Source organism: Panthera leo, chromosome A2 (genome assembly GCF_018350215.1).
Source record: "Panthera leo isolate Ple1 chromosome A2, P.leo_Ple1_pat1.1, whole genome shotgun sequence".
In the NCBI taxonomy this organism is placed as follows: Eukaryota; Metazoa; Chordata; class Mammalia; order Carnivora; family Felidae; genus Panthera; species Panthera leo.
In genome coordinates, this window is record NC_056680.1 from 86,579,122 (window position 1) to 87,155,837 (window position 576,716).

Here is a 576,716-nt window from a genome sequence, read left to right on the forward strand (position 1 = left end):
GAAATCAGAAGGGCTAAAGTGCTTTTCCTGCTATCTGGATTCTGAGAGCTTGTGGCAAAGAACCAAGTGATGATAAAGACAGTAAAGGAACAGGGTCTCCTGGGTGGCTCGGTTATGTGTCCAACTTCAGCTCAGGTCCTGATACCACGGTTTGTGAGTTTGAGCCTCGCGTTGGGCTGTGTGCTGACAGCTCAGAGCCTGGAGCCTGCTTCGGATTCTGTGTCTCCATCGCTCTCTGCCCCTCCCCCGCTAGTTCTCTCTCTCTCTCTCTCTCTCTCTCTCTCTCTCTCAAAAATAAATAAACATTTAAAAAGTTCTTTAAAAAGACAGTAAAGAACCATAGTTCCTCTGCTGAGTTGCAAAGGGAGTGGCTTTTGTGGCTCCATTTTATAACATGCCAACAGATGAGGGTAGAGGGTAAAAAATTTAAAACGCTAGGTGTACTTGGTCAGTTTTCTCAGTTGGTGTATAGTGTAGAATGTGTAAGAGATAATGCAGTTGCTTTGAATATCCTGTTAAGGAGTTTTAGCTCTATTCTGTGCAAAGAGTAGGGTCTTTGGAGGAGATTTTTATGAGGGTAATAAGAGCTTGTTTGGAGGTTCTAGCAGGGGAGCACAGCTACTCGTATACCCTTGACCGAAGAACGCTCCTTCTCTATCGGGGAAGGTCGTCCTCTTCCACCGAGCGCGCAGTTTCCAGAGGGACGCACCTGCAGCGGTGAGGGAGGAAGTGGACACCCTCCTAGCCAGCCAGATCAGCCAAATCAACCCTGGCGATCAATCGGGTGACATGTCGTAGCCAGATCACCCTCACATCCTAGGAGGGTAATAAGAGAATCCGTGATGTAATTTGCAGAAGTTCCTTCAATTAAAAAATATGCATCCATTACTGGGTTCTACTCCTAAAGCCAAGACTAGACTATATGTTAGTGAACTTGAATATACATAAAAAGAAAAAAAATAATAATAAAAGGAAAAAATAAAAAAAAGACATGTATATGTATACATATATATATATATGTCTGTATATATATATATATATATATATATGTATATGTCTCCAGACATATAAGTATAAAGAATTGGAAGAAGAATGACACGAGGCAGTAGACTGGTATTAAGAGCCTGAATTGGGGCAGTCCCTTGGTGCAGAGAAAATTTTTACTTAACACAGAGAGAACCTTGCCCTGTAGCAAATACAGCATCTACCACATCCCTCAAATGTGATAGATGAACTGATGTATGTAGCAAATGAAATAGTGATCTCCTCAGGAAAGTGCTTCAGTATTTCATATATGGATTTTCTGAAATCATTTTGTAGTATTTTTTCTGCTATGGCGAGCTATATCATAAAATGCGGTAAAAATGAATGCAGTTTTAAAGTCTCCCGTTTAGAAATGCTTTGACTGCTGGTCTACATATAGATGTGACAAACCAGAATAAATAAATTTACAGAGTTCCAATGTGTGTCCTTTTTAAATAGAATTAATTAGTTGAAGAAATGAGACATTCTCACATTTAAAAATAAACTCCAAGCTAATTTTCAGATTGTTACCAAGAATATATCTGCAATCTCACTCCTGATAGAGTAAAAATGATACAGTAAATATTCATTTATGCACAAATTTTAGGGATTAGTTTATTTTTGACATATTGTTCTACTTATTGTAATAGTCTGGTTAATAAAAAAAAAAAAGATACTCACATAAGCATTTCATATTTAAGAAGATGGCATTCCAAAAAAAAATATATTAGCACTAAGATTATTCTGCATGTACTTAAATCTTTGAGGATTTAGATGGCGTTTTATGATGACGTCACATAGAAAACTGTGCTCAAAGGGACAGGCTGCATTGCTTTGCAAACTAATTCGGCGACTCAAAAAAGTACTCTAAGGAAATCGTGTTGTAAACTGCTATTAGATTATTTTGAGAATCCGTAAGAATCTTTGCAACCAGTGTGTCCCAGAAAGACTTCACCCGTGTTAGCCAGCCTGCGTTCTGCTCCCTGAGAGTTAAGTATCCCCAGTGAGGAAAGGAAGAGACAGAAGGCACTGGCGTCTGAGAACTCAAGAAGCGGACAATAGAAGTGAGCAACTGACCGAAGTGTTCAACTGACAGGAACGGCATTAGAAGAAGCTTTTTTAAACTAACTCTTGTCCTGAATAAACGGCAAAAAACTATAGGGAAAATGGCATAAAAAGTCATTTTATTGCTTATTTCCCTTTTTCTTATGCCTGAGGACACATTCTTCTTTGTTATTCTAAGTCTCTCAACCAAGGGCTGAACTTTCCCCCTTAAAGTATTCCTTTCTAAAAACCCTAATAGCTTTTTCCCTCCCCTGGTTTCCTTCTTCCACCTCCACCCCATCAAAAATGTCATTTGAACAGTTCAGGTGACCCCAAATGGCTTTTAGCTGGTTGACGAATTGATACTGCTTATGTGAATTCTAGCCCACTTAATTCTACAAGAGTTAGTAGCGTTTTAAAGAAGGTTACTTGATAAATCAAAGACATCTTTATTATATTAAAAAAAATTTTTTAAGTTTATTTATCCATTTTGAGAGAGAGAGAGAGGAGGGGCAGAGAGAGAGAGGGGGAAAGAGAATCCCAAGCAGTCTCTGTGCTGTCAGAGCGGAGTCTGACAGGACTCGAACTCATGAACTTGGAGATCATGACCTGAGCTGAAATCTAGAGTTGGATGTGGAACCGACTAAGCCACCTAGGCACTGCTACTTGACAGAATTTTTAAGATGAGACTGAAAGACTTCCTTCATACGTGCAAATGTTGCACATGCGAAATTATACCATTAAGTCTGGTAGGTCATCTTGATTCAGCTAAACTAAGATTTCTACAGTTGATTTTATTCATCAAAAGTTTCCATGGCAATTCCATGGGGGGGATAATTTTTTCAACAAATGGTTGAAATGGTTGGGAATAGATGAGTAGCCATATGTAAAGAAATAAATCCTGGCACATACTTCACAGCACACACAAAACTAATTTCAAATGGGTATACATCCAAATGTAAGAGCTAAGGCTATAAAAGTTCTTGAAGAAAAAAAAAATTGAAAAAAATCTTAGTAATCTTATGTTTGACAAGAATTTCTTAAATTCAACACAAAAAACTGAAATGTCAAAAATTGGACTTAGTAAAAATGTTTGCTGCTAAGACATTGTTACCAAAATAAACGGAAACATGAAGACAGAGAAATATTTACAAAATCTGTATCTAACAAAGACTCTGTATCTAAAATATATAAAGAGCTCCTGCAACTTAATAATGAGAAGATAAACAGCCAAATAAAAATGGGCAAAATATTTGAGCAATCATATCCCCCATAAAGACATATAACAAACACATGAAAAGATGCTCAACATCGTCAGCCATTGGGCTAACGTAAATGAAAAACCAAGATGAGATACTAGTGCACACCTAGTATTTATGACCAAAATTGGAAAGACTGAACATACCAAGTGCTAGTATGGGTATGGAAGAAATGGAACTCTCATACGCTGCTCATGGAAAGGTAACATTGTACAATTACTTTGGAAAACAATTTAGCAGTTTCTTCAAAAATTAAATATACACCAACTACACAAGCTGGAAACTCCATTTCCAGGTTTCTACCCAGGAAAAATAAATGGCTATATCTATCAAAGACTCGTGCATGAGTGTTCAAAGCAATTTTATTTGTAATAGATGAAAAGAAAAAAAAAAGTCCATCACAGATTTATATACCCATCACAATGGTAATAAAAAGGAAGAAATTACTGAGACGTTCAACAACTGGGCAGAATCTGAAAATAATTATGTTTAGTGGAAGAAGCTAGACACATAGAGAATATACTGTATTTTTCCACTTGTATACAGTTTAGAAAACACAAACTACTCTACAGTATCATAAACAGATGAGGGGTTCCCCAGGCATGGGGAGGGGTGAGGAGAAAGAAGGAAATTAACAAGGGGAATGAGGATATTTTGGGGGCATAATAGATATATTCAGTATCTTGATTGTAGTAGTTTCACAGATGTACATATATATGAAAACTCAGAAAATTGCACATTTTAAATATGTACAGTTTATTTTACATCAACTTTGTGTCAATAAAGCTTTAAAAATAACAGTTTAAAGATAAAGTATTTTGGCCTCCATACTAAAGAGTTTGATTTTTCTCTGTAAGTACTTGAACATAGTCTTTGGATCCCTTTTTATAGGATCAAACAATGTTATAAATGGTAAGTATTCCAAATTCATCTGGTCCAATCACTTCATTTTACATATTTGGTAGCCAAAATATATTTTACATATTTGGAAGCAGAGAAACTAAATGGGTTTTCTAAGTTATCTGTCAACATGACAACTAGAATTGCATTCTGCTGGCTTCAGCTAGGATACCTTTCACACATTTCTGGAGTTTTTTGCTGTACTGTCCATGAGACCAAATTTCCTAATATGAACAGTGACAAAACTGACAAGGAACAGACATTCCAAGAAAGCTCCAAGTGTCTCTGCTTCTGCCATCTGTTCCTTAAGAATTGCATGATGAGGAAAAAAAAAATGTGCTGTCCTTTTATGTCTTATAAAATGTAAATCCTGAATACTCCTTTTGGTATCAATATTTTGCCCTTTTGCTTCAATTATGTAAAATGACTTTTTTTTTTTTTTTTGGTAAAATGACTCTTTATCCACAGTTAACATATTTTCAGAAAGCTTGCCCAAATACGACTTTCTCATAAACTATTGTGGCAAAAATTAAAATGTGTAGACTTTACCAACAAAATAATAGATTTTTTTTACATTGCCTGAATATAATGTTTTGCCAAAATTTGGATTTTTAAGCAGAGTGTTAAATCTCTGAATTATCAGTTCAGGAGGATGGATGAGTTCCTTGCCTATACCACACCAGTGTTACTAATTTTAATTTAAACTTTTCAATTTACTTGTTGCCTCAACAGATGATGTCTGTAGCAGATGATGCCTTTTTTCTACTCAATCTCTCTCTCTCCCACTGTCTTTTTTTTTTCTGATAGCTATGTTCGTCTCCTAGTGTAGGGTTAGAAACTACCTTTCCTGGATTCCCTGATGTAGGTGCTGACATGATCCTGATGTGGAAGTCTTCTGGAGGCTTTGGTTTGGTTGGGATGGACAGATAATCTTTCCTTGAGCACTGTCCTTAGCACATTTTGTGAAAAAAAAAAAAAAAAAAATACCTAGACCATCTGCTTGAGGACAAAGTCAATGCCCAGGATAGCAGAAGGAAAGATAAAAATTACCTGAGCCATTTAGGAATCCAGGGGGTGGGATGGAGAGCCCAGAGGGCAAAATGTAAACTCAGAGAGGGCAAAGGCAAAAGTCATAGAATATTCCTAGGCCTTAAAACCTAATATGGAGATTTCAAACCTAATCCTGCAGAATTATTAAACTACTTTGGATGGTGACTCCATTTTACCTACTCGTTTTCCCTGTTCGAACCAGGATATCTAGAAACTATTAACCTATGTCTGTCCCATTATTGTATGTTGGAATCAGATAACAAATTCCTTTAGTTTCAGAGAGCCACACAGAGAAAAAAAATGTGCCCTAGTGGGTATTTGATAGATTATACCAAGAGCCTCATCTGCACCTGATGTAGAAGTCACAGATGATGAGATTCAGGATTTTTCAGCTGATGCCATAACAGAATGAGAACTTTGGGGACCTTGAGATGGGATAAACATAATTTGCATTTGCGAAGAATGTAAATTTTGGGAGGCCAGGGTATGGATTGCGATGCTCCAAATATGGCCACATCCTAATCCCCAGAACCTGAAAATATGTTGTGTTGCATGGCAAAAGGGACTTTGCTGTTGTATTTAAGGTAATAAATCTTTAAAGAGAGAGATTAGTCTGGATTATCTGGGTGGGTCCAGTCTCATCACACAAACATGAAAAGCAGAGAAGTTTCTCCAGTTGGAAGCACAGAAATGTAGTGGAGAAAGTCAGAGATGCCAAGCCTGAGAAGGACTCAACTGTCCATTGTTGACATTCAATATGGAGGGCAGGGCACAGGGATCTCAGTCCTAGAACCACAAGAACCAGAATTCTCCCAATTACCTGGATTCTTTCCCAAGGCCCAGGCAGCTGGTGCATTGACATTGGTCTGCTGAGATCTTAAGCAGAGAATCCAGCTAAGACATTTGCCTTGACTTTGGACTTACAAAATTCACAACATGATAAACTTGAGTTGTTTTGTGCTGCTTAAAACAAACAAATGTGTAAAATAAGAAACTCTTTAACGATTCTTTCAAATTAGATAGAATTCATGGAATAATCTCCAAGAGATCATTTCACTTGTCACTTTTTTTTTTTTTTTGGTTGATAATTGAGTTTATAATTTTGTATTCTCCTTCCCCAGAAACCTAATTCTGATCCACAGAGAAGAAATCAGCTACAGTTTGGAAACACCTGCAATTTGCAAACTGATATAAGCCAGCAGTCATCTTTGCTGAGAGGCCACCTTTCCCACATATCACTGTTTATTTAACTTGAGGTATTTTCAGATGTTTTGGAAATGTATCTATTGGCTTATTTTGCATGTTTCTGTGTATGCTTAACCTCTGCACCTTTCTTTCCTTTCCTTCAAGTATTAGTCTGCTAAGGCTGCTATAAGAAAATACCATAGGGGCGCCTGGGTGGCTCAGTCAGTTGAGCGTCTGACTTTGGCTCAGGTCATGGTTCCAAAGTTGGAGCCATGCACTGGGCTCTGTGCTGACAGCTCAGAGCCTGGAGCCTGCTTTGGATTCTGTGACTCCCCCTCTCTCTGTGTGTCTCTCCCCTCATCTCTCTCTCAAAAATAAACAAACATTAAAAAAAAATATTTATTTATTTTGAAAGAGACGGAGTGTGGGTGGGGGAAGAGCAGAGATAGAGGGAGACAGAGAATCCCAAGCAGGCTCTGTGAGGTCCGGGCACAGAGCCCCGACACAGGGCTCCAACTCATAAAACGCTGAGATCATGACCTGAGCCGAAATCAAGAGGTGGAAGCTTAAGCAACTGAGCCACTCCGGCACCCCGAATGCATTTGAAAAGCTAAGCTCTTATAAGGTTTCAAGCTGCATCAAGTGAAAAATAGGATTTGGAACTTTTTTCAATAAAAGCTGTAGACACATTCTAAGAACAAATACAACTCAATTTTTCTTTATTGATCTAACTTAATGGCATTATTAACACTTCTACGCTTTAGGAAACACCTGGTCCAGTGCCTGGCATATAGTTTTTGAATAAAAAAAATGGGTGCATGTTTTGGTTCCCTTGAATAACAGGCAAGAAAGTACTATGACCATAACCGTTTCTCTACTTTCCTTGGACCGATGACTGTTTATCGAAACAGCAGTTTCGGGGCACCTGGGTGGCTCAGTCGGTTGAGCGTCCGACTTCGGCTCAGGTCATGATCTCACAGTCTGTGAGTTCGAGCCCCGCGTCAGGCTCTGTGCTGACTGCTCAGAGCCTGGAGCCTGCTTCCAATTCTGTGTCTCCCTCTCTCTCTGACCCTCCCCCATTCATGCTCTGTCTCTGTCTCAAAAATAAATAAACGTTAAAAAAAAAATTAAAGGGGCGCCTGGGTGGCGCAGTCGGTTAAGCGTCCGACTTCAGCCAGGTCACGATCTCGCGGTCCGTGAGTTCGAGCCCCGCGTCAGGCTCTGGGCTGATGGCTCGGAGCCTGGAGCCTGTTTCCGATTCTGTGTCTCCCTCTCTCTCTGCCCCTCCCTAGTTCATGCTCTGTCTCTCTCTGTCCCAAAAATAAAAAAAATAAAAAAACGTTGAAAAAAAAAACGTTGAAAAAAAAAAACGTTGAAAAAAAAAATTAAAAAAAAAAAAAAAAAGAAACAGCAGTTTCCTTGGGTTCCTCAAATACTACAGAAGTAGGCCCTGTATTATAAATGAGTGCGAGCTTGAAACAAGTATAAACCGTTACCATTAATGGCGTCCTATCATAAAGCTGCCAGAAACACTGTCTGGAAGCTGCCGCCAGATTCTTGCTTTAAAGCTTTGTAACTAATTACTGACCAAAACAACAATTTTCCTTAAAAAGAGAACTCCCAAAGAGAGTTTCATTTAACACCAAATCTCATTTAAATGACCTCTCCAAGGTCTAATAAAAATAGCAGAGAAAATGGCAATTTACATACATTAAGGTAAATGTTGCGGTCTGCAAAAATTGTCAATATACTACTTGTTACCATTTCAAAAGCATTCATTCCTCATGTCTCTTATCTGGATGATGCAGCTTTGAAAGGAATTTCAGGCTGCTGGTTCTAGAAACAAGATGTGGCAGAAAGAGACCCACACGCTTCAACGTAATGAGACCAATGGACTTTTTCCTTCTTAAGAAAGTTGACTGACATTTTCAAGGAAAGAGAAGTGAATTCTTTTCTAACTTCTTAAAGAAAACGAACACTAGTCTAGCATTGAATGTTTACATTTAGGCTTGACACGTTAGGAAACTTGAGTTTAACGGGCAAAAACTTAGGAAACATTCCTCAGACAGCACTTAAGGGTTCAGTAAATATTTATTTCTTTAGCATCTAAGTTGAGCTAAATACAAATCGTACATAATAGTACAGGCAAATGATGCAGTGCATAGCGGCAAATCCATAGGATAGTCAAAGGGACACACTGTCCATGGTCTTTGCACCTTACCACTAGATGATAATAAGTCTCATGGCTTATAATCAGTGAAAGAAATAAGAAAGCACATGCTGTTATGGGCCCAGGCAAATAAAAGGAAGCCATATAGGCCAGAACACCCCAATACAGTACTCTAGCTATAAGCCACTTAAACACAAACAGAACACATTCAATTATAATGAGAGCCAAAACATAACGCTACCTTCCCGAGAAAAAATAAACATACCAGCTTAAATAACACACTCCAATCAAAACAGCGTTCGTGGAAAATCTATTATTTATACCTGATTCAAATGCAACAGGTGTTGGCCTGAAAAATGAGCACTGCTTTCGAAAAAGCAACTTGATGTGATGATACTCTGCTGTAAGAGCAAGAACATGGACTCCTTATTGTTATCATAACTGCAAGCACTTTCTCCCGGGATCTCAAGTTTCCACACGAGGCTAAGCAGTTTTCTTAATGTCCCTGTCAGGCTAAAGACAACTCACTTTTAAGGTCAACAGCTGTTGTGTTTGTTTCATGCTTAACACCAACAGGCAGAACTATGTATCATAGTTTACAAATTGTACAAAAGCTCATAATCGCTACGAAGATTTACAAAGCCCTACACCCTATTGCGAATATTAAACACTCAATAAAAACATCCTAACTGTTCAGTTAATTTGGGGAAACACAAAAACTCCAAAATATATACAGAATTGCCGCTTACTAAACAGGCAAAGACTTTCTGCTCCCTTTTATGTAGATTTCTTACTCGCGTTTATTTCTAGTTTAATCCCTGTTTTTCCAAGTTAATAGCTTTGCATTGAAATTTTCAGTGATAAACACATAGGAAAAAAATTAGCAATGTAGAATGTTAGACATGGAAGAGACCTCACAGATCATGAAGTGAACCCTCTTGGAGTTGTAATCCTACTTGCTAACAAACCTTCATCTCTGTATAGCTGACATAGAACTGAACGAGGAGGTGTGCACGGCTTGACCTCAAGGCTCATCCTATACACCGGGCCTCTCTGCTTGCAGAGAATGTCCTAGCATTGGTCTGAAAAAGCAGGAGACCGATCCTGCATGGAGGTGCCTCTTTGAACCTAGGAGGGGCAGTTATGATTCTTTCTCAGCTTAATGTTTGTTCCTAGAGGGCATGATTTCTCTTCACCAGGTCTCTGGGGAAAATACGGTGAGTCAGGGCCGACTCTTATTCCCCCAAGTCTTGTAGGTAGCTAAGTACATGCCCTTCCTGAGCTCAAGAAAAAGAGGATAAAGCTGATCAACACATTAGTGATTTTCTAAGCCTGGACATATCTGAAAGGAGACCCTGAATTTGAACTCTGACACCAGACCGAATAAAAGACTGGGAAGGCGTTCTGTGGTAGGTTTCAGATTCTCAAGAAGGACAGCCACATAGGTTGTTGGTTTGTCTTTTGAGAGGGCAATACAGCTTTATCTTAAAGTACATCGTGATGTGTTCCTGTGGTGCAACGCATCTGCACACGTTTGGGGGAAGAAATGGGGAGACAGTAAGAAAAGGGAAAAAAAGTATGTATGAATGGAAATTTAGTGCTCTTAATTGTGGACTTGAGTCGTCAACATTTTCTTATCAAGATGCTCTTAAATTAGCATTTTCAAAAGCTCCCTCTCCTTAATGGTCATTTCATATTCCTTGAACAGCTTCAAGGTATATTTAATTCTTAAGACTTATTATCAAAGTTATTTTCCTCAGTCTTATCTCTTCAGTTACGAAATATTTTAGCTCATAAAGGACATTACTGTTATCCTTGTTAACAACTGCTTATATGCGCTATTGGGATTAAAATGTCAACTAAGTATGTGCTATATGCCTTACTTAAAAAAACAAAACAAAACAAAAAAAAAAAACCTGAAGAGAAAATCCTGCTTTCCTTTTTCCTGTATTAATGGAAGAATATTTTCAATAAATCATGCCTTACTGACTTATCTGTTCACTTTGAGTATTTCAGACATAAACTTTGCTAAGGACCCCTGTGATCTGTGGTTATGGTTCTACTTCTTCACACTGGGTGGGATTTTATTGAAATAAATACACGCTGTTTCCAGTTAACACTGGTGGGCGGCAATGACCTCCGGTGGATTCTTGAGGAAACAGCAACTGGGTTTTTCAGAGAACGTTCTTTTTCAAAATATTTCTATCCTTCAGAACTTTTGGAGCTTCATGGCTTAACAAACGAACTTCTTAGACTTTCTTAAAACACTTTTGTATTTGTTAATTTTCAAATGAAAGTATAAGCTATTCCAAGTTCTCCACACCTTAACTTTCTTAATTATATACTCTGTAAGCTAGCTTTGAAAGTTGAAATGAATATCTGAATATTTAAATAAACATTCGTAATTGTTTTCACGTGTAATTCGCTTGTTTTTAATTTTTATTTAAATGAAAAATCTCAACAAAACTTCCTATATTAGAAAGGTAATCACTACATTAAAAGGTGAAGGACGGACTTCAAGAAATAAGCATTCTCAAAAACTTTGGATACTATTTATAAAAGTAAACGTGCTCTGGATATCTCGGTAGTTAAGTGACCCCGTGAAACAATTTTGTTATTTGTTAACATAAAATAGCGAGGGAAATTAGATATCTGAGCACAAATTGCTTTAATATTTTAAAGACAATAAACATGTTTCTGGAGTGTCCTTTATATTTGAGGGAAGATTATTTAGAAGGCGTAAAATTTAAGTTTTAATAGAGCTTCAGGGCTATAATATCTTCATTTTTGGCCTATGAGGTAATAAATTATTCATAAACACATTATTTCCATCTTAAAGCATGACATAAGCAGTGAGACATTTTTAAGTTTTTCTTTTTCTTCTGAAAATGGACAGGATGTATTGACAGAAACTGCTTTCAAATCTTTACTAGACAATCCGTAAAAAGAGAAAAAAGAGAATATACTTTTTCTACCACAAGAGGGTAGCAAAAACTTTTTCAGTTAGATTTCTAACTGTAACTTCATCTGTTTTTGGCATATTTTGCTGTCTTTCTGAGAAGTTATCTTAATGTCATTCTTTCTGCACTGGAGTGAAATTCAAAGGATGTGTTTTCATCATGAAATGTAACTGTAGAGAATGTGGCTTATTGAATGTTTTATGAAGGGCATGAGCCTCAAGGTGACCATAATTTTTCTTTCACGGTTTACAATAATTTCAACACACCTGGCTTCATAAAACTCATGGTTTAGATACTAATACAAGTTTTGTTTTGTTTTTTCTTTTCCCACTAATACAATTCTTAAAAAGTACAGACAGTTCATGTGAGAATGATAAAGTATTTGGTATTCTTTACCTTTTACATCATAGTGGAAAGGTAGAATTCAGAAAGATTAAAATATATATTTAATTTTCACATGATTATTAACATCTCTAATTTTTCAATATTCCAATAACCGTAAGTCTTCCAAGAGAAAATAATAATTGCCATGGAAAAGCAGCCAGGTACTCAAAACTACAGACAAGGTCACTTTTTCATAAATATTGTTTAGAAAAGTTAGTTAACTTTATGTGATTTTTAACCAGTCAAATGAGTACGTATAATAATTTATCATAATACCTTCACAGTCATTTCTGTATTACAGAAATCTGTTAAGCGATACAAAGCTGGATGGTTTCTCATTTTGTTTGTTTTCGGTTCCAAACATAAATTCTTCAGAAGCCAGGAGATGGTGTCACGCCGTCAGGAGTCCAGCGTGTGCCTGGGCAGGCGATAGTGCTCAGCTTTGGGACGAAGCTTCTTCTCCTGTGGGTTGGCGTACTTCCACTTGGAAGGTGACATTTTAAGCTTTTTCCTCTTCTTATCTGTGCACCAGACCTTTTCACAGTATTCTTCCACTCTCTGGAAGTTGCTATAACCAATCAGCTGTAAGAATTCCTTGTACCATGGTTTTGCCCCCTGTGGGATGATACTCTGGGCAGGACAAGGCATCTTGGGAGGCCCATCCTCTTCCAAGTCTTTGTGAAACATCTCCTCTACTCTCTCCTCTTCTACTACCTCCAGGGTAATTTTGCGGACGGTATGGACAAAACCATGCTCTACTGTCTGGCAAAAATAGGTCCCAGCATCCATTTTTCGTACCCTAAGGAAGAGTAAGCCGAGGTCCATCTTGACTACTCTGTCATCTGTCTTCACCTGCAAGAACAAGAAAATCAATGGCACTGGAGTATTATCTAGGAGAGAACACCAGCCTATAACCCTTTTACTATCATCAGATTTTTAATTTTTGTTATTACATGATGAAATCCTGAGAGTCACACATACATATGAGAGCGAGCAAGAGAGTGAGAGTGACTGAGAGAGGGGGAATGACTAATTAAATCAGGTGTGTGTGTTGAACTTACTTGAGATCACTTCATATAATGATTTTGACGTCATTTCACATCAATATTATTAAGAGGCGAGTGAAAGAGCTTTCTCCCTAATGATTTCAATTAATCATTAGAAAAAAATATCTACTTCAGTACAGCACTCAAAGTTAGACTAAAATGAAGATCTATCAAATTTATTTTTTTTCTTAGTAGACAGCACAAATGCCATTTCTCCCATCAGTAGATCAAGGGTTCTTCCCTGATCATAAGGACCTGGGTCTTCCCCAGATCATAAAGACCAACATTTCCATAAGGATCTCTCTTAAGAGAGGTGAGAAACCTTCACTCTCTTTCTTTACCAAAAAAAAAAAAAAAAAAAAAAAAAAAAAAAATCATCCAGTAAGTGAGCATGCTTATATTTCTACAAGGCTTTCTACTTAACAGAGACTTAAAATCAAGCCAGAAACATCCATATTCTTCTCGGAAGAATTTCACACTCTAATAATTTTAAGTTTGCATATAACTTCAGGACTTGAATACCTTATGTTTGTGAAATAATAAGTTATGCACATTATTTCTATAAATTATTACAATTCAAGGTAAGAAGAGCCCAACAAAGCTTTTGATAAACAGCTCATATCTTATTACCGATAGTTGTACTAGTGAGGATATGATTTCACATTAGACAAATCTAAATTGAAATTTTGGCACTAACTGTGTGATCTGGGGCATTTATGTATATTCTCTTAGTTTTCTTTGTAAAAATGCAGATAATCCAAATGTCACTTGAATGTTGTGACGTTTCCATAAAATAATGTATAAGTGAAAACACTTTGTACAGGGCTATCAACACCGACCTCTACCTTTGTGTATACATTCTTCTAGCTAAAAACAAACTGGTTTTTGTTTTCAGATGACCCCAGATCATGCCATGATGGTATAAAGGTGACTCACACCTTACTGGCTGACTTCTCCCTTGAGAATACAAAACAAAAGCGATACTCTCCTTTGCCAGTATAAAAGGGGCATACGGACAACCAGAACCACTTTGGGAGCAAAGACCATTAAGACAAGCACACTTTTGCCCCAGTGGCAGGTATTGGCAAGACCTGCTGGGCTCACCTTTCCTGAACCTTAATCAGTTCCGGCACGTCCAAAGTTGCAATCTAATTACTCATGTGGACTCATTTATATAATCTGTGAATAATGTGACAAAATGGCGTTAGCAGTGTAGTAAGAGATGCATCTCAAATAGGAATGTTAAAGACAAATTATGAGACACTCAGAGGGTGTTTTTTTTTCTTCAGCCATGTAGGTAAATAAATTACTCAGCAGCTTTAGAGTGACACAGTTGGGTGAAGGGGCTCCATATATCCTTGATATAGGCTTCATTTGACTTGATAGGACTATGTCCAAGTAGGCAAAACGTTAGCTCCACTAACTCAGGAAGTTCTCCCGTGAGGGATCAGGAAGAGCTGTCATGCCATAAAACACACTACATACGTCACTACATAAAACAGTTGCTTACTTGGTGACAGGTTTTGCTGAGAAAGTATCCTGGGCAACTGCCACAGCCAATACCTCTTAAATGACTTGGAGTCACTGCTCACATTTACCCCTACTTAATCCATAAATTCACCACCATGCCTTGGATGCTTCTGACTCTGAAACACAACCTCCATTGTTTTTAAACTTATGGCTGCATTTGACATAGAGGGACCCGCCTTCTTAAACTTTTTTCTGTGTGGTACCTGCCATTTTACTCTCTTGGCTCTCCTCTTGGTTCTTTCTTGGTCTTTTGGTGTAGATTTCTCATTCTCTCTAAGGCACAATCCTCTACCCTTCCCTGATCTCATGTTTTATTTGCATTCATTTGGTAAGTCTTCTGTTTCCTCATTTCAACCAGCTTCCCTAAGACAGATCTCACACAGAGATTATCCACTGTTTTGTATTTCCTGTTAATTACAAAACACTGACTGAAACTTACACCATCTTTCATTATTTACAATCCAGTGTCTCTCCACACAAACTGCACCTCCCCATTTACTAACTTCCCTATTCCTGACAATTACATTATTCTTCTTCTAGTTCCTCTGTCCTCATGTGTTGTCATACTTCTTACTCATTATTATGCCTTCATAGCCAACACATCACAAATTCCTATCAACATCTCTTCTGTGGTGATGGTGGGAAACATTCATTCCATTTCACCATTTTCCCACGTTAGACTTTCCCACGTTAGGCTCTTCTATTTTGTGACTGATTCTTTGACTTTATCTCACGGTAGATTCCTCCCAAATCTTCCTGCCTTCTGTGTCTGCTGCTACGCCCAGCTTGATTCTGTTTCGGGACCTATGCTGTTGTACCTGCCTGTAGGGACTTCCCCACTGCTGGTTCCTTATTGGAAAAGACTGAATGAAAATGTCATCTCTTCAAACAGGCCTCCCTCACAGCACTGTAAGAGTGTACTCCTTCCCTTATTACCACCATGTCATCTGTTAACCTTTCTACAAGTGGGCATGCAAAATTACCTGCAAAAAAGAACAAGTCCTTCAAGTAAGTTTCTTTTGACTAATACCTTTCCCCTTTATTTCAACAAATGTGTATTATTTTACTCTGTTTCAAATCTCACTCCCTTTTATCATGCTCCTTATTCAGATTCTATTGCTTGCCCAAGCAAGTGAAAATTGTTCAGTTAACCAGATCTTGCTTTTTCTTTTTTTTAGAGATAGAGAGAGAGCAAGCAAAAGAAAGAGAAAGCAGGGAAGAGGTGCACAGGGAGAGAGAATCTTAAACAGGCTCCATGCTTAGCGTGGAACCTGACACGGGGCTCGATCCCATGACCCTGGGATCATGACATGAGCCGAAATCACGCGTTGGACCCTCAACTGACCGAGCCACCAGGTGCTCCCAAATCCTGCCTTTCTAAATCCGTATTCCAAAACAGCTTACTGCAGTGTTTCTCATAGGTTGGGTGGAATAGGTACGTTTCTGGTGATCAATCAGTTTTATACAAAGACTTCGACTATTGTGTTTAGTTTTCACGATAATGTAAATTAATACACTGTATTTGGGATCATGGGGAAGATCAACTTCATTGTTAGTATTGGTGTTTATCATAGATTCTGAACTATTTTCAAGGCTTTAACAGTTTCCAGCTGCTGACAACAAAGATGAATGTAGTATGTTAATGATACGTTCCAGCCAGATGAAAACCAAACAACATCCCGATGTAGTAATGTACATAAAAAGTTTTGAAGTCACTTGTATCAAGTGTCAGGGGGATTGAGTCATCACACAGCAAAAAGTGCTCCAGGCAGATGTTTTATACACTCATGGACACACACACATATATGGTTGTCTGTGTCCCATGTTATGTTCATGGAGATGCCTTATTTCAGTGAAAAAAAAAAAAAATAACACATTAAAGATTAAAAAATGCAAGTATTTATACCTTATTCGTAAATTTATTTTGTTTCTACATTTGAATAAAAGTTACAAGCAAAAATATGCACTCGTTTTATTCTTGTGCATATTTAATAAACATTTTAATATAAATTGTGCCAGCAGCACAGGACATTTTACATTCAACGGCACAAGGTGGGAACAACCTGTAGATACACCAGAGCCAAATCTTCCTCTTTGTAACTCCTGTACTCAGTTCCTTGTAGTGCCCCTTTATCGCTTCCATGTCTTATTCTAGTCTTACCCTTTCTTTCTGATAGCGAACCCCCTTATACTGTCTACCAAGCCACTTTTTAAAATTTCTTTCCAAGTTTACATTTTCATTTCTTAATGAATATTTTATTTTCAGCCAGATAGGTCTCATTTCTTTTTGTAATTCACTAAGCATTCACATTTGTAGCACACAAGCTGGTATTTACTCCTCTTCAAATAATTTTGTGATGCAAATTTTTTCCCTTTAACCATATGACAAGTTTCATAAGAACAAATGTCTATCTCTTAATTATTCTAAATAGTCCATAATGAGTAGTGTGCTCAGAATACAGAGAAATGACAACATACTAATTAGTCCAGAGTGTGCAAGAATGCAAGACAATGGGATATCCCAGTAATGATATATCCAGAAGTTATTCACTTGTGGATTTACTCCAGAAGTAAATCCAATAAGGATTTAGACAGGAAGGAAGCAAAGATGATTTGAGGAGCAGTTAGTAACTATCAAAAGGGCTCTGCTTTGCAGATATAAATAGGAAAAGCACTTGTAGGACACTGTTTTCACCTGAAAGGAATCTGCATACCAACACCCTCACTGAATACGATCCTTTATCTTCTCCTTACTCTATATCCTGTGCGAATGCAAATATGAAAACAGGAAAGTCATCTATCCTAGTTTCTGGCATATACCAACCAGTTTATGAAAGTGTTCTAAAATAAAACAAAAAGCAGAAATGAAGATAAATACAAATCCTTGACCACTGGATTAGGAGTGCTGATTTTTTCAAGCATGTATTTCTTTCAAAATCAGAAACCCAACTTGAGAAACACCGCACTGTGTATATATAAAGTCCACACTGGTTCAAAGATGTGGAGGCATGACAATTACAATGGGAGCTGTCCTACATCATTTATTTGCACATTGGAGATAGTTCCTGTCTCAGAATGTAGGTCTCCCCTCTTGGTTATGGTGTTAGAAATTGAGAAATAAAAGACATTTCAATTCTGAAATCTGGACGGCTGTATGCTATATGGACGTTAAATCGCCTTGAAAGTTAAATGTATCTTCCATAGCCTATGGATACCCAAAAAAAAAAAAAAAAAAAAAAAAAAAGACTTAGAAATTTGTATTCGAAGTCCTTCCATGATTTAATCTTTCCACTTGAGTCCACATGGGCACCTTCGACAGCAAATCTTGATTACACAATTGTTTTCATCAGCTGTGCTTTCTCTATGTCTGAAGACCTGATTTCCTTGTTCAAGAAGATGATACATAATACATCCCTTTATCAAATATTCCTATAGGCAATCTACAAAAACAAAGCATTTCTTACTCAAAGCGGTTTTAATATTCTGAGTTATAAAGATTGATTCAGTATGTTTCGTAATGTCTAACAAAAAAAAAAAAGGTAACTGAACAAAGAACTCTGCACATCTGGTAGCTGGTCAGGAAGAAGGAGTGATTTCCATGTGTATCAACCATATGGTTCTACACTTTTCATAGGAAAAGAACAGACACAGGCCTTGAATTGGTTTCTTTTGGAATATATTTAACAATGAAATTAGTTTTAGTCAAGAAATAAAGGCCAACAATTTATATAATTGTTTGCTTATCCAGCCTACCTTCAATACAAAAAAAATATTGGTTGACTTACAAAAAATATGTAATACAGCATAAAAATTAAGCAAAACTTCTTTTATAAAAACACTTTCTAAATCTGCTTTATGATGGAGAGTATTACCCAACAGAAACAGAGTGAATTACTTGATGGCACATTTAGGGAAACCTATCACACTATATAAAGAAATAAAGTTGTAGGTATATACTTCAGATTAAAGACCCAAATGTGGAAAACCTATTTAAGTTTATTCATTTATTTATTTTAAGAGAGAGCTTGAGTGAGTGAGTGAGAGAGAGAGAGAGAGAGAGAGAGAACGCATGCATACGTGTGAGTGGGGAAGGGGTCTGAAGGCTGTCAGAAGGCAAGAATGCAGAGATTTGCACTCACATCTGTAGGAGGTTATGTGAAGAGATGATCCTTAAACATGTCATAGTGGGAATTAATTGGTCCACTCTTAGGGGTGTTGATCAATTAAGAGCAATGAATGACTGCTATGGGATATGGGATATTAAGTTGCAGTCAGAAACAATGAAATAAAGACACACACGGCAACAGTGACAAACTATAAAAACACAGTGTTGAGTTATAAAGAGAAACAGAGTAAGATCTCTAACTCAATATTTTTACAGTTCATGAATACTCAAAATGCTATATTCTTGTTCAATATAGTACAAATGATGTAGTATTGGACTTAATCCAATCATTACAATGCATGCATATGGCAAAGCAAAGATGAAAGTGGAGAAGGGTGGTCCAGGAAAAATTAAGTCAAACAAGAAAGGAGATCTGTGTGAATCCATTACGACAATGTGCTATGAACTAAATAATATGACTATAGTGATTATCTTGGTTTGGCAACCAATAAACCAGGTCTATAAGATCTGTTCAAGCTATGGTATACTGTTCAAGCTATAGAAATCATATGATTTCAGAAATAATGCTAAAAAAAATAAACAGCAGAGTAAGGGTAATGTTTTATTAAAAATTTCCAAAGATAAGAATAATCAGGACAATCAAGATGAAGGGAAAATAGGAGAGGATCAAAGAAAGATAATGTTTGGACACATAAATGTTTATCATAAGGCACTAAACAACTACCATATTTGGAGTAGAAAGTCAACACTAAATTACCTAGTGACCAAAGCAAAGGGGAGAGTATGATAAATTTTAAGACCTGAATGTCTCTAAAGTATATTTTTGAAGTTATTCTTTATCATAGGGAATATAGTCAATGATATTGTAACAGCCTTGTATAGGGACAGATGGCAGCAAGCATAGCACAGCATATACAGAAGTTGAATCACTATGCTGTACATCTGAAGATAATGCGACATTGTGTGTCAACTATACTCAAATAAAAAAATTATTATTAAAAAATAAAGGTACTCCTTACATCAAGTACATCTTTCTCTGGCAATGAGGTCTGAGAAAAAAATCTCTTCTGTGTTTTCATAAAATGAGATACAGGTGTCCAAAGAGCAGCATGACAGTAAACACAGTAAATGCAAGTACAGTTCAGTATAAGCTATTCTTTGGGACTAACACGATGTGGTACAGATACACAGTTCTATGCTCTTGTATCTTCATGCAGATGTACCCTTTTTATTATCTAGAAGACTATGTGAACTATAACTTTCATTGGAACAAAAGAAATTAAAAAGAGAATTCCTATGTTTGCTATTTTTGAAGGTCTACCATGTGCTTGACACCGGCCTTGCTGCGTTACCATGTTAGTGTAATCAGAAGCCTCGAGTCAGAGTAATCTTAGTGGGAAAAAACATAGATCTGCATTTGATTCCAAAGATATGGGAATTTTAATTTTAAAGATGTTAAGTATTCTCTTGGAAAATTAACCAGAGAGAGTTCTATCTAAACCACTACATCAACTTCCATCCTTAAGACCACAAACTTGCTCTATGTTTTCCTTTTACAGGAACTGTGTCTTTACCACTGCGAACGAAAAAATGAAACTAATGGGCTCTACTGCTAATTATTTCAGAACTAAAATATGGAGCAAATGACATTATAAAAATATGCTTGTCAAGGCTGAAAATGTAAATTATGAATATCTACTTGTAAAGAATTGTCAGTTTAGAAAAGATGAACCGAGTTTTTTTTTAAAGACTGAAATGGAAACACCAAAACGGCTAAGCAGATGTTTCAAATGAGGCAGAGTTCATGCACTTTATGTTATGACAACAAGAAAAACAAATAATATTCATGTAGAACAAACCTCATGCTTTCAGTACATGTATATAAAGACAAAATCGTAAACTTATGGCTGTCATTGATCCCCCAGGCTTCCTGTCATGGGTTACCATTGGGAAGGTCAAGAAAATATGGGTCATCTAGCAAACAAGATAGAATAAGGATGAAATTTCACATCATATTTCTCTCAGTTTTGATGACATAATAAATGTGCAACATCAAGAGATGTAACTTGTATACTCCATTTTTCTTTGTTCTGTTTTTACAAGAGAAGCTGTCTCCACAATGCGCTGAATCATCAATAAAATTATGTTTTACTTAAAGCTGTACAAATTCTGTGTGGATGCAGCAAACTCTGGAAGGGACTGCTGGCGGATAAGGTAACCATGCCTCTTAGATTTCTCAGCAGTAATTAGATGACTCTGATGAATTTGTCCTACTCAGTAGGTGGTCTGAAAGCAGAGTTCAAAGTGACAACTTGTGCCATCCAGTTAACAAACAGAATTGAGAGAGTGGGGTGAAACTGAAGTCTTGGGGTTTTGATGTCAACTTACATTCTCTCTTGGATTTTTTATAATAAACATGAACATGTGCATCTGTGCATTATTTAAGCAGTCTGCACAATACATATAATCAGCTATTTTAAAGTGAGAGACTTTATTTTTAAGACACATAAGCACACACACAAAATATTTTCCCTTAAATAAAGAATCTACAATGGAAAGATCAATGAGGATTAAGGGGAAAATGAAACTTCCATGCTTATCAAAGAATAGATTGTGATGCTGATCTTATGGGCCAGCAACTTTCTTGCCTGCCTTTTATCACTTTGGAGAATATTTTATATGTTTTGGGATTGCCCCCCCCCCCCCCCCCACCAGTTTCTTCACTTGGAATTTACGTACATTTATTCAATTTCTTCGTGGAACTCTACCTTGTTTACAGTGTCTTTGGGATACACATTGGTTTTATCAGTAAAGGTCTAATGAACAAAGTCTGAAACAACACACTGCAAGAAACTATTCATATTGTTTGGTTTTAATGAAAACTCATTCCAATGACATTATAGTGCTCAGCACAAAATGGTGGCTTAGTTATTCGTGAAAATATTTTTTTCTCCAAAATACAGAGATATTTTTCAGAATAATACTTATTTAATAAAGCTTCGCTCTACCTCAAATCAGAGGCCAAAAAACTTCCTGTAAAGAGCTATATAGTAAAGGTTTTTGGGCTTTGTAGGTCATATGGTCTCTGTTATAAGTACTCAACTTTGTGGTTATAGGATGGAAACATCCATAGATTCTAGGTAAACACATGGGTGTGGCAGTTTTCAAATAAAATTTTATTTACAGAAGAGGTGGGAGACCAGATTTGGTCTCCAGACTGTAGTCTGCCAAACTTCTGCTTTAAATCGTCGTCAGGTTCAAAGACATACTCTATCTTCAGGTTAAAATCATATACTCCAAACTTACAACATTCAAAGTGAGTAATGTGTTAAGGTAAAAAGTTATTTACTTATGTTACGAGTAGCTTGAACAAACTAAGGTTTTCTTTATCATGATTACTGAGAAGTACACATACTGAATAAACATTTAAAACTAAGCAATAAATACATAAGTAAATTTTCCCTCCTTTACTTAGTTTTAATATGTAGTGTTTGTGCATTCTAGAGAAAGAGAAATGTACAGAGAAATACTTCACTTGTCCAACCAGTGTCATAACAAGTATGAATTCCTTTCCTTTGGAATGTTACTCATGATGAATTTTTGCATTTTGGGAGCTTATAAATTCAAGTATATGGAACTGAGAATTCATAAACTAGCGTGTATTATTTCCAGTGCTTTAGTTATAACAGTTTTGTCCTCTGAAATTACAAAAATATAATTTATATATCCTTATACATATAAAGAAGATTTGAACTGATATTCCAAACTTAAATAATTATGGAATGAATTTGGAACAGCTAAACTTGGATTTTGTGGACGAAATTATCTTCCTTATCCACATACATAAAATCTTAATTTTCTTTTTTCCCCCTTCAGAAAATGAATGGTTTTTCTCTTCCTTCTTGAAACTCACTCAACTTTTGTTTATATTGTCTCCCACAAGCTCTTTATCTTGCTTCATCAATTAGCTGCACATTTTCTTCTTTATGGCTTCTTCCCTTCAACCTATAAACATGACTAAGTCACATTTTTTCTTAAGTCAAAAAAACCTGGAAGTTCTCTCTACTCTTGTCTCTCTCTGTTGACCTCTTTCTCACTCAAACCTTTAGGTAAAATACACGGCACTAGCTGTTTCTAATTCCCCACAGCCTCATTCATCAGCTAACCTATTGTTAGATGGCTCCTAGCTTAACCATTCCACTGAGCACATTCTCACTGGACACTAGGTACTTATGTTCTGAAAATTTTCTGAAAGTTTTCACTTTGTCTTATAGAATTTGTCTTCTAATTTTTCCTGGGATGTGGGTTTTCGCCTTGCTTCTAGGCTTTGCTCAAAATCACTTCTTATTTAGTCATTCTCCAAGGTAACCTACACAGTTGGAGGTACCATGACATTGTGACTAAGGGTCTAGAATTGAAAATAGAGTATCTGGTCTGAAACTCAAACTCATTTCACAGGCTATGCAATACTGTGAAAGTAACTCAATCTCTTTGTGCTTCAGTTTCTTTATCTATTAATTGGGGACGACAATACCAGGTATTTCATAAGACTCTTGCAAGGATTAAAAGTATTAAAATATGTAAAATTCATAGAACAGTGCCAGGCACACCGTAAGTGATATTGAAGAATGACTGCTGCTATATTATTCTTACTTTTATTACCTCCATGAATTTAATTACTGCCTCTTTGCTGATGTCTCTCACATCTCTTACCATTCCAAATCTTTCCTTTGAATTCTATATTCCTGAACATACATACACCACAGGAAATCTCTACCTAAATGCTTTACCGAAGACCTCGGTTCAACATGGCCAAAAATGAATTCAACATCTTCTAAACTTTCTATTCCTCCCTGTGTTCTTTAAATCATTGTTATTGCACCATCTACTACCAAAACACCCAAAGAACATGTCAATCATTATGACTGCTTCTCTTGTATCTCACAAATTAAATGCACAGCGTGTTCTCTTATAAAAATGAAAAGCTTTTTTTTTTTTTTTTTTCCATTCCTACTACCATTGTTCAGTTCTGGTCAAAAGTCTTCCATGTGACTACTGAAATACCTTCTTAAACAGTCTTCGTGACACCCACTTATCCTCAAAGCTTACAAACAAGATTCAAGAGTAATGTGTCTAAAAGGTTGTCTAAGGGGTTCTCATTGGCTTATAAATAAAGTGAAATGGTTCCTTGATCTGTGTACTCATTTGTGTATCCTCATTTCCAGCCACAGATCTACACATACCACATTGTTTCTCATCCCCATCACATATGCTCATCCTATTCTCTCTGGTAGTTAACTTCTACTCATCCATTAAGACCTAGCTCACATGTCACCTCTGCCTTGAATATTTTCCTGATTGTCTATCATGCAGCCTCCACAGCCAACCTGTTGGTTGACAGTTTTTCTTTTCTCGTAGTTTCTTTTTTTTAATGTTTATTTTATGATTTTGAGAGCGAACAAGCGAGCAAGCAGGGGAGGAGCAGAGAGCAAGAGGGAGACACAGACTCTGAAACAGGCTCCAGGCTCTGGGCTATCAGCACAGAGCCTGATGTGGGTCTTGAAGTCACAAACTGTGAGATCATGACCTGAGCCAAAGTCAGACACTTAACTGACAGCCACCCAGGTACCCCATCTTTTCTCATATTCCAACATAACTTTTATTATATTTTTTATATATACAATATATTCAACAATATAATTATCAGTTTACATTCTTGTATTCACTTTAAGACTACAGGCTTCTAAAGGGCTAAGGCCTTTATTCATTACCAATTAAGGTATCCTCTGTGTATTTTTTATTTAAAATTGTTTTTCAATGTTTTATTTTATTAAAATTTTTTTTAACATCTATTTATTTTTGAGAGCCAGAGAGAGACAAAGCATGACTGGGGAGGGGCAGAGAGAGAGGGAGACACAGAGTCTGAAGCAGGCTCCAGGCTCTGAGCTGTCAGCACAGAGCCTGATGTTGGGCTCGAACCCACAAACTGTGAGATCACGACCTGAGCTGAAATTGTACACTCAACCGACTAAGCCACCCAGGCACCCTTTCTCTGAGTATTTATTGAGCTCAAAACACTAACTGCAGACACTTTAAACAGAGAGGAGACCAGAAAGTTGAAAAAGTATTCATTCCACCTGAGAAGTTACATAGCCTTCAGGATTCTGAATAATAACAGAGGGCATGTAAAAATCCCATTGCTATCATGTGTATGAGGCAGCCACATGTACGTTATTTGACCTTGAATATAAAGGCACACTGAGAGTTAATGCTGCATCACATAATATGAAGGTTTATGTCCCTAACACCTCAATGATTACCAGCTTCTGTCTTTCTCCCCACTTCCACATACTATATTCTTAATACAATAACTAAAACAATCATTTTAGAACCAAATTTTGATCATGTCATGGCTCCACTGAAAACGACCCAATGGCTATCTATTTAATTCAGAGCAAACACCACAGCCTTTAATAAGAGCCTAAAAGACCTGCATGAGCGGGCCCTTTACCTTACTTTTTGACTCATAGTGTCTTATTCTCCCTACTGCTCATTTCTCTCTGGCCACACTGCCCTTCAGTCTGATGTTCCTTGAATATATCAGGTGCACCACATCTCAAGGGCCTTTACACTTACTGTTCCTACTGTCTAGAAAGTTCTTCTTCAACACTGCCATATGGCCTACTACCTCAGTTCTTTCAAGTCCTTTTTCAAATGTCACTTAGTGAACTTCTTAGTAAGACTTTCTATGAACACCCTTTTAAAATTGCAACCTCCCCCTGCTGGTAATCTCTCTTGTATTTGTCTTCTTATCATCATCTGATACATTAAATATGGTTCTTATTTAGTTGTATTATTATTATTTTCATGATTCTCATTATCTTCCTCTGTTCTTCAGAATACCCATTCTATGAAAACAAGACATATTGGGTACTCTTTAGATAAATTGCAAAATAATTAATGAGGCATTATTTTAGTCAAAAACCTAAGAAAATTAAGTGGAATGCTCTAGGTTTTCTATCTACATTGCTCAAATGATTGAGGACTCTTATTTTGATATAGTCCTTCTACCAACAGGCATAGAGTAGAAGCCTTGAAGGGCAATTGACAATGAAAATACACTGATGCATATATTGTATAATAAGGATTCTCGGTATCCTTAATATATATATAAATAACATATATTATAAAAATATATTTATAATATATAAAATATATTTATATTTATATATTTTGTTATATATTTTATAAAATAAAATTTTCATAAATTTTATATATTTTATATTATATATTTTATATTTTATGAATATATTTTATATATTTTATATTTACATTTTATATTTATATTTAACATGTTATATTTATAATATATATTATAAAAATATATTTACATATATATGTATATATACATATCAAGCAGTATCAAGCGGTATAAGGGTCGTTTTTCAGGTGTCATATTCTAGAATCTCTGCTATATAAGGTTTTCCATGTGCTCCATGTCCCAGGGCATCTGAAACTGTATTTAGCATTCCAATTTCAGAAGGTTGTGTGGTTTAGTAGAAAGAACATAGACAGCTGGATTTGAGATGACTTTACTAGCAGTCAGTAACCAGGAAAGGTATTAAACATTCTGTGTTTCAATTATGTCACATGTAAATCATGTCAAATAAAATGGTACAATCTATAAAATGCACATAGCAAATCGCTCGGTACTTAGACAATGATTAAATGTGAAGCATCTCAGCTATGGAGTCAGGAATATCTGAGTCCAAACCTTGGGTCTGTCACAGATTTTGTTTATGGCCTATACCTCTCTCACATTCCACATTTTTAAGATCAGGTTGATTACTTCTAATGTGCATTTGTGAGATATAAAAACAAAAGGTAAGTCACCTACCCACTATTGCAGCTCCTGTGGTCAGTAGGTGCACACAGAATGGACTTACCTATAAAGCCTCTTCTATTAAATCTTTTCCCTCAGGATATTATAGTAACTGATGCACATCTTAACTAACTAGGTAATTGAGTCTAGGGAAAATACTTCTTAGGCAGTACCTACACAACAGGCTTTCAATAAACATTTATGGAATTCATAAAATGTACAGAGACTGTGTTTCTTGCGTGGAATTTAAGAAAGCAGGAGACCATAAAGTGCATCTTTGAGAAAACAGCAGTAATCCAGTCTGGAACTAGGTAACTGAATTTCTAGATGCTTTCTAGAAATTCAGCTATGTAGCATTTCAAAAACTTCATTTGAGCAAAATTTTTATCTACCTCAATATGTGGTTTCCAGATAACTTGAGAGAGCTGAGTCTGAATTTGCAGACAGAAGTTCCAGACTCAAAAATTTTGGTTCCAGAAAAGGAATACACACACACACACATGCATGCACACACACACACACACACACACACACACACACACACACACACAGTTGTTTACAATCCAAATTTTTTACAAAGGCTATGGTCTGACTGCAAAGCAATGACTTATGGATTGTAGTGTCTGTGATGGATCTTGATGGCTACTGTCAGGTGTAGTCTAAAAGCACTTCCATATGAGGAAAGAAATGGAGTGGATAAACTTAAATATATTATACAATGGTCAAGATTTGATAATAAAATAACTATCTGTCCATAGTAACTACCATCTATACATAAACGGTCTTTAAAAAAATTCTAAAAGCTTCAAAAATAGACTCTAAAATTTAGAACTTTTAAAAAACCCTCAGAGGACACACAAAGTTATTCTGCTTTGTGTATTAAGCATACACATCCATCTTTTTAAGAAGGTAGCAATTTTGTGCTTTGTTCTAGATTGTGAATAAATCAATATATATTGCTATGTATACAGAAACCAAGTATTATATTATTATTACATCTAATGCAGAGTAAATTCAAAATTTCAAATATCACTAAATACATCAGTCATGGAAATTTGAAAAACAGGGACTAAAATTTGGGGAAAGGAGAAGCAGATTTTATTAACAATATGAGAAAGAAGCTTATAATTGAACATTGATGGATGCAGCATGTCAAAATGATTTGGAAAGGATTTCCAAATGAGGCAGAATATGGTGAGTTCCAAATTAGAAACAGAACATACTAAGGGAAGAAAACCACTGATGAAAGAATTACTTCTCTGTCTTCTGAAGCCATTCAACCAGAGGAGCTATAGAATATTCCCAGGTCCTCTCCTGCCAAGTGAGTTATGATGGAATTTAAAAATCAAGTTCACATCAGATTTGTGGAATGGAAAATATTTTAGTACCAAATCAACAATGTATTTTAGAGCAATAGGCTATAACATTTTTGGACAGATGTTTATTCTTATGACGTCATGAAAATTTAGGGGAATTTTCCTGTCTCTGAATGCCTTACTATATTATCTCTAAAAGCCTTTGTTGAGTGCCTTCCTCTGTAACAACTATCCCAGGAAACTGGGACTTACAAATTTAATCATCTTCCAGGATGTAATATATAATTTTTGACCAAAAACATATAATACTTTTAGTTTCACAGTAGACTAGAAAAAAAAAAGGCATCAAAAGTTAATGTGCTGTACATTTGGAATCTATAGTTGATGACTTCATTGATTCACTTTCTATCTACTATGCACGTATTAACTTCTCCCTGGGTCCAAAGACAGGTGTCTAACACTTTTTTCCCTAATTCAATTTGCAACCTTCTTTTCACTATGGAACATTTTGTTAGAATTCACCAATATCTATTTCCTTTTAACCAAATTTCATTCTATTTTCATAATTCCACTTTTGTGAAAATTGAGTTCAAAGCCCACATTAGCATCAACAATGCTTTATCTGCCTTCACTAATTGCTTCATGCCCTTGACTGTGTCAATATACAAGCAGATTTCTAGACTTTCATAAAAAGATTAGCCAGTAACTGCCTCTACAGTATTCCTTATGTGTAACTTAAATGCCAGGGTGCTGAGGTGGCTCAGTTGGTTGGGCATCTGACTCTTGATTTCGGGTCAAGATCTCACGGTTCATGAGTTCAAGCCCCATATCAGGCTCTGTGCTGACAGTGAAGGGCCTGCTTGGAATTCTCTCTCTTCCGCTCTCTCTGCCCCTCCCCCATTCATGAGCATGCATGTTCTCTCAAAATAAACAAACTTAAAAAAAAAAACCAGATTTTAAATGCTTCCTATCCTTACATCTACAAAAGCAGCCCAACTGATTCCTCTCTCATTTAGATCATAATAAAAATATAATCTCTATCAGTCAATCCACCTAAAAGGACAAACAGATGCCTTTCTTTTATTTCCAGTGGGCCCCTATGTTGAATTTTCATATGTGATTCAATTGCTTTATCAAACAAATGTTGCTGGTGTTGTTTTAATTCTATTATCCATATGTCTAAGATATACATGTTAACGGTGTTTGAATTTGTTATTTTTCTAGACCATTACCTTGGGTGATACAATTTAAGACTATCATTTTGACATGATACTAAAAACATGAAACTATGAGTACCTCCTGAATAAAAATTCAATTTTCAGAATCCAAGTTTATTTTATACACACACACACACACACACACATATACACACATATACACATATATGTAATTTATTTACATGTGTAGGCACTTATATTTGATATATATACATATGTATATATATTTACATGCCTATTTATATACATTTGAAAATTTTAAATATACACATAGGTTTTTATAGCATTTATAAATTGTATATACATAGAAATCAATGTGTGTATTTAAAAATTTTTATATGTATATAAATCACACATAATAAACAAATCCACTCTTTAAATAACACATGTATAGCATAATAGACTAATTCATTTTTAAATACCAATAAATCATCATCTATTTACTATCACACACCATATGCAAGACAGCATGGTGTGAATATGCAGCTATGAATTACCTCCTCTTTTCTTGTGTCACGTCCTTTCTGCACAAACCAGATAACTTTGGCTTGCAACGATCGTGGGGTACATTCCAGCAAAGTACTGTTGTTCTCTATGCCATAGGCCAGTCGCTCTTCAGTCTTATCCAAAGCATCCCCTACAATATAAATGTTAATATTAACCTTAAGACTTAAATTTTACCAGTAATATGTTTAAAAGATTATTTAGATCTCTGCAGCAAAGTAAGTATCTTTCATTACTTACTGCGAATTTCTATGCACAGTCACTTAAAGAAGTTATTTAGAGACAATGGCATACCAAAATCTAGGCTTTAAAAACGTAGTGCAGGCTATGGAGAGGACCAGAAGGAAGTAACTGGGAGTGTGGGTCCAAAGGACAGGCAGTCAGTCAGAAAGTACGTCAGTGGTAAATGCATGGAGAATCAGTGACAATATCCACTGATAAAGCAGGCAAGAGAAGGGGAGCACCAAACATTCATGTAAGACACAGGATAAACAAAATTCATGGTAACAAACAAAAATAGAAGGCAGAAATTGAGGTGATACAGCATTACATAAACACAAGCTTGAGTGAGATTTTGTCAAGGGATTGCACTTTATCTAGATATTGGGTTCCTGCATTAAGAAAACAGTACAAAACTGAACTACAGACTTCATGACCCACAGCTTCTTGATTATAATCTACATCTTGGCCCAGAGAGGCTCTCACTGGACTCGAACTCTAATGTGCATATGGGCAATTACACTTAACTGCAGGGGGAATAAAACCAAGTGGACGTATTCACTGGTGTTTTAACCAGTATCAAATTCATTAACCACAACCTGGGATTTTTTCCCTTATGCCTGAGTCCTCCTCACTTTCAAAACTGACCCCTAAGTCTTCCTAGATGAAGATCCTACCCTCCTCCAGCCAATGTTCTCAGAGGCTTACATTCTGCACCAAACCCTCAGTCAGCCTTGGGTCTAGCGAACTGAGGCTGTGTAACCTCTGCACTGTGCATAAGCACTGCTGGTCTCCCAGTCATGATTCTTCATCTCTCTGTCACCTCCTGGTAAAACTGGTGATGCAAATCACAGCCTGTTCCAACCACCAACACGGTGTGAGGAGTCGAGAGCATAGTTTTCTGTGTTGTCTGACTTCCTTACATTTGCTGGAGTTACAATTTCCTCTCATCCTTTACTCATCAGACCACCTATTACCTTTCCTCAGAAACTCACATTTGCACCATCAGCCTGAGCTCTAGGCTTCCTTACTCTAGTGGAAGAGTTAAAGCTTTTCATTTTGTTTTATCCCAAAGCTTAGAGGTGACTTGATATAAGTTAGATCACTCTTGAAAAGATTATTGTAGGTTATGTAACATGGTAAAGATATTCCCAGGGTTGAGATGGAGACAGAGGTCCTACAAATCACTGTGGCAGAATCTTTTCTAAGATTCCCCTGTTGTGAGGTCCAACAGCAAGGTTTCGTGGTGGTATACAGAACTTACTTTCCTAACTAATTAAAAATTCTATGTCCACATATAGTTAAAAATTTTGTTTTAAAATTCCACCATGTGGAAGAAAAAAAGAATACTTGCAGTAACATTGTTCTAGTACATATCAATCACAAAGAAAGTAAAGACCCTTTTAAAGAGTTTCCAGTGTCTCTTCACTGTACACCCTGAGTAACCCTATCAATTGATTTTCTATGGATTACCGGCAAACTGCTGTCCAAAGCATTGCTGAGCTGCGTTGCCATGCCGAACATCTTGTCTGCGGAACCGCCTGGAAGAAAGTAAATGTGCTGAGATGTTCAGATTTCAATTTTCCAGACTTTAAAATACAGCCAACCACATAAAAGATTCAAGTAGTATTCTGCTACTGAAAAAAATTGATCAGTCATACAAAACAAGGGTAAAATTCAAGTTTCATAGTTTCCCATATTTTCATTGAATGTTATTCAATGGATAAGATCTACATTCAACTTCTCTTTAAGTGTCCATGTAAGTTTGAATTCTGGATCCTGAAACAATTATTTTTTTTTTTAAAGTTCGTTTCTTTTTTCAGAAAGAGAGAGCAGGGGAGAGGCAGAGAGAGAGAGGGAAAGAGAGAATCCGAAGCAGGCTCCATTGCTGTCAGCACAGAACCTGATGCAGGGTTCAAACTCATGAACCATGAGATCATGACCTGAGCTGGAAACAAGAGTCAGATGCTTAACCAACTGAGCCACCCAGGAACCCCCTCCAAAAATAATTAAAGAAAGCTCTCTTTACGTTTTGTTAAAAATCTAGCGCACCAAGAATTCTTTTGTTTCAAATGGGTGTTTTGGGTGGTAGGGAAGGTATGCCAAAAAGACAATGGGATTTGAGGCAGACTATTTGAATAAAAAATCATAAAACTCCTTCATATAATGGAAATGCATACAAAAAAGGTAAGGGTATTTGAACCCAAATATTTTGTTCTATTCTCATCATAATCACATAGCAAAAATATACTTAATAAAAAGAGATACACTAATAATATATTCAACTTACTCTTTTATTCAGATATTATGTGTAGAGATTATCTGCCTCTATTCAATGTGATTGTGTGTTATACATATTTAATAGGCTGTCTTTCAAAACTGCCTATTAGATTTAGGATCACTTCTGGTGTATTGTCATATTTTATAGATTGCTTATATATAGAATAAAAAAATAACAACATTCTTTATCCCTGGAGAAAAAGTTTATAATACAGATCTTGTTTTAAATTTGCAAGCACCTTTCTGAGGGATTAAACAATAGAAATTATTATTAGTACTGAAATTCTAAACTCAAAATTCTCAGTATATTAATTTAGATTAGAGATAAAAATAGAAGTATTACATAAAGGCAGAAAATACCACTTGCTTTTCTAAATCATGGCATTTCTTCAAGATTGAGGGAAAAACAGAAGGCAAAGCAGAAGTTTCACCACAGAGGGAGATGGTGAGGCTTCCAAAGTGACAATGAGACGCTTTAACCATATGCAATGATGAAATTTGAAAAAGGAACCAGATTCAAATCCCAATGCCATCACTCACGTGTTGTTTGATCTTATACATATCTTGTCTGTTTCTTGGTTCTTTCTGTCCCCTTTGTAAAATGAAATTTATCTAAATGACATCTAAAATCTAGTCCAGTCTCATTTCTTTTTTTTTTTTTTTTCATTCTAGGCTCTCCTCACTGCTCCAAATGATGATAATGGAACATCATTTCAAGATATGGAGTGCTTTCTCACATATAAGTTCAGATCTTAGTTAACTTAAATAATAATAATACTTAAAAAAAACTGGTTTAGGGGCACCTGAGTAGCGCAGTTGGTTAAGCGTCAAACTTTTGATTTTGGCTCAGGTCATGATCTCACAGTTTGTGGGATCTAGGTTTGAGCCCTGTTGGGCTCTGCGCTAACAATGGGAAACCTGCTTGGGATTCTTTCTCCCTCCTCCTCCTGCTCCTCCCCTATGAGCACGTGCATGTGCTCTCTCTTTCTCTCAAAATAAATAAATAAACATTTAGAAAACAAAACAGAAAAACAATGGCTTAAGTATTTCCTTATATTATAAGCTAACGCAGATGAATATTTCCAATCAATTTTTAGAATTATGACCTGTGTGCAAAAGCATGCTGTTTCAAAATAGAGACTGTAGATTAGAAGAATTTATCTTAAAAACATGGTATTTTATAAAGATTAAAATTGCTGTATGAATCATTCTATTGATTTAAATTGAAAAAACAACTTGACAAAAAAGGAGCTAAAATTAAAAGTTTTACGCTTGTTTATCGTGTTACACTAGCATGTACACAGCTATGTATAACTGAGAGCAGATCTGGGTAAGAATTATGCCACTGTTGTTGATCTCTCACTCCATTAAGTATTGTTTTGGTCCTGGGAATGTAAAGTTTACTGAGCATTAAAGAATAATGGAGCAGGGATAAATCTGTGAAATGGGAAATAGTTTCTACTTTGAAGAAATGTTGTATCAGGTTTATTACACAAATGATGTGAAAGTGAGGGGAGATGGAATCAGATAGTTCTAGATAAGAGATGTGGATAAGAAGCATGCAAAAGTTTTGCTTAAATTCACTGAAAAAGAATGCATTTTAAAAAAAGGTATCACATTCCCCAACAAGGTTTCAGTTCATTTTATGCTATGTTAATATAACTGTCTTTTATTTCAGGGTTTTAAAAAGACTATAAGTGTTCAGGACTTTTAGAAAGGTTAATCAAAGTGGCCTTTTATTCTCAAAGTCGCATATTTTTCTTGTATCTCTTGCCACTTAGAAACTTTTTAAGAGAACACCGGAAATAGACAAAATGCGAGAGCAAGGGGAAGTAAAAGATTTAGCTCTATAACTTATAGTGTATTTTGGAAGACTATTTTAAACAAGTGGTTTGGATTGTGAATTAGTGTTTTTTCTCTGTTGACTCATTTTCACTCTGTGAACAGAAAAGTATTTATTTTAATGACTAGTTTTCGATTTCTGCTGCTCGTCAGGTCTGAAGCAAAAACGACCTGCTATAAAAGCAAACTATTTTCCCTTAGTGTGCTGGAGCCTATCCAAAATGTTCTCCTCCAGGGGTGGATGATGGTTCAAAAGAATCTGACACCATGGAAAGATCTCCATTACATGTCACTGAACTGAACTAATTCATTTATGAGCACAGCAGCTCCTGACTCAAACATTGTGCTCCTTCCTAAGATTTTGCCCCTTCATTTAACTTGTACTAAATAACTTTTTGTCCACCCTTTATAAATATATTATCAAGCTTGTGGATATCTACTCTAATAAGATGCATCATGTATCAAGAAATATTTAGCTTTGGAAACTGCTCACTTAGAATTCATCAACCCTACTGCATGTTATTACAATAACAAAATACAATACTTGTAATTCATAAGTATTTGATTCAAGTCTTGCAAACATTATTATTGTTTCTAATAACAATAAAATAATTAATTGTATTATTTTTGGTGAAATGACCTTTCCACCCTTCAAACCAGCTACTTTACTCCTAACCTATGGAAATACATGGTTTTCCCTGACCATTCTATGCCTTTTATATAAATTCCCTTTAACTAGACTCATATTTCTAACTACAAGACTGAGCTCAAAGGTTGAGTTATTTTGAAAATCAAATACTATATAATGGATATTGCACTTAGTTCAGTACCTTATACGTGGTAAGTGCTCAGTAGTGACCTGCTATCATTCTTATTTCCAATTCCATTCTCCACTTTAGGTTCTGATCCTGCAGCCAAGGAGTACTGACCTCTTCTTCATACTCCTCGCACATAGTACAGTAGTTAGCATAATGGGTGAATAAATCATTGAACAGTATTTTTACATAGTAACATGGCTATATTCTTTAACAAGAGTTTTTAAATATTAATAAGCATTTGTACAAGATCCATTAATTTGCTCACTTTTTTTTTTTTTTTAACTTTTACCTATTTTTGAGAGACAGAGAGAGAGCATGAAGGAACAGAGAGAGGGGAGACACAGAATCTGTAACAGGCTCCAGGCTCTGAGCTGTCAGCACAGAGCCTGACATGGGGCTCGAACCCACGACCATGAGATCATGACCTGAGCTGAAGTCAGACGCTTAACCGACTAAGCCACCCAGGTGCTCCTTGCTCAGTTCTTTAAAATGGTTGGTAAGTTTAGTTTACAAATGTCCCCTCAAAGTTTCTTTTCACTATCTGTTTATTACGTACTTTCATTAAGTATATAATGATTTCATTAAGTATATAATATATAACATTGGAGTGAATGTTAATGTAACCAATGTCAAGTTAACAAAACTTCTGAATTCGTGGCTACATTTATTAAAAATGAGATTCTACTATATATGTGAACTTATAAAAATAACTATATTAAGGTGGGTTAGATTTTTAAAAAGGTTTGAAGTAACCCACAGTGGAAGAATCAAAATTAGTGAAATTAATAAAAATTAATTTTCAGTAAGGAAACTATACACAGTTCTATGTTTTTGCTTTATATTGTCTTCTGTCACTTGACTAGGAGAAAAAAAAATTGCTCATTCTATAATAAATAAAAATATCTTCCTTTATGTTGTCCCCCAAAGAATGAACAATTTCATATGGCTCAAGTGAGGGAAGATCTCCAACCTTCAAAATACTTTCTGGACTTCAAGATTTCCTGTTCAAAGTATACTGGGATTTACCTTCTCTTACAAGTGGCAATGACCTCGCTGAATTGTAGATATTAGAGTTTGGAAGTCTTTAAGTACCTTTCATTTGTGTTGAATTAAATCACACATTTCATTAATTATACAGGTCATGCATTTGCCTAGGAGTTAAAATATTCACTTTCAAAATGAAATAAATGAAGACCAGCTGGTTGAGAGGACACGGGGCGAATGCAGGATGTATTTTAGAATTTATTTATTTTTCTTTTAAGTCTTTGAATCTCTCATGTGTGGTGCCTTGCCATTTCCACATTTTAAGTTTACCCAAACTGGTTTCATGTCTTGAAGGAAAACCGTCAGGAGGGAGAAGAGTCGATTCAAACATGAGTAAAGAAAAAGGACTCAGCAGCATGCTCCACTCCAATCTCCACACAGTAATTGACAGGAGTTATTTTCAGGGAAAATTCAACTTTCAAAGCTTATATTATGAACAGAACATTACTATGATGGATTTTTCAAACAAAAATAACATGGGTATTTTCATGGAACGTGTGCAGAAAGAAAAATATTTTAAGAAATATTATGGGTTTTCTAAACAAGGTAAATATCCCCTCGAGGACTCTCTCACCTTTTTGCATGAGTGCCCGTTGGGTAATACCGGGAACAGGATATGCCATCCCAGGCACAGTATGGGTCTCGAGCCAGGCAGCAATCAGCACAAGCACTTCCATACATGTCACACTGATGGAATCTCACTTGGGCCACGGCAGAAGCAGATCCGATATACAGCTGTTGCTAGAGACATCAAAGAACAGAGAGGCCACTAGTAGAATTGGACAGAACTCTCAGTGATCTTCACCTCTGTGAATATTCATTTAAATTACCGCAGTTACTGAGGATGGATAATGGAACACCGATACTTCCATTTTTCTAAGATGTGAAATACTCCTATAGACCTGGAAGCTCGAGCAACAAAACTGCTTAACTGAGCTTGACAAAATCTTAGGAAGCTGGCTCTTCTTTTGTTATCTAAATAGAAAGACTCATCAGTTAACGCTGTAGGTCTTTTTAAAAGACCTGGAGGAATGTCCAATAACAGACTGGATAAGTAAATGCTCTTTTGTTGTTGCATCTTTTTTAAAAAAAATTTTCTTAATGTTTTTTTAAATTTATTTCTGAGAGAGAGAATGAGTGTGGGAGGGGCAGAGAGAGACAGTGCGACACAGAATCTGAACCAGGCTCCAGTCTCTGAGCTGTCAGCAGAGAGCCCAATGTGGGGCTCGAACTCACAAACTGTGAGATCATGACCTGAGCCGAAGGCAAATGCTCAACTGACTGAGCCACCAAGCGCCCCTGTTGTTTCATATTTTAAACTGAGATGTAATTAACAAATAACATTATATTAGTTTCAGTGTATACATAATGATTCCATATTTGCATATTGGGAAATGATCAACATAATAAGTCTGGTTAACACTCTTCAACACACAGGTAGAGTTGTTCTTGTGTGGTGAAAACTTTTCAAATAAGTATTAGGGTATTATTTAGTATAATCACCATGGCATACATTACATCCCCAGGTCTTCCTTTGTAACTAGAAGTTTGTACCTTAGGATCGCCTCCACATTTTGCCCACTTCCCATCCCCTGCCTCTGGGAGCTGCCAAACTGTCCTATTCATGAATTCGTTTTCTGTTGTTGTTTTGTGTGTTTTAATTCCACATATCAGTAAGTTTGTATGGTTTTTGTATTTCTTCAATTTATTTCACTTAGCACAATGCCCTCAAGGTCCATTCACATTGTCACAAATGGAAGGATTTCCTTCTTTTTTGTGGCTGAATAATGTTCCAATATTCCACATATATACATCATTTTCTCTATCCATTCATCCATTGATGGCACTTAAGGTTGTTTCCATGTCTTGGCCATGGTAAATAATACTGCAATAAACATGGGTGCAGATGGCTTCCAGAGTGAGTACTTTGTTTCCTTTGGATAAATACCCAGAAATGACACTGCTTAATCATATGCTGGTTCTATTTTTAATAAATTGAGGAAACTCTGCACTGTTTTCCATATTGGCTGTAGCAATTTACACTCCAACCAACAGTGCACATTAACACTAAACATTTAAAAGAGTAATGAAGATACATACAGAGAGAATGACATGGAATCAACTGTAAGATCTGTTGTGAAGAAAATATAAGTAGCAGAGCAATGAACGTTGCATGTTCTTGTTTGCCTAAACATAAATGGTTATTTATATATAAATTTGAGGTAATATATGTACCAACTACTTCTGGAAAAAGTTTCACCAGTAACTGGTTCTAGTAAAGTGGAGAGGAGTTTGTGTTTCACTGCACATTCTTTTGTGTTACCATCATTACCGTTATTTTTGCCCTTAAAAATGTTAACAAAAAAATTACAGAATAACATCGTATCATGATTATAGAGATAAATCTACTCTCATGTACTTTCCTCCAATAAGAGAAAATAAAGAAACCTATTACATGTAAACCACTATGTATTTTTACTAGAATACAACTGTAACTTGTTTATGTATAAACACATGTACTTACGCTCTTCATTCTTGCCTTTACTCACATATAGAACACAAACACATACACACAACTTACTCTCTTTGAAGAAATCTCCATAGAAATAATAGGAACTGGATCCTGCAAGACATTTTTAAAAGTTGTTATTAAAGAAATATAGGAATATACCTTAATATGGTTGTAATCATCTGAACTCCTATTAGGTATGTGAGTGGTTCTATGCTAGTCCATGGCTTTCATTTTAGCAAATCAATAGGAAAACATAATTACATTAAAATATAGCTTTCTTTAAAAAAAATCTTTTTAATGGAGTAGAACAGATATGTAAGATGAAAAAAGTAGTGGCTAATCTAAGTAGCTTACCATTTGTTTCTGAAATGTAATTTTTGTATTTGGGTTTGAATATTACTCTTGTTTGGGAAACCCAAATATCTCTAAATAAAATAATAAAGGCACAGCATTCTTTCTTACAATTTGAACCAGTAGAAGTGAAACAGTTATGTCTTTCAATTGGTGTTATTATTAGCAAACCATGTGATCTTTAATTGCTTTAATCCAAGTCTAATCAGAATACTTTTCTGTTGGGAGTTATTGTGGTCAAACACTATGAACCCAGGATGCTCTGAGAAAGATGAATAACTTCATTGCCTTAGAAGTGCACCAGAGGAAAGAAAATCTATCACAATGTTTTGAGAGCCTGTGTGTTATTTTAGGGTTGGTGATTAAAACTAGAGGGTCTCTAATGAGTACCACAACTCAGAAGGATTCTGCAAGCAGACAAGCAAGAGGCAGGTGGGATCTACACGATGGATGATTATCCTTCAAAGAATTATTTTTTGAAAGAGAAAATTTGATCCCGTGTCAATATTTTTTTTCAGTATTTTAAACTATAGAACACTTTATTCATGCATACATGCACTTATTTATTCATTCAAGTGATAATGTTTTTTAGTGTTGATATAAACAAGATATTGTGGGGGAAGGCTCCTAATATAGTAGCTATGGTCACTATTGTGAAATGAAATCTTACATAGAAATCCAATATGCAAGATAGACAAAAACATAGCTGCTCTGGTTGAGATAGGAACATGGTCAGCTTTGGGTGCAGCTATGGGGAATCTAATCTCCAGGACAGCTAAGGTGAAATGAACTGTTTTTTATCAATAAAGATATTTTCATACATATTCATTACATACACATACAGTCAATCTTAATAATTTACAGACTGTTTTTTTTTTTTTTTGCAAATTTTCTGAACTGCTTAAATTTATTTGTAACCCCTTCATTAATACTTATGGTGTCCTGTGGTCATTCATGGACATGTGCAGGCACACAGAAGCAATACATTTTAGTTGCCCTATAAGTATGACCGCAACAGAGGTCAATCATTGCAACACTCTGCCTTCTTGTTTCAGCTTTTGTATTGTAAACAAGTGTCCTTTCGATGGTCTATTTCGTGCTTTGTGTTGGCAATTTTGATGTTTAAAACAGCCTTTAAGCAAAGTGTTGAAGCACTGTATAGTGTTTCTAAGCTTCAAAAGGCTGTGATGTGCATTGTGGGAAAATACATGTGTTAAATAAGATTTGTTCAGGCATGAGTTATAGTGCTGTGGAACAAAGTTCAATGTTAGTTAATAAACTATATATGATATAAGGTGTCTATATAAAAACACAAAAAGAACAATGCTATATATTGATCAGTTGACAAAAATGTTGTGACTAGAGGCTCACAGGAACGTAACCTTCTATTTCCCGTAGGAGCATCAGTCAGTATTCACTAATTTAGTGTTCATGGTGATTCTAAAGACCATAACTGCCTTAAATATTGAAGCTTGAGTCTGTGTGTGTGTGTGTGTGTGTGTGTGTGTGTGTGTGTATGCATACAGTTGTTTTTGTCATGTCTAATCCTCCCATTATCATTTTGCAGTTTTCTCTTTTTTAGTAAATTCTTTGTGTAATTGCTATGTTGTAATAAAAAGTGATATGCTTATCATATCCCAATGTGCACAATATGAAACCTACTGCTTTGTCTGTGTTGACAGTACATTTGTAAAATGAGACTCTGCGATAATGATTCTGGAATTCGTATGTGGTATGTGTTATTTCTTTAAGTCACAGTTCATGCTAGCTAGGTTAATATTAGCATTTTCATTTGAATAGTGTACAATAATCAAACAGATGCATCAGGATTTTAAACCATTTCTCACTTCAGATTCACTCTGAATTCACAACATACCTGTTAGAAGAAAAAAAAAAGTGAGCCAGCATCTTTAATATTTGCAACTCATTGGCAATTGTTAATACATAAATGTTGGCTATTTCATTTCATTTTATTTTTTTACTAAAAATACCTTGAATATCTGAAGTTCTTCTAGAATTACTTCTTCCATTGATTCTGTTTCTTGGTTATAAATCGTGATTACTTTCAGTACAATTCCATTATCTGTAAGAAAACAAAAGAGGAGATAAACCAGAAGCTTATCACAATCTGGTTTTCAAACAATTAAAAACCATGCAGCACCTATGAATTTGAGTAAGATTTGAGATCTAGATGTATGAAAATTTTACTCATTGTTAGTTAAAACAATATGACCACTCATACATTCATATTTTAAAATGGCAAAAAAATAAAAATAAAAATAAAAATAAAAGGGCAAAAAAATAACTGTATGTCTGGCTAAGAAATAAGACCAAATAATATGTAATTATTTTTCAAATAATGTGATTCAGAAACTCAATTAAAGACTGAGAAATCAAAATATATTAATATATATACAATTATATCTGGTACTATATTACATATATATACACTTTTAATAAGAAAAATGGCAAGTATATACTACTGAGAGAACAGCATAAGTCCTCCCATACTAATCATTTAACTTCCGTAATTATCAATAATTTTATAAATTTAAATTCATAATTTAAAATTTCACCTAATTTTTATTATACTTGATATTCTGAGCTTGTTCTTTCCAATAAAAATTTTAATAAGACACTAATTTGCTTGTAAGAATAATGTGGTGTAGTGCTAAAAATAGCTCAGGAAAAATAAGCACTTTGAAGGTGCTCGTCTAAGAATTTCTATGGTATCTAAGCAGTTTGTTTAAAAATTACCAAATCATGAGGGTGGGTTAATAAAATTTGATTAAAATAAAAAGAGTAACAATTACCTATCTAATACATGAAAAGGAATCCAAACTATAATTTTTAAGCCAAGAATACATAACACCTTAAAATTATTATATCAAGCAAAACACAAAGATGAAACTTAAATTATTAATTTGCAACTAGTGACTTGCAATAAAGACCCTTCCTATATACAGTATTTTATACACACCCACACAATATTAAAGCACAGGGAAAAATCATTATCATTTGTGAGACTTTCCAATGTACTCACCACACATTCATCAAATATCTTCTTTTGTGTTGAAAAGCCGTGGCTCAATATGATGGTATCTTTGAGTTAAAAATCATTTACATGATAGCATAAATATTTATCTGATATTTCTGGAATTCTCTCAAATAGCTTTGGTCAATCTAACAAGAAAGTATTTCTAAAAACAGACTTGGACTGATATACTGTTTATGACCGGTACTTTTCCAGGTCATAAATATGTTAAAAATAACAAAGCTTTTCCCATGATTAATTTTTATCAAATATTTTTCTTACTTATGAAACTTGAAAAGAAAAAGCTCTATTAATGTCATTATGAGTGAATTCATGGCCAAGTAATTTGAAGTCTGTTAAAGAAACGTGACACTTTGTTAATCTTGAATCTGCAGTGCAGAGAATATCATGAACATTAACCTCCTAAAATAAGGATAAAATACAGCCTACACCAGAGATCAATTTCTGCAAATCAGATGAAGGTTTCCTTACTGAAATCTTTGCTTTTTAAAAAAGTGTGAGTGGAGAAGCCCAAGCACCAATATTAGTATCATATTCTGGTTCCTGATCTAAGTATATGCAATGTCTCTGTAGAATTATGTCTGTGATTAAAGTTATGTGTGGTAGGATGCTTACTCTTCTAAATACCAATTGCTATAGCAATGATTATAATGTATATTAAAAAAAAAAGAAATAATTTAAAAGATTTTTTAAATGTCTATAGATTTTTAAAGTACTTGACAGAATTTTTATCTATTATCCAAATGCCAAAAGTTTCAAAGATTTCAAATTCTCTTCCACAAGCTGTATGTATGGAATTAAAGTTATATATTTATTTGAAAATGTCCCTTTTCAGCATATTTCTTTGTTTTATTAATGCAGGAGATTATAATTTTGCTCTAAAAGTTTGCCTCCATTATGGGTAACAAATGGCCCATTTTTGTACAAATGGATGATTCTGATGGGGCCTGATAAGCAGTGTTGTGATTATAGACTCAGGTGAAGTTACTGTCCCAAGCTGTTTAACAAATCTTGAGACCTTACTTAACAGCCAAAGGCAGGAAGGGATCTGGGGACTGAGGGCAGAACCATACTTGCTATGGCAGCCTATTTCCTCTAGGAGAAGTTCTGTCTGGAACCAATGCTGTTTATGAAAATCAATTAATCCTAATCCATTTATTCAAGGATATTGACTGTGTATCAAGAATTATGGGCTGTAACCGCTTCAAATCCTCTCTTCCACTGCAGAGAAAAAGCAGTGTGCAGGGGCACTTGGGTGGCTCAGTTGGTTAAGTGTCTGACCTCGGCTGAGGTCATGATCTTGTGGTTTGTGAGTTTGAGCCCCATGTTGGGCTCTGTGCTGACAGCTCAGAGCCTGGAGCCTGCTTTAGATTCTGTGTCTTTCTCTCTCTCTCAAAAATAAATAAAAACATTTAAAAAAAGCAGTGTACAAATGGGCTAATGGATTAATAGATTTGTTGATAGGTTTTAAAAATATTAATAATGTTAATGATTTTAAGATTCAGTACATGCATCTCAGTACTTTGTAATCTCTTTACCTGTCCCAATAAACAAGACATCATATTGGCCATCCTCAGCTTCCACTCGATCCACTGCTATTTGTTTCAGGTTATATCTTCCATCTGTTTTTACCAGGATTGGTTTTTTATGGGCAGGTTTTATGGGCTGGTACATAAGTGGATGGCTTCTTGCAAATCGGATGGCTTCATCAGGATAGTCTTTGGTGGTTCCGTACCTCCCACCATTAACTTTGCTGGCACACTGCAATACAAGTGGATAATATTTTTGTCTTACGCATAAAGAGCAAATTTGCAATCAATTATGAAAACAAACAGAAAACTGGATGTGTTCAATGAATTAATTGCAGTTAGAAATACTTAGTAACCACATATCCTTCATTAGAGAAATAAAATCTGCATTAACAATTGCAAATAAAGACTGAATCATCCCAAACACGCAGCACTAGAAAAAATACAGAAAGCAGTGAAATCTTGGGAAAGTGAAGTATATTTAATACTGTACAATTTGAAGGTGGTAAAAATGAGTATCATCATAAATACTGTTATTATTTCCCATTTTCTGAAATTTTTTAATTTTTCACATTGTAATTTAAGTTTTGAAGATAAACCATGTATTGCTTATAACAGAGCAAAAGCCTCTTTGTTGTGCTAAATCCTCCTCCCAAATTAAGGATCACAATTGCACAAAACAGTTTTCCCATTATTGAGACTAAGATAATATGATTGGTGATGGTTTCAGTAGACTCACTGACTATACAATCTTAGTGCTGTAACAAAGAAAACTGTTTAAATTCTGTCAGTGTTAATTCAGGGAAAAAAAACCCTCTCCATTCTACTGTAATCTGCATGAATTTATATTATTTCTGTATGGATTCAACACAATAGAGAAAGTGAGAAATATATGCAAAAACATGCTTAAATTCTTAATTTATTGACTCTAAATATAAATGTTCAACAGCACCTAAGTAACTTCTTGGAATACCTTTAAGTGTGTTGATTCATGCTTGTTATTAAGCACTCCCTTATTTCGTATATTTCCCTCCAGAATCAGCAGCAATTGCAATGATTATGTTGATAAAGAATTTTCCACTTTAGAGTATAAATACAGTAGTGTAGTAATCAGATTCTGCAAAGAGGGCATTTTTAATGGTCTGTTTTAAAATTCAGGTCATATTTCTTAATTTGGCCTGAATTTTTCACTGGAGTGTACTTACATGATACATAATTGGAAACATTCTGGACCAGCCTGGAAGCAGTTCAGTAACCAGTCACTTCCTCCAAATCTCCTTTAATACCATGTGGTTTCAAGAAGCATTTCCAGCAAAGCCACAGGAGTGGGTTTTCTCCATTTAAATTGTAATTTCAATCAATAGAGTGAAATAAAGTATACTTTATGTCTTACTGGAAGTAATAATTTTAAGCTAGTGAGAATGATTGAAATGGTAAAGCTTTACACTTGTTAATGGAGGTAAGGTTTGTTTCCACTTTGAATTTTGGCTCTGCAAAAATGGTTTCTACTTGACTTGCAAGTACTTGTGGAATGAGCACAGCGATGGGTTTTCACCAGCTGCTCAAGAAAAAGTGTAGACTTTTGACTTGTATGACAAGTTAAATGTTTGTTCTCCGTGGTCTGTGAGCACATACAATGGGCTGACATTTTTCCAACATAGTTTTGCACAGGACACATGACACAAATTCATCATCATTGTCATCGGCATCATCGTTTTTAGATACACATGTAAGTAAAAGCACAAAAGCTTGGCTAATCAGGGAGAATGTCAGCAGCATGAGTTCACAGGTGAGTGGTGAAACTTCTGGAACTCTAGGAGCACTTTTGTATTGGCATTTTCCTTCTAAGAGCCAGGAAGGATGCTGAATGAGATGCTAAGTATACTGGTAAGGTAGAGAAAAAGCTTAATTCAGTGATGCTAAAGTGAGAAGAAAGGAGAAAGTGTGGCTGGGGGAACTTGGAGGCTGACTCAAATATTAGGATGTGAATACATGGTAACTTTCTCACGCTTGGAAATTCTATGTGGCACCAGTTCTTCTGAAGAAATGTAGGAATAGGATACTCTCTTTACTGGATGTTTCTGTGTTCACCAGTTATCTCAAAAATAAATTTGCTTTTGGGGCTACTTAGCCAAAATATCAATGACAATCTGTACTTTATCAGGCTGCTTAGATGTTCTCATCTCACTGTAGATTTTTTTTTCCATTAAATAAAAAGCGTACAACCAGATACAAGAAGTGGTATTTCTTTACCATGCAAGTAATGAAGCACATTTTTAGGTGTAGAATTTCTTAATTGTTTAATGCAAGTTTTGTAAAGCATCTGAAACACTGAATAAAATATTACTAAAAGAGCCTTTAAAACCTAAGAATACTTTGTTCAATGTCTAAACTTACAGAACCAGGTCTTGGGTAAGGGACTTTTCCTTCATAGAGTGACCAGTGGTATTCAGGTCCTTCCTTATGTGCATATGGTCCATTAAAGGCTGCCCGGATGCTAGACATATGATAGACACATATTGCATGCCCCCTAAATATGTTACTGGAAAAAAAAAAGACAATTACTATACTGGAGCTGACTAGCAGTCATCCAATCAAATCCTTCAGACTACAGAAATAAGGATAAAGTCTTTTGGATAAAACAGTTGCAACATCTTAAGTACAGGATATTCTACAAATATGAACTACTGCAATATTTCAAGTACTGGAACTCTAAAACTTACCGTTTCTTTACCTTATTACAAGAAACTGAAAATGGCACTGTTAGACTAAAAAAAGTGACACTTGTCACCTCACTTAATTTCTAAATCTTATATTGTGTCTTTATATTTTTTTAAGGAAAATATCGCCTGAATATTTAAAAAGATTCATTCCCAAGTTGAATTACTCATTTTTTTAAAGTTTATTTATTTTGAGACAGGGAGAGAGCATGAGCAGGGGAGGGGCAGAGGGAGAGGGAGAGAGAGAATCCCAAGCAGGCTCTGTGCTGTCAGCACAGAGCCCCATGCAGGGCTCCGTCTCAGGAACCGTGAGATCATGACCTGAGCCAAAATCAAAAGTCAGATGCTTACATGAATGAACCACTCAGGTGCCCCTGAATTATTCATCTTAAGCTTTATCTCCTTGTATGCTGTTTCATATTCTGAGTAGACAGTGCTCACCTAATCACTACGCTGTTAGTATTGCTAATTCCGTTCAAATTTTATTTGATTTCTCAATGTATATGATTAAATAACAAGTTAAAGTCTCATGAAACTTTGGGACTTTGTTCCATTCTTTATGTTAGGTCATACAGGCATTAATAAGCTTGCTGTATGTTCCCTTCTCCAGTGACTTCCAGGTCACTGAAACTGCACTAGAGTGGAAAGATGACTGGATTACACTAGATTAATTTTGGGAAAATTACTTAAATTATATAAAACTCAGAATCTTTACCTCCAGAACTATCAGCAATTAGAATCATTTTTTTTTAATAAAAAGTTCTACTTATAAAGGATAAAGACACCAGTTGACTACAATGAGTTTTACTGGGGACATTTGTGATAAATTTCTGCAAAAAGGACATTTTTAAATAATTTGTTTAAAAAATATGGCCATATTTCTTAATTTGGTATTATCTGAACAAATTCAAACATTTCCCCAGCCTCCTCACTGTGAGAAGCAAAATAATTAATGTTTGTGAAAGTGCTTTCAACACATAGTTTCAACAACACATAGTTCTTTATAAACGTAAAAGTTCCTATACTCTGAGACACCTGTAGAGCAGCAGTTATGTTACTGTCTTAGGACATCAATTCACACATTTTATAACACACCTTGAAGCAATTGGAAATGCCTCCAATAGTGAGAAAACCAGAGATAGTCTCCCAACTAAAGTGGCAATAAACCTTTGATCACTATGCTACAAATATCAACCTTTAAGTCAGGTAACAGCTGGGACACCTTTTCCTCAGGTTTATGTAAAAAATGAACAGTCAAAATTGAAATTATGGGAAAAAATAATGTGTTGTCTTTGAAATCTAGACAGTTCCATTATGCTATCATTTAGGAAAGTACCGTACAAGTGATCATACTAACCTGTGGAAAAACTATTCTGGTTATCCCATAGCTTTTATTTATTATAAAACCATGGGATTAGAATGCAACGTCTAAATTCCTTACAGGCATGAAAGCGAAGATGAAGTTAAAAAAAAAAAGTGAGGACTGTGGACTGTGACAACTTCCAATCTACATTCACTAATTTTCTTTGCATCAAGGAAGAACTGATAGCAAAATTGTTTCCATATTTCTCTGCTGGAGAGAAGGTCTCCTTACAATTGCACAATATTTATCAAAAGAACTTTATTATTTTTTTTTCAAAGTGACCATAAGAAATCACCTGCTGAAAAAAACAAACAACTTTGTGGAGAGATCCAGAACAAGCAAGGTAAAAATTACAACATAGCTGAAGACCAGTGCAGTGCAAAAGAGGAAGTGAGTTCTGTCATTCTATCCTTGTCTAGATAATTGAGGGATATTCTTTACTTCTCATTCCAGTCATTTCGGCTCCAGTCTCTCCTATCTGGAAAGACACACTCAAGAAATTATATGTGTAAACTTTCAACCAAAACTGATGCTAGTAATATTTTTTCATTCATGTACTGCCACACATGAAGTAGTATTTCATTTTTCCCAACACTCCTCAATGGACATAAAATAAAACATGTTAAAGAGAAAAGTAATAGATTCTAGGCCCTAAACTTCAACATCTTATTTAAATTTAAAACATGGAAAGCAAATCATAAATACATGTTCTCTGTGAATCCACATAGGACTGGGACAGCCTGAGTAAGAGAGTGAGCATAAGAGAGAGTGCTCTATTTAAGAGCTCTTGATTAAGGAATCAAGGAGTATTTCTTATAGATGGCAACTGACAAGTACTGGTGAACTGATATAAACCAGTGTTGGAAGACAGTCATTTAAAGCAAGAGAGGTGGGTAAATAAAATCATAGTAATGGGACCCATGGATTCTGTCAATGTATAATCTAAAAAGCATAACATCAGAGAGCCAGAGGAAAAACTTCCAAAACTGAGTAACAGTTGACAAAGACGTTTGAAAACCTGACTCAGAAAACTATATGACAATTAAAGTAATTATTCTACCCTCTATAACCCCAAACTCAGAGCTTATAAACTATATGAGAAGAAAATCATTCTGTTGTATGTCAGAGAGGGAGGAAATTAGGATACTGAGCACAGAAGGATGCTGGGGTGCTTCAAACAGACACGCAGATCTGAATTGAGATCATGGCTTTAAAAATGAAAGAAAACTTGCAAACATGAGAACAAAGAGAAATTGGTGACATACAAAAGAGACAGAGACAATGACAATGGGTCAACGGTATTTCCAATTTACAGACACCATGAAAGGGTAAGGCATATTTTGTTTCATAACGTTTTTATTGACCATATGCATTTCTCACCTGGTAGTGTTAAAGAGTCCAAATATCACTGGGTTCTTAGGATCTCTGGTATGTAGCAAGAAAATATCCTCTGAAAATTAAAGTCCATTACATTAGTTTTTGTAGTCCTCTTTGCATGTAAAGAAAATATATTGACATAAAGTAGCTTAGAATCCATTACAGATATAAGATATCAATGTCTTTCCATACACGGTCATACGACCCTGACCAAATCACAAAAAAGTGAAATACTTGGCTATTCAGAATGACTCTGAGGCTGGGCCTTACGGAAGGAACGAGGTGCTAACTGTAAGCTACACAGAGGGATCTCCTGTTCCTGCAACTCCTTTGACCCCACCATGTGGACCTGGCCAAAATGAGAAGAACGGAAACTTGCACACTGCACGAAGCAAGTCTCCATAAATGAGATAGTGAGGGTTTATCGAGGGGAACAAACATCAAAGGGTAACATTTAGTTCTTTCAATTCAGTAAGATTTACCTAATTCATCAAAATATGTGTCAATTCCATTCATTCCTGGTACTGAGCAAACGAGTCTTGCTTTGAGGAACGTGCTCCACTTATTGACCAGTATTCTCTGTCCTCCTACATCATTCTGTGACAAACAAAATCATGCAAATGAGTACCAAAAGAACTTTTTAACAACAAATTTTGCAATATTAAACAGGCAGATGGCAAGAGTTGTAGCTTTTTTATTTAATCTGGAAATTGGAGCCTAATCCTCAAATAATACCACAGATGCATTTCCCCATAAGCATTCTTTGAGATTTCCACCTTCCGCCTGGTTAGTATACTTTTACTCTGTCCATTAAATATACTTTCCAGGTGTTAAAGAATGCTAATAGACTGGTGTTTCTTATGTAAAGCACTGGTAACGGTAACCTTCAATATTATTTATTGATAAATATGGTATCATAATACAGTAACCTTCAATATTATTTTATTGATAAATAATCTGCTTATCTCAGAAAAAGCACCATTATTTTTTTCTTTTAGAAAAATCTTGAATTACATACACATACATATGCATACACCATACCTATATGTTTGCACACATATATACACACAAATGTACATCCATTGCTATACATATGTATTTATAACTTTCTTCTTAAATTTATTCTGAAATATCAAAGTAACTTAACAGCTGTAATATTATTAGCAATCTGTCAATATATATTGCTCCTTCAGTTGATTTTGAATGTCTTCCAACAGCCTATCTGTTGGTTAAGTGTCCAACTCTTGATTTCAGCTCAGGTCATGATCTCATGGTTTATGGGACTGAGCCCCACATCAGGCTCTGTGATGACAGTGCAGAACTTGCTTGGGATTCTCTCTCTCTCTCTCTCTCTCTCTCTCTCTCTCTCTCTCCCCCCACCCTCAAAAATAAATGAATGTAAAAAAAAAACAATATAAAACCTTCAGGAGATGTGAAGTATAATTATTAGACAGCAAATACTGATTTTAGGCAGCCTACAGAATACTAGAAAGCATTTTATAGTAGAAAGCCTACTGGGACACCTAGGTGGCTCAGTCCATTAAACGTCTATCTCTGGATTTTGGCTCAAGTCACTATCTCGCAGTTCGTGAGTTCAAGTCCTGTGTCAAGCTCTGTGCTAACAGCGCAGAGCCTGCTTGGAATTCTCTCTCTCCCTCTCTCTGTGGCCCTCCCCTGCTCACGCTCTCTCTCTCTTGCTCTATCAAGTAAATCAACTTACAAAACTTAAAAAGAAACTTAAAAAAATAAAAAACAAACAAACAAATGACCAAGGCCTGACGATAAACTGTGAGCTAAGCACACGGATGAGAGAGAAAGGCAGTCCTCACCACACAGAGTCGCCCCACTCTGGTGTAAATTGCATGGGCACTGTTTTCTGCCTCTAGGGCCTTCTCGGTAAAAAAGAAATACACTTTGTTGTCATCTCGGTCTTCATTGTCAGGAATCATATATGAACCTACAAATTTTGGTTCTACAGGTATAAAAAAGTAGAAGAAAAGTAAAACAGCTATTATAAGAAAATGACAAGGTTATTCTAATATATTACATATCACACAAATACTTCAGTGTAACTTTCAACATTTCATGAAGAAATAAAGTTATTTCCTTTAAATGTTGTATGCACATTAAAATCATGTAGATATCTCCATTCTCTTCACAAACTAACATTTTGTTTGGAACTATTAGAGGCAATTTTAATAGGAAAATAAGAGTCACAAAAGGAAAAATCAGTTTGAAACAGCATACTTTAAAATTCATTCAAAGAACAGATTAGGGGCATGAGGGTGATCATCTGCATAAATTTCCTCCCAAATATATAAAAAGTCAACATAAATACCTAATAGAGAAGTTTTAATAGAGAAGTTTTAATAGAGAAGTTTATCAATTTTTTAAGTTCATATGTTATCTATCAGGGTAGCTCACGGAAGACCATTTTAAGGTAGCAAATGTATTTTAAGTCTTTCTGTTTGTAGTCTAAGGGATCTGAGTGAACCCCCTTGACTGATACGGTATGTCAAATATTTTAATGGTAACATGCTGCCAGTAATGACTAAAGGTTAATAAAAAGGCTAAAAATAACAAAAACACTCACTATTAAATGATGCTTTAATCTCTGGATAGGTCAGGGTGCCCAAATATAAACATTATTCCTTATAAAGAATTCTATCAATGAATGGCTACTGATTTTCCTAGGGTTTAATTTGTCTCTAAACACAATGTGATCCTATTAAAACAAAACAATGGAATCAATTCATCCAAAATTATACCAACTGACAAGAGAAAACAAAGCTACTTACTAGATGAAAGGATTTTTTTGCTTTTCATGTATTTAGTTGGTTTTCTCCATTTAAATTCTGATTTCTAAGTATTGTTATGGGGGTAACATGGTTTTATAATAATGTCAATCCATTTTGATATAAAATGTTACATGTATAATTGCAGATTTTCAAGAACACTACTAATAAAAAAATCCTTAAATTTGTAAAACACTATCAATGGCATTTGTATTATTACTATTATCAAAACATGGCAAGTTTCTCATGAGTTCTACACTTGTTTTCAGTTCTGATTTACATACTCTTTTCTCCTCAACCCCACCTTTTAACAGGCGCTCGTCATCATGCTCGGTGCGAATATGAGCCAATCGACCCATGCTCCGGAAGATCGCGGCATCTCTGCCCCAGTAGTCACTGTAGAGGCCAGCAAACAATTCACTACCTACAGGGAAACGTCAGTTAAAAAGAAGTCAGTATTTGTTTCTGGATCTGACGGCCATATATAAGCCACAATTACAGTAAACATATCCAGGTTTACTGCACATACAGCCTATGGAATTAATATAAGAGCATGGATGGTATATTCATATTGCCAGGCTTGGAATCCTGACTCGACCACTTACTAGCTGTGTGAACTTGGGCTAGGTGCTTAACCTACCTGTGTCTCAGTTTCCTCACATACAAATAGGAATAGCACTCAAAAGTATTATAAAGAGTAAAGCACTTCAAAGAACATCCAACATATACTAAGACCTATATGAGTATTTGATAAGTAATGTGATTCACCTTATTTTATTAAACTTCTTTTAGCCTTCATATGAAGGTATTATCATTATTATTGGTACTATATGCAAGTCAGCTAACTCGAATCCTTGGAACAAGAAATTGCTTCCATTAACATAATTTTATTTTTCAAAAATTTTTTTAATGTTTATTTATTTTTGAGAGACAGAGTGTGAGCAGGAGAGGGACAGAGATAGGGGGAGACGCAGAATCCAAAGCAGGCTCCAGGCTCAGAGCTGTCAGCACAGAGTCTACCCGGGGCTTGAACTCCTGAACTGTGAGATCATGACCTGAGCTGAAGTTGGACACCTAATTGAGCCACCAGGTGCCCCTCTGTTAACATGATTTTAGTGTAGGAACCACAAAGTCTGACAAAGTCACGTATAATATGATTAGTTATCATTTAATTTTAAGTTTGTGGCTTAGATAGGAATGGCATAAAGAATTTATAACTTAATTAGTCAGAATGAATGAAGTTGGCTCTAACATGCGGTGGAGGTCCCAGACTAAAATCAGACCAAGGAACCACAAACGTATGGTTCCTTGAAATGACAACGTGACCTTGGTTTCAAGAAATGACAATGTGTCCTTGCAGAAAGCCAGAAAGCAAGACATTAAAATAGCTTATAAGAAGGGAAAAAAAATAACAAATAGAAAAATAACATAAAGATACAGGGAACTGAGGAAGACCAGCACATATCAAGTATAGGGACTTGGAGTTCTCTTTTGTCAAAGGGACAACAAAAGATCATCAGTGTGCCCATGAGTGATGCCAGAAGGATTGTCCCGGGCCTATGCAGCATGGGTATCCTGTCCCTGGAAAATAGCTCTGAAAAGAAGCAAATGAGAGTAGCAGAGAGAAGCAGTAACCTCAATTTAGGGTGGTAAAATTCTTATAAAGAATATCATGTAACTCTGGTAAGGTTTAAAAATATGTAACTGATGACTATACTGAACTCAACATATTAATGTTTTTCTGTCAAATAAGGAATGTGTACAGATGTGTACACATGGTATTTAAAGTGCTTTACATGTAAGAGAATTGAAATGAAATGTATTTTTATTTAATGAATTTAATTGAATATTTAATTTTAGAATTAGAATTATTAAACTTACAGGTATAAAGATTTAACCAAGTATATAAACAGAATTTAAGAGAACTTGATTTCATGTTTATACATTTTATTAATTCGATTTAAAAACTTATTTCAGCATTTATAAAGGGCTTTTTCTAAGTTAAGGCCTTTAAAAGTCTGAAAAATCTTGAGTAGACTATCTTTGTATGGTTGAAAATTTGAAAGAGCAAATATGTTGTCAACTTGAGTTAACTGAATTTTTAAAAAGTGAAAATAATTGCTTTTGTTTTACCAGATTTAAAAAATAGAATAAGGAGATACAAATTGAATTTGAAGGCTTGAGAAAAATAAGTTTTCAGATATGTTATAATTATAAATTAATTTTAATTTATACAGAGGCAAGGAAATAGTTTTTTGTTGTTTTTGTTGTTGTTGGTTCACAAAATCCACTATGAGTACTTAAATAAATATAGGAAATACATAAATAAAATCCAGGTTTCCCACAAAGGAATTCACCTTTAAACTATACATAAATATAAAAAGAAAGAGGAGAAACAGAGGCAAATGTGCGAGAATATTAATAATTAATGAATCAAGGTAAATGGTATAAAGGTGTAAATTTTATTCCTCTTTCAATTCTTCTTTGTATTTGAAAATTTTCAAGATAACAAGTTTAAAAAAAGCTGTATTTATTGAGTTCATCTCATATACTCAAATGTATACTAAGTGAGAGGTGTGATAGAGAAAATAACAGAAACTGAAAAAACAAAGATGCTTTATATCTGAACTTAAAATATAATTAGATAGAGGAAAGTATTATCAGAACTCTTATTTAAGCATAGTCTTTGGTAACAGGGAAAAAAGTGACACAATTTATATCAAAGTCAGTTAGTGTTATATTCAGCCAAAAGTTATATCTGAATGTAGAGAAGGCATATTTTGAGATAAAATGGTATCAATAGTTAGGAATAGGAACCACAGGTGGGAGGCATTCTGCACTACTTGAGCATGGATAAAATGTTAAATTCATTAAAAGGCCTTGGGGAACATTATGGCCTAAATGAATGAGTTGATCCATAAAAGGGTTAATTGACTATTGAACCACCAGAGTGAGGATTTTTCTGAAATATTTTTGTTGTTAATTATTAAACTTCATGATATTACCCATATAAAATATAAAGTCCATTTTATATAATTATTCTAAGCAAAATTTATTTTCCTAATATGGGCTTGGCTGAATGCTTTATGCATAATGGGTACAAAAAAACAGAGTTCTTAAAAATCATGATCGTTTTCTATTCCTTAAGCTTTTAATATTTGATTTAACTTAGTTTCTCAAGCTATTTCTAGAACTCTGATATTTGAAAACGCTACTATTATATGAATATAATCCTATTATCTCACATCAATTTCATTGCACTCACCCAGTCTGAAACACTGTGTCAAAGTTTTACTTGTTTTAATCAGTTTTACCAACTTAACAAACACGTACCCCTTGGAGCCACTAGATGGCAACCTTAGGATAGCAAATACTACTATATCCAAGGCAGGTTATCTGCACAACGAAAAAGATGATAGATTACCAATTTTACCCAATTTCCCTTTTTGTATTCAGATAAAAGAAAACAGTTTGTGACCAATTCAAATAACACAATATGAACTGTATGACTTGAACTTCAAAGAAACCAGACAGGTGCTAAAAAACTATGCTGTGTAAAACTGAACCAAATGTGTTTCTGTTGGAAATGTTAGGTTTTCCTCAGAAGGGAAAGATTCTCCTTTCATAGCTTATTATCATTGTAAAGAACAAAATAAATGCAGAGCAATAGATAGTAATTATGCTTGATAAAATACTTTCCAAAGGAAAACACTTTAATGAAAAACCATAAAGTAGAATAAGGCTTTAGGCACAAATATTACCTAATAGTAATTAAATGAGCCAAAATATTCAGCATCATTATAATTGATACTGTTTACAACAAATATGTAAACTACATATCACAATATTTTAATCGACAACTTTACTTTAAAATTATAACCATTTGACATAATTAAGACAAATTTGTGAATCAATAGTTTGGTATTTTACAGAGTGCAAAAAATTTCTGGATAAATCATATTTTCATGGATTAAAAACAAACATGTCTATAGAGACATGATATTCAATAAACACATTAACTTATCCAGAAATTTAACTAGCATCTTATCTCTTGTGATGTACTGAATATAAATAACCAACTGCATTTTTATGCCATACATTACTTTTCATTTGTTATAGCACTGACTTATATTGGAAACTGATGTTATGTTAATTTTAGATGGTCATGTGTGGTTATAATTAGACAACAGAACATCTGCAGGGTATTTTGACAGGTGAATGAAACTTATTATTGTCATGCTCAATGTACTCTCTTTGTACAGATACAACAATAGTTCTGTCTGCACTGGAAATCTGTCATACCAAGTCTCCAGCTCGAAATCTGCTGTTTGGCTGTGGCCAAACTGTTCAATAGCTCATGGTCTTGGTTACCTGTAAAATCAGAGACCAACATGTAATTTCTTGAGCCTGCCAAGCTTTTATGTTCTCTCTGCCTGGGAATGTTTTGCCTGGAACTCTGCATCTCCTTTCCTGTTTTACCTCCCATACCCAGCAACTGCCCATTCCCTCCATGAAGCCTTCCTTGGCTAAACCTTTGTTAGTTGAGTGATTCCTAGTACCACCACAGCCCTGGTGCCTATTTCTATCATACTGCTCATCCTACTGTATTTTAACTGCTTATATGTTTGGCATTATGTCTCACTAGATGTAGGCTTCTTGATATGTCTTGTATATTCTCTTGCACAGCATCTGGAATACAGGAAATGCTCAATCAGCATTTGTTGAATCAGTGAAGAGCATAATGAATTAATAAGTGAGCATATTTAAAAATTATTTTAGGTGTTTAAATTAAGCTATGAAAATACAATAAGAACACTGAGGACAAGATCCTGATTTCTCACAAATTTTCAGAAAAAAAAAATGATTAGGCATTTATATGAAAAACAGAGTTCCTTGAATTTCTATTCCTTAAAAAGCTATATTTAATCATTTTAATTCATGAACACAGGACTCTATTTTCTTCCAGTATTTGTCCCTTATAGTTTCAGCCCCCAAAACTGTGTCTACACTAAATTGCTTATATGAAAGAAAATAAGACAATCATTTGACTCTTCGCAGGATACAAAGTAAATCCACTGTAAATAATTCCAAGTTACAATGCATCATTGAAATAGTTTTCTACCTAATTCCTTTTTTTACAATACAAACTCTAATTGAAGTTTCAGTTAAACATATTGCATTGCCTTAGTATTTTATGAAAGTTATCAACAGCTTTGCTCATGGGCTGTATACTTACTAATTGATTCAAGATTTTATTCACCATGTTTGAAATACAGATTTTAATTATTTGGTAAGAAAAAATACAGTTTATCTTCTTAAGATTTACTCAAGCATTTCTCCTATTTATGCTGGAAATGTCTACACATCTAAATAATGTAAAGTATATTTTATATTTGCCTTATGGATAGCACATGCCTGAAGACTGATTTAACTGCCTCATTTTATAACTCAATTCTATAATTCTTTTAGGAAATCATTCTGATATCAGATGCATCATTTTGCAGAATGACTAAAACAGGCATCATGGCAAACAGAAACCAAACGCACTTGAGAGGAGAGGAAGGATACGAATGATCTGTATGTTCCAACATCCACAACCCAGGTCCCACTCACTCTCTGCTTAGGATACTAAAAGAAATCAGGCAGAAAGTATCCCCCTATAAGTTACAGTTGTTGGGACTTTTTTTTTTCTTCTATCCTTATGATTTTTTTGTTTGTTTGTTTTGAGGAATCCATAAACAAAATATTCAAAGAGCCCCTTAGAAACTCATTGTTACAGCCAGAAGCAACAGTAAGCAAGTGGATAATTGGCATTTTGCCAAATGTGAGAGAGCAACAGACTTGGATAAGAAATTATAGAAATTCTTGAGGTGCCTGGGTGGCTCAGTTGGTTGAGCGTTCAGCTTCGGCTTAGGTCACAATCTCATGGTTTGTGAGTTCAAGCCTCGCATTGGGCTCTGTGCTGACAGCTCAGAGCCTGGAGCCTGTTTCAGATTCTGTGTCTCCCTCTCTCTCTGCTCCTCTCCTGCTCATGCTCTGTCTCTGTCTCTCTCTCTCAAAAAAATAAACATTTAAAAAAATTTAAAAAAATTATATTCTTTAGGGACAGATGCTATATAAATGGAATGCCTTCAAGAAATAAGCCAATACACTTCACTTGCTATGTTTATAGAGGATGAAATTTTAAAGACATACATTTTACCTTCATTTAGATGGTTTCATTTATTTTTCTAATATTTATGAAGTCATATTTTGTGCCAGAACCATTCATTCATAACTCTGTCCTGAATACAATTAATTTAAAAGGAACATTTATTTAAAAAATTTTTTCATGCTATTAAGAGCTTGAAATAATCACTTAAATTTCCCCATGCATATATTCCAACCTCCTTTCATTCAATCAGCACTGACCTCCAATTCACAGAATATACAATGAGGAAATATATTCACAAAGATCTCATTATTATGAATAAAAGTGCAGGAAGAAAATTTCAGTGGCTATAAACTTTTTAAATTTATTTGCTGAAAAAGGTAATATAGGACCAAAAAAAAAAAAAAGCATAGAAAGAAAATTTCAGTGAGTAAAATATCTTATTCATGGTTATTTGTTGAAATAAAATTTAGTCAGTCTTTAACTTCAGAAATATTCTAAAAATATCCTAACAACAAAGCGAACACTTTGAAAGCAAAGAAAAAGTACACGACAAATTAGAATGATACCCTCCAAATGCTAGTAACATGCATGTTAGCATACTTTAGTCGCATCAGGTATGGTAAATATTAAATGGCACCTGGGACTAGTGATACAAATCTGAGTCAGAATGAAATGTTAAAAAAATGGCAACAGAACTGAGAAGGCAAAATATAAGGAAAATCCTGCAATTGCTGAAGGTGTTATCAACTTATTAAGAGTATTGCAATATTACACCCAACACAGGTGATGAAAAAGAGTCAGCCAATATTTTCCTTCTGGGCCAAAATGATATATGACATAAAGAAAAGATTTCTTGCATTTTTTGGGTTATTTATTTTGAGAGAGAGACAAAGAGAGCAGGGGAGGGGCAGAGAGAGAGGGAGAGAGAGAGATTCCCAAGCAGGCTCCACACTGTGAGAGCAGAGCTTGATGTGGGGATTGAACCCACGAAACGTAAGATCATGACCTGAGCTGAAGTCAAAAGTCGGACGCTTAACCGAATGAGCCACCCAGGTGCCCCAAGAACCTTGACTTTTTATTTGGTAGCAAGGTAAGTACTAAGTATCTTTGGATGAAAGGTAGAGGCAAGTAATGTAGCAATTTATTTTACTAAATAATTCATTGTTTCAATAAAGTGTTTTTAAAATCAGGGTGTGATGTCTTATATTCTTCACACAGTTACTTAAGACCATTTAAAATACAATATTACTAATCACAGTGGGGGGGGGCGGGAAATGTGGCTAAACATGTAGAAATTTTGCACCTGCAATATGAATTTATATGCTACCAAGATAACATATTAATACCAAGTGGCATTTGAAGAGCAACCTAATTAATATAAGATTTGATATCAAATGATTTCTAAACATAGAGAACATAGCTTGCTTTACTCCTAAAAACCTGTTTCACATGGAATCACTGCACGATACAGCATTTCATTTCTACATCAGATTATAAAACATGGTCATCAACTTATCTTTTACCTAGCAAATACTCTTTTCTTTAGTTTTTCCATAAGATTTTACTTTATGTGATCTTCAGCTAACTGAATTTAAGTGACTGAAATGAAAACTGTATATGAAGTTGAGAAATTAAAGACGTTCTTAGATTTGCCAGCACATTTATTTTTTTCCCTTTGGGGGCCTTGTTAGTTTTATGAGTATTGTTACAAATTTGAATTCCTTATCATGACAGCACATCTTAAGGTGAGCAGGCACTAAACAGGTAGCGTGACCTATAATTAACAAGGAAACGAAGAAGTATCATGGCCTAAAGATGGTCATCATTTTGCTGAAGTCTTGTCCTAACCCATCAACAGAGAACACGTGTGGCCATAAAATACCACATTAACGCATTCTTTCCCTGTCAGTAAGTTACATCAAGCTTGCCAAACTCCAACTCAGGTAGCTCCGTTTCTCCAGCCCAAATTCTTGCTGTGTTTTCAATTGGGTGAATTACTTCTACTTCCTCTCTTTTAGAGTTGCTGGCTCACACAGGTTATCAGGTTTCTATCTCAGTGGCTGCTTCATATCTACAGTGAGTGAGTGATCTTTCAGAGGTACTTGGGGATGAAAGCTAGTGGATAAATGTCAAGAATTATATTTTTATTTCTTCTCTTTGGAGGGATTATTCCTCTAACTTTTGTGTTTGGTTTGGAGGGCTCTTAGGATTTGATTTCTCTTCTGAATAAGCGAAACAGCCACCCAGATGGCAAGCACTTCACATTTCGGCACAGTGTAATTTGATTTGGAAGTTCAATGAAACTCACTTGGAAATGTCCCTCCAGTAATATTTCCCCTCTTAAAAAATTCAGTTTTAAGTTCCTGGTTTCATGCATAAATAAGCTCCAGGGAGGCTTAGTGGTGAGTGGCAGGGTGACTGAATAAAGTGTTTCAACCTTTTAAATGAAATGTTAAAAATAAATGGAGTTCTAACCTTCTTGGGATTTCTCTACAGATGTAGTGTTCACTCTGTAATTTTCAACTTTCAATATCATTAATAACATTCTTATGAATATTCCAAAATTTGTTTTTGGTTTGTTTGTTGAAGGATATTGACTCTATTCAGTGAATATTTATAGAAGTCCCATTCTGTGCAAGATGTACAGAAAAAGGAATAAGAAAATCTATTCCAAACATATTCCAATTTTCAATCTATGAACTTGCCCCCCACAAAGCACTGAAAGCATTAGAAACAAAAACTGTTTAACAAATACATGTATTTTAATTCATACGCTGCCATTTCTAACATTTATGGATCTGGCATTCATCAAAAGTATCATCCCCCAAATTTTGATTCCTACTAAAGTTTAAACTTACTTAGCAATCTTATTTTCATATTTAAATTCTCCTTTCCTCATATCTTTTTCATACACACACACACACACACACACACACACAAATAGGTTAGCAGAGGAACACAGCTACCTTAAAATACTATTTTTCTTTAAAATTTTCTATTCTTTAAGAATATTACATATCTTTATTCAACCTTCTGAAGAACTTCATTACTATGTGAAATCTCATCTCAGAACTGCACTGTATTTATTTTTAAAAAATCTGCATACACCTGGACCTATTAAGTTCAAACCTATGTTGTTCAAGGGTCAACTGTATGTATCAACAAAGCTCTGCTTGCTTGGACTTAAGTACCGTGACTGGGCTGGGGAAGCACAGAGAGTGGGATTGGGATCCAAGGCCCATCAAAATCAACTGTCTGGAATAAGTTCAGGGACTATAAAGTTCTTAGAATACACAGGAATATCTTTATCAACACAAAATCAATTATATGGTATTTTCATTATTCCTCAGTGGGGAGTTTTAAGTGTTAACCCTTTAGTTTGAATCTGATGTCCCTACATGTTATTTTACACTTTCCCATTTTCTGCAAACAGGATGACCTAATAACAGCATACAACTCTAAGCAGTGCACGTGTAATAATAGAAATTTGTACGTCTGTGCCATACCTATAAGAGAACCTCACAACACTGGGGGGGGAAAAAAAAAACAGATTTCTAATGGCACCCAGTTAAACGTCAGGGATAGCTTTCTTCAATTTTACACTCGAAAACTCCTCCATTGTATCTTCACAGTGCTGGAGTACTTTGACAAGTGGGCTATTTAAAAAATTTTTTTAATGTTTATTTTTGAGACAGAGAGAGAGAGAGCATGAGTGGGGGAGGGCAGAGAGAGAGGGAGACAAAGAATCTGACACAGGCTCCAGGCTTTGAACTGTCAGCACAGGGGCCCAACACGGGGCTCTAACCCACAAACCGTGAGATCATGACCTGAGCTGAAGCCGGACGCTTAACTGACTGAGCCACCCAGGCACCCAACAAGTGTGCCATTTTTAAACCCCAAGAATATAAGAGAAACAGAAAAAGAAGAAAGAGACAAAGAGAAAAAGAAAAAAAGAAAAATTTCACTGTCTCTTAAGTGAGGTATTCAGGTACCTCATCTAATTAAATGGAATCAAATGGAAATCTAGATCAGACATGCCAGCTTTTTCTATTATTTCAATATGGACATTTAGTACAAGTTTAAACTGGTCAACCTCTGTAGTTTATATTCTAGATTAACAGGAGTTTAGATAAATAACATTAATTCTCAATTGAGATGACTTTCTACTGATACAGAGAAAGACACCAAGAAGAGAATCTAAGCTCCCCGGAAATCAGAGAGTAAAATATAAGTAACTAACCTATGTTAAAACAGTTCAGTTTCTCTAGCTGGCGATGTTTTTATAAAGTGTTCCTATAACTGCATTTTTTGAACAATAAATGGCACACTGCAAGGTGTTTTGTATCAGGTATTAAGTAGAAATTTGTGTTTTCAGAATGAGACACACATACTTTATAGCAGCTGCACTTATTTTAGAGTTAAATTGGCTCAATTTAGCATGGTTTGAAATTTAACATTCTCATTCTTAGAACCAATAAATATGACAAGGCAACACATACTAAGAAATGCTAAAAGAATCGGACTGACGTTTCAAAATCAATATGATGACCAACTGATTGTGGCGACAATAGTTACCGATTAAGGTAGAGATGAAGGATGAGCTGGGATCAAAAGGGCACCTGCCCCTTCCTCTTTCTGACCTGTGTGGTTCCAGATGAAACAGAGGATCCTACAAAGAAAACCAGACAAGCCATTATGTATTTGCCAACTTTAATAAGAATCTAACTGCTCGGAGAAAACATAAACATCTTGACCTTGTACAGAACTGCTATCGTAAACAGGGCACCAGAGAGTAACATCAAGTTATTTAGGAGCAAACTCGGTTTTGTAAATAAATAGATGGGTTTTCAGGCCCACGTGGATTCTCTCCCTCCTTCCTAGTAGGTATACAGGTGATGAAATGAAAGAAGTTATTGGCAGTTTTTATCACTTGAGCGGAGAGTATTAATTACTTTGAGATGTGTCAGTTAAATACTCCAAAGAAATGAAAACTTGCAGAAGAAAGGTTACTAAAAGGGAGGTTCAGCGACAAATACAGAAATGGTCTTTTATTCCAGAAAGGCCACTAGTGATTTTTTTTTGAAGCATCCGTAAAAGAAAAAGATGAAATTTTCTATCAATTTTGATTATTTATTTCCATTTTCATTCTTCATCACATATTCTTTGTATAGACACTTAACTTTAATAATTTAGAGAAAGATGGCTGCATAAATAATTACTGGAATACAGATGCATAAATAAATGTCACATTAAGAGCAATATATCAGACTCATGTCACGTAAATGAAACTGGAAAATAAGTATTTCCGTGAAGAACCACTACTACATTGGTTCCTATTGCAAGCCCATAACCACAGAAAAGTTCTCTGAATATTCGCAGAACTCAAAACTCTCATTAGCACATTTTTATAATTATTATTAAGTGTGCTATAAATGTTTTGGGTAAAAAAAAGTACTTTGGGAAAGTGACAATAGGAATCCATATGTAAAATTTTGTAGGAAAAAAACCCCACTACTTTGCAACAGAATATTGTTGATACTGCCCATAGGTATCTATGAATAGCCCTGTGCATCTGTAAACTATGAACCTAAAAACAATCCTAATGTCCTGAATAACCTTTGAGAGTTGCCAGCACTTTTTTCAAGCTTGATTTTGACTTTCTTAGCCACACTCCTTACTCCATTTACCTGTTCTGTCCTTCTCTTGCATTGTTATTTGACACATTTTTCTTTCTGTCTCTGATTTTCTAATATCACCATTCTGATCCTGTTGTTCTAAAACCTTTCCAGTAAATGCAGAGTTCACCTGACTTCTATAACCTTCCAGTCTTATCCTTGGAATTGGCCTGTGGGAATTGACAGCCTATAGAGCAAATGTACGCTCCTGACCCAGAGGTGGCTAAAAGCCATAAAATTTTTTTAAGTCCAGTTTTTTTCCCTACTCCTACCTTTCACACAAATTAGCAGAGAGCAAGAATACCAATAAATAATTGGAGACATTTTTGTTTTTGCTCCTCAGAGGTGAACAATTTGCAATGACACGAGAAAAAAAAAAAGTTTGTTAAAATGAGACCGAATTCTTGGTCCTCCCACCCAACAGCTGTGCTGAACGGTTTTCATCTATTTGCAAAACTGACCCACAGCACTATATGAAGGAGAAAGAGATCAAGTGTGTGAATGTAACACTCGTCTGACCTTTAGTCACACTGCCACTTTGTGGATTATTTGAGAAAAGTAGGTAGGACATACATTTTACATTTTTTCTAACACAGTCAAAAGTCCCAATATTTGGTTATAGAAAACCAGTAAAGAGACTGAAATGCTTTCTTAAATCAAGACTTTCTATAACTTCAAAATTCTGAAACTCAACTTTTTATCACTAATGACAGGTAAAGGTGATTTACCTAATGGATAAAATTAGATACCTTCAGCACTAAAATTGAAGAGAAAAACAAATATGTTGCTTATTTATTCAAGTCAGCACAATATATTAAGTTTAAACTGTCAAGTAGATGAAACATAGAAAATGCAAACGAAGAATTCTAACTTTGAGAGAATCTCAAACTTCAAAGAAGGGTAGTCAGGTGATGGGGATGAAGTCACAGTTTCTTACAGAGATCACAGGTTTCTTAAGTATAAATCATGACTAGGTTCCTGAGGCTGTTGCTGACTGCTGAATTTCAGCACGTCTGAGGTATCAATTACCTGGCATATCAGTGTTTTCAGCTTTGAAGAGAAGTAGACTGAATTGACAGAAACCTACATTCAAAAAGATGCCTACCACTCTAACATTTGGCAAACAACTAAGTGGAACCCAGGCTCATGTGGAATTTTTCGTTCGATGTGAGTCTGTAAAAGGACATACTCTTTTACAAAACCTCAAATTTAAACCTGAGAACAAATGAGTGCCGGACATTCAAATATTTGTATGCCTTGTGTCCAAACTTGGATGTACCTTGACAGATCGCTTCCTCTTTTATGCAGAAGATTTCAAACATGTATCTCATTTTATGATTAATGGCTAAGACTATCTTAACGTATAGTCATTGTAAAATAAGTTAAATTAAAACTTTTTTGCCTGCTTTTACATCACTATTAAAAATGCATATTTTTGAATAGTTTAAGGGACAGATGTATCATTTTAATTTTAAAAATGCATGTACTCTTTAGTTTCTAATTGTTTAGCCCACTAGTGAATAAAAAGAAAAAAAAAAAAAAACGATATACTCCTGGAAGACCTTTGCTTTAGACAAGCACCATTATCTTTATGTACAGAGAGAAGGAAGGTCCAAATCTTTAGAGGACATAGTCATTTCTTCCATACATAGCACTTGGTTAACAATACTCCAGGAGTCAAATAATGTAAAACTAAAAGACAATGACAAATTCGATTGTAGAGTACGATACTTCTTAAATTTTAGAACTACTGAAATGTGCATTTTGAAGACTATAATATTTGTAGCAAGTGAATGAAGAGTTGTTTTGAACACTTGAAGGTTCGGTAACTGCTCTCACAGTGTGGGTACCTGCCATTCTGAACTACTGGCAGGTTTCTGAATATCTCTTTCCCACGTTCCTCAATGTGTTCTGGGTAATAATGCCCATATAATATTAAAAATTCAGCACAGACTTTATGACCCCTGGGAATCCTGATCTGATCTCTTTGCCTGCTGTCGAATCTCTTCCTTTTCCTTTTTGTGTCCTTGCAAGCATCATATGAATCCCTCTTTTATACCATGTATTTTTCTGTATTATAATTGTCTATGTATTTAACTCTCCTTCCTACTGGTTTGCAGGGTTTTCTTGAGGAAATTGCTCATGTGATGTTAATCTCCAATCCTCTGTATCAAATAAATGCACAACTGTTCATGATGTTTGAAAAAATACCACTTTTCTAGAAACATTTTTTTGCCCATGCTTATTTTCTTTTATATCTAAAAGAACTCACAGAACTGCTGTATATAGGTATATTGATTCAAAACTAGATAATATGTACAAGTTATTATGCTGTCCTATATTGTATATGGTTTCTGAGGGCTACTCATATAGAAACATCATGGTCCTATTTTTTCACCGTATTTTGATTGCTATTGGTTTAGTAAAACTATTACATTGTTCAAAAAACTAAAGAAAAGATGTATTCTTTATTTCCCCAGCTACTATTTAATGAAGATAATACACTTACATATATACCTTTATGATTTATGATGAATTCTTGCCAGTACTAATGTATTAAGGGTTAGGATAAATATAACATAATTGAATATTCCATTGCATTTATTAAAAATAAAATCAAATACTTAAGAATAATGGTATTTGTTTTATTCCCAATGACCCTATTATTATTTTTTTATAATGTTGGTTTATTTTTGAGAAAGAGAGAGAGAATGAGCATGAGAGGGGAGACAGAGGATCAAAAGCGGGCTCTGTGCTGACAGCAGAGAGCCCAATGTGGGCTTTGAACTCAAGAAATGTGAGATCGTGACCCGAGCTGAACTCAGACCCTTAACCTACTGAGCCACTCAGGCACCCTCTCCACCATGACCTTATTAATGACAATATGTAATTTGAAGTAATATGGAGGTGTGACATGAAGTTATAATCATTTTTTAGTTAAGGCTTCCCTGTCCCACATGACTGATTTATTTTTATTTTTATTTTTTACTGAGTATCTTTTGATACTGCGGTGTGTGGTCATGAAACTGCAACACTGAGCTGGGAGTAAAGACTGAGTTCTGAATTCTTATCAAATAACTCACTTGACAGTAGTTTTTAATAATTTACCTGATATTTTGTTTCATGCTTTTAGAGCGGAGGCTTTCTTTACCTTGTTAAGCCACATATGACAGAACGATACATTGGTTCAATTCATCTTAGTTCCTCAGGACTCAATATATTATTTTTGCAATTTCATACAACAGAGATGTTGAAATTGTTGAGAAGAGGTAAAAAGAAAAAAAATTATCCTAGACTGGATAATGCTGATGTTGTAACACAATGCAGGCAAATTCCAAACTTCTGCAGCTTTGTTCTGCACAGATCAAGCTGACTTCAAATTAAGTAGTTTCTCCCATTATCTTGAGGGTTCACTATAATCGTAAATGCAGTGTTTAATTTAGTGCACAATCCAATAAAATACTAAAAAGTGAGTAATACCATTTTCTTCCATGAAGTGGAATTCAGCAACCAAACCAACCAGAAAACTTGAGGCACGGTGACACTGTCAATGACCCCAAAGCAACTGCGCTTATGGTTCAAGGAATACGTAACGTTGGTGTTTAACCTTATTGAGAATGTTGGCCAGTGCTTCCACTGGCTTTCCATTATCTGTGTTTTAACAGCTGGAATTTCTACGTGAGTAATGTGGCTTAAATTTACAAGACATCACAAGCATTAGAAGTGTGAGCTACACGTTTTGTTTCAGTGTGGCAGGAAGTTTTTCAATGGGTTCTCTTGTGCTCGAGAGAAAGCAGGGCCTATAGTTTGCAAATGCGTGAGCAGATGCACATGCTATTCAAAAAACATTTAAAGAATAAACGGTAAGTCTTTCCAGGACAGTTTTTCCCTTTAGGCCTTGAGGGGAGCGCTCAGGATCCAGCAAGCCTGCTGTAAGCTATTTTCAATATGTGAGTTACTGCACATATCACGTGTTAAATGGCATGCCCATTAAATGAAATGATTTTCCCATTAATAAGTCAGCTTGATGAACTATTTGTGCCCTTAGTGTCAATAGTATATTCTGAAAGATGTAGAGAAAAAAAGAACATTATAAATACTCTAAAACAAATCAAATAATTCCCTATTTATTAACTATTTCTAATGGTTAGAGAAAAAGTAGTAAAATACACAAGGCACACATACATGTACTCATCAACAATGAAAAATAAAAGATGCAGTTTTGATGTGTAAATGTCTAGAATAACCATATCATGTACTTTAATTCTTTACATAATGGCTATCTAATAATCTGCATCAAATTAACTTTAAATATGACTATATAATTTTTTCCTTTCTTCTGCCAATCAATAAAAACATGTATTAAAGTATATTGGAAACATTTCCCAAAGGCTCAATAAACTAGCAGAAAAAATATGAAAAGGGACTGAAAATTTAAGTAAATGTTTTGACACCATGGCTAACAGCTTTGCATTTTAATTTTTTTTTTTTTTACATTTTTATCTCTAAAAAAATAATGTCATATTTGTATAGTGCTTTAAAATTTAGGAACCATTTTTGCATACATTATTTTGTTTCACCCTCAAAATAAATCTATGAAGTACAAAAGGGTCAATAATATTGTTCACAAATATTATTTTCCTTTTATAGATGAGAAATCAGAGGCAGGGTGGTGCTTTGCAAATCTAGAAGAGTATCTTCTAACTTCTAGTGCCATATTCATTCTACAATATTATCTACCCTACCTACCACTGTAGATGGAGAAGGCATTACAGATGTGCTGCGGGCATGGCTGAGTGTCTGTTACGAGGTAATTCATGCATAATCAAGGTTTGAATATGTATATGAAGAATTATTTAAAGAAAAAAAATACCGTAATTTAGTTATTAAATTACATATTTAAATGTTTTGTTTCCTTTAACATTATTGGAATAGCTTGCAAATGCGACCAAACATTTTTAAAAGGCATATAATACATCTAAGGTAAAATTCTAACTCACTTTTCTTATGCTGAATTTGTAAATAAACATTTGTTTAACCTGTATTTTTAAGAAAAATAATCTTTCCCCCCCTTCTGTGTTTCCTTTAATTGTTACTTCATGATTCCATTCTCCTCACCCTCATCTTATTCCAACAGTCTCTTAAATTCCACACTATTAGCACTGTCTACCAGAAATGTATGCCTGGTGGAGTAAGAGTACTAGAAATAAATACTCTTCCAACTTTGATTATGTTGTCCTGAAGCCTACTTTTATTAGAAAACAGCGTCAACCTCTTCTTTATCACCCTCTCAAATACAACCATGTTTCTCTCTTAGGTACCTCCTCACTGTTATAAAGTCTCATCTCCAGAACGGCAGTTCAGGATCTTCACGGGTTGATTTTAGGTTTTTTCTCCCCCAGAAACCCACCCTCCAATCAAAACTCTAGCATCACAAGCTGACTGACTTTCTTTAAAGTTGTAGGTATGATAATATCCACAGCTCTTCTATTACATTTTCCCTTGGGGAAAAAAGGAATTCAATTCTTCCTTTTCTCTACAACACAAAAACCCTGTCTAATGAGGAAACACTGTTGAAAGATGCCTTCTTGCTGATATTCTCCAAGACTTCTCTAAGCAAACCTTCTTCCACAGACTGTGCTACATATCTCTTGTAACATTATTTCCAATGTATTGTGATTATGTATACAAATGGGTAATTCAGCCAACATTTAAGAAGCCTATGACAGCTCAAGCATTCAGTCAATATTCAATTTAGGAAACATAATGCATGCTACTCCTTTTAAACCCTATAAAATTAAGCAAAGCATCCTCTCTAATTGTAAATTTAACAAACAGAAACGCTAAAATGAACAGGTGACTACCACTATCATATTAGTTAATTTTTTATTAATATATTAAATATAGTTCAATAACTAATAACTATATTTTAATACTTGAATCATATTAGGCAAATATACCATTTCAATGGCAGAAATAAAGTCTCTAATGTTATCTTATAAACTACTAGGAAAAAGAAGAAGGAAGAGAATGAAAATAGGAATAGGAATAAGAAGTCAAATAAGAGTCAAAAAATGTTTTTCCAAAGAGAGCTAATCTAACATGGAGATAAAAAAGCCTCTGATTTGATCTATGGCTCAAGTCCCATAACCCCATTCAACCTCAATTTCAACACTTGTGAAAAAGAAGAAATAATATTTCCATGCTGCTGTCTCCTATGACTGTTGTGAGAATCAGAGGAAGGAATTTAATATAAAAGAAACTAAAAGAATCAGAAAATCTGAACGTGACATAACTATATATGGGAAGAAAACTGAGCCCTTACTATATCCAAGGGTTTGCAACCAGATTTCATATCAAACCTGATGGTGCATAATGCTGATTTCATTCAGTATTATTTTATTTTTGTTTTCTGATGTTTTGCAGTTAACTTTAAAACCTTATTCTATCTTATGAGAAGCCTTAAGTGTAAGAATGCACATTAATATGGATAGTATTTCAAAGCACTGTGGATAAATGATGGATTATTCAATAAATGGTGTTTGGACAACTGGAGCGCCATATGGAAAAAAATAAAGTTTGATTACTACCTCATGTCCTATAGCCCTATAGCCAAATTCCAGATTGATCAACAATTTAAACATAAGAAATAGGATTATACAAAGGAATAGAAAAAGACATAAAAATTTGGTATGTATCCTTCAGTGTGGTGTGGGAAAGGCCTTTTAAAACAAGACACAAAATCCAGGAGGCATAAAAGAAAGATGGATAAATAATGTAACTTAATGATTTTGGGGAAAAAATCTTAAAATGGGAAAGCCATAAACATTATTTCACTCAAATAAAAAAGGGTTTCTTCTTTCCTTATTATATAATGAACTCATACATATCAATGAAGACCACAAAATAAATTTAAAAAAATAGTCTGGTGCCATAAATGTACAAAGTGGCCTTAGAATATCTTTTTATTCTACAAAGCGAAGAAGCTAAGAAAACTATTAGAGTTATATCACAAGGCTTAGAAGAGGGATGTCAACTCGAAGAGGTATCTACTGGACAAAGATGACACAATTTATCAATAAGGAGAATAACAGCAATAGACTGAAATAAGCCTAAGAAAATAAAGATCTGGATGCTGACTATTTGCTGGACATATAAGGCCACATTAGGAAATGTCATATTACAATTAAATATCTAGTTCTGAGCTTAAGAAATTTGGTATTTTAATTACGTGAAAAATAAGCAGAGCCAGTCTTGTAATAAGGACATTACTGGTTGTAATTTGTTTCATTTACCTCAGGATCATCTGTGTTTGCTTTTGGAAAAAGTCAAATTTAATGTGATAGAAAATCTATCACAGTATGTCTAGCCAATCCTTGCCTGGACCACCCAGTCAATCTGCTCCTAAATTTACCACTCATACTGAAACTGAAGCACCATTCTGTAATAAATTACTAAGTCACTCACTTGGAATCTCTCTGCATCAACAAATTATACAATGTTCAAAGCAGGTCTACATATAAAAAGGCTGAAGGAAATAGAGTTTTGCGGTAATGGGCATCATGACCTACTAGATTTCTTAATCTCAGCTGCTTAATAAAATGCCAAGAATTCTAGGGAATGTGAGTACAATCAGCTATCTTTTAAGCAAGTAGGGACTTCTATCCTGTGTAGATATTTTAGGGCAAATTTAGTAGGAAAAAAATCGTGGTAGTAAATATTTGTCCAGCATAAACAGGGTTTAACTTCTGATACTCTCTATACACTGTATAAAATAATTGCTATACCATAAATGAGCAATTATAGTCTGTTTCTTAGAATACATGGTACATATATGATAATTTTTATATATGTTTATATAATAATCTACATATTTGACAATATAAGCAAGAATTTATATATTTTAATATGTAAAATGTTAAGAGATATTAGTATTAAAATACTCATTATAAACAACATTAGTATTACTATCAACATGCAACAGAGAATGCTAGAAAAAATCATGAAGAAAACTTCATGTATACTTTAAAAAATTTAACTGAAGGATGGAGGTAATTATTTAGACATTTACACATAAAAAGAAAAGATCCATCTTAACTCCAGTTAGCTTTAAGATCTGGATTTCTTTTCGACACCATTTTTCCTGTCCACCTCTGGATTTGACTACTCTCACTGTTATTCTGACCACACACAATGAAGCAAAAAGCAAGATTCTTTTTTGAGGACAAAGATGCTTTTTATAAAACTATGAATATCTACTTTTCATGGGAAGGAAGTCATAGTCCCTTTTTAGCATACAGACAGCCTTTGGAGCAAGTCCTGATTTCTGAATCCCTGTTCCCTTTCCCTTGGACACATTTGAAAACTCCTCAATCTTATGAGTGTTCCTACTGCTGACTGAGTCATACATGATCACAAAGGATCACAGTCCTGTGTGGAGAAGAAAGAAAAGAAATGCCGGTAAAAGAAAAAATAAATTCACCATCTGCACAGTAAGAGCAGGACAGCTGCAAGGGAAGGGACACTTTCTTTAACAGCTGATTTGTCACTCAGTCCTGGCTGGACCCATACAGCTCTTGGAGTTAATGGTGTCATCAAAGGCAATTTTGGAAAATAGAGTGAATGGGTAAAGTCTTCCATGGTTAGGAGAGTCTAGGTTAAGGGATTCCTGGCTTTCTCTTGGGGAAAGAGGAAATCTACATATGAGGAATTGATTCTCTACTGTAGAAATCTTATACAGTTAGAGAAGAGTATTCCAAAATCATTTTCAAAGGTGATAATATTAAAACCCTTTCTGATTTGATGATTCCCGGGCCACGGCCTACTTTGCCATATACTTGAAGTGGGAAGGCCTATTCCATGACCTTAAGAGTGAGGGTGTATGTTCCACCCTTCTTCTGGCATCTCATCCCTCCCTTTATCAAACCACAAACATCAGCTTATTATACAAACATAAAAGGGATGTGAGCATATTCTTAACATGTTTCTTGTTTTGAATGATTATTTTGGAGGTCCATACCTGTAGATACAGATGAGACAGAGATATAATACAATTAAAAGAGACAACAAGCATGTTTCACTAAGATCACATCATCAGTGATAACGGAATGGAGAATAAACACGGTACCTAACATACGCTAAGATATCTTTTCAATGTATATTTCATTCAATGTGCACTTCACAACTCTGCAAAGCACTGTGCAAGGTGCTACAAAAGTAATAACAGTTCACTTCTGCAGAGCACTTAAAATACAAAACACTTTCACCTAACTATTCTCCTGTATTGCTTATTACAAATCTCTAAGATAGGTATTTAAATGTATAGTGATTCTCCAAAAAAACATCACAGGACAGGAGCTACATCTTTCAGGCTGTATAGAGGGGGGATATAATTACTATAATGAGTGCTTCAGTGTGAAAAGTCCTAGAACAAGGTACTAACTATGATGAGAACAAGAACTTGGAACCTAATTTTAGTACTGGAGGTAGAGTGGTCTAGGCTGAGGGAAGGAGGGGTGATACTCTGAAATGTTTTTCTCAGCGAAACAAAAAACAAAACAAAAAAACTAAAGTTAGTGAAGATTTCTATTAGGAACTCTCTACATGTCAGTTATTGTTTTAAGAACATAGCTTATTTGTGTATTTCATTGTTACTGCAACCTAATGAGACATATATATTTTTTAAGTTTTATTTTCATTATTTATTTTGAGAGAGAGAGAGAGAGCGTGCGAGCATACATGAGCTCAGGTACATGAGTTGGGGAGGGGTAGGGAGAGAGAAGGAGAGGGAGAATCCCATGCAAGAATCCATGCACTCTCACTATGGAGCTTGATATGGGGCTTGATCTCATGAACACTGAGATTATGGCCTGAGCCAAAATCAAGAGTCAGACACTTAATCGACTGAGCCATCCAAGTGCCCATTAAGAACACTGCTTATTTGTTTATTCCACAGTTACTACAACCTGGTAAGATAGATATCTGTATCCTATTTTATAAATAAAGTTCCTGAGGCTCAGAGATATAAAGAAACTTACCCAGATTTATATAGCTATTAACAGGAAGATCTAATTCCCAACCTTCCTAATCATTCTTCTAAAGAAAGATATTCTGGAAAGAGAAAAAAAACAAAACAAAACAAAAAACACTTCATGATGAAGGGATGGGTAAGAAAGGAGTAAGGAGTCCTGATTGATGGTAACCAAACTTGTACAGGGAAAGTTTAATGAGCAAAGGAGAGAAGATAGAGTGTAGGTGAGAGACACAATGAAGAACACGGGCTGTCTGAGATAAGGCACTCAGACCTCCTTCATTCGATGTGCAATGGTAAATCATGAATGTTCTGAAAAGACTTATTGTTTAGTGAAGTTAATTTGACAGCAGAGATAAAGCCAGAGTGAAGAGCCAGCGAGACTGTAAGGAAACTCGTGGGAGCGGTTAGGGATAATAATAGTTCTGGCAGAAGGAACAGAAAGAGGAATGAATTGGAAAGGTACTTTAAAGATACAGCTATAAAAAAGCATTGCTCCTAATTCAACTTGGGGGAAAGCTAGGCTGACAACAAAACACTGAGGTTTTAAGCTTGAATGAAAAAGAAAAGAGTAATATCTTACTCTTTTCACAGTAGAAGAGAATGAAAGAATTGATTTTTAAGGAAACATGGTAAATTTCATACTAGGAATGTGTTTGATTTACTGATTTTGATACTTTAAAAAAATGTTTATTTATTTTGAGATTTTGAGAGAGAGAGAACATGAGCAAGGGAGGAGCAGAGAGAGAAAGGGAGAGGGAGAGAGAAACTTAAGCAGGTTCCACGCTTAGTGCAGACCCTGGCACGGGGCTCTATTTCATGACCCTGGGATCATGACCTAGCTGAAATCAAGAGTCGGACGCCCAACTGACTGAGCCACACAGGTGCCCCAGATTTGGAAACTTTAAATGACAGGAAGTCATTTATAAGATATCAGATATAAGATATCAAAAGCTATGTGAGAGCTGGGAATTCAAATTTGTGAAGGAACATGTGATGGCAATGACTGACACCAACCATTGAAGAGCGTAAAGGAATGCGATGCTCTGGCTGGTGGTGACCATGAGAGTTGGTGATCCCTGGCATTCACTATTTGTCCAGCACTATTCTAGGTGCTTTACTTACATTACTCCAATCCTCACGATGACTCTATACATGGAATACTATTATAAGCTCATTTTATGGAGAAGGACACTGAAGAACACTGACATTGCCTCGAGTTAGCCAAAAGGAGACTGGGATTTTAAGCCTACAGGTCTAGAATATAAACACATACACACACATTGAACCAGTATTATCAGTTTGGGTTGAGCACTTCCAGAGAGAACATAAGAGGTGAGAGAGCCACAACCCAAATCAGGGGTGGTGGTTTCGTCTGGAGAAGCGAATGAGACTGAAGAGATATTGAAAAACTGCTCTCAATTTGACTCAGTTCTTTAATTTCCTGAAAAGGAGTGGGCAGTGACTTGTAGGACTATAAAGGACTGAAACAGTATCATTAATATTAAATCAATTTATAATTATGGAGGAAAATATAGAATATTAATAAACAAAGGCTGAAAATAATGATTCTTCATAATCCTAACTAGAGAACCAATGCTGAAGCTGTGTTCTACTTGTGTCCAGTCTTTATAGCATCTTTGATATCTTATTTCCTAGAGCTCACGTTTGGCTGAGTTTACCTGGAGGTCAGACAAAAACTACATTCTGTCTCCATTCCTTTAATAAATACTTTTCAATCTCCAGTTCTACAATATTTTAGGTTCATAACTTTTCTTTAAGCCCCGCGGTTCATGGATTCTTATGTACACATCACTGGAGTGAAAAGGTGTCTACCAGCTTGGTAGGGCTTGAAACGAGGTGAGCGATTTCTCCATTTAACTATCTCAGTGTCCTCTTGACTCCTGTTACTTCTGTCCTCTAACATATTTAACTGGGGTATAAATGTTGTATTATCTGATCAGTGATTCAGCCACCTGAGAGGAAAGGAATGTGAGTCCTGCGGGAAGTCCGGAAAGGGAGACAACCCGGGGGCAAGGTTCAAGGACTTGTGTTTCTCCCTTCCTGCATTTCCTATGGCTGTTAGCCTGCAGGCCAGTTGTGTGTGTTTGTGTTTTTGTTCTGTGTTATAGGCTTTCTGTATACAGCTTTATGTTTAGGCCAGTCTCTACTTCATGTAAGCAATGTGTTTCACCTAGCCCCTCTCCAGATGTTCCTAGCAAGGTCTGGAGAGTTTGCCCGAAAATCTCTCTGCTTCCCATAAGGAAGCACTGCTCTGTCAAGTAGTACTACTTGACCCTTAGTGCCTTCCTCCGATCTGGTTCTGCATCATAGCTAATAAAATGTCCTTGGACTTTCTAGCATATGGTAGCACTCACTCCTCCTTAGGAGCATATGCTGATGCACGTTTTCTCCTTTGGTAAAATCCTTTCAGTAATTTCAATAGAAAATCAGCAAATATGTGGTTCCTAAGTGGTAGAAAAAGTAGGCCATTTTTTGTGTCAGTCTGGATCCAATCAAGGACAAAAAAAAAAAAAAAAAAGATACAGTGAGTTAAACAGGAGATGTTTAATGTAAACAATGATTAAGTGATGACAAGAGAGCAAGTATGATGAAAGGAAGGCTAAGGAAGGAAAAACCTGGGAGGAGGCTCTCACACCTCACTAGAGAAGGTGTGGTTTCATGCCACAGGAGGGTGGAGTAGCTTGCACTATTGCCAGGGCTGACTGTCATTGTCCCCAGGCAAGAGCAACAACTCCCAGGCACACAGAGGAAGTCCTGCATGCAAAGGCCATTAGGGGAACCTGGAGTTGGAGAGGCCTCCCTCTGCAGAACCTAGCATGCTGGTGTGGTGTGAACTCGGTGGCTCCCCAGATGGCCATCCCCATGGGCCCACAGTGTGTAAATGGTGGGGAAAGGGAGCAGGAGAAGCAGCAATCTGTATGTGCTCTTGGGCTCCCATGCTGCCTCTGCTGGAATTGAGAACTGAAGCCAGGTACTGTAAGAGATGTGTATCCAGTGGACAGTTCACACTTAGAAAATCACCTGGTCTGGGGAGGGGAATAAAAAGAGCACTCTCTAGAAACCTGGTGAAGGAGCCATACCAGAAGAAAGAGGACAGCCTCCGCCTTCTGGAATGTCTCTCAGTGCCATCTACTGACAATGTTTAGTAACTGCCAGCTTAAAGAAAACTAATTAGGGACTAATTACACCAGCATACTCCCTTCTCCTTTTTAATACAATACACCCTGATCATGGGTGTGATATCACATCACCTTTGCTATATTCGATTGGGTAGAAGCAAGTTACAAGTTCCCCTCACTCAAGAGGAGGGGATTAGACAAGGCATGACTCCCTAGGCTTATCTTAGAATTTGACCTACCATAAGCTGCATTATTCATAGTCACCCAAAACTGGAAATGACCTCATTGCCGCTCACTATGTAAATGGATAAACAAACCATGATACATCCATGCTATGGAATATGCCTCAGTAATGTAAAGGAACAAATTACTGATATACACACTACTGGATACAATCTCATATGCTTTATGCTAAGTGACAGAAGCCAATCCCTAAGTCTGACTACTGTATGATTCCACTTAAATCACATTCTCAAAATTACCAAACTATTGGGACAGATTACAGGTCAGTGGCTGCCAAGGGCTCAAGAGGGGACAAAGAGTTCACCTCCAATCCTGTCAGTGGGGGTGATTTCTAGAATCTATGCATGTGTTCAAAATTCGTAAGACAAATTTAGAATAGATTTGTCAAACAAAAGTGTGATTATACTGGATATAAAATTGACTCTTAATAATACTTTAAAAGAAACAAACAAAAAAAGCACGTATATTTTGTTGTTTGCACCAGAAAGAAGAGTTCCTGTTCCATGTTTTTAGTGAACGGTTTCAATGACTACTGCCAGGATTACGTTGGACCCTAAAGGAATAGAAATAGAAATGACAGTCTCTTCCCTAGACACACTCTGGCATTCATAGAGAAATCATAATTTATAATTAGGTTTGTCTTAAGTACAATGGAAATCCAAAGCAAAAGTAATTAACTTCACCAGGTGGAGGTCGAGATAAATATCACGGAGAAGGTGATGTATAAACTTAGACTTGAAAGAGGATTTAGGATTTTCAAAGGAGAGAAAAAAGATAAAAGTTGTTCAAGTAAAGAGATCAGCATGAACAAAGCCAGGAGCCAAGGGACTGAATGCACATGATGTTGTGATTGCCTCCTTGGTCTTTTAGGATAAGGTGAGTCTTAAAGGTGGTGTAGGATCCACCTCCTCCCTCATCAGGGAGATTCTCCATCCTTTTCAAACTGAATTTTCAGAGTTTTAGTATTAAAACAACTCTTTCCTCGCAATGTCTCTAGGACATTATTTCATGGGCATCTAGCAGGCATAGGAAATGCAGATTTAGAGTTCTGGACAGAGGTCAAGCTTGGGAAGTAATAATGAGAGCCAACAATAGATAATATAGCCATGTGAATTCATCAGGATGTCAAGGAAAGCCTGAAATATAGAAAAACACATACCAAGGACAGAGCTCCTACAGTCACCCGCATTTAAAGGACTAGGAAGCTAGAATATTCAGAATTTCACAACTATGAAAAAAAATTATGGTCCTCAAAACTACAAGAGGAAAGCTTTTATACAAAAATTACAAATGTTCTAGAATGCAATAGAGAAGAAGCATAAAACAAGGTATTAAAGAGATACTTATTTGACATCCAGAAGGTCATAAGTAACAGTAACAGAATCAGTTTTTAAAGTGATAAATGTAGCCTGGATTGAAGAACCAATGGAATTTGAGAAAGTAGAGAAGGTAAATCCAGACTATAGGCAGTTTTTTTTCCCCACATGTGATCTCAGAAAATCCATACAATCTGTCAAGCAAGGTATTACAAGAGAGACTTATATTTACAGGTAAAGAAACCAAAGTTCAAACATGTTAAGTAGTGACCCAAAGTCATACAGGTAGTGAGGTGCAGAACCTAGATTTGAAATTTCATCTGTCTAGTCCAAAGTCAATATTCTTCTCGTGCTATCATTTTACCTCCATCTCACCTCCAGAACTGTAGAGACTGGACAATGCCAAGACAGTTAATTAAGGACTAACAATGACTGACTAGATGTACATGGGCTCATCTAAATAACAATGGTGATAACCAACATCCTTCAATTGTCTCTAATGATATTCAGAAGTTTCGGAGTCCCACGGGAGAAAACAAAAGGTTCAAAAGAACCAGGATTAATAAAGAACAAAGAAACAAAGAACAAAGTCATTTGTGGTCGTGTTTTGTCAATGTCACTTCAGTGAGGTCTACAGTGTTATCAAGAAGGTAGTAAAACCTGGAGATAAAGGATGAGAGAAAATGGAAAATGTCTACAGAAAGCAGATGATACAAGTCAAGAGTGTGGGAGAGCAGTGAGGAGCAAATTCACACAGACGATGCCTGCTCACATACAATCATTACTACCATCACTGAACTCTTTATATGACACTTCATAGTTCACAAAATACCTTCATGCAGTATGTCATGAAGGGAAGCAGCACAGCATAATGGCAAAAACTTGATCTTAGACCATGAAACCCACGTTTGGCCACTTAACTGTGCCGTGTTAAGAAGCAACTTTACCCTCTTTTTACTTTCCTCATTTGTTATTGGAGAGCAATAACTCCACCCTTGTGAGAAGTTATGAGTATCAAAGCAAATGAACTAAAACATCTGTCACAAGCATGTAATCAATACATGATGATTACATTTATTAAGATTCTTAGTGGGATAATTTGATTCTCACAATAAGACTGTGAGCTGCACAGTGTTATTTCACTGATATGCAAATTTTAGATAACAAGATACATCTCTTATCTCATCTTATCTCATCTTACAAATGAGAAAACGAGGAATTAGAGAAGAAAGCAAACTTTCTTGAGGATGTGGTATTAGGCTGAAACTGTACCTTGTTAGTGTTGCTCCAGAATTTAATTCAGGAAATAAAAGTGAATCTACGTGTTGATCAATCAATCTACAGAGATGACCATAATCTGACAAATGTTTCAGGCATGTGAATATTGATGGACACATAAAAGCATATTTAACATTTTAATATTGGTTGAGTCTGTTACTTTTTTCTTCATTCTCTTGTTGGAAAACGATGGTGGTAAGCAACACGTCAAGAATCCTGTATTCCTACTGAACTCCACTTTTTCTTACCTTTCTCTGCCTAGCTGTTTCATCTATACCAACAAGTCTTCAAGAAAATATATCCACAACATTAAAGAATTTTGAAAGTTAACACAATAAGAGGTGCCTGGGTAGCTCTCGGTTAAATGTCTGACTCTTGATTTCGTCTCAGGTCATGATCTCACAGTTTGTGGGCTTGAGCCCTGCATCGGACTCTGTGCTGACAGTGCAGAACCTGCTCAGGATTCTCTCTCTCCCTCTTTCTCTGCCCCTCCTCTGCTCATGCATGTGCATTTTCACTCCCTCTCTTTCTCTCTCTCTCTCTCTCTCTCTCTCTCCCTCTCTCTCAAAAATAAAGATGAAAAAAGTTAACACAATAAATGAGTAAAATTAGAGTTTACTTACTTTAAATGTATCTCCCTTTGAGAAGTAAATCCTGACAAAATTCAGTTTGCCAGACTGGAATAAGCAAGTCATTTTAATTAAGCCAATATTTTAATGAGACTACCAAATTTAACTCTATGTACATCTGTTCTATATCATGTTCATGAATTAGCAATATAGCAAGTGACTGAATTTTTAACTAATTTAACTTGACTACACTAATAAAATTCAAGTTGGTTGTAAGGAGCCAACATATCACTTAATCACCTAATGTTACTCAAACGTCTTAGTGAAAAATTCTTGAAAACAAGAAAAACCCACCACGTTAGCATGTTTTCCTCCTTACAGTTACTAAATTTTGACGAATATCAAATGTATCTTTAGAGCGAGATTATTTTATTAATATCCTAAGGTATACATTTTCAAAATTTCTTCAGATACTTTTAGGAGAATATTTAAAAACTGAATCCATTTCACATCACTGCCAACCTAGAGCTACTACAAAACATCTACCATTATTCAGTAGTCCACACAGAAGCATGGAAAGAGATCATCTGTCACGGTATGAGAAATGTGAAAAGTGATAAACTATGATAACATTGAGTTTTTGGCATGAGGTACAAAAGTCCACATCTAGAAAGTCTCTTTTTCTGTGTAAAAGACTTAGATTGTGGACATGGTTCATTATGTTGTTAATGTCCCCTATATAAATAATTACGTCATAATTATATCTCAAAGCTCAAATATGGAAAATGCGATACAAAGTAGCTACTTTTTGTTGAGTACTTACTTCACTATTGGCTGTATTTTTTATTTATATGTGACTTTTATTATAATTTTATACTTAAAATGTTTTTATGTTTAATTTTTAATGTATTTATTTAATTCTCACTACTGATGCTGAAGACAGTATAATTAATAAGCCTGTAAAATATCTAGTTAAGTTACAGGGAAAAAATGAGAACTCAGGTATTCTCGAATCCAAAGCTCATGCCATTAATCTCTAGACTGTTCCTTGTCATGAGAACTATGTAACTCTTTTTCAAAGACTTGTCTTGATTGAAAAAAAAGTCAATATCATAATAAGGAAACAAAAGTTTTACCTCCCTCTCTGTTCCTTCTTTCTCATCTCTTTATATATAATCTGTTATCTTTCACCAATTCCCCCCAATTTTGTTTCTAACCCTTATTTTAAACTTTCTATCAGTTTTGAAAAGCAAAGGAGTTATACTAGAAATCATCTATCAACAGTAGATAATTATTTTCCCCAAAACTGACCGGGATGCTTGATATTTGCTCCCTCATAAAATCCCCCAACAAACCTACGTGGCAAATGTCAAACACATCTTCAATGGACAACCAGAAACTTCAAGAGTGACTCAAAAATTCTAAGCCTCAATAAAAAGAAAAATGCTCAACTTTATTAGTCATCAGGAAAACAAAAACTGAAACCACTATGTGATACCACTACATACCCACCAAAATGGCTACAAAAGAGACATACAAAGCTCAGTACTGTCCGTGGAGTGTGGAGTAATTGAAACACTCTCATCGCTGGAGGGCATTCCACTACAATGACTGGAAACCAGTTTGGTAGTATTTCCTCAAGTGAGGCAAATGCATCCTCCACAATACATGAATTCCACTCTCAGAAAATACTAAGCAAAAACATATGCATATGTTTACCAAAAGGCATGCACAAGACTGTTCAGAGCAGCACAATAACAGCACAAAGCTATAAACAACTCAAACAGTCATTAAAAGGAGAATGGGTAGGGGCGCCTGGGTGGCTCAGTCGGTTGAGCGTCAGACTTCAGCTCAGGTCACCATCTCACGGTTCGTGAGTTCGAGCCCCGCGTCGGGCTCTGGGCTGATGGCTCAGAGCCCGGAGCCTGCCTCCGATCCTGTGTCTCCCTCTCTCTCTGCCCCTCCCCCATTCATGCTCTGTCTCTCTGTCTCAAAAATAAATAAACATTAAAAAAATAAAATAAAAAAATAAAAAATAAAAGGAGAATGGGTAAATAAATGGAGGTAAATGGAGGTATATCTATACAAAGAAATACTACCCAGCCATGAGAACACATGAACTACAACTACACGTGACACAGATTATCTTACAGCTTTTTAAGCGAAAAAAAAAAAAAAAAATCTGGACACAACAAATACATGCTATGTGATTCTATCTACATAAAATTCTAAAATCGCCAACACTAATCTCTGGTGACAGAAGTCAGAACAGTGGTTATTTGCAGGGAATATATATTCACTGGAAAAGTACACAGCAGAGATTTTGGGGAGCTGGTGATGTTTTATTTCTTGACCTGGATACTGGTTAGGCAGATGGGTTCAATTTGTAAAAACAAATCATGGGTACATTTTGTTTTTCGATCTATACACTTTTCTGTATGCATTTTATAAGTTAACAAAAAAAAAGTATACCTAAAGAATGTCTCTGCTGTGTATATCACGCTGGCTAATTTATATTCTTGGGACCAGAAAAGTAAAAACATATACCTGTTATTATCATTTCATCATCAAACCTTTTCAAGAGTGGACAAAATCTACATAATTAAAAGAAAAACAATGTGTTGGGGAGGGTACTCAAAAATTCTAACTTATAAAAACTTCACTCATTTCTCAAATTGGACTTCATAGTACCTTAAAGTTTTACATCAAAGTAGAAATGTAACAAAACCCACTCATTCATTAATTCACACTCATTCATTCACTCCAAAGTTATTTCAGTGACTACTAGATTCGAGCACTTGAGGATCTGGGGGAAATTCATAATTATTCTGGTGCTTGGGGAACAAAGGCAAATGCCTGTCAGCACCAGGTGGAGATGACAAACCAGAAAAGAGCCTGGGTGTAAGTGAAAGGGATGGGGACCGTGCAACACTGTTAATAACATGCCCCTATGTAAAGAGTCCAGCAGCAACTACTCAGCACCAACAGATTCTTTTCATGTCACTTCAATGGAAATCACAATGTACAATGTGAAACCAACCAGTTTTCAAATGTAGGCTCTTGAAAAGAGAACAAACAAGAAACACTGTGACAAACAAAGCACATCTGTGAGCCCAATCCAGCATATGGCTGCCAGTTTGTAACATCTGATTAAACTCCAGAGACATGAATGCTTAACTGGTCGACAGCCATGAGGGGCTCATTTACACGTTAGGTGTCCAACCCCTCAAGCATCATGCTCATTCTCTGCTTCACTGCAGGCTTAGGATTGACAGTTTAAAAATAAAATGCTTCATTACATACATTATGATTCGTTCTCACAATGAAATACTATGCAGCCATTTAAATGAATGAGACAGAATTACTGTGTCCTAACATATAATGCATTTCCATGAAATATTTTTGAGTTAAAACCAATGAAATCAGGACTTCAAGTGGAGTTTCACATTTTTTATTTTTATACAGACACGCACCCATGTTTAGAAAACTAAACATCAAACTCTAATCAGAGGAGTGCCACGGAAGAGGTGGGCAGAAGTTTGGGTGGCAACAATTTCACTTTTTATTTTATTTTCATTTCACTTTTTATTATTTCATATTATCTTTTGACTTCTTCCATGTATTCATATGTTTTAGGTGGACAAAAGCCCTAGAGCAGAACTCCCAGTTCCCCGTGGATATGGCCTGCTACTTCTTTCATTAGTTCCAGTTCAGAACCAGTATCAGCCCCGCCTGATCCGGCCTCCAGGGGAAGTTGCTCTGCAACACGGCATCACCCAGCTTTTCTCGGTACCTTCCTCCTGCTCACAATACACAGAGCTGGAGAGAGGGACTTCTTGTTAACTGCTTCACACTCAGCACGCAAAAGGGAGTCGTTAAGTCAAGTGTGTCAAACGGTTTCTATACGAAACCAAGAGGTTTCATATAGTCATTCTCAGACAAAGAATCCTGTCTTCCTGCTCACCAGATCACGTAACCAGCTTTCACTGTTAAAAGTGACAGAAGAGAGGACCTGAAGGAACAATTCCTCTGTGGAGACATTTTAAAATAACCTTAGGGGTTTTAAAAATCACAAAAATAATAGACTGTGAGCTCCTGATTGAAAGCACCATACTCCCTTTTGATTTCCAGCAAAGAAGGCAGAAGAAACAATGCAGACAATGACTAAGGACCCAGCTGACAAACCATATAATTTCTTTTAAAATATTGGTTCTATTTAAATCTTCTAATGCTAATTTCTAAATCATAAGTCTTGATACAATGTAATATAAAATGTACAAGAGCCTTGTTTACCTATTCACAACATTTTTGTCTTCTTTTTTAAAAGAACTATCAACATATTCTCTTTGGTTGCTACTGTGTTAGTATAAATAACTTCTCCTTCCACATTTAATTTTCAATATCCATTTTAATACATATTTCCATTCTCCTTGCTTAAAAATAAAAAAAAAAAGTATTATTGTAAGGTAATGTCTATTTTCATTGCCCATAATTTCAATGACATTTTCAGTCAAAAATACATAAACAACACCTGGTCTACAGAATGAAAAATATATAGAGTGAGGCCAAAACGAAACCTAAACCTGATTTCATAGGGTGATACGTATTACCTTTTAATCACTTATTTTAAAGGAGGATATAAAAAATTGCCATGATTTTTAAATCAGTAAGACATTTCTATACCCTTTCACATAAATGGATCAGGAAATTACAACCAAGGTTGCCCTATAAAACATGTGACCAATAAGATGGACATTTGTGTTAACTAAAGGCTAGTTTAATTTATTAAAATTATCTGAAAGTATGCATGTTCCCAAATACTTGATGCAACTCTTCATATATCTATTCAATTCAAATGGGTAATGCACACCCTTGACTGTTACAAAATTATTTTAAAATTATTACCCTTACATTTTTTCACCTACTGTTATGATCATTGCAGTTAAACAAGTGGAAATAAACAGAGGCCTAACAGAAGCCCAGTGAAAGAACAAATTTAAAAATCTTTGTAATATTGTGGGTTAAAAGCTGGGTGTGGCAAGAATGGGTATTAAACAAAATAATTTGTGAAATAAAAATATACAGATCTTTTTGTGAAAAGCACAAGGAACATTAAATGCATGGATATACTGATCACAGCTGTGTAAAACAAAACACTAATATCAGTTACACAACTCTAATGGGTAACATTTTTAAGCCACAAGAAGCTGTTACTGGTTTTGTTGGCTATCCAATGGAATTTTACTCTGTACTTTAAACAGGAAAATTGAACTGACCAAGAAACCAATATTAATTAAGTACCTGTTAAAAACCATACTTCATTAAAAAATCCACATATTCATAACATGTATTTTGATCTCTTTTGAATATTTAAAAATTATTGCTTGAAATGGTATTTTTAGTATTTACTGAAAATAAAGAGTTCAAACTCTAAAGGGCCAATATGTAAAACATATGGCTCCAAAAGGCAAGAGTCCTGTTGTGTCTAAATTGTAACCTCTTACTGGCATATTATAAAATGTTTAACTACAGAATTAAAAATTTCCAGTCTATGAAATATAAACATGGGCTAATTGTTAGGATCATTACTTGAATACAGTTTCTAACACACTTTCAAAGAGATTTATACTAGATCGAAGGATATGTGTAACTTTTACGATTTTGAAGCTGATAATATCCCAACTTAAATAGCTGAGCTGCATTAGAGGAAATGTGTCAAAACCATACACTGAAAATCAAAAAGTGCATTATTGATTGTATTTGGAGCCAAGCATAGTTGCATGACTAATTTAGTCTGCATACTTAAAAAGTGATATAAATAGGCTTAAAATAAAAATACACTGAGAAAATATACCCTACATTAATGAAATATGACAGCAATGTATATTCAAATGTTCATGCCCGCAAGAATAAACCTATTTTCTCATGTTTGGGAAGACAAATTTTGGAGATGGCCCACATATTCATCCCTTAATCCTATGGTTCTTGCAAAAAGGAATGCAGACTTCTTTTAAGAGGAGAGCCACAAAGTTTAGAAACAAATTACTTCATTTCTCACCCTTTATCCTATGCCTTTGCTTTGTTTCCCCCCAGAAAGAGCCTGTGAAAACATCTGTGCTAATACAACCTTTCTTTAATATGTAAGACATGGTAGGCAGAGTGTCACGGGCACCCAAGATTCTGAGCCGCGCACAAAGATGTCCAGGGTAATCCCGCCCCTTCAGTGTGGCCAGAAAGCACAAATATAGTGGCAACCACTCTCTACTCTATAGCACTTTCTATGGTTATGGATGGTACAGCAATTCTCATGACTAGATTATCTTGTATCACTCCCTCTTGGTAAACTAAACAGGAATATTCTCCTGCTGGCCTTGAAGAAGTATGCTGCCATGTTGTGATAGGGCCGCGTGGCAAGGAACTGCAGGTAGAATACTGTGAGTTGAGAGCTGCCCCTGGGGGACAGACGCCAAGAAAATGGACACTTGAGTCCCACAGCTCAGCAAGAACTAAATTCTGTCAACAATCACAAGAACCTAGAATATGACCTTGCACTCCAGAAAGATACATGAAGTCTTGAAGACACCTCCAGCAGTGAGGCCAGCTGAGTAGCACCCTGAACTCCTATCCCACAGAAAATGTGAGATAATAAATGTATGTTATTTTAAGCTGCCCAATTTTTGATTTTTTTTTTTTTTTTGCATCATAGAAAACTAATACAAATAGTAACATGCTAATGTGATTTGCTAAAGTCTTTGTGTTCTAAGAGAAACTTAGGTTGTGCAGTAACAAAAGCACTTTTAATTTTGCGGCAGTTCAAGGCCTTTTCCAGTTCTCTAGAAATACATGTTTTATACCTGAACTGCTGGGTTTCTTTTTATCTGAACCTCTACATTTCAACACCTAACTTCCATTTTCTTTGGGAGGTGTGTAAAATTAGAAGTAAACACAAATGCATAGTATTTCATGTAGTACTCTATATTTGTAGAGCAGTGTGCTATTTAAAAGGTCCTGTGAGTTTCTGCAAGGATACCAGCAGAGGCATATATTCTATCCTCTATAAATTCTCCCAGAAAAAACAGATGGATCAACTAGGGATGCAAAACCAAAAGCTCATTGACAACACTTAGAGCAAAACTGGCTGTTGAGACATCTCCATGAGTAACCAAGTACAAGCTGGTGTGGATGAAACACCATGAGCTATAAACCTCACAGGGTATTCATATATTTCAGGAAGAAGCAGACAGAAGCAACCAGGTTTTGATACACCACAGAAAAAAAGAACTCTCCAATTTCCAAGGGCTCACAGGGGGTGTAGCATTGCTTTAGAACATCAGTTGAACCTGGTGGGAATTTTTGTGGATTTGATCTCTGAGTGACTGCAAGAAGTCTGTGGGAAAGATGAAGCTCTGTGAACCCTCAGAATTCACCAGCGCACCCCCCACCCCTTCCAAGAAGAAACTGCTGAAAGTAGAATATCATTTGCCCAAGAAAAAGATAAAGAAGGGCAAAGAAAAAGCAATATCCTGATAAAAGATGAAAAGATGATAGCCAGGAGAAGATATGTATACATACCTCTCCATACTTTTTTCTTTAACACTTCAATGAACAAAACAGAATGGTGAGCTCTAGAACGTGAAGGTACTAGACATCTATTCTGACCCACACTTCCCTTTTAAAAGCTTAGGAAGACTAATTCTATATAAAAATGAGCAACAGAGAAAGATCCAGCTAAATCTAGTACAATGTTCTTATAAGAAACAAGAATAAGGAACAGAATAATATTTACCACAAACCATTAAGGTCTGTCAAAAAAAAATGCACAAAACAGGTAAGAACCCAACCATAACTTAGTATTTCAATGGAATTTAGAATTAAGAAGAAGAAATAAACATAAATCATCAATAAAAATTAGAAAAACTAAAAAATGAGGTGACAGTATTAAGGGTTTTGAAATAAAAAAAAAAACAATTTTAAGAATGAATACTAAACTAGGAGGAGCAAACGAGCAAAAAATATTCCCAAAGTTTATGATATATGAGGGGGGGAAAAAGGTGAAAATAAAAACAAAAAAATAAATCACTGAATCTAGGAAAATGATCTAGCCATTCATTTATATCCTGTATACTCCTTGTATTTTTATTACACTTCAGTAAAAAAAAAAAAAAAAAAAAAAAAGAAAAAGAAAATAGAGCACTGTGAAAAAGATAAAAGTGCTTCAAGAGAAAGTTGGCCTTAATCTTTAATGCCAGAAGACTATTCTCTGCATCCACATTTTAATGGAACTCCTCTCATAAAAGCCTCCAAAGACTTTCTAGGTCCAATGACAGTTTGACTCTTCAAAACTTTTAACCTCGACGATCACTCCTTTATTTCTGCGCTGTCTCATTCTCTGATTTCCCTTCTAAACTTCTTGGTCACTCATTTTTAATCTCTTTGTGGGTTTTTCTTCCTCCACAAGCCTTTCAAGAATTGGTATTTCCAGGCTCCATATTTGGCTATTTTCCCCTTTTACTCAAATTCTCTTCCTAGGCAATGATATCATGCCTAAAGATCTCAGCTTTCACACACACACACATACACACACGCACACATCCACACACATGCTACTGATTCTCAAATCCGTATTTCTACCTTAGGTCTCTCTCTCCTGATATCCGTTTAAATCAAACTGCTGAGGAGATCTATTAAATAGCTCACTGTTCCCCTCAGAAAACTTACTTCCCACCTGGCTCACCTTATCTGCAAGAAGTGGCCATTTCCTCTTACTGGATAACTGCTTCTTCTCTATCTGCTATCCTAAGAAAAAACTTCTTTCAACACTCCTATACTTCTTGTAGCTTTCCCTTATTTATTTATTTTTTTTTCATTAAGGAAATATAAGGAATCTACTTCTGGATTAAATAGGCAATATTACTATCTTTACTTTGTCACTATTCAGTCACTTCTTAATCTCCTACATTCTAATTATTCATCCCTTTAGCAAACTGCCCTCTCTGTAGAATTGATGATGCTATCATTTTATAATAATTTTTATTATATTTATAATATACATAAATATATATTATTTTACTTATAATAAAATGAATTATATTATGTATAATATAATTTTATATTATGTATAATATAATTTTATTATATTATGTACAATATAATTTTATTATATTATGTACAATATAATTTTATTATATTATAAATAAATTATTTACAATAATTTTCCCTTTCAAGTGTGATTATAAATTCTTTACTACCTGATTTGCCTTATACTACTCTGTCTGCTCAGTCTCTGTTTACACTGATACTCCCTAGACATTCACTGTCACCTATATCATAGAATTTTCCAAGTACTTGGATAAAGTGAGAGGGAGAGAAGGCGTAAGATGGAGGGGTGGATGGAGGGAGGGAGGAAGAGAAGGAGAAAGAGAGAGGAGACACATTATGGAACAATTAACTACCTAGGCTTCAATAATTCAACTTATTCTGGTAACACCCTCTCCTAGTACACAGATCAATGTTTCAAATATCTATACACAGAAATGAAAAAGTTACAACTGAGAAATACTGAGCATTTTTAAATGTTTTCACAAAACCTACTCTGCTTTCTTAGCTCCCTCTTGTTTTTCTTCTGAATCATCAAGAAATAAATTTGGAATGGTTTTTTAATTCCCTTTAATCAGCAACATCCAATAAAATGTTGTTATATAACCTCTCGACCACTAAACAGCTTCTCACATTGGTTCCACACTTCCTTTCCTTTGCTATTGTGACCATACTGTTAAATATCTTCATGATCTTACAGACTCTTGTAATAGCCTTCTTTAATTTCTGTCTTTCATCTCTCTCTGCTTGAATCAATTCTAAATATTACTAATGTCATGTCATTCAATGTGCTCAATTCCTTTATGTTCTCTATGCTGTCTTTAGAAGTAACAACAAAATGCCACTGCCTGGCATTAAAATCCTGTGCCAATTTGCTCCCAGTGTTATCTCCTGACATTCCACAACCTATTCTACTAATGTCTGCAAACCTATCTCCTATGTGTGGGCCTCTGTGTTTTTTAAACAAAGTATTTTCCGGAGTGCCTGGGTGGCTCAGTCAGTTGGGCAGCCGACTTTGGCTCAGGCCATGATCTCACGGTCCATTACTCTGTGAGTTCGAGCCCTGCTTCGGGCTCTGTGCTGACAGCTCAGAGCCGGGAGCCTGCCTTGAATTCTGTGTCTCCCTCTCTCTCTGCACCTCCTCCACTCGCACTCTGTCTCTCTCTCTCTCAAAAATAAATAAACATTAAAAAAAAAATAAAGTATCTTCCTTGCCTATAATAATTTGTAATTTCTCATTCTCTCATATAAAATGTTATCAAGCCTCCAAATGGAGTTTGGGGAATCAATCTCTCACTATTCTTATTATCATATCCCACAAGCTCCTTTTATGCAATGTACAGAATTTTTCAAAATGTGTTTTCAATCATATTGTTACTTAGAAAATTACACAAGAAAAAATGTTCAATACCATGTCTATGTAGGTGACTTATAATAGAGATCCATCTCTGCTAATGACAATCCGCTAGTCTGGACTCTCACACAGATAATAATGACAAACTAGTCATTTTTTTTTTTTTAATGATCTTAAGAAAACGGAGATAGTTAAGAGCAAAGACAAGAAAGTTTTTCACTCAAGGAAATCCCCTAATCTATGTGGTGAGGAATGGCTAGAACTCAAGCAGAAAGCTCCAGACTTAATAGCCTGGAGAGTAAAAAAAAAAAAAAAAGAAATTGAAAGTACCAGGTCAGCTGAAATGCAAGAGGAGATATCCAAAAACTGAGGGAGGAGGCGCCCTGAAATCCATGTCTACATTCTTTCCCAAATTCTTGGCGGACACCTGACTGCACGTGCAAGCAGAGCATAAAAAGCACCATCCGGAAAGTTGAAAGAGAGTTTTGGCTGCCATCCATCACAAGAGATTTGTGAGTTTGAGTCCAGACAAGTAGGCTGCCTACTAGAATAAAAATCAACTCTCTTTAAAAGATAATCAAACCCACAATCTTGAAAACATATGATGTATAATGTCTGGTACACAATAAAAATTACTAGACATGCAGAGAAACAAGAAAATATGATCTACAGGTAAGAGAAAAAAATCAATCAATGCAAACTTACCTTAAGTTGACCCAGATGTTAAAATTAGCACAGAGGGATTTTAAAACAGCTGTTAAAAATATGTTCAAGAGCTTAAAGAAAAAGATAGTCATGATGAATAAAAATATGGGGAAATGCTCATTAAAGAAATGAAATATAAACAAAATGAAAGTTTTAGAACTGCAAAGTACACTATCTGTATTGACCATTAACGGGGTTAGCTTAACAGCCCACTGGAGATGTCAGGAGAAAGGATTAGTAAACTTGAAAATAAATCAAGAGAATGTATCCAATTTGCAAAGCAGAGAAAACAAAAACAATAAAAATGAGTAGAATCCCAGTCATTTGTGGCACAATGCTCCCCCGCCCCCCACGAAACCCTGAAGAAGAGGAGGGCATAAAGCAGTAATATTATTTCGAATTATAAGGGCCAAAAATGTGTGAAATTAGATGCAAAACATAAGCTTTTGTGTTAAAAAATGTCAGTATTTCAAGAAACGTAAATACCAATCTACCACCACCACCACACACAAATAGGCACACTATGGAGAAACTGGTGAAAACCAAACAGGAAGAGAAAATCCTCAAATACAAAGCAACTGCAAACAGGGTAGTATCAGTATGAATGAAACCGGAATTTACATCAGAAAAAGATCAGAAGACATTTGAAGCATTTTGAAATGCTAAAAAAACAAACAAAACAAAACAAAACAAAACAAACCAACCCTGTGAACCCAAAATTCTATAACCAGGGAAAATTTCCTTCATAAATAAAAATGAAATCAAGGCATTTTCAGTTAATGAAAACTGAGAGGATCTGTTGCCAATAGATCTGCACCACAAAATGTATATATTCTGGCTTTATATATATGCATACATGACTGTCAGTATACTTTTTTTAATGTTTATTTATTTTTGAGGGAGGGAGAGAGAGACAGAGACAGACAGCGAGACAGCGAGAGAGAATGAGCAGGGGAGGGGCAGAGAGAGAGGGAGATAAAAGAGAGAGGGAGAGAGGGAGAGAGGGAGAGCGGGAGAGAGGGAGAGAGAGAGAGAGAGAGAGAGAGAGAATGAGAATGAGCAGGGGAGGGGCAGAGAGAGAGGCGGAGATACAAGATCCAAAGCAAGCTCTACTCTGAAAGTCAGCGCTTACCATTGAGCCACCCAGGTGCCTCTGTCTGTATACTTTGTATACATGTAAATATTCTGACTCTGCACAGGGCAGATTTGCCTTATACATCTCCGTTTAAAGTTCTTCCAATAGATCAGCTGTCTTTTCTCTTTAAAATAATTCAGTGAATACACTTGATGTGTTTGTGTATGCTACTTAGCTTTAATCTACAAGGAGAGGTGGTTACCATTTAAAATAGACTAATCAAAAATCCCGCCTATAAGGACACTTACCAGCTGAAGTATCTCAAATCAGAGGCTCTCTCAAAAGGCAGCTAAAGTAAGCACTTCAGATATTGCTAATTATACATGCACCTGAGTGTTCACTAGTATAAGGAATATCAGAAATAATTTTTCACTAGTGAAATGAATGTTATTCTTTATATGTGGTGACTGAAAATATTTTAGGGTCACTGCAGCCCTTTCATAAATACAGTATGAGAATCAAGAGACTATAGACTATCTACATGTACGTTTTATCTGCATCCTGTCTTCATGTAGGATCTGCCTTCTGACCTAAAAAAAGGGAGCAGATTCTGACGTCAGAATAGCGTTTAATATATTTCAGAGTGAAAGTGTGACGTAAGGTGCTTGAAAATGTGCCTTATAAAATAAGTGAGAGTTGAGAGTTCATCTGACTTGTCAAAACAGGTTATATGACTGATCTTCAAGCCAACTTGTTGGCCAGTATTATATGCGTGACAGAACTCATCTAAGATTTGTTTTCTTTCACCTAGTAGTGGGTCTGGGGCATACAGCTTTCACTCTTTAATACTTAGCTTCAGTTTGTAATCTCCCTTACCGCTCCCAACTCTACCTCCCTCACTTCACCTGCCTAAAAATGAGAGTAATTACAAAATCAACGTCTTTGCATGCCCTTTATAAAATACTATATGTAGTAACTTTGTTTATATAAATTTATTTTTACATATATTCATGGTTGCATTCTAGTTTGGCAGTTTACGTTAATAAAATTTACATAAGAACACAACAGAGAACACAGTTTCATATGAAATAATATTTTTAAGTGCATAATTAAGTAAATGAATTTGTTCAGGGAATGAATACATAAAGAATTTATTGATTCACTGATTTTATAGTTGATGAGGATTTTAAAGGTCCAGAGAGATCCTTTCTCTGACTTAAGAAAATTTTACCAGTACATCACAAATGCTTTTCTCTTTCACCAAAGAAAATACCACAAAATTTTTTTTTCTTTTATTTTTCATTCATTCATTCAATCATTTATTTTTGAGAACATGAGCAGGGAAGAGGCAGAGAGAGAGAGAGAGAGAGAGAGAGAGAGAGAGAGAGAGACAATCCCAAGCAGGGTTCTATGCTCTCAGCGTGGAGCCTGACTCAGGGCTTTCTCAGGAACCATTAGATCATGACCTGAGCCAAACCCACTCGGGTGCTCTGCTGACTAAGCCACCCAGGCACCCCACCCACTACTTTTCTTTTAAAATAAAGTTCTTTTAAGCATGACTTTTATTGATATGAGTGAACTTATCTTACCTCCAAATGGTATCCAACCCTGATGAAGGCACAAAGTGGGTCAAAAGCTCCAGTACCACAGGTCAGAAGATGTGTCCTATTATAGTGATGCAAAACTCGAACGTAATTTGCACATTCACTCTATAGCAGAGGAAAAAAAAAAAAAGGAAGATACTGGTTAATATAAAAAAAAAAAGTTTAGCCCTTTTTAATTTTTGTATTTCCTAAAGTACAAATCTCATGTTTAAGTCTCCCATGGCTAGTGGGGGCATGTGGGACAGATGACAGAGGGCAAGGAACAGTGGAAGAACAGACTGAGGTGACCAAAGCACACTGTAGTTAGCCACGCTGTGTGAATTACACTTATAATGGGATTCTGTCACTTTTCAGGTATTCTAGAAATGTATTCAATATAAAGATTTGCATGGCACTATGTTCCACTAGGTAATTAAGTTATTCCCAATGCTGTTATTTTTTTAAAGTACATGTAAACAGTGAGTAAGTACAAAGTCAGAAAACCAACAATTAGAGAAAGCTTCATTACTCTCAAGGAAACATATACAGACTTTAAGGCATTACTGAGTTTTTTAATGGTTAGGGAAAATAAGTCATACATTCATATTCATACATTCACATACAGCACTTTCATAGAGAACTTTCAAAGAAATATATAGAAAGCTAACCAAGAGAAATACTTATTTTATACCTATTACTTTAAGACTGCTGTCCAGGAATCAGCAAAAAATTTTTTATAATGGACCAGGGAATAAATATATTTAGTTGAATGGTTTCTGTTCCAACTACTGGTCTCTGTTCCAACTACTTACCTCTGTAGATAAGGCATGAAAGCATCCACAGATAATACAAAAATGATTGTGTGCAACTGGCTTCCAATGAAACGTTATTTACAAAAATAGAAACTTTTATTTGCAAAAAAACTTACAAAAATAAAAAACTTTAAAACTTTATTTACAAATATATTTGGCCAAGAAGCTCTAGTTTGCCTATACTTGGATCCAAATCTAAGTTTTTTGAGGACAGAGTATTTATTTTACACATCTTTTATTCCCTGCTTAATCAAACACAGTACCAAATATATTGTATATACTTATGAAATTTTACTACATAAATCACTAGGTGAGTTTTATGACCAATAGGCTGAATGAAAAGAAGTCTAAAACTACTCAAACCAACTTGTCTAAGTTAATTACAGCAAACACCTTCTTGGTAAATTAGGTACTGCTATTTAATTCAAAAATGTTTTTAATGTTTATTTGTGTTTGAGAGAGAGAGAGCACGCGAGCAGGGGAGGGACAGAGAGAGAGAGAGAGAGACAGAGAGAGAGAGAGAGAGAGAGAGCGCGCACGCCACAGAATCGGAAGCAGTCTCCAGGCTCTGAGCTGGCAGCACAGAGCCCTACGCAGGGCTCGAACCCAAGAACCATGAGATCATGACCTGAGCCGAAGTTGGACACTCAACCAACTGAGCCACCCAGGCACCCTGGATACTGTTATTTCATTTAAAATAAGTTACAAAATACTATTTTAATGCTAAATATTACTCTAATATCAATACATGCAATAGTCAGGAAATGTAACGTTTTATAAGGACAGTTTGTCCTTATAAAGTCTCTCATATAACAGTATCGAATGAAAAAGTCACCAGAACCATCTTACCATAAATGATTCATATTATGGCATTCCCTTGGTAAGAATGAGAAATGTACTACTACCCTGATTATCCACAGCATGTAGATATATTTTCTTCAATTTCCAACTCATAGCATTTTATTATGAGAGTGACCCATATCACTGGAAAAATCTAATCATTCAAACATGGAGAAAATATTCTATTCTATCACTAGAAGCACCTGCTTTTCATGTCATCAAACGCTGTCACACCTTAAATGAAACAAACAACATTTGGCTCTGCTGGGCTGACAATGACATAGCCTAAGAGTGTGTTCAATTAGTCTGCATCATGCTACGAACTAAGGCAGCAAGAATGTCTTGACTCACTCCTTGGCTGTGACCCAGTTGCTACAGAGACTCAGGAGTTGGTATAACGTGTGTTAGCCTTTTACATGTTTTTGTTTTTTTTTCTCTCACTATAAAAAGAGGAAAAAAAAAAAAAAAAAGGATAAGTTAACTTTCAAAAGGAGATGTGCATGCCTTCTTCCAAACACGTGTACTGTGTCATCAGCAGCTACTCCAGGCACAGGGAAGTCCCTTCGTACATGTTTTAGTGTGCTCAGAACTGGGTCGGGGCCACTGCTCCTGCACAAGCTCACACGCTGCAGGGAAGTTATGGAGAGATGGAATGTTAATTCTTCCAGTAAGAGAGACCCTAAGCACATGGTGGAAGAGGTAAAGCATGCATACTGCCTTTGCCTTCTCCTTTCTTTTCATTTTCTCTCCTTTTGTTTCTTTAGTAGGTTCTAATGGACTCATCAAAGCAAAATGAAATCTCACAAAGAATGTGCTTCGCTTTCCCTTGAATTAAAAATTGACCCGAAATTATTTTTTCCACAAATATGTAGGAAATAAGCATTAGTATAAGAAATTCATAAATCTGAGTGGATAAAAATATAATAAAACAAAAACCAAGACCCGCTTTACTCGCTTTACTTTAACCCTTCATTGAAATTAACTTGTAAATAACTATGTCTAAATGTAGATGTATATATGGGTACATGTACATATATTTTTTTCTTCCTGAATCAACTGCATATATGCCTTTTGGGAGCAAATAAAAGGTTAGGGAGTCAGTCCCTTGTGACTGACCAGGGATATAATTGATGATGTGTTTAATTTATAATGAGTAATACTTACTGCGTCTTTTCCTTTCATTATGCATTCTTCTATTTTTAGTGCTGTGCTAGGCCAGTGTATCTGAAATAAAAGACAATGCACTATTATGCAAATGCATACAAAAATAAACCACACTGAAAAACCATTTCATTTTTTCTGGAATTCCAATATGTGTTCATTTTTTTCTATTTCCTCAGAAGATAAATTAAGACTTTATCTTCTTTACATCATTATTCGTATAATGAAGGCACTTTCATTTGAGCTTTTATTACAGGCTAAAACTTAGTTAAAAAAAAAAAAGTCTTTCTTAAGGCTCCTTCAAGTCTCAGCCTTTCAGAAGCCACTCACAATTCAAGCAGCCCTGCTCTGTACTTAACCTGCCCTGAATTCTGCAGTCCAGTCTCTCCCCTGAACCTGACTGTCTGCTCCTCCTGGTCAGGCACCACCGTGAGTTCCCTTTGCATTTTTACCACTAAGCCCAGAGCTTGGCGTATGGGGACTTGGTAGTGTTTGCTAAGTGATGGGATGAAAGGATGCATGACTCCTACATCCTGGATGGACACCCAGACTGCCTCCAAACCTCTAGCACAACAAACATGGCACATCTTTGTACATGTCCCTCTGAGATCTATAAAAGTGCATCATTGCTATCATATGGTACCAATGGAGCAGGACTGGTATACATGACTCAGAAGTAGAAATACTGGGTCTTAGGCAAACACAAATTTAATCTGCTAATGTAGTGCCACACTGTTCTCTAGAATGGCAACATGTTCATACTCCACCAGCAATATCCCCGTATCCTCACTGACACCTGCATTACCAGCTTTCTAATTTTTGTACTAAACACCTCAAATTCAGTATTTAATTTAATCCTTACTACAACTTTATCAAAGATATGGTATTACTTCAGGACACCCTTTTTTAAAACAAATTTTTTTTTTTATGTTTATTTACCTTTTGAGAGAGAGAGAGAGAGAGAGAGAGAGAGAGAGAGAGAGACACACACTGGGCGCAAGTCAAGGAGAGACAAAGAGGAAGGAGACACAGAATCCAAAGCAGGCTCCAGGCTCTGAGCTGTCAGCACTGAGGCCTGATGATGGGCTCAAACATACAGAATGCGAGATCATGACCTGAGCCAAAGTCAGAGGCTCAACTGACTGAACCACCCAGGTGCCCGAGGGACCTCCTTTTAAAAACAAAAAAATGTGTGTTTCTCTGTCTAGCTCCACAACACATTAGATCTATAGTTTGGAACTCAAATGTGATCCATATAAGTGTAACAAGTGGTAAGTTTATCCCCACATCTGCTTGATCAATCACCCACCCCCTCCCAGACTGAAAAAGCTCAACTGAGCCCTTTTCTTGTGTCTCTCAGAATTCTGGGGAGCATCATCTCATGCTAATGTGTCATCTTCATGGTTTCTGCTGACCAAGTGATAGTAAATTCTGTTTTGGGAGATGCTGGCTCTCATGAGAATACTCTAATTTTTTCTTGATTGCCTTCAAAGGTTTTCTCCTTAGATCCACAAGTACTGGGGTACAGGACTGCTAACAAGTTCTACTTTTTCTACTTCCATGGCACTTTGAGCTAGGCTACATCAGTATTTCTTTGGTTCTCTTCTGTTTTAGGCAATCACTTTCTGTTCCCAAGTTAACATTCTGGTGAAGGAATGGAAACTTTCCAGTAGAGTAGCCTGGGGCTCTTAAGGTATTAATATTTCTACACATAACTTTTTCCTCCTCAGGGTGCTCATGAGTCCCCAGAGGAAGGGTTCAGGGATATCTTTCTACAACTCAGGGTCAATGTTTCCTGTCATTAGAGTATAGTTTAGGCCTGGGCCAGTCAGCCAGACTCTTTTCCTATCTATGGCAATTTGTCCCTGTAAGGTCCCTATTATCTCTCCCTGAGTTCTCCCCTCCCTCCACCTACCACCATTCCATTCTGTGCTCTGCTAGCCTAAGAAAAAACTCTGGTTATCAAACTCAATATTCGATGTTGCTGATTGGAGGTATTTTTTTATTTAGTGAGCACACTGTTTAATTATTTTTTAATTAGTTGCCAGCGTTTACAAATGAGAACTTTTGCATAAAAATCAAAACTTTCTGATTTGCTTCAGATTTTTCTTTTACCTAATTGACCCCTGCAGTCATTTGAGTTTTTGAAAACTGATTTTCTATATACATATATGTGCGTGTGTGTATACAACTGATTACATGTAACTGATTATAAAACTTATTTTATATATATATATATATATATATATATATATATATATATATATATATATATATATATATTTGGTATTTGGATCCCAAATATGGTGAAGATTTAATTTTTTTTAAAGCTGTGTCCCATAAAAGTAATAGGTTAGGCATGTAGAAGAGGCTTATCACATACTATGTAGCCAAATCCAATCTGATACATGAATAATATAGGGAATTTATAAAAGTAGGGTCAATGGCATTTTATTCTGATGCTTTTTACATAGCTACATGTATTATCATAGAAACAAGCATTCTTTTTTTTTATTTTATTTTATTTTATTTTTTATTTTTTAATATATGAAATTTACTGTCAAATTGGTTTCCATACAACACCCAGTGCTCATCCCAAAAGGTGCCCTCCTCAATACCCATCACCCACCCTGCCCTCCCTCCCACCCTGCCCTCCCTCCCACCCCCCATCAACCCTCAGTTTGTTCTCAGTTTTTAACAGTCTCTTATGAGAAACAAGCATTCTATGGCTTGAATTACAGGTGTAACATCTTACTTTGATATTCTTATTAGTGTAACAGGTCCGACCCGGTTTCTTACTGACAGTACTCAACATCAGGTGTTCTTTTGCTTTCCTAATGCAGTATATAAACTTTAAAAAAAATCATGTATGAATATTTGTTTTGCAACACAGCAAAATGACAAAGGAAAAAAGTAGGAGTGTGAAAGAAAACCAACTAAAAAGCCAAAGGCACAACACATAAAATCCTAGAATCGATGTGTATGATGGAAGCGGTGGATCCCGCAGTGAACCACACATGAATCAGGAAGACATCACATAAACACATCAGTGTCAGGTTCAGATGCACGCTTGCATCAGCTTCAACAGAGTCACTAATACCATTACAGGGTAAACCTCCTAGAAGTGAAGTTGAATAAAAATTTTAGTGATCCATTATTTTGGAAAACATTTTTGCACCTGGGGTGAGATTTTTTTCAGATGATTTCTAAGACCCATTTTCACTTGAGATTCAATTTAGTATTGGAATTAAGACTTCACTGTAGATGTGTAAACTATTCAAAAGGATATGCTAGAACATGTGCATATATATATATATATATATATATATATATATATATACACACACAAATATGTGGAATGTATACATAGCATATATTATATATACTGTATATTATATATACACAAGTATAAATACAAATTTATTTTAGGATCATCTATCATTGGAAATATTTTCATGACTAATTCAGTTATCAGCTTCAATAAATCAGAAAATACATTTATAATGCTTTATATTCTTAACACACTTAGGAGAAGCAGGGCGATTCTTAAAATATTAGCATCCCTTATCGCTTTTTCATTATGTAAAATGATGACTTATTTGCACTGTATTTACACAATTTCAAAGTATGAGGTAACCAATTCTTTAGAAAAATATACCAAATTCAGCTTTTCAGTGTTGAAATAGTATCCAGAACAGTAAAACAACCTCAATGTATTATATCCTATATTCCCCTAAATGACTGCTTCATAATGATTATTTATTTCTAGGACTACTTAAATACACTGTTTAGGAAGCAATTTCCTACAAAATTTCTACTCATCTTTTGACACCTTTTGTTCTACATTATCTGCTCAAACAGGCTTAAAGATTGGGATACAACCTCCCTCCACGGCAAATGAAAGACTAGTTTTCTAGTCTTCCTGACCAAGATAATAAAGATAATGTCTCCCTCTGGACAAAGGCTGAATACACTTGCTAACAGACACCTTAAGAGAGTTCATATTTCCTAAGCTTGAGGTTCATCGGGCATAACACATACTCCCCGTGTGTAGCATCTACCCGGGATGCTATGCATTACCCGCTGTGGGACTTAATGGGGACAAAGAAAATTACTGGAAACATGACGGCCATGCTGTATGCTATGCTGTGGCTAACAGAGTTCTTTGTCTCTGACCCATGCATCTCATAACTTCTGGCAGCATCTAGCAAACAGTGACAGGTTAACTTGTCTCACAAGGTAAAATCTCAGACCCTTTACAGTTTTGACACCAACAAAAGATACTGTATTTTGTGATAGTGAATACAATAAATGGCTTGTCTAAGGATGGTCAGAATATGTACTGTTTTTAGCAACAAATGTAATAATGTCAATTGCTCTAAGAATGAAACCTTTCCTGATATCTTCTTATATGGTATCTCTCCCTCCTTTGATCCTCTATAGTGTTCTTCTTACTTTCCCTACCTAAGATTATAACTGATTTATGTACGTAACTTCAGCTCCTATATTAAACTGTAAGTTATAGAGAACAAGGCATTATCTTATTTCAGTATTCTTACCAATGCACAATCCCAACTAGGCACAATGCCTTCAATGCAGTCACTGCTTATTCAAGGTCTACTGATGGACTTGTATCAATCAGTATACCTTTATCACATTCTATGTAAAATCCATTCACTCAAAGAGTTAGTTTACAGTAAAATTTGAGAGATAAGCTTGAATAACATAAAACTGCTGTAACCAGTGGCAAAGGAATGAGACAATTTTCACTTTAATCAGGAAGAAATTCTGTAGGATGTTAACAAAAATCTAGGCTTTGAAAGACTTGTAGGATTTCTGAAGGAAATCACTCTGAGAGGATGGAAGGGAGAGATGCAGAAGACTGAATTATGAACACTTCCTAAAATAAAGTGAAATACGGAGAACTCTGCAAAGGAACAATGTAATTATAGATTTACTCAAGTTTGTTGTTCTTTTGGTTTTTTTTTTTTTTTTTTTTTTTTTTTTTAATTTAATAAGCTTAGGACGGCACTCGAATGTTCATTCATGTGACAAAAGATGACAGATCAAGACCTCACTGAAAATGGAGTTATTTTAAAGCCATCATGTACAAATATCCTATCAGGATAGTAAGGGAAATGACTGTCTTCATTTACTGTAGAAGTCTGGATGGCCTTTGGTTCTGCTCCAGAGTTTAGCATCAACAAAAACCCATACAATTAATCTGTTTTCCTGCACAAAACATTTTTTAAAGGCAGTTAAACTACAGGGTGTAATGCTATTTCCAACTTTTCTGTTCCAAAAAGAGGCATAAAAAGCAAAAGGTTAAATATACATAATTTCATCACAATACTCCTATAATACAATTTAATTGTTCCAATACACATTAAAGGACTATTTACTATTCTTGCATATCTCAAAGGAGAAAAAAATAAAGTAAAAATTAAATTACAAGGCTATTTTTTCTGGACTCCCTATTGAGTCTCGTAATTATGCTACGATTAAGGATTTAACAGCTTACTGTTACAAGACGTTATGACACTCAGAGATTTAGAAAAGCAAAAACAAATGCACAAAGAGGGAATAATTTAACTGTCTAAAAAAAGACTTCCATTTTTATTTAAATAAATAAATAAATAAATAAATAAATAAGAAATAAAGTGATCCAGTAAATCTCTTTTCATGGGATATATTTAAACGGCTAAGTCACTATTATAATTTCATCTAATATTATTTTTCTAAATTTTATTATTCTAAACAAATTTTTATTTATATTTTGTCTTTCTACATTTTACATCTATGCACAGTACCAGTGTCCATTGATGTATATTTTAACTATTTGTCCTATAAATAGCATGAAAAGAAAATAGATATAACACATTAAAAAAGTCCTAATGGTTTATAAATGATACTCTTTAACCTGACATATTACCGTTCTCAGTGTTTATGCTTCTATACTTAATTATAACGACTGTCATTATTCAAGTAGTTTATATGCCAGAATTATAATCTTTTGAACTATAAACAAGATTTGTATTTGAAATGTTTATACTCCAAAGCATTTGAACTAGAACAATATTATTACTACAGGAACATTATTGGCCTGCTTCATGCCCTTTTTTAATGGATGAAATTTACTCAAATGCTGTCATTAATGTGAAATACCATGTGCCATTTATATGCAAATTATTTTTAATGCCTGTTCCAGTAAAAAAATTAAATTCTAAAATACAAGAACTTCCTTTACTTTTGATGCGGTAAAGTCAAATAAATGGGAAAAGTATAAATACTTAGAAAAACCAAGTGTCTAAAAGAGTTCTCTGTACAGATATTCCAATTAACTAGTGTAATGTTAGCTAAGGATAACAGTGGTGAGAATAATTTTAGAAAAAAAACCCTTAAATTTAGAAACTTAGAGAAAAACTGCCGATGAATGTTTGTTAAATTTAAATACTAATATGGGATAGTCTATGAAGTCCCATAAAATATAGCTTACATAAATATATCTACTTTTGATTTCTTTGGGAAATGGAAAAGAAGAAAAGAAAGTGGTGTACCTCAAACCAGTATTGCAATCTTCCAGAGAAAAGTTTTTCTTTGTTTTTCAGGAAATTTCAGTAATCCTCAAATGAGCACAGATTGCACGGCTCTATAAAGACTAAATACAGTCAAGCTAATCACTTACCATGGCTGAATACTGGAGTTGGCTTGGCTCTCAATCTCTGCCATAAGTAAACAGGTGGAGTAGAGTTCTTTCTTACACTTGTCAGTGTTTTTTCTCCACTCCACTCCTGTCACCAACAACTAACTATTCCACTAGTTCTTCACCATTTCAAAGGTAAAATACAGTCATGCTAACTAAGGAAGTAAGAACCAAGGGAAAACAAACACCACGTAACAAAAGGCAGGGCTCATGGTATACTGAAGACCGGTCTGGGGGACATGAAGTTCACACCAAAGCAGTAATTTGCTTCTCAGTGGTGTGTAACAGTGGGAAGAGCATAGGCTTCTGGACAGACACACTTGGTTTTAAATTCTAACTACGACTTACTGGCTTCATGGCTTTATTTTCCTCTTCCTTCCATTCATCCAACATACTAATGCTCAAGTGATCACACATACTATAATAGCAGTTATGTTATGCACATCTTTAGAGCATCTCTCACTGGCTCATACGGTGAGTAGATTAGGTTTCAACAGCACAGTGGTCAATATTCTCCATGATCTCATCTCAACCACATTTCCATTTTTAACTCTCGCTCTGTACCCTGTTCCCACCCACATCCCCCCACTTCACCTGTATGTGTTAGCCATGGTTATTAGTTATTATTTTAAACTACTCTAAAATTTCTGTTCTTTCCTCACTCTGTTCCCACTACCAATCTGTACAAATTAAAATTCCAAGTATCATTAAAAGTCCAATTTAAATTATATCCACTCCAGGAACCCCTACCTCACAGATTTCATATACTTTCTTAGCATTTTATCTAGACACTTATTATAGTTTCACTGAAACTGTGCTATGTATGACAAATGTGTGTGTATGTATCTTCTCCATTATATTACAAATATCTTATGGTAGGGATTTTTCTATTCATTTCTTCATTTTTCATATCCCTATGTGTCTTTCTAAAATGTAGTTGAGGGGTGCCTGGGTGGCTCAGTTGCTTGGGTGTTCAACTCTTGATTTTGGTGCAGGTCATAATCTCGTGGTTCATGGGATCAAGCCCTGCATTAGTCTCTACACTGACAGCACAGAGCCTGCTTGGGATTCTCTCTCCCTCTCTCTCTGCCCCTCCCCCACTTGTGCTCTCTCACTCTCTTTCAACATAAATACATAAACATAAAAAAAAATAGAATATAGTTGAATGGCCCTAAAATTATGTAGGACTCTTTCACCTTACTTAGAAATGGTAGCACATTAGAATCATGTTCTGATTCTATGTCTAGTTTACAAAATAAATTTTCTCATGGAACATAGAAAACAGTATAAAAGTATTTTATTTTTATTATTTTTTTAAATGTATATTTATTTTTGAGAGAGAGACACAGAGTGCAAGGGGGTAGGGGCAGAGAAAGAGGGAAACACAGTAGCAAATATTTAGATGGCACTTAGTATGTTCTAGGCACTGCTTAGGCATTTAATTAACTCAATGAATTGTCTCAGAAAAGCTGTGAGATAAGTATTACGATTACCTCTCTGTCACGGATGTGGAATAAGTTGCCCTAGCTCACTCATCTTATAAGTGGCAGACTGGATATGGGAGCCCACAGCAGTGTGAATATGCACTCTGTGTTCTTGCTACCACATTCTAGTACTTTTCAAAAAGTGTAGTAATATCTGTGATGGGCCCCTGGCTGGCATCCGACTTCAGCTCAAGTCATGATCTCACAGTTTGTGGGTTTGAGCCCCACGCTAGGCTCCATGCTGACAGCTCAGAGTCTGGAGCTTGGAGCCTGGTTGGGATTTGCATTCTCCCCTCGCACTCTGCCCCTCCCCCGCTCACACTCTGTCTCTCAAAAATAAACGTTAAAAAAATCTTTTAAAAAATCTGTGAATTAAAACAGTTAAAATGAAATAAAAAGGAAAATTAATATGTTGGCTATTTTTGCTAAGTTTCAAAAAAACTATTAAGTGTTGGTTAGCTAAACCTCATTCTAGAAATAAAATACTGATCAGAAAAAATAAGGACAAACTTTCAAACAGTAAAGAAACACAAGAAAATATACCAGACCTAACACTTCTTTAATGGTAAATTTAAATAAATGTGATAAACACAAATAAGGAAATAATTTTTTCTCAAGGAACATAGAAAATAGTATAACAATATTTTATTTTTATTATTTTTTTAAATGTATATTTATTTTTGAGAGAGAGACACACACAGAGTGCAAGCGGGTAGGGGCAGACAAAGAGGGAAACACAGAATCCAAAGTAGGCTCCAGGCTCTGAGCTGTCAGCACAGAACCCGATGCGGGGCTTGAACCCACAAACTGCGTGATCATGACCTGAGCAGAATCGGATGCTTAACTGACTGAGTCACCCAGGCACCGCTAAAATATTTTCAATAATTCTTAGATGCTATATGAAAAAATTTACCTTGTGTAATATCAAGATGGATTTTTATTTTGATTATTACTAGTTTTAGGTTACTAATGAATTTTATCATCACTCATCATTTTGAAATGATATACATTAAAATGTTTTAAAGTCACGTGAAAAGTTTTTTTTTAAACCTATTTTAAAGGATTGAATTACTACATAATTGTGTAAATACAGGGTTGATTCTTAAATGCTAAGAAGATACCAGCATAATTGTAGCTATTTCTTTTTTTTCCTTTCTTGAGCATATTTTTGATATATCTAACATATTGAGAGGTTTTTTTTCAAATTGTTTAACTCTAAAAAACCTTAACTCATTAATTTTGCATGTATCTATATAAATCTGCTTAGATTTAAGTCCAATTATATCACTGATTAAAGTTCAAAAACTATGCGTTATGGAAAAATAAAATTTAATTCTTCTGTCAAGTTGCTCACCAAAGAATTTAATAGTAACACAATAAACTATAATTCTCCCTGGTGGCCACATCTCGACTTCTCAAGAGGTACAAACAAATTGAAGGTGGAACATGTGAGAAGAATCATACACATTGTCACAATGTAATCAGAACATCTCAAGATGCTTCAATGTTTCACTCATATAATGGTTTCATCTAATTCATTGAAAACTTTTTATACCAAAGGATTTCAGAGAAAGATAAAAGGAAAAAAATTAATTTCATGGGAAGTTCCTGATGAAATCAGTTTCACCTAAGAAGTCTCACATTATCTGTAGATTTTATAGACCTTTGAAGAGAGCAATTGGCAGAAGCCACCCTTTTATGGCAGGTGTGAGGTTCTCATTAAATAAAACACAACATGAGATAAAACAAATGGAATTATAAAATTGAAATTTTCACAGGGAAGAGTATGATTTAACACGAGGAGTGGCTTTTCTCAGTGTGAGTCATAGGGCTTTTATGAACGTAATACAAATACAACAGAGCAGAATTTCATTGCAAAAGACTATTATTACAAAGTCTGGGAAATGCTATGAATGAAAGAAATCATAAAGCAAAACCAGTATCTAAAAAGACTATTAAAAACAGTAAGTCTATTAAATAGTAAGTTCTTATCTATTTCAAAACTGCATAGAAAAAATCAGTCTTACGTGCATATATAACCATATAAATTCTGATTATTATATATAAAACAATTATTTATTTGCATCACATATAGGACCACTATTTCCTAGTGCTTACAGGAGCACATAATCCTTCAGCATTTCACAATCCTGGATGCACATACAATCACCTGAGAGAATTTTTAAAATCCTCACTTCAGCCAAGGGGGAGATGCATCACAGCATACATATTATTTACAAAGTCCTCAGGCATTATTAATGTGCAGCTGAAGTAAAAACTACTGTCACACTGTAAAACAGGATGCAACTTTGTTTGCCAGTGGGAAAGTGGGTAGGTGGTTGGTGGGGTTGGGGGTGGAGGCAGAAGGCAGACAAAATTAACCTTAAAGAAAGTAGAGAATAATTAGTTTTTTTATGTGGTTCTGGCAACAAGTACAGTGGGATTTGCAAGAAGGCAGACAATGAAGAAAACGTATTTACTGGGTGATGTCATGATTAACAAGAGATACATTTTTCATTCTTTTACTGTCTACATTCTTTGAGTTCCCGTAACTTCAAACCAGAATATAACATGATACTCACTCTAAAGAAGCTATCTTATAAAGTACACTGGCAACTAAACAGTCAATTTTAATCAAATGTAAGAACCAAATCAGACCAAGGTTTAAGAAAGGGTTGGGAGAATCTTCAAATCTAGTTTAGAAATGAAAGGAAATAGTTTTTTAAAAAGTGGGTGTGTTGAAGGTTAGTCTGGGGAAGGAGAGTGTGTAAGGACAAGGAGTTATTAAAGGACAAATAGAGGTGCTCAACATCAATAGCCATCATCAAACCGCAGTAAGGTATCACTTCGCAACCATTAAAATGGCTATTAAAAAATAAAAAATAATGTGTTGGTGAAGATATGGAGTAAAGGAAACTCTTATGCAATGTTGGTCGAAATATCAATTGGTATAGCTACTGTGGAAAACAGCAGGGAAATTCCTCAAAAATTAAAACTAGAACGACCAAACGATCCAGCAATTCCACTTTTAGGTATATATCCAAAGGAAATAAAAAGAGAATCTCAAAGAGATATCTGCATTCCCATGTGGCCTTATTCACAGTAGCCAAGAAATGAAACCAAGTTAAGTGTCTGTCAAAGGACGAATGGATTAAGAAGATGTGGTGTCCATATACACAATGGAATATTATTCAGTCATGAGATAAAAGGAAATCCTGTCATTTACAACATGGATAGACCCTAAGAGCGTTATGCTAAGTGAGATACGTCAAAGACAAAATACTATGTGGTATCACTTAAATGTAGCGTCTCCAACAGTCAGACTCACAGTAACAGAGAGTAGACCAGTGGTTGCCAGAAACGGGGAGTGGGGGGGTGGTGGTGGGCAGGGATGGACATGGGAAGATGTTAATCCAATTTCCAGTTATAAGATGAATATAAGATGAGTAAGTTTGAGGACCTAATGTACATGATGTTGATAGTGATGAATACTGTATTATACACTTAAAAGTTGCTAACAGAGTAAATCATAAATGTTCTCACTACAAAACAGAAATGGTAACCATGTGACATGATGGAGGTGTTACCTAACGCTGTGGTGGTAAATCATTTTGCAACATATAAATTTATCACATCAACATGTTATTTAAACTTACATAATGTTATATGCCATTATAACTCAATAAAATTGGAAAAAGTGAAAACGGAAGTGATGAGTTAGCAATGTGTTGGTGTGGACAAGTGGAGATTACACTAAAAAGGTAGGTAAGAGTAGATCATAAGAACCTATAACTGCTAAACTGAGAACTTGATGTTTATTTTTACTTAAAATTTTTAATGTTTTATAAGATAAAAGTTACGGAGCAAGAGCTGTTAACTATGGCCTGAGAAATCAGGAAATGCATAGCCTTCAATGAGAAAAAAACACATCATTATGTATTTGCATAATCACCAGTGGAAATTTGACATTTCTATCATATAAATAAATGCAGGAAATAAATCAAAGGAGTATTAATATGGGGCTTAATAACCAAGAGAAATAACAGATATTTAATATTACTTTAGAACTGTTACAGGTAGCTCATATTATTAATACTCATCAGTAATTTGGAATTACAGTACTGAAAAGACCAGCTGCTAGGTATTATTATTGTTTTTGTTATTATGTTTTAAAGTTAATATTTACTTTTATTTATTTTTATTTTTTAGAGAGAGACAGAGTGAGAGCAGGAGAGGGGAGGGTGGCAGAGGGAGAAGGAGGAGAATCCTAAGCTGTCTCTAAGTTCAGTGCAGAACCCAATGTGGGGCTTGAACTCACCACCCTGGGATCATGCCCTGAGCCAAAATCGAGAGGTGGATGCTCAACCAAATGAGCCACCCAGGAGCCCCTCTAGGTTTTTTTTTTTTTTTTTTAACGTTTATTTATTTTTGAGACAGAGAGAGACAGAGCATGAACGGGGGGAGGGCAGAGAGAGAGGGAGACAGAGAATCTGAAACGGGCTCCAGGCTCTGAGCTGTCAGCACAGAGCCCAACACAGGGCTCGAACTCACAGACCGTGAGATCATGACCTGAGCTGAAGTCGGACACTTAACCGACTGAGCCACCCACGTGCCCCTAGGTCTTTTTATTTAATATACAATTACGAAACTACATGTTTTCGTACTATAAAATGTTATTCTTTTTTTTTTTAATTTTCTTTTTTAAAGTTTATTTATTTTTGACAGAGAGAGAAAGTGTGAGCTAGGGAAGGGCAGAAAGAGAGGGAGACACAGAATTCAAAGCGGGCTCCAGGCTCCGAGCCATCAGCACAGAGCCTGACGTGGGGCTCGAACTCACAGACCATAAGATCGTGACCTGGGCAGAAGTCGGATGCTTAACAGAATGAGCCACCCAGGCGCCCCAAAATGTTATTCTTGTAGTGTGGTAGCTGTATTTCAATATATTCATGATTTGATAACTCTTTTCAATATTTTATTTTGTAATCCTACATAATGATTTAACGCATTTAAGGGTCCACAGACTTCCCCAGACTGCCAAACGGATCAATGACACACAAAAAAGGTTGAGAACCCCTATACAAAACTATTATTTGTTGCTGATGTTATAGAAAGGGAGGAAATGATATTGTAGAAAAGACAGAAAATAACCAATCCTTAAGAAAAGTCAACAGGGTGCACTACAGAGCGCGGGAAGAAAGAATGGCACTTCATGAAAGGAAAAAGAGCACCTACCCCCCCTGTAACAAGGAGGGAGGTATAAAAGTCACACAGAAGTAGCAGAGTTGGTGATGGGACAGAGAGGATCCACCTGTTTGATGGTTAGTAAAAATCAAGGTTAGTAATCTTCCTGAAGAGATCATCAGGGCTAATCCATTGGAACATAACCCTAGATAGTGGCTGCAGGCCACTGCAGGCCCGTGGGAAGTACTGACACCCCCCAACCCCAACCCCACCCCAAGTGATCAACAATCAAGAGCTGGACTCATATCCCCATAAAATGCTCTGTGCAGCTCCCAATCTGACTCCACCCTTCCAAACCTTTCAAACACTTCAATTAAATCATCTCAAATGCCTGGTGTGTCTGGGAAAATCCACTGTAACTTCCACCTCTTTTTCCAGTGTTCTTTTACCTCCTTGCTTTAATTACACCCAGCATGTCCCTTGAAACTACTGTTTCTCAACCAGCCCTTTCTATTGGTAATGGCTTTTTTACTGTAAACCCACATGTTAAGGAAGATGATTTAATTGACCTTTCTTGTCTGTTAACTAATTAATCTTCACTCTTTCTAAATTCATCTACCCAACAGAAATTTAAAACTAAAGACTAGGGGCACTTGAGTGGCTCAGTCAGTTAAGCATCTGACTCTGGCTCGGGTCATATTTCATAGATCGTGAGTTCGAGCCCCGCAATGGGCTCTGTACTGACAATGTGGAGCCTGCTTGGGATTCCCTCTCTCTCTGCTCCTCCCCTGCTCGCTCTCTCTCTCTCTCTCTCTCTCTCTCCTCAAAATAAATAAATTAATTAAGAAAATAAAACAAAATAATAAATGTAAAATCCTTGCTATTTTGAAGCTCATGTGATCACAATACTTGTTATCTTTCCTTGTAGTCATCCACCATCATTTTTTGTCACATGCTCATTAGTTGAAAGATTTTTTTTCACCTAGATTACTGTTTTTCTCTTCATAAGGATAAATCATTAGCTATTACCCATGCCAACTGGTGCCCTATCCTCTGATCATTCAATGTTCTGGCCCTTGAAATCAACCTCAGCCATACACTCTGATGTTACTTCTCTAGTCCTCCATAGCCCAATATGGGAGCCATTAGTCACACTGGCTATTGAGCCTTGGAATATGGCTACAAGCCAGGTGGCTTATCAAGTATCACTTCCCTGGAAAAGCATTCCCTGACCACCCTATCTAATGTAGCAACCTTGTAACTCTTGTCTCCCTAACTGGCTTTATTTTTCTTCACAGCACTTATCACTATCTGATACTACAGTATGGTATTTTTTGGTCTGTATTTTCTTTTTCCTTTTTTTTAATGTTTATTTATTTTTGAGAGAGAGAGAGAGAGACAGAGAGAGAGAGAGAGAGAGAGAGAGAGAGAGAGAGAGAGAAGCAGCAAGGGGAAGACAGACAGGGAGATACAGAATCCCAAACAGGCTCCAGGCTCTGAGCTGTCAGCACACAGTCGCATGTGAGGCTCCAACTCATGAACTGCGAGATAATGACCTGAGCCAAAGTCGGATGCCCAACCAACTGAGCCACCCAGGCATCCCATTCTTTATTTTCTTTAATATAATCTTTTATAATATATACATCCTGCTTCTGAAATAAAAATTGGGTTATGAAAATTATCATGAAAAAATAAAATCAAAAATAAACAAAAATGCTACTGTAGTTGCAAAGACAGTGAGGTATAAGCTGGGGGTAAACAAATGAATCAAGGGAAGACTAATGAAAAATACATGGATGAAACAGACCAGTGGCAAGTCTGGAGAGTTTGTGGATCACTAGGAACTCAGACACTGCTAGAGGGACGAGGACTTTGTAAAACCACTTTCTACTTTGGAAAAATATTAGGCATTATCTTGTGCAGGTGAACATCAACAGTAATTAACCTATAACCAGCCATTTCACTCCAGAATATACGCCCTGGGGTTATTCCTGCAGGAATGTATATTAGGAGATGTTTACAACAGTGATCACAGAAACATCAGTAAAACAAAATACTGGGTACCACCCAACTATCCTTTGACAGGTAATGAGTAAATTGTGCTATATTCATATGATGTAATACATTACATACAAGTCCAAGTGAATAACAAGAGCTTGTAACATAGTATCTAATGTGTGCCAAACATAGCTCTTGGTCCTTTACTTCCGTTAACTCATTTTCATCCTCAGAGAAGACTAACAGTTTTCCTTTTCCAAATGAGGAAACAGAGGCATAAAGGGGTAAAGGAATTTACCAAATGTTATAAATGCAGAGCCAGGATATGAACCTAGAAATCTAATTTGTGTTCCTAATTCACTATTCTATTTCTACAACAAATGGACTACATCAACAAATAAGATAACTGAATTTAAGAAATATTGAATAAAACAAAAACAAAATAATCCCACAAGACTGTAATATACTATTGTGTATCATTTTTACATAGCTCAAAACAAGTCTAAACAGTATACTATACAGGAAAAAATTATTATGATAAAATGTTTTAAAATAAAAATAAAAACAAAAACAGCCATAAAATACAGAGTAGTAATTGCCTCTATGTAGCAGAGGCATGCGGAGGGAAAGATGGAGGAAGGTAAAGTAGCCTCTACAATGGGACTGGAGATAACTCTCATTCTTGACTTGGGTGGTGGGTTTACAGGTGTTAACTTCAATATTATGCTTTATAACATGTTTATATTATTCATATGTTTTAAGTATAAAATATTGCATTTCAAAAGACATTAAAAGTTAAGAAATAAATACAAAGTGACAAAATAGAGAAAATGGGCTTTGGATATCCTCAAGGTGCTTGATCTCATGGGAAGAAAGAGGGATTTCATACTACATGGATACATATTTAAGGGTAGTTTTGTTTTTGTTTTTGTTTTTTTTTCATGGTGGAGTCTGGATCCTGCTTATAGAATGATGGGCTAGACTTAGTGGTTTGACCCTCAGCAACTTTGCCTCTGAAGGGGTATCTGGTAATGTATGGAGACTTTTAGATTGTCATGACTATGGGGAGAGTTTTATTGGCATCTTGGAGGGAGGCCAGGGAGAGCTAAATAGTCTAAAACCCACAGGATGCCCTCTTCCCTAACTTAAACTTGTTTATAGTATCAATAGTACTGTGGTTGAGAAACCAACAGATATATAAAGCAAAACAGAAAAGATTAAAAATATAGTACCAGGTAAATAATTGAGGGAGCAAGGTCCAGAAAAGATGAGAGGAAAGCTTGGCCCAGAGACTGACACACTACACCTTCAGAGCCTGGAAAGTACTGAAGCACCTTCATTCTCAAGTCCACTTCATTCAACAGAGGGTGCATGACATAGACCTAGCTGTAATTCTGCTGTTACTGAAAACAAACACCCAAGTCCTAACTGAAGTTTCACCGCTAATCATTCTGTGGAAACAGGCGGGGAAGGTACAATATAACAAATGCAGCAGGGGTGAAGTTACCTCAGAGCTAATGAAGCTTAAGCCTCAGGACTCCTTGCTGGTACTTGGCCCTTGTGGGACCCAGGGAAGGACCTTAGCAACTTTGAAATTTATGTTTGAATAAGTCTATTTCCTGAAGAGGTCTGCTAAACCATATACACTTCAGGCCCCACAAAATGAGGCTTTACCCTTGAATGTAAGAAAGTTATTGAATTTAATAATTTGTGTAGCTACTTTCCTTGACATCCTTGTGAGATGGCACCCTGAAGCTTCAATAGCCACATACTAGTCTGTTTAGTTCCCTAAGACACAGTTTATAAAATCCTACCACACTCCTGCCTAAGGGTACAGTTAGGCCAAAACAATAAAGGAGAATAAGTACATGATTCAATTTCCTCTGCTCTAAAAGGGGGATCACATTAATGTGGCAAGCTGATACCTCTTGGTGTTATTTCTAAGTAGGAAACAACAGCTGAGGAAAATCATTAGGAGATTCTATGTACATAGCAATCATTTAGAAAGCCTACTTAAATATGGATTCCAGGGACCATCTCCATGAGGGTTACATGATCCTGACCCAAGGATAACAATTTAAGAACCAGTTCTTAAGATTCTTTTTTTTTTTTTTTTTTTTAGAAAATTTTTTTAACGTTTATTTATTTTTGAGACAGAGAGAGACAGAGCATGAACGGGGGAGGGTCAGAGAGAGAGGGAGACACAGAATCTGAAACAGGCTCCAGGCTCTGAGCTATCAGCACAGAGCCCGACGCGGGGCTCGAACTCACGGACCGCGAGATCATGACCTGAGCCGAAGTCGGACGCTCAACCGACTGAGCCACCCAGGCGCCCCCGTAATGCAAAGATTCTTAATCTTCTGGGGTTAAGATCCCTTGAAGGATCTTTCCATATTTACATACTTAAAATGTTAATACAGGGGTTGTATTAGTTTATGATGGCTGTGGTATAACAAAATACCATGGATTGGGTGGCTGAAACAACAGATATTTGTTTTATCTTAGTTCTAGAGGCTGGAAATCCAAGATCAAGATGTTGGCAAGACTGGTTCCTTCAGAGGCCACTCTTCTTGGCCTATAGACGCCTGCCTTCATGCTATGACTCACATGGTATTTCCTTTCTAGGCATGCACCCCTAATGTTTCTTTGTGTGACCAAATTTCCTCATTTTATAAGGATAAAAATCATATTGCATCAGGGTCCATCCTAACGGCCTCATGTTAATTTAACCACATCTTTAAGACCTTATTTCCAAATACAGTCATAATTGAGGTACTGGGGGTTAGGGCTTAAATATATGAATTTTAGGGGACATTCAATCCACAACAGAGATTGTTCTATGGATCCCATACTTAGGATCCCCAGCTTAGATATTCCTTCACAGGAAATCAGAGCACGTAGATGATCTGAGAGAAAAAGAAGAGGGCCATATGGTGAACACCACAGTTAGTGGGGGAAAGACATCCAAGCAGAGAGAGAGAGAGAAAAACCACTGAATTTGACTGGAAAGAGGAGGTCATAGATAGTCTTAGAAACATTTGCATATGTGTGTGTGCACGCGAGTGTGTGTGTGTGTGTGTGTGTGTAATATAAATACTATACATATGTTACATATATAAAGAGATAGCATTTCTTTTAAGAACTACTGAGAAAATAAAATTAAAGATGATAGTAAAAAGCAAAGAGTATGTGCTTCCACTCCCTCTTACAACTACTAAAATGACAGTAAAGGACACAGTCCAAAAAGGACAAACAGAACTTGAGTAGAGAAGCCAAAGAAATGTCAGCAACATTTTGGAAGTTCTACGACATATGGAAAAGTGTTGACTGGCTTTGCACACTAGAAAAGCTGAAATCTAAATGCTTGCAAGGTGAAGGGAGCCAATAAGCAAGCTGATTCATGAAAAAGAACTTTAGAAATGCTCAGGAATTCAAAGTCTACGGTCTCTCTGAGAATAGGAATGGTGGGTGTGGGTGAAATCAGGAGAAATGGTCGAAAGTTTGTACAATAAATAGGCCAGAAAACTGAGGGAAAGCGAATCAAGAGGAAAATAAAAAGAAGGAAAAACATTTAACAAATAATGAACATTTTCCAGAGCTGAAGGCCATGAGGCCTCCTGTAGAAGGCCCAATGTGGATGAAAAAGATCAACTCTAAGAGAAATTTGAGAAAAATTTGAAACACAGAGGTGCTTGGGGTCAAAATTCAGGGTTAGGTTGCAGGCAACAGGTTACATACAAAACTTAGAAATTAAAAAGCCATCAACTTCTCAGAAGCTATACTGAACATCTGAAAACAATGGAACAATATCCTCAAACTTCTAAAGCCAATGATTTTCATTGGAGAATTTTATACTCACCTATCAACTGTATGTGAAGTTTGAATAATATTATTTTGAAACATAAAAAACTCAACATTTTACTTTGACTCCTTATTCAAGAAGTTACCAGAAGGCACACTTCCCCAAAAGGTCATAATAAACTCAGAAAGAAGACTCTACAAATGAGAGGGAGAGTGGATGCTCCAGGATAATGGTGAAGTTAAACCCTGGGATGCTAAAAGAACCAGAAAGGATGTGTCTAATTTAAAAACTGGTGGGGGGTGGGGCGCCTCGGTGGCTCATTCGGTTAAGCGCCCAACTTTGGGCTCAGGTCATGATCTCACAGTTCGTGGGTTGGAGCCCCGCATTGGGCTCTGTGCTGACAGCTCAGAGCCTGGAGCCTGTTTCAGATTCTGTGTCTCCCTTTCACTCTGCCCCTCCCCTGCTCATGCTCTATCTCCCTGTCTCAAAACTAAATAAACATTGAAATAAAAAAAACTGGTGGGGGGATGGGCTAAACAGGTGATGGGCATTAAGGAGGGCACTTGCTGCGATGAGCACTGGGTGTTATATATAAGCGATGAATCACTAAATTCTACTCCTGAAATTTAAAAAAAATCTTGAAATTAATGAAAACTGAGAGACAGAGAACAAGTCTGGTAGAGAGTTTGGTGTTTGGTGAAAAATTAGTGAAAGTAATATAAAAATCTAAGCGAATAGAAAAGAAAGGGTGGGGATAATATTTAATCTCGGGATAAAAAAGAAGTGGGATCGATTTTCCTAATTATACTAATCTAAATGGTTATTACTTACTCAAAATTGTGCTATAGCTAAATGAGGGGACAGATAACTGGGGGATGTTGGTATAGTGCAGAGACATTTTAGCTACAGTACTGGAAGAAAAGAAAGCTAAAGTCTTCATCTTTCTTAATAGAAAGTGAACAGATACTGTCTAAAATCAATGGTGTCAAGTAAGAACAGTATTAGAAATGTTATTTAGAAAATGGAGGTTAAGAATGAGAAGAAACAACAAAAGAGTTTGAAATAATTTTCTCTAGGGTTTAGGAACTGGCAGAGATGAAGGGATGCTGTTTTTCATCATAAATTATTTTAAGTGACTTTAAAAACTACGGACATTGATCATTTTGACAAACATAAAAGTAAATGTGTATTATAAAGAAAATGTATTATGTAATATTTTTATGCCAAAAAATACTATTGTCTAAATATTTCTGCATGTTTTAAGATTGATTTGGGTCAGAAAAAAATTCAGTTCAACTCAACTCTGTATAAACACAGACTCAAAGTGCTGTCTTTCTCATCACAGTTAACCTTTGCTCGAAAATGCTGGGCACTTGCCTATTTTAATATCCTTCAATCCACCGAGTTTAAGGAGCATCTACCTGAATCAATGATATTACCAACAGAACATCAAGGGTTAGCTATACCAAGTTCACACAGCCATTCGTTAGGCTAGGGTTTTTGTAGTATAAATCCTAGATGGATTGCTGGTAAAAGCATGTTCGAACCAAATTCAGATCTCAGGACAGTGGGTGTGGTGACAAGGGCCATTATGCAAAGACTAATGTCAAACACACTAATCCAAAGTCTTCTGGGAATACAGAGATCAGTGATGTGCTAGAAAAGTTCATTCTTGATAATTTATAAATTTCTCTCCAAATTATTTCATTTTCAATGAATACTTTATTTCTTTCAAAAAGTAATCACTCAGAATATTAAAATGGCTGACAATCAAAAAACTAATTCAAGTAACACCATGCAATAAGTTATCTCCCTCACCCCTTTCTCTCCCTCCTGATACAGTCTGATGTTTCCATACCTCTCGATAGCCATTGCTGATTTGTTCCAAACTGAGAGAATATACAAGATCCTTGCCTCCCACAAAGAGTCTCTCTTGATATTCATCCAGAAGCATTGAGTGGAGATCAAGAAACCCAAAAGGACTATGAAAGATTGATGTTCGATTTAGATCCAAGAGTTCTGAAAGGCAAAAGAAAATGTTCACTCAACAAGTCACAATACCGATACCTTTGTAACACTTTTATCACGGCTCTATTGTCATGCCTATTGGAACTATAGAGTTAACATTCATTTTATGACAAATGTAAAGCCTTTAGAATTTATTAATCAAAGGATTAAAAATACACAGTGCTTTACAATACCATATTAAACACTTGAAAGTTGCTAAGAGAATAGATCTTGAAAGTTCTTATCACAAGAAAAAAATTTGACGTGATGTTACGGATGTTAACTAAACTTGCTACAGTAGGGTATCCATAATATGTATGTATATCAAATCACGTTGTGCACTTCAAATTTATACAATGCTACATATTAATATTTTCTTGATAAAACTAGAAAAACAAAAAAAAATTGTTCAACCAGTAAAAAAAAGTATAACTGGGAATAAATTTTAATGTGCACAAAGTAAAATCTTTTATAATTTTGTGACTCTAAAATAAGGTAAATAGTTTATGTTTTTACATAAAAAAAGAATTATCTTTCACAATCTTTATGTAAAGTGCTTTGTGGAAGAATCATTCTATTGTGACTTTTATACTTACTTTTCTATGTGTAACAAAAATTCTAAATATACAAAAATATTCTATTTTTTTTCACAAAAAAAATCTTGTAAAAGTGTGTCCATTTAATTCCAGATGAACACCAACTCACAAAAAATGTATCTACTTGAAACTAGTTTTGAAAGTCACATCCATAATCAATTAATGACTACTGACCTTTATTTTACTGATAGAGAAACTCAGGTGCCCAGAAATTAAATGACTACCCTATATCCTTATACATACATTATTACAACAAAAGATCACTCAAATTATATATATACACATACCATGAGGATTAAAGTACAACCGATGTGTATGTCATCACAGAAAGTCCTGTACACTGAGAATCTGAAGAGCCACATTCAAGTCTTTGCTTTGCCATTAACTGCCTCAGTCACCTTGAACAATCACTTAGCCTCTTTATTGACTGATGGTGAGCCTGGCTTCTTCACATGTTAATCACCCTTCTATATTCAAAATTATTAATTGTTTGACTAAATTGCATTTCTAGAGTGGAGGTCATAAAAATACTGTAAAAAAAAATAAATAAATAAACCCAACACCCAGATATTTTAGAGAGTCTTTCAAACTGCAGTATAAAACCTGTATTTTTGGAAGTTTAACAAATTGAAGGAGTATAATTAATAAGTGTAAATATCACATGTGCCATATTTAAGCTTACTTAAAGGGAAGTAGTTAAAATATTCATTTATGACTTTTCATATATTTTAATTATTATAGGGTCTAAGAATACCTTTTTTTTTAAGTTGTAAGGAATTTTGGATCTTATTTTGATTTATTTATATTGCCTCAGAGAAATTGCTGCCAAGATACATTTGGATACATTAAATTGAGTATCACACACATGATTTAGGCAAAAAGTCAAGAAATTTCATCACTTATGAAGACACTTCTAGAATAATTCCTCAAGTCACATTAAGTTTTTGAATTTAGAAGACCCGAAGAATAGACTATCATTTTCTTTAAACATTTTCACAAAATTAGAGAAGCGTCCTGAGTTGCTTCTTCAATTCTCCACTTTGACCATCACAACAGAATAGTGCCAAGGACTGATTCCTAAGATGTTCAAGCATGTCAGTAGATACATTATTTCAGAATCATGATAGTGACCAAACGTATCAATACGACAATTTATATTTTTCTTATCAATTTCCACAGGCATAAATCCTTACTGTGATCCTCAATTTTTGCTAAGACACAAACTGCCCTTCTTAGCTGTCTGTGATTCTCTGACAATCTTGACTTTAAGTCAGAAAAGGTCACAAGTATCCATTATGAGTAAATATTTGTGTTTTAAACGTATATCTACATATATCAGGAATAATGGACACAGGCATTCTACAATAGAAACTTTTTTTTTTAAAGGCTGTACATATTTTATGCTCTAAGATTAACTCTACTTTTCTACTCGGTTGATTAACATGCCTCTTCCCAAAAGGATCTGAGATGACTTATACATTCAACTGAACCAACAAATTTAATGCTAGAGGTATCAAGATGAAGGGGGAAAATAAAGAAAATAAGACTGGAATTAATTTTATTAACTGAATTTTTTTATTTAATATCCCTATACATTGTTAAAGAAAATAACAAAATGGAACCTAGACTTCCTAAACTTCAAAGTAAAAACCACCATAAAACAATAGAAAAACTTTATCAGGTGCTTAGGAATGTTGCTTGGTGTGATAGTTAATCTTATGTATCAACTTGAGTGGATCAGGACTGCCCCAATACTTGGCTAAAAGTTACTTCTGGGTGTATCTGTTAAGGTGTTTCTGGATGAGATTAGCATTTAATTGATGGACTAACTAAAGCAATATGGGAGGACATCACCCAATGTGTTGAGGGTAGCAGAAGAACAAAAGGTAGAAGAAGAAAGAACCCACTCTTTTTTTGTTTGTTTTGTTTTTCTACCTGTCTGATTGAGCCAGAATATCAGTTCTCTCCTGCCTCAGACTGAGACTTACATCATCAACTCCCCTGGTGCTTAGGTCTTCAGACTCCAACTAAACCATCATCTTTCCTGTCTCTCTACCTTGTTGACAGAAGCCTGTGTGACTTCTTAGCTTCTGTAATTGCATAAGCCAGTTTCTCATTACATCTCTCTCTCTCTCTCTCTCTCTCATTGGTTCTGTTTCTTTGGGGGAACCCTGGCTAATATATCTGGTACTAAGGACTAAGAGAAACTTCTCCTGAGGTCCTCTAAATGAATGTGGTGGAAAACACTATGATGAACACCCAACATCACTGAAGAAAATAAGGCATCAAGAGCCATACCTGTGTTTATAATTACATGCTTCAATGCAAGTCAACTGAATTCATATCAAAGTGCAATCTACCAAAAGTGACTTCATGGCCATGATAGCCATGTTAGTAAGGATGTCAATGATTTCAATTAACAGAGATTAATTAAATCAGGCCAACACAGATTCAAGGACAGAAAGGTAAGCCTCATAGTACTGGAAAACCAACAGTAGCACAAGGAATTTGCTTCTTAAGAAATGGTATATCTTTGCTTCTTGCTTTTCTTAATGACACTTCTTCACTGAACTGATTCTAAAGGGTTTATTCATTAGTTTGTTCATGTTAAATAGGTATGCATTAGCCCCCAAATGTATAACCATCCAGCACTCACCCCACCCCAGGATGACAATAATTTTTGCATCTTTCAATTCAAGTTCCCAAGGAAAAGAATATAATTGGCTTAGCCAGTGTTCACAATTCATAAATTTTTGGCTTCCTATAGATTGGCTGCTTTGGGATGATCAATTAACCATCCATGGTTAAATGTAGAAGACATGTGGCACTGACAGCACAGAGCCTGTTTGGGATGGATGGTCTCTCCCGCTCTCTCAAAAATAAACTTTAAAAAAAAAATCTAAAAAAAAAGGCTCAATGGAGGTCCGGAAGATGGCGGCGTAGGAGGACGCTGGGCTCACCGCGCGTCCTGCTGATCACTTAGATTCCACCTACACCTGCCTAAAGAACCCAGAAAACCGCCAGAGGATTAGCAGAACGGAGTCTCCGGAGCCAAGCGCAGACGAGAGGCCCACGGAAGAGGGTAGGAAGGGCGGCGAGGCGGTGCGCGCTCCACGGACTGGCGGGAGGGAGCCGGGGCGGAGGGGCGGCTCGCCGGCCAAGCAGAGCCCCCGAGTCTGGCTGGCAAAAGCGGAGGGGCCGGACGGACTGTGTTCCGACAGCAAGCGCGACTTAGCGTCTGGGAGGTCATAAGTTAAAAGCTCTGCTCAGAAAGCGGGAAGGCTGGAGGACAAAGGGAGGGAGAGCTGCTGAGCCCCCGGAGGGCAGAGCTCAGCTTGGCGGGGAACAAAGGCGCACGCCAGCACCATCTCCCCCGCCCATCCCCCAGCCAAAATCTCAAAGGGAACCAGTTCCTGCCAGGGAACTTGCTCTCGCAGCGCAAACACCCAACTCTGTGCTTCTGCGGAGCCAAACCTCCGGCAGCGGATCTGACTCCCTCCCGCTGCCACAGGGCCCCTCCTGAAGTGGATCACCTAAGGAGAAGCAAGCTAAGCCTGCCCCTCCAGCCCCCGTGCACCTTGCCTACCCACCCCAGCTAATACGCCAGATCCCCAGCAACACAAGCCTGGCAGTGTGCAAGTAGCCCAGACGGGCCACGCCATCCCACAGTGAATCCCGCCCCTAGGAGAGGGGAAGAGAAGGCACACACCAGTCTGACTGTGGCCCCAGCGGTGGGCTGGGGGCAGACATCAGGTGGGACTGCGGCCCCGCCCACCAACTCCAGTTATACACCACAGCACAGGGGAAGTGCCCTGCATGTCCTCACCACTCCAGGGACTATCCAAAATGACCAAACGGAAGAATTCCCCTCAGAAGAATCTCCAGGAAATAACAACAGCTAATGAACTGATCAAAAAGGATTTAAATAATATAACAGAAAGTGAATTTAGAATAATAGTCATAAAATTAATTGCTGGGCTTGAAAACAGTATACAGGACAGCAGAGAATCTCTTGCCACAGAGATCGAGGGACTAAGGACCAGTCACGAGGAACTGAAAAACGCTTTAAACGAAATGCAAAACAAAATGGAAACGACGACAGCTCGGCTTGAAGAGGCAGAGGAGAGAATAGGTGAACTAGAAGATAAAGTTATGGAGAAAGAGGAAGCTGAAAGAAAGAGAGATAAAAAAATCCAGGAGTATGAGGGGAAAATTAGAGAACTAAGTGATACACTAAAAAGAAATAACATACGCATAATTGGTATCCCAGAGGAGGAAGAGAGAGGGAAAGGTGCTGAAGGGGTACTTGGAAGAAATTATAGCTGAGAACTTCCCTGAACTGGGGAAGGAAAAAGGCATTGAAATCCAAGAGGCACAGAGAACTCCCTCCAGACGTAACTTGAATCGATCTTCTGCACGACATATCATAGTGAAACTGGCAAAATACAAGGATAAAGAGAAAATTCTGAAAGCAGCAAGGGATAAACGTGCCCTCACATATAAAGGGAGACCTATAAGACTCGTGACTGATCTCTCCTTTGAAACTTGGCAGGCCAGAAAGGCTTGGCACGATATCTACAGTGTGCTAAACAGAAAAAATATGCAGCCGAGAATCTTTTATCCAGCAAGTCTGTCATTTAGAATAGAAGGAGAGATAAAGGTCTTCCCAAACAAACAAAAACTGAAGGAATTTGTCACCACTAAACCAGCCCTACAAGAGATCCTAAGGGGGATCCTGTGAGACAAAGTACCAGAGACATCACTACAAGCATAAAACATACAGACATCACAATGACTCTAAACCCGTATCTTTCTATAATAACACTGAATGTAAATGGATTAAATGCGCCAACTAAAAGACATAGGGTATCAGAATGGATAAAAAAACAAGACCCATCTATTTGCTGTCTACAAGAGACTCATTTTAGATCTGAGGACACCTTTAGATTGAGAGTGAGGGGATGGAGAACTATTTATCATGCTACTGGAAGCCAAAAGAAAGCTGGAGTAGCCATACTTATATTAGACAAACTAGACTTTAAATTAAAGGCTGTAACAAGAGATGAAGAAGGGCATTATATAATAATCACAGGGTCTATCCATCAGGAAGAGCTAACTATTATAAATGTCTATGCGCCAAATACCGGAGCCCCCAGATATATAAAACAATTACTCATAAACATAAGCAACCTTATTGACAAGAATGTGGTCATTGCAGGGGACTTTAACACCCCACTTACAGAAATGGATAGATCATCTAGACACACGGTCAATAAAGAAACAAGGGCCCTGAATGATACATTGGATCAGGTGGACTTGACAGATATATTTAGAACTCTGCATCCCAAAGCAACAGAATATACTTTCTTCTCGAGTGCACATGGAACATTCTCCAAGATAGATCATATACTGGGTCACAAAACAGCCCTTCATAAGTTTACAAGAATTGAAATTATACCATGCATACTTTCAGACCACAATGCTATGAAGCTTGAAATCAACCACAGGAAAAAGTCTGGAAAACCTCCAAAAGCATGGAGGTTAAAGAACACCCTACTAAAGAATGAGTGGGTAAACCAGGCAATTAGAGAAGAAATTAAAAAATATATGGAAACAAACGAAAATGAAAATACAACAATCCAAACGCTTTGGGATGCAGCGAAGGCAGTCCTGAGAGGAAAATACATTGCAATCCAGGCCTATCTCAAGAAACAAGAAAAATCCCAAATACAAAATCTAACAGCACACCTAAAGGAAATAGAAGCAGAACAGCAAAGGCAGCCTAAACCCAGCAGAAGAAGAGAAATAATAAAGATCAGAGCAGAAATAAACAATATAGAATCTAAAAAAACTGTAGAGCAGATCAACGAAACCAAGAGTTGGTTTTTTGAAAAAATTAACAAAATTGGTAAACCTCTAGCCAGGCTTCTCAAAAAGAAAAGGGAGAGGACCCAAATAGATAAAATCATGAATGAAAATGGAATTATTACAACCAATCCCTCAGAGATACAAACAATTATCAGGGAATACTATGAAAAATTATATGCCAACAAATTGGACAACCTGGAAGAAATGGGCAAATTCCTAAACACCCACACGCTTCCAAAACTCAATCAGGAGGAAATAGAAAGCTTGAACAGACCCATAACCAGCGAAGAAATTGAATCGGTTATCAAAAATCTCCCAACAAATAAGAGTCCAGGACCAGATGGCTTCCCAGGGGAGTTCTACCAGACGTTTAAAGCAGAGATAATACCTATCCTTCTCAAGCTATTCCAAGAAATAGAAAGGGAAGGAAAACTTCCAGACTCATTCTATGAAGCCAGTATTACTTTGATTCCTAAACCAGACAGAGACCCAGTAAAAAAAGAGAACTACAGGCCAATATCCCTGATGAATATGGATGCAAAAATTCTTAATAAGATACTAGCAAATCGAATTCAACAGCATATAAAAAGAATTATTCACCATGATCAAGTGGGATTCATTCCTGGGATGCAGGGCTGGTTCAACATTCGCAAATCGATCAACGTGATACATCACATTAACAAAAAAAAAGAGAAGAACCATATGATCCTGTCAATCGATGCAGAAAAGGCCTTTGACAAAATCCAGCACCCTTTCTTAATAAAAACCCTTGAGAAAGTCGGGATAGAAGGAACATACTTAAAGATCATAAGGCCATTTATGAAAAACCCACAGCTAACATCATCCTCAACGGGGAAAAACTGAGAGCTTTTTCCCTGAGATCAGGAACACGACAGGGATGCCCACTCTCACCGCTGTTGTTTAATATAGTGTTGGAAGTTCTAGCATCAGCAATCAGACAACAAAAGGAAATCAAAGGCATCAAAATTGGCAAAGATGAAGTCAAGCTTTCGCTTTTTGCAGATGACATGATATTATACGTGGAAAATCCGATAGACTCCACCAAAAGTCTGCTAGAACTGATACATGAATTCAGCAAAGTTGCAGGATACAAAATCAATGTGCAGAAATCAGTTGCATTCTTATACACTAACAATGAAGCAACAGAAAGACAAATGAAGAAACTGATCCCATTCACAATTGCACCAAGAAGCATAAAATACCTAGGAATAAATCTAACCAAAGATGTAAAAGATCTGTATGCTGAAAACTATAGAAAGCTTATGCAGGTAATTGAAGAAGATATAAAGAAATGGAAAGACATTCCCTGCTCATGGATTGGAAGAATAAATATTGTCAAAATGTCAATACTACCCAAAGCTATCTACACATTCAATGCAATCCCAATCAAAATTGCACCAGCATTCTTCTCGAAACTAGAACAAGCAATCCTAAAATTCATATGGAACCACAAAAGGCCCCGAATAGCCAAAGTAATTTTGAAGAAGAAGACCAAAGCAGGAGGCATCACAATCCCAGACTTTAGCCTCTACTACAAAGCTGTCATCATCAAGACAGCATGGTATTGGCATAAAAACAGACACATAGACCAATGGAATAGAATAGAAACCCCAGAACTAGACCCACAAACGTATGGCCAACTCATCTTTGACAAAGCAGGAAAGAACATCCAATGGAAAAAAGACAGTCTCTTTAACAAATGGTGCTGGGAGAACTGGACGGCAACATGCAGAAGGTTGAAACTAGACCACTTTCTCACACCATTCACAAAAATAAACTCAAAATGGATAAAGGACCTGAATGTGAGACAGGAAACCATCAAAACCTTAGAGGAGAAAGCAGGAAAAGACCTCTCTGACCTCAGCCGTAGCAATCTCTTACTCGGCACATCCCCAAAGGCAAGGGAATTAAAAGCAAAAGTGAATTACTGGGACCTTATGAAGATAAAAAGCTTCTGCACAGCAAAGGAAACAACCAACAAAACTAAAAGGCAACCAACGGAATGGGAAAAGATATTTGCAAATGACACATCGGACAAAGGGCTAGTATCCAAAATCTATAAAGAGCTCATCAAACTCCACACCCGAAACACAAATAACCCAGTGAAGAAATGGGCAGAAAACATGAATAGACACTTCTCTAAAGAAGACATCCGGATGGCCAACAGGCACATGAAAAGATGTTCAACGTCGCTCCTTATCAGGGAAATACAAATCAAAACCACACTCAGATACCACTTCACGCCAGTCAGAGTGGCCTAAATGAAGAAATCAGGAGACTATAGATGCTGGAGAGGATGTGGAGAAACAGGAACCCTCTTGCACTGCTGGTGGGAATGCAAATTGGTGCAGCCGCTCTGGAAAGCAGTGTGGAGGTTCCTCAGAAAATTAAAAATAGACCTACCCTATGACCCAGCAATAGCACTGCTAGGAATTTATCCAAGGGATACAGGAGTACTGATGCATAGGGGCACTTGTACCCCAATGTTTATAGCAGCACTCTCAACAATAGCCAAATTATGGAAAGAGCCTAAATGTCCATCAACTGATGAATGGATAAAGAAATTGTGGTTTATATACACAATGGAATACTACGTGGCAATGAGAAAAAATGAAATATGGCCTTTCGTAGCAACGTGGATGGAACTGGAGAGTGTGATGCTAAGTGAAATAAGCCATACAGAGAAAGACAGATACCATCTGTTTTCACTCTTATGTGGATCCTGAGAAACGTAACAGAAACCCATGGGGGAGGGGAAGGAAAAAAAAAAAAAAGAGGTTAGAGTGGGAGAGAGCCAAAGCATAAGAGACTGTTAAAAACTGAGAACAAACTGAGGGTTGATGGGGGGTGGGAGGGAGGGCAGGGTGGGTGATGGGTATTGAGGAGGGCACCTTTTGGGATGAGCACTGGGTGTTGTATGGAAACCAATTTGACAGTAAATTTCATATATTAAAAAATAAAAAAAAATAATAAAAAAAAATGTAGAAGACATGTGCAAAATAGTGTGTTCCCTATAATTATGGGGGGTCAGAACCATCACCATAGCTAAGCCTATCTAGTCTGTCTTTATTCATGAATAAATGTATAGTAACAAATTCATTACAAGCTATATTTCCTGTAGACTGAATAAGTTGAGCCGCAGTTTATATATGTTTGATATAATCTTACTGAATTTTGAAGAACATCTTCAAATATGAACATCTGGGTCTTCATTATCCAATCTGAATCCATCCTTCCTAATAATAACTGAATTGTTAAAATTCTTCACTCAATTGGAGAATAAACCTCACGGTCTGCACAGAAAACACTACCTCCATTTTTGTTCTCTTTTGGGATAGGGAAACATTCATCTATCTAATCCAAATGAAATTTTTAGGAATTAAAGTATCATTTATAAAAAGAACACTGTAAAAATTTTTAAAAATTAATAAAAGCAAAGCAGTACACTTGGATAAATTATGCAATTCAAAAATTAAAAAAAAACAGAAAAAATATTTATTAAGGAAAAAGTTAGGGAAATATATTTATCAGAGCATAGATATAAAAAACTTATTGGGGCGCCTGGGTGGCTCAGTTGGTTAAGCGTCCGACTCTTGGTTTTGTCTCAGGTCATTATCTCACAGTTCATGAGTTCAAGCCCCGCATCAGGCTCCATACTATCAGTGAGGAGCCTGCTTGAAATTCTCTCTCTCTCTTTCTATGTGTCCCTCTGCCACTCTCTCTCTCTCAAAATAAATAAACTTTAAAAAATTTTAAAAACAAATTACTGATCTTTCAGCATGTTGAAAAAATTTTAAATAAAGGAAAACATCTATTGTCAACTCTTTTTATAAACAGACATGTCATAATGAGAGACAAAAACAAATTCATACAAAAAAGAATTTACCTTCATTAAATACGCAAAGAAATAAATGTGAAAATATCATTTTAAATGGTATTCTATAAAATTACAATAAGCAGTAAAAATGAGGCTCACAGTATTACTATTAGGACTCTTTTGGAGGCCAGTGTAACATTTCTATGATTTCCAAACTTTTCCCACTGAACATGTATCACTTTATTAAAAACACAATTACATCCTTAAAAAAAGGGAAACAAAAGGGAAAGGGATTTCCTCTTATGTTCTGATAGTGTTCCTTTCAGCCCTGACTCTCAAGGTAGTAATGACAGTTAATATTCATTGAGTAGTTATATGTCACATATTGTCTAGGGGCTTGGCATTTATTGTCTCATTTAATCATGTGGCACTTCCATAAAGGAGGACCTACAACTCTTCCCATTTTCTAGATGTTGACAGAGGTTTTAAGAGATCTGGTGCACAGCTAGGGTTCTATGGTCATTGTTAGTACCAAAATTTGTACAAGAGAAGTTGAATGAAGACCTTTCCCTTGAAAAATACATGTGAACTAGTGTGTCTATCACCACTATGAACTCACACAGCTTAGTCATCTCCCGTCCTGGTCCCCGAAGACAAAGGTCAAAAAGACTGACTTATTAAAAGCTCGTTCCTTACTAACACCAATTCCAGAACCCATGATATATAAAACTCTTCAAGAAACAACTGAGAAAAATCTAGTCATTAAGTTATTATAATATGTCTGAAATATAAAGCATTTTTACAGAGCCTGATATAAATAGATAAAATGGAAGGTTTTCCCAACACTGAAGAGTGGTATTGATACAAAATAATTCAACAGTGGCAACATCAACGTGAAAATTCACTTTCATATCAATTTTAGTTTTAATTTCCTTTAATATATGTTTTATAAACTCAAGTTTTTCCATGTTGCCTTGACTTGTAAATTTGTGACATTTTTGGCATCAGACATCTTTTTTGAAAAAAGGATAATGTTTTTAATTTACCACAGAGTTTCAAAATGTATTGAAGTTTTAAGGTATGTATTAGCGAAAGACATTCAAGCAAGAAGCATCCCTCACTCAGACCTTTTTCCTCTTTTTAGTTTTCAAGCCAGCACTTTGTCATATTAATGATTTTAACTCCAAATTATAGTCTGTGGACTTGTCATATTTACCAAGCAATGGCTAACTTCTTTATCCATCTGCACTGTTTCAAGCTGCCTAGATGAAAGAATTAGAAAACATACAGGAAGAGGGGGGACAAAAGAAACTCTAATCTCAGGTAATCTCCAGACAACACAGTGCAAATAATGGACAGTGCTGACTCGGTTAAAAGGAGAGAGCTCATCTTGAGTTCTTCCTACTCTAAAAATAACATGAATTACTTGGGGGAGGGACTGGACAAAGAAACAAGACTAAACTGAGATGCACCAACTCAGAGTTCATCCGGAAATTTTCTCAAGAGGCAACTAATTATTACTGCTAAGCTGCATGCTAATTATCAGCTGTCAATGAAGATATACACAACGGATTTAGTCACTTCCTCTCACGGTCTTTCTTTTTTAACCTGTAAGGGAAATAGTTTTAAAAATCATTGACATCAGTATGTTACAGAAACGGTTCTCTACACTCTGTCAAAATATATTTAAATTCCACACACCCATGTGTAGTAAGAAGGGGGAGGAGGGAGTACACATTTTTCAGTTCTCAAACAAAAACAGATTCCCAAGGGAGGAGTGTTTTCTTCCTCTACTGTCACCTGCAAAGTAGCAACTTCCTGAGACCCAGAAATTTAAACTTGTCATTATTTTCTGAATCAATTATTTTATTCATTGCATGTCTTAAAGTTAATTTAACAATACTGAATTCCATACATAGTAAGTACTGCTAACGAAAATGAAATATAGAAATGAAATAACTTTTAGAAATTTTCTTCTTCTTAATGGTCCCAAAAGGAAAAGGTTTCTTACAAAATGATGATTTTGACAGTTCCAATCAATGATGGCTAATGGCTGGTAAGAATGTTGGAACAAAGTGGTAAAGAAATAAGCAATTAACTTTTTTAAAAACTTTTTTGAAGTTTATTTATTTTTGAGAGAGAGAGGCAGAGAGAGAAACCCAAGCCGACTCCACACTGTCAGTGAAGAGCCCAAATGGGGAGTTGAGCTCACAAGCCATGAGATCATGACCTGAGCCTATATCAAGAGTCAGACACTTAACCAACTAAGCCACCCAGGTGCCCCTACCTGGTTTTTGTTGTTGTTGTTGTTGTTGTTTTTTAAGTGGAAACAGGGGATAGCTCAGTGGTTTGCTAATTCCTCTTTCTAGCAATGGAGTGGCTGGCCTTCATGCATTCTCTGAAATTTTAGATTCTATCTTACAAGGCAAAGGTTCACTACAGGCACTGTGGTGTCCCACGTTTTTAATATTAACCACTTCCAACAAAAGCAAAAAGAGCTCAAATGTACATATAAATAGCCAGACATTAAAGAGATTTTTATTTCCTTGGTGAAGGAAAACAGAATAGTGTCAGAATTATAAGATTCCTTGTCTTCCTATCTTTTGTAAATTATTTAGTATTAAACATGCTATTCTAGATTATTGGTGTCAGAACTCTACAAACACAAGGTCACAAAAGGGCAAGGTTACAAAGAATCACTGTCCATGAGCTATACATGTATTCGTATGCATGTATTTACTTATTTTCATTGAAGTTTATTTATTTTGAGAGAGGGAGAGAGAAAGAGAGAGAGAATGCAAGCAGGGCAGGGGCAGAGAGAAGGAGAGACAGAATCTCAAGTAGGCTTAGCACTGATAATGCGGAGCCCCATGTGGGGCTCGAACCCACTAACCATGAGATTGTGACCTGAGCCGAAACCAAGAGTTAGACACTTAACCCAGTCAGCCACCAGGCGCCTCTCCATGTATTTAAGTTATTGAACAAAATCATAAAATACAAAGTGCTACTCTCTAAAAGTGAGTAACTAAACAATTTATTTTTGATTGCCTCCTGAATGTTTAATTATGATCACATTTCATGGGAGGCCAAAAGAGCAAGTTCTTGGTGAATTAGTTTCCTAAACTGAACCTGTGTGCCAGGGGTACTCTGGACTAGGATCCTAGTAGGTCATTCATTCAACATTCTTTTAAGGATGTTGTAAACTAGGGCATGCTATTCTAAGTGTAACAGGAGGGCCATCAAAGGTTTGAAGGGCAATTATATGACCAGATTTATTTAAAAAATACAAATGGCTTTTAATGTGCATAATGAGCAGAAGGGAGCACAAGTTAGATGAAAGGAGTTTTTTGTTTGTTTGTTTGTTTTAATCAGCAAGTGAGGAAATGGCAGTAGGAAAGCAAATTACCTTGTAAAGGCAGAGACCTGAACAACTATGTGGAAGAAAGCTGGGCATCAAATTTTATACAAGGTAAAGTATTTTTCAAATGTGTATTTATTTTGAGAGAGAGAGAGAGAGAGAAAGCGTGAACAGGGAAGGGGCAGAGAGAAGGAGAGAGAATCATAAGGAGACTCCACACTGTCAGCGCAGAGCCCAATACGGGGCTTGGTCTCACAAAGTGTGAGATCACGACCTGAGCCGAAATCAAGAGTTGCACAGTCAACCAACTGAGCCATCCAGGCACCCCAAAAAGAATTTTTTTTAATATTTAAGTTATTTAGGACTGGGATAACACCATCACTCAATTTGTTGAAAAATTCACTACATATGGACCTCTAGGCACTATCTGGGGGATTTCAGAGAGATATTAAAGATCAACCTAATTCTGTAAAAATAACACAAGTCAGATTTTGGTATCCCTCATTCTATTTCTCTAAAATAATTTTAGATGTGAGGTTTTCCAAGGTTACATGCTTGATATAATTGGGCCCTTTTATTTTATTTTATTCTATCCTATTTTATTTTTAAGGAAATGCACTTTATAGTTCAAAACCAGAAAGAATGCAGAAGGTTATGACGATAAACTCCCTCGTATCTGGACTTCCTCTTCCTCTGCAGTTCTCAGTCCTTTGCCCTCAATGGCTTAACCATGTCTAGTTTCTTGGATATTCTTCCAGAGTTTCTAATACATATACAACAAGTAAGGTAGACAGGTCTTTAATATCTTCCCAACTTTGTGCACAAAAAAATCATAATATAAACTCTGTTCTTTACTTTTTGTTCACTTAATACACCTTGGAAATTTTTCTGTTCAAAACTTAGAGAGGTTATAGTTGCATGGTATTCTATTTTAGGAATCACCTATTGGCATACATTTGAACTCTTTCAAATTTTTGCTATTAAGAAGAGCACAATAATGTATATGCATATGTCAACCAGCATATGTTAAAATGTATTTGTAAGATACATTTTTACAAGTGGAATTACCAGGTCGAAAAAAAACTCCATGAACTTGTAATTTTTTTTTTTTTGCAGATACTGCCAATTTGTCTCAGTAACGATTTTATCAGTTTAAGATTCTACTGCTATATGTACACGTGACTGTTTCCTTGCAGCCTTGACAATATTGTATTATTAAAGTTCAGGATTTTTGCTGATCTGATTGGGGAATTATTATGGGCAAAATAAGGCATCTTTTCACATAGAATACTGTGTCTTTATTTTTATCATTTTTCTCTTTAAGTCCATCCGTAGCCTATTCTTCCACAAGATTAAAGGTGCTTTGTCAACATCTGAATTTAAGAACTTTTCAAACTTAAAGTTTTATGTGACATGAAGTTATGGTTAGGAGATGGAGGTTAAACCCTTAAACACACGTGTGCTTCAGCCACATTAGAAATATATTTTTAATGTGTTATGTTTTTGCTTTAGTAAATAGAGTTAATTTTTGACTGGGGTAATTAACCAGTTTGCCAATAACAGTACACATACATACAATGTTATGAATCAGAAGTGGCCAGAGAAAATGCTCAGTCTCCCAGAGGCTGAATTTGCATGTGAACAAACTCCTACACACAAATGTTCAGCTGGGGAGTTATGTACAAACAGGCAATGAGTGGCCTTGCCCACAGTGGAAGTGCTTTAGTCACCATGGTGACAATGGTTTTATAACCAGAGGCCTTGGTGAGATGCCTCCTTTCCTAGGACACTGCTAATGATCCAGACTTTTGGGTCCTCTCATTCATCCTCCCTGCCTTCAGGGCTATGTTTTCCATCTGGCCTCTTCAGATTCCAATTCCCTTAGACTTCTCTGGACTTTTCCTACAGCTCCATTTATGAAGCTCCCTACTGAATCCATTTTGATTCTCTGGGTTTTAACAATTATTTTTAATCATCCATGATTTTCCAAATCTACTACCCTTCCTTAGATTAACTAGGAGTTCTATTAAGAGCAACAATCTAATATTTTCTTAGTAACTTAATCACTCTAATGAACTACAGGAAATCTGCTCAATATATACTTTCCCAAGGCCAATGCTGTGAAGGTCAATTTTTATTTATGGCCAAGCTTTTACTGAACAGTAACCAATGAGAAAGGCTCTTTCATATGGAGGAAAAAAATGATTCACCCAAAACTGACCTTTAAGCCCTACTCTTAACTCTATAGAGATTTTGGGACACTTGCTTATAAGAAATTCAGAATTCCAAGTAACAAATATTTTAGAAAATATGTGAAATATTCAAAGCGGAAGCTAAGAAAGCCAAGAATATATGTGAAATACTGTAATGTTTTCTGTATGGTTAGTCACTGAAAATTTATGTTTGGGGTGGGATACATTTCTACAAGTCCTACAAAATGCTCTTGGTTTTCTAAATGTACTACAGGTCTGATCACCATGAGAACATTTTCTTCGAAAATATTTTCATACAGTCTATGATACTGTCTCCAGCAACAAAGCTTTGATTTCATTCATTCATTCATGTGTTACCTATTTTTTAATGTTAGACATATATAAATGCATTCATTCACAGTAATATTTTAAAAGACAGTTTTTCTGGATTACGCCATTTCACTATGGCTCGGCTCTTGTTCAGTATTTAAAACTTACAGCATAATAAAATACAATTGCTCTATAAATTTACATCATATTCTGTCAGAATTAGATTTAAAATAAATGAACGATAGTACTGTGTAATTCATTCCCTCTAACATATATTTAACAATCTTGACTTCTGAGGCTCAGTCTATATCTGCACCAAAAAAATGCATTTTGTAAGATGTTTTCTGAATTTTGGAAGTTGGCTAATACATACATAGTTGTAATTAGCTTAACCAGCTATTAAACTATGAATATATTTCAATATTAACTCAGAAATGTTTTATGCTATAAAATTAATGTGTTTTCTATAATCTGTATGTTTAATTGAAGTCCTGCTAAGAAGGTAAAAAGGTCTATTTTTTCATGTTGTATTTGATCATTTTAGTGTTTGAGTAATATAACTGGTTAATACATAGTATTTTTTTTTTCCAGTTTTACTGGGATATAACATTATATTACTTTAAGGTATACAACATAATTATTTGGTGTACATGTATATTAAGAAGTGATTACCACAGTAAATTAATAGCAATCACTTCACATAAGTACAATTTTTTTGTGGTAAGAACTTTTATAATCTACTCTTTTAGCAATTTTCAAATACACAATACTGTTGTGTATTGTGTACACAATGTGTTAAATGACTGTTAACTACAGTCACCATGCTGTACATTACATCCTTAGGATTTATTTTATAACTGGAAGACTGTGCCTTTTGAACATCTTCATCCATTTCCATTACCATACATTTTTATATTTTTGTTGAAATTATGTATCTTCCTCTAACAACAATTTTTATTGACCTTTGGCCTATCACATAAAATATTTTATCTAATAAATAACCATCACATAACAAAAAACAAATTAAAATCTGAATCGTGTTTTTACTTGATCATATACTGGTTCAAATATTTGATATCTGAAGTTCTTGAGAGAAACATGACTCTGTTTTTAGGTCCTATATTGACCCCCAAATCCATACTTGTTTAGCTGTCCACTTGCTATTTTCTCTTAGAGTCTAACAGTCTTCTCTGACTTAGCAAATGAAGAATAAACTCTTGATTTCCACCTATAAACAAACTCCTCTTCCAGTCTTCTACTCTCAGTAAATGGCACTTTGAGTCTTGTGAAGTACCTGTGATTTGTCCTGATTCTTGTGTCTATGAATACCACATCATGTATCCTCAATATTTCTACTTCCACTCCATGGCTAGACCAGTGAAAGAACCTCCTATTTTCTACCCTCCTATGCTTCTACCCTCCCTTAGGTCCCCTCCTATTATTTACCTTGAAGTAGCCAGTGACTCTCCCAAAATATTAACTTGAGTCATGAAGTTCCTTCCTCTGAATGAAACCTTGCAACTGTTTCCCAATATCCTTAGATTAAAATCTTAGTTCAAAGTCTGTCACAACCTTATCTGTCAGGCATACAAGTCAGGCCAGATGTGGCTCCCACTTCTCCTTTGCTCAGGGAGCTCCAGGGCACAGGCTTTAGAGTTTTTCCCTGACTCTCCCCTCTGCCTGATGTGTGCCTCCTGTCCTCTGTGTAGTTAGTTGGTTCCTCACTCTGTGAAGTCTCCCCCATCTAAGGAGTTTCAAGTTCCCATCCAGGCACTTGGTGTGGCATCACTGTCTTGCAACATAATCCTACACTGTATAAATGTTACTTGGTTTTGTTTTCTGTTTGTATTTTTCCTTACTTGTGTATCTTTTTCCTTCTCTGACAAGAAACAAGTTGCACCAGAGGAGAGACTTTTTCCATCATGGTCACTATGATGACCCCAGAGCCTAGTCCAAGGCTAGCCACTTGTTTAGTAGGCACTGGATAAAGATGTGTGAGACAAACAGAATCTCTCTGAATCTCAACTTTTCATGCACGAAATGGTGATAACGATAACTAATTAGTATGGTTGCTGTAAGAATCATATAATTCATAATGGATGGTCAATATATACGGATTTCTTTCTCCTTTCTTTGATGTTGATAAATTATTGGGCACTGAATGAAAATTTCCCCTGAAGAAATAGGCCTTTCTTAATTATATTCTGTCAAGTGGACATAGTTGCTCTCTAGGCTTCTTGTATAGGCTTAGAGTGAAATAGGGAATTTTGCAAGTACATGATTACTATGATCAGTGTAAACAGCTAGTCTGTATTTTAAGTTAAAACCTTGCTTTGCTCCCAATAGTACTTTGGAATAATTTTCTATTCCTCCTTTTAGTCTACATTTACCTCAGCTGGCAAGAGCAAATTTACGTTGTTTTTTTTTTTTAAATCTGCTTCCTTTCTTCATCATTTATATGCTCAATCTATATTATACAAAACTGTCTCTACCCTTGAAATTTAAAGTTTAAGTACCAAAAGAGCAGGTAAATAAATATTCTTTCATCACTTTTGCTATTACTATCAAAACTTGAATTTCTAGGAGTTTTCCAGCATTTAATTAGGTAGTTGTTTTTATTAAGAAGAGAGTTGTCAATTTCTAGACAGGTGCATGTTTGACTTCGTGTTAAAACATCACAGCGAAACAGCCTGTGCATTCTCATTTCTTGACCTCTAATAAAGAGCTTCAGTCTCATCTTTAGAAATAACAGAGCTTTCTCTAAAGCCATATAATTTAATACTATAAAACATTCTTTCTAAAAAAATGACTTCCAGACATACCATCTGACCATCTAACACACTGAACATTCGCACCTTTAAAAATATGTGGTTTGCAGACTCGTATCACCATAAAGTAATGACTACTGTGTATCTCTATTAACATCACATTTCCTCATGGCTTCAATTCTTACAGAATAATAACTGAATTTCAAATCCAAGCAGAATAAAAAGCAATTTTATAATCTTTTGGTATCCCATTAATTAAATGGAAATTGAATCTACTCATTCACATTATAAGACAAAGAAAATAACACCAATAATACCGTTGGTAGATATACATCTGGATTACAGAAATGAGGCTATGTGTTATCTGCCATCATTTGATAGGTTTGGGAAAGCTACACAACCACTAAAAGCTCATTTGCTCCTAAATTACATGCCTCAATTACTGTAGCTGCTGCCATGTGAACCGGATGCCTCTTAATAGGTAATAGGCCCCCTGGGTAGATGAGTTCTCTTCAGATGTGGCCGAGGAACGTGAAGAGAGGAGACAAACCACTGCTATGTGTACAATTCACTGATGACTTTCTTTCACAAAAACCTGCCTTAGTGACTAAGCTGCTAACAAATTCTTCTTCTGTTTTCCTTTTCTGGCAATCCTCAACAAGCATTGATTCAGTTCCCATAAACCCCTGTTGTTTATAACCTGTCACAAGGCAAACAGCACCTTAAAAGACCACCTGTGTTTTCTCTGAAAACTATGAAGGGAAGAGAACACACATTCACAGAAAGGCTCTGGTGTGGCAGGTCCTGCATGAAATATCCAATGTATATAACTTCATTTGCCCTTCATAGCACTCCAACAATGGATGCATAATGCTCCTCCTTTTACAGATCAAGAAACAGAAGCTCACAGAAAAACTTAAAACCTCCTACGGTCATACACCAGTTGAATGTCAATACCTCTGGATTGCTTAGTTTGTTATTTGACCATAACAGAAGAATTTGCGTAATTACATAGATTCTTCATAAACAGATTAGTCACAGGTTTTCAGTATGGTAAATCTCTCAGGAATATGTTACAGGTTTTTTCCATATGTCATGTGTGTATCAAGTAATATTTACCCATAGTGAATGGCCATGGACACCTCTGGAGCGGCATTTCTTTTCAACCTGTACCTCAGCCTTTTCTCATAAAATGCCTCATGCATCCTAAAAGCTACTGCACGGCAGTCCTGTTTACCCTGCACGATCCAATCAAAACAAGAAAATGGGATGCAGAGGACCAGACAATGCAGAGATCAGAAATAAATGAAATAAAAACCTATAACCTACTGACTTCAAATAAGCAAGAGGAGAAAGTGTTCTTAAAAGCAAAAATCTAAAAAAATATCTGTGATTGGTTCCCAACTCTGCCACTTACAGGAGATTTAAATTCCCCATTTGCAGGATGAGAAGAATAGATGAAATCATCATTGAAGTTTGTTCACAAATCCTATCACATCATGAACTAGATCATCTCCAGTTAGGGAAAATATAGACCAGAAGCGTCCAAAAGATCCTCTCTAGAATTTTTAGATTTGTTAGTTTTTACAAACTATGAGAACTGCAGAATTGATTCTAGTTATGTTAATTGGTATTAACATAAAGATAAGAATTAGTGCCAAAGATGCCATTTTGTATCAGCCGAGTTATTGTGTCATAAAGTATACCACTATCCGTATAAAAACCAACAGTTTTATTGCTAGTGACCAGTCTTCCTGTAATTTTTGATAGGCTTTACATATTAAGGGGAGAATATAAATAAAATATTCTCTAACCTCACCATGGTATAACATATGTATTAAAAAAAATAAGAAAATATGTATAGGTCATGCTACATTAGAACTAAAGACCTGACAATACTTTTATAAATTATAAGACAATCACCTAAACCAAAACCTTAGTACTCAGGAAACAACTTGGCAAATGTGAATACCCTTCCACATGCCAAGAACAAGAGAATGGATGATAAGTAAGAAAAACCATGGAAAACCTGGAAGACATTTTTACAGGCAAATTAAAATGTCTTTTGTAGAACTTACTAGAGAAACTTCAAAGTATAAAATTAGCTATAGACAAGCAATTTATTAGTAGAGCAAGTTGAAAGATTGAAACCTAAGTTTTGCCATGAAATTCAAGATCAGGTCCTTATTCCATAGTTTATGATGGGACTGTCAATCATCTCCTTTGAGATTCAACTGAATTTATGAAAATATCATTCCTGCCAGCTGGAGGCAAGAGTAAAATGCAGCTAAAAAGAGTAACATGTAGCTACCCTGTCCCCAGCCCCCGACTTTATCAGAACAGATGCCTGTACCCAGGTAACTGGCCATCCATCATCAAGTCAAATATGATTTTACATGTACTTGGATCCTTCTGGCAAGGTCACTGCCCCTATTGGAGAAAAAAATCCCATATAAAATTGGGAACAGGAGGTCAATTTTCTTTTCCTGCTATGACCAAGAAGAGATAGCCTCTGTCACTGGAAAGGGGCAAATGCATTAACCTTCATGACTAGCAGACACCTTTCATAGTGATAACGCAATTTTTTAGAATGCTTGTGGTTGGTAACTGCTAGGATTTATCACCTTCAGAGCTGTGTGTGTGTTTGAGAGAGAGAGAGAGAGAGAGAGAGAGAGAGAGAGACAAAAAGAAAGAGAGACAAAGAGAGAGAGAAGACAAAGAATGTTAATGTACTGGGGTGGCAAGCAGGTAGCATAAAAGTTTTCACTTCAACATTTCCACTCACTTTGCAGCAGGTGAAAAAAAAGAAAAATGGTACCTAAAACTGATATAATAATATCAAGAAACAATCATTTTGGCTATAGTTCATATTGCTAAAAATAATGCAAATTAACAGACATGATTCTGAGGTGTTTAAAGCTATCAAGTCCCAGCCTGCTTTTGTAGAACTTCTCAATGCCAGACCCCTTACAGCCTCCTAATGTCCTATATGAGGAATAAAAACATATATTACTGTACCTAACTTATTATACACTTTCAAATTTGCTAAAATGTTTAGAGGAACAACATTCAAGAACATGGAAAAATGAATGAAATGACTGGTGACATAATTTTCTTTGGCAAAGGCAAGATTACTAACAGAGGCTATAATTCCTACAAAGTCAATTACTTTATTAAAAATTCTATAGTCACCTCATTCATGTCTTTAATGGTCACTGATAAAGCACAGTATATATGACATCTTGTAAGGTATTTATGATAAATTATCTAGAATAAATTAAAATTTTGGAAGGCAAGTGATTTGGGTAAATAAAGTTTTTTTTAGTGTATCAGTGGCAAATTACTGTGGTCAAAATAACTGAGTTTTAACGTAACTGACTACCCTACTTCTGTGACCAATAAGACACCATATTTGAGGGGGAAAAAAGACACCATATTGGGAACCAAAAAGACAAAAATTATTATTTTTTTTTTGATTAGGTAATGGTGAGTCCTCTGAACTTACTATGAACAGAAGCTTAATGTTTTCCAGAGGGACTAACCTAATGAGCAAGACTGCCTCTGTGGTATAATTTAAAGACAGGTAATGTAGAGAGGCCTCTGAGTCCAATTATTTAATCCCCCTCCTGGTTTCTTCAGTTATTAAAATTTTACAACTTTGATATTTCTGGCTTTCAAAAGACCCTATTAAAATTTTGGGACCTCTGGGAGGGATTATACCTTAAACCTTTATCAACTAATAACTTGGCCTTGTCTGAATACTTGAACTGGGTCTACTGTAAATATAGCATTTGATGAGCCTAGAGGAGGGGTGTTTGTCAAGAGGAAAAAAAGGATAATATTAGGTTAGGAGTGTGTGGGGGCTTTGGGGGCACGTGGAGGTTGACACCAATTCAGTGTTCATGATGTTGCCCGAACAGGCCAGGTTTCAGGTCCTGGCACACAGCTTTGCTATGTTACCAAAATAGGGAGTCTAGAGCCAACTAAATTGTTCACTTTTGGCCTTGTTTTCTGGAGGCAATCAGACACTCTCCCTGACACATGAGGGTATGTCTGAACGATGTCACAAAAGTTGATGTAATCTGGCCAAGAATTTACTTTGGCACCCATCAACCTGACAGAAAAAAAAACATTATTTTCATGGTAAATTCAGGGCTCAGTAAGGGAGATTTTCTTCATGCCGATTTGAATCTGTTTTTTCCTAGAACTTTGGTTGCATGTTGAAATCTCCTGGAAGCTCTAAAAAAGGCTGAAACCTGTTTCCCTCGCCAAGACATGTGGGTGTATTTGGTCTGCAACTAGTATTTGTTTTTAAATATCCCCAGGTAATTTTAATATGACAGAAAAACAGAGAACCTCTGCTGTAGAATGATTCTGGTGAAGCTCAGCTATTAGACAAGATTCAACAACTATATGCACACGATCACAGGTGTGCAACTTATTTATCAGTTACAAAGAATTGCCAGAATACCAAATTTACCAAAATGTTCCAGTCATCATCCAATCCTGAGTGAACAAAAGCAGGAAAATCAACTGATCACTGCTTGACATTACAGACAGACCAAGAAAAGATCACAAAAAAATCTTAGTTGACAATTCTATCGACATGATGTGGCTGCTCCAAGGTGTTTATGAACGTATTCCATGATGTGATTAATCAACACTTAGTGGAATGTCCTTCATCTGCCCCAGAAGACACCTCTGAGGTGATGAATCTGTTTGGTACAATGTTCAAGAAGCTAATTATATTTAAGATATCACACATCTTGTATGATGGCTAACTCTTGAATATTTGAACTGTTAATAAAGTTTATTTTTAAAAGATGGCGCTTCAGCATTCTGATTAATGGCAAAAGAATAAACTCAAAACGAAACGTCTGTGTTGAGTTCTGAGAGTTTGATTTTGAGCAGCTTTCAACACTCCAGATTTCTTAATAAATTCTAACTGTTTCCTGTCATCTGCAGGTTTTTAAGGAATTGAGGTAAAAAAAAGCTGGTCAGTCTAAAAAATGTTAGGCCACATCTAACTCATACACTGCAAAACTGTGGTGGAACACTGTACACAGTGCTAACCGATATTGGAAGTGAATCGTTTCTTTGGGTCAGGCTTAAATGTGTTTATTAAGTAGTGAGAAATAAAACAGACATTTTAGGACACCAACAAAAGAGACTTGTCAAAGGGTTCTAATGTCAAGAATATGAAAACAACGTTCATGATTATTCCAAATGACTGCACTCCTTTGCTCGATAAATGAGCATCCTGTAAAGGTCTGAGCAGAACTAGTCCTTACCTACCAGCAGCTGGAATGCTTCTAAGCGGGGAAGAATTTGGACAAATGAGATCTCCATTCATCCAATGAGGTTAGAGTCAAGGGGAACGTCCCTCTCTCTTCTCTAAAAGCAACAATTAAAATAGCAAGAGATCATTGTATGTTCTAGTTGCTGCAGTATATGAAAAGTATTTTCTGAGAAAAGAGCATACAATGTCATTGTTGCCTCTGTATAGGAGAGAAAGATCACAATTTGCTGATGTTATTTGTTTATCCCCTCAAAAATAGAAAGAAAAAAAAAAAACTGATTAGAAGGTGAACAGTACAAACTGTTTATGCCCATAAAGGTAAATTCCAGAAATATCCTAGGGCTGACATTTTCATTCATTTGATGCCCATGGTTAATTTAACTGAAGCGGTCATCCAAGTGGCTGCTCTCCCAAGTCTGTCCTGGTACTGTTCCTTTAAAATTGTGTGCTTGAGGAAAGCAAACACCCTTGCCAGACAAAAAAGAAAAAAAAAAAAAAAAAGAAAGAAAAAGAAAAAGAAGAAGAGTCTTTGCAGAGGGAGATACAATTAGCAGATAGGCTAGCAAGTCCAAAGAAACCGTGTGTACACTGTTAAATTACTTATGGCAGAAACTTTTGTTCTGTTTTCATTTCTAGGGCCTCCCAAATCACAGAACTCTTGAAATACAAGCTGTGGATCAGCTGTATTCATTTTATTGTGTCCATAGACATTGGATAAAACAAGGTAGAGGGATGGGCATTATATGTTATTCTGATGTTCTGTGACTTCCAAAAGAAGGAAACGGGGGGAAATTAATTAATTATATTTTAGAGACAGTTGTAGTTAATATTAATTTTGAGCTTAACAAATGGAAACACAATATATGCCAGATTTCCTTATAAGTGCAAACTATTTTGCAATTACAAAAACTAGTCTTAAGAAATAGTATCTGAAATTAGTAATTTATCATCTGAGGTCTGAAACTACAAGGGAGTGTGCTGAAAAGGAACCAGAGCCATAACAAAAGCAATTATGTGAAATTAGGTAAATAAGTGTGTTATAAATATCCTAGCATGTGCTGCCTCTGTACTTTGAATATGACAACATAAATTGTACCTGCTTTTTAATTTTGGCTTAACATAGAAATAAAAATAGTAGGATATATTAATACTACAATTTTAAAAATTTATTTAATAATCTATAAAACCAAAAATGCTCTGAAAATCAAAGCTTCGCCACGAATGCAATGCATTTTTCTCAGTGCCTCACTAAAGCCAGAATAGAGGCTAAACTTACTCGTATTCTTCAAAATGCATTTATACTTTTAAAATATCAAAGGAAGGGTACACATCAATTATAAAAGTCTCTGCGTATTTGTTTTAATGAACTGCCATTCATATTTGGTTGTTCTGGTTCTTTGTTTTTGGAGTTGTTAAGCCCCATGCTCACTCATTTCCAATTAGCTTGGTGTGTCCTCCCCAGTAATAGGTGGCTACTACATCACAGCTTTCTAGTTTTCAGACTCAATTAAAAAAGTGATAGTGAGTCTTGGCTCAAAATCAAGGCTGTGACCCCTGCACCCATCACATCTCCTTTAATCTCCAACAGTACTGTTCCCTGACAAATTCCCTGGACAGCATAATTACCCCTTCCCATAACACTTCCAAATGCTCAGCTCAAAGTTCCCAGGGGAATCAGCACAGAGGTGCCATAAAACCTTTTAGATTAGAAGCAAAAAGTACACATTTCTCTCAAAACAAATACAATGATTGTCTAGTGTTGATCGCATAAATGTTAAAATTTTATAAATCTAATTACACCATTGATAGTTAAGGTTAACTTGCTACAAAATGGAAAGTCTATGAGACCATATTTAGCTTATCTTTTACCATTAAAAGAAAGGTACTTGTGGGTCTCCTTTAAAAAATGCACCTATATATATACCTTCATATTATAAGAGAAACCATTTGCCTGGGTGACTTCAGCACGTACATTTAGGAAAACAGTAACAACACTGTGTTCTTAGAACTCAGAAAACTAGGTTTTCAAGTGTCATTAACCAATTATATATGTTTCAAATAAACGCCACACTATTTGATCAAGCTGTCAAAATCTCTTTAACGTTTTTGGTATAAATGTACCAAAGGTACAAATTCAAGATCTAACAAGCTTCCAGTAGATCTCTATAATTTGTTTTTCCTGAAGACTTTTTTGTTTTCTTAAAAATGACAGAAAATAAAAACTTTATTTATTGTCCAATATGACTGCATGCTAAACTTGACATTAAATATACATTTTATAAACTTTACTGGCTGATGGAATACCATGGTTAATGCGCAATCTAGGGTCTATTTCTCTCTTTAATTGGAAACTACTCAGCAGCATAGTGTAACATTCCTATTCTTAATCTAAGGAGGAAGAAAGACTAATGAAGTCAAGTTAGATTTTCACGGTCATTATTAACTAGACATTTGGTAACAAATTCTGAATAAATAGAAATAGGCTGCTTTCACCTGCATTTGTCAAGATAGTTTTTAAAAGAATCAGGAGACTTAGTAAGAGGGACAGGGAATAGGGGAATACCTGCATCTTAATTAGGTAATTATTAGTATCATATTTACTTAGATGCTTCACCTGCCTACAGGCACACTCTTCTTTCCTATAGGTGTATATACGTGGTAAGTAAAAAAATGAAAAAATTATTTTTCCCACGCATGATTCTCTCCTCCCCCTTGAAACAGCAACCACCTTCAGCAGCAGAAGCTTGACTAATTGAAGTGTGCTTTGTCCTTGCCAGGGCAAATAAGAGATTAAATTTAAACAAAGCAGGGGCCTTGGTCAGATGGGAGATGGGGAAACAATCAGCCCACCGGGGGCGTCCCCCACCCAAGGCCTCATCTCCTTTTCCTTCTAGCCACTCCAGGCAGGGGGCAGAGGCCTCCTGGCAACCTCCTGCCCTGCAGGTGTTTTACTTTGTGTAGAGCTTTTGAAACTCAAGAAAGGACTTTCTTATGAAAAGTAGAAATGTCTTCAATTCCTATTAAATGTTGTTACAAAGTACTTGGGGTCTTAAGCATGAATTGTTCTTTTATATTAAAGGTGATCTGATTTCTCAGCACAAATTATCAAGAAAACTAGCAGAAAATGACACTGATTTCTTTAACATACTGTCTCCTTGTCAAGAAAGCACTGCTTGGAAGAGGGGAGAGTGTGAGATATTCCTCATGTGCATCACCTTCCCATCACAAAATACTGGAAAAGTCCAAGATGTACCTGTACTATGACTGTTTGTCCATCTCCTTAATCCTCAGAGTGTACTATGGAAATAATTATTACCAGGGATCTTTGATGAGAGACTGCTCACCTAGAAATGGCAGGACTTACAGAATGTAAGTAAAAATTGGATTTTATCTTTTTCACAAATACTGAGGTTTGTTTTTGTTTTTGTTTTTTTAACATTTATTTATTTTTGAGACAGAGAGAGCATGAACAGGGGAGGGTCAGAGAAAGAGGGAGACACAGAATCTGAAACAGGCTCCAGGCTCTGAGCTGTCAGCACAGAGCCCGACGCAGGGCTCGAACCCACGGACCGTGAGATCATGACCTGAGCCGAAGTCGGACGCTTAACCGACTGAGCCACCCAGACGCCCCCACAAATACTGAGTTTTTACATGAAACAACGAGCTGTCATTATGTTGATGTTTTTATATAACATATCACAATCAACTATCAATTAATTTTCTTCCCTGAAAAGTTAGTTTTACTCACTAATTAAGTATTCTTAGGCACAATACTAATTGCCATGTATAGTAAAGTATAAAATAGTCATGAAGTCATGGCTTCACAGGTACCCTCCTCTAAATGAAATGTTTTTTCTATTCTTTTTTTTAATTTAAATATTTGAGAGGGCGAGAGAGAGACAGAGAGGCAGAAAGAGCAGGAAAGAGAGAATCCCAACCAGACTCAGTGCTGTCAGCACAGAGCCCTACATGGGACTTGATCCCATGAACCACAAGATCATGACCTCAGCCTAAGTCAAGAGTTGGAACTGACTGAGCCTCCCAGACACCCCTATTTTCTATTTTAAAGAGGAAATGTTTTCTTTCCAAATAGCCATTTAGACAGTTACATTAATTTTTAAACATTGTTTGACAGATATACAAAAATCATGTAAAGCTATTTTGGTCTACTTTTTTCAACACTGATTTTACTTAGAAAAAAATTCACGGTAAGGCTTATTTAAGGAAAAAATATACAGTAAAACCGTGATTTGCAAGCATAATTCATTATGGAAACATGCTTGTAATCCAAAGCACTTGTATAACAAAGCGAATTTCAAGAACCATTAGCTCAGTTGTGATCTGTGACTTTCGGCATCACACATTACTCATGTTGCAAGACATTGCTTCTTTATCAAGTTAAAATTTATTAGAAATGTCTGCTCATCTTGAGGAACACTCGCAGAACAAGTTATTCACAATCCAAGGTTTTACCGTAATTCCATTATAAAGATAATGCAACTCTGAAATCTTTTAGAATGCAAACAATACTCAGAAAATCTTAACATGAAAGGGCACCTGGGTGGCTCAGTCAGCTAAGTGTCTGACTTCAGCTCAGGTCATGATCTTGCAGTTTGTGTGTTCGAGCCCTGCGCTGGACTCTTTACTGACAGCTCAGAGCCTGGAGACTGCTTTGGATTCTGTGTCTGCCTCTGTTTCTGTCCCTCCCCTACTTGTGCTCTGTCTCTCTCTGTCCCTCAAAAATAAATAAAATCATCAAAAAAAAAATTTTTTAATATATAAAAAATAAAATCTTAACATGAAAATTATTTTCTATTACTTGATTCTGACACTGCTAAGAGATAATATTTGCTTGGATACCTAAATAGAATAAGTCAGCATTATGTCAACTCAATAATTACAAATAAATGTATATAAATGCTTATAACAGAATATATTTATAATCATCATTAAAGCCAATGTATTTCACAGCACCTAATTTTAATACTTAACATGAGTGGACACAACATGGTGTGTTTTAGTAGTAGGGAATTAAGAGTTTCTTCACCTGCTACGTTGTTTTGAACTGTACCAGGCATGCTTCAGAGACTTTGGTTCTTAACAGTGCCTTCCAGTAAAACTACAGTAATAAATTTTAGTGAAAGTAAGGATGAACAATCAAAGACATCATATATGCCTGTCAGGAGTATATATAGCATACAGTATATATAAAGAGAAGTTGCTACTATGAGAATCCTATATCCATTCAATACAATGTTTTGCTTCTTGAAATACAATTTTAAACTCAATGTACTCTTGTGACCATCAAAATGAAAGAACCGCCACACATCTTTAGAGTTCCTGTGGCACATCGACCCTATTCCTTTCAGGGTCTACAAGCACATGCATTGAAGTTACACATCTGCCTTGACAAGGAAAGACTTCAGCCATGGCCTTGATGCTCCAAATCATGTGTTTTTGCAGCTGCCTTATGCTAGACAGAGCATGAAAGACTGCTCCATGGCCTTTCCACACTCTATTCTGTAAATAACAAGCTGGCTTTGTAGAGGCAGAGGAAGAGTAAGCGATGAAGCACTGACACTTGCAGAGCTCATTCTAAATACATGGACAACTTCGCAAGTTTTATTTATCCAAAAGTTTAGGGAAAGAAAAACTATTCCTATTTTGGAATTTAATTCCATTTATATTACTGGAAATGCTGCTTTTGCTAAACTCCAAGCTCACATAGGGAAAAACATATTAAATAATCATTAAGAATTTGCAATGCACTGTCTACTAGCTTCCTCATTATCACCCACTCTCTTCTAAGGAGAGAGATTATTTTTCCTGAATATCTATTCCATTACCATATCATGAAGAATGTCATGAGGATTAGGGAGAAAAACAGCAGAAGCCCGAAGAAGCAAAATTACCATTAAACACATGAGAGGAAAAAGGAAAGTAGGGGATGAGGAAAAGAGAACATGTAAGCAAAAATACCTTTTGTTCAGGTGCTAGCAAGATACTCCATATACTTACCATGTAATGGAAAATGAGATTTTTTAGCTTTCAACCACTATTGGGATCTGAAGCAAGAGCCATTTGAAAGAGAAGGGACAAAGGTAAAATTTTAGGAGTATCTGAGGTAAATAAGGATGTGTATACAGGCATAGTAAATGAGGACCATGATGAAGAAGAGTGGTTTGGGGATCCTGAGTGAGAAAAGTAATTAGTAGAGTTAATTCCATTGGGAGCTTAAAAATTCCAAAGGCACTGTTTGCCTTAGAAGCACATAAATGTGTGAGGGGTGTAAGAAGTGGACAGAAAGAATCTACAGAAGGAATAGAAATGTGAGCAAGTGTGCGAAATGGCCTTGGCTTTTCTCATGAAAGGAAAGAAAAATAGGACATCTTTTGAGGTGGAGATGGAGTTGTAATTGGTACATAAGAATTATAGTCTCAATTTGAAGGTATTCACGGGAACACGCACAGAATGGACCAGATACGTGAGGAAAATTGTCTAGAGAACACTACAAGGATTCAGCTGAAGTTGAACGTGCATTAACAAGTTTGTGTTTTGCCAAATATGTTCATTTGTCCAGAAATAAGAGACAGCAGATGAGTGAACACTTAATAAACCATAGGTAAAGAAAGGAAAAGGTACAAGAAAATCTACAATGATGGTAATGTCAGTGGGTGAAACTGGAGTCTGGAAAAAGGTAAGAGAACATATAACTAGGAAAGAGGTTCACAGACTGGAAAAGCTGTATAAAAATCAACTCTGGTTTCACCCTGAGTTTAAGCCTAAGCTTCTCTCAAGTATATCATTCTCACTCCCACATGTGCCAGACACAATCTGCACATCCACCTCACAGAGATATTTCTTCATTGCCATTTTATCGAAGAAAAAACCAAAGCACAGAGAGGTTAAATAACTTGCTTAAGATCACAAATCTTGAGGTTCAGAACTAAGACATGAGGTAGGTTGCTTGGTCGGTCCAATCCTCCTAGGCACCGCATTTGCCTCTCTCTCCCCAAACTTGCCACATAGTAGGTGCTCAATAAACATGTGAAGGATGAACAAACATATAAGGTATAGTTGAAGAAGGCTTATAATAAAAGTAATCCTGGTATTCATTTGTCATTGGCACTGCTAAGATGTGACCTTTCTTCAGGCAATTTTCTGATCTCTCATGGTAGAATAAGACCCAAACTGTTCTGATCTGGACAGCCTGCATTCATTTAAATATTTACTGAGTGCCATTCACAATTCTCCTTTCAAGTTCTGCCTAGGAGGGTAGAGTTAGTGAATTACATTCATTAGGGGACTGGGGAATCTCAGGAACGGGCTAGCCAGACAGCTGCTGCCGTCTCAGTTACCCAGCCCCTTCGACAACAAAAGGACCTTGGAGAGAAGGGTTTGGCAACAGAATCAATGTTAGCTTTCTCCCATATCCTCTTTTTTATCAACACCTCCCACCCCTACCATCCCTACAGCTCTACCAGTGGGGAATGGGGCTAACAAGGAATGTGGGCTCAGTGGAAGGAAGGCTGGTGAGGAGCAATGAGAACATGCTCAACACCAGCCATGCCGCAGTAAGGGGGCCAAAGCCTCCTAAGGAATGAAATCCACCTCTCTCATCAGCACCAGAATGTTAACCTCTCTTTCATTTAAGAAAAACATGCAAATACAGCATTTCCAATCCAAATACTGTTTCTGTTTGGGGGACAGACAGGATGGAAGTTACCATTTAAAGACATAGCCACTCTGAGAGAATTTTTAGCCAAACTCAGCCTTGCTGATCACAGCAAATTGGCAAGTTCAAATTCTTTGTAACTGGCCTGTTATAAACACCCGCCCCAGAGAATAAGGTGGAATGCTGCCAGGTCTTGCTGGCTGACTCCCAAGAGCAACCTGCCTTGCTCTGTTTGGGGCTCTTTGAGTACGGGACATTAGGTTGTAGGGTGAGTAAGATGTCAGCCACATGGCTAACTCCCACTTCTGCAGTCTGCCTGTAAATAAAATATTTTCATTGCAGTTAATAGATGCTTTGGTCCTGTTCTGGGAAGCACCTGGACTTTTTAAGATTTTTTTAAGATCCTGCATAGAGATGCACAAAATGCCAGTGGAAATTTTATAGGGACTTATGTTCATGCCAAGGCACATTTTGTTTTCAAATCACAGTCCCTCCCCGTAGTGTCTTAGAGACCAGCCTCTGCCAGGATGTGGGTTCTGACTTTCTAAACAGAAAAAAAAAAAAAAAAAAAAAAACCTTTACCAAGACAAATAGGCAACATTTAGGTCTAGGTGGAGAGGTCTGAGAGCAAATTTAGGCACCACTATATTCCAATCTTGTACAATCTATAACAATGAATATATGAAAATTAGTCGCTAAGCAACTGAATTATTTCTCATTAGTTAGGAAAAAGATGGTGCTAAAAGTAAAACGATTCTTTCTGGAATTTTGCTTTAAGTTGTATCTTTCCCTTAAGAAAATAAAACATGTCTAAAATGAGTACAGATATGCAGCACTGTATTAGTCTAGCTGTTACAACAAAATACCACAGACTGGGTGGCTTACACAACAGAAACTTCTTTCTCACAGTTCTGGAGGATGGGAGTACAAAATCAAAGTGTTAAGAGAATCCGGTTCCTGATGATGAGAGCTCTCTTTCTGGCTTGCTGACGGCTACCTTCCTGATCCATATTCAAGTGATAGAGAACAGAATAAAGGAGCCCTTGGGTATGTCTTGTAAGGACACCAATGACCTTTATGACCTCATTTAACCTTAATTACTTTCTTACTCCACATACAATGACATTAAGGGTTAGGGTTTCAACATACAAATTTTGGAGGGACAGAATTTGGTCTATGGCAGATATCTTAACAAAAACTTAATCATTTGTTATCTAATTAATGCCACAAAGTCACTCAGAGAAGAGACAAGAATTTGCCAGATGCATTCTATGAAGGTGTTCTAAAGATGTTTATACAGGAGCACTACACAGAAATGTCATACAAATGTATCAGACAGGAGCATTATAGTTAATCTGTGAGAAATTAGAAATCAGCTTTCTCTTAAATTCTACCTTAAGCAAAAACTTTAGCTAAAGATAATTTTTAGTGCCTCGTCTAGAACCCCTCAAATAATTTTGTTTTCCATTTTTTGTTTCTTTTTGTGTGCTTCTTTAAGTCGGTGGGTTTTTATTTCTAACATCCTGTATTCACAGCTGCTTTTAGATCACTGCCGTCAGCTACTGGAACTCTCCTGCCAAGAAGTGCCTGGCAATTTATTTATTCAGCCATCCATTGACCAATTATGTGACAGTTGCAACAATATAAAAACCTTTGTTTCAGTCAGGGCACCTCAAGGGGTTAATTTGCAACCTAAAGTCCCCCTATGAGATCAAGTTCAAGCTATTCTTGTCTTTCCCCTAATTCTTTGTCTCGAGCCCCACTCCAGGACCCTTACAAACATCCCCTGGGAGCACTACTTAAATAAATCATTTGCACACCAATACTCTTTTTTTTTTTTTTTTTTTTGAGAGAGAGAGAGAGAGAGAGAGAGAGCGCGAGCATACCCACTTGAGAGCTGCGGAGGGGGGCAGAGAGAGCGGGAGACAGAGGATCTGAAGCAGGCTCTGTACTGAGAGCTGAGGGCCTGATGCAGGGCTCAAACTCACCAGCTGTGAGATCATGACCGGAGCCAAAGTCAGACACTTCACTGAATAAGCCAGCCAGGCGCCCCTCACACCAATACACATCTTAGGATCTTCCATGGAATGCAATGTAAGACAGCACTTGAGATAACATCTATGACATTAACAAGAGATACGATGGCATAGACGAGATATGTTAAGCATTACTGTCTTTTAATATAACATCCTTCTAGTGGTCTTTCTGTTACTAATTTAAATTTAATCTGTCATTCGTTGGTTCACTGTCTCATCTAGAACTTTTATCCCCTTATGCCGTGTTCAACTTCCTTGAGACACTTAGATTCACCTGATTTCTCACCTTTTTCCTAACACTCCTGTTATCCTTAATGAACCACAGAGACAAGTTTCAAGATTGACGGAAATACAGTCAGGAAGGCAAAAAAAAAAAAAGTCATGTTTAGTCAACAACTCAAGCGACTTGAACAGCACAGGGTAACAAAAAAACACTAGCATAGAGAGTAGGTGAATCCAAGGAAACACACAGGAGGTTGGCAGACGGCAGTGGCAAAAGAGCTAGTGGGATGTGCCAGAGGAAATGAGCCTCAATGATACCTGTTCAGTGCTGCACACACTATGCACTCAGTTAGTGGTGGTTCTGTCTTTTCTTTATAATTCATGGTATTAGGTACTAAGAAGGCTAACTGCCATCTAATTAACCTCAACTTTTCACGAGTTAGAAATTCAACAGTTTCGGCTTGTGATTTTCACAGAGAAGAGTGAGTCCAAGAGAAAAAGAGCTTTTGGTTAAGTCAAGAAGGAGAGAGATTATTCAGGAAAGATGCTAGAAAGTGGAGGTGGGATGGAATCAGAGGGCAGTGTTTAATCCATATCAATAGACAAATTTTACTCCAAGTGCTTCCACCTCACCAATCCATGTAAGTTTCATTTAAGAAAATAATCAAACATCTCTGCCCCGTCAAATTTACTAACTTCCCTGTTAATATCTTTTTTCTCTCTCAGTGGCATTTTCCCTCGTAGCCATTCTGCCATCTTGAACTCCATCTGTCCCTGGTTTTCCCGATACTTCCTGTTTGTTTTTTTTCTCACTCTGGACCATCACTCTGTCTCCTTAATCTTAAGAAGGATTCCTCAGCTTTTCTTAACCATGGATATTATTCAGACATTTGCCAGTGTATAAATTTTCTTCTGGTGTTCCTACATTACATCTATTATTTCATATGAATTTTACCAAATTATAAGGAATATTGATGTGTTTTTCTTTTTTAAGACTAAATACACCATTATTAGGGCAAGATCATGCCTTGCCTTTGCAATTCCATTACCTGAGACCTAGATGATAACTAGTAACTGACTTTTAAATGAATAAAAAACAGACAATAAAAAAATTTTACACTCTTCTTTGGGAAAACACTTTAAAAAATCTCATTTAAAAATTCCATAAAAGAGGAAACTTATATTTGCCTAATCTTGAGTGAACTCTGAAACCATTTATATCTGTATTAACTAAAACTAAGACTTCATAAACTATAACTGTCTAAGCAGAAATTACATTTTTTACTTGTACTTGGTCAAGTGTGCGTTATAAAACTTGCAAGGATAGCTCTCCCTTCCCCTCAACAGAGAAGTCATATCGGTAGAGAAATTTACAACATCCTGAATGCATTAGTATTCTATGCATCTACCTGAAGTACCTTAGTGGACACGAGGTTCTCAAATCTTCTGCATCAGAATAAAATAAAAGGGCCAAACTATCTCTAGGAAACCTGGACCCAATGTTCTCAAGCAAAGACACTTCTGATATCTCTGCGAGTACTTCATCAAAAGAAAAAGAAATTCCAAGTTGTTTCATTACTCACTAAGTTAGCACTTCCGGGAATGCAGAGAACACAATCTGGGCAGGGGCCAGGCCACATTCCTAGAAGCAGGTGGTGTGTTTTATCAATTTATTCAGTCACTGTACATAGCACAGAACTGTGGGTTCTTGAGCTAATACTGTCACTTTTTAAAAGCTTGTATTTGCACAAAGTGATACATAATAGGAATATGCTTTCTCTCTTCCTGGTCGTCTTCTTAATCATCAGATTTAATATTCTATGGGGGTTTTTTTCCCCCTTAGTTTTCTATATGTGTATCACAAATTCAACCCCAAGCTCTGCAGCAGTTGTCTAAATACCTTCTCGAAACTCCAGATGCATTTGGCAGTCCATTAGCGTCACTGCCCTGGGGAACTCTCTCGGAGCCTCGGCCCAGCAGCAGAGTGGATTGGCTACACTGTTGGGGCACACTCTCATTATAAAATGATCCATCACTTTTATCCTAGTGATTCATTTTGCTCTTTCCTCACCTGAATCCCTTCGTCCTGGATCTCTCTTTTGTTTTGCTCTCTTGTTTTGGCAGACACACCCTCCGACAGTTTCCTAAGAAATACTGCATCAAGGTTAACTGAGGACTTGCATGTCTGAAATGTATTCATTCAGCCCCCTAGGTTAATTGATATTTTGGCTAGAGAATTCTACATTGGAAATCATTTCTCTTTGAAATATGAAAGCATTTTTCTGTTGCCTCCTGGCTTTTAGAACTCAATCTATGAACAAAGCATTCTAATCCCTGTAAAGTGCATAACTTACTTATCTTCTCTGGAACTTCACAGAGCCTCCTACTATCCTCCATGTTCTAAAATGTTATAACCTGCTTTGGTATGAATTTGTTTTCATCCATTGTAATGGACTCTCTCAATCTGGAAATAAATTTAAGTACTAAGAAATTTTCTTCAATGACTTTATTGATGACTTCTCTCACACATTCCCTATTTTCTCTATATTCAACACTTTATTTTTTGAACTTCTGAGTTGGTCCCAAGTTTTCTTATTTTCTCTTTTTTATTATCCTTTTTTTTTTCTCTACTTCTGGGATATTAGCACAAATTTAACTTCCAAAACTTCTCTTGTGATTTTTATTCCTCTTAAATTCATGGAGTTGTTTTATTTTCTGCTTTTTTAAAAACAGCACCTAGTTGGAGGTGCCTGGCTAGCTTAGTCAGTAGAGCATAAAACTCTTGATCTTGGAGTCATGGGTTCAAGTTCCACATTGGGTGCAGAGCTTACTTAAAAAAAAATGCACCCGATCTTGTTTCATGGATGTAAAAATTATTATGAAGATCTTTTCTTTCTTCAACCATAGTTTTTGCTCTCTTCAAGTTCTTTTATTTTACTGGTCTCTACTTTTTATTTTATAAGCTTTCCTCAGCTGCCCAGTGCTGTCACATTGAATGCTCACATTTAAGACAGAGTTTAAGAATGGAAGCTCTAAGACATGAGTAGGCTTTGCCGCTTGAGACCTTTGCTCCAGAGAGGGTTGGAAGACTCTTTGAGGAAGTCAGGCATCAGTTGTTTCTTAGATTGGTCATATTCCTCTATGAATATTTTAACTGTGTCCCCAGAGGGAAGCCAGCATTTTAAGGCCATAAGAGAAAAGGACAGGCAGTTTTCAATCAGTAATGCGATGGAGCTGATATGAACCCGATCATAAGAAATGAGTGTGTACATATTTTTCCAATTTTCAATTCAGGGACATCAAGTTAAAAGCTTGAAAATGGGGTTAGCGGTGCTATCTATACCAGGGAAATCAGCTACAAAACAAGGTAGAGAACTAGCTGTTAAACATACATGTGCACACTGCTGGTGTCAATATTTGTTATGTACGTATGTATTTATCCTTCTGCAGTTTCAAGTTTTTATTTAAATTCCAGTGGTTCAACATTCAGTGTATTTTACGTTTCAGGCGTAGACTTTAGTGATTCATCACTTATATACAACACCCAGTGCTCATCACAAGTGCCCTCCTTAATACCCATCACCCATTCAACCTATCTCCATGCCCCCTCACTTACAGCAATGCTCAGATTGCTTTCTACGGTTAAAAGTCTGTTTTATCGTTTGTCTCTTTTTTCCCCCTCTATGTTCATTTGTTTTGTTTGTTCAATTCTGCAAGAGTGAAATCCTATGGTATTTGTCTTTCTCTGACTTATTTCGCTTAGCATAAAAGGCTCTAGACTTTTGTGGGTATACACGTGTATATAGATATATGTGTATCACACACACACACACACACACACACACACACACACACCTCACAACTTCTTTATCCAACTTCTTTATCACACATATATATCACAACTTTTTTTACCCATTCATCAATTGATAGACATTTGGGCTCTTTCCCATAATTTGGCTGTTGTCGATAGTGCTGCTATAAACATTGGGGTGCATGTGGCCCTTCAAATCAGTTGTTTTTTATCCTTTGGGTAAATACCTAGTAGTGCAATTGGTGGGTCATAGGGTAGTTCTATTTTTAACTTTTTGGAGCACCTCCATACTGTTTTCCAGAATGGCTACAGGAGTTTGCATTCCCACCAAAAGTGTTAGAGGGTTCCCCTTTCTCTGCATCCTCACCAACACCTGTTGTTTCTTGTGTTGTTGATTTTAGTCATTCTGATGGATGTGAGGTGGTACGTCATTGTAGTTTTGATTTGGATTTCCCTGACGATGAGTGACACTGACCATCTTTTCATGTGTTGTTAGCCATCCAGATGTCTTCTCTGGAGAAATGTCTGTTCATGTCTTCTGCCCATTTTTTAAACTGGATTGTTTCTGGGCTGTGGAACTTGGTAAGTTCTTTATAAATTTTGGATACTAACCCTCTGTCAGAATGAGAGTCAATATTTGTCATTTAGTCTTTCACCTGGTTACACTATTTGCAGTCTAGTTCTTCCAGTGCAGAGATGATCTGTTTTACCAGTCCAAAGGAAAAACCTCCCATCTTTGCAGAGATGTGCGAGAAGTAGTAGCATAGTCTTGCTGGATGAGGTAGATGGTCTAGGGGTTATGAACAGTCTATTATTAAACAGATTTTCAATCAAAGTTCTGAATCCAACCTTCACCCTCACTTCCATAGGTATGCGATGTTTCTAATTCCTGAGGCTTTGGGGGGATTCTAAGGAACAGTCAGGTTGTTTCTTGATTTGTGACCCTTTGGGCTTAGGATTTGGCTCTCTCGGTTTTGCTAAGTCAATTACACTCACTCATGTGCTATCCATTTCCCAAAAATAAGTTGCTATTTTCGGTCCCTTTCTTTTTGTGTAGTGATTTGTACATTTAAAGTCCCTTTACCGTCATTTTTAGAAGGACTGGGGAGAAAATGATTATGTAAATAAATGTACATATATGAAGCATTATCTTCATCCAACTTTTTAATTAATTATTCATATTGAAAGTATGGTAGGGGTGCCTGGATAGCTCAGTCGGTTAAGCGTCCGACTTTGGCTTAGAACATGATCTCATGGTTCATCAGTTTGAGCCCTGTATCAGGCTCTGTGCCGACAGCTCAGGGCCTGGAGCCTGCTTCAGATTCTGTATCTCCCTCTCTCTGCCCCTTGCCCACTCACACTCTGTCTTGCTCTCTCAAAAATAAATAAGCATTAATTTTTTTTTTTTTTTTAATTATGGCAGAATCCTGTGTTACCTCATGATATGGCTTCCAGGGGATCAGCTCTGGCCACTTCCATACCCACATTGTGACTCCCAAAAAGATGTGCCTAAGTCTCAACCATTAGTACCTGTGAATGTGACCTTGTGAGAAACTGAGGTTTTGTAAATGTAATCAAGGTAAGGTGAGGTCGTATTGGTAGGCTCTCACCCAATGACTAGTGTCCTTCTAGGGGATACATTTCTGTTGTTTAAAGCCACTCCATGTGTGGTACTTTGTTAAGGCAGCTCTAGAGAATTAATATAGCCCCCAACAATTCACTTCCAAGGTCTGGGTTTTGCGCTTTCTTTGGAGTCGGGTGGGCCAAGAGGGAAAAAGGAAGGCTAAGCAGTCAGCATTCATGTAACTCTTTCATCACTAAGCCCTGATCCCGTGGAATACATGATGTTTAGGTTCTTGCTCTGCCTACATATTCCCAACTCCCTTTGGTATTCACGCAGCAATGTTGTAATGGCATTATAGTACAAAGGCCTCAGATATATAGGTTCAGATGTATTTGTACTTCAACACTGAAAAGCAACAAGTGACAGAGACAGAATAGCAACATTTTGGTTTAAATATTTCACTTCCCAAATTTAGAAAGTTCAATTTTAGTTGGTAGCAAGACCAATAATTTCAATGATTTCCTGAACTAAGACAGTATTTTCATTGTAAGTTTCTCTGAAAATCAGATATATTATGAATTACAGAGCCCTTTTAATGAGTTCCTATTTTTTCTTACTTTTGGTCATTAGGGAAGGATGCAAAGCATATCATTTGCAGCAATTATTATAAAAACATCTGCACAGTGAGTACATCTAGAACCTAATGTTTCTACTACAGAAATTGAGTGAAAAAAGATATGAATGGTTAAAAATAGAATATAAATGAAAGAAAGTTGGCAGACACAATTCATAACCCCTGCTTATGCATATTATGATAATGAATCTCTAATTTATATTTATTACTGCACTTATATAATTACATGCTTGCAGTTTTGGTTATAATTTTTGCATAATGCCCTTTCTGGTGAAACATAAGTAATTGTCATCTCGGTTAGCATAAGGAAGGTTTGGGGTATAAACAAAGTATAAATAGTCTCCAAATAGTATTAGTGGTAAAAATGAATCTTTAACAAGGGACCTATTAAGCATTTTTAACTTGGGGAATTAAAAAATTAAAATCTTGAAGAAATAATAGAAAGCTAAATATTAAAAATCCCAATTACAACATCCAATATTGTCATCTCTCTCTTTTGAAGTTAGAAGAGCAATGAAATATGATCAAGAACTGAATAGCAGCTTTGTTGGAACTGACAATATGGTTTGTTTAAAACTAGTTGCAATGCACGACAGATTGCCAGGAGGATGGCTGAAGTAATAAAGTGCTAACTAAAAACTTAGAAGATATTCTCATTAAGAGTACAAAGTGTGGCACAAATAAAAACAATACGGTCAAACTTCCTTCATCATCACTTCAACTCACAATTCATTTTTATATTAAATACTCCATTATCCATAGAGGCAAAAAAAGACTGAATGAATAAAATCCATGATCTCATTCAAGAAGCTACTATCTAACCTTTATTCATTTTAACACTTTCACTTACTAACCCATTTGCGAAGTATGACCTGTAAAATGAAGTATCAACTTAACATGGTTACATTCTCAAGTTCTTCAAAAAAATCTTTAGAATACATTTTCAGAAACTATTACAAGAATAAAAAGATAGAATAAAATTTACATGACACTGTAGTGATTTGTTTGTCTTTTCTATCTTCAGAAAGTCTTTGAGAAATTTTTTTTTAATGAAATATACTGTAAAAGGCTTAAATATGTGAAAAATATGCTTAAGTGGACAAGTAAATACTTTTTAGATGATGAGAGTGCTGTATCTTTAGAAAAATCTTCCAGACAAGGTCTGAGATTAGAAGACCATTCAAGTTGTCTGCTCTACCCTCTAAGGATTATCTTTCAGGTAGAGTATTTTAAATCGTTCATGTAGTGATCCTTGGAATGTAACATAAGTGTTTTAAATAGTAGCTAGAGAATTTTATGACTGCTTACAGAAGCAGCTCTTGAAATAACTAGAAAAATTATATTCTTGCTCAAAGAGGAAAAAGGCCATTTCTCTTCTTCCACATGGCATTGTAACTTGGCATATTCTTTACAGACAGCACCATGCCCTGAAACGGTACCCCAGTAATTGCATCCATGTATTTGCCTTTGTTTTCCTGTGATTTTACTTTCTTGCTAAGGGGGATGGATTCAGAAAGACATTAACCAAGGTACAGAACAGTTAATAGCTATCTTTGTATACTCCAGATAATTGGTGGAAAACTGAGCTATCTCCATCAAAAGCCAGCAAATATGTCTTATAAAAACATGAGTAGATGGTAAAGAGATTCAATTTCTTATGAAGAAACTAGACCTTGCCTTCAAAAAAAAAAAAATTCACAAACATTTTGTAAATGCAGGCAGTCTCTGCATACAAACGTTTTTTAATCCTTGAATAGCTATGGTTAGGTAGGTGGTTGTTCAGGTGATCAGACCATCCACTAGTGACTCTAGCTAGTAGAGCCAGGATTTCCTATTACTTGAAAGGGTGTTGGTAAAAGGCTAAGCAGCAACATAGAAACCCCACCAACGTGTGCGGAATCCATGGAACAGAAACCTAGGCAGAAATACTTATGCAGAAATCAAATATTAATATTTTCTCAGTGACAGAGACCCAACTCTCATCATACCAAGCATTTTTTAAAAAGGATTCATGTGACTGATAAGTATACGAACATATTTCACAGAGTCAAAGAATTTGAGCTTCAGGAATTGAAATCAGGGTCTTGATACTAGTAATCTCTCCTCCCTTCACCATTCATTCATTCATTCATTCATTCATTTATTTGGATTATATTTTCCTCCCTCCGTCTGTAGTCAGGTTCACTCAGTAGGTAAATTCCAGGGCTGCAGTGTATCTGGACAGACCTCTTGCAACCCAGGGAAAAGTACCCTTCTCGCACTACTTCAGAGAATTAAGGGTTGTTATTTTGATTATCCTGAAATGCATCTCATGCCCAACCTTTGAACCTAATTTTGTATTCAGGGATATAGAATAGTGTCAACAACCACTATGCCAAGAATAGGTGAGTGATTTCTGATATTTTGATTGCCGGCCTCCCTAAAGCTACCTGGATTCAGGAGTAGATCCCTAAAGAAAAGGAATTACTCTTAGCCAAAAAGGGAAATGAGACAACAACTACCACAGGCCAGCACGCTCAGACTATGCAATTAGATAAAGAGGATGGGCAAAGTGGACAGTCAGTTTGAGATTATCTAGGCTCTCTTTGGATTATTAGCAACCAGCACTATGACAAAGATAAATTTCACCTCTGGTTGGTGTAATAAATATCTTCAAATATCTCTTTTTACTTTCATGTTTGTATGACATTTATTTACTCATCTAAAATTTACTTTCCAACTTAGAACAGATACTAAGTATGAAAATGCATTCTTTTAAGGTGCCAAGATATTTTACTTAATATTTGACTCCATCTTTTATTGTAAAAATTATGGGGGAAATACTTGTTTATTTTCTCTTTGATCAATTCGAACCATCTTAAGACATAAGACAGACACCTATGAAAATAATTTCAATATAAATATTTGCATTCCATTGTTGCATGTGGCCACCCTCAGGAGATGGGACATTTGGCTTTTGGCTCTGAAACCAACACATGGTAAGTGTGACTTTTTAAAAATTAGCATGTGTTGCTGATTGTTATTTCTCCTGGGTAAAAACATGTACAAATTAAGGAAATATACAGTTTCAATGCAATTTCCGCAATTTCAATGCAAATTTTAAGACATTCAAAAAAACAAACCAGGGATTTGTTTTAGAATTCGAGATTTCTTTATATCATCACACGTCTATTTTTCTTACTATATTCTTTGCCTTTTTTTAAAATTTAAAGACATAAACTGAAGCTAGGAAGCTGTATTCACATTCTAAAGAATAGGATTTAAAGAAGAGTGACAGACGGGCAAATGTAGGAAACCCATATTCAAGTATCTTTTCTCTCCAGAACTGAGTATTTTCAAAGTATCTCTCTCATCTTCAAGGAGTCTGACACACCGTATGGCTCAATGTCATCAGTCATGAGCTTTAAGAAGGCAGAGACACCAAGTCGGCCTCATTCTACTTTTAGAGACAGGCACTGAGTAGAGTGGCACATAACAAGAATTCAGTAAACAGTTTCTCCAAATGTGATATGCATGAATGGACTGCATAATAACCTATAGCAAGATGTAACCTTTTCTTTATGAAGAGAAAGAAGTTTGCTATGATGGAAACTATCTAACCAGGAATCTAGACACCTGGGATCTACGTTGCCTCTACACTTAAAATCTCTGACTTATTCTCAATACTATTCTCAATAGTAATAAAGAGGGGATGGATGACTGTGCATGATTTTGAACTCCTTTACAGTTTTTACATATAATCTAAGTGAGATTATTACCCATTTCAAAAAAAAAAAAAAAAAAGAAATGCAAATACAGTCTTGCTTTGCCTGTTTGTGTTAACTCATTAATAAGCACCACATGACCTGTAAGGTAAGGAATGCTCACCAGCGCTTCTGTTCTGTATTTTTAATACAGATGAATTAATTTTCACATGGTTTTCTCCTTCACTCCCTGCAAACCTCTAGGATTTCCCAATCCCCAAAAGAAGTATCTTAACTACACTATTCTAGAGTAACTTCCTTCTGTACCTTTCCCTCTTTTTCCTCCTCCCCCTTGACAGGACATTACCTGAATTTCCTTAGGTAACATATGGACTCCTAGAGTTTACAATCTAAAAGAAAACCTCTCCTTTTTCACCTCCCTTTATGTGTGAGTCACACGTGGAAAGAAAAAAACAAGCAAGATCCTTTATCTGAGACAAAACAGGGTGGTGAGGGGTTTCAAGTCCCTCTTTTGCCTAATCAGGATTTTTCCACCCTAGAAGAAACTACCTTCATCCAAAACTTCCTTCCCATTTCATATTCTGCTTAACTGAGATTTGAATAACTAGAAAGGAAGAGGAAGAGTAGTGTGCTATTGGAAGTGTGGTCAGTAAGATGGCCTGGGCACCGCGGATGGGGAAGGTCCTCTGCTGCCTGCCTCCCCAGCTGTGTTGCAGGTCACTGTCCCAAAGAAGAGCTCACTCTCCTTGCTAATATCCACCACTGCATTTCTGCGAGGGCGTCTTGCCGCTGGAGTTCTCGTCTTCACCCAAAGTGCTTTCAACAATTCAAGTATCATTCCATGTAACCTATTTCAAAGGAAGTCAGCATAGCTCCCATGTTAAGCCTATGCAGATTCTAGGTCATTTACCGCAGCTTTCAAAGTTTTTACACCATGCCCGCAGGTAGCGAATAGCTTTCACTTCATAGCCAGTACACGCATCGATGTAAAATATGCCATCTGAAAACAAAGTGTCACAAAACTGTACGTACTCGGGGCACCTGGGTGGCTCCGTCGGCTGAACGTGGGACTTTGGCTCAGGTCATGATCTCACCGTTCATGAGTTCGAACTCCACATCGGGCTCGCTGTTGTCAGCACAGAACTTGCTTGGGATCCTCTGCACAGCCCCCCCGCCCCCCCCCCCCCCCACTTGCTCACTCTCTAACAAAAATAATAAATCGACTTTTGTAAAAATAAATAAATAAAAATAAACAAAATAAAAATAAAAAAAATAACAGTACATACTTTTACTACATGCATACATGTAATATATACACACTGATATTTTCCTGACTTTTTTTTTTAATCCCCGATCTAAAAATAAATAAATGAAACACTGGCTGGCCCAATTAAATCACCATCTTTTTGGGGTGAGGAGCAGGCGTCAAGTTTTGTTGTTGTTTTTTTTTTTTATGGCGTTCGCCAGGTGATTCCCATGTGTAACTTTGGGACTCTTTTCAGATGGTTCTTTTCGATTTTGGAGCAATACCGTCTTATCACTTGTAAATAAGTTTTTATGTTTTCACTTACAGTTATATTTCTTTTTTTTTTTTTTTTTTTTTTTTTTTAACGGTACTTCCCCAAAGTTTTAAAACGTCCTGGACTAGTAACCGAAGCAAGCATGTATTAGAAAAGAAAACCAAACAAAAACTGGCCTTTTCCAGCTGCGGAGCTGCAGGGAGAAGAGCTGTTGTCTGTGCCGGCAGCCACTCGTCCTGAGGGCCTTGTGTCCTCTGCGCAGGTCATCAGATACCTCGCAGCCGCCGCCGCCCAACGCAAAAGCCACAAGGGCCTCATCAAAACAAACGCGTGACCCCTAACCTAGCCGCACTCGCTCCAGTAGAACCTACTGCTTCTGTGCGAGGAGCTGCACATGCGTGGAACGCCACATCTGCGTGAAGGGGGAGGTCACGTGACCCGGATCTCCTCAATTGCCGGAGCGTCTCAGAAGCCCTAGTCGCCCATGATTAGAAACACGTGGATGAGGCTTCTGAGAAAGATTATCAAAGACGTGCTCATCCAGCATGACCAGACCCTGCTGGTAGCTGATGCCTGTTGCCTCTAATCCAGAAAGTTCGGAGGCCCTGGTGCCCTTGCTTGCTACCAGAAATCGTACAAATAAACCCATCATGAGGATCGGAGTTCACCTTTATAATAAACAGGGGTTGCAGAATTTAAGGTTATGCAAATAAATAAAAGATTAGCTGTAGCCTATAAATTGATTACATATTCTATTAAACAGTCATAACTCCCAGTTTGTAAATCCATTGATTTAGAACTGGAGTCATCAAACTATGGCCCATGAGCCAAATGCAGTCTGCCACCTGTTTTTGTAAATGAAATGGTACTGGCACACAACCACACCGCTTTTTTGTGCATCATCTATGACTGCTTTCCTACCAGTCCTGCCCATTGGGGTGGCAGAGTTGAGTAGCTGTGACAGAGATTATATGGCCCACAGCGTCTAACCTGTTTCTTACCTGGTCTTAGAGAAAGTTGGCCTATCCCCCTTGTTAAAGTAAGTATTTTGTCTTAGGAGGATAGAATTAGGGTAAAATCAAAGAGGTTAGAAAATGAATTAGAATCCAAAATTTGAAAGGTCTTGTACTCAAAGCTAGGGATTGGATTTTATCTCAGGGGCAATAATGAACCATCCCCGGGCAGGAGTGAAACTCTTTTCTGATCAACAGTCTCCAGCTGGGTTCTGAGGCCATGAATATAAAGCACAAGAGGTAGGGATGAAATTATATCTGGTTCCTTGGGTATATCTTCTGCCATAGAAAATGTTGCCTATGAATCCCCTATGCACAGCTATGTGCCTTGCTTTGAATGTGAAACTCTTGAATTTATAACTCCCTTCCTATTTTTAGATAAAGATTTCTATCTGGGTCTCATAACTGAGTTTCATAACTTTAGACTATATTTAGTGAGCATTAAAGGTAGATTTCCCTTAATTCTCTAAGGAGCAGTGTTGTTGGGGATCAACTATGCATCCTGCCTGAAGCTACTGTGGTTTTGATAGGACATAAAATAAGCAGCAAGCCCATTAAATTAAAGGTGGTCAAAAGAACAATAAAAAAAAAAGCTCCTTTTTTTTTTTTTTTTCCAAACAGGTAATGCTTAATTAATTCATTAAGCTGACATGGTAAACATTTACACTATTCATCTATCTATGAAATATATTTGCCTTTCAGTTATCACAGCAACCATAGAGCTCTTAAAAGCAACTTAGATTCTAGTCATACTTGGTTCAAAGATAGCATTAAAGACCTGTCATTGAACTTGAGAATCACTACTAAAGCCACATTTTTCGGGTGTTATAATCTAAAGCTGCCTTTATGTATCTTTTCATATTCTAAAAGGTATGGTAAGAAAATATGCAGGAGGCAAAAGGTTTCAATTAATTACTGTGTGTTTTCTTTGCCAGGTGGGTTTTATTAACAAAGGTTAGAAAAATAGATCTTCACAACATGCAATAGAGTAGATAAATATATTTAACTTATAAATAAAGGTCCTATAAATGGTTTATGAAAAGATTTCTAAAAGAAAACAAAATTCCAAACCCAAATTATGATTAAATCCGCATTATACATAAAGAAAATGACGGTGGTTTCCAAAGAGAATGGTTATGTGTCAAAGAGAGATGTGAAGAATGCAGAAAGATTAATAAAACCAAGCAGGATCTCATTAATCAAACATCCCCAAGTGGAACGAATGATTTGATTTGAATTTGCTTCTATATACACCAACGATAGAATCTGCTTTTTTTGTGAAGCAGCCAAAATGTCAGCTTGATAAATGGGGTAAGTTTTTCAAAAGTACCTACACTGTAGTTTCTTAATATGTTGATGAATGTAATAGTACAACTAAGATAAATTGTTTGCTAAAAAAAAAAAAAATCTAAATAAAGCTTTGATCACTGACTAAAAAGATTTGATTTTTTTTTTAATGACTAGACCAAATAAAACCTTTAAATTGCTGTTTAAAGGATTGAACATACCGGGAAACAACCACATCAAATGATTTCAGTTGGCCTGGAGAACATCGTAGATCAACTAAGACAAATATCTGTTACTAATATCATAGTTAGGGTTTTGAATAACTGATAACAATTTATAAAAATGGAGTAATTGCCTATATATTTCTGGTGTGATATGTACATGCTTGAGGAATATTAGTTGTTTCTTTTCTTTTTTCCTGAATCACGTGAAAAATGCGGTAAAAATGTATGTCCAAGTCTACCTAAAATAAAACAAGGAAGCAAAGAAGCAAAAGAATCTTGCCTATAAAACAGCCCACTTGTTTTTTTTTTTTTTTTCAATAGACTGATATATTTTGATAGTTTTGAAAAACACTGCAAACTTTACAATAACAATTTGACACTATTGCTAAGTGAATATAACTATCCAAAACAAAATAACAACAGTAAGACACTATTCCTTGTCTTGTTAATAACATCCCCAGTGACAGTGACCTCACTGATAATCTAGGAAAGGAACAACTTTTGTGACTAATTTTATTGTAGATTTTCTGTGAAAATATTCAGTATTTAGTTTCTATTTTATTCAATGGACATTGCTATGGGCCAAATTTTGTACCCCCAAATTCATATGTTGAACCCCTAACTCCCAATGTGTATTTGGAGATAGGGCTCTTGGGAGGTTATTAAGGTTAAATGAGCTCATAGGGGTGGGACCTAATCCAATAGGATTGGTTGCCTTGTAAGAGGAAGAGAGCAAGATCTTCCTTCCCATCCTCTTGCCATCTAAAGACTCAGCAGGAAAGCAGCCAACTAAAAGCCAGGAAGATAATGCTCGCTAGAAACTAAATCTTGATCTTGGACTCCCCAGCCTCCAGAACTGTGAAAAATAAACAAATTTCTGTTGCTTAATCAATTCTGTCTGTGGTATCTTGTTATAGCAGCCCAGGAGTAAACACACAAGTTCACACTTTATTCTTTTTTTTTTTTTTTTTTTTTTTTTTTTTTTTTTTTTTTTTAGTTTTTTAAATGTTTTTTATTTATTCTTGGGACAGAGAGAGACAGAGCATGAGCAGGAGAGTGGCAGAGAGGGAGACACAGAATCTGAAAGCAGGCTGGAGGCTCTGAGCTGACAGCAGAGTCCAATGTGGGGCTTGAACTCAGGAGCCATGAGACCATGACCTGAGACAAAGTTGGATGCTTAACCGACTGAGCCACCCAGACACCCCACACACTCACACTTTAAATAGTCAAGTACTTCTATGTTTCTTATGAAAAATAGCCATGCCTCCACATTGCAACTCTCCCCATGCTCCAATTCCCAATCACCAGAGCAGTGGTTCTTGACTAGGGAAAACCAACCTTCCCTCCAATGTCAACCCCCACACTGGGCCATTTGGCAATGTTCTGAGACATTTTGGTTATCACTAATGGAAGAAAGGAGAGAGAGTTGCTATTGACATCTGGTGGGTAGAAACCATAATGCTCTTTTTTTTTTTAAATTTTTTAATGTTTATTTAGTTTTGAGAGAGAGAGATACGGAGTGAAATTGGGGAGGGGCAAAGAGAGAGGGAGACACAGAAGCTGAAACAGGCTCCAGGCTCTGAGCTGTCAGCACAGAGCCTGATGTGGGACTCCAACCCACGGACCGAGATCATAACCTGAGCGAAGTTGGACGCTGAACCGAATCACCCAGATGCCCCAAGGCCATGGCACACTTCTGCAGTGTGCTCTGCACAACAGTGATCTGACCCCAAATGTCAGTAATGCCCACGTTGAGGAACATTGACTTATAGGCACTTTTTTTTTTAAGATTTTATTTTTAAGTAATCTCTACACACAACATAAGGTTCAAACTCAATCTCGAGATCAAGAGTCTCATGCTTCGCTGACTGAGCCTGCTAAGCGTCCCAATCTAGGCAATCTCTTTTAAGCTATAACTTTTTAATGTTTGTCTTCAAATCTGTAAATAAGATGGTTGTTTTCCTGTTTCCTAATTTTCCTTTTAAAAATAGCGTAATCATTAAGGGACAATTCACATACACAACTGTATATGTATATACATATGTATACTAAGGGTATAATTAAATGGTTTTTAGTATATTCACAGAAAAGTACGACTATCACCATGGTCAATTTTCGAACATATTCATCACCTCAGAAAGAAACCCCTTACACTTTAGCTATCACTCTCTACCACTGCCCCTTCCTTTGTTGCCCCTCTGTCCAAGCCCTAAGCAACTACAAATCTACTATCTGGTTCTATCAATTTCCCAATTCTTATTTTTAAGTTTATTTATTTATTTTAAGAGGGAGGGAGAGAGAGAGAGAGAGAGAGAGAGAGAGAGAGATTCCTATGCAGGCTCTGCACCGTCAGCACAGAGCCCAACGCAGGGCTCAAACTCATGAACCCCAAGATCACGACCTGAGCCAAAGTCAGACGCTTAACAGAGGAAGCTCAATTTCCCAGTTCTCACGAATGGAATCATGAAATATGTGGACTCCTGTGACTGGCTTTTTTGACCTAGCATGTTTTCAAGGTTTATCTAGGCAGCAACATGTTTCAATACTTCATTCCATTGTACAAATACGCCACATTTTGTTTATCCAATTCTTCCAGTGATGGACATTTGGGATGTTTTCATTTTTTGGCTATTATGGACAATGCTGCTATAAACATTTGTGTACAAGTTTCTGTGTGGACATATGCCTCCATTTCTCTCGGTTATATACCTAGAAGTACTGGGTCATATGGTAATTCTATGTTGAATCATTTGAGGAACTGTCAGCTGTTTTCCAGAGAACCTGCACCATTTTGCATTCCCACCAGTGTAGGTGAGAGTTCTGATTTCTCCACATCTTGGCCAACACTCATCTTTTTGATTCTGGCCATCCGAGTGGGAGTGAAGTATTATCTTATTGTAGTTTTAATTTGCATTTCCCTGATGACTAATAATGTTGAGCATCTATTCAAGTTCTTACTGGCCATTTGTGTTATCTTTCTCGGAGAAATGCCTATTAAGATTTCTGTCTCTCGTCCTACCACAGCAATCCCCTTCAAGAACCTGCACACATAATTGAAGAGAATACAAACTGTACTCTTGTTAAATCAATGTTTTGTTGTTACATTATTAGATTATAACTATGTAAACATTTATGACAGCTGACTCATCTAATATATTATAATGTCATAACTGACTCCATCCCCCAGAATCATTAGCTTCTTGTTTTCTTCTCTGTACTTCTCAATACCACATCTCAGAATTCTTACTAAGTTGTTACTAATCTCAGGTCAATACATTAAAATCAATTTTGTCTTCTTGAATAAATCTCTCCTGGAGCCATCTGAAATACTATCTGGGAAACTCTGTTGACAATCACCTAGGATTTCCCTTCACTCTCTTATGTTGATAACTGGTTTCTTGGGTCTCCTGACTTTGACTTCCTTGGCTTTCTCTCTTGCACTGGAAGAATGCATCTTCAGGACCTTCCTGAGCAAGTGTACATGGGAAGCAAAACTGTTGAGAGTTTACTTCATTCTACCCTTCTACTTATTTGATAATTTGGCTGGGAAGAGACTTCAGGGTTGGAAATTATTTTGCCTCGGAGCTCGGAAGAAATGGGTTACTGCCTTCTAGTTTAGTACTGTTATTGCGTAGTTCTGTGCCATTCTGACACTTGTCCTTTGTATGAAACTATTCTTTTTTTTCTGAAAGTGTTTGGGATCTTCTCTTGGTCCTAGTACTGTAAAATTTAATAATTTAGTTTGAAACTTTTCATCCTTTTCCCTAGTCTTTCAATTCTAGAAAATATTATTTAATTATTTTATTAATTTTTTTCCTCTTCTTTGTTTTTTGTCTCCATTTGTTTTTCTTTTTGTTCTTTCACTGGAATTTACTTCATCCTATGTCCAACTCATCTAGTGATTTTTTTTTCTACATCACATGTTTAACATAGACAACTCTTTTTCCTCTGATTTTTTTTTTTAAAGTTGTTTCATGACTGCCGTGAATCCTCTTATCTCTGAGGATATCAGCGAGTTTGTTGGTTTGTTTATTTATTTATCTTCAAGTTTTAAAATTCTAGTTAGTTAACATATGTGGTAAAATTGGGTTCAGGTGTAGAATTCAGTGATTAATCACTTACATATAACACCCAGTGCTAAATATTTATTTATTTATCCATCCATTTGTTGGTTTGGTGTCCTTGCTTCCATATCACCTCTGTTTTCTCTAAATTGCTTTTAATATGAAAATATAGATTCTTCAATTTGAAATTTTTAAGTTTATTTATTTTGAGAGAGAGAGAGAGTGCACACACCTGTCTAAGAGTGAGGGGACCAATACGAGAGGGAGAGAGAGAGAATTCCAAGCAGGCTCCACACTGTCAGCACAGAGCTGGACTAAGGGCTGGAACCCATGAACTGTGAGAACATGACCTGTGCCAAATTCAAGAGTCGCATGCTTAACCAGCTGAGCCACCCGGGCACCCGTGAATTCTTTATTAAAGTCTTTCCTCAAATACTTGGTGAGACTTGCAACTGTCTTTTCATATGTGAGACTGGGACACTAAAAGTTGACTAGAAACTCTAACTGGGAGCGGCTTCTCAACGATGGCCCTGCAGGGTGGTTTTGTTTGGCAGCTTTCTAAGAAAGTATAGCATCTTTCCTTTGGGCTGCTCTCACTCACTGCAGGACTTCTAATCTTTTTGTTAGGTCTAGCCTAGTGCCAGCCTCTGCGAGTGCAGAGCGAAAGTGAGCTGGAATTTCAACCTGCTCTAGTAATATTTCTGTTCATCTCCAGATTTTTTAGAAGTTACCCTTCCTTTCAACTGTGCCTGATATGCCACAGTCAGAAAGCCTGTGTGTTATCCTCTACAAATAATACACTTTAACTGTTCTTATGATATAGAAAGTGGCAGACATCTAGTTGTAAAGAAGGGCAGGGAGTCTGCCGTTTACTTCTTAAACAGTCTTTCGACCAATCTTCCTGTATTAAATATATGTGTTTGTGTTTTTGTATAATAGACAACTTGATAGAATTTTGTAGTGTTTGAATAGTTGAATGGGCAAAATAAAATCCACAGAGAAAAATCTGACCTTTTGAAAGCATCACTTGAAATAACATATAATAACTCACCCTAGAAAGGAGACAGAAGATACAGGATTTTCGTTCCTGTCACAGATTGTGTCCATAACTTTTCATTATAGGTATTTGATCTTATAATCAACTTAAATGCCTGTCTCTCTCACTTGACTGTAAATTCCTAAAGAGCAAGGTTTAGATGGTAATTTATGTTTTCATATGTATTTCTGCCTCTAAGCCACTATAACTGATCTATGGTGGATGTTCAAAAACTTTTGACCAAGTTACTAAATTATAAATTCATACTATAACCAGATAAACAACGGAGAAATTTAAACAATAGCCTTTTTGTGCTTTATAAGTCCAAAAATAAGCGATGCTTTATGTATGTACAAATAATAAAAAAGTTAACCAGTCCTGAGGCTTTGGGAAGGTTATTTCCCATGTTAATATGGATCACAGTGTTTCCCAATTGTATCTACTTGTAGGACTGGTAGAAGAGACTATATATAAATTATTTTTGCATAGTCTGTGCATAATAAGCAGTAGTTATTATTATTGATGGTCTCGCACTGATAAAACACACGGATGGAGTGACACTGGGTGTGCGGAAACTGAGACAAATAGATGTAAAGTGATCTGGACAAGTCAACGAAAAAGAAAAAAAAAAATTTCGTCTTATATGCCGTAGTTAATTCCCATGGATACTCCAAAATACTGACCTTATTATTCCAAAAGCAATGATAAGATAAAGTTAAATAGGTTTTTCTTTGTGTCTTAGGAAAGATAAAAAGTCAAATCCATTAGTAGCTACAAGTACTAAAATACTTTGTGATTCTAAGGAGGCTGTGTATGTGTCCGGACTAATGTAAACTCAAGTTTGTATTTTGGGTCACTCAGTTTGATAGAGTTCCAACTCCTATCAACCTCTTAACAAGCTCCTTTGTAAAGAGAAGTTTGTGATTTAATGGCTCTAGAAATTTAAGGTGATAGATATGTAAAAATCTTGTGGGGAATCAACAAACCAAGACCTTCTATTGTAACTTAATAGTAAAATGAATTCCAGGGCACCTGGGTGGCTTAGTCGGTTGGGCATCAGACTTCGGCTCAGGTCATGATCTTGCGGTTTGTGAGTTTGAATCCCGCATCGGGCTCTGTGCTGACAGCTCAGAGCCTGGAGCCTGCTTTGGATTCTGTGTGTGTGTCTCTCTCTCTGCCCCTCCCCTGCTTGTGCTCTGTCTCTCTCTGTCTCTCAACAATGAATAAATGTAAAAAAAAAAAAAAATTTTTTAAAAAATAGTAAAATGAACTCCTTTTGGCAAAATACGACAGAAATGGGAAGAGGTGGGGGAAATTGGTTAAGTAAGGCTCTTTCCCTAAGCATGTGAATAACTTTTTTCCCTGGACTTGTCCTTTATGTCTATAAAATGGTGCACTAAACAACGTTGACTTCAGAATTGTAAATAACACCCCCATTTTTGCTAGGCTATCATAGAAATAAAAACACAAGCTGAAACTTCAGGATCAGGATATTTATACCATTCTTGTTTCAAATTTTTTGATCAGTTTCAACTTTCAACTTTAATTAGGTCAATAATTCTTTAGTCATTATATTTTCCATTTAGCCTTCCTTCTTAAAAATCTTTAAATTGTTGCTTTCTCTTTCCTCTTTCATTGAGTAGGTTCCTTTCAGAATAAAGAAATTAATAAAAACAATCCTATAAAGTACCAATTAAATTATTTCCTAAGGCTTCATAAGACATTTTGGAAATAGGCACTGCATAATTGGCTTATAGAAGACACTAACACTTTAAGGGCATTTAATGGCAGGCAGCTGGTTAAAGTATGTTTAAATGGACTCTACAAATTCCTTATATTGTTTCCTTCCTTACCTCACCATTTATTTAAAACCCTAATTACAGATAACTGAGAACTATAGCGCTTACACAAATCCAGTGTGTGTCCTACCAAATAATATTGTTCAGAAATGGTGTTACTTCTTCATTCGAGCACTGACATATATAAATAATAATCAGTTTTAAACCCCACAGTGATGACTATTTACTGGTATGATTTCTAAGATACTACAGAGCTGCATTTGGGAGGCATGAGAGGTTCCTCGATGATAGAAAGCATTCTGCTGTACTGTGTTCACAATTCACAGTTAACGTAATAAGTGCCAGATACCAAGCTCCTACATGTGTACTTTGTCCCAAGTGCTTTATGTGCATTACCTTATTTAATCATGACAACAATTCAACATGGTATATACTAATTATTTTTCTCTATTTTACTCATGGGAACACTGAGACTTAAGGTTTATTGCCTATACACAGGTAGAGCTGATGTTCTAAGATGAGGCCCTCTGAATCTAAGCCCTGAAGATGGTTTTCTTCAACTAAGCCAGTAGGGTCTCATGCTGTGGTTTCATACATGTACCACATGGCTACCATGTGGTTTCATGGCTCCTTGGAGTAGTTATGTGTTTTTATTTATTTATTTATTTATTTATTTATTTTATTTTATTTTTTTAAATTTTTTAATGTTTATTTATTTTTGAGACAGAGAGAGACAGAGCATGAACGGGGGAGGGTCAGAGAGAGAGGGAGACACAGAATCGGAAGCAGGCTCCAGGCTCTGGGCCATCGTCAGCCCAGAGCCCGACGCGGGGCTCGAACTCACAGACCGTGAGATCGTGACCTGAGCTGAAGTCGGACGCTTAACCGACTGAGCCACCCAGGCGCCCCAGTTATGTGTTTTTAAATCCATGATTCAATAGTTTCCTTGACTTGGACCAAAGATGTTAACTGATCAAATCAAAAGCTTTACTTTTTTTCTAATTATGTGCAAAATTAGTCTACTAGATAAAATCATTTTCAAACTTAAATTGGTGCTAGCTAATAATACTACCGGTTGAAAAAATTTAATGAGCTTGTATCATAAATACACTAATAGGAAACTCAGGATCCACTGACTTTGCTAAATCCGACAACTTACTATGACTTGCTGCACCAGAAATGAATATTTGAAGATGTGCTTTTATTACACATCATCTACCCAATTTAATGTTTGGAAATGGGATCCCCGACTGAGTAAAGTCTACAGGGGGCATGATCCAAATAGAATTACATTCATTTGCTAAAATGGCGAATGTTCATTTTTCTTAAAACTTTTGAAGTCAGGATAACCCCCTTGGGGCTATGGCTTCACCCAGTTTCCAGTCCTATCCAATTTGGGTCCATCCCCCCAGGCTGCAGAGATGTGTATCAGGCCCTCCATAATGACAGAAGTCTCCCTCCAACCTCCAAATGCCCATTGATTTTTCTTGAAAGCTTTTCAAGCCTCTATTAAACCTGTAGTTGTATTTCCAGTATGATACCCCTTCTTAGGCAAAAATTTTTGTTCAACCCTTCTGGGTCAAAACAGTTCAAGAAAAGCGGAAGCAAAAGATGGTAGAAAGAGGGACCATAGTGGAGAAAATACACACACGGGCCAACAAGAGTCAAAGTGGGGCCAGTATAGAACAGTGCTGACTTCTAGGTATTAAGGACTTATGACACGGTTCCCTTCCTTCCCTTTAGTGCAGATAGGCTAGGAGAAAACTATGTTAAAAAACCATTTTCTAGTAATACACCAGATATATACATATAAGTATTTCTAAGATGGCCAGTGTTATATGTATCAACTTTGGACATTGGATGATACAGAACTACATGCTTATATTTTATGTTTTATGTTTTCATTTTAGAAAAAAAAGTTCCAATGTCAGCCAATGGAATTAACTGTATTAGTATTTTATACTATTCCGCAAAAGCACCAATATTTATGGGTGTCTGTCACCTGAACAATACAGGCTTACTGGATAATTTGATAACTCAGGTATATGAATCCTAGGTATTTGATGGAATATGTTAAAGATGCATTGCTGTATGTGCGTGTTGGGAGGGTGGAAGGAAGGAGAATGTAGTGAGAGCAGAACTAGTGTAGGGTTAGTAGCAGAGTAGGGTGTGGGAAGAGGCAGGGAGGGTGTCTCGCAAAGAGACTGGTGTCAGTTTCTTGGCGGGAAGAGAGTAAGAACTGGCAAGATGAAGACCAAAACAAAAAAGACCAACGTTTCTTGAGACAATTTTACTCACAACAAGTCTCAAACATGCATTTCTGTTTTCTCCATTTGCTCATTTAGATTTCACTTTAGTGTCAATATCCAATATGTTACTTTATATCAATATCGTTGTGTACTTTGAAATCACTCTTCATCAGTGTCCCTCAAGCTTTTCAATGCTGCTCTCTGAGGCAAGAGAAAGATCTCATTATCCTGTATAGTGTCACATTCCGATGAAGAATAAACCAGTGATAAATTAATACAGTGCACATTCAAGTTATATGGGATGTATCTCCTTAGCAACAAAGATATGGCAGGTATGTGTTCAAAACACAAAACACATTAGTTAAGGTAAATGTTACTGAATCCTAAGTCAAAATTCTATTAATGGAGATGTTTATATCACTCAAAGTTGTTTGAACAAAAAGTGCATGACAAAATAAATTGAAAATGAAATTAGGGAAGCATAATGTCTGATTATGAAACAACAATGGCAGCAATTAAAAACTATAAGCAACCCAAAAAGAGGCTGAGAGCGGTCCTATCTAAAATTTTAACCACCTGCCCATATGAGTATACCCTAAGAGTTTGTAAAAAAAGTATCAAATGTTAATTGGAGTCAAATGTACTTCTTAGAATACTGAATTAGAGTCCTGAGTATATTCTAATAGATATTATAATTTTATTCATGAATAAATAATGTATACAAATATAGTTTTATTGTGAATAAATTTGTAATATTTATGACTTTTATTTATTTTATTCATGAATAATTTATATAGTTTACTTTTTTGTAAACTTCAACAAGTCATATTTTAAGTTATTTTTTAATGTTTATTTATTTATTTTGAGAGAGAGAGAGAGGGAGAGAGAGCATGTGTGTATGAGTGGGGGAGGGGCAGAGAAAGAGAGCGAGAGAGAGAATTCCAAGCAGGCTCAGCCCTGTCAGCATGGAGCCTAACATGGGGCTCCATTTCATGAAATGTGACATCATGACCTGAGCTGGAATCAAGAGTTGGACCCTGAAACGACTGAGTCACCCAGGTACCCCATATTTGAGGTTTTTTATTTTATTTATTTTTTAAATATTTCTTTTTGTGAGAGAGAGACAGAGAGAGCACAAGCAGAGGAGGGGAGGAGAGAGAGGGAGACACAGAATCCTAAGCAGGCTCCAGGCTCTGAGCTGTCAGCACAGTCGGATGCTTAACTGACTGAGCTACCCAGGTGCCCCAGAGGTTATTTTTAATTAACATTTAAACAAAGTCAAAAATCACAGTACATTATGTACCCACAGGTACCACATAAGGTTTGAGATGCTAAGACCAGTTCATCGTCAGTGATCTATAACCTTCCCTGGTTTTCTTCATTTGCAAAATTGTTGCTAAAATTTTAGCAAAAAGCCTAGACTTCATGCAAAAATATCATCAATCCAATTTTTGTATGAATGTGACTTCTCATCAAAATAGAATCACCTATTCTGTTATTTTCACAGCCTAACTAAGGAAGGTGACTCATGGTAGTTTGGTTTGACTGGTCTACTGTGGTCAGACACACTTTGCTACAACCACCCCCAAAATGAAGAATGTATGGTATTATTATATTCTTATCAAATTATGTTTAAAGATTTATGTTTAACCTTAGAAAACTGGCTACTTGCCAAAATCTCTTGGTTGTTGCTAGAGGTGGTTATTAGGTTTGTCTAACACAGACGCAGGCCAAGGCAAATTTTCTTCCACCCACAAAGTTTCAGAGGGGTATATCCTGCCTTTTAGTTGCCAGGTGAGGCAAACTGCCAGACTCCAGTAGGCTTACTCAGGCAGACGTATGAAAAACTTCGCCCACTCTGATGCTAGAGTAATCATCAATCTTTCAACAGAAAATAAAACACGTAAGAAGGAGGAATTGGTAGCATTTCCCAGTCTGGATGAGGCTGCCAGATCCACATGGGTGAACTCTCCTCCCCTCGGTAGAATATCTTCTTCCATTTCTGGCTCCAGTGAGTCCAAGATGGGCTCACAAACCAGAACTTTAGTTTCCTTTACTTCCTGTCTTTGTCCCAGGATTAATCTTTCTCCACTCCTCCTTTAACATATCATGTCTATTCCCCAGGCTTTTCCTTTCTCCATTTTCTTACCTATGTTTAAGAGCTTTTGGAGGAATGGAGAACTAGGATGGACTTGATACATTCTCACACCCACACTGATGCTGTAAATCTGCAAGTAATTACAAACATTTAATTAATTTAAGTTTGCTACACCTTAGAGCCCTACTTTAAGTTCTTCGTTGCTTGCTAGAAACAAGTCAATGTATAAAGGTTCGTGATTTACTCCTTTCCAAGATTTTGTTTTTATTTTTATTTTTTAGAAATTATGAGTATTACAGTACTCTATTTAGGCACACAAAATCTCATTATTTATCTAACTAAAATTATATATGACTACACTTTCACTAAAAAGGAAGTGGGAGCTTCAGTTTAATGCACTACTGAGACTCCTTTCCTCTCTACAGAGTCTTGAGAGGATCCTTTCGGTCTTTCATATCCAGACACATTATTTAGTGGGCATATTCTCTGGTCTTTGATCCACACTTATCGCTTCTAAAATAATTGTGGTTCCAGGCTGCAGAGTTCCTTAATAGGCTTTCCTTCCTTCTGGTGTTTCTGAAACTTGGGCATTAAAAATTTTTACTGAGGCTGAGAATTCTACTGCCTAGAACACTAAGCACTCTCTCTCTAAGTTAACCACACAGCCTATTTCTCTTACAACTGATCACCTCCCCAGAGACAGAAAAATGAGGCAAGTATGTGTCCCCACTATTCCTAGGATGCCCTAACTCCCTGGACCTTCTGAGCTAAGGACTCTTCTCAATCATAAATTCAACCCCTACCTCTCCCAGTCTAGACATTAACCCTCAGTATTTTAGGTTTTGGAAAACACAAGCCAGGAAGAGGGCTGACCTTTGTCTGGTAACTTCTTTAATTCCTAAGACAAAGGAATATAAAAGTGTGGCTACCTTCTGGGAATTTAGAAATATTAAAACAGAACAAAACAGAAACTGTATCTCATTTTAAGCTATATTTATTTTCTCATCAAATAATGGAAATTGTCAATAATGGAATTTACATTCTACCACATAAAGAATCAATTTTCCAGGCATGTGGAAGCATTTTAATCAATACCCACACCCCACCAACTTGTCTTTGTAAACCTCTTTCATTTATGATGTATTTTATCATGCTATCTTATTTAATCACTCAACGAACCAGTACTACCCTCATTATCTCTAAATATTCAGGTATTGTGGTTACATAGTCTACAGGATACAGCTAAGTATAAGACTATCAGATGTACCAGGGTTAGAACCCTGATTCTACCACTTATTAGTCTGATAATCAAATCAAGGTATTCTTTTCCAATTTTTGACATTCACTATTTACTTTCCTTGACACACAGTCTAATACAACCTCTTTAATGATGTATTTTTACATTTTTACCTGTTTGATTTTTATCCCATTTCTATCAGTAAAAATTAATGCACATTGTGCTTTAACTATTTCATCAGTTCCCACTGAATCATAATTTCCCTGTTTGTGTATCTAATCTATCTTATCTATCTTATCTTTCTTTAATCCCATATCTATAGAACATTTCCACCAATATCACTATCAAACATAAAACAATATTTAAAAATGAGTTAATCCACTTTTTTCCCCATCTTCTGCTAGATCCCAGACAAACGTCTTATAAGTTCTAAGTTTCCCTTTAGTGTCAACAAAGTGAATGTTTTCTTATTTTCCTAGAATATGATCTTCATGAGGTCAAATTCAATTCTCTTCCCCCGTTTTGTTCTCTGCATTCCTTGCTTTACCAATTTCACCTCAGCAATGAATGGTAAATAATCAAATTTAGTAGGAGTTTTCATATTCAAAATCAATAAGTCTTTTTAGTTTAATCCAAACGAACTCAATCATCGACACCATTAATATTGACATGTCTGGACACCCTCCCCCTATTCTGCAGAGATTTACTCTAGCCCATTATCTTTGTAAAGCAAAGACCACAGTTTTATTTACACTATTTGAGGTTACACTTGAGTCAACCCATAGAAAATATGTTAAAGAAATATCCAGAGCCAAGAAAATCAACTGTGCATTTATCGAATCCCCCTTCAAAGTTAAACAAATATGGTATTGAATATGAAGGTCACCGATCACTTAGAGAAGGGACAACACCCACATTCACAGTTGTATAAGATAGATGATACTTTGTTTGATCACTGCTTTGAAGGACTGATCAAATTGTTAATATCTTCAAATGGTAATTCTATTCAATTCCCATAGGCTAACTTCTGAATCCCTGTGCATATGTGATATATATAATGTACACAAGCACGATCAGGCAAGACTTCACTTTAGCATTTTATGTTTATCCTTTCAAAATAGGGGGAAGTAGAGCGCTGTTGCTCTTTCTTCTCCTTTTGTTGATTCTTTATAAGTTGGGGCGAATCTTTTCCAAAAAGTAAATATAATAACATATTCTAAGGGTGAACAAGAAGTTACTATTGGACATTCCATTCATTCCGTTCATTCAGGAAACATATGATCTTTTAAGTGATTTTTTTGGTTTGTTTTGTATTATAGAATAGCCACCAGCTTCAGTACCTCACACTCCCTATTATTACACTCTCTATTATTACATTCTGAGAGATTCTAATGAGAAAATACTTAAAAGGGCAAAAATAAAATATCTCAAAATATAATTCCTTTACTTAACATTCCTTTATCATCTACCATCAGAGATTCAGTTTTTAATCAGGTAGTTTGGAGGAGTTGACTAGGAGAAACTCCAACTATTTCTTAGGATCAATAATCCTCAACATTCCACAAAAGAACTGGAAAATATATACAAAGACAAATCGACAACAACAAAAAAATGTAAACTGCCCAACAGAAAACCAGCGTAAATGATTGGACTTTCACCAAAGAGGAAATAAAAGCATCAATACATAAGTAAAGTTTTCAGCCTTATTACTGATAAAATTATAACAATTCAGAGGTTCAATGAGTCTTCATTTTAGACTCACCATATCGGAAAAAATAAAGATATAAGATAATGCTAGTGTTGATGAATATGTGAATCAAAAGGAATGCTCTGGAACCAGCAAAGACCCTGAATAGCCAAAGTAATGTTTTGAAAAGCAAAGCAAAGTGAGACGCATCACAATTTCGTCTGTATTACAAAGCTGTAATCATCAAGATAATATGGTACTGGCACAAAAACAGACACAAAAACAATGGTACAGAATAGAGAACTCAGAAAAGGACCCACACCTGTATGGTCAACTAATCTTCAACAAAGTTGGAAAGAATATCCAATAGAAAAAAAAAAAAAAACAGTCTCTTCAAATGGTGTTGGGAAAACTGGACACTGACATGCAGAAAAATGAAACTGGACAGCTTTCTTATACCATGCACAAAAATAAATGCAAAATGGGTGAAAGATCTAAATGTGAGATGTAAAACCCATCAAAATCCTAGAGGAGAACCAAGGTGGCAACCTCTTTGACCTTCATTGTAGCAACTTCTTGCTAGACACAGCTCTAGAGGCAAGGGAAACAAAAGCAAAATTGAACTATTGGGACTTTTTTTTTTGTTTTGTTTTTAATCAAGATAAAAATCTTCTGCACAGCAAAGGAAACAATCAACAAAACTAAAAGGCAACTGACAGAATGGGAGAAGATGTTTGCAAATGACATATTGGATAAAGGGCTGGTATCAGAAATCTCTAAAGAACTTATCAAACTCAACACCCAAAACACAAAAATCCAATGAAGAAATGAGCAGAACACATGAACAGACATTTCTCCAAAGAAGACATACAAATGGCTAACAGACACATGAAAAAATGCTCACCCTCACTCATCATCAGGGAAATACAAATCAAAACCACAATGAGATACCACTTCATACCTGTCAGAAGGGCTAAAATTTAACAACTCAGGAAACAACAGATGTCAAGGATGTGGAGAAAGGGGAACTCTCTTACACTGTTTGTGGGAATACAAACTGGTGCAGCCACTCTGAAAAACAGTATGGAGGTTCCTCAAAAAGTTAAAAATAGAACTACCCTATGACCCAGCAATTACACTACTTGGTATTTATCCAAAGGATACAAAAATACTGATTCAAAGGGGCACATGTACCCCAATGTTTACAGCAGCACCTTCAACAATAGCCAAGTTATAGAAAGAGCCCAAATGTCTATCAACTGATGGATGGATAAAGAAGATGTGGTAAATATTTATACAATGGAATATTATTCGACCATCAAAAAAGAATGAAATTTTACCATTAGCAATGATGCGGATAGAACTAGAGTATATTACACTAGGTGAATAAGTCAGTTAGAGAAAGAAAAATACCATATGATTTCACTCATATGTGAAATTTAAGAAACAAAACAGATGAACTTAGGGGAAAGGAAGGAAAAATAAAATAAGATAAAAAAAAGTGGGAGGCATAAGAGACTCTTAACCATAGAGAACAAACTGAGGGTTGCTGGAGGGGAGGCAGGTGGAGGGATGGGCTAAATGGGTGATGGAAATTAAGAAGGGCACTTGTTGTGATGAACACAGGGTATTCTATGTAAGTGATTAATCACTAAATTCTATTCCTGCAACCAATACTACACTATATGTAAACTAACTTGAATTTAAATAAAAATTTGGAAGAAATTTAAAAAAAAAGTTTGTGGCTAAATGTGTTCCTTTTTCCTTTTTTTCCCCCCAGTCACTTAAATGGGTTTGAAAGAACAAACTACCTGATAAAAGTCACAGCATCTTTTCCCCACTATAGAGATAAATGTATGTGTTTTATCAGCTAAAATGATCTATAACTGAATTATATCTATTTTCTTTGCTATTTACTACCCATTTCTCTCACCAGAGGCAGATAGCTTCCCCATATAAGAAGCTGAGGTTCTCCATATAAGAATACTGAGCTCACAACAGTACAGTCATGAGTTGCCCAGGTCGCAGTGCAAATCCATGAAAGAACCAGCTCATATGACTTTTACAGATGCGAAGACCCCTAGAGATACCTAGGCTTACCCGTTTTACACATGAGGAGACTGGATCTCCTTCTTGCATCCTTATGATGTGTTCTCATTTTTTTTTTTTTTTTCTGGGATATACTAACTTCTCCTACCATGTGTTAGCAAATTCTATTTGATTCTCATTACTAAATTTATGTAACAATTATATTTATGATTCTTCAATTATACGTATTTGAATTAAAATGAATCTTACCTAATTTTCACTGGGCAAGTAAAGTAATTTTTGTTAATCTATAATTAAGACATAAAATCAAAACAATCACTACTATACATTTTAATAGAAGTATTAATAGTTTATATTAATATAGTTCAATTAGCAAAGCACATTAAAATAGGATTGTATTATAATAAACGTTCTTATTATGGGAAAACAATTTAAGTTAATTTATTATTATTTTTTTTAACGTTAGGGGAACCTGGATGGCTCAGTCAGTTAAGGGTCCAACTTCAGCTCAGGTCATGAAGTCTCGGTTCGTGAGTTCGAGCCCCACATTGGGCACTGTGCTGACAGCTCAGAGCCTGGAGCCTGCTTTGGATTCTGTGTCTCTCTCTCTCTGCCCCTCCCCCATTCACACTCTGTCTTTCTTGCCAGCCAGGGAGGGTCTGAGAGAGAGGTAGACAGAATCTGATGCAGGATCCAGGCTCTGAGCTGTCAGCACACAGCCAGACATGGGGTTCGAACTCACGAACCATGAGATTATGACCTGAGCCAAAGTCGGACGCTAAACAGACTGAGCCACCCAGATGCCCCTGGGAGAATGATTTAAAATAAATACTAATTCACTATATAATTTCAATGCTCATTATTACTTCCAATTCAAAAATATTAAACAGTGTTCAATAATTATCATGAATGTCAATTATTAAAGAACTCCCAAGGGATACAATTATTTTAAACAAACATTAGCTAATATTTGACAGATTAATCAAGAAAGTTATTTCACAAGTTTCTACAAAGTAAAATAAGTTAAGTTCTATACTTTATGTCAGTAAGATGCTAACAGTTGTACAATGGGAAAAATATATTCCTATTTCCTCCTATTCTTCTGAAAAATAAATTACTATGGCTGGTCGCTGGCTGTCTCTTTAGAATAAAGTTTAGCTCATTAAATGTACACTCTTCTATTCTCTGCCTTCCTCAATTAAAAACTATTCTGGAAGGAAGCTGTGAGGCAAACTCTAGCTTAATTCTAAGGAACAAAGCATTATCACTTCATTCAAAATGTATAAAGTAGTATTCAAAAATAATTAGTTTATTTTTACATCTACATAAAGTTGTTAAACTCAGTAAGATGGCTTTTCTATATCAACATCATTTAGAGGGACAACCTTTTTTTTTTCTGTGAACCCAAGTCATAGGAAAAATTGAGGTTCTTGTCCAAATAAGCCCTCCATTTAAGTAGTTAAGTAGGATATATTTCTATTAACTTTCATAATATTTGTAATTTAACAATCTGGGAAGGTAAATGTATTGTAAACAATGTTAATAAATGGTGGTGGGGGGGAGCCTTGAGGTAAATTAAGCCATTGAAAAAGAAAAAGACAAACATTTGAAGATATTATCAGTGATGGTTAATTCTGTGTGTCAGCTTGACTGGGCCATGGGATGGGCAGACATTTGGTCAAACATTATCCTGCCTCTGTCTATGAGGGTATTTCTGGATGAGATTAACATTTGAATCGGTAGACCTAGTAAAGCAGATTGTTCTCCTTAATGAGAGTGGGCCTCATCCAATCAATTAAAAGCCAGAATAGAACAAAGATGCTGAGTAAGAGAGACTCCACCAATCTCACCAGTTGAGCTGAGATATGATCTGACTCTACGTATGTTTTTTGCCTTTGGACTTGAACTGAAAAATTGGCGCTTCTTGAGTCTCAAGCCTACTGATTTTCAGACTGAAATTATATCATCTCTCTCCTGGGTCTCCAGCTTGCCAACTGCAGATCTTGAGACTTCTCAGCCACCATAATTACATGAGCCAATTCCTTATAATAAATCTCTGTCTCTCCCTCTATCCGTCCAATTGGATCTGCTTCTCTGGAGAACCCTAACCAATATATCACCAAAGGTGCCCTCTTATACCATAAGTAATAACTCAGGTAGTAAAGTTGAAAAAAAAACAGCCTTGATTTTTCAAAACAACATATTTTCCACATTGTTTTAATTTATAGGACTAGCACCAAGATTTTACTGAATAATTTTTTTGTGGTCTTCTGTGCTACTGGTATATGGTTTCAAAAGACACATATAGGACTATTTAAAGAGCATTTCTTTAGCAGTTTCCCTTTAAAATATAAAATGTGGCATTTGGGGAGGGAAAGATAGTTATAAAAATATACATTTATCCACTTTTCAAAAATTGCAGTTGTCAAATTATAAAGCAGGAAAACAATAATAGAACCACACTAATATTAGAAGAGATGTATTCCAGATGGGTTTCTTAAGTTATGGCTATATTTCAGAACTGAACTCACAATTTTAATACATTTTAAATAAAATTATAGTTGAGAATCAATGCTATCATGATAAGCCACAATAAAATGAAGTAATAATCCTTCTATTTTAGCATTCTACAAACGGAAGATTAAAACTCTTACCTTTAGTATTATTGCTAATGACTAATAATGTGTCGTGTCTACCTTATTTTGGCTTACAGGTTTCAAATAAAGTGTAAATTTAGCCAGCTACATGGTTAGTTGATGATTGAAGCCCGTTTGGTTTAATAATCACAAGTAAGCATCAATAATTATTGCTGTTCTTTGTATCAATTTTGATGTAGCAAAACAGTATTAGACTTGGAACCAGAGAACCTTGGAACAAGAGAACCAAATCTTCACTGGAACAGTTGCTGGCTATGATACTACAGAAAGGTCATACTTTTGAGTCTTAGTTTCCTCTTCTATATGATGATTCTTCTCTCTGATGGTATTTGATAGAATTATAAGACAAACTGTATATATTTTACATATTTATACATATACATATATATATAAATACATATACATATATTCAATTTACATATACACCTTTATGCATACATATATTTGGATATAAAAGACTCTAGTATTGTGCCAAGATAAAAAGCAATCATTAATGGAAACTCAGTCTTAATGCTTTAGTTAATCCATATTTGCTTTAACATTATAAAAATAATTACTTTTAGAAAATAGCATTTTCAAAGTAGGAAAAACTGTGGTGTCCTGCTTAGCTCACCTAATTGTCTTTCATGTAAAAAAACCGATAATAATAAAAATCAATCTTGTCCGTAGAAATGCAATTTCATTGTGAGAGTTGGTATGCAATTGATTATTGCCTTAAAGAGAGATGCTTTGCATGTAATCCTAAATTCATGTCAAATTTCCTTATTGTCCATACATGTATGGTTCTTAGAATTTCCTTTTGAACTAGTAAGATAATATCTTATTAGATCTCTCTTAAAAAATGAGTTGAATTAATCTTTGATATTGATTTAATATTTACATGAGAGAGACTATAAGTTAAAAAAATATTCTTTAAAACTGCTCTGCATTTTAAAGAAATTATATTATCTACATACCAATGAAATTTGCACTGTAGAAAATAATTTTTCAGAAGTCTATTTTGAGCATAAAATTTTGTTCCTATTATATCTTTTTAACTCTCACATTTGATCTTTTCTGAAGTGTGTAATAGAGTGTCAAACATATGGACTAGGGCAAACTAATATTGTCAATTGCATAATACTGCTTCCAAAGCATAGTTTTCTAAAAATGATGTAAAGACACACGATAAACTATAATTTAATTTACTAGAAATTACTAATCTAAAAATCCTAAAGAAAGTATTATATATTATATATGATGTGGAAATGTTCATGTCCTTTAATTGTATCCATTAATTGTTCTAAGGAAGTAGAAATATTCTCATAGAAGTAACAAAACCAACAATGAATGTGTATTTACCAAACTGTACAAAATGGACAGTGTGAAAATACAGGATAAATTGAGAGTTAACCATACTTTTTCAACATGACAGGTGTGAGAACTCACCTTGATCTTCAAAATAACAATCCATTTTAAATGGGTTTTAATATTCCACAAATTAAACGAGAAGGTTTACTCACAGGAAACATCATTCATTCCTTTATTGTTCCTTTATGATAAAAACATTGTTTTCTGATTCCCTTGGGATTTTGACTGCCTACCTCTTTGTTGAGCTTCTAAAATAATTTCACAGTAGAATTTTCAGGTTTTTGCAAACGCTTCAATTTTCTCTTTCCTGTTTTTCAACCTTGCCTGCCTCCTAATCCCTGATCATATTCTTCCCTCTGGCAGGCAACTTCCTTCTTAACACCCTGTCCCTCAAGGAATCAATTGATGCTTTGAATTAAGCTGCTTTATTTAAGCATATGCCCTTTGCGAGAGCACCCTATTACAATCTCATGAGCTCTCACAATAACGAGATGATAGCGTTTTCAATTCACTCTGGAAATTGTGTGTCAATCTTACCTGCAGCTGCATAATGACAAACTGATTTTAAAAGTTCAGCTATTCGTTTGGGGAAAGTATTCCATCAGTACACTAACAAATGATATTTTGAGATACCCTACTGCTTGTGTGCATAGCATCACTGATTTTATAGTAAAAAAATTTTTAAACTGGATATTTTAGCTTAGATAAGTGGAGAAGCATACTAATTAGAATCTAAGGATTGAATTTTCCAACGGTTTCAGCCAAAAAACCCCTCTTGGGAGAAAACTATAGACAAAGTCCCCACTAAGGTCACTATTAACATGGAGCCCTGGTGGGGAGGGGGCATGTGGTCCATGGCTTCTATCAGACTCCTATGTACACATTAGGAAAATGCAGTGCCACAGGATAACCAAGCATATGATGCATAATTCATCAGTCTGATATTCAGCATTTTAGTTAGAATTGAATATGCACATTTGAAATGAAAGCCTTTCAGAGGAAATAGTTGAAGAAGAACATTTTCAAAAGAATAATGTAAAACCACAGAGTTTTCTTAACCTTAAAGTTGAAAACAATCTTGGAGGATGATTTCTGGTTACATTTGGTATCATTTTTGGTGATTTTTTTTTTTCTGGTTGAACATTTTAAATTGAAAAGGGCCTGATTTTTCCAAACATGGACTCTAAACTGCATTTCTACAATGTGTGAGATGATTGTGTAAACATATTTGCCCACAGGGCTCTGGCTTCTGCCCAGAACCATTCTGAATCCCAGGTACGCAGCCAGGGCGGCAGGTAGTAGTAGGCAGAGTGGACTTTCTAAAATCTCCTTTTCCTGTCAAATGTATAAAATGACCACTACAGCAGGAGCAGTATCTTAGAAAGGCATATTCTATCCAAACTATTCCTTGAGACTGGCAGACATTGACTGTTAAAACGGGATACCTTATTCCAGAGGACCCTTCTTATAGAACACAGCTTGTCTGAAGCAAAGGGCATTTGGTTTCAGGTGACAAAAGGGCCTTCTTCAACTTTTAGGAAAGCCTATTATTTGCAACTGACTGCATGGAAATATGTCCTTAGGTTCTCGTGTGGGTTTTTGGTAGCATGAAGCAAAGACATAACCCATCTCTCTCCAAAAAATAGAGGGGAAAGTTGTTCGATAGATCCTGGAAAATCTTAGAATAATCCCAGAAGAGGAAGTAATGTAGAGCTAATTTCACAGACACAGGAAAGTCATATGAAACAGAGGAGCTGCTCTCAAGGATGGTATTACACATCTTCTGAGCTCTCCTCTCTACCTACTGACTTGCTTGTTTACTCGTGGTTTCCACTTCCTTGTGATTTTGGTGGAATCAGTTCCCTTCAGAGCTCCAGTGTTCACTGCGGACAGGCATCCTTCTATGCGTCAGTTCAGATTCCTGAGAATCAGAATCTGGTCCTTAGACAGCTTGTGAATTGAGTAAACTTGCAATCAGGGACAGTGTTACAGATACAGTGATGAACAAGACAAAGTCCTTCGTGTGAACCGCATGGAGCTTACAGTGTTATGATTATCACTTGTAATGGGACATAGTCTTTTAAAGGTCATAGGACTGTGGAAAGGACAACTTTTCCATGAATGGGCTATAGACAAACAAGCAATGAAATAAATCCCTAGTAGAATTTGCCCGCAGCTATTTCTCTTGCCATTGGTTTACCTCTGCCACTACTGTTTTTGCTTGTATTGTTGTGTTGACTTTTTTACTCAAAACCTCTTACTCATAACCAGGTACACTCAACGCCAGTATGGTTTCCAGACCAGCAGCTGCAGTAGCAGCTAGGAATTTATTAAAAATGCAAATTTTAGGGTCCTAGCCCAGACCCACCTAATTAAAAAACTAAAGAGTGGGGCCCAGCACTCTGGGTTTTAACAATGTTCTGATGTGTGCCAAAATTGAGAACCAGTGCTGTATGCTTTCAATCCAAATATGTCAACCTACTCTTATTTTACCCATTTTTCCTCAATACTGGAGCCAGGTGAAAACACGCATACATAACTGTATGATTCTCCTATCCCCATTTAGCCTTCCTTTCTCTAAGTTACACAAAACCTTTTCACATTATTCTTCCTCTGGCCCACAGGAGTCAAAGCTGTTAATCAACTCCTATTTGGTATCTGTCTGGAATACTGCCTAAAATTCAACTCACCAAAAAAGAAATATAATCAATCAATTTTAAATTTAAGATGACAACAATTCAACCACACTGACTAGGTCTCCATTCATTTTTCAACCAGTTCAACCTATCATGTATGAAAACACTGGCAAATAGGAGCTGTCAAACTTCCTAAAATTCTATATAGAAGCCAATTTTAGAAATATAATAAAATACAGAATTAAAATATTATCTCTTAGTGGGTAGTAAGCTCACTTTCTCTAAAAAGTCACTGCATTATATAGCCTTTCAAAACATATTTTGCAAATAAAGCCATTTAAAAAAAACGAACCATAATTTGGGAAAGCTATATTGCAAGGAATTAAAGAAAAAGAGCTTTAAGTATTACGCACGCGCGCACACACACACACACACACACACGCACAAAATTAAATTACATTCCTGGAATGCCAAGTCCTGGTCTTTCAGGGTCAATGTTCTCCACACACATTCTTATTAATATGTTTTAAAGAGTTTTCAATCAATATATCACTTTCATCTTTGCTAAAATATTCTTACTAAATTATATTGTTCTTCAGGCACTATTATTGTTTAACAATTATTAATCATTTTTCCATAATCTTTCCTTCAATTAACTGTCAGTTCTATGAGGGGAGAAAATTGTCTTTGTAATGGCTAGAACTTCAGCACTTGACTCAGTCCCTGGTTCATTTTTGCTGTTCAATATATGTTTGCAGGGATGATGTAATAGAAAGATGGCAGTTATGTGGTTGGCAAAAAAGAATAAAAATATTTTAAAAAGAGAAAATAATGATTAGCTTAGAAACTGTTATGAGCTGAAAATGTTTCCTGGGAATAGACAGCAAATGCAATGAAGATTTCATGTGTTCTGTGATTTATCAATTTTTATATGGGTATCCAGGATATATATTTGATGTCTAAATTTTAATATTATAAGAGCTTTTCTGCTCCACTTTAAAGAAACTAGGACTACAGACTATCTAAACAGAAAAAAAAAGGCTGTCCATGTTTTTCTCTCTTTACAGAGGTGGAAATTTTATGACCTTTAGAATTCTTGCATTTTATCACACTGACAATAAAAAAGTATCCCCTCTGCCGCCATAAGACAGCTTCTTCATACCAATTGCCTCTTCTGAAGAGTCCTTCTCAGAGGTTTTTAAATCTTACCATTGTTCAGTTTTTTAAATACATTTTAAAGTGATTTATATACTTCCTTTAATGTTTTCACTCTTTTGTGCTAAAAACACCTAACTCATTTAGCTTCTCTCATAGGCTATATTTGCACCCTTACTCAAATGATCGAATCTTCTTTGAACTTCTCTTGTATTCCTCAAATTCTATTTCACATGTGTGATTACAATTTCAGCGTACTCCATACATATTAACTCTTGGCTTCATCCTCTTACACAAGTTCTAATATGACCTAATGTGGTATCAGCTTTTTCTTACTTCAAGAGCAGCCTATAGGTCCAAGGCAACCTTACTCCATTATACCTTAATGGCTGTCCCCCAGTCTAGGCCAGTAGTGTTGACTATTTGTCCCAACATACTTACCTTTTCTAAATTCTAACATGTGTTGAGGAACTACTTCTTTCCCTTGCCTATTCTGTCTACACCATTTTATACATTATCTTTGTTATCTGGAATATTAACACCTATATACATGTAATCATTGCCTAAAAATTTTCTTACAAAAATCTTATTTCTCCATCCAAGAAATAATTAGAGAAAAAATGTGGCACAGTAACTTTGAACTCTTCTAATTTTGGACTTAGTAGCTATTTGATATTGGACAAATTAATTTCTCCCTATCAACCTCATTGTAAAGGAATGTGGGCAATATTGTCACAACTATGGAGGACATATCCTGAGCACATAAATAGATAATCAATATATACTAGTTATTTTATTTGTAGAATTGTTTAAAAATTATAGAGACTTCAAAATTGGTTTCTAAAGGACACTTATATTGAAGAAAGTCATCAATTTTTATTGTCTTTGAGCATCTTTTTTTTTTTTTAATTTTTTTTAACGTTTATTTATTTTTAAGACAGAGAGAGACAGAGCATGAACAGGGGAGGGTCAGAGAGAGGGAGACACGGAATCTGAAACAGGCTCCAGGCTCTGAGCTGTCAGCACAGAGCCCGACGCGGGGCTCGAACTCACGAACCGTGAGATCATGACCTAAGCCGAAGTCGGCCGCTTAACTGACTGAGCCACCCAGGCGCCCCTGAGCATCGTTTTTTAAACTAACCTAAAATTAATCAAATTTACACTATCATATTTAATAAAAATAAAATTCATACCACGTGTGTCAGTGTAGGGACAAATACACAAATGTTTAGTTTGTCTTAAGATAAAATTTTTCATAGGAAAAACTGATATTTTCTGGCAAAAGTTGACATTCTGGGAATGGAAGGGAATATCTAGTTTGTTATGATCACTATTCTGAAATTGGTCAGTTTTAAAAATAACCGGAGGATAGAGACATTTTGATTTACACATAAATAATGACCATATGCTTATAATTTTCTATGACCATTGCAATTAAAGATAACCTTCAAAATTAGCGAGTTAAGTTACTTAATATCAATTATTTTAGCTTCCTTACCTTACCTTTTTAAGGTAAGTAATTCATCATAGAGAAATGTATATTTTCATTTTAACCTTTTTAATTTTGGAGATAAAAATAGCTGTTTTACTATATATCAGATACTCCACTCTTAGGTTCTTATTTATCTTATATAATACTGTTTTCTTTATCATTTTATAGAATGTAATAATTTTAAAAATAACTATAAGCAGTCTTGTTACTATCTCCTGGAAGCCTGTTTAAAAACAACAAAAAAAAAAGGAATTTTAAAGTTTTGAGTAAGGCTTTAAATGGATTAAGACTGTAAATTTTAGAGTTATAAGCTCTCTCTCCCTTGATCAATGCTCAATGTTTTATATGTAAATACTAGGACTGCAGCTTAATCTTCAAATATTAACCTTGACTTCTCCTCCCAGTTCTTTACTAAGTAGAAATGCAAACCAAATCCTCAGGGACTTTGTGCAGAATTTTTATTGCTCAGGTCTCCCTCTGCCTGAAGGACATCTCAAGTTTGTTCCCATGACTATTTACAGTTTAAAAACAAATGGAAATAGTTCTGTTTTTTCTAGTAAAAAACCTTTAGTAGAAGTGGGAAATAAAAATTAATTTTTAATTTGTTTGATGCTTATTTATGTTTGAGAGAGAGAGGGGGACAGAGTGTGAGCGGGGGAGGGACAGAGAGGAGACATAGAATCTGAAGCAGGCTCCAGTCTTTGAGCTGTTCACACAGAGCTCAACACGGGGCTCGAACTCACAGACTGGCAGATCATGACCTGAGCCGAAGTCGGATGCTCAACCGACTGAGCCACCCAGGCACCCCTAATATTAATTTTTAAAGAGCAAAAAGAAAATGGAAAGGCATGGAGTCATGGAAGAGAAGACTTTATCATGGAAAAGTGATTCCAAAACCTTAACATGTACATTGACAAAGAGGCCATATTCTTAGTATAAGAGAAGAAAAAGAAAGAACCAGAAGGTTTTTTTTTTTTTTTCTTTTTAAAGAGAGAGAGAATGAGAGTGAAGCAGATTGCTAGCAATAATAACTCCCTTCCCTGTGTCAGCATCTTTGGGTAATCCTCACCCACATAAATCTATGTTAAACTATGTGATTCTCTGGCCAATGAGATGAGAGCAAACGTTATACAAGTGGGACTTTAACAGTGTTCACCTACTGAGCTTTTTTCTCTCTTGCTATACTTGTAACCTGTAGACCACTAAGTGAGCAAGCCTGTACTAACCTGCTGGAGAATGACTGCTCATGTGAGAAGTGAAGAGCCTTAGCCAATATCCACTAGCTGACCCTCTGCCAACAGCCAGACATTCTGGAGACCATTCTAGACCATTCAGTAGCCAGCCAACCTGGCAGCTGACCAGACACACCAACGAGCCTAGCGGAGACCAGCCAACCTATCACAGACCAGAAGCACTGCCCATTCCAACCACAGAACCATGAACTAAAGAAACTGGTGTGTTTTAAACCAGTTTGGGGGTTGTTTGATACACAGCAAAAGCTAACTGATACAAGGAACAATAAATAGAAGTGGGAGCAGTAGATTTTCCTGAGGAGTAAAATAAACTCTCCACGGGGTGGTTCATTTTAGTTGTTGGCTTTGAAACAGGTTATTATGTCACTTCCCTTTGAAATGTGCACAAATGCACATTCATCATAATATGGGGTGCCCGAGTGGCTCAGTACGTTAAGTGTCTAACTCTTGGTTTCAACTCGGGTCATGAACTCATAGTCTGTGACTTCGAGCTCCACGTCGAGCTCCGCACTGACAGTGTGAGCCTGCTTGGGATTCTCTGTCTGCCTTTCTCTCTCTCAAAATAAATAATAAACACTTAAAAATAAGTCTGATTCATCATAATTTAAGTTTGTTTTTGCTGAAAAAGTGAAAAATAACAGCATACTACTATTTTCCTATTTCTAGATGGAGAAGAGTGGCAGGAGACATGGAATATATTAAAATTGTTCTTTGGATAGACAGAGGCAGATCACAGTATTACCACCTGATTCCAAGACAGAATCAAACCAAAGATCGGATCTGGGTTATATTCCAAGGACTATAATATCTTTAACACAATATCATTTAGAGACAAGTAAAAAGCGCTAATTTTTTAATACTAAGACTTGATGATACAAATATTATTGATTAATTTCATTAACACATACTATTGGATGCGAGTTTTATTTGGTTCCACCATAAATTCAACCGGTATTTATGAAAAGTTACTTTCAATGTGTCTGACATTCTACTCATATTTATGCTTTCTACTCTTTTTGAGATTTAAGAAAGCAAACTTTCATGCAAAAGGGTTTGGTTTCTTTTATTTTTTATGCCAGCCCTTGGGCTTATAATTATCTGGAACAGCTGCAACGCAGTCTGCTCTCGGTGATAATTAAATGTTATTGTAAGCTGTGGGTCATTTTCTTTCTGAACATCAAAGATCTACCAAAGATACACCATCTCCTTTCTTTGATTTTTCTAACCTTTGAATAATTGAAAGAGGAAAAATTGTTTAACATTTTTTCCTTGCATTTGAGGGGAAAAGTGCCAATTTACAAATCTTTAATAGGACAAGACTACATGCTATGACCTTCACAGTATAATTTCATCAAACCCACAAACAACTAGATTCATCTATTTACAACACCATGAAGAAAGTTTTATTCACATAGTTAAGCATGTGGGTGGTTAAATATTTATTTTAGTTGTATAGCTTCAAGCCTTGAACAGTGCACTCATTTATATTAGTTTACAAAGAAAGGAAAATTTCAAGTGAATGGTGTCACATTACTATCAAAGAATATGCACTGGAATATATATTGGAATATAAATCTATTGGACAGATATGTATAAAAGTAAATTTAATAGTAAGAATATTATATAAATTTTAATGAACTAAAAGTATGTTTCTCATAACAAGCATCTTATTAAAATAATTTAAATTTTCATTTGCATATGCTAATGTATTGGTCATTCATTTTTCAATTTACTTGAGTACTCTTTAGAAGCTTATCTATCTACTGAATTATGATGGTTAATATTTTCCAACTTTTATTGGAAAATTTCGGATATATGCAAATGTTAGGTAAATAGTATATAAACTGTAAGGAACGATGGGAAATGTAAAGTTTAAAATTCAAGCCCAGCTGAAAATTGGTGTTCTGTTTCGAAAGAGGGAAAGGAAAATGCCACAGCTTAGACAACCATAAAATGGCTAATGCTTACCAAGGAGTTTCTAATGAATGCTCTTTTTCTGTAAGTAAATTTGCTATACAAATGTGTTTTTTTTTAGTATCCCACATGAATGTGTAAAATGTCTTATACTGAAAGAACATGACAAAACTGTAGTTCGTGATCTTCATTGTAGCTAAAATTCCAAACAATTTTCATGATAGTTATGTTTGTTTTATATGATTTCAAAATCTATAAGCTGGATTTAACATTCTCTCATTTATGTGATACATTTTATACTCACTTCAATTAAATGTATTATCCATTTAATAACTATTCAAAGCACCAAAGAGTTAGGCCTAAACTTAAAAATAGTTATATTAAAATTTATGTATAAATGGGTAGATCATCACATAATGATGGATATATATGGATAGGAGTTTAGATAGGTAGAGAGAGAGAAAGAAAGAGAGAGAAATACATTGATTGGATAGCACTACTTAGCCTCTAACAAGAGAGTTGGGACATATTTTATGTAAAACTCAAGAAATCCAAAAGCGAAAGAATAAATTAGTGGACACGGGAAGAATATAGAGCTCCTTTTGTCCCATGGGACCAAAACTTGGCACAAAGTGTTAAAAACTGTAAATTGCATCCTAGCCCTTTGTTGCATAGTTTGTATTTTCCATACTCATTACTATTTTACCTTAAGTTAGAATTTGAACAATAGGATGTTAGTAACTTTCCAAGATTCAAAATGTTACTCTAATAATTTAGGGGATAATGCAGTATCTAAGACATACTCTAGTAGTTAAAGAAATCACAGAGGTTTTGCAAGCAGCCACTTGATTAGTACTGTTATGTATTTTACAGATAGTACTGCATTTATTTTACACTTTAAGGTAATATATGGATATGGAATGCTTTGCCTAAATAAGTCTCTAAGAATGCAAACTAGACAAAACTGAAACACATTTTGAAAAGTGTTTTAAGATATCCACTCATTTTAATTCTAGATGAAACGTGTGATAGATGGCAGAGGGTTTAGAGCAAAGAATAGAGGACTATTGGCTCTACAAGAGAGAATGTAGGATAATTTGTTTAGATTATAAAAAGGTCAAAATAAATATATCTCAATTCAGAGGCTTGGAAATAATGTAATGTTTTGCTATTCCATCATCTTTGTTACAAGTGGAATAATCTTTCTGCATTTATATTTTAACAAATCATAAGGGAATAGCAAAAATGTCGTCCTATAAAATTTTATCTCAATTTTGACACTGTTCTTTTTTATTTTGAAATAAACTAACCTGAAATACATTAATTTGAGGAATCTGTGTAATCTAAGTGCTGCCAGATTTTGAAAAATATCTAAGTATTAACTTGTAATGTTGGCACATGTAAGAAAAGGGATGTCTCATCATTTCTACATTTCTAAGGTTTTTGTGAAAGAACAGTTTGCATCCAGTTATGATTGTGATAACTTTCTCATAAGAAAATACTGCAATAAAACAACAACAAGCGTTTCACATATTCCCCAAGAACATTTCTTTGGTTTCACATATTCCCCAAGAAACATAATTTGGTTTCATGGCTATATGGTTTAACATTGCTCTACCAATTACCTTTTCTACTGTTGTAGCCATTAAAAGATAGAACCCAGAACTTGGGCTATTAAAAGGCATCATCCACTACAGAAAAATGTTTTAAGCATTCCTTGCAATTCATAAAACAAATGAAAGATTAATTATTAAAATGAAGATAGAGAATATTTCTTTTCTTCCACAACTATTCCAGAGCAAATTCCCTCTTACAGTAGAATCACTTGTAACTAAGAAGAGAACACCTAGAAATGTAGGACTCACTATAATAAAAAGCAGATGACTTCAGAATAAAAATGCATTATGCCTAAATTTGATTAAATGTAGACATAACAAAAAACAGCTTATTCAAATATCGGCCCTTTAGACCTGTAGAGCTTTGTTAAGTCCTTGAATAATAAAAGACACAGAAGTTATGGAATCAGTTAGTACCAATATTTGAATTAATCAGAATGTGTAGAAATTCAATTAATGACTACTCATATTATAGTATTGAAGAGTTAGGTTTGGTCACATTTTATTGAGACAGATAGATTCTAAAAGATATAATACAACTTTTCCCATTATAAAATTTAAGTATTACGGATATACACTGAATTTAAGTTTTGTTAGACTTTTCATAGTTGAACGACATATTTAATTATCCTTAACTTTACTAGGACAGAGATTAAAAAAACAACTAATAGGGGAGCCTGGGTAGCTCAGACGGTTGAGAGTCCAACTTTGGCTCAGGTCACGATCTAATGGTTCATGAGTTTGAGCCCCGCGTCGGGCTCTGTGCTGACAGCTCGGAGCCTAGAGCCTGCTTCAGATTCTGTGTCTCCCTCTCTCTGCTCCTTCCCTGCTCACACACTGTCTCTCTCTCAAAAATAAAGATTAAAAAAAAAAAAAAACAACTAATAGCTGTTGGTTATTTATTATGCATAAACCGTATATTGTGTAACAAATTATATAAATGCAATCCACTTGTATGGTTTCATTGCTTTAGTGTGGTAACCTCGGTTTGAATAAGCAAAACAATACTGAATATTCTTTTTAACTATTACAACCAATTTTTAAATTCAAATTTAAAAATTGAAGTCAAAAAATCTTTTAAAAAAACTTTTTTTAAATCAAATTATCATTTGTAATATACACAAAGAAATCGAATTTAGAGTTGTGTAGCTGTCTAATATATTTTGAGTTGGATTAGAGTAAATCAAATTATGACAAAAACTGGCCCACTACATTGGCAGATATTTCTACATAACACTCTAACAATACAACCATTAGTATACGCTAAGAAAAATGGTAAAAAGAAAACATGGTTAATAGGAATACTGGTTCAACGCAAAATGTTTTGTATAATTTTCCAGTCAATAAATACAATGTAGATTTGAATAAAAACTCTAGGAACAAGTTTGTCAACTTCCACAATTATTTTCCTTTCTTAAATTTGTATTTACCATAGTCAATTTAAGATTGTCTAGTTAGAAAAGGAGCTGACACTAGTCCATAAACCTAGCTTGTTAAATTTGATTTTAAAAGATTAGCAGGGAATGAACTCACTGAAGAGTAAGTTAGTCTTAGAAATATGATGAAGATTCTTGCTTTTACCAAGTTTAGTTAAATAAAGCACACTCCACTCTGTGCCTAAACAACCAGTCAATTCAGTTTTATGAATCAATTGCATTAAAAAAAAAAAAAATACATGCATTGGGTGCCTGGGTGACTCAGTCAGTTAAGGATCTGACTCTTGATTTTGGCTCAGCTCATGGTCTCATGGTTCCTGGGAACCATGTTGGGCTCTGTGCTGACAGCATGGAGCCTGCTCAGAATTTTCTCTCCCTTTCTCTCTCTCCCCCTCCCCCACTCACATGTGTCTGAGCTCTCTCTCTCTCTCTCTCTCTCTCTCTGATATAACTTTAAAAAAATGCACAACAATCTAGACTTTAGTAAGAGGATGAACTTCATATCATCTTAAGTGTCTACGACATTCTTGCTAAAACTCACAGGAATAATCACAGATAGACAAAATATACTCATCTATTTCTTATTTTAAAATAGGAAATTTCTTGACTGCTCAAGAAATTCTACAATTTGTTGATGCTTTACACTCATCATTTCTACTACAAACTAAGTAATGTGGTCAAAAGTAAATTCAGCCTTACCACCACCTTCATTTTAGTTAAAATCACTGACTCAAGTGATTTCCTTTCATGCTTCCTTTCAATCAACTCCTTCATTTTCATTTTCTCATGAAATCCTGTATATTCTCTCCATCTACTATCATGTGTATCCCTTTCTCTTTACCTTCACTGGCCCTTACTCCATTTAGACTTTGATCATTTCTGTATTGTAGCTTACTAATTGAATAATTTTCCACTTATCTGGAGTGCACTTCCCCACCTCTCCATATACCTAATTCCCACTCTTCCATCAAACATACTTCATGAATTATCCCTAGGAGGCCTTCTTTAACTTGGCAATCTGATAAATTTCATTTCTGTGCTTCCTTAATCCTCTCTATCTTAGTAATTTTGCCAGTGAACTATAATTGTCAATTTATATAACCCTCTACTCTTTGCTTTGATGGCAAAGCCTGTATTATTTTAATTTTTAAACTCCTATTCCAAGCAAATATCAGGTGCTAAATGCTGTGAATATTTGTTCATTTGTTCATAGGTGCCAAAACTATTAATACATTGAATTCCATGCCAAAATGGTAATATCAAATCTTCATTATTATATAGTTTATTATATTCCCTATGCTGACGCGCCTGGGTGGCTCAGTTGGTTAAGCGTCTGACTTTGGCTCAGGTCACATCTCACGGTTCACGAGTTCAAGCCCCACATTAGGCTCTGTGCTAACGGCTCAGAGCCTGGAGCCTGCTTCAGATTCTGTGTCTCCCTCTCTCTGCCCCTCCCCCACTCCCACTGTCTCTCTCTCTCAAAAATAAATAAACGTTAAAAGAATTATATTCCCTAGGTGATGAATTTGGGTTTTAAGAACAAACTTCAATTAATTTTAACTAGTTTAAATGTTTCATAAATTAAGGCTTGTACATGTCTACTCTGAAACTTTATTATCCTAGTCTTTTAAAAGTAGTATCAGAATGCTAAAGTCATTCTATATGGTAACTGGAGTTAAGACTTAAAATTTCATAAGATTCAGCATTGTTCAAGGATCCATATCATGGCTGAAGTTCTTAACTTCTCACATATCTTTAAAAATACAATTCAACACATATTTTCTTTTTTTTTTTAATTTTTTTTTAACGTTTATTTATTTTTGAGACAGAGAGAGACAGAGCATGAACAGGGGAGGGGAAGAGAGAGAGGGAGACACAGAATCTGAAGCAGGCTCCAGGTTCTGAGCAGTCAGCACAGAGCCCGACGCGGGGCTCAAACTCACGGACCGTGAGATCATGACCTGAGCCGAAGTCGGACGCTCAACCGACCAAGCCACCCAGGCGCCCCACAACACATATTTTCTAAGTCCTTACCATTGTGTATTATTTTACCATTAAAGATTCAAAACTGTTTTTTAAAATGTTCCATATATAGTCTATGCAATATGTTGCTGCACTGCTAATAGTAATATTTACAGGCTGGACCTGAAATTATTTTTCTTGTAACTTAAACTCCCATGTTGCAACAAAAGGAAAAAAAAAAGTGAATTCTATCAATTTTCCTATCTGGAAGACCTGTCCTAATGAATAATAATACCACTGGGTTTTAAACTACAAATACTGTTTTATTTTGGTTTTTTTTTAGGGTATGTTTATTTGTTCAAACTATATAGAATTTTAAAAACTAAAATTTCAAACTACTCTTTTTAATGTTTTCAACTTAATAAATTAAAATTTTCACTATGAAAAAGAAATTTTGCACATGTTAGAGTAAATCTAAAGACAAATGTGGCATAAAATGACATATAACTTCATCAGTACAAGTGATAATTAAATTTGGAATTTGATGAAAGCTATTAACTAAATAGTTAACCATTAAACTGCAACCAAAGTCAGAGTATTAGAAAATTGACTCAAACTCCATGTGAAACACTCTGTCAGAGTATGTAGGTAGCGATGTATTGGAAATGTTTTTATTTCATTCACAAGAAGTTTTGTCCACATTGCCAATCAAGGGTAGTGGTTCGGTGACTTTTCTTAACAATAGGAAATCCTGTCACTGTTTTTACTATTGGAAAGTAATTAAATTAACTGCAAAATACCAACATTATTCCTCTCCACATAATGTGAGAAGAAATAGAATTATACATCTTAAGAATTCTAAAGTTGTTTAAAGCAAGCCTAATAAGGGGCCATGACTACACTACCCCTTTACTTCCGAGTCATGGAGAGAAATCTGGTTTCTACTGCAGTCAAAAATGGAAGTATTTTTCCCATGTATACAAGGAAGAAAGAATATAATCTCAGTTTTAAAACATAATGATTAGCTGTTTGGACTCATAATTAAAAACATAATTGGAAACTAACTGCAATAGAGTTTTCCTGAGACATATATTACAATTCCATTTTTAGACTGGTTCAGGTCCAAATACATGAAAGTGTAGACAATATACAATATACTTCCACTTTCCATCGGTTGAATGAAGTTCAAAAGTGAAATCTCTGGGAGCAATCACTGGTGAGAACAAAGTTGTACAGAAGCACAGACCAGGTAAATAATGATCATGATTTATCAATAATAGACTAATTTCTATTTGGGCAGCCAGATGCTGGCGAGATGGGATTGCCATCCCATCACTTGCTTGAGAGACATTATTTTCAGATCAATATTCTCCTTTACATTAACAATGAAATAAACATGTCTACCCTACAATACATATAATAATATAGATAATAGGGGCACCTGGGTGGTTCAGTCAGTTAAGTATCCGACTTTAGCTCAGGTCATGATCTCATGGTCAGTGAGTTTGTGCCCTGCATCAGGCTCTGTGCTGATAGCTCAGAGCTTGGAGCCTGCTTTGGATCCTGTGTCTCCCTCTCTCTCTGCCCCTCTCCTGTTTGTGCTCTCTCTCTCTCTCTCTCTCAAAAATAAATGAATTAAAAAAAATATAGATAATATATTCCACATTTATGGAGTACAAGAATTGGTACTAGGTATTATATATATATATATATATATATATATATATATATATGCCAAGTGTTGACTGTATATATAAACTATTTTTTAAAAGTAGAGTGTACTCTTCATATACTCCAGACACAGACCATCTTTTAAGTAAACTCTGAATAGTGACAGATAATTTTTAAGTTCTCAAAGTCCCTTCACTGGTCCCTCTTCCTACACTCTTGCCACACTCCAATCCATGCTCCATGGAACAACAAAAGCAATCTTCCTAAAAGGAACTCAGTTACATCATTTCCCTACTTAAGCCCTGAGGTGTTTTCCCAGGACACCCAGGAAATATCTTCACTCCTTGCCTTGCCTTGGGCAAGAGTCTTCATCCTCTGGCCCCTGCCTATTTCACCGTGTGTGATATTCCCACACTAATCATTGTTTCCAGTTCTCTGAAGATGCTAAGCATTCTCTGGTCTCTGGTGCTTTGCACCAGCTGTTCCCTGAGTCTGCAATGCTCTTCCACTGCTCTTCTCATGGGTAAATCTTTCTCTATGCTTACACTTCAACAGCAATGTCCCATTCACAGAGAGGCCTCCCCTGACCACCTCACCTAAACTAGGATCCCTTCCATTGTTCTCTAATAGAGCCTCTCACTGCTTTCATAGCACTCACTAAAGATAGCAATCAGTTTATGTATTTGCCTTCTCTTTTCTTTTCTGTTTATCTCTTTCACTAGCATATACATGGTGACAGGGAGACTTATCCCTTTTTTTTTTTTTAAACCATTATATCTTGAATATTTAACACAATTCTCTGGCAATCCATAAATGTTGAAGAAGTGAATGACTGAATGAATGCCAATTAAGACAGTGTTGATTTGGAATATAAGTATTAAAGTAATGAGATAGAATGTCACAGAAGCCATTTATAATCAGCCTTATTGTATTAGGGTACTAAGACAGCATAAGTTGATAAACGGCTGGGTAAATCAGCTCCTTCCAAACACGCTTAACAATTTGTACCTATTTCTCTTCACTATATGTGTCTTCTATTCTGTATCTCAGCTTATTTGTGTTCATACAGTTTCTATTTTATTAAATAACAAATTCCAAGAGGACTTTAAAAACTTTGTTTTTTTTACTTTGGGCAACTCATTGAGCTATCCTTATTAAGCCGTGAGCAGTGAGGATATAAGCCAATCAAGAACTCCACCACTGACTAAACTATGTGAAGTCTGGAAAGATATTTAACTTCTGTAGGTCCTAAGTTCCTCATCTGTGCCACCTACTCTGTAGAATTTTGGTACTATCAAAAGAAATAGCATATTCAATGCCATATACCTAACAAATGATTAATAATGGTAACTATAATGGGTTGAATGGTAGCCTGTCGACATCCCAGAACATGTGGATATAATCTTATTAGGAAATAAGGCTTCCTTATTTAGAAAAGAGTCTTTTGCAGATATAATTAAGGATCTCAAAATGAAATCATTTTGGTGGACATTGAATCCAATGACAAGTATCCTCATATAAGTAACACAAGGACGGAAGAGAAGGAAGCCATGTTAAAATGGAGGTAAAGATTGGGGTCACTTAAGTTCAACTTACGTATATTACAAAAAGCTAAAATATCACTGTACATGTATATGCAAGTAGAGATACATACATATCCCCATGTATCATCTTCATCTTATCAAGTCATTTTTATTTTCTATGAAACAATGGCATTGGGCCAGAGTAGAAGTTGTGAATCTGATATTAGGGGATTTTGTGGGGTACCTCAGGAGTCGTGAACCCCTGCCAATCAAGCAAATGTTGCAGTTACAGTCAAACATATCTTTGTCCTAAGTAGAACATGTATAGTTTTCATCAGAACTCAGATGGGTTTGGGACGATCAAAAGAGTAATAATCTCAAATTTGGAGAATCTTGAAGATCCTTTCTAGCTGTTACATCGATATAATGTTTCAGTTTTATATCACTTTAAAGCAGCCAAAGAGGTTTGGCAGGCTATTTTAATCAGTAAGAACCTATCTTTGAAGACCAAGAACAAGCCAAAGAAGAGACTATAATAGAGGCTGTTTTAAGTAAACTTATCTTCTTCCAAACATTATAATAAAACTCTACAGGTTTCCGTTTCCTCATGTGCAGTCTGTCATTACCCACCATTCTCCAGCAAGGAAATAATCTCTTATAGTCAACAATATAAATACAGACTCCAAGTTTCCTTGAGCTCTGAAATTGCTATATTCAAGTTAAAGGGTCATAGTACCCTTTAAAAGACAGAGAAGAGAAAGTAAATGAAACATACAGAGTTTCCTTATTTCTTCCTGTGCAGGAAACTTCAAGGTCATTCTGACTGGACAGACATATTTCTGCATTTTGTACATGGAAGGTTATGAAATAAAGGTTAGTGTGAACAAGTATCTGAGAAGAAGTGGATACTATGAAGTTCTTAAAAATACACTGTTTTTCTTTTATTCCTCTCTGAAGTTTACCAAACAGAAACTGAAGAATTTTCTACAGAATATCATCACATGAAAAAATTTCAGAAGTATAAACATAAAAAATCTTATGTCAAGCAATTTCTTGTAAAGAAATTACGTGTCCCACTTCTTTCAAGTTAACAGAATTCCAAATCAGTTGAAGCTTGCAAGGAATATATTATGGATTATGAGACAATGTCTCTTGATAATTAAAGCAAACTTAGTTTTCAACTCATTCACTATGTATTTATATAAAGAATATGGGGAATACAAATGAAATATTAGATTATAACAAGGTATTGTAGATCTGGCATAACAGCTCTTTTTATATGGCATAGGCAGAATAAGTGTCCCTTTATTATTTGAAAAGCACAGAAGTAATTAGGTGGGTAAAAGTCTTCCAGGTAAAAGTCATCAAATTGGTTTTAAAAGTTATGCTTTTGAAGAGTGATCGATTTCCCCTAAAACTGAACTTTTATGTGGCTTTGAAAAATAGCCTGGATGAACCGCTGGGTGAGACAATGGTAAACATTGGTTAAGAGTGCAAGCTCTTTCACCAGATTTCCTGCATTCTAGGTTGTTTCCACCACTTAAGAGTTGGGTGACCTTGGCAATTGTTTAACTTATGCACATCTCAGTTTTCTTTTCTCTAAAATGCAGGTAATAATAGTAATTAACTTAGAGTTGTTTGAGAATCAAATGAGTTAATACTATAAATTCACGGAATAAGTAAGTGTCCAGTGTTAGCTATAATTTTATTTAAAGTTTTATTTAAAAAAAGCTTTTTTTTTAAAATTATTGAATACTTTCATGAGTTTAAGGCTCATAGGTTATTCTATATATCAATATCACAGTACTGTAGTTGTTAATAGGCATGTTGATCATTCTTGTATTTAACTTTCATATATTTGGAGTATGCAATTAAAAAATACACAGCATATACTACTAATTCCATTTTGCATTTAATAATTCTTAAAGGAGTTAATCGGAGTGAGACCAGAAATGTAATCATGTGTCTGTTATCTATTGGGTTAAAATGTTAGTATTTAATTGTGTCTGTAGAAAACAGTTAATGCTTTATCATTTAATGACACCTGTTTCCCATTAGTACATTCCAATACAGTTTTTATCTCTCTTCAGTTGCATCTATCTTGCACCTTAAGATCTAAAAGACCTAAAAGATTCACCTTTTGGGGGCCCTTGGGTGGCTCAGTCCATTAAGCATCCAACTCTTGGTTTTGGTTCTGGTCATGATCTCACGGTCTTGTGACATGGTAAGTGAGTTCAAGACCCACGTCAGGCTCCGTGTCAGAGCTGACAGTGTGGAGCCTGCTAGGGATTCTCTCTTTCTCCCTCTCTCTTTGCCTGTCCCTTGCTTGCATTCCCTCTCTCAAAATAAATAAATAAAATTTAAAAGACTCACCTTTTTTGCAATTCAATTTTCATCATATGTCCTATTTCTTTCATGTTGAAATATTTTGAGAAATCATTACTCTCAGCTGACATTCCTCAGCCTCGTATTTATTTTAGGTCTTCTTGAACAACTATGTAATGTATTTGCATTTCTCTTTCCAATACTTCTTTTTTTAAGATTTTATTTTTTAAGTAACCTTTACACCCAACACAGGGCTCAAACCCACAACCCCTGAGATCAAGAGTCACCTGCTCCGTGGACTGAGCCAGCCCCACTTCCAATACTTTGTATCTCTATCCTTACTATTTCGTTCATTCCAGTTGTTTCCTTCAACTTTCTACACATAACAGTACCCTTTATATGGCTTGCTAAATGTTTTTTTTTGTCACACTAAATCTATTATTTTAAATGTTTATTTATTTTGGAGAGAGACAGAGAGAGAGAGCAGGGAAGGGTCAGAGAAAGAGGAAGACAGAGGATCTGAAGCAGGCTCCACAGTGATAGTAGAGAGCCCAATGTGGGGGTTGAACCCACAAACCATGAGATCATGACCTGAGCTAAAGTCAGTCAAACAACTAAATGTATGTATACTAAATCTATTTTTTCAAATTATTCTTTAATCATTTTAATTTTATAATTGAAAATCGTAACAAGTTTACTACAATATTTACTAAGGTGTTTTTCTTTTTTTTTAATGGCAAAAGGAGATGCCATTCATAATGTAAGCAAAAACCCCTCCTTGTTTCATTCACACAGAAACTGCCCACAAAAATCTGTTTTTTCTCCCAATGTCCAAAAACTTTTCTCCTTTCCTTCCTTTACAAATATATTACTTTTCTCTTCCAGAAATAAAGCTATCCTTTCCAATTCAATCTATCTTTTCTGGCATCTACTTTTTTCCTACCCATTACCCTGATTAAGCTTAGCAAAGGACCAGGAGCCAAGCCGGCAGACTTAGAATTTTTTTTAGCAGGCAAGAAGGTAAAGAACTGTGGATATACATATGCTACTTCTTTTTTTTTTTTTGGGGGGGGGGGCGGGCGCTGCAGAGTTCTAAAATGTGTTTTCAGATATTAATCATAGGGAATTAAAAAGAGTTCATTATAATTCTCAGTAGATTTGTTGAGTTCAGTCCTCTGCAAAAGAAATACAGAGCACTTAAATAAATTATATATATATAAATAATATAAGATTATTTTGCCACTAAAATGCTTCTAAAATTTGCCACTAAAATGCTAATTCATCCAAGCAAAGGATCTGCACATATGTCCGGTATTTGCTGTCATTCTGCCATAGTCACTTAGAGTTTCAGGATGCAATTTTATTTTAATACCGATCACAACCTATAGTCCATAATATCTATTGGGTATTTGTTGTGTTTTTCCCCCCTCAATCATAAATACTGCTTTATCACAACTATATATTCAGTTCAGAAATCCCCTTTTATACCATCCTTAATGCAGTAAAATTTATACTCACATCACCAACATAAATGGGAAGCTGTCAACTGTTCACCACACAATGTATTGTTTGACCTTTGGGTATGTTTCTTATGTTTTCTAGATATGTTTTCTTCATATGTAAATGAACATGGTGATTCTAAGTCAACCTCTCACAGATATACTGCTTTTTTTTTTTTTTTTTAATAACCTCTGTGCCCAATGTGGGGCTTGAGCTCACGACCCTGAAATCAAGAGTCCCATACCCTACCAACTAAGCCAGCCAGACACCCCAAGAATCTCAGATATACTGTTGATTGAAAATCAAATTCCCCAATGTTCTATTTTTATATGGTATGAGTTCATTTATATAGAAGCTAAAAACCATACATACATATATAAAAACATGCCTATATGGTCATGTAAATATATATTATGTATACAAATATATATGCACACAAAATCATAAATAGCACATTTATAAATACATGAGCTTATACAGAAAAATGTTTAAAAGTATACTGCAAAACTTTTAAAGATAATGATTATATAAAAGGAGTGGAAATAAATATGGGTTGTAAAATTTGCATCTGTGTTACATTTTTTTAACTCAAACATGTATTTGAGAATTTCTTATGTAATAAAAATATTTAAATGCTGCTGTAAGCAGTAGCTTCTCTATTTCTATAACCTTTTATACTTCAGCTATCAGTAGATTAATTTGATTTTCATCTATATGATTTAATTAGATTTGATTGGTATAAAACTGATAATATACCAATAGCTCTTTCGTAGCTTTTTTTTAATGTTAAAAGTCTCTCAGTTATAATGCTGTGTACAATGTACTCTCATATGTTCAAAGAAGCTGAAGAGTTGTTTATTTAAAGAATAAAAAGAGTCATGAAAACCTCTGTCAATGAATGCAGGTGCAGATGCACATTTAAAAGCGGTGAGGTATTTCTCTGGGTAAGGAGAGAAAGGGTATGCCCAGCTAATGTGAAGAGTCTCTAGTAATTAAGTTGAATATTAAATCAATGTCACCTATTTGTACTACCGGCCAGTGAAGCAGATGACAAAAGTCACACATTATTATAGACGCATTTGCTAATAGCTCTAAGCTTAAAAGTGTTAGACCTTTTTTCCTCTATGTTAATGGTCTTTAAATGCCCTAATCTTGTTTCTGAATGTTCTAAATTGTAGCCCGTATTTGCCTTAGAGCATATTAGCATTTAAAGTAAACAAAGGTCATAATAATAATAATAATATTAATAATAATAAAAACAGTGAAATATGTCATTTTAACCACAGCTCCACTAGTGTAATCTCTGGAAATCTTGTCCACAAATCCCTATGGCTACTTTCTAAAGCTCCTGGGGGATTTTTCAGTTTCAGCATCTTGCACCTCACTTACTTCCCAGCAGACACTGACAAGCCCATATCTCTGTGGTGACATCCTCTGGACTTCCAAAGTTCACTTTCCATCTTTAATGGTTCACTCCCTGTTCGCTATCATGTTCAATTCCATTACCAAGTTAGAATCAAATATATTCTCAGCTCTCAGTGAGTTGAGTTATGGTTTCAAAGTGCCATAACATACTTCATTGACTCAGTCAACTATCATTTTCTTAAATTGATTGTAATTTTACTCAGTCTTTATTCTGATGAGGCCAGAAGGTAACCTGATTAATAAGATTTTCTATTACTCTCAACACTATTCTTATCCTCTGACTTTTAAAAAATAATCATTCCTTATTAGGTTGATACTCTTCTCTTGTTTCTTCAGAGCAAGTTTCTTTCCCGTCCAAGATCACTATTTATTTAGATTTGCCTATTACATACATCTAGATTTTTTCTTTGAGAGAGAGACAAAGAAAGAGAGACAGAATCTTAGGCAGGCTCCATGCCCTGTGTGGAGCTCAACCTGGGGCTTGATTCCACGACCCTGGGATCATGACCTGAGCTGAAATCAAGAGTCCGATGCTCAACCAACTGAGCCACCCAGGTGCCCCTATACATCTAGATTATAACTTATGATGAGATTCAACAGTGCTCTTGTTCCTGAAAGATTTAAAGATTTGAGTTGTGTAAGTTTAAAGGTTGAGTTTCATAAAGTGGCTGGGCTTTCATGGAGGCTGCTTAGCTCTCGCACAACTGAAATCTAACTAGCCCTCCTCAAAAGACATCTAGACAGAGCTGTGCAATAGAAGTACAATACAAGCCACAAATGTGAGTCACATAGGTATCTTTTAGGAGATATGGTTTTAGAAATATAACTAAGAATACGATGAAAATAAGTTTAATGGTTTTATTAGCCTACTATATTCAAAATGTAATTTGAATATATAATCAATATAAAACGTATTGAGATATTTTATACTTATTGAAACTGAGTATGTATTTTACACTTAGAGCACATCTCATTTTGGACTAGCAATGCTTCAAGTGCTCAATAACTACATGTGGTTAGTGGCTATTTCATTGGAAGCTAGAGATCTGGATAGTTCTGAAATGCCAGGTTTCAAAGTGCCATAACAGTTTAAACTTGGTCTAACAACATGTTTCACATTAATACCTTCCTTAAATACCAACCTTTGGTATATGTCCAATGATGGGCTCCTCACGGCTTGAAAAATGGTTTCCTCAGATCAATACGTAATAGTATGCTACCTGGATGCATATACTCCATTCTGCCTTTTCAAAATTACAGAAAAAAATATTTCCTTTAATACAATCATTTTTGTAATTTACTGCCTAAGCTAGGAAGCCCTATTTTCTGTTTTTCGATTAAAGGATTTTGCTCACTTCGGCAGCACATATACTAAAGGATTAACGATATATCCTCACTATAAAAAAATCTAACACCATAGAAACATAAATTAAAAAGCAAGTGGTCTCTTCTCATATTCCCTATTTCATTCCATAGAGTTACTTGAGGTTTACTGTGTATCATTCTAGACATCTTTCTATATCAAAGGGAATTTTAAAATGAGGTATTAAATACCCAAATTTGTTTCCAACATTTTATATAGATTTTCTTCCCCTAAAGGAGGACGAATCATTCATTAGCAAGGTCTAATGCACAAACATGTTTGGTGACCACTGGAAGTGTTATGTTGCCTAACAACAACGAAGAAAAGCATTGCACTGTTTCTTGCTGTCTGAGCCCCTATTTTGTCTGAGGGCTCACTGTCACCTTTACCATGTGTTCAGAGAAGCGCTAAAAAGTGGGATATTGATTAGTGTTAAGTCCATTAGGTAATTCCCTTCTCCTAGCCAATGACTGACTTTGCCAGAGGTGTGTGATGTAATTTGGTCCAAGGAACAAGGAAGGGAATTTCTTGTTCATGAAAACATGAAGGTGCATGAAAAGGAACAGTTGTCTTTTTTCTCCTGGACCTTACTGCCTACCTGTCATGCCTGTGATGACGGGAGTCATGCAGGGGCTCTGAAGGGAATCACCTTAAGGGCAGAAGTGAAAATGTCAAAAAGCAGCAGATGAAATGATAAACGAGATCCTTGATATCAGTGCAGAACTGGTGTCTTCCTGGGATGGGACAGAATAACCTTCTTAATGCCAACCACTGTCAGTTGTGTTTTCTGTTACATGCAACTTAAAGCATCTGAATTTATGCAAATATCAAAAACATGTTTATAGACTTTAGTCAAAATGAGATAGAATCTGTTTTCGTTAGTGAAATGAGAATTTAAGCCACCAGCTCTTGATGAGGAAGTTATTCACTTTGTTAATTTATTTCCATATGGCATCCACACATTATAACTTTATCTTAGATTTACTTGCAAAGCGTAATCCTCCAAAGAATAGATAAATAAATGTTTAGTTTTACTGCCAGGAGAAATAAAATTGACACAATTTAGATAAGCAAAATGTAAACACACCATCAGAACTGCTTATTTTAGAAATTTTTTATATGTGTGAAAATCTTTATTGGATTATAAGATATCATGGGACATACTGTCAGTAGCAAGCTATAATTGTTATTTTACAGTGTGGTGGTTTTCTTTCTACAGAGGAAGAGGTAATTACTACAGTCTGCAGATCATTTAAGGAGTGTGTCTCGTGTTCCATACATCTTTAAGGAGGGGCTAAATATAAACGTATGCATTATATTTGTGAATCCATACACATTTATCACATATAACATTAACAAAAATAGTTTTAGCTACCATTTGGTAAAGCTGAAATCAAATATCCCTTCAACATTTCTATTTAATGTACAGGTTTTAAACACAGAAATAAAGCAAATAGTTCGGGTAGATTTTTAAAAATATTTATTTATTAATTTTGAGAGAAAGGGTGAGTGCAAGCGGAGCGGGGGAGGGGCAGACAGAGAGGGAGAGAGAGAATCCCAAGCAGGCTTGGCACTGTCTTGAAACACATGGCACAAACCATGAGATCGTGACCTGAGCCAAAATCAAGAGTCAGACACTTAACCGACTGAGCCACCCAGGCTCCCCAATTTGGGTAGATTCAATGGGATGGGATCAAACCATACAAGTAATCAAACAGTGGCAACTTAACATCGTTTGAACTAAAATAAGCAGCTAAAACTTTTTCAGAAAATACAAAAAAACTGGTATTGTTTTGTATTTCAAAGTTGTTTTTCTTTTTATAATGAGCGCCTAAGTGCAAAATGCTTAACTCAATTAAAGAATCCAGAACTAGAGTTCTCCTTGATGTAACAACTATAATATTGCAAATGGGACAAGGATCAAATGAAGATTTTATTTTTGTTGATGGACATGAATTCACCCTATGTAATTCTAAATCTAACATTTTTGAACCACTTATAACGTTAAATCCATCTTGCAAATTCAGTCATACAAAAAAAAATGCAACCACAATACTGCTTTGTAAGTGTAATGCTCCATTATTCTCTAATAGTGAGAATAAAACTATTTATAAGTATACTTGTATGTTAACATACCCTGGTACTCATATGTTAGTGAGTATTTTTAACAGTTTATAGAAAACATAATGAAAAAAATCTTTGCCATAAACCTTAAAAATACTGTATATGGTAATACTTCTATTTTTAAAATATTGTATACATGTAAAAGGATGAAATTGGAACTTACAAATTTTTCTACAGCTCTGAGGATCACTATTCGATATCAGACTTATGTTTTGTGCTAAGTGTAGAGCGAAGCTAAATAAAATGAATAAATATATACTTAGGGTTAGGCTAATGGATATGTTGGGGGTAATATTTTGCTTGCTATATTTACAAAGCATTAATTATTTCTAGGATTTAAAGTTCAATTGAATCTATCTTGTATTTTTTTATTTTTTTAAATTTTTAATGTGTATTTATTTTTGAGAGACAGAAAGAGACAGAGCATGAGTGGGGGAGGGGCAGAGAGATGGGGAAACACAGAATCCAAAGTAGGCTCCAGGCTCTGAGCTGTCAGCACAGAACCTGATGCAGGGTTCAAAGTCACGAGCCATGAGATCATGACACGAGCCGAGTCAGACACTTAACCGACTGAGCCACCCAGGCACCCCAGGGGCTATCTTGTATTTTTAGCATTTTCTCTGGTTCATATAATTTTAAAATAACAGATCCAGATTTACATCTTTTTTCTATCTACCCCACCCTCCCACCACCAATGGCCATTATCCAGACTAAGCCCAAAGGCTTGGAGCTTTCCTAACATCACAGTAATATTTAGAAGTAAAATTATCAATACGTAACGATTGAATATACAGGGACATAGTGAAAGTGGAGAGGAAAGTAATAGGTTCAATTTGTTCTCCAGGAGGATATATAAAGTAGTAGGCAATTGATATGCAGTTTTCAGAGTCAGGAAAGCATCTCAACAGAAGGTGCTAAACTTGGGTGTTACTGCCATAGAGGTGCTAGTTAAAATAAAGGGAGTGGGTCAAACAACTGAAGAAAACCCGGTCAGAGAGTGCAATGAACTGAATGTTATGTCTCTTCCAAATTTATATGTTGGAAACCTAATACCCCAGGTAATGGTCTTGGTGGGGGGGGGTCTTTGGGAAGTTACTTAGGTCATAACGGTAGAGTCCTTGTGAAAAGGATTCACACTCTTATAATTGTGACTCCAGAGAACGTTCTTGCCCTCTCTAAGCCATGTAAAGATACAACAAGAATTCAGCAGTCTGCAACACCAAAGAGGGTCCTCACCAGAATCTGGTCAAACTGGCACCATGATCTCAGACTTCCAGCCTCCAGAACTGTGGGAAATAAATTTCTATTGTTTATAAGCACCCCGTCTATGGTACTTTGATACAGTAGCCCAAACTAAGACAAGGAGGGAAGAGAAACAGGAGAGAAAGGTGTCTTGAAGGATGAGAGAAACAAGGATATTTTAAAAGGAGGACACGGATAAAGTCAATTAGGTTGACACCCAAGAAGGGTTCACTGAAGTAGACTGCTAAGGTAGTGTGTGGCCAAATTACGGACAGCCTTGTTTAAAAAACCTTAATTACCAGAGAGCCACCAAATATTTTGAAGCAGGGAGTGACAAGATCATGAAATCAAATCCATGTGGTAATATTTATCTCTGAAAGCTGTGTGAGAGCATGTCTATTTGTGTGTCTTGGGGGAGGGGAAGCTGATAGGACAGGGAGAGAATTTGGGGCCAGGTAGAAAATAGATCCTCTGTTGTAACAAGATGGTCATTGTGGGAATAGAAAGGAAAGCAAAGATCTAAAAAACACTTAGGTATAAAATCAAGAGCACTTAGAAACTCCACGTGGAGGCTAAAAAGCAGCTAGGAGGAATTGGAGACGGCAATGGGAGTTGAACACGAAGCTCACCAGGGGGCTCTCAGCTCCCAAGGGCTCTCAACTCTAAGCAGACATGCGTGGAGGAGGACAGGTTCAGGATGTCGTAGAATGGATTCCCTCTTGAACAGACTGAGCAGTCAAGGCTTATCAACATTGAGAGAGCCATCAAGCAATGAGATACCTGGGTCTAGAGATAAAAAAGAGCTCAGATCTACAGATGTGGATCCAATTGATCCTCAGTGTAAGGGCATTTTATCCCCATATTTTTTAATGTATTTAAATACATTAAAGAAATATGTAAGAAAATGTACACTGCATACACTCGTTTCCACTGATGGCATTTGCAAAAGTATAGTTACGTGTAAATAGGTAATAATTTGTAAAACTGTAACTGAAAGCTAAAAAGTGGAAAATACTTGATTTCACATTTGTTAAAAGTTACGCGTATGTCTGGAGGTACACAAACCCGTTGTGTCCTGTCTTCACAATACATTCACTACTGTCACTGTGGCTGAGGTTTTTCCATAGAGTGAAGAGGGCCAACACAGAGAACTTTGCCAGCTTACTCCAATTAAAGATTGTTTCTCTCTAGAGAGCAGGGAATATTTTTACCTTCTCCATCAGAAGACATTCTTTTGTTTTGCTTCTCACATAACATTTTGTGTGTAAGAAGGTGAGGAGCTTCTGTGAGAACAATTTAAATTTGTTCAGCCAGCAGGAAGCTTACGTAATGCTTTGTTCCTTAATGAGGGCACCTGAATCTTCAAATAAAATTACCCATTTTTCCAGGTGCAGGTGATCAAATTAGGGATGGGAAATTCGCCAAACGTACGTAAACAAAGGAACCATTTCCAAGATGCTGACTGAAACAAGTGGAAACGGATCAGACTGAGCAGTGATGGAATGTAAAGGACTAATAAGTGAGCCTACTGGCTCTCACCAGATTGCTGAAATAATTATAGCACGGCTATAGAGAGGACGGGTGCAGACTTTCCCAGTTTTTCTAGAAGGGTGTAAATTGCACATATTCTTTCTATTGTTTCCATATTAGAATATTGACGTATTAGTACCAAATCATGCATACAACTTTTACTTTGAAAAATTCATTATATCAGACAGCTTCTTTCCTTCCTAATAATCATTTCTCCTTCCTAAGAACTTGAGTTTTGTTCACCTACTTAAACAGCTCCATGCAGCTCAACACCCCATCCTCAGCTCCAGGGTAGGCAGAGTAGGTGAAATCCCCCAGCCAGGGACTGCATTTAGAAACCAGGCCCACGACAAATGGTCTGAATGATTTCCTTTGCACCTGCCGTTGGATTAGTAATGAGCATCCAGTCCAATTTATTCCAGTTAGGTCTTTGGAGGATGAAGTTTCCTGGGAACTTCTAGGAAAGCAGTCCCTTAGTTACTTTTTTAAGAAAGTCACTGCAATTGGCAGACCTCTTGCTCTGGACACCAGCTCTCAGCCTTGAACTGCTGCAGCTCTCTCGTTACCAGGGTAAGGATAAAGTGGCTTGTGAAGGAAAACTAAAGAGAATCTAAATTAAAAGCCAGAGTCCTGATTGAACATCTTGATCCAGCACCCTTTTATTCCATGATTTGTCCAGTTAAATAAGCAACTGTTTAAGACAATTAACTTGGTTTCTCTGTTACTTGCAACCAAAAGCTTTCAAATACCAGTGTGCTTAAATAACAGTGTTTCACAATTCCAAGACATATAAAATGGTTGCTGTTTTCCTTATGAGTCTTATATTTCCTTTTACTTGATTTTGAGACGATTGTGCATTCACAGAAGAGTTGTGAAAACAGCACAGAGTTTTTATTCATTACACTTTTTACTCGCTTTCCCTAATGTTAAAAACGGACTGTGGTACAGTTATCAAAACTAAGAAATGAACATTGGTACAGTGCTATTAACTAAATTATAGACTTCCTTCAGATTTCACCAGTTTTCCCACTAATGCTGTTTTTTCGTCTCAGGATCCAATTCAGGATCCCAGATTGCAAGTACTTGTCACTTCCTCTTGGTCTCTCTCTTCTATTCTGTGGTATTTGTTCATTCATTCCTGGTCTTTGGTGACCCTGACACATTTAAAATTACTAGTCAGTTATTTTGCACGATGTCATTAGATTTGGGTTTGTTTGATGTTTTCCCCAAAAAAGATTGAAGTTATGTGTTATTAGGAAGGACACCACAGAGGCGTATCACATCTACATGCATCACACAGAGGGTCATGATCCAGTAAGTCTGGTGCTGTTTACCCTGAACCCTTGGTTAAGATGGTTGCCACGTTTCTCCACTGTGAAGTTACTATGTTTTTTTTTTCTTTGTAATTAATGTACTTTAGGAAGGGATATTTTGTGACTATGCAAATATCCTGTTTCTCCTTAAACTTCTGTCCACTAATCTCAGCATCTATCATAGTGTCTTGTCCACAGCAGTTATCACTATTGTGTTCTACTGATTTTCTATTTCCTTCATTTCTTCTGCATTTTTAAATTAGAATCCTCTATAAGGGACAGTTGTCCCTTCTCCCATTTACTTACTTAACAAGTTATTTATGTTAGTATGGACTCATAGATATGTCTGTTGTTCTTTTGGTTACAATACACTACGTCATAATTCATTTGTTATTCAAACTGTTCCAGCATTGACCATTGTGAGCTATTTCAGGTTGGCTTCTGTGTCCTTTTAATATTCAACCGTTCTTTTCTTTTCCTTCTATCCTTCCTTCCTTCTCTCTCTCCTCTCCTCTCCTCTTCCTTTTCTTTATAACTCATGCATGATCCTGGGTCACCTTGTATTTCCCCGCTCTGCTCTAACCACTTCTCCAAGGAACCCTGGTTCCTTTTAATGGAGAATGCCGTGTGCTGGATATGCTCATTGCTGCCTGAGTGTCACCGGTTCCAGGTTCTCTCGGTGGATAAAGACAAGAGATACATGTGTGTATATTAACAGATGTGTGTGCACTATTGTAGTTTAACTGTATAATAAATATATAACTAAATAAACATGGAAGAGTTTACTTCCATATCTATTTGTATATATATCTTAACAACCCATGAGAATAGTCTGTTAATCTTTCCTTTCCAGACTGCTACCTTCATCTGCTTTTCTTTCTTTCTTTTTTTTTTTTTTTTTTATTTATTTATTTATTTTTGGGACAGAGAGAGACAGAGCATGAACGGGGGAGGGTCAGAGAGAGAGGGAGACACAGAATCGGAAGCAGGCTCCAGGCTCCGAGCCATCAGCCCAGAGCCTGATGCGGGGCTCGAACTCACGAACCGCGAGATCGTGACCTGGCTGAAATCGGACGCTTAACCGACTGCGCCACCCAGGCGCCCCCTTCATCTGCTTTTCTACTCCCTGGGAAGAAGATGTTGTTCACCAGCTCTAGGTACCATTTCCCATTCTTATTTGCTGTTCTACCTGACATGGGATCTTGTGCCATGGGTGTCCCCATATCCTTCCCATGCCTTTCCTGTGCCCTCTGATCTCTTGATGGCATCTGGGGCATTTCTATATTTATAGGAACTTGTGTGAAATCTTTTGGCTGCTCCCTAAAATTTTCCTAGGTACAGAGAAACAATATTAATAATATTAACATTAACTATTAATTGTTGGGGTCAAATAATCTAATTGAAAATGAGAACTTCCTAAGTCGGGGATTTAGAAAGCTCTCTTACCTGACAGTTCCATTAAAGGTCCTTTGATTTACATCAATTACTGCTTGACCATTTAAACCTTAAAACGATGACCATGCTAGTCTCAATAAATCTGCAGAATGATGGCTAGACCAACAGGACAGGTGATTGCCTAACACTTCTAGAAAGAACACTGATACTCAGCTTATAGAACCATCAGTGCAATCACCTATGGATAGCACCTACATACTTTATACTCCTGGCAAGGCACAGACCTATAGAAGTATCTCTTCTGACACAAACACTATGATTCACGAAGTCTAGGCAGACTAGACAAGCACCAGAAAAACAAACCAAAACACTTGAAATCATGATCTAGGCCTACCAAAACCTTGGTCATAGAAGTATCTGGTCACTGTAAGCCTCGGGCCTTATTAAAAAACAAAAAACAAAAAAACAAAAACCCTTGATATTATTTTTTAATATGAAATTTAGTGTCAAATTTGTTTCCATACAACCCCCAGTGCTCATCCCAACAGGTGCCCTCCTCAATACCCATCACCCACCCTTCCCTCCCTCCCACCCCCCATCAACCCTTGATATTATTTCATGGTAGGTATTTTTGCTAACTGAAATGTGTCACTGCCAAAAAGAGTCTTTAGTGATTTTCATTGTCTTAGCACTCAGTTCTTTGTTTATCCATTTTACTATCTTGTCTGCTTGCTCTACACATGTTCCTGTATGGTAGCTTTCACTCATTAGCTATGGTTTCTGTGAGCTGTCCTACCTATTAGAAAGTGTCCTATGAACATGTTCATTACATTGTCATAATTTAGCAAGCTCTCTAATTCTCTTGCCCATTTCCAATCAGTAAGTGATGCTACATTTCACTGTACCATGTTCAACAATTTTGTCCAAACATAGCTTAAATGTATATAAGACAATAACACACATCTGTACTTTTTCTTGGTGATTATTGCGGTAAATAGTATGAATTCATGGAATATTCACTCTGTAGATAATATAGGGTCAAGTTGCTGCCAACTCAATTCTAATGCCCCACCTCTCTGGTGTTCTAATAGAATGAATAGACCATACTTTGATATAACAAAAGAACTTAAGTATCCTAATGGAAAAAATATTTATGTGTGTGTGTGTGTGTATGTACATGTACATATAGTTACAGAGGAATACAAGAGACAAGGAATTAGATATAATAAAGATTTTAAACATGGTCAGGTACATTTTGGTATTGCATTCCTGGAAACTGAGAGGAAGATAAATTTTTGGAAGGCATTGAAACCAACTTTGTACTGTTATTATACTCATATTAATGTATCACTTGTGGTTCCAAAAGGCTCTCACATATACTATATTATCTCACAAATATGGAGATTAATGGCAGTTGGCTCCAAAGAAACTGAGAACGCCAGAGCAGAGGTGAGTTAGACCCACCTGTGGCAGCAGGATGGATCACCCAGGTCCCAGGTGGTACCAGGACTGTGACAGAACTTAAATGCAGTAAGATCTTGGATCCAGCCATTTTTTTCAGTATCTTTCTGTGTACTTCAAGTTTTCACAATATCAAATGTAATTGTTTTAGAAAGCCTTTAAAAGACTATAAGAATGACACCCATGATAAATGCGGTCATTATATTCTATTGGTCAACTTTAGTAAATGAGTTAGTGAGGCAACACACTGAAATAATTAAATAATATATATTGAATACTAGTGGCTTTTATAAATTGATCTTGGGTTTTATTTATCCATTCTTTGTTTGCCTTTATAGATAACCAAGTCAGTGTTTATATATAAAAATCAATGGTGAGTCGATGCTATTATACAGGCCAGAGTCTCCCTTTGGGAATACACTGCATTGATAATGCTTGCAGTTTGCTGTTGTGTGCATTTGCAGAGCTCAAGCTGGGAGAATTCCAATCTTCTCTTAAAGGGACCAAATCCTCATAATCAACAAGGCTCCTAAGACTTAGCCATAATACAAATTACCTCCAGAAAACCTGTTGTGACACTCTTGGCGCTCCTGGAGCATCTCTACATGTCTTTATCAGCATTTATCCCATTACATGCTACACACTTAACTCTGTATCTGTTTTCTCCTTGGAACAAAATCTATCTGGCATGCATTTTTATATCTCTAAGACTCCCTATGTCTAAAAGACTGTATGTCTAAATATGTGGCACTCGGTATAATTAAATAAGCAAATAAGCAGTAAACATTAGGACATTTTTCTTTATAAACACAGACACTAGGACATTTTTTTGTAGGAAAAGCAGTTCTAAGTGAAATCGACTTAAATATTTGTATTTATCATTTATCACCCCTTAGAAAATTAATGTCAAATATGAAAGTTATAAGAACTCTAGTTTTTAAAAGGAAAAAATAAAATTAGATAAAGCTCTATGGTTTTGAAAGCCTTAGTGAAGCATTAAGGACACATTTTAATTAAATACAGAATGATGTCATTGTAAGCCACAAGTGTCTAATATTTTCCAGTTCTAGCCCTTTCGAAAATAGTAAATCTAGAGGAAACATTAAGTTACACATAACACAATGTCCCTTTCATTAAAAAGCTATGGGATTATTTTTTTTCCCTTCTAGAGGGTAAAGTATTTTGTGGTTAAGCAAAAGTACAAAACTTCCTATGTGAATATGAGACACAGGAGAGAAGCAATTTAATCATTTTAATCTAATGGGTGCCAAAATCGTTCATTTATACTGCGAGCTTACATTCAATAACCCACTTTTCCTCCAGGGCTGATTTATAGCTATTAAATACTTTCATAGTTGGTCCTTAATGACTGTAAAATTAAGTTGGCTTTTGTTAACATAAACATGAACAGTTTTACCCAAGATGAACACAATAGAAATAAGTATTATATATATGTGTGCATATATCTATCTATATATATATACACACATATATACATAATAAATATATATATATATATATGTAAGTATCAATCTGTATATCTATCTATCTATAAATCTATCTATCTATCTATCTATCTAGGTACTTACTACCTAATGGCTATATATAAGACCAATTCCCACATTCAGGAAACCATTCAATACCATTAAAAACCATTAGAACTGCAGAATGAGATAATTAGAATAAACAAAAGTATATGTCTATAGTGTCCCAGTCCTGTTGTACAGCCAGCATTGCATGAGGTCTTGCTACAGTGTTGGTGTATTTATGCATGGTGTGTGTGTGTGTGTGTGTGTGTGTGTGTGTGTGTACCTGTTTCTAAGTAATAAATAATATAATTGTTCTTGAAAGACCTTTTTGGAATTTTAAATGTAGACCCCATGTATATGTAAAGAATGGAAAGCTTTTTAAAATATGGGCATTCTCCACACAATAAACACATTTTAAAATTAATGGATTTGTAACAAACTTAATTTTGAGGTAACAATCGTTTGTCCATCAATCATATTACATAATATATTAATTTAAAAGCTTCCAAAATACAGCTCCCAATCCACGTTCCCTGTCTCAACCTTCCATCAAACATTCCCTACAAACTAAACAGACTATTTCTTGTGGCTGTACCATGTATATCTTCATCTGGGCCTTTGTTCATTAAAATCCTTCCCTTTGCTCCCATCTCTGGGAAATGCCCTTCCTTCATTTTCATCTCTGTCAACATTAAAACTTTGCATCACATTCCACCCCATAAATGGATGGATTACATTAGAAATTAAGGATCTAGAAATTACCAAGACCAAGAAATATTCACTATTGCAAGCATGGAAGAATCTCAAGCAATATAAAGATGAAACAAATAAAAAGAGTACTTTTTACGTCTCTAGACATCTCTAGGAATGCATGGAAAATGAAATTGTAAAAAGATTAAAGGATAGATTCCAATGGCAGCACTAAATAGGAATGGACTAGATTCTAGAAAGTTGTGGTAGGCTCTAGATAGTTGTGGTAGGTGGAATAATGGACTCCCCAAAGATGTTCACACCCTAATTCCTGGAACTTGTGAATATGGTACCTTACATGGCAAAAGAGGATTCAGCAATGCAAAGAAGTTTAGGATTATGAGATGAAGAGATAATACTGGATTATCTGGGTGGATCCAATGCAATCACAAGGGTCCTCCTAAGAAGGAGGTAGGAGGGTCAGAGTGAGAGAAAAAAAAAAAAAAAAACAAGATGAGGAGAGCAGAGGTTGGGAGGGGGAAAGGAAGGGGCCCCTCCAAATTATAAAAGGTAAGGAAATGGATTCCTCCTAAGGTATCTAGAAGGAAGAAGGCACCCTCCAACATATTTAAGTCATCTGCCCTCTTGAAATGTTAAGATAATAAATTTGTGTAGTTTAAAGAAACTATGTTTATAATCATTTATTATAGTATCAGTAGGAAACCGATACAAAAGTCAACACAATTCAATGAAAGCTATTTGGGCTTTAAATTCACAATCTGTTCTGAAATCCCATTTTGCCATTTATTTCCTATGTGAACCTGGGTAAACTACTTACCCTCTTTGATTTATCCTCACACTAGGAAATGCACACAAGATCCCTTTTTCTTCTCCTGTCTATATTCCAAGTAAACCTGACTCTCCAGCTAAAGGTTTTTGGATCAGTTTGGGATAGTTAGGAAAGTCTTTTCTTTTTCCCCTGAGAATTTGGATTTGGTCTTGAGAGATAGTCATTAATGTCAGCTGGTCTCCTGAAATTGTTGCATGACCACCTTTCTCTTGTCCTGTGTACCCATAGAGAAAATCAAGCTAGAGATATAGATAAAACCAAACGTAAAAAACTGAGATCTTCCTTCCTGCACTCCTAATATATTTTTAGATCTTGATTTTTCTTTCTTGAAGCCTGTTTACATACGGTGCTCTGGTTCATGAACTGTCCCTTACCTTCTAAAGAAATCCGCTCTGTTTGTTTAATCTCATACATGTTATTTTCTTTTACTAGAAAAAAAAATCTGACATAAAATATACCTTGAAGTGGAGATGTAAGGACAAATGATAATGTAACTAATGTTTTAGCATAATTTTTGACATATACTAAGAGTTCAGAAGACGGTGACTATGCTTATTTCTATACTACCATTACTGCTGGTACCACTATGAGAAGGAAGGGGAGGTGGAAGAGGGGGAGAAGGAGAGAGAAGAGGGAGAAAGAAGGAGAATGTTTTTTTATGAACTCTCTACTATTGAGTAGAGAGGATTCCAATATGCTCCCGGTTACATTGGGAATGGGGTGGGTGGGAATTTTGTCTCTTTAATTCTGTTTCAGGGTAGGAGCAATGCAGTGTTTGTTTCCATCCCTGCCTAATCATGAGGCGACACAATGAAGCCAATAACACCAATAAGGTAAAGTAGAGAACGTGAGAAAAACAACAATATTATGTGAAGTTTTGAGGTAGTCACACATCACGAGTCACTGTTACCATATTAACTACCGCTGACTTCATACAACCTTTCTTGATATTTTATCAAAAGATCCTTTTTCAGGATACCTGGGTGGCTCAGAGTCAGTTAAGTCTCTCACTGTTGGTTTGGGCTCAGGTCCTGATCTGTGGTTTTGTGGGCTTGCGCCCTTTGTTGGGCTCTGCTCTGGCAATGCAAAGCCTGCTTGGGATTCTCCCTCTTCCTCTCTCTCTGCCCCTCCCTGACTTGTGTCTCTCTCAAAATAAATAAATCAGAATTTAAAAATGATAAAAAATAAAATAAATACAAATGTTTTTCACATAGGCAATGTTCAATTAATTCCGATAAGCATGTCCCTCTCCATAGCCCCTCCCCCTCCCCAAAATGATGTGCCCTCATGTTCCTTTCAGAGGTCGAAGGCACCTGACACCTAGGAGTATGCTTTTTTTTTCTAGATGAGTCCTTAAGTTTGACAGATTCTAATCTTATGACATAATTGAAAGGGTGCCAGGACTAATATCTTTTTGTGTGTGCATCCAGGAGCCAACTAAAGCATTTGAAGCAAAGAAAAATGCTTCTAACTCTATCAACTTTAACCCTCAAATGTAAAACTATTAAAATTGGTTGTCCCAACTTACCATACACTTTAATCGCTCTTAAAAATTGGTTTCATTTTTCCTGCTTTGATTCCTCCCACCTTTTGTCTGTAATGTCCGTCTGCTGCTCTATTTTGCTCATGCTATTCATATTTGTTTAACACATATGACTATTCCTGTTGTATTATAATTCCCTCAATAGCTGAAAGTACACTTGATCCCTTAGAGCACAAAACTTGTATATAGTAGGTCTTCAATAGATATTTGCTAAGTGAAATTGAAATGTAGCCCACCAAAATTGTGTAATTTTATATTGCTTTATGCGTAGGCCCAAGAAAAAGTAGTTATATAACACTTCTTCAATAAGCTTTTAACCCAATGCCGTATTTCTCCAAGAAATACTATTAACCCACTTCTCAAAGCCCTCTACTTCTGGGAATAATAAAGAATTTAGAAGTGGTAGGAATGTATACATCATTAGCTCCTACCCCCAAAACATCTCCAACATTCATGTGTTAATATGAGGGCTATTTCAGTTCTTGCTGACTGTGTTAAGGAGGTGAAACATAAAAGAGAAAAGGGAGTAAACACATGAAATATTGTGGCTGATCCTCTCTTGCTTTAAGTGCGAACAGGGATATCTCTAAGTTACTACCGGAGAGAAGGAGTGGAGTTTTATACTCTTATGACTTACATTTTAACACTATTTCAGTAACTTAGAACTACTCAATATAGAAAAATGGAGTATCATTTCAGAATAAAACTAAATGCGGCTGCAGGCATTTTATTAAGGAGATCAGAAGCTACTCTACCACTAACATTGGTTTAAAGGTAGTGGTTTAACAAATTAATTCTAATGCCAGCAGTGAGGTGGGTACAATTCTATTTAAAGTGTAAAGAAAAAGACCAAAAGCTTAAAGATTTTCTCACAAAGCAAATGTCTTCTCATCTTTTAAGCCACATTCTTCTTCTTCTTCTATTTTTTTTTTTTCTGCCTGCTATAGACCTTTGCATTCTTTTAAAAAGATATGTATAAAATCCTATTCATTTAATCTTTGGAGCTGCCTATGCAACACAACAATACTTATAACAAGTATTTATATAAACACTTGCATACGCCTTTATTTAGATTTGGCCACTCCTTTTGCACATGAAAGTATTTTTTAAAGGCTGTAAGAAGGAAATTAAGGTGCTAAGAAACTGAATAGGAAGTTAAATATGCATAGAGTTTATCTCTTCTTTTAATGTTCATTTATTTATTTTTACGAGAGACAAAGTGTGAGCCGGGGAGGGGCAGAGAGAGGGAGACACAAAATCCGAAGCAGACTCCAGGCTCCCAGCTGTCAGCACAGAGCCCAACATTGGGCTTGAACCCACAAACCATGAGATCATGACCTGAGCCAAAGTCGGACACTTAACCAACTGAGCCGCCCAGGTGCCTGGTGTGTAGAGTTTATCTTGCCAGATCATCCTCTGTCAGAAATGTCTTCAGATCAGAGAGTAGAGATTCATATCCCTAATTGAATGGTTCACCTAATGGGCCTGAGGATAACCACATTTCTGGAAAGCAAAACCTGTTCCAACAACTCATAAAGAGCTTCTTCGCTGGAATAAAGTGTATTAGTGCATTTGCAAAGCAAACAGATTAAAAGAGGACAGAGGAATTTCATCCTTCCCCCCAAAAAAGTGAAGCGGAATTAGTTTAATAAGGAATAAGTGTATATAAAGGCAACTCCTCTCTTCGGATACTTTGTTCCATTTAAGTCCTATGTGTATACTCTGAATCAAGCTGTCTACAGTTTATGAAAAACTGCCTGGCTGTTAGGGCTTTTAGACCAAATTCGAGCAGAAGTGATACAATTTTTTGGATTTGGTTTTAAACCTAAGTGGTTTTCTCTTTAGATATGCATAGGAATCTGTTATTATATGAACCCTTAAATTTGTAAGGAGATACAATTTTGAAATGAAAAACATCTGAAACAAATCATAAAATTTTGACATCTGCAGTATTCTATCAAACATTTTGAGACCCAGAGTTCTCATTGCCCTTTGGAGAACAGGAATCATTACGTATCTGGTTGGCATTCAGCAGCCTCAGGTAACTATTCATGATGAGAAAATTGAAAACTTGCAAAACTGCTGCCTTTTTGCATCTCAAGCTGAAGAATCTTTGAAAGGCTTGATTTACAGAACGAGGAGACAAAATGGTCAGTGGTTTTTCCTGTCAGTGTGATCTACAAAAGACCAGCAGGTTGATGATTTGGTAGCCTTAATATATTAGCAGTTCATCCATTTGCTGGTCAATCTCGTGAGATTTTTTAAAAAAAAATCAGGTTAGATATTACTGTTTTAAGCAAATACACACATTTTTTTCTATTTGCATATTATATTGTGACCAATATTAGATTACAGAATAAGATCTAGTGAAGTGAAACTTCCAAGAAATATTTGAAGTTAAAGCTAAAAATAGTATAATTTCACAATGTTTGTGTTGCATTTAGGCTATTTACTCAGGATATGATATAGACTCCCATTCCTAAAATGTTACATCCACAGGAATATCATGTCAAGCTGTACCAACAACACTTTCTGATTAGTGCAACTAGAAATAGTTCAGAAAGACTAAACTTCTAAATGAGCACTCAAAAGTGTTATTCCAACCACTGAGATGATGCTGAGATTAGCTCCCACTGAGCTAATTTGCCTTTCCTTTTGAAACCACCAGGATGAAATGCCCTAAGGCAGTAGTTACATAACTTTAGAAAAGGACAGATTCCAAGTCAGCTTTTGAATCCACGTGACAACAAATAACATGTTCAACTCTTTTTTTCAATTTAACTGACTTTTGTCTGAATGTATGAAAATCACTGGCTATTTTGTGATTGGGTTATCAGCCTGATTCTCAAGAAATAAACTATAAATGTTGTCAATATCTTCTGTACACAAGAAGTACATTCTTTCCCCTTATAATTTCACTACTGTAGTATCTTGGAGAGAACTTGCCTTACATATATATTAACCTTAAGGAAAACAGGCTGCCATATTGATTAGTCAGACAATTACAGGGTTTCACCCTCAGTTTTATCTATCTTGAAAAACTCCCGTTTTCAAATATTTTTAATATTTCATAAAAATATGAACTGGTTTGTGAGTTTAATTTTCACTTATTCTATTTTTAAAAAGCTAGAGAATAAAAAATCAGAACGTCGTTAAGTGTGACTGATGCAGTACTCCACTCCAGTTGGAGAATCAATAGGACCTTTCCTGAAGAAGTGATATTGGAGCTGAAATCCAAAGGATGAGTAAGGTTTGGGAGAGGGGAAGCAGGAGGACAAGGGAGTGAATGTGTAAAGTCACGTGTAGAGGCAGAGAGGCAAGGAGGGTGGGCTAGTCCTGGGAAAGGCTGGCGTACTGGGAAAAATGGTTGGAAGATGGGCACAGACCGTCTCATGAAAAGGAGCCTTAGAAACCATTTTCATTATTTACACCCTAAGAACAATTAGAAGCCATTGAGGAGTTTTAATTAGAGTGTGGTATCACCACATTGGAATTTTTAAAAGATTATTTTAGCTTTACCAAAGAGAATAAAAAGGAAAGAAGAATGGATACTCAGTGAACACTTAAGGGATGATTGCATTTGTTCAGGTCCTGCTATTTGTTTTCAAGGTGCCTCATATTACTATATTATGTTTAATACAAACCAATGTAGCATTAAAAGGAATATTTAAAAAGAAGGAAATACTGATCTGTAATCTCATTACCCTTACAAAACTACTTTCATTTTACATGAGTGTCAAAAATTTTTGTCCAGAGCATGCACATTTTCTCCCATTGTAATCATAATACATACATAAGTTTGTGTTTTGCTTTTTTCATACTTTTTCATAAACACTCCCTCTGTTCTCTGAATATATTATATTCCATCAACATGGTAAGTCACAGTTGGTACAACCAGGCTTTCACTGTAAGTCTGAAAGCATTGTAATATGAAGCCCGTGGAAACCATGGGTTTGTCTTATGGGAATCCATGAGCTATTTGACATACATATTTTTTAATTTTTTTTTTTTTAATTTTCATTTATTTTTGTGAGAGAGAGAGAGACAGAGTATTGGCCGGGGAGGGACAGAGATAGAGGGAGACACAGAATTTGAAGCAGGCTCCAGGCTCTGACCTGTCAACACAGAATCTGATGCAGGGTGTGGACTCACGGACTGTGTGAAATCATGACCTGAGCGGAAGTCGATCAATTAACTGACTGTTCCCCTCCATGAGTTGTTTCAATTTGCATACAACATTCAGAATGCACATGCAAAGTTTTGTATTTTTCCAGAGAATCCACAGTATTCTTCAGGTTTCAAATGGCATGTAATCCAAAATGAGCACATTTAAGCTGTCATAGTTGGTAAAATCCCAACTCTCATTGTTTGAGAGAGCTAAGTGAAAGAAAAGCAGACTGTGGTAAATTTGTAGCATAAAGTTTCATTCATTTTAAGGATTCAAAGGTTGACTATCAAGAATTAAAAGAAAAGTCATTTGACAAAGTACTAAGTATTGAGAAAGAGAGAGAAATATCTGGCAAATAACTATGTGTTGAGAAGGGTAATTTAAACATTACGCTGTACATCATTTATTGTTACACATACATTGTATCTCTCTTCAAAATTTTTTTTGAATAATACTTTAACCACTGCTGTATATTTGATCACATAGCATAACCATGCAAGTTCAAAAAGGCTCCATCAATAATACAAAAAAAATGTATGTTGAGATCATGTTAGTCTCCTACTTAAATAATGTGCTATATTTTTTTCTAATTTTCCAGTGTATTTTAAATATTGCAATAATAAAATTAAATATTGCACATTGATTATGGACAGTACATTTTTAAAAATTCAAAGAGACTCCCCTTTAACTGGATAGAAAATATAACTATATGCTACAATGAACTATAGAAAGAAATCAAAATAGTTATAGAACATAGTAAAACTTGAGGGGCTCCTGGATGGCTCAGTTAGTTAAGCATCTGACTCTTCATTTCGGCTCACGTCATGATCTCACGGTTCCTGAGTTCAAGCCCTGTGTCAGGCTCTACTCTGATAGTGCATAGTCTGCTTGGGATCCTCTCTCTCCCTCTCTCTGCCTCTCCCCAGGACAGACCCACACCTGCACTCTCTCATAGATAGATAGCTAGATAGATATATAAATAATCTAAGAAACTAGAAATTATCAAGAGAGAAACTCCAAGGTTTCCCACCCACTATCAGTTTTGTTGACCACCTGTGTCAGTCCTCCTATACTTGGTCGTCCCTGTGCATTTCTGTGGCAGCCCGGCCTCTGCTCTGCTTCAGTCAATCCTAGAGGACTTCAGTCCCACTTTTGCATCATCAATTGTCTCTTCTCGCCAGATCATTCCATCACCAGGCAATCATAGTGTGGATCATCCACTGATAACCATCATTCTCCTTGACCTCGGCCTCCATCCAGCGGTCCACATAATTTCTCTGCATTGCCGCAGTTGCCTCTCCTGCAACCTTCCCCATGGAAGTGGTTACTATACTGTTCCAGTTGTTCAGGACAAACCCCTTGGAATCATCCTTGGCTTCTATGTACCCTTATAACCTGATACCATCTATCAGCAAATTATATAGCTCTATCTTTAATATTCATAATATCTTTCCTTTCTGCCTCCATCAATACCACGCTCACCCATGCTACCAAATTCTCTTACCTGAACTATCAAAATAGCCTCTGAATTGGTTTTTCTGTTTCAAACCTAAAATCTATCATTGCTTAACCAGCAGTTGGTGTGACCTCTTCAACGTGAAAGTCAGACCAAACCACTTTTAATTCAAAACTCCCCAATGGTTTCCCATTCATACAGCCTAAATCCACTCTTTAGTATGGCAGACAAGGCCAACAGATCAGTTGTCCACGGTACTTCACTGATTTCATCTCTCATGATTTCTCTTGCTCCCTTCACTGTTAGAATGGACAGATGATGCTACAGCTTCAATGCTTCTGTATTTGTCAATATCTCTGTCCATAATGTTTCCTCCCAGGTTCCCATATTCCTTTAGGTCTCTAATATCACCTGATCAGAGACATTCTCTCTGGCCACCCTCTGTAAAAAGGAACCCTTAATACATTCTATCCTTAACCTGTTTCATCTGCTTTATTTAGTTATATCCAGATTATTACTCACTGCTAATGGATACACACACACACACACACACACACACACACACACGCATTTTCCCCAGAGCTAAAGCACAGTGATGACACAATTCCTTTCTTCATGTGTTTTCTCACGTTTTCAGTAAATACTTATAATTTCAAGGTCTTACTATGACAGGCACTGTGATCTAAAGTTTAAATATAATATTCAAATGAATGCAGAAAGTAATCCTCAGCAGGAGATGGGTATATTTTACAAACTGAGAAGTGAATCTTAGCCAGCAAAATACCCAAGGTCACGCAGCCCAAATATGACTGTGTTTTCAACTGATGAGAAAAATAAGCAACCAAAGTAACTGCCCAGTCCCCAGTGCCTTCCTAATGCTGAGAGTATATTTTGATAATTGTATGTGTGCAGTGTAAGCCTACCTTGCCTAATTTTACCTCTGGACTCAGAGTGTTCCACTGTCACTAGGGATGAGGAAAAACACATAAATGTCTATTTCTGGGAAGAACAAGCCCTTTGGAAGCCATGTTATTAGAGTTTATATAGTAAAGCTTCAACAAGATAGGTCCAACTTACAACATAAGTATTATAAAAGTTAATATTTCATGTAGAAAAATACAATGAAGACTAATCTATGTACCATTGGGAAAGACAGTTTGATATCCTAAGCGGAAAGAGTCTTTCAAAACTATACCCAGAACTCAGCCTGTTCTATCAGAAAGAACAGACAGACACTGGTTTGAATCCAGTTTTGTCACTTAACAGCTACATGGATTTACGTGGACAAGGCATTTAAATAATTGAGCCTCTTTTAGCTTATGCATGAAATACGAATAATATAAAAATAATTGAAAGATGGTGCATCTACATCATCAAGCACATAGTAGATACTTAAAAACAGTAACTTGGGGCACCTGGGTGGCTCAGGCGGTTGAACGCCCAACTTTGACTCGGGTCATGATCTCAAGGCTCGTGAGTTTGAGCCCCGCGTCGGGCTCTGTGCTAACAGCTCAGATCCTGGAGCCTGTTTCAGATTCTGTGTCTCCCTCTCTCTCTGACCCTCCCCCGTTCATGCTCTGTCTCTCTCTGTCTCAAAAATAAACGTTAAAAAAAAATAAAAAAACAGTAACTTTTATTCACATTGGAAGAAGCACCCTAACATCATAACTATCCTACAACCTGAAAGTAAAGGAAACTGACTTTTAGTGTCTCAGTAAATCCATTTAACCTATCCTGCCCCTCTCACCATCCTCCCATCAATAAGTAAATAACAAACAGAATTAAATCTAAGAGACACAGAAATAAAAAACATGGGAAGGAATTATCAATTCTCCTTTGTAAATCAGGCTGTATGACTGTTTAAAGTAAGCCTCACAATATCATGCTGTTTTTAACAGAGAGCTGTAAACCACAAAACAATATGAAATGACTACTGTTTTCAGAAAATACTCTCTTTACTCTTTTCATCTAAAATTGAACTAACAAGGAGATCTATTTATCATTTACATAGAAAAACAGCTTACTCTGAGCACAAGAAGTCAGGCCTAAGAATATCTCATGTTAATATGATTAACAAAGCTGTTGAATTAAGATTATTGGGTTTTTTTTTCTGCATTTGATATTCTTTTGTATTTTACAATCCACATTTTCATTTCTGTCATAATTTAAAAAAATTTTAAATACGAAGATGGTAAACTAATGTGAAAAATTAAGGATAAACTCAAGAATGGTATTCTCAAGGGTGGTACAAACAAAATTTAAAAGGCAGTTCTTTCCAAACAACATTTTTTTCACATATCTCTTAGTTCCCACTATAACTACACATTTCATCTTAATTTCTTACTCCTTCCCACTAGAGAATAAGCAAAGTAATTTTCTTCATAATCATCTACTGAAAAAAGTACACCCAAAATGACTTCTAAAGATGAAATATCTTTTAAAGCATTTAACATAAAAAATAAAATTCACATATAAAAGCAGACAGAGAAGAATTCCAGAAATCTTGTTGAATCTCTCAGTGAAGAACCAAATATGTGGGGTAGGAGAATGGAGAGGAGGATTACTTTCTTCACCTTTGCGTCTTTCTTGTTATTACTAAGAGTTGCTCTGTTGGCACGGATAATCCCAAATGATTATTCAAAAGCTGTACCTGTCGCAAGTCACTGCATTCTATACTTTGCCTTGTAAAGATGGGAGGCTAAAGAGGGTCAGATACAATGACACAGGTAAGCCAAGCTCCTTACATTGCGCCAAAGTGCTAAAAATTTGGGAAATAAACAGCCACCAGATCTTACTTCCAATTCAGCACTGTGGACAGCCAGCCAGAAGCAGTTTTCCCGTTCAAATACAACAGCTGCTGTGTTTCTTCCTTGTAAGGAAAGAATTTCACCACATTTAGTGTCGAGAAAGTTGGCCTGGCACAATCAGTTACGCGGAGTGACACCTGAAGGTAATTTATGTGCGTGTGGAGAAAATAGTTTGCTTAGTCATGTCTAGGAGCAAAAATGTTTTCTTCACAAATAAATGTGTTGCCAATTGTCAGTCAAGAAAGGGCAGGCTGTTCCACAATAAAAAAACAAACAAACAAAAAAAAAAACCAACCAAACAAACAAACAAAAAAAAAACCAATGCTGGAAATCTCAAACTCAGTTTACACATCCAAGGCAAGTTTTCAAGTGGGACCCGGCTTAGCAAATAAGTCTGAGACCCAGGTAACAGAGGCCCCATCTTGGCAAGTGCATGTGCGACTGCTGAGGCAAGCAAAGGAAATGTGATAAATCACACTCTCGGTCTCACAGATTGCAGTTTCTGCACAGCACTGGCAATTGTCAATTCTGACCTCATTTAATTGGCCAGAGCGAGTCACAAAGCCATGCTAATTTCCAAGGGGAGGGAGGGATGGATGTGCAATTCTATCTTGTACCTGATGAAGAATTAAAAGATTAATAAACAGTTCAAATAGGACTTCACAACAATTTAAAGGCTCAAATAGCTTCCTGCCTATTGTTCTTCAAGAATAGAACTAATTGAATATATGTAGGCATATATGTATTGAACTGATCAGTGAACAGAACAAAGCACTATGTTCCCTGCAGAAGAGAAAAGCGAATAAGATACAGATCCTGCTGTGACGTATTTAGACACTACCATCACTGCCACTTTCACCCTAGCTAATAATAGCAGCGAATTTTAATTGAGCACTTTCTCTGTGCCCAGCACTGTTGGAAGAGTTTCTGTGGCACCTGTCTACTTTTTATCTACTGAAATTACCATCACTGTTATCCTTAGTTTGAGATTTGATTCCTCTAAACTGTTCTAAAATGTTTGTACACTTTATGTTCTACATAGCATTCAATTCGCATGAGGTTGTTTTTATACACCCTACTTAACAGATAGTGTGGCACTGAGGGACCTGGAGACAGAATAAAATAAGGATGATAAGAAAAATGTAGCAAAAATTTAAGAGCTTGGATTATGGCCCAGAGGTTAAAAAAAAAAAAAAAAAAAAAAAAGGGCTCAGATGGGTTGTACCACAGTGTAGGCAACCATGGATGAATGGAGGGGCTTCTAGAAGCTGGCAGGGTGAGAGTATTTGTATCTTTAAGAAAAGGCAATTTATAGGTTAAAACTACATAACAGTTCTAAGGTCATAAGAAGACTAACACTAATAATACCATACTTTATACATCTCCATCATTGTTTTTACCACTAGAAGAGAGAGGTTTACACACATACACCCACACCTTCCCACAAGAAGGCAGATTATAGTAACTATAAAGCAATTTTACTGTTTTAAGTGAACCATACAACACTAGAGAGAATGGTCTTAAATGGAAGATGCATGGGTGAGCTACCTTAGATATAATAAAGAATTTGTTTTCAGTAAGCTTTCTGAGCACTAAGCTTTGCTAAATACTAAGAGCTGTTGTGCAATCTCTCTCCTGAAAGCTTTGTTTATTAAATGGAATTTTTTCATCAGGAAAGGTTTTAAACGATCCTGCCTAGCTAGAGTAAAATGGCTTAGGTTGATTAAGAAAGGAAAAGAAAAACACATCTTAAGTAAGTACTTGTGTTGTGGCAGGTTCCATCTATGCCCTTGAAGAGATTAGACCATGAGTGAATGAGATAACCTATCAGGGTCCCTTCCAAATCTGTTTTTGTGATTTCAATAATGACATTCAGTTGGGGGTAAATAGTTGCTGTGAATTACATGTGAGTCTATTGTCTTAATCTTTTGACAAGTGTAGTATACAGACTGCAAATAAAGAAAATAGTATTTTGAACAATGGCATCATGATAAGCAAAAGAGAAATGTCTGGATTATTAGAAAGCATGATCTAGGTAGTTAGGGAAATTATCAGTCATGTTATGACGACTTTTACAAAAAACAGATCTTTTCTTTTGAATTTTTCTACTTTTTTGGTCCAAGTACATTCTAGAGCAAACAGAATTTCATTGTCTCTCTCATTTTGGAGATAACTAGTTCTGAGATGGGACATTTTGCAGCATAGGAAAAGGGATTACATTTGAATGTTTACTTTTACAAAAATCACAATTTGCCATACTTTAGTAACTTTTAATAAAAAGAACATACCTAGCAAACTGGCCCCGATATACTTATTCAATGTCATTTCCTGCTCTTTTGTTGAAAGTTTGGCTTTCTCCTAAATTTCACTACAACCTCCATCAGTCTTGCCTTTTTGCATCAGCCTGCAATGCCCGTGTTTTTGTTCTCCCTTTAATGAACTCCTACCCATCCTTCAAGTCCCACATAAGATCCCACATCTGCCAGGAAACATTCTTCAAATATTCCAATTCATACTCTTTCTTCATTTAACAATTAAGTGGGTTAAAATTCTAAAATATATGTTAAGAATTATTATTTTATTTTGTTAATTTTAGTTAGTTAACATATAGCATAATATTGGTTTCAGGAGTAGGATTTAGTAATTCATCACTTACATATAAGGAATTCTTACTTTAAATAGCATAGACAAAGTCTAAAAAAATCTTAGCGTCATTTTTAGTAGTTTTGTGGGCAACTAATTCCTTTCCAGCATTAACTTTTATTTTTAATGTTTTATGTTCCTATACAATCCTCATTTTGCAGTAGTATTTTTATATAATCCTCCTTTGAGAATGACCAATTTCCATTTTCACATACGAGGGCTAATAAATGCCTTACAAAGGTTAAGTAAAAAGGAATGAAAGTAACCCCACCAAATATTTTTCCATAACTGTGTCACAGAGTATAAAGAAATTCCACTTCCTTTACTAGAATTTATAATTTGGATACATTGGTAACTAAGTGATTTTATGAAGGAGGAAATTGTAAATCACTGTTTGATGGGCTTTTTAAAAGGCTATTTCATATATTAGATGTTACCAAAGATGCTGATCTGGAATTTATACAAAGCGGGGTAGTGCTTAAAAAGTATTCTTTCACAACACCGAAGAAATAATATCAACCTAAAAATGATGTAGTTTATGGGTAACATATTTACGAATAATTTTGGAATTATCTGTGAACAGGCTATTTATGGCTCTCCTAAGTTAAAGAAAGATTCTTTTGTGCCACTGAAATGTAGCTTTTCCCATGTGTTTCTTGTACAGAATGAACACCCAGAAAAGACCAGTTGGCCATAGCACAACGCATTCATCCATATATTTACTGATTTCCTACTCTTTGCTAGGTATGAAGATATATAGTTGTGATATAGTATTCAGTAAAATACGATCTCTATTCCCAACCAGTTTATCCTATTGAGCTTGATATACAAATAGACAATGTAAATCACTTATGAACTATGTATGGAGTGCTCCGGAGGCTAATGGAAGACTGGCAAAGGCATATCATGCCTAAATCGAGTCCTAAAAATGAGCAGTCGTTAAGAGTAAGCAGACAAGGAAGAGACGTTGGAGACAAAGGAGAAAGCCATTCGAGGAAGCAGAAGCAATGTACAAAGACTTGGAGGCAAGAAAAGGCTTGACAGGTGTCCAGAATGACATGGAGTTCAGAATCACTGGAGATCGAAACTCAAAAAAGATCTATCACAAGAAAGAAAAGTAAACAGGGCTCAATCACGAAAAGCCTAGTGTACCACGTCAAGAAGGGTGCATTCTCTCTTAAAAGCCATGTATATTCTTCCATTAAAGATTTATTTGGGGGAATGAATGAGTAAGATTTGCATTTTTAATGATCACTCTGCTTATAGTATGACAAGTAGATTGGATTGACAGTAACATATTAGGAGGCTATTGTAATAAAGCAGATGGACCATAAATACATTAGTGGGACCAGAAAGATATAAATTGATATAAGAAACAATGAATATGTAGTGTTCTTTGGACTTGGTGACCACCAAGTCACCAATGTTGGAGCCCCATGTTGGACTATTCTCAGACTCATTCTTCCTCTACATTCAAAATTCCAAAAATGTGTGAGTAGCTCATCAAATAGTAATATAGGAAAAGGACATGCGATGAAGTTAATCCTATAACAAGAACAGAACAGACACCACAAATAAGTTTGATTAAAAAAATAGATTTTTAAAAATTTCATTTTAATGACACATACTTTTTACCATATAAAATCTCCAGTGAAATAATTTTTCTAGAGCTTACTATTGACTTACAAGGAGTTAATGAAAAAATTATTCTGAAAAATCATATGCCTCTTTTTTTTTTAATTGCAGTACTTTCTACAAATACCCAGAGAGACTGGCAAATCTACAAAATGACAGCAAATTAAAGTTACAAAATTAAGCAATCACAGCTATGGTGGTATTTTAATTCTGCCATTCTGCCGTGGTGACCATTCCAGATTCTTTTTAAATAAAAATTGTTAAGACATTTAAAAAGTCTCCTATTTTAGCTGTGAAGAAAGGTTGTACTTTATTTCTCCATATTAAAGAATTTCAAGTTAACCTTTCCCTTACTATAGTTATATAAATTATCTTAACAATGTTTATGAAGAAAACCAGCAATAACATCTATTAGTCGACATCTTCCCTGAAAGCCAAAAGCATATTAGTTTATACATGCTATAATTTAAAAATTGTCTTAAATGTGGGGTACCTGGATGGCTCAGTCGGCTGAGCTTCTGACTTCGGCTCAGGTCATGATCTCACAGTTCATGGGTTCGGGCCCCACGTCGGGCTCTGTGCTGACAGCTCAGAGCCTGGACCCTGCTTCGGATTCTGTGTCTCCTTTCTCTCCCCGTCCCCTGCTCACACTCTGTCTCTGTCCCTCAAAAGTGAATGAACGTTAAAAAAAATTGTCTTAAATGTGTGTTAAACTTCTTCCAAACACTGACATTGTAGAGAAATCCACGCAATGTGTATTTTAAATTTTTAAAAAGACTTTAAAAGAAATTTCTATACTGAATATAAGCGTTATCATTTCTAACTAGCTAAATTTCCTACAGATAATAAACGTGGAAACTGAGGTTAAGAAAAATTAAACACAAGTGAAAACGGTCTTTGAATGTGGGCACGTCTCACTCCAGAGCTCATGTCCTTCTCCAGGACACCACATGCTGTTATTGTGCTTATGATTCACATTCGACATTAGAGAGAGTGGGAGAGAGTTTTCCTTAACGTCGACAAACCACGCATGCGAAATAAAGGAAAGCATTGGCTTAGAGCCTATGTGATAAACCTGACAGCAATCTCACCGTAAACCCACAGGTTGGCCTATGTGCCAAATGAGCTACTGTCACTCAGGTGGCTTTAATAAATAAAAGTCGCCAGTTAGCATAATCACTATTCTGTGAACAAGGGAGGCGTCTCTTGAGTATTGATTGTGGTGCTCCATTTTGAGGGGGACATTAACAAAGAGGAGGATGATCAGAACCCTCACAGTACAGTCAGGATAACCATGGCATGAGAAATGTTCACCCCACACCACAAAAGTGTATGATAACTCTCTTTAAACATTTGGAGGTCTGCCATGACCTATAATCTTATGGCAGGAGAGGAAAGAACTACAACAAAAAGTGAAAAATACAGGGGTTCCCGGGTGGCTCAGTTGGTTACACGTCTGACTCCTGATTTCGGCCCAGGTCATGATCTCATAGTTGTGAGCTGCAGCCCTGCATCAGGCTCCTGGTGACACCTGCTTGGGATTCTCTCTCTCCGCCCCTCCCCAGCTCATGCACTCTCTAACTTAAAAAAAAAAAAAGTGGAAAATGCAGTAATATAGATTTGGATTGGGTATGAAAATGCTTTCTCCTCATTAGAATATTCAAAAGTGGAATGGACTTGTGCCGGGCTGGCTCAGTTGGATCTCGTGAGTTTGAGCCCCATGTTGGATGTAGAGATTACTTAAAATAAAAATAAAAATAAAAATAAAAATAAAAATAAAAATAAAAATAAAAAATGGAATGGACTTCCTTACCAGGTAGCAAATTCCCTTTCCATGAAAATGTACAAATTCAAAATAACAAACTCATCTGACTACCTGTCTGGATGTCACGGCAGAGAAAATACTCTGATGTGGGTAAAATTCCACAAGCATTTTTAAACTCCAGTCTTCTTCTAATCATTTATTTTTATTTTGGTTGGAATAGGTATATGAAATTCTATGCATGTCACATGGGTCTTAACTGCATAAGTGTAATTATTGGTTTTTCATATTCCACCAGTAAATTCTTCCTCCTCTCCTCCCTTTCTCCTCATCTTCTCTCCATTTTCTCTCTCCTCTCTCTTGCTCCACTCTTGCTTTCCAGGGCTCTCTACTGTTCTTTCCCTCTCCCTCTCTCCCTCTACTTTCCATCAAACACTTAGCATTGACTATGCATCGGGCACTATTCTAAATGAATTCCAATGGTCCTTCATTTAATCCTTACTGCAATCAGTGACATAGGTGCTATTTATTTTCCATCGATTTGAGTCAGAGAAGGGCTATGTGTCCGGTATCACATTAATAAATTTGTTTCTGTTACGTTTGTTTTCCAAACGGTGTTTGAGAGTGGAAAAAATAACAGTGTGCATTTCAACCAATCTGTCTGGAGCAGCCGGGTCTCAGAGTCACAGCCAGATGAAGGCAACATTTTGGAAAAACATCGTTTACCTATTTGTTTTTAATTGCCGCAGCAGGAAAGATTATAAAATTAAATGAAATAATAAAGTTAGGAATGGACCCACCCCAAATTATTTAGATGCCAAAGTAAGCCAATCCCAGCTGTTATTCCTTACCCTGGCTGCCATCCTCAGCAAGAGCAGTATGGGGGAGTGTGGGCAACCGGCTGCAGCAGCAGCTGGGTCTATTTGTTAGGAGGAAAAAAATAGTCAGTGAAGACAAAGGGAAATTTCAGGGGCTAGCAGTGTGAATGGAAACTTGGAGCCTGGCTGGGGGAACCTTAGAAGTGAAACGCCATGCTGGAGGCAACAACATTGCAATATTCCACAAGCATTTACAGGCACAGCACTGCCTCCAGCAAGCGCCTTGGCTGGCAAGAGTTTTATTCCACAACAGCAAAACTTCCCAATGATACATTGTGGGTAAATGTCCTCCCATTACAGCATTTTGGACACTGGAAAACAAAGCAACATCAAGATCTGTTCCAACGAGGCAGTGGGTATTTATGAGCAGACTAATAGGACAAATGGCATTCTAATCTAAACAAAATCTATTCCTAATTATTATATGTTCATTTATATAGGCATGCAAATGCCTAGTGAGCATAAGTATATATTCCAAAACGCAACTGCCTACAACAAAGTCCTAGTATTCTATTTATTTGACCTCCCTTGAGACCAATATGCTAAAAGGCATCTAATGTGTTTCTGAGTGATTACTGCCTTATTTGTGTGTAGACTTTCTCATTGTTATTAATTTCCTAATCTTTCATTTCTATTCTTGTCTAATTTTATTGATTTTAAGCCTTAGAGACTTCTCTTTTTTTTTTCCCCCTCCAGATATGAAAATTTTTTTCTACAATCTTAAAATACATCAGACTTCAGTTTGGGCATACATATTTTGGAGCAAGTAAAAAACATTTGGCAAAAAAATCTGTCAAAAGCAGTGCCCAGTACATAACTTTTATCTTACTTCTGAGAAATATAATGACAAAGATATAATTATATTCTTTTAATTGTAAGCATAATTAACTGTAATATTTTTCTTCTTGCTACGGTTATCTAAATATTACAAGGGAATTCTGCTTTGGGAAATTACTAGAAAATCAAAGCATATTAATGTGTTGAAGTTTAAACATTAACTTCTCATAATTGTAACAATGTAGTAACAAAATTGATTTTTTGGGTGGCTTGTAATCCCATTCCAGTATTTTATAGTCCTAGCTTCTTTCTTCTTTCTTCATTCTAGACAGATTAAAAAGAACTATTAATTTGTCTCTTATGAACAAGAAGATGCAATTATATGGATAATTGAGTACACCAACTAAAATGATAACATTTGACTTTGGAAAAAAGGTTTTTTTTCTGTTTAATTTAAATTTTAAACATGGGTGGGATGGCTATTCTAAGAATACACCATATGGTTAACTCAAGTTTAAGCAGACCCTTAAATTGTCAGCAAGCTCAATATTCTAGTACTCATTCCAAGCAATTGTAAAGTTATCTGTCACATAATCACTCATCTGACCAGAAATATGTGTAGCATTTATGCATCATGATAATGTTGAACTTGAAGTTTCTTTTTCCCTTCCTTTTTTTTTTTGTTTCTGTTTTTGCTTTTGCTTTTGATAAGGAAAAATAGCTATATCAGTTTCATCAATAATGACAGAGCTATTTCAAAAGGAATCACTTTTATTTTCTGTACTTTACACATTTTACTTTAAAAGTATATTATTTTTACCTTGCCCAACGTGATCAAAATGATCCTATTTTCTATATATTCATTTGACAACTTGACTTTGGTTTCTAAAAATAAGATAATCAGGTGCTTCCTGTTTCCATATTTATTTACTCCTTATAGTAGAAAGGGACAGTGACAAAATGTGTGCTTTCTCCTGAATTAACTTCACTTTTAACCATTCTGTTTATGTCCATTAATTTCTGCTTTCACGTTAGATGTATTATATTGGAGTAATTAGTATGGTGTTAAAAAAAACAACTCAAGTATACAATGATTTCAAAACATATTGTCAATTTTTGTAAGATAAAATCTTAAGGCAAATTTTTCATTGGTTCTTTCTCAATTAACTTGGGCTGGGAAATAAATTGAAAATAACTTGCATAAGCTAATTTAATTATAAAACTTGTACAGAGTGCTTATTCTTCTCACTACATTATTGCCTATAGCCATGCTTTTAGAGCAATAAATGCACGAAACAAAAGCAACATAGTCAAATTATTCATAAATCAACCTTTCCACAGAGATGAACTGATAAAAACAAAAAACTATTCTTGCTTTTGTTCATTTAGAATATTCTTTGGAAACAAAGGTGTTGAATAAGTTACTACCCTTTTATAGCCTTGCCTTTTTCTGCTTTGTGGCTGATTTCATGCCTTAGTTCTTTGTCTCTCTTCATAGTTCATCACTCTAGAAATGAATCCGCTGCTACACTGGACACTGGAGATCATGACTGAAGCAAACGGGAAGATGCTTGAAATGTGACATCGATCATGTAATGGCCCAGATGAATTCAAACCACCTTCTGCCAAAGCCTTAAACTGTACCTTCCAATAATATACAGATATTTCCTGAATAATTTAAAAGCAGTTCTGGATTTCTCTTCAAAGCTTTCGTAACAGAAGACCTGAAGCCAAAGTGGGACCTAACATTTTGGAGCAGGGACAGAAGAGAATTATTCTCATCGTTTTTCCTGACTTCTCGAATGTTCTTCCTGCGAGGCCTATCATCTCATTTTGTGCCATCTATATTAGGAACCTATTTAGATGTGGCATCCAGCTGAAGAATTCAGATTGGTAACATTAAAGTGAATAAATCTAACACTTACATTCATACATTAAATGCAACAGACGTAATAAATTTATCAAGTACATAAACCACATTAGCTTCTAAGGATTCAAACAATAAAACAATAAACCTGCCTTCAAAAATTTCAAAATTTACCTGTGAATTTGTATTAATCATATTACTCAAACAAGAAAAGTGAGAATGACTTAAAGTCATATTGAAATGGGAGCGATTTGACTGACCACGAACACAGAGCATTCGTCATACCATTGTGTGTAGGAAAGCTATGAACACAGCGGGATTCAGTTACTTAGATATCCAAGGGCAACCGTGTTTGTAGGAGGACACAGGGCATTACATGCAGTAGGATGGCAGTCGGAGGGAGGCAGGAATGATGGCAGGATGGGATGAGACCTGGATGATTTGCTCCATGCTTCTTGCCTAGACTTCTCATCCCCAAGACTGTGCTCTGGTTCTTCTTTCCAACTCCATGCTTCCACAAGCTCTTTGTGTTAACTTCAAGTATAGAAAAAAATCCTGCTTTATCACGACTTGTCTCTTCTTACAACTAGACCTTACGGCTTCACAGGAATACTGTTGGGTAGAGGTGCTGTGTGTGTGTGTGTGTGTGTGTGTGTGTGTGTGTGTTTAATAAACTTCTTACTTTAGAATAGTTTTAGATTTACAGGAAAGTCGTAAAGATAGTGAAGGGAGTCCTCATAAAGCTACACCCAATTTCCCTATTATTAACACCTTACATTAGTATGGTACTTGGTCACAGTTAATAAGCCAATACGGATCCATTATTAACTAAAATAAGTTTTACTTTTAATGTTTCCAGGATCCCATCCAGGAAATGCATCACACTTACAAAACTGTGTTTTTTTAATTATTCTTTTTATTTTTAATTATTTTAATGTTTTTTTTTGAGAGAGAGAGACAGACAGATAGAGCACAAGCCAGGGAGGGGCAGAGAGAGAAGGAGACGCACAATCCAAAGCAGACTTCAGGCTGTGAGCTGTCAGCACAGAGCCCGACACAGGGCTCGAACTCCTGGGATTATGACCTGAGCCAAAGTCGGACACTTAACTGAGCCACCCAGGTGCCCTGTGTGTTTTTCATTCTTAAATCCCTAGCATGATGATCAGTCTCTAAAGATGGAAGAAGCTCACCAACTAGTCATGGAATAAGTGAATGACTGAATAAACAAATATTTCTTAAGAAGATACAGAAGCTTCTGAGTCCCTGAAGGAAAAGATCCGGATGTATAACAAAAAAAAAAAAAAAAAAAAAAAAAAAGAAGTGGACCTAATTTCATTAGTCCGAGAAAATACTTCACTGAGAGACGAAGGAGTTCTGGAATCTTATAAACTGCTTTTCCATAATCCACCAATATTCGAGGTTTTCTCATCTGAACTCAGTGATAGCATGACGTGTCCTAATTTACACCATCAATAATCATTAGAAACAGATTTCATTTACATGTTAAATTATTACCTATATGTCATCTAGCAAAAAAAAAAATAATAGGTAGAAAATGGTATAGTATATAGTATACACTCAGGAATTTAAGTATATTTATTAGGATCAAGGGTGTGGTTTGGAAATTTGAATAAACGACACCCTGAACGTAGGCAATGGACCTAAAGGGGAAAAAAGGAAAAAGGTAACATAAGAGTGAGGCTCCCTGTAGCATCATCCCAAACACTTAGCCCAGCGTTTCTCATGCTCCAGTGTGCACGAAGTCACCTGCAGGACTTAAAACACAGCTTCCTAAGCGCCAGAATCACTGATGAAGAAGCTCCCAGGAGAGCTGGTGCTGCCAGTCTCTGACACTTTTCATAGCACCCCAGTGTCTATCTCCGGATCCTAGCTTGGAAGAGGAACAGAAGAAAATCCCAAGCAGCTTCATCTCCTCTGCAATGAAATTCAACTAAGCCTTCTGTCACGCAAATTTTTTAGCAGTAGCTCTATCTCTTCAAAAAAATTAAAGAAGCCTTTATGATTTTGTCATTTTGACCGTAACATGGAAGCCAACGACAGTAATAAAAAGCTTTGTTTTGTTTTTATCCCCTAGATGGTCAACCCCCAGCCTGTAATTACTGGCTTTAGGAATGATCTGGTAAGTCATTTTATTCTATTCACAAGAGTCCTACCAAAAATATTTTTAAAAATTAAAAAAAATTAAATGTTCCTTGCCCTCAAAAATCATAAAATGTTTAAAGACAATTCAATAGAGAATATTTTAAGGCACAACAATAAAATGTATGTTTCCACGATACATGTACGTATTCTACAATAACTGTATGAGATAGATAGTGTTCATCAGTCCCTTTATACTTGTGAGGAAGCTAAGCCTTCGAAGTTCAATGATTTAGCAAGAATAACACAGCGTCAAATAGGATATACGTACTAAAGATTCAGACTCAGGATTTTAAAATTGTGAGTCCCTACTTATTCTTTCCACCAGAACATAATGTTTCCTAATAGGAATTTTTAAAGTATTTTGGAGAAGTTCTACACACTGGGAGGTCTAGTAAGGGAAGGAAAAGAGTCCTAGAGTCGTAGAATTGGAAAGGATCTCAGGAATCACATGATGCATAATAAACTTTTGGAGTCGGGCTTAGGAAAAAAGCCATCAGGAGGCATGAATAGCTATGTGCAATGCTGTCAGCACATTTCCTCTTTGATTTTAGTTCTATAGCGCATCTTGAGCTTTGAATTTAAAGCCCTCTTCATTTCCCATCATTTCCGGGAAGGGAATTGGTCAGAGGGGAAAAGGACAGTGTCCCTAGCTGCCCTCTACTTTCTGCCTCTTTTATTCCCATTTGCTTTGCTGCTTTGCTGCTTTGCTTCTGGTTCTGGAATTAGTTTGGCTACCTAAACCCACCACTGAGACTTATTCTTAGGGACGCTGCTCCCCTTGCTCTATCTTGTGAATAAAACCCTCTTTTTATTCTGGTTCCAATGAATTAAAACTTAAAACTCAGAGAAAATGAACTGAAATGGCCTAGAAATAGATGGGCTTACATGAAGAATATCCTAACTTACACTTAACCCAAGCCTAGCCAAGGTGTAGAGGCGGGGCATGGTCCCTCCTTCCAGGTACCCTAATTCCTTCCTGCTCCAGTCCCCACAGCCTTTACATACCTGGCAGCATGAGCTGTCCATTAGAAACACAGGTGAGACTCGGGGAGCCTGGGTGGTTCTGTCGGCTAAGCGTCCGACTTCGGCTCAGGTCATGATATCAAGGTCTGTGAGTTCAAGCCCCACATCCGGCTCTGTGCCGACAGCTCAGAGCCTGGAGACTGCTTCAGATTCTGTGACTTCCTCTCTCTCTGCCCCTCCCCCACTCACACTCTGTCTCTGTCTCTCTACAAAATAAATAAAAAACGTTAAGAAGAAAAAAAAAAAAAAGAAACACAGGCGAGACAAAGAGGGTGAGTCGTCCAGGTGGCTAGTAAGCTGTTTATTTTCATATTTCATTATTTCCTAAGTCATGAATTTCACCAACTTTTGAATGCCTAATGAGTATAATTAACTTTGTTATTTAATTCAAAGGTCCTGTCTTCTGTTGATTAGAGAATAAAAATGAAACAAATATTGAAGATTAACTGAGGACCAATAAATATACACCATTCACCAGAAATAAGTTTTCATTCTACTTTTGGGCTAAGATGAGGGTGAAATAAAAATATCTACCTGGAACAAAGCAGAGGAGGAGGAAAAAAGGGAGAGAGGGGTGGTGATAGCAACACAGGGGGTAATCAAAGAATGAAGTGGTAAGAGAAAAAAAGGGAGGTGTCTGGTGATCACCCAGGGAAGACAAATGCAGCAAAAAGTAAAGAAGAAGACGTGAGAGAAGTGGGAGGAAGAAGAGGATGAGGAAGAAGAGGAGGAAAAGGAGAAGGAGAAGCAGAAGCAGAAACAGAAGCAGGAGCTGCTGCTTGGTTATAAATGAGCAAATATGGCTAACATGTCTGGAGGCCCTGGTTGCTTCACTACAATGCAGCCCCGAGAGGCCTGGGGGTGACTGGGGAGAGAAAGCCCTAGCCTTGCTCCTAATGCATGCTTCACCGAGGGAGCCATAAACAGTTCTTCAGGATTCCTTTGTTTCCTTGGCGTTCCTCATGCCAACCTCCATCAGACTCTCCTTTACAAAACACGACTCTAAATCGTTTTGTTTCATTTATATACCCACTCAATGCTCACTATTGAACACCTACTAAGAGGTCAGGAGCGGTGCCCCAGCCCAGTTATCTTACCTGTTTGTCCAAGGGAAGATAGAATGGAAAGCTTTCTTTCACTTTCAAAGCAAACAATACATGCTAGGCTGTTAGCTGCTTATAAGACCCTGTTTTGTTTAACTTTTGACGGTGTGGTTCGGTCCTGGTAATATTAGTTCTGTGTGCTTTACAAAGCTGGGTCTACAATAACCTTTGTTAGTAACTTTTGTTTATGCTGTGGCTTTGGTCTGCTATCTCCAAGGTACCAATCAGAAAAGTTGCAACTTTCCTTTTCCTTGAAGTTCCAACTTCCCAATTAAGGATAAGTTAATTCCTTATACTATCAAAAAATAAATCATCTACAGTGACTTACAAACACGAGAGACCCCAAAATCCGTTGTTCCTTCTAGTCATCTACTCCTATAAGAGCTGGATTTCATGAAATAAAATCTTGGCTTGCAAGTAAAAAACTCTAGTGATTAAGGATCCTCCCTTATTTTAAGTTATAAGTTAATAATTAACTCATGATTGCTTTTAGAATTAAAAAAAAAAAAAAAAAGGAACCAGGGGAGGCTAATTCTCACTGAACTTCTGATTCATTGAATAACCTCTGAAAAGCTTCCTACAGTCAAGTATTTGCTGCGCTAATTTGCATGATCTCATGTAATTCTTTCAGGATATTGCAAGTTACACATTACCCCATTTTACAGATGAGGAAATTCATAATCAGAAAAGAAAGTAACTTGGGATCATACAGCCAGAAGCAAGATTCATATTAGGTATGCCTCCTTCAAAGTCTACAGAGATTTTAGGCCACTGAAGATAGAATGTGAGACAGTTTTGCAATACCTGGGCCTAAACCACTCTTCTGTGTGTACTGTGCCAAGGCCATCAGCTGAGTCCTCAAACAGAGAGCAACAATGGCTGAGAGTTTACTTACCAGGAACAGAAGCAGAAATACATTTCTAAGCCCCAGATATCAAGCAAATCATGGATTTCTCCTTTTCATTTCCACACTAGCTGTGGAGGCAAGATTACCAGGGCAATGGGGCCATTTGGTGGGCATGCCATGAACCAGGCATTAGAACTAAAGAAGGCTGAAAATTTCTTGAGTAATCAGTTGCCTTGGCCAACCCCAGGGCCATATGAAGTCAAGTTATTAATTCCTCAGACTTTCTGTTCTTGAAATCAGCACATTCTTTGAGAGAAAGTGTTCTCTCAATATCAGAGACGAAAACACTTTGTTCAAATGTGGTATTCACATATCTTTTCATTCATAGTCTAGAAAATCCAACCTATAAAATACCCAGTCTTGTCACTGTCATCCATATCATGAGTACAAAGAATAATGCTTGCTTAAGTCCAAGAAATAACTCATGACATTGATAGTTTCTCTTATGCTTCAAATGTTATTTAAAACCATGCTGTGAAAAAATCATTATTAAAATAACCATAATCCTTTGTATAATTTATATAATATTCTTAAGTGTCAGATGTTGGGCTAAAGACTATTACCAACATTTAGCCCTGCGTATTGAAACTAAGAAAATAATCTAAATCTTCACTGTGCACTTTTTGGAAAGTGTTTTAATGGTATAATTTTACTTTTGTTTTGTTTTAAATTCTCCGAGACTGAACTTAGAAGACCACTTTAACACTGCAGTGGCTATGTATAAAGGGGCATGCATGCATGCAAAGTGCCATTTCTGGATTCCTGCAGACTAAATTCCTCTACTAAGCCACAGAAGAGTTTTACACACAAAGATAAAGGAGTAAATCTTTGCGCGCTCTCCCACTAAGAACTCCCAATGATGATTCCAGTAGATATCTTTGATGAAATAAAACTGACTCTGCAGATTGCTAACAATAATAATTTTCACCAGCAATGACCAACTTGATGTTTGGCTCTTTATTATGTTGTCATAATAGAACTGAGGCCATCAAGTTGATCTCATCCCAGAGAGACCCTCTCTATGAAATAGTCTGAGGCTTCAGGACAACTCTCACATAGACAGCAAAGTGACAATATGGCAACAGATTTTTGAAAGAATATTCCATTGGGACCACATGCCCACTGCATATATTTAAGAGTCAAGAACAAGTATCAGTTCTATATTACATATAGGACACTCTCTTTATAAAGACTTGAGAAACGATTTTACTCAACTATGTTATTTTTCAGTCCAAAATTGGCCCAGTTCATTTACAAATTCCATTTACTGCTCATGCTAACTCTGACCTCCCTTCGCCCTATCTCTATATTAAAGCACAACGGCTTTACCAATGTAACACCCAATATCCAGGTAAGAAGTAAATAATTCATATTCATTCAGGGACTTCGATATATCCATATGCATTTCTGTGATACGTGAGCAGTATCTGTCTATAACAAATATCAAAACTACAAAGGATAGCACCATCTAAAATCCTTACACAGACTTCACCCACAGAAAATATATTCTGGGTAAACCAAACTCAACAAAACATACTGTAATTCCTTTCATCTTACCTAGTACTTTTAATTTCACATAAACTATTTCTTAATAAATCTACCACTTAATTCTCACCGACTCTCCCTGCGGGAGAACTGGCACGAGGTTTGTATTTACTCCTGGGTCCTATTTAGCAACTTTCTTCATGAATCATGCCTTATGACCACTTTTTATTTATTAACCACACAGGGATATGTGACTAATGTCACTATTGATAATACTTTGTTACTGGCTGAAAAACCAAAGCTATGAGCTGGGTCAGGAAAAACTGGCTCAGCCACTGCCTCTTTTTTGTATTTGCTCTGGATATGAAATGAATACAGCCTCCAGGATGATCATTTAAAACATTTCATTTTTGTTATGCTCTTCTACAATTCTATCTCAATTTTCTTTCACATAAGTTAGAAAAAGAATCAGAAAGGTGGGGTGTGAGGTGAATATGCGTAATGAATAGATATACTACATACACGCCAATAGCAAAACTATTGGCCATGAATCTTGTAAAAATGCACAGATGCGACCATCTTCTAAATTATTATAACTAGAGATCAAAGGTATGGAAGACGGGATTTGGAGTGAATGCAACCTATCATGATAAACCATATATTTTATGCTAATTAAGACCAACTTCTTTCTTCTGTGTTAACATCATCCTAGCATTTATTGATATCCAAACTCATGCCATTCCCAAAGATTTTTCTCCTTAGGACATGTTTCCATCTAACCTTCTTCATTTATATCAGTCTTCACAAAACATTGATAAAATAATTTTTAGGTTAGAAGGTACTTTCACAGTTTCGTCATTCCATTTGATTCTCTCAAAAACCCAGTAAGATATACAGCGAAAGCACCATTACCATCCCTATTTTCAAATTAAGGAGACTGAGGCACAGACAGTTACCATTAGTATAAGTGGAAGGAGAGACCTCTGACTCTACATCTGAAGTTATGACAACTCTGTATTTAATTGGTTATAATATCGAAATACAGATAGACTAACACTCTTTATCCCACTTTTTTATATGGATAGATATATATTCAATGCTCAAATCTACATTTATAACATCAACATCTGCTAGGAACGATCTTCGGCCATATTTATGCCTTCACTTCTGTATCTCCTCACCAAACATCCTCTGATTACACGGCCATTCTCCTTGGCTTCTGTGACTGTGTCACTCTTTATTGGGTCTTTGAATACCTACCCCATCTGCCAAGCTCCCTTGACTGAATTTCTGGGGTTTTCCATGTATGTTGGGATTTCTTCTTTGACATGGGGCTTTGCTCATTTGTTTTTTCTTCTTTGAGCTCCATGAGCAAGAAGGTTATTTTTGCCTTCCCTGTAACCTCATTAATGCAGGATGGTGAGAGATAAGGAGAGAACAGACATCGACAGAGGGCAGAGGCTGCATCTAGCAGGACTCTTCTCCCTTTATTCTCTTTCCTTCACTTCTGTCATGAGAATCAGAGCTATTTTTCAAGGAAATCCTTGGATAGAATATTGTAAACTTGCAATAATCACACCAATATTATCCTCTTTAGAGTACTGGCTATAAAGTTGGCCATAATTTTTAACTATTCATAAACACTTAAACACTTGCCTGGTACCGTTAATCTCAACTCAAATCTTGACTGAAAAGTCTTACAAAGCAGAACGGCAACTTGCTATAATTTTATTTGTTAACACAATTTATCTTACACCTGTAGAACACATTAAAGATACAGGCATTGCCTCAACAAGAGTAAATGTGTCATCACTTTATCCACTAAGCTTGCTTCTCAGTTAGGGAGAAATTCAATATTTTCCCACTGCAGGTGGAGCGCAGTGGGAAATCAGCAAGAAGATGCTCTATATCTGATACCAATTTTCTACCTTGTCTCACTCCCTCTCTGCCTTTTCCCCCTTTTAGCTCTAATGATCTCTCCTCCTCTTAAACACTGTTTAAGGACATGCCACATCCAAAGATAGAGAAGGATGGAGGATAGAGGAAAAGGGAAAGTCATTGGCATTTTATGCAATTCAGCTCAAACTTTTTATGTGATGCTGCAACTTCTACCTCTTTTTGGGGAAGAGACATTAGACTTGTGGTCTCAGGTGCCATCTTGATAACGAAGGAGGTAAGAAAAATATTTGTCTTTCTCCCATAGAACATAAACCACCGCTATGAAATGAATCCCTGGAATAATCCAGTTGGCCACCTCTAGAGAGCCTTCGAGATTTATCTGCTGGGGGTCAGGCGGCAGTTCAGAGGTGTTACAGTATTTATATACAGCACTGTTTATATTTTGAAGGACCATGTACTCACAGTATCAATCAACTAATTGATCCATTAGTAAAATTGTACCATTTCTGGTATCATTTAAGGTAGCAAAAGATTATCCTCTGAAATACCCCACCCTTACTTTTTGGATACCTCTAAGACGTCCACTGAATTTCAGAGTGTAAAGAGTAAACGGGCTGTTCAAAGTGTGAAGAGTAGATGGGGCTAAATAGTCCTGCTCCAGCAGTCCTTCCCTTGCACTGAGTCACCTGCAGTGCCTACATTTGCTGCTTCTGGTTGCATCTCCGTGGTGACCTCTCAGCTGATTTTGCTGGCTAACATGCACAAGTGAGAACAGTCTATTTTCAGGTGACTGTATATCGTCTTTGTAGAAAAGCACAACATTGTGCATTTCAGCTAGTGCCATCACATCAAAAGGTTAAGAAAAACCAAAGGGAAATTTTGTGGTACTTTTCAGTCTAGAGTCCACATAGATAGAAGTTCTACTCCCACATCATCTAACACAACCCAAAAAATCAATTCCGGATTCCTCTGATTAAGAGAGGTAGTGGGAGGAAAAAAAAAAAGATGTAGTCAAGGTGAGTCTGAAAACAATAATATGCATAGCATTTAGTTGCATTAGAGAGTTTGGGCATGCTTTGACCAGATTACAAACTCTCTAATGAAATATTAATATGATATATCTTCAAAAATATACTGATAGTGAACTACTGAAAACAAGTACCTAATAATGAGGTATAAAAGGTTGATACCAGGTGTAGTTAGAAGAGTGGCTCACCAAAACTGGCAGCTTATCCACTTGGCTACACAAGAAAAACAACCCATTTATTACACTCTTCTCCTGACATCCTTCTTTGTTCACAATTCATCACATCAAATTTTTTACATTTTGATACATTCGATCAAGCTTCTTAGAAATATGCATTTTGATACACACCATGATACATCTTCCCAATTCAAATAATTTGTGCTAATGTTAGGTGCTGTATTTTAAATCCTTCACAGATACACTGTCCATGTGTCTCTTAAACTCATGTTATCTACTGGGGAGTACAGTAGGAAAACTATTTAAACGAAGAAAGTACTCGTAGCTTGTTAACTAGTCTAAAAATGAGAAATTTCTATGGTCCAAATCAGCGGATGACTGTCCAATAAAAATAAACAAACAAAAAAAAGGTCAATCATGGCATCTAAATTTGAGGCTTCCCTTTGTGTTTCTCCCTCTGGTAAAGATTATACCTATACTTTAAAAATACAGGTTTCTGTAACCAGGACAATTTAAAATCTTACACATTGGAAAAGTGGTTCTTATGTAATTGTTGTTACTACAACTGCTATCTGTCTTAGTGACTAATGACAGATAATAAATACTTCGTTCCAGAAAATTTATTCCAAATTACATTTGGGTCAGCAGTCACTTTCTCAATGTGTGGGTTTTGTTTGTTTGTTTGTTTGTTTACAGAAGAATCACCAAATCTATTCATGATTGGCTTTTACTGGTCCTGATGCAAAAGCTATCTTTTGATCATTTATTTATGACCAAATGCTGCTTTACAAGACATAGCTCAGAATAAAATATTTAAGCACTTTCTCCTAGATCTTCAGTTAAGCAATATGAATTTACACAAAAAGAATCAATGCTAGTGAATAGTATCCTGATACTTGAATCGATATAAATCAGTTTACAAGGATTGCTAATAAACGCTGAACATTTTTTTTTTGCCAGACATAAAAGAAATTCTAATAATCAGTTCAACTAAAAAGCTAATTCATATCAGTCGTTAGTCATTTTAATTACACGGTGATGACTTTGTCATCATGGGCAAGAAATCATTTTGCTTCTCAGGAATTTCATTTTCCCCTCCTCCTCTCATCCCCATTGTGGACAACACCAAACCTATACTGCACCTCTCTCTGAAGCCCTTCTCCAACATCCGTGTTTCCCATCATGCATAAATTGGTATTCAAATACCTACTGCTAACTTGGATTCAGCCCCTCCAGGCTATTTACAACCTGCTTCCTGTCCTCTTCTGTTGTGTCTGCTAGTGAGTGAACTTCTCATTAATAAAACCTAATATTTACAAGACAAAAATAACATCTCCAAGTTGGCATGCAATTTTGCACTATTCTCAGATGCGGTGAGTATGACATGCTAATCAGAGGCACTTAGAGTCTTAGGTCAGTTTGGCAATAATGTTTTTCAGCTGCATTTTAAGGGTCTGTGAAGACCAAAGATCTAGGTTAAAGGACTTGAATTTTTTTCTCTCTTTTTAACAAAAGGATCTAAAAAGGTGACCTACCTTTATGTGACAGACGTAGGCGGGGGTGAGGGGTATCTGCCGTGTGCCCTCCCGTCCAAAGCTCCAGTAAGTAACCCCACAGGAGCCAGGTGACCAGGTTCGCGGCCGATGCCATGCTGCCTGCTCACCGGGCAAGCCCTCCGATCCGCACTTTGAAGGCGGGTCTGAGTTTTACTTAGGACTCCCCTCCGGGGGCAGCGCGTGAGAGGCTTTGTCACAAATCGAACGCGTTGTCATCAGAAAGCACGGTCCCAACGTGCCATTTGCCAGGCTGTATTTGGCTATGTAAGACCTTTCTTCCCCGAGGACAGTTGTTTATAAGCCGGGAGCAGGAGGACATTCCAAGGAGTGAGTCTTTCGAGCCATGTCCTGTCCAGAGCTCTCTTCAGTAACTGTGCGGGTAGACTCCGGAGGAAACTGTGGGGTTTTTTTTTTTTAGTCACTTCTGCAAGCGGTTCATTGAGGAAAAAAAAAGCCCTGAGCACACGCACTACCTTCCCCCCGTGGAGCTCTTCTCTTCTGGCTCCTTGAAGCCTCTCCGAAGTCAGCCTCTTGCACTGACTTGCCAAACAGCTAGTTTTAATTCACCTTTCACCTTGCTAATTAAAAACAAGAAGTGCCATTCCCTCCAGGAGTTGCAGGATCCACCCAGCAGGGATGCGTTCTGTCAGCGAGCTGTGTTTACAGGGAAAGTTCAGGCAGGGTTGAGCTGTTTCTAGGAAGTGTTTCTGGTCCACGTGCCCCGCTCCCACCCGCCCTCCCAGTATTACTGGCCCCACGTCACTCAGCGCAGGAGACAAGTCCGTGCTTTGATGGGGAAAGGGGATCAGGAGGGAGAACGGGATATAATAGGCTGATTATTGAAGTACATACAACAGAAGAGGATGGAGCCTCAGGAAGGGCTTTTAAATGCTCGCTCACCAAGATTAACCCTTGAACACACGCAGATTCAGTTTAAATAATGGATGTGTCACCATCCAGCACCCACATTGATTTTTCTTCAGTTTCTGCTGAAATTGTATTTTTTTCACATTTATGGCTTTTTTTAATTGATTACATCTTAGTAATGTATTTTCAACTCTTGTATGTTTCTTGTATGTTTCAAGAGCCTGAAAAACATGTCATCTGTGATTGTTTCATCTGTTAATGTGTTACTACTAACAAATTATTTTACCTAGGCGAATTCTTCAAACCAATTAAAAGCAAAACCTTTTTTTTTTTTTTAAAGCAAACCATAAATTTCAGCTCAAGTTTAAGAATACATTTTGAAGTAATTTTCTCCTAGATATGGTAACTATGGAAAAGTTGAGGTTTTCTATAGGACACATCCCAGTAAAGCAGGTATTAGAAAGCACAGGATGTGAAACACATTAGGATTCCACTGCTATGCACTTTCCGAGTTTATTTTCCAAGAACTATGTTTGTGTAAATAAGCTTAACACAATAGGTCAACTTTACAATCTACTTTCAATCAATCTCAAAAACTAAACCAAACACTCTGCAGCGGTTGGCATGGAAATGAATGTTCCTATTTGAAGATACCAATAAACTTGAATAGGTATTTCATTTGATACTTGAGAGTTAAATGGTAAACAAATGATTTCAGCTATGATAACTTTTCTTAATTCTGTTTTTAAATGTTACTGTTAAGGGCACTTCTTGAGAATTATGTTCTTAAAATCATGTAATTATAACAAATAGATAACGCAGGTTACCCTGATACTTTGCGATACAAGCAAATGTAGAACCAGGCGTTATCTACCCATTTTCCTAACCATGACATGTACTATTACAAGCAGAGTATATTTAGTAAAATGTAAATGTCACTGGATATTATAAATAATTAGATTTCCAAGGGCTACAAAAGATAACAAACTCTAAACATTATTTAACAGTAGAGCAACATGAAGTATTTAGAGACTTTTAACCTGGGGTGGTCTCTGTAGGCACATGCATATTTTAAAAGCCAGTCTGATGAGCCACAGACCTAAAGGTAACTCTAAGGGTGATATAATGTACCTCTGGAATCCTCTTTTACTCTCTTCCAGAACTGAAGTAACTAGGAAGTAAATAACAGCTTTTATATGTGTTATCTAATGGTGGGATTCCAGGAAAAGTAAAAGTAGTGTGTATAACTTTTATTACAAATACATGGTTAGTCTTCTACAACTGATTTTCCACACAAGATTGTGCAGTGCCCGTTCTAACTCTATGATGGAGCTGAGGCAAGGTAAGGCATTATAACAATTTCATTAGGATATGAAATTCATATCATTAATGTCCTTGAGACAATAAATGTTATGAATGTAAATTACATAAGTACAAGCTACATGCAAAGATTCATCTTCAGTGTTACCATCCTTCAGATTACGTTAGGGTATTTTGAAGTACGTGCCAGAATAATGAACTCCTGTGGATTTCTCAAAATGTGCTCTGGTTTATCCTTCGGTTATCAATGAATGTCATTGCTTATTCCCTTTAACTCCTCTGTGTGTCCTTCTACCTTTCTTTCTAGTCTATAATCTAAAGATGATGCCAAAATTAAAAAAAGACTATTAAAAATACTAAACATCCAGAACTAACCATTGCCTCGGCTGCTCCCATGTGGTTTTATCAATGGAATGAAGAGTCTTTGAGAACAAATCCATCATTTGCCTCATAAAATAAAACAGGAAGAACCCTCCGGGGCAGAGTAACCTTATTATTTATCATCCAAATAAGAAATGTTTTAAGGGTAAAAGAGTCTTCTGTTAATAATCACATATGAACCCAGACCATTATATTCAAATCAGGACATCATGGTAAGCCAGCCTTCATGGGAGAGATTTCTAGGTACCCTTGGGAAACACGGAAATAGAAAAAAAAAATTAAAATACAAAACTGATTTGCCACCAATGGTGAGTGAATAGCTTCAGTGAGCCCAAGAGCTCTGGGACTAGCAACAGTATCTGCTGGTATTATTGTATTTGATGAGAAGAGCTAGGCTGCCAGTTTGAAGAGCCTTAGACAACATGGAAGACCAGGTAAGAAGGGAAATGGCAATTCTGCAGGTATTGCCTGCCAGGCCAAATGTCTCATTCCAAACCCTTAACCCATTGTTGCTAGGGTCACACAATGAGATAGTGAGGGAGAAAGGGGGTGGGGGGGATTGAGTACTCATCAGGAGTTCCATAGTGGATTCTCTCACTGGTTCTCCACTTAATAGTCAAAGACCAACTGGCCTCTGAAATAAGCTTTCCCAGTCTGTGGTCCCAGACAATCTGTGGCTGAATCACACAGGGTATGTGAGAAAAGAACACATTCCTACATCCCACCTGATATTCCCAGTTTGTCTAAAGTTGTACCTACTAAAATTTGAGTTTTACAGTGATTCCTCTTAGGTCAGTGCTATTAAAACATTAGACATCTGTTTGCTACTTTCACCATTTTTATCCTAAGAGCATAGTATTTGCAGATCTTATATGAACATGAACTAAACATAGGTTACGTTACTCTACTTGGTTTGTTACCGTTGCATAACATAGCCTCTCCTAACTAAATGCACACACTTTACCTACTGTGCTTTGGGAAACATCCTCTTGGGTGAACACAGAGCATCAATAAGTCAATGATGCTGCATTCTTTCCTATCTGTCACTAAGACTTACTTCAGCAGAACTTACTTATGTATAGCCAGTAAGAGATGTGCATACTGAGGACTAAGATATAAAGTGAGTCCCATGTCACTTTTAGAATAAAGTGGGATATGCCCTGAGCTTCTCCCCTTGAACTCTGTACACATAAATGATGCCATAAACAGTATTTATAGGCGAACAAATAGCACATCTCAAGAACATTATGATTAAAATCATTAATACATCAACATATCACAATAGAGAGGATGATGAGTCTTTTAGGAACTAAAGATAAACTTTCTTGATGGTGGTCAGGGCACTTGAGGTTTCTTAATCCTCCTACTCTGGCTAACGCTGCTATCTGGAGCGTCTCAAATGTCCCACCAATATGACCTGCTGCTGCTGAAGCTGCCACCATCACAATTACTGGGTTTTACAGGCCAAGATCCCTGATACATTCACTGGTTAGTCAGTCTAGATACCCTATATCACACACTCTGTGAGAGTTCCAGAAGTCTGGATTGACTGTTTCCCACATTCAGTGATTCAAGAAGATTGGAAAAAATTGACAAGTACATTATCTTGTACATCGTCAAGAGTAGTACAAAGAATGACATCCCATCAATGAGTCCCATCCAGGATCCATTCCAGTCACTTGCCTGCAAGAGGTTTGGTTGATGCCATTTCTTACATCATCATTTAGATAGCTAACAATTCAATACACTGGCTTTTTATCTTTCTATGTTGATCAGCTATTAAAAAAAAAAACCCTCAAAATTTGAACAAAAATTATATTTTATAAAATTTTGAATTCTTTGTTTCTGACTTACACTAGGTTTATTCTAATTTTGTTTTAGGTCTTTGATAGTAAAGAAAAGCAGGATAAGCATTGTGAGTCGAGTATCAGCTTTTAAGTGATTTTAATCAAAGAGTAGCAATGTTCCTCGTGCCCTCTTTATGACAAAATAAAATTGTGTTTGCCATTAACTCTGAAATCCTTTATTTTTTTATTTTCATTTTTATTTATTTATTTTGAGAAAGAGAGAGAGCACGAGTGGGGGAGGGGTAAAGAGAGAGGAAGAGAGGGAGAATCCCAAGCAAGCTCTGTGATCGGTCAGTGAGCAGACCCCGACTCGGGGCTCAAACTCACGAACCCTGAGACCATGACCTGCACAAAACCAAGAGTTATATGCTTAACTAACTGAGCCACCCAGGTGCCCTGAAAATCCTTTAATGTGTTGGTCCTGAGAGGTTTTCCTATATTCTTCCTTATGAGTTACAGAGAATTCTTTAAAAAGGTCGAGCTCCAATCAGGTGCTTTAAAAAAATGTAACAGAAACTTCTCGAATATATCATAATTTATTGGTTTATGTCTGTTATAACATACATTGGTGAGTAACTGGTGGCACCAATGAGGGATTGTTAGTAATATGTGACTGATATCTGCACCATCTAGCACAGTACTTCCAACTGATTCCATTAATGGAATAAAATTAGTAATATAATTTAATAATGTTAATTTGTTGTTCTATGTATGCTAGGCACCTTGTAAGGCACATTCATATATAATCCAATTTAATCCAGACAACAGCCCAATGCCATAGAAACCGTCTTTACTGTCGTTTACGCATAAGAATCTAGGATACAGATGTCAAGTAATTTGCCTGAAGTGAAAGATGGTAAGTGACAGACCCACCACTTCAAACCCAGACTCTAGGACCTGTGCTCCAACCATTATATTTGTCTTCTTGGAAAATATTATTTAGATAAGACTGCATAGTGACTCTTCCAAATCATTACACTAGAAGGAACTTACCTTTAATAAGTTAATAATGACCTAGGTAGAGTATTAGAGTATAAAGTCAAGGCAGTTGGTGCTTCAGGTGACACAAGCCTCTGTGACCGAACTCACCGGATGAAACTCTCCCCCTGAGGTTGTCGCAGATGGCACAGCACACTCTGTTCATTCTGCTTCCAGTGTCCAGCTGCACAAATGTACTCATGTTTTAGTTGTCTAGATCTAACTCTTGTAGGCTGTTAGCTTTGTCTTCTTACCTTGGTAATTTGGCACACCCTGGAGCTAAATAATATAGCGGGCAGAATTATTGAAGACTAAATCTGCAAGGGAACTAAGCAAATAGCTTTTATTCCTAATAATATTCTTTATTCTATATTGAAAAGTATAATAATTGTGTAATAAATAGGTATTTTAAAAAAATTGCCAGGTAATAATAGTTATTCTTATTTCTGGAAATATGTATGCATATATGTGCACACACACATATTTTTAGTTGCAATTCCAGGAGAACAACATTTCCAACAAAGTATTTAAGGGTAATAAATCACTTACAAATAGTTACTGATGTTTATATGATTTTGTCCAAGAGAGTCCAACATTTTCAAATGACATTACCACTAATGTACCTAAAACAAAGGCAACGCTTTATACTCAGTCCTGTTAAGAAATGGACTCAGTATGAAACCAATAATAATTATGTCATAAACTACAGTAAATAAGTTATCCCTCCACTGGCATCTGTAATCTCATTCTAGAATTTAAGACCATTTTATATTTTTAAGACCATTTATTTGTCTTCCAGGCAAGAAGTGATCTAATTTTTTCAAGGTCAGTTCCTGGATTATTTACTTTTTTTAAAAAAGGAGGGAAAGAAAGAAAGAAGGGAAGAAAGTGATAATAACAGTAATTCAATGGAATTGAATTGATAATTCAGTATAATTTTAAAACATATTTTCTTAGTTTCAATTCTTAAGTCCTCTTTCATTTTCTCTGTGCTCTGCATTGTTTTTTAACTATCACTGCTAAAGCCAGACCCAAACCAGTTGGCATGAAGTAATTTACTCAATAAATATTTAAATAGGTGAAATAAATGATAAAAGACATGTTATATGGCTTAATATAGAGACCCAAAGTCAGTTTCTTTCTGTTAATTATTTGAATAATTTCTTTAATTGTCCACTTTCTCTTGACTGAATGACCGATATGTAAGCCTGAGTGAAGAAAACAGTTGGGTCCCATTATGAAAGAAGAATAGGAAGGAATTAGATGAAGCCAGTGCAATTATGCCTTAGTCAGCTGGCAAGAACCTGAACAAAAAGGCCAAATGTTTTATAATATTTTATAGTATCTTCAATTGTCATACAGTTGGCAAATGGATAAAAAACTTTATGCCATCAACTCAATGTATATACCTGTTTCACATTAAAATAAATGGAAACAAAACACTAACTTTAAAGTTGTGAAGAATCTGACAGAAAATCAAAATATTCAAAATAAATCAGATTTTGGCTATGAAAGTGACTTTTAGAGTTCAAAGGAATCACAATGACGAAAGAGAAAAAACCTGGCAGAAATCCTACAAAATCTCTTTTCCAAGGATCTCCTTTCCTTAACAACATTCCAAGTAGCCATCTACAGAAGAGAGAAAACAATACATAGATAAAAAGAAAAAGTGATGTTGAGCCCATTCGTGAGATCCCCGAAGATGAAACAAGAATCTCTAAACTCATCATTTCATGTCGTTTTTATTTAGCTTCACTATAATTTCCACAAGTGACTTGGCAAAATTATTATTGTGCACAAGCCAGCTTTTACATAAGGCAAAATTTCAGGTATAGCGCCTTTTTATTTGAATCAGTTGTTTCATTACTGTGATTAGTTTTGATGGGCAGTAGGAGTGGTTATTTTGCATTACCAGGTAGTTTGGGCCGAGATCTCCCAGGACATAACACCAGCACCATGTGGAGGCCAAGACTGGTACTACATGTTTTCATTTGTAAATGAAACTACTTTACAAACCTACTCCTGCTCGCAATTGGTTCCCTCTTACAAAATAAAAGGATGTGCTTTATCCAGTGATAATGTGACCCTTTATATTCTGAGCATAGCCACTTTTCATGACTGATAAAAATGGGTCTTGCCGGTTAAGGGAAAATAATCTAAGTTTTCTTGGAGAACATTTAAGAAACATTAAGACTTCAGAAAATATTTACAAAAAGGCTTTGAATTTTGAAGAGATGACCATAAATGTGTCAGAAAAAAGGTAATAAATAGGAAAATATGTATTGTGAAGACATATTGGTTAGAATTTAGCAAACTCAGTAGAAAATTTCAGTTTGTAGAACTCTAAATTTAATCATTCCTGATTTTATGACTATGGTGCCTCATACCTAAAGCATCTCTAACATTACAATTACTATGGGATAATATTATAATTGCATACAAATATCTTTTCTTTATATACTCTCATGTGTGTAATAGTAATCAGTTATGCAAAAATATGAACAGAAAATATCAACGGCTCTACACTCCAACCTCACTCTGCTTGCTGACCAAAACAAGCAAACCTGCCTTCCCCCAGAGATCTAAACAGAAAGAATATTTCAAGCTAGGATTTCACTTTGTATTAGATAAGACTAAGAAATTAGCATTTTTCCAAGGATAAATTAGTGTATGTGCATAGAGCTATGCCTAAAATCAATTACAGGGGAATTTTAATAAGTTGCCTAATGATGACGATGGATCATTTACCATTGTAAGGAAAAGTATAAAAGTGGAATTTTAATAAAAACTGTACACTTTGAATAAAATTTTATTTATTTTACTTTCTTAATGTTTATTTTTGAGAGAAATAGGGGCAGAGAGAGAGGGGGACAGAAGATCCAAAGCGGGCACTCTGCTGACAGCAGCAAGCCCAACAAGGGGCTCAAACTCACGAACTGCGAGATGACGACCTGAGCCGAAGTCAGATGCTTAACCAATTGAGCCACCCAGGCATCCTTGAATGAAATTTTAATAGCTAAACATTAAAGCTAATTGGTGCAACATATTCTTACAGTAAGCCTGGTAAACTGTATCTTGGACTAAAATAAAAGAAACAACAATGTGTGTTAAAAATAAAGGTGAAAATGGAATTAGAGATTCATTGAGTGATGTAAGTTTTCAAATAAAAAGTCTGCTTTACCAATTATTTTCAAGAAGTAATTTTTACAGCATTAAGAACATGATATACCAACTATTTCTTTCTGATTACCTGGTTAGGGCGCCTGGGTGGCTCAGTCGGTTGTGTCCAACTTCGGCTCAGGTCATGATCTCGTGGTTCATGAGCTGTGAGCCCTGCATTGGGCTCTGTGCTGACAGCTCAGAGCCTGAAGCCTGCTTTGGATTCTGTGTCTCCTTCTCTCTCTGCCCCTCCCTTGCTCGTGCTCAGTCTCTCTCTTTCTCTCTCTCTCAAAAATAAAAACATTTAAAAAATTTTAAAAATTATGCAAATTTGCTTCAATTTCCAGAATATTGTTTTTAACTACAGCAATATTAGTGTATGTATGAGAATAACGCAAATATAATTTCCCTAGTCTTGATAAGCAATCAAGTAAACTAAATGTTTTTCCTAGAATTTTCTGTTATTTCTATTATTCAGTTCATAATTCCTTGCATCAATTTAATTATTTTCTATAGGATCAAATAATTTCTCTCTGTTGCATAATCCCCAGCCTCATAAAAAATGTAGTAACATTTCCCACCATAAAAATAAATCTCCCCCTACCCTTACTTATCCTCCAGCTGGAGATCCATTTCTGAGTTCGAAGTTATAGTTAAATTCTGTCAAAATATTACCTATAATTTGTCTTTATTTGTTCACCTCTCATTTTCTCTTGAATGTATCCTATGAGTTTGAATTAGGTTTTGTTGCAGGCAGCAGAAAAAACCCCAAATGACAGTGGTTTAAATATGACAAATCTGACTTCTCTTTTAAACATGGTCCAGGGGTGTGTCTAGGGCTGGTGTTTCAGAACAATGAACAGGATCTTATTGTTTATCCATCCTCAATAGGTGGTCTCCATCTCAGAGTCTAAGATCTGGGACTCACACCTCTTTGCAGCCAAAACTAAGTAGGAATTAATGAAGGACATGCCCTTTGCATTTAAGGATACTTCCTGGAAACCCTCATATTCCTGACCTCTAAATTTTTAAGTCCTATAGGATTTAGACCTACCACCTCATCTCTTCTGTACCTATATTCACCTCGTGTGGTGCATTTGCCACATGTGGATTTGGCTAAGCTGAATTACCTCTCCCAGAATTCCCTTTTTGTCTATTTCCAGTTAGGCAGGGCCATACAGGAAACTCTTGGGAAATTTGCAGGGTGGAAAAAACAAACAAAAAAACCCAAAACAACAACAAAAAACAACCAACCAACCAAACAAAAAAAAACAGCAATCATTTTGTAACACACATATTGTCTTTTATATGCAACTACTCCACCTTCCCAAGAAACTCCTTCAGGTTTTCTGTCTCCAAGGTCAAGGGTGTATCTTCATCACCATAACTAAGAGGCTTGGCTTCTTCCAGACACCCACATCATGGTCAGAAGCAACAAGTGTGGACACTGAGTTCAGCCCATCTTCGCTGGATTCAAGTTCTTATTTGGTTCCAGCTTGTTATTTGCCTCTACTTCTCTTCTGCCTGCCCACTGTACTTCAAATTCTAGTCTCAGCTATGAAGATACCAGCCTTACAAAGACCTATTAACAAGCTTCGGCAAATGTGTAGGGTTAAATCCCTGTAACAAATCCATACATACCTCCTAAAAGGTCCTACTTCTTCCACTGAACACTTACTGGTACATCCTCTAGTAATCTCATCCAAGACCATGGCTTTTCACAAAATCTGTTCACTGAGGATGCTAAATTCACATAAAAACAGAAACAAAAACAAAACAAAAACCCTGAACCCCTTCAGTACACTCAAATAGATTTGTATATCTAATTACCTTCTAGATATTTCCACTTGGATGTTTAATAAACATGCTCAAAGCAGAATTTTTGGTTTCTGACTTGCTCTTTGCCCCTTCAGTCTGCAAACCTACTACCCCCATCTCAGTAATTGGAAAGGTCTAGGTATCTTCCCACCAACGTTTTTCCAATCCATATCAACAAGAGTAAAAGTCAAATCCTTATAAGTGGTCTGTGAGGTTCTTCCGGGTCTGGCCCCTGCTACGTCTTCTACCTTATCTATCATTCCTCTTCTCACACCCCTGCAATCAGACTAACTTTTTTTTGACAGTTCTCAGCCTGGCTAAGCACACTCCCATCTCATAGCCTTTGTACTTGCAATTTCCTCTGTGTATAAAGCTTTTCCCTCAAAAATCCAAGTCATATACCATACTAACTCTACATTTGTATTACAAGCCAAAGGTTAAAAAGTTGTAATTACTAAGAAATAAATGCTAAGCATAATTATAATTTATAATGTTAAACAACTAATTTCTTATATTTCAGCCGTCTATAAATATCTAGCGTGATATGACAGAAGAATTTTTTTCAGACCAGTATTTAGGGTAAAAAGGCATATTTTGAACCCTGCTTTAATCCCGTGTGGCTGGCTGCCCTTATTACCTTTTACTGAGCATTATTTTCTAGGATCTGTAATAGAGACAAACAAAATGAATAAGTGTTTTGAAACCGATATAATTATATTTAAAGCTTTAACACAAAAAATGCTATAATTTTCGATATTGTTTTTGTACTAACATTAGCACCTTAAAATATTTAAATAAGTTCCATTTCAATTTTGGGGGTATGAAAAGATCTGCATAAAGGTCTATAAATATGTTTTTTTTTTAAATTATTGCTAGCATTTGAACAATGGGTTAAAATATTTTTTTTATTAAGAACTATCTCTTATTAGGTACTTCTGGAAATAACATTACAAAAAGGATGATTGATTTTTCAAGATTTAAATAACTTGGCTCTTGTGTCATTTCTAATGTTCTAAATATTCAGAGGCACTACTGTAGATATGGAATGCCTCCTGTGTATTGTTGAAGAGATGTAGGTATGAGGCAACCCAATACCTCTCCATTCCCATTAATGAAATGAATGACCTTTGCAGAAAGACAATCTAGTCTCTCAGAATAAAAAAGAGCTCAAATCCCACAATCGATATTGGAATAGTCGTCTTTAACACATTTTCAACAAGGTCAGAATCTAAAGGAGTATAAAATGCTTTTGAAAACTATGCTGAATAATTAAATCTTCAGAGCAAAATATTGTATAAAATCTGCACCATAGAGTAATTTCATTTATTTGAGGGATTTGTTTCTTTATAAAAAATACACTAATAAGGAGATTTTTTATTTAAAAATATTTTTTTTAATGTTTATTTAATTTGAAAGAGATAGGGACAGAGGGTAAGCAGGGGAGGGGCAGAGAGAGGGAGACACAGATCCAAAGCAGGCTCCAGGCTCTGAGTTGTCAGCACACAGCCCAACGTGGGTCTGGAAGTCACAAACCATGAGATCATGACCTGAGTCAAAGTCAGACACTTAACTGACTGAGCCACCCAGGCACCCATGGAGATTTTTAAAAAAATATATATTACTTACACTTTGGGAAAATGGAATATTTGTTTTTGATAATATGTATATTCTTAGATTATCTGGCATTATATAAGCCATTATGTATACACCATATTATATATACCATTAGAAGCCTGGCATAAAAACTCATCTCAATGTATTCTTGTCAATTTACTCATTACTGAAGAGTGAAAGAACAAATGAATGAAATATACCGTATACTTTAAAATTGGGTAAAGTTTTTTTTTAAATTTTTTTAACATTTATTTATTTTGAAGGGGAGGGCAGAGAGAGGGATACAGAAGATTGGGAACAAGCTCCTCACTGTGAGCACAGAACCCCATGCGGGGCTCGAACTCACAAACAAACCGTGAGATCATGACCTGAGCTGAAATCAAGAGGCGGCCACTTAACCAACTGAGCCACCCAGGCCCAGGCACATCATAGGGAAAGTTTTATTATTCGCAGAAATAGATGATTAGACATAAAGACTTTTGGGGGCAATGGATATACTCACTACCTTGATTTATAGTGATGGTTTCATGACTATATGTGTCCATGTGTCAAAACTTATCAAACTGGACATATTAAATATGTGTATTTTGTTGCCTGTCAATTATACCTTAATATAACAGTTTAACCATTTATAATTAAAACATTTGTATAAATTTTTGACTTATAAATTTTTTAGAATATACTCATTGAAGATAACCCTAATAATACAGAAGAAATTTTGAAAAGAAAAACATCTTAAATCATCATGCTGTATTCTGGATATAAAGTGAAACGGTCATTTAAAACTATTTTTGCCATGAACATATACTCCTCATATAAAGAATATTTTGTCTAAAAATAAACTTTTGTACCTTTCAGCACTGAGTGACCAAGACCTTGCTTTGTTGAGAGCAGGGCTTTAAAGTTCACCTCTGCCTCCCTACAACAGGACAATGAGGGTTTCCCACCGCTCTGGTCTACAGTCTCAGAGTACATCATGTTCAATACCCATCCTTCTCAAAGGCAAGTACTCACTCTCCTTTGAAAGAACTCTGTAATTTTGGAGCTTATTCTTTTTTGAACTAACCACTCTCTGCCTGCCACCTCCTAATACCTCCAATCTTTCAGCAATGACTATGACACCTAGCTCATGCATCCTAAATGATTTCAGTATTTAAATAATAGACTTGTCCAAAAACACTTTAAATCCCTTGACCTTCTAATCACCAATGATTAGCCTCTCTCTAGGTTTCAATCTCATGGTTACAATCTGGACATTTGTACTATAAAATTGTTCTGTTTCCAAAAGCATTAATTCTATAACCATCCCCTGGACAAAACTCTGCCACAATTTTAGTTTCTCAGTCCTTTGATTTCTAATCCTTCTAATCCTGCATTTTCTATCTCAGGAACCAGACAGCAAGTATTTCAGGTTTTGTATGCACAGGCTCTTTGTCACAACCACTCAACCCTGCCATTGTAAGTGCAAAATCAGCCGCAGACAATATGTAAACAAATGGGTATGGCAGTGTTCACAACAAAAAGCTTTTTTTATGGACACTGCAGCTTGAGTTTCTTACAATTTTTACATGTCTTAAAATATTACACACCTTTGATATCTTTTCAACTATTTAAAAATGGAAACTTTTTTAGCTGCAGGCTGTACAAAGACAGGAGGTCTACATCCCCTGCTATCTATCTCAAGAGGACTTTTAGATTACACCTCTTTTTTATTCTTCAGCCATTTGGCAAAACCCCAACTTTAGGTTAACCCGATTACCTGTTTTCTCCATGACTAAACTCAAAGTAGCTAGGCACTACTACAGAAAGTTATGGCAGGGAGGAAAGATGTTACATTGAAGATGCAAACACTGGGGACCTGGGTGACTCAGTCAGTTAAGCGTCCAACTCTTGATATCAGCGCAGGTCATGATCTCACGGTTTGTGAGTTCGAGCGTCCTGTAGGGCTCTGCACTGACCGCGTGGGGTCTGCTTGGGATTCTCTGTATCCCTCTCTCTCTGTCCCTCCCCTGCTGTCTCGCTCTCTCTCTTTCAAAAGTATATAAATAAACAAAAAAAGATGCAAACACTAACTCAGCTGGACTTTTCATACTCCCTGGCGATCTCAGCAAGTTTTACTAGTAAACTCATGGTTCCACTCTTCTCAGCACTTTTTTGCAAAGATTTTCTTCTCAAATGTGTAATCCATCCCACCCTCCTCCAATCTCCCTCAGTCATAGCAGATATCTGGATGACTGTTTCATAGAAAAAACTAGAAACTTGCCTCACATACTTTATCTTTCTTCTGTCTGGTTAAATTACATGTGGTGTCCTTCACCTGCCATTAGCATCTCCAACTGTACATTGGACTCTCTTTCCTTCAGCCTTTTATGAGCTTTACCTGTCCATCGTTTCTCTTTCTCTTTCAATTGCTCTGAAAGTAAATGTTTGAATATCCTCAATTCTCTCCATCTTAAAACAGCAACAACAACAACAACCATCTTCCTTCTAAAACCACATCCCCAGTACTATCTGCACATTATCCTCTTTCCTATAACACTTTTTTTTAATCCCCTTTAATCTTTTTTATTCTTCATCTTTCTTTTCAATTTACCTATAGTCAGGCCACCCCTCCTACCATATCACCAAAATAGGTGAGTAATGTTCTCCATGTCACTAAATCCCTACTCCTTTTTCAGTTCTCATTTAAAAAATAATTAATTAATTAATTAATTAATTAAGAAAGAACAAAAATGAAGAAACCAAGAACATATAACTCTTACATCAAGATTCAACATGTTCTATAACCATTTCCTTCTGTCCATTTAAAGACCTACTTTTTGGGGGTGCTTGGGTGGCTCAGTTGGTTAAGCCTTTGACTCCTGCTTTCAGCTCAGGCCATGATCTCATGGTTTGTGGGGTTGAGTCCCGCATAGGGCTCTGTGCCGACAGCACAGAGTCTGCTTGCGGTTCTCTCTCTCCCACTCTCTCTCTTTGCCCCTCCCCATCTCAAAATAAATACATAAACTTAAAAAAGAGACTTACTTCTTTTCAACTGCCTAATTTACAAACATTTAATTCTCAATAAAAGAATGCTTTGAGCATATCTTTAAAAAAAATCATTATCAATATTCTTTTCACAACAACCTTAGAAATAATGAGACATTAACCATTTTTTTTCCAGATAAGTATATTATCTATTGCTGAGGAATAATATTATCACAAACTCAAGGTTCGAGAACACATTAGTTATCTCATAGTTTCTGTGGGAGGAGTCAGGCATGGCTTACCTGTTTTCTCCACTTAAATTCTCCCAAGGTTGCCATCCTAGTTTCTGTCAGAGCTGAGGTCTCATCCTAGACTGAGGGAAGGATTGACTTCCAAATTAACTCAGGTTGTTGGTAGAATTCAGCTTCTTTTGACATTGGAATAAGGGCTTCAGTCTCTTACAGGTTGTCCCTGAAGGCTGTCCTCAAGTCCTATAAATTGTCATCATGTGGGATTCTTCAACATCATCACTAGCATCCTCAAAGTGAGTGAAGGAAAAAGACACTCCAACAAAATGGCCAGTACAATCTCATATAAGATAGTCACACAATCAATACGTATAGACATGTACATCCCTTCACCTTCGCCACACTCTATTGCCATATTCCACAGTTACATCACATATAAGATAGAAATGCACCCTGAGTCAAGAGAGGCACATTGTACTTAAGGGGAAATTATAAATGTCCATTTCAAATTATGTGAGTTATCTCTTATTTGACATTCATCCTATTCTTTAAGCAGCTGTTTTGCAATAATTTACCATTTGAGAGGCACTTTCCATTTTAAAGGGCTTCCAATCAGTTATTAGTAATCTTTTGGAAAAAAGAGGTATAATAAAAAGGTAATTTTAAGATCTATACATGCAAAAAAAATAGTTTGGTCATATTCACTTTGGCTATTTTTATAATTTTTTTGAGACTGCCTCTATTCAAGACTGTCTGTATTTCAGCGAGGGTGGTTTGCTGTTGTCTTCTGTTAGCAGACTCCAATCAAGTTGTGACCAAAGTTACATCTGACATAACAATGTACTGTTTTCATAAATACAATGACACTTTGAGGCCACTTTTCTATAAAAGTATTCTTAATTGTACCTTAAACACAATTGTAGAGTGTCAGCTTACCCAGTGTTTACATAAGGCAATTCTCACAGAATACCAAGAATAGCTTTACGTTAAGTAGCAGATGATATTACACATATGTATGCACACAAACACGGTCTCTCAATAAATTTGGGAAATTTAAAACAAGCTTTGGAGAAATGCTTATGCCTAGTTAGATGAAAACAAATGTTTACAATTTGTTAATCCTATAAAAAATTACATTTTTGGAATTTAAAATTTTTAAATGATTACATTTTAACTAAGATTCTATTCTGGTCTTTTTCATCTCTATATTGGAAGACAATAAGTTACTTTTCTAATAATAAGAAATGTTGGTGTGATATGTTTTTACTCCTAACAATAAGTAGGGGACAGTCGCAATTGTAGATGGTACGATTTTCCTGCAAGAGGCCAACACAACTACAGAATTCATTTCAATGTTTTTGTATTTGACATACAATCTTTGTTATAACATGGCTATAAAGTTTTTTGTTATTTTCAAGCAGGAGGAACCATCGTATTCACTTTATCTATCTATCTATCTATCTATCTATCTATCTATCATCTATCCATCCATCCATCCATCCATTCATCCATGTAGGCAATGTACAACGAGTATATTAACCACAGTTCAGGAACTCCTCATCATCTTAAATTATAATTACAGCAGTTTTGAACATGCTCTCTTTTGTCTAGGTATGTAGAACCTCCATTTCTTTTTCAGGAATGTATCCAGAAGAATTAACACTTTTCAAACACCTTATGGCTATTTTTTAAAAAATACTTTTCTAAATAATCATTAACTTTACGATGCAAAATACACCCAGGTGTCTCCCCTTCGTATATAAAAGTACCCGCCCTCTCCCTTGAGGTGCTTCTTCAGATGATGCCCTTAGTCATCTTCTGAAATCTATAATTAGGTATGCTTGCAGCCACTCTTTTTTTAGGTTTTATGTGTTAAACTGAGTAATCATTACTCATTCTCTGAACTTTCACTTATCCTTTCTTTTTTTTTTTCCCACTGCTCTGTCAAGGTAACGAGGTCTAATAAAATGTGACACAGCTTTATGTTAGAATTTTAGGTAGATGTTTAAAATCCTGTTTTTGGAAGCCTGTTTAATAACACGTACAAAAAAAAATAACACAAAGGAAAGTTTATGAAATAACACTGGGTGAGAAAATTAGAATGTAACATTGTATATAAAGTAATATTTGTACATGTGCAAAAATATCTTGCTAAATAGAGTTTAACAGTGTCTCTCTCTGAAAGAAATCATCTCCATAATTTTAAATTTCTCCTTTTCAATTTTCAATATACTCTACTAGTATGTCTTACATGCATAATAAAGGACATTTCTTTCTCTTTTCATGATGGTCTTATTTTATTGTCTTCTGTTATTGTCTTCACTGTGATTTCCAGGTGTTTGAGACCAGATCCATTCTGTTTGCAATTCTACATTTCACTTCTGAAATCTTCTATTACTCCTGCATTAAAACACACACACACACCCACACACCCACCCACACACACACACACCCACACACACACACACACACACACACACCTTATAGAAGATTACTGTACTGTAGAATAGAGGTCATGAAATTATAGCCCACAGGCTAAAGCAGCCTGTGATTTTTAAAATAGTTTAAAATAGCTCTAGAGAATTATTGTAAGTATCGGCCATACGCCATAGGAGTAGCTCTAAGCCTCTCTTTCTCAGTATTGATAGAGGGACAAAGTGGACCATTGTGCTGGAAGAGCATTTCCAGGGAAGAACTAAGGGGTTACAAGCTCTGTGGTGTGGAGTGCTTTCTGTTTGGATTCTCCTCTCTTTCTAAATTGCTTCCTTTTCCCTTAGGCTGGTATGGGGAGGATGAGTTTGCGATTACTTCTTCTTGGGAGGTCCCTTTGTCCTTTTAGGTTTAACAAAACCAGAGAAAGGTTGCCTGGGGTGGCCGCTTCACAGCAGCTTTTCTATAAACCTTAGGGAGAAAAGTTCTTTAACTCAGGTCAATATTCCTCACCTCCTAACAGGGAAGGAGGCTCTCAGGAACAAAATTAGGAAGAAGGCCACTAGGACTAATTCCTTTCTAGACCTTGACTAAAAAGATGGTGAAATTCCCAGCGTATTTTGGTATTACAGCCCTGGTAATAAATGCAAATAAATAAACAAACTGAAACTTCCATTTACACTGCAGTTGTATTCCTAGAAAATCTAGTATATTTAAAAACATGCACCCAATACTTTTGTCTTTACTTATAAAAAACAGTGGGATTCTAGGTTCCGATAATTATAAATAGGCATTTCAATTCTATGAATGTGAAGTAGGTATTTCAAAGTTATGAGAAATTCGTCTTTGTGCCAAATGGTTCTTGTATTGCAGTATGGCTATCACCCTTGGCTGTCAGCTGCCAAATGCTGGTAGTGTCCCTCAATCACTGTGAAAATCACTGTCCGGGTCCCCTGGCGGTACAACATTTAAGAACCTACGCTATAGAGCAAAGAAACGGTAATAGTAGCAACAAAACAGGTTTCCAGGGTACATCACCTTAATTCTTCTAGCAATGAGTTCATCTCTATGTATCTTTTACAGAAAACTTCAAAGCACAAGAACGTAAATTCCTGTGCATCCAAGCGCCTCCAGATGGCTTTTGGCGCGATGGTGGCAGACAGCGACCCCCCACTCCCTCAGACTATTCTGGAAATATCCGAAGCCGCAGAAGCCAACAAGGAGATGTCACAGGAGCCGAAAAGCCCTGAGCGAACCCCACCTTCAGAGGAAACACTGGGCCCAGGCCGAACGCCTCGAAACTGAAGGAAGAACTGAGCAGATGAAAACAGAAAACTTGAAGCTGCTGGCACCTCTGTGAGCGCGGCGCTGTGTTCTGCAGACAAGCAAGCACACCGCGGTCCCTGCTTCCTCCAAGAGGGCCCGTGAGCTGGATCCTGACATCAGATGTGCAAGAAAGTCGAAGACAGCGAAGGAGGCTGAGACAGGTGCCGAACCCCCGGGAGGTGTCGGCAGCTTGGATTTCGTGGCGTGCTATGCAACCCGAGCTCAATGAGCAAGGCGTCAAACCTCATGAGCAAACTCCCAAGTTCAACAGTTGGTGTCCGAGATGGCTTCTGGTGGCCCTAACCCCTTGCGGACTCGCAGAAGGACCTGGCCAGTCTCATCCAGACCAGCCAGCAGTTACTTCCCTCACTGGATGAAGCAGCAGGATCCGGAGCTGAAAGAATAGCGCCAAAGACGGATACACAGTGGTGCCCTATGCCTGTCACGACTGGCAGGAATGACTGCCACCTATTCCAGCTCCGTCGCGCCCTACCCTCGCTGGAGGCCTTCCTGCCTCTTGTGGTTTTCTCCCATTGGATTCCCAAAGAGAGAAAAAGGAAAATAAATTGGACCTGGATGTCAAGAAAGAAAGAAAAAGAAAGGAAGGAAGAGAGAGAGAGAGAGAAAGAAAGAAAGAAAGAAAGAAAGAAATTTTTTAAATGTATAAATCATTTGACTATCCTTAACATGAGCCTAACTGCACGTTCGATTCATTTCAGGCATTTTTCTTAGTTCTCAATCTTCTTTGCCTACCTCTTTATCAGCTTGGTTTACAGCCGATGTTCTTCATTCATTCCTTTAACATCTGCCAAGCACAAGTCAGCGCCTAGCACAGTGATTAGCATTTTCTTAATCTGGTGTAGCCTTTAAATCAGAACAGGATTATCTAATTATGCTATCTATGAGAGTGAAATTGAAACCTTTTTTCCTTTAATAAGTATGTACTAATTTTGTAAATTTATCAATACTGTGTTACTGTATACAATATTTCTACTAATTCTTTGCAAGTTATAAATTTCATGCATCTAAAGTTCTTATACACACAGAGAAAAACCATTCACCTACTATTGGTATCTGGTCTTATTCCTTTACATTTTAAGTAGGTTTCTCTTTGAAGATCTGGTTTAAATTTCAGTTCAACGGGAGACACCTGAATGAGTAGCATAAGAAACTGATTATGACGCTTTACTTTATAGAATATTGTATTTTCTGGGAAATAAGCCAGAATCTGATCTAACTCATCTCTAGCACTTTTAACTTTAAATACTTTACCACATACTACCTTGCAAAGTCTTCTGCAAACAGTAATAAAATGTCTTTCCAAAATAAATTTATTTCCATGTATTTACTAACAATCTTAAACAACTTGTTAGAGTTAGACGAGTTTTAGCTCCTTTTCCCCCTAAAGTCGCTAATTGTAACCAATGACTATTTTGAAGTTGCCATTCTTATAATGTTTAATATTTTTCCTCTTTTCTTTTTCCTCCATGTTAAAATGTGCTGTTAAATCAAAAGAGTCCCATTGCAAGAGTGGTTTCTAAATGAAGAGTTGGAGTAACTTTTTCCTTTTTATAATTTAGGATTGGGCTCCCAGGTTGGTGCACAGTCTAACAATAGGGCGGAATTTATTTTTTGCCTTCTAAAGCAGAAGTCACTTCAATAGTTTTAAAAGCACTGCAAATGACTACCTTTGACAACCTGGAGGCCAAGGAAGGTCTCTCAGCTCTGAAAATGGAAACAGCTGGACTCGTTATGGGTAGTGATTCAGCCTGAGCCACAGGCCCACACCCAGGTGGAAAAGGCAAACCCTGGGGGCTTTAGGGATCCCTAGAGCCTGGAACGTCCTATAGGACTTATTCTTGTATCTGGATTGACGGGAGTTTCAGAGACTATTTCTTGTTCTTTTTCATTTTTCTTATGGTTCCCCCTATCTTTTCATCATTACGTATAGGATTCTTCATTTACATTTCTGATAAGTACTGGTGAGTATGAGTCATTGTAGAATTAAGGTATGCCTAGTATATATACACCTGACATGAGGCAACTCCAGAGAAAACACTAACACCCCCATGGCTTCCTTTAGTCTGAAGTCAGGAGGAGTCCTGATATTTCTGGAATTCCCAGAGGCAATAGCACTTCATGTCTAACACAATAGCAAACAGATTTAATGAGATACAGCATACAGGACATAGAGTAGTACTTACCTGCCCACCTAACCCGTTTTAATAAAAGCATTGGATAACAGTGACCAGTATTTATTCCGGGCAGGAACTCTGCAAAAACACTGATCTCCATTAATATATTCCAACTACTCTGTGAAGTGGATATTGTCATCATCTCTGTGGTCATGCAGCTGGTAATAAGTGAAGCCAAAAAGGAGACACAAGATTCCAGAGCCTAAACCCTTTACTAATTATGATGGTTAAAAACTGTATTTTCTTCTGAATAAATAACTTAAATTTTAAGAAGAAGCATAATCACTATAGAAGAGTAATCATCTATGTTACAGGCGTATGTTAAGCAAAACCTACATTTAAGCACTGTTCTAGTTACCAAAAAAATCAACAGTGAATAAAATAGACAAATGACCTAAAGGAGCTTTCCGACAGGAAAAAGATAATAAATAGAATAAATAAATAAACAGATTGCATTGTGGTAGACAGTAAATGCAATAGAGGAAAAAAAAAATTTAAAAAGGACAGTAGGTTATGGAGATGTTAAAATGTAAATCCTGTGGTCACTAGTGATCTCCAGAGAAGGTGATAATTAAAGATAATTAAAGACCTGAAGGAGGCGAAGAAACAAGCCCTTCTCCATCCTCAGTTCAATCCAATCTCCATGGCAAATAGCATTCTAGCCCAAAAGGACGGAGTTCAAAGGCCCTGAGGCACTGGGGAACATTGCTAGGACGATCTGGGAACAGCAAGGAAGGAGACCGGGACCAGGAGGAGGTCGGCTCTGGTGAAGCATGGGAGCACACAGAAGGGGAGATGGGACCTGAGAGATAATGAGGCAAGGAAGGGAAAGCTACTCCAAGAATAAGAAGAGAAGCTATAGTGTGTGAAGCAGGAGAGGGACATAATCCACATTATGTTTTTAAAAGGATTACTCTGGGGGCGCCTGGGTGGCGCAGTCGGTTAAGCGTCCGACTTCAGCCAGGTCACGATCTCGCGGTCCGTGAGTTCGAGCCCCGCGTCAGGCTCTGGGCTGATGGCTCGGAGCCTGGAGCCTGTTTCCGATTCTGTGTCTCCCTCTCTCTCTGCCCCTCCCCCGTTCATGCTCTGTCTCTCTCTGTCCCAAAAATAAATAAAAAAACGTTGAAAAAAAAAAAATTAAAAAAAAAAAATTAAAAAAAAAAAAAAAAAAAAAAAAAGGATTACTCTGGCTTTTGTATAGAGAATTGACTGGGGGCATGAGATGGAGGAGAGATCAACTTGAAATTGCTGTTAGGAGATCCCAGGAATAAGACGAAATTGTCTTGGCCCAGAGAAACAGTATTGAAGGTGTGGGGAAATGATTTGCATTCTGGACATATTTTGTAGGTGGAACTGACAGGATTTGCTTATTAACTGAATATGGTATTGTAAGTAAATAAGCTGCGTCAGACTTGAACATCTGGAAGAGTTGAGATTTATCAGCCAAGATATAGAAAGTGGTGGATATTGCAGGGTTAGGTGTATTTCTAAGCAAATATGATGAAGAAAGACAATCAAGTTGAAAGAGCAGGCAGAATGGCCAGGATGATTGACCACAGGATATAATTAGGCTAAGGAAGATAAAACAAAGGTGGGCTGGGAGGGACAGTGTGGAGATGACAGGGTCAAGGACTGGAGACCCTTCCGAGGCTGTAGGGTGTGGCATCCATATTGGAGACGAATGTATTCAACATGAACTATGACTCTCTCGAGTCGAAAATTGGTTAGAACATGCCCTAGCCATAGTCCCAACTGGAGGCCAGTTCCTGGGACTCCCATATATTCTATTCCCATATTAGCCTAAATTCCTTGGAATGATTTAGGACTGAATGGTTTTCCAAATATCTAAAAATTAAAGTTTCTAACAATTAACACTTGAGTGCTTGTAAGATAAGATTTGGCTATTTGAGGTATACTTGAGAATTCCTGGACTAAAATAGATTGTTCCACGTTAGCAGTCAAAGCACGTATTACAGAACGAAGTTAATGCCTGATAAAAGAATTAAAAATGAAATAAAATGTGTTAGTATAGAGACTTAAAGTCTCATTATTAATTCCTCTCATTACTTTTGAAATGGATGGAACACACCTTCAAATTTTAAAATCTTAATGTTAATCTAATTATTGGCAAACTCTTATGAAACCATTTTACAAATTCCTAAACCACAGATTATGATAAAAGTTACATTTTCTTAATGAATTTTATTAAAATAGAAGAATATCATTGGTTACAGTTTTGGTCATACAAATAATTATATCATTTTTAAGAAAATGGGGCATTGCTAATGCACATAAAAACTCTATATGATAGATTACCCACATTTTGAGATTTTTCATGATTGCTTGGAAAGTTGAGAAAATACATGGTCCTGCCATCCTCCAGGAAAATGACTTCATTTTCTGTAAACATCTGCTTGTTCCATTCCCAAGCTCTTTAAAAAATATAAGTAGGCTTTCATTACAAAAAGTGTGGGTGACCCCAAAAACTTTTTTTTTTTTTTACAATGTTAATTAATCATAAAACAATTTGTATGACCAGGAGGCATTTTTTTAAATCTTCATTTATTTTTGAGAGGAGAGACAAAGAGAGAGAGAGAGAGAGAGAGAGAGAGAGAGAGAAAACGGAGGAGGGGCAGAGAGAGAGACACACACACACAGAATTCGAAGCAGACTCCAGGCTCCAAGCTGTCAGCACAAGAGCCGGAAGGGAGGCTCAAACTCAACAAACGGTGAGATCTTGACCTGAGCAGAAGTCAGACGCTTAACCGACTGAGTCACCCAGGTGCCCGACCAGGAGGCATTTAAAGACAATCACTGATATTTATTATTGGCTAATATTTTACTCCTTTATTATTCTTTTACTTTCCAAATTATTTCATTTCTCATTACCCTACCACGTTAACAATGATGGAAGCATGCTTGGATAATAGTATGTATTCTCTATGTTGTGGCCATCTATCTGATTACATAGTTTCTAGAAATATTTCTCTATAAAATTAGAGGTTACTCATAAATTAGTTGTAGTACTTTAAATTTTTTTAGTAAGATGTGGAAGAATTTAAATCTTTTTTTTTTTTATTATTATAAAGAAAAACACAGCATTTTGTGTTAACAGAAGTAATGTCATATTGGGGGAATGATCGAGTTGGATTGTCACCTGTAGATGTATTCACATTTGAAATGCCTTTCCAAATATGACCTTCCAACCCATTGGAATATTTGCCATTATGTCATTTCTGTGTTCAAAAACCTGCACCTTAAAACCTATATGTTACTTTTGAGGTTTAATATACTGATTCAGAAGTTATTTGACATTGTCATCATCTAATCAAAATGAGAAAAGTCATGGAGAGAATAAGCATTGATCAAGTATGCCTGCTGAACAATTGGGAAGGAAAAGATCTTGAGGAAAGGGATTGGCCTAAGGGAGACAGGTCCAGGTTAGGTGACAGAGGGACAAAGGGACAATATCCTGGCACTTTGTCTCTATTAGTTGAAATACTCATTTAGAGAAAGAAAAGCAAGACACTTTCTACTTTAACAATTATCCATGCACTGACACTTGGTAGTATGCTTTTGATGAAAATGCAGCAGATATCCTTTTCATTATGTAATTAAGATTTTGTTTTTGATTTTTGATTTTTTGAGAAAAGCTGAATAATTATATAAAAGCTACAACTGGAAAAATGTAAGTAGAGATCCAATGATTTGTATTTCTGGGACAACATAAATGCTTTTTTTTCTTTAAGGAAAAAAAAATACTTTTCTTAGCAGGAAGAACAACATACAGGTTTAATTTTATGAATCAGGAATGCAGTGTAAAGGCCAAGAAACTTGATATTAAGTATCAAAATGTTATTTCAGAGTTGTTATTATATTATCTTCAAAAATAAAGTGATTTAAGATGGGCAAGAAAATACATATTTTAAATGGGAGGATTTCCTTGTGCCTAAATAAGATATTTGGAACATATAATATATTTATCTGTATTACTGTATTATTTTCCAAAACTATTATAGTGCCATTCTTTAGAAGACATCCTAACTTAATAAGTGAAAAATTTATATCTGGATTTCAAACAAATGCACTATATCTCCATTAGGGTCAACTGTTCAGGCAAAGACTTATTTATTGCGTACAGGCAAACTTGCATACTTACACAGACACATTTACTATGTACATCAACTCTTAATAATAACAGTAATAATGATGACAGACTACCAAATGTTCTAAGCAGTTTCCACGTGTTTACACATTACACAAACGTTGAGATAGATTACATTATTATACTCACTTTACAGATAAGAAATATACGACAGGGAGATACCAAATAACTTGCTGAAGATTGCATCATGAGTGAGAAACTAAACTGGTGTTCACGTGCAACACAGATACACTGGGAAGGTGACAACACAGTCAGAGCCTCAGAGAGTCCATTTTCAAAAAGTCTCAAAATTACTGACTGGCTTTTCCTACTAGCTTCAGAGGAATGGAGTAGTCACAGTGAGATCTCGGTAGGCATGAACTGAACGTGAAGGCATTTATTTTAATAAGGTAGTAGTAAATGGTCAATTTTATTGATTGCTAAGCCTATCAATCCCTGCTGGGAAAGAAGTGGGCAATGCATCAAAAGTTGCCAAAAGGAAGTATGACCTTTCTTGAACTTAAAAGACAAGTAGGAGCTTTCTAAAAGATGAAAGGCTGGGGGCAGGGACAAGGAAATGGGATGAGCAAAGAAGGCAGGCAAGGGGTTCAGAGTCAAAGGGGATGTGGGGAGGGATGGGGCTGGGGATCTAGGAAAAGGTAAGATTAGGGAAGCCTCATACGAACTGCCAAAAAGCTTTAACTTTATCCATTATGTAATAGGAGGCTTTTCATGAGTTGAAGCAGAGATACAACATGTTTGTATTTACGTTTTATAGCATTTTTTTAATGTTTATTTATTTTTGAGACAGAGAGAGCATGAATGGGGGAGAGGCAGAGAGAGAGGGAGACACAGAATCTGAAGCAGGCTCCAAGCTCTGAGCTATTGGCACAGAGCCAGACGCGGGGCTCGAACTCAGACTATGAGATCATGACCTGAGCCTAAGTCGGACGCTCAACCGACTGAGCCACCCAGGCGCCCCTAAATTTTTTTAATCTTTATTTATTTCTGAGAGAGAGAAATAGAGCATGAGTGGAGTAGGGGCAGAGGGAGAGGGAAACACAGAATCCGAAGCAGGCTCCAGGCTCTGAGCTGTCAGCACAGAGCCTGAAGCTGGGCTCAAACTCACAAAGGGTGAGATCATGACCTGAGCCAAAGTTGGATGCTTAACTGACTGAGCCACTCAACCACCCCTATTTACGTTTTATATAAATCACTTTGACAGCTTTGAGGAGGATGTACTTGAGAGGGGAAATTTAGTACTAGAAATGTTGCTGCAATGATCCAGGGAAAAGAATATATGATTTTAAGGAGAGTGGCTAGAGTGATTGGGAAAAGGAAGCGTGTGTATAAACATGTAAGAGGTAAAATGAGCAGGTATTGTCATTATTTGGAGATTACTAAACAAGGAGGAGTCATCTCCTGGTTTTCTTGCCTTGATGGCGGGCTGCTTGTTGTAGCCAAAACGTAAGATAGAAAACACAACAGTAAATACAAAATGTTGCATTAAATTCTGGACAAGTTGAATATGAAGTTCCTATAGAAGATACCATGGGGACATAAGGCAGAAAATGGGAAGAAAGGTCAGGAAGTTATGGTCTAACGGGTGTCATTTGGCAGTAACCAGACTATGGATTCCAGTTAAAACCTCAGATTGGAGCTGTGAGAATGGATGTGAATATTCGGCAAGAGAAAATTCAAGAACAGAAGTTGGCTGAGGAAAAAACTCAAGAGAACAATAACATTTAACTGTCTGATGGTGGGAAAAAGCAACCAGAAGGAATCAAGAAACTATAAACTAAAGGTAAAGCACACAAGATCCAAGGGAGGAGAGAGAATTTCAAGAAGGGAGTCCTGTCTCCCTTTAAATACAAACTGTAAGTACAATTAGATCCTTTGGTTTGGCAATCAGGGGAGTCATTGGTTTGCTTCCTGGTGCAGTCACTCTCAGTGGACACAGAAGCCAGATCATGGCTGCTGTGACGAGGGAGTAAAGAGCTGAGCCTCCCATGAACTCCACATTTCCCCTAATGAGTCTCACCTTGATCTTACGCTGTTGTAGAGGGCTCTCTTGTTTCTGCGCTGGGAGGCTCATGACCCCTCTCCTCTCACTGTTCTTCTTCTTCTTTTTTTTAATGTTTATTTATTTTTGAGAGAGAGGGACTGTGTGAGCAGGGGAGGGGCAGCGACAGAGAATCTGAAGTGGGATCTGCATTGACATCAGAGAGCCCCGATGTGGGGCTCGAACTTACAAACTGTGAGATCATATTCTCAACAGTTTTACAGCCAAAGCTCTTGAACTTAATGTGCAAACTAATTTCTTTTTCTTTCTTTTTCTTTCTTTCTTTCTTTCTTTCTTTCTTTCTTTCTTTCTTTCTTTCTTTCTCTTTCTTTCTTTCTTTCTTTCTTTTTACTTCTCTCTCCCTCTTTCCTTCTGTCCCTCCCTTCTCCCTCCCTTCCTCTCTTCCTCCCTTACTCTCTTTCTCTTTCTTTCTAGAGAGGACACGAGAGAGAGAGAGCCTGCTGAGAGCCTGCTGAGCACAGAGCCTGATGTAAGGCTTGATCCCATGACCCTGGAATCATGACCTGAGCCAAACTCCAGAGTCAGACCCTCAACCAACTGAGCCACCCAGGGGCACTTGTAAACTAACTTTAGGTTGTATATGTAATATGGTGATTCCTTATCACTTTGAAGTAAACTACAACATTCTCAGGAGTAGCATTTAATAGAACATTATGGGGGCACCTGGGTAGCTCACTCAGTTAAGCACCAGACTTTGGCTCAGGTCATGATCTCATGGTTAGTGGGTTCAGGCCCCATGACGGGCTCAGTGCTGACAGCTCAGAGCCTGGAGCCTGCTTTGGATTCTGTGTCTCCCTCTCTCTCTGCCCCTTCTTCACTCACCCTCTCTCTCTCTCTGAAAAATAAACATTAAAAAAAATTTTTAAAAAGAAAGTTATGTATAGAACCACCCTCTGTAATTTCTACCACTAGGAGAGAAAAATATTAGTGTATGTTCTTAATTGTTAGTTTGGTTGTTAATATGCATATAGTATGCATATATCATGCATATATTATGCATATATCATGCATATTTTATATATATAATATGCATATATCATGCATATATTATGCATATATCATGCATATTTTATATATATATATATATTACAAAATAATATTTATAATAATAATAATAATATATATATATAATATATATATATATAATATATATATATTATATATATATATTATATATATATATATATATAATATAATAATAATAATAAATATCCACATTTATTTATGACAGGCAGGCTTGTGACTTTGTTTCTACTCCTTTAAAATTATGATTATGTCAGGTTCTACAATTTTTATTATCTTAGAAATATCAAGTCTGTGCAGTTCCCATTACTTCACTCAATAATTGTACAACTTTATTTTATAATCTGAGGATGTGATTATTATTTACACACTGACTAACACCTAAAACACAGAAACCAAAATCTTTCAAACATGATTAATCTTTATGGTTCCTATTAGGAAAACATCCATCTTGAAATTCAGCCTCCTTGGGTCCTTAAACCAGCAGTGGAGACTGAGAGAAAGCCCAAGAGTATGCAAGTCTTGGAACTTGTTACTTAGTAAGAGCTATGCATTATGTATCATTAATTTCCTCTTTAAGGCTCTCAAGAACATACAGCTCCTATCATCATTTTTAATAACTTGCAAACCCAAGACAAGTACATATATCTTCAAGGAAAAGGGGAAAATATAACACCAAGGTGGTTATTTTAGCCCAGATTTCTTTAAAATGTTTTTTTTTTTAATGTTTATTCATTTTGAGAGGAGGAGGTGCAGAGAGAGAAGAAGACACAGAATTTGAAGCAGGCTCTAGGTTCTGAGCTATCAGCACAGAGCCCAATGCTGGGCTTGAACCCACAAACTGGGAGATCATGACCTGAGCCAAAGTCAGACACCTAACCAAATGAGCCACCCAGGTGCCCCTAACCCAGATTTCGTCATAGTGGGTAGAAGATTTACAAACATCTTTGGGTCATCGTTAAGAACAGTGGCCTACTTACTTACATTATCCATCTTTGTGTGCCCAAACCCTATTCTGTTAATGTAAAATTATTTAATATTACAATAAGATAAGTCATTGAACTAAAGAAACATATTTCTTTAAAAAAGATTTCTATTTTTTTTCATAGAAAGTGGAATGTTGTGATGTACTCATCTGTGCATTTTAAATAGATTTGGTGGGAATATTTGCCTGTTTGTATACCTTCTCAAGGAAAAATTAAATTGACCTTAGCTACCAGATTATTTCCAATTCTATCTGGTTTCCATCATAGTGTGTGTCAGGGGCTGTATTTATCAAATCTCAAGGAATTCTTTAAGAGTTACAGGAAATCACATTTTTTTTTTTTTTTTTTTTTTTTTTTTTGGCACAATACTGACTCTTTTGCTATTTGCTGGATTTCAAGTTTCTGGAAGTTGGACACAACTGAAGTAATGAGAAATGGGGTGGAGAGTATTGGTTTGCTTAAGTAACTGTGAGAAATAAGGTCACAAAGTACCCAGAGTTTCCATCTGATTCACAGAAGGGAAGGAAGCTGGGAGGAGCAGGTGTGGAGGTGGGATCCTGGGGTGGAATCCTGGTGGAGGTTTCTGGACTGATAAGGTCCAGGACTGTGGGAACCTTCTCCCTAGTTTCAGCAGCTGTGCTCTGTAAAGAAGGCTTGACAAGCTCCCTCCTTGGGAGGAATGGATGGAATGTGGATGCTCCACTTTACCTTGGGCTCTGAAACCACAGGGAGCTCTAGACCATTCTGAAGCCACCGCCAGCAGAAGGCATTCAGGCTCTGGAGTGAGGGTCCAGGGTTTCCCCATAAATCAAAGACTGCACTATTGCAACCTCAGTGATCACATGATCTTGGCATTATTTCAACGTAGTTTTAAAAATAAAACCAAATAAACGACAAATTAAGGAGTAGGGGAGGAGGTAAACGAACACACTATCTAAAAGCCTATTACAGTTTTGGCCAGATCTTTGACTCAGAACATGGTGTTGCACAAAATTGTGGTGTAATCTTAAATGCCATAAACAGTTAAGCATGTGTAACGTCTACCTAATTGTTTGGAATGAAGAAAACAAACAAAAGCATTACAGAAACACAGGATTGGCACACACAGGGTACTTAATAATATGCTGCGTAACTTGGGAGGTAATTTTACCTCCCTGGGTTTCAGTTTCTTTAGCTAAAAAATAAAGAATTTGGACTAGGTATTTAAAATCCTATTATCTCAAGTTTTTGATTTTTTTTTAAATTATAACTGTTGGTCTCTTTTAAATATTATAAGCATCGTATGATTTACAAGGAGTCATTTTATTTTGGTTTTTATTTACCAAGTATAAAGTCATGTATGCTCAATGCAAAAAACAAAAACAAAAACAAAACAAAACAAAAAACAGAGAACTATTGAAAACTTAAGAAAGCCTATAAACTCATTATCCTGAGAAATCTACAATAAACTTGTTTGTGTTAGTAAGTACAAACTTCATATATATAGATGGTATAGATATATAGCAAGTTAGGATTATACTACTTATGCTGTTTCATTATCCACTTTTTATCTTAAAATACAGTGTGTATATTTTTAATGGCTGTATTTATTAGCTTTCCTTATTTTTAACGGCTGTGAATTTTACTGCAGGTATACTGGGTGTATTTGTATCATCATTTAAGAAATCATCTTGATGCTGATCAGCTTTATATATTAATAATTTCAACAAAATATTCTGTTGAACATTTAAATTGCTTCTTTCCGCTATTGTTTACAATGTTTCAGTAGACATATCTGTACACTTCTCTGAATATTCCCCAAAGATAAATTCCAGGAAGTAGAACTGTTAGATCAGAGGCAATGTGAGTGAATGTTTTAATCTGACAGATATTTTTTAATCAAAAATACTGTAAACATTTTGTTAAATGTATAAAAATCATGATTCATCCTAATTTCAGCAAACATTTTATTGAACTTTCATTGAGTGATATTTTTTCTATGAATATTGCCTTTAACAGTGCTGAGATTAAATACATTTGCAAGAATATATTCTGAAATAACAACGTTTCCCACTCTGTAGATGGGTTTTGAGAATGAAGTAAGTGCTAAAACCTAAATGGTAATTCCTGGGCCCTGGGCTTGCTTCTCACAGGACAATTAGCCGGGAGGCAGGCACTGAGCAGGCCCCATACTCTGGAAACAGGCAGGGTGACAGTGAAGGGTCATGGGTTACTGTCCTTCTGAGCCCATATGAATTTGGTTCTCCCTCTTTTTCACATGGTGTGAGTGAATGACCCTGGAGAATTTTAATACTCTAAAGCTATATGGGGCGCTTGGGTGGCTCAGTCTGTCAAGCATCTGACTCTTGGTTTTGGCTCAGGTCATGATCTCACGGTTCGTGAGTTCAAAACCACACTGGGCTCTGAGCTGGCAGCACAGAGCCTGCTTGGGATCCTCTCTCTCCCTCTCTCTCTTTGACCCTTCCCTGCTCATTCACTCTCTGTCTCTCTCAAAATAGATAAATAAACTTAAAAAAAATAAAGCTATAGAATCAATCTAATTATTTTACAATTTTAACTGGCATCAACTTGAAAATGTCTACTTAGCTACAAATGAGTACAAACTACTACAGTTGATCCTTGACACATGGTGAGTCAGGGTGCCTACCCACCTCGCAGTAGAAAATCTGCGTATAACTTTTGACTACTAGAAACTTAACTAGTGAGAGCCTACTGTTGACTGTTACTGATCACGTAAACAGTCATTTAACACATATTTTGTATATGTATCTTATGATGGATTATATACTATATTCTTTACCATATACTCTGTTGACTGGAAAAAATCCATACGGAAGTGGGCCCACACAGTTCAAACTGATGTTGTTCAAGAGTCAACTGCATTTTAAAGTGACCTCATATGAGACACCATGCTTTGTACCTTAAATACATTTCCATTCATCCACAAGAAGAAAGAAAACACGATGGCAACTTAGGTTCTATGATGCCTATGTAAAGATGAAGAAAATGAAGGGTAGGATGAAGGCACCCACGGTAAAAAAGCTAGCAAATCGAGGACAAAAATCAGGTCTGAGGGAGTTCTGTTCATTTGTACACTAGTTCTCTTAAATCACTGTGTGTTAGGGGCGTGTGGGTGGCTCAGTCGGTTAAGCGTCCGACTTCGGCTCAGGTCATGATCTCGCGGTCCGTGAGTTCGAGCCCGCATCGGGCTCTGTGCTGACAGCTCGGAGCCCGGAGCCCGTTTCAGATTCTGTGTCTCCCTCTCTCTCTGACCCTCCCCTGTTCATGCTCTGTCTCTCTCTGTCTCAAAAATAAATAAACGTTAAAAAAAAAAAAAAATCACTGTGCGTTAGCAAGTTTACAGAGCATGGTAGATTCATCACAATACAAAGATCAGGGAAGCTCCCCACTGCATAGAGCATGAGTGAAGACGGTTACATTCTCATACTTCTCCTAATACTTGTCCATCCTAAAAACAGAAGGTTTGGGGTAAATTCTGTTCCCTACCTTTTCTCCTACAAAACCTGGGATGGGGGAGTTGCTCTAACTTGCTACTTTTTTCTCCCATTCCAGCTCACTGGTTTCTTAAATAAAGTAACACTTAGTATCCCACTCATTTATTCTCATAAGTGGGAGGGTTCGTTTGTTTGTTTGTGTTAATAATTGTTTAACAGATGAGCCGTTTCCCCTAAGAGCCCAAAGCATATATCAGGATTATGGACGATCGGTAAGATACAGTTTTGTTTTTTGTTTTTTCTTAAATTTGATGGGAGATTTAAGGGATTGCTAAATAAGTATCCTGTGCTTTTTGAAAGTCTGCACTACACCATTTTATTTTCAGGAAAGACCTACATTAGTACCTGTTTTCATTAGCTGAAAGAAATGTGAAGAGGATTTGCAGTTTTACGAAAAAAGAAGAAAAGCAAAAATAGTGTTGTGTTTGTTTTGCGGCCACATTGGAGAGGTAGCTCGCTCCCCAAACAGTGAGAGTGGCGCCGCCAAGCGCCTTTCTCGGGAACTACACTCAGCATCTCAGCGTCAAGCTACTATGGCTTTGAACAGGGTATGTGAGCATTTGAACTTTATTTCTATATATTTTGTGCATCCATTAGCAAGATGTGTCCTGAGGTATCAGAAAAGCCTAAGAGAGGTTATTTTTGGGGTCTAGGAATACTAAAAGAAATCCTATTTAAATTAAAGGTAATAGCTTCTTTGCTCTATGCCATTTCAGCTTACAAAAGATTTCATAGAAGCCCTCTACTTTTGGATAGCGAGGGAAACCTGTACTTTTGTTTTATAAAAGACGCACGTATATTAAATTTCTTCTATCATGTAAATCTTAACATTTTACAGAGCCAGTATATTCTCTCTGAGACACATAGGTTATTTTTCCCTCTTTAAATAGTTGAAAGAAATGGAATCACAGAAGTGTATTATGTGACCTCCCCAAGGTTATTTAGCAGACCAATTGCAGAAATGCAGAGTTTAGTTAAAACCAGCTAAAAGTAAAACAAGGGAGTACTTTTCAAATATAAAACTATAGAGGCTTTAGGATAATCAGCAGAGTAGACTAAAACTACTTGGTATATGCTGAACAATCAAAGAGGTTGTTTTATTTTTAATCAAAGGCAGATATTCTAAAAGCATGTAGAGTTTTTAATCAGAAAATATCCTCAGATAAATAAGATTCACACAGGGATTAAATCTATTCAGTCCGGTTCAAAGTTATAGAGCAAGCATAATAGAGAAAGGCTTTTAGAAATCTACTTGAGTAAGCCATTTTGATCTTTTTATCTTGATTGCTCTTTATCTCCTGATAGTTTACTTCTCAGCTTTAGTGTTGGGTTAAAAAAAAAAAAAAAAAAAAAAGTTGGTCAGCCTTTACTTTGTGCTTGCCTGCTTATTGTATTAAGGATTCTATGTCTATAATATTCATTCCAAAGTGGATTGTGCAAACTCTTTGTTTAAATGGTTAGTTCCAGAAATATTTAAGAAGATTTCTCTACCTAAAATAAACATTTTGAAGAACCATTCAGGAGTGTGAGAGATGATGAGTGGAATGTTTTATGTTAAGCGTAACTGTGGCTCAAAGGATGAAATCTTTGCTATGTTGTAAAAATAGTCTCAATTCCTCTTCATTAAAGCAAATAATTTGGTTGCCTGAAAGTCTAAGTTATCCATATCATCCAAACAGAAATCCAAGGGCTGAAATATGTGTGGCATTTGTTATTTGAATTCCTCCACCTTTCCATGCTACAGTGCTAACTAGATGGTAAATTGTGAAATGCAATCAAATGCAAAGCTTACAATAAAATCAGGTCATCAGCTGAAATATTTACAAGTTCATATGATATTAACAAAATCTTACTGAAATTTGTATGACATTTATTTAGTGTAGAAGAAAAATCAATCTTACTATGAATACCTAACTCATGGAATGGATTCTTCTGTAAGAACCCGATCCCTTAATATGATACCTTAATATTGGAAGTCTTTGAGTAAAGAAAAAAAGAAATAAATAGAAATATGCTTTATATTAAAATATTTGAGATCAAGAATGAATTAATCTAAATCATGCTTAAAAAAAGAAAACACCTCTCTCTCTCTCTCTCTCAGTTGATATAATTGTCTTAAATAAGTACTAATTCATTTCAGAGCAATCTAGCCTAAAACTCAAATTTTCTTTACTCTTACTCTGTGGCATTTTTACTATGGAATTTTGGAAACATAAATAACTTACTGAAAGCCTGGAAATGGACTTTCTCAAGAAAACTGGTAATTCTATGCCTCTAGAGATCTCCAAATTTATATAATATGTATTTACATGTGTGTGTATAGTGTGTTCTAAAGAGAACTCAGTTGTACATTTGGTTTATTTATGAATACTTCCAGAGTTCATGATTGGATTTGGTAACTTTAGGGTCCATTTAATCTAAAAGAAAATCTGCTTAGAAAAAAAAAAAAAAGAAAAAGTCCATAGTATGTAGAATGGATATGGCACTGACATTAAATAAAATTGTAAATATGGGGGAGTCTAGGTGGCTTAGTTGGTTAATACCCGACTTCGGCTCAGGTCATGATCTCAGGATTCGTGGGTTCAAGCCCCACAACAGGCTTTCTGCTCTCAGAGCCCTCTGCAGTCAGCACGGAGCCTGCTTCGGATTCTCCGTCTCTCTCTCTCTCTGCCCCTCCCCTCTTGTGCATGCTCTTTCTCTCAAATAAGTAAGCATTAAAAACTTTTTAAAATTATAAATATGTAGTTAGGATCATAACACATTAAATTGAAAATCAATGTTATGCTTTATTAGAGTCAGGTAAAAGCAGGTTGTGCTTTATATTACTATTATTTACTAAAGCAACAACCTTTAACATATTCTTTTCCAAAGGAAATAAAGACAAATATCTGATTACTATGAAAAAGTAACTGTAGATAGTATAAAAAGAATAATTCTATTATTCTACAAAAATTCCTAAACTCATTAACTGTAAGCTAAAATTACATATGGCAAAAAATCACATAGCTGGCAATAACAGCATAATTTCCAACTACCGCATAAAATTACCAATTTCCAGGGAGCTGCAAAATTTCACACCATCACAGGTTATAGACATATATTTTTTTCAAGTGAGCATAATGATTTGGGTACTTATTGTCACACTTCTGACAGCATTAAGGTAGAAATGTATACGAAATTCTTAAAGCCCAGATTCTTTTTTTTTTTTTTATTTAAAAAAAAATTTTTTTAACGTTTATTTATTTTTGGGACAGAGAGAGACAGAGCATGAATGGGGGAGGGGCAGAGAGAGAGGGAGACACAGAATTGGAAACAGGCTCCAGGCTCTGAGCCATCAGCCCAGAGCCTGACGCGGGGCTCGAACTCACGGACTGCGAGATCGTGACCTGAGCTGAAGTCGGACGCTTAACAGACTGAGCCACCCAGGCGCCCCATTAAAGCCCAGATTCTTGACTCAGAGAATAAATGTAAATAAAAATTACTCCTCAAATTATCTTCATGTCAAAGAAAGATAAATTATGTATTAGGTCTGATTTTTTTCTTAGGAGATCAAATCGTTTCTTGAAAATTTATATTATCCTGATTATAGAAAGAAAGTCAATTTAATTCTCTCATGAGTTTAGTAATATAGTCATCAAACATTTTTAGACATCTATTAATTGTAATCCTCTACAGAAATGAATGCTACTAAGCGTCAGAAGGTATGGGACTCAGTCTCAGTTCTGCCACTAAGTTACTGTGCTGTTTTTTTCCTACTTCACTGACCTCATTTGTGAAAACCATGGTTTAGAGTAAATAATCTCTGAAGTCCCTACCATCTTTAAACCTCTCAATGTATAACTGAGATGTGGTTCCTGCTCTCAGAGAGTTTACAGTGTTTTAGGAGAGAATAGTAGAGAATGTTACAAGAGTTGTAATTGTAAGGGAGGAAAGATAATTTTTCTGCTACCCTTCCTGGTTCTTGGCTGAGACACCCCAGCCCTGCAGTAAAAAGACAGATTAACCAGAGAAAAATAAACAAGTTAAATAGCATGTATCCCTCCTGCATATGGAGACACCCAGGAAAATTGAGTAACTCCCTGAGATGGCCCAAGTCACCACTTTAAAGACCTTTTCCAACTAAAGACAAAAGAGAAATGTTGGGGGTCAGGGGAGGCCAGTTATAGGAGACTGCTAGAAAAAGCACAGTAAACAAACGTAAGGTTGTTGTGCAGATTTAAGACTGTACCTTCTCCACTGATAAGAGTTTCTACAGATTTAGTCATTTTCCTCTTCCTGGTACAGAGAGGAAGACAAGGGCACAAATGATATTTCTTTTATAAATGTAAGTGTCTGTTACAAAAGGGTAACCTACTTACTTTTCAGAGCTTCTCCTGTGTCCTGTTTCCTAAAAATAGGCAGCCTAAAATAATTTTATGTCAAAGAGGAACATTCTGGGGTGGCACATTCTGCTCCCCTTCAAAATAGACCAAAAACATTCAGACGATGGTGGCAAGGAGGTCAGTAGGTATAAAGGAAGTCCTCCTAGAGGAGGTAGCCTTTGAAATTGAATATGAAAATTAATAGAGAATAATTTTTCAGATAAAAGTGGGGGGATAAATTATTTTAGATGAAATGAAAGCAGTGAGAGAAGGTGTGGAATTTGGAAAGCTTATAGAACTTTCCGGTTCATGACACTTAGCATCTCAGTATTTTTTTCACATTGACAAAAACAAAAACACAAAAGCAAAAACAGAAAACTTGACAGCGTGAAAATAAAGGAAACCTCATTTAAAATGGAGTCGGCGGGGGGGGGGGGGGGGGGGGCTCCTGGGTGGCTCAGTTGGTTAAGCGTCCGACTTTGGCTCAAGTTGTGATCTCACAGTTTGTGAATTCCAGCCCCGTGTTGGGCTCTGTGCTGATGGCTCGGAGCCTGGAGCCTGCTTCGGATTCTGTGTCTCCTTCTCTCTCTGCCCCTCCCCCACTTGTGCTCTGTCTCTCTCTGTCTCTCAAAAATAAATAAATGTAAATAAATAAATAAATAAAAAAAAATAAAATAAAATAAAATAAAATAAAATAAAATAAAATAAAATGGAGTCAGAAATCCCTGAAGGGCAAGGTCTGACAAATGAACCACTCAATGCGGCCTGCACAACCAGCAGAAAGAAAGAAGGTAAGAATTACCTTGAAAATGGAAGACATTTTTCACACAGGAATTTCATTCCCTGCTTTTAAGAAAAAGAAGGAAAATCCTTCCCTGGCCCAGCAACAACACACCAAGCACCGCTCACAGTCAATGAGAAACCATCACAACCTCAAACCCTTGTTCCTCTCCAATAAACTTTTGTTCAAAACAACCCTCCCGAATTTTCTCCTTTCCTGTATAAAAGAAGACCCTCTCCTTTGTTATTCATGTTTGCCTAGTGTTCACTCAGAGTTTGCTTGCCCCAAATTGCAATTCCTCTGCCATTTGGTAGTAAAATAACTGGCTATTTTGTTTTTAATACTGACAACAGATACATTTATTAAGTAGTTTAAATCCAAACAAATTATAGTAGTAGTTCATATATATGGTATGCAACAAATACCAATGTATTTTCCTTGCATATTTAAAAGACCTGACAGTGCCTCTAAGTGTTTATTGCCGTGCCTCATGGTTCAAAGTTTGGGAACCAAGATTATAGTATATTTGGTTACAGTGTCTTCCAGAAATGGCAAAGAAGTTTTCTTACATTGTGAGCTACATGCAAGACTAAAATTTTAATAAAAGCAGAGCTTACATCGTCCAGCCTGTCTATGGGCTAGCGTGGGAATGTGGGAATAAATCCAGAAATAAGAGGAAATAAAAAATTTTTGGATATCTAATTCAAAATCCTAAACAAAGATGAAGAGATTCAGTTCATTACATAGAGCTTCTGTACTCCCCATCCCCTCTTTTTTCTCTTAATCTTTCATGGTAAATCTTCCCCACTCTCTCTGAACTCCAGTCTGCCTCCAACACTCTCCACATTCTGAACTGCAGAAAATCCTGGAATTGGTTGGCAAAGCCACAGAAGAGAGAAGAGGTATAGCAGAATAATTATAAATAAAAATTATAGTCTTTTACTGCAGAAGTGGATAAAATAGGATTATTGTGTACATGTTAATAAATTTTGTCTCAGTCAAACAGCCCCCATCTCATGAGTTCCATTTTTAATTACCCCATCTGGACATTCTATATATGGTCTAATCCCATCCCTTTTTCCCATATTTAATGGGGTGCTTCTGGAGGTTCTTACTTGCTCTAAAATATTTCCTTATTACAAATCTAATTGCAGAGGAATGTGGGAGGAAGGGGAGCAGAATTTAACACCCCAGAATATGACCCTTTGGTATAAGGATTATTTTAGGTTCACTGTTTCTTTCTTAAATTAAAAAAATATATATATTTGAGAGAGAGAGAGAGCATGCATGTAAGTGGGGGGGAGGGGGCACAGGGACGAAGAGAGAGAGAGGGGGCAGGGGGAGAAAGAGAGAATCCAAAACAAGCTCCACAGTCAGTGTGGAGCCTGAGATGGGGCTCAATTCCATGGCTGTGAGATCATGACCTGAGAAAAATCAAGAGTCAGAGGATCAACCAACCGAGCCATCCAGGTGCACCTTAGGCTTGTTATTATTATTTTTTTAAGTTTATTTATTTATTTTGAGGGAGGGTGGGGGGGCATGGAGGAGGAGAAGAGAGAGATGAAGAGAGATTTCCAAGCAGACTCTGTCCTATGAGTGGCGAGCCTGACTTGGGCCTCAAACTCATGACCCATGAGAACCACCTGAGCTGAAACCAAGAGTCAGCCACTTAACCAACTGGGGCTGCCCTAGAACCCCTAGGCTCATTATTTTTACAAAACCATAGACAGGAGAAGCTCTGAAAATCCTGAAATACCAATTAAGAAGAGTAAAAGTTACCCTTTTGCTAAAGACATTTACGTTTATAAGGGAAATTTCCATTTCTAAGAGTGTCTCCCACACTGTATACGGAAGAGAAGGATGATCAAATCTGTAGAAACTCTTATCAATGCAGAAGGCACAGTCTTAAATCTACATAAGAACCATACCCGTATTTATTGTGCTTTTCCTAGTAATCTCCTTTAACTGGCCTCTGCCTACTCCCAATGCCTTTCTTCTATCTTTAGCTAGAGATGGTATTTAAGATCATGGCTTGGACCATTTTAGGGAGTTACTTAATTGTGTATACAGGAATATACATGTTATTAAACTTGTTTGTTTTTCTCTGGTTAATCTGTGTTTTACTATGGCTGGTGGGTGGGGGGGGTGGATCTCAGCCAAGAACCTAGAAGGGTAGAGGTAAAATTATTCTTCTTCCCTCTAGGGGCATTCTGAAAGACATATTCCTCAATGTTAGAGTTCAAAAGCATTTTCTCTACTGTCTATCTTCTTAGCTGAGTGAGAAGAATTGTGTATATTCTGAGTTCTTTTCCTCATAAGGGCAGATTTCCATAAGATACTCCTTGAGGTCACAAGTAAGGAAATGCTAAGTCCTCTTAAAGTTTTCAGCTATCTAGGGAAACACATTGGATTTGGCCAACGCTAGCAATTGTTTTTTAAGGACCAGAACACAAGAGCACAATGGTTAAGAGGAGCCCATTACCCCTCTTTGTCACACTGGAACCAAATGAGTGAGAAAAGCCTCTTACTTTAGCTCTTGATTTGCTTGGGAAGGGTGGGAAAAGGGAGGAGGGGAGTTCTCTTGAATGGTAAGGGAAAATATACTTAATCCTAGTCACCAGGACTTTTCTTGTTGGACTATAATTGAAACATATATTGTCACTTTCAACTACCCAAACTATCAGTGAGGTGAACCTCAGCTCCAATATTTACCTTGTTCATGGAACAGCATCATGATAGTCATTCTCTATTCTTTTGTCCTTTTTAACTTCAACAATGGCAGGAATTCAGAGTTCACTGAGGGTATACAGTAATGCCAAGGCTGACACTAAGTGACTCATGAACTAGTCTGGTTCAGTTATTTTTATTAGCTAAACCATGCTTCTTTATCTCTGGGAGGGAAATATACTGCTGTAGAGGTCATTTTTCATTTTTTATCACAGATATGTCAATTACATGGTTATTATTTAAACATAATAACTTCATCTCCTGACCAATTGTCATATGCTTTTGGTAAGGCAGTGAAACACTCCTCCAGAAAAAGGATATCTTACTGGAGTCAAAGCAGATTTTCTCACACGCCTAGTCTGTGTAACTCTCTTACAAAAACCTATTCATTGTCTCCTCACCCTATAAAAGCGACCTCTGGCCCACCAGTGGTAAGAATCTCCCACTATTTTTCTAGTACAATTCTTCAAAATTTGAATCACAAAAGATCCCAAAAGCCAATGGCAAAGACGAACCCCCCAGAAGGCAATGGGAAGTTGAAAAACAGGGAGCTCAAATTCTTTTTAGGTGTGAAGGTGAGGAAGGAGAATGGGAATGTTCTGTAACTCACAATGGGAAGTAAAGCTCATATGCTACTCAGGCTGATGGCTGGAAGGAAGACCTTGGATACTAGGCCCAAGAGCTTTCTGCAAATAATAACACATTAATTATCATTACTCTTTTTGAGTTTGAGAAAACAAATGAATCAGACAGAGATTTGCTTCAGGATGAAATGTCGAAGATGGAACAAAACATTTGTCAGGCTTGAGTTAAAGTCAACAACTAGGGTAATAATACACGGCCAGGCCTAGAGTGATAAAGGCTTGAACTTGGCTGGTGGCAGTGAGAATTAAAACAAAGGGGGAATATCAAAATAATAAAAGTCTGTACAGAGATAAACTCAAGAGAACATGGTGACTTGGATATAGCAACTGGAAAGTTGGAGAAAGGAGTTAATTCAGTTTTAAGATTTTATGTATCCGTGGCCAACAATATATATCTTACTAAACTATGGAGGGGAATCTGGAAGATAGACTAGTCCTCGCCTGAAGACATTGCTTCCCCTAATGCTCACAAGTACTACTCTTATTGCTGGACCCTTATTGATTGATCCTAATTGATCTTTATTGTCACTTCCAGACCATATCATCTCCCTCCTTCCTACAGTCCTCGGCTTTGATTCTCAGGTCAGCACACCATGTCACCTACGTCTTCTCCTTGTTACAGAGAAGAAATTTATGAAGATGTTACCTTTGGTTTACCAGGGCTCTCTCTAACATTCCTCATGCCATAATTCCAGATGACTTTCATAGATTTAATGGCATTTAACACTGATACAAAGTTTATTACTACATGCCAGGCAATGTTTTATGTGTTCTACCTATATTAACTCATTTAAATCTTAACAACAATCCCATAAAGTAGATAACTACAATCATCACCTCGATTATACAGACAGGAAACTGAGGCACAGGAAAATTAAGTAAATTATACAGGTAGAAGTCTAGTTGATTTGAGTTCTGGCATTAAAGCTCTGAAGTTCATGCTCTTTTTTACTCTGATGTATTAGCAGGTAGATGATTTGTCTGATCTTGACCTTCTCTCCTCCAACAATCTACTTTTGACCCAACTACAGCTGTTCACTACTCTGGTCCCAACTTAGACACTCTCCATAATTTTAAATATCCTTAATTTCATTTTCAAATATTTCACTCCAGTTGTCACCTCCCAACATGCTAGCTCCAAATTAGAACCAAATAAAACAATTCTTTGACCCTGCTCTGACATAGAATTCATTAATCCTACCAGCTTTTTATTATTCCTTACTCCATCATGTCTTACTTTTCTCATTTTACAACTTAAGATTTAGACTCAATCCTTAATCCCTCTTTCGCATGCATACTCAATTCTTTTGACCCTTATATTTGTTCAGCCAAACTATAGTTCTGGTTTAATTTAACCCTCAATCTAAACATCTAAGTTTATTTTATTTATTTTGAGGGATAGAGAGAGCACAGGCAGGGGAGAAGCAGAGAGAGAGGGAAGGAGACAGAATCCCAAGCAGGCTCTGCACTGTCAGCGCAGAGCCCAATGCAGGGCTCAAACATGCAAACCGTGAGATCGTGACCTGAGCTGAAATCGAGAGTAGTATGCTTAACCTACTGAGCCACTCAGGTGCTCCAACCATTAATCTAATCCTAGCCAACATCCACATGGTTGGAACAAGGCTAAGAAAAGAACATACAACCAGACTCCCAGTTTTCATGTTAAACTCATGCCAAGAACCTGAATGTTATTTGACGGCCATGTTATATCTTCCCAGAACATTTGCTCTGCTAGCCTCCCAAACCAGTGGGTTGCAAAGTTTGGTCCACAGTCTCCTATAAATCCCCATGATCCTTTCAGGGGGCGTCTGTGAAATCAAAGCTATTTTCATAATAGCACTTACATGTCATTTGCCTATTTCACTGTGTTGACATTAGCTCCAAAGGTACAAAAGCAACAGAGGGTAAAATTTGTTGGTATCTTAGCACAGTCAAGGTACTGGCACAGACCTACAGTAGAAGCCACAAACTAGCACTTGAGGTTAAAAAAAATGCCAGTTTCATTTAAGAATGTCCTAGAGGAAGCAGTAAAAATATTAATATCAAATTTCAACCCCTCCATGTATGTCTTTTTAATGACACATAAGGAATTTCTGCTGCCTACTAATGTACAAAAGTTGTTTCTAGAAAAACTACTTGTGCTTTTTTTCTTGAAATACCATTTTTATTTGAAAGAAAAACTGACAGATTATTGCAATGCCTAACTGGGTATCTGGCAGAGTTTCCTACAAATGAAGAAAGTGAGTCATTTGAAGGAAAACAACTAACCCAATTTGTTGCCAGTGATCAATTTTGAGCTTTCAAATGAAAATTCTGACTATAGACACTTTGTGTTTGCCACTTTGTGCTTTCTAATACTTAAGTATTATTGTTGTTTTTTAATTAAATGAGCATGATATAAATGAAAATATTTAAAAATATTGTATAATAAAATATGTGAACCTGTGGAATATTTACATAACTCAGTGAGCCAATATTTTCCAAATGACCAAAATATGATGCTATAAAATCATGCATGAATAAAAAACCCAAACAAAGCTCAAGACAGACCAATGAATTTCACTGCAACAGTGCAGAATGTTTATTGATATGGCTTATTGCAGCTAACCTTTAAAAGACTGCAGTTCATTGAGCTATATAGTGACAAAGCTATATACAGTTTATCGTGGTAGAGTGACAAAGAAGATCTATTATCATCTAAAAAGTGATTTCTCCCTTTCCCAATCACATATCTGTGGGAGGCCAAACAAATACAACTGCTTATGACCCCTTCATCTCTGTGACATACTGAGAGTTCAGCAGATCGTACTCTACCATTGTTTTTTGCAGGGAGTTCTCTCCCCCCTCCCCAATCTATTTTATGTTCCCACTGGGTTGTTTGGTTTTTTGTTTGTTTGTTTGTTTTTTAAAGTTTGTACTTGCTGGTGCAGATGTCTCTTCTCCCTTTACATAGCCATAGTCTCCCTGCTTTCTCTTCTTAGTCTCAACAGAGGGACTAGAGTGATCTTGTAAAATACACAAATCAGATTATGTCTTGTTTCCACTTTAATCTTTCAGTGTTTCCCAACTCATTTGTTCCAAAAGTTCTAGTCTTTAGCATGACTTAGATGTCACAAACACAGAGTCTGATTCCCTGTTAACTTTGTGACTTCTGATTTCCCCTTTGTTCGCCAGACAGCAGGTGCACTGACGTCCTTATTTATTTATTTATTTATTTATTTATTTATTTATTAACACATTAGGCAGGCTTCAGGATTTTGCATTTGCTCAACCCTCTGCCTTCAGTGCTCCTCCTCCATATTTCCACATGGCTGCTTATCTCACACTTTCAGGACTTTACTCAGATACAACCTCAGCAAGGAAGGACATGACTACCCCTTCTGAAATTGTAACTCCATCTATCCTATTGTTTACTATTCTCATTCACAGATCTATTTCTTTTCTATAACATTTACTAACATCTAGTGTACTATAGAGCCTCTATTTTTACTTTCTATTATAACTTTCACTATTCTAGAATGCAAACCCTGTGAAGGTAGAGATTTTGCATTATTTTGTACACTGCTCTAACCCATGACCTAGAACAGAGCCTGGCAATGAATGGGACTCAATAACTTTGTATTAATTGGATGAACTGAATAAATGAGTACCTATAGTATAAAGGCACTGTGCCAGACTCTAGAGACCAAAGGATGAACAAGACATAAGTTCTAACTAAAGAGTTTAAACAGAGTGAGGAAAGAGAGCGTATGGAGCATGTAGTAGGGAGACAATCAGATAATATTGGTTTTCTCCATGTAACTTTATTTGTTGGTGTTTCCCTTTAACACTTCAAATGGTTAACGCCCTCCTAAATAAAATCCAGTTCAACATAATGTTGGGTTTTTTTTGTTTTGTTTTCATTTTTGTTTTTTGTTTTGTTTTGTTTTGTTTCAGGGGGCAGTGAATTTTAAGCAGGCTCCATGCTCAGTGTGGAGCCCAGTATGGGTTCAATCCCATGACCCTAGGGTCATGACCTGAGCCAAAATCAAGAACTGGACACTCAACCATCTAAGCCACCCAAGTGTTCCTCAGCATAACGTTTTTATGGTAAAGAACTCCATAACTATATTACCAAGAACACTTTAATCATGTCTGATATATAGAATCATGTTGCTATAGAGAATACAGAAATTATTTTCAATAGAGTTAAAGGGGAGTGAACTGACATTAGCATTATTTCAAGTAGACCTATAATGATACAAAGCAGCTATTTGAGGCAGAAAATGAAGAACAAAACCTTCAGTATCCACCAGCCTGGCTCAAATCAATGAAATGTTCCTATTTGGAAACATAACTTGGTTGACACATTTAATCCTTCTAACACATTACTCAAAATTATGTGTGAATTATATATGTAAAGCATAAATGATTTGGCTTAAGAATTTAAAATGCCATCCTCCTCTTTTTTAATGCAAAATGCTAACTGTAGGAACTAAACTAGTTATAATGGCATAGTACATGCTAAAGTGAGGCTGCCTTATATATAATAAGGGTCTGGGGGAACTATGTCTGCATGTGATAGTGAAAAAAAATCATGTATTTTACTAAACTCTTCTGTATGATGATAAAAGAGATTGCTAAATACCGAAATGCATACGGATCAATCCAAGCAAATAGATGCTAGAGAAAGTGTCAGAGGAACAAAATAAACTGGCATATTTTCATTCTTGGCTAAATGTCTGCAGAGAATGATAAACAAATTGTAAGAAAGTTATTAGTGATTTAGGGGCACCTGGGTGGCTCAGTTGTTTGAGCATCTCACTGTTGATTTCTGCTAAGGTCATGATCCCAGGGTCATGGGATTGAGCCCCACATAGGGAGCCACGCTGAGCATGGAGCCTGCTTAAGATTCTCCCTCTCTCTCTCTTTCTCTCTCTCTCTCTCTCTTTCTCTCTTTCACTCTGTCCCTCCCCGACTCTCACACGCTCTCTCTCTCTCAAATAAAAAAAAAAAATAAATAAAAAAGAAAGCTATTAGTGACTTTTTATTTCCTTTCATTCACATTACCTAATTCAGGATGGGAAAATTCTTATAACTTTTATATTTTTAATCCTTGTTTTACTTCAATATTTTAATTGGACTGTTTCCTTATCAGTTCTCACTTCTGAATCCTTTTAAATTTAGATTTCTAATATATGTAAGTGACTTAAGTATTAAGTTTATTATTTGGTTTGGCCTTTGGAAAAACCATTCTGAGTCTTAAATTTAGATGTGTTTGATGTGTTTTTGGTTTACATTTCTAATCAAGAAGGTTGAAGTTCTGCTATTGATAATCTTTTACTTCTTTCCAATTACAAAAATATCTCCTGTGACATAACCATTCCAGGAAAAAAAAAAAAAAAGAAGAAGAAGAAAGTATCTCATATTCCATGAGATAGTTTAATTCCTAGGGAAGGGATAGAAATAAGAATTACCAGGGGGACTGGACACCTCTTCCAATTGACAATTCCCATCGTGCCCATTGATATTTGGAGGTTGCTGTATTGTTATTATGAATGGAGTGATTTTGCCAGATTTTCTCTCATGAGAATATATGTTTGATAATTATATATGACTTCAGTGCTATAGTAAATAAATAATGTAATATAAAAAGCACACATTTATATTCAAATAAATTGACTACTGCCCAAATCTCACACTTTGGTGTCCTTGTCCATGCCAGCAGCTCTGACAGGACCTCTACTCCTACTTCCCTCACACGCTGTCTTATCCCTTGTTTTTATTTTTTTTTTCCCATTGAAGCCACAAGGGTGGATTTATTAGTAAAGTACTGGAGTCCCTTACAGAATGTAGGGCTGCTAGGCCTGGAAGCAAGAATGAGAAAGTCTTCAGTAAGCCAGTCGTACTTCCTCTTTATTTCTTATCTCTGCTTCTCTCTGGGTCTTTTATCGACCTTCCCAGCCTGGCTTTTTTGGCTTCCACATATAGATAACGGACTACGGCAGACCTGAATTTACATCCCTCGGTTCAAGTTACACCCTTATAGACTGATGAAGTCCAAATTCCTAATTCCTAGGAGAGAACATCTGGAGCAGTTTGGGTCAGGAGGTTATTTATGGTCTAGTCAATTGTGGCCAGCAGAGAGGATCTAATAATAACAATATGCCTGTCAAGGGCAAATCCCCGGTGGAAGGTGTGGTGAAGGGAAGGGCAATTCTCAGAATATATGGTAACCTTTTACTTGGCTAACATCCTATGAAACCATCAAGGCCTAATTTTGGTGTCATCTTTTCTGGTTAAATCTTTCCATCCTTATCACTATTCCCATATCTGGGGATAAATTCCCAGAATTTAGTGCCACTAATCCAGCACCCATCTTGTCTCCTTCACCCACTGTCCAGATACTTTGTCTTTCGACTTGATTATCTCTAATCCTGTTTTGTATGGTTCTATGGCAAGCCCTTTGGAAATGTTTGTTGAATAAATATATCAATGAATGAAAAAAGATTCATACCTGACCAGCAGTTATTTCCTTGTTTCCCCAGTAACCACAGCAGGCTTTCCTAACAACAACAAAATAAATGACTTGGAAATATATAGATTGTAAGATTTTTAAAAACAGTGGAATCTATCCTCTTTCTTTAAAAAAAAACATTGAGATACAACTCATATACGATACAATCTGCCCACTTACAGTGTACTGTTCAATGTGCAGAGCTGTGTCACTGTTACCACAATTTTAGAACACTGTCATCAGTCCCTGAAGAAACCCTCTCCCCACCAGCAGTAACTCTCCATTTGCCTTCCTTCTCTCAGCCCTACATAATCACCAATCTACTTTCAGCCTCTACTGACTTGCTTATTTTTGAACTTTCCTACAAGCGGAATCATACCACACATAGTCTTTTGTGACCACTTTTCATGTTGCACAATGTTTTCAAAGTTCATCCATGTCTGTATCATGTATCAGAAATTCATTCCTTTTTATGACTTAACACTTGACTATTATATGGATATACCATCTTTTATTTATCCATGCATCATTTGATGGACCTTTGGGTAGTCTCCACCTTCGGCTATTGTGAATAATGCTGTTATGAATGTCCTTGTGTTTTATTTCTCTTTGGTACTGACATAGCTAGAGGTGGAATTGCTGGATCATATGGAAACTTTATGCTTAACATTTTGAAAACTACCAGCCTGCCTAAGGGCTACCCCAGTTTATGAAAAGAGCTGAAGAGACATACGTCCAAAGAAGGAAGATAAATTTCCAATAAGCACATGAAAAATACTCAGTGTCATCCTTAGAGAAATACAAATTAAAACCACAATGAAATATCCCTTCATGTGCACTAGGGTGGTAGCATAATATTCAGTCTATACTGTACCATGCTTTTTAGTTTTTTGTTTTGTTTTGTTTTGTTTTTTTTACATTTTTATTTATTTTTGAGACAGAGACAGAGCATGAACGGGGGAGGGTCAGAGAGAGAGGGAGACACAGAATTGGAAGCAGGCAGGCTCCAGGCTCTGAGCTGTCAGCACAGAGCCCGATGCGGGGCTTGAGCTCACGGACTGCGAGATCATGACCCGGGCTGAAGTCGGACACCCAACCGACTGAGTCACCCAGGCACCCCCATGCTTTTTAGTTTTAACACACACACATACAAATATTTATTTTCAAGTGTGGAGAACACACTTGCTATACTTACATTTTGTAAATGTAACTGCAAGCAAGATAGCAGATTTGACTACATTAAAAATTATATATGACGGGAAAAGGTGCAGACATTTTAGAAATCAACAAAACATTTGTGGCAAATATGTTTTGCTTTTATCATTTAATAATTTATCTTGAGAATTATTCTTTATTATTTCTGCTCTATTCTTTGTAATGGCTATAGGATATTCTCTTTTAAGGGTGCCCCATAAAATAGTTCACTGGAATTTCAATACCATTTTATGACTCGTTTAGTTGGTCCAGATGTTCTACAAATATTTTAAGATGGTTTCTATACATTCATCTTCTATTCAGTCCTGTCGAGATATTTTGTATTTTTACCTTGCATTTTTTTAATTAAATTAGTTATTATCTGAAAGCACTAGTATTCAATAATGCAAACACAAAATGTTAATTGAGGTATTACCACAGGTTGTTTCTACTTTGGCTCAATGAGAACAGACTGACATATCCCTTACAATAGTAGGGGAAAAAAAAAAAAACTTTTTCTTTGATTTTCCAAAACCAAAGAATATAGGTCACTTTTTTGGGGGAGGGGGAGATTTTTTAAAAAGTTCCTAAAAATAATAAGTTCACATATATAATTTAGAGGTTTGGACTCTGTGTGTGTGCGTGTTTTAAAATTTGTTCTCTTTCATTTATTTAGAAATGCATTCACTTATTTATTTAGGAAATACATATTCTAACCCAAGTTATTGTTTTATGAAACACCTTCCCAGTCACCTATGGACTCATCGACTCATTAGGTGGATCTTACTGGACAGGCAACATTTTTGACTTAATCAGTATCTAGGACTCATAGCCTATCTTCATGACCCTAGAGGTTTGCACTTTTAAAAGGTTAAGATATACCGACCTTTTGCTTGTTTCTATATCCTTCTATAAACTCAACACACAAGAACAATTGGCCATCTATCACAAACAGAACACTATAGACATTACTCAAAGAGATTACTTAAGAGGGAGAACTGGAGAAGATGGTGGTTAGAATCCTAAGAAACAATGGATGACTATGAATGATTGTGTTTATGAAAAGCTGTGTAAGAGATTGAAAAGCACAGGAAACTCAGAGAGGATTGTTTCAAGCAATTCCATCTGGCCCAGTCTCCAGGTCATTGGAAATCACTGCCTTTCCCCCTAAATACCTGCCACATTGCCTCTCACATGCCTAATCCTTCCGGTCAATATGCACCTCTCCACATTCTTTCCAGTCCCCCAGTAATGTAAAATCAACCCATCTTGAGTTTCATTACCTCTGTGCACTGCTGGGAGACTGGATAATTAATGTTTTCAAGAAATTTGAACTACTGGGTTAACGATATGCCAGATAATACTTTTATTGTAACAACTGCACACTCTCAAAGGAGCATTAGTGTCAGAATTCAGGTCCCTCAGCAGGATCCCTTGGCAGGGGGGCATATCTTGACCTCTTTCAAATTGGACCGAGTAAGTGATAAGTTACTTTGCCATAGTCTGCTCAAATTTTACATAATCTCTAGCTGTCTTCACATTGAAGATCTTTCTCATAAATTTATGTTGAGTTAAGGTCTCTGCTAATACAAAGATGTTACAATCTGACATTTATAGTTTGCAGATTTCCCCATGTTTACTATCTCAATGCAGTGATTCGTAGTTGCAAATCCCTTTTTTATTCTTTAAATGGGATCTCAAATACATGAAAGAGCTTTTTAATTTACGGTTAGGGCAGAAGAATTGTTGCATTCTTCAGACGAGGCCATGTTGCCTTGACGTTTACATTATTTTTTCATTTCTTAACGCTAAAATATAATTATATCAATGTTATAGTTCATGTATCTCATATCAAGTGACTAATTTCTCTTGTAGATTTTCTGTTTTAAGAAAAAATTAAAAATTATTCATCATTAAGATGAGATTATCAAGTATAATTCTAAGATATGACCAGGGAATTATTCAGTCTTCTCTTAATCTGATTATCTCTTCAGAGTCCTCCCAAATTACTTGCAGGTTCTGGCAAATTTCGTCACTTTATATATATTTCCCTTTTCGGAGATTTCTTCTTGAAAATTATATTTAATCTCAAATAGCTTTAATCTCAAATAAGCAGCATAAAAATAGACTATGAATCTCGTAGAATATATTCATCTAATAGGCAGTGGTGGAACATTCTCATGAGCTAATGTAAATATTTTGTCTCTTTAGAGCTACCCCTCAAGCTGAAGTTGGAGACGGATAAGGCTGTTTCATGAAATTTTGTCTTGGCTTTTAGTCAAATCTGATTGACTTTTTCCCTAACATCATATTTTTCCACTAATTTCCATAGCCCTGAAAATTCACTGGTCAAAGTATAAATATATTACAACAAGTATTTTGGTACTACACAGATAGTTTCAGAATGCTACAAAGATGTTAATATAAATTTCTAAGAGTGGAAAGTAAATCTCTCTCTCGCTCCCTTTCTGAATTTGCCTTTAGAATGGTCACAATGATTTTTTTCTATGAGAAAATGAGTACATACTTTTTTTTTATTTTCACAACAATCCTATTTATCACTAAATCACAGATATTTTTATTATAGTTAAAATTCCTTAGTATTTTAAATGACATAATAATGTACTTTGTGATATAAGCAAAATAATACACTAAAAGAATGCATGTATGTGTCATTTGTAAATATATTCTCCCATTCCATCTGATGCCTTTTAGTTTTGCTGATGGCTTCCTTCACTGTGCAGAAGATTTTATCTTGATGAAGTCCCAAAAGTTCATTTTTGCTTTTGTTTCCCTGGCCTCTGGAGATATGTCAAGTAAGAAGTTACTGTGACCGAGGTCAAAGAGGTTGTTGCTGGTTTTCTCCTCTAGGATTTTGATGGCTTCCTGTCTTACATTTAGGTCTTTCATCCATTTTGAGTTTATTTTTGTGTATGGTGTAAGAAAGTGGTCCAGGCTCATTCTTCTGCATGTTGCTGTCCAGTTTTCCCAACACCGCTTGCTGAAAAGACTGTCTTTATTCCATTGGATATTCTTTCTTGTTTTGTCAAAGATTAGTTGGTGATACCTTTGAGGGTCCATTTCTGGGTTCTCTGTTCTGTTCCATTGATCTATGTGCCTGTTTTTGTGCCAGTACCTTACTGTCTTGATGATTACAGCTTTGTAATACAGCTTAAAGTCCAGAGTTGTGATGTGTCCAGATAGAGGGTTAGTATCCAAAATCTATACAGACTTCTCAAAATCAACATCCCAAAAAACAAATATTCCAGTGAAGAATTGGGCAAAAGAAGGGATAGACATTTTTCCAAAGAAGACATCCAGATGGCTAATAGGCACATGAAAAATGTTCAACATCACTCATTATCAGGGAAATACAAATCAAACCTATAATGAGATACCACCTCACACCTGTCAGAATGGCTAAAATGAACAACTCAGGCAACAACAGATGTTGGTGAAGATGCAGAGAAAGAGGAACCCTTTTGCACTTCTGGTAGGAATGCAAACTGGTGCAGCCACTCTGGAAATCAGTACGGGGGTTCCTCAAAAAAATAAAATAATAGAACTACCCTATGACCCAGCAATTGTGCTAATAAATATTTATCCAAAGGATAAAGGATATAGGAGTGCTGTTTCGAAGGAGCACATGCACCCCAATGTTTATAGCACGACTGTCAACAATAGCCAATGTATGGAAAGAACCCAAGTGTCCACTGATGGATGAATGCATAAAGAATATGTAATATATATATATATATATATATATATATATAGTATATATATATAGTATACATTATATATTATACAATATATATAATGTATAATTATAATGATGTATAATGTAATAATGTATATATAATATATATAATGTATATATATTATACATTATATATTATACAATATATAATGTATATATATTATACATTATATATTATACAATATATAATGTATATATAATATATTATATATATATTATACATATATATGTATATATATTATATACTATAAGAAGATGTATATATATATATATATATATATATATATATATATATATATATATAATGGAGTATTACTCAGTGATCGAAAAGAATGAAATCTTGTCATTTGCAACAACGTGGATGGAACTAGAGTGTATTACGCTAAGCAAAATAAGTCAGTCAGAGAAAGACAAATATCATATGATTCCACTCATATGTGGAATTTAAGATACAAAACAGATGAACATATGGGAAGGGAAGCACAAATAAGATAAAAACAGAGAGGGAGACAAACCATAAGAGACCCCTAAATACAGAGAACAAATTGAGGGTTGCTGGCAGGGTGTTGGGTGGGGGATGGGCTAAATGGGCCAGGGGCATTAGGTAAGACACTTGCTGGGATGAGCACTGGGTGTTATAAGTAAGGGATGAATCACTAAATTCTAATCCTGAAATCATTATCACACCATGTGTTAACTGACTTGGATTTAAATTTAAAACAAAAAAGAATGCATGTATGTGCAATGAACATCCCTCCCACATCCCCATCTCCTCTCACACCCAGGTGTAACGCATGTGGAACACCCACTGTGACACTCTTCCAACACCTTCCTCCTTATTGACTAAATGTAGGTAGGCATAAATGCACATCTAGACAGGTATTTTATTACCTGGGTTTTAAAACTAATACATAATTATGCTACATATTTTACTCTGCACTTGCTTAGTTTTAATTAACAATATGTCATGGATATTCCTACAGTTCCATATAAGCATCCACTATATTACACAAAGGCTCAAGGAACTCAGAAAGATAAGGGGCAAAGACTATGAATAGAAAACACAAAGAAAAAAAACAAGTGAATATCTGAAGTGCTGATTAACATGAAAAATTTCAAACTTGCTGGTAATAAGGGAAATGAGAAAATATCGGGAAATTAAGTTAGGATGCTTGTTACAGATGAAGATGTAGAAAAAAAGAGTAAAGAGTAAGTTACTTTCCTTTAAAGATGATGTGGCAATATCCATTGAATAAATCTACTTGCAAAATAATCTATTAGTTATCTACCTATCAATCTACCTATCATCTATCTATCATCGATTTATCTTTTTTTTTTTTTTTTTTTACCTTTTAACCCAGCAATCCTACTCATTGTCTAACTTCTATACGGAATAGAATAGTCTATTTTATGGAATAGTCCATAAAAATGAAAGCACTAGTATTGAAAAGATAGGCACAAGATATTCGTGGGAGGTGTTACCATAGGTCATAGGAATCATGTTGGTTGAGAAGGATGGAGAAGGGAAAAGATACAGTCAACTGACAGAAAAATAAAAGACTACTACAAGGAGGAAATGTGTTATGATCCTATTTATGTCAGGTTATTTTATATGTACATGTTCATCTTCATTAGTACCCTAGGACAAAAGTTAAGTTCCATATCAACCTGTTATTCCATATTATCCAGGATAAGACTATCTTAGATATTTTGGTAAAATGTCATATTTTAACTACTTGAAAACAATTACAGTAAAAATGATTCCCTGACTGAGAGTGTCTCATTGCACATAACACCAGGTATGCAAGTTTTCCAAGGTTCACAATCGGTGTATTTCCAGAGTATTTTCATTTGAGGTAATGAGGCCTATCTTTTAGAGCTATTAAATGAGGAATTAAAATAAGTCCATAGTTTACAGGCATATCTAGTGTTATTGCGCTTTGCACATACTATGTTTTTTACATATTGAAAGTTCGCGGTAACCCCGTGTAGAGCAAGTCTATCTGCACCTTTCTCCAACAGCATTTGCTTCCTTTGTGTCTCTGTGTCACATTTTGGTATTTCTCACAATATGTCAAAATTTTTCATTTTTATTATATTTGTTATGGTGATCTGGGATCAGTGATCTTTGATGTTATTACTGTGATTGTTTGAGGGCGCCATGAACCGTACCCAAAAGATGGCGAACCTAATCAATAAACATTGTGTATATTCTGACTACTCCACCGACTGGCCATTCCCCCATCTCTCTCGCTCGCCTTGGGCCTCCCTCTTCCCTGAGATACAACAATATTGAAATTAGGCCAGTTAACAACCTTAAATGGCCTCTGAGTATTCAAGCGAAAGGAAGAGTCGCATGTCCCTCACTGTAAATCAAAAGCTAGAAATGATTAAGCTCAGCGAGGAAGCCACGTCAAAAAACACAGGCTAAAAGCTAGGCCTCTTGCACCAAACAGTGAGCTGCTTTGTGAATGCAAACGAAAAGTTCTTGAAAGAAATTCAAAGTGCCCCTCTGGTGAACACACAAATGATAAGAAAGTGAAACAGACTTAGTGCTGATATAGAGGCAATTTTAGTGAAATGGGAAGATCAAACCAGCCACCACATTCCCTTAGGACAAAGCCTAATCCAGAGGAAGTCTCTAACTCTCTGGAACTCTATGAAGGCTGAGGGAGGTGAGGAAGCCATAGAGCAAAAGTTTGAAGCTGGCAGAGGTTCATGAGGTTTAAGGAAAGAAGTCGTCTCCATAACATAAAAGTGTACGGGGAAGCAGCATGTGTTAATGTACAAGCTGCGGCAAAGGCACCCAGGAGATCTAGCTAAGATCATTAATGAAGGTGGCTATGCTAAACAAGAGGTTTTTAATGTAGAAGAAACGATCTTCTATTGGAAGCAGATGCCATCTAGTTCTTTCCTAGCTGGAGAGAAGTCACTTGTTTTCAAAACTTCAAAGGACAGGTTCACTTTCTTTTTTTTTAGGAGCTAACATAGCTGGTGACTTTAAGTTAAAGGCAACGCTCATTTAGCATTCAAAAAATCCTAGAGCCCTTAAGAATTAGGTGAAATCTATTTTGCCTGTGCTCTATAAATGGGAAAGCAAAACTCAGATGACAGCACATCTTTTACAACATAGTTTACTATCTATTTGAAGCTCACTGTTGAGATCTACTGCTAAGAAAAAAAGATTCCTTTCAAAATGTTACTTCTCATGCATGTGGTCACCCAAAAGCTCTGATGAGATGTACAAGATTAATGTTTTCATGCCTGCTAACACAACAACCATTTTGAAGCCCATGGATCAAGGAGTCATTTTGACATTCAAATAGTATCATTGAAGAAATACATTTCATAAGGTTATAGCCACCATAGGTAGTGGTTCCTCTGATGGACCCAGGCAAAATCCATTGAAAACCTTCTGGAAGGGACTTACCATTCTAGATGCCATTAAGAACACACGTGATTCATGGGGAAGATGTCAAAATATCAACATAAACAGGAGTTTGGAAGAAGTTGATTCCCATCCATACAGATGACTTGAGGGATTCAAGACTTCAGTGGAGGAAGTAACTTCAGATGGGGTAGAAATAGCAAGAGAACTAGAATTAGAAGTGGAGCCTGAAGATGGGACTGAATTGTTGCAACCTCACGATAAAACCTGAGCAGATGATGAGTTGTTTCTGTGAATGAGGAAATGAAGTGGTTTCTTGAGATGGAATCTATTCCTGGTGAAGATACCTTGAAGAATGTTGAAATGACAACAAAGGAGTTAGAAGATTACAGAAACTTAGTGGATAAAGTAACAGCAGGATTTGTCAATTAAAATGGCAAACCTCATTGTTGCCTTATTTTAAGAAATTGCCACAGTCACCCCAACTTTTAGCTACTACCACCCTGATCAGTCAGAAGCCATCAACATCAAGGCAAGAGCCTCCACCAGCAAAACAGATTATGACTCCCTGAAAAGTCAGATGATGGATAGCATTTTTTAGCAAGAGAATTTTTTAAGGTATGTACATTGCTTTTTTAGACACAATGCGATTACAGACATAATAGACTATAGTATAATGTAAACATAACTTTTATATTCATTGGGAAACCAAAAAATCATTTAACTCACTTAATTGCAGTATTCACTATATTGTGGTGGTCTGGAACTGAAACTTTGGTATCTCTGAGATATGCCTTACATTGTGTTGTTGCATACCGTAAGTAACAAACACATTTTCTACATATTTCTACCCTGTCCATTTCCAGAAACCTCTGGTCCCTTAAGATTTCTTCCATTCTTTTTCTAATGTCCTTGTGGGGCATTTTATGCATCCACATTTAGTGTTGGCCTTTTAGCCTGGGTGGCTCAGTCAGTTAAGTGTCCAGCTTTGGATCAGGTCATGATCTCACTGCTCCTGAGTTCAAGCCCCGCAATGGGCTCTATGCTGACACCTCAGAGCCTGGAACCTGCTTCAGATTCTGTCTCCATCTCTCTGCTAAATAAATAAATAAATAAATAAATAAATAAATAAATAAATAAAGTTGGCCTTTTATAGGGCACCTGGGTGGCTCAGTCGGCTCAGGTCATGACCTCACAGTTCATGGGTTCAAGCCCCACATCAGGCTTGTCGCCCTCAGCATGTCAGTGCAGAGTCTAGTTCAAATCCTCTGTCCCCCTCTGTCTGACCCCTGCACTCTCCCAAAACTAAGTATCAAAAAAATGGATAAACACTCAAGAAAATTTTAAAGTTGGCCTTTATCAACTGTGCCACGAACACCCACTCATTGCGGATGAGGGGCTAGTGTTTGCGCTTGTGGTTACCATTGCATTTCCAGCCTCCCACTGCTTTGGATTCAGCTGCCTAACCGCCACGCCTCTGCTATCATTTCAGATTGGGTGTGAATTAAGAGACAAGTTACCCAAGAGAGGCTGAGGAAACACGCTGCTGTGCTCGCTCTAATAATGCTGTGCTGTGATACACGTATGCCAAAGCCACACCGCGTTATTCATCACATCAGGATGCTAATACTCTCACTGCCTTTATGTTAAGCTTTGTAAGAGTGGAAACATTTTTCCCTTTCTAGGTTTTTTGGGTAGTCTGATGATTGAATTTACATAAAACAAGATTCACAGAAAAAAAAAACAATTTCTTACATACAGGGCCTCATACAAACATGAAACCCAAAGAGCAGCCGTGTAACTGAGGCTTATATAACATCCTGAGCTAAAGAAAGGGTTGGGGATCTGGGGATCTAAATGGGAAGAAGGCCATCCACGGGAAGGCAGAGGAGAAGTTTGGAAAACAAAGGTTGCCCTGTTAAGCAGATAAGTTTTTCAGGTAAAAAGGTATCTCTGGTAATGGCTCCTTTCCCCGTATGGATCCCTTTCCAAAGTAAACTTAGGCAGTTAAGGGGGAAGGAAAGAACTTTCTCTGAATCTCCTGGGTTTTGATTGCCTTTAGCTCAAACTAATTTTTTTAAGTTTATTTATTTATTTTGAGAGAGAGAGAGAGAGAGAGAGGCAGGGAGGGGCAGAGTGAGAGGGAGAGTCAGAATCCCAAGCAGGCTCTGCACCCTCAGCACAGAGCCCAACACGAGGCTTGAACTCACAAACTGTGAGATCATGACCTGAGCTGAAAGCAAGAGTCAGAAGTTTAACTGACTGAGCCATGCAGGCGCCCCTTAGCTCAAAATAATTCTTATGCTAAAGAAATATTGTGCAGTAGCAAAATCTGCTCCCTTTCAGTTTCCAGATATCTCACATTGATTTTTATTTGAAAATAATTCTTGACACTTTTCTTTGTACCTCTGCCCTTAAGATGCATAGGCAAATCTATAAGGGGCTTGAAATAAGACCCAAATTCTCGTGAATATTAGTGTGGCTTATTTACAATTTCCGTTGTTTCCTGGGATGAAGACTCCCTCACCCAAAGGCTCTATCTCTGGTAAAAGTTAAAGTCACGAAGCCAACTTGCATAGTTAAGTTTATGCCCGAACTAATAGGAAAAGGTAGCAATGTTTCTCTAGAAGAAGCTGCCACCTGTAAAATACACTAAGCTACACAGGAGGGTTTATAGCTCTAAACAGAGACATTCTTATTACCTTGGAGTAACTCTGGGATTTATTGCCATTGTGATTGCCTAATATTTTGCAAAAAGTAGATCCTGATTAAATTGTTCTAAGTTATATGTGCATTTTAATAGATGTTTTCACTGATGTCATAAATTTTAATATGATTTGGCTTTATTTCTAGGGCAAGAAAATAGTTAATTTCCGACTGAAATGAGTTTTTAAATTGGTTATTACTTAACGTTAAGTGAAATATTAAACTTTTTCTGAATATCTTATAATTTACAAATTTTGATATGGGAGTTGGAAATGGGTCATTTAAGAAACAAATGATATACAGATTAGGTTACAGAACATCTTGAGGTAATACAAGTCTTTCACTTTTCCTATCAGGATTTTTCAAAATTCTGTTTTTTTCAGCCTTTCGGTTTATAGCATTACAGATACTTTCAATGAAATTAGAGCCTTGTAATTCTATACAGGGTGCAGTTTTTCACAGCACAATAAATATAAAACTGTACCTGTATCTTGGGTCTTGTAGCTCCTTGGGAGGAATAATTGTCCAAACAAAAACTTTTAACTGCTTCAAGTTATTGAACTGTTTAGATTACTTTCTTTTTGTAGAAATAATAAAACTAATCGCGAAACTAAGCCAGTGAAACTTGTCACATACTCAGAGTTACAAATAATTTTGTTTAAGGCTGATGTAAAGCTAAGCATTTGTTACCATGAAAAGCGTATTTGTTGAACAGCCAATAAAGTTCAAAGAACTAGAGTTTTGCAGCCGGGCACTTTCTCGATGGAGAGAGGTGTTTACTGCAAACTGCCTTCTCTTTTGCCAATTAGCACCTGCCCATGATTTGGTCAGAAGACCCCTGCCAAGCAAAGTGTTTGCAGAGAATTTCTTTTTCACTGATAAAATGGAAAAGGTTATATAAATTTTGTATTGTGTTTTTATTGAAAATGATCCAGTGTAGCATTTTTAGTAATAACATTTACTATGGAATACATAATGGTTAAAAAGAAAGGAATTTCTCTAACTTTTTCCATTCATTTTTTTTAAAAATACTGATAAACTAAAAGGTCAGTAAGCACTTAGAAACACTTGTGATTTTTTTTACACAAAATTTTTATGAATGCATTGATTTTCTATGTTGGTATCCGTAAAAATGTTAGAGCAGTGTATTAAAATGTACCTAATTATCATATTAAAGTCAAGCAATTCATTTTCCAAGTGACTGGAAAGCAGTTGTTTACTTACATGAGTCTTTTAAAATCTTATAGTTGATCTCTAACAAAATAAATTTTTCTTTCATTACATTGTGACTCTTTTGAGGGCCCGAGTGCTTCGACAGGATCATAATATAATAGGCAATGTGTAAAATTCTATAGTTAGAGAAGGGTAATGGTATATGACAGTGAATCATAAATCATTATCATGGAAGAATAGATTTTAGTGCATATAACCATGTTTGTACCAATTTTGAATTATGGAGTAATAGAAACTGCTTAATAGTGAGTTATTATATAACTGGTTTCCACTCCTTTGCAACTACTTTGCACTTGGTTTCAGTTCACACTACTTATTTAAGGGGTGGTTAGATTTTAACTGGAAGAGAGTGGCATTTCAGTGACTTTCTGAAAAAAAGATATATAAATCTACCAGATGAAATCAATACGTTTTGGAAATTTCTGACATTGCAGTAGTCCAAAGCAATGATTTTCCAAAAGGACTAAATTTAAAATTCAATGCATCTTCTTTCAAAAGAACTTTTTAAGTTTACCAATTACACTGGTATGTTTCAGTGAAACCCATTGTCATGAACATAACTTTTTGACAGCATATCAAATATCCCATAATATACAGAACATTTTGCATATTAAATATTTAATATGTCACATTATAAAGGGAGAGTTTTTATTTAACTGTTATTCTATTAACAAGATATTAGCCCAATAATATCACTTTATAGCTTCACTTTTTTTACTTTGATTTGGACTTTTAGGTATGTTACTGCTTGTCTAACAATTCTGCCAAAATTTGAGTGATGATACTGGGAAATTACTGATATCATCATGAAGAGTTTTGCATAAAAGAAACCAAAAGTAAGTTAACAGGGCCCTGAATGTAACATTAATTGCTATAATTTTTTTCCAGATTTTCCTCCTAGCAAGAACAGGCATTCCACAGAAAACTGATCTGGCATATTTTAGAGTAAGGCTGGGGAGAGAAGTATGTTAAAATTTTGAATCATGTTTCTCTAGAATTTGTAGGTTTATATCCATGTAACTTGAAGCCTACCCATATATTCAACATTTGGTATCTTTTTGGTAGTATACGTAATAACTTTGTATTTCCATTTTTAGAGTTATCAAATAAAATTTCTATTTTCTGCTCTTATTACCCCACTAAGAGTTAATTTGTTCAACATTTATTTTTATGTATTATTTACCATGTTAAGCATAAAGAAATAAAAATAAACCACAAGTTCTACTGCCAAACGATCACATACACGTTTAGTAAGGAAAATAAATGTTAAATAGTTGATTATACAAAATCTATATGGCCATTCAAACAGAGATATGTACAAAGCGGGGTCCCTAAGTGATAGAGAATCAACAAAGCCATAGCTATGAGAAATAACAAGGAGGAGAAACACAATTCGTTATGAAAGATCAGATATAAAAAAAGGTTTAGATAATTTTTTGAGATGTAATTCACACACCCTATAACTTACCCATTTAAATTATCAAACTGAATGGTTTTCAGTATATAGACAGAGTTTATGAACATCACCTCAATCTAATTTTGTAACAGTGAAAGATGTATTTAATGAAAGACATTACAACACATATTACAAATATTTGAAGTTCAAATAATTTGCAATTTAGAAGAAATATTGAAACACATTTTGGGCTGATTGCCTAAAAACTGTTTTGAATTACTTGGCATATTTCAAAAACAGTTGCAAATGACACATAACTTGAAATTCATTCTCCCTTGAATTAATGCTGACTACTAGATGGATGGACTTAGGAAAAATAGTTTTCCAACCTTAGTAACATTCAGTGTCCCTTTTGATAAGAATGGAATAGAGCAAGGTAAGAGTAATTCAAATATAATACATTTCATTCAGGCCTACATTTTGTGTGTTCACTTTTAGAAGAAATGAATTATTTATTATGAGATATACAAAACAATACTAATTTCACTTGAGAACTAAGAGCACGGCTTACTACTTAATGATCAGGGTTACCTATTGATTCATTAAAATATTCACAACATACTCATATTCAAATTCAAAATTCCGGAGTTTCTTTTTGTAGGCTATTCTGACTCATTGTAGATGTTTCCATGTTTAAATAAGTGGTAACTTTTCATTTCACTGGCCTAAAACACAAGTTTCATACACACATATATACACAATATTCCATGGATTTATTTTGATTAACCAGCACCCATTTGATGTAAAAAGTAAGTAATTTAAGTGCACTGTAGATACATTTTACTTCTATAGTCCAATGCAAACTTGGAGCATTATACCTAGGTTACTTCAAACCCAACACATTAACATAAATCTTTTATGATCTCCCCCCTCCTTTTTGTTTGAGAAGTGAAGCAGAGGATACAAGTTTGGAGGAAGACAGAAACTAAACTATGCTTTAGTTAAAAGTGGTACATTGGCAAAATTCAAAACTAATGTGGATTTGATAATGAAAATTTGAAATGTGAAGTTTTTGAGATTTGAATTCTTTTAGTGTTTCATTCTCATACATCGCACGCCATTCAAATCACATTTTCTTGAATGAGAAAATTCAGATATAACTGTATCATTTGTACAGGTGTCCAGTGACTCATCTAGTGATTCATAAAAATTCCACTGCTGGACTCTCAAAATGATTTTATAAGCCTTTTGTTGTCGAACACCTGGCTTTTCAGAAAGAATGGATTAACTAAAAAATATGTAGTGTTAATAAATGTGTTGATCTAATGCACTTTACTCGAAAATTTATATTTAGAATATGAAAAAGAAACCCAAACATTTATATATAGTTGATGCTTGAACAACACGGATTTGAACTGTACAGGTCTACCTATACGGGTTTTTTTTTTTTTTTAAACAAATATATTGGAAAGTATTTTGGAGGTTTGCAACAATTTGGAACAACTTGCAGATGCACCGCATAGCCTAACGTATTGAAAAAATTAAGAAAAACTTAGGTATGTCATTAGTGCATAAAATATATGTAGATGTGAGTCTATTTTGTCATTGACATAAAGTATGTACAAATTTATTGTAAAACGGTAAGATTTATCAAAACTTTCACACACAAACACTCGTAGACCATACACAGTGCCATCTGCAGTGGAGAGAAATATAAACAAATGTAACGATGCACTATTAAATCATAACTGCATAAATTAACTGTAGTACATACTGTACTACTATAATAATTTGGTAGCCACATCCTATTGCTATTACGGTGAGCTGAAGTGCTTTTTGGTTATCTGCTTAAAACGCAGTGTGATGCGAATGATCTTTGTGTGAGTAGTTAGTTTCTCCAGGAAACTGCACATCGCGGTAAAAAGTGATCTTTCCTGGCTCTTGCAGATTTTTCTTTGTGTTTAGTGCAATACCCTAAACTTTGAGTAACACAATAGGACCCATATGAAAGGCCACTAATGATGCTGGGAGTGCTCTAAAGAAGTAGAAAAAAGTCATGACATTACTAGAAAAAGTTGAATTGGTTGAGATGTACTGTAGACTGACATCACAGCTGTAGTTGTCTGCCGTTTTAATTTCAAGTTAACGATTCCAGCATAAAGAACGTTGTAAAAAAAGAAAAAGAAATTCATGAAGCCATAGTTGCAACTATCCTACCAGAGGCAAAAACCTTGAACTTTTTGCAAAATTCCTTTTTTATCTCATATTGAAAATGCAGCTTTTAAGTGGGTGGCAGGTTGCTATAAGAAAGATATATGCACAGACTCTAATAAGATTCAAGAAGTCATTTATAATAACTCAAAACAAAAGCAAGGTAAAAGATCTAAAGCTGGAGAATTTAATGCCAGCAAAGGATGGTTTGATAATTTTAGACAGAAATTTGGCTTAAAAAAGAGAAGCATCTTCTGTCAAACAAGAGGCAATTTTATTAAGAAAATCATTGAAAAGAGAGGATATCTTCCTGAACAGATTTTTTTTTTTTTAAATTTTGTTTTTCAACGTTTTTTTAAATTTATTTTTGGGACAGAGAGAGACAGAGCATGAACGGGGGAGGGGCAGAGAGAGAGGGAGACACAGAATCGGAAACAGGCTCCAGGCTCCGAGCCATCAGCCCAGAGCCCGACGCGGGGCTCGAACTCAAGGACCGCGAGATCGTGACCTGGCTGAAGTCGGACGCTTAACCGACTGCGCCACCCAGGCGCCCCTGAACAGATTTTTAATGGAGATGAAAATACCCTATTCTGGAAAAAAAAAAGCCACAGAGGACATTTGTTAGTAGGGAATGGAAATGAGCACCAGAATTTAAGACAGGCAAGGATAGACTAACTCTACTGTTTTGTGCAAATGCAGTCCAGTTTATGATCACGACTACCCTTAACTTTAAAGCCACTCACCCCTGAGCCTTCAAAGGGATAAGATGAATACCACCACCTGCCAGTTTTTTGGTTGTATAACAACAATGCCTAGATAACGAAAACCCTTTTTTTGGATTGGTTCCATCAATGTTTTTTTTTGTCCCTGAAGTCAGGAAGTACTTTGTCAGTATGGCACTGCCTTTTAAACATCTTTTGATATTGGACAGCATCCCTGGCCACCCAGCATCCCATGAGCTCAACATCAAGGGTGTCAAAGTGGTCTACTTGCACCCAAACATAATGTCTGTAATTCAGCCATTAGATCAGGGGGTCTTAAGGTTCTTTAAGGTTCATTACACATGGTACTGTATGGGAAGGATTGTCAACATTATGGAAGAAAACCCCGACAGATAGAACATCATGAAAATCTGGAAGGATTACATCATTGAAGATGCCATCATTGTTGTAGAAAAATCCATGAAGGCCATCAAGCCCAAAATAATAAATTCCCGCTGGAGAAAACTATATCCAGATGTTGTGCATGACTTCACAGGATTTATGACAAAGCCAGTCAAAGAAATCATGAAAGAGATTGTAGATACGGAAAAAAAAAAAAAAAAAAAAAAAAAAAAAAGGAAAGGGATGAAGAATTTCAGTCTATGGCTCATGAAGAAATTCAAGAGCTCACAGACACTACACCAAAAAATTAACAGAAGACGATTTGTTGGAGATGTGTGACCTCACACGGTGCCAGATGATGAGGAAGATGTCACAGAAGAAATAGTGTAAGAAAACAAATTGACATTACACACCAGAAAGAGTTCCAGTTGGTCAAGACTACTTTCAATTTCTTTTATGACATGGACCCTTTTATGATATTGGCACTGATAGTGAAGCAGATGGTAGAAGGATTGGTACCATATAGAAGCATTTTCAGGGAAGTGAAAAAGCAAAAAGACAGAAGTTACGTCTTTCTGTGAAGTTACACCCAGTGTGCCTGCCTCTCCCCATCTCTTCCATCTCCTCCACCTCTTCTGCCTCTGCCACCTTGAGACAGCAAGACCAACGCCCCCTACCTCCTCCCACTCAGCTACTAAATGTAAGGATGATGAGGATAAAGACCTTTATTATAATCCACTTCTACTTAACGAAGAGTAAATAACCATCATGGCGTACGGTAAAATGTATCTGTTGTGTGTGTATATGAGTGTCTTTGTGTGAATATCTAATAACTGTACAGCAAGAACTGTTTGAGACGTTTTTGTGTCATCACCATTATTGTCGCCTAAGTGTTCGCCATGTAGAACATCGTGCGCAAGACTTGGATGGAAGTGGATAGCCTATCCTTACATAGGCACGAGGTAAGTGATATTTCATTAAAAATTAACAACGGGTTCATTTTCTTACTGTTTTATAACTTTGCATTCAAAAACTTACATTATCATATGTATTAGATTCATTCATTAGTACGCAGGCTAGGCTACTATGAAGAAATCATTGTCAATTATACTAGGCTACCATAAAGCAATCCTATTACAGCTTCTTCATTACCAATGCATGAATCATTATACCTGTAAATAAATATGGATTTCTTTTTCACATTATCTTTTCATTTTTGATGTCTCATGTTATTAATATATCGACAGTGTTTTGTGTCATATAAGACACTATTAATGTAGGACCAACAGACAAATGATTCCTCTTGTAAGCAGATGACATAAGTTGATGATATTGGTAAGTACAGTATAGTGTTATAAATGTATTTTTCTTTCTTACTATTTTAACATCATTTTCTTTTCTCTAGTTTACTTTATTGTAAGGGCCCAGTATATAAGAAGGGGTCAACTGTCTTTGAAAATTATACTTTAGGAAATTATTATAATTACATTATTATTAAATTCATAAGGAAGAACCACAATAAATTCCTGGAATTTCTTTCCTATGATATATATCAAACAACGGCTTTTAATTATGACTATAATAAAAATCACAGATAGATAAAGGACTAAAGCAATAGGATTATAAAGAATATAAATCTTACAAGGGATCCTAGAACTTACATATCAGGGCTTGGAGCCCATCCACAACTCTTTGTCAATTATTCATTCCACCCCCATTTGAGTACCTTTAGTTTTGGGAAAATATATGGCCCTGAACTGGTCTAAATTTTCTTATTTTGATTAGAAACATTTTCCAGTTTATCTATGATGCTTTAAAAATATGCCACTAAGAACAAAACTAACTACTCCACATTCCCTCCATTACCATGAATTTGTCATAAATATCCACTATTATTAGAACAATTTTTCTTGCAAAGTACCACCAGAGAAAGGAAAATAGTTACTCTTGATCTTAATTCCCAACAACCGCGAAAATTTCAATGAGTGTTTTTTCAAAACACAACATAATGCCTACTAAAGGTGTTATTTAATGTGATCTTAATTTATAGAATAACTACTTTCTGTTAATGGTCATGTTTATTAGAAAACAATAATGGATGCTGCTTATTTGTGATTTCATAAACATTACTGTTTAGGAGAAGATCAATGTGGGATTTGATGTTAAGACAGGAGTCAACTTATAAAAAAATATTGTGTTTAGTACGGTTGATCCTCATTAGATGGTATTATGACTAAGTGAAATTTGGCACGATGGTTCTCTGCTTTTAATGGTAATGTATACGTGAGGTTGAAATATGTTATCCTTCTTTCAAAGCAGTGAAAAATTGGAGCAGAAAATTTTTTAATTTTCTAAAGAGGAACATCGTTTTAGGTTTATTGAACTTTTTACACAGATCTCTTTCCAATAAGTTTTGCTGCTTCGGAAATCACAACACATCATGAAAGCAAATTCTTTAGCATGGAACAAATCTGGACTAATGAGAAATCCTTTCTCTATGGCCAAATCACAGTAGAACCTCTCTGTAAAACGCAAATTGGCAGTAAGCACCACAGAAGAAGGCATTTGTGGAAAAGTTTTACAGGATAGAGGAAAGTATTCTCAAAGAAGCAACACTCTCTTCATTTGTTTAATGATTCTTAAGGCAGCAATTTACTTTACCTTATTTCTGTTTAATATAGTTTCTTATCGGCAGCAAAAAGTGGGGGTTTCAGACTGTACATGATTCACCGGTATTTCTCCTTCATTAACAAGGTGGTGTTTTGAATGGATTATTATGTTTATCCAAAAAAATTATCTCAACTCATCAACTCACATTAACTATGAAGACTTCTTTGCCTTCTCCCTTCCACCAAATGGAGAGAATTTGAAAGCTGTTAAAATGGAAAGGAATTAGGCATTTGGTAAAGTATCAGTTTTATATAAAACATGTAATTCTCCTGGCATGCATGTCTGAGAAACCAGCCCAGACCAGAAGAACTGCACAGCTCAGGCAATCCAAAATACCCAACTGCAGAATCATGAGTTAAATAAAAGGTTGTTGTTTTAAACTACTAATTGGTAGAGTGGTTTGGTACTCAATAAAAGCTAATTGCTACAAGATTTAACCTTACCTGGCTGATTTCAGACTCTGAAAGCCCAAATATGCATCTGATCAGCTCAGTTCATGGAAACAAGTAAAAGCTCTTAAAATATCTTCAATTATACAAATAAGAAACAAATGAGAGAAAATATATAACATCAAAAGAATAGTGATACAGCATCTGGATTTTTGGTTTACAACTCACTGGAGTTAGAAATAAGGGTTGACTATTTATAAAACTAAAGGAGTATGACAGTGAATCTGTATAGAAACAGAACTAAGCCAAGTCTTATTTTTACATTGCATCTAATTTAGGAAAATAGAACTATAATCATGGAAACCAGCAGTCATTAAAGAAGGTTAGAAACATTGTAAAGCAATAACCCAATGGAGAAAGAATAAGTTAGAATGGAACAGAAGAGAATAAGTTAATGGAAATTGTAATGAGGGAACGTACACAATTTTCTTAAGGAAGAACTTTGACAGATTAATAAAGACAAACTTGTTTTTAGTAAGAAAAAGAATAGTGCATATTCTTGCATTCTGCATTCTGATTTCAAGTAGTACCGCTGTTCTAATAATGTGTCCCAGAAATGGAGAAATAGCATTCCCAAAAGCAGAGCAATTATTAATAGTAATACCATAAAGAAAACTATAATTTTTCCACTGTTGGAAAATAATATGTCAGCATCTACCTCCAATATGTTTTCAATATTACGTTGAATTTAGTTGAGGCTATATGGCAATACTGTTAAGCACTATGAGAAAACAGCCTGAATATTTCATGTTCACATACATTGTGAATGCTAATTTTATCATATACTATCTATTCACATGCTGTGTAACAATCTCAAACAGTGGCTTGAAAGAATAACAACCATTTATTTCGTTTGCAAGTCTGGGTTCAGGTAGGCAATTCTGGCCTAAGGTCTGTTACCAGATTGCATTCAGCGAGTGAGGGGGGTCATCTCAAGGGTTCTTCATGCACTTATCTGTTACCTGAGCTGGGCAGATGCAAAGAGCTGGACTTCTATGGGCATCTCTCTCCCTGCCTTGATGGGACCTGCCTATGTTGTCCTTCCATATGGTGGAACCCAGCAGAAGCTACCTGACCTTTTTTAACCAGCTTCAGAAGTCAAGGCATTACCATGTCAGTTGTGTTACATTCTATTGGTCAAGGCAGTTATAAAGCTGTACAGTTTTGAGGGGAGGGAACTGAAGCCCCACTTCATGATGGAAGGACTGTCAAAGAATTTGGGGGAAATGTTTTCAAACCACTATACATTTATATTTGTGTTTATCTTTATAAATACTTTTCCTTTCTGTCTCCAATATACACACCACGGGTACACTCTAGGAACAGCCCATCTGGTTGTATAGATCAAAGGTGAATAGGTTCATTTAAATTTATTGCTTTAATTGTATACAAAAGTTTTTGGTTTTGTTCTTCTGTGACAACTTTCAAAAGTTACTTAACACAGGGGTGCCTGGGTGACTCAGTGGGTTAAGCAAGCATCCGACTCTTGATTTCAGCTCAGGTTGTGATCTCACAGGTAGGGCTCTGTGTTGACAGCGTGGAGCCTGCTTGGGATTCTGTCTCCCTCCTTCTTTGGCTCTCCCACATCTCAAAATAAATAAATATATAAACTTAAAAAAAAGTTACTTAACACACCTTCGTAGAATGGCTCCTTGGATATATATGTCTACATTTTCAGCAACACTTGTACAAATAATTTTCTGCTTTTGTCTACCAACTGTGTAAAATCTAAGGAAAGCTACCTAGAAAAAGTTTAAGATGGAATATTTCCTCTTATAAATGTAGGGACGACTACAAGAGGCAAAGGAAAATTAACAGGTTCTGTCCTAGTAAAAAAGCCAGACATGCAATATGTGTCATTCACAGGACAAAATCCATACCTTTGTATTGAATAAAGTTTGTCCGGTATGAAAATAAAAATGCAGCTATTGCCTTAAGTATAGGATTATGTTGACTAATTAGATCAGCAATTTCAAAGCTTTTTGAAGTGCTGTTTTAATGTTTTGGTATATTTATGTAGTCGCTGACACAACTAAAATTTTGGAGATCCCAAGTAAATATTTTAGAAAATGAGCATTTTTCTTTGGTTAATTGCCAAACAAACAGCCATCCCCGTGTTTCTTAATATAACAGCTATAAATGCAAAGGCTACAAATTATTAATAACCAGAATGAGGGAGGAAAAAGATGGATGAGGACATTTTTTACACTTTCCCCATCCAGTCTACAACAATGTGAGCAATTAATTATCAATATGTGAGTAAGGTATTTTTAATGAGAAAAAGAGCCTGTAAATTTAAAGAATTGAGCTAAGAAATGACCTAGTGCAAATGGAATATTTAGGCTGCTGAGGAAGAGGAAGTCACACCACACCTGTGAATGAAGCCCTTTAACAGTGAAGTCCTGGGAACTTGAGTTTACTCTGCTTGGAGCTTCCTGAGAGAACATTACTTACCTAGCTTTTGGGCCAGGAGCTTCTGGGTGAAAACAGAAAACTAAAACTAAACTGTTCCATGTCTAGCAATGTTTTTTGCTCTCTGTGTTTCTGCAGAGAGCATCTTCTTTATTACCAACATGTGTTCTTTATAAGTAGTATACATGGCGAGCATTCACTGGGGTTTCATGTGGGGTTTTTTTGTCTTGCTTTTAATCTTTATAAGGGACAGATTTACAGTGCACAATTTCTTTGATGGAAAGACCTGTGCTAACTTCAAGACTTCCTGTTTTGTAGGTAATAGAAAGTGATGATCTATGTGGCGTTATCATCCTTTACCTAACCTTCTTCCAAATTCTGCCCAGCATTCAATTCAACTTTTCCTACAAAAGGAAATCCTAGAGAAAAGTCCACCTTGATGGTAAAACAAAGAGGTAACTTGTGACAGAAATATCTAAAGCAAAGAATATTCATGCTTAGGCATGCCCTGATAAAATTTCTTTATAATATTCCTGCTCATGTCAGAGAGGCCCAATATGTAAAGAGACTAGAGACTCTTTCAATACACACACGCGCACACACACACACATATGCATACAAGGCTGAAGGACTGTTGACTTGCCTGGCTTCTTCACTTTGCACCTTAGTCTTGCAAACAACTACTACTATGCCTCAGCAACTTGCTGACCTGCATACACACACAGGAAAGCCAACACAAGTACCCAACTACAATATCCCCTTAGTAAAATGCAGGCTGGTGGGGGTAACCTTTATTGATAAGCACCAAGACCCGAACAGATGAAGACATGTAGGCCATATTCTTGATGGGATATTCAGTGTAATAAATATATAAATTCTCTGACTATTGATCTATGAAAATATAATGGAATTCCTATCAAAACCTAATGATATTTTTTAGAGAAATTAATAAGTCATTCTTAAATCCATGTGAAATATTAAAGGTCCAAATTTAACCAAGCTGTATTTAATAAAAGGAATAATTGTAGAAGACACCATCCCAGATAACAAGTTTATTATAGTATTATAATAATCAAAAGCCATAGATCAATGAAAAAGAATAGAAAATTCAGAAATAGAACCCGGATGAAGAAAAATTGCATATGGCAAAGATAGCTTCCCAAATCAGCAGAGAAGCATGGATCGGTGTTTCACTCTCATATGAAAAAAAATTTAGATCATTACCTCAAACCATCCATTTAAATATATGAAAGTAAAATGATATCAAATGCAGAGCTTTATAATTTTCAGACAAAATATGGAAAAAATGTTTTATGATAATAAGTTAGGGGAGAATTTCTTAAAGAATATTCACAAATAAAAAAAAGAATATTCACAAATACAAACCACTAGAAAATGCATTAAATGTGTAAAAACAACCTTGTTAATGTAATATTTGATTTCTTGAACTTGATGGTGGATAGTTGGGTATGTTCACTTTAAGATAATTTATTTACACTTAAGATTTGCACATTTTTTTCTGTACATATAGCTAGTTAAAAAGTTTAAAAATACATGTAACAAAATATACTTTTTAAAAAATTCAAAGGAAAGCCATACCTCTCAAGAAACTATTCAATACATGCAATTAAAAACCTAATGGGGGGATAAAAATCGTATCCAGTAACTATGAAAAAAAAAAATTACCTCTGGCAAATTACTGAATAGCCAATAAATCTATGAAAAGATACTCATCTTCTATAATAATTGGGATAATACAAAATAGCAAAATAATATTATTTCACATTCATCATATCGGGGCAAAATTTGAGTTGTTTACTATTAGTTATTAGTGAGAATAAGGAAAAATATAAAGACATAAAACTGCTATTAAGAGCAACAACCATATGGCTCAGTCAGTTCAGTGTCTGACTTTGGCTTGGGTCATGATCTCACAGTTCATGGGTTTGAACCCCGCATTGGGCCCCAAGCTGACAGCTAGGAACCTGGAGCCTGCTTTGGATTCTGTGTCTCCGTCTATCTCTGCCCCCACCCTCCTGCTTGCACTCTGTCTCTCTCTCTCTCCAAAAATAAATAAACATTAAAAAAAACTAAACAACAACAACAACAACAACAACAAAAAACGAACAACAACCATAGAGGATTTAGCACTGTGTTGCTGGACTGTTGGAATGAAGAATTTCTGTTTGAATAAGTCTCAGAGGAGCTCAATAATGTAGATTTCTAACAAGTTCCTTGCCATTGATACTGCTGATTTGGAATCACACTCAGAATCACTGGTGTAGGTTATAGGTGACATTGTTAAGAGCCTTTTCAAGAATAACTTTAAGAGCGAATATATGAGTATTGCTTTGTAAATTAATGAGCACTTTTTTTTTTTAAGTAATCTCTATGTCCAACGTGGGGCTTGAACTCACGAGCCTGAGATCAAGAGCCGCACGCTCCACCAACTGAGCCAGCCAGGCTCCCCTGAACACTTTTTTTTACTGGTACCACTGTCAAAAGCTAACTTAAATGAGAGTAAAAATCTATGTAGCCATTGCCTTAAATATTGTATATTTTGAATATTAGAAACAGAATTCACTTATTAAACAGTATTGATACCTACAAATTATAATAATTGCTTACTTTTTTTAATTAAAAAAAATTTAATGTTTACTATTTGTGAGAGAGACAGAGAGACAGAGAGTGAGTGGGGAAGGAACGGGGGGTGGGTCACAGAATCTGAAGCAGGCTCCAGGCTCTGAGCTGTCAGCACAGAGCCCAATGTGAGACCTGAATCCACAAACTGTGAGATCGTGACCTGAGCGGAAGTCGGATGCTTAACTGACAGAGCCACACACACAGGCACTGCTTACTTCTTGACTTGAAATATCACTAAACTAGATTTTACGCATTTAATGTCCTGATAATTTATCCGAAAGGCATTTTGAAATACAGGGTAGCATATATGTATATACTAATATATGCATACATTTATACACACATACACATAAATATTTGGAAATATGTATTGGCCTTCATTGGTATCTGACATTTAGGAAACAAACAGCAAATGGATATTTGATAAGCAATTTAAACAAGTCCTTTAAATTAAGATCCAAATTTCAATATCACATCAGTTTCAAGTACTAAAAGTATTTCTGGATTACTTGCATTTAACTTGATAACTCTCTGGGCTATCTGTGTCTTTGGGAATTAAATATGAATTAGAATTGCTCTATGGCTTTGCACTAAAATCCATTAAGGGAAATGTAGCCCAGAGAGATTCTGTTACATCTGACATTGCTTAATGTGCTTATAGTATTAAAAGGATACTCTACAACTAAAGAATAATAATGTTATAAAGAAGTCATTTATGTGGATTTTTCTTTTCTCGATATTATTTTCATGCCTAAAACTCTTTCTAATGAGGTTATACATGTATTGATTCATTTTAATTGGGAGAGTTTTAATTGGGATTTCAAAGTAAATTTTTAAAGTGATTTTTAATTTAACAAACCTTTTTTTTTCCTCTAAAAATTTAGGTTAATTAATTACTGTCACTTTCTGGCTGTCCTTCACATTTATATCTTTTTAGCGTATCAGGGAGGCAGTAATGAACTACAGAGTATGAATTTGGAACTATGGCTACATTTGGCAACACACCAAAATTACCTGCGAGAACTTTAAAAAAACAAACAGATTTCCAGATCACATACCTATTTCCTAACAGTTCTTATTCACTACGTCTAAGGAAGGACTCAAAGTGTGATTTGTATTCCAATGTTGCCTGGAATTGATCTGGCTGCAGAGGAACTATAGAGAGTGTAGGGGACCTTCGGGAACATGATAAATGTTTCACGGAGGCCCTCACCTACACCAAGCGCTCACCTCATCATTTCCAATTGCTGAGGCCATGTAAAATTCTCAGTTTTCCTGACTCTGGGCCACAATAAATGCCCGGCCACTTCAGCACAAGAAATGCCTGAGAAGCGAGTCGGGCCTGAAAATCCATAACCTGAAGGAAAACACCATCTACCTTCAAAAAAAGTAATCTTGCTTCTCTATGTTCCTGCTGTTACTCTTGCAGTAAAAGAGCTAAATACGCCTCCTCCTTTGCCAACAGCAATACACCTGCATGAGTTTTCGTTACCAAAGCCTTGTGCTTCTCCTGCTTGTAATCTCTTGACAGTTTCACAACCACCATTACCTCTTCATATTTCTTAGGACACAGCTAATACTGTGCTCCCCACATGAACTCTAGCTGCTTTACCAGTGTGGGCTTTTCAGGACACAAATGCAGAAAGATGTAAGACTGATCATGTAGTTCAATGAATGGACTCTTCACTGACTTCTTTTCTTAAACAAGTAAGTCCAGAGCAAGCCAAATGTACAAGTGCACTTGTTTGGGGCTTTCCCAATGCCCTGTGCACATCTCAGTTCCTTGTACTGTGTCACCGTTTTAAAATGATCTGTGGGTTGTGTTTGTATTCTACGCTAGACAAAGACTCCTTAAAAGTCTGCTATCATTGTTATGTCATCCTTGTATTATGTCACCATTTTTAAATGACCTGGGTATTGTGTCTGTACTCTATGCTATACAAAGACTCCTTAAAAGTATGTCATCAGCATTAGGAACAACATCAGTGGTTGTAGCATCATAAGATTATTAGGCAACATTTGTTGACTGCTGACTGTTATTTTATTTATTAAAAATGTACATAGCACACATTACAGGCACTTTACAAATAGTCTGTCATTTCAGTCCTCAAAAGAGTCCTTCCTATGAGATAGATACCATGCTGCTTTATGTAGGCCCAGTTATTTCTCTCAGCAACTAAGTTGAATATAGGTTCATATTCTTCCCATTTTGCAGATGTAGAAAAGGAAGCCTGTATTACTGATTTTAAAATACCTTCGCTTCTGACCTGTGCTAATTTTATATCCATATAAATGCTGGAGATCCCAACATAAATGAGTAACTGAGCCTTATTGGTCCTCGCACTGTACTAGACGCTGACAATAAATATAAAGTCAAGATGTTTGTTGGGAGAATATTTAGTGTGTTAGGGGTGAAGTAATGACTTGGACTGTTGAGCAACAATTCGGCAGGAATACACCAGTGCTACTCTTTACTCTGCCTGGAAAATAATTCTGTCCCTCTTTTAACCATGACGTTGCCCTTTGATCTAGGGAGGAAGCCTGAGGGAGGAAGGGTGGAATTTAGAACCTTCCGTGGCTGTGTTTAGGTAAACAAACATGAGAAAGATACACCACCAACCAAGAAAACAGCCCCAGAGAAATACGTACTCTAAGGAATATTTGATCTGTTTTGGATTGATTAATATGTTTGTTCTGCCTCCACAGATCTGAGACATGACAAAGCCCAGAGCTCTTCATCTACTCACCCCCAACGGTGTTGCTATTGTTCTCTGATGTCGCTGATATTTCTAAGTGAGTTTTAGTTGGATTACTTGTCTTCCTACTTTGAGATCTTACTGTTAAGTTCTGAGGGCCTTTGTCCAAAAGCTTAAAAATAAATAACGATTCTGCAATAACCGTGCTAGAAATGAGGAACTATCCTAAGGAAACAGTAAGATAACCTTTGTTCTTGAACTGTTTGCTCTCTTTCTCTCCCCCACCCCCTTTTTATATTGTTCCCCATTGTTTTTAGAACATTAGACTATTTTTTCTAAAGCAGGATTACAGAACAACATTGCAGCCATCCTCATGTGGCATTTTCCACTCAACTTTCAAGATAAATGATGGAAATAACCATATGCCTGTATATTAATGCAGTATTCTACAGTTTAGTAGAGTATAGAAGTAAATAGCTAAACTTCCTTTTAGTAACTGCATTTTCAGTATTCTTTCCTATGGGCACAATTTTAAAAGTGACTACTCATTCTCTCTCCTATCCATAACACCCATGAGCAGAGCACTAGGACATGTAAACTATAGGAATCACTCGTCCCCAGCTTCCAGTGTTTTATTCATAACTTAAGTCATTTTATTCAATTTAAGCTCTACAGTCAAGGGATCAGGAGAAAAAAAAAACAGAAAAAAATGAAGTTATTCAGATTGCCAAGGACTATGGAAATATACATTTAGTAATGATTTTCAAGCACACAGAGATGGTGATCCCTATCTGCCTTGAGGCTGAAAAAGAGAGGAGCCTTATGCCACAGATTAAGAAGACTGTGTTATATATATTATTATTAGCATATAATATATAACTGACATTACATATTATATATGGTTACAGGAGGTCAGAGTGAAAAAGACGTAAAATCATCTGGTACAATCTATACTCTTTTAGACAGGAGAAAACTCAAGCCCATAGTAGGAGCCCCTGTGTGGAATGTTATATCATAGGTGGTGGACTGGAGCCTGTGGCTTTTTTTCCGAGGTCTCCACTTCTGAAGGCAGCTAGATATGGGACTAGATTTCCAGAAGATGATGGACTTTCCTTCTCAGAGTGACAAGATTTCATGAAAACTCTAAAGGATAAGCTATCATTTCATTTTTTGCACTAATCACTACAGAGAACTTTAAATTATTTTCACATGATGCAAGTAAAGAAAAAGAGATAACATATTTTCTATTTATTATTTTTCTCTGTGGTTGTGAAAACTTGTTTGGATGAGTCCAGTAAATATACCCTGAGCACAGTGTCAGATACTGTGCTTGGGAGAATTGAGTGGGCTTTCCCAAAGAAACTACAGCTTGGTGCAATGATTTCCCAAAACTGATATGTGGATGGGTGCATGCTTATTTATGAAACCGTTTTAAGCAGTCTGGGAAGACAATGTTGCAAATGTTTATAAAGCCAAATTCACCTTTCTTTCTTTCTTTCTTTCTTTCTTTCTTTCTTTCTTTCTTTCTTTCTTAAATATTGTCATTCTTACCTGTTTGGTGCTAAAGTACCTTTCATTTCATTTATGAAATGATACTTTCATTTGGTATTAGGATTTTTAATTATCTAATTTGTTAAAGAAAACAATAGTTCTCCATGCAATTAAACAATCTGATATAGGGACGCCTGGGTGGATCAGTCAGTTAAGTGTCCAACTTTGGCTCAGGTCATGATCTCGTGGTCCATAAATTCGAGCCCCGGGAATTCGAGCCCCGTGTTGAGCTCAGTGCTGACAGCTCAGAGCCCAGAGCCTCCTTCAGATTCTGTGTCTCCCTCTCTCTCTGCCCCTCCCCAATCCATGCGCTCTCTCCCTCTCTCTCTCTCTCTCAAAAATAAATACACAGAAAAAAAGTCTTATCTAGTGACATTAATTGGCAATTTTTCTACTGAAAAATATGCAGTGATAAACGTACAGGAATCGTGGAAGAGCCCAGGAACACTGTATTAGCATCAGATTTAGCCACATTTTATAGCAAACAACATACTATTATATAAAATATATGTCTTACATAAAGAAGTCTAGAATTAGGCAGTAGAGGGCTAAGGATGACTCCTTAGCTCCTTCCAGCTCACTGCTCTATTTCCTTAGAGTATGGTTCAAAAGAGCTGTTGGACGCTATCCAGTTCATTCAAAGGGACAGAGAGGAAAAAAAAAAAACAACAACAAAAACCAAACAAGCAGACTTTTAAACTTTTTGCCACAAACTTACAGAAGAGACTTCTCCCAGAACTCCCTCCTGGGGCACCTGGGTCGCTCAGCTGGTCAAGCGGCCGATTCTTGATTTTGGTTCAGGTCATGATCCTTTCATTGTGGGACTGAGACCCACGTCAGGCTCTGCACTGAGCATGAAGCCGACCTGAGATTCTCTCTCTCCCTCTGCCCCTCTCCCACTCATGCATGTGTGCTCGCACATTCTTTCTCTCTCAAAATAAATAAACTTGCAAAAAAAGTCCCCCTCCAAAGATTTCTTATAAAACTTAACAGAAGACCATGGGGGAGGGAAAGAGAAAAAAAAAAAGTTAGGAGAGAGCCAAAGCATAAGAGACTCTTAAAAACTGAGAACAACCTGAGGGTTGATGGGGCGTGCAAGGGAGGGGAGGGTGGGTGATGGGCGTTGAGGAGGGCACCTGTTGGGATGAGCACCGGGTGTTGTATGGAAACCAGTGTGACGATAAATTTCATATTAAAAAAAAAAAGATTTCGTATCTCTCAAGGGCCAAACTAGGTCATACGCTGACTGCTGGATACAAGACAGTTTGGGGAACTGGACATTTTAACCTGGGCTCAGGGTTGCCACAAGTAAGACTGGGGTCTGCTGAACTGCAGCAAAAAGCAGTTAAGAGGGTCTTTTCAGTTATTCAGCGTTTAAGTACAGTAGTGTGAACAGAGAAAGGAGAAAGAAAGGATTGGGGGATGACAGCAGTTAGCAAAGAACACATACGTTATTATTTTCAAACACTATGAAGTAACTTCTTTTTCTTCAGGAATGATTTTCTTTGTGTTTTTCCAGAAAAAAAAATCTGATTTTTCCAAGTAAGGACACTTGATATTCTACACACAGAAGGAGCTTAGAAATGCAGTTCTATGTGCTCTTGACTGAAGTAAATGTTAGCTTTGGTAGAATTAATAGGTTCTTCTTCCTGCTGATGCCTCTTAAAAACAAATAAACTGTTAGAATGACATCAGTTAATGGTAACTTGTCCAAAGATTATTCTATTTTTGGATATACTTAAGCAGAGTTCAATCTTTGCCTTTGTAATTAAAGAGCAAAGTTTTAGTAATCCCCTTTATTGTTAATAATTAAATTTGGTATTTTAGTTAAAAAGAATGAACTCTCCTTCTTTTATTAAGTATGTGGTACATAGAGATCTATTAGAATTATTTTATCTCACCAACTTATGTTCTCTTTTGAAGTAATATTTTAAACTTGAAATTTCATTAATTTCCTTCCATTTTTGTTTTGCTTTGTTTTGTTTTTATTTTATTTTTTAAAAAATGTTTATTCATTTGTTTGGAGAGAGAAAGAGAGAATGTGCATGAGAGGGAGAGGGGCAGAAAAAGAGAGAAAGAGAGAACCTTAAGTAGGGTCCATGTTCAGTGCAGAGCCCAATCTGGGGCTAGATCTCACAACCCTGAGATCATGACCATGCCATCATGACCTGAGCCCAAATCAAGAGTCAGATGCTTAACCAACTGAGCCACCCAGGTGTCCCTGTTTAATTGTTTTTAAATCACAGTCCCCTATAATCAATGTCAGGTTATCTAAACTCATTCTTGTGGGATCTCCATATCAAAGTGGCTTAATATAGATGTTTATGTTCCATTATAGCAATAACTGTAAATATTGTATTTCGTTCCAATTCAAGGTAAGTGTGTATAAGATCAGTATCATCACTGTATGGTGTGTGTTTGTGTGTGTGTGTGTGTGTGTGTGTGTGTGTGAGTCAGGGATGGACTTCCCCACTTATTTTTTGATTCATAGTCCCAGTATAGTAAATTGACAATACTGTGTGGTAAGCCTCCAAAATCCAACTGTGATCTCATTTGGTGAGCCATCCAAATTACTCAAAAGGACAAAAACAACAGAAAAGAATGAGTCATTTTATTTAAAGTAAACTCTGCCTTTCTGTTTTTAGAAAGTGGCACACCTTGCCTTTCCTGCTTAGAAAACAACTTGGAGCTTGTAATTCAGATCTGTGTTCTGGTTTTCCTATTCAACCTAAAATTTCAGAAATTAATGTCACATGGAAAAATCCATCTTACAGTAAAGTTACAGGCAGTGCATTAATCATGCAGTGAATAAAATGAGTTTCTTCCTAGGGTATTTGGGGTAGAAGAAAAAAGATCAAAATATAAAGTTTATGGCAAGTGCCCTGCATAATTAAACATTCTCTTTAAGGATGAGGTTTCTATAATTGTGATATTTGGCAAAATGTTTGCCTTTGAAAATGTAGGCTTTTTAAAAATTTTTTTAAATTTTATTTTAGAGAGAGAGAGAGCGAGCGGGGGACAGAAAGAGCGAGCGGGGGAGAGGGAGAGAGTGAGAGAAAATCCACGCTCAGTGTGGGGCTTGATGATGTCGGGCTCAATCTCAAGACCCTGGGATCATCACCTGAGCTGAAATCAGGAGTTGGACGTTCAACCGACTGAGCCACCCTGGCGCCCCCAAAACGTGGGCTTTTTGAATCACAGTTTACAACAAAAGAAAAAACAATTTTGACTAGGTAATATACTCCCAGGGTTCCAAAAAAAAAAAAAAAAAAAAACCAAAAAACAAAAACAGACTTCTAGACATTATCCACTCCACTCCTACCCTTAAATGCTCTTAATTAATTTCTTAGGTAAAATTTTGAAGTCTTCTGCCTTCCTGAGTTTTTTAAGCATACATGAAGAACCATAAACATATATCTTACCTCTCTTTTTTATACAAAATGTAGTCTGCATATTGCTTTAAACACTGATTTTGTTGTTGTTAAGGGACAACATATCTTGGAGTTTTTCAGCATCAGTGTATTTGTGGGCTTTTTTAAAAAAAATTGAGGTATAATAAAATGGTTGCTAAAGTAAATATTTTGCTTTAAAAAAGTCAGCGTTAATTTTTAGCAACTTCTTAAAATTTTTTTTTATAATTTATTTACTCAGTTCATGTAGCTTCCTAACTATATAATGGCAAGGTTTTGTGTGTATTAGATCAGTGGGTAGGGGCACCTGAGTGGCTCAGTCAGTTAAGCATCCAACTTTGGCTCAGATCATGATCTCATGGTCCATGAGTTCAAGCCCCACGTCGGGCTCTGTGCTGACAGCTCGGAGCCTGGTACTTGTGTCAGATTCTGTTTCTTCCTCTCTCTGACCCTTCCCCATTCATGCTGTCTCTCCCTGTCTCAAAAACAAATAAACATTAAAAAAAAAAAGATCAGTGGGCATATTGTTCTAATTTATATACTATGCATGAATTTTATATACACCTACCTGATCATCTTATGAATTCTTATGAAAACAGTACACGTTGTAGAAGTCATTTTATTAAAATAAGACTATTAGTTTTTCTTAAAATGCCAGAAAATTCTGTTTCCAACAAAAAATCCCTATTATTTACTCATCAATGCTTAAATATTGACTAGCTTTTATTGGCTGCAAAATGCCATTCCAAAATTTGTTAATCAACATTGATTAACTCCTTTTAAGGAGCTCAATTTTATTTAAAGATAAAATTCTAGTAATACTTAGATAATGACTTCTACAGGTTATTATCTCTTAAGTGCAAATGAAAAAGAGAGCGGGGTGGGGGAGGGAGGGAGGAAGAAAAAGTTGTAAGTATAATCAACACACACTTCCCCCACCTTTGTATGCTTTCTACTCCCATATTACAGCCTCGATTTTCCAACGGATGCTTATAACCACCACACTGAAACCAAGTTCTCATGTGTATAATTAAATCCTGCCTTCTTTAAATGACTCTTGTTTTGTGGGACTTGACCTGGTCAATGGGGTTAGGCCTTCATTCCAGAAGTAAATCTATTTTCCAAAACCATCCAGCAGTCTGGCCAAGTCATGGAAGTCACCTTGCTCTTTTTGAGGAAAACAAAACAAAAGAAACCCAAAACCTGACAAATAAGAACAACCCAATATAGGCTGCCCTCCTAAAGCAATGAGTGGGAGGAACTAGAGGACTTATGTTCAGGGGAGGAAATCCTGAACACCATCATCTAATATTGAATATGAAAGTAAAGTGAAGACTTTGACAAAAAGTCTCTATCTACTCTTGTATTGAGTTTTCACAAAGATGTAAGAAAAATTGTGAACAGAACATTTCATTTCAGTGTGCTACATAAATAATCGGCATATGTAATTCATATCTATTTAAAATATGTTTTGTTCTTTGCTATGAGCTAATTGCAATCTCCTACTATAGACCAATATATTGCTCATGTGTTCCTTGTACATTTTTACTTATTACCACCTATTGTTGCTAAAACTAGAAGTAAACTAGCATTGCAGATCCCCAATTCCTATTCGACTTCCTACATAGGAACTTTCTTTGATATCTTTCCTAGATGTCCTTAAAAATTAGCACATTATTGGAAAACATTTTATAATTTTTATTTCTTTTAAACTTACGTTAAATGTTTTGTTCACTCAACATTCTTTTTGAGATATATTTGAGGTTGTCGAGTATTTTGTTGCTTACTTTTATGATAGTGTTGTATTGCATAGTATGCATCTCTTATATTTTACTTTTCCATTTCCCCAGTGATGCCTCCTAGGTACTTCTGACAACCACAAACATTGCCAGAATGAACTTCTTTTAAAGTGCCCATGTGAAACCATGTGAGACTTTTGCTATCATTTTGAGAAGAGTACATTGGCTCCTCCTGGTTTACCATGTATATTCCAGAATTGCAATGCACTAATGACTGCTACTTATGTTTCATTCCTCCATCTTCGTGATACCAACACTTGGTATAGCTGTCCTCGTTCCATCAGGCATATTGTCAGGGTTGGAGGATGGTCTTTCATGTGTCTGAATCAAGAAGAGGCCCATCTGAACCTGAGGTTGAGACTATCAGCACCCAGAGATACTAGACTTGGACCATGGTGCCTATAACCTTATGAGATTTCTCGACAGAGTATAGTTTTCTGGTGCAAGAGAGGGTGAGCCAAATGACCTGAAGGGCAAACCATGGTTACCATTAATACTGCTCATGAAGTATTTCTGGCTCTCTGCCTTTTGGGTAAACGATAGTGTGGGACAATGTGATAGAGGTGACATCTGTCAATTCTAATCCAAACATTGAAATTTTGATGTAAGACCTCCTCCGAAACATTCTTCTTATCTATCACACCGACCAGAAATATTACAAATGATATTTTTCTGTCAGTCTGTGCTCAGACATGAAGACGATGCCTAGAAAACTCTCTGCAAGATCCATGATGGACATGTGACGTAAGAATAAATCTGTGTTGGTTTAAGAAACTCATATTTGGAGAACATTTGTTAGCAGAGGATAATCTAGTCGATAACTGACAGAGGCATATACACTGAAAGAGTAGGAGCCTTGGATCATTGGGTATCCACACATAATTTTGCTAAATACTTCCAAGTGTCCTTCATAAATCCTTGCTAACACTTGGTATTATCACTTCTCTAAAAAGTTTGCCCTTCTTTAATGTGTAGAGCATAATGATTTTCTGCATTTTCTATTAGGTTGATTCCTAAATACTTAAAAGCTTTGCATTGTCATTGTGAATGTACCTTTGCTATTATTATACTATCATGTATGTTGTTGCTATTATAGAAGTTATGAATTTTTATAAGTTGGTCTGGTACTGGTCATCATTTCTGGATATGCTTATTAATTATTTACGGTAAGGTATTTCTGTGTATGTGAATATACAATAATAATGACAGTGTTATCCCTCCCTTCCAATCCATAAACCCGCCATTCTCTTGTCTTGTAATATTAATGAGAAATTCTAGTATCATACTAAGTGCTAACATAGTTGTTCAATTCCTCAATATAATGAGAATGACTCTAAAGTTTCATTTAATGCAATGTTTTGTAGAAGTTAAGGCAGTTGCCTTATATTCAAATCCTCCTAATGTTTTTTAACATAAATAGGAATTGAAGCTTACCAACTGTTCTTTGTCCTTCATTTAGTCTATTAACGTGATAGATTATGTCGAAGCTTTAAAAAATAGTGTTAAAAATATTTTTGTTTACGGGAAAACCTATACTTGGATATAAGGCATTGTTTTAACCTATTATTGGATTCAGCTATTAAATGTTTTATTTAGGATTTCCATACTCATATTCACAAATAAAAATATTTCAAATCTTTAAAAAAGTCTTTTTTTATAGTGTAATCAGAATCAAATTAGATGCATAAAAGGTGTTAATGAACTTCCTTTTGACTTTCTATTTTTAATGTCATGAACATGCTATTATGAACATTATTATGTTAACATCTTTATTATCTTTATTATTAGATTATCTTTCCATTAAGTGTTTGGTACTATTCAACTGTAAAACTATTTAGATTAGAGGGCTTGGGAGGCTTTTTATATAGATCTTTGATTTAAATTTCAGTTTCTTTAAGGGATATAATTCTACTCAGTTTTCCTATTTTTTGGTGCCAATACTGGCATTTTATATTTCCTAAGATTTTGTCTTTGTCATCTAGATGATTGAACTTATAAGTTTATATTGCTTTTATATTCTTTGAGCATTTTAATCTCTACTATTTAAAGTAATACACATGACCATTATACAGTTTGTAGCTTTGATCATTATTACCATATGTTTATATATTTTATATTTTTTAAAGACTTTTGTAATCTTGTGTATTCTCCTTATTTCATATTTTTGCTCTCTCTCTCTCTTTCTCTTTCTTTTTTTTTTTTTTTTACCATTTCCTGCTTTCTTCTTCTGTGACTCTATTCTGTTACTTCCTCCCAACCCCAGCTTCTTGATTTGAATGCATAAGAGGTTTAATGTGTTTATTTTGAATTTTCTGTTTTCTCACATAATTTTATAAAATTAAAAATTTTACTTTGAGTATCAATTTAGTGTGTTTCACAGATGGGGTATAGTCTTTTCTTGGCCATTGTTTAATGAGTATTTTGAAATTTATAATTTCTTTTTTATAGCTTCTTCTTTAGGTAAAAGTTAAATTTCTTGGAAGTACTTTATTTCTACACGGAACCTTAAAAACAACATTTTTACTTATTTAACAAATACTTTTTGAGTATTTATTATGTTGTAATACTGTCTTTGTGACACATCCGCATGGGGAAGACAGAGAAGGAAAATAAATATCACAATTAAGTAAATAAGTGTGTTATGAGGTGAGGAGTACTATGGAGAAATATAGAGTTCAGGAAGAGAGATTGAAAATCAAAGATGGGGAACTTGCCGTTTTAGGGAAAGTAGTAAAAGTTTAGCCTCATTGAGGAAATAAGATCTGAGTGGATTCAGTTTCAAGGGGTGAAACAGAAAGGAGGCTAGTGGGATGGGAGGGAAGTGAGGAATACAGAGAGCCTCTTTTACTCTGATGGTAGTTGAAATCAATTGACAAGATGAAATAAGGGAAGTACTGAGGGGGGCATGGCTTTAGGAAAACTATGAAGGTTCAAGATAGTTACCGCGGGCAATGGAAGAAGGAGTCAATTTCTGCTGTATGTCAACACAAGGTCAAGGACTCACCTTGTGTCGGGGTCCATGGACTTCTACAAAAATCACTCCACATATGTGCTGTTTTCTCCAAACATTCAGTAGCTCAAAAAGCCTACAATTGGATGGATCTAAAATTGGAAATTTTCCAGATGTCTGAGGCTAAGGGATAAAGAAGCAATGGTGTTAAGAGTTGGCAAGAGATTGAGTGAGATGTTCTAATTTAGTTTCACAGAGACAAGGAGTCTTGTGTAGAGAAGCAGGGACTTAGATAATGAAGAGTACCCCCCCACCCTCCGCCAAGAAATCAAAATATGATACAAATACATGCATGTAGGCACACACATGGCTTTTTCCTGCTAGAGTAGGCCTTTTTGCCTATACTTGTGATGGAGGAGGACTGTAGAGTAAGGGTGACATAGCAAATAAGTTGCTTAAAAGGAATAAAGTCTCTCTTCTCCAGGGAAGAGAGGCTGACCATTTTGTTATTAATGAATGGTATTCCTGATCTTCAAGGGAGGGCAAACAGTTCTTTTTGGTTGTTGTTAAGAATAGGATCTAATATAGCTTTTCTAATGAATCATCCAATCTCATTTTAGAGCAGAATCAGAATGAGCTCTTAACTCTTCATAACCTAAGTAAGTAGAGAGACAGAAATCAGAAAAGTTACAGGTTAAGGTGAGGAAAAGAAGAAACGATACTGGATCTTAGAGAGATGAAGGACTACTGAGCCTCTTTCCTGAGAGTAGCTTTGTAGGTGGAGGCAGAGACTAAACCCCAGGAACTGTATTGGATCAGAAGACTGACCTCAGGTGTGCTGACAGGTCTCAGGTGTTTATCATGTAAGCGGGAATATTGGCCTGTCTCTGATTTGCCTGCCTGCTTAAATGTCCAGTCATCATAGGAGTGTTTCAACATCTTGTTTTCACTTTGAGATTTCACATGCCACGTTGTAACCACAATAGAGCACCGACCTGAAATCTTTCAGGACACTAATTCTCTCTACAAGATGATTAGATACTATTAATTTCCACTCCTGTATAGTATGTTGATTGAAAAGATCACATAAAAATCATTTAAGGATTTTATTTAGATTTTAGAACAGCAGAATAAAACATCTTAAAGTTTAAAATGATAAAGCAACTAACTCGGGGGAATATTAATTATTAAATTTTCATAAGAAATGTACCTCTCTTCAAATGTGTATGCAGGATTCTTTTGCTATATCGTACTAAAATGTACTAAGTATTAGACGGTGGAAAATGTATGTACAGGCTTCATTTAAAGGCATTAGACACAACTGTCTCAGAAAAAAAATTAATATACACATTTTCTTATATAATTTACTAGTAATTGAATGACAGATAAGTTAGTTATGTATAGCTGTTACAGGTATTAATTCCACTTCTAATTCAATGGATATTATATTTAAGTTCAACATACGGACTCATAACTTGAGGAGTATTCTTAGAGAGCTTATGATACAAATCAGGCATACACTCCAGCCCTTTGGTGAATTCATTAGTCCATATTCACAATTTATTAATGTTATGATATTCAAAGTAGTGTCTTAGAGGTATGGTTTTTCATCCTTGCAAGGAGAATATAATAGTTCTTTAATGAAGTCTGTATTTCTTTCACAAAGTCTATTTGTGTGTATGTCACTAGAATCATCCAAGACAACTTAAATCCTATTCTCTTAGGTGTTCAAAAGGACCTCTTAATGAGTTGTGCTCCTTTGGTAAATGATCCATGATTTCTAGTTTATCTGTTTAATTGGAATTTTCTACATTGTGATGGCTCATGCATGCAAATGATTCAATCTAGAATTAGATGACAAAAGATCACTATTTATTTAAGCCAGGTTTTATTTTCATTTCATTTATTTTCATTAAAGTTTTGATAGGGCATTATTTTATGTTTTAGGGCTTATTTATGACACAGTTTGTTTAATTAGCAGAAGATGGTTTCTCACATAGTTCATTTCTGTTAATCACCTATATTTAGGAATGATTTGTATATAAACAAATGTTCTGAAATACAGTGGTGATGATGATTCAGAGTCTCATGCCAGTTATTGATGACAGTTACTAGTGTTATAATTTCAAGTATTTTTATTTTATATTGTTATTGAAGAATATTGCAGAATGCACCCAATTTGTTGATTTGTTAAATTAGCAACAAATGTAATCTTTGATCAGATATAAACAAAGACATCAAATGAACTCTAAAAGAAACCCAAATTCCTATTATTAAGATACAGCTGTCATCAAATGATTTTTGAATTTCTTTCCCTAGCCATGCTATAATTGGGATGAAAACTAATTGATACAATTTTAACGTGCCCCAATTGTACAACACTAATTTCCCATTAAATGTACTAACCACTCAGAAATCTAGGCAATTAATTCTGCCTACTTTAAGATGGAGTTTCAGACTTTTTATTCTTGCAAAGTCTGATGTAGTATTTAGAATATAATGTGTGTTAAAAATGTAATCGTAAAAGCATTTGGGAATTCCTCAGCTTTTAACTAGCAAAATATTTAAAGTAATACAAGATTGCATATCCAGCTTGTGTGTCCAAAATCACTTTTAGAGTTTAATTTGTAAATGGGATGCTCAGCCTGCTCCTGGATGTTGATTTAAGTGAAGATCTTTCTACCCTCTAAGGGACATGTAAAAATACCTTTGATGTGCTAGTCTCAAGCACAAAATACTATTGTACAGAGTCAGCGTACTGATTACTTTCTTATTTGATGCTTATCACATGTGCTTTGAGAAAATGTCTTATTAAAATGTTCCACTTACTTACAATATTGTGAAAAGCTCAGTCGGTTGCGCATTGACTTGTGTTCAGGTCATGATCTCACGGCTTGTTGGTTCGAGACCCACATTGAACTCTGTGCTGACAGCTCAGAGCCTGGGACCTGCTTCAGATTCTGTGTCTCCCTGCCCCTCCCCTGCTTGTGCTCTCTCTCTTTCAACAATAAATAAACATTTAAAAAAGAAAAAAAAAAGAATCCATCCCATGCCTCTCTCCTAGCTTCTGGCGGTTGCCAGTATTGCTTGACCAGTGGCTGTGTCACTCCAGTTCCTAGATCTATGTTCTTATCACCAGCTCTTTATTTCTGTGTATCCCTTTCTGTCTTTTATAAGGACCCTTTCATTGGCTTTAGGGTGCACCCAAATCCAGTATGATCTCATCTTGATCCTTAATTTAATAATATCAGCAAAGACCCTATTTCCAAATCATATCACATTCTGAGGTTCTGAGTAGACATGAATTTGCAGGGGGGCGGGGGAGAGACCCTCTTCAAACTACTACAGGTATGGAAAAATACTAACACTGGTAAACGTGAATAGAAAATCACAACACCCGTTTCTAGTTATTAAGACTACCTAAAAATTTGGAATCATTACTATGGAACAGGTATTACTTGATGTATTAAAACTTTTTTAATACTCAGGAAAAGTCTATGAAGTAAATGCTGATGATACCATCCCCAATTTACAGATGAAGAACCTGAAGCAAAGAGAGGTTGAGTATCTTTCTGCAGCGATTATATTTGATAAACGACAGGGCTATGGTTACGTCCAAATATTCTAAGACCGAGATTATACTCTTAATCACCAATATATTACCAAGCCTCCTTGGTTAAAATGAGAGGAAAAAAACGGGAAAAAAAAGCAAATAAACCAACAATTTTGAAGGACTAATATGCCCAGGTGCATGTGTTAGGTGGTTTAACCTTAATAACAGCTTACTCTGCTAAGTTTTATCGTTATCCTCCATTTTCTTGATAAAAGAATGACAGTTAAGAGACAGGAAATTGTCCAAGCTTCTGTAGCTGCTTTCAAAGCTCAATATTTTTCTTGTATGTTGCCTTCCATGTTCTAGGGGTAATGGATTTCAACAACCTTCTTAGTACGTATAGCATAGTATAGTAAATAGTATATATATTTCTAGATGAATTCATTTCCAAATCCTGAAAGTAATGTGTTGTACAATTATGAAAGTAAAAGAGTTCACTTCTTCTCAATTCATAAATGTTTACCTATATTTTTCAAATGTGTTTATCATTAAATATTTTACAGAAAATATTATGGTTGTAATAGCAATACTCATAAGTGAGAAACAATAGCTAATATTTTATAAATAGTGAATAAATAGAAAATTAATAGAATAAATGGATTTGGAAAAAAAAATAAATAAAATTTGAATACATTACTGTATATACCATATATAGACACACACATATGTATGTATATATATATGTATAATATTCCTAAGGCATTAACATACATATGCCTAAATTATAAATTTTTAAAGTAATTTAAAATGATTTAATTTTGCAGCAGTACAAAAGCGAATATACTTTTGGGCCAATTTTTAGTTACATTTCCAAAAACTTAAAATTGGAATAAGTGCTCACTGATATTTCCAGATTGAGTATTTTAGAAACCAAATGGAAATCGTGAAAAGTGATTTTCTGACCTTTATAATGACTTTTTTTTTAGGCAACACTAGCAAATAAATATTCAGCAATATTTTTCTTTTAAATTGTCTTATAAACAAAATTTTATAAATAAAAGCCCTATTTTTTAGATCACTCTGACAGTTTTTTGTCCTCCATATATTTATATCCAACTGGCATTTTTATCATATAGCATATTATCTTATCTTTGCATTCTTGGCATTGAAATGCTTTCATACATTTTGTGGAGAACAGTATGTTAATAGAAGCCATCAATTAATTTGAAAAAAAAAATAGCCATTAATTTTGGTTGGCAAATTCCTAAAGAACCATGCCAATCACTATAAAAAAGAATAAATGAAAATAATTCTATGGGAGTTGAAAGAAAGCAAAGTCAAATTGCATATTTATAGTATCTACATTAATTTCAACATTTGTAAAAGACAGCAAGTTATGTCATATTCAACCAAACAAAAAATATACTTTATCATATATTTGCTTTGGGAGTCCAGCGAAATGCTAACGGTACATTCAATATCATGGTCACTTATAGAAATAATAAAACCACTTACTGGCTTCAGGAGAAATTTCTATATACACAAGAGGTTGTTCACTAAGAAGACTTAATATAATTATGTCTTCCTTGTCATGTGTCATTTAAACCTGTCATTCACCATCTCTGAAGTATTGCATTAGCAACCTTTCCCAATAGGGTTTATCAGCAAATATGTAGTGGGAAATAGACATGGAAAATTTTCTCAGGTACATCAAATGATCATTTATGAGTTAATTCAGTAAATATTTACCAAGCACTGACTCGTGATAGCTATTTTTGCTACGCAATAGAGACTCATTGTTTAGGGGGTTAAAAAACACAGGCTATGCTTCTCAGTGGGCACATGCTCACACAAGGTTGAAAATATGTGGGAGTGATACTCAAAACTTTTGTGTTGACTAAGGAGAGCACAAACAAAAAGTCAGATTAATAATTCATGAATATGCCAACGATACTACTTTGGCATTTGACTAGACACATTCCAGCCATGGAGGGTTGTTTTGTGGGGAACGTTTTTATTTTTCCTCCCTTAAAGAAAGGCAGAATGAGTATGTGCATCAAGGCACAGGTACTGAATACAGCGTTTTCCTTTCCTTAGTGAACACGATTAGCAATGATTAAAGAAGGAACAGATGTCCTTCCAGTGAATATTTAAATATAGATGTGCATCCTTATACCAGGCTTTAATCCAAATGTATTTATGATAACCTAAAAAGGAAAATCAGAGGTCGGATGAATAAGTATATGACACTTTCAATACCTATTCAAGAGGGGAAAGGGGACCAGTAAAGTTTTCAACTCTAAAAGGCAAGTAAATGTTGCTTTTGGTTGCCAAATTTGTGATATATTAATATTGATACTGTTTTTGTTCATGTATTTTTCAGGAAGGATTATATGTTTTTAATTAATTATGCATGTTAAAATAAATCAATAATTTAGGGGACATTGTTTGCTTTCCATTATTTCATCTCCATGGCCTTGTTCACTCTTCTGCTGTCTGCAAACATACAATTTACAAACACACACACAGAAACACGCAAACATGCACATGCACGCACATAGAGTTTTGTGGGGTTTTTTAAGTTTATTTATTTTGAGAGCGAGGCAAACATGCAAGGGAGGTGCAGAAAGAGAGGGAGAGAGAGAATCCTAAGCATGCTCTGTGATGTCAGTGAGGAGCCTGACATAGGGCTCCATTCCACAAACCATAAAACCATGACCTGAGCCAAAATCAAGAGTTGGACGCTTAACCAACTGAGCAAGCCACACATAGAGTTTTGAATACTCTCCATGACATCCCCCCTTATTTCAAATTCAAATCAGTACTTTAAAGACAGGTCAAATCCTTAATCCATCCTGCTATCTTCCCCATATCATCTCATGCCTGAATTTCCATAACAATTATTTTCTGTATAAACTATTTAGTTTAAAGGTGGGGTTACATGTACTGTGCAGTGATGACCATAGTGGACCCTTCAGATTTAGACTGCTTGGGCTCAAAGCTTAGTCTTATTTTGCAACCTTGAGCAAATGAATTAAATCGTGGTTTCTTGGAAGAACTAGATGAGGTAAGTATACAGACCAATGCCTAGAACATTCAAGACATTTTCTATTTTTATCTAATGATTTCATACAATGATTTTAAAATCAATAGTGCTAAAAGATATAAAACAACACCAGAACAAAACTAGTTCTCCCTCGTCCTCTTTCCAACTCACCCACCTCATTCCTTTCCCCAGATGCAATCACTTGACCATATATATAATATTGTGATCAATGGCACAGATTTGGGAGATCTGGCCAATACTACAATGAAGTATTTGCCCACAGAACAATTCAGGGATCACACATTAATGGCAAACTTAGTCACAAAATACAGGCACTATACAAGGATAAGTAATATATTGTAATTAAGTGAAATACGTAATACATATATGAAAAATATAATCAAGGTAATCAATAGAAAAGGTTAAAAGTATTTATTCTACCATAGTACTTTAAGATTGTTTCTTTCTCTTTCATTCTCTTAAAAAATGTTTTAATTTTTAAATCTCATTAGAATTTTTATTGTGTGAATGTTGAATTCTAGATATTTGAAATTTCTGGGTTTTCTTTTCTCCCTACCTCATGTGCTATGACAACAAAGGAATAAAAGGATATTCCAAGACTGACTCAGGTTGGGTTCTCTTTATGGCAGACTCTGAAATGAAGTTTAGTTGCTTGAAGGCTTATCAGGGAGTTTCTTTGTGATCAATTATGTTGGAAGGGAAGAAGGGTGAGGGAAGGAGTTGAACTGAGGGGAGGGAGATGTTGTACATCTATCCATGTGCCGTGGCTCATCCCACAAAGAGCTCTGGAGCTAACACATAAGAGTTGTTTCAAGTTGCGTCAAGACTGCGAGTTTATTATATCCCTACCTCTAGGCTGAATGGTGTATCTCCAGATCAATCAGTCATTGGATATAGGCAGCTAGCTATGCAGAGTATAACCATGGGCAAATTGGTCTACTGCAGCTAGGGCAATCCTGAAGGTGCTGTCAGCTGAATGTAGTCCACTTATAGCACTCCCTGAAGCTTTGACAAGAAGTTTTTCTTTGAAAAGGGATATAAGTGGGCCATCTCTTTGGCATCATAGTGGCTTCTGTAATCTTTGAAATAACTGTGTTGGTTCAAGAACAATTTACAGACAATGAAAAATACCTTGACAAGTTATAATGAATAACAAGAAATGCTGAGTGACAGGTGATAAATTAATAAAATTTATTTCATTGAAATGGGCTTATTTTTGAAGGCCATTATTTGATTAGGAAAAAGTATTTGAAAATTAGCATATCTGGTCTACCTAACAATTAGAAAAAAATACACTATAGAAGCCTAGTTACTTGACATTTTAAATAAGTTCAGGAAATTTGTAGGGTAAAAAATGATACCGTGTGTTTGTCTTCACTTTCAGGAAAGAATTTTAATTCTAGTTTTTGTAAATAATTACTCAATATTGATGGTTCAATGATTCTTCCACAGGCTACCAAAGGCTATTTTGGAGTTCTGACTCTTCTGTTTTCCAAGGGATATCGGAAGATTTATGGCTTCAATTCACTGAATCAACTGCATTTTTTGGTTCAGTGAATTGGAGACTATCCATCCTATGGTTTTAGAGCTAGCAATTTAGAACTAAGGAGTATGAAATAAAGTTTGCAGGATGGTGGCCCACAAGCGAAACCTGGCCTGCTGACAAGGATTGTCTGTCCTACTTTGCATTCATATATGTTATGAATTAGTTGCTATAGACTGAATTAGTTGCTATTCTCTGCCCCATTTTGGGGAATTAGACTTCCCATCCTCCTGGCCATTAGTTTTGGCCATTTGACTGTTTTGGCATGTGGAAGTTTATTGACTAATTTTAGCTTTAAGAACTACGGAATGACTAAGCACCTTCCTTCCACCCTCCACACCAACTCAGCCATTCTGGCATGAATATGATCTGTAGCAGACATGAGGCACAGCTGGGGCCAACCTGGGATTCCATTTAGAATGGACAGGAAGTAAATTTTGTTGCCGTAAGCCATTGGGATTCTAAAATTGTTCATTACTACAGTATAATCTTGCCTACATTTAAAGATTTGTCAATCAGTATATTTATATCATAAAAACCTGTTTTGAAAATTTAATCAGAAAATCAACAGTTTCAGTACTGAGTCGTGGCAGCTTCTTTAGGTAAATAGCACATGACCCAGTTTATCCAGGTGCCCACATGATTTTTGGCTAGAGATCTGTCCCCTGTAGAAATTATGTTTATGGGGCGCCTGGGTGGCGCAGTCGGTTAAGCGTCGGACTTCAGCCAGGTCACGATCTCGCGGTCCGTGAGTTCGAGCCCCGCGTCAGGCTCTGGGCTGATGGCTCGGAGCCTGGAGCCTGTTTCCGATTCTGTGTCTCCCTCTCTCTCTGCCCCTCCCCCGTTCATGCTCTGTCTCTCTCTGTCCCAAAAATAAATAAAAAACGTTGAAAAAAAAATTAAAAAAAAAAAAAAAAAGAAATTATGTTTACAACTCCACCCTGAGACCTTCCCTGTCAACCCAAGCATCTTATGGACCATGTGAATTGAAGCTGTTTGTGAATATTGTCAGAGTAACAAGGGAGCCATTAGATCGAGCAGTTTCATGCCTTGGTGGGCCATTTCAGTGAACTGAAATCTAAGCCAGAGTCAATTCCTGCAAATACCTCAAGGTGAAGAAGAACAGCCAATTACAAACAGCCAACCAGACTTTCCCAAACAATGCAAGTGCTTAAGCAATAGCCAATCAAATAATTTCCTTGCTTTGCTTCCATGTCGTCCCTAGGCATAAACACCTTGCCTTTAGCTCCTGTTCATAGTGTTCCTAACAACCTCCTATTTGACACTGCTGAATTAAAATCAATGTGTGCTCAAATAAACTCTTAAAAGTTGTAATATGCCTCAATTTATCCTTTGAAAATATATACAAACACATGCATACACACACATTCACACTCATCATGTTACTAGAAACTTTTGAAGTATTTTCATTAATGTCAGAAATAAAATAATACGCCCACTACCAGTAATATGTAACATACTATTAGAAATATGAGGCGATTCACAAATTCACAAAGGGGAGCAAAGTTAGGAATACTAGAAAGGATGAGAAAAGATTGTTAAGCTTTATAAAAATGCAACTCTACCAATTAATACCAAAAGATTTAAATAATTATCAAAACTAATATGAGATGACTATTATGTCTTATAAGAAGATATTCCATAAGTCATAGTTTCTAGTATATTCACAAGACACAGTAATACAATATAATGGAAAAAATAACTTTACAATAGGAAAAACTATACAGTTGCTTGGGAAAAAAAACACTAAAAGAAAATGTTCAGGACCTTTTTGTTAAATGCTGGAAAATATCACTGAGGATATTTCAATAACAGATGAGATATGCTATATTTTTTAATGGTGAAGTTTAGCACTGTAAAAGTAGAAATCATCATTAAGTTACATATTGAGCATAACTGTAATCAAAAATCCAAATATTAGGGAGCATGGTAAGATGATTCTAATATTCTTCCCAGGCAATAAAAATGCAAGATCAGCAAGGAAAATTGTGCAGGGATATACAATGACATTAAAATGTGTCAAAAAATAAAATAATCAAAATTAGTGTGGTAACATCTTTAAAGACAGAGAAAGCAATGAAACATCAACAAAAAGAGACTCCTAAAAATGAGAATTTAGTATATATTGCAGATGAGAAATTTTTTTTTAAATGGGTGAAATTTGGGGCATGTGGGTGGCTCAGTGGGTTAAGCATCTGACTTTGGCTCAGGTCATGATCCCACGGTTCATGGGTTCGAGCCCTGCATCAGTCTCTGTGCTGACAGCTCAGAGCCTGGAGTCTGCTTCAGATTCTGTGTCTCCCTTCTCTCTCTGCCCCTCCTACATTTGCACTCTGTCTCTCTCTCTCTTTCAAATATAAATAGACATTAAAAAAAATTTTTTAAGGGGTGAAATGACTATATATAGTATGATTTTATAAGCATGTTGTTACCTGAGGAAGAAACTGCAAGGGTTTTACTCAATTGCATAAAAATGTGAAAAATGTAAAATCATCAAAACTCTATGACAAAAATGTCATACACACAATTAAAAGTAAAGAGAACTAAAAAAAAAGTAAAGAGCATTATTATAAATCAATGAAAAAATGTATACTCCAAAGAAAAAAGGGACAGAAAACATGAATTTTTGTAGCAGTCAAGAATCTTTCAGTATTGATAAAAAAAAAAAAAGACAAACCAGCTTGACTATAAAAGGATATATTTGGGGTGCCTGGGTGGCTCAGCCCCTTAAGCGTCCGACTTCAGCTGGGGTGATGATCTCGCAGTTTGTGAGTTCGAGCCCCGTGTCAGGTTCTGTGCCAACAACTCAGAGCCTGAAGCTGCTTCGGATTCTGTGCCTCCCCTCTCTCTGCCCCTCCCCTTCTCACACTTTATCTCTCTCTCTCTCTCAAAAATACATAAACATTAATAAAAAAAAAAGGATGTATTCACTCACTGAACTGGAAAACCGAGGTACACAGGCACCCCTTTTTAATTTTGATTCTGAGTATTTCACATTTTGATCACTGATATTTAGAGTTCATTTTGAAGAATGAGTATTTACCCCCAATTATATTTAGATTTTTTTCCAAAAACATGTTCTAAAAGAACCTTGATTTTCTTAGACTCAAAAATGTGCATGTCATTAGTTGATTACACTCAATATACTTTGAGAAAGTCCACAACATCAATATTTAAAAGATATATACTAAAATAAGTGTATTGTTAGTGGGTTTCTACATTCTGAAAAGGAGAGCATCTGGGTAATATAACATGTTCTAGTTTATAAATTTATGAGGTGATATCGAAAATATAATTCATGTTCTGGATCTTGGCCCATGAAATACTTTAACCACATATATTTTAATGAAACACATTTATTATGTAATGTAGTCCATATATATTATTTGGTTACCTGCATAGGAAGCCCAAATCACCAAATAGTTTTTCAGTATATGAAAAGGTAAATATAAATTACATTAATAGCTGTGTGGAAATACTAACACTCATAAGCTCATCAAATTATGTAAATACTACTGTTACAGCTCATTTTGCATTAAAAAAATTGACAATTAAATACAAATGACAGTGTAACCACAAGGTAATCAATTAAATGAGACAAATAAAAAACTGAAAAACTGGGGCGCCTGGGTGGGTCAGTCAGTTAGGTGTCATTCTTGGTTTCAGCTCAGTTCATGACCTCACGGTTCCTGGGATGGAGCCCCCCATCAGGCTCTAGACGGACAGTGCAAGGCCTGCTTGGGATTCTCTCCTTCTCTCTCTGCCCCTACCCTGTTCATGCTCTCTCTGTCTCTCAAAATAAATATACATTTAAAAAATAAAGTAAAATAAATTACAAATCTGAGATCCACAATTTTCTTTAAGTTGTCTGTCAAGTATTTCCTTCTATTCATCTTTCTATGAAAATGAATGACTAAGAATCCTGTGACATAAATTTTTCCTGAACCAGAAAAAAATTTCCTTTCATTTCTAGGAGTTGGAGGCATTTTCACATCAATTTTAGGCTAAAGTGAAATAAACCACTAAAAAAAAATCAATTTCTCTAGCCTTTGTTTTGAGATCAGGTTATCATTAACCTGGAATAAAAAGTAGTTTTGAGATTTTTTTTTCTCTTCTGCACAATTACTGAAATGACAGTCTTTAGACTGAGGTGTGATTGTAGGGCATACTATTACTTTTTGAACAGCCAGGAGGAAATAGTTAGGTTGAGTTATTTTTCTAGACATGACATCTAAGTAGCAGTCTGGTTGATCTGGTTAATGACCCAGACATTACCGTGAATGTTTCCAAACACTACCACCCATGCAGAGCAAATATGCTGCTCCAAATATTGCTCTCCATGTTTGAAAGCCCACATTCCATTCATTGTTCATTATAGCCTTACACAGTGATGTCATTATTTCATTGCCAACTGAAACCATTTCCTTATTAGCCAAATGGTTTCTTTCTCAACAAACAAGCAACAACAACAAAAGAATGGAAGAAACTATTAAAACTAGCATATAATCTAGTTTTGAATGAGACACTGGGGTGATATCTAACTTTAGATTTTCAATTCAAGTCTACAAAATAGTTTGAGAAATACAAAATAGTTTTGCTTTATGCAAAAATTTATAGTCACTAATGAAGGTGCAAAATATTAAAACAGTGTGCTTGACTTCAAACACCTTAAATCTAGAACAGTTCTTAACCAGTTATTACCTCTGTGCTCCTTGCAAACAGAGTACACAATCCTGCTTCTTCATATAGCCATGCCCTCTTCGAAAGGGCATCTCAGAATTCCCAGATTTCCTGGAGGAGTGGTATAGGACTTAACTGGTTTCCCAATCTCCCCACTTGAAAGAAGCATAAGTCATCTAGTATTTGTAGCATTTGTCGAATGCTTATAATTCCCTGGTATTTTGTTAAGCATTTTATTAAAAAATGTGTCATGACATAAGTACAACACACACAACATAATCTCTGAATTTAGGTACTAATGTGAAATTGGCTTCCCAGCCAACTGAATCTTAGCAAAGTTAATAAATCTCCCATTTCAAAGTTAGTACATGGTTGGGTTATGATTTATACTTGGGTCTGCCTGTCTCCAGAGCCACCATTTTTACCCACTATATTATATTTCTCTTTGATAATAACAATATTCTGTTTTCCTCATATATCCAGTGCTATGGAAGAATAGGGGAATCCTTAATATTTTCTGAAGCAAGGTCAAATTATATATTTAAAAAAGAAAATACTTTTCGTTGTGTCATTCATATACCAATTGTTTCATAACAGCAGTGACATTGAAATAGAATCTTAGAAATTGAACGTATGGGAAACAAGTCACAGTATTTCGAATAAACGTGTATCATGCAGAAAGATGCAGGACTGTTTGGTGAAGAGCAGTCACTGAAGGTAGAAAATTAATTGTGTTTTGCAGTGAGCCATTGCTGCTCACGGTTTTTGCTTGCTTTGACTTTAAGAACTTCAGCAATTAATGGGGTAGAAGTATTCACCAAATTTCTTCAATGCAATTAGATAACGATAGAGTAAGTGTGCCTAAATGACAAACACGTTTATCGAGGAAAGAGACATCATGAACTCTTCCTGTTAGAACAAGGTGGAAATTTGTAGATGTGAACACACTGGAATTTTTCCACTCAGGAAAGAGGGAAAAGGTCATTCCAAGTAGTGGAAACATGAGCAAAGGTTTAATGGTTTGGAGTAACATTTTGAATTGTGAGAATACTTGAAATGTTTGTTGTGTGTTTAGACTATCCTGGGAAGCACAGGATGATGAGAGATAAGGGTTGTCAGGTAGAGAGAATTTTAAGCTAAGGAGCCTGGAAATAACATCAAATTTTTGTCTTGGGAAGTGTGGCAATGTGGAATTGTGAAGTAGAAGAGGTGTGGGGCAGAGATACAAATTAACGGATGGTTAATACAGCCTACAGATTTGAGACAGTGAATCTTAGCAATAAGGAAGTGGGATTGGAAATAAGAGATGCAAAACTGAGCTGGGAAACATGGACAGGGGTGGGTCATAGGGAGCGGTAGGTACAATCTAGGATGAGGCAAAGGACCAGGTACACAGGAACAGAGTAATCATCTAAGGTCCACTTGAGAGGACATGCCCATAGCTGGCACTAGGGAGTCTAATCAGGGCTGTGGTAGCACGAGTGAGCACTCTGTCTCCCTCATGCCAGAGCCCCCACCATTGCTCTTCCCTCAGGTGTTGAGAGAGCGCATCCCATCACCTGTACCCGGCATGTTACCTGGAGACTATTCAGCATACATGACTCCAGTTACATTTCCCAGTATTTTGCTCAGTCCTCCTAAACTCACCCTCATTTAGACAATCCTTCTCTAATTTCCTGACAGTCATAAGCCCCAGAGAATCAGAAAGCGGATCTTGGAACCCCAAGTATATGAAAAGAAAAGCCTATCTTCAACCTCCCCACTCAAGTATTTCTGAATAAGTCAGTTTGTTATTTCTTCAGAGCCAAGGAGATATAAAAGCATTCATTCCTGTATTGAACTCAAAGAGAAATGGTAAAAAGGGAGGAAGGTGTAATAACTCTTCCTACCTTGTATAGTTTTAATAAAAATTAAATGATATATATGAAAACAGAGATACTTTAAGTTCCAGAATGGTAGTTAGTTTATGAATTATGCTGCATTATAGCATGACTTTCTGGGAGCCTTTAGCATAGTGCCTTATATTGTAGATTCACAGTTTGTATTTGTTGACTAAGGAAACCCTTACAAGCTTTTAGTGGCAAAATATCCTAGAAGGTAAATAAATTAGGAGAAATGTGAAGGAAAATTTTGACTTCAGCTGTCACTATGAATACTAAGTCATATTATAAAATGTTCAAGGCAAGTCTCTTTGACATTGCCAAGGAAATAAATACAGCATTAGCATAAAATAATTTCTTGTTTATGTAGAATTACACCTCATTATAAAATCCAGTTCTAAGTTAGAAAGTGACCTTGTTTTAAGTTTCTTTCTTAATAGGGTCTAAGAGGCGTCACTTGCTGGCAAAGCAGGAATTTATAAATGAGTTTATCTCCTTTAAATGCATTAATGACAAGGAGACAGAAATTAATTTTTATAGTTTAATCCAAAACATTTAAAAAATTAATCAGAAGTCAGTTTTCAATTTTCAGCAATTGTAAGACAGAAATTGACACGGGCTTATAAGTTCACGCCCAGTGTCTTCTATAAAATTAGGGATGTGGTTTTATTTTGAATGCAGATTGGACTACCAATAGTTTTACACTAACAGTTAGTCTACATTAAAAACACATTTTAGTTGCATCTGGGAGGAGAAGATGATATAACTATTCTTCTCTCTCATAGTGAGGACCTCTCAGACTGTAATAAACATATCTACAAAAACTACCATGAATGAAGTATAAGAACATAATAAAATATCGTACAGAAGCCTTATGCTAAATACGTTTTTAGGTGTAAAAGGCAACAATAATGAATAAAGAGACAATAAAAATATAAGATAGGAAAATATATGATAAAAGGAATTTCTAAGTATGTCCTTCAACCAAAATCTATTTGTGTCAATTAACTGGATACATAGATTGGCCTATATGAGTGACATTTCTACTGGTACTTTTTTACTTAGTATATTTATTATGTAAGATGGGGTCAATATGTGCTATAAACTATGCCAGAAAATGGCAATATAAAGATAAATCAGACTTTTTCAAGGGGAGTACCTATAAAGATAGGCATAAGGAAATATTTATAACAAAATAACAGAAATATGTAATATCTGCTATGAGAGAATGCAGAAAAAAATAAGCAAGCACATCTCCTTGTCACCTTACTCCCACCCCGTCCCTGAAGAGGACTGGAAAACCACACACAAGAAGGCTTGGGAAATGAACAGGAAATTTACAAGCAGAGAAATAAGAATAAGGAGTGATTCAAAGACACTAGAAAAATATTAAGGACAATAAAAGGCAGCTTGAATCTTTGCATTCTATATTAATAATCTCAAGATGACACCACGGTCAGTGAACATTTGTGGAATATTTATAGACAAGCAACAAGATCACACCTGTGACGTTACTCTGATCTGTGTGGAGAAAGCTTTAGAATAAAGAGAGAGTGTAGACTGAATGGAAATAGTGGCAGTGGAGGAAATGGACCAGTTATGTATTTCATAGAATACTGTTGTCCTAACGCACACCTTCAATGGTGTTTTCCCCCTGTGGCCCTTCCTAGAAGTGGGGATCTGGAGATAGAGGATGCTTCCATATTGTGCTACCACTATCTTGAATGCACAATCTTGGATCATAGCCAAAAGGTAAGAGAGAGAGCTACCTAATATTCCCAGAAGAGACCTTAACAGCCAGGTGGAAGTGGTTTTCATCATTATCTCCCACTTTCCGTTAGATAGAACTGTTCATGTGATCCCAAGTTAACTGCAAAGGCTTTCAAATATAATCTTCCTGTGTGCCAAGGAAAAGGAAACAGGTTTGATGAATATCTAACCATTTTCTAATACAGTCTACCCTTTGATCATTAAATATCATTTTGACTTACCCTTTATTACATATAATATACTCATGTCCTCCCCAAAGAGGAAAAATCGAAGTTCTTTGCAGAGACTGCATCAAGTTCAATGTGCTATACATTTTGGTAAGGTGCAGTCCTCTCTGACAGTCGAGCTATGATTTCTTTTATAATAGCAACCTATCAACTAAATGAATAAGATCTTTAGCTACCTCCCCCCACCAACCCCCTGAAGACTATGCCCAATGATAGAACATAGAAAGAATAAAATTTCCCATTCAAAAATGGAAAGAAAAGAAGACATACAGTGGACACTGTCTCATTACAATTCTGAAATCTCACTGGGAAGACTTTTGAAGGTCCATTACCTTGATCATGGGGTTGGAGAGAGGATGTTACCTTGATTACACACTAATTCATCCCCCTAGAAGGAAATGTGTTTTGTTTTGTTTTTCTCTTTTCTCTATGGCTCTTGATTTACTCATCTGGATACTCCTTTTAGTACAACATTCTCCAGGACTACATCTGAAGTGAGTGTTAGAGAGAATACCTTCACCGGGGCTGTAATGCCTCCAAAGTCTCACCCATCCTGGTGGAAAATTGGGAGCTCAAGGTTTTTACTATTACTATTCACTTTGTTTGTTTGTTTTAAGTCTGAAACAGTCAAAGGCTTTCATTCAAATCTGTGATTTCTTTCAACAAAATTGTATTAAACCAATAGACCACTGATTTGTTTTACTCCTGACTTGTACAGTTGTTCCCTTATCTGTGGGTGTGCGAGCCAGACTAACCCCATCTTGGATATATCCTCCCTCCATGATGACCACTCTGTAACCTGAAGTCTTCTTGAATACAGTTCCCCACCCTCACACACACATTCTTTCTTTTTGTCTAATCACTCCCTTAAGTACATCGTTGGGACATAATGTCTTTGATCTCTAGAGATATGACTATGGCACACAACTATTCTCAAATATCTCCTCCCAGGGCATCTACAAGCACTGTCTCCTCAGCCTCTAGTACTATAAAAGCAGGCCTTACCCATAGGAATATTTGTGGACAACTACTCATCCTGTGGCCACCCAAGATATGCTTCTGTGTGTGAGTCCCTTTAACAAACTATTTCCTGTCAGTCTGGACTTGACAGCCTTTTTGCTCTGTCTTACGGCTCCTTCAACCTCTGGAGGTCATTGTCCAGATACTTGCCTTTCACAGAACACTGCAGGGGGGGATATTTTTTAAGACCCCCAGTGGATGCCTGAAACTGCAGATAGTACCAAACCCTATATATACACTATGTTTTTTCCTATACATACATACTTATGGTAAAGTTTAATGTATAAATTAGGCACAGTAAGAGGTTACCAATAATAATAGTAAAAAGAACAAGTATAACAATCTACTGTATAAAAGTTATGTAAATGTGGTCTTTCTCATTCTCTCTCAAAATATCCTATTGTGCTGTATTTACCCTTCTTGTGTTGGTAGGAGATGATAAAATGACTGCAGGAAGAGACGTACTGAGGTGAATGATGCAGGCTTTGCGACACAGTATTAGGCTGCTATTGATCTTCTGACAATAGGTCGGAAGGAGGAACATCCACTTTTCAAATGAGGTTGACCCCAGGTAACTGAAATCTCAGAAAGCACAACTGCAGCCAAGGGGGGCCTACTGTACCAGTAATCACAACACCAAATTTCTTTTCCAGATGTAGTTCTTAAATATCTTTATTTCACTGCTTTTTACCGACTTGTTTCTTTCTTAATAGTGACCACCTATCTAGGACAATGGGTGGGAAGATTATACATATACTTACTGATTTTAGCTTTGATTTATTCACCTAAGGCACCTTAGTAGATCTTTGCTGTTCAAACCTTTTAAAATACCGTCACCAACTGCTTGGAGTCTGTAAGCAGTTAATTTTCTTTTTCAACTTTCCAAAGGCACAGAATTTCAGGACTCTTTTCTCTTTGATTTTTGCTTGCAAAATGGCCAAATTATTCCCAAGTTCCTCTCTTAAAAACATACTAATTCTTTGATTTTTTTTCTCAGCTATATCCCCTACATTCTCTAGTTGAATAGACTCAGAGTGTGTCTTTCAAGTTATGACATGCATCAGTTTTACCAAATGTTTGCCTCTTCACAATATGGATCATCATTTTTCTAAAATTTTTTTTCATTAAAAAAACCTGTTTTAATGTTTATTCGTTTTTGAGAGAGAGAAAGAGAGAGAGACAGAGCACGAGTAGGGGAGGGGCAGAGAAAGAGAGACACAGAACACAAAGCAGGCTCCAGGCTCTGAGCTGTCAGCCCAGAGCCTGCCGCGGAGCTCAAACTAACAAACCATGAGATCATGACCTGAGCTAAAGTTGGAGGGTCAACCAACAGAGCCACCCAGGCACCCCTTTTCTAAATTTCAATGTCAGTTTTCTTGCTGTCCATCCCCTGATCTCCAAGCCTAAACCAAATATTTTAGGTCTTTATTATGGAGTTGTGTTCACATAATACCAATTTATGAATTAGGGTACAGTAAGGTATGCTCTGGTTAAAATTAAAGCATGAAATCTTAGTAGCTTAGTAACGACAAAGGATTTACTTCTTCCTTTTGTCACAGTTCAATGTTCATTGGGATTGATTCTCGTTGGCAGTTTACCTTCAAGCAAGTACCCAGGGATTCAGTCTCTTTTCATCTTGTGACGCAGATAATTTAAATTCATGATCCCTAAAGAACATCCAAAAGAGGTCCTGGAAGTAGCTCAGGAAATACATATATTATTTCCACCCACTACCATTGGCCAGAAGTAATAGACCTGGACTCAACCCAGACACAAGAATATGAAGTCATACTGTGTTTTCAGGAAGAATAACTTGATGAGCATCTAGACAGTATGTGCAACATATCTCCTACTGTTATTTTTTCAAAAATTATAGAAAGGACCAAAGTATGTAGTCTGGAAAATACTTATTAAAAATAATTTAAAAGACAAGATATCTTTCCCCCTAATGCATCGTCATTAAAATAATGTCATTCTGTTCCAATTTCCTTAAAATGAAACTTCTTTCTTATTTTTCCCAGTGACATCAATTGTCATTTCTTTCTACTTTTCTCTTTCAGAATATCACTTCGCCTTATTGTTTAATTCATTCACTTGCATTTGGCAAAAGAAGATTCCACTTTCCTCCCATCTGTAAAACTTTACAGTTTACCAGTGGGAAGCTTCCTAAAGAGAAAACACACTTGTCTAACAGTTGATTCGTTAACCTCCTCGGTCTTTTTTCTTCATAACAGGGAACACATGATTTTATGATAGTAGTAATCGCTGGCCCTATCTGCCAAAACCAAAGAAATGCTGGGCCATATTCAGGCCCCAGGATTTTGTGGAATATGAGAGGACTACCCTTTGGGGATGGTTGTTGGGTTTATCTCATCCACACTAAACTTTGATAACTGGGAAACGCCAGGGGGAGGAGTTGCCAAATCAATCATAATTAAGATTTTGAGACCTGAATCCCTGTCATTCCATAAGATAACAACAGTGACTATAAAGAGTGTGATTTTTCAAAATTACAAGTCTATAAATAACTTTTAGTGCAAGGCGTTAGCGATGTTCACAGAAATGGCGGCATCATGGGGCACCTGGGTGGCTCAGTCAATTAGGCATCTGACTTCTGCTCAGGTCATGATCTCGGGGTTGGTGAGTTTGAGCCCCGTGTCAGGCTCTGTGCTGACGGCTCAGAGCCTGGAGCCTGCTTTGGACTCTGTCTCCCTCTCTCTCTGCCCCTCCACCACTTATGGTCTGTCTCTCTCAAAAATAAATAAGGGTTAAAAAAATTAAGGAAAAAAAAAAAAGGAATGGCGCATCATTCTGGCTTTAAATCTGCTCAGCTTTTCTGGATTCTACTGTATATCCTAACCACCTTTCAAAGTTCTAGAATTTGGCTCCTGGAATCAAATCCCATGCATTTTTGCATTCTGAAGTTCTCAATTTTCTGGTAACGATTACACCAGGAGTCCCAAATCCTGCTCACTTGCAAGATGGTAGATACCCCAGGACCAGGTCTCCACCAGTGACAAAGGGCAGAGAATCTGAATTTAGGCTAATGGCGGTTGTACTGAGCTCTTCTCTTGGCCCCACATTACTCTGATTTTATAAAGAAGTGAATTTCTGGAGATTGGTTTAAAAAATAATTTAGTTCGATTTTACAAGGGCATTTTTAGATGCCTTCAGTCTAATAGACTCACAGTTTTGAAGTGCTTTGGTATAATCTGTTCTGAAACATTACATTTTCACCTAGCAACTTCAATTTGTATGTTATCAATGCAATTTCTCTTTGGCTTTCTATTGTTGTTCCAAGAGTCATGATGACTTCTTACTATTTGTTAATGGCATTTATATTTTTCCAACATTTTATCCCCCCAACAGTTTGGAAATCATAGAAGTGTACTTTCATCTGAGGTCTAAAATTATTATTTTAATCTTAGGACCCCTAAAACCCAGAAAATGGTTCCCAAAATATAACAGTTACAAACCAAAAAAGCACTGAGATTGAATTTTTAATTTGACAAAGAAACATTCTAACAAATAATTGCATGTCTTTTAAAATTTATTTATTTATCTTGAGAGAGAGCACGCATGTGTGTCCATGCACATGTGTGAATGGGGGAGGGGCAGAGAGAAGGAGAGACAGAATCCCAAGCATGTTCAGTACTGTCATTGTGGAGCCCAACATGGGGCTCGAACTCATGAACCACGAGATCATGACCTGAACCAAAATCAAGAGTCAGACACTTACCGACTAAGCCATCCAGGCGCCCCTAAATAATTTCAAATAATACAATTCTTTACCAATTTTAAAAATAAATAAAGGAATAAAGGAAAAGGCCATACTAACCTGGGTCTAACAGAACACACTGATATTTTGGATGCATGATTAGATGTCCATCAAAGATGAAAAGTCTTGGGGCGCCTGGGTGGCGCAGTCGGTTAAGCGTCCGACTTCAGCCAGGTCACGATCTCGCTGTCCGTGAGTTCGAGCCCCGCGTCAGGCTCTGGGCTGATGGCTCGGAGCCTGGAGCCTGTTTCCGATTCTGTGTCTCCCTCTCTCTCTGCCCCTCCCCCGTTCATGCTCTGTCTCTCTCTGTCCCAAAAATAAATAAAAAACGTTGAAAAAAAAAATTAAAAAAAAAAAAAAAAAAAAAAAAGATGAAAAGTCTTAGGGTTTTTATTTTTGTATTTCAAAGTAGGTTTTTTTTTAATGTTTCTACTTCTAACTTTTATAACTCAACTCGTGACATATTTCATTACATCATTTTATAGTGTAAGTAACTGCGAAGTGTATTCTGAGACTATGAAAACTTTTAAACCAAGTTTTATTGTAATAGAGATCATAATTTACTTAATGCTCTACAATTTCTCAGAATGATCTGTATTCTTTTATACCAACCAAGTGAAGAGTAATTTTGCAAATTCAATTGCATGTATCAATGTGTCTGCTAAGAATGGATTGAAAAGGATAGTAAGAAATCCCTTCCCTTTTTAATACCTACTTTGCCAGATTAAAAACAATAGTGCTGGAATAGCACCTTAGTTACATACTTGGGAAGCTTTGGCGTCCATGAATTGAATGACCGACATCAACAGCACTGGGGTAAACAAGACCTTCTTCCGTAGAAATGAACTTAACACTGGCTTCTTTTTATTACTATTAAATCAAAAGATTTAATCAAGGGAATTTATTCACTTTGAATAAAGTGGTTTTTAATGGTCACATCTGCTGCATATTTAGAAGAATACTGATGTCGAAAGTAGCATATTTCCTAGAGAAATACCTTTCAATGGGCAAGTGGAGGCATGGCCCGAAAGTCAATGTTAATATTATTCTTTCAAGTGTTTTTAACGTATATAAACATGACCTTTTATTGACTCATTTAAGACTCTTAGTGGAAATCTTACAGTTCATGCTACAATAACTGATCTTTAGGGATTCAAGTGGGCAATTTCTCAACTAAATAAAGGGATTGCTTTTCTAATCTGCTCTTGTAATATTTAGTTAACTTGTTCAAAACCAAGCACAAGGAGACGTTATTTCTTGTTTCCTTTTTCTTAGGAGTCATATGGGACCATCGATGAGCTCCTGAGCAGCACCATTATAAACTGGATTTTAGAAATGCATTATGTTAGAAGTTTTGTGCACATCTCGGAAATGTGAAGCAGAGAAACGCTTTCTTAATATTCCAGTTGGCAGAGCAAATTTTTCAAGACTGTGAGAAGGAACATATTTCCCCCATTATTTTAAGTTTATAATTAAAAAAAGCTAGGCTTCCTCTGTTCAACCAAGGAAGCATAAAATACTCAATTTGAGAACAAAACTATTACAGATATTCTTGATGCGTATCTAAGAGACACATTCTTGAGATTTCAGGTATCAGTACTGAATATGAATATTTCTAACAAATATCTCGAAATATATCATCACTGTCACTGAAGATCCAGTATCAAATTAGACATGTGAGTTGGGTGAGAGGTTACAAAGTTTTGGATTGTACAGCTACAGTATAACCCAATGCAGGACTTCATGAACACTTTCTAACACCTGTTAAAAGGCACATACAATAAAATAAAGTTTCCTCTGGTAAACTCCACACAGATGGTGACTGAGATGAAACAATAACATAGTAAGGGCACATGTTTATAAACAACTTGATTCCTGAGACAGGAATATTTCACTCGGGGTAACTCTGGCAAATCTGTAATGTGACTATGAGTGTATTATCTCTCAGTAGTACAGGCTCAGGAAAACTACCTCTCATGGAGTTTTCTCTAGAAGTCTCTACACAGTCACTTAAGTGGAGATCCTAAAATAATTCAATGGGGAAAAAAGTCCATGGACTGGACAATTTTCTTAAAGTGATTTTTTTTGGTAAATAATCAGGATATATTACAGTTATGCAAGGTGTTCAAAACATGTGGACAGAGCAAAGATTTTATGATAATATACAGATTGACAAATATTAAATGAATGCACTTTAATCCCCATGCAAAACCTGCTCTTGCAAATCTTCACCCTTTTTCCAACTCTGATGTTTGCCTCCCCAGGGCAAGGGCTGATGGGCACTTGACCTTTCTGATTTACAAAAAGCCTTTAAGCCAGACTTCTGTCTTCAGAGAGGATTTTCTAAATCCTTTTCTTTTTTTTAGCATTTCAAGAACCAAGCCTAAGGGCTCAGCTGAAAACATTCTTCCATATTATAGAAAAGAAACAATGGAGTCTAAGGCTTTCTGTTCTAGGTTAGAAAATGGTCACGGGGATTGGGAAGAAAACAGAACATAGAGAGAGATAGGGCCTTCCATATACAGTGTTCAGAGCTCAGAATATTCAGAGACTCAACGTCCACACCTATGCAGACAAATTTTCTTCTCTGGGGTTTCATGAGCATGTACTATAAGGCCCAAGATTAAGCGTCACTATTATGTGTGCCTTGATTTATGGGAAAATGGAGAGGGACTTGAATGGCCTAACGGCATCTTCCCCTCACCACTCTGCTCCTGTGGATAAAGTCCCGCAGCCAAACAATTGGCTCATCACAAGGACCTGGTGCATGTCCTACTTATTATCTCTGACTATTGGGCCTCAGTTTCCAAATCAGCTCCTGGCATTATTCAAACAAGCCAATCCTGGAATATGCAGAGTACTTCAGTCTCCTGATAACGCAAAGCCTGCTTCCCGGAGGTTCCTGTGCAGCCCCCATGTGGCCCTCTGTGATAGGTGGTATTCTCTTTTCCCAAACTATGAGAATATGGGATTAATAAACTATTGTCAATTTCATCTGCCCAGAATTCAGCCACCCCCATAACCCTAGGAAGAGAATCCCTCCTTCCTCAACAGGATAAAGAGCTGGCAATTAAAACAGGGAGGCTTATTATTCCTATACCAGGCTCTCCCAATGCTTCCAAAACTATTTGTTATACATGCATATCTGATCATATTTCTCCCCAGCTTAAAACACTGGGATGGTTGCTTGCTGACTGATGCCTTTCAGATGGGTTCTTAGCAAAGCTTACAATGTCTTCCATTGCCTGCTTCCATCTCTCTCTTTACTTATTTCACGATATCATTTTGCTTCCTCTCTTTCCTTCAGCCACTCTGAGTTTTGTTTAGTTTGTTGAGCAGACTATTTATCTCCCCTTCCAAGCCTTTGGCTACAACCTTCCCTCTGCTTCCCCAACATGAGTAAATTAAAATGTACTTCTCATTCAGAAATCAGATTAATTATTAATGGCTTAGGAAAGTCTTACTCTGAAGCATCAAACTGCTCTGTTAAGTATTACCAAAACTTCTAAACATTCTTTGTAAGGCATTTATCACATTTGATGTTGTTTGTTTGAGGGACATTGTTCTCCTCTCCAGTCTCCAATTGTAAGAGCACAAAACCCAGGGCAGAGACTATGTCTGTCTTGTTCACTGTTACGTTGTCAATGTTTTGTCTACAGTAAGTTTTTAATATTTAATATGCATTGAATGGTAACTGCAAGAATGTAAGATAAGCTCTAACTAGGAGGGAAATGAAATAACTCAGGCTGTAAATTTAAGAGCTTAGGGAAATAACCATCATGGACTATTTGATGACCAATGCAAAAAAACACTAGGAAGCTGGCATCACAGGATTCAGAGCCGGGGCCAGACTGAAAAGTACTTCTCTACCCGTCTTGGCAAACCCAAATAGTTTTACCTAATACTTTTTCTGCAATCTCAATTTCTTTTGTCTTCTTGGTATTTTCATTGGGAACATACGTTTTGTAGGAGGAAAGGATGCCAAATACACCCGTTAACACGTCTCTGTGGTTTTCTTTACCTTCAAGCTCTCCCCTTTCCACTTTCCATTTGCTTCCCTCTCCAGCCATGTGAAGCCATACAGTTAAGTATCTCTGTAGCCTCTGTTTACGTAGTCACTCAGTCTTTATTGCAAACTTCCTCTTTTGGGGGGGAATGCCAATTATAGGTCATCATGTATAAGTTATTATTTGTTAACCACTTGAAATGCAATTGGCTAAAATATATGTATTCACACTGAAAAGCAGAGATTTAAAAACTTCAAGCCCTCCTCCCCACTGCCTTTGGTGACTTTTTAATGTACTCTTTTATCAGTTTTAGAGTAGCATTGCTGTATAAGATAACTAATGATATACTTTGGTTGTTTATCAAAATTTTGAGCATTATAATTTACATGTGTAGTTCTTTTGTTTTCACATACATTAAAAATCAACTCTTCATAAACATTGGGAGGGATAAATAGGGCAAGAACTTTATAGCAATATTTTCACAATCCAGGCAATATAACTTTCCAAACTGCACGTGTTAGTGAAAAGATGTTTGTATTTCTAATTTTGATATAGAGGAAAAACCCTGAAAGTGCAATACAAACCCACACATACACAAACACACCACAACATAAAACACACAAAAACACCAAGGCTCTCCTGCTTATTAAATAGATACTAATTCTCTATCTTATAGCAAATTCCCAAATTGAGATCAATATTATATATCCAAATCTTGCTAAAGAATCTTATGCTTAATGGAAATCTGGGGTGATACTCATATTTTTGCATATGTTATGAGGGAATTTAACTGATATCATCTGTTTTTTCATCAAGAACTGCCAAAATTATCTTTTTTCTTTGAGTAAAGTGAAAAACGATTAGAACTCTCATGTTATAACCACGCAAGACTCTTTTTTTTGTGCATGTTGTGTTTATTCCTTAGGATTCATAAGTTTCTACAAACTGTGTCCCTCATGCATAAATGCTTTTTGAAAGGAAGGGGCATTTTTAAAATCCGTAGAGTATCTACATGTATTCCATGCTGAACAATCACTGTTAGTATACTGTTAGTATAGCTTGTGTGTGTGTGTGTGTGTGTGTGTGTGTGTGTTTTAAAGCACAAGAACACTTAAAAAAGTGTTAGCTTTTAAGATAATTACTGTATGTGGAGCCATTTCCATCTAGGGTTGAAAGTGTGAAACAATCACCATTGTCTTTTTAACTTGTTAATAACACATTATTCAGAAAATAAAGAACACAATGTATCATACATACCACAATAATAGATCCAAGTTCCAATTCTTCTTTATAGCCCTTTAAAGACCTTGCCAAACCTTTTTATCAGTTGAAATGACAAGACATTATATTTTTAAATTGTTTGAAAAAAAGAATGAGAACAAAATGGAAGTAAAGAGGGAAAAGGAACACATTCAACTGAGGAGTCAAAAAATTTTTTTTTTCTTTTTGGACACAAAGGTCTTTTAATTGGGAACTTTGCATATAAAGACTTTTTTTTTTTTTTTTAATCATAAGTATACTCTTTGATCTCCATCCCGTTTCCCCCATCCTCCCACCCACCTCCCCTCTGTTAACTATCAGTTTGTCCTCTGTAGTTAAGAGTCTGTTTCTTGGTTTGTCCCTCTCACTCTGTTTTTTGACGTCCACATATGAGTGAGATAATATGGTACCTGTCTTTCTCTGGCTGAGTTATTTTGCTTAGCATTACACAGTGTTGCAAATGGCAAGATTTCATTCTTTTTTATGGCTGAATAATATTCCATTATATATAAACACACACACATAGTAAAATCTTGAATTGTGAGTAACTTGTTCTGTGAGTGTTCCACAAGATGAGCAAATATTTCTAATAAATTTTAACCTGATAAATGAACAATGCCTTGTAATATGAGTAGTACATGATGCAGAATGTCACATGATCACAACTGAGCCAATGGTTCTTCTCTCTCTCTCTCTCTCTCTTTGCATGATTGTGGGTGATCATCAATGCAATGGCACATTTCTGTGAAGTCTCCAAAAGGGGGCAAAAGCAAGTGTCATTGGATAGGTTCCTCATTAAAGTTGCATGAAAAGAAAAGATTCCATTGAACCAATAGATAGCAGTGATTCTGTTAGTGATAGTGAAAGTTGTCCTATACAATAGCCCTCTCTAATCTCCCACACATCAGCCATGAAGGTTTTCTAAGGTAAGTGCAGGTTAATTTATTTTTCTTTATATTTTGTATTTTCTTTATTATTTTATATTATATTACAGTATTGTAATCATTTGTATATGAATGTTTTGGGGTTGTGGAACAAATCATCTGAGTTTCCATTATTTCTTATGGGGAAGTTTGCTTTGATAAACAAATGCTTTGGAATACCAGCACTAGCATGTTTCCAGAACGAATTATGCTCACAAACCAAGGTTTTATTGCATATATTATATATGGGTGTGTGTGTGTGTGTGTGTATATATATATGTATATGTATATGTATATGTATATGTATATGTATGTGTGTGTATATATATATGTATATATATATGTATATGTATATGTATATATATATATATACCACATCTTCTTTATCCATTCATCTATCTATGGACATTTGGCCTGCAAAAAAAATCATTAATGAAAGAGGAGAAATAACAACCAATACCACAGAAATACAAATAATTATACAGAATATTATGAAAACCTATATGCCAACAAATTGAACAGCTCAGAAGAAATGGATAGATTCCTAGAAACACATAACCTATGAAAAATAAAGCAGGAGGAAACAGAAAATTTGAACCAGGAATGAAATTGAATCAGTAATCAAAAAATTGCCAAGAAACAAAAGTCCAGGACCAGACTGCTTCACAGGTGAATTTTACTGAACGTTTAAAGAAAAGCTAATACCCATTCCTCTCAAGCTATTCCAAAAAAAATACAAGAAGAAAAACTTCCAAATTCATTCTATGAGGCTAATATCACCTGATACCCAAACCAGATAAGGACACCACACAAAAAAGAGAACTATAGGCTAATATCTCTCATGAATACAGATGCAAAACTCCTCAAGAGAATATTAGCAAACTGAATCCAACGATATATTTAAAAAAAATCATACACCACAAACAAGTGGGATTTATTCCCAGGGTTGAAGGGTGGTTTAATATTCACAAAACAATCACTATGATAGATAATAAAAATAAGAAACAAGATGAGAACCATATGATCATTTCAATAGATGCAGAAAAGCATTTGAGAAAGTACAAAATGCATTCATGAAAAAAGCCCTCTGAAAAGTAGGTCTAGAGGGAACATATCTCAACATAGTAGAGGCTTTCTATCAAAAAACTCCCAGCCAATATCATACTCAATGGCAAAAAACAGAGAGCTTTTCCCCTAAGGTCAGGAACAAGGCAAGGATGTCCACTCTCACCACTTATATTCACATAGTACTAGAAGTCCTAGCCATAGCAATTAGATGATATAAAGAAACAAAAGGCATCCAAATTCGTAAGGAAGAAGTATAACTTGCTATTTGCAGATGATATGATACTACATACAGAAAATCCTAAAGATTCTAGCAAAAAACTACTAGAACTGATAAATGAATTCACTAAAGTTGCAGGATACAAAAATCAATGTGCAGAAATATTTTGCATTCCTACATACTAATAATTAAGTATCATAAAGTAAAATTAAGAAAACAATCCCATTTACAGTTGCATCAAAAACAATAAAATTTCTAGGAATAAACTTGAATAAAGAGATGAAAGATCTGTATTCTGAAAAGCATAAATACCAATGAAAGAAATTCAAGACAATGCAAAGAATGGAAAGGCATTCCATGTTTATGGCTTGAAAGAAAAAAATGTTCTTAAAAATGTCTCTACTACCCAAAGCAATCTACAGATTTAATGCAATCCCTCAAAATAACAGCATTTTTCAAAGACCTAGAATAAATACTCCTAAAATTCGTAGGGAACCACAAAAGACCTCAAATATCCAAAGTAATCTTGTAAAGGAAGAGCAAAACAAAAATAAAACAAAACTCACAATTCCAGAGTTCAAATTATATCACAAAGTAGTAGAAATTAAAACAGTATGGTACTGGTATAAAAACAGATCAATGGAGTAGAGTCGAAAAATCCAGAAATGAACTCACAATTACATAATCAATTAATCTTTGACAAGGGAGGAATGAATATAAAATGGGAAAAAGACAGTCTCTTGAACAAATGGTGTTGGGAAAACTGGACAGCCACATGCAAAGTAATGACACCAGACACTTTATTTGACCACACAAAAATAAGTTCAAAATGAATTAAAGACCTAAATGTGAGACCTGAAACCATAGATATCCTAGAAGAGAACACAGGTAGTAATCTCTCTGACATTGGCTGTAGCAACATTTTTCTAGATATGTCTCCCGAGGCAAGGAAAATAAAAGCAAAAATAAGATATTGGGACTACCTCAAAATGAAAAACTTCTGCAGAGAGAAGGAAACAATCAACCAAACTAAAAGGCAACCTATGGAATGGGAGAATAAATCTGCAAGTGACAGATCCAATAAAGAGTTAGTATTCAAAATATAGAGAGAATTAATAAAGTCAATATCCAAAAACCAAATAATCCAATTAAAAATGGGTAGAAGACATGAACAGCCATTTTTCCAAAGAAGGCATTTAGATGGCCAACATCACTCATCACTAGGGAAATGCAAATCAGAACTACAATGATAAATCACTCCATACCTGTCAGAATGACTAAAATCAAATACACAAGAAACAACAGGGGTTGGTGAGAATGTGGAGATAAAGCAACCCTCTTGCACTTCGGGCGGGAATACAGCAAACTGGTACAGCCACTGTGGAAAAGAGCATGGAAGTTCCTCAAAAAATTAAAAATAGAACTACCCTATGATCTAGGAATCTCACTTCTGGGTATTTACCCCCCCCCAAATTAAAAAAACACTCATTCAAAGGCACCCCTTTGTTTATCGTGGCATTATTTACTATAGCCAAATTATGAAGAGTCAAATTCAAAATGAACGGAAATGTACTTATACTCAGAGCTCTCGCCCTGACTTTGGTAGTTCTGTTATGACCTTTGTCCAGTTATTCCTAGTATGTAGTTATTTTAGTACCTGTCTGAATCTTTTTAGCAAGCAGGGTGTTTATTAGAGTCACATTTATATTTCTATATTATATAATACTGTCCTCAGCACACAGAAGCTTCTCTGTAATTATTTGTATTGAACTTGGTGTATGGATGTTCCAAGTTTGAAGTTGTGGAATTCCTAATTTTCTGGAACTTCTCGTATTGTGAAATAGAATGAGACTCTCCCATTTGTCCCTTTATTTAAGGGAATAATCAGCTCTTATTGCCAAAAGAGAATACCTGCTCCACAAAGTGGTAATCTGGGGTTAACTTAAAAATGGGAACCAAATATTTTTGAGGATTTTACCTTATTTTTAACAAAGAGACATAAGTAAAAGGCTGTTCGCTAGCATACTGCCTAGACAGTATATATGGTACAATGTCCTCTTTGGATGATTAATATTAAAATATATTATGAACTATGTCACTTTATAAATTGAAATGACAGGTTAGTCAGACTCTTAAAATTATTTTATGTGGTGCATTTTAATATTATTAGAAAAAATAGAGTTTTAATGAAGGCTACACATTTGTATTTAAAGAGCTTTCATTTACTGCTAAAAGTTTAACTTATCCATTTTATACATGTTTTTAACTTGTTATAAAATTTTTTAAACTTTTTTTTAAATCTGAAAGCTCACACTGTTATCATTTACAGGAAACCAGTTTTTAGCCTTTAAATTTTATATCTAGTGCTTTTAAAAAATAAATTATTCTTACTACTCCTAAGTTCTAATTTTTACCAAATACAATATATTAATTGTATTCAAATTGAGCCATTAAGTACATCAAGATGTCAATGGATGAAACCATTAGATTTTAGGATACTAAATCAGTGGCATATTTAGTTGTGACAACAAATATTTGTAATATTATTGCTAAGGCATAAAGAATGTCATGAGAGCCCTCCTTCAAAGTAGGCAAGAATGATTCATGACTCTCATAGGAAAATGCTCCTGAAAATAGTAATTCACTTCTGGAAAGGAAAAAAAAAAAGTTTTTTTCCTGTGTTTTTTCATTTCTTTCTTTTTCCCTTTTTAAGAAGTAGCTATAAAATAGTAAGTTTAAGAGAACAAGCTAATTTAGGGGAAAAACACACACATTTAGGCTGAAATATTTTAAATTGCCATTGAAAGTTTTGTAATTTACATTCTTTCTCCTTATTTGGTGACCCTCAGATTTAACTTTTAGAGCAAGATCTTGCAACGATGGAAAAGTAGTAATAGGAAATTACTACTAAAATCCTTTAAAAGTTACCAGAATTTATCTCTTTTTATAAGTAGCAATATTGTTTGATCCTCACATAGCATTTTCTGTTGGTTCTATGGAGTGCTTTCTTTTTTTCTTCTTCCTTTCTATCCTGTCTCCCTCTCTTTCTCTTTCTCCTATGTAACTAAGCAATCTAACATATGACAATTTCCACGCCACCTGTCTGGCTGCCTGTGGCGACACCGGCCCGGGAGGCTGCAGTTGTCCCCACCAACCGTGCAGAAACTGTGGGGACTCCACTTAGAGCTGTCAGGGCCACATTCCATCACTCTTGAAAACACCAGAGATTTATTCTACCATCTTGTGCCATAAGATTCATTCAGAGAGTTAAGTGAAAAAACAAACAAACAGAAGTTTGAAGTGTGTTTTTTTTCCCCTTTTATTTCACTTATGTTTAGCCATTAATCAAGAATACACCAGGAAGACTGGACCAGACGAAATTCTGAACAGCAGATACGATTCTACCCACACCAGTCCATGCCTGTGGCTTTTTATTGGGGGGTGTGGGCAGAAGCTTCTATCCTGTACTTCATGGGAAGTCCCACATTCCTTTATGCAAACTGAATCCCAGTGGACCCGAAGATAATCCTTTTGAGGAAGGCTGTGGTCTCAGACACCTGTGATGGTTAGTTTTGTCTGCCAAGCTGAGACCCCCTGCCTGCTATAAGTAATTGACCCTCCATAGCTGCAGGAACAGGGTGTTTGAATCTGATGTGAATTACCAGAGATTGAACGAGAGAGTCAGCCTCAATTTTGATTCAATTTGCCTACCACTGTCTCCTTACAAGATGATATCCTCATCTTCCCTCTAGCTCATATTTCAGCAAATACACAAACAGAACAAACCTTCAGAAAGAGAAAATGCAAGATAGCTTCATACAGCTTCAACACATGTTGGTCCTAGAAATTGCTAACTAGCACAGGCATCTTTCACACTGTATTGGAAGCAGAAAACCTCAGATCTGTACAAGTAAATGCAAAGATTACTAGATCAATAAAAATCCAGGTGATGGGAGCCCACAAATTGTGAACTGAGAATGCGTGTGTAGCTGCTTGGGAGGGTGTGGGGAGTGGAGGGGTGTGGGTGGCAGGGAATAACTGAGGAGATTTTACAGTTGGTTTTAAATGCCCCAGTAGGAAACAAGTGGCCATTCCATTCAAACCAAAAAAAAAAAAAAAAAAAAAAAAAAAAAAAAAAAAGAAGAGTGTGAAAGGAACAATGAAAAAATCCATACTGAAGACAACTATTTGCTTTACATTCATCTAGCTGAATATTCTGAATTTTCACTATTTCCTCAATGGGAAAGCATTGAAAGATTACAAGAGAATGACTATATGCTTTTTTCTATTTTGCATTACCTATCCCTCTCCATGCAAATACTACCAATGCTACTCCATAAGCAAATTTATACTAATATATATACACATATAATCTTTACTATTTGTAAGTCCTGACTAGAGAACACCTGTTCATATATTTTTTACCTATTGATAGGCTTTAATCATGATTCTTATGCATTTAGTAGCCTGAACAGGTAAATAGGACCATTTCCATGTTCTACATTAAATTACTACACTGGGGCACCTGGATGGCTCAGTTGGTTAAATGGCTGACTCTTGATTCCAGCTCACATCAGACTCTCACAGTTCATGGGTCTGAGCCCAGGGTAGGGCTCTGTGTTGACTGTGCAGAGCCTGCTTGGGATTCTCTATCTCTCCCTCTCTCTCTCTGCCCCTCTCCCACTCATGGGTGCGTGCTCCGGCATGCTCCCGCTCTCTCTCTCAAAAAAAAAAAAAAAAAAAACCTAAAAAAATTACTACACTAAACAAGATTCATTTTATTCATATATACTCATATGGTGTAAGATTTTTTTTTCTTTTAATGGTGCCAAGTTACTAGATGGTATAGGATACTTATGAAAATAAAGCATACGTCATACTTATGGTAATAAGTGTTACCTCTATTACCAAAAAAAAAAAAAAAAAAAAAACCCAAAAAACAAACAAACAAAACAAACGTTATTTATAATTCCCTACCCACTACTGTAGAATGCTAGATACTGGTTCAGAGAAGATCTTCTGTCTGCTAAGAGGAAACAAATTCAGTATCTATGCTAAATATATTTTCCTGTGTATCAGATTAAGGGTGAGAGGATTCAAGTTTGAAGAAGCTGAAACAGAAGTTGTTCTGTGTGAGAAAGGGAGTGATACACAGAGGTGATCAGTGAGGGATGCGATTCTGGACCCCGAAGGTTAGTGCCAGGGAGTCTGGGGAGGACGGAGGGCAAAAGATTGGTGGAGGCATTCAGAGAATGGCTGCAAGTGAAGAACCCAGAAAGAGAGGTAAAAGGAGATGTTTGAAGGCCATGAAATAACACGCATGTGTGTACATGACTCGACGATGTGCATGATGGACATTTTTCTGTCAAGTCAGATACACTGAGAATAACAGTAGCTAATGCTTATGCAGCACTAAGATTTCACATACATTTAGCCATTTTAGACATTAGTCATTAATCACATTAAGCCTATGAAACGAGTAAATGATTTTCATTCTACAAATGACAAAACTGAGGACTAAGAGGTGAAATGATTTGTCCAATGTCACTCAACAAGTAAGTTGCACAGCCAGGATCCCAACCCAGGCTCTGGAATGGGTGGTTCTGACCTCAATGGCATAATGCGTAAAAGAAGAAAACTGCTCTGGCCTGCTACAAGGTTGGCACATGATGGAATTAGAGGCTGTTCTCCTCGCCCAAGCATATCTTGGCCCTAAGCACGTAATAATACAGTGGAAAGATTTATAGATGAGCTCTTGTGTTTTACTTAAGAAGTTTCATTCTGTGCCAAATGACTTGATGTAACCTTAAAAACAATCAGAGCATTGTTTCTTCTTAACATCTCTAAACTTGCTTTTGGTTTCATTATGCTGTCTTTGAAAAACTCATGGGATTTCTACAACATGCATGTTTCTAGGCAGACACAATTTTTAGAGACAGTTATCTTTAAAGTAAAGTTAGTGACTGGTCTTTCTTATTGTGTTCCTTTTTGTTATTTAATAAGCTCAAAGTCGATCATAAATGTATTAGGAACTAACCTCTTTTATTACAGAATAGTTGCTACAATTCTTATTTATAATCTGTGGCTTTATTAACTTTAATACTCATGATAGGTAGAAATCTGAGTTTGTTTCTTTTATTGAACCATAATTAACTCACTGAGTTTAGCCCACAAATGTATGCTGACATATACTTTCTTACATTTCCTGGAGGTAATAAAAATAATTTTTTTTCAGATCCCTGTAATCATCTCTCTCACAAATAAATGTCAAGGACTTCAAGGTTAAGCTCACAGATACTTATTCTGGAAGAGTGCTCTCTTAAAAAATTAAAAGTCCACTATAGGATTTTCTAAGTTGATATGAAATCCTAAGGGTTGAGATTCCTGCAACTCTTTTTTGTAGGGTTTTGTTTCTTTGTATCACCCTTTCTTCAACTCCCCCTTTTTCTATTAACTACCTGGCTAAATGTGATCTGATTCTTAAAAGTGAACTTATTCATTATAATTCTCTTGGGAGAGAGACTCTTTCAGGACCAGTCTGAGGGTCAGTGTTAATCAATACTGACCTGCACAAGAGATGGAAATCAGGGGGAACATCATTTTACAAGAAGCTGACCTCTGAATGGAGCCTATGTAGTCAGAGGCAGATGTTGTGAGTAAATCACTGGGATGTCTACCCTCAGCCACCTGAGTATTTTTCAGTTCCCACGGAGTAGCCATAAATTAGTAGGAGTGCTGAAAAGTCTGTCGACAATGTCGCATGCCTGGAGTGACCAGGCTTTCATCTTTTCTTAGATAAACAGAGTAAGGATCAATCTTAATATGATTAATAGGTTAAAGGGACCACTTTATTTCTTAACTTGGAAGATAAATGGAGACTACCTTTATTAAAACTTTATAACCAAAAGCTCCTATGTCCCATAACAATTTGTTAAGTATCCATCGCTTTATTCAAAGTAGTAGTTAAATAACTAAGATCTCAAGAATGAAATATTTCTTTAAAAGTTGAACTAATTGCTCAAAGGAAATACATGTGATTTAGACAACAATAAATAACCACAAAATTGAAGCTCTACTTATAAATAAAATGACAGACCATCTTACTGATGTCATCTAATTCCTATTCAACACTCTAAGGGTTTCCAGACTTTAGGTGCATTCCCATTATTTCATAAGAAAAAAAAATGACATTCCTCCCACCTTCTTCTGACTATGAGGAAGTTATTTTCAATTTTTATAGTTCAAAACACACCTGTGCTGCTACCCATATAAATAAATTTAATATATTGCAGTTGTAAAATACGGCTGATGGTTGGAATGTGGTTCCCAAGAGATTACCTAAATGCTAAGTTTCAGAATTTGTTTACCAGAAGTTGTTGCTGCTGCTTCAACCCCACTGTACGTGTCCTCTTCCCACAGCCCCTAAGACTTGTTCTACTGGGATTAGCCTCAAAGGCCCAATAACGACTTTAAATTATAGGCCCAGGAGCAGAAAACTGTTTCAGCCATCAAATTCACTTAATATTGGCCTTGCTTCTGTTCAACGTTATGCTGCTCTCGAAGGCTGCCCTACCACTGAGCAATTCCCCCAGAGCCAAAAAGAAATGTTTGCTCTTAGGTTAACAAAATTCTATATAATTTTGTCATTCTAGTTTCTGCGCTGTGATTTGCTTGGCAACGACCTTCCTTTCAACTCCCCATAGCACTTTACATGTGTCTCTCTTACAGTACTTTTCTTATTTCACCTTGTACTGTAGTTACATTTTTACTTATTTTATTGAATAATTAAGTGTTATAATCATAGAGGGAGAGCAGTATCCTTCTATCTTTCTCTATACCAATTCCATAACATGAATTAAATATTTGTGACTATCAATTAGCTTTTGCTTGGGTGGTGAGCCCAATTTTAGGGATTTCAGTTTTGGTAATTCTTTTTTTTATTTTTAAGGGGATATTCTAAATAGATAGTTTTTATTTCTTTTTTCTTTCTTACTGCATATAATTATCTGATTCTCGGATTTTGAGCCTAACATTTTGAAAAAACAGCCTGATTCAAATCCATCCCAAGGTTTATATTCTATTACATTCTGTTCCTAAACACAGTGGTGTTCTCATATCACATTGTTCCTATTTTAAGGTTGTTCTAATGTTCATCCCAACAGTTTTGCAATAACCATGGTTATGTGTCACTGCACAAAGCAAGGAAAATACTGTAGGCTCAAGAGGGCAGCAGAATCCTGACGCCTCACAGATCAGGAATGAGTAGCTCCTCAGTCATGAAAGAGAAGAACAGGTGCAGAATTAGCCCCAGAGAGAGAGGCATCTTGGTCTTACAGAAAGTGTAGAGAGTTCTTGGGGTCTAATTTGTCTTCCACTTACTAAATAAAGTACAGCACGATTAAACATGCCCTCTTTATCATCTACAAAAATGCAGACAGTAATACATACCTCACAAAGTTGCTGTGAAGGATTAAATCAGGAAACATTCATTCAACCCATTTACTAAGTTTCTATCATACGGCATTCTCTGGTCAGAACATGTCTGGACCACTGTGATAAGCTATGGGTTAAATCTGGAGCCAACGGGCACAGGTCCAGAGGGGATAGTGGAGGAAGGTAACCATTATAGAGGTGGTATAAATTAGACAACTGGAAATGTTAATCTTATTAAACTAAATTACTTAAAGAGGATGCAATAGCTATCATTTTGCTAGCTTCCAATTATGGTTGAGATGTGCTCATCCTGAAAAATAACTTTATAATAGTGGGGATTTCCAAATAAAGCTTTAGGAGTAGGACTGGATACCTATCTATTGTCGATAGAGCAGAAAGAGGATGCTGAAAGATGAGTTCTAAAATGTCCCACAAGTAAGATTTCCTGTGATAGTGCTTTCCTACTTGCAGTGCTTTCTAACACCGAACTCCAATTCTCCAGACCACAACTGAGTATCTAACAATTCAATTCAATTCTGACACTAACTACCTGGACTTAGTGCAGAGCCCAAGGTTAAGGGCTCAGTCCCACACAACTGCCCCCACATCACAAAAAGGAAGCAAGTCCAGGGCCTCTTGTACTTCTTCTTCTTCTTCTTTCTTTTTAAATTACTTTTTAATGTTTATTTTTATTTTTGAGAGAGAGAGACAGAGAGAGAGAGAGAGAGCGCGAGCGAGCAAGCAGGGGAGGGGCAGAGAGAAAGGGAGACACAGAATCTGAAGCAGGCTCCAGGCTCTGAGCTGTCAGCACAGAGACTGACGTGGGGCTTGAACCCATAAACTGTGTGATCATGACCTGAGTCAAAGTTGGATGCCCAACCAACTGAGCCACCCTGGCATCCCAAGGGCTCCTGTACGTCTGATCAACTAGCTATAAATTGACACTTCCATGACCCCTCATCAGGATCAATAATTTGCTAGACAGGCCACAAAACACGGGAAGTCACTTTGTAATAACAGATACAACTCAGGATGAGCCAAGTGGAGGGGATGCATAGAACTTCTATGCTCTCTGTCAGCACCTCTATGTGTTCACCAACCCAGAAGCTTGCCAAGCCCTTTTGTTGAGGGATTTTAATGGATGTTTCCTCATGTAGGCATGATTGATTATTAACTCAGTCTTCAGCCCTCTTCCCTTCCCAGAAGTTGGGAGAAAGGGGCTGAAAGTTCTAGGCTTCTAATCCAAGTTGGATCTTTATGAAGATTAGTCCCCATCCTGAAGCAGTCTAGGGGCTTGCCAAGAGCCATCCCATTAGAATAAAACATGTTTCTATCACTCAGGAAATTTCATGGTATTAAGGAGCTCTGTGTCAGGAAGTGCCATATTTGGGCATACACATCCACGTGTGCACACACACACACACAATACACACACATACATACATACATACTGTTATATAGTATACATGTTCTTAGAACAGGCCTAATGTTACAAGTATGACTGACTCTCTGAATTATAGAAATAAGAATGCTTATTTGGACAGATCAGCAAAAAGGCAGAGTCAGGAAATTCTTGACCATATCTACAAAGTCAAATGTGGATGACTGCATTTTTTTAAATTACTCCAACAGTGTTTTTCATCTCATCTGATCTTCTTAAAGCTCTGATACTCCTTGGGGCGCCTGGGTGGCTCAGTCGGTTAAGCAGCCAGCTTCGGCTCAGGTCATGATCTCGCGGTCCCTGAGTTCCAGCCCCGCGTCGGGCTCTGTGCTGACAGCTCAGAGCCTGGAGCCTGTTTTGGATTCTGTGTCTCCCTCTCTCTGACCCTCCTCTGTTCATGCTCTGTGTCTCTCTGTCTCAAAAATAAATAAATGTTAAAAAAAAAAAGCTATGACACTCCTTCCTTGAAGAGGTGGGTCCATGTTCCCATCTTTTAAACTGGTGGGAGTTTTATGATTGTTGTAACCAATAGTTATTGGCAGTGATACCATGTGACTTTTGAGGGTAGGTCATAAAAAGAATCCAGCTTCTATCTGATATGCTCTTTTTTGTATGCTTACTGTTGACAAGCTAGCCACGACACTGTAAGGAAGCTCAAACTAGCTATTGTGGGGAGATCAAAATAGAGAGGACCTGAGGCTCTCAGTCGACAGCTAGCATCTACAAATTTGCAGATAATTCTAGTTCCTAGACTCCAGGATTTCCATTTTAGGTTTTACACATTTCTGAGTATAGATAATTCATCCCTTTTGTGCCTTGTCTGAATCCTGGATCCAAAAAAGTCAGTGGGTATAATAAATGGCTATTCTAAACCACTAAGTTTTGCAACAATTTGTTATGTAACCATATGTATTAGGGGTCTCAAGATAAACAGACCAATAGAACTAAGATATATAGATGATAGATAGATAGATAGATAGATAGATAGATGATAGAGGTAGAGATATGAGCAGATTTACTGTAGGAATTAACTCACGTGCTAATGGAGGCTAAAAAATCCCACAATCTACCATCTGCAAGTTAGAGACATGCTAGTGATTAAATGCAGTCTAAGTCTGAAGACCTAACTGATGATTTCTAATTTCCTTGAGCAATTACAAGTATGGAAAGGCTACTAATAAGATGAGGAAGACACAGGAGAAACGGGTTTTTGAAGAAAAATATTAAGAGTTTATTTCCATACAAATTCAGGATACTAATTAGACATTCAAATGGGGAGTTGAACAGACAGTTGGATGGAAGAATTTGGGATCAAAGGAAAGGTCTAAGATGAAGATAAAATTTGAGACCCCGGAATATGTAGATGGCATTTAAAACTATGAGGCTTTTTGAGACCGGAAAAAATAAATAAATACAGAGAATTCAAGATTCATGGACTGAGGCTTGAGGCATTCCAAGCTCTAAAGAGGAACAGGAACAGTGAAGCTGAAAGATGAAACAACACAGTTTGTCACAAGGGATTTGAAGAAATTGGTTCAAGCAAAAGGAGTAATCAAGTTTGTAATCAAACAAAACAAAAGAAACACTGCTTCTCTGATAGGAGAAGTAAACTGAAAACTGAGAATGGGTCGTAGGATTTACTAACATAGAATTTGTTGGTGACTTCCACAAAACCAGCTTGGTTCTGTCGTGGGGGCTCCAAACAAATGGGCATGTGTTATTGAGAGAAAATAATAAGTGATATTAGAGACAGTGACTCTAGAAGATCTGCCCTGAAAGGGGGATATAAAATTAGTCTGTGGTCGGTGGTTAAAACAGGATAAACAGAAAGATTTGTTTGCTTTTTGAGAAGGGGGAAATAATAGCTTGTCTGTATATTGAAATATTTATGATGATCTAGTAGATTCAGCATAAAGGGAAATATTGAACATGTTGCAAATAGAGAACTGTATAGGCATGTCCTTGTAGATGGAAGGAAAAAGGTTTAGTGTAGAATGAAGGGATTTTGTCCTCAGGTAGGGACATAGACAGTTCATCTATGGTGATGGTAGAAAGAATATAAGGAAACAAATATAGAAAAGGGGTAAATTTAGGGGTAAAAATCTATGGAACTTATCTCCTGACAGTTCAACTATCTTACTGACAGAAGCAAGATAAATCAGTTGAAAATGGAAATGGAAAGGAAGCATAACAAGTTATAATAATAAGTGGATAGTGTAATGAAGTTTTAAAAAAAAAAAAAGTGTAGAATTACCAGGCAGGAAAAGGGCCCTCTCCAGGTCAATGGTCACAAATTTAAAGTAAGATGATTCAGCACTGATTGTGTGTTTTTCTACGGCCATATTCACCTGTGTGGGTATAGGCATGGAGAAAGAAAAGAGTTACATTTAGTCAGGTTTGTGATTGATTGATTGACTGATTGACTGATTGATTGATTCATTCATTGTACCAAATAAGGATGGTGGAACATCAGATGTGAGGGAGTTAGGATTTTTGCAAGAGAAGGATTAAAATGAGTGTCATAGAATATAAGATGGATTAGAAGACTAGAAATGTATGAAGGATCCTGAGGGAAACCAAAATGGTAGTAGTATCATGAGTTGAAGATTTCATTATTTTTCCAGTCAGGATTTTAGGAGAGAAATGGAAAGAGGTGGTGGTCAGAAACAGGAAATGCTTGGACTTAAAACTACAGAAAGGTTACAGCTACTGGTAGTAACAGGTCTAGTTTATGACAACTGAAGTAAGTGGCTGGGGTTGAATGAAGGAAGGAAACTGGGAAAGAAGATGTGCAAGGGGCTCATAAGCCAGAGAAATGAGCAGCATAATCTCTATTAATACTGAACTCACTAGGAAGTGTAACAGGAGTCATATTGGTCAACATTTTCCAGAGAAATGGAACCAAGAGGATATATATGGAGAAAGAGACAGAAAGAGATTTATCATAGGCTATTGGCTGATGGGATCGTGGAAGGAAAGAAGTCCCAGAATTTTCTCTTTGCAAGCTGGTGACTTAGGAAAGCTAGTGGTATAGTTCCAGTCCAAACTACAATGTCTGAGAACCAGAAGAACTAAGAGTATAAATACCAGTCTGAGCCCAAAAGCCTGAGAAACAGGAGCACCGATGTCCATGGGTAGGAGAAGATGGATGTCTTCAGATGCTAATATCTTCCTGAAATACCCTTATAGACCCATCCAGAAATAACGTTTTACCAAGTATCTGGGCATCCCTTAGTTCAGCAAATTTGACATAGAGAACGAACCATCACAGATGATAAGCCAGGAGTTAAAATCTTCAAAGAATTATGGATGCAGCCAAGAGATCATTTGTTTCTAATCTTCCAGAGAACAGGTCTGAGTGTTTTTATGTGAAAGGAAGGTGTGCGTGTGTGTGTGTGTGTGTGTGTGCGTGTGTGTGCGCACGCGCGCGCGCACGCATATGTGTGTGTGGCGGGGGAGAAGGTGGGAGGTAGGGTTCAACATGTAAGAGATAAAAGGAGGAAAAAGTGAAGAGACTACAGATTTAGCGCTGTGTGATGGAAAGGCCAGAGAGGAACTAGGTTGGCAATGGGTTGGCCAATAGGGATTTTGAGGAACATAAATGTCTTATTTGTACTGTGATGTGGCTTGTTGTCTATTGAACTCTACAGCCTGTCTCTTACGCCCAGCTCCATAGTAAAATCTACCAGACTCACACATGCTCTGTGTATACAGTAAAAGTTTGGAATGCAAGTAACTTGTTCTACAAGTGTTCTGCAAGATGAGCAAACATTTCTAATAAATTTTAACTTGAACAATGATGTCTTGCAATATTAGTATGTGACGCCAAATGTCACATGATCACAACTAAGCCAAAGGTTCTTCTTCTCTCTCTCTCTCTCTCTCTCTGTCTCACTCTCATTGTGGGATTGTGGGCAATCATCTCTCATGCTCAAATGCTCCGTCTCAGGCCACGGTGTTTGGCAGAAGTCAGTGATTTTTCAGAACATTGGAAGGTGCCCCAACTGACAGTAATCTATTATTTGTCCTTTCAAAGCACCTATAGACGGTCCTTTGCTTCTCCATACAAGAATAAGCTTAGGGGGGCACCTGGGTGGCTCAGTCGGTTAGGCAGCCGACTTCAGCTCAGGTCATGATCTCACGGTCCGTGAGTTCGAGCCCCGCGTCGGGCTCTGTGCTGACAGCTCAGAGCCTGGAGCCTGTTTCGGATTCTGTGTCTCCCTCTCTCTGACCCTCCCCCGTTCATGCTCTGTCTCTGTCTCAAAAAAATAAATAAATAAATAAATAAATAAATAAATAAATAAATAAATAAATAAACAAACGTTAAAAAAGAAGAATAAGCTTAGGAATGTTTTGCTTCATTCTAGGTCAGACTGCCTGCAGATAAAGACCTTTTCCTCTGCTGTCTTATTGCCAGTTACAGTAAATACAGTATATGACAAGAGTTTATTAATATTATATTGTAGTCAACTTCTATGCAAGCATATACAATGGCCCCCATGCAGAAAAAGATTCCATCGAGCCAATAGATAGCAGTGATTCTGTTAGTGATAGTGAAAGTTGTCCTACATGATAACCCTCCTCTCTCTTGTCCCCTTCTCACCAGCCATGAAGGTTTGCAAAGGTAAGCGCAAGTTAATTTATTTTTCTTTATATTTTGTATTTTATTGTCTGGTATTATGTTACAGTATTGTAATCATTTTTATATGAATATTTTGGGGTTGTGGAACGATTCATCTGAGTTTCCATTATTTCTTATGGGGAAATTCGCTTTGATATACAAGTGCTTGGGATTATAAGCATGGTTCTGGAACAAATTATGCTCCCAAACCAAAATTTTACTGTATATAGTTTTAACGTTAATATTACTTTGTAAACTTATAAAGTGGCTCTGTTCTGCATTTTGGTTGATAGAAGCTTGAAAAGAGACTAACAGAGAGAAGAACTCAAAATGTGGAGAAGACCAAGAGAATATCAATTCAGAACAAATTTGAGGAGTATTTGGAGATCCCTATATTGGGAATTTGGAGGACTCTGAGTGTATGGTGTTTTAGCCAAGTTCCTTATCAGGAGACTGGGAGCAGATACGTCCAGCTATCTTTTGGTCTATATCTTTATCTACCCATGTTGCAGTTTACCTTCAGCAGCATTTCTTAACTTTTTTTTTAATAATCACTTCCCTAAGGAACCTTTGTACACAATTTTTTTCCTAACTGTCCCTCCCACCTTCATCCCATAAAATTGTAACAACACAAATATATTGAATATCTGTTTATGTACTGTGGTCCTTTGGAGGTCCACAAACCACTTGTAGTGTCTAATTTTTTTTTTTCATTGTCCCCAAGAACCAATTTTTATCCCCTTGGGGGTGATATCAGCCTTATTGAGCTTCTATGTTCTAGAGATACACATTTCCATATGCTGAATTTCTTAATCTAGTTTCTTCTTTTTACTGTAACCGAGTTCTCCTGCTCAAGGCAAACTTACTGCTTTCTAGAAAGATTTCTTTAGGAAAAATAATTTGTCATGTATCCCTATTACAAAACCTATCCTGCCATGTGTTTTTTCTTCATAACTATCTCCAATGAGGATTTCCCAGTAGATTTTCCGAAGCAATTTAATTCCTTATTAGTGTGGTTGATTCATGAACACTTAAGCAAGTTTCCACTTTCCTTAGGGGCCCAGGGACATGTTAAATGGTTTTGTATCATCATAGTCTAATCCTAAGTAATAAAATATGATCCAGGAACAGCTGGTTAAATGACTTGGCCCCCCAGTACACATTTCAATTTTTCTAGGGCCATAAATCTTCAATCATTTGTAGCAAACATTCTCTCCATTCACACCAGATGTGGATAGAAGAATAGGAGGAGGATGAAGGAAGGTAAGGAAAATAATTGTATATTAGCCTCATTCAAAACTTGAATTTCCAAATTCTATGTAAATGTATCTTACCTAAATTCCTTTGGTGTCACAGTTAGGATAAGAATTTCCACCTAGTGTATTTTTTATTTTAACAAATATAGTGAGATTATTTCACCTAGTCTTACATACCTCTAAGTTTTTGTCACATATATAATGTATATTACCGTGATCTTGGACTTGCCAGTCTTCAGAACTGCAAGAAAAAGATTTTCCCGTATGTAAGCCAACCAATCTGTTGTATTTTATTATGGCAACTCTAGTGTGCATGCACACCCACACACACATGCATATATGTTGTATATATTGTGTAACAATTGTGTATCCTATGATATATATATATATAACATGTATGTATATATTTATGTATAAAAACACTATATATAAATTTTATATATTCTATAATAATTGTATATTATATAACAATATATGTAATATGCCACACAACTAGACTAGTCAACTTGGGCTGTCATAACAAAATACCACATACTAAATGGCTTAAACAACAGAAATTTATTTTCTCACCGTTCTGGAGGCTAGAAAGTCCAAGTCCAAGATCAAGGTACTGGCACGTTTGGTTTCTCCAGAGGCCTGATGAGGGCCATCTGAACAGTGTGTCTGGCCTTTCATTTTGTGCACACATCCCAGATGTAGCTCTCTCTTCTTTTTTTTATTTTTTTTTAAAATTTTTTTTTTTTTCAACGTTTTTTTTTTTTATTTATTTTTGGGACAGAGAGAGACAGAGCATGAACAGGGGAGGGGCAGAGAGAGAGGGAGACACAGAATCGGAAACAGGCTCCAGGCTCCGAGCCATCAGCCCAGAGCCTGACGCGGGGCTCGAACTCACAGACCGCGAGATCGTGACCTGGCTGAAGTCGGACGCTTAACCGACTGCGCCACCCAGGCGCCCCATGTAGCTCTCTCTTCTTATAAGGATAACAGTCACACTGTGTTAGGGACATACCCTTATGATCTCATTTAGCTTTAATTGCTGCTTTAAAAGTCCTATCTCCGAATACAGTTACATCAGGGGTTAGGACTTCAAAATATGAATTTTAAGGAGGACACAATTCAGTCTAAACCATTTTAAAATTAATTAATTAATGAAAAAGAATAGCAAGTACAGTTACTATGAGTTTGGCTACAGATGTATCATATTTAGTGACTCTAAAAATGGTAAAATAATAACTTTATATACAAGAGTCATAGTATCATTTTGTATCTAGAATGTACATCAAATACACATTAGAATATATCTAATATTAGGACTATTAGAAAAATGCAGTGGTACATACTTACTAGTTGTCACATAATTATTCTTTCTACGATGAAGGGTGGTTTTTCCTAAGGTGAGCAGGAATCAGGAATGTAAGAGAAAATCAAGAATTTGTGATACAAGTTGAACAGTTTTGCATCTTCCCTCTTACTCCACTGTTTACCTCCTGGTCAGAGACATTGCTGAAGAGAAGTATACAGCTTTTGTGGATATTGGCAGGAGAAGTGAGTTTTAGGAAGTACTTGTATCACCTATTACCTATTTTAGCACTTGAACTTTCTTTTTGAAAATCAGTATACCCAAAGTGAATAATTTACTTCTGTTTCTCCTGCCTAAAACAGTAAGTACTTAAACAAAATATCTGCATGACAGCAATATAGAGTGTTAAACCAATCCAGATGTTTAGATCTTTTTACATTTGATTTGACTTAAAATAAAACTTAGGTAGCATAAACCCGGCCTTAAATATAGCTCTACATTCCATTACATACTGCTCTCCCAACTTACTTTTTTTTTATTTAAACTTTTCCTTTTAAATTTATTTATTTATTTTGAGAGAGAGAGAGAGAGAGAGAGCACGTGCACAAGCAGGAGAGGGGTGGAGAGAGCAAGAGTGAGAGAAAGAGAGAGAGAAGGGTAATCCTAAGCATCGACAGTGCAGAACCCAATGTGGGGCTTGAACTCATGAACCATAAGATCATGACCTGAGCCAAAACCAAGCAGTCGGATGCTCAACCAACTGAGATACCCACGGGCCCCCTCATCCCCCATCTACTTCTTACAGAATGATATCATACTACACACATTTAACAGCATTTTTTTTTTCCTATCTAAACAACATCTTGTAGCTACTGGCTTTTGGGCCAATATCTAAAGGTCTAAATAATTAATATAATTAATTATATCAATTATAATATGGATGTTCAATTATTTCAGTTTTTCAAATAGCAGTCACTATTGTTTCCAGTTTTTGTCACTCCAAATAATGCTGCAATGAATATTAGTGTAATATATTCTTATTTACTGCTTCGTTAATTTCAGAAGGGCAAAGTCTTAGAGGTGAGACAGCATGTTAAAGTATATGCATATTTTACATTTTCTTAGAGCTGCCAAATGCCCTTCGACAAACATGTCAGCAAACTTTATACACACTTAACACCAGTAGCTTTTAAGATTATCAGTCTCTTCCGCCAACACTTGATATTATTGTTTTATTTTATATTTTTAATGTAACTTTAAAAAAATTTATTGTGAAACATATCATACATAAAATATATGATAAAAGTACATTTTAAAGGCTAATAATAAGGTGAACATCATGTTCACCAAAACAAAGCAATAGAGCATTGTCATGGACTTAATCTCCTGTGTTTCCCCTCCTCTCTGTCTCTAACAGATGAGAACTTTACTTTAAATTTTTAGTTAATCATTCTTGTTTTATTTTTTTTAATGGTTGTTTTGGTCGGTGTTCTCTAGAAAAACACAAATAATAGAGTATACATAAATACAGAAAAAGGTTTATTATAAAAGCATTGGATCATGTGATTATGGATGATGGCAAGCTCCCTAATCTGAAGGGTGTTTCCAAGTTGCTGACCCAGGAAAGTCAATGGTATAGTTCAAAGGTAGGAAAAAAGCTAAAGTCCCAGCTCATAGGTCATCAGACAGGAAGAATTCCCCCTTTTTGTTCTATTTAGGTCTTCATCTGATCTGATGAGCTCTTCCCATATTAAGGAGGACAATCTGTTGTATGCATTGTTACCTCATTTTTTTTTCATCTTTATTGAGATACAATGGACATAAATCATTGTGTAAGTTTAAGGCATACAACGTATTAATTTGATACACTTATATATTGCAAAATGATTACCACCATAGTGTTAGCTAATACCTCCATCATGTCACTTAATTATCATTTCTTTTTCCGTGGTGAGAACATTTAAGATATACTCTTTCAGCAACTTTCAAGTATGCAATAGAGTCCTGTAAACTATAGTTACTGGACTATATGTTAGATCCCCAGAACTCATGTGTCTTATAATTGGAATTTGTGTCTTTTGACCAACACCACCCAATTTGGCCGGCCCTCTTACCCATTCTACACTCTGTATATATGATTTCAGCTTTCTTAGATTTCACATATAAGTGATATTATAAAGTATTTGTTTTTCTCTGACTTATTTCATTTAGAATAATGCCCTCAAGGTCATCCATGTTGTCATAAATGGCAGAAATTCCTTCTTTCTTTGGGCTGCATAATATTCCATTATCTATCTATCTATCTATCTATCTCTATGTATCTATATATGTATATGGAATATTATATATCTATATATCTATACCTATATAGATATATAGGTATATATGTATCTCACATCTTCTTTATCCATTCATCTGTGGGCAGACACTTAGGTTGTTTCCATATGTTGACTATTGTGAATAATGCTGCAACAATCAATTGTCCGTATAATGGGTAAAATAGCATCTGGTCATATTGGCATTTTCATGTCCAAGTTGCATATTATTTCATGGACTTATTGTCCTTTTTATTTTCATCTTCTCCTAAAATCATTAGTTATAAACCTATTTTCCCTTTGAAATAAATGTAACATTTTATTATGTGGGAAATGCATAAATATATACATATTGAGATATGTTTATTATATACAGATTTAGATACGTTTACGTCCTTCACTTTATTCTACCAATTTATTTGTGGTGTTGTAGATATGTATGTACACATGTCTGTCCAACATTGCTTAATTACTATCTCTATAGCAAGTTTTAATGTTTATGATTTAATGCCTTATAATAAAATAGGTTTCCACTACCAAAATGAAGTGAAAAAAGTAATTATCTAACTGCATTATTTATTAAAAATATGCTCATTTGTAGCCTTAATTTTCTATGTAATGAATTAGACATTCTAGATCTTCAATGGTAGTGATATATTCAGGATAAACGGGGAACTTCTTTCCTTCAACATGTAATAAGATAGCATTGTGCAAACTACTACAATTAGTTTTGCAAATATAGGCTTATATAATGCAACTTGAAATAGGTTCATTTAGGCTTAAAAAAATCCTTCTATCATGACACAGTACAAATTTCTATTTTAAAATTGAACTAAATTTGTGTAATACAAATATGTGCATGACAAAATAAACTTTGAAAACCCAAGATCCATTTCAGCACGACAGAAAAAGGAACTCTTTTCCTTTTCTATAACAAGCAGCTGTCATGTTAGATGCACCTTGTTTTAGTGGGAAATTTGATGATGGCTTAAAAAACCTTGAAGTTTCCAAAGCAATTTAAATATGATCTTTAATGACTTCGGAGTGGATTAGCCCTTGACCTTTCTGTTCCCATGGTATTTTTCCCATCTAGCTTTGACATATGTAACAGAAAATTGTGCTCTTCAGATCACTTTGAAACTTCCAATTATGTCAAGAGGCTTAACTTGATTTTTGATTGAGTTATAATGGCAAGCACTGATCTCTGGAGGGGGTAACAAATGCAAATCAGTGCTGTTTGGGATCCTATGTTATTAGCTGTCATTTTGCTAATACTAAAAGGAGATATTTAAAAATAATCAAGTTGTGATAGGATATATGTGTACATCATTTTGAAAAAAAAATTTCCAAAAATGTCTAAATTAGATTATTTTATATGACTGCTACTCCTGTAATATCACTTCTCATCAAGGTCCATTTACTTTTCAAATCCATACAAAAAGTCTGAAAAATAGAATACCATAACATCCAGAGATAAAAAAATTTCATACAACTTAATTTGAGAAAAATTAATTATAAAATTAAAAAGAATTCCAAAATGAGTAACAGGAAAAATCATATTAAACTTGAGTAACTAACAAATGAAGCTCTCATAAATCAGTTTCAAATGCAAATAAAAAGAAAGGAAGCAAATGTAGAAAGGAAGCTGAGAAAGGAAGCAAATGTAGAAAGTAAGCTGAGACAAGGAATAAGAAATGTTGAAAATCTCCAGATGGTAAACAGAAACAACAAAAATGATCACTAAAGTACTCTGTGTTTTAAAGAGGATATTAGCTTTACGTGAATAATGCTGAAGAGGGGAAAGAAACATATTTTATAATTGAATTATTTATGTAGGAATACATAGAGAGTGTAGACTATGAAAAATGGATAATTAATATTATGAAAGTGGAATTTGAAGATATTGATGATGAAAAGAAATTTTCATTTGTTTATAACTCTTTAATGCAATTTTAATGTTTATTTTTGAGAGAAAGAGAGACAAATTGAGAGCAGGGGAGGTGCACAGAGAGAGGGAGGCACAGAAACCGAAGCAGGCTCCACGCTCTGAGCTGTCAACACAGAGCCTGAGTGAGATCATGACCTGAGCCAAAGTCGGACACTTAACCGACTGAGCCACCCAGGTGCTCCTTAAAGGCAATTTTAAAGGAAGCACAAGTCAGAAGGAAGATTTGTTGTCTTTCCTGTGAATGAGGAAATTAGATTTTAAAAATCTGCTTTTCACTAAGTTAAGTCATGATATTATTTTGATTTTAATTCTTGTGTCCTAGTGACATAGGCCTTATATCACTTACAGGATATACAATGAAGGTGTTAGATTAATGCATGAGAATTTCTTCTAAATTTATGTTTGTTTAATTTCTATATAAATTCTTCTATTCAAAGGTAAGAAGTGACATGGGTTGAATTCTATCCTGCAAAAATTCATACCCTGAAGTCCTAACACTAGCACCTCACTTAGTACTTGACCTTAATTGGAAATAGGGTTTTTGCAGATGTAATTATTTACACTAAAGTGAGGTATATTGGAGTAGGGTGGGTCCCTATTCCAGTATGACTGGTGTGCTTATAAAAGTATACCCTGTGGAGAGATAGCTATACACAGGGAGAATGTCAGGGGAGGATGAAAGCAGATGTTACGATGATGTTTCTAAAAGCCAAGTAACACCAAAGATGACCAGCAAACCACCAAAAGCTAGAGAGAGAGAGGCTTGGAACGTACTCTTTCTCACAGCCTTCCAAAGGAACCAACCCAGCGGACAGCTTGATCCTGGACTTCTAGCCTCCAAAACTGCGAGACAATACGTTTCTCTTGTTTAAGCTATTCTATTTGTGGTACTTATTTGCAGCCGCCCTAGCAACAAATACAATAAGCATCCATTAATCCTTCTATTTTTTCTATGATGCAGTTAAAACCAATGAAATAGAGATAAATAAAGACTATACTGGGGGTACCTGAGTAGCTCAGTCAGTTAAGTATCTGATTTGATTTCAGCTCAGGTCACGATCTCACTGTTTGATTCCCGAGATCCAACCCTGCCCTCAGTGTGGAACCCACTTGGGATTCTCTCCCTATCTCTCTCTGCCCCTCCCCCCCCCCAAATAAACATTTTAAAAAAGAGAGTATACTAGTAAGCATGTAACAAAGAAAGCATGAGTTATAGTGCCAGCATCAGATAAAAAGGCAAGCACAATTTAAGCAATTCAAGTGAATCCTTACCAAGAGATTTACAAACAAAAGGAAAATTAGCTAACTGCTTATAATAACTAAGAGCAAATGTTGTGATCACAATTCCTTTGTCCCCGGGCTAATAATTAAAATTTAAATGATTCAATAACAAATATGTACCATTTCTTATTCTACTAATATATAGTTTTTCTGTACATTCATTATCTATCATCTATCTATCTATCTATCTATCATCTATTGTCTATCTATCAATCTCTTTAAACTTAGATACATCATTCATTTATGTAGCTGTCCATAATAAATTCTGCTAAAAATTAGTGCATTGAATATGTCAGAGATATATTACTCTAGTTTAAGAGTTTAGGCCTACAAATAACTCAAGCACTTTAGATGCAGGGTCTTTCACCCTGTTCCTTCTTTCTGCTGTACCTCATTACTGGAAGTGCTTTTAAGTAAGAGGAAAATAGAGGAGACTAATGACATCATGACCTATTAAAATTTCAATGAAAGCCACTATAATTTACCTCACCTAAACCATTCACAAAATTGACTGACATACTCTACAAAGTCAATTTATTCATTGAGATCTACAATATGCAGATTTATCTAGGATACTAAGCTGTTCATTAAAATACCTGAACATTCCTGCTTACCCACAGAACTGTATTCTAATCAAGAGTCAGGTGTTTGTTCCCTAAGCCAGTTTATTCAAATTTTAATTACAGATTTCAGTCATTATTCTATAAACCAATGAAATATGAGTCCAAAAAGAAAAAAAAAAATAAAAGATGTGGTGTCCACTAATAGAATGCTTTGGGGCGTCTAGGTGGCTTTTCAGGTTAAGTGTCAGACTTCAGCTCAGGTCATGATCTCACCTTTCGTGAGTTCAAGCCCTGCATCAGGCTCTCGGCTGTCAGTGCAGAGCTCATTTCAGATCCTCTGTCCCCCTCTTTCTGCCCCTCTCTCACTTGCGTGTGTGCTCTCTCTCTCCCTCTCAAAATAAACAATAAAAAACATTAAATAGGGGTGCCTGGGTGGCTCAGTCAGTTGAGCGTCAGACTTCTGATTTTGGCTCAGGTCATGATCTCACGGTTTGTGAGTTTGAGCCCAGGGGCAGACTGCTCACAGTACTCTCACTGCCAAGCCTGCTTGGGATCTTCTCTCTCTGCCCTTCCCCTGCTTGCACATGCATTCTACCTCTCTTTTTCTCTCTCATTCTCTCTCTCAAAATAAATAAATAAACTTAAAAAAAACATATTAAATTAAAAAAAAGAACGCTTTGGAAAATCTTGGTAAGGACAAGCCAAGCAAAAAAGTGCTGTCAAACTTAGTCTGGTTGAAACAGCTATTAAAAATTGGAAGAAAAACTTCTAGAATTACTATTCACTCAGAGAGCTTTGTAAGTATCTTTAAGTTCTTTTTAACATGTTTCAAAGTGAAAATCATAGCTCGTCATAGGCATGCTGTATGCAAAATGCCATGATAAACCTCAGTTAATGGATCCTTACACAAGAAAGAGGGCAGACTCTCCATCACAGAAGTGGAAAGTTCACACATATGTTAATACTTTGCGTTAAAACAAGACGTATAAATTTTATATGAATTTGTCTAAAAATTCCCCACCTAAAGAAAATATTTTAATTAGCCAACTAGCCTACTAATTCTGATCTATTCAGCTGGGAGGACATCAAAAATTTGGTCTTCACTCTAAAATGATCTGCACTGACAGAAAAGTGGGTAAGGTCAAATGGCTGAGACTCTGGATCTTGCTGCAAAGGTTGAGATAAAAAATACGGCAATAAACATGAGTATAGGAATAAGAGGGAGGGAATCATGCAAAAGAAAATCCCTACATTATTTCTTATTATTTCTTATTGACTAAAACTATCCACTCAAAGTTAAATGTTAGGGCATAATTAAGCTGTTACAAAGTAAAATTAATCATATTTGACAGGGACCAAAACGGAGAGACTTCTGAGATGAAATACAGAACAATAGTATGGTTGTGAATAAGGACAGGATCTGGTTCAGACCTCACACTCAACCATTCTGCCATGCTGCCTCGTTAACAAATATCATTAGGAAGATGACACAATATTTATATCAGCAAAGAGGTTGCATAGGTATTCATAAAATATTTGTTTGTTTGTTTTATGTCCTATCCACTGTGTTGTGTCAATTCTTTGCTTTCCTTTTGGGGGCTACAAAAGGAATGAATTAGAGTACTCCATTCTTCATAAGGAAGGGAGAGAGGATCAAAAAAGAATCAAGATCTTCTGAAAAAGAGCTACACTTTGATTTGAAACCTTTTGAGAAAAGAATAAAAAAAAAAAAACATTCCCCAAACACCCTTAATTTTAAACAGAGCTGGATTTTTAAGACCTTATTGGATTTTGCTAGGTATGCTTGGATATCAAAGAATAGATCTAAACATTTACCTCAATTTTTCTAGAGTAGAGGAGACAGAAATACAAGTCTGGAGAGATGAAGGTTGATACAATTTAAGTTCATTTAGTTTACATTTTTACATCATTAATAATGCCAGAAAAATAGGATTTCTCCTATAGGACACATAATGCAATTTAGGATTTTCACAGATCAGCTAATATTCTGGAATATTAAACTTGTATCTTGTTGAAACATGACCTATCCTTGAAGCTTCCTAGATACACAGGAAGATATGTTACTATATAACAAATAAGCATGTCATTGAAAATTACTATAATTATATTTTTAACAATACATTTTCAAAATTTCCCAGAATAAGGACAAAGGACTATACAAATAGGATAAGAATATTGTGGCATAATTATACCAAAATGGGAATAGGCTATACTACATTGACCTTGAAACTTTGATTCCATCAGGCATATGAATTGAAGGCAAAGCTCCATTTATGTGGCAATAATTTTTACTTTTTACGAGAGGTTGTGTTGGATTAATATTGGTTGCTCAGTGAGGAAGCTAATCAATGAGGGTGTTACAGTAATCCAGGAGAGAGAAAATGGTGATCTGGAACTGAGTTTGTTTGGATATTAGATATACTTTGAAAGATTTATTAAGTAATTACTTGTGGAATATGAGACAAATAGAATCAAGAAAACTATGATTTTTGAGTAACCAGATGTATAAAGATGTATAAAGAAAGATAATGTATTTGGTTTTGGACATGATCTTTAACAATGAAATTAAATATCCAAATAAAGATGTCAAATAGGCACCTGAATATATGAATCTGGAGCGAGAGAGAGAGAGAGAGAGAGATGGTTGGGAATATATATTAGAAAATTATTGGCATAATTATTTGCTAATATCACCAAAGGAATGAATATACATTGAAAAGAAAAGAGGATCGAGACTGAGACTACACACCCCAACATTAAGAGGTTCAGAATGAGAAGGGGAAGTGACAAGTTGTTCAGGGAGATAGAAAAGAAAGTCCAGAGGGTTGTGCAGCTAACCAAATGAAGAAAGTGTTTAAAAAGGAGGCACTGAGACACTGTATCAACTACTTTTCATAGGTCAAGTATGAGGAGTAGTAAGAATTGACTATTGAACTGTGTAAAATGGAGGTCTTTGGCGATTTTGACTAGTTTCCGTGAACCGGTGAGGGCAAAGCCCTCACTGGAGTGCATTTAACAGAGAATGGGAGGAAGTAACTGGACTACTCTCTCTAAGACCAAAGAAATTGAGTGGTAAATGGTCAAAAAAGTGGAATCATAAGAAGATCTTTTATTGTGTTTTGTTTTGGTTTTATATGGTAGCCATCACAGTAAATTTGAATGGTGATGGAAAGTATCGAGTAGATTCGAAAGCAAGGATGATTTAGGAAATTCTGGATTGCTGCTCTTAAGCAGATAAGAGGTGATGAGACCTAAGGTACACATGGAAGGATTAGCTTTAGAAAGGAGCAAGAGTAATTAATTTATGGTCATATCCACTAATCTCAACATCTTTGATTTCTGAAGTACAAATTAATGCAAATCCATTGGCTCCTTACAGGCTTCTTCTGTACATATTTGAGTTTCTTTTCTGGTAGGTTGAGGATTTTCACTTCATGATTTGTTTTTCACCTTACAAACTTTTGCTGATATCTTTTATCTCTCATCATCACTCTATTCAATTTTCCTTTTCCTCATCATTTTTTTAATTTACTACCATTTTTTGAGATTTACAGAGAGATTAGACATATAAAACATTCATATCAGTGGATCTTTTTATTTACCCTTTTGGACTGCCATTAGATTGTTTTCATTTTAAATGATAGAAGGTAAAAGATTTCATATTCCATTTTTTAAAGGTTGTGATATTTTAGGCACTGCATGGATAGATATTTTCAATTTTAATACTTATAATAGTCATTACCTTATTTTAGTGGATATTAATCTTTACTACTTATGGCAAGTGACATTGGTTTCCATTTACCATTGTGATGCACAATTTATTTTCTAAATAAATTTATTAGAGTCATAGAGTGAGTTGATTTAAAATTTAAAAATTAACTATGTAATAGTATATGAGGCATGCTAATATGGCAAAACTGATAAAGGTAGACTGCAAATGATGCTAGTTTCAGAAACTCATGTATGTGCTGGTTAATTTTATGTGTCAACTTGACTGGGCAAAGGGATGCCCAGGTAGCTGGTAAAACATTATTTCTGGGTATATCTGTGAGGGTATTTCTGGGAGAGTTTAACATTGAATCAGTAGACCTGAGGAGACTAAAGGAGAACTGCCCTCACCAATGTGGGAAGGCATCATCCAATCTGTTGAGGATCCCAAAAGAACAAAAAGGTGGAGGGAGCATGAACTCACTCTTCCTAAACTGGATGGCCACTGTCTCCTGTCCTCAGATGTCAGAGCCCCTGGCTTTTGGATTTGTACTGAATTACACCACTAGCTTTCCTGGTTGTCCAGCTTGCAGAAAGCAGATAATTGGACTTTTTGGCCCCCAAAACCTCATAAACCAATTCCTATAATAAACATCTCTCCCTCTCTCTCTCCCTCTCCTGCTATCCACCCCCCCCCCATCACTCCCTCTCCCTTTCTTTCTTCCCCTCTCTCATTATATATATACTTTTGCTTAGGGTTCACTGGCAATCCTGACTAAAACAAGCTCACTTAGGCTACAAAGAATGTCCCTTCTCTGAAAGTAGTAACTATTCCACAGACATAACTCTGTTCCCTAGATACTAATAATAAGATATATACAAAATGAAAGACACTAGCATTTGCTTCTCATATTTATAGCATGATCATCTATCCACATGCTACAATATACAGTGGTGAAAACTGATGTTAGCTATTAAGAAATAATCACCAAGCTACAAACACCTTGATGTAAATAAGATTATCAATCTTTTTCAATATGATTATCAACTAAAGGGGGCATGCTAAAAAATCCAACAGACTACTGGATATTTTCCATGGAGGGATGTGCAACAGATCCACAGGAATATTCAGAACAGATGAGCTGGAAGGAATGTAGAAGGACTTTGTGGTAGCAGCAAGGATTGGAAGTAGGAAAGGGCTGATGAACAGGGAGTGAATGTGACAAGAACAATTGAAAAAGGCATGAACAATCTTGGTTTAGTTCACAGTTTGTGCCAAGACCCGTATTGCCAGTAAATAATAACGATAAGTCATAAATCTTTCAAATATGACTCCTGTGTGCTATTTTCTAGTCTAATTCTCTTGCATAGGTGAATGAAAATGGCAATCAGTAGAAGTTATTTGTGCTCGTTTAGCAACTTTGTGTAGCTCTGGGAATTTTTTTTTTAAGATACACATATTTCTTCATCTGAAAATCTTTCGTTTAATGCAAGTATTTAAAGGATTCTTTTCAATCAATTGTATGACTTCCTTGTAGACTCCCCTGTAATATTTCACTACTTGCTTGGCAGTGAATGAATTGCCCAACTGCCTTTAAACCAAATTGATAACATAACTTAACCAATACACATTGTAATGGCTTGAAGACATAAATTATTTAAGTAAAAGTAACAAAAACAAAGAGCTACAACAAATACTCAATCAGGGAAAATGGATGCCTGCAATTAAAGATGAGCTTTCTATCTCCATCATCTAAATTAATTACAATGCCTGAAATTTATGGAAGATACTTCTCTGGCCTTTAGAAACACCTTCTTTAGTTATCATGTATCACTTAGATTATATAGCACACCAAAATTACCTTATACATTTAAATAGTTATAACAAATAACCTCACAAATTAAAATGCTGTCTTTTCAATTCAAATGTACCAGCCTTGCAGTGTTATCATTGACATGTTAACTGATTAAATATTCATACTTAGTATTAAACATTTATTGTACAAAATTTGAAAAGTATTAGGTGAACAGAATGCTGCGGTTTGTTTTTCATTGAAACATTTGATCAAACAACATTTGAACAAATTGAAATACTCAAAGCAAATGTTAGATTTAAAATATGGCTGTGAAGTCATGTATCTTTACTCCCAAATGGTTTATTCAACACTCGTGTTTCTCTTCAGATCATACAAATCTTTTGCCTTTCAGAAAATGGCTTATTACCGCTTTTCTCTGCTCAGTTCCCAGATTTTTTCCCTGTATTTCTTGACAACTTGTATTATCTCAAAACTGTAAATTCAGTAGCAAAAGCTGTAATTTTAAAATTATAAAATTAATATAAATCATAATAAAACAATATATAAAGTACTTATGTTTTAGCTGGACTAGAAAAGGGTGGTTTGTGTCTTTATTTTTTTTGTTTTTGTTTTTGGGGTTTTTTGTTTGTTTGTTTGTTTTTTTAATTTTACTCCTCAAAGTCTGGTTTGAGCCAGATGATGCTGAGGATGTGAAAGAATACACAAAGTCTATGATTAAAGTGTGAAAATGTTTTTGCTATTTCATTATTATAGGATATAGTTCCAGCGTTTCCACTTCAATGATAAAGCTAAAAGGGACTGAAAAACACTAAATGCTTAAAGAAACATATTTGGATTCCAAGATCAATATTTACTATTCTGAAAGACCTAATTTTCTTGCATTAGAAAAGTATTAAGAGTGATTTAAGCTGCGATATTATTTTGAGAATTGCTCAATTTTATCATCAAGGGTCAAAGGAGAACATATCTAAGGTATCTTTCTCTCTTATTCTGTTTTAAAGCTACTCTAATCAAGCTTTCATCACCAGCATGACATGGAAACTTCTCTTATAAAGGATACCAATGACCTTCATGTCATTAAATCCAATTGTCAATTCCCAATCCTCATGTTTGGCTGTTGGTCATAATTGATATTTAGTCTTCCTACAGTAGATTAAAAATGGACATGGATATTTTTACACTTCTCTCAGCTAGAGTTGAGGTCTATGTTCCTTCTCTCTCCTATATGGTGCAGGTCACACTGTCCCGTTTTCTGGACTCAGACCTTAAGGCATAGCCAGCTTCAATCTTTTGTCTAAAAGAACATATTCCTGAGGTGCCTGGGTGGCTCAGTTGGTTAAGAGTCCAACTTAGGCTCAGGTCATGATCATGTGGTTCATGAGTTCAAGTCCCACATTGGGCTCTGTGCTGACAGCTCAGAGCTTGAAGCCTGCTCTGGATTGTATTTCTTCCTCTCTCTTTGCCACTCCCCTGCTCATGCTCTCTCTCTCTCTCTCTCTCTGTCTTTCAAAAATAAACATTGAAAAAATTTAAAAGAACACATTCCATCCATCACATCATCATGAAGTAGGTCTGACTATACTGAGACGGTCATGGTGTAAATGCCATTTGTAGGTGCTCTGATAGACCATCCCAGCTGAACTCAGCCTTCAAGACATCCCTGGGAAGAAGCTACAATGTGACGGGAAAATGTACTGGACCTTTCAGATCAGCTCTCCACCGACTGATACCACTGAGGACCTTAGGTAATACTATGAAGAGCAAAATAATCAGCCACGTGAAGCCAGCCCAAATTCCTGACCCACAAACTGTGATTTAGAATAAAATAGCTGCTGTTTTAACTAGCTAAGTGTCAAAGTGGCTTCTTTTTATTATAATTTATCGATTTTTCTTCCAAGACAGAAACATTTTCCTGGTTTTCCTCTCACCTCATGACAGCTTATTCTTTTTTATTGGTCATTCCTTGGCTGGTTCATTCACTCTTCATTGTTTGTGTCCCTGACTTAGTCCTTGGCCTCCTTCCTTTTCTATTTGTATTTCACCTTTTTTGATAATCTAATAGAGTCTCATAGCTTTAAGTCAACCATGTATTAATGAGCCCAAAATGAGATGACATGAGATATAAGACTCATATCTGGGGCACCTGGGTGGTTCAGCTGGTTGAAAGTCTGACTCATGATTTCTGCTCAGGTCCTGATCCCAGGCTTGTGGGATTGAGCTTCGTGTCAGTCTCCACACTTAGACGATTCTCTCCTTCTGCCCCTCTCTCCTCATGTTCTCTCTCTTTCTCTGTCCCCTCCCCCCCCCCAAAAGACTCTTATCTAACTGCCTGCTTGAACTTCCACCTACATTTTCTACAGACAAATCAAATGAAACATGTCAACTAAACACTACTTCCCCCTGACCTCCTGATTGTATCTCTCAGTGACCATAGGAAAACCATATAACTTATCTTTCCAACTAGGGACTTTCAAAGTAAAAGATGGAGTATACTGAATTATAGGCATAAGTTGAGATGTATAACTGGGATATAGCATCACCCTAGAAATCCATCTTTCAATGCTAAGATTAAAAGAAACACACACACACACACACACACACACACACACACACACACTCACAGACAAAACCTTGTAGTCACCTATGTCTGATTCCCTTCTTTCCCTTATATAATCACCACCTAATCCTTCTCCAACTATCTATTCTCTCCTTGGTGCAAAAGGTCTCCCAATTTCCTTCAGAATCAAAATAAAAGTTCTTAACATAAGTTGTAATGAGTTGTGATGGTTCCCAGCCCATCCCTACTATGTTAGCTATACTGTCTTCCTTGTCTTAGAATCTTTGTAGTGTTTCTTCTTTTGTGTAGCATATCTTTTAGACAGCATCTTGGTTTGCTGTTTCAACTTCCTTCTTGCTTTTCCGCTGTCACTTTATCATCTTTTTAAAATTGTATGTGGTCCCCCAACATCCTTCCTGGCATTTCTGATCACCTTTTAACATGCTATATAATTTACTCATGTTAGTTTTATTGTATATATTCAGTTACCCATTGATAAATACAAGCTCTATATGTTCACCAACACATCTCAAGTGCTTAATGTAATGTTTCACATAGAATAGATGCGAGATACTTATAAATAAGAGAATAAAATGTATAGTATTTACAGACTGTAGAAAAGGCTATAGGAAATGCATTGATCAAATCTAAGTATAGTGATAAAGAACATTTAAATTGCGTTATGATTCTTTCATTTTTGAGTCCATATTTGGGTGTTTTTGTCATGTAGGTAATGTTTTGATATGTGTAAATGTTATTTACATTTTAAGCAACATTTGTATTTTCTTTCAGATAGCTATTTTATGTTTGTTTTTGTCACGTACTTGTTCTCTGTGCCTGAAATTATTAGTAATGCTTAGTAGAAGTGAGAGATATATGCAATCTGTCACATTATGCTTCCAGCTAACAATTTTGTCAGCTCTGTGATTTGCAGTCCTGTATATGTTTTGATTTGTATAAATCACACATTAAACCATTTTGCCTTTACCATGTGATACAAAAATTTAAAAATAGTTGTTTCAAATATGTTATTTTCAAAAACATAAAATGATTATATCTTAAAAACAAAACCGTATCTCTCATTTTGATGTGAGTGTGAATAAGTATTGTCCCGATTTCACCCAACCTCATGAGGCTGTGATATGCTCTTATCACAGCAACTGCTATCACTTACTAACAGATTGACTACCATGTAAACTGATTAATTTCTTAGTCATCATTTTAAATATAATCTTTTCCGAAGATATTTTTTGGCTCTGATTAAAATGTGCTTGAGTCAGGTGAAATGAGTCAGGTAAAATGTGAAATGAGTCAGTCACACATTTATTGTGTGGAAGGAAAACTGGTTATTGGTTTTATAAAAGAGGTTTAGGAAGGCTTCATAATTGCTTCCTTTTAAATCCTTTTTTTATTTAAAAATAATATCCATAAAAAACTTTAGTAAGTTGTGGTTTTAATAGATTAGCGAGGAAGTTGTTAAAAATATTAAATATTAAGAATGAAGAAACAATGCGTTTATTTCACTTTTTATGTGTATATTTTTTCTTGCTATGCTACAATTGGTTATTTATTGTACATATTTTGTTAAAAAATAAAGCAACTCATTTTTCTTATTTTACAACATGGTGGCCAACTATGATCCTTTAATTTAGGTTAATTTTATATTTTGTGACTCTGATAGTTTTTAAAAAAACTATTAGTCATTTTATGTCTTTTTATAAAAACCAGGCTATGTTTATCCACTAAGTGAAAAGACTCACTATACTTACTATCATCTGAATCCTCACTTGGATATAAGTCAGGATTCATTTTAAGAGTGAACCAAGGATATACCCATAATAGTAAAATAACAACCAAAAATCCTCCCAAGTAACATAATATATAATAAACATACACAAGCATTATTAATAGAATCTAAAATATGTGATACTGTAAATTCCATATTATCCTTGGTTATTTACTTCTTTGTGTCATAATTCCTATTTTTTAAAGTATAACTAACATACAGTGTTAGAGTGGTTGCAAGTATACAATATAATGATTCCATTCTATATGTTATTTAGTGCTTGTTATGGCAAGTATACCCTTAATCCTCTTTATCTATTTCAACCGTCCCCCACCCATCTCCCCTCTGACAACTAAGGATTTGTTCTTTGTATTTAAGAGTCTATTTTTTGTTTGTCTTTTTAACTCTGTCCATTTGTTTTGTTTCTTAAATTCTACATATGAGTGAAATCATATGGTTTTTGTCTTTGATATATTTCACTTAGCGTTACACCCTCTAGGTCTATCCATACTGTTGCAAATGGCAAGATCTCATTATTTTTTATGGCAGAGTCATATTTCATTATATGTATTATATACATAAAATATATACATTAAATACACACACACACACACACACACACACACACACACACACACACACACACATTTTCTTTACCCATTCATCTATGGATAGACATTTGAATTGTTTCCATACCTTGGCTACTATAAATAATGCTGCAGTAAATGTACAGGTACATACAGGAATCAGTGTTTTCATTTTCTTTGGGTAAACATCCAGTAGTGGAATTACTGAATTATATGGAAATTCTATTCTTAGTTTTTTGAGGAAGCTCCATACTATTTTCCACAGTGGCTGCACCAATTTGCATTCCAATTAACACAGCACAAGAGTTCCTTTATCTCCATATCATTGCCAACACCTGTTATTTCTCATCTTTTTTTTTTTTTTTTTTTTTTTTTTTTAGCCATTTTCGCAGCTGTAAGGTAATATCTCATTGAGGGTTTTACTTGCATTTCCTTCATGATTACTGATGTTGAGTACCTTTTCATGTGTTTGGTGGCCAGCAGTATGTCTTCTTTGGAAATACATCTATTCAGGTCCCCTGCCCATTTTTAAATCAGATTATTTGGTTTTTGTTTTTGTTTGCTTTTTTTCTTTTGACACTGAATTGCATAAGTTCTTTATATTTTGGATATTAACCCCTTACTGGATATATCATTTGCAAATATCTACTCTCATTTAGTAGTATGCTTTGTTTCCTTCAATGTGCAAAAAAGCTTTTTATTCTGGTGTAGTCCAATACTTTATTTTTGCTTGTGTTTCCTTTCTCTGAGGAGACATATCCAGAAAAATGTTTCTATCACCAATCTCAAAGAAATCACTGCCTAAGTTTTCTTTAGGAGTTTATGGTTTCAGATCTTAATTTATGTCTTTTTTAAAAATGTTCATTTATTTATTTTGAGAGAGAGAGAGCACAGGGGAGGGGCAGAAAGAGAATCCCAGCAGGCTCTGAGCTGTCAGCGCAGAGCCCAACACAGGGCTCAGTTTCACGAACCATGAGATCACAACTTGAGCAGAAATCAAGAGTTGGACACTTAACTGACTGAGTCACCAGGTTTTCATTCTTTTGACCCCTACTTTCATTCTTTTACATGTAGCTGTCTGTGGCTTTGATAGTCGTTTGTGCCTAACTTTAACAAATAGAATGGTATTTCTGACTTACTCGTGTTTCTCCAATTAAACTGTAAATTCCCAAATATACAGCCATTGAATAAATTTAAAAAGGAAATATATTGGCTTATCTACTATAGGTGCTCACAAGTATTAGATAAATTATATGTAGTATTTTTCTAATGCGTGTGTTAATGAATCATGAAAATAAATTTGCCAAAATGCCAAAACCTAGTATTAGATACATTGTATGTAGTATTTTTCTAATGGGTGCGTTCTGAATCATGAAAATACACTTGCCAAAATGCCAAAACCTAAAAGAAAGCACATACATACACATTAATATATTTATAGTCACAAATTTGTCAAGATATGCTGAATGACAGAAGTCTTACACAAAGAACACACAAACTGTATGATTCTAATTATGTATAATTCTATAATAGGCAAAAGGAGTCTATGGTAAAGAAAAAGTCAGAACAGTGATTAACTACTAAAGGCTGGGAGTGAAGACTGAGTGGCAAGGAGCAAGAGGGAACTTTTGGATGAATGGCAATGTTTAATAGCTATTTGTATACACACTCCTATGCATTTGTCAAAATTTATAGAATTGTATGGTTAATATTTGTGCATTTAATTGTGTATAAATTTTACATGAAAAGGAAACATAAACAAATATTGAAAATTTTAATGATACATGCTAAAATGTTTATGGTTGTTTTCAACTTGTATAAATGTTTATAAATTTTCATAATAAAAAATTCCTCAAATTTGTATATTAGTTTTTCAAATTCTCTTTTTAAATTTAGTTATCTTGAGAGAGAGAGTGAGCATGAGCAGGGAGTGGCAGGGAGAGAGGGAGAGAGAATCCTAAGCAAGCTCCACAATGTCAACATAGTCAACACAGGGTTCAAACTCAGGAACTGTGAGAAAATGACCTGAGCCGAAATCAAGGGTTGGATGCTGAACTGACTGAGCCACTCAGATCCCCTCAAATTCTGTTCTTAAAGATTTTTTTGATGAAAACAAATTTTCCTTCTTTTACATATGTGCATAATCATGAGATATCAATATTATCAAAGGCTTGATAAAATTCTATGCAGAACAGAATCTAATTATATAATTTCAGTGTTAGTTACATTTTACATTAAGCTTTCTTGATCTCTATTTGTTAAGAAAATTTATTTGGGTCCTCAAATAGAATAAAAGCAAATTATAATTTTTCTGCCATGAATTAGTACATAAGAAAAAGAAATCTATTTCCTGTTAAAAAACGGTATTTTTAGCTTCTCTATCAAAGAAAACTACTGTTGTATACATTCCTAAAATTATAATACCCTGACAAAGTGTTTTATATAATCAATGATTCTCATGGCTTAGAAATAGAATTCTCTTGCATCTCAGATAAATATTGGCATAACATTTATGTAAATAGAAAATATTAAGTATAAATTGGTTCTGATGGGTCTCACTTGATGCACTAGCCTCTAATCAGAAAGAATGTAGTGTACTAAGTTAATCACTTTTTTACTGACATATTAAAAACCCATAGGAAGCATAAAATGACTGATAAGTAACTAATTATTTGCCTTTAGAGTGAAAGGCACATCAATGTCAGGAAACAAATGGGTGGGCCCAGAAGAATGACGAGACAGTTAATTTTAAGTGTCAACTTGGCTAGACTATGCTGCCCTCTTGTCTACTCAAATACCAGTGTAAATGTTGTAAAGGTTCTTTTAAGATGTTATTAACATTTAAATTAGTAGACATTGAGTAAAGTAGATTATATTCCATAACATGGTGGGCTTCATCCACTCAGTTGAAGGCTTTAAGAAAAAATATTGAAACCCTGAAAAGAAAGAAATTCTGTCTCTAGACTACCTTTACACTTAAGACTGCAGCATCAACTCTTATTGGAATTTTGAACTTCTAGTTTCTACAATCATAAGAGTTCCTGAAGTACATCTCTTTCCTGAAGTACATCAATAGAATCCTATTGATTCTATTTCTCTGGAGAACTCTAGTATGAATTATTAGAGTTATAAAGATCTAAAGAAAATCTTTAGAAGATCTAAAGAAAATGTGGCATAGGTAGCAGGCAATAAACTTTCTCAATCTCTACTTTTTTTCACAAACCTTACCTATCTCTGTAATGATTCAAATGTGTAAATACTCTACCATAGGAAAAGGCTCTCAAAAATGTATATTTAATGCAAGAGGTAATACAGACGACTAGTCTTTCAAAACTTCCCCTGAAATGGAAATGTGCTCACTGATCACAGGGAGTTTAAAAGGAATACTTTTCACATGCAACATTGAGTGTGCCGGCAATGTAAAAAAAAGAAGACTCTTAGTTATTTTGGACTGCTATAACCATAAACTGGGTGGCTTAAAATAGTGCCAACCAGAATGGTCAGGTACTGGTGAGAACACTGTTCTGGGCTGTAGACTGGCTACTTCTTGTTTGCTTACCTGGTGAAGAGTAGAGAGAGAAAGCAAGCTCTCTGTGACCCTTATAAGGGTACTAATTCCACTTTTGAGGGCTTCACCCTCATTTTCTCATCTATTCCTAATTACTTCCCAAAGACCTCACTTCCTCCTACCATAATACTGGGAAGCAGGATCTCAACATGAATTGTGGGGACTTAAATATTTAGTCCATAACACAGATTCAACGGTAAGAAGATGAGAAGCTTTATTTAAGAAAGCATTGGATCTTTTTGTAGGTACATAAACTTCCTTCCCTATGGAATTTACATGAAAATTCCATTTCAGGGTGTTTACATGGGTAAGGATGGTTAGATTTAAGTAAAAGTTTCAATGAATCGAAATAATATGAGACTTACTGTCAAACCCTGCCTCACCCAATATCCAAATTTGTTCCATACAAAGTTCCACCAATTTTATCTCCTAAATATTTCTTGAATACTTTCCCTCATCACTTTCTCTATCATCACATCTCTGCTTTCAAATCCCATCATTCTTCACTTTGGTTATTTTAATAGTCATTCTTTTTCTGCCTTTATTCCAGGCTTACGTCTAGCTTCACAGAGCAGTGTTGTTTCCTTCTCATTACTCTGATCTTGGCCTCTTTTCTTTCTTCAAAAGTATTCAATTTCTTTTTCCTAAGAAGTAGACATTTTTAGGATGTAATTTCCAATTGAATGAGAACATAATTTTACCAAATGTGTTTGAAGGGGCAGCCTGGCACAGAATCGAAGCCCGTGGGCTCCAGAATAAGAAATGTATCTCACTGCTGACTCTTTCACTTCATTGCTGATCTGAATGAACTGTCCCACTATGTTACAGTTTCCGTAACTCTGAAATACAAATAACTAAGGTGCCTATTCCATGCTACTGAGAGGAAGACAAAAGGTAATGAGATAATGAATAAAAGATGCTGGTTTGCTACAGTTCCTGACACAAATAAGCATTCAATAAATGCCAGTTATTGTTATTTGATTGAGAAAATAAAGGTTTGTTCTTACCTTATTTCAATTTTTAAAATTTTAGTTTGACCAACTTAAATTGATTCTATAAGAAAATACTTCTTTAAGCAGGACATTCACCTTAACTACTTAATCTACTAAAATGTAACGTATTCATTTTTGCAAATGTTTGATCATTGCTCTGTGTTCTTCCAATACTTGTTTTCTTCTAGTTCTTTCTTTGTATCATATTTAGATAAACATATCTCTAAAAACTTTTCCCTAGAAATTGATTTTTAAATGGCTTTATCTCACTTCTAAAATTCTTACTAGTAACAATAAAACTTAAAAAGTGAAAATATGTAGTGAACAACTCTACCCTACTTCTAGTTGAATTATCCAGCAAAATACCAGGTAATTTCATTTCATTGTGATAACTTAATAATCATAAAATATGCCTTCAGACTTCTGGTTATTGTTATATTTATTGAGTATGAACTTGTAAGTAGTTGTTTGAGTATAGCATTTATATTTATAAAAGGTGATCTGGGGCATTTTTCTCATGTGAAGTTCATCTGACTGTACAATATGTATATAGTTATATGGTTAAAAAGAGCTCTAAAGAACAATTTTGAAAGCAATAATGACAGAATTTCCTTCTGCTTTATTTATTCAGTGACATCAAAATTAAATGTAACACCAGGTATTACTTTTGGTTAAGAAAAAGAGTTATGTTAAACATAGGGGTGGTGACTCAAAATGGCAGTATAAGAAGACCCTGAACTCACTTTCCTCCATGGACACACCAAATAAATAGCTATACATAAAACAATTCTGTTGGAAAAATTCCTGAAAACGAGCTGAACAAAATCCTCTCCAACAAAGGAGAAAAACGACACACCGAAACAGGTAGAAAAGGTAGTGATGCCTTCTCACAAAAAAACTCACCCCTGGCACAACAAATTACAACAACTCACAAATAAGATAAGCAGAGCATATCTCCGAGGAGTTAGAAATTTGAGCCCCACAACAGGCACCCCAGCTCTTGGGACCTGTACTAGAGAAATAATCCCCCCAAACATCTAACTTTGAAAACCAATGGAACTTATTTCCAGGAGAAACAAAGGGATATAAAAAACCCTGAGAATTACCCTTAGAGTGCTCATGCACAGACTTGTCTACTCTAGGGGATAATACAGAAAGAGCAGGTTGAAAAGTGCCTACACAATATGTGAAAAAGATTCACTGGTTAATCTTAAAGCATTTGCTGGAGGGGGAGGGGTCTGTTGGAACTATCTAAGGACAGAGGCACTGGCAGGCACCAATTTTGTACTTTTCTCCTATCTTGCTAGCACTGCTTGCCCAGACCTGTTGTTTTCCTGTGGCCCCACCCTGATACACCTGGTAAACCCACGATGAAGCAGGCCTTCCCTGTCCCCCCTGATATGCTAAACCCAACAGGAAGGTGCACTCCAGCCTTGTGTTCCCATGGCCCTGTCCCACTAAATTTAGTAGGCATGCATGCTCCACACAGGGGATGTCCTTTGAATGCCTGGCTCTGGTGACCAGGGACGCTTTCATTTCTTGGCCACATAGGACCAACTGGAAACAACTGGAGAGATTGTTCTTGGCAGGCTACCACCCCAGGGCAATGCACACACTGAACGGAATAACACACACTCCACCTTCTCGGGACCACTCCTGCAAGAGTGGGAATGAGTCCTTTCACCTATATATAAAAACAGTCAAGTGAAATGAGGAAATAGAGGAATGTGTTCGAAAAAAAAGAACAAGATAAACACTCCACTCAAAAAAAAAAACTTAATGAAATGGAGGGAAGCAATATGTTTGATAAAAAGTTCAAATTAATGGCCATTAAATATGCTCACTGATTTCAGAAGAAGAATGGGTAAACATAGTAAGAACTTCAACAAAAGATGTAAACTATAAGAAAGTACCAAATGGAAGTCACAAAGTTGAAGAATACAATAACTGAACTGAAAAATACACTAAAAGGATTCAAAAGCAGACCAGATGAAGTGGAAGAATGGATCAGTGACCTGGAAGACAGGGTACTGGAATTCACCCAAACAGAGCAAGAGAAAGAAAAGAGAGAGAGAGAAAAAAAAAAAAAAAAGAAAAGAAAAATGAATATAGCTTAAGTGAATTATGGAACAACATCAAGCAGAACAGCATTTGCATAATAGGGGTCCCAGAAGGAGAAGAGAAAGAGAAAGGTACAGAAAGAAATTATTTGAAGAAATAATTGCTGAAAAGTTCCCTAACCTGGGAAAGGAAATAGACATCCAGATACAGGAAGCCTAGAGATTATTAAAAGAGATGAACTTAAAGAGAATCATACCAAAGCACATTATAATTAAAATCTGAAAAGTTATAGATAAAGAGAGAATCTTAAAAGTAGCAAGAAATGACATATCTGATAAAGGATTGGTATCCAAAATCTATAAAGAACTTATCAACTCAACACCCAGAAAACAAATAATCTAGTGAAGAAATGGGCAGAAGACATGAACACACACTTTTCCAAAGAAGACATCCAGATGGCCAACTGACACATGAAAGATACTCAACATCACTCATTATCAGGGAAATATGAATCAAAACCACAATGAGATACCCCCTCACACCTGTCAGAGTAGCTAAAATGAACAACACAGAAAACAACACATGTTGGTGAGGATGCAGAGAAATGGGAATCCATTTATATATATATATCCATATATATATATATATATATCCATATATATATATGGAGAAATATATATATTTCTCTCTCTCTCTCTCTCTCTCTCTATATATATATATATATATATATATATATATATATATGGAATATTACTCAGCCATCAAAAAGAATGAAATCTTGCTATTTGCATCTGCAATGATGTGCATGGGGCTAGAGTATATCATGTTAAGTGAAATAAATCAGTCAGAGAAAGACAAATACCATATGATTTCACTCATATGTGGAATTCAGAAAACAAAACAGATGAACATATGAGAAGGGGAAAAAAGAAGAGAGACAGAAGCAAAGCATAAGAGATTCTTAATGATAAAGAACAAACAGGGTTGATGCAGGGAAGGAGGTGGGAGCTGGATATTAAGGAGGGCACTTGTGATGAGCACTGGGTGTTAATATAAATAACTAAATATAATTTAAATATAATATAAATATAATAAAATAACTATACTCCTGAAACCAATGTTATACTGTATGTTAACTGACTATAATTTAAATAAAAACCTGGAGAAAGAAAGAAAGAGAGAAAGAGAGAGAGAAAGAAAGAAAGAAAGAAAGAAAGAAAGAAAGAAAAACAGCAAGAGATACACAGCTTGTTATGTACAGGGGAATGAACCCCTGTAATACTGAAAGCAGATTTTTCCACATAAACTGCAAGCCAGATGGGAGCAGCATGATATATTCAAAGTGCTAAAAGCCAAACAAAAACAAGCAAACAAAAAACTTCTAACCAAATTACCCAGCAAAGTTATTCAGAATTGAAGCAGAGATAAAGACTTCTCCAGATAAACAAAAACTAAAGGAATTCACCACCACTGAAACAGTTATGTAAGAAAATAAAGAAACTTTTTTTTAATGTTTATTTATTTATTGAGAGAGATAGGGAGACAGAGAGAGAGAGGGAGAGAGAGAATCCCAAGCAGACTCTATGTGGTCAGCGCAGAGCCTGATGTGAGGCTTGAACTCATGAACTGTGAGATCATGACCTGAGTCAAAATTAAGAGTCAGAGGCTTAAGTGACTGAGCCACCAGACTCCCCACTAAAGAAACATCTTAAGCAGATAAGTAAAGGTACTAATTAGTAATGAGAAAGCACATGAAAGTGAGGAAATCACTGATAAATACACAGTAAAGGTCATGGACTAATCACTTGTAAAGTTAACATGAAGGTTAAAGACAAAAGTGGTAAAAGTAAGTCTAACTACAACAATTAGTTAAGGGATACACAAAATAAAAATGTGAAATGTGGTGTGAAAAATAAAATGTGGGAAGAAAGGAGTAAAAATGTAGAGTTGTAGAATATGTTCAAACTTAACTTGCTACTAACTTGAAATAGGCTGGTATATATACAGCCTGATATACATAAAGCTAATGGTAAACACAAAACAAAAACCTATAGTAGATACACAAAAGAAAATGAAACTAGAATCTAAACATAGCGCTAAAGAAAGTCATCAAATCACAAAGAAAGAGAGGAAGAGAAGAAGAAAAAAACAGAAAAGAACTACAAAACAGCAAGAAAACAATTAACAAAATGGCAATAAGTACATACCTATCTATAATTACTTTAAACATAAATGGAGTATTTTCTCCAATGAAAAGACACAGAGTGACTGAATGAATAAAACAAGATCCTCTATATGCTGTATATAAGAGATTCACTTCAGATTTCAGACATAAGCAAATGCACAGAATGAAAGTGAAGGGATGAAAAAAGATATTTCATGCAAACAGAAACAAAAATAAAAATGTTGGGGTAGCTATACTTATAGCAAAAAACTGACTTTAAAACAAAGACTGGAATAAAAGACAAAAATGCACATTACATAATGATAAAGCGTTCAAGCCAGCAAGAAGAGAAGCCTTTGTAAATATTGATGTACCTAACATAGGAGAATCTAATTATATAAAGCAAATATTAACAGACCTAAATGGAGAAACTGACAGCAATACAGTAATACTAGGAGACTTTAATACCTCTCTTGGGTCGATGGATAGATCATCCAGACAGAAAATCAGTAACAAAACATCACCCTTAAAGGACACATTAGAGTAGATGGACTTAATAAAGACATACAGAACATTCCATCTAAAAGCAGAAGAATACACATTTTTCTCAGGTGCACATGGAACATTCTCCAGGATAGATCATATATTAGGAGACAAAACAAGTCTCAATAAATTTAAGATTAAAATCATATCAAGCATCATTCAGACCACAGTGGTAGAAAACTAGAAGTCAATCACAAAAAATAAAACTGAAAAAGTCAGAAATATGTTAAGATTAAACAACATGCTATTGAACAACCAAAGGGTCAATGAAGAAATCAAAAGAGAAATACAAATATAAAATATTGTATGAAAATATAATATACCAAACTCTACAGGGTGCAGCAAAAGCAGTTCCAAGAGAGAAGCTCATAGGAATACAGGCCTACCTCAAAAAACAAAAAAATATGGAGCACCTGGGTGGCTCAGTCGGTTGAGTATTTGACTCTTGATTTTGGCTCAGGTCATGACCTCATGGTTCATGACTTCAAGTGCCTCATCGGGCTCTGCACTGACAGAGAGGAGCCTGCTTAGGATTCTCTCTCTTTCTCTTTCTCCTCTCCCACGCATGCCAGCACACAGACACACACACACACACACAGACACACACACACACACACACACACACACACGCACACACACTCTCTCTCTCTCTTTCTCTCTCAAAATAAATAGTTTTAAAACAGTCTTTATCCCTGATAAACATAGATGTAAAAATCCTCAACAAAAATTTAGTAATGCATTAAAAAGATCATACACCATGATCAAGTGGCATAATTTCCAGTAGTGCAAGCACGATTCAACCCCTGACAAACAAGGGCCATGTTATACTACATTAATAAAATGAAAGATAAAAATCAAATGATCATCTCAATAGAGGCAGAAAAAGCATTTGACAATACTCACTACCCATTTGTGATAAAACATCTCAATAAAGTGGGTTTAGAGGAAATGAGCTTCAACATAATAAAAGCCATACATGACAAGCCCACACCTAATATCATAAGTAATGTCAAAAAACTGAATATTTCTCCTCCATGATAAGGAACAAGACAAGGATGCCCACTCTCACCATTTCCATTTAACATAGTATTGGGAGTCCAAACTGGAGCAAATAGGCAGGGAAAAAAATAAATACAGTCATCCATATTGGAAAAAAAAAAAGAAGTAAAACTGACACTCTTTGTAGACAACAAGATTTTATACACAGATTAGCCTTTCAAAGACTCCACCAAAAAAACCTGTTAGAATTAATAGATAAATTGAGTAAAGCTATAGGCTACAAAATCAATATATAACAATGTGTTGCATTTTTACACATTAACAATGAACTATGAGAAAGAGACAACTGCAGCAAAAATAATAAAATACCTAGGAATAAACTAAAGCAAGGAGGTGAAAGACCTATACCTGTACTGAAAACTATAAGACGCTGATAGAAGAAATTGAAGACACAGAAAAGAAAAGCTATTCCTTGCTTATGGGTTGGAAGAATTAATATTGTTGAAATGTCCAATATTACCCAAAGCAATATATGGATTCAATGTAATCACTATAATGCTCCCAATAGTATTTTTCACAGAATTAGAACAAACAATTATAAAATTTATAGAGAACCTCAGAAGATCATGAAAAGCCAAAGAAATTTTAAGAAAAAAGAACAAAGCTGGAGGCATCATGCTCCTTGTTTTCAAACTATATGATGAAACTCTATTAATAATACAATGTAGTATTGGAAAACACACACACACACATACACCCACACCCACACACACACCCCCACACACACAGAGATCAATGGATCAGGAAAAAGAGCACAGAAATAACCCACATATATATGGTCAATTAATTTATGACAAAGGAGGGGATAATATACAATGGGGAAAGAGCAGTCTCTTCAATAAATGGCGATGGGAAAAAGGGACAGGCACATACAAAGGAATAAAAATGGACCACTCTGTTACACCATATAAAAAATTAACTCAAAATGGGTTAAAGACTTGAATATAAGACCAGAAACCACAAAATTCCTAGTAGAAAACACAGGCAGTGAGTTCCTCAACATTACCCTTGGAGATATTTTTTTGGCTTTCACTCCAAAAGCAATGGTAACAAAAGCAAAAATAAACAAATGGGACTACATCAAAATAAAGAGCTTCTGAACAGCAAAAGAAATAACCAACGAAACAAAAAAGTGACCTACTGAATGGGAGAAGATATTTGCAAATCATATATCCAGTAAGGGGTTAATATCCAAAACACATAAAGAACCCCTACAACTCAATAATAAACAATCTGATTCACAAATGAGCAGAAGATCTGAATAGATATTTTTCCAAAGAAAACAAACTGATGGGCAACAGGTACACAAAAGACGTTCATCGCTAATCATCAGAAAAATGCAAACCAGAACTACAGTGAGATATCATCTCATACCTGCCAGAATAGCTATTACCACACAGATAAGAAATAACAAGTATTGACAAAGGTATGGAGAAAAAGGAACTCTTACACTGTTGGTAGGAATGTAAACTGGCGCAGTCACTATGGAAAATAGAATGCAGGTTTCTCAAAAGACTAAAAATAGAATTCTCATATGATCCAACAATTCCACTTGTGGGTAGTTACGTGAAGAAAATGGAATCATTAATTTGGAAAGATACATGTACCCCTATGTTCACCTCAACATTATTCACAATAGCCAAGATTGGAAACAACCAAAGTGTTCACTGATTGATGAATGCATAAAGAAGATGTGGTATGCACACACACACACACACACGCATGCACGCACACACAATGGAGTACTACTCAGGCATAAAAAAAAATATCCTGCCATTTGTGACAAATGGATGGACCTTGTGGGTATTATGCTAAGTGAAATAAGTCGGAGAAAAACAAATACTGTATGATTTCAATTGTATGTGAAATCTAAAAACAAAACAAACAAAACAAAACAAGACCATAGGTGCAGAAAACAGACTGGTGGTTGCCAGAGGGGAGGGGCTTGGGGGTTAGGTAAAATGGGAGAAGGGTGTCAAGAGGTACAAACTCCAGTCATGTAATAAATGAGTCATGGGGATGTAATGTACATTATGGTGACCATAGTTAATAATGTTGTATTGTGTTTTATGTAATTTAGCATGATGAAAGAGAAACTAGACTTATTGTGATCATTTTTCAGTGTATACAAATGTCAAGTCACTATGTTATACACCTGAAACTAATATATATGTCAAGCACACATCAGTAAAAGAAAAAAAAAGGGTTAAAATCTGTATAATTAAGTCTGGGACACTTTCATTTGGCAGGTGAAAATGCATTTATATTTTGAATTTTGCTACTTGGTTTTAATATCTTTTTAATTTGATAATGGTGTGAAAAACAGTGTATTTGATGAAGATTTAATAAAGTGAAATATGCCTTATTCTATAATTAAGAATTTGGGTTTTATAATTTGTATATTTAAGAAAATTATATTTAGTGTCTTCAAGTTTGGTTGTTAAAAGCCAAGTGTGACTAATTTTTTAAGCTATACAATATTTTCAGTTGTATATAAAGAAAATCAATTTTAATTCATGAGCAAACTTTAATTTCTAACTATTTATAATAAAATACATTTTAACATATTATATAGGTAATATAGTTCTATAATTCATGCAAATGAAGTTGTTAATACATCTGATCTACATCTGATCTCTCAATTATCCCAGGTAATTTCATCCAGTTACCAATTTTGACCTTATATAAGCTTTTCAACTGTAAATTTACTGGATGACTTATTCTATTACTTGGCTGTCAGTATGGTCTTTCAGAAGTAATGATTCTGTGTCTCTAGAGTATCTAAATTTCAACAAGTTAATTATATACACCCCAGGAGAATAGATTCCACAATTTGATGAGGAATATCTTTCACTTGGGAAAAATATCAATGAGCAGTGTATATACCAATGTTAGTCCAGAACCAGATGGTAAGAGGATTTTTTGTTAAATTTTATATTTAGAATAGAGAAGGACCTCTCCCTCTATTTCACAGTGATCTGTCAAAGCTCACAGCAGCCAACCTATTTCTAATGTTTATTATATTTATACAACACCAGATGTTTTACTAGAAGAAAGATCATTTGGTTGATTAATCATTTTTATTTCCTTGAAGAATAGGAACACTCCACCTCTGCATATAAATCTTTATTGTGGAAAACTGCCAAGCTTATGAGTAATGAATTTCTATGCCATGAAAATCTGTGAACTTAAAAAATATATTCAAATATATTCTTTAGTTTTCCATAGTGATAAAGTTATGAATAACTATTGTTATTTTAAAAGATATTTAATTCTTTTGCAATGTTTTACAGAACACCATAAAATGATATATTTTAAATTCATTTTCTTAATGATAAATACTCAGACACTGAGGTGGCTTCTTTTGATGATCACCAACATATTTTCAAACAGTCAGGAATGCAGAAGGGTGAGTGGATTAAAAACATAGGATTTGGAGTCAGACCAATCTGGCTTCCTTGTTACTTTGTAACCTCAGGCAAATTTCTTAATGTCTCAGAGCCTAATCTTCCTTATTTGTAATAAAAAGGCATAGCTCATCATAATATTTGCATCATAATATTTGAACAAGATATGTCAAAAGCCAGACACAGAAAATTAACTCATTAAAATTGAGTTTCTTCTCCCTATTATTTGATTAGAAAGAAAAGGGGAGGGGTAGTAATAGAAAAACAGATCTCTGAGATTAAACATTTTTTAGATTATTTTATCATCCAGCAATACTCCAAACTGGGCCTTTTTTTCCCCCCTCATACACTCAAATTTTAATTGTGTGCTCTTCCTGGAACAAGAAAATTGCAGTCACTTTGAACAATGCATTTGTTCAAAACCAATTCAAACAAGTGCTTAAGCTAATTATTTTGCATCCAGGCTCAGACCTCCAGGGTATGACTGGCATGTCTCATTATGCAGTTTGTGTTTATAGTTCTCCCTTTCTAGAAACCACAGCCTCACCAAACTTGGATGTGGGGTTCGTATTCACTACATTCAATACATTGATTGGTGTATTCTCTGCAATTTCTATAACATTTATCATACAAAATGGGAAGAAGAGCTCAGATCTACCATTATCAATTAGCATTTATATACGTGGTGTTTGGGAAATAAAAGCACCATTGAGCACTGGGCTTCTATTACATACAAAATTCATTTGTTTATACTGTTCTGATTTGTGTTGTTGAGCAGTTTTAACAATACCTTTTTAAGTTAAAATATGGCTTCACAAAGGCCCAACTGCAGGCTCACTGCTCCATAAATCAGAAGCTTAACTATGTACAATTCTGATAGTCACAAAAGCATGCAGACTACTAGTAATCCCACCTCTACATAGAGTGGAGGTTGAAACCAGTCCTTTGTCCTAAATAATGAAATGCCTAGAGTAAGTCCTTCATTTACTTGATCACTTGCCTTTCGAGCCAAGTGAAAGAAAAGCCCTACTATGGTAGGGTCCCCGCCCTGTGGGAAAAACAAACAAACAAACAAACAAACAAACAAACAAAACAAAACAAAAAACCTCAAGGCAACCTGGTTACACTCACGTGACAACATCCCTCACAACCTTGTAACAGGAGATCACTTAATCAGACTACATGTTTGTGTGTTACCATATATGAGAGACAAAAAAGTAAAAATGTATAAAAAACTATGCCACATGGTGTTCGGGGCTCAGTTCTTTGAGTATGAACCCCACTGAGCAGTGCCAGCAGGAAATAAAGTTGCTTCCTGGAAAGAAAAGCGTGAGTGTCAAGACTCTGTGTGGGAGAATCCTGCTACACTACAACATATTGCAGCTTTTGTTTGTCCAGTTGATCGGAGTGTTGACATGATATCTAGCAAAATACAAAATGCCCTCACAAGTTGGACGTGGCTTTAAAAAAAAACTTTAAAATAGGGGCACCTGGGTGGCTCAGTCTGTTAAGCATCCAACTTCGGCTCAAGTCATGATCTCACAATTCGTAAGTTCAAGCCCTGCATCGGCTCTGTGCTGACAGCTCAGAGCCTGGAGCCTGCTTCCAATTCTGTGTCTCCTTCCCTCTCTGCCCCTCCCCTGCTCACTCACACTCTGTCTCTGTCTCTCTCTAGTTTCTCTCTCAAAAATAAATAAGAATATTAAAAAGTCCTTAAGATAAATCATTGGGTGATAATGCAAAATTAGATAATGCAACAATTAGAATAAGAACATGTCCAATATTGGCTTATAGAAAGGTTATTATGAAATAATTGCAACAATTCGATATTTTTGTTCTTATTTTCACTTCACAATAGCAAAATAAAGAAGCTTATGTAACTACAGACTTTCCCAAAGAGCTGAATTTCTTATTTAATATTATATAACTCAAAAAATGAAGGAAATTATTATTTATTGAATACCAATAATGGCAGATACTGTGATAAGCATTTTAACGTATTACTTCAGCATACACGTTGGATTCCCAAATATGAAGATAACTTTTTCTACTTGAGCATTCTCAGTACTTTTTTGAGGATGCACCAAAAACTATCCAGCCTCCCAGACAGTCCCCAATAACCTTCCCCCCTGGAATGCATACCCTATGTAATACCATTTCACATTGAACCAGAGTTGGTCTCATGATCAGTATGCAATGGAGAAGTAATGGTATGTCACTTCATAGTTCAGGTTATAAAAGATTATGGTTTCTATCTTGGACATTCTCTCTCTTGCCCTCTTTTTCTTGCTCTTATATCACTTGCTCTGGGAGAAGCCACTTTCTACGTAATGAGCTGCCCTATGGAGAGGTCCATTGGCAAGGAACTGAGGAAGGTCTGTAGACAACAGCTAGAAAGAAACTGAGACCCTTGGTCCAACAGCCCATAAAAACCAGGCCTTCCCACACCCATGTGAATGAGCTTGGATGCTGATTCTTCAGCCATTTATGAGCCTTGAGATGATTGTGCCACTCAAGATGCCAGGAAGCTTGACTGCAACCTCTTGAGGGACTCTGAGGTATGCATTAACATAGTTCCTTGTTTTTATCTTTTCAAGAAATAAAGTGAAAAGGTATCATTCATTTCCTCAAAGAACAGCTTTGTATCTCTCAATCTGTCTCTCCTTTTGTTTAACAAAATTGGATGCCAGATGATTCAGGACTTACTTCCTTGGGCAATCACCTTATTTAATGTTCTTTCTTCCTCATTTTAAAAATGGGACTTATCATGAGTACCATTTACTGAGTACAAACTATTTATTAACCACTTACCATCTCCTTTATCCACAAAACAATCTTGATGGATAGCTATTATTATTCCACTTTTCAATGAAAGATCTGAGATTTGGTGATTATTCAAGGTATGTGGTTAGTAAATTGAGATTTAAACTCATTCAAGTCTAGCTCCAAATTTCTGTTACAACTTTCTTTGTTATGCATTTTATTACTGAGATTTCAGGAGTGTGATTAAGCAAACTGATATATCAAACCAAATCTTACATTTTTCAAAAACAGAATGTATACCCTCCAGAATAGCAGAGTGCATAATCGGAAAAGCAGATGTCAGATTTCTCAGGATTCGAATCCAAAGCTGACTAAGGTCAAAAAATATCCTGTGCTTTTTCACAGTTACAAAATTTATACAAATCTAACACCTTTTTTCTCCCTAATAATTTCTAAATGTAGGAAGAGGTTTAAATATTTTCTTCCTTCAGCTTGAAAAAATGTCTTTTCCATCCACATTATTCCTTCACTTTGCTTTTCTGATGTAGGACAGCTTAGCAGAAAGATAATATGGCTGAGTCAGTCAAATGGGGCTTTGAATCCACAAATCTGTTCCACTTTCTCGAATTTCAATGTCCTTATCTACAAAGTGGAATAAGTAGCATTCAGGATTGTTTTGAGGATTAAACAGGGAATAAACAAACGGTGTATAAAATGATAAATATTACTGATCCATAATTCTGAAATTCAAAATACTTTGAAAATAATAGACTTTCTACAATTCACATAGTGACAATATCTAACCTGAATTGATATTAAGACTACTCATAGGGCAAATAATATATTTTTCACTGCAGGCATTCTGAGGAGTTTCATTATGAATTGTAGTTCTAGATTGTAGAGAAAATATGACATAACATATGGCAAATACACCGTTTAACATTTTCAAATCTGCAAATCCTGAATTCTCCCCCTGCCCCCCAAAAAAACCAAACAAAAAAAAAACATCTGGCCCCAAAGTCTTAGAGTGTATGGCAATATTATTATTAAATACATTAAATATAGTTAAATTCTAGATTAAACCTTCTATGTAAAACAAGAAACTGTTATAGGTAGTGATACTATTCATTAAGCTTTGTACTGAACTCTTAAGATTTATATGAACACACTTCTGACTTGAAGTGATAACATTATTTTTGTAAGTGGCAATTGGTAAAATTAATATGACCTTTTTAAAGCTGAAGAAACTAAATTATAGAAAGATATATTTAATTTAAGAAAATTAAGTTAAAAATTAAGATCACAGTTGGGATTAAGAATCCTTAATTTACTTCCTTTGTGTTTAGTCCCTTGATTAGATATCTCACATTTTCAGCTCAAGTACTTTTGTAAATGAGCAATTTTGCAAAGGGATCTCATTTTCTCAACAAGAAATTAGCAGCTCATCTTTTCCTTTTTGTCATTTTAACTTCAAATTAAGGCATATAAACTACAACTGTGGAGGGGGATGTCTATACATGAACCTTCTATTTGCCATTGGTTTATACAAATTTGCTCTAATAGTTCGAAAAATGCATCATAAGAATACATACGGCATCTAACAAAATACACATATGCAAATCTACATAACTTCTTGTTAGTCGTCTAGTGTTTTGTTGTTCCTGTTGCTGTTGCTGTTGTTTTGAAAATATTTATTTATTTTGAGAGAGAGTGTGTGAGCAGGGGAGGGGCAGAGAGAGAGAAAGAAAGAGAGAGAGAGAGAGAGGGAGAGAGGATCCCAAGCAGGCTCCACACTGTCAGAGCAGAGTCCTACATGGGACTTGATCTCATGAACCATGAGATAAAGACGTAACCTGTAATGAAGAGTCAGATGCTTAAGAGTAAGTAATTAAGAGTCAGGCACCACACAGGTGCCTCAGTCATCTAGTGGTTCTGAAATAAAATTCATGGCCAAAGTAGAAATTACTATGTAACCACAACTATGGAATCTTTACTGTTTAAATTACCTAGCATGTTTTCAATACTTGAACATTATACTTTAGCCACATAATGAGGTCATGTTTTGCTTAGCAAATCCTGATTTCAATTTTTTAGGAATCTTGTCCACTCACTTCTCCCTCTTAATATACAAAAAAAAAAAAAAAAATACCTGAACTACTTGCTATTTTGTTGTTGTTTTAATGTTATTTTTGAGAGAGAGAGAGCGCAAGTGTGCACACACACATGCAAGCAGGGGAGGGGCAGATAGAGGGAAAGAGAAAGAATCCCAAGCAGGCTTCTCACTGTCAGTGCAGAGCCTGATGAGAGGACTGAACTCAGGAACCATGAGATCATGATCTGAGCTGTAATCAAGAGTCGGATGCTTGATTCTAGGGAAGATGGTGGCGTAGGAGGACGCTGGGCTCACCGCATCCTGCTGATCACTTAGATTCCACCTACACCTGCCTAAATAACCCAGAAAACTACCAGAAGACTAGCAGAACGGAGTCTCCGGAGCCAAGCGCAGATGAGAGGCCCACGGAAGAGGGTAGGAAGGGCAGACAGGCGGTGCAAGCTCCATGGACTGGTGGGAGGGAGCCGGGGAGGAGGGGCAGCCCGCCGGCCAAGCAGAGCCCCCGAGTCTGGCTTGCAAAAGCGGAGGGGCCAGACGGAGTGTGTTCCGACAGCAAGTGCAACTTAGCATCTGGGAGGTCATAAGTTAACAGGTCTGCTGGGAGAGTGGGAAGGCTGGAGGACAACGGGAGGGAGAGTTGCTGAGCCCCGGGATGACAGAGCTCAGGTTGGTGGGGAACAGAGGTGCTCACCAGCGCCATCTCCCTTGCCCATCTCCCAGCCAAAATCCCAAAGGGAACCAGTTCCTGCCAGGGAACTTGCTTGCACCGTGCAAAGCAAACAGCCAACGCTGTGCTTCTGCGGATCCATCCCTCCGGCGGGTCTGACTCCCTCCTGCTGCCATAGGGCCCCTCCAGAAGCAGATCACCGAAGGAGAAGCGAGCGAAGCCTGCCACTCCTGCCCCCGTGCACCTTGCCTATCCACCCCAGCTAATACGCCAGATCCCCAGCACCACAAGCCTGGCAGTGTGCAAGTAGCCCAGACGGGCCATGCCACCCCACAGTAAATCCTGCCCCTAGGAGACGGGAAGAGAAGGTACACACCAGTCTGACTGTGGCCCCAGTGGTGGGCTGGGGGCAGACATCAGGTCTGATTGCGGCCCGCCCACCAACTCCAGTTATTCAAGACAGCACAGGGGAAGTGCCCTGCAGGTCCGCACCACTCCAGGGACTATCCAAAATGACAAAATGGAAGAATTCCCCTCAAAAGAATCTCCAGGAAATAACAACAGCTAAAGAACTGATCAAAAAGGATTTAAACAATATAACAGAAAGTGAATTTAGGATAATAGTCATAAAATTAATCACTGGGCTTGAAAACAGTATAGAGGACAGCAGAGAATCTATTGCTACAGAGATCAAGGGACTACGGAATAGTCAGGAGGAGCTAAAAAATTCTATAAACGAGCTGCAAAATAAAATGGAAATGACCACGGCTCAGATTGAAGAGGCAGAGGGGAGAATAGGTGAACTAGAAAATAAAATTATGGAGAAAGAAGAAGCTGAGAAAAAGAGAGATTAAAAAAATCTAGGAGTATGAGGGGAAAATTAGAGAACTAAGTGATGCACTAAAGAGAAATAATATACACATAATTGGTATTCCAGAGGAGGAAGAGAGAGGAAAATGTGCTGAAGGTATACTTGAAGAAATAATAGCTGAGAACTTCCCTGATCTGGGGAAGGAAAAAGGCATTGAGATCCAAGAGGCACAGAGAACTCCCTTCAGACGTAACTTGAATCGATCTTCTGCACGACATATCATAGTGAAACTGGCAAAATACAAGGATAAAGAGAAAACTCTGAAAGCAGCGAGGGATAAACGTGCCCTAACATATAAAGGGAGACCTATAAGATTCGTGACTGATCTCTCTTCTGAAACTTGGCAGGCCAGAAAGGAATGGCAGGAGATCTTCAATGTGATGAACAGAAAAAATATGCAGCCGAGAATCCTTTATCCAGCAAGTCTGTCATTTAGAATAGAAGGAGAGATAAAGGTCTTCCCAAACAAACGAAAACTGAAGGAATTTGTCACCACTAAACCAGCCCTACAAGAGATCCTAAGGGGGATCCTGTGAGACAAAGTACCAGAGACATCACTACAAGCATAAAACATACAGACATCACAATGATGTTAAACCCATATCTTTCTATAATAACACTGAATGTAAATGGACTAAATGCGCCAACCAAAAGACATAGGGTATCAGAATGGATTAAAAAAACAAGACCCATCTATTTGCTGTCTACAAGAGACTCATTTTAGACCTGAGGACACCTTCTGATTGAGAGTGAGGGGACGGAAAACTATTTATCATGCTACTGGAAGTCAAAAGAAAGCTGGAGTAGCCATACTTATATCAGACAAACTAGACTTTAAATTAAAGGCTGTAACAAGAGATGAAGAAGGGCATTATATAATAATTACAGGGTCTATCCATCAGGAAGAGCTAACAATTATAAATGTCTATGCGCCGAATACAGGAGCCCCCAAATATATAAAACAATTACTCATAAACATAAGCAACCTTATTTATAAGAATGTGGTAATTGCAGGGGACTTTAACAATCCACTTACAGAAATGGATAGATCATCTAGACACACGGTCAATAAAGAAACAAGGGCCCTGAATGACACATTGGATCAGATGGACTTGACAGATATATTAAGAACTCTGCATCCCAAAGCAACAGAATATACTTTCTTCTCGAGTGCACATGGAACATTCTCCAAGATAGATCACATACTGGGTCACAAAACAGCTCTTCATAAGTATACAAGAATTGAAATCATACCATGCATACTTTCAGACCACAATGCTATGAAGCTTGAAATCAACCACAGGAAAAAATCTGGAAAACCTCCAAAAGCATGGAGGTTAAAGAACACCCTACTAAAGAATGAATGGGTCAACCAGGCAATTAGAGAAGAAATTAAAAAATATATGGAAACAAACGAAAATGAAAATACAACAATCCAAATGCTTTGGGATGCAGCGAAGGCAGTCCTGAGAGGAAAATACATTGCAATACAGGCCTATCTCAAGAAACAAGAAAAATCCCAAATACAAAATCTAACAGCACACCTAAAGGAAATAGAAGCAGAACAGCAAAGACACCCCAAACCCAGCAGAAGAAGAGAAATAATAAAGATCAGAGCAGAAATAAACAATATAGAATCTAAAAAAAACTGTAGAGCAGATCAATGAAACCAAGAGTTGGTTTTTTGAAAAAATAAACAAAATTGATAAACCTCTACCCAGGCTTCTCAAAAAGAAAAGGGAGATGACCCAAATAGATAAAATCATGAATGAAAATGGAATTATTACAACCAATCCCTCAGAGATACAAACAATTATCAGGGAATACTATGAAAAATTATATGCCAACAAATTGGACAACCTGGAAGAAATGGACAAATTCCTAAACACCCACACTCTTCCAAAACTCAATCAGGAGGAAATAGAAAGCTTGAACAGACCCATAACCAGTGAAGAAATTGAACTGGTTATCAAAAATCTCCCAACAAATAAGAGTCCAGGACCAGATGGCTTCCCAGGGGAGTTCTACCAGACGTTTAAAGCAGAGATAATACCTATCCTTCTCAAGCTATTCCAAGAAATAGAAAGGGAAGGAAAACTTCCAGACTCATTCTATGAAGCCAGGATTACTTTGATTCCTAAACCAGACAGAGACCCAGTAAAAAAAGAGAACTACAGGCCAATATCCCTGATGAATATGGATGCAAAAATTCTCAATAAGATACTACAAATCAAATTCAACGGCATATAAAAAGAATTATTCACCATGATCAAGTGGGATTCATTCCTGGGATGCAGGGCTGGTTCAACATTCGCAAATCAATCAATGTGACACATCACATTAATAAAAGAAAAGAACCATATGATCCTGTCAATCGATGCAGAAAAGGCATTTGACAAAATTCAGCACCCTTTCTTAATAAAAACTCTTCAGAAAGTCGGGATAGAAGGAACATACTTAAACATCATAAAAGCCATTTATGAAAAGCCCACAGCTAACATCATCCTCAATGGGGAAAAATTGAGAGCTTTTTCCCTGAGATCAGGAACACGACAGGGATGTCCACTCTCACCGCTGTTGTTTAACATAGTGTTGGAAGTTCTAGCATCAGCAATCAGACAACAAAAGGAAATAAAAGGCATCGAAATTGGCAAAGATGAAGTCAAGCCTTCACTTTTTGCAGATGACATGATATTATACATGGAAAATTCTGATAGACTCCACCAAAAGTCTGCTAGAACTGATACATGAATTCAGCAAAGTTGCAGGATACAAAATCAATGTACAGAAATCAGTTGCATTCTTATACACTAACAATGAAGCAATAGAAAGACAAAGAAACGGATCCCATTCACAGTTGCACCAAGAAGCATAAAATACCTAGGGATAAATCTAACCAAAGATGTAAAAGATCTGTATGCTGAAAACTATAGAAAGCTTATGAAGGAAATTGAAGAAGATATAAAGAAATGGAAAAACATTATGTGCCCATGGATTGGAAGGATAAATATTGTCAAAATGTCAATACTACCCAAAGCTATCTACACATTCAATGCAATCCCAATCAAAATTGCAACAGCATTCTTCTCGGAACTAGAACAAGCAATCCTAAAATTCATATGGAACCACAAAAGACCCCGAATAGCCAAAGTAATTTTGAAGAAGAAGACCAAAGCAGGAGGCATCAGAATCCCAGACTTTAGCCTCTACTACAAAGCTGTCATCATCAAGACAGCATGGTATTGGCACAAAAACAGACACATAGACCAATGGAATAGAATAGAAACCCCAGAACTAGACCCACAAACGTATGGCCAACTAATCTTTGACAAAGCAGGAAAGAATATCCAATGGAGAAAAGACAGTCTCTTTAACAAATGGTGCTGGGAGAACTGGACAGCAACATGCAGAAGAATGGAACTAGACCACTTTGTCACACCATTCACAAAAATAAACTCAAAATGGATAAAGGACCTGAATGTGAGACAGGAAACCATCAAAACCCTAGAGGAGAACGCAGGAAAAAACCCTCTCTCACCTCAGCCGTAGCAATCTCTTATTTGACACATCCCCAAAGGCAAGGGAATTAAAAGCAAAAATGAACTACTGGGACCTTATGAAGATAAAAAGCTTCTGCACAGCAAAGGAAACAACCAACAAAACTAAAAGGCAACCAACAGAATGGGAAAATATATTTACAAATGACATATCAGACAAAGGGCTAGTATCCAAAATCTATAAAGAGCTCACCAAACTCCACACCCGAAAAACAAATAATCCAGTGAAGAAATGGGCAGAAAACATGAATAGACACTTCTTTAAAGAAGACATCTGGATGGCCAACAGGCACATGAAAAGATCCTCAACATTGCTCCTCATCAGGGACATACAAATCAAAACCACACTCAGATATCACCTCACGCCAGTCAGAGTGGCCAAAATGAACAAATCGGGAGACTATAGATGCTAGAGAGGATGTGGAGAAACGGGAACCCTCTTGCACTGTTGGTGGGAATGCAAATTGGTGCAGCCACTCTAGAAAACAGTGTGGAGGTTCCTCAAAAAATTAAAAATAGACCTACCCTATGACCCAGCAATAGCACTGCTAGGAGTTTACCCAAGGGATACAGGAGTACTGATGCATAGGGGCCCTTGTACCCCAATGTTTATAGCAGCACTCTCAACAATAGCCAAATTATGGAAAGAGCCTAAATGTCCATCAACGGATGAATGGATAAAGAAATTGTGGTTTATATACACAATGGAGTACTACATGGCAATGAGAAAGAATGAAATATGGCCCTTTGTAGCAACGTGGATGGAACTAGAGAGTGTGATGCTAAGTGAAATAAGCCATACAGAGAAAGACAGATACCATATGTTTTCACTCTTATGTGGATTCTGAAAACTTAACAGAAACCCATGGGGGAGGTGAAGGAAAATAAAAAAAAAAAGGTTAGAGTGGGAGAGAGCCAAAGCATAAGAGACTCTTAAAAACTGAGAACAAACTGAGGGTTGATGGGGGTGGGAGGGAGAGGAGGGTGGGTGATGGGTATTGAGGAGGGCACCTTTTGGGATGAGCACTGGGTGTTGTATGGAAACCAATTTGACAATAAATTTCATGTATTGAAAAAAAATAACTTAAAATACCAGGGTAATAAAACTATGAAATTAAAACATGTAAAAAAAAAAAAAGAGTTGGATGCTTAACTGAATGAGCCCCATGGGGCATTCGTGAACTACTCGCTATTTTAACTTAGTTTGACTTCATACTGAAATCCATCAGTGGTACACAAAAGTTTTGCAGCTTTTCCTCATGTTAGAAGATTTACCTTTCCTGACACATGATTGCTTTAGAGTAAAAGGAGAACGAAAGGGCTGTGTTTTCTAATAGTAGAGACAACAGTAAAAAGGAATCATAACCTCGTATTTACATACTCTCCTATTATCAGACTTCTTTGTGTACAGTATACTATATGTAGCTTCACATATTTTATAACATCAATAAGCCAAAGATATATTAAAATATCAAATATAAAGGGTATTTGGATTATTTTATGTTTTAGAGCCCTTACTCTATTTGTGAGTCCTTGGCCTTACCTAACGAAGATCTGTTTAGTCTTGTTTATCCCTTATGGTTTGCCATTCTTAAAAAAAAAAAAATTAACATTTACTCATTTTTGAGAGACAGAGAAACAGAGCATGAGCAGGGAAGGGGAAGAGAGAGAGAGACACAGAACCTTAAGCAGGCTCCAGGCTCTGAGCTGTCAGCACAGAGTCTGACATAGGGCTCGTGCTCACGAACTGCAAGATCATGACCTGAGCCGAAGTTGGACGCTCAACCAACTGAGCCACCCAAGTGCCCCAAGGTTTGCCATTCTTTACTCTTATGGAGTAGCTATATTAACAAATCTATGAAAATTATGTGTATGGATATAGACTCCTGATTAACTGATGAAGTCAATTCACCCATAAAGTTAAATTTAAAATCTTGTGTCAAATCTTTATGCTTAATAACAAAAGCCAACGTAACAAAAATTGTTTTATTCTTCACTAACTTTATAAGCCTTAACTACAAAAGTGTTGATTTTTAAGCTTTTATTTCCCAGCCATTTTCTTTGCAGATTCCTAAGGACTATATGCATGTCCAAAGTGGAGACTGAAAACAGTTGTCTCATCTCTTGGAGGCCTTTGGGTCATATATCTTTAGAGCCATGCTGGTGTGACCAACTCTGTTTGGTCAATGTCACTGAAATCCTTTATCTTAAAAAGGTAACACAGGATAGTGCCCATTGCAGAAATTTGGACTCTAGATAAAAAGAAACCAAAAAATTCCCTACCTTTTGTTCTACCAATTGCTGTACTTAAAGTGAATGTCTATTTTATTAGTAATCTTATACATTATTATCTTTAACCACTGACATTTGAGCCTGCCTCAGATGGATAGTCTTATTAAATAAGATTATAAACAGAACTATATATTTGCTATAGCAACTTTAAAGTTTTCAGGTGAACTGATAAGTGCTATATTCTTACAAGTTTTTTAAAATTTGAATTAAACTATGTAAAGGTTTTCTTTATGCTTTAGGAATTTTGAGTTATAATACATCCATTTTCTTGGGTAACAACTTATCATAGAAGTATATTCATTGATGATTTTTTCAGAATGGAAAGATATTATGTCTGATATCTTGGTGTTTTTTCCTTTCCTATTATTTTCTGGGATGTCATTAAATTATAAATACTAATTGAAAAACAGATGTTTCATTGTTACAAGTTAAATGAACAGGTGTCTTTCAACAGTAAAATAAAAGTCTTTAGTGTCCTTACAGATATGATTCTTACTGTTTTTTTTTAATGCATAATGGGGATTTTAATCTTAATATCTCATTTTAAATTCAACTTAAATACACAATACTTTTAAAAGTTGGAAAGTCTTAACTATCTATTTTAGAGTTTTTACACTTAAATTACTTAATCCTTTTCACAAAGAACTGACATGTCATTTCTTGAAAGAATATTGCCTGGGAGATAATTACTTGAATTAGATATTTATACTCCTGGTTTCTTGGCATTCAATGGAATATTTGGCTGGAATTATTCTGAGGTTTTAGAAAAAAAGGTACATAGGAAATAAATATAAAATATAATGCTTCCATTCAGATAGAGCAGAACATGGCAAGCCTCTACTTTTGGAGATGAACAAAAGGATTTAGGGAACCAGAACCCTATCTAGGAAAAATAGACACACATTTAGGAAAAGATCATCTTGGAAGGTTTCCCCTGTTTCGTGTCAAAAAGTAACGCTCTTCATCTAATTACAGGAATGGAAAAGAACAAAGAGAGACGGTGCTACACATCCAGAACACTGTAGCAAAATAAGCATGCACATGCACACACACACACACACACACACACACACACACACACTTCCTGTCCCTTCGAAAAGCATTGAAATAATTTGGGACATAATTTACTAATTGCAGCCAGTTAATATTACTGGTGACATACTGATTGGCAGAAGGCACAGTTACAAGGTGTTCAGTGATGTGTACTCCCACTGAGCTAATTAGTGTACCTCCAAGCTTTAGCTATGGGCTCCCTTATCAACAGAAGACTGTATCCAGGCCTCTGTCCCCTTTGATGTCCCAGGGCTCAAACATCAGAGTGCAAAGCCGAGCAGGTAGCTTTAAGACTGGATAGAGTTGGCAATACCTGTTACACATTTCCCACACCCTCTTCCATTAAATATAATAGTTTCAGAAACTCCCAGTGTTAGAATGACATTTGGTAACAGACCGTCAGTGCTGTCATTTGGGCATTAAAATAATCGAATGATTTTTCTACTTTAATTAGCTTGCTTTTCCTACTCTAATATCAACTGAAATTTGGAATTTAAGAAAAATGATGATGATGAGCCATATTAGCATCCGTCTGTTTTTCTCCTTGGTGAAGGGAGCTGTTGGAAGCAGTTTCACTATTCCAAATATAGCGTAACATATAATGTATAAAAAGTATTCACGTGTCATCTAAAATAATTATAATTATTCTGGTGATGCTGTGAGATAAGAGCTTTTGTGTGTTAGGTGACACACTGGGTGATTTCACTTGGGAGTCTAAATACACTCTTTTAAAAATGCAGATTTGTGCACTGGTGTTTCTTAGAAGGACGAAATGTATGAGTAGGTAAGACAGAGATGTGTCCACTGAAGTCATTTTAGAATTAAACATACTTTGATTTGAATTCCAGCTCTTCCACTCATTGAGCAAACAATTTAATCTGACTCAATTTCCTTCTCTGTAAAATGGGAATAATACATCAGAAGTTCTTTTGAGGATTATATTAGGAACTATATACTGCTTAACCCAGTAGCTACCACATAATGAGTACTCAACACAGCTTTTATTATTTATTTTTTAAAACAGTATATTTTTAGGTATTTTCTACACCCAATGTGGGGCTTGAATTTACAATCCCAAGATCAAATGTCGCATGCTCTACTGACTGAGCTAGCCAGGCACCCTTCAATTGAGCTTTTAAAGCGGTTATATTAATGTGATATTACATATAGGCTCAATAAATAATTCACTCACAATTAATTATACTTAATACAATTATAAAACGAAATAATATATTTTATTAGTCAATGTTTTATAATGAATGGTATATAACATTCTTCTAAAATATATTAGCTATAACATATACTTTGTAGTACATCATAATATACTATTAACATACTATAGTCACAAAATAAAAATTATATAAAGTATATTTCATATTATATTAAAATTGGATTATTAAAATTTAATAGTATATCCCCTATTATTATTGAAATTAAATAAGGGAAGAATGGAAAATAATGTCATTTATTTGATTTGTTTTCTCAATAAAGTATATAAGCTTGTTACATACCAAACATTTCATTAGTGCTTGAGTGAAATGTCAATTGCATAACTGCTAATCTCTGACCTTCATGAAACTACAAGGGAATTAGAATATCTAAATTATAAAGGAACAAAATAACTCATCTTTTGGAACATCCCCTTCTTTCTTCAACCAGAAAGTCTCTTAAGCCCCAAAAGAGAATCAGTCTTCAATGGACTCCGTGAGCCCAGACCAAAATGTAGAATCACAGCTTGCTCTGAGAATTCTAATGATAATTGTGAATTTAGCTACTCAGGAGAACTGGGACACGAAAATACAACCAAAGTATGAACAAATATTGCTTGAAGTGGCTTCCGTGAAGTCAGGAATTTCCCTCTTATAAGTTATTCTTGGAGCGCCTGCGTGGCTCGGTCAGTTGGGCATCCAACTCTTGATTTCAGCTCAGGTCATGATCTCACGGTAGTAAGATTGAGCCTTGCATCGGGCTCTGTGCTGGGCATGGATTCTACTTGGGATTCTCTCTCCTTTTCCCTCTGTCCCTCCCCAACTTGCACTTGCTCTTGCTCTTAAAAACAAAAGCAAAAACAAAAACAAAAACCAGTAGAAAGTTATTCTCTCCATTTACATGAACTTTCCGAAAGAGAACTTTGTATTCTGAGTTTATTGATTTCTTTGACTTTCTTCTGAACTCGCAAACTACACTTAAATTGCTTCCAAAGAGTCTAATATTAAGCAGTCTGAAATAAGATGCTTTGGCAATTAATACACCAAAGTTCTTGTTGATCTGTGTTGGCATTGTCCTGGGTTTGTCGTAGCTCATTAGGTGACATCACCACAGATTTTGGCATTTTGGCACAATCATTTGACCTATACTGAGAACACTTATATTAGACAAAGAAAAGATGGAATACTTTATCCAGAATTTTCCTTTAGTAAACTCCGTAATTTCTTTGTAGATTTTACTATAAAGATAACTTTCTTAGAAGTCTTTTTTAAAAAAGAAGAGTGATCAAATATGTATCCAATGTTTTGGTTTGTTATCTGGTTAACAACTCTTCTATGCTGCTACTTGGTATCTAAGACATAGTTTATTATATGATTACAGTTTATTACCCACAGGAAAATAATAAAATATTAAAAGCCTATTCCCAGAACAGTATTCTATTTGGCAGGTACAAGTACCCTCCAAATTCAGGGTCAGTCTGCGAACTGTATACAGGTAGTTGAAACCACGTGGCTAGCTGAGATCTCTTGAAGGATTAGGCTTGGAAAGACAAAATTTGATTCAGGAAAGGTAGTATGAAATCACTGAAGATGAAGAATCTCTGCATATGAGAGTCAGTTCTGGGAGAAATTCCCTTGGATGCTCAGCTCAGCTCTGATCTGGTCAGGAATAAGCCTCTGGCACTTTAGCCAGTCCACTGTGTCGTACCACTCTCAGCCAAAGGAAAGTTGATCAGCATAAGGAATCAATAAAGAAGGCACACCTGGGTGGCTCAGTCGGTTGGGCATCTGACTTCAGCTCAGGTCGTGATCTCACAATTCGTAAATTCAAGCCCTGCATCAGGATTTGTGCTGACAGCTCAGGGCCTGGAGCCTGCTTCGGATTCTGTGTCTCCCTCTGCCTCTGCCCCACCCCCACTAACACTCTGTCTCTCTCTCTCTCTCAAAAATGAATAAATGTTAAAAAAAAGAATCAATAAAGAAGATAAATAAACCTCATAATCCCCCAAAAAGATGTAATAAGAGTAATGTCAATCATTGTATGTGCCAAGCGCTGTCCTAAACAGTCCATGATTTTTGTCATTTGATAAGAAAAAGTTTCGCTAATTTGATTACTGTTAAAATTTATAATCTATAGGCTCTGTCTTATAAAAGTCCCAATCTCCTTCTATCCTCAAATTCCTCAAAAGTGTGAGTTGCTCATCAAAGAATAAAACTCTTCAAAGTAATAGCAGCAGTAATATGAGTATAACACAACAATACAAATTACCAGTGTAAGGTTAAAAGGCACTAAATGGTTAAATCTCTGTTTCTGTGCGTGCACGTGCCCATGTGTGTTTCAAGTTTATTTATTTATTTTGAGAGAGAGAGCGTGAGCAGGGGAGGGGCGGGGAGAGAGAGAGAGAGAGAGAAAGAGAGAAAGAGAGAAAGAGAGAAAGAGAGAAAGAGAGAAAGAGGGAGAGGGAGAATCCCAAGCAGACTCTGCATTGTCAGTGCAAAGCCTGACTCAGGCTTGATCTCACAAACTGCGAGATCACGACTTGACCTGAGATAAAGAGTCATATGCTCAACTCAGTGAGCCACCTAGGCACCCCATGTGTGTGTTTTGAATGTTGCGTGTTTGTGAAGTGTTAAAAGTTAAGTATATATACACCTTGTCTATAAAAATAATAATAAATTGTCTAATATAAGTATACAGAAATTTAGAGATTCAGTATATGCTGCATATGGAAAATCCCCAAATATATAGAAAATAAGCTGTCTTACTATTACAGAGAAATGCTTTGAGATGAAGATAATGTTTTTTCTTTTACTGCTAGGGAATAAAGAGCTCAATAAACCAAATCCTACAAGAGACAAAAGATACAAAAGCTTAACACACAAAAGGATAGACTTAGCTCATGTTTTTTTTTTCCTTTAAAAATAACTCACCTTACTTATGATTTTAAAGAGATCATTAATTTGTAGTTCTCCTTTATTTTATTTTTTGAATGTTTATTTATTTTTTCTAGAGACAGTGAGCAGGGTGGGTGCAGAAACAGGAGGGGACAGACGATCTGAAGCTGGCTCTTTGCTGACAGCACAGAACCTAATGCGGGGCTCAAACTCACCAACCAGGAGATCATGACTTGAACTGAAGTCAGACACTCAACTGACTGAGTCACCCAGGTGCCCCTTAGCTCTCTTTTAATAATAGGATTCAATTGTCATAAAATAAAACTAAGGTAAAATATACTGTAACTTTAAAAATTCTAGGGGTGCCTGGGTGGCTCAGTCAGTTAAGCGGCCGACTTCGGCTCAGGTCATGATCTCACAGTCTGTGAGTTCGAGCCTGGCGTCGGGCTCTGTGCTGACAGCTCAGAGCCTGGAGCCTGCTTCGGATTCTGTGTCTCCCTCTCTCTCTGACCCTCTGCTGTTCATGCTCTGTCTCTCTCTGCCTCAAAAATAAATAAAACATTAAAAAAATTTTAATTCTAACACATTCATGAAAATACTAAAAGGTGAGAATCTTCTTGTATTTTAGGTCATGCGGAAATGTTGCTCAGCCAGAATCTTTACTTTCTGTTCTTGAATGTGATATGATGCTGAGTTTGCCGATACAAACATTTAGATCAGTTAGGAAGTTGTATTCTTAAATGGAAAAGGGGGGAATGGCATCATAACTTGAAAATATTATGTCTAAGGCCATTTTATTTTGACCTACTATTACAAAATAGTTTGTTACTCTCCCACATAAGCTTTCTTATAGAGAACAATTGAGGTGATCAGACAACATGAAGATTTTAGGCTGAACGGCAATCTAAATTAAAAAATAAATACTATCACAACAAAACTATCTCTTCAGAGTTTGACTATCACAAGTGCCGATTACCCATACAATAAACAAGGGTACACAGACACATTATGCAGAAACTTCCAAATAGGAAGGCAAAAAGTAGATAACCAAAGGAAACCATTCTAATTTTCATAATGGAGTTCTACAACAATAATGAACTAAAGCAAAGAATAAGCTAAGTATGCATCAAGAAATATCCACACAAAAATGCACTTAAAGAGAATATAATTGATAGATCTAAGACTTAGGACAAACAAAACAGCCAGTCATCTAACTACACAAATCAATAATAAAGTATATTTTATTTTATGATGTTCATTAATTTTATTGTAATTGTATTTATCACACTACACGATATGACTATGTTATACACTTTGCTTCATTTTTCTTGCTTCTTCAATTAAATGTTTAAGTGCTGTGTCACAAAAATCACTTGTATATGCCCGTATATACTCCACGTCAATTTAATTGTAGCTGTACATGCCACTACCAAATGTGTTTGTTGAGTGCAACATGGACATAATGGTTCATCAACCTACACATTATGAAAGAAATTCAACAAGCATATTGCCCTGATAAAGAAGCAAAATAATCTATCATTTGTTTGGGTAACCAGAGGAGTTTCATATGAACTAGTCAGACAACGTAAATAACTCGAGATGTTTATATAACAACTGGTTAGAATGTTTATTTGTAAATAAATACCACAGCTAGAAATAGCTGCTTGAATAACAGATAATGATGTCTGTTCTGTATGTTGATATTCATATTAAATGTACTATAGCAATAAAATTTTGCCTAACTTGTAGCAGCACCAGACTGTGATGGTAATAAACAGTAGTAAAATTTATTTCCAAAACTCTTTGAAGTGTGAGCATGGTTCACGATGCTTTTGAGAGTTGTTAACTGCTATCACTCATTGTGATAACCTGACAGATGGAAAAATAAAAGGCACAAAGGGGTATAATAACTCCCGACATCATATTAGAGTCACTGAATAGACAGAGAAAAATATCAGGGCTTTAAAGATTGTTTTCCAGTGTATACAAATCTCACATTTCCTTTGACAAATTTCTCCTAGAAACTACTCTCATTTTTTTTCAAGTGACATCTGTAAGATTTTTATTTATATTCGTAACTATTCTTCACTATCAAATATTTCAGTCTTCCTAGAAGGTTGAGTATTTCGGGTTCTCTTTAACTTTCTAACACTATACCTTTTTAACTTGAAAGCAGAGACAATGTCTTTGTTGTTCACCTGTAGATCTCCATTGACTAGGGCGGTGTCCAAGGTACTACATTCAACCAGCAGTTATGGAATTCCTGTATGTTAGTCCCGGTTACTGACTTTAACTCTCAAGTATGCTACTTTCCAATTATAGTACCACTTTTTGCAGTAATAATTCCTATCTACATGGTTGTTAAATTGTTTATAGCTTGAATCCATTAGGACAGCCCCTGTTTTAAGTGCTGGCACTCTCCAAGTCTTCTTCCTCTCTGATTCAGTAACTACTTTAGATGTTAAATACTTGACAAAACATAGGAATAAAAATGAAGGAAATGAAATACTTCCTTCAAAGCAATTAATATTTCTAATGTTTTCTTAGTTTAACACTTTGATAAAAAGGAGTTTAAGTCCTCTTTGTACTATGTTATCATTTTATTCTGTTTTCAGGATTCTTTAAAGATTGTCTATAATTTACCATTAATCCAAATGTGTTCAGAGCAAAATGTAAATCTATCATCTGGTATTGATAAGGACTTGGTAAAATTAATGTTGCATTGTCTCATGGCCTGACAAAGGAACGCCACTCCTGCCTGGAGACATTTAAATGTACCCTGAGAAATAGTCTATGCAGTGTTTCCATGTTATCATCACAAATACCTACCAGTGTTTATAGTTATCAGCGCTACTAAAATAGCCAGGAGGGCTAATTAGCTCAATTGGAAAATGTGACTTCAGTGAGGTCAATACCCTCCCTTGGAAACGGAATTTAAGCCACCAATACACCTCAGGGTGAGGTTCAAAAATGCACTGAGCATTTTCCAGGCCACACCTGTAAATTGTTTGTATGGTATATTTTCTTTTGGTGAAGTCTTGCCTGAAGTGCTTCTTAAGTGCTTCCCCTTAAGTAGGATTCTGCCTTAGCGACTAGCAAAGACAACCTCAAATAAGAAAGGCAGTTTAATGCACAGTCTAAAAGAACAGATTCTAACATCAGAGTAGCTGGGTTTAAATCTGCCTCAACTTCCCTGTATGTCACCGTGCATGCATGATACATTACCTAATAGGCACATGTCTGTTTCCTCATCTGTAAAACAGACATAGGGTACTTAAATCTCAGAGCTACTGTAATGAGTAAATGAATAAATATGTGTGAAGGTATCAGCTGGGTACATACTAAGTGCTCTATGAAAATTAGTCACTTTGATTATTAATATATTAATGCTTGATGATTCCAATGTACAAAATACATTCAGAGCTGATCCTTCCAACCCTCTGGCCTCTGTTTGCTGGATTCTTCTCCAACAGTTTTGTCCTCTAACCTATTTCAGCCATTCAGTCTCATACTGCACTGCCCAATGTGGTAGATATATGTGACTATATTTAAATTTATTACATTAAATACAATTAATTAAATTTTCATTTTTCAGTTTCACGATCTACATTTCAAGTGCTCAATAGCCACATGTGGTTAGTGACCATTATATACACAGCCCAGAAGTAGAGCATTTCTATCATCACAGAAAATGTTATTGGCTACTATTGCTATAGACCTTGCATTGAATAACTTTAATCTCTTCCAAACCTTAGTATCATGCATTCTACTCTTTTATCAATACCTCTTATCTTTCCAGACCACTCCATATTTTACTATGATTTCAACCATATTTTTAACTTATCAGTTACTGTAATTTAGCAATTCAAAAGATTTTTAGTCTTAGGAACACTTTACAATCTTAAAAATTACTGAAGATGCCAAAAAGCTATCATTATGTGGGTGATATTTATTGTTTTTTTTTTTTTTTTTGGTTGCTGTTGTTGCATTGTAAATTAAAATGAAAAACTACAAAATAATTTAAAAGTTTATTAAAATAGCAATAAAAAACTGATCGTACATAAACATAAATACCCATTTTAGCAACAATTCCCGCATTTGGGAAATGACTACATTTTTCAAACAAAAAATGGAGAAAAGTAGACTGTTTGCATTTTGAAAATCTCTCATGTCTAGCTAAAAGAAGGCAGATGGATTCTCATATCTGTTTCTGTATTAAATCTGTTTGGTATCACACATAATGAGTTCTGGAAAGCTCTACTGTAGATTCATGAGAGAATGAAAGTGAAAAAGGCAAGTAACCTCTTACTAGTGTTATGAAAATAGTTTGGATTTCTGGCAAGAATGTCAGAGAATCTTCAGAAATGCCCAGACCACACACAGAGAACCAGTGCTCTAGATGCTACCATCTTATCATTTGTTGTTCCTCACTCGATGCTTTACACAGCTTAAGTAACTCCCTTGTCTATGAGATTAATTTCTTTGCCTATACGTCTATATCATACCAGTTTGGCAAAGCCACAACCATGTTAAATGCTTTTCTGCCCTATTTCACACCTGTATCTGCACAAATGAAAGCTGGGGGTAAACTCACACAATCCTGTGGACTTATCTTACGTTGCATCTTGGACCTCAAAAGGACTCTCGGTATTGCCAAGCAATGCCACTATGTATCATAAATTCTTAGTGCTTATATTCCACTTTCTTCTTTAACCCCTAATCCCCCAAATCTCTTCCCTTATGCTCACTCTCAATGATCTACCTTACTGAAGAAAGCAAGCATTCAGAAGAGAACTTCCACAAATTTCTACCACCTCATGTACACCCTCTAGCATCTATTTGTTCATGTATGATCTCTGTTACTATCCACTGCTAATGGAAGAGTGCCCCATTCCAACAATTCAATTCTCTTTTCCCTTTACGTCACCAGTATTCCTTCCCTGTTGGATCATTCCCTTCACCATACAAACAAGCTGTTTCCTGATTGAAAAGGTTCTTTCTCTTGACTCCATTTACTCTGCTAGCTACCATCCGATTTGCAGCAAAAATCTTCAAAAAGTCACCTATAAACCCTGTTTCTTTTTTTTTTTTTTTTTAATAATTTTTTTTAACGTTTTATTTATTTTTGAGACAGAGACAGAGCATGAACAGGGGAGGGGCAGAGAGAGAGGGAGACACAGAATCTGAAACAGGCTCCAGGCTCTGAGCGGTCAGCACAGAGCCCGACGCGGGGCTTGAACTCACGGGCCGCGAGATCATGACCTGAGCCGAAGTCGGACGCTTAACCGACCAAGCCACCCAGGCGCCCCATAAACCCTGTTTCTAAACTCCCTCTCCAATACATTCCTAAACACCCTCTAATCAAGCTTTCACGCTTATTTTCCTCAGAAATTGCTCTGTCAGTTGCATCTAGGTTGCTAAATCCAATGCTTAATTTCCAATTCTCATCATAGATGACTTATCAAAGTACTTGACAAAATTGATTACTTTTGCCCCTTTGGTACATACCCTTCACTTGGCTTCTAGGACATCGCTCTCCTACCTACACCCTTTCCTCAGGTTCTTACCTGACATTTCTTTTTGGTGTGTCTCAGTTTATCTTCTCTTCTCTGTCTACACTTGCAGTTTCAGTCATCTCATCCGGGCTCTACTATCATCTGTATGCTGTTAACTTCCAAATTAAAAATTTCAAACAAACCTCCCTCTTGAATACCTGACTTGTAGAGCCAAATACCCACTTCTTCTCACTCCCTGCCCCCAATTTCTCCACCTAGAGGTCAAATAGATATCCTTAGTTTAACATGTACAAATATAATTACTAATCTCCATGCACAGTCTTTCTCATCTCAGTTGTTAGAAAATCCATCCATCCATCCATCCATCCAATCCATCATAAAATTCTGTTGGCTCTGCTGAAATGTGGCTGGTGAAACTGAGGAATTGAATTTTAAATTAAATTTTAAGTTATATTTAACAGTCGCCTATGCCTAGTTGTCACCCTATTAGATACAGCACAGGTCTAGATTAATGACTCAAACAATAAAAACTGTACAACCATTGGTAAAAAGAAGCTGAGAATAAAAGTAAATATATGCAAAAGAAAGTAAGATAGAAAAGAAGAAAGAATATAAACCAGGCAGGACAAAAAGAAGGCAAAAAGAAGGCAAAGTTTTAGGTTCAGTTACGTATTACAAGTGCCTAAAGTAGTGCGTACCACAGAGTAATGCTAAGTAAATACTGAATGGATGTTAGCACTAATGATTTTACATGTTATGCATCCAATGAGTAAACCAAAGGACAGATTAATATTTTGTGGGTTTTTCTTTCATTTCGTGATTTCTCTTTTATTTCCAGTATTTCCAAATTCCAACAATTAATGTTTGTGTCACAACTTAGAAAAATACCATCATCTTTAGCTCTTGTCCATAAAATGTTAGTTTTAAATGGCTTAAGGTCCCACATAAGTGGTTTCTTAACATACAGTCCTTTGCATAGAAATTAAAATGCTGCCGATCAAGTTTTTTGCTGCTGACTTTTAAGGATTGGAATTATCTATAATCAGACACAGAATATAATCTCAAAAGTTAGAGAAAGACTAAGTTTCTTCATATTCTGTTTGGAAGACTTTAGACTCTGGATAGATTATAGATAAAAATGTTTTCTCCAATAACAATATGTTTGTCAGTCGGACTTCTACTTCCTATAGTTTTGTCAATAAACTTGTTTCTACTAATTAGAAGGACCAATATTTCCTAAAGTGTGCCATGGGTTGAACATGATGAAGTTTACTTTATTTTAAGGGGTTCATGCAAAGAAAAAAAAATATATCAAAAAGTACATGTGTTACCTTTAAAACTTTACATTGTCTGACCATCTAAAAGAATAATAAATACTTAAGGAAGATTCTGTTATTTCATTCATTGATAAAATAAAGTCAGAGAAACACTTTTTCTTTGTGTGGTAGCATTAAAAACTAACTTATATAGTTACATTTACAAATGTCAGGACTATTGGGTGGCAAAACGTGTATTTTTTACCAAGATAAAAATTCTTCAATAATGATCCATTCTATAAAGTAATATATTTTAGTTATTATAGTGTAGTTCTTCTTCCTTATCACTTTACATCAAGTTTAGTCTCCCCCTACATTCCCTGCTTAAATTTGAGTATTTTAAATTCAGCATTGCCAAACCATAAGAGACTCTCAAATACAGAGAACAAACTGAGGGTTGCTAGAGGGTATAGGGTGGGGATAATGGGCTAAATGGGTGATCGGCCTTAAGGAGGGCACTTGAGGTGAGCACTGGGTGTTATTTGTAAGAGATGAGTCACTTACTCCTGAAACTATTATTACACTATATGTTAACTAAATTGTATTTAATTAAAATTAAAAAAATTAAGGGGCGTCTGGGTGGCTCAGTTAAGTGTCTGACTTTGTCTGAGATCATGATCTCATGGTCCATGGGTTCAAGCCCCGCATCAGGCTCCGTAGTAACAGCTCAGAGCCTGGAGCCTGCTTTAGATTCTGTCTCTCTCTCTCTCTGCCCCTCTCCCACTCACACTCTGTCTCTCTCTCTCTCTCAAAAAATAAAAATAAACTTAAAAATAAATGAAAAATAAATAATTAAATAATAAAATTACTAGACCCCCAAAAATAATTAAAATAAATAATAAAGTAAATAAATAATAAAAATTAAATAAAATTTAGCATTGTCTTGGTAATAATCTTAAATATAATTTTAAAATTCAGCAAATTCTTGGAAAAATTCAGTCTATATTTTCATTTTGTATTACCCTTAGTCAGACTTTCCCTCTTGGTCTCTGGAAGAATGAGGATTTTGCCTTTTACATTAATGATTAGACACAAATACATAATCTCCTAAATGTCTGTCTTTCTATCTATCTACTTACCTATCTCCTGCAAAATGCACTTACCAAAGTTAAAAAAAATCAATCCACTTCTACTCTTTAACTATATTCAATATCATATCCATAACAATGGAAATAAAATGTGGATTATTCTCCATTGCAATATAAACAGAAACCACTTTTCTTAACATAAATATATTTAAAATATTTTAAAAGTCTCAACGTGGGATATAAATTTTGCTTTTAAGAGTTTATTTTTAAGTAATCTCTATACCTGTTCGAACCCAGAGTCCACCCCAAGATCAAGAGTTGCACACTCCATTGACTGAGCCAGCCAGGTGCCCTAAATTACCCTGAACAAAATAAAGTTAACTTATATAGAGATCAAACCATATTTTACTTTACAACATGCTTTATCATATCTCCCATGAGACAGACAGTAATGTATTCTCTCTTCCTCCTTGCTCTTTTATGCCTTTTTAAAAATTACTTTTAAAGTTCTGATATATTCAGGCTCACAGGTAAATTTCACCTTTTCATTCCTATCATGTTTAATTTTGAAAGTTTTTTGATGCTAGTCTATAACCCACAATAAATTACTTAACTATGTCTCTAGAATAAAATTGTAACAAAAATAATAGATCCTTTAATCATAATTAGTATTAATTTCTCTAATTTAAATTGATATGATGGTGTTGCTAGGCTGACATAACATTTACAAAGCTAAGAGCTCTTTCGTGCCTTGGAGCATTATCTATGCAAGTATAACACAGCTCACACCCATATGTATTCATCTACTCATTCTTGGAAAATATTGTCACTTTGGCCCTGTTTAGATTTATCTGCCTAAGATTTTAAATAAATTGAAGAGCCTGTCGATAAATTTATTGATTATAGAAACAATAAACATGGTGTTGCAATAGGTTTTAATTTTTAAAAATGTGCTTATACACAAAATGAGGAGACAGAGGAATGAAACCCAAATGAAAGAACAGAACAAAACTACAGCAAAAGGGCTAAATAAATGGAGATAATGAATATTCCTGATAGTGAATTCAAAGTAATAGTCTTAAAGATACTCACTGGACTTAAGAGTGGAGGATATCATTGAGACTCCCAACAAACAGATATAAAATATAAAAAAGAACCAATCAAAGATGAAGAACTCAATAAATGAAATAAAAAATACATTAGAAGAAATTAATAGTAGATTAGAGGAGACAGAAGAACAGATCAGTGAGCTGGAAGACAAAGTGATAGAAAGCAACCAAGCTGAACAGCAAAAAGAAAAAAGAATAATAAAAAAAAATGAGAATAGGTTAAGAGAACTCAGTGACATCATCAAGTGTAATAACATTCACATTATAGGGCTCTCAGAAGGAGAACAGAGAAAGAAAGAGGCAGAAATTTATTTGAAAAAAACTTCTCTAACCTGAGGAGGAAACATATGTTCAGATCAAGGAGGAACAGAGAGCACTCCCAACAAATGCAACAAAGGAGGTACACAAGACACACAATAATTAAGGTAAAAAGTAGTAATAAAGAGAATTTTTAAAGCGGCAAGAGACAAGAAAACAGTTACATATAAGGGAAACCCCATAAGGCTATAAGCTGATTTTTCAGTAGAAACTTTGGAGGCCAGAAGAGAATGGCACGATAAATTCGAAGTACTAAAAGGAAAATAGCCTACAACCAAGAATACTCTATTAAGAGTATCATTCAGAAAAGAAGGGTAAATAAAGACTTTCTGAGACAAACAAAGTTAAAAGAATTCATCACCACTAAACCATCCCAACAAGAAATGTTAAAGGAAGTTCTTTGAGTGGAAAGAAAAGGCCATAATAAGAAGTAAGAAAATTATGAAAGGAAAAAATTTCACAGGTAAATACAAACATAATAAAAGCAGTACATCAATCACTTATAAAACCAATATGGAAGTTAAAGCACAAAAGCAATAAAATCAATTATATCTATAAAAATCAGTCAGTATATTTACAGAATAAAAGAATGTGAACTATGACATCACATACATAAAACATGGGATGGGAAGTAAAACTTTAGTGCTTTTAGAATGGGTTCAAACTTAAGTGATTATCAAGTTAATATAGATTACTATATGCAGAAGATATTATACACGAACCTAATGGTCACCAAAAATCAAACACTTGTAAGAGATACACAAAAAAATAAAGAGAAAGGAATCCAAGCATGTCACTAAAGAAAGCCATCAAACCACAAAGGTAGAGAGTTAGAGAAGAATTATTTAAAAATAAAAAAAACACTCTTAAATACAGAGAACAAACTTGTGGTTGCCAGAGGGGAGGTTGGGTGGGGGGTGGGTGAAATAGATAAAGGGGATTAAGAGTACACACAGATAAAGGGGATTAAAAGGGGATTACGATGAGCACTGAAAAATGTACAGAATTGCTGAACTGTTATACTGTACACCTGAAACTAATATAACAGATGTTAATTATACTTCCATAAAAAAATAAATAACAAAACAAAAAGCAAAACAATAAAATGCTTATCTAAACAGGAATTTACTGAATATATCCTTATAATTTTTATAAAATACTCGAATCTCATAAAAAATGAGCTAAGAGAACTTAGACACAAACGACATGATATCTTCTTACCAAAGTAGATCAAAGCAAATGGGAATAAGGCTAAGAGTATGGTTAGAGTACGTGTGGAATTTCAAAGTTAGTTCTGGATACTACTTTTCAAATTGTGTTCACATGCTATAATGCATTAGAAGACAGTAACAGAAATGGGCGCCTGGGTGGCTCCGTTGGCTAAGCATCTGACTCTTGATATCCGCTCAAGTCATGATCTCACACTTCATGAATTCAAACCCCACATCAGGCTCTGTGCTGACAGTGAGGAGCCTGCTTGGGATTCTCTGTCTCCCTCTCTCTCTGCCCATCCCCTGCTCATACTTTCTCTCTCACTCTCTCTCTCTAAAATAAATAAATTAAAAGTTTAAAAAAAAAAAAAAAAGACCATGACAGGGAAAACGAGGTAACTCCAAATCAAAATAATTTATGGGTTGATTGATTGATTATCTTCCCTGTTTCATCCCACAACTGTTTTCAGGTAGCTTATATAAATATATATAAGAGATTGAAATTTAGTAGAATAAAATGTCAAGAGCAAGTAGAGTATTAAAGGAGCTAATGGTTATAGAGAAATGCAACTTTTAATGACTGTGTGGGTTGTTGTGGATACATGGTCTTTACAATTCTAGAGTTTCCCGGCATCCATTTAGAAAATTTGGTTATTAATCTGTCATATCCTAAAAGACAAAAAAAAACAAAAAAACAAAAAAAAACAAAAAACAGTACATGCAAATTACTTAGGTTCTTCATGGCGGTAGTCCTGAGAACAATGACTCATATGGCTCTTCATGTGGCAAATACGGAGTAGTAATGAAAGCAACGTCCTCAAAAACACCTCTCCAAAAAATAAAGTAACAGGTTCCATATGCTACCTACATTGTCGCACAGTGAAAGCCCAGGACAAATAGTGTGAAAAGAATTCCTCCAATGATCCAAGATCATATTATATAGCACAGAATTTTCTGCACTTTAACTTGATTCAGAGGTAAAGCCTATCAAATCATGGATTACTTGAGACCAAGCCACTGGGCATGTTCAGGACATTTTGGCAGCAGGGAAAGTGGGGGCAGTTACTGTGTGAGCTGTACCGCACAGTGGTTAACTGGACAAGCCTGGGGCCAGGCAGCCTGCATTTAATTCCACCTATGCCACTTACTGACTGTGTAACTTGACCAAATAATGGAAGTTCTCTGTTTTTGTTGGCTTCTTTTAAAAATAGAGATGATGTGGGCGCTTAGGTGGCTCGGTCGGTTAAGCGTCTGACTTCAGCTCAGGTCACAATCTCACAGCTTCTGGGTTCGAGCCCCAGGCTCTGTGCTGACAGCCTAGAGCCTGGAGCCTGCTTTAGATTCTGTGTCTCCTTCTCTCTCTGCCTCTCCCTGGCTCACACTCTGTTTCTCTCTCTCAAAAATAAATAAACATTAAAAAAAATAAAAATAAAAATAGAAATGATCTTGATATTTCTACTTCATACAACTGTTACAAGGAAACAATGGGTAAATAGAAGTCCTGTGAAAAGGGGGTTGACACCTGTCAAATGCTAAACAAATGTTAACTATTTATCTTCACACATGGGGAGGGCTAATATGCAAGGAGGATTTAGGCTTGTACTGTTTGACTCCAAGCAATGGAATTAGAATAAATACAATCATCAGTATTCAAGGACACCAGTTTGCAAATTTACCTACTTATCACAATTTATTTATATATCACCCCACATTAATACTAGGGGTGTGCCTTTGCAGTCATTTGCAGACTTCAAATGTGAGTAGCCCAATGTGCATTTTCCCCACTGGGGTGGAAATAGGCCACGCTCTGTCTTTTTCAGTTCACATTCTTTAAACAAGTATCCTTTTCATGGTCTAGTTATTGCCACTCCCCCACCCCTGCATTTTTGTGCTTTTTGTTGGTGGTTTAGCTGTTTAAAGTGGCCCCAAGACATAATTCAGAAGTCCTATCTGGTGTTCTTAATGCAAGAAGTTGTTGTTGCTGTTGTTGTTGTTGTTGTTTTTCTTTGGCTAGAGGACTTTAATGTGCCTTGGGAAGAAGGGGAAAAAAAGGAAAAAAAGGAGGTGGCAAGAGTCTGTAGTCTAACCTGCTCTAACAGTGTGTCTTTAGTTGCGATGCTGAAACATACACTGAATGCCAATTACCCTTGATCATACAGAGAGGAAGCAAATGACATTCACATTTCAGACATGAATCTAATAGCTGTGTGAAATATTAAGACAATAGATAAAATACATTTCTTTGGGAATCAGATTATATTTTAGAATTCTGCATCTTTTTTTTTTCATTTAGTTTGGACAAAATTATTACCGATTTGTTATTTGTTTCATTTTTAGTGCTTAACTGATTTTTCAAATGTTGCACTTACAACTGTGTCAGGACAAGATGAGTTTGCCTGATTTTATACACAATGTTTCTGATGTGCCAAGCTCTAAACTGACGAGATTTTAACCCTTGAATTTGTATTTTACTTACGTAAACCTGTTGTATTTGGTGTGATCTTATTAACACTTCTTTGTATACCTAACACTTGCCCTGTTGAGAAGGAAGAATTGCCTGAACATGCACACTCGGTTATTTGCCTATTTCCAGGTCTACTGCTTATATGATGTGTACTGACACGCCCACAGATGAGGAGGGAGGGTAGCTCAATCTATTTTAATGACATTTTCTACACTCCGGTCAGGTGGCTTTTGCAGAAAACGCTTAAGTATTTTTATAACTCACAGTTCTTGTGCAGTTGCAAGATTGCTTCACACTGGCCAGCAAGGCCTTCTGCTGGAATGAAATGTTATAAAAGGAGTACTTTACGGTCAGGGTAAGAGAGACACCTTTTGCCTGGGTATGTGAGGAGGACATTTCCCTATAAATCAGAGGAAGTATAGGCTTCTTATTTTCAGCTATTTCTCAAATTTCATTGATTCATTCATTCTGCTGGTTTGTAAACATAAATATTACAGATACTCTGGTGGAACACAGATCAGCTCAGCTCTAAATCAAGTTCAACTACTTTTTAATGATGGTAAAAGTGTACTCCAGTGTCTTGGCAAAATGTCCTGGAGTAGTGATATACTAATATACATATAATGTATTTACGAAAGCCCATACTTCAGTTGACTTAGCTCACGTTGTCTTTGTTTTAATTCCTAGCACACTGAAGAGCCTCCTATTAGCCTAGCTCTTTTCTAATCTATAGTATTCTCCTGGAAGAGCTAGCCAGGTCAGAGATGACCTGGGAATAACTACTGTTTTATAAAGTCTATTTTTCCCATTAGGTATGTAAACTGTAGTTTAATCCTCCAGCTTTTAGCATACCTGGGCCAAGGGAAGTAAGACACTGCAAGGTCATCCACCCACAAAAGAGGAGACAAGAGTCTGTGATAAGATGAACCGGAATCACACGTGGTACCCAATTTAGCACGGACTCGCACCACTGGAGTAAAACGGTTCAAAGTTCAAATTTAGGCCTTGAATGCTTTGTTGTAGTTCTGAACAAAAGTTTCTCCTGATCACTATTATATTTTTTCCTAGAAAGACTAAAGTTGAGAAAAGAAAATGTACTGATTCTTTTATTCCTATATTGAGATGCAGTATGTTTTAGGGTTGAATGCTGTTTAGCTTGGATTTAATATTTTGATAAATAAATTCCTTGTTTAGTCAACTGATTACAAGCCTCTATTATCTAGAGGAGGTAAAACCGCAAAGCAACTAGCATGTTCTATGAACCTGCCATCCCCCCACATTTTATAAATATTGGTCTGTTTTACTGATAATTGATTGCTGCAATGAATGGATGCTGTAAAATGCTTCCATACTAAACAGAGTTCCTTAAGAAAGAGAAAATATGTATAGTCACAGAAGCTAGGAAACTGATAATAAAGTCTATCTTTTGATCTAGAACATTCCCAGTCCCTTACATTCACCTGTGTGAACTTCCTTACTCCATTTAATTGCTTCACCTTCAGATTCCACCACTATTCTGAATTTTGGGCTAATCATTTCTTTCCTTTTTGTTTGTTGAAATGATCTTATCACTTTATTTATGTAGGGACAACCTGCATATTGTTAGATTTTGTTTACTTTTGAGATCAAGAAAAAGGTTATCTGACTGCTAGTATTCATATCTTTTGTCAAGTGTTGTTAATATTATTCTATGTTGTTCCATATAGTTATATTTCATTTATTTCCATTTAATAATTTCAAAAATGTCTGCATAATATTCCATTGTTTATATACTACAGTTTGCTTATAAATTGCCTTTTCCAAGAACATGTGAGTTGTTTTAACTATTATAAATAGCATCTAAGTAACTGTATCCTGGCACATCTGTAAAAGAGTAAAATACTGGAAAATACACATGTTCATTTTTACAAGGCCATGCCCAATTATCCTTCAAAGTGTTTTACAATAAACATACTTACCAGCTGTGTAAAACAGTTCTATTGACTCACATGCACGCCAGCACTTGGCATCATCAGCTATAATTTTTGCCAATCTACTGGGTATAAATGGAAATGGTGGCTAATTGCAGTCTGAATTTATACATTTATAATCATTATCAAAAGTAAACAATTTTCCTACATTTAAGGTCCTTGTTGTTTCCTCCTCAGTGAAATGCTTGTTCATGATTTTTTTAATAGCCTTTATTTTTTAGAGCATTTTTAGGTTCACGGCAAAATTGAGAATACACCAAGATTTTCCATGTACTCTTTGCCTCTGTACAACGTCCCCCAGTATCAACATTCTGCCTATTCATGAATATTTTACCCCTGTCTAGTGATTGGTATGAATTCTTTAAGGACAGTCATCCATTTGCTAGTCTGGCTTGCCATTACAGTTTTAGGGTGCCTTTTGAGAAACGGAAATTCTTTTTATTTTATTTTATTTTATTTTATTTTATTTTATTTTATTTTATATTTATTTTTATTAATATGAAATATATTGTCAAATTGGTTTCCATACAACACCCAGTGCTCATCCCAACAGGTGCCCTACTCAATACCTCCCTCCCTCTCACCCCCCATCATCACCCACCCACCCCCTCCCTCTCACCCCCCATCAACCCTTAGATTGTTCTCAGTTTTTAAGAATCTTTTATGGTTTGGTTCCCTCCCTAACTTTTTTTTTTTCTTTCCCCTCCCCCATGGTCTTCTCTTAAGTTTCTCAGGATCCACATAAGAGTGAAAACATATGGTAACTGTCTTTCTCTGTATGGCTTATTTCACTTAGCATCACACTCTCCAGTTCCATCCATGTGGCTACAAAAGGCCATATTTCATTCTTTCTCATTGCCATGTAGTACTCCATTGTGTATATAAACCACAATTTCTTTATCCATTCATCAGTTGATGGACATTTAGGCTCTTTCCATAATTTGGCTATTGTTGAGAGTGCTGCTATAAACATTGGGGTACAAGTGCCCCTATGCATCGGCATTTCTGTATCCCTTTGGTAAATTCCTAGCACTGCTAATGCTGGGTCATAGGGTAGGTCTATTTTTAATTTTTTGAGGAACCTCCACACTGTTTTCCAGAGCGGCTGTACCAGTTTGCATTCCCACCAACAGTGCAAGAGGGTTTCCATTTCTCCGCATCCTCTCCAGCATCTATAGTCTACTGATTTGTTCATTTTAGGCACTCTGACTAGTGCGAGGTGATATCTGAGTGTGGTTTTGATTTGTATTTCCCTGATGAGGAGCGACATTGAGCATCTTTTCATGTGCCTGTTGGCCGTCTGGATGTTTTCTTTAGAGAAGTGTCTATTCATGTTTTCTGCCCATTTCTTCACTGCATTATTTGTTTTTTCAGGTGTGGAGTTTGGTGAGCTCTTTATAGATTTTGGATACTAGCCCTTTGTCTGATATGTCATTTGCAAATATCTTTTCCCAATCCATTGGTTGCCTTTTAGTTTTGTTGATTGTTTCCTTTGCAGTGACAAAGCTTTTTATCTTCATGAGGCTCCAATAGTTCATTTTTGCTTTTAATTCCCTTGGAGAATTAATCTGCCTTTGGAGATGTGTCAAGTAAGAAATTGCTGTGGCTGAGGTCAGAGAGGTTTTTTTCCTGCTTCTCCTCTAGGGTTTTGATGGTTTCCTGTCTCACATTCAGGTCCTTTATCCATTTTGAGTTTATTTTTGTGAATGGTGTGAGAAAGTGGTCTAGTTCCATTCTTCTGCATGTTGCTGTCCAATTCTCCCAGCACCATTTGTTAAAGAGACTGTCTTTTTTCCATTGGATATTCTTTCCTGCTTTGTCAAAGATTAGTTGGCCATACTTTTGTGGGTCCAATTCTGGAGTCTCTATCCTATTCCATTGGTCTATGTGTCTGTTTTTGTGCCAATACCATGCTGTCTTGATGATGACAGCTTTGTAGTAGAGGCTAAAGTCTGGGATTCTGATGCCTCCTGCTTTGGTCGTCTTCTTCAAAATTACTTTGGCTATTCGGGGCCTTTTGTGATTCCATATAAATTTTAGGATTGCTTGTTTTAGCTATGAGAAGAATGCTGGTCCAATTTTGATTGGGATTGCATTGAATGTGTAGATAGCTTTGGGTAGTATTGACATTTTAACAATATTTATCCTTCCAATCCATGGGCACATAATGTTTTTCCATTTCTTTATATCTTCTTCAATTTCCTTCATAAGCTTTCTATAGTTTTCAGCATACAGATCTTTTACATCTTTGGTTAGGTTTATTCCTAGGTATTTTATGCTTCTTGGTGCAATTGTGAATGGGATCAGTTTCTTTATTTGTCTTTCTGTTGCTTCATTATGAGTGTATAAGAATGCAACTGATTTCTGTACATTGATTTTATATCCTGTGATTTTGCTGAATTCATTTATCAGTTCTAGTAGACTTTTGGTGGAGTCTATCGGATTTTCCATGTATAATATCATGTCATCTGCAAAAAGTGAAAGCTTGACTTGATCTTTGCCAATTTGGATGCCTTTCATTTCCTTTTGTTGTCTGATTGCTGATGCTAGCACTTCCAGCACCATGTTAAACAACAGTGGTGAGAGTGGACATCTCTGTCGCATTCCTGATTTCAGGGGGAAAGCTCTCAGTTTTTCCCCATTGAGGATTATATTAACTGTGGGCTTTTCATACATGGCTTTTATGATGTGTAAGTATGTTCCTTCTATCCCGACTTTCTTGAGGGTTTTTATTAAGAAAGATGCTGAATTTTGTTAAATGCTTTTTCTGCATCAATTGACAGGATCATATGGTTCTTTTCTTTTATTAATGTGATGTATCACGTTGATTGATTTGTGAATGTTGAAGCAGTCCTACAACCCAGGAATGAATCCCACTTGATCATGGTGAATAGTATCTTATTGAGAATTGTTGCAACCATATTCATCAGGGATATTGGCTTGTAGTTCTCTTCTGGTTTTTTTTTTTTTTTTTGCTGGGTCTCTCTCTGGTTAAGGAATCAAAGTAATGCTGGCTTCATAGAATGAGTCTGGAAGTTTTCCTTCCCTTTCTATTTTTTGGAACAGCTTGAGAAGGATAGGTATTATCTCTGCTTTAAATGTCTGGTAGAATTCCCCTGGGAAGCCATCTGGTCCTGGACTCTTATTTGTGGGGAGATTTTTGATAACTGATTCAGTTTCTTTACTGGTTATGGATCTGTTCAAGTTTTCCAGCTCTTCCTGTTTGAGTTTTGGAAGTGTGTGGGTGCTTAGGAATTTTTCCAGTTTTTCCAGGTTGTCCAGTTTGTTCGCATATTATTTTTCATAGTATTCCCTGAGAGCTGCTTGTATTTCTGAGCGATTGGTTGTAATAATTCCATTTTCATTCATGAGTTTATCTCTTTGGGTCCTCTCCCTTTTCTTTGTGAGAAGCCTGGCTAGAGGTATCATATTTGTTTATTTTTTCAAAAAAAAACAACTCTTGGTTTCATTGGTCTGCTCTACAGTTTTTTTTTAGATTCTATATTGTTTATTTCTGCTCTGATCTTTATTATTTCTCTTTCTGCTGGGTTTGGGGTGTCTTTGCTGTTCTGCTTCTATTTCCTTTAGGTGTGCTGTTAGATTTTGTGTTTGGGATTTTTCTTGTTTCTTGAGATAGGCCTGGATTGCAATGTATTTTCCTCTCAGGACTGCCTTCCCTGCATCCCAAAGCGTTTGGATTGTTGTATTTTCATATTCATTTGTTTCCATATATTTTTTAAATTTCTTCTCTAATTGCCTGGTTGACCCATTCATTCTTTAGTAGGGTGTTCTTTAACCTCCATGCTTTTGGAGGTTTTCCAGATGTTTTCCTGTGATTACTTTCAAGCTTCATAGCATTGTGGTCTGAAAGTGTGCATGGTATGATCTCAATTCTTGTATACTCATGAAGGGCTGTTTTGTGACCCAGTATGTGATCTATCTTGGAGAATGTTCCATGTGCACTTGAGAAGAAAATATATTCTGTTGCTTGGGATGCAGAGTTCTAAATGTATCTGTCAAGTCCATCTGATCCAATGTATCATTCAGGGCCCTTGTTTCTTTATTCATCCTGTGTCTAGATGATCTATTCATTGTTTTAAGTGGAGTATTAAAGTCCCCTGCAATTACCACATTCTTATCAATAAGGTTGCTTATGTTTGTGATTGTTTTACATATTTGAGGGATCCTGTATTCGGCACATAGACATTTATAATTGTTAGCTCTTCCTGATTTATAGACTCTGTGATTATTATATATTGCCCTTCTTCATCTCTTGTTACAGCCTTTAATTTGAAGTCTAGTTTGTCTTATATAAGTATGGCTACTCCAGCTTTCTTTTGACTTCCAGTAACATGATAGATAGTTCTCCATCCACTCACCTTCAATCTGAAGGTGTCCTCAGGTCTAAAATGAGTCTCTTGTAGACAGCAAATAGATGGGTCTTGTTTTTTTAATCCATTCTGATACCCTATGTCTTTTAGTTGGCGCATTTAGTCTGTTTACATTCAGTGTTATTATAGAAAGGTATGGGTTTAGAGTCATTATGATGTCTGTAGGTTTCATGCTTTTACTGATGTCTCTGGTACTTTCTGTTGCTTGCAACATTTCACTCACAGAATTCCCCCTAGGATCTCTTGTAGGGCTGGTTTAGTGGTGATGAATTCCTTCAGTTTTTGTTTGTTTGGGAAGACCTTTCTCTCTCCTTTTATTCTGAATGACAGACTTGCTGGATAAAGGATTCTCAGCTGCATATTTTTTCTGTTCATCACATTGAAGATTTCCTGCCATTCCTTTCTGGCCTGCCGAGTTTCAGTAGATAGGTCTGCCACTAGTTTTATGGGTCTCCCTTTATAAGTTAAAGCCTGTTTATCCCTAGCTGCTTTCAGAATTTTCTCTTTATCCTTGTATTTTGCCAGTTTCACTATGACATGTTGTGCAGAAGATCGATTCAAGTTACGTCCGAAGGGAGTTCTCTGTGCCTCTTAGATTTCAATGCCTTTTTCCTTCCCCAGATCAGGGAAGTTCTCAGCTATGATTTTTCAAGTACATCGTCAGCCCCCTTCTCTCTTCCTCTTCTGGAATTCCTATTATATGGATATTGTTCCATTTGATAGCATCACTTAGTTCTCTAATTCTCCCCTCATACTCCTGGATTTTTTTCTCTCTCTTTTTCTCAGCTTCCTCTTTTTCCATAATTTTATCTTCTAATTCACCTATTCTCTCCTCTGCCTCTTCAATCCGTGCTATGGCCACCTCCATTTTATTTCGCACCTCCTTTATAGCATTTTTTGCTCCTTATGACTATTTCTTAGTCCCTTGATTTCTGTAGCAAAAGATTCTCTGCTGTCCTCCATGCTTTTTCAAGCCCAGTGATTAATTTTATGGCTACTATTCTAAATTCTTGTTCCATTATATTGCTTAAATCATTTTTGATCAATTCGTTAGCTGTCTCTACTTCCTGGAGTTTCTTTTGAGGAGAGTTCTTTCGTTTCATCATTTTGTGTAGTCCCTAGGATGGCTCCAAACTGTAGTCCCTGTGCTGTCTGGAGTAACTAGTGTTGGTGGGTGGGGCTGCCGTCAGACCCGATGTCTGTCCCCAGCCCACCGCTGGGGCCATAGTCAGACTGGTGTGTACCTTCTCTTCCTCTCCCCCAGGGGCAGGACTCACTGTGGAGTGGTGTGGCCCCTATCTGGGCTACTTGCACATTGCCAGGCTTGTGGTGCTGCTTCGATGGGATCTGGTGTATTAGCCGGGGTGGATCTGCAAGGTGCACAGGGGCAGGAGGGGCAGGCTCAGCTCACTTTGCTGTCGGTGGTCCCCTGTGGGAGTGGCCCTGCAGTGACTGGGAGGGAGGCAGACCCCTTGCAGGGATGGATCCACAGAAGCAGTGTTGGGTGTTTGCAGGGTGCAAGCAAGTTCGGTGAGGCGGGAACTGGTTCCCTTTGGGATTTTGGCTGGGGGATGGGAGAGGGAGATGGTGCTTTCCAGGTTCTTTGTTCCCCACCGAGCTGAGCTCTGTCTCCTGCAGCTCAACAACTCTCCCTCCCTGTGTCCTCTCACCTTCCCTGCTCTCTGAGAGCCGAGCTGTTGATTTTTAACATTCCAGATATTAAGTCCCCTTGGCTGTCCGAACTCATGCAGTCTGGCCCCTCCCCTTTTGCAAGCCAGACTCCGGGGCTCTGCCTTGCCAGGCGGGCTGCCCCTCCACCGCCCAGCTCCCTCCCACCAGTCCGTGTAGCACACACTGCCTCTCCGCCCTTCCCACCCTCTTCCGTGGGCCTCTTGTCTACGCTTGGCTCTGGAGAGTCCATTCGACTAGTCTTCTGGCAGTTTTCTGGGTTATTTACGCAGGTGTGGGTGGAATCTAAGTGATCAGCAGGATGTAGAGAGCCCATAATCCTCCTATGCCGTCATCTGCTCCCCAAGAAATGGAAATTCTTAATTTAAATGGATATTTCACCCATATTTTCTTTTTTGGTTACTATTTTTCTGTTTTGTTTGCAGAACCTTATTCTAGCCCAAACCCTGAAAATATCTTCCTATAGGTTCTTATAAACATTTTTTGCCTTTTATATGTGAGGTTTTAATCCACCTGAATGAATTATTATAGACAACAATAATAGTGTAGCATAATAATTATTATTATAAACTTAATATAAAGCTCTATTGTAACGCTGTTTGACAGCAATAACATAGTCCAGGTTTGATCTGTATCCTAACGCCTCCCACCCAAAATAGAAGGGCTTTAATAGACTATAATTCTGATCATTCCTTCCTCAACATTCTATCTTGTCCATTATTTGAGTTATGTTCTAGTTTTAAACTCTAATAAATCAGGCATTATTGTTTTATATAGTTAATGTTTATATATAATGTTTCATTAGGCATTACACTTTTATATACATAATTAATATAATTTTTATATCAACATTATATATATGTGTAATGTTTTATATAGATAATGTTTCATTGATTTACACACAGGCTTTTTAATTTCTTTGTTTTCCATTCTTGCATCTCAAAGCACCCTTTTATAATTATTTTCCTTTTTCTGGAAGATCACATAGGATATTGTAGGTCATTTCAAAGTATTTGTTCTCACTCAGGGAAATGGGGAGCTCTTGGTGGTTGCCAAGAGAGAAATGCATGATCTGACCTATGTTTAGTAGGATCGTGCTGGCTGCTCAGTCATAACAGGGGTGCAGACAGAGCTAAGTGGGCAATCGGGTAGGAGGCTACTGCATCCATGAGGGAGATGATGGGGGATTAAATAAGGGCGGTAAGAGCTAAGGTAAGAAGGAGTGGACTTATTTGAAGGTGAAAGCTATAGGATTAAAATATAATTATACTACTTTTTTCAAACACCTTTACCTAATAAAATATAAAAAATAATACTTGAAATTTGAGAAAAATGTAATATTCAAGAAACACATAATAGGCTTTCTTTTGACAGAAACTAAGGAGTCAAAGTGACAGAAATCTTTTCTCTTTTGTCTCAGCCGCTGGAAACAGCAATAATTGCATCATACCATATGCCCAACCTAGTATGTTGGCTTTCTAGTGATACTTGTTTCATTTAAACATATTGTCCAATTTTGTGTTATGCTTAATCACAACATCTCCCTTGAATCATTTGGCCATTCTCATTTGTTAGACAGGTTTGCATGCTCTGGTGTCCTGAATATTTTATATTTTAAGGTGTGACTCCTATTTTCACCAAGACTTAGGGTTTCATCAGTAACTTTAGTTACTGGGGAAAACCATCAGCTTTCTTGAATAGGGACAGAGACAACAAGTGTGTTTCTGGAATTAATGTGTAAAAATCCAGTTCTGGAAAATAGGGAGTTTCCAGAGGCAGGTGATCGGAAGAGTACATGGAAAGAACAAAGAAAAGCCTAAGACTAGATCAGCAGGAAGGAGAACAATGTTATGACCCAAGTTAAGGTATTTAAACAAAGACATTCCAGTTCTTAAGCTAAGAGAGATGAAAAAAAAATACTCCACTTCTGCTGAATATGAGAATGTGCTGGGAGACATGTGACTGTGTTCACAAGGGAAGATTGAATTAAAAGAAGAAATTGGAATAGAGCATTAATTTTTCCACTCCTTGTCTAGGATTCTTGATGGTTGGGTTATTTTCATTAATACTAAGGTAGCACATTGTGAACTTTGTGAGCTCAGTTTTCAAATGTGGGGATCTCACACCTTCAAAATGAATGTGATACTGAAGAAGCCTCAGTCACTTCCTGATTAAAAACTATATAAAACCATTTGCCAAGATTGTGTGGGATGGATAACCAGCCAGCAATTCATAAATAGCTGCTGAGTGAGGACCCATAATGGCACAAACAGTGTCCTGGGGTAAAAACCACAGGCTTAATCAAAAATGAATGAACACAGGTGTAAGGTGAATCTGGTAGTTAAAACCAGAAAAAGCAGTAGGATCTGAAAAGATAAATGCCACATCATAAATGGGGTTTATAGTGAGAATCAAGCAATCAAAAGAAGGAAGATTTGGATACATAAACATGTTCACAGAAATATTAAAAATAAGGGCCCACATTACTGAACCAAGTGGATACAATGGAAAGAATGAGGGTCTGTACATACAAGGCCCACATCAACTTCTGCCTAACAGATAACTAGTGTGCTTTGGCTGCCTTTTATCCTTAATTTAAGACGTGTGAAACACTGGCCTTCAAAATTCTAAGACTTTTGGCCTTTCCAAGAGGTTATCTTAAAAGTGGTACATTTCCATGGGGCGCCTGGGTGGCGCAGTCGGTTAAGCGTCCGGCTTCAGCCAGGTCACGATCTCGCGGTCCGTGAGTTCGAGCCCCGCGTCAGGCTCTGGGCTGATGGCTCGGAGCCTGGAGCCTGTTTCCGATTCTGTGTCTCCCTCTCTCTCTGCCCCTCCCCCGTTCATGCTCTGTCTCTCTCTGTCCCAAAAATAAATAAAAAACGTTGAAAAAAAAATTTAAAAAAAAAAAAAAAAAGTGGTACATTTCCAGATGCCTGCCTGGCTCAGTCAGTAGTACATGAGTCTTGATCTCAGGGTCATGAGTTCAAGCCCCACGCTGGGCCTAGAGCTAACTTTTTAAAAAGTGGCAAATTCCCTATACATAATAAGTACTCAATAAATGTCTATTTAATTCAACTGAATTGCATGTTATAACAAAACGTCGGATAGATATTATAGGTCAATGGATGATTGACAGGAAGGAAGGGGAAAAAGTGAGAAAAGAAGGAAGAAAAGAAGGAATTAAGAGAGTTTTATTTTCAAAGTCATATTATTCAAAAAAAATTTTGATTTTTCTTCTACATCTGAGGAAGAAGGCTTTTGTGGAAGAGTAGATAGAAGAATCACATGTTAAGAATTATTTGCAAACTCCAACTAGAATGCATTTGTAGAATGAAGGGTCACTGGGGTGCCTGGGTAGCTCAGTTGGCTAAGCGACCGACTCTTGATTTTGGCTCAGATCATGATCTCAGGGATTGTGAGATCAAGCCCCACACAGGGCTCTGTACTGACAATCTCTGTCCCTCCCCCTGCTCTCTCTTGCTCTCAAAAATAAATAAACATTAAAAAAAATGGTTAGGGTATAGCAGAGGCAGTGGAACCTAAACACAAGAGAGGTAAGGGCATATCTCATGAGACATTGTAGACTATACTTTTTTTTCTCCCCCCCCCCCCCCACCCCCCCACAAGAAAGCAGTCTTAACTCCTAATAGCTTTGGTGCTCTTTCCCTCTGGTGCTCCTATAGGTTGTGAGATATCATGCTCTGGTGACTTGTCTACGATTACACATAATGGCTTTTTAAAGGCCTTTTTCTACTTCCAGGAAATGGGAATGGCCTGACAATGAATATTCCATGACTACTAATGAGTTCCTTCCCTCTTAGTACTGAAAGAAAATTATTCAGAAAAGGAAACGCACTTATCCTAAGCAATTCTGTCATAAAATAATACTCATTTGAACTACTTACCCATACAAAGATGCACGTACCACTCAAGTGCATTAGATAGGGCTAATGATGGAAAAGACCTAAAAATAATTATAATCATTAGCAATATCATCTAATCTTTGTGACACAAACACCATAATTAGATGTGTCTCTGCACAAATTCACTGACAAAATTTTTAGTCAAGTATTTTCACTGGTGTGTAAATAAAAGACATTTCTTTCTGGTTCTTCCATGCACTGATACAAGCTTTAAAAATCATTCAGAAATTTAGAGCTCAAGGACAGTGAATATCATACTTTCCTGATGTTTCTAATTGGAGTAGATGAGTGATATTTTAAAAAAGGACAACACCTGTTGAAATTGAGGAACCTATTGTTCCTGTTGGTTAAAGAAAACAAAGCTTTATTCTATTAAGGTTTCTCTCCCAGACACTACTGCTTTGTATATGGAAGTGAAAAAACATCCCATGAAGATCCACTCCTTAGAGATTTCTGAAGGTATTTCAGAATGAATGAAAACTTTCGTTAAGTGTCCATGAATAGAAATAATGTTTTAAATTAAAAACAGGGAGTAGGGCACCTGGGTGGCTCAGTTGGTAGGGTGTCCAACTTCTGCTCGGGTCATGATCTTGCAGTCTGAGTTTCAGCCCTGGGTCAGGTTCTTTGCTGACATCTCAGATTCTGCTTCAGATTCTGTGTCTCCCTCTCTCTCTGCCCTCCCCTACTCATGCTTTTTCTCTCCGTCTCTATGTCAAAAATAAATAAACATTATTACTATTTTTTAAATACAGGGGTATCTGTGTGGCTCAGTCAGTTAAGTGTCTGACTTCGGCTCAGGTCATGATCTCAGGGTTCTTGAGTTAGAGTCCCACGTCAGGCTGTGCTGACAGCTCAGAGCCTGGAACCTGCTTCGGATTTTGTGTGTGTGTCTCTCTCTCTCTTCCTCTCCCCTACTCCATTCTGTCTCTCAAAAATAAACATTACTTTTTTTTACATATATTAAATACATTTGGGAAAGTTCTATGTTGATTCTTATTTTTAAAATACAGATAAAATAAAATGAAATAAAATAAAATAAAATAAAATAAAATAAAATAAATAAAATACAGATAAAATTGAAAGTAAAGGCAATACATCACAATGCAGTAATACACTGAAGAATAATTAGTTATTTCTTAGCTGTGGTATGCTCTTAAAATGACAGGGAGGGTTTGGGATAAAATCAAGCAGAATGGAGAAAATGAATCTATGATGTCCTTCAGATAAAGGAAAAATTATGGAAATATGACCAATTATTCTTTATTCTTACTAAGAACAGGACAAGGAGGAATGTTACATTCCAGTGGGGGCAGTGGTGTGGGGGATAATTGAAACAGAATGGGAAGAATCTAGGACAACTAAGCTTAACTGTTTCCTCCACTGGGACTTGTCTCCATGAATGAAGGTCGAACTGTTCAGGCAAGTCAACTAAAATGACAGCAAAGATGTGCAGCCTGGAGCTCTTGTCAAGCAGAACAGATATGACACTATGCTCATCATGAAACACGAACAAAGAACTTAATAAAATGGTGAGTAGCTGACAATGAGGCTGGGGGCTTACTTGTTTTGTATATTATTGAAATACATTCCTCTGGAATTATATACTTTTCCATACAAATCTTTTTGTGAGGCTTATCATGAGGTGACCATTGTGGGGTCCAGAAAATGGAAACAAAACCAGAGAAAGCAAAGAGTAACCGTGAGTGTGTCAGGTGTAAGATCAATGAAATTACTAAAAATCTTACCAAATGTTCTTTAGAGGGAAGTGAAACCACATAAGAAAATCTGGGTTGGAGTAAGAGCCTTAATGTAAAAAAAAAAAAAAAGTTGTACTATATTATATGAAACAGGAAATTATGTAATATATATTATATATATATTATATATATATAAAAATATATATAGTGTGTATTTATGTGTGTAGATGTGTACATTTATGTATATACATATATGTGTATGTTTTAGTGAATCCCCATTGGTGAGCACTAGGTACATAGGACAGAAGGAACAAATTTATTTTCATGGACCTTTATATGATATAAAGCAGGAAGAAGTGAGACTCTACCCCACACCCCAACAAATGCATACCCCTCCAAGAGCCATGGTAAAGGAAAATCACTATCTAAACACAGGGCTCATGGCTGAGACACTTTTTGCTTGGCAGGACAGAAAAGTAGAAGAAGGAAAAGCTGGAGGTGGGGGAAATAAACGGGAGTGTGACAGGAGGGGTGTGTGAAGAAAGAAGTGTGGGCAGAAGGAAAGAATGATCACAAGATGGGTATCATTTGCTTTAGGGAATAAAACTTGTATCAAGAAAGATATGCTCAAGGTGGGTTTTGAGGAAGTTCTGGCTATAATATGTAATGATAACTCCCTCCCCAAACCCCATATGCCCAGGAATCATTCAGAGAAATCTCCATCACTCATTAATGCTTTTGGTGTTAAACCTGTGATATTTTTTCCTCAGTCACAGCCACGGCTTGTTGAAAAGATCACAGGTTGCTCTCACTTTGCCCTCTCTCCCTGTCAGCAGTTCTTTCATCCTTGGGTGCCTCCTTGAAACAACACACAATTTAAGTGTCCTTACAGCACAGGGAATCAACCAAATTCGTACACTACTCCATTCCTCCTGAAGACACAATAAAGATTTCACACTAATCAATATATCGTTTTCCTTATACTTGTATATTTATCATTATAAACAACAAATAAAGTATTTTAAATGTCCCACATACAATTTGATGTTTAATAAAGAATTTACTTGTGGGGCACCTGGGTGGCTCATTTGGTTAAGTGTCCAACTCTTGATTTCAGCTCAGGTCACGATCTCATGGTTTCTGAGTTTGAGCCCCATGTCAGGCTCTGCACTGGCATGGAGCCTGCTTGGGATTCTCTCTCTCCCTCTCTCTCTCTGCTCCTCCCCTGCTTGCACATTCTCTTTCTCTCAAAAATAAATCAATAAACATTAAAAAAAATAAGTAATTCAATTATTTAATTAAATTCTATGTTAAATATTGCATGTTAATTCTGGAAATGAAACACTGAATATTTGTGAAACTGCATAATTTCTTAGATGCCATTTCTTTGGCAAATAAAGCAGCTACAATTTAATCTAGATTTTACAAGGTTTTAAAAAGTTACCTCAAACTTCATAAATAGTAAGTATGATGGTAAAGGTATACAAGAAGTATGATTTAGCCATAGATGTAATTACAAAATAAAGAAGTAACTAGTTTTTATTGCTCATAAATTTTAAAAATTACATATTTTTGATACTAGTTTACACAGAATTTCCCATATTCAGAACCAACCTATTGATTTCATTGAAATGAATATTAACTGTGCAGAAAATTAGAACTAGAAAAATGATTCATAGTTCAGTAAATTAATCATTTTAACCAGATTTTTGTTTGGGTATTAGATTAGAACAGATTTAGTCAATTCTAACAGAAACCTTCACTTATATCCCCCTTTGTAAAGTATACAATTAATTTATGTTACATACAAATATCTTAACAACTTATCAGTCAGTTATATGACCTAATTTAGAGAAAAAAAAATAAATTGTTTGAATTATTTCAGACTACAGAATTTAAAGTCTAAAAATGAATGTTGCCTGGAAGATAAGCATATTGAGTTTATAAGACAGTAGGAATTCTACAGGGGTTCTGTACAATCATAGGTGACTTGGACTTTTACAAGTCAAGTGCTGGTTACTGGATAGTTTAGGAGAGACCGATACTGTGAGTCTGTTCTGCATGATCACTATATTTAGGGGTCCAAATAACAAAGAGGTGTTGACATCTGAAATAGGTAAAATCAACAAAGATGTAAAAGACCCTAAAACTCAGTGTTATCATTGTTCATTGAGAAGCTATTTTCTTGAATTCCACATTCATTCAGCAAATTATATTAGCATTTGTTATGCAAAGAAAGTGTATTTGATTGTATGATTAAAGCCATATGTTCTTAAACCACCCAAGTAAGGAACTCTGTTGCTCAAGCACGGCAACGCACACCTATAGAAAATGACAATGTTCCCTTCCTTCGGCCCTCTCCTTCCCTTATGCCCGTCTACACTTCCACTTTTCATCTGTAAGAAGCACTTACAAGCTTAACTGGAAGTTGCTTTGTTTCTAATATTTGATCCATTTTCTGATAAACTTTATGAATCAGAATGCTTCCAAGCCGCAAATAAGACAACCCAACTAAAAGTTGCTGAAAACATTGACATATCCTCTTCACAGAACACAAGATCTGAATGCCAAGTCATTTTTAGCTTGTCCCCTATGGTCTAAGATGGCATCACAGTCAAAAACATCATATGGAAGTGGAGAATATTCTTCTTCTGTGTGTTCCTTTCTACTAGAAAGGAAAAAAAAACAAAAACAAAAACAAATACCAGACATCCTCTCAGGTTCTGTCTGTACTAGGCCCATGTCCTCACTACGAGTTGCTAAGAAAACAAGTAGCTGATATGTTCAGCTATTAGAGTGGGAGACCAGCTCTGGCAGGAAAAAAAGAAATAGGTGGGGATAATGCTGTAGAATTAGTAGACAACTCACACCTCTACTGGCTATGTCCAGCACTGCGTATATTCTGAGAGCCAGTATATGTAGAGTAAAATAAATACATACAATTAATGGATTTCTCTATGTGAAATCAAATTTCATTATTGTATATAACAGGTTTTCCATTGGTATAACCATTTTTACACATCAAAAAAGATAAACATATTGTTGAGTTGTATTTGATGCATACTGAAGTCACAGAAGCCTAGACTTCATGGAAAATTCTTGTACAACACAAAAGAAACACCAGTTTAGATGAGTTTGATATTATATGAATGTTATTTCATGGATATTTTGTATCATTGAGCAATTCTGTTTGATGTTACTCTTGCAATTTACATAATTACTTCCCCCTGCTTTCAAATTAACTGAGTCAATTTGTTAATATTTTATATCTAGACATAGCTTTTTCTAAAGATCAATATTGAATCTAAAGATCAATATATCCTACAGGTAATATAATAAATGTCACATGTATCAATAGATTATTAGTGCAACTTTTATTGAATATGTTTTTATGTGTCAGGTACTATAAGCACTTTGTATTTCTTAACTCTTACAACAATGGTCTGGAACAGGAAATATTATTATCTCTACTTCACAGCTGAAGAAATAAGACACAGGGAGAGATTTTATATCTCACAAGTACACTGCAAGCAAATGAAGGAACTGGGACTTGAACTCATGCAGGCCTGGTTCTAGATTCCAAGCTTTTAACCACTACAAAATTCTATACCAATTTGAGAGTACTTTTCTGATTCCTGGTAACTTTCCAGCAGGCATTTCTTATCCTAGGACCGGCCCAGCTGTGCATTTTTCCTTTGGGTTTCAAGAGATATCCCTGTGAACTTACAGTCAATAGTTACTTGCTATCAAAAATGCTCCGATAAAGATGGTAAGAAAGACTGGACCAAAGTCTGCTTGTATCCTTTGCTGTGCCCTTTTTAAACCTTAGTGCAATAAATAGGTATTCATACTGAGTTGGGGGGTTCCTCCGGGAAGAATATATTTAACTCAGAACTAGAGAGAACAAATAACTCTTCCATTTCCAGAAACCAGCGTAGAGTCAATCAAGAGTGATGCCTTCTGGGAAACAATATAAATCAACTGAGATTTCTTTTTTCAAAACTTCACATTGTTTAGTTGCTGAGAACTGTGAGAGACCCATAGGGTTTGACAACAAAACACTGCCACTGCTGTTTAGAATACAAGCTTTGTGCAAGGGTCTAAATTGGACATGTCAGTCCTTTTTCAATGAGAGATCAGAATCTGGGTAAAGTTTCAAACCTTAGAGATCAGTCAGGTTTTGGCCCTGGCAACAAGTTTGTTTGATGTGCTTGAAAAAAGACCTGTAATTGTTTGCCTATACTTTTCTCAGAAAAAAAAAAAAAAAAGACAAAGTTGATGGATGCCAGTTATCTCTGGGCTCCTAGAAGACAGATTCGGGGAACCCAGTGCATTCATGATTGTAACTATGGACTCATTATATTTAAATGCCTAATCCTGGGTATAGTATTGCTTTTAGCTAAATGATAGAGGAGAAATGGGAACCTGGTTGTATTCAGATTGACAATGTAAAGCATAAATATGATTTCTCAATTTAATTGATAGCGGGTTGCACCTATAGCTATAGTAAAAAATTCCATCTGATACCTACAAAAACTTAGAGATTATATTTTGAATTAAGGCATTAAATGCCAAGCAGAGAAGTTCTAAAGAATTAATAAAGTAGCTATAAAAATGCCTCCCATAGAAGGCTCTATGGCATCACAACTTAGAATACATTTGTGAACAGGATTCTTAATGAGAGAAAAAGTAGAGTCAATAGGAACAGTCCTAGAAACCTGCATCAGTAACCCAGAGGAAAACAGTGACTGGGAAATATGGCCAAACATGAACATAATAAATGCAGATGGCCACATTTACATTGGAGCCTGCCAGAACGTGGTTCCTGCCATTTTAGAAACTTCTTCACATTTTCTGTCTCCCATCTCAATTTGGAGGACATAAAGTTATTTGAGTCAAAAAAGAATACAACTGATTCTCCATTTCTTTCCAAGATTCAGTGCTCCATGAAGATGCCTCTTGAAAACAGAGTTCCCAGCAATTATCACCATCCATCATTGGAAATGTTTACTAATAGCATAACACAACAGCCAGGACTTACTAAACGTGTCCTCACTTGGTCGGATTAGCAGCAACAGTTACAAAGTCTCTTCAAACTGTAGCTTGACAAGCTACACAATCGTCATTGAAAAATAAATTTCACCTAAGATTTTCTTTCTTTTCCAGATGTGAGAGAGAGTAAGAGCTCTAAATTCCCCCATCATATCTTTCTCTCTCAGACTTCGACTTGGCCAAGTCTATAGTTCTTCAGTCACATACACAGTCTTGAAAAGTACTTTGATGCATTTTGTAAATTATCCTGTAAATACTTTATTATTAATTTTCTTTTGTGGGGTGAATAAATTAACTCATCTCACAATGTCTGTGAATTACTCTAAGCTCTCAGAGAGCAGAGACTGGGTCTAACTTAGTAGCATTTTGTAGCACACTGTCATGTATGGTCAGAAGATTACTAGCAAATTCTGGGTGACGTTTAGGATTTGTATCATGGTTTATAAAGCTTTTTTTTTATTCTAATCTAGTGATTAAGTATTTTTCTCCTTCACAGTTTTTAATTTTTAAGCTCATTATAGACATGTTATGACATTATTGACCACCCAATGTAGAGTCTAATGAAAACTGAGAATTTATTTTTTGTGTCTATTTTTCCTTAATTTTTAAGTGCATGTAAAATTTAAAGGAAAGGCAAGCCACATGGTTTCATTCATTTGTATTTAACTCATGAAATGTTCCTTTCCAGGGCTCTTTGAAGTTCAAGGAGATTTTTAATAGCCCATTTAAGCCTTTTTATCTCTGAACTAGGATTGCATTTTGCCAGGAATAAACAAAGACAAACACCTAAAGGTTAGGGTTCAGCTAGAAATTTCAAACCCTCATATTTTCCTCCATGTATTTAAAAATTCAAAGCAAAACTTTTCTTCAGGACCAACTGGACAATGAGCAATTGGAGTGTCCTCTTTCCTAGATGCTATTCCCTTACATCTATAGGTGTGATTTTCTTTTTATCAACAGTATTTTATAGGTGATATTGCTTCACAATATACTACTGGAAATCTAAGAAAGCTGTTTTATTTTGGATACTCCATTAACTGAAGAGAATATATAATTTTATTTAGTACATAGTTTAAAACTATTATTTCTACAGGGCACCAGGGTGGCTCTTGATTTTGGCTCAGGTCCTGATCTTACAGTTTCTTGAGTCCAAGCCTTGCAATGGGCAGTGCACTGACTGAGCTGAACCTGCATGGGATTCTCCCTCTCTCTCTGCCCCTCCCCAGTTTGTGCTTTCTCCATCTCTCTCAAAATAAATAAATAAACATTAAAAAAATACTAATATTGTTATACTGTAAATGTGTTATTTCCATAAATAGGTGCTAAGGATAAAGAGAAAACAATCCACATCAGCAGGGAAGATGGTCAATAAACAAAACAGTAAAGATCTAACAGAGGTAAAGCACCTTGTGCAGGACATGTTAAATTCAAAGATCCTTGACTAATTGCAAAATATTAATCAAGATTTGCTGTAAGATATTCATTCAACTTTCCTTTGCTCTTGCTTAATCTATCACTTATATTTCCATCCTTATACCTCACCAAGTTATCGTTTTTCTATCTGTATTAGTCCAAAAAAGATTAATGGCAGCATGAAACTTTGCATGAGTGTGGCTCTTCATGAGGAGAAATAACACCACATGTTTATATGCATTGGTGGATAGGAGGAGTTATGGCCTCCATGTGTCAAAATGTCAGTGGTATGAATGGCTACCTCAGCCATACAGTATGAAGTCTTATTGGAAATAAAATGATCTAGTTAAGTTGCATTGTCTTATTGATGTACATGGTCATGACAAGTAATTAAATGATAAAAACATACTCAAAGTAAGTGCATCTGATACAAAAAAGAAATGAGAAATGAATTGGAAAAATCGTTACTTTGTAAGTAATAGTAGGTTTGCAACATTCCATAATAACCACGCAATTATGTAATGGATGGAAAATATCAATCACCTGTATATACCATATCTAAAATTGAGTCAGCAATAAATTTTTATTCTTATCAATACAGTATCTCTGAGGCTTATAAGGAAATTTAGCATAATTAAACTGAGTATTGTTGAGAAATGTAAGTACATATGGAAGAACTCTTATGTGACATTTTATAATCTGCATTTTTTTTAATGATTTAGAGACACTATACAAACATTGAAATTATGTAACTTTTGGAATGATACTATAGCAGCACTGTCTCTAGTTTTTCTCCCTTATAAGAGTATCAAAAATGGTGTGTTCTCAAATATATGACTGATTTTCCAACATGTAAAATACTTTCACAGATAAAATATAAATTATTATATAATTCCATATATATGTTCATTTATATTATCAGATAAATGGTAAATTATAATGCAATGTATATTGGGCTCTGCTACTAAGAGAAAACACAGTTGAAAAATCCTTGAGCCTATAAGCTCTCTTTCCTTCCTGATTATAAAATATAATATCCATATTTTTATTCATTATTTTATCTTTATTTTCCTCTTCAATATTTTCAGTTTTTTATAGGTTACTTTGCAGGATATCTTTTTCTCTAGCATAACATACCAAGGCCTGGCTCTCCCAGAGAAAGCAGGTGTGCACATACTTTAGGAAGTACAGTCTTATATAGGCTTAACCACGTGACCAAAGTGGTTCTGTCAGGTGCAGAACAGTCATCTTTTTTTTTTTCTTTCTTATTTTTTTCATCTTTATGTTTTATTGTACTTGCATGAAGAGACTTGGAGTAAAGCAAACATGCTGTTGTCTGTGGACCTATATTTGAACTCTTCTGTTAAGAAAAGAAAATGTGGCCTCACTTTCTCAACTACTAACTCCCTAGCAATTTCATGACACAGAATAAATTTTGAACTCAGAGTCCCCAAAGTGGACTGATTCTCTGTTCTAAATGAAAAAATGTGATTCATCTCAAGATACATAGGTATATAAAAGTGATATCAAAATGATTTCTCATCTCAGTTTATGTGAGCCATTAACATCAGAGAGTGTACATTCCAAATATGCAGAAATGTCAAATGTAGGGGGCTAAAAACCTGTCAGACAACTCTGGAACCTGTACTCCTCTCTAGAGCATCAAAGCTTCAGGAGTTGAAGAGTAAAGGAGGGGCATTAAAAATGATTCAAGAAAATTGTTGGTATGTTCTGAGCACAAACAATCTCTTCATCTCACTACAAGACTTGTGACAATGGCTTCAGTGAAACCACTTAGAGATTTTTGTATGTATTCAATAAAGTTAGGAATATACAGGTGGACTCGTGTCTGAGATCTGACTGAGAAATTTAAAGAGATGCAGAGTTATTAAATGCTACTGCATCAGCTGCAACATGCCTGATGCAGGTCCCGGATCACTTTGCCAAAGTGGGTTTAGTGTAGCATGGGGGAAAAATCCTGATAGAATTATGTTAAGATGTATCTGTTAAAATAGATTGGCACGGAAGTATAGACTGTGAGTATAGACAAATTCTGGGATGAGATACTCTGTACGGGGTGCAGAAAAATGGGGCAGGGAAGATGGGCTGGTGAAAAATGGCCTTTTAGTTTGTAAGGAGTGTTTTATAGGAATAATCCAGTATGAAAAAATGACTTAGGAGAGAGAGCACATATGTGATTGTAGGAACAAAGTCTTTGGTATGCTAAAAGAGATGGGATACAGTGCATAAGAAGAGTGAATGACTTTTGATAGATTCAGGGAGAATCCATCCTTTGTAGGAGGAAGGAAAATAGAACTTTAGGAACAAGTCCAAAATGCTGATGTCAGCTATAAGACTTAAGATTATTTTGCCCTTATCTCCAGCCTTATGTATTTGATTCTTTGTTTTCTCTGCAAAAATGCTGACTTCTTTTATTTGCTTCTACAGTCCCTCATTGTTTTGTCATTGCAAAGTCTGCACACACATTCCCACTACCTGGACGTGTGTGCTCCACGTAGGCAATGACTGTGACTTCCTTCCTTCTTCCTTTCCCTCCTTTATTTTTTTTTTTTTTTAACCAGACCATTTATTGTGCAATTCATCAACTAATCATTGAAATCCTTAAGATGAACTGGATGCTGCAACAAGGTTCTCTTGCGTTTAGGTGTTGTTCCTTCATGAAATCCACGCCTGAATCTGCGGTATACAATTTTCAGGTGCCTCATTCGACCAGTCGAGTGGCATTTTGCCTTTTAGCCTTGGCACTCCGGTTATATTTTCTCTTCCAGTTGGCAGTATAGTCACATTTGCCACAGGTGGACTTATGCAGGTGGTATGCCTTAGAGCCACGGCAGTGGCACAATGTGTGATTCTTACTTCTCTGCTTTCCAAGTGATGATGCCCCCTTCGCCAACTAGTTTCTATGGATGAGACCAAGTTATGCCTTTCTTATGACAATGCTGCATCCTATAGTGGTTGACATATATTCTATACTTAATGAATTCGCTGACTGATCAACCTCTTGCATGGTGAGTCTAAGGGAAATTCAACCCTTAGTTTATCTTTAATCAAGTCTCTAAATCTATAAAGCTCTTCGAAATACACATTTAATACAAGGAGAGCAATTACACTGGTGTTCATTAACACAAAATTTAAGGTGGGTGAGCAACCACTTAGGGGCAGAGAAAGGCAGGCACAAAACAGAGGATAAATAAACTCAATGAGAGAAGAGGTATCAATAAAGATCTGAGTCATTGGCTCATGTTTGGCACAAAACTGGCTTAATGGAAGGAATAAAGTCACCCTGCTCTCTAAGGAAAAAATACAAATTTCCCCACACTCTGTTTTCAATTGAGGCAAAATAACACTGGTCTTTTCTTTTTTGTTAACCTGATCATGCTTCAGACTTATGCTCAATTTAGAGAACTTGATTACTCTTAAATATGGTTTGGCAATAACATTTTCCATCTTGCTCCCATTAACTGAGTATCTGCTTTATATTATTTTCCAAATTTGTTTTTAGAAGTTGAATGCCAACCAATTTCCAATGTAAATATTAATTTTTTTGTTTTCCTTCTGTATTTCTGACATAGCTACCTTTTTCAAATTGTTCCTGAAGAATCATTAAGTGTTCAATCCATATTTTTTGAGTATGTTATTTTTTGAGAACTTACAACATAACAGGCATTTTTTTTTTTTTTCTGGTGTAGACAAGGACACAGGGCATTTACTTCCTGCATAGTGACACAAATAGATATATAACTAATTATTATAAAATACAGTGGAGGGTGATCAGAACTACTGGAAGACTGTAAGTGGTGTACCTTTGGAGCACAGTTAAAAGTAATAAATTGTCTCCAACGAATTGAATAGGGCCATAGAGAACTTCCGGTGGGGCCTGTGCTCAACACGATATTCAAGTAGAAAGAAAGGCATGAGTACCAGCACCGAGGTACAAAACTGTGCTTGGATAAGTGACTTCTCTGGTGTGACAGGAACACAGTGCATATAAATGAGGAAGATTAAGAACATGAAGCAGGAAAAAGAAGCTAGAGTCAAAGTGCACGGGACACTGAATGGCTTTCTAAAATTTAAAATTTTACTCTGTATGTGATAGAGTATAATCCAAATTTGGATTTTGAAATAAGACTGATTTGCAAAAATGGGTTGAAAATTTGGGAGCGAAAGAGCCCAGTTAGATAGCCACGGTCAAGGAAAGAGAGATAGAAAGATCTGAACTTGGGAGAATAGAAACACATTCGTCGCTGAGCTCCTACTAGGCACCTGGCAATGAGGGAGATGCTTTTAAGAACTATAGAAGGTTTGAATTAAAACTTGCAACACTCTTCTGACTTAAGTACTTCTAATGAGAGAAATAATAAAAAGAACAATATTGACCTGCTCATTATGTACGTGCTCTTCATTTAATTCGTTTAATCCTCCCAGCAATTCAAATAGAGGCCCAGAAAGGTTAAGTAACTTGCAAAGTGACATGGTTTCTAAATGGCAGAACCAGGATGCAAACTCAAAGAGCATAGTTCCAAGACTCTTTCTTTTAAATCTTTGCTGCCTGATAAAGATAAAGTCAATATACTAGGCCTAAGACTGTACGATATTATGGGTTGGCAGTGAACATGCTGGAATCACTGAGGATAATGTAGGATAGGGAGGGAGACAGAAATTGTAAATGAGATACAGAGTTCCTTTAAACTGATTTTTATTCTTGCTATTTTGTTATAAATTTGAAAAATAAAACTATTTAATAAGTTTTAGCTTTATAATTTATCTTTCTACTATCCAGCATAGTGTAATGGTTAGGAGTATGAACTCAAGAGACTTGAATGCCTAGGTTGAGTTCTGTCTTTGCCAGTTACCAGCTGTGTGACCTTCAGGAAATTATTAACTGCTCTGTGCCTGTTTCATGTCTGTAAAATAGGGATATAAAAGATTGTCCATCTCAGTGTGCAAAAGATTCAATGAGTTAATATTAATAAAGCACTTAGAACAGTGCTTTGATTACACTATAATTAGCACTACAAGTGTTTTTCTAAATAAAATTAAAATACCAAATAAAATCTCAATTATAGCATTCACTACCATTAAATAAAATTTTCATTTAGTGCAAGAGAATAAAAATTCTCTATATGTATTGACTTCATTAATATATAATCTCAGGGGATGGGGGTTATATCTTAGTTAAAAAAAACAAAACAAAACAAAACAAAAACAAAAAAGGAAAATCCAAACAGATAATTTCTGTTTTTTGATTCTGTACTGACTTTTTCTCTTCCTGGGAGGACCTAGGAATATCTTACTGGTGCCTAAGAAGTTTAACAAGAGTAAACCTTGTATATAAATACCTAATATGCTAAACATTAACAGGGATCTGATGAATGTCTGCAAATATCCTTCAGAGAATAAGCCTGAATTACTCATTGCTACTGGATTGAACTTTGACATTTTATGATACATAAGTAAGCACATTATTTTTTCTTCAACTATTAACTGCACAGAGACATATTTTGCTTTGCTAAAAATGAAAAACTGAATAATTTTCATCTTATGAAATTCTTAAGCATATCCCAATCTCAGCATGTTTGGGGAAATAACCATATACATAAAATAACCTGACAGAATTTGAGTGGAATTTTTGTTCCAGAATGTTTATCCTTAGACTTTGATTCAAACCGATAGGCATCATAATCTCTAAGGTTTTTAGAGTGAAACAATCAGGTTTTGTGGTGAATTCTTGCCTATTTAAGCGGTATATTTTTAGAATCTATTGTCAAAATTAGGACAAATGCAGTAGATCAAGGGTGAAACAATCGTTGTGTGGAGAATGATGGTGTAAGTCAAAAAAGCAAAGTCCTCATTCTTTTCAAATTACTTGGAATGGTCCTAGATATTATAGATTTATTTTTTTTTCCTCCTCGATGCATTTCCCTTGCAAAAAGAAGCTGGCTTTGAATTGGTAAATAATTCAGAAAAGAAAACCTTGGATGAGTTCAATGAAGTGCTAATGTAGCTTACCTGTGGCCCTGAAAGGATGAAAAAAGGGGTATTAAAAAATCAACTGAGGGGCGCCTGGGTGGCGCAGTCGGTTGAGCGTCCGACTTCAGCCAGGTCACGATCTCGCGGTCCGTGAGTTCGAGCCCCGCGTCAGGCTCTGGGCTGATGGCTTGGAGCCTGGAGCCTGTTTCTGATTCTGTGTCTCCCTCTCTCTCTGCCCCTCCCCCGTTCATGCTCTGTCTCTCTCTGTCCCAAAAATAAATTAAAAAAAAAAAAAATCATCTGAGACCATTGACAAGGTGCCTATGCTTATGCTACGAAGAACTGCTTATCTACCCAGTTGATTATTTTCTCCCACAAGTTTCCAGTATCATGAGTCCATCCAGCACTTTCCAATTTTCTCTCCTAGCATAAAAAATAATCTACTTGAGCTCACCTACAGGTTAATAAATATTCCTACCAGTTTTCTTCAGTAAACAGACAGGCAGAAATCTGATGATAGTTTTCAACATCCAAAAGATGACATAGCACTCTCACGTGCAATCACCTTTTAAACTGAGTCTCAGTGTGTGTCATTGCATCATCCACCATTTGATTGAAATGTATATATTTGCAGTGAAGTCACTAATTTTTTCTAAACAAAGTTTTGCTAGAAATATTCATTTTTGAAACACATTTGTTTAAAATATTCTACTGTAAGAAATGCAGCATCTTCCAAGGGATAGATTCTGAACTTGTCCTGCCCAGTCTAGTTTTAAAAGTTGCAGCCTGGGGCGCCTGGGTGGCTCAGTCGGTTAAGCGGCCGACTTCAGCTCAGGTCATGATCTCGCGGTCCGTGAGTTCGAGCCCCGCGTCAGGCTCTGGGTTGACAGCTCAGAGCCTGGAGCCTGCTTCAGATTCTGTGTCTCCCTCTCTCTGCCCCTCCCCTGTTCATGCTCTGTCTCTCTCTGTCTCAAAAATAAATAAAACGTTAATAAAAAAAAATTAAAAAAAAAAGTTGCCGCCTTTGGTTAAGCTGATACTGGTGTATGCTGATTTTTATTCTTTAAACAATACAGACTATTGGTCATTTTGAGTTAAAAATTAAAAGATTTTATTTTCACTGATAGGGAATGCTTGAGGGCTATAATTAACATATAGGTAGACATGAGAGGAGAAAATATTAAATACAAAGAATTATAATCTCCAATCTTTAGCCTTCAAAGTTGGATGGATCCCAAAGAAGATCCCTGACTAGTAAGGTAGATCACTGAATGGATATTTTGCTGCAAACAGCAAAAGCGTAGAGAGTCAAATTATCCCATGTGAAAAACAAATAGGGAAACTAGGGATGTAGATAGAAACTCCAGAGGATGTTCTTAGCCAAGAAGGGCTAAGTCTGCAACCAGAATAAGAGGATACAAAAGATGTAGCAAGGGCTTTTAAAGAATCAGATGTTGGGCAAAAAGAGAGTTTTAAAAGGGTTTTTAAATTTGTTTTTTTTTCTATATGTCCTCTAACCCTCTCCTCCATTCTCTTGCATATTCAGAAAAATCTTGACTCCCTGTAATAATGTTATTTTAAAATTTTATTTTACTTGTTATAAGGGTGTAAATGTTTTTTCTCCTCTTACTAAGTTATTATTTATAGACAATAAAACTAATTTTAAGTGTTGGGGAAATGGTGGTGAATAAATGCTTTACACTTCTTTGCTTCCACCTGGGATGAGTTCAAGGAGCCACACTAGCTCTGGAGCTCCCCATGGATCAACCCAAGCACTGTGACTGAATTGCGGTTCAACTTTTTTTCGTTGCCCAATCCCACTTCCTTCATAGCCATGCAGGTGTGGCTCAGTGTGTGCTCTCAATAAACTTCCCGTACAGAAATCTCTACTGCATTTTGTGTCCAGGAATCCTGGCCTGAGGAGTTGGCATTAGCAAAGGTTCTAGGGAGCCGACTCTAAAGTGAGAATTGGAGGCTTGCCTCACCTGCCAGCCAGATAATAATGAAGATCCCATCTCTGATGGTGAACAGAACACCGGTAGCCCTTGATATTCTCTAGTAAGGCGAGTGTGAAACCCTCTGGTGGTAAACGGGCATGGATGCCTGCAGGAGGAATGTAATGGATATCCCAAGCATTTGGAAGATGCAGCAGAAAGTAGTATTTTTAAGAGTGATGGAATTAAATGGTTGTTGTTAGGAGCTATCGGATGCACTAGGGGAAGAAATGAAAGGCTGAAGGTGAATAATCACCAACTTAAGATGAAAGATGAAAGTCAGAGAGTTGTTTCTTTGGCTGCCTATAAAGAGATCCCCATCACCTACAACTAAAGGGCAGAAAAAAAAGGAAGATCAGGCCCAGAACTTAATCATAAGGCCAGAAACCTCTAGAGAGGTTTGCCTTCTCAACTCTGGCAAGCTTGCTCCACCATGATTAGGCACTGGTAGGTAAATAATGGAGTCTTGAGATCTAAGATGGGGACATCTTAGTTTATGACTTTGAAATCTCTAAAACTTCAGATCTCCCTGAGCCCTCTGAACCTACAGGAAGCATCTCAGTCTCTTGCTTAAATGTTAGTATGCCCTCTTGACCCTTGCTTGTAGGACATGCAGAGGTCTCTGCCTTGAAAGACATGATGCTCTGCCCTAAAGAATGCACCCTTATTTCCCTACCTGGCCACTGGACCCACAGTTTGAGTCAAATATCAGCATAACCCAGTTGAGGCAATGTTGGGCTTGCTAAAGAAGGAAAAGGAACACACTCCAAAGAAGCTTTGGCATCTAGGCAACATATACCAGAGAAAGAGGAGAGAACATTTTGGGTGGGGGATTAAGGAGACAGGCATAAAGTCGGATAACAAAGAGTTCTCCCATAATAGGAGACTGAATATTTTGGCAGAGACCTCATGACACAGTGTTAATAAGCTACCAGGATGGTCTTGGATGTCGGGAGAAAGTGATCACCTAAGCTACATGCTGGAGGAAGAGGTAAGTCTTAGTTTTCTCAGGCTACACAGACTGCGGGAACAAAAGAAATTTATTTCTCACAGTTCTGGAAGCTGGAAAGTCTAAAATTAAGGTGCATACAGATTCATTTCTTGGTGAGGACCCTCTTCCTTGCTTGTGGACAGCTATCTTCTTGCCTTACCCTCACGTGGCCCCAACTCCTAATAACATCATATTGAGAGTTACAGGCATCAACATATGAATTTGGGGCGGGGCATGCATTCAATTCATAACAGTAACCAAATGCTCAAATGGGGTGGAGGGAATGCTGTAACTTCTATTACTAGGAAAGGCTGAAAAACCCACACACCAACTATGTTCAGTGGGAGTGCCCAAAGGACACTCCATTTATCAAAGCAAAAAGGAACATGTTAGTGAGAGTTAGCAGGTGTCACTGAGAAGCTCTGTGGCGTTTGTCCACCATTGGCTAGGATCATTGTAGAAAACGCTGATTCGGAACAGAGGTTCCTGAAAGGAATAAGGATCGTGAGGTAATAGAGTCCAGCTGGTAGACCTTAACCACCAGAATTCAGGTGGGAACAATTACCATAATGCATAGCAAGGTCTGAGGAGCAGCCTGTGATCCTGACCCATAGAGAACTATTGAAAAAATAGAACACAATGTTCTGAGACACACACAAAAAAGTGTAGAAGCCAATAGGAATGTTGCTTAATATATACAATAAAAAAAGTTTGAAGATGGACAATGAAGAGGTTAACCACAGCCTCCCCAGTAAAATGTCACATTCTCAGATCCAGTTTCCAGACATGATCAAACTCTATGACTGAAATCCACTGACCGAAGAAGAGGCATCAAGTCCCCATGAGGAAGGATTCTACAACATGAACAGAGGTGTAGATGTTAGTGATACCCCCAGTGCTTTTCTAAAGAAACTCACGACTGTCTGCCTGTCAACTATGTGTTAGGAGAGAAGAATAGGGATTTTAGCTCTAGAATAAAGGGACTGAATCACATACCAATAATCAAGGTCTCCAAATGTCATCATGGTGCCTCTGTTAAACAGGAGTAATTGGACTTGGTAATAAATTAAGTCCTGGCCAAGGTCTAGCTCACATTGTGCCTACTAGGTCCACAGATTCACTAAGTATTTTTTCCCCTTGTCCTCCACCCCCACCATCTCCCTGAGGCTCTGGACAAATAGAGTTAAGGGTGGTCTTTTGAAAGGGCAACTACAGGTCAGCTTAGACAAGATACCCTGTGCCATTCTCCATGAGGACACGGTACATACACCACACCAGTGAAAACTATTCTGTTCCCAAATGGTAGGATGCATGGGTACTGGAACCAAAGGATAGTGGCACTGTCACTCCCAGTGAGACAGTTGGGGAATATGTGCTTCTCATTCCCTAAAATTTCATCTCTTTGGGCCTAGGCCAATTGGAGATGATTTTGCCTTTCCTCCTGGGAGGAATGAGGGGCAGTTGACAATGTCTACAGACATTTTTAGTTGTCACAACTGGAAGACACTACTGGTAAGTAGTGATTAGAGGCCAGGGATGCTGCTAAACCTCCTGCAATGTACCAAAAGTTTCTTAAAACAAAGAATTATCTGGCTCAAAATGTCAGTGGAGGCAAGGTTGAGGAACTCTGATCTGTACATCCTGGTTCCCAAAGAAGAAATTGCTCCCACCAAGGGAGAGAGTTAGAGTTCCACTGAACCTCAAGCTATGGTTGCCACACAATCACGTCAGGATCCCATGCCCAAAGTACAACATACAAAGGAAAAAATGTCGTCTGGTGTAACTGACCCTGATCAGCTGGAAAAGTCTACTGTTCTGTCTCAGGACAAAGAGGTCTATGTTTGGTCTAGGTTTATCTTTGATCTCTTGGTGGTATCTTTGGTACTACCCTGACCAATTTTGATGACAAATGAAAAAATGCAGTAGCCATGGCCTGATAAGGACGTGGTGACCAGGGCCTTAGGTCTGGATCACTTCACCAGGTATGCCACACAGAACAGCAGAGGTGCCATCCATAGGCATGGGGAATCTAAAGGAAGGAGATGATGAGTTTCTAAATCAGCTGGAGCAGCAAGGAATTGAATCTCTTCCACTAACCTTCAACTTTTAAGCTTCCCCAGAAGATGAGACAAACCAGAATCCTGAGAAAGTTGTTTCCAGACAGCTTGAAATTACCAGAAGTAGTAAATGGATCTGAGAAGAGAGTAGTGACCCTTTGATGTGCTATCCATAAAGATACCATAAAGGCATCTAATCTCCCAACTGATAGCACATGGGCTACTGAGGTCTCAACGCTGCATCCACCCCAGAACTGTCTTTTCACATTAATGTAGGGATGGGTATACGACACCTGGAATGCTTACCTCCTTAGCAGACTGCTCTCAGGGTAAACTATGGTGCAGCTGAGGTCGTTTTCAGCTGCTTTGCAATTCAACTTCTCTGCTTGATCCTGCTTTCCTTACATCTTAGAAGTGGTATTCCAAATGGCACTCCTTAGTAAACCTCTGCTGAAAATTTCCAACTCAGTCCATCTGTATGTACACAATCTAAAATCTAAGTCAGAACTAATGACATGATTCTGCAAATTAGGATGAGGAAACATTGCCCTGAAAACATACATGAAGGAGGTACATCTAGAAATAATGTACTAGATGAAATGAAAGAGTTTTAAAATCATTTTCATTGTCAGTAAAAGAAAACAGAGACTCAACATCACATGTCACAATACACTGGACAAAGGATGACTGAAATAAAAAAACGAAAATAGCAACAGCAAAATCAGCACTACCATTCCCAGTATAAATTCAAATGCTTCATACTTACTTGGTGATAGCAATAAAGTCAAAAGCGTTGGAAGAAAACAAAGGTAAAAGAAGAGATAAAAGTTGTTTGAGACAAGGTTAAAGATTCATGGACAAAATATGGACGCTGAACTCGAAAAAAGAGAAACCATAAGTTAAAAAATATATATTTCTGAAAAACTGGGATTAGAGGTTAACGAAAGAAGTTTCAAAAGAGAAGAGAAAATGTGACCCCAGAGATGAAAAGCATGTCACAGGAGGTCCAAGTAAATTAACTTAGAAAACCTTAGAGAATAAAGGAGGACCTAGTTCAAGGTGAAGCTGAATAAGCACATGAAAGCTGCAATCTATGTGGTCATAGGAGTTCAGTTAACTTTTTTGAAGTTTGAGAACAATGGAAGCTACCAGAGTTTATGAGGAAGGGACAGATATGAGCAGATTTTCCTTTAGGAAGCTCTGTCTGGCTTTACAGTTACAGTGTGATCTGACTTTTTTTTATATATTTTATTGAGGAAAATTTTAAACATGTACAAAAATAGGTCCAATAGAATAATGAGACCTCACATATCCTTTATTCAGCTTCATTAGTTATCAAAGCATGGCCAATCTTGTCTCCCTTGTACTTTCACTGCTCAAACTCCCATATTATTTTTAGATAAGTTCCACTCAATGTTTGCAAAGATGAAGTAAAAGATACATTTCTATAGGTTCTTGTTAAAATGAAATTCATAACATTTCTTTAATTGTTTCACTACGCAATGATAGCCTTAAAAGAATTATGTTTAAATATTTCATCTGTTAGGGGTGCCTGGGTGGCTCAGTTAGTGAAGTGTCCGACTTCGGGTCAGGTCATGATCTTGCAGTTCATGAGTTCCATCTCCGAGTCCAGCTCGATACGGACAGCTCAGAGCCTGGAGCCTGCTTAGGATTCTGGGACTCCCTCTCCATGTCCCTCCCCTGCACGCGCTCTCACTCCCTCTCTCAAAACTAAATCAACATTAAATAAAATTGAAATATTTATCTGTTAGAATATATTTTAAGGAAATATAAAATGTGAAAATGATGCATAAAGGTGTTCCTATGGTATGGATATTCTAGGATACTTGAAAAATATCATCACTTAAAATGTCAACATTAGGGATACCATTAAGCAAACTGGAGGCCCGCCATATGATACACTGTTAAAAGTTTCCCTTTTCATTAAGCAACATTGGGCATGGTGGGATCAGCTGCCCTGGGAAGACTGCCTCAGACCGGAGCCTGCTCTCAAACACTGAGAACAAAGCAATGCTTAGGGAGTGATAACGTGGTTTTCAGTCTTCAGGCCTCACAGCGGCCATGCATCAGAAACCTTGCCCTGAGGGGACAGGTGAGAGAAAGGTGTTTCCTAATGGAGCACTGAAATTCCAAGCAGGCTTCTACTTTAAAAACCTAATCTTGAGGAGTGCTGAATTTGATGAACTTCCTCCAAGATTTAAGAGTCACGAGATGAATTAATTTGAAATCAGACTCTGACTTACCCTGTTGAGTTCTTCATATTGTGTCTCCGAGTTTGTGGTTTTTATAACTTTGCTTTTCATCGGAATTCACAGAGAAATTAAAAAATAATCATATTTCTGTGGCGATTCCAATTTCGTCCAGTTTAGCAAGTGAGGTACAGAGCCTAAGAATCTCCATTTTTTAAAGCCGTTTCCCTAGTTCTTTTGTATTCAAGGAGTGGTCCTTGGACAAACAGCCTGTTATCACTGGGCACCTTTGGTAACTGAAAATCTCAGGTCCCACCCTGAACTTTCTGAATGAGAATCTGCATTTTGGTAAAATCCCCAGGTATTTTGTACACACATTAAAACTGACAGGTGCTGATCTATGGAGTCCACTAGATACCCAAGTTTGTTCACCAGATGATGGAAGTTCAGGGAATGATGGACAATAAGACAACCCTTTCTGTTATGATTTGGTTACATGTGCCTCCAACGTATTTGGTCTGTTAACCGATACATAATTAACCCATTTGGTCTGATAACCCATGCATAATTAAATTTTGGGAACTGTTTATCAATAAAAAAGAAGTCTTAGCCCTAGAATGAACCCATGTCTTAACCACAGAAGCAGCAACTATTGTGTATAGTTCTTCTCTATAGGATATTTATCACCATGTATAGTATGGAACGCATCAAGATTTCCACAGAACCACTCAAGTGAACTGAAGTGGAGAAGCTCAGTCATAGAACTGACAAAACCTACCAGGACATAACTCAAAGCAACATGTCTTAGCTTTGCTGTATCTGGCAGTAGTAGCAGCAACAAAATAAAACTAGTCACAGGCTCTTTATTCCACGCAAATGTAAAAAAGATCAAGAAGCCAAGAGCAACAGACTTTGAATTTTCAGCAATAAACCCTTGTATGGTCTATTCATGTTTATACACTGTTAAAAGGACTATTTGTCATGCATCCCAAAAACAATAGCAATACAATAAGCCCCATTGTTTATTACCAAAAAAACCCCACAAAGAACAAAAAACACACAATAAAAACCAAGAAGCGATACAGAGAGTGTGATGGAATCAACTTTTTGACATTAAAAGAGGAACAAAGTATTCTAAGAGGCGCAAAATACTGTAACTGCATGATCAAATCCTGGCATCTTTTAAAAGAATAGTGAGCACACTCAGTCTAGATCTGATAGTAATATCATAGCATTTGACAAATCACAGCTGGGACCCTACTAGAAGGATGACGAGAGAGGCTGAGAATCAAACTGCTTAAAGGTTTTGGTGGTACCATGAAAGGATTTGAAGATGCATGTCAGTTGATCTGGAAGTAAATCTTAATCTTTTCATATATGAGGCCATGTTTTTATGTCCACATCTCTTAATTACTGATGTCACATAATTTATTCATGCAGAGGTGATTTAATGTTGGTTTGGTGTCTACCCCACACTAAGGAATATATATTCCCTAAAGGCAGAGGCCATCAGTGGTCCATTCCCTTGCTGTTTTATGAGACCAAATTCACTTTAAGCTCGTGAATAAGATGCTTTCCTCTGTGTGGCTGGGTTTATAGCAGTTACTGAGAGAGACCGGAGAGACTAGAAGAAGGACAGATAGAGGTACAGCAGGGCTGGTCAGGGGATGGTGAGTGCCATCCCCAGTGTGTATCACCTATTTTCACACATCTATTAATCATGAGCAAGAAGAGGCTTTCGATAAGTCAGTACTGCAGGAAACATGTTTGCTTGATGACAAATGGAACATCAACATCTAATAGTAGAATGAGAGTTATAATACCAAAAGAGTTTCATGTTATTTAAAGACAAAGTCTGGGGCACCTGGGTGTCTGATTCTTGGTTTCAGCTCAGGTCATGATCTCTTGGTTTGTGAGTTTAAGCCCCGTGACAGGCTCCACGCTGACAGCGCAGAGCCTGCTTGGGATTCTCTCACTCTTCCTCTCTCTCTCTCTCTCTGCCTCTCCTCTACTCACACTCTCTCTTTCAAGAGAAATAAACTGTAGGGGTGCCTGGGTGGCTTAGTCGGTTAAGCGTCCGACTTCAGCTCAGGTCATGATCTCACAGTCCGTGAGTTCAAGCCCCGCATGGTTTCTGTGCTGACAGCTCAGAGCCTGGAGCCTGCTTCGGATTCTGTGTCTCCCTCTCTCTCTCTGCCCCTCCCCTGCTCATGCTCTGTCTCTCTCTATCTCAAAAATAAATAAAAACATTAAAAAAAATTTAAAAAAAGGAAATAGACTGTAAAAAAAGATAAAGTTTAACTTGTGACAAGTTTGCTGTTTGTTTTTAATAGGAAAATAAATTAGAGCAGTACACACGATCATGGATTTAATGCAGTTTTCAGTCAGAAACTAATGCTGGATTTATTATTATTAGTTATTATTATTATTACAGTATTAATAATAGCTTCAGGTAGATTACTGTCTGCAGTGCTATCAGACATGATATGTTATGATACCAAATTGCCACAGCTTATAGAAGAGCTTGGATGTATTTAGTAAAACAAAGTCCCCCAAATACATTTCTTGTCAGCTAATCCTGCTTCACATAATAACTGCACCATATAAAGAGAAATACACACACACAGGGACATGCATGCATACAAATATGCATGCATACATATGTTCTGGAGTATATATTTGCCCAAGAAAATACCCAGGAGGACAAAAGTCAAACATGAAGCTACCACAGTGGTTTTCCAATCTGGATGCACATCCTAATCACCCAGGCAGCTTTAAAAATTACTGATGCCTGGCCCGACTGCCATCCTAGAGAGCTGATTTCATTGGTCTAGACTACAATCTAGGCTTTGGGATTTTTTTTCAAAGCTTCCCAGGGATTGAAAAATACACCTAAAACTTAGCAGCTATGGAGCTAATATGGTCACAAAGTGTTTTGATTTTTCTTCCTTTGAGCAAATACAGCTGTCAGCCTTCTGTTTCTCAGAAATTATATCCCTTTTTTCATGAAAGCTTTTTCCCCTTTAGGATTGACTTGAGTGGATAAGGGGGGATGAAAATCACCATATAATGCAGGTGCATGAGCGATAGTGACTCTGTCCAGGTCATCACTGCACCCACAGTATCTCCAGATGCTTATACATATTAGCCACTTAATAAATATTTAATGAATGAATCAATGTTGCTGTTACAGTTACTTTGGCTAAAATCTCGTCTCCAAAGATTCTCTATTTTTCACTGATTCTCCGCTCTCTATTCTTACTGTGTCTCTTGCTATGTGTCCCAGGCTCTGTCACTGTAACTGGAAAAGAGATTTTTGATGTGAGTATCTTCCTGCAAATTTTCTCCCACATCACTGGGATAAGGTCCTAATGCAGAGGACTGGGCCTTGTTCCATGGCTCCCTGTGTGAGAATGAAACAAATGGTCCAAAGGAGTCAATTTAAGTCCTCTAGTTTTGTATTCATATTTATTTGGTAGTGGAAATTGCATTTGGCAGTAATGTCTCTTCAACAGGGAGAGTGCCTGGTTTTCAGTTTTTAAATCCCTATGAGAGACTGAAGAAGGTTGCCTGTGAAAATGTCACTGCATTATGCCATGTGAATGATTCAGACAGAGCTACCAAATTGCTAAGAGCCTAAGCAGTCGCTACTAACCACCATCTTGGCTATGAGGTCGCCAAACCCTTCTGAATTCCACAATACTCAGATCTAGAGTCACCAGAATTTAAAAACAGACAATAACAATTAACAAACTGTCTTTGTATGTTGAGGCTAATCATTAAGATTCAAAGTCCTAGTATATGATTTAATTACATATATGACTTTTTGAAAAAGAGCCCATATCCTTAATGTTTTAAACACCTAACGACGTAAAATCATGTTTTATCATTGCAGTAATTCTGATAGTCTATTTTAACCATTATGTGCATTGCATAAGTCAGATCATAATCTCAAATGGCTCCAACCTTTCATTGGTGTATCATAATCAGAATATAACTTACAATGCTTTATGTGTCTTGCAAGATCCTATAATCAGACACCTGACCACCTCGGCCACACTTCTCCTTGCTCAGATACTGTTAACTCTATCGGGTCACCTACTATTCCCTCATTGTGCCAACCAAGATCTGTTCTTAAGGTTTTTTGTACTTGTTGCTTACACTCCTAGAAGTCTGTTCTCTTGAATAGCCAAATTGTTCACTTCATTTAAGTCTCTTCTCAAATGTAACCTCATCATAGAGTCCTTCTCTACCCATGTGTGTAAATTAGTACCCATATCTGTTACTCTCTACCCCTACTTACCCTTTTCTTTGCTTATTTATAAACAACTTGATATCTGACATATTCACTATCAACTCTCACTCCAACACATATGCACGCACGCTCACAAAAATGTCAACTCTATTTTTTTTTCCACTGTGGAATCCTGTGTACTTATAAAATTACTTATTGCGTGTACTCAATAAATATTGGTTAAATGCATGCGCAAAATGACAGATCACTAGAGATGATTTTTTAAGATGTGAAGTTGAGGAGCTGTTGGTATCCATGTTTCTTGACATTCCAAATTCATTAGTTTTACAGTTTAAGAACTTGACAATTAGATCAATGAATATACAGCAGGCAGACTGAATGTCAAGTTGGTTTCCAGATAGTTTTTTATCCAGGTGATAAATCATTTTTGATGTAAATGCAATGAACTTATTTGGAAAAATCTACATACAGATGCATAAATAAATGACTTTCATCTCTAGTGTTTGTAGTATCTGATTTATAAATTACGGTTTAAGGTCATAAAATATGGGAATTTTCAATTGCATTCAGTATTTTACTTGCATTATCAGAATGTGTCACAAGTTAAAATACAGAGTGAGATATTTACTTCAGAAAAATCATGTTATGTCCTGAGGAAATTCATGCTGTAAAATTTTAGCAAGAGTTAATGAATGGTGATCATTTCATAACATATATAAAAATTGAATCACTACGGTGTATATCCAAAACTAATACAATATTCTATGTCAACTATCATTCAATACTAAAAATAAAAAGTAAATGAATGAAAGACTTGAAGAATTGGGGGATAGAAAGAGATTTCAGATAAACGCCTTTCAGGTAGATTAAAATCTGTTTGTGGATGTAATCCATGCATAGACACAAGATATTACAATTCAAGGTAGAAAGTGACAAGTCAATGGTAGAGAAAGCAAGTTAAACTCTGAGCAGAGAAGACATTCTGCAGTCATAAAAAAATTTATGGAGGAGTTAGGGTAGTGTCTACACTAGCAATGAAATATCAACACTGTTCTAAATTACCCAAAATGAATGCCGAGAAATTAACAGCATGATAACTGCCCAAAGCTAAAACAGTTAGAAAAAAAAGAATGAATAATATGAATAAAGTTTTCTAACCCACCCAGGATCATATGTAAAACTCCAGGTGATTAATTGACTACCACAAAAGACAATAATTCCTATTTACTCTAAACATAAAAAGTTACTGCTCACACAGCTTCTTCCCTTTTGAAGGGGAACACATTCCTTTAATGTTTTAAATGCCTGCTGAGTTGACTATAACTCACAGGTATCAACCATGTTTCCCTTTCTAATGAACCCGGAAAAGTGATGACATATCAGAATAATGTGAACAAACTGCCCTTTTAATGCTTACAATAGTGAATGGCCCTGAGTAAATTTTCATTCCGGATCAAACTGAAAAGAAAACTATTTAAAAATTGCTTGGGTCAGTGACAGGACTAGAACTTCAGATTCCATCCTTGTTATTCAAAGAATCTGAAAGTCTGTTAGTCTCAGGCTGTGTTATGTTGCTATCGTTTTATTAAAACCCCTAATGATTATATTAATAGGACAGTTTTCTTTAGGCAATGATTTAATATCTATATACACACCCCAATCTATCTGATGCACTATTTCTACATGATATTGTTGTTTTCACATAATTTAGAAGTATTTCTTTCCTTGTGCCCACTCCAACCCTTCAGGTCCAATCACTGCCTCACACATGCACCTGTACATCACAGCAACAGATGAGCAAATAAAAGTGTTTTATTTTCTTTATAAAGGGAATTAGCATAAGGTTAAGTCTCAGGTACTCATTACCAGAGGGACGATTATGTTAGACACTCAACGTAATGCTTCTCATGGAAATGGGAAAAAACATGAAATTGTTAGAAGTGGTCTATGCGTACTTCCCTTCAAGCTGCAAAAAGGATTTGTCTACAATAAACTCCAAATCAATGATTTTTACCTTAAAGCCATGTAACCGTATTCTCTTGTCTTCCGCTTACTGTCTCACACAAAACTTTGTAACAATCCTGATATTCCAAGCCACAGAAAATTAGAGACAATAAACAAGAACAATCAAGAGAAGGTAAAAGTCTACCAAAGAAACAGATTAAATCAAATGGAAAAATTCTCAATTAAAAGAGAAAGGGGGGTTCTGGTTCAAGATTGGTGAAGTAGGAAGATCTTGAACTCACCTCTTCCACAGACATGCTGAGTCTACAGCTATGTATGAAACAGCGGAAAAAAACAAAAACAAACAAAAAAACAAAGCAAAAACATAAAACAAAAAACAAACAAACAAAAAAAACAAGTAAAGGCCAGCTGAGCATAGACTACAAATTGAGCAAAGAAGAAAAAAATAACAACAAACACATCCACTGAGTAGGAAAGGCTGGGATATAATCTTGCCATAAATCCAGCCTCTGGTGACCCACACTCAGGAGGGATCTCAGAACTCAGAGCTTCTCCTCGAGTGAAGTGTTTGAACCCCACAACGGGAGCCCACAATTTTAAGACCGGCGCGTGACACATGACCTCCCAAAACACCTAGCTTTGAAAACCAACTTCAAGAGTCCCCCAAGGTTGTGAGGAGCTGAGAAACATCTCTCAAAAAGCTCACACCTGTGGACTTACCTGGACCAGGGCCCAGCGCAGAGGCAGCTGATTGTGAGTGAAGGAGGCTCTTTTGCTTATATTATATTGTTGGCCTGATGGCCATAATTTAACACTCACATCCAGGAACCCGCACAGCCGGGCGGGGATGTAGCCTGGTAAGCCACAGTCTCCTGGAAGGGAGCGCTTACCTGCTCTGGTGCCGCCTGGGGGGATACCTCTTGATGGCCTTTCTCTGAAGGCCTGGGGAGCTTGTGTTTGGGGTCCCATTGCACTGGAACAATTGGAGAAAAAGTTCTGATAGGCTACAACTCCCTGGGGCATTGCACCACAGCTGATTGAAATACTCCCCAGTCTTTCCATGAAAGAGGCCTATTTGCTTATCCAGAGGCCTCGGCCTGAGGGCCAGGCTTCTGGCTCAGTATCCATCTAGAAGCTGCTTTAAGGGAACAGAGGCTGGTGGATGACATCTTTGTTCTCTCCCTCTGCCTAGCTCCAGGTTGCCGGTGGCTCCTAAAGACGAGTTTAAACCTTGCCTGGTGCCCCAAGTTTTGTGGCTGCTGCTAGGGACACTTCTACTGTGGCTTGGCTGTAGGGGTAACATTTCAAGTGCAAACTTGGCAATGGTTGCCAGGGCACAGCAGATGGAGCCCTTGATCAATTATTCTCCCAGCTGTTGGAGGTCTGGGAAGTACATTCTCATGGCGGCCACATGGGTGCACTTCAGACCACAATGGTGATCTGATACCAGTGAAGAAAGAGGGGGAAGGGGAAAGGATCAGGTGGTAACAGCCTCAAACTACCGTGCAACTCTGAGAAACTCCCACTAACCTGATTGAAACATTCTGAGGAAAGATTACCTGATGGAGGAACGAAATGACCCTCACGAGGCACAAATGACACAGTTCTTGTCCTCCCACTGTTCTTAGTCATTGGAAGTAGCCCAGGAAGAAAGCAGCTTTGGCATAAACACCATGTCAGATTCTAAAGGTGCAGCACCTGGGGGCCATCAGCTACTTACATTCTTTGGAAAAAGTTCTCTCGAAGAAAATCTGAGTGGTGCACTTTCATGGTTGCCTCAAAGTTTCATGGGCAAAAATCATGTGAAAATAATGTGTCTAGTAAATCTTTGATTTTACAAATTACACAATATAATAACTAAATGAAATGACTTTCCAAGGTCACATCGTTAGTTGTTTCACAGTCAAGGCTAAAACCAAAATGTGTTTATCCTCTACACAGGATTATTCAGTTCCATGACGTAGCAAATTACGTTTCTTTCTTTACTCCCACCACTAAAGTCTCCAAATGATTACAGGATGGAGGAAAATCCAAATATGACAATATGACTTGCATCCTAACTTAATCTTTCTTTTCTTTCTTTATAAATTTTGAAACTGTTAAATTCTCAGGACCTTAAGATCAATACGCGAAGATGTTTTTTTTTTTTTTTTCCCACTAATTTATTTTGATCTGAAAATGAACAGATAAAGCCAGAGGTGGAATTAATTTTTCTGACCTGGTCTGAATAGTGAGTGATTATACAGGATAGCCCAACTCGTCTATCAAGAGAGCATCAAAAGAAGCCACTTACTTCTTTGGATGCACTTCTTTTCATATATTTGAAGATGCTTCTGTTGACAAGATTACTTGTTATCTGTTAACAAAAGAGAATAATAAAAATCACTCATCTATAGGCCATTAACCAGTACATGATCTTCAGGCCCCACTTATGGAATGTGAAATCGCGATTTTGTGAAAATACTTTGCAGCATTTTTTTTTTTCTTTTTAACATGGAAGACAACTAACTACAAAGAATGTTGAACCTTGCATAAAGAAAATTCGAGAATACAATTAAAAAAGGTGGATGTGGGTGCAGTTATTTCTGATATTGGGTGTTCTTAAGAAGTTATAAAACTAGGCTCTTTGTCCATATTTTCATCTTTTCCCTCTATTTGTTCAGTTGCTAACAGTGTGAATGCTGTTTATGAAATTGGCTTTATAATGTGTATTCTAGGGTAGTGTTTATAACTTATCACCAAAACATGAAATATCCTACCTCTTCTATGAAGTCTTTTATGACTGCATGCTCAGTCATGTCTTCTCCTTATTGCTTTCAGAAGAAAACAAGTCAGCATTGTAAACTAAAACTGATTAGCTATATTAGGGCACATGGGTGGCTCAGTCGGTTAGGCGTCCGACTTTGGCTCAGGTCATGATCTCATGGTTTGTGAGTTCAAGCCCCACATAGGGCTCTCTGCTGTCAGCACAGAGCCTGCTTGGGATCTTCTGTCTCCCTCTCTCTCTGCTCCTCCCCAGCTCCTGTGTGTGTGTGTGTGTGTGTGTGTGTGTGTGCGCGTGTGCTCTCTTTCAAAACTAAATAAACTTTTAAAAAACATTTAAAAAAACTGATTAACTATATCAAAAGAGCCAATTTAACAAGAGGACTTATAGATTGTAAGAATAATATATAATATTTTTTCTGATGTCAGAGTTTTGGCTTCATAATCTATATCATTAGACAGTAAGTATTCATTAAATTATTGGGACCTGTGCTACATATAATGGTTTTACTGAAGAAATTTAAGACTTTCTTTGGATTTACTAAGGGCTTTATCACCAGAATCTCAGATGTAAAGTGGGCCTGGAGACTATCCAATCCAACTTCTTCCCTGTGCATCCTGCTAGAAAATAGCCAATAAATTAGCAATGACTTGAGTCAGGAACAACTCTGTTAGAGAGTATCTTCCTTTTATAGGCTATGCTCATCTCCTCTGATGCCTCTTGTCCCCATGCCCTAGCCACCCATGCTACTGTGGCTTTAAATTCTGGATTTCATTAAAGAGCCTTGTCTAAAGGAAGTGCATTTGGGAGAGTAGATAGAAGTTTTTATTTCCTTGACTGCTTTAAAAAACAAGTTTCTTGAGCATCAAAGGACAGGAAGAAATTTAGCATCTTCAAATCCTGTGGACTCCAGAATTAAATCTCTGGGGAAATTATGGGAGAAAAGATAGAAAGGGATGAGTTTTAAAAAAGAATAGAATCTGATAATTAGATTTAATTGGGTCACCTCCTTACTATCATAATAATCTCATCTCTCACTTAGTGTTATTACACATAGCAGGTGAAATCATGAGAACACTTTTGTAGTGAACAAACTGAAAGTAAAAAAAAGTGATAAATTTTAAAGAAAGTAAAAGATCATTGTAGCCAGTTTGAAAATTACTTTATATTTTTGCATATATGCATCCTAGCTTCCATTATGTAAAAATTAGAATTATATAGATCCTTGATAAATGTGAATGGGATTTTGCAACTCTAAGCAGAAGATCAAACTAAAACTGTGATTTACCCTTTTAAATCTGAATGTTTAAATTATTTTAAATAAGAGTCATGTCCAAGTTCTACAGAAATTAAATTTACACTAGCATACAGGTAATCTAAGATTCACTGTCAGCCATGGTCTAATAATATCCCTTTAAAATTTGACCATTTAAAATTCTATGAAGTTGAATATATGTGGTTCCAATTACATAGAAACCTATGGTGAAGTTAGAAACATCATCCGCAGATGTCTTTATGCACAAAGGGACAATACAGTAATTTACCAAGGGTATGCTATACATGCAGTTCTAGATTTTTATTTTTTTATTGTATTACCTTTTGGTAATGGTATTTTAAACCAGTTTTTGTGATTTTATTATTATTTAACACTTAAACTTAATTAACTCTTAAAATTCATTAAGGTCCACAACAAAAGGGAAAGATGTTCTCCTAGAGGTATTATGATTGTATATAAGTTTCTCAAATCTCACCAGAACAGAAAAAAAAAAAAAAGAATAAATGCTCAGATGAAGCAAAAATTATTTCCTATATTATTATTCTAGCTTTCTACTCCATATATGCTCGGTTATTCCATTAAAATAGTAGAATTTGTGCAAAATAAATTAAAAAGCTTATTAGGCTGGAGATTGAAAATTTCTAATACATTCAGTCCTATAGTTGTGTATAACATTTCCTATTTTTATTTTGCTAGATTTCTCCTTCATTTGTTTTGGAAGTAATATCCAAATTTATTTTAGGAATCTGGCTTCCTCATTCATGTGGCTTTAACAGGGGTCCCAAATACTGAACTCTGTTCTGAATTTTAAGAGTGAGAATTTAATTCAGGCTTGGTCAATAAAGTACCTTATCCTTCAAGTACATTATTGGCAGAGATCTGATAAAATCTTGAGCTTTTATATGAAAACACTGGGAAAGAGAAAATATTTCTCTTCTCTAGGATAGCTGCCTGGACTGAAGTAAGCTTGGATTTGTCAGAGGTCATGACTCCCAGGTAAGTTCCAAGTAAGTTCATCTGGAGAAGCAGGATCAAGAGGCCAACTTACAAGAAGAAGTCCAGGAGAGAGAGAGAGAGAGAGAGAGAGAGAGAGAGAGAGAGAGACCAACGAGTACCTGAGGACACTGCCTAAGAATGAGATTCCTTGATAAAAGCACCAATAAATCCCCTTTGTCTTGATTTCTCTATTTAGCAACTACAGAATCCTCACAAATACAAAGTGCAATAAATTAATAGCTTGCAAAAGAAGAACAAAGAACAGTAACTTATTCTACAGGAAAATATATATGGTAAGATTACAATGAATAAAACAGTGAAATGTGAAACTTTGTTAAAGAATCCACAAGTTAAACCAATGAGAAAATACTGTGTGGGAAGGATGTGTGTGTGTGTGTGTGTGTGTGTGTGTGTGTTTGCGTATGTATCAGGTGCATTAGACTGAGAGAGAGAGAGAGACAGAGAGAGAGAGAGGAAGAGAGAGAGGGAGAGGTGAGTGGGAATTGATACATACCAACAGACAATCAGTTAAATATTCACCAAATAGAGCTAAAGTGTCTGTCCACTTGGGGGAAAAATCAAGCTCCACACTCCACAATATACTGTGTGCGTGTGTGTGTGTGTGTGTGTGTGTGTGTGTGTGTGTGTGGTGTAGTTACATGATATATGTATTCACATGCTAAAATTTCAGGCTAAAAAGTTACAATAAAAAGTGAAAATGGATAAAATATATAGGTGAATGTTTAATGGCTCTAGAGATGGCAAGGACATATTATTCTAAAAAGCAATGGAATTTTTTTAAAAAGCCAAAGCATTTCTACACACAAATATTGGAATATCCTATAAATCAGAAATCTGAAATCAAAAATAATAAATGTTGGGGCACCTGGGTGGCTTAGGTGGTTAAGCGTCCAACCCTTGATTTTGGCTTAGGTCATGATCTCGCTGTTTGAGAGTTCAAGCCCCATGTTGGAATCTGTTTGACAGTGCGGAGCTTGCTTGGGATTCTCTCTTTCCATCTCTTTCTGCCTCTCCTGCATTCTCTCCCTCTCTCTCAAAAGTAAATAAACTTTAAAACAAGAACATGAACAATAATGATAAATGTTACTAAGCCAGAGATAAGACAATTAACTAAAGAAACACAAATCACCAATAACTGTACATGAATGTTCAGTATCACCAATACTCAAAGAATGCCAATAAAATTACAAAAAATTAAAGATAGAAATAGATATCATGATGAGAGTATGGCAAGTTGGGAATTGTAATACATTTCTAGTAGAAATTTAATCTGATGCATCTTTTCTGGAAGAAAATCTGCCTGTTTCAGTAAAACTTTTAGCCTTCATGGTCTTTTAATGACCTTTATAGGAAGCCTCTCAAAGCAGACTTTTCAGTTGTTTTTCTGCATATTTAAAAAAATAAAGCACGGTAACAATATTACTTCTAAGACAGTCATTCAATTATGGCACATTCACAGAAAGGAAGATTTGGAAGCTAATTAATTTTTAAAGCATAGATAAATGTAATAGGCAAAATAAAGAAAACACAGGACAGGGAAGAGAACCATATGTTATTACTTTTATTTCATATTAGAAAGAAAAAAAAGAAAGGAAAAGGGGGAAAAAGGAGTCAGAGAAGGAAGGGAGGGTGGGAGGGCTTTCCGGAAGAAAAAAAATGAAAAATCACCAATTTTGGATATGTGAGATCATTATAAGAGATTCACTATACAGTTAGAATGCCTTGGAAAAATTTCCTCAGGAAAGTTATACTAATTTTATTATAACCTTTTTTTAAATATCAGGGATATAAATATAACTTCTGATTTGTCTAAGGATCTGTAGCATACTCAAGTATTCTCAGGCATTATTGGGAAAGTAGATTTTAAAACGTTTATAATCATTATTTTCATTTCAATTTCAGTTTTCCTTACATAAAAATGTCATTGAAATTAGGACTTTAAAATGGTGACTAACAGTGGTTGTGAGTTGCCTGGTTATGTTATAGTCTATTTATAAAAGAGAAAAGGATGAAAGAAAGTTCTCCAACCCAAACCACCAAAAAGGCAAATTTTCAAGGCTTTCAAGAAATGGTGAAGAGGAACAAATGTCTGAACAATTTAGTCATATTCTTCCATACTTTAAAATGAATTCATTTAATGTCCATTACATTTCCAGAGAGTATGGTTTGGCAAAAAAATAAGAAAGGGGCTTTCTTGCCTTCCAGATTTCTTGGATGTGAGTAGAAGCTACAAGCAGCTTTCTTGCTGCTGTTTTCACAGGATACTTTTCCTTCCTAAATATATAGTTTTTTTCTCCCAACCTTTATATTGTGAAACAGCTTGAATTAAACCAATATGAGCATCCAGATGAAATTTAAAATCACAAAACAAGTTATCTGCTAAAAGTATTTAAAATCTTTTTGCTGAGCACAAAATAAAGCCAATTATTTACACTTGATAATTCAAACATTTGACACTTCATGCAAAGTAAAATTCAAATATGTTATCAAGTGTAAATAATCAGAGAAAGACTATAAGGTTTGTATGTTTAAGTAAAGTCTAGACTGTGAATTTTGAGTGAGTTCTAGAATTAAATTTGTGGATAAAACACAAAATAAAGCACAAAATAAAGCAAATTAAAGACAAATTCAACAAACTGTATTGTACTAGGCAGCCTTGAAGATAGCCCTTAATGATCCAGATCTCCTGGTATTCACAGCTTTGTGTAATACTTTCCCCTTGAGTAACTTGCTTCCAACCAATAAACTATGGTGATGTTGAGAGGAGGATATGGCTTCTGTGATTAGGTTACTTACAAAAGGTTGTGACCTCCATCTTGATAGATGACTGTTGCTTTTGTGGCTTGCATACTATGATGATGCAACTTGCTGTGTTGGAGAAATGAGGACAGAATCCAGCCAGAGGACACGGAGGAAAGGAGGTCCTCAGGCCAGCACCCTGAGAGGACTGGAATGTTCCTGGCATCCACAGAGGAGCCTGAAAGTTGTGGCTTCAGATAAGACAGCATACTCTGAGTCCTTGATGTCAGTCTTGTGATAAACAATGAAATAGAGGACCCAGCTGAACCATCTCCAGATTACTGACCCACAGAAATTGTGAAATAATGTGTGTTGTTTTAGTCTGCTAATTTGGGGGGGGGGGGGTATGTTTTGTTAAGCAATAATAAATAATACACAAAATTAACTTCATCATGATGAGTTTAAATACACAGTTAGTGTAGTTAATATATTTATAGTGTTACCAAAGATGACAAGTTCCAGAAATACTGAATTCAATTGCTTCTATATACTTTATAAACACAGATTCTTCATTTTGTAAAAGGAAATTTTTTTAGCTTCATCTGTTACTGGTGAATTTGAAGAGGTAGAGAAAAGAAATTAAAGTTGAGTTTGAAGTTAGATTAGAAGTATTTCCTCCAGAATAAATATACTGCACTGTACATATCTAATGGAAATACTATATTTGTCTAACCATAGTTAAGATGATAACCAAAATGTCCCACGGCCATACAGAACACCCTCATGCATAGAGTACATTGATTGATTGATTGATTGATTCATTCATTCATTCATTTTTCCCATAAATATTTATTAAGTAAATTCTTTTATCAGAAATTCATATAGATACATGAATCACAGTGGTAAGCAATATGCATTATTCTACTTCCCCCCAATTACAACCATTGAGGTTAACGGTCATTGCCAAAGTTGAACACTGGTTCCTGAAGTTGACATTCACTTCCATGCCACTGACGATTTGGACTCTGAGATTTGGCACTTAATGGCCTAGATTTTTACTTCTTAATAAAACTGAAGTTAGACATTCTTACATAATCCCTTTTTCACATTGTTTTTTTAAATAATATCTATCAGGAAAGACTTAGATGTTATGATAAATCATTCTTTAATTGCAGGGAACATATATGCACATTTTTTATCACAGTAAGTTATACATAAAAATGTTGTGTTTTTTCATGCAAAGTAAAATTCAAATATGTTATTAAGTGTAAATAATCAGAGAAAGACTATAAGGTTTGTATGTTTAAGTAAAGTCTAGACTGTGAATTTTGAGTTCTAGAATTAAATTTGTGGATAAAACACAAAGTTTAGTCTTTTTCTAGATTTCCTCTAGATAATAATCATTCCAAGTTTTCTGACTATTGTCAATACTTATAGAAACTCCTTCTTTCTCCATTTAGTACATGGAATAAGTATACATATGCAAAAAGAGATTTTGCATTTAACCATCACTTTTTGGTAGGTATCAGGGCTACTAGAGGTAATATAAGTTAATCTAACCCCTATTTTTTCTACATCATGCTACACGTAGGTGAGTTTCTTCAATATATCTACCTTATCCAATCCCCGCAAGGAAATTATCCGAAAAAAGTATGTTTTCTTTATTATTGATTCTAACATCACATTCTTGGTTTCGTTACGCAATTATTGGTAGGGCCGTTTGGTAAGGCACAATCATGCAGACATCAAATTCTTCCATTTGTTTCTTAAAGGGAATGTTCTTCTACATGCAAAACATTCCAAAGGTAAAACATTGTTTCTTTTTTACAGAGGAGGCAATATTTTATTATAATTCCATGCAAACTGAGGAATTTTATATCAAATTCTTCATTTGCCTTAAAAATAGCTCACTAATAAATATACCAGAGGTGGTACTATATAACTCTTAAGTCTCCATTTTAAAGCTTTCCTCAATTAATATTGTTTCAGTAAGGAATCATTTCAACATGTGCTATGTTCACAACTGGTGGTTCGGACAGTGTTTTGTGGTATTACTGTGATTCACTGACAGAGCATGTGTTCATTTCAGAGAGCCTTTCCTCAATATTACTAACTCAATAGAAACTATTTCAGGGTAGGAAGGAGACAACAAGCCAGACCTAGACAACTGAACTCTATGGTTCCCTGGAAAGTGCATTGCTTTTAAAATTTGAACATGGCTTTGAAAAATGAGACCATGGGTGATCATTTCTAACAACACAGTTAAAACCAAATATGTTGGGCATGATTTCCCATGTAAACATACAGGCTCTCTCTCCCTTTTCTAAAATTTCTTGTTTAAAATTTCTTGTTGCTTCCTTTTTATTATCTCCAGAATCCATATCACTATGGCTGCTGTTATTACTATTTCTACCAACAGCTAATATTTATTGGATGTTTGTGCATTCTAAATCTTGTATGTACTAAGTCTTTGATTTCTTAGAACAATCCCATCAAGGTAGTACAATTATTATCACCCCCATTTTCCGGTTAAGGAAACAGGGATAAATAACTTATTCCATGTGACACACATCAGCTAAATATTGGAGCTAAGATTTAGTGAAGCTAGTCATGCTGTTAATAAATAACCACTACTTTATCCGAGGAGGCACTAAAAGCACCTAAACCTTCAGGTGAGTTTCAGTAGTGATTCAGGAGTTTCACACTGTGGTTGTTGCCAAACATACCAACACTTTCAGAGTGATCACTTGCCTCTTTTTACGATGTACGTGCATCATACAGTTTCTCCTCTGGTAAAATGTCTGCAATTTCTTGATTATTGCTTCTCAATTGTGTTAACCTTTATGAGCACAAGGAGCATTTAATACAATAATTCATTCCAAGGCTAAGCATTTTATAAGGCTTATACAACCAAATGTATATATATGAATATACTTCAATTTGGCATAGACAAGTACTCTACTAAATAAGTGTGTGTTAAGGCGAAAGAAAGATTTAAATATGTGGCCAGCTCCCATGTATTTTATTCAAATATGACAAATTAGTAATGAGTGCCATTGTCTTCGTCATGACTATTAGTTTTGGTGACTCGTGTTTCTGTAGCTAGAGCCGACCATGCCATCTGCCGTACAGAATGGTTTGCTGCCATCAACAGTGAGACAACAAATTCAGGAACCCAGAAACCCACAGTCTCTGAATTCAATGGATTTTACTCCTTAGATTTACTTGATGAGACTGGAAATCATAAAAGGATATTAAGAACTTCTTTCAGATAAAGAACGGAGGGTTACAGCCGGCCTTAACAATAAAAGCACAGGTAACTAACTACCTGTTGCCATGATCCTAGGCATTAATTCCCCTTCTCCTTCTTCCCTCGTCCCTACCTCACACGGATCAAATGCCTCTATGGTATCATCTCAAAACCATGCCCACTGCTGAAGCACTGCAAGTATTTGCTCAGGGTGTCTTTCAGAAACACACCAAATGAAATGCTAAAAACAGTAGGAGTAAACTGAATAAAAAGAACATTTGGTCTTTCTAAGAGGAAAATCACAAAGGTAACTAAGCGCTAAAGAAAACTCTTGTAAGCAGGTTGAGGAAACACAAATACAAATACGTAGTGACAGTGTCATTAGTATGTGTAAAAAATAAAACATTAAGGAATATTAAAAGCATATTCAAAAAAATTACATGAACAGCCTCAGCTTGGACTCAAATCCATGTGTCTCCCCTAGCTACCCGCCTCAAAGCTCAATTTCACTCTGTTGTTCACCTGGAGGTAATTGTGGTGCTCATGTCGGAGGATCACTGTGGGGGTTAAACTAGAGAGTACACATAAAACAAAAAGGACAATTCTTAACACATAGTAAAGACTCACATGTTTGGCAATGAAAAAGCTATCTACCAGAAAGGAATACGATGGGTTGGAATGACCGCTCCACCAAGTTCTGTCTGACACAGTCCTCCACCATTGTAGGGTCTAATTCATTAGCTACAATTTAGTCCCGTAGCCACACCAAGCTTCAAGGAAAGCTGTGCCTTGTGACCAAGGTTTTGTTAGAAAAAGAAGAGAAGAACATATATTGGGATATAAAACTATTAGTCTCTGACTTAAAAGTGTTGCTATTTCGGTCTAAATTTGAACTGAGCCTGTTGCTCATTCATAATGACATACTGAATATTCACCTGTATTTGGGTTCTTGATAATGACCAACTGCTGTATCATGAAATATACTCCTAAACTTTGCAACTCCTAATTCGTCTCTTCTACATAAATTACATATATAGCATGATTCAATTTTTTTATCATGTAGACGCAGTGTGTGTGTATGCTCTAAAGTTACGTATATAAATGTAACAAGTATTTACAACAGTCTATTCGGATATGCAAGGGATATCACTTTGTACGTTCTAAATTTCCCATATTCTCTATATTGTGGTGTTAAAACAGAGTTCATTTATTAGAGTGAATGGTTTCTATAATGCACGACGAAACCTGAAATTTGTCGCTCTGAACTGTGGGGTTTATTTTAAACCACCCACATTTAAGAAAAATACACATTAATCCTAATGAATAAATCAAATGCAGATGCCTAAAGCTAGATCGTGAAATGGTTTGATTGCTAAGAATGGAGGGCTTTTTTCTTGTTATTTGTTTTATACATTGTTGCACATATCAGTGGCTTGCAACGTGTACTTTTTGGTATCCTATGTTCACTTACCTACCACAAGGTCATGAAGTTGTTCTATGTTTCTTGCAAAAAAAAATTACTTTTTATAAAAAATAAATGTATTTTTATAAAAAAATAAATACTTTTATTTACATTTTTAACTTTCACATTTGAAACATGGTATGAGGTAGAGATCCAAGGGTCTTTTTATTTTTTTTAATAGGTATCCGATTGTTTTAGGACCACTTATGGAAAAGACCATCCTTTCCCCTCTAAACTAGAATAGTGCTGTTGTCATACATCAAGAGCCTCGTCTGTACTAGTGCCCAACTATCTTTATTATTGTAGCTTCAGTATAAGTATGAAATCTCATTATGTATGCTTTTCAAATTTGCTTTTCTTTTTAAAATTTTCTATTGCCTAATCTAAGTCACTTGTATTTCCACATGGTTTTTAGAGGTTTCTGTACTACCACAAAAAGAAAGCATTCTGAAATTTAAATCATTATTGCATTGAAGCTATCGATCAATTTGGGAGAAGAACATTGAGTTTCCCAATCCATGAGCAAGAAAATCTCATTTTTTAGTTAGGCCTTTTAAAAGAGTTTTAGCAAAAACCTAACACATTTCTCTGAGAAAAGATCTAACACACTTGATTTTAATAAGATTGTAAATGGTACTTAATAATTGTTTCCAGTTGTTTGTTCCTAGTACATAGAAACATTGATGATGCATTAAATGACTTTTCTAAATTCATTTATTAACACTTTTATACATTCTTTTAAATTTCTAGACATACTTATATCACCTGTGATAAATAAAATTTTACTTCTTTCTGTCTAGTGTATTTATAAGCTTCATTACCTTCTCTTGTACTGCACTCACTAGGACCTTCCATACAAAATTGAAAAGTGATGAGAGTGGATAGCCTTATCTTTTCTCTAATCTTAAAGATAAAGCATTACATATTTCACCTTTTAGTATGATAGCTGTAGACTTTTTGGTAGATAATCCTTTATGACATCAAGGGAAATCACTCCAATTCCTAATTTTTTTAGAATGTCTATCATAAATGGTTGCTGAATTTAATCAAATGCAGTTAGTGACTCTCGAGATGGTTATACGGTCCTTGTCCCTTATTTAACGTGATAAATTACATTGGTTACCTGGGGAACAATAATTAATTTCAAATTCCTGGAATAACTCCAACTTGGACATGGTGATATAGATATAGATATAGATATAGATATAGATATAGATATAGATATAGAGATGATATAGTGTGTGTGGTGTGTATTTATATACATACATATATATGACACTGATAAATTATGAATATTTTGTTCATAGTTTTTATATCTAGGTATATGAGACATGTAATAATTTTCCATTCTTGTAATGCTCATAGCACATATTCATACGATGATTACGCTGGTTTCAACAAATGACTTGAGAAGTATTTCTTCCTTTTCTATTCTCTAGAATAATTTGTATAAATGTTATATCATTTATTCCTTTAATATTTGGAGAAATATATCATAAAGACAATCTTTAACTGCAATTTTCTTTTTGGGGATGTTTTCAAGTATGATTTCAATTTCTTTCATTTTCTAGATTGCAATTTTTATATTTAATCCTCAAGTCTAACTAAGGGAAAGAACAAGAGTATACAGTGAGTGTTGACAAGTGAAACTCAGGTAAATATAAGAACTCAGAACATGTAGGAAGGGTATCACTTCATACAGAAGTTCAAGTTACTGATGTTAGAAAATATGGAAGGTTGATAAAGGGGATATCATGTCCCGTTTGTAATAAACAGGAATTATATGTATAATTTTAAAAACTATATTATTGTTAAGAAACAGAAAACTTTATGAAATGTCAATGGATTTCAGAAGTTTGAGGAAACTTGATTTTTTCTATCAGATTATTTTTCTATCTAAATATAATTATCTGAATTCACTTGTACTCAAAACTGTCAGTTATCTAGCTCCTTTCACCCCAAACATAAACAACCTACAACCTTTAGGAAGGCTGAATGAATTTCTTTGCATTTGGTTTTAATTATGTCCTCTGATCGGCTCATCCATATTTAAACAGCAAGAATTTCTCTTTTGAGGGGCACCTGGGTTGCTCAGTCGGTTAAGCGTCTGTCTTCAGCCATTAGTGAGATCGAGCCTCACATCAGGCTCTGCACACTGACAGCACGGAGCCTGTTTGGGATTCTCTCTCTGCCCCTGCCCAGCTCATGCTTGTGCTCTCTCTCAAAATAAGTAAATAAACATTAAAAAATTCTCTTTTTAAACAATTCTAACTTGATATAAGGGATTTTTACTTGATATAAGGAATATTTACCACAAGTATACTTTATTTTTCTTTCAAAGTACTAATGCCTATCTAATTTGAACTGACCTCAGAGAGGGAAAAAAAGCATATTCATTCTTTGTTTGAGTCCATAATTTTTACCAGAGTCATCCATGAAATAGTTCCTCGTGCCACTGCACAAAATGATACATTTATATTAAATTACACAGTTTCCTTGTAGTTGGTGATATTATTTTAACTATGACTTTCCTAAAGCAAAGTGAGAAAGCAAACAGTAAAAAAAAAAAAATAGAGTATTTGTATTGGTATCACTTTTCTAAATATATAATTAGCCCTTAGGAAAGTTATTTTTTTTCACTTAGAGAATTGCTTAGCATAGAAAATAGACTCTAAAATGTCTACGCTTGAGTTACTCATTTTTTCAACAATTTTTATTAAGCACCTACTATATATTATCACTGAGTTTAGTAGTGATGAGGTGAGGATTGGTAAATGTCTAAGGAATTACTCTCTCATGCTAAAGTAACACTCAATTTACACAATATGATTTAACATGCAATTCATCAGTTTCTAGAAAGAGTTTTAAATTATGTATTTGACAAGCCAACCCATAAGAAGCCATAGGAGAATAATGTGTTAAAAATTACTTTTGCCTGATAGAATTTTTATGACATAATTGAAACATAATTATTTCATTAAGCATTTGATTAAATCATTAGGCAGACTTGTTTTTAATCTAATGTTCATCAGTAGTGTATTTCACAAATAAGTTTTAATAAAGATAAATTCATCATCAGTTAAGCAAATAACATATTGCACTTAAATTAGAACTCTTAATTTTTGGAAAACGTTAATAAATCATTATTAACTTTTAAAACATCGTTTAAAAGTTTAATATGTTTTTTGTACTTCAAAATCAGTATTCTGTCCTCTAAATTGGAAGCTATTTTATAGTAGGGATCTATCTTATTTCCTTTGAAACTCTGGCACCAGGCCAGAGGTTAGACACGTCAATAAATGTTGAATGAATCAAAAAATTTAATAGAATTTCTTTTCTTTGTGGAACTGAATAACAAAAGTATCATTATTTTTGTGATGTCACCAATTTAACCCTAATGGTGAAAAAAAAAACCCACCTTCATGGAATATATTTAACTTTTTTTAACGTTTATTTATTATTGAAAGAGAGAGACAGAGCGCGAGCAGGGGAGGGGTGGAGGGAGAGGGAGAGGGAGACACAGAATCCGAAGCAGGCTCCAGGCTCTCAGCTGTCAGCACAGAGCCCAACGTGGGGCTCAAACTCACGAACCACGGGATCATGACATGAGCCGAAGTTGGGAAGTTGGACGCTTAACCAACTGAGCCACCCAGGCGCTGCAGAACATATTTTAAATAAACCAAATAACTTGGATACATTTGCACTGAATTTCAATGTAACTTTTTCCTATTGTGAAACCTGGAATTTCTCAATTCCTTCATCTTCTCCTTTCTGGTTATTCTTTTGATCAGAAGCTGAGGTTCCTTCCCGTTTTAGCTACTGAACAAGGGGGCCTGGTTTAGGAAATATCTCATTGGAGTTAGCTCCAGGAAGTCAATTCTCTTCTGTTTGTCCAGTCATAAAACAAACAAGAAACAAAAACAAAAAACAAACAGTTTCACATAAAGCCGGACTTTACCATTTCTCACATGCCCTTCATTCATTCTAAACTAAGTTAACATCTTCAAATAAGAAAGTGGGAATGGGTATACTATTCTTATTTTGTTCCAGTCAAGGTCATTTTAATTTCAAGGATTCATGAGTCACTTAAACAAAGATCATGTAAGGAAGTGTTGTGAAATAAACCCAGACTCAGAGACTTTGAGAAATGAACATAAGGAGAGTCTGGTCTCACAGAACCTGGAAAGCTGGGAGTAACTGAACTTTATCTCTGTCTCTCAGAGCTTACACGTCTCCTGTTTCTGCCTCTCTGCTTATGTGCTATATACTTGCCCGTTTTGGTCAGTAAAATGGCTTCCTCTGCTTACTTGTTACCCTTAAATAACTCAAAGCTTGTAGCTTTAACTGCAAAATATGTCATTTGGCTAGCATCCAATGTTGGTTGACTATAATCTATGTTCTTGAAGTTCTTAAAGGAAAACATCTGATTGGTTTAGTTCACCATATGAATCCCTCCTCTACCTATGGGTTGTGTGCCTATCCCAATGCAAGCAGCAATGTTCATGTCACACCAGGGCAGCCAATTCCAGAAAGTCTGCATGGGGTAAATGCTCTGTAACAGGCCCTGAGTGAGGCAGGCATGTGCACTAACATGACTGGTACAACACTGCCATCAATTTAAAGAGAGCATTTGCCCTTGTTCACTGCATAATGGAATACGAGTCTATTTTCTTTCTTTTTTGGTTTTCTTTTATTGCTCTCCTTTTAGAAGCTTTTCAGGTTAGGCTAATTTAGCGCAACATTTAAATGGTTTTAAAATTGCTATCTTTGTTTCTATTGCTTGCCTCGACCACTTATTTTTCCTTAACTCATCTTTTTCTCCACTTGAAAATATCAATAACCTACATAATGGTAACTTAAAAGTAATTAAAAAATAATTATAAAACATAATTTTAAATGTATTATTTCTAAAGACTTCGTTTATACCTTCTCTGTGCTCTCATCCCCCATGTGGTGATATGGTGATACAGATGGAGGCGCAGAGCATACTAGGCAATAACGCAGGCTCAGGAGTTAGCTCAGTTAGGTTCTCAGTCTAGCTCCACCTCATCTAAGCATTAAGGTCTTGGGTCATGTGCTTAATTCATGTAAATTTCTTAACACATATAGGTTGCTGTATATATTAGGCATAATAGGTGCTTAGTAAAGATCCACTATTACTATTATTACTATAGTACAATTACCATGATAGCTATCATTAAAACTACTATTACTACTAATCAATTATCTTGGAAGTATATTAGTTCCTTAGAGTTTGAAAACTAATTAAACATATTCAATCACATTTTTTGGCTTTTCTACAAAGAAGAATATATAACATCTAACATGAGCCTCATCAATAAACTTCTGTCACCTTTACTGAATATTGGTCCATTGGAAAAATTCTATCTGCTAAATCGAGATTCATCCAAAACCTTTGTTCTGTTTATCCTATGAAATGTGTCACTCTCAGGGCTACGTCACTGCATTTGCCATCTACATCTTTGCTCCTAACATTCTATTCTCATCTTGATTGGCAGTTCAGAATACATCTAGGTTTTTAAGGGAGGGGATTAAACTATCTAGCATTTCCTTTTTTATAAATTTATTTTCAATTAAATTATATTATTTTCAACTATCTTACATAAGAAGAATAAGAAATAATTGAATATATGACACTCCATTTAAATGAGAATTGTATGTTTTTATCAGTTAAATATTTTACCGTAGTCAGGGAAATGAAGCTTTTTGATGAGCCGAGTTTCAGTATGAATTTTGCTAGCATAGATCCGCATGTATCATAGGTTCTACATTTCTGCGTGTACCTAACATATTCTTAGGTGGAAAGAAAATACAGATGAAGGGAGGACACTGGACAATATTTAAAAAGAAAGCGCACCTCATCTTCTTTATAAAACCTTAGTGGTCTATTTTACAAAAACAGTATACATGAGTAAAATATGTGTCAATTATGCATATAAATTATGAATGCAGAATAATCTTTTCCATTGGGATAATTCACATCATGGCAACCCTTGATTTCCCTCAAATCTTGGTTTTATATAAATGTTTATATCACAAGTACAAATCAAGAGGAAGGTCTTTTTTGGATTAGTGTTGAATTTGAGGATACATGACAGCTAAATTGCTGGGAAAAAACACTCTTTGGTGCCTCCAATCTTATTTCCAAGAAGGGCATTCTTCATGCCTGTTCACTAAACTCTTTCCAGGAAGGGCTCTTTAAGCATGGCAGCTGGTTTGGAGCCATCATGACATTTAAATTCTTTAGCTAGTCATCCTTGGGAGGAGGATCATGAAACAGATGTCCGGGAAACCTTATATTTACAAGTGATGATAGTAACTCAAGTAGAGATAACAGAGATGAGAGTTTTCTTTCACTTTTGTAAAAGCCTAATCTTATTAAGTGAAACATCATATTTTGCTCTACATAGATAAAATAAAATCACATCAATTATAAATATTTGAAACCAAACAGATGGTTTCTAAACTCCAGCTAAATTATCTTGTCATATGAGGATTTTGTTTGTTTTTGGTTTTTGGTTGGTTTTTGTTTTTGTTGTTTTGTTTGTTTTGTTTTGTTTTTATTGGCCTCTTTTTTGGCTTCTCCAGTCAATGATAAATTGCATTCTGATAAACAGTAGTAAGTTTATAGAATGCTGTTCCAAGGTCACTGTATTAAGTGTTTTTGACCAAAACTCCCCCCTCAAAATCCAGTTGTGTTGTTTTTGTTGCTGTTTCTAATTTCATAGTAGAAATAATGTTTTTGTTTTTTTTTTTTGTAGCAAGTGAGTTATTTTAGGAACTAATTAATTATCTTGATGTCTCTAGGTTACTGTACATTTTATACTTCTGGAAGGAGTGTGATCTTTAGAATTTAAAGAGAGTAATAGTTACATCTATTATATTTTATGAAAGTAGAATTCAACAAAATGCAATGCATCTGCATTTACATTGCACTCAACTTATTTACAAAGAGAAGAACATTATATTTGTATTTGCAAACATACTGCCATACCCAATAGCTAGCACATTTCAGACACTAATCTTTCAGTAGGTAAGTGCTAGAGCCTATGCTATCACTTAAAGTGTAACTCAGAGGACAAGAAACAGAGCTAAAAGAAAGGGGTAGATGGGGTATTTCCAGAGAGGAGGAATCAAGTTATTAATTGGTTTATTCATTCAGTGTGCCTTTGCAAAACACCCTGCTCAATCCTACTGGATACTGAAGTGAAAAAGGCAAGTAAAATGATGTACCTTCCTTTAAGTCATTTGAATGATAGGAGAGAGACTACTCATTTGCATGATTGGTATAAAGGAGTCTATAGAGATGAGTTATGAGGAACATTTTGAGTAATGAGCTATGCCAAAAATTGGCAGCCTCAGAGTCCCATGTTGTTGTTACGGTATGAGCTTCTCTGAAACCTCATCTCAGGAGCAAGGTTAAAAAGAATGCCAGATGGTGGGGTGACTTTTAAATCCCATCCCTGGGTCAAAGTTGATGACCAGATGTAATGGATCTGGAATAAGGAGTCTAAACCAGATGGAAAAGGATTTTTTTTACTGTTTATTTATTTATTTTGAGAGAGAGTGAGTATGTGCATGCGTGGGCTGGGGGCACAGAGAAGGGGAGAGAGGGAGAATCCCAAGCAGGTTCTGGGGCTGTCAGCACAGAGTCCAATGCAGGACTAGATCTCACATCCCTAAGATCAAGAGCTAAGCCGAAATCCAGAGTTGGCCACTTAACCAACTGAGCCATCCAGGTGCCCTGGAAAGGGACTTTTAAACACACACATACAAACATATTTTTATTCTACATATTACAGGAAGGCTACAGTCCTGTTTTATCTTTAGTAAGTTACTATTTTGTGTCTATTTTCCAAATAGAGAATTTATAAGTTAAAGGTATTAACAGTAAGAGAGCTACCAGTTGTAGACTTATGTTGACAAAAAATATGGAACTCCATTTGTTTTAAAAACATTATATTAGCAGGATTATTAATCAAGTGGTAATAATAGTAATTCTTAATGTGTCAATATCAGTGACCTTGATTCAAAATCCTTATTATAGTATAAAAACATTCATACGGTTTTTCTTCCAAGTCCCCACCCCCTTTTGAGACACTTAGTCCTTGAATTGCTCTCAGTCTCCTATGTAGATTTCCCTTCCTTAGGTCTTACTTATTTTTCTCCCATTTCCTGTACAGTCTTCCAAATCAAAACCCTCTGTGATATCTATTGCCCTGAAGCACGTGGTCTGGATATCTGAATAGCCCTCTGGAAATAAAATAATGAGATACTGAATCATTGAAAATACAAAATACTTTTAATTCATTACCAGGATAATAAAAAAAGAAATTTTGGGGATGAATAAGAATAAGCAATAAAAACAACAACAATAAAAACATTGAGGCCAAATGAAAATAAAAACCAAAATGAATAAATGTTAAAATTAGAATTTACATTATCAGATCTGCAATAAAAGAATTTCTACCAGATATACGTAAGGAAGAGGAAAAGAGACATAACACACAGAAAGGAATAATGAGCAAAGAAATAAGTAAATATGTGAGTAAATTGCAATATGTGTTCTCTATATATAGTAAAAATAGTATAGGCTAACTGTGTATTTAACAAAAACGTAAGTAAAATTTTATATAATAATGGCATATAAATCAGGAAAGAGGAGATCAGAATTTATATGTTCTAAGTGCCTTGTATCATTTGGGAGGGGATTGAGATACAGAATAATTTTATAAATTGTTAATTATATCTAATAAAATTTCAAAATACTTCTATCCAGTGGGGAAAAATTAAAAGGAAAAGGCAATCTTCATGTCAAAAAAGGAAAATATACGAAAAATGGAAACAGAAAAGTGACACATTAAAAGTATAAAATAAAAATGGTAGAAATGAGTCCAAATGTGTCAGCTATCACAATAGATGTGCTAGGCCAAGTTTGTCAGAAGGCAGGTTATCCAATAAGAGAATGAAATAAAATCCACTGAAGTGTTTACTACTTGTATAAGAATAATATGGGAGTGCAGAAACGTCTTCACTGGCAAAACTAGGAAGTGATTAGTCAACATTCTGAGGACAAGTGTCCACAAGTCAATGCCATGAAAATAATAGTGAAGTTGGAGTGGAAGAGATCAGTATGAATGAGTAAAATCAGTGTGTGTATGCACTGTGAAACAAAAAACCAAATTCAATGACTATATCTTGTTCCAATACTGACTTAGATAAGCCAATTATAGATAAGCCAATTCTAAAAAGGCATATTTTAGTCAACAAGGGGAAATCTGAACAGGAGAATAGTGATGAAGTCAGTTTGAATTGGACAAGGTAAATTTGGAGGCCTGTTACCAACGGTTCAGGGCTTGGTTCAGAAATGAAGATTACACATGTAGGGTGCCAGTCCTGCAAAATCACGGTCTGTATCTTCAGCGATAACCCAAGAAGTCAACTATTTCACATAAACGGTGTGTACCTCTGGAACATTTTGTACGTTTCTTTGGCTATGCTGGTTTGCCATATCTCAATGAGATTATAAGCAGGTTATATATTTTTTTCTAAACTATATTATGAGCCTCCCTATAGTAGGAGCTCTAAAGCTACACCTAACAACTTTTATTGACCTTGAATACCAATAATTCATTTAAATTATGAAGGTTTAATTCTATACGCGTTCTTGATTGATATCATAAAGTTAATTCTATTAATATGAAAATGAGAGAGTATTATATAATTTACTGCTACATAAAAATTGAGTATCCCAATGTGTTTCCTCCAGGATAGACCTATGTTAATGTCACACAGAATGGCTTGATTTTTCTAAGTGAACACTCCACCATTCACACATTGAGTCCTGAAGTGCTCCCTCCTTACCCACAGATTAAGTCAACAAGGTTCACGACATCTTTCCTCCCCCGTCCTTGTTCAGGGTGTATTTCTAGGCTGCATTCCAGGAGTTAACCTACTCCCCCTAAGTGTCACTAAACCTTGAATTTGGTCCCTGACTTTTCCTTGGGTTTAACATTTAACATTTTGAGAACTCATTTATGTCTCTGCCTAAGGCTACAACTTCATCTTACCCCTTGCCTTTGCTTCACTCCTGTCATGCAAAGCTCCATCCCAGTTATAGCCACCACAAAGCTCAGGTCTAAGGGGAGGGCCCAAATGTCCACTTGTCCAAGAGAAGAGTATGCATTCATTTCAAAAGAATGAGATTCTAAGCCTATTCCTTATTATGATAAGTCCTTCTGGCCATGTAATCATCATGCTTATATATCATGTGCAGATAGTCAAATATGTGCAATTGGGATTCAACAGCACTGATGTTGACCTGCAAGGGAAAATACAAATGAATACTAAGTGTGGAAGGTATGCTAGGCTGTTTGCTAATATCTTGCTTCTGTGTCTTTTTTCATAATGCATCCTATGTCTGCAAGCTTTCTGTGAGCGTCTGGACTGTGAAAGTGACACCTACATTCGTGTTCCAACAGTACCTTCTGTTATGACTCTCTTACATTTTTAACATTATCATTGTTTTGTCTGTCACTGAACTAGATAGAAGCCTCTTATTCACCCTTCTTTTCTCAGTGTCTATCATGGGATCAACACATAATGTGTGTTCATTAAATATATATCACAAATATGAATACTAAATTGCTGAATAAATTATAAATAATATTTTATAGTCTGGATCTGTATCATTATGTAATACAGTGTTCTTTTTTACTTGTGCTGTGTTGACCCGGTTTTGAGTCCCTGACTAGAGTCCAATAAGTTCCTTTTCTTGAGAAGCTAATTAAGTACATTCCCGACTACTTCCCTTGGTGAGCCCTCCTACTCTAAGCCCCTATGAATCAGCCCTAATCATCCCAGCGCCAGGAAGACACAACTGAGACAGCCCCTGCGCCTCAGAGCCCGCCCAAGGATTCAGTTTAACCAATCTGCAGGGAACTTGAAAAACCTTGCTGTTCCCACCCTGCTTGCCGTACAAAAACTGCCTTTTAGAGTTCCAGCTTGCTGTTGCTCTTTCCCTGGGGGCAACTCCCTTTCAGCCTTGCCTGGCAGCCTTCTCTAGTTTGGTGCTGTAACAAATGGTCCTGCTTTTCATCCATCTGGGTGTTAGGGTGTTATGTTCTACCATCAAAAGAGTCTTCGAATCTTATGCAATGCATGACAACCCCTACCTAAAGCTCTGTGCATCAAATAAAACTAATTTAACATTTGTATTCAGGACTCAAAATAAGGGTTCCTTGGAATTTGGGAACAAAAAAATATTTATAATCAAAAACCTTGAAATAACTGTCCTGGTGTGGACAAAGAAAATGTTGCCAGCCATCGTTTGTACCTAGCTTTTAAACTCCTAAAAAAGAAGCAATTATGCCTTCTTCCCCACCTATGTGACTCATATATATCTAGGTGCATAATTGGAACTTAAAGACAATTGTCAACTGACTGTGTTCAGGATTTACAGTAGTTCCCCTTTTCCACAGTTTCAGTTACCCATTCAACCATGATCTGGAAACAGATGCTTCTCAATAGGAGCCTAACACAAGACCGACACCATTCACCTCACTTCATCTCATCACGTAAGCTTTTCACATCATCTCACATCATTACAAGGAGAGAAAGAGTAAGTATTGTACAATAAGATATTTGAGAGAGACACACACACACTTTCACATAACTTTTATTAGAGTATATTGTTATAAGTGTTCTATTTTATCGTTGTCATTAATCTCTTATTGTGTTTAATTTATAAATTAAACATGATCATAAGTATGTACTTATAGGAAAAAATACTATATATATATATATATATATATATATACACACACACACTATAAAAATACTATATATATACTATAAAATACTATATATATACTATAAAAATACTATATATATATACTATAAAATAGTATATATGTACTATAAAAATACTACATATAATAAAAATACTATATATATACACTATAAAATACTATATATACTATAAAATACTATATATATATATACTATAAAAATACTATATATGTACTATATAAAAATACTATATATACATACTATATATATATATATATATATATATATATATACACAGGGCTTATTACTATCCATAGATTCAGATATCCATTAGGGGGCTTGGGACATATCTCCTATGGAAAAGGGAGATTACTGTATTATACATCTTTTAAAAAAAAATTTAATGTTTATTTTTGAGAGAGAGAGAGACAGAGAGACAGAAGCAGGGGAAGGGCAGAGAGAGAGGGGGACACAGAATCCGAAGCAGGCTCCAGGGTCTGAGATGTCAGCACAGAGCCCTATGCAGAGCTCGAACCCACGAAACGCGAGATCATGACCAGAGCCGAAGTTGGACGCTTAACAGCTAAGCCACCCAGGCGCCCCTCAGATTGGCCTTTCTCAGGAAATAATTCTCAGTGTTTCATTTTTTCTGTGTGAACAATTTGGTCCAAGCTAATTATATTAATTTAAGGTGGACTTAAGAGACCAAATAAGTAAAATAGATCAATTAGCATCAAATATAATTGCATTAGAATACGACATAAATAGTATGTTATTTTAAACAAAGCTAGCTGCAGCTAGTGTTCCTTTTTGCAATTTCCAGCATCTGCTGAATTTACTCTATAGGTTGTATTGTCCTCACATTTTGGCAGAAACATAAGAGAGAACATATTTTCCTTACTGCCCCTCACACCCTTTGATTGGAAGGTTCCACTACTTTATTTGGACATTTTCCATTATACCTCTTATAGTATCCATATGCTAGCTTTTTATGCCTATTAATGTTTTCTTTACTCTGGGCACCCTTCCAAACATACTACTTTGAAATATGGAACTCCTTATTCAGTTATATAGCCAATATCTAAAAACCTCAACTAAGAAAAGATTTCCACCAGAATTTTCGAAGGTGCTGTTAAGATCAATCAGGGCAGCCACTCAATGAGTGTGGAAAAGACTCTTATAACAGCTCAGGAAACCACCTCATAAAGCCTCCACCAAGGGGAACATATCAGAAGACAGAGACTACAAACCACCATAAGGGGGAACCAGCCAAACTCAGCAGCAACAGATGGAGAAGAAAGCACTTATTGACTAACTTCCTTGTGATGCTGTATTTATGTTTCTACTTATTGGGTGCAGATTATATTTTCCTTCCAACAGTAAATGGTATTGATTTAATACATGTGACAGCTCTACACCACTGAAATGGAGGCATGGAATACAAATTTAAACCTCTTTTTCTAAGATACCGAAGACAACCCCTGGACTATTCAGACACTTTTGCTCAAGAAAGGCTCATGGCTAAGAGGAGCTTGTATATTGTCTTTTGAAAAAAGTATAGACATGAAGCTAAAATACAGTTTGGACGGCAATAAGCAATGCTGCTTCTTTTCCAGATGTCTGCCTAATTTCCTTGCCAGAAATTTCAAAGGTTTGTATAAAATTTTCCTTAAAAAATGCTTACCAATACTCTGAAAGAAAAAAGCAAGGCACATAATGACTTCATCATCTCAGAGTGAATCATAATGAACAAGATACTACACCATTACTGAGAAAATACGAGTCCGAGGAAACCAGAGATCCAGGGCTCTCTGGCCATTGGCAAAACCATGCTGGCTAACATGAGCACAAGCTTTTGATACCATTGTGAATATGCTCTGTTGTGATGATGACATTCCATCTCTAGCATTCAAGAGGTAAACATTTTAAAGTAACTAGTTATGCCACTTGAAAATCAAATCCCAGCGATACTGGCTCCAAGCCAAGGAGTTACTCCCAGATGCATAAGAAAGTGGTTGTGGCATATAATTAGGTTAATGCTGGACTAGACTCTCTTTTGATGAGTTGGCAACTCCCATGACTGCTTTGCTGTAAGTGGGCTGGTGCCTGAGAGGGAAATATACCTATGGGACTTAACAGGAGACAAGCACCAGAAAGCAATCTAAGGGCTGGGATTTCAACAAACCTTTCAAATAATGGAATCATAGAACAGAAAGGTCGTCTGTTCAGTTCCTGACACTACACGCGTTTTAAGTCTGAAAGATAAATTCTGGTCTACTTTTTCATTTAGAATTCCACAAAGGAGACTCCATCTTCCTTCAGGAAGGCTTTAAGGTCTAATATATCAAAAACTTCTTCCATATGACTCTTCAAAATCTCTTTGTTGTGGTTAAGTTCCAGTAAATTTCTTTCTCATATATCCTTTTGTATACATGTATGATTCCTTTGTATTAATGCTTATAATGTCTGTACTTTTTTTCATTAGAGCCACTTTTTACACTCTGAGATGTTCACTTTTTGGTGGTTCAAAATTGATCATAATTCCATCAATTCCTAATTCTAATAACATAGGAAGTATTACACTCTGGTTCTTGGATTTCCTGTTAAAGTTCTTGTCTTTTTCAATAAAAAGCATATTCTGGCTTATTTGACACTTTGGCTAATTGAAAGTATCATGAGGGGAACTAAATACACATGTTACTCAATAGTAAAGGGTTAGGTTACTTAAAATCAAATATGGCTAGAAGTGTGAATTATAAAAAAAAAATCAACATATAGAATGAGTTTCTGGTATTCAAGAAGAAATGCTGATTTTTATGTAAAATAATACAATATTATTATTCAATTATTAAACAGAAATGTATTTCCTAAAGACTTAATTTTTCATTGAAAACTATAAATTTTTCAAAAATTTTAACTGCTATAATATGCCTGAGTTATACACTAATACTAAAGTATGAAATATGAAGTTACTTTCAGGGTGCCTGAATGGCTCAGTGGTTCAAGCGTCTGACTCTTGATCTTGGCTCAGGTCATGATGTCACAGTTTGTGAGTTCGAGCCCTGCATCCTGCTCTGTGCTGATGGTGACCAGCCTGCTTGGGATTCTGTCTCTCCTCCTCTCTGCCCCTGTCTCTCCTCCTCTCTGCCCCTCCCCTGCTTGTTCTCTCTCTCTCTCTCTCTCTCTCTCTCTCTCAAAATAAAAATAAATAAACTTAAAAAGTATGCAGTTACTTTGAAACAGCACATTTAATAATATCCTTAAGATTTTTTTGTGCACTGTGGTATATAATTCAGGGAAATGTTTTTCAACAGCATGTTTTCCAGAAGGAGTTTTAAACCAAGGAGTCATACGTGAGAAAATCTCAAGACTATATTGACTTGTAATGTTTAAAATGGTTGGCAGACTATAGCAATCACTTTGACCAGCTTTTTATTTAAAATGCTAGCCTTCACAGACAGAAAATTATGAGGAACTGTCCTCTTGAATCATCTTGTAACTTTATTATTCTGAACTTTTGATGAGAAAAACAAAATGTGCTATAGGTGCATACTTTTCTCTTGTACTTTCCTTGTTTCTTCAAACATTGTGTTCTTTATCATGTCAGGATCAAAACTGATTTATCAAAGATTAAATGTATATGACCTTGGATTTTTTTCATCCTACTGAATATTTATGTTTATGTTGACACTATGTTTTTAATTTATCATTATGAGAAGAATAACCAAATAGGTTTAGTGTTTTTTTTCTTGAAATCACACGACCTAAATTACATGAAATAACTAAAAATTAAATACTATCATTAAAGAATTAAACCCTGCTTGTTAATGTTAAAATGTTAAAATACACACAATTCTATAAAGATTAAAACTATTATATAATTCTTACAATTACATTACAAAACTATCATACAATTACTTTTTACAATTTTGTCTTATATTGTCATGAAAATGTATTACCTTAAAAAGGATAGAATATTGTTCCTAAAATGACCTAGTTAATGCATTAGGTCTTATAATATTTCTTTTTTTTTTAAGTTTATTTATTTATTATTGAGAGTGAGCAAGCCAGGGAGGGGCAGAGAGAGAGGGGAGAGAGAGAATACCAAGTAGGCTCTTTTCTGACAACACAGAGCCCCGTGTGGGGCTCGAATTCAAATGGTGAGATGATGACCTAAGCCAAAATCAAGAGTTGGACACTTAACCAACTGAGCCACCCAGGGGTCCCTGACCTTTTAATATTTCTAGGATTTCTTATCTATTAAAAACTTACTATTTCGGTTTATATATGTCAATATCTTTCACAATCATGATTAATTATTGTAGCATTTCACTCTTGACAAAAATAATGAATGCTTATGTGTGTGTGTTCAGAAAAATATTGATATCCTGAAAAGATATTCTCAAATTCTAGCTACATTTTAACAGGCCAATCAGGGGGCACCTGGGCGGCTCAGTTCATTAAATGTTTGACTCCTGATCTCAGTTCAGATCTTCATCTCTGGGATGGGAGTTCAAGCCTTGTGTTGGGCTCCACACCTAGAGGGGAGCCTTTTTTTTTTTTAAAGTGAAAATACACACACACACACACACACACACACACACACACAAATAGGCCAATCAGAGGCTACATGTTTGGTCTGTACCAGATTTCATTTGTTTACTACAGTGCTCTAAGCACTCCCTTCCTTGCTTCCTTCCTTCCTTCCTTCCTTCCTCCCTTCCATATCTCTCCTGCCTCCCTCCCTCCATTATTTCCTTCTTTCCTTCTCTACATCCCTGTCCCAGAAGAGAGGAAAGAAGAGTTAAAACTTCTCAAGCAATTCTAAGATTTGAGCCAGTTTTCAGACCCAGAATACCTTGAATGAATGGGAGACTAGGTCCTCTTGAATAAGGATTTGGCTATACTGCCAAAAAATATATGTTGTTTATTTTTCATTCATTCTTCCAAGAAGGGAGCTTTGGAATTTTCAAGAGTGACTGGCATTGGTGAAAAGGAAATAATCAAATTTGGGGGGGATTTCTGGACACTGGCTCTGAACTAACACTAATTTGAGGAAACCCAAAATGTCACAGTGTTCCACAAATAAATAGGAGTAGGGGCTTATGGAGGTCAGGTGATCTATGGAGTTTTAGCTCAGGTCTGTCTCAAAGTAGTTTCAGTGGGTCTGCAAACCCATCTTCTGATCATTTCTCCAGTTCTGGAATGCATCATTAGAAAAGGGATACTCAGCAACTAGCAGAATCCCTATATTGGTTTCCTGACCTGGAGAACCAATATGGAGTAAGGGCTATTATAATAGGAAAGGCAAAGTGGAAGCCACTAGAGTTGTCCTACCTATGAAAATTGTAAACTAAAAGCCATATCACATTCATGGAGGGATTGCACAATTTAGGGTCATCATCATGGGCTTGGTGGGTACAAGGATTGTGATTTCTACCACATCCCCGTTCAACTCACCTAGTTGGCCAATGAAGAAAAACAGATCTTGGAGAATGACAGTAGATTATCAAAAGCTTAACCACATGTTGACTTCTATTGCAGTTCTGTACCAAACATTACCATTGCTTGAGCAAATTAACACATCCCCTGGTGTCTGCTATGTAGCCATGATTGAGCAAATGCTTTTTTTCTCAGTACCTGCTGGTATAGACCACTATAACAGTTTGCTTTCAGCTGACTAGGCTAGCAAAACACCTTCACGTCCTACTTCAGGGGTGTATCAACTCTCCAGCTCTTGTTTATAATTTAGTTCTCAGGGGATCTTGATTGCCTCTCCCTTCCACAAGATGTCACACTAATTACATAGATGTTATATTGATTGGACTTAGCAAGAAGTAGCAACTACTCTGGACTTATTGGCTGAACATTTGCATGTCAAAGAGTGGGAAATAAATTAAAAATTCATTGACTTCTACCTAAGTGAAATTCCTAAGGTTCAGTGGTATAGGGCATATCAAGATATCCCTCGTAAAATAAAGGGTAAATTATTGTAACTGGCTTCTACTATAAACAAAAAAGAGGCACAATGCCTAGTGGGCCTCTTTGCATTTGGGGTAACATATTCCTCAGTTAGATGTGCTACTCTGGCTCATTGACTGAGTAATCCAAAAGCTGCTAGTTTGGAGTAGAGCAGAGTACAAGATAAGGCTCTGCAGCAGGTCCAGGCTGTTGTGCAAGCTGATGTGCCATTTGGACCAGATCCAGTGATACTTGAAGTGTTAGTGGCAGACAGAGATGATGTTTGGAATCCTTAACAGGGCCCATAGATGAATAATAGCATAGATCCTCCAGATTTTGGAACAATGCCCTGCCATTCCTGGGGACAACTAATCTTTTCAGAAACAACTTTTGGCTTCCTGTTGGGTTTTAGAAGAGATCAGGTTGCCATGTAGCCTGAGCTGCCCATCATAAACTGGGTGTTGTCTGATCCACCAAGTGACAAAGTTGGGTGTGCACAGCAGCAACACTCCATCAAAATGGAGGTGACATGTATAAGACTGGTCTCAAGCACGTCATGATGGTGCAACTAAGTTACATGATAAAGCGGTTTAAGTGCCCATGGTTCCCACTCTTGTTATATTATTTTTCTCTCCCAGCCTGCATCCATGGCATCATGGAGAGTCTCCCACAATCATTTGACTGAGGAAGAAAAGCCTCAGCCCTACTTTGTGTAGGACTACTTTGTGTATCGTTCTATGAAATATATAGACATCTCCCAAGAGTGGATATCTGTAGCACTACAGTCCCTTCTGAGACATCCTTGAAGGACAACAATGAAGGGAAATTCATCCAGTGAGTAGAACTTTAAACAGTGTACTTGGTTATTTGTTTTTATTAGATGGAGAAAGGGCCAGATGTGTGATTTTATACCAATTCAGGGACTATGGCCAATGATTTGCCTGAATGGTCAGGGACTTGGAAAATTGGTGATAAGGAAGTCCAGGAAAAAAGGCCTATGGACAGATTCTCTGAATAGACAGAAAATATATAGATATTTGAGTCTCACGTGAGTATGATTTTAATAATAAAGTGGATATGATGTCCCATTTTGTTGCTATGAGCCTCTTTCCCCAGGCACTCCTGTCACTCCCCAATGGATTCATGAACAAAGTGGTCATGGTAGCAATGACAGAGGTTATGCATGGATCCAATAACACGGGCTCTATTCACTGAGTCCAATCTGGCTATAGTCACTGCTAAGTGTGCAGTCTTCCAGCAACAGAGGCCAATACTGAGCCCCCCTAGCACCATACTGCAGGGTCATCAGACTGCTATTTGGTGATAAGTTGGTAACATTTGACTGGTAATCATCATTTCTTATTAGAAAAGACACTTCTTTGGATATAGATTTGACATGCTTGCATGCAATGCTTCTAAAACTACCATTCATGGGCTTACAGAATGCCTTATCCACTGTTATAGTATTTCCACACAGTGTTGCTTCTGACCAAGGAACACACTTCACAACAACAAAGTGCATCAGAGGATCCATACTCATGGGATCCATTGATCATGTTCCCCATCATTCTGCTTTAAATCAGCTACCAACATATTGTACCGTTTTTTCCATAGCCAGGATCCACGGGTCCAAAATTCAAGGGGTAGAAATGGAGGCGACACCACCCATCATTACATCTGACGTTCCAGTAGCAAAAAAAAAAATTGTTTTATTTCTGAAATCTTTTTTTTTTAAGTTTATTTATTTACTTTGAGAAAGAGGGAGAGAGCAATCTGGGGAGGGCAAGAGAGGGTGAGAGAGAGAGAATACGAACTAGGCTCCACCCTACCAGTGTGGAGCCCAATGTGGGGCTTGAACTCATGAACCGTGAGATCATGACCCAAGCTGAAATCTAGAGTCTGACATGAAACCGACTGAGCCACGCAGACGCCCCTCTGTTTCTGAAATCTTATGCTCTGCTGTTCTAGCAGACTTAGAACCAAAGGAAGGAATGCTTCCACTAGGAGAGGCAACAATGATTCTACTGGACTGGAAGTTAAGACTGCCTCCCAGTCCCTAGACTCCTCATGCCTCTGAAACTACAGGCAAAGAAGAGAGTTAGTGTACTTATTGAGGTTATTGATTCTAAGGGGAAATTGGACCGCTGCTCCACAGTGGCAATAAAGAAGACCATGGCTGATACACAGATCCCTTAGGTCTTTCTTAGCAGTACCATGCTCATTAAAATCCATGCACAGCTACAACTATCCAATTCATGAAGGACTACTAATGGCTCTGATTCTTCAGGGATGAAGGTTTGGATCACCTTATGAGGCAAAGAAACATAACCAGCTTAGGTGTTTGCTTGGAGTAAAGAGAATAAAGAATGGGCAGTGAAAGAATGTAGTTATAAATACCAGCTACAACTATGTGATTAGTTGCAGAAATGAGGATTGTAATTGTTCTGAGTATTTATTCCTGATTGTGTTGTGAATGTTTGCATATATATTATATATATTTGGAGACCCCTGACTCATACAAAAGTATAGACAAGAAAGATGATAACAAAAAGTTATGAGAGTTAGGACACACACAAAATAATAAATGAAAAAAAAAAAAAAGATGAAATTAATCATTTGAAACCCCTTCAATGAGTACAGTCAATGAGCCAAAAGAGTCAATCATCTGAAACCCCTTCAATGAGCATTCAAATAGGTGAATGAAGCAGCATCTTCATACTGATAAAGACATTGACTGTGACAAATATCATCATCTTTATGTAGATTCTTATGCTGATAAGAACCTTAATCAAAACTACATAATTAAAGAGGGCTTTTTATTATGATGATCCAATTAATGATTTTAGACAATCATTTAAAAGATAGAATTCACAAAAATATCACATCTCACACAAAATACTTTGAAATGACATTTTAAAATTATCACACTTTTATGAGATCCTAGTTAGTCTTACCGAGAACCAAAGGTTGCCTATTTGTTTTCTGTAAACAACTCTTTACAAAAAGACTGTGTGTGTGTGTGTGTGTGTGTGTGTGTTTATACCAAAACATTCGATTGTGAAGCCTCTGTTGATCTCATGTCTGCTTCATTAGCATGTAACAAATAAAAATGCAGTGTACCAACTACCTGAAGAAAAGGCAAGAAAGAACATTCAACTTTATTTTATTTATTTTTTGTTGACACTTTATCTTTTCAGAGCAGTTTTTGATGCACAGCAGAACTGAGGGAACCATACAGAACTTTCCCATATACCTCCTCGCTCCACACAAGTAAAACCTCCCCCATTATCAACATTCCCCATCAAAGTGGTACATTTGTTATAGCTGATAAGTCTACATAGACATATGACAATCACCCCAAATCCATAGTTCACATTAGGGTTCATCTGATGTTGTATATTCTATGGTTTAGACAAATATATAATGACATGTATCCATTATTATGGTATCATACAGAATATTTTCACTGACCTAAAAATCCTCTGTGCCCTGCTTATTCATAACCTCTTCTCCCCCCACCACCAACCCTGACAACCACGGTTCTTTTTACTGCCTCCATGGTTTTGCCTTTTTCAGAATGTCATGCAGTTGGAATCCTGCCATATATAGCCTTTTTAAATTGGCTTCTTTCAACTTACGAATATGTATTTATCATTCCTCCATGTCTTTCCATGGCTTGGTAGTTCACTTCTTATCATGAATAATATTCCATTGTCTGGATGCACCACAGTTTGTTTATTTATCCGTCACCTTCTGAAGGACATCTTGCTTGCTTCCAAGTTTTGGTAAGTGTGAATAAAGCTGCTATAAACATTCATGAGTAGGGCTTCGTGTGAATATAAGTTTTTAATTCCTTTCGATAAATACCAAGGAACATGACTGCTGGACTTACAGTATACGAGACCTAACTCCAGGTAAATATTGTGGGGGCTCCCCTATGACTGGGCCCCTCTGGAGATTTTTAACTCTCAGACTTGTCCACACTTGAGTCTCCAGCAATCCATCACTTACAGGTCAGGTTTTCCTACCGCAGAGCTGGTTTCTACTTCACTGGTTTCCGCTTGTGAGTCTCTGCTCCAGGAAAAAACAGTTCCCCGTATTTGCCTGTTTTTCTCTCTCATCTTAGAAGCAGCATTTTGCCCTGTGTCCTCCCCTCTTCTGGATGCAAGAGTTGTTGATGTTTTAATCTATTCAGATTGTTACTTTCTGTTAGGATGGAGTGGCAGCTTCCAAGCTCCTTACAAGCAGAAGAGAACTTCAACTTTATTTTGAAATATAGACAAAGAGAGTTTTAGTTACACATTTTTGGGCAAAATCTGTTTGCCTTCAGCGTTCAAGGTGAAAAGTAACGTTCTTCAAAAAAACGTAAACTGCATATGAAATATTAAATTAATCGCTAAAATAATCCGTTTTGCATCAGCATTTGAAAAACCTAAAAATGAAAAAAAAATGCCTAACCTTAAAAATTTCACTTTAACATCTGCTTTTGCTGCATCCCATAGGTTTTGGAATATTGTGTTTTCTTTTTCTTTTGTTTGGAGACATATTTTGATTTGCCATTTGATTTCTTGTTTGGCCCACTGCTTTTGCAGTAGTATGTTGTTTAATATTTACATATTAAATATTCAATATTTACATTGTAGGTTTCTCCGGCTTTATTGTTGATCTTCAGTTTTGTACCATTGTGGTTGGAAAATATACTTGGTATGTTTTCAGTCTTCTTAAGTTTGTAATATTTGTTATGTCCCTTTTTATGTGATTTAACTAGGGGATTCTTCTCTTCTGTATGTACTGGAAGAAAATGTGCATTCTATTTTTCTTGGATGGAATGTTTTACATATATCTTTTAGAACAATGTATTCTGAAGTATGCTTCCAGTAAAAAATGTTCTTGTTGAAAAACAAATAACTTTAACCTGAGGGTACTTGTTTAATGTTTATTTATTTTTTGAGAGAGAGACAAAGACAGAGCATGAGTGGGGGAAGGGCAGAGAGAGAGGGAGATACAGAATCCGGAGCAGGCTCCAGGTTCCAAGTTGTCAGCACAGAGCCGGACACAAGGCTCAAGCCCAGGAACCAAGAGATTATGACCTAGGAAGAAGTCAGATGCTTAACCAGTTGAGCCACCCAGGCACCCCTGATAGTACTTGTTTAAAAAAAGCATATCAGAGTGGAGATGAATGGGGGGATGGGTGAAACGGGTGAAGGGGATTAAGAGTACACTTATCATGATGAGCACTGACTAATACAGAATTGTTGGATCACCATATTGAACACCTGAAACTAATATAACACTATGTCAACTATACTGAAATTAAAATTAAAAATCTTAATAAAAAGGGGGGAGAATTAACTAAAAACATATTCTCATATGAAAAAAAATACAAATTCTTAGGATTAATTTAAATTATGAGATCGTGTGTATAAGATAATGACCTAAATAAATAAACGAGAAATTTATTGTTACTCATAGCTGTAAATTTTATGTCATTTGATAAATGTCAACCATTGTCAATTACTGTGCCTTACTATTATGAAGGAAAACCCTCCAAGTTATTTTTTTGACTGTTTGATCACTGGAAAATCAGTAATTGTAATATACCTTTGAATAACATTCATTGGCTGCTATATGACAATGTAACTTTTAAGACTGCAAGCATTCCATAAAAACATGACTAAATATATAGATTATGTGCCATGGGCACCTCCTAACTTTGATGTCATTTAAAAAAAAAAGCTACTGCCATGGTTCCAGAAATACTGCTTTCGTATTTTGCTACAATTACCAGTTTTCTCTTTGGTTTATCTTAAATATAGTTGACAACTTGGGTTTTTCTCTAAAGAGAAAGTCTGCTCCTTATTATAAACTTGTAAATATATTTTTGAAGCTTGAAAGTAAAACCAGAACATGAGCAAAATGTGAAAATGTATTTAAAAGTTGATAAAGGTTAAGTGTGCTATTTTGATTACAATTTGGAATGCTTAGCAAAACAAAAGAGAAATGACAGATTCTTGAACTTGGGCATATTTGAAGGTATCTTCTTTTATCAGTTTAAAATGTATTTATTAAAAATGAGAGAAAACTCAAATAAAAATGAAATTATAAAACAAAAAGATAGGGATGCACAATAAAGCCAGTAGCAGTCATGCTTATAATCTAGAAGTGAATTGTGACAAATATTTTTAGATCAATATTAAAAGTAGCAATTGAAAAGGAAGAGTGTAAATAGTTGATAGGTCTTTGATTAGATGATGATCAGTTACTGAAGAGAAATGAATCATATGAATTCATTTGAGAAACTGATAATAAAAATAATGTAAAACTTATAGTATGCTACTATAATCAGAATATGGAATATTTAAGAAACAATCACATGACTTACAAGATTATACCTTATATAGGAAGAAACTTGATAGATGTTTTCCCAATTTGACAGTGATCATAAAAACTTACATGACATTAACTAACAACAAGTTGTGAGATTTAAATATTTCTAACAGAAGTATTTTTCTATTATCTTTATAATAAATGCTATTAAAATTATTGTTCTTTAAACTTTTTTTAATGTTTTATTTATTTTTGTGAGAGAGAGAGACAGAGAATGAGTGGGGGAAGGGCAGAGAGGGAGACACAGAATCTGAAACAGGCTCCAGGCTCTGAGCTGTCAGCACAAAGCCTGACGTGGGCCTTGAACTCGGGAACAATGAGATCGTGACCTAGGCTGACATTGGACACATAACCAGCTGAGCCACTCGGGTGCCCTTAAAAACTACTGTTACATTAAGAGGCGATCAAAGTATACGCAACCAAAAATGTAAGAAAAAAAAGTGTTATTAAAAGACTGTCAGACCACTAAGTCTTGCACAACATAAGTTCCTAGACACTCTTGGTAAAGTGGATTTAGATAATAGAGTTGCTTTAGATTACTCATTGGCTAAACAAAGAAGAGTCTGTGCCATGGCAAATACCTCTTACTCTACCATGACGGATGTGTCTGGTATTATAGCGAACATAAGAAATTTACAAATAAGCCACTGGGCTAAAATACATTAATGCTCCTTCAGGTACATCCTTTGATTTATTTGATACCAACTGGCTTGGTTCACGGGAGCCTTGGCTAAAGAGTATACTTTGATCTCTCAGTCTTATCACCCTAATGGTCATAGCTGTAGTCTCCGGGTGCACTATTGTCTCTCAAAGGTCTTTGGGGAATTCTATTGTGAGTAAACAGGAATTTACTATAAACGATATTCCTAGTTTATATTTAGCCTTTGCACAAGATGGATTCCATGTCATCTTTTCCATCATTAAAAAAGAAAATGATCCTTTTTAAACCTTACTTTTTAAAATATTTTGTCTCTATGTTCAATATTTAGTTGTTCTCATATGGAACTTGCGTTTCTTTATAAAGGAATATTTTTCTAATTTATCGATATAAGCAGGAATCCTTTTCTGCTTTTCATGATGTTACCTCTGTGTAATATTAAAATATGCAAAAATCTTTTTAACCAAAGATTCTAGAATAATGTTGGTTTTCTTCAGTCAGTGTTTTCCAATCTGTTCAGCAATGTTACCGGGATACTGATCAGAATATTTATTAAATCAGTAAACACATGCCTCATAGGACCCTTTAAAACCGATTTTTTCCTACCATAGGCAAAGAGCATTACTTTTACATTTCCTATGCCATAAAATGTATTTACACAACACTAATCTATATAATTGCACATATTATATCAAAAAATATATGCTTTCTCTACCTAGGTACTAAAAAAAGTTTACTTCCAAATGTTTCACTACTAGTCTTTTATGAACATTTGTTGACTATATATTTTTTATAGAGAAAGATACAGGAATAGTTATCTTCTGTAGTAGTTTCCTGTTGACACAACAACAAATTACCAAAAATTTGGTGAAATCTTTAAAATTGCATCCACATATTATCTTTCAGTTTCAATGGTTTGAAAGTCCAGGGAACGTGTGGCTCAGCTGGTTCTTTGTACTGGGTTTCACAAGGCAATATCAACGGTTGGAAGACTGTGTTCCTTCATGGAAGGTTAAGTAATGAATGCACTTCTAAACTCACTCAGGTTTGGCAGATTCCGTTCCACTGGTGATGTTTTACTTTTCGTCAAAATTCCATAATGTCTGACATTAGAAAATGGCTGGATTCTCCTACCTGCTTGTGAAAAACGCTACTATACACTTATGAACTAACTAGCAAGAAAAGGCAAATAACACATTGAAATTATTATTAATATACTTTTGATCTTATGGATCTCCTGAATGGGGCTCCGGGTTCCCTAAGAGTCCGAAAAAAAATACTTTGAAAAGCATTATTCTAGAGGACCAATAGAAAAAAAAAAGATTATTTAATATGAGTGACAAGTAAGGAGGAGGATCATACAAAGTGTACATTTTTAACTAAGTACCCAGATTATCATGTTATGGAGGGCGTCATTCTCAACATAAAATGGTCCTTCCCAATTCTGGGCAAAAGAAGAAAGGACAATAATAAACTGAAGCATGTATTTTAATTTATGTTAGAGTAAACCTAGTGAATTCTAATTTTGTAACAAGTATTTGTGTGTGGAAATGCATCGAGGTCTTATTTCCTTGATTTTTACCAACCTATTCTTAGGTGTCTGACCTGTAGTTTGGAGATGGTGATGATCTTAGGCTTTCAAACTTGTTTGACACTACTCTCTCTGACTAAAATTCATTATGGCAGGAGTCAGATTTTCCATTAGTGGCTGGTGTAAGCTGCCACCTACCTTCTATTTGAAATAAGTTGTCCATGATATTCTTTGATGAAGCTTAAGAACATTTCTTTGCAAAAACAGAGGAAAATTATTGAGCGGCTGGATATGATATTTTTAGTGGATGTGTCCTTCAAATAATTTTCTTCATGATTACTGACAAACTGTTCTCTGCCTTCAGCTCAATTAGTTAAAGTTCTGTTAGAGTATTTAGTTCCTAAATATGATTACCTAAATCCTAAGCGAGGGAAAAGGAATAAAGAATACAATGCCTATATACATTTCATTTCAATGTTTTTCCACTCAGATCACTGGTGTTTCACAATTTATTTTATTTTTACCTATAATAGAGTGTCTTGTGAATTTTTTATTTACCTAACCTCAGAATTCTGTGCTTTCCTGAATGCTTTATAAACTAGAAAATTAGGAATTGCCTAGCATCTTTTGTGAATTATTAAAAAAAAATTGTTGCTCTCATTCAGAGCAGATGGGAAAAGAGCAACTCATTAGGAAATGTGCACAGAAATAGCACATGATGTTGGACAAAATATGTTCCAGAAAGTAAAGACAATCAATTACTCTTTTGATGTTACATTTAACTCCTTCTCCACTCATTTTCATTGATTCGTCAGTCATTTACTTATTTTTAATAGATCTTATATACTAACTGCTCCAGGTCAGGCACTAGGCTGGGCACTGAGATTATATCTGTGAGGAGACATACCATTAGGTCTTGCTAACTTTACCCTGAAGAGAGAATTCCAAGCTGGTTGTGTGCCACTTAAATCTAGTCTAAAGACATTCTAAAACAGAGTATTTTATTTTTATTACCTTTTTGAAAGCTTTTTTAAAAGCAGTTTTAGTTTTATAGCAATATTGAGAGAAAGGTAAAGAGATTTCCCCTGCCACAGAACATGCATGGCCTCCACCATTATTACATTTCCCACCACAGTGACACATTTGTTACAGATGATGAATCTACACTGACACATCATTGTACCCAAAGTGCATAGTTTACATTACCATTAAATCTTAAAGTGGTACATTCTATGGGTTTGGACAACTGTATAATTTCATATATCCACTCTTATAGTATCATAGAGAGTAGTTTCACTACCCTAAAGATCCTCTGTGCTCTGCCTATTCATCCCTCCCCCTCTCCCCACCCTAATCCCTGGTAAGCACTGTTCTTTTTACTGTCTTTTCCAGAATATCATACAGTCGGAATCACATAGTATGTAGTCTTTTCAGATTGGCTTCTTTACTTACTAATACACACTGAGACTTCTTCCATGTTCTTTCAGGGCTTGATTGCTCATTTCTATTTAGCACTGAATAATTCTTCATTGTTTAAATATACCATAGTTTATTTATTTATTCATCTACTGAGAGACATCTTGGTTGCTCCAAGTTTTAGCAGTGATGAATAAAGTTACTATCAACATCTATGTACAGGCTTTTGTGTGGACATAAGTCTTCAACTCCTTTAAATAAATATCAAGTAACACGACTGCTGAATTGTATGGTATGAGTATCTTAAAAAACCACCAAACTGTCTTCCAAAGTGGTTGTGCCATTTTACACTCCCACCAACAGTGAATAAGAGTTCCTGTTATTCCACATCCATGCCATCATTTGGTGTTGTCAATATTCCAGATTTTAGCCATTTTAATAGGAGTGTAGTGGTTTTTCATTATACTTTGAATTTGCATTTTCCTGATGATACATGATGTAGAGCATCTTTTGATATTTATATGCATATGAATATCTCCTTTGCTGAGGTGTCTGTTAAGGTCTTTGGCATATTATTTAATTAGGTTTCTGTTTTCTGATTGTTGACATTTAAGAGTTCTTTGTATATTTTGGAGAACAGTCCTCTATCAGATAGATGTCTTTTGCAAATATATTCTTCCAATAGGTGGCTTGTCTTTTTATTCTCTTGACATTGTCTTTCAAAAAGCAGAAGTCTTTAATTTTAAGGAATTCTAGCTTACCAATTTTTCTTTCAAGGATTGTACTTTTGCCATTGTATCAAAAGTCATCATGAAGCCCAAAGTCAAGCAGATATTCTCTTACAGTTTTGCATTTTACATTTAGGTCTGTGATCCATTTTAAGTTACTTTTTGTGAAGGGTGTAAGGTTTATATCCAGATAGATTTTTCTTTCTTTTCTTTCTTTTGTTTTTAAATATGAATTCCATTTGTGTCAGAACCATTTGTCAAAAATACTTACCTTTGTTCATTATACTGCTTTTGCTTCTTTGTCAAAGATAAGCTGATTATATTTAGATAGGACTACTTTGGGGTCTCACTCAATTCCATTGATCCATTTGTCTATTTTTTTCACCAAAACCACACAGTCTTGATTACTATAACTTCACAGTAATCTTGAAGTAGGGTAGTTTCAGTCTTACAGCTTCATTCTTCTTCAAACTTATGTTGGCTGTTCTGGGTCTTTTGCCTCTCCATATAAAATTTAGAATCAGTTTGTTGGTATCCAAAAAAGTTGCTTGCTAGGATTTTGGATTTTGATTGGGAATGCATTGAATCTATAGATTGAATAGGTCAAAGAAAGAACTAACATCTTGACAATACTGAGAATTCACTACCCAGGGTTTTTTTGTTTGTTTGTTTTGAATAAGTATTTGTCGATGGGCATACACATTTCCTTTCACTTAAAGTGTCTTCTCTGGGGTCACCTGGGTGGTTCAGTTGGTTAAGTCTCCAACTCTTGATTTCAGCTCAGGTCATGATCTTACAGTTCATGAGTTTGAGCCCCACATCGGACTCCGTACTGACAACGTGGAGCCTGCTTGGGATTCTCTCTCTCTCTCTCTCTCTCTCTCTCTCTCTCTCTCTGCCTCTCTTATAAATAAATAAATAAATAAATAAATAAATAAAGTGTGTTCTCTGGATCAGCAGCATTGGCATCATCCAGGAGCTTGTTAGAAATGCAGAATCTCCTACCCCACAACAGATCTATTGAATTAGAATCTGAATTTCAAAAAATTCCCCCAAATCATTTGTATGTTAAATTTGAGAAGCACTAGGTTAGGTCAGCATGAGCTTATGACCCTTTTGTCACTGGCCCAGACATGCATCTGACCCCCAATTCACATAGTACTTTAGTTGGTGAAGTAAATACATTATAGAAAGGTGTCTTTAGCTGTTTGCATTGTACGGGGGCAGGTGTGCAAACAAAAAATGCAAAGGGAAAGACACAAATTTTGTGGAAGCATTGTCTAGGGAGACACAAATTCTTCGGTGAGAGAAACAGTTGGAAAAGATTTCATAGATGTGGCATTTGAGCTAGAATTATAAGAATAGAAAGAAGCATGAAAGCATTTCCTGGGCAAGGGCAGAGAAACATGACAGATCATGGAGTATTTGGAGAATACCAATCATTATAATAAAAGTGCGTCTTAGCCTGAACAGCAGGCTGAATAGGATGAAGTAGCCAGAAATAAAAGTGAGAGATACAGCTTAGGATCCTATCAATGTATGCTAGGCTAATAAGAAAGTTATAGGAAAAGTTTGTAAACAGACCAGTGGCATCATATTGGAACTCTGAATCAAATGAATAGAAGGAGGAATGTTAACTTCGTGGATAATTAATATTATGCAGTGTATAAAGCAATATACTGAATACTTTGACAACACTGAAAACAGCAAGGTTTAGAGCTTAGTTTAGATTATACTATGTGTTAGTTTACAGCTTCAACTCCCCAGTTGCCAACTCCCTGTTGCCAAGCATGAAATATTAGGGAGGACCCAGGACTGTCCACATCCAGTTTCAATACTATAACATAATTGATCATTTCGCTCCACGTTTCCTTCTTCTTGAGAAAGCCACACACCTATTTAGATGCAGTATTTAAAATACTATCCCATTTTGGCTTGACCTTACTTGTGGAATTCTCAGATTCAGAGTCAGTACTCTGCATTACGCTATGTGTGTAAAATCTACTAATAATAGAAATATGATATGACAGAGGGATGATACATTGATCTTATTAGATAATATTCCCAAGAATCAGTTATACAGTCATTTAGGAAGGTTTTCAGGGTTTATGATATTCTGGGAATACATACATTTTTAAAAACTCAAAACTTGGGGCACCTGGGTGGCTCAGTCATTTGAGCGTCCGACTTTGGCTCAGTTCATGATTTCATGGTTCGTGAGTTCGCACCCCATACCGGGCTTGAGGCTGTCAGCCAGTCACAGCAAAGCCTGCTTTGGATCGTCTGTCCTCCTCGGCTTGCCCCTCCTCCACTTGTGCCCTTCCCGCCCCCAAAAATATTCAAAGTCCGCATCTATTGGAGGCCTGACACTGAGTTAGTCCTTTTTCCATAAATCATTTTTGTGAACCTTAAGATTCTGCTGCACAAAGCAAAACTACAGTGAGGCATCACATTATACCTGTCAGAATGGCAAAAGCAAAAAAGGTAAGAAATAACAGTGTTGATGAGGACATAAAGAAAAGGGAACCTTCATGCACTGCTGGTATGAACGTAAATTGGTTCAGACACTGTGAAAAACAGTATGAAGGTCCATCAAAAAGGTAAAAATAGAAATATCATATGACTTAATAATTTCACTATTGTATATTTACACCCTCTCCCCAAGAACAACACTATTTCAAAAAGATATGTGCACTCCTATGTTTATTGCAGCATTATTTACAATAGCCAAGATATGGAAACAATATGCGTCCAAGGATGGATGAATGGAAGATATGGTATGGACACACACACACACACAGACACACACACGCAGAGGAATATTATGCAGTCATAAAAAAGGATGAGATTGTGCCACTTGTGACAACATGGATGGACCTGGAGGGTATTACGCTAAAGGAAATATGTCTGACTGAGAAAGACAAATATCATATGATTTCACTCATACATTGAATCTAAGACCAAAACAAACCAATGAATACACAAACAAAAAGCAGAATCAGACCTATAATATTAACACAGAAACTGATGGTTGCCAGAGGGGTGGGAAATAAAGGGATGGGCAAAATGAGTAAACAGGAGTAGAAGATACAGGCTTCCAATTATGGAATGAATAAACCATGAGGATAAAAGGCACAGCACAGGGAAACGTAGTCAATGAGATTGTAATGGCACTGTGTGTTGACAGACAGTAGCTACACCTGTGGGGAATGTGGCATAATTATTGAGGAGTTGAGTCACTATGTTGTACCCCTGCAACTAGTGTAACATTGTGTGTCGACAACATTCCAATAAAAGTTTGGAAGGAAAAAAAGACTTTGCTATAAAGAAGATTTTGTCAAATCCATTTTCATGTTTCAGGAAAACAAGACTCAAAGATATTTCATTTCTGCTCAAAAATAAATAAAGTTCACAGCTGATATGTCTGAAATGTTATGACAATGATGTATAGCTAACCTCCAGTCCTATTTCTCTCTCCCACTGGAAATAATATCGAACTCCATTGCTTAGACTCTATTGCAGTAAGGGGTGGCATATGAATGGTTTCTCATCGCTGAATGCCAGTGGAAATGACACACAGAACCTCTAAAGGCAGCTTGTAAATTCTGGAATCTCCATTCATATTTCCCTTCCACTAGGTGATTTTTGACTCCCAAGCTGACTTTAGAAGGCATTAGTTGAAGGTGATAACACCTTCCATAACCTGCAACCTTATAGGACTTGCATGGAAATACACTCTCTCACCCCTTTCTTGGTCAGCAACATCAGATTGGATTTTATAGCAACAAAAGTAAACAAACACACTTTCATAATAGAAAGTCACTGAGATTCCAAGAGTTCTGTCTTATGTCAACAATCATCACCCTGCCTTGAACTGCTCATAAGAAGGCCTGAACCGTGGAGGTGTGGTTGGGAGACTGAAGTTGTCAAGGAACAATCTGTGAGCAACATGTTGGGTCCAATGCTGGAACAAAATTTGAAAGAGGCCAATGAACATCAATGATGAAGGCAACGGGATCTTGTAGGATCCTGAAATTGGTTTTTCTTTTGCCCAGGGCTCATCTAATTGATAGGGTTATGAGGATTTACACAAGTTATTGTATCTTTATACCAATAAGATTATGTTCTTAGAGTGAGAAGAAGGTTCTGAATTTGTGAATTCAAATTTGTGAATCCCTCCTACTGGTAATATAATGAGTTTCTGTGTACTTTGTTATTTTGCAAAACGTGCAAAATCGCTATATGAAATTTTAGATGCTGTGTATGTGAATTAGTATTCCAAGATGTCTCAAGACAGTTGATTTAGCTCTGAATCCTCTGCCAGATTTAAGATTCTAGTTTCATACACTCACGTGCCTCAAATGTTTAAAGCAAAGCAACAGCAAAATGAAAGAAAGCAACCATCTTTAGCCCACAAAATATAAGTGAGGATATTGAAGTTTCCTTGAAAGAAAGATGTGAGTAACATTCAATAATAAAGCAAGTTCCCCTTTGCCTGTTCTCATTCTCAGAATCCTGTTTGTTCCCCCTCACCTTCTTCACTACATATATGCTCTTGTATTAAGTTTAAGGCTTCAAAAAACCCTTCTTATTTTAATAATATTTACCACTAGAGGGCATTTTCCTCCCATCTTAAACTCTTCGTCCCTGTCTTTTTTTTCTTTTTTTTTTAAACTGGAGGTACTGAGTATACTTTATTAACTTGCAAAGATAAAATATTTCAGATCAATAAATTAACTCAAATTATTAAGAACATATATTCTTTATGGCACATAGTGTAAGCATCCAGATTCTATAGTTAAACTAGCTGGAATTTAAAACATTGATCCAACAAACAGTTTTCCAGTTTAGATTATGTATCAATATATCAATACACTCACATACATACATATATAGGGCTTTGTAAACCATTTAAATGATATAAAATAAACATAGTGGCCACAAACCAAGCCTCTTAATGTATTTTAGTTATCTAAATGTGTATTTGAAAAGATTTGTTAAAAGAAAGATGATTTTTAGTTAGGTTAAAAAATGAAGTCTTTTTCCATCGAAGAGGACAAAGTAAATGGTCACAGCAAAGCTGTCTCATGGCTTGAGTTGCTGTTTGCATTCTCCTGGAAGCCCACTCCACGGTGGAGTCACCCTGCAAGATGTTCATGAGGGAACACCATTGTGTTCGTCACCCGCGGAAGGTAAGGTGAGGAAGCAGGATTGGGCAAAGACTGAATTCAAATCCTTCACAGGATGGCAGAAGTCAGTCCTGTCCGATGCTCTGGAGCTAAGAATGGTCCATTAGATTTGTCTAGAGTTAGGCTGAAATGGCCCGTCTTTGTATTCCTTATCCACCAATTGTTGGATGTGGACCATGGAGGGGACTAGAGCAGTTAAAGAGTCAGTATGTGCAGCTGAGGAATTCCTAAAGAGGTTAAAGGTCAAATACGGGCTAAGTCCTTCTGGGAAGGGAGATCTGGGAAGTGCTTGGCTATGTCTATCACAGCTTAGTTCTATGGAGAATTTATACGAACTTCTGATTAAATGGGGGCTCTGGAATCGGTAAGTGTAGCCAGGAACAAAAATGCATTTTGTAGACCAAGTAGTATTTTTTCAATGTAGTGATTAAAAAATAGTAATAACATATCAGTGTTTAGCGCATACTGTTAAAATTACAGGTCAGAAATTGAGAGAAAAATGTGAAGTTCCTTTGCATACGTGAGTGGTGTTTTACTTGGAACAAAGAATTTATTTAAGTAATTCAACATGAGGAACGCCTGGGTGGCTCAGTTGGTTAGGCGTCTGACTTCGGCTCAGGTCGTGATCTCATGGGTTTGTGTGTTCGAGCCCATGAGCCCACGTTGGGGCTTGGGATTCTCTCTCTCCTTCCATCTCTGCTCCTCCCCCGCTTGCACTCTCTTTCTCAAAATAAGTAAACTTAAAAAAACGAAAAAATTCAACATTAATAAAGCTATTACGTTTGCTCTAATTGGAAATATTGATATTAATGTCCTTGAGTAGAGAAAATTATGTTTGACTTGCCAGGAATTTCCAGATTATTGAATAGATAACTTACCAGAAGGCATTTACAAGAACATATAAATAACAACTTAGGAAAAGAAAACTTAACTGTAAAATTAGAACTTTTCTGTCAAAAGACATCTCTTTGTCCTTTTCCCCCCTTATACACACTTTACTTTTTAGAGTGCATTTTTCCTTTATTTTATGAAATTGAGAGTGGAATGAAATCCTGAGAAATAAATGATATTTTCAACAATTTCTGTAAGTCAGCTTCAAATAACTGAATACTCTTTGTTGACTTTGTTCACCAGGAAAGCCTTCTGTACGTTCGTGATCTCAGTTACCAGAAGATGGCACTCTTGTTCCTCAGCAGTGAACCTGGAGGCTTTGAAGCTGTCAGGAGTATCAGTCACCTATCTCTCCATGAAAGAAATATAATAAAGAAGGCGCCTTCACCCTGTTTATCTGAACCAATTGAGATTCTTTATGTGCAGGTGCAACTAATCCTTTCAAGATGTAATGAAGCTCAATAAATCCTCCTTCTGCAATATCTTCACTAGTCTTTGGAACTGATTTTACTTTTTGTGAAAGGCCAAGTGCAGAATGGCTTCGCACAATGCCGTGTGTTTAAGCAATAAGGAGACTGCTCCATTGTCTTGTGTCAAGCTGCCTGGGATGCAATTTCCTTTTTCCTGTTCTCAAAATTAGCTGATGAGAGCAAGTTCCCCAGGTGAGCATAAGTTCTCCAGGTTTCTTTTTTTTCCCCCTGAAAAGTAGGTGACCAAAGAATCATGCCTTCACTAGCTGTTATTCTCAACTTTATGTGCTAGCAAATTCACATGGTCACAATATATGATCCTATATCTCCATCACTGCTTCTTATTAGTAGAACAAAGTACTTCCCTCCTATTCATTTTCCTTTTAGTGATTTGTAAATAATGAAGTTATACATTGGAAATGTTCAGAATTATCATAAACATTAGGATCACTAGCATGCAAATGTATATATACGTGTATGTATACTTACATTTTATATATATGCCTCTGTGTGTGTGTGTGTGTGTGTGTGTGTGAGTGTGTGTGTGTGTAATTAATTTCTTTGTTTACTTATGTAATACACAACACCTTGCCTTTTGGACTTGATAGCCAGTAACCATCATTTCAAGCTAGCATTTTTTTTTGTCATTTTGTAAGAAATTTCAAATTCTCAGGTGTGGTTAATAAGAAATACTACTGCTATTTAGCTATGTGCTTCTGTGAGAAGTTGTGTAGGTAACAAACAGGACTTTTCTGAGTTATTCATAGCTTGGGAGAATTACAGTAATATCGACAGATAAGCTATGGGTCTCACCCCTTCACTCTCAGTTTTGAAAACCAGTAGCTGGCAATGAGAGTGAATAAAAAGCCAATGCAGAGGAGGCCTGCTACTCAGGACAATTATTTCGTGCTGATATTTCCTTCTTTCTGTATTCTTCAGCTTTTCCACTGCCGTTTGATTGGTACTAAAACACACTACTGTGACCCAGCTGAGTGAGACATCGGAATGACATGGTATGCCTACCCCAAGTTTTCCCCTCTGTGACCATATGCCAGTTGTTGAAGGACTAAGCAAACAATACACATTTCTCCAAAAAAAACAAACAGGTCTTTTAAAATCTTCAGTCAGATTGAGTCCATTTCCAGCTTCTTTTAAGATCTTTCAACATTTTCAACTTGCGTTTAAAATTAAAATTCACATAAATCCTTATGTTACATGCATTTTGAATTTCTCTTTAATCGGTCTCCTACCCTTCTACCCACAGCCCACTGAACTCCAGGGGCACCAGCCTAACTTTGTTTCCTGGAATACAGCATGCTTGTTACAGCCTTAGTATCTTTACTGTAGCAATTTCTTCTATCTGAGCATTCTTAGTGCTCATTTTTTGTTTTGTTTGTTTTGTGGCTAGCTCTTTATTTTCATTCAGATCCCAGAATCATTTTTTGTTTTGTTTGTTTTGTGGCTAGCTCTTTATTTTCATTCAGATCCCAGAATCAATGTCATTCATTGACTTTCTATCATTCCATTCTCTTTTTAATTCTTCATCACTGCTGTATTAGTTTCCTAGGACCACCATTTTAAACAAATTATCGCAAACTAGATATTCTGTTCTGGAGACCAGAAGTCCGAAGCCGAGCTGCTACAGGGGCTATGTTTTCTACAGATGTTCCGGTGGGAGCCTCCTGCCTTTTGTCTTCTAGCGTCTAGTGCCTTCTCACATTCTTTGTCTTGTGGAAGCACCACTCAATCTTGGCCTCTTTCCATCTTCATAGAGAGACTTTGTGTCTCTCTGTATCTCCTCCTCTTCTTATAGGGATGATAGTCATTTGATTCAGGACCACTGCAACCCAGTATGACCTCTGCAAAAGTCCAATCCAAACAAGTTCTCATTTCTGAGGTTCTGGTTAGACATGGATTTGGAGGGACATTGTTAAACCCACTGTACTCACTATTTGATATTTTTCTTGATTATGTATTGATTTCTTTATTGTTCTCTTCATCCCATCCACCAGTAGAATGCCAGCTCCCTGACACAAGAAACATTGTCTGTCTGTCTATCTATCTATCTATATATACAATGGGAATTTACTAAATTTTTAACAAGTAAATGAAGAAGCAATGATTGCAATCTTTGTAGCTGAGGCTCTCAAACACATGCCATTTGAGGCATATCACTAATTCCTCTTGTTCTGATTCCAGGCAAAATGAAAATCTCCCTCTGCATGCTTTCTCTGTCATTCACAGTTTCTGATTGTAAATTAATAAGTTGTCCATCTGCTTTCCATATTGTATTTTGCAGTCTGGAGTCAGTATCCCCGAGTATATCGGTTCTTGAAATGTGGCAGATCACGTTTCTGAGTATGTAAGGACCAGACATTGGAACTTGCTGAATACAAGAAGGGAATTCTATTTTATATGGCCTTTGTTTGGTTAATCTTTAGGATATCCCTGGAGATCCTCTAACCCAACACAGCCTGTCTTTATTCAAACCTCTCACTCTCCCAATAAAAGTCAGTGGTAATAGAGGAAAACTGGCAGAAGATAAAGATAATATCGGAAATTCTATAAAAACCTTTGAATATCAAAATAGGCACCAAAGATGCAATCCTTCCTTTGACTGTATGAGAGTATATAGGTGTTTTAAATTCCTATCACAGAAGATTTCATGTTTAGCTGCACATTAATAACACGTGGGAGCTTTTAAAAACCCTGATCCCCAGGTAGGACCCTGGACCAAATACATGATAATATCTGACACTCAAATACTGAGGTCTCAACATTCTTTGAAGAGATTCCAGTGCAACAGTGGTTGAGAATCACTGCTCTCTTTGATCTGGTTTCTCTGATTGCTGTTTCTCTTTCATGGGGGTGATTCTCCAAAGATGCCCTGTGGTCTATCAAAGAGTTCTTATCTGTAGTTCAGCTTCTCTTTCCGGTGTTTAGCTCTTTTAGATTCTGAAGTCTATCTGAGGGCAGAATGCTCAAACTACAACTGGCCTTTCTACTACTCACAGTTTTCAATGATTCTGGCAGAGAGGCAAGACTAACCTCAGAAAGAAATGTTTCTGCTCTTCTGTTCTGGACTTCCTGCCTCTCGCACCCCCACCCCCCACCGCTTTTCTCCAGCATTGCCAGCCACCTAGAACATCATCTTTTATTCCAACCCCCGAGGACAAACACCAATACTATAACTTGTCTTGGTGAAGAGAGATGTGTCATGTGGGATGGGGCAGAGGGGTGGCAAATGGGCTTAGGCTAGCAGATAGACTATTCCTTTTGTGGGACCTCAATTAATCCTACTAATGTTACTTTAGCTCCCTCTCACTCCAGGAACCCCTCATGGAATTTCTCAGGCTTCAGTCCTATCATGTTTTAAAAACCCTACTCCGCCAAAGTTTGATAAGCTGACATTCTTCTACTTGATCAAAGTTTGTCTCTTTGCAGTCTGTCAGAAATGGCTGATCTTGGGGTACTGGGGTGGCTCAGTCAGCTATGTGTCCAACTCCTAATTTGGCTCAGGTCATGATCTCATGTTTTGTGAGTTCAAGCCCCGTATCCAACTCTGTGCTGACGTTGTGCTGTCTGCTTGGGATTCTCTCTCTCTCTCTCTCTCTCTCTGCCCCTCCACTACTCTATTTCTCTCAAAAAAAAAAAAAAATAACTTGGGGCACCTGGGTGGCTCAGTCAGTTGAGCATCTGATTCTAGATTTCAGCTCCAGTCATGATCTCACAGTTTGTGAGTTTGAGCACCACATTGGGCTCTACTCAGGACAGCGTGGAGCCTGCTTAGGATTCTCTATATTTCTCTCTCTCCCTCTCTCTCTGCCCCTCTCCCATGCTCTCTCACTCCATCAAAAATAAATGAACATTTAAAAAAATAACTGACCTTCTGGAACTTTGCTTCCCATTTCTGCACATGCTCTTCATTTATTCAATTAAAAAATATGTGTGTGTGTGTGTGTGTGTGTGTGTGCAGTTCTAGGGTATCATGTTAGGGAAGAAAAATATAACTGTGTTCAATATGCCTTTCTGCCCAATGCTACAGTATAATATCAAGTTATTTACACTTGCTACTATGCCATATATATACAAACACATACATACACACACATTTTTCATTCATACTCAGAGATGGCACTATTGATTCTAATATACTTGTTAAGAAAATTTATCATGTGGCTGGTAGTGCTTTAACTTTAAGTAAATCAATTAAACATGTGTTGAGTACTTACTACTATGTGTCTAGAACCAAACTGGGAGCTACAGATATAAAGATAAATAGGACACACTTGTTTTCCTCTCAAAAAGCTCACCATCTGGTTAAGATGCCAGTCTGATAAAAATATAGAGTATATCTCTATATAGATATATAATATAATGAGTACTAGAATAGGAGATATTTGGGAAGTTTGTCTGAGGATAAGCAAAGATAAAATAAATAAAATGACCTATGCCTTTGAAGGATCAAGATTTTATTTTTGTCATTGTTTTTTTGGTTTGCACTCATTGTCAGTTTTCCTCGGTGTTCTTCACTGGAGATCAGGGCCTGTCTTACTGGGAGGACAGTGGTGCTTTGGTTAAGGCTTCACAGTTTGAGTCACTTGGCTTCCTATGGTCATGGTTTTCTGAGCACACAACCCTTTCTGTTGGTTTTTAATTTTTTATACAACCTGACATTGACTCTGCCTCTTTGTCTTTTGAGCTGTATGAAATCATTCCTTCAAATATGTCACTGTATCTTAACCAAGTATCAGACTGAACTACTTGTTGCCATTGTTTTGCTGGAGACAAATCTAGGTGGCAGGTGCATTTCCTCAACACCTTTATTGTATTATTTTCTGCCTGGGGTCACAATATTTGATTTTAGAAATCATCTTGTTACTGCTTTTCTTCATATACACCTGGCCCAAAATAGCTTGAATAGAGTCCCAATTATATAGAACTAGAATGGGTTTTCCTCAGCCAGATCTTAGAGGATCATGCTTGCGTTTTCTCATGTGTGGCATAGACATTTCATGCTTCTGTTTTTAAGAAGAAAAATACATATTAGAAGATGATTAAAATTTCATTATATGGAAGTATTAAGTTGCAGTTTCCTTTTTTACCTATTAGAGAATTTGGGATATTAACTAGCTGGTAGCTTTCAGAAAAGTGGAAATCATTCTATATAACATTGTTTTAGGTTGATATGTTTTCCTGACATTTCACATATCTTTATAAAAGTTTTATTTGATATTCCACAATACTTCTGAGATTATTTTCTGCATATTTTTGCATAAATATTTAATATTCCTCTCTTTTCCTATTATCTCACTGCATTTAATTTGTTATAAATGTGATGAAGGTAATAAAAACTATTTAATTAATATAAGGTAGTAATAAAAATTGAGAGGTGGTTGAAATAGTGTGAATTGAAATATTTATCCAGATATTTTATTCCAGATCGAGCCTTTGCCCCAGTATACCAGAGAGTATATTTTCCATTATATAGCTAACTGAAATGTATACCTGGTTATCAGAGTTGGTTTAGTTAGCATTGAATAAGAAGCACAGAATCTTTAAAGGAAACAAGTGTTAAATGCTTTGGAGAAAAAAAATTCACCATATTTAAAACAGAATTTTGTTATATCCTAATGGGAAAGTCTTTTTTTTTTTAAGTTTGATTTTACTAAAATATTAGGTGCTCTAATAATATATAATTAAGATTAATAGTCTTCTCATTTCAAAAGTAGAGGAATTAAAGTTCTTTTATAAATGTACCCCTCATTTGAAACCACAGTCATTTGGAGAATTTATATAATATCAGCTTTCTCAATTAACGAAGAATTTGGGAAATCAATTCAAATAAGAAAATATAAATATCCAACTCTACTGGGTTTTCAGAGTTAAGAGATAGTGGCAGAAAAGAGTTGCTGTTAAGAAAACATTCCTAAGTAGATTGTCCACATTTTTCCATGTTAAGCTATCCCATTTATTCATTGGATTTTATATGACTTCCTTTCCCCTATCCAACCAGGTTTTATTCTCTAATAGCTCATAAGGAAAGTTAGAAAGAAAAGCATACTTTTTCATACTATGTATTCTAACAAGTAAGATCTTAAAGGCTAAAGAAATAAATGTTGGGTGCTGGTTTAATTAATCAGTATTTGCAAGTATACTTATTCACCTGTTTATTTTGGTTCTCCAACAGTTTATTTGGTTCTCCTCTACAGTGAAGGATTTTAATTTTGTGATTTATGACACCTACTATCTTTTAATAAAACAGGCGAATTTAGTAAATGAACTAAATTAATGTATGGAATCTACACATGTCAAACACTTTGACTCCATGTAATTACAACCTCAAATAGCATTAGTTAAGTTCTACCAACTGACACTGACTGAAACTATCACAGATTTACAATGTGTCATTTTCCCCCCTGGAGGTTCTTAATTCAGAGAAGGACACATGTTGAGATTCAAACTGAATGGGGCCAGTTCTCCATTAAATGGTTTCCACTTGATTCTGTGGTCATGGAACAAAATTTGTGAGTGAAAGCTCTCACATGGTTGGACAACAGGAATCAATTTAAATAGAAGGATGTGAAGGGTCGGTTAGCTGAGAATTTATATTATGATAGCATATGGTAGAGTTTGTCCCATATTAAAGGATTTCTGTGTGATATTTCAGTTTTAAGTAAACACACATTAGAGGTGCTCAAAAGTTGCTGAATTAATGACTTAAGGTGTATATTGTAATCAAAGCTTAATTGTTAATGATAATAGAAGGGAAGGGATATAGTACAAGAGTGGAGCTGTCAAGTAACGTAACTACCAGTTTTCATATGTGTAATGCATTTTATTCCCCCACTTGGTACATCTGCCATTCCCAGTACTTTCACCACCTTAGTTTGTATATTAAAGCCACATGGAAGAGACTAATTTTCATCCACAGCTGGGGAAGTGCCTGGTTAGCCATTATGGCCTTCATACCAGTACTGACCCATGTTCTATTTTATGAAGCTATCACTGTCTCTTGTCAGGCTGATTCAAAGCATTAGCTGAAATCGCTCTTGCTCCTCTGTATATCTTGGTTTTAAGTTATAAATTGTCTTGTACCATCCTTGAAGATGAAGAATGAGTAACAAGTTTTTATTTCATTCCTCACGTGCACTTAGGGCCACCCAATCCCACTTAGCTGTAACTAACCACTAACTTCTTGCCTTCAATTTCCATAACATTTACAATGTGTAACACGTAATTTTGTGCTGACATAAATGAGCATTTTCCATCATTTACTATAGGCAAGGCACTGTGACTTACATATGAAATACATAACATTTGTAAATCTTTATAAAAACCCACTAGACACCTACTGTTATTTTCAGTTATCAAAGATGACAAGTAGTTTGCTAGTAAATAGCAAAGCCAGGCTTTATCTTTCATTCAGCAAATAGTTCATAAACACGATGTACAAAACACTGCTTGGTACTAATGAAAATTGTGGGCTACTAGATACTAGTTACGTACTTATTTAATGTTTTATTGTCTGTTTCACACATTGAAATGGAAAAGCGCTTACTGTAGGAATTGTGTCTTCTTTTTTTTATCCACTAAATATTCAGCAGCTAGAACCATGCTTGGTTTGATGAGTAGTGCCCATCAAACATTTACTGAATGAACGAATGAGTGAATGAAACATGGTCTCTTGGAGTGATGATATATGGATCAGAGGTACAGAAAGAGATATCATCTGCAGAAAGAATTCCTTGTCCAGCAATACAAGCCCAATCTAAAAAGGGGAACTAATAATTACTTCACAATCTCCTTTTATGCTCATTATATAATTTCACCACAGTTTTTTTTAAAGTATTAGATTAAATTAAAATTCCTTCAAAATTTTCCAAAATGCTAGAGGCGGAGTACAAAAATCAAACAACAAAAGGGTTTCACAACTCCCTAACAGTTAGGAATTACTGTAGGGTGATCTGTAAAAAGATTTTACTTCATGTAAAGAAATCACACAGGAGTGGGTCTCCAGGGAAGAAGGCAGGTGCAGGTTGGCTAAAATTATGGAGTTTTTGTTACTCATGTGGATTCATGTAATGTTACATTCTTCAAGATAATGACACATTGAGATGTCTTTGAATTGAAAAATAAAATGTCAAAAACAAAAGTTGCCAAGAAATTCAGACTGAGACATTTTATGATGTGAAAATAGCCTTTGCAAAATCCCTGGATACTCATATCCTGAGAGGTCTTTACTTGCAAAGTTGACAGACTGTTGATGCTTTCCACCAGTACAAACCCATTCTCAAGATTGAACTCTTCCTGAAATACAGTTTTAAAAGCTGAACACATGTAGCTAAATATAAATTGTGCATAGCATCAGTTATGTGAAGGATGTGAGTAATCTAAACTGCTAGGATCCTTCCACATAAAAACAAAACAAGTATTAAGGAGGGATTAATAGGTATGAAATCATAAAAGTTACTAGTAGGCACACTGAAAAACAGAAAGTTACCAAGCTGAAATGTTTATGCCTGAAATTTCAAAAATATTTACACAAAGCATTCTATATGAGTGAATTTGTATAAATATTTCAATTACCATGGAGAAATATTTATGTTAACTTTATACATTATAGAGACAGTGATAATTGATATGAAAAGCACCCTATAATCAATGCCTTCCACTACTTGTCCATTTTTTTGTGTAATGGGGCTAAGAATACTGAATCTCCCTGAGAGAAGGGAGTTGTTCCAGAATTACTTCTGAGATTCTTTCTAGACAATGTGATCTATCAATTGCTATAGTACGTACACCTCATGTTCTCTGAAAATGTTCATCACTTTCTATCACATGTTTCAGTTTCAACTCCCATCTCTACTTGAAGGTTTTAATCTCCTAGAAGTCAGATTTATATTTCTTGGGTGCAGAACAAAGTAAGGACTTAATAAATAATTTCTGAATGAATTAATGAGATGTATCAATCTCTACTGGTCTTCCTGAACCTAGGGTCAATTCCACAACACGTGTTTCATTGTTAATTTTTACATATTCTAAGATAGATGATTGTCTGTCATATGCATTTGTTTCTGATTGATAAAGCCTAAGTTAACAAAGAGTATGGTGATGGTATGAATGCATTATAGTATATAGGATGATTTTTTTTAAGTGGGTTCAGATTGTAACCATAGTACAAGAGCCTAAGTATCCACAATTGTAGGCAGAGATGAAAAGGTTTCTCAGGGAGAGAGTGAAGGTAAAATGAGGTTCATAGGCAGGCATAAGAGGCAGTAATCTGGATGATACAATTTGAGGTAGACACTTTCAGCCTCCCAGATGCTTCTCATTTAATATTTGATGATACTATCACTTAGATTTTTAAAATTCTCTCAGTTATAGCAATTATTTTCTTTATGTTCATATGTACAAACTGGGAGGTCATTAGAGACACATTTTTTAATCTTTTTGGAACAGTCCTATAATATTTGTAGTAGATCCTAAGGGACTTACTTGGTTTACTTTCTTTCCTTTGGCATCCATGGGACGAGTTTGAAGAAAGACTCGCAGGCCTATTTTCATCTCCTCCTTTAAAAAATGCACTCTCTAATTGGGGCGCCTGGGTGGCGCAGTCGGTTAAGCGTCCGACTTCAGCCAGGTCACGATCTCACGGTCCGTGGGTTCGAGCCCCGCGTCAGGCTCTGTGCTGACGGCTCGGAGCCTGGAGCCTGTTTCCGATTCTGTGTCTCCCTCTCTCTCTGCCCCTCCCCCGTTCATGCTCTGTCTCTCTCTGTCCCAAAAATAAATAAAAAAAAAAAACGTTGAAAAAAAAAAATTAAAAAAAAAAAATGCACTCTAAGAAGTAAATGAGAATAATGCATTTGAATACTCTCACATTAGACAGAAGAAAGACTCTGGCACAAACCTTCCCCTTGTCTGAAGTCTGTCAGGGTTTATATTAACTCTTAAAAAGGATTAAGGGAATCTAAAAAAATCAGTGTAGACATATTGCTTCTGTTGTTCAATTATAATGGGACATGCCAGGAACTAGACTATGTCAGGAATAGAAAGGCAGGGGCACTGGAGGAATTGGGAGGGCATCAACAGTGGTACCAGGGACCACTGTGATTTCCTAGAGCACATATCTAGTGTTGGGGATGTAAGTGTCAGCAGAGATGGACTCAAAAGAGTACACACAACAGTGTCACAGTCAGCTTGAGATGGGTGCGGGTCTGTAGTCATAGAGGCTTGGAGTTGGGTTGGATGTAGAAGAGCAGCAGGACCTGAAAATGGGTTGCAGCAAGGTCTCTGGACAGAACTTGGAGGGCCAGGCTTTCCAGGAGGAATTGACAACCGTGAGGTGCCATATTGCATTTTATTTTTCCAAATGAGTTGCCTGTGACTTTTGTGACAAAGGTAGGGTTATTGGGTTTCTTCCCACTGGACTGTATATTCCTAGTGAAAGAAGGGCTATATTCCATTCTATTGGCAAACGATGTATGAAATGCAAAGATGAGGAAGGTGGGTAGGTGCTTGAGACGTAAAGACTATAGATTCTCCACAAGTAATTTTAGCTTTGAACTTAAGGTTTCTAAATGGTAGCTGCTTTCAAATTTGAATAAATGGAGAGAGGGCTCTCATGTTTGAATTAGTTAAAAGACACACACACACACACATACACACACACACACAAGCACATGCACACAACTCTTTAATAACACAGATAAAACAATCCAAGATTTGAAAACCTGTATTTCCAGCTAAATAAGAAGCTTCCTGAACCAATCCCCTCATTTTTGAGATTAAGCCCAACAAAAATTCTCTTCCTTCTAGCATCAGTGTAACTCTCCTTTTGAAAATTCAGACTTCCTAAAGGAAGGAAGGAAAAGTTGGTTTACCCTTCCACTTTCTTTCCTACTTCTCTCCCTACTTCCACTTTCTGGTATGTCCTCTGACCTCTCAAGCACACACAGCTCTTTTGCTTTGCCCTGGAGAGACATCCTTCCTCTCTGAAAGTGGTCAGAGTTCTCCTGCCCCTGTCCTCTGCCCTTGTCCTACATGGTCCTCTCTTCAGCCCCAGAATGGAAAGTGTCATTCTTCCGCCATGATGAACAATTTTCTTTTCTTTTTTTTTTTCATGATGAACAATTTTCTAATACTTCTGACCACTTAAAGCCTTGGCCATTTTACATAACGATTATAAGTTATAAGCCACTGGCCACTACTCTGGGGGTCAGCACAGGAACTGACCAGGAAAGGAATATGGATTCTCCAGTGTACCTGGTCACCAAAATAGCTCTCACAGGCTAATTGGTCCTTAAAGAAACTGTCACAAATATACGTCAAGACAACACATTGGTACTGAAGACCCAAGAATGGAGTGGATTACCTACTATCAATAGAGTTTTGGATTTTTAATATCTCTAGCATTGGGTTTTGGTTAATGATATAGCTGTTAATGCTATATGAGATTTTATCCTAGGGTTGCCCTTTTACGTTAAAAATATAAAAATATAACTTGATATTAAGTCATATCAAGAAACTGATACTCAATTGTACAAAAGTAATTATTTCGTGACTCAAGGACAGTAAACTAGCACCTCTTTGGTAGTGACTCTACTCTGTCCTTACAACTTCTCATTTAGTGTAGTCTGTCTGCTAAGGAAACATTCTTGTACCTCAAACTGCCCCCAGACTCTCATTCCCAGTGCTCCCAATTTATCCTTTTTCCCAAGAAAAATTTAGGAGTCTGTGTTACACATTAGCAAATCAGCAGTATTTTAAAATGATTTACAGAGAGCTTAAGAGAAAACTCACTTTTCAAATTCCATGGCTGGAAACTCCCTTGAGCTTTAATTTAAAGTCCTCACTTCCTGAAATCTCATTGACAGAAAACATCCAGTACTTCAGTTATAAATGGTTTTTTTTGGAAGTGACTTTTAATAGGCCCACATTTTGCTGCTAATCAATCAACTATTTGCATAGAGACAATAGCATAGACACTTTTTCTTTTCTCAAGGACACATATTCTGGTTGATAACAACGTACAGATCTGTGACAATGGTGAGTCTAACAAGAAGTTCATGTGCTGCTTTACACAGATAGTATCTGTTGCTTTGACATGCAACAGTGAGCGCAACATAAATAACTCCTCTACAGTCATACTTGAATTTGCCAGGAAAGATTCTTGGGGTGAATTTAACATTATAAAAACATTTGTATTGTACAACTAATGGTAGACACTGGTAATTTTTGCTGGCAGTGAACTGGTAAAGCTGCTGAAACCTTTGTAAATATCATCTGGTACTTAAACAATGCACACATGGATTTTATTTATGATGCTTTTCAATAACCCTGAACTTAGGGATCAGTTGGTTGTAGTGTAAAAAGCAGTAGTAGACCACCCAGGATGAAGTAAAAAATAAATCTTGGAAATATATGGCACGTACACATGAATGCATTGTTAATGGTGGTCGTGTTTTTAAGCGTTGGCTCTACACATTATTAGGATTTAATGGCACCGAAATATTGCAAGGAAATAGCATTTGATGACTGTTTTTGCTAAATTGCAGGTTTAATTTAAAAAAGTCTTTCTGTTGGTAATCTGAGTTGTTCTACTTATACGACATATTTAAATGACCACATTCTCTTCATAGAATTGAAATACTATAAAATTACTGGAAAACAAATGGCTGAGAAACTCAAGCAGTCAATCTCATACTCCTGCCACACTTCAGGAAACCTACTATTGGAATATTCCAGGAAAATTAGTATTTTTGTTGTCCTAGGAAACTTAGAGGAAACGGGATGATGATGATAATACCTAAAAAGTATACTCTGTCATTGCACTGCACTCCCTCTATTAAGAATGTTATTTAAAAACTAGATAAAACTACTTATACAGTTGATATTTTCCATATTCTTTTTTATCCAAGAACAAACACAGGAAGCACCACTTTTTAAAATCTGAGTAATAGAAGTATCTTCTAAGTGAAATTCTCCCTCCTTCAATCCAGCCAGTATCACTTTGGGTAAGTTACTTAAAACTCTACTTTCAATCAAATATGCAATAGTTGGTCTTCATCAATGGGCTAAGTAATTTTTATCTGATATTCCAGGGCCCACGTGTCTTAGTGTCTCATCTCCACCCCTCGTGCCAACAGACCCTGGAAATAAGTAAGCCTTCTTAGGATTTGGACAGGAGAAAGCCTATGGGGGTGAGTGAAGTCTTGAGAAATTAGCTATGAAATACAGTAAGGCTGATCTAAAGTTGTGCCCTTAATGAAAATGAGATCCAATTCTATAGGAATGAGTCACTTAGAGTACTGCTGTGCAGACATTAATGTAGGCCCGAATCATCTGGAGACTGTTCCAATTCCATAAGTCTGTGATAGGTCCTAGGGATCTGTAGTTCTGCTAAGCTCCCAGGTGCTGCTGCTGTCAGCAGTCTACACTTCAACCACATGTTTTGAGTAGCATGGACTTAGTGCACGGTTGACCAAAATAGAGAAGACAAACAGAGATCAATAGCACACAAAGTTGGGATCCCCAGAAGCATAAAAAGAGGAAGAAGACAAGAACACAAGCATTTGCACTGTTAATAGAAGATGATCACTGTGTTCTTTTACGCCTTGCCTTCCTTTGAAGATCAAAGCCCATCCCAGCCACTATTGTCTCTTTCTTCATATTCTCATAGCATTTGAGGTTCTTCTGCTCCTGTGTTCTCAAAATGTCTAATTTTTAAGCACTCTCTTCCAATCTCTTAATATTATGTTCAATATGTTATGTCATCAGGTGGCCAATAAATGAAAGTTGTGTACAAGTTGAGTTGTGTTGTATTCGGTGAAAGATATTTAAACATAGCAGGACTGATCAGGAGCACTGAGAAACCTAGAGCCTAGAAGACACCCAGAGAGCTGACTTAGACTTAAGCCATAAAAGAAAGTCCAGTTCAATTTCTCTGAAAGTTCTTTTCAGGGCTCCCATGAATATGTATACTGCCCATTGGCTTTGACCTTCCTGCTCTTTTCAGTTTATGGACAGTATAAAATACTTTTGCATAGTTCTTATTCTTTTTCTTCCTTCCAGCTTGTCTGATATTTACAGTAGTCTTTCCTGGGGACCCAGCCCAAATGGTCTCTTAAAATTCCTATGAACGGAATAATTCAACTTCAAAGCTGCATTGTTATTTCATCTCTTTATGCTGCTTTTTATCAATTTCCAAGATAGTTAAAGCTGAAAGACAATACTTCAAACAAAAAGCAATTATTTAAGAAGAATTACTAAATAATTGGAGCCAATCAGTGTTCACACTTTTTGAACTTTTATTCTTTCCTACTAGACCTTGAAGCCCGTCAGATTCTGCTGAGACCTTCGTATTAGTGAACATCTGGATCATGTCATAGTTTGGTCTAATTTTTGCCTAACAGTTTCTTTGTGGATTTGCCTCCCACAACACATATGGTTTATTTCTTATGTTTATCCTTAGCTTGGCAGGGTTTTGAGGTGTCATGTCTCTTTTCATCTCTACTTTTTAAAGGGAGTGATTTTGCATAAATTATTATCTTTCTAGGTGTGAATTATGGTAGTGCTCTTTTTCATGTGTTCTTTACAGACTATGAATACATTCCTGTTCTTACAGTTTCTTCCTCTGAGTTATATCTTATTTCAAGCAATGCACTGTCTTTCTACACTATTTTTAATTTTGATCCTATTTTGGAAAGTTCTTCATCAACACTTGCAATTGCTTAGACTGTATCTTGAGATTTTGCATACATAGAAGCACACTTAATGTAATATACTTTGTTTATTTGAGACTATATGAAAAGAAATATTTTGTTTTCTAGAAGACTGTTTATGAAATAACATAGAAATGTCTCGTTTTCTTTTTTTACATTTTTTTAATGTCTACTTATTTTAAGAGAGAGAGACAGAGCGCAAGTGGGGCAGGGGCAGAGAGAGAGAGGGAGACATAGAATCTGAAGCAGGCTTTAGGCTCTGAGCTGCCAGCACAGAGCCTGACACAGGGCTTGAACTCACAAGCTGTGAGATCATGACCTAAGCTGAAATTGGATGCTTAACTGACTGAGCCATCCAGGTGCCCCAAAATGTCTTATTTTCAAGCTTGGAAAAGCTAACTTTGAAAACTGTATCACACACACACACACACACACACACACACACACACACACGATTGTACAGAACAGTTGGCTAATTCACCTTTAGGATATATCCTGTGGGGTGTTGATGGCAAATAGTAGTTCTAAAAAAGTAGAAAGTAAAAGTTGACCTAGTTGGAAATTAAGAGAAATGTGTTGACATCTTAATTTAATGACGTTTTATGAGAGGATAAAATCCAAGCACATAAGTTCTTTATCTTTAATTGGGAGTCCCTTAGCATTTCTTTTGAGACTTTTTAGGGGAAAAGCCAAGTAGAAAAGTCCTCAAGTGAATGATGTGAGGGAAATTACTGTTATGGTTACAATTGTTACTGTAGAATGTAAAAAGGGAGGAATTACAGATATAAGAAACCAAGACAACAAGTGGAGGGATAAATGTCTTGACAGGGTGGCAGTACATAGACTCAAGAGCATTTTTTAAACATGAAAGAACATCTTTTTTCTCATTATCAAGACAGAACTGAATAAAAGTGAATATATATATCAGTAGTGTTGTATATCAATGTTAATTATTACTCCACCTCTGTGAAAAAGTCTTCTATCATCTCTCCTACACAGATGAAAGAACCAAGGTAGTATCTATTCTACAGATGGGACTGAAGCCCGGTGGGTAGGGGCATAAGCTCACCAAGTAAAGGAAGAGAAATGACAGGTTTGCTTGTCTCTAAGGCCATTGATTATTTATTTTGCCTTATGAAAGAGGTGTTCTCTGCCTCTGAATCAACCCATATTCCATTTGCTCCTTCATCTTCTGAGACTTAAATCATATTTATAATAACGACTTATCCTTATTCCTTGAAACTGTGTTCTATTTTCTTTTATCTGTCCAGAGCTGATGTCACTTACCCCTGAACTTTTATTTCTATGTGCCATTAAAATCTCCCTGGTCTCGGGTTGATGACTGAAGATGAATTGAAGAAATAGGTCAATTAACTGTGGAATCAAGGTGCTAGCTGGGTCACAGGAGAGGTCATTGAATTTTGCAAGATGGACTGTTAACTGGAAGGAGAGATGTGCCAGATACTGTAGAAGGTGGAAGAGAATTGTGGAAATTATTTGTAAGAGTAATTAATTTTAAATTATATCATCTTGATATATGCACCAAGTAAAAACATAAGTTAGAAGATTATATATATTTAAGTTGAATACATATATACATGGGATGATTATAGTTACTACTGTTGAAAACTGAGAATCTATATAGGATTTCTTCTGGCATTTATTGACATAGGTATTGATAATTGTTATATACCAAGAAGTAGCAAGTCAATGAAAAAGTATTTGTAAAGTTGATCTAGGTATATATTTTTATTAAAATGCCCCCAATTTTTAAAGTTTGTTTGTGGGATATTATCCTTGACATGTTAAATTATTGTGTAAGGGTACTGTTTCTCACAAAAGTATTTAAAATCGTTATTTAAAAATTGAAGTATTTGCTAACAAATATTTTTCATTTATAAAAGCAGACTTTATAAATGCCTATGTGATTCCAAAATTATTTTTTTCTTCTTTTGGTCACATAGTTAAATATGTGAAGAAAGCTCATCTTGTATCAATTAGAATATTCTCCTTTTTTTGCCTCATTTCAAATATTTAAGAAAGATGCATGAAGAAATCAGTATTTTTTTCTTTGAAGTCTTTTTGTTAGAGAAAGTGAATTACAGACATCTATTCCATTGTTTTATAACTGAACATTTGACCAACTTTTCATTGGTTCTTTCATTTTCCCTGTTTATATCTTACATTACCAAGTACCCAAGTCAATAAATTTTTTTCTTGGATGTACCTTGTTTTTGGATGATCTAAACTAATGCTTATTGTAGGGGCAATTCATTAAAAGTTTAAGAGATTATTTTCACTATATGATTCAATAAATCATAAAAAGGTGACAAAAAGGTTCTGTTCCAATTGGATCAAATAACAAGATTGTAATCAGGGGTTTACAGTTGGCTGAGAGTTAGATCTAAGACAAGCCACTCGTGATTCTTCTCTCCTACAAAGTTGGGATAATAAAGTTGCCCTACTTCGTATAAGGAGAATTGAATGAGAACACAACAATACCTTGAACGTTATACAGTGATATAAAAAATGTAATATTACTATCACTAAGCAGTAAGTAGCTTTAGTAAGGCTTTATAATGCTCTATACTTCTGCTTACATTCATTTCATTAAATATTACAATATTAAATTATAAAACAATTCAATATTTTATAGTTTGTACTTAGATTTAATATGTACTGCTACAAATCAGTTAACTTCATAAAAATGTATAAACATTTCCTTTACACAAGTTCAAGAATGTTACTTCTTAGTAATGAATACAGAGCTACCTGATATGACATAATTTTAACAAATTTTGTCTGGTGACAAAGGGGAGCTTAGGAAGAAACCAGTATGGAAACAATTACAAATTATATTCCATTCTCCAGTGAGGGGAGTAGGGTATGTTACATTTTGAATAATTAGAGATTTTGTAATCTAGGGAATTTGTTGTTTGTTTTGTAAATTCTAGAGAGGCTAACAATAACATAAAAGAGAAACCTTAATCAATCATGGCACGTATCTCAAGTAAGTGACTAGACTATTATCTTGGTCAAAATATAATAATCTTGGATATTTACTCAAACTCTTCTGAATAAATATTATTTTATAACTTTAAGAATTCAATATACTCTTTGACAGTACACTTTTTCATATGGATGCCAGTTTTTATTTTTCATACTGTATTAATATTCACTAAGTAATAATTTAACCTATTCCTGGGCCAAATAAAATACAACTAGTTTCAATAACCAACCATTAGGGTCAAAATTAACGTAAAAAGAAAATGAGCAATATTTCTGAAATTGGTAGATGACAATATGCACATTTGAAACGTAAGATTTTTTTTTTTTTTTACCACTTTTAGTCAGTGTATAAATTCAAGTAAAATTTATGGAATGGTACAGAGAGACCCATATTAATTTGTTGAAATTTATCAGCAATTTAAAAACACTGAAAGAAAAAAAAATATTTCAGGACTAATGAAAGTGTCATTCTTTTACTGAAATTCAAGGATGGAAACCTCCTAAAAATTGAGGTGTAATAAAAAATACCCTAAAATGGAAATGATGCTTGATTTTAGACACACAACTTAGTCTAAAACAGTGCAAGCCTTTCTGGAATTAGTCATCAAAAAAACGATTGAAACATTAAGAACCGAGATACACAAATGACAGGGACTTTTTTTTTTTTTAATGTATTTACTAGAGGCCTAATGCTTTAGTGAGATTTACAAAGAGAAGATGAAGTTGAGACTTCAAATTACCCAAATTGGAAGGACTTAAATACATTTATGAAAACTTGTGCTTAGGTACTGTATAAATATACAGTGTGTCTGTAAGTATAATGTTTAGATTGAGAGAAATAAAATACCTTCTTGTGTTATGTGAGAAAAGACTTGACAGTTTAATATAATGGTGGTGTTCCGTTGACAATTTCAAGAGGCAGCTAAGCCTCCTCATTTTCTTGACTTATTCTTTTTTGTTTTCTGTTTTATTATTATTATTATTATTATTATTGTTATTATTATTATTTTTTACACAGGAGTCTCTGCCTGTCAACTATGTGCACTAACGTCACCCCTATCATTGTTTAGCCCTGAAGCCCTCCATCTAGGGTATCCATTGAATAAACAAAGGCTTCATATTTTAATGCCATCTTTGATGATGTCTTGTTTGTGGGCCACCTTGTTAATTAGCAATGTTGGAACCTGCGTCTGAGTGGACTAACGCTAGATGAGTTGGGCAATGCTGAAAGCAGGTGATGTATAAGGGAAGATTTCATTTGAACTGTGTTAGACCAGCATGAGGAAGCTGTCTTCTCCCAGCCACTCACGTGTGGAATTCCGAATTCTGCAAAAGCAAGATTGGTTGAACTAGAAAGGAGATTATGGCATAAAGATTAGTTCAAAAATACTGTGGGAATACTGCCCATTGCTATGACTCCAGCTAAGTAAAGACAAAAGAGGTCAACATGAAGAGGGAAGATAGGGAGGGTGAACAAAATGGGGAGGGGGTAGAGAGAAGCAGAGTGAATGACACCATGTGCCAGTGATGAGAATGTAGGGTGCAAACAGAGGGCAATAAACCAAAATCAGGGAAAAAATAAACAAACCCAACACTCTGATTCTCGGTAGTGGGGCATTTTATTTTTGCTTATGAACTCTATAATTTATTTGGAATACCTGTTCCCATAATAAAAGCATTTATTTTCACGCCTCTCTTTCATTCTTTTTTCTGCTCTTCTTTTGCTTTATCTGGGCACATTTCTCATGTATGTCAATTCCCAGACTGCATGTCACTTATCTATCTTCTGAAGCTCCGTGCTCTCTTGAAATTCATCCCTTCCCCTGTGATCTCACAGCACTTTTATCCTCTGTTTGCATTTGGCACTCATCACATTGTGACCTGGTTCTTTCCAACAGTGATTATTAAGCTTCTTCCCCATCCCAGCCATCATGATAGGAACTGGGGGTAGAGATAAATTAGATACAGACCCTGTGCTCAAGTAGCTTACAGTCTAGAAAGGGATGGGGGTGTAAACAAAGAAACTACTCCTTTGTGATGAGTGTGGCAGTAAAGAGTATAGACAAGGCACAGATTTAGCGCAGAGAAGGTGGTTAATTTCATCTAGAGATGGAAGGATCAAGAAAGACTTGCCAAATAGGATCAATGAGTATGTGTGGTAAGGTGTAAAATATCCTCATCGCCTACCAGTGCCTAGTACATAGTAGGCAGAAAAGATCTACCAACATAAATTAATTGCACAGGTAGGAGTCTGGGTCTAAAGTTCAAAGGGTCTAGAAGCCTAATTTCTTTATATTCGAAATCATCTTTTTGTTTGGTTGGGTTCCATTTGGTGCCTCTCTTTTTGCTTGTGTGTGCTTGCATGTTTGAAATTAAAACCAAGCTGTTTTCTTTGGGCTGGCTGACTGTGAAAATGGCCATACCATTCTGGTGGCTTCAAAGATTCATCATAGGTCCTCTTAGTATATTAACTTTATTTTTTTATGTGTGTTTATTTTTGAGAAAGAGAGAGAGAGAGAGACATAGTGCAAGTGGGGCGGGGGAAGGGGCAGAGAGAGAGGGAGACGCAGACTACGAGGCAGGCTCCAGGCTCTGAGCTGTCCGTACAGAGCCCGATGCGGGGCTCAAACTCACGAACCGCAGGATCATGATCTGATCTGAAGTCAGACCTTTAAACCGACTGAGCCACACAGACGCCCCAGTATATTAACTTTAAAAAAGTATGTGTCTTTAATTAACTAGTGCAAGAAAATTGTTAGAAAGCAGATAAACTAATAGGCTTTTGCAGACTTTGTGAAAAACAATGTTTTCCTTTTTATGGAAACACGTATTTTGCAAACATTAACAATGAATTTGGAGAATTATTACAGCTTTAAAATAAAAAGCATGGATGCCTTTGGCATTAGGCCAGTTTATATCTAACACATGATAACACAATAAGATGATGTTGAATCCTGTTTGTTAAGTTTGTCTTTGAAGACATCACAATGGATAATTTCCATTAAAGTTTGAATGCAAATTGTGTTTTAAAAATGAACTCATAAAACAAAGCTTTTAAAATGTTATACTAATCACTTCATATTGATGAAATGCTTGCTTATGATCTTAAGGATAGGCAATTTCAGTAACAATTGTTGGCCATCCTTGTTGATCCTGAATGAAACCAAACTGAGCATGATAATGACACATTATAGAATTTCATCCCTATATTTCCTCTTTTAGGCATGACATAAAAAATAACAATATTTAACTTAAAGGGCATAAAAAATGAACATCATCACCATAAATATAGAACTCAGTTTACAGATGACTAGAACGGAGAAATCTGCTAGCTGATTATGTAGCAACCTGACTCTGGTTCTCAGCATTTTCTAAACTTATGTTCCTTGACACCATATGCTACAGGGAACAGTAAAGACATCTGAATTCAAATATTTTGAAGAAATGTGTATTTAGCAACTGAATACATGCTAAAAGGAATAATTTACAGCAGCAGTTTCATTACATTTTTCTCTCCAGTTTTCTAGTTCCCATCTGAAATGCAGTGATAAATACAGATATGGAACATATTTACTACCTGGCAAAAAACATGCTTATTGAATGGGCACACACCCTCTGTCCTTAAATAGCACATAAACCACCTTGTCACCTGTGTGGGGAAATCTTGCATTTTAGGGTGATATTGAACACACTGAAATGGAGTCCCTATAAAAAGTTGAAGTTTACTGTCCTTCCTCTTCTTTTCAAAATTATTTACATCTCTTCTGCCTAATGTGTAGGTAGCAAAAATATTAAACACATACCACTGAAAATCACTAAATAATACATAAAGTAGCATTAAGTGTGCATTTACATGCATTTACATTATACATTTGATTTCAACTGGGCCATCATTTCTCTGCTGCGATGTATCTTTTTCCAATCTTAAGAGTGCTGTCATAACTTGCTTATGTTCACATGAGTGTCTTAACAAAGTTTCAACTCTGATGATACATGCATATGCCAAAGTCTATTAAAATTAAATTAAGTGGGACGTTGATTATTTTTCGTGCAAACTGTCCCCTCTTAATACACACTGGCAGATTATGACTGCAATAAGAACTATCTACCTGCAAGTTATATCAATAATTTTCTTCAAAAACTTAGACCTGATAGTTTATAAAGACATGCAAGTAGATTTCCTTGTTTTGTTTCTTTTCTTTGAAGTCTAGACTTACTTTCTCTGGGTATTTCATAATGCTTAACAAAATGCGTTCGGATATTGGAAGACATCCCCTCTATCCCTTCAAGTCCATTATTTTTGAGGACTACTATGAAATAAGATACTTCTGTTATTGCAAATCTGTTTCAGTTGCAAATTTAGAAGGAAATGCAACACCAAATTTTAGCACAGTTAAGATACTCCATGAAAATAGAAAAAAATACCTATTTTTGGAGCCCTCTTTGTTCTTTGATTTGTATTTCAAACGTTTCTTTTTCTCTACAGAAATATGTCCTTCAAATAATTTAAAATTCAAATACAGTTTAAGGATGTACTTCTATAAGTAACACCGGATTAATCAATGGAGCCTAAAATTGAATGTAGAATATTTTTAGACTTTCATTTGAAATAGGCATTAACACATTGTTTATTCAGACAACTAAATTGAAACATGAGCTCCCATCTGTGAAATATTTCAGCTGAGAATTTTTTTTACAAAATTCACTGTAGTCTGAGGTGAGAAATTAATGCTGAGTTAATTAGAATCCCAAGACAGCTAGAGTTAGAATTTCAATGCCGCTTTCATTAATTAGCAAGAAGATGTTTCCTTTGCAGTTTTGTGCATGATGAAGAATCTAGGGAGGGATTCCTGGAAAGGTGAGTGCAGTGCAAAAGAAACTATCATAATGCGGAAGGCCTTATAAACCTTGAAGTCAATGATTCTCAAGGAATCATGTTAGGACAAGGGACGAGGCAAGTCCTTTATTGAACATCTTTTACCTTATTTTATAAGTTGTTGGAGGAAACAAAAAGCTTTACATGATTTAAGTGTGAGTTGTGTCCCAGAAAACAGTTTGTATAAAAGTCACTCCCATCAACATGAAATGAATCAAGATGATCTGTTTTAAAACAGATCATTGCTTTAAACAAGGTGAGGTAAGAGACAGCTGATACAGATGTAAACAGAGTTGGAAAATTTGCTTTTAAGATGTTGTTCTGAATATTACTGATCTCTTTCAAGAAAATTAAGTGACACAAATGTAATTCCTAAAGGAATAATGAGAGTTTTTATGTCTCAAATATCATGTGGGTTTTCAAGCACAAAATTAAGAGATTTTCTGTTAATGCTATATTAAAACAATGCTTATTATTTTCATGAAATACGCAGTTCCTTTTCTCCTTATTGAACCATTAGGTGCAACACAGTGCATTGAACAAATCAAAATTGTTTCTCCTTTTTCTTCTGGTTAAATGTTCTGTTTTTTCTAAGAACATTATGCAAGTTAAAATTAATTTTGATCATGCTTAAAGAAGGGGGGTGTTATCTGTTTCAATTCCTCAGAGAAATAAAGCATAATTTATGTCCAGGTTTTAGGAATCAACTGTTAATGATGTTTATGTGTTTCTTGAACAATATCGGCTATCCCTCTTGCAGAACTAAAAACACAATGTCAGGGGGAAAAAAGCAGCACACAACTGGAATTTGTGAAACACAAATTATAGAGCACAATAACTATAAGACAAAAACCTACTCTAGCTTAGAAAAGAGCTAATTTTTACTGCATATTTGTCATGGTACATTTAAATTATAGTTTTAATAAAATACATCTTTAGATCAAAGCTGAAAGAAGACATCAGTAGTAGATCAGTGTATTCCATTTTTCCTCTGGATGATGGATGGTTTATGTTTTTTTATATTTCCACAGACCATTTCATTCAGTCTCATTTTACTCCTCCAGTACATATAAACACAAGTGCTGGTAGACAAAAAATATCCTTGAATCCAACTATATTTTGGAATATTCATCAGCTTCATAAATCCATGCAGTTTATTTTAGACTTTTAGTTCAATAAAATGGCTTTGCTGATGCAGTTTTTCTTCTTTAGATGGCAATATGGCAAATGACATTTTTATTTCTCAGGCAAAGAAGAAAGGGAAACCTGTACAATGAAATCTCATAGGAAACATTAAGTCTGCTAAAGTGAACCTCTGCGTTCACCTGACCTCTATTAGGTGTTGGTATTAGGAGGAAAGCCTGTTAGGAAAGTTACTCATGGACTTAATTTATAATTGGTGGAACTCAGTTGCATTTCCCACCATTGTAAACATCCACATAACGCCATGAAAAAAGTTCATGTATATTGCATTTTTTCCAGTTATTGTCTAGGCAAGTTTCTACTTGTTTGAGGTTTCTAGAGGTAATGCAGCTCAGACACTCCTGGGTGCCCTCTCAAATTCGTGGGTCCGCCTGTTTCTACCTTTCTTATTTTCCTGCAAGTGCTTCCATTTGTTATTGTTCCCCTGGGCATGTCCTGGCCTTTGCCGACGTTGTTTTCGGTCCCTTTTCCACACTTGTTCACAGAACTCATCCATTGTGTTCAGATTGGGGTGGTTGATGAGCTGCATGAAGTCTCTGTACCAGACCTTCTGGCTAGGTGTCATGCTGTTGGACATTTCTTTGGTCTTAGAGCCATCTCCATCATCATCTTTATGAAGAAGCTCTTCCAAATGCTCTGTGTCAATGACTTCCAGGGTCACTTTCAGAAGAGTTTGCATGAATCTATGTTCCACAGCATGGCAGAGGTAATTGCCTGAATCCTTCCGCTGTAGGCTACGCAGTAGAAGGCCTTGTTCTGTCCTGATGATGTGATCATCCACTCTGATCTGGCAGAAGAAAATGGTAGTAAAAATATACATATTTAAAAGAAACAGAAGTTCTAAAATGCTGTCTCAGTAAAAACTTAGATTATGTGTTGAGGCACATTTTAAAGTTGATAAAATTTCTAGCTGAAGAGAGATGATACCATTTCCCCATCAGAAAAAGAGTTAGAAATTTCTGTAAATTGTTTTTAAGATACAATGGAAAATGTTGGTTATCTACTATCTTAATAGAAGTTTTCATTATAATAATTTAAGATATTCAAGATAATGAAAGGACACAGATATACTTTATTTTATAAACGTGAAAGAAGGTATATAAATAGAGGAGAAAGTTAACATTAAATCTTAGAAATACAGAACCATGATATTAGAAAACAGGACAGCATTAGAATGAACTCAGAAGATTTGAAAAAAATTAAGAATCAGCAGTTGAGCAAGAAGAAAAATGCATAGGAGTACATGCTTAATAATTATTTATTCAGTTTTCTAAGTCTTAGGTGTGTCATAAATATAAAGATATGCTCTTGAATGTACCTAACCTTACTTTTATTTTGAATACGGTTTACAACAGACATCTCGGAAAGGCCTAAGCTGATAATGTATAAAATTGTATAAAATCAACTTTGACGTTTGTAGGGTGTGATTACATATTCAACGATGCTTCAAATGTCAAAAAAGGGAGGGTTTTATATTCAGATTATGGTTGTAAAATTATCTGCACAGAATACATTCACAAATACCTACACAGTCCGATTAGTTACCCTTATTTAATATTTTTTAAAAGCTTAAAAGGCTCAGAGTATGGAGATTTTCTCTGTACGATTCTTTAATTTCACACAGGAATAAATGAATCAATCCATTGATGAGGAAGATCTGTCTGATGCTTCACGTATAGTTCATACTTCATGTACAGTTCATACTCTTTATCCTAAAACTCCTAGCCCCGTTCCAAAACCTCTCCTCCTCATTTGAGAAGAAAGTCAGTAAAGAAAATAAAACATGTTTGGATAACAGAATTAATTGAACAAAAGTTAAAATTAGTAGAGGATTTCTTTCTTTCTTTCTTTTTTTTTTTTTTTTTTGGTACAAAAATATAGATAACATACTTTCTTTGTAGATAACTACAAAGAAAAAGAAGACTCTCAAATATATCTCCAAATGGATTCTGGGACAAAATTCTTATCAGCTCACCTTTGTTTCTCCGGTTCCTAGCACAAAGCCTGTCATATGATCAGCCTTCAGTGAATGCTTGTTTAATGAATGGACTATTAATGGGTTAAGAAAAGGATAAAGATTCACAGTATTTTTTTCACCCTCAAGTCAACCATGTTGGGGTCACTTAACAGTATATGTTAGATAGAAATAATCCAGTCAATTTCATTCCTATACCTCTTCTTTTCGCTCTTCATTTCTCCTCTGGAATTGCCAATAGACCAGAGCTCGCTGTGATTTTGGACTGCATTCCAGGAACGTGCTACTATTTTCTACTCCATAGATGATTCTTTCTTCAAGGCTGTGGCCATGGTGATTATCTGGCCAGTGATGAGGAAATGAAATGAGGAAATGTTAGAGAAGTAAACTCAACCTTCCAAAGTATTTATTTGGAAATTCAGAAGATAAATTTGTTGCCAAGTTGGAAGTCTTTTCCAAATTGATTTAGGATGGCAGAAATGTCATGGACGTAAGGTTTCAGAACCCAAGTGGCTGCTTAAACAGACTCATTATTTCGGTATAGCTTATACAAAGCACATGCAGAGATTTGCCTACCAGAAAGTAGCATTACGTTAACAAAACCAGTCATGTGTGCAGTATAACTATACATCTTTATATGCCATGGTAATACTTTCCAAGAAATTATTTTAACTATAAAACTCTATGCTCTGACTAATGGGGCCAGTTCATAGTGTACTATTCTCTAGCAGAAGTTATTTGAGATTTTGGAAACAAGAATCTGTTGCTGAGAAATTATTTTGCCTCTTTGTGTTTGTTTTTCATCTGTAAAATTAACTTCACCAGCCATTGATATTTACCTAGTATTTTACAGAAGGTAGAGTTCAGGAAGTTTATACTCCCCACCACTAACCCTTAAGTAATCAACATGGTTTTTCTGAAGATCAATGGGTGTGAAATGTTTGGGATGGCTCAGAAGAAAGATGCACAATTATAAAGCAATGTGGTTTCAATTGTCCTTATTTTAAAATGATACATCTTTTATTATTTTCAAGAATTAGGCTAAAGAATATGGCAAGAGTATATAATAAAATGTAGCAGTAAGAAAACCTGTTTCCTGATTAAGTTTCTATTATTTTACCCTTTATGTAACCTCCTTCAATGTGGTAAATGAAACACAGTTAAGATCAAAAGTGGGACACAGGGAGTCTAGGTAAAACTCATTTAGAGAGAGAAAAAAAAAACCCTTCCTTATTATCTTATATAATCCTGTTTCCATTATGACATCCTGTACAATCTGGAACTCATTAAATTAATACAGAAAATAATAAATATATTTTCACATGCATGGAGGGTTGACAGGATAGACAGATGAAAAATTTTTGCTCTTTACTTCAAACTCAACTAGGTTTTTAATTAAAAAAAATGTTTCCCCCTTTTTCTGGCATCACTTTGTTCTAATTAACTGAGTACTTTGGTCTGTCACAGACAATATGATTTGCTCTCACTAGGTTTAGAGCTTTCCAAAATCCTGCTTCCACCCGATCCCTGTACACAGCTTGTGTCCTCCACCCCCTATTCTCACCCTGCCACAGTTGACATTCTACCTCTGTTTGCTCTCTCCAGGGAGGTCAATATTAGCGCTTGGTTTTCTATCACTCTGAATTATGAAATGAGGCTCTTCTAAACTTGGGAAGTATCTGTCCCTTCTTATTCAACAGATCAATACCCCGGAAAAAGGAAATGAAAAGGAACAACAATATTTAACTGATTCTAAGTCACAGTATTTTTTATATTGGAGCTATATCTTTGTATGTCAATATCTATATGGAATATGGCCGTGTTTTTATCCCCCCCCCCCCCGGAATTATTAGTACATTGTTGAATGAATAGATATGTCACATGTTGCTATGCTAATCTGCAGGGTATGTGCTTCCATGGACAGAGGTGAATTGAATTTCTCTGCCTAACAGGGGCTGGACAATCTCCTGTGATACCATATTTAGAAAACCTTGTCACAGAGGTCAATACAGTTTACAATGGACACATTTTTTTTTTCCTGATAACTGCCATGCAGTTTAACCTTTGATTTAGAAATCCTTTTATTTGGAATATTACTCAGCCTTTAAAAAAAGGTCTGCAATCAGTAACAACATGGATGAACCTTAGGGAATGCTAAGTGAAATAAGCTAGTCACAGAAGAACAAGTACTATGTGATGATCCCACCTATACCAAAGATCTAAAAGAGTCAAACTCCTAAAAGCAGATGGTAGAGTGGTGGGGGCCAGGGGCCAGGGGCCAGGGCCAAAGGGAAATGGGTAGGTGTCAATCAATGGGTATAAAGTTTCAGTTATGCAAGAGGAGTACGATCTTGAGATCTGCTGTACAACAGTGTGCCTATAGTGAAAAATATTGTACTGCACACTTAAAAACTTCAGAGGGTGGGTCGCATGTTAAGCGTTCTTACCCCAATAAAATAAAATTTAAAAAGCCTTAATTAAAAAAAAATCCATTTAGGCAGAGACTTTTTATTTAATCTCTACATATTAATGAATCATAAAATATATGCCAGCTTGATAACAGTAAAAAGTCCACTGTATTGGGGTACAGGTGGCTCAGTCAATTAAGCATCCTGCTCTTGGTTTTGGGTCAGGTCATGATCTCACAGTCCATGGGTTCAAACTCCTTGTTGGGCTGTGAGCTGGCTGCATGGAGTATACGTGGCATTTTCTCTCCCGCTCTCTCTCTCTCTCTCTCTTTGACCCTCCCCCACTCATGCTGTCTCTGTTTATCTCAAAATAAATAAATAAAGTTGATTTTTTTTAATCCACTGAATTTAGAAACAAACAACATAGTGATCCACTAGTATCTTTTGCCTTACCCAGGCCCACTTTACTTGTAGAACTTTATGAAATAACTGACTTGTCTCTCACCTAATCTAAGTTACCATCAAGAGCTGTAGAAGTCTTATGGTGTACATAAGTTCTTGCTTACAAACATAAAACTCCCTTTAAATCTTTAACACATTAGTTGACACACAGTTAAGAGAATGTAACTTGTATAATAAGAAATGAGAGCTTACTATAAATGTAACATCAATTGGGTATATTTTCAAAAATTCACAAAGTTGTCTTCTTCCCAATTAACTTAATCATTCTATCTGTTCCATACAGAGTTAACATTTCTTCTAATCCTGGGAAACCTGCTCAGTTTTTAGTTTCTCTTCAAGGTCTTCTCGGGTGACAGCAAATGTTTCCCAATGAATAAAAATGAAATGAAATGAAATGAAATGAAATGAAATGAAATGAAATGTTCTCTTAAGAGTATATGTTTCCTTCTATTGAAAAAAAAACATTTCATTTCACCTGCTACTTACATATAGTAGCATCTAATATAAGATGACATGTGATTTAATCAAGAACTTATACCAAGTTGTTTTGAGTTTAACATAGCAGTAGTTCCTGGCCTTCTCTTCAAGAAACACGGCACTTTTCCATCTGAATAACTGACAAACCACAACTGGTGAATTTGGTTCACTGACGAGGTATCTTTAGTTTGCCCTAATAACCACTTGTGCCAATACCTGTAGGACTCATTCCTCCTTTAAATTGGCCTTTCTTTCTTTCCTTTGCCCAAATAAAAAAGCAGAAGGAAGTATTCTAGTTAGTAAGCACTGAGGTTACAAGTTCTGCCACATCAACTACCCATCATAGTCAGTATGCAGAGGTACCACCAAGTTTCTTTGGGTTGACATTCTCGTAGGTTTTGTTAGGTTCTGCTGCCATTAGGAACAGTTGCAAAAACTCAATTTCCACTGAGTATAGTTGTTTTCTATTAATTCCTCTGCAGCAGAATATTTCTATCATCAGCAGCTTTTAACTTAGGGCCAGAACTTTTAGCTAAAGTGGCCTCAGAGGATTCCTGGGTGGCTCAGTCAGCTGACGAGCTCTTGATTTTGGTACAGGTCATGATCTCATTGTTTGTGGGATCAAGTCCCACATGGGGCTCTGCACTGACAACATGGAGACTGATTAGGATTCTCTCTCTCCCTCTTGCTTTCTTCCTCCTCCCCCACCCCATGAATAAACTTAAAAAAAAAATTAAATAAATAAATAAATAAATAAATAATAAATAAAGTGGTCATAGGCAAGCATTCATATATTTGGGTGCTCAGATATAACAACCTGTAAACATCTTTTTCTGTTCATTTCCTCACACCTGATACCTTATAAACAGATACCCAAGAAGTATTTCAAAATGATTAGAAGGCACCCAATAACTGTCCATTCCCTTTCCTGATCCTTCTACCCCAACTGCTTGAGTAAATGTTGTACAACATAGAAAACATTAGAATTCCAATAATAATGTGATTCTCTCTTTCCTTTCTCCTTCCCTCTGCCCCTAATCTCTCTTTGTTTCTGTCTCTTTCTATTAAAAAATATAAACAGGAACAGTATTTTGATTCTTGTTTTTAGCAGATTTGCAACGATTTTCCTAGGATGTCAAGTATAGGATGGCTTTATTAAAGTAAAGAGCTCTGCACTGAAATGGTAGCATAGTATAGCTATACTCTTAAGTATTTTTCATAGCATATACTATTGACCTTAAAATTCCCCAATACAAATCAAAAGCTCAGCTGAGAAAACATTGTGGATTAAAGATTTCCTGAAGGATATGAAATCTTGCATATTCAGGGTTAAGCATCATCTGAAATCTCCCTCTGCATGAAACTAGTTGATCTGAGAGCAGTTTACATGGAACACATATAATAATATAATTGATTTTATTGAATTGTGTTGGGTGAGGTCCTTCTGACCTATGTTGAGGAAGTCCATAAGCAATACTCTATGGATTTGTTCACTGTGCTTAGGTCACAGTGTTGTCCAGTATGGTGTCCACTGCCTTGCACTATTTTTTTGAGGTTCATCTTGGGAGAAATCTTTTTTTTCTGGTGTTAATTTTCAGGAATTATTGAGATTCTCTTGAAAAAGTGATTTTTTTAAAGTAGGCTCCACACCTAACATGGTGCTTGAATGCACAGCCCTGAAATCAAGAGTCACATGCTCTAGTGACTTAGCCAGCCAGGCACCCCCCAAAACTGATTTTTTTTTTCAGAGAATTAACTTTGTGACTCATCTGTTGATTACATTTCTCCCTCACCACGGAAAACACGTGTTAGACAAATTTATGTTTTATCCTTACAATGTCATGGTAAATATGTTCTTCCTACATGCCTGGTTTTGTTGTCAGTATACATGTTTTGTCCGTGTGACGTTATTGCCATCTTTATCTTATCTTTGTTTTCAATCGAAAAATGACAAATTGTCTGACATATATTAGGTCATCTAACAATTTTGGACAATGTGAAATTTTTATAACCCTTCTTAGTACCTTTTTTGTTGTTTACATGTATCTACATAAAATTAATCGTATAACGCCTGGACACAGAAATAGTCTTAAATATGTGAGGTTAATTATTGTTACTGCTATTCTTGTGACAGTTTCAACTGTTAATTCAAAACTTAAAATCCTTTATTGAGAATCCATAGTCAGCAAATTATGAACTGCTTCCCAACATCAATCCTACTTCCTGACCACCATCAAAAAAAGTATTTTCTCTTCTAGACTTCCTAAAATCTTTTTACATATATTTTTAGGGCACATGTAGTCTTATTTGTTATGATTATTTATTAATCTTTTTTGTTGTGATTATGTATAAATCTAGTTGTCTTCTTTCATACCATATGTTTTATAATCCTGGCACTAGGCAGTCATAAACCCTTAGCTAATGTTTGCGAGAGGAAAATCCAGATAACTATTTAGTCTACATTTAAAAGCTGAAACCTCATGTAACTTTGATATCCTTATATCAAGGGGATATCATAATTACATAAAAGAAATGATTAAGGGACACCTGGGTGGCTCAATTGGTTAGGCTTCCAGCTTCAGCTCAGGTCATGATCTAATGGTTTGTGGGTTCCAGCCCTGTGGCGAGCTCTGTGCTAACAGTGCCGAGCCTGCTTGGGATGTTCTCTCACTCTCCCTCTCTGCCCTTCCCCTGCTATGCCACCCTACTTTCTCTCTCAAAATAAATAAATACATAAATACATAAAAACTGAAAAAAAAAGTGATAAAAGTTTAATCAGTTAAGAAGGGTACAGGGTTTATAACCCTGAGTTTGACAGAATATGCTACTGGGTCATGGCAAATGTAAACATTTTAAATCTTCTCAATTTTGTTACATTTTATAATGTTAACAAGAGTTGATTTGAGATATGGTAGGAGAAGATGACCATGAATGAAGTATACTCCAAAATAAACAATTCCAAATATGCAATAAGAAGAAGAGAAAGAGATCTGAGAAATCCTATGAATATATGCTTGCACCTCAAGGGGCAGCTATAAGTCTAAAGGATGTCTGTGCCGATGGCAAGCCTATGGATCTCCAGAAAGAAAGCAATCTCATTTAATCTATTTTAAAATACAATTTGCCCTTAGAAAGCAACTGTTTTGAACATAAACTTTTGTCATGAAAATTACCAGTAGACAAAAGGGTAGAGCTAGTTGTTGAATTGGCATAATGAATTCTCATGAGTTGAACTGAATAGTTAGAGCAAAATAATTGAGAACAACAAACATTAAAATTATTTTAAAAGCATCACAATGTGTTTGAATAACACAATGTTACAATATGTCGCATTTGTTAATGACAAGAAATAATGTTTTTAAGGAAGCAATCTTCAATTAATCATTTCCTCCTTTAGTAGGATAATTTATGGAAATGAAATGAGGCTAATAAACCAGAAAGAATGGGAGGAAAGAAAGAAGTTAAATAAATTGCTTCCTTTTGTAACAACAAAAAGTCATGATATCCATCATTTGGCCAGAAATATCACATTGCTAAAGGCCTTATTTAGTATTTGATTCTCTTCCAATATAGCAGAAACAGAAGGCATCACATTTCAGCTTTCCATTTATTTCACTCTCCATTTTAACCCCATAAATGTCTCCCAGGATTGAAATGTTAATAATGTAAGAATCTTAGAAAATCTGATGTCATGTAGAAAAGAAAGAGATGAGTGGGGTAGTAAACCATATATTTATCAGCTAATTAATCTCTGTTATCCTTTTTGATGTTCTCCCCCTTAAGGTTATTTAAAAGTTGAATTTAATAGATAATGAATATAAAAGTAAAAGTTAATTTAGGGGAGGGGTAATGGTTACAAGTTATTTTAAATATTTAACAAATAGTGTTAGTAGGTGAACTATATAAAAAGAGACCTAACTCTAGTTGTTTTCATCACATTTCATCACATCACATCACATCGTTTTCATCACAATTTTAATATTTTACATCGTAATTTTTTTTCTCAATAATATTCAGTGGTAAAGGCCAAACGAAGGGAGAAAGGAAATAAAGGCCAAAAGAAGGAAGAAAGGAAATACTGACTACAAGCTCTCAATGTCTTAAGAAACTGCAAATTCACATTTCTTAACTAAAAACATCATTTCTTAGATTTTCCTTAGTGGATTCTAGAGGATTTTCTCCAGAAATATGAAAGGTAATTCATCAATAGAAAAGAATCTAAATTTACTTCAAATGGAGGAATAATCTCTCCTTAAGTAGCAATAGCTAAAAAGGCATTTTATAAGTGAATCACTAAGCCTTGGGAAGACATAAAATACCTAAATAAAACAAAAAAAAATCATTCATCCCTAACATTCATGTATATTTTCACACCTATTAAGATGCCTAACAATGGATTTAATAATTTCAGTTTCATATGGGGCACCTGGGAAGCTCAAGTGGTTACGTGTCCGACTTGGGCTCAGGTCAGGATTTCACAGTTTGTGGGTTTAAGTCCTGCATCAGGGTCTGTGCTCACAGCTCGGGGCCTGGAGCCTGCCTCTGATCCCATGTCTCCCTCTCTCGCTGCCCCTCCCCCACTTATGCTCTGTCTCTCTGCCTCTCAAAAATGAATAAATGTTAATTTTTTTTAATTAAAAAAATTCTACAGTATATACTAAGCTACAGAATAGGGGTCCTGTTTATCGATGTAATGCTTACCACAATATTTCTCTAATGATTTGTATGATGCTTATACAAACTAGTTACCAACTAGTTGAATGTGTGTTTGCATGCATGCACCTACAAATACATGCATATGTATGTATTAAAATCATGTGCTTAATGCATTTGTCAAAAGTACCAAAAAGACCCAAATCACGAAACCTTAGAGAAAATTTAAACTTATAGTTTATCAACTTGTTAAAATATTAGATTTTAAACTACTTTGTTTTATTTCTTAAAATAAGATCTGTGTCTGGTGCTAGGAAATAACTACCAACCAGAATACAGTATTTAAAAGTTTACAATTCAGGTAGTTTTCTATCTTTCTTGAAACCACAGATTCCTGTGCATGTGTCTTTAACATGTTCTTTTGGTATATAGATAGGTAGAGGGATAAACAAATAAATAGCTATGACCAGGGTATTTTCATGTTACCGTTCATAGGTGATTATCACATTATAGGTGGTCACTGGTATTTTAATTTTTATAGGTTTATTAATTTAAAATATGAAAGTGAAACTGATGTTATGAAAGTAACAATGAAGCCATTTGAATAGCTGTATTTAACACTATTCTTGATATCTTTGTGTGTGGGAAGCTACAATACTTCTCAGTACAAGGCAGACTGAAATTCAATTACATAAAAAGCAACACCAATATGAAGATATCTACTACAATATTTAGTTTATGTTGAACATCTGATATGTTTCATTTTCATGATTTTATGGCAAATGTTTTACCAAGAAAGCACATATAATCTATATGCCAGAGAAAAATTACCATAGGACTTTTTACATTTAAATATCAGGAAACATGGACTTCAATATTTACTTTACTTCTTCCCAAGAGATATGATAGGAGATGATGGAAAACACCCATTTACTGAAGCAGAAACCTTCCATAAACAATAATGAATATACCATCTTGTATTTTAATATGTTTCCCTTATTTTTGGACTTTAAAAAATACAGCATGCTTTAAAAACTTCACATGTACAATGGTTAAATTATGGGTGCACAAGTCGGGTGATCTCTCAATGCCATATCTGAAAACTTTAATAACGAACAATAACAGCGCAAAGTATCTCAAACCTCTTCTTATTCAGGTGTGTGTGTGTGTGCGTGCATTGTACACATATACTATGAATAGCTGGATTTGCACAATCATAGAGAATAACACTGCAATAATGTCATTCTAGAATGCATACTTGGTATATTTTAATATCTCCGATAATAGAATATGTCTTACAGTTGTTCTTGACCGGAGTTGAAGCTGCTTTCTTCTAGAAAGAGTTTATTTTTACTTTTTGCCAGACACATGCAACTCTCCTAACCTGACACCTCTTTAAATTAAAGTCTTGTCTGAGGTTTTTCTTCCACACTGCTGGTGGGACTCAGAAAGTAAACCTTCATGAGTACCGTAGTGGGGTTCAAGAAGTGGTTTTGCCTCTTTTCCACTACCCGTGATTACAGCTGAAACAGGCAAATGTCCTTGCGTCTTCTGCATGGGAGTTTATTTCTCTCTTCACTAATACTGAAACACTGCCAACTGGCTTGATGCTGGCACCACTATCACATTCTCCATTTTGGGCAGTTTTTCTTTCTTAGCAGTCCTCAAAAAATGGTGCCTCAACATTCACTGACATCGTAGACTTGATATAATTTGGTAATTCATTAAAGTTTTTTTTGTTGTTGTTGTTTTTAGGGCTGACGTCATACTCATCTATCAAATTCTGAGGCCTCTCTTGGGCCTAAATGCTCAGATTCAGTTGGGCTTTCTATGTGTATAAAAGAAGCCACAACACAGACCAGATTAGCTTTGGTACAAAACACTAAATTTACAGCATTGTGGACCATAAAGATGACACTGCCAAAGATATTTTATGAAATTTTAGAACAATGCTGATGTCAACCAAGACACAAGCTGACTTGAACCAGTTGCAAATATAATGAAGAAGACTGAATTCTGTGGATGTTTTACCACGGGAAGCTAGAAGGGAAATGCACATACGTAGAACAGCCAAGAGAACTATCACAAAGTGAAATTCAACAGTGGCACTGGACTAAAGTTAGGGCGTAAAGTATTTCAAAGATTCAAAAATCTAAGATGATGTTAATTTTTAATTTTTAAAAATGTTACTTATGGTTTTTCCTTTCTGGCCATGTAGATCACAGTATGGCTTATTCTTGTTTAGTAAAGAAGGTAGAATGGTAAATTGACTCTGCCACTCATGCTCTTGGATGGCAAAGTCAGACAAGCTCCAATTTTGTGCACAAGTTATTTTAGGGAAGGGAGCATACTGGAAACAACCTGAAGTTTTTCTTCAGCATTCTGTACGAGGTATGAGTGAGAAGACAAGCAGATCTGCCAGCACATATATATTTAGGGTTTTATACTAAAAGTTCCCTAGATGAACGGCCACCAGCGATGGAATAGAGTATGCTAGGTTAAGGGGAAATGGAGCTGGATTTTTCTATGTTACACCTAGGCCAGCTCACCACTGGTGCTGACTTTACACAAGAGAGAGCAAAGAGCTAAGTGAGTGTTAAAGGTTTCATTGAGAGTGAAACTTCTTCCACCTTAATGCTGAGTTATTTTATATAGTTTCTCTATTAAAACCTCAGGATATGTAAAATATAGAGTGTTACAGAATGTTTACCATTACAGCTGGAACTGATTGTTCTGAAGTGTGTAATTTGGCTTCAAGTTGCTTAGCAGCTTTCCGGGAAAACATCTCATATCTTTATATATTTCCATATGAGCACATATATTTTATTCAATGTGAGATGTGACACTAGCAAGACAACATACATGATTTAATAGGGCTGGGCTATGGGTTTTTCCCCATTTTACTTTCAAATATTGACATCACCTATTCTAAGATAATGCACTGGTTCCTAATGGTCAGACTCAGCTTGGCCATATGAGAATGCCTGACTTAGTCTTCAAACATTTGAAATTTACTGTAATCTATGGTGTATAATTTTTATGTTTGGTTAATGAGAAATACAAGCAGACAAGAAATAAAGAGGCCTTCAAAAAGGGAATGTTTTATTTCTGCAGGGCTGCTTGAGCTTCTTGGACTATTTTACCATATATCACAAACATCTACATAGCATTGGTTTTACACACATACACACACCCACCCCCACACACACACACCCACCCACCCACCCACACACACACACACACCCAGTGACACTGAACCACAGCAATTCCCTTTCTTCTCTATGGTACCTATTTTGAATGAAGTATCAAAAGAAAAAAATGATTCACATTAACTTTACTTTCTATAGCTAAGCAATTCTATATTCCCAATTTTTATAAGCTCATCACTCTCTCTATATATACGTATATACATATATATGTATGTGTATATATATATATATATGTATGTGTATATATATATATATGTATGTGTATATATATATACACATACATAAGCTCGTGACTCCAACATATATGTTATTTTGAAGAAATATCAACTGGGTCTATGAAGGAATTAGATTATTAAACAAGTGGATTTATCAGTAATTCTCCAGCAAACTTCAAAACATAGCATATTATCCTACATGTAGTAGTGTATAATGATTATTTATTAACTGACTGGTTGATAATGGTTTCTTAAGAGAGGTCTATTTTTAAATATGATGGTGTTAACATTAACGTATGTTAATAGCAATGTATTGTTAAATCATATTAATGATAAATAATAGATGCTATTTAGTTAAAATCTCTACTGAAAACCAAAAACAGTAAGGTAAGTAGCTTTGCTATAGCTTCAAATATTTAGTTTATTCATTCAACAAAAGTTTGTTAAATATCTACAATATTCATGATATTGCATTTTGTTATAACCCCAGAAATGTGAGTGAGCAAAATAACAAAGTCCATATTGATGTGGAGATTAAAGTCTGATTAGAAATAAGCTCTAGTTACATCATCTTGTTTCCTTTACTTGTAGTTATCATTAGCTTTTCCATATCTAAGCAAAAAGATTCTTTAATGTAATGCATACTTTATAATACCTCACTGCTTAAATGGTGATGATTATAATATTTTTACATGAAACAGATTAATGGAAAACTAGTGAATGTTTTGTTGTCTAACTGAAAAATGCTGTTTGAAAAATTTAAGAAGAATATGTCCATAATGTACTCTAGCTGTATAAAGACATATAAAAAATCACATTTTGTCCAATGTAGTGGTGTCTTTTTTTCTTTATAATGAGAACAATAACAGATAGTAATGCCCTTGGCAAGAAATCGTGCAAGCAAAATGGACCTTAACTATAGGCTCATTTTGTGGCTACCTGTCTCCTGGTATTGGCATCCCCACAAAACCCTGTGACCATTCCCGAATAAGATACAAGCACATACAGGGTACACAAAAGGAGGATCTGACTTTCAGAAGGTAGCTAGGTCTTAGAATGCCTGCTGGGGTTATTTGTGCAGTGTGTTTTCTTTCTTAACATTCATGAAACATGAATATTGCATACACAGAATTAGTGGATCAAATCTAAGTTAATTGATAAAAATATGAGACCTTCCTTTAAGATTAATGTAAAAAGGCACCAAAAATGTGAATAGGGTAATTATATTCAATTCCATGCAAAATATTTACATTTTACATTTCAGCTATTTTTAACTATTTTTGCTAGTAGTGATGTCATTGATAAATTTTCCCAGCAGAGGGAAGCACAGTCTCATTATTGTTTTTGTAAAGGGTTGAAGTGGGGGGAGTGAGATATACTACAATTTTGTTGCATTTTAAAGGAAGTTTGGTTCATATCCCAGCATTAAATAAGCTACTTAACATTAAATAGGACTTGAAATCTTTTAGGAAGCATAAAATGAAACAATCCAAAATCCCCAGTTCAAAGAAATATCCTACTGGTAAATGAGTGGGAAGGTAGCTGAATTACCTTCTACTCAGCTAGGGTACCCAGTAACAATACAGTGGGTCTATGTCATCAGCATATTAATGAATGATTTCCATGGCTTATTTTAAGACTGTACTTTCTTCTTCAATATACTTAAATGAATATTTCTGTTGCCTAATGCTCTCGTGTTGCTATTATTATCAAAGCATGTACTTAAACTGGCTTCTTTTTGTTAATATGAGAAAATTGATATTTAAGTCTTGTAAGGGTCTCAAACTTGAATCTGTCATAACTGCAATAATAAAATATAATTCACTACTTAGCATTCTTTAGAATTTTCTTTCTTCTAGATTTCCTTTCTCTTCAGTTGCATTTCCTTAAGTATGCTGGCACAGGTGTGTGCCCTGCATGCCCACGTGTGGGTATGCACTATTGCTTACGATTTTAGCCTAATGTTAGCAGGTTGAAAAATGAAAGTGTTGTAACTTACCATGGTGTTGTAAGTCTGAACAATGAGTCAATGGGTCTCCATTTCTTATATCTTGTCGTCTTGTGCGTCTAAAACAATTACATTTAAAAGGTATTATGGCATCCTTATTCCTTCTTGGGAATTTGTCACAGGGATTAAGAAGAATAAAAAATCAAAGAACTTCCGGAGCTTAATGGAAGAGACAAATCTACATCTGACTAAAGAATTTTTTAAAAGCAGCTCATTACACCTGTGGGAGCATGTCTCCAGGTGATCAAAATGTGAAACAGTACACAAATGTACTAACAAAGGAGTGAAGTCTTCCAAAGTAATAACAGAAGATTCATGCTTTTGTGCTACTGTGTGTCAGTCAATAAGATACTAACATCTGGAAACTCTAAAATTCTTAGCACCTTAAATTCTGAGGAAAAAGCACAAAATATAGAATAGTAACCCATTTCTTCAATAACCTGGATTAAACTTCTTTTTTCTAATCACTAGAGAGTAAGCCTAAAAATTCAAATTTCCATGATTATGTTCTTTCTCTTAATACTTACACATAATTCCTCAAATAGACTTTTGTTAAATTTGAAAGCATCAACTCTACGAATTCTACTTTTAAGTTAGTTTTTAACTTTCCTTTTTGGTCGCTGTATCGATCATTTTTTTTATAAAACATTTCTTTTATGATCATAGGGCTATGATTTCAAGCCAATTTACCCGTGAAATGAATAAAAGGAGGAGTGCAATAACAAATATTGTGGAGGAAGGTGAGAGAGAAGATGGCCTCCCTCTAAAATAAAAGCCAAATCTGTTATATAAGTAAATTTCTCCTAAATACTGCTGCTCAGATCACATTAGTTGCTACACATTCTGGGGGTCCTCTTTATCGTTTGCTAGTGGTTGACTGGGAAAAAGGAGGTTGTCTCCAGCCATCATGGTGCAAGCAGGATGTGTAGTTTGGGAAAGAGGCTAAACATGGAGATTGGCTACGCATAGCAGAATGAGAAAGACTGGGGACACTTGCTCAACTGTTTTCTGTGTCGATTTTAATGATTATTGTCCTGTTGCAAAGTTAGTTACCATCACTGAAGAGAGTTCTCACAAAGGCCAATGAGAACTGCAAACATGGAAATTGTTACTGTATTCATAAATTTAGAAGACTAAAGTATTTATAGATTTCTATTTGTAGAATTGGTGAGACTATCAAACAGATGTTGCACATTTCAAAATTGAGCCAACAAGGGAACTTGTGAAACACGAACCACAAAGCATTTGGAAAGGCATTTTTTACTGCCATTTAAGCTTTTGAAAAATGCCATCACAAAGAATATATAAATTGTGAGGCCTCTAAACATCCTTTTCAAGGACACATGAAATTGGATTAAGTAAAATCTTCAAGGCACAACAAAAAACGTGTTAATGATAATTCCTTCAATCTGGATTTGTAGGTATGCGGTAAACATATTTCAAATATATAATAATGTACAGATTTTTAACTTATTATAGATGTAGTTTTCTTATTTTTAACTTCTTTCTTATTAAAAAAGCTTAAAATTTGAATGAATTATTACTAAATTAGGTAATGTTATATACACTTCCACATGGAAAGGAAATGACACTCATTTTTAACTGAAATCTGAATTTTTATGTTTTTCAACACTAAAAGCACTAGATCTTACTGATTTTAAGAACCATAAAAGTTCAACCTTAAGTAATTTAATTTTAGTGCTATAAAAACTGCAAATTGCTATTTATTAAACTATCGATGGTTTCTTCATTCTATAACACATTACCTCCACACTACACGTTTGTTTTAGATTTAAACTTCTAACAAAATCAGTTGGTATATGAAAGAATACAAACACGTTCTCTTAATTCTGAATGTTGAAGGCTTGAGAAAATTCTATTTATTAAATGGAATAAGCTAATACTATATTTACGTATAATATTAACAAGATAACTTTTAATCTATATGGACTGATTATAGGATAGATTTAAGTTATAGATGATTTAATACTAAAGCCAATGTTATCTGAAGTGTGTAATCAAAACATTTAAGTAGGGACACCTGGGTGGCTCAGTCAGTTAAATGTCCGACTCTTGATTTTAGCTCAGGTCATGATGTCACGGTTTGTGAGTTCAAGCCCTGGGCTGGTCTCCACTCTGACAGCATGGAGCCTGTCTGGGATTCTGTCTCTGCCTCTCCCCTGTTTTCTCTCTCTCTCTCTCTCTCTCTCTCTCTCTCTCTCAAAATAAATCAATAAACTTAAAAAAAAAAAGATTTAAGTAGGCAGTAGGCATTAGGGCTATTCCTTTCCCCTAAATTTTTTTCAAAACACTATAAATGATGCATATGTTGAAGAACACAGCTGACTAGCAGTGAAAAAAACCCACATCACAGCTTCTTGTAAAACGTTAACTATAGCAAAAAAAATAAATAAATAAATAAAATAAATTGTATTGCTCCTAAAATGCAGTGGCTTGATAACTCTGATTTCTATTTTATGTTTCAATAGGTTGATGTACATACTGCTAAGCTTTGGGCTTATATTAGCAAGATATGGTATACGACTCTCACCTTTCATTGCTTGTTTCTTAAATACTGGTAAATAATTAACAGAGAAAGGGATCCCTATGTGAGTAGTAGAGAATATGTTGAGATAAATATTTTGTCAAATTAAGGAAGTGTTCTTATTTTTTCAAACAGAAGTAAACTAACTTTGCGTACAACGTTTAGGATGTGTCTAAGAGTTCCCTGAAGGTTAATAGTACTCCTACATCACATACCCTTAATGTCCCAGACAACAACTTACAGCTATTTTTTTTCTAGGCATATTGTTTTAGGTAACTTCTAGGCATATCTTAGCAACTTCGAATTAAGCAAAAATAATGCTTTTAAGTATTAAGAGCGTGTTTAAAATATTTGTGTAATACATACACAAATATTAATAAATAGCCATTTTATTATATGGTTTTATATTTCAACAAATACAAATACAAGATGATACTATGATAATACAGTGGCCTTTAAATTTGGGGGGAGTCAAATAAATATATATTTGGGGCTAAAGAAAGATATAATTTGATGCTAATTAATCATTATACAAAAATGTGTTATCTTTAAAACTAGGAAAATTTTTTGACTTTAAAGTTGAGTCCCTGTGTACTAGGAGGCTAAAAGTAAATAAATTATTTTTGTTGCAAATTTTCCATTCATCCAAGGACAGAAACTGCCTTATTAAAATCTAAAACCAGGATAGAATGTTGCTAGATAGAAAAAGAAGAGCATTTTTGGAGCAGAGCATTTTGGCCAAAAGGCACAAGGTCCAGTGTAGATTCTGATTCTGACTTCCTCTGTGGTTTTGGCCCTCCCTTTTCCGCCTGTATAAAATGAAGTTGCAAAACTTTCTAATTTGCAAGTGTCAACATTCAAGGATAGTATTGTAATGTTTTAGATTTCCCTCAGTAATTTATTAAAACCATACGTTCCCTTATATTTAGTACCGAGCTATAATTATACACATTCTTCTGACTGTTTTAACTACGTAAGGGGAAGAAACTCCAAAACTCCAATAATTCATCAGAATTATGTGATACTCTTCATTCATCAGAAAAATGTGATGTACTTATATGCAGAAAGCTGTTAAAAATGGAATCAGGTAAGAAAAGTCTATTTATATCTAATACTTCTCCTACCTCTTTGCAGTGGGAAAATAGCGAGAGCATGAAGAGCCATCCCAGGCACAGTAAGGGTCTCGGGCAAGGCAGCACTCCGCACACGCTTTCCCATAAATATCGCATCGGTGTAGAGGGAGCTGGGCAACCCCCGTGGTGGAACCAATATAGAGTTGTTGCTGTGAAGAGAGTTTACTGTGATGACAAAACGATCCTGTTTTTTAAAATCTTTTTTCTTAAAAAAAAAAAAAAATTACCCATATACATCAAGAAGACATTTTTACTAGTGGGTTTTAAAAAAATCCCATTATTGGCAATTTTGTCACTATTGGCCTGGCAGATAATATGACCATTTTAAAAAGATCAAGATCAAAATCTCCATACTTGACTCAAACAGGTGTATTTTAAAGTATAAAACCAAGGGAAGACAGTAATGGTTATATATCAATTATATTTCAATAAAAATAAAAATTTAAATAAGACACTGAATAATATAAGTTTCAAACGTCCAGGGTTTTGTCCTTAGAAAGTTTGTTTTTACTTTTACTGTTTCTAATTTTGATTAATCAGTGTATCTACAGTGCCATGTATTCTGGTTGGTGTTGACCCAGGGATCATTTGACTCTTCTGACTCTTGGGTGCTGCTATTACATTGCTTGTGATGTAGTCTGCCCTTCTATAAGAAGGGGTATGGCAAGGTTTTTGTGCTTGCATTTGTGAGAATTTTCATTGGTCAGCTGTCTTGTCCTTGCACAATCTCCAGGACGATTACTTTAAACAAAACTACTAAATTTCTTCTCACTGGAAAGATCATCAAATGGGCAATATCAAGTGCACTCTGGCTGGTGCAGTAAACTTCAACAGAAAGCTCAGGGGCTATGGCCAAAGTGCTCTACTGGGCATCAAGGTGGCTGGACTCTAGATCTTGCTTATAATAATTCTCTGTGTAATCCTGAGCCATTCCTCTCATTTTTCTAAGACTTAACTTCCTTATTCACAAAATTGGCATATTTCACTAGATCTTTAAATATACGTCCAGATCAGACATTCTACAATGTCATTGTGCTCAGTGAATTTACAATTACCAAATGAAGTAAAATACACAGAAAAACTTTCTGGTAGCAACTAATTCAGGATTCAGCACAATTTTTAAAGTGCCTTTAACAAAGTTTACCCAATGTAGCATTTAAAAAATGTTGCAAATGTATGTACATACAAAATAAAATACAAATAAGATTGTTTTGTGATTTCTCCACATTTTACTGTAATCAGTATTATAGCTCGCTTTTATTGCACTAAAGGACTGAATGATTATCGTAAGCCTTAAATAAAAGTTGTATAAATACTGGTTGATGTAACAGTACACATGGAAAAGACCTCAAAAGTGTATTTTAGTTTCCCCACTACATAAAGGAAAAAGATGTTATAGAAAAACTGGTTTCTGAAACATGGTGAGCTCTTTTAATATTACACATTTCCTGGGGTGCCTGGGTGGCTCTGCCCCTCCCCCACTCATGCTCTGTCTCTGTTTCAGAAATAAACATTAAAATATTTTTTTTAAATATTACAAATTTCCTGATAGCAATGGATATAATTAAAATTGCATTTACAAAGGACATTCAAAGATGAACCACACATATAAATAAACATAAACTGAATGAAGATTGATATATCTACTAGAATCTATGAAGTGACTAGGGTTATAAAAAGTGCTTACATAGAAAATAATTCTGTGCTTAAAGCCAACCAACTAACTTATATCTTAACAAAAGATAGGGGAGTAAGAGGGAGAATGTAATACAATAAAAACTAAACCATTATTAAAACCGTTATGCTGATGCATATTGCTTCTTCCCTTCCAGTAGTGAAGACAATTTGTATCAATATTCTAGTACAGGATAGCGTATAGAATACAGTATATACTGTGGATGCTCAACTTTTTTTTTTTAATGTTTGTTTTATTTCTGACAGAAAGAGAGACAGAGCATGAGCAGGGGAGGGGCAGAGACAGAGGGAGACACATGTCTGAAGCAGGCTCCAGGCTCTGAGCTGTCAGCACAGAGCCGGACGCGGGGCTCGAACCCACAGACGGGGTGAGATCATGACCTGAGCCAAAGTAGGATGCTCAACCGACTGAGCCACCCAGGCGCCCCTGGATGCTCAACTTCTTATTATATTCATCTTTTATTATTGCACTGAAAGATCCTACAAACCATGGCTAATTAAGAAGCAGTAGTTGAAGTCC

General features: G+C 36.1%; 2 protein-coding genes across 7 annotated transcripts in view; both read right to left on the minus strand.

The window, feature by feature from the left end:
- Positions 1-8,533: 8,533 nt before the first annotated feature.
- Positions 8,534-252,811, minus strand: SEMA3E (semaphorin 3E). The gene is made up of 17 exons (XM_042916626.1): positions 252,136-252,811; positions 117,562-117,722; positions 96,539-96,598; positions 93,729-93,848; positions 62,231-62,324; positions 51,806-51,925; positions 50,536-50,678; positions 49,189-49,303; positions 48,710-48,779; positions 45,644-45,788; positions 43,256-43,478; positions 40,654-40,745; positions 38,381-38,422; positions 36,374-36,540; positions 31,289-31,356; positions 29,590-29,729; positions 8,534-12,827 (listed from the first exon to the last, which is right to left on the minus strand). The coding sequence occupies exons 1-17, from the start codon at positions 252,248-252,250 to the stop codon at positions 12,375-12,377; spliced, it is 2,328 nt and encodes a 775-aa protein (XP_042772560.1). The 5' UTR covers positions 252,251-252,811; the 3' UTR covers positions 8,534-12,374.
- A 299,231-nt stretch (positions 252,812-552,042) lies between these two features.
- The window catches only part of SEMA3A (semaphorin 3A), a 446,388-nt gene continuing 421,714 nt past the window's right edge, over positions 552,043-576,716 (minus strand). For all 6 annotated transcript variants that reach the window (XM_042916651.1, XM_042916638.1, XM_042916644.1 and 3 more), the window contains 4 exons: positions 574,493-574,650; positions 570,815-570,882; positions 557,590-557,732; positions 552,043-556,203 (listed from right to left, as the gene is read on the minus strand). In XM_042916651.1, the coding sequence (XP_042772585.1) occupies positions 555,748-556,203; positions 557,590-557,732; positions 570,815-570,882; positions 574,493-574,650 (825 nt within the window). In that variant the 3' untranslated portion in view covers positions 552,043-555,747. The remainder of the gene's footprint in view (positions 556,204-557,589; positions 557,733-570,814; positions 570,883-574,492; positions 574,651-576,716) is intronic.

What these genes read in the sequence shown, in the direction of transcription:
- SEMA3E (XM_042916626.1), bottom strand. Translation starts at nt 252,250, where the DNA reads ATGGCATCGGCCGCGAACCTGGTCACCTGGCTCCTGTGGGGTTACTTA. An exon ending in TCAGCAATGGCTATCGAGAG is followed by an intron (nt 96,599 to 117,561) that starts GTATGGAAACAT and finishes CTTTTATTTCAG; the next exon opens with ATACACTGGCCTAGCACAGC. An exon ending in CTTCATCTCTACCTTAATCG is followed by an intron (nt 51,926 to 62,230) that starts GTAACTATTGTC and finishes GTTTCCCTGTAG; the next exon opens with GTAGTGAATTGTTTGCTGGC.